Raw genomic sequence first — 478,638 nt, forward strand, 5'->3', positions numbered from 1 at the left:
GCTGCCCGGAGGCCCCTCGGCTGGGGTGGCAGCAGGGGTGACCTCTGAATCAGCTTGGGCCTGTGGGGGGACCTCCGGGGGGGCTATCAGGGGCACAGTGGGGAGCAGCCGCAGGGTCTTCAGCCTCCACCCCATCTCCGCCCTCCCCTGGAGGGGATGCGGTTCTGGGGGGCCGGGCACAGGCACTGAGCTGGAGTCCAGGTCCTCAGGGGCCTGCTCGTCCGCCACTGCTTCTGCTTCCACAGTGGCTTCCAGAACCACATCCGGCTTCGGCTCCTCGGAGGGCTCGAGCTCAGCAGGGAGTCGGGGGACGGCCTGCTCCGGAGGTGGAGCTGGCTGATCCTCGGCCACAGCCACAAGGCCGTCCCCATCACTGCTGACCCCAGCGGGCACAGGGAGGGCCTCTCCCCGGGGAGCAGGGCTTCCTTCTGCAGGCTCCATTTCAACATCTGGGGGGTCCTTGGGCTGCAGAGGGAGCTCCGGCAGCGAGAAGGGCCCCAGGTCCAGGTCGCCCTCGGTGCTGGTGAAGGCGTCATGCCAGGGCACGGGCTCCACCTGGCTAAGGGCAGCCAGGCCATGGCCGCTGTCCAGGAAGCTGCTCTCCAGGGCTCCGAGGGCCTCCACCTGGGCCACCGTGGAGACGCACGTGGGCTCAGGCACCTGGTCGAGGGGTGCATCCGGGAGTGGCTTGCAGCTGCCAAAGAAGGACTCGAGCCTGGCAGGGGTGGTGTAAGGTGTGGCTCCCTCGGTGGTGGCGGAGATGGCTCCCACCCCATCATCTTTGACTTCCTCCAGGTCTGTTTTAGCCTCTTCTTCCATACCCATGACCACTTATGTGAGTCTGTCCAGGCTGCTATAATGAACACATAACTGAGTTGCTAACAACAGAAATTTAGTTCTTACACTTCTGGACTTGGAAGTCTAAAGTCAAAGTGCCAGCCGATTCACTGTCTAGTGAGGACAATTTTCCTTATTTATATATAGCATCTTCTAGCAATGCCTTCACATGGTGAAGAAGCAAGGCGCTCTCTGGGCTCTTCTTGATTAGGGCTCTGTCCTCGTCGCCCAAAGGCTCCACCTCCTAATACCATCATAATGGTGATTAGGTTTCAATGTATGCATTTGAAGTGGAGGACACACAAGCATTAAGACCATGGTACCATGCCATGCTAAGTAATACAGGGAGCACATGCTCACCTTCCCCCCATTTAAGAGTTTATTAATGTCCTACGGTGTCCTAGAGACTATAAAATTTTAATTTTCTAGTTCAGTAAAGCCATGGAGAGTTGAAACCTGGGTTGTTATAGGTCCAAGAAAGCACAGTATAAGTAGAAGGATTTAGCAGCCACAGAATACAAGCTTATTCTGAATACAAGCTTATTCTGAATACAAGTTTATTCTGAATACAAGAATACAAGTTTATTCTTTAAACACTAAAGGTATTTGCTGGAGATAAACAAAGAATTTAACAAGTCTCTTTTTCTATGTCATTTCCTTTGGGAAAGCCAAAGGGACTGATTTTTAGAGTTAAAAAATGATTTAAGTTTCTTCTACCCGTGTCTTTAATGAGGAGAAAAAAGGTTTTCTCGAAACAATCTAGGTCAGATAGGTACAGGTGACCTGCCACAGTTGGAACCACGCTATAATCAAACATAGACTCCCAGGGGCTAGGAAAAGTGACTCAAAAGTATTATTAATAAAACATGGCATTATGAGAGAAACCCCACAGGAAGAAAGAAAACACTTACGATAGGAACCACAAGTGCACACAGAGTATATTTCATCTCCTTTTGGGTCAGAATCAGCAGCCCACAAATTGAAGGACTGTTTTCAATACCAGAAGAGACCAATGTACTCTTAAATTTTGCCAGAATCCCTCCTTGGATACTCATGAAAAATCCTGGTGATCCTCTCATTATAGAGGGAGAATCAGTTAATAGTCTCTAACAGTGTACTCATTGCTGGAGGGAGAGTAAATCAATACACTCATTCTGACAGCTTCTGTCAAGATTTTAAAGCACTCATCCTTTGATTCAGCAATTCCTCTGCAAGAAATATGTCTTACAGGCATCTCTGACTTATTCATAAAGTCAAATATACATTTAGGCAAAAATGTCACTGCAGAATCCTTATTGTACCAAACAAATGTCTCTAGATAAATAAACAGTTAAATGTATTATAGTGTGCTCATACTCTGAGATATTTATAACAGTTCAAAAGAATGAGGAAAAAGCTTTCCAAAATACCTTAAAGGGACCAGGAGAACTGCACAGATAGCACTATAATCCTACTACCTTAAAAAACCAGTTGGGGAGATTAGCTCAGTGGTAGAGCACTTGCCTAGCATGCACTATGCCCTGGATTCAATTCCCAGCATCACATAAAAAAAAAAAAAAGAAGAAGAAGAAGAAGAAGGAAGGAGGAAGAGGAGGAGAAGGGGAAATATTCCAAGTGTTTATATAGTTGTGTGCATATATATATAAGCTTAGTATAATGTCTTGAGTGATACATACTTAAAGGCTAATACTACTTGTAACCAGAGAAGGAAGTTTACTGGAAGAAATAGAAGCTACAATACCAGCTGATATACCACTGTACCATTTGAATTTTGCATAAGTGTGTATTTGCTTGTATCATTTTAATTGATTACCTTAGAAAGAAATGTAAAAAGAACTAAATAATTTTATTTACTTACTTAAAAAGCCTTCCTTTCTGAAATAGGGGTCTCAGAGAAAACATTAAATTGTGTGCTTGATTCAAACTCAGACATGTCTAGGATTTCCTTAGTTTTTTTGCTCAGGATTCTGGGATCTAATTGCTTCAGAAATTCATGCCTTAGGATAAATAAAAATATTCAAGCTTAGTTTGAAGACTCTGCAGAGCAGGGAGAAAGGGGTTATTGATGAGTATAGTACAATTACAGAAGTTTTCAGATTTCCCGCTACCAGAGGGATTTGTGACAAAGCCTCTCAGAGAGAAGACTGTTCAAAATACAAACCAACAAACATAAACCAACATTAGAATCAGTGGTCACCAAGCAGAGCAAGTGTAATGTGTTATAAGATGCAAAGAGGAATAAACCCAGTTGCTTGTCAGGTAGTTTCTTCATACCTGAGAAAGGTGACAGGGTAGAAGTTATGATTTGACCCTGAGAAGCTGAGAGTGGCCTGAGTGTTAAGCCACATGGGTGGATGGTGGCAGAGGTGAAAAACTTGTCAGTGAAGGGGTTGGAAGAAGGATACAGAGGACACGAAGACAACAGTGGGAGACTAAAGCTGCACATGGAGCCAAGAGGCCCACCTAGAGCTTTCTGGGCTTCTAGAGGAGTGTTTGTAGACACTAAGCCTTCCTCAACTCCGTGGTGAAGAACCAAAGCATTGTATCAATACTCAAAAGATGCAGCAAAAGCAGTTCTAGGAGAGAAGTTCTACATTCAGAAAAAAGAATGAGGGCCAGGGATTTAGCTCAGTGGTTCTGCTGCCTGTCTTGTAAGCTCAAAGTCCGGAGTTCAATCCCTGGTACAAAAAAAAAAAAAAGAATGATCTCAAGCAATTGAACTTTATACCTCAAGGGACTACAGAAATAACACAACCAAAATTAGGAGATGGAAGCAAATAATAAAGATCAGAGAAGAAATAGGTGAAATAAAGACTAAAAACAACGGAAAAGATCAGTGGAACAAAAATCTGGTTCTTTTTAAAGAAAAATAAAATTGATGAACTAAAAATAACAAAAATAAACTCAAATAAGTAAAATTATAAATGAAAGACTTTGCAACAGATATCACAGAAATTTAAAGAATCTTAAGAAGCTACTCTGAACAAGTACATACCAACAAATCAGATTACCTAAAAGAAATGGATAAATTTCTAGTCATACAGCCTACCAAGACAGCATCCTGCAGAAATAAAAAATTAAACAGACCAATAATGAGTAAGAAGAGTGAATCAGTAATCTAAAATCACTCAACAGAGAAAAGCCCTGGACCTGATGGCTTCACTCTTGAATTCTAACAAATATTTAGAGAAGAGTTAATGTCAGTTCTTCTCAAATTCTCTGCCAAAAATTGAAGAGAACATTTCCAAGCACATTCTGTAGGGCAAGCATTACTCTGATACCAAAGCAATTCACAGGCCAATATCCCTAAACAACACAGTGCAAAAAATTCTCAACAAAATACTAGAAACTGAATTTAACAGTAGGATCACACACCATGATCAAGTAAAATTTATCCCTGGATGCAAGCTAATTTGACTTGTGAAAATCAATCAATGTGATAATATCAACATGAGAAAGGATAAGAGTGTAATTCCTAACAAATTTACAATGGGCTTTTCACATAAATAGAAAAATAATCCTAAAATGTATATGGAACCACTGAAGACCTCCCACAACCAAAACAGTCTTGAGTAAAAAGAAGAAAGCTGGAACTCACATTGCCTGATTTCAAAATAGGCTACAAAGTCATAATGATAAGAAGAAGAGGAGGAGGAGGAGGAAGAGGAAGAAGAATGGTAGTAGCCTAAAAACAGTCATGTAGATGAATGGAACAGAATACAGAACTCAGAAATAAATCCACTTATTTAGAGCAAGTTGAGCTTTGATATAGGTGCCAAGAACACACAGTGAGGAAGAACAATCTCTTCAAGAAATGGTATTGGAAAAAACTGGATCTCCTCACGCAGAAGAATGAAATTGACTCTTATCTCACAGCATATTTAAAAAGCAAGTGATGTTCGATTAAATATCTAACTGTTAGGCTGCAAATGTAAAATTACTGGAACAATCATATGATGGAAGAAGACATGAGGTAAAGGTTTTTTGTCATCAGTCTGGTGATGTTTTAGATATGACTTCAAAAGCACCAGCAACAAATGCAAAAATAGACAAATAGGATTCCATCAAGCTAAAATGTTTCTGCACAACAAGAAAACAGTCAACAGAGTGAAGAGACAACCCACAGAGTGACAGAAAATATTTGCAAATCATGTGTCTAATATTTTCATACCTGAAATGTATAAAGAACTGATCAGTAAGAGAACAAATAATCCAACTGAAAAATTGACAAAGGATTCAACAGGCTTTTCTCAAAAGAAAACATGAATGGCTAACAGGTATGGGAAAAAATACTCAATATTGCTAGCTATCAAGGAATTATTAGAATAGCTATTATCAAAAAGACAAAAGATAACAAGTGTTGGAGAAAAAAAGAGTAAAAGAATCCTTGTACACCATTGATGAAAACGTAAATTGACAGAGCCATTATGGAAAACAGTATGGAAGCTCCTCAGTAATAAAAATATAATTACCATGTGATTTAGCATGCCCACTAATGGGCATATAACCAAAGAAAATGTAATCATTATGCCAAGGAGACATCTGTATTCCCATGTTCACTGTAGCACTATTCACAAAGGCCAAGACACAAAAACAACCTAAGTGTCTGTCAATCATAAATGGATACAGAAAGTGTGAATAAATATATATATATTTCTATTTATATATAATGTGTGTGAATATAAACATACATCCATATTTTAGCCTTTAAAAAGAACTAAATCGTGTCATTTATAACAACATGGATGAACATGGAAGACATTACACTCAGTGAAATAAGCCAGTAATAGAAAGACAAGTACTTCATGATCATGCTTATATGTAGGATCTTTTAGAAGACTGGTTACCAGGGGATGGGGTAGAAGGATTACATATCATACCCCGGGCTGCTTTACAAGGTACACACACATAGTACCTTATATAACCAGGGATATGATAAGTTACTTAGCTTGGTTGTAATCATCATTTTGCAATTATATATATATATATATATATATATATATATATATATATATAAACATCGTGTGGTACATCTTAAATATATTCAATATTTATTTCCAATCAAACAAACAAACAAAAACTAAAGTATAATTAGGAAGCTGAAAAACAACAGCTGAATTGGGGGTTGCATAGAGAAAAAAATGCATATTTTAACAATTTTGAAAGTACATAAATTTTAAGCTCATGTTTGCAAAAGCATATAGGGAAAATACATTGAAAATAAGTAACAGGTCAACAGTTCTGACACCCACATAAACAATGAACTTTCTGTATCACACCTATGTACTTTCTACCCTAGCATGGATCCCAAGATCTAGAAAGTGTTTTTCATAGAGCAAATCAACAATCACGATGAAAGTTATCCTACTTCATGATGGAAGTTATGCATTGACTCAAATAACAATTTCATGGTACAAACAAAAAAAACCAGAGTATTAATATTGGCTGCTATTTTAGTTGAATCACTATTATAAACTCTGCCCTGAGCTTGATGCAGCTATGGAAATCCAGGATCTATTTAAAAAAAACAAAAAAAAACCCCCAAAAAAACGGTTACCTTAGAAATCCTAGTACATTTTTGAAATTTTCCATCTGGTCCATCTATAGCTAACAATTAAACTAGATCCTGAACAGGAAGAGGAGAGAAAAGTGACCGATATATGAGGAAGAAAATTTAAGTTATTTTTCTTCTTGACTCCATAATTCTTGGGTTAATTTCATTAAACATTCCTTGGAGGTGGAGAAGGAAGTGAACCCTCTGCTTTCAGGACTCAATGTAAAACTATTAATTAGATTGGTGACTCTCAACTGAAGGTAAAGGATAAGGGGAAAGTGACAGAAGAGAGGGAAAGGTGAAATGTATTGCTTGATAAAAGTGTGCTCTATATCATGTAATTTTATTTAGGGAGTTTTTAAAAATACTCTTGTTTTCAGAATATAAATATTTAAGTAAAATAGGGTGGTTGAATTTACTAGAATGTGCAGTGGTCTAAAAAATTATGAGAGCACAAAGGTCAGTATTATTAATTTTATTGCTCAGACCATTGATAGCCTTCATTAATTTTTATCAAGTACCAAGAACACTCTGTTAAAGTTGATTCTAGATATTTTCTTTCATCTAGGTCAAGCTGTACTGTATGCAAGAAACATTGCTCAACATTTATAAAGTAGCCTTGGCACCATTTCTTCATTTCAAGGCTAATGAAACTGCTTTCTTTTATTACTTTTTAAAGTTTATTTTGGGCAATACTTGGAAGAAGCTTTTAAGCTTGTATTTATTCCATATTCTCTCCCCCAAATTCTAAGACATCTGTCTAAAGAGGGGACAACAGGAATGGTAGATTATTTGCAAACTTTTATACAATGAAATGCTGGCAGCCATTAATTGCAATGGTATAGGAGTGTATTCAGAAGGGACATGGAAAGATTTCCATAATGTTTATTTGACTGAAATAAAGGTAAGAGAAGTTACAGAATAGTACAATGTTATTTTGATTAAAATATGAATCACAGCCAACATTTAATGAGTACTTTTGATATACCAGGTACCATTTTAAGTTGCACACATGAATGAACCCATTTAATTCTTGTAATAGTTTAATGAAGTAGATAGATATCATTAAGAGCATCCTTTCATCAATGGGAAAGTGAGGCACAGAAAGGTGAAGCAACTTTGAACCATAAGTGGCCACAACGGGCCTTCATAAGCTTATTCTATGCTCTTTGTATAGAGTTGGAATTTTAGAGGGTTAAGAAATGAAATCTACTTTTTCTCTTTGCCCAAATTTGGAATGGTTGAGAGACAGACATAGAAACCAGACAAAGGAAATGTCAATTTGATTACCTATAAAGCTGATACTGAAGAAATGGCTTAGATTTCTAGCCAAACAGATATGTTAATACTTCACTCTTGAGGACAACTTACCTCTGGAGTCACAATATTTCTGTGCTTCCCCAGTGGGGCCTAATCCTATCACAAATGAGCTAACAAAAGGCATGTCCAAATATGCCAGTCAGATAATCCTGTGAGCAACATGTTCTCCCAACATCCACACATAGATGTAGAAAGAGTAAATGGATGGATGGATGGATGAATATACTAAATAGGAGTATAAAATATAAGGAATTGTAATTATTCATTTTAGAATCCAAAAATAATAATGCCTAAAATAAAGATGACTTTGAATTATAATCAAATTTGGGTGGGAGGAGTTGCTAAGGATTGAACCCAGGGCCCTGTGCATGCTAGGCAAGCACTCTACTGATGAACTATATCCCCAGTCTAATAATCAACTTTTGAAAGGAAAAAATGAGCATGAATCAGGCCAGATGCTTAAATAATTTTCTGACAATTGTCATTAAGAACATATCATGTAAACACATTCTGCCCAGGGTGGAGTGGACATAGGAGAAGTCACTGGACATAGTCTACAAGGTATTTATTACCCACTGTTCCTCAATCTCTTCTTCCATGTCCCGCTTTTTTCAGATCATCACGTAATAGCTGACGAAATGAGTGTTCTTATCTGACAAATCATTTTGGAGGTAGCAAGAGCAATGAAATTTCTTCTTTCCAACAGCAATATGGAAAGGATTTTTTCTGAGGTGTCACCAAGTAAATATAAAGAAAGTTTTTAAAGAGCCATTTTATTCTTGCTGTTAAAAAAAGTTTACTTCATGTTTCTAGATGTGACTGTAGAGATGGGTCTACAGAAGAACAGATTATAAATGGTTTCTAAATGTTGCTGACTTGGGAACATTAAGATGGATCTATTTCTACTACTAATACCTACCTACTTTTGAAAAACTTTTTATTGAAATAAAATATACACATAAGAAAACATGCCATAAGTCTGTAGTTTGGTGATTTTTTTTTTTCTGGTACCCAGGATCGAACTCAGGACCTTGCGCGGCTGGCGCCGGAACCACTGAGCTAAATCCCCAACCCAGGTGACTTTTCTTTTTGAGACAAGTTCTCACAAAGTTGCTAAATTGACCAGGCTGGGATACAATCTGTAATCCTGCCTCAGTTTCTTAACATTCTGAAATAATAGGCATACACCACCACACCGGGATAGTTTGGTGAAGTTTTACAAGCTGCATGAAATTCCAAACCAGCTCGAGATCAAGCCCCCATTTGCACTCCATCCATTTATTACCCAGCCACAAAGATTTGGTAATCACAACCTCAACTTCTAACAGCCTGTGTCAGTTTTGTCTTTCTTTCTTCTTTATCTGCATGAATCAGGCCCATGGGTTCTTTTGTGACTGGTTCTTTCTCTCAACACTTGTTGACCGGGTTTATCCTTACTTTAGTGTGACTTACATTGTAGCTTTTTGAGGCAGGTTGGCTTCTGAGAATTTGCTAGAACAGAACTAAATGTTCCCCACAATTAACACAAGTATTTCATTTCTATTTCCTTTGGGACACCAATGTATCACTTCTTTTTTCTTTTTTCAGTTTTTGTTTCATATTAATATATGTTTGTTTTATATAATGATTACACTCGTTGTGAAAAGTTGGTACATAAAAGTACCCTTAAGTTGGTACATAACACATCTCAGTTTTTTTTCTCAACTCTTTTTCCTTCTTCTTCCCTCCCTCCATCGCTAGATTCCCTTCCTATTTGAAAAAGATCCCCTGCTTCCTATTATCTATCTTTTATTTTCCTCTGTATTTATATCTTGAGCTGATGATGCCATATCTTGGGACAAATCACAAAGCTGGCCATAATTCATCTCAACCAGAAGGGAGAAGTGTGAATGAGCACTGTTGAATCATCTAGGTGTCTGCTTTGTGTTGAGCTTTCAAGTGTGTTTGTGACAACAAAGGTCACATGTTAGGTGACCTGGTTTCTGGCCTCAGCTTATCTGTGGCTTTAGGGACATTTCTCATCTCTCTGAGCCAAAGAAAGTTTACAAAATAAGTCCAAATCTTTTTTAAGTCTTGCAGCCTGTGAGTCCATGATTCTGTCTCAGATGCCATGACCACCTGTCTGCTTCACAGCTCACATTCTCCTCTATCACTGGATTCTGCTCTGCAGCCAAACCAGCGGGAAGAGAGAAAAGCCACATCCTATTGCAGGCAGTAAAATCTATCTGGTTGTATTAATGTCAAAAATAGTCATGGTATGGGCCGGGGATGTAGCTCAGTGGCACTGTGCCTGCCTTGCAAGTGGAAGTTCCTGAGTTCAATCCCCACATATAATTTCTATCACATACCATTTTTATCTTGTGTTTTAAATGCTTGTGTGTCTAATAAGCTAGCCTTATCCTGAAAGGGAGATGAGGGTAAAGGAACTGGAGGAGGGGTCTATTGAGCCCCTACCTCACAATCACCCCACTCCAGGCATCATTGCTAATTGTATCCATATTAGAGTGGAAGCAAAAATAACTTCATTGATCTATTTTAAACAGATATCTTATTTCTAGATCATCATGTCTTTATCTTCCTTTCATTGTTTCGTAAACAGCAAAATAAATTCAAATGTTTTCATTATTTACTTTCAATATTTAAAATATGCTACAGTTTCTATAAACCAATTTTTATTTAAAATTTTTTTGTTATTATTCTGCAAGTCTATAACGTTTGAACTTCTTCTTGGCCTCAATGTGAGAGGGGTCAGGAGCAGAAAATCGAGAGAGCCCATTTTATTCTCTGTCCTCATAAAGAATACACAAACCAAGAGCATAGGTTGAAGGTGTTTGACCCCACAGGCAAAACAAACAAAAAACACAATAGGACAAGGACCGTGCCTTCAAGAAACGCACAGTGGAGAAAAGACAACTAATTATGACACCTTAATTTTATTTCCAGGCCAAGTTCTGGAAACATGGTAATGGCTGAACTGACCTAGGCCTCTTATTTCTCAACAAATTTAAGAGACCAAATCATCCTAAAATGCTATTCTTGTGACATATTCCTTAAACCATGACAGCAACAAAACAACTCAGAAAATAGTTCACTAATCCTATTGGAAGGAATGAAAGATCACCCTTCAAAAGTTACCATGACTTTCCTTTTTAAGAACAAGTTTTCCTTTAAAAATAAAAATAAAAAAATCCCAATTTAAAGAACCTAGAGTACGAATTGGGAGAAAAATTACCCCTGACTAAGATATTTTAATGGTATCTTGTTTCCCAACACTCACTAGACCCCTCCAGGACAGTGAGATAGCCTTCTAAGTACAACTAGGAAATCACAGAATTTACCTTGATACTCCAGATGCATGCTTTGTTCTGAGAGCTCTTTCAGTGGAAGAAACACTTTCCACACATTAGTGTTTATTGTATTGGCTGGATTAAAGTTAATGGAATGAAGATTTTGGGGTGAGCACGGTGTTGTATTCTTTATTCATTGTTGAAGTTGATCAACCTCTTATACACACAGTGTGCAGATGATTACTTTAGAAACATGTAGCAAGGTGCTTAATGCCAAATAGCTAGTAAATGGCAAGTCTTGGTGCAAAGCGAGGATTTTTTTTTTAGTGCTGGGGATTGAGCCCATAACCTTGAACATGTAAGGTAAGCACTCTATCACTGAGCTACATTCCTGACCCAAAACAAGGTCTTTTCTGATTCAGGAAACTTTCCAAAGGAGTTCCTAATTACAAGACTGTAACAATGTAACCCTAAATAAATAACTATAGTACTGGATTGTATCCCATAGAATAAACCAATATCCATGAATCTGTACTGTTACAAATACTTCACAAGTAAGGGAAACAGGATAGCTCTTCCTTATAGTAGAATTCAATTTGACAAACATAGATAAAAAGAGGGAAACAGAATTACCATTAGTTGAACTATAGTAATAATAGTTGCAGTATATTTATTAATGGATGCTAAAATAGGCAAAGTTTTGAGAAAAAACAGGATTTACATATTCTGAAAGTATCATTCCCAGTATATTTATTAACCACAACCTTAATGATCTGGTCAACTGGTGACCATACAGTGGAGAGAGAATTCCACCAATGACAAGACATAGCAACACATATGGTGCACTGACAGTAATATATTATTTCTGTGGCTTTTTGCCAAAAATCGCAAATTTGATAAGACAAAGTCAAACTCAGGCCCACTCTACAAAATATCTGATTTTCTAAAGAGCCAATTAAAAAAAAAAGGAAAAACAGATACTGTTACAGATTGAAGGGATCTTAATGAGAAGTGACTAAATGTAATATGGAGTTTTGAATAGGATTCTGGAAAAGAAAAACTCATTGGTGGAAAAACTGGTAAAATTCAAACAAGATTCTTAGTTGTGTTGCTTATATTGTCTCAAAATTAATTTCCTGATTTTAAGAAGTTAAGTTGGGTGAGGGATAAATGGAAACTTTGGAGTATATTTACAATTTTTTTTCTCTAAGTCTGAAATTGCTTCAGAATAAATTTTTAGGAAAAATATGAATGTATGGGATGCCAAAGACATGCTGCCTCTCAACTGTTCCTGGTGGATTTCCAAACCACCTGAAGAGCCGGATGTTAAAGGAATGTGGGCTTACCGTGAGCACTCTGGACACAGTCCTGTCTGTTGCTATGTACTGCTGTTTCACAGGATCTCAGGAGAGGCGGAGGTGAAAGGAATGGTTTCTAAACAATGGGGTAAGGAGGGTAGGTGGAACCCGACAGATGCTTCTTGCTGAAATATGTGTTTCCTAGGCACATTAGTCAGAGGGTAAAAGGTGGCACTATCAGTCTAAGGTCATGTTTCTCAGGTTCTAACTGTGTGAGCCTCATAGGAACTTTCAAAACCTTTGAATTCCTTCTGTGTGGCTTTGGAAGTTGATAACAGATGTCCCATGTCTGATCTGTAAATTCGAGCTCCAGATTATGGAGCACTAGTCACCATTAGCTTTCTTTTGTGTTTCAGCTCCTCATGGGTTGGGGGTACTTACTGATTTCCCGGCCAGGTGCCCTGTCCAGAAATGACCTTGCATTTTTATCTATGCAGCTTCAGTAGGCCTCAGCATACCCACTGTGACACTGTTTTCCAGATGCACTTGATGGATGCACCAGCAGACCAAAGTCAGTGCACTCAGTACATTCTGCGGAACTTTCAGAATACGAACAGCCAAGGAGGGGGAGGGAGAAAGAAGGAGAAGCACATCTGCGTGTGTGTGCACGTGCGCACATGCGTGTGTGTAGAGCATGCAACTTGGGGGCTATGAAGCAGCCATTTTCTATACTGAGGACTGGGAAAGAGAAAAGCCAAGGAGAGAGAAATAGAGGGAGGGAGAGAGAGGGAGGGAGAGAGAGAGAGGGAGAGGGAGAGAGAGAGAGAGAGAGAGAGAGAGAGAGAGAGAGAGAGAGAGAGAGAGAGAGAGAGATCCCAGAGAAGAGCAGCAAAGGACTTGCTGATTCTCCATGATACTGCACATTCAGCTATGTTTCTCAAGCCAGATCCTATGTCCCTGGGCTTGGAGTCTGTGGGATTTTTTTTAGCCCCCTTTCAATAAATTCTCTTAGTTATATAAGTTGGGTTTTGTCTCTTGTTGCTGTCTCAGCTTAAAAGAGTGGCTCTGCAGCAAGAGAAGAGGGCAGCTGGTGCCCACCCAGGAGAGGATCACTCAGCTCTCCCTGGTCTCACGCCTACTGCTGACACCTAATGCCAAGCTGCTGATGTTGGAAATTCAGTTTGCTGGCATCTTGCACTCCCATAGCTGGTAACATTGCCTTACCAGGGCAAAGCCTATGGTATCACTACTGCCACCATCCTGCCCCCCACAATCAGAAGAAAAAAGCTAGTGATGTCCTAAATTTAATTAATGGGGGGTGCAGAGAAAGGAAGGAAAGCTACTCAGTTAAAGTGCAGGCCAAACAAAGAAACAAAAATTCCACATTCCTGATTGTATGTTAAAACATTAACATTACGTTGAGAACCCAAAGAGCAGACCCCCAGGTACTGTCCAGTTTATAATCCTGTACTCCCTACTCCTCTTTTTTTCTTTTCTTTTCTTTCAATATTGGAGATTGAACCCAGGGGTCACAGTGAGATACACCCCAGGCCTTTAAATTTTTATTTAGAGACAGAGTCTCACTAAGTCACTCAGTTGCCCAGGCTGGGCTTGAACATGGGCTCCCCCTGCCACACCCTCCGAGAGTGATGGGGTCTCAGGCGTGCACCACCACACCCAGCTAATACTTTGCCTTCATGACTGTCCTTCTAGCCCAAAACATTCCCTGCTTCATGTTGTCTTGCCTCTCTTATCTATAGCCAATGTAGGTTCAATGTAAACAGCTTCTTTTCTTCTCCAAATTTTCACTATAGAAGTTTCTTGATTTATAGATCTTTCAGACATTTTCCACCTGTTAACTAGCCTTGCTGTTGGAAGTTGTAGGAACTGTCCTAGCAACTATTTCTTTTCTGGCTGGGTTCAATAAAGTCTTTATTTCAGAGACCATTCCATCTCAAAAGCCTTGACTGAACTCTCACAGGGAAAGTATACTATTTATACTCACTATTATTGTAGTCCCTTCCTGCCAAGGATCCTAGCATGAATTTTAAGACTGGATGTAAAGCCATGTATCATTTAAGTTATCTTTGGCTAAAGTCCCTATCAATCTCCAACTAGAACTGGCTTTAAAAATAAGACTTAAAAAAAAAACTTTAAACATACAAACATGTACCTGGAATTGCTTTGAGTCTGCCCTCATCCATATAGTAGCTTTGTACTCAGACTGGCTGAGTACAGTGGGTTGGGTAGCACATTGCTGGGCATCATATTTAGTACGGCAATGACCAGAGAAAAGAAGTGGTCCATCTCTTGCCCATGTGATTTTTAAAAGTAAAGAAAATGTTCTGTCTAATTAAAGGTTAGTGTAATTGCAATAATAGAGGACCACCTCAGATATCACTCAGTCTTTCATTTACCTCAGAGGTTATCAACCTTCTTTGCATGTTAGAGTCCCAGGAGAAATTAAAAGAATGCAGACAATGGCTCATAGCTACCCCCAGCATGCCATCACTGAGGAGTTTTTTAATTGCTCAGGTTGTTCTAAAGCACAGCCAACATTGGGAAACACTGGTGCAAATATAATTTCAATAATCCCACAATCTTTGATCTTCTAGACTAGTTTAGATGTGCCTAGCTGTGCCCAGACATGCCTAAATCCTAGGGTTAGCACTGTCTTAGCCTTGTGACACCAGAATAGCTGGTCTCTTGGGTGGACAAAGAAATCTGCTAAGAACGTAGTTTGCAAAGAAGTATGCTGATTTCCTATATACCATCTATATGTGCATGCATCCCCTCTCCCCCTGAAAATGCTAAAAATACTACCACCTAGTTGCAAAGGAGGAGACTGTCTTCTCTGTACCAATCCTAGGTTCGTGGTTGAGGCTCCTCTAACAAAAGGTAAATAAGAGGCTCATACAAATTTATTTAACTTGATTTTACCTGGCGTGGAGTCTTCCTAAGGAAATGAACTTGCTACTCTGGCATCTGAGAAAGTCGTAGAAGCAGGAAGATGATTCTCACCTTCCTTCTCCCTTTTCCCCTGAAGCAAGCCATAAACCCTAGAGGGATTTCCTAACCTCATGAAGGAGATCCTAAGACCCTCATCTGAGAGTTACCTTCCCTAACCTGGAGGAAAGGAATCAAAGGGACAGAAACACAGAGAAGCATACAGACAACAGGCCTGATCAAGCCTCTTCCAGTTTATTTCCATGAAGTCACGCTCCCTTTGACTCATATTTCATGACTGTCCACTCTTTATCAAAACTAAACATAAAAATACACAAAGTTACCTGTTTCTTTCTCTCATGTCACGTACAATTTATATTAAATAAATTTGAGTGCTTTTCTCTCACTAGTTAATCTACTGTTAGAGGATCCTCAGCCACAAGCTTAGAAATGGGTTAGGAAAAGAGATTTTTCCTCCTCTATATAAACAAGAGACTTGGTTGGTGGAGAGGAATAGAAGTGCAGATTAAGAGTTGTTGATACCAAACAGAACAACTAGAGTAACAAATTTGGCCTCTGTCCAGTGGCTTAAAGGAGTTTAGATCTTATTGAGGGGGCGGAGGTGGTCAGCAAGCTTTCAGCAAGGGAGCAAGGGTGTAAGATGAGGAGGCAAGTGTGTGAGGGGTATCACTGCACCAGAGGGAGGTGCTGACTGCTTGGAAGCAGAAATGGTTCCTCAGGACATTCACTGCTCTGTGTCTATGGTCACAGAGTAGAATCACCCTGAGCAGGGCTCCCTAAGTCTAGAGGTGCAGTTTAATTAGCTACCCTAGCAATCCTAGCTCAGTCAGTTGATTCCTATGTCTACAGGCAAATGGTATTTTTAAAAATCCTAGGATACAGACACCTAGCGCCATCTCGGTTTCTGATTAATCATTTAGATGGGACACCTAAACCACTTGGGTAAAAAGATATGTAAACTTTGGGTCAGGATCACAATCCTGTCTCACATATATGACTCCCTGACCCTGCTTTCAGAATGTGTGTTGGGGGGCGGGAGGCAGCATTATTTTCCTTCAGCCATAGTTTCCTAGCAACCAGGAAGTCATCTGCTCTCCTGATGTCTGTAAGCGCCAGCCCCAGCCGCACTGATGCTCAAGCACCTGCAGAAGCAGAGAAAGAACAAAAGCCCTTTGGTTGGTAAGAGATTCTTGAAGGGGGTGCTTAGTACAGAGCCGGCACCTAACAGAGCACAGCAGGAAGCTGCCGCGGTTGGTGGGACGTGGAGGGGGCTGAATATCCTGTCGTGTGCATGGTATTCCTGGGGGATGTGGGGGCTGCGACTTCGGGAGGGCTGGTTTCTATGAAAGAACTAAAGCCTAGTTAGTGGCTGACATCTTTCCAATACCTATTCTGTGTGTGTTTCCAGGCAGTGATCTTGTTTTCTTTAAAGCTCTCTAGATAGAAAAGAGGGGTGACTGGCAGGATTCAAATCAGCGGAATAGTCTGGGCAAATGGCCCTTTTTCAACCAAGCAGAGCTGCTAAATGCATATAAGTCTCTGAATTCTGCAATTAGAAGGAACCTGTCCAATCATTCAGTCCTTGTTTTACAGAGGAAGAAACGCAAAAACCAGAGAGGTAAATTCACTTGTCCAATATGACACAGCTACTTAGCAGCCTCACAGTGGCTGTGACCTCCAGCCTCGTGTTCTGGAAGTAAGAGATGCTCATCTTTTCAAGATTTAAGCCTATATATAGTATGCCACTTGAATGGGGCAAAGGAATCAAAGAGAAGGACAACAAAAAAGAGATGCAAATTTTATAATTTATAAGTCTGAAATTCAAAGTTTTTGTTCAGAATTACAAGAATGGAATAAAGAAAAGGCTAAGTCTTCTGCCTTTCAGGCGTCAAAACAAAGTGAGTTCACTTCCTGTCAAGTAATTGAGGTAGGACAAATATCCCATGAACAAATATTTTTCTGAACTACTGAATGAAAAGAATTTGAACACATGCCAGCCTTTATGGAGTCTCAGAATGTTAAGATGGAATGTGCTTTTGGTGATGTTAACCAGACCCACCAGTTTTTAGGTAAAACTGAGACTGGGGTGCCGATCAACCAAGAAGCCTAGCCATGGCCGTGTAAAGCGGTGGTGGAGTGGACCCACATCCTGGCACCTGACTTTCCTGGCCCAGGCTCTCCCTTCTCTAAGCTGTGAGGCCACCTCTCTGGCTTGCAGCACCCTCTCTCACTTGACTGTCCTGTAGGAAGAAACAGAATTGTCTTCTAAGCTCATCTTCTGTCCAGGCATGTGCATACTCTCTTCTGCCACTTTGCCTTCTCCACATCCCACCATTCCTGAAAGGCTGAAGCAGATACAGCAGCAGCTAAACTGATTCAAAATAACTAAGTTACCCAGTGAAGAATTTATGTAACTCAGTGCATCCTCCTTCCTCTTTGCTTACTGTTGAAGAGCTGACCCCAATAATCCTTATGGTTTATGTGCTACACGCGTCCAAAAAAGTTTTTAATGATATTTTGAGTATTGATTTCAAAAGTACAAAGGATAATCTGATAAACATCCAGGGACTTATCATCCCAGAATCAAAACTGTTAACATTTTTGTTATATTTGTGTATTAGTATTTTCCAGAATAATGTGTGTGCTGTGTGTGTGCATGCGTGCGTGTGTGCGTGTGTGTGTGTGTGTGTGTGTGTGTGTGTGTACAGGTGCAGTGTAAACTGCAGATAGAAGTTTAGAGAGACAGAGAGAGATACACAGAGAAAGGAAGGAAAGAGGGAGTGAGATTCCTTTTAAGGGCCTGATTCTCTTGATTGTGGAGGCTTGGCCAGTCCAAATGCTGGTGGGGGAGGACAGCAGGCTTGATACCCAGGAAAGAGTTGTAGCATTGCAGTTTGAATCCAAATGTCAGCTGGAAGAATTTTCTCTTGATTTTCATGCTCAGGGGGGGTCATCTTTGTTCCTCCCCACTCCACCCCAAGTGAACTCCTGAGCAATGGAGTGGTAGATTTTCAAGAGGTCTTTTTAATCTTTGTTCAAGGCCTTCAAATGATTAGGCAAGACCCATTCAAATTATGGAGGAAAATCTGCTTTACTCAGAATCTCTCAATTTAACTGTTAACCTCATCCAAACAGCACTTTCATAGACATCCAGAATAACGTTTGACCAAGTGTCTGAGCACAATGTCCCAGCTAAATTGAGCCATAAAATGGGGCATCACAGTGTGTTTCAAATCTTTTTTTAAGTAAAATATGGCAGATAGAGTTGATTCCCACTCAGAGTCCCCCTGGGTACTCTATTCAACAGTTATGACAGCTTACAAATCCCTTTTTTGTGACTTCAGAGCCCTTTAGGCCCTGTCACCTGATCTCCACTTTTGGGTTCAAAGTTGGTTTGGGAATTGAAGACATGGCAGTCATGATCATGTGGTCTTTTGAGGCTCTCCTGGCCACAGGAGACATCACACCAGGGCGGACACACTAGAAGTCACTGTGTTGAATGTACAAGTCATCCACGTTCGGATGATTCTGTCCAAAGCCCTACCAACTATTACACAAGCCATTTCTGTTTTACTTAGAAGATGACTGCAAAATACATAATAAATCTTAGGAAAACTTGGAAGGCATAAAAGATGTCAGATCTACAAAAGACGCAGGCCAAAGCCTCCAAACAGCTTTCTGACCTAGAACCTGCTGGAGAAGAGGCCTGAACTCTGTGCACTGTTGAATCCCTTCTGGAATCTAAGGCTCCGTGACTGGCATTTGGAGCAACAGCATCCCTAATTCAAATTCTCTCTGATTTGCTGCTGTAGTTTCTAGGCTTGGAGAGGCTGGGTCTTCCCAAAGGCTATCAGGTGCAGTGTAAACTGCGGATACTTGTTCAGCTGGATAAACCTTTAACCATGGAAAGAAGGCTTGTAAAGAAGGAAATGAAAAAGCTGCTGTAAGTATGATGGGAAATAACTCTCATTTATGACACTTGGCATTTGGTGGGTTGTCATAGATGGCCTGGATATTAACAGGTGGGTGAAAAGCTAAGGAAGACTGTGCTCCTGCCCTAAAGGAGAAAGCCAGAAGACACCCTGGCCTCTTTCTCCTGCCAGGGAGACCTCACACATGGTGCACAGCAACGTGCTGAGTCTTGGGAGGATGTTTCTACCAGCAGCATGCATGTCTGAGGCATCCCCATCCTAGACTCTGAGAGTGGAGCCCAGCCAGTCAGCTAGTGTAGGTAGGATGAGCTGTTGCAAGGGGCTGGCTAAATGATATAAGACAGAGTCCTTGAAAATGTGCTCAAAAGATCAGCGTTTAAATTACAGCCACTGCCTCTTATTCTTAGCATATCAACCAAGTAATTCATCTTTCTTTTGACATCTGAATTTTTAAAAAAACGTTGCTTCCTGTGAAAATTTTTTCTCTTTTGTAGCTTTTCTTTGACTTTGTACTTCATAAATGCTGGTGAAAAACTACTACATAAAAAGAGAGGAAAATATTATATTCTCTTTTTTTGCTTAAATTCTTTTATTGGTACATTTTAGGTATACAATACATTTACATTTATCATTGGGTGCTTGTACCTGTACGTGATGTATCTTGGTTCTTATTTTTTCCCCATTCCCTGTGCTCCCCTCCCTATTTACAAAGACTTTGTTTCCATTTTTTTCTTTTCTCATAATTTTTCCTTTCCCTTCTTTCCTTTCCCCTTCCCCTCCCATTTCTCTTATGCCTTTGAATCTTTTCTTCCTATTTCAAATTACCAATTATTCATTTTAATCATTTTAATCCTTATTTACACTTTCAGTTTCTCACACCAGAGAAACTATTCGGTATTTACACATGTGTCTCCTATTTATTTCTCTTAAGCGTATGGCCTCAATATCCATCCATTTAGCTATAAATGTCTCTAGTTTCTCATTCTTTATGGCTGAGTAGAACTCCATTTTATTTTTAAAAACCACGTCTTCTTTATCCAGTTTCCAGTTGATGGGCACTTGGGCTGTTTCCAAGCTTTAGCTATTACAAACTGTGCCACTAAAAACATTTCTAGGCAACAGAGACATGGCAGGGGGTATCACAATCCCCAACTTGAAACTATACTACAAAGCTACTGTGATAAAAGCAGCATGGTACTGGCAAAGAAACAGACCCGAGGTTCAGTGGAATAGATTGGAAGATGCAGAAACAACTCCAGACATACTCAGCCGCCTCATCTTTGACAAAGGAGCCAACTACCCTCATTGGAGGAAAGATAGCCAATTTAATAAATGGTGCTGGAAAAACTGGATTTCAACCTGCCAAAGGTTAAAACTAGACTGACATTTATCACCATGAACTAAACTAAGATTGAAGTGGATTAGAGATCTAAATATTAAAACAGAAACACTAAACTTGCTGGAAGATAAGTTAGGTAGAACTCTTGAAGATATTGGCATAGGAAAAGACCTTATGAAAATATTATATTCTATTTCATATATAATTATAGGCATAACAATAATAATAATAATACACCTTTCATCAAAGATTTTATCATAGACCCCATCAAATGTTTCTTGTCTGCCTACTAAGATACTTATCTTTTACTAAGTCTTTAAGAAATGCTGGAATAAACCAAGTATGAATTCATATGTCAACATGTACATGTTTGCAGGCTACTACAATAATAAAGAACAAACCATAATCAAGAATGTCAACTCCTCTGCATGTCTCATGCAAAGAGCTGGAATTTCAAAAGTGATATGCACACAATTTTATATCCAAAGAATAATTTTAGGCTCCTTGAAATTATGTTGACATATACAGCAAGAATTCAATAATTTTTATGAATCTAGAAAAGATTAATGACTCAAAAGAAAGCTTTGGAAGGCAGGAACAAACTTATCCCCCACACAGAAATGAGCCCAAAATGCCCTTGTGGGCTTTCATAAAATCTGAGATTTATAGGGATCAGCCCCAGAGATTCCAGAGTCCTTTCCCTCATTCAGTCCATTCAGTTCCTCCCTCCAATTTTCCCAGGATAGCATTTCTCTATTCTTTTCCCATGGTGCATAGTCTACCTCCTCTTATTAAAATTCACTGTTAAAAAAAGATCTGATAAGAATACACTAACGTGGGATTACTATTAAGTTATTATGTATAACTTCTCCTAAGAGTATGCATTCTAAAGAGAAAAAGCTTTAAGTTTAAATAATCCATCTCTATAGCATTTTACACATCTGGAATACACCAGCTTTCGACATTCTGCCTGAATTTTGCATGGGCAGCAAGGGAATCTTTATTTTAAACAGTGAGTCACAATCCTAGTCTCTTTTAAAAAAAAAAAAAAAAAAAAAAAGCAGAACCTTTTCTTTCTGTGGATATTTGGTAGCCTTTCTGCTTTCCTGTAAATTCTATCCCAACAATGTTTGATTTTTAGACAAATGTGAATTAAGTTAGAAATGCTTACATATTTTAAGCCCAAAGCATTACAGATTACTACGTAAACCAAAACTGAATAGTAACTTAGCTACCAGGTAGGTCTTCATCCACTTCTGTTGTATTTTGGTCTTGGAGCAGGGAGGGGTTGGGAAAAAAGCCTCTTTCTGCAGACCTAGCCCCACGTTACCCATAATGGCTCAATGCTGCTCTCTTGTTTTTAAGGGGAGATTATATTGGCATCAGACTTCGGGAAAATGAATTTGACCCAAAAGGAAGAAGGCAACTCACCTTTCTAGATGACATGGTAAAGACATGCTGATGCAACTCACATTTGTGTTCTGTGTATATTAAGGGGACAGAATGAGGACAGAATTCAAATAGTAAACCGGGGTAATATTGACATACACACCCCAAAAACATCCTTTTCCTCATTTTTCTCATCCTAAGATTGTCCATATGGTCATTTCAACCCATAAACAGAAAGCAAGTTGAAAATGAGAAAGTAAGAGTCTCACTGGGGAGAAAAGATTAAAAAGCAAAAGTGTACAAGGTAAAATGTTAAGTTTGTGATGTTAAAACCTTGTTAGCAAAATTAGCTGTCATGCTGTTTTCAAATGTAACAATTTCCTTACCATTTGAATTAGTGAGGGGAAACCAAAGCAATGGATTATTCTAAAATCCTCTGGACTCATGTTAAAGCCTAGATTTATATTAGGTTCTGATAGTTCTTCACAGAAACCACAGAAACATCTAATCCAAAATAAATTAACAAATCTTCAGTTTCCCTACTGCCCATTTACTATCCTTGTGCTCCTAAGGGGAGAAACGTGCTCTCCTCCCCTGCCCCCTGACTATAGAAAAGTTTGCTGAGTTTCCAAACCCCCTGGGAGTTACATTTGCAGCAAGCCTTATTGTCTCTGTATGCACTTTAAATAGAGAAATAAACTAGCTCAGAGCCAGGCTTCTCAAACTTTAATGAGGTCTCCTTACAATACTGTTTTGATTCAGGAGTGAGGGGTGAGGCAAGGAACCTGCATTTCTAATGAGCATACAAGATACGGCCGGCCAACTCTGCCAGTCAAGGTCTCAAACTCTGGATTAGGTTTCAACAATTGAGCATGGTCCAATTTTCCCTAAATATTTATATATTTATGTAAATTCACATTTCAGTTGGGTTCAATCCCAGAAAGAAAGACATATATCCTTGAGAGAATGTTAGAACCTTAGATTCCATCCAAAATAAAACCCAAATCAACTTTCTATGGGGGTATGGGTTTGATGAGGGAAAAGGAATGTATTTTGATAGATAAATGGCAGATATGCTTATGAAACAAAAACACTTAGAAATTACCAGGCAAAGGTCAACACGAGGATAGGATGAACATTCAATCGGCCCTCAGCTTTGAACTGTATGTCAGATCACTTTATCACGCTCATTTCTCCACCTGCAGAAACTTTCCTCAATCCCCACAACCTACTTCTGGGAAGCCTCCTCTCTGAAGCCTCCCAAGATTGTCCTCTTCTTCCCAGGTGGACACAGTGGTTCCTCCACATTCCCTAAACACTTCCCTTGTGCCCTTGAGGTACTTTCCTGACATCATGCAGAATGGGACATTGTTCTGTGGCCCTCTTTCCCACTGTCACCTTTTTCTATTTCCAAATGTAAAAAAACTGAGGCCCAGAAAACACCAATCATTCATTCGAGGATATACCACAAGTTGTTCACAGTACCTAGAGCGGAGCCTCAATTTCCTGATTCCCAGTTTACTCTTCTTTCCACTGATCTGTCTTTTCCTTTCTGGCTGATATAAATCACATAACTGCTCTAGTGGAAGATGAGTTGAATGCCTGAAGATGCCAAAGTATGAGCATCAGTTTACTAGACATAGACATAGCTAACATTCCTTCCCACTGGGACGTGACAGGATAGGACAGTCTTAGCCATGCATTGTCCCTGGGTCCAGGGAGCCCTTGGATCACTGTGTAAACCCACTCCTTCCCCTTCTGTGGCGTCTGCTTCCAGGCACACTATGACCTGGCCATCAGCGTTGCTCTACAGTGGCTGGATCGTTCAGAAGACTTAGCCTGGCTGGAGTGGGGGAAAGTGTAAGTTGAAACATGTTTATTATTTTCCTTTTCAGTGTGTCACTCTGGTTAATCATGGAGAAAGTTCCATCCCCTAATCTGACATGTTTTACCATGAGGCATTCTGATTTGCAGACGCTGCAGAGCTAACATCCCCTTTCCAACCAGAAACTGAAAGAAACCCCGCAGTTGCCAAGTTAAGAAGTCATAGATGTGTTTATGCATTTTGCAGCTTTTCTAATCGGTTTCTGTCAAGTGAAAAACTGGCCTGCACAAATGTTTCACCTGTGAAACGTGACTGTGCCTTACTGTATTATGTACACACTCTGACTTTTAAAATGATCAGCTCTATGGGCAATCAATCTTTCCCTAAGGACTATCAGACATTTGAACAGATAGGCCCCTGAGTTCGAGTCATGGGATAATTTCCTTTCCAGGATTATTAGCATTTTGTTCCATGTATACCATCCAGACAGATTCACTCAGTTGGTAAGAACATAGAACAATGAGGCCAGGATCCAATAGCATACTCCAGAAGCCAATTTTTTTTTTTTCTGTTCTGTGATCTTGGACTATACATCTGGTAGTAAATGACTGTAGCAGCTAGGTTTCATGTAATAAAGTAGAAAATCCAGTTTGAACAACTGTAGTTAAGCAAAGCTGGAGAAGAAGAGGAGGAGGAAGAGAGAGAGAGGAGAGAGAGAGAGAAAGGAAGGAAGGAAAACATGCCTCTGTAGTCAGGTCTGTGTTAGGCAAAATTTCATTCAAACTTTATTGATGTCACCAGGATCTCCCTCTAGCCTCCATGTCCTCTGGGTGGATGGGGATGGAGATACTGACTTGTTCAGTCTGCAATGTGTTTTCCATCCTTGGAACTTAGGGTGATATCAGCTTTGCTAGACATACACAGGCTTACAGTGGAGAAAGACAGTCCCCCCAAGCAAACACACAAGACGGGAAGAGCACTGGCTAACAAAACCATAAACATGCACCACGGTGGGGGCTCTGTTTGATAGCTAAGAAGCCATGGATTAAGAGCAAAGTCATCACAACTATTGGAGGACTAAAAATTCAAAGTGTGTATTTCACTGATGGAGGATCAGTCACATCAACTTTGTGAATAAGCGGCCAGCACACAGTCATTGCAGATTACTTAGGGTTATTATTGCAACCTTAACAGGTGTCAAAAAGAACAAAAATTGGAAGTAGAAAGGGGGGCTATTAAGGCTTGGGAAGAGTGTGAGGGAGAGGCAGATGGGAGAATGAGAGATGTAGAAAGGAGGGTGGATGGGACCGATGCACACTGTATCCATCTATGTAAACGTATAGCAAAGCCCATTCATCTGTACAATGAGTAATTTTTTAAAGAACAGAAATACATTCTCTGCTTTTATTTTTCATATTTTTCTTAGGAAACTGCCACTTCATAGCAGACCCATATACCCAAACTATCGAGAACGGGAAGCAATGATTTTATCGTCTTACGCTGGAATCTTAATGGTAAGGAAAACAACACTACACAAGTATATAAGTAAATATATGTGGTTATTTTATGCCTATTGTGTGCATTTTAATATTCATGCATATTTATGTTATTTTTCAATCAAAGTTTCCAAATGTATAGGATTAACTAATAATAAATGCTTCATTTTTTTAAATACTTCATTTTAAAGGCATAATAAAAAGATTCTGCTTCTATCCTGTCTCAAAAATACATTAAGAAACAAAATGAGAGACATGACTACTTGGTACCTGGAAAACTGGTTTATCTAGTTATTCAGCCAGGCATGGTGGCACATGCCTGTGATCCCAGTACTGGGGAGGCTGAAGCAGGAGAATCGCTGTGAGTTTGAGGCCAGCCTGGGCTACATAGTGAGTTCAAGGGCAGCCTGTAATACATAGTGAGACCTTATGTGGTTATTCAGAAGTTATGTTTTAATGCCTATAGTACTACATATACTGGAGGTATAATAGCTTTACTTCATAAAAAACGAAAAGCCATGATATAACAATGCATTATTGTTGTCGTTTAACAGAACAGTATCCCAATTGAAGAAGTCTTTAAAATTTATGGGGCCAATTCTTCTGCCAATTCTGGTACTACCAAGGTAAGGATGACATGAGACTATCAATATAAGGGGTTTTGAGAGATAAATTATTTAGTTTATAGATTCATAATATGTTTTCAGGTATTAGTTATGAAACAAAACCAGACCTAGCCATATCCTCCTTGAGCAATATATGTTTGTAAAATGCCTTTTAAAAATTTTTGCTTTTGTGTTTTGTGGTAGTAGGTATTGTACCCAGGGCTTTACCCATGCTAGGAAAGTTGCTCTACCACTGAACTACATCTGCATCCCTTTTTATTTTATTAATTTGGAGACAGGGTCTCACTAAGTTGCCCAGGCTAGCCTCAAACTTTCAGTCCTCCCACTTGGTCTCCTGAGTAGCTGGGATTACAGATGTGCTCCACCACACCCGGCTGTAAAATTGCTCTTATGTGGAGGACTGCATAGTAATAGCAAATGCGTATTTAAAATATTTATTAGTACATTTTAGTTTGCAGTACATAATGATTACATTTATCCTGAGGAGTTGGTACATGCACATAATACATCTTAATTCTTAGTCTATTTTTTTTTCATCCCCTACCCTTCCCGTCCCTTCCTGCTAATTTCAACTCTTGGCCCCCTTCCCATCTGCAAAAGCTAACAAGTTTTATGTAAGGCTGAGTAAAGCAGCGAATAGAGCACCAGGCTTGGGGTCCAGATTCCACTCTGTTTGTACCTAATACAATTTCTCACTCATGTTGTTTTGTAATGTCAATCTGGTGAAGTTACATTCTTCTTTCGTGTGATATGCTATAGTAGACAGAACTAAGACTAGACCTATATGGTTCTCTGGATAAAAGATTTAGTTTTAGCTAGGGTAGGGCCAGGGCTGTGTGGCCACAGGGACGCCTGTTTCCTTGTTCTTTTACCCAGGGACTATTCTGTGAGCAGGGGGTTGTGTCTTCTCCCCCTCATCTCCTACCTGGGGGAGGGTTAAGGCAGCCATCAAGGACTCCTGTGGACAGTCTCAACTCCCATGGCCAGAGTACAAATATAAAAAGGCTTGTCCTCAGGGTATGGCACCTGAACCCCTTGTCTTGGCTAGGACATCAATCAAGGCTTGCAAATATGAATGTCGGAGTAGCTCAGATACATCTGGCTCACATAATGGGGATGGAACAGAAGGACATGCTACTTACAGGTGGGCCCGCCAATCCATCCCTGTCCATTCCATCACTCACTATTTATTCAGGAGCCTCTCCTCAGTGGCGCACAGTCCCCATCCTCACCATCAGTGACCAACAATAAAAGGCCACAAAGTGACAAGTTCTGAACGAGAATGGGTCACATCCTCCTAGAAGGAAGCTTTCTTTTAAAGATCTGCCTTTGTTTATTGCTATAGGATGGGATTATTTATTGATTTACATGTGCAAAGCAATTTTTATATATGAAAGGATTATAAGCTGCTCTGGTTTGAATTCTCAGCTAAGTCCACATGTTACAAGTGGAACAATCTTGGGCATATTTTCTAATCTTATAAAGCCTCAGTCATACTTGCAAAAGCAGAGAAAAGAAGGTATAGTTGTTGTGAGGATTAACTGAGTTAGTATCAATGAAACCCCAATGTTTAGCATTACAATAACCTCAAAATAAAAGCTATAATTCAGGTTCCAGCTCTCAGGATTTAGGTAACTGAGACCCTCTATAGCAGGATTTCTTAACATTTTGAGCCAGATGATTCTTTGCTGTGTACAAGAGGTTTTGGGGTTGGGACCCGTCATGCACATTGTGAGATGTTTAGCATCATCCATGGCCCCTACCTATTGGATGTAAGTAGCTTTTCTCCGGATGTGACAATAAAAAATGTGTCCAGATTGCTACATGTCCCCTAGGAGACAAAAACCACATCTGCTTAAGAACTAATGCTCTAATTATCCCCAAATTAAGCACCTACCAGTATATCTATCATTGACACAACATAAACTTTGCCTATTTTTAGGCAATTAATTATTACGAAGGGCAAGACTTGAGGAACCAATGCAGGAATCTGAGTTTCTTTTCCTGTGAGCTCCACACCCTCTTTCTCTCCTGCAGAATGCTAGCTCAGGTCTTTCTCTTGTGGCTACACATTAATTACACTCAGGGATGTCCTCCTCATCTTGAATAAGAAATTAGCAGACCTCTCAATGGAAATGTAGCATTTCAAAAATTAAACTCTAAGACAATTTGAAAATAGTTCTCTGGGACTTAACTTTTTTTTAAAAAATGATTTTGACTAAAAGGAGAGAGAGTTGTTTTTTTTTTAAAGAAAAAAGACATATTGCCAAAGGTTTTTTTCTTTACTGTATAAATCTGAATGACCTCTGATTCCTTTGGATAAAAAATCTCCTAAGAAACAGCTAAGATCTTTCCCAAGCAAAAGCTTAAAATCCTGTTGAATACTAATCAGATTATGTAGAATTTCCCGAAATGGGAACTGGCCACCCTTATTCAACATGGGTTCTGTGCTCACTCTGGGCGCCTTTCCCAGGGCTATTTGCTGCCACCTGGTGTCAGCAGACATCACTGACACTGTTATGAACTCTGTTACCCTCAGGTTCTACCTCATGACAGGGAGCTGGTTTTTGCTGAGCAGTTTTTTTCTACTGAGGACTCTGGACTCAGAAAAAGTTTAACCAAGGAGCTTATATAAATATGGCTCAAGCTGGGCATGGTGACTTACGCCTGTAATCCCAGCACTCAGGAGGCTGAGGCAGGAGGATTGCCATGAGTTCAAGGACAGCCTAGATACATAGTGAGTTCAAGTCCAGCCCAAACTTCATAGCGAGACCCTGTCTCAGAAAAACAAAACAAAAGTACAGGCCATTTACAACTCACTTCAGGTAGCTATAAAATACACTACTCACTGCAAATCAAAGAAAAATTATAAATTTTTCTTCAACCAATGAAGCAAGTGATACAAATATTCTTTAGTTCTATTTGATGGAGAAAGAAGGGTAAAAAGAAAGAGAAGCAGAGAGAGTAAAAATGAGCTCATCAGAGAGAGGAGAGAGGGGCAGGGAACAGGGTACACAGGACCTCTGTTTTCCTTCTGTCTTGCCGCAGCCACAGCCTAAGGTCTGACGGCCACCCTTTGTGTCCATCCCAGCTGACATAACTTCAGAACCCAGCAGGCTGGGGTCCAATCCCAGCTCTGTCACTTGCTGGCTGTGTGATCTCTGAGACATTTTTGAGTTTCTTGGAGTCCCACCCCTCTCCATGTAAGTCGGCACGGTCACTATCCAGCACAGCAGAGTGTCTTGGTGCTGGCGTGGGGGACACGCCCTTCCACAGTAGTGCCCTTATCGCCAAGTCCTCCTCCCCAGTCACGGTAGCAGCCTCTTCTGACTGCAGTAGGCCTGTCTTTCACCTTCTCATACTTCAATAATCTGTCAAGTGTCTTTTTTTAAATTTCCTTTGCAGCACTGAGGCCTGAACCCAGGAACCCAGGGCCTTCACATTGAGCTGTATCCCTAGCCCTTTCATTTTTTAATTGTTTAATTTTGAGAAAGGGTCTCACTAAATTGCTAAGTTGCCCAGGTAGGGCATGAGTTTGTGATCTTCCTGCCTCAGCCTCCCGGAGTGCTGAGATTACAGGAATTTGCCACCACATCCAACTTGCATTTTCTTTTCTTGGAAGATGCTGTCTCAGACTGACATTGTGCAGAAATGAAAAAGTGGTTTCATGATAAGGAGAAAGACCTATGTTCTAAATAAAAGTTCTTTATTGACAGATCTTAATAATGAGGGATTTAAGCACTTTCAATATTAATTATGTCCACCTGGATTGAAGCTCAGCCAGGAGATCATCAATATCAACTGTCCAAATTAATACGCTATATGTTCTGAGCACACAGACCAAGTAAGCACATTCACCAAGCATATCAAGAAAATTATCACTCTTACTCCTTTATAGTTTCATTACATATGCATCTTTAAACAATGTATTATTTAATTTTGCAGTTTTTAAATTTTATGCAAATAGAATAGTAGGAAATGTGTCATTCTGTGGCTTTCTTTTTTCACTCAACATGTTGCAAAAATTTATTGATGTGGCTATGTATAGCCATAGTTTTTTCTACTTTAGGAATATACCATGATGTATTTATATATTCCTGTTTTAGAAATTTTAGTTATTTCTTTTCTGTGTCTCCACTGCACAACAATACTCTATGTAAAGCCAAATTATTTTCCAAAATGATAGTTCTCATTCCATTAGCAGTGTAAATTATCAATGTTGATATTTAAGACTTTTAAAGTTTTGTCACTCTGTTAAATGTATTATGTATTATGTTCTTTAGGGGTGGATGCTTAATATGTGTGCTCAATGAATATCTCATAGGTGTTTGAAAAAAATATATTCTCTGTTTATCAGGTACAAAAATATTCATGGTATGTGTATATGACTTGTCAGAGTTACTACCAGCATTTTCTGTAGCTTAGGTAATGCATGAAAAGTGCATAGCACAGTGCCAGCCACATGCAAAATGCTTAGTGTTAGCTGTTATTTGTGTGTCAAGACCTTGTAATTGTGAATTTGTCAATTTCTCTTTGCATTTCCCAGAGTACTTGGTTTATATATTTTGAAGCTATTGCAACATGCATAAAGATTCATGATTTTAGTGAACTATTCTTTTTTTCAAATTTTAAAAATAGCCTTTGCCTCATATAATGTTTTCATTATATGAATTCTATTTTGTCTGCTATTAAAAATTTCCAAGCTTAAAAAAAAAGTAGTAGTTTTGACTTCTATTCTCCTGATTATCAATGGATAACTATTTCTATGGGTTGTTGTTGGGTTTTTTTCTGTAAAGTAGCTGATAAAGTCTTTTGTCCATCTTTCTGTTGAGTTATTTGTTTCTCCTCTTTCTCTTGTAATACACAGTCTTGATTTTTGGAACAACTACTGTAAGATAGTAGTTTTCAAGTTCTGGATTTTCCAATATGTTTCCCATTTGAAATTTTCTCTTTTTTTTTTTAACACATATTAAAATGTTTAGAAAATATAGTTGCAACATCCCAGCCACATTTGCAAAACTTAATCATATACAGTAAATCTATTTTTCCACACCACATGTCCTGCTTTTACTTTGGCAAATCTGACTTCTGTAAACATATACTCAATTGTTTTGACACTTAGGATATGAAACTTCACCTTCCATCTCGGTAATATCATGATAATGTTTTAGTAAGTTTCAGCTCCAGGTTGACAAGGTGATGATTACTGTCCATGCTCTTTGTCTCTTGATGGTGATTTTAAAAGTCTGAAATATCAAGGTAGATAATTTACATGGCTAATGAAATGGGAGCTATCATTTTGGAAAATAATTTGCCTTTATAAAGAGTATTGCTGTGCAGTGGAGACATAGAAAATAAATAACTCAAATTTCTATCTACCCAGGCTCCATGGGCAGTTTCCTAAATGCTTGTACATATCAGGTTCTCCTCCTTCTTCCAGCTAGAAGAAATTTTTGTTGAATATGCTCCAGCATTAGTAAGTACATGAAGTGAAAAATAATCACAATAATTCTTTCACCCTGAGACAATGAAGATATTAATCAATAGCTTTAGAATTAGAATAGGAATATGATTAACTTTAGATTAGGATTTAAATTTCATCCTAATTTTATAAGGACTGAGATACGTCATGTAAAGATCCCAATGATGAATGTAACTATTGTATACCTAAAATGTACCAATAAACTTAATAAAAGAAATAAACTTCATCCTAATTTTAAAATATTCTTTTCTATAAAACATATAGGATGCTAAGTTTGCATGAGACATCAGATTATCAGGACTCAGGAAGGATCACAGAATAGTCAATTTGGAAGAGACCTTTGAAATCCTCAGGCTCCACCTTCCCCAGTAAACAGGGAAAGTGGGGCATAAAAAACAGACCTTTATCAAGAATGACATTTGGACCAATTTCCTTGTACTCATACCTGGCACACATTATCCTGAAGGGCTATTATCACAGCCGTAATTGACCTATACTGAATCAAAGTCTCTTTTTTAATTACTCTCTGTGTTGGAGGACCATCTTTCTGAATAGATTATGTGGTTCATACGTTAGAGGTCATAGTTTAAGCTTATAGTTCATTCTGTACAACTCTAAACATGAAGGCAACCCCCAATAAATATTTTTGCCATTTGAATAAAAAGTGGAAGTGAAATTTAGTAGCACTACTGGTAAAAACCCTGTAAACTGTTTTGTCAGCAAAAAGAACACACCTCGGCTTATTGTTTAATTCATGTTCCCTATGTGATATAACAGAAAACCCGTAGTCATAGTGAAATATTGTACAGAAGTTTACTTCTCCTATGAAGGGACTCTGAAGGTGGGCAGACGAGGGCGAGTACCACCTACAGTTCCACAAGACCGTCAGGAGCACAGTTTGGCTCTTCTAGATCTGCCCAGTCATTCCCCTGGTGTGGCACCAGCTTCCACAACCATCTCTGTAGGATTAGAAGATGAAGAATAGCTCATTTAAGGAAATTCTTTAGGAATCTCACAGAACACTTTGTCCTACATATCACTGGTTACAAAATATTAAATATGGTCACACCAAGCTAGAAGGGTGGATTAAAGATAGAGACTTTAGCTTGCCAATCGCATATCTAACTACAAATCAAAAGGAGAAGAATGGCTCTTGCTAGGCAGCTAGTGACCCTCTCATATTTTCTAGGCCACGAAACTAAATTAATCTGCCTGAACAAAATTGTATTTTTCTGATTATGCACCTGCAGATTGAAGGAGATATTCAAAATTTAATGCAGTTCCCTAGCCATTGTCACATATTTCACATGCAAACAGGAATTTTACTATCTAGAAACCACCATGTCTCAACATGGAGATAGATAACAGGAGAGAAAAAGATACTTGCTATCACAATTCTTATTTAAGACTGCATCAAAGATCTTAATCAGTGTAGAAAAAAACAAGAAAACAAATACAATAATATAAAAATAAAGAAAACCATCATTCCTTGTATATAACACAATGAGTACTTCCAAAAGAATTTATAAATTATGGTATTAATAAGTGAATTTAGAAAAGTTGCTGGATACAAGGAAATGTGAAAATTAATTTCTATATACCAAAAACAAAGAGAAAATGAAGCATAGAAATATGTCAAAAACATAACTTATGAATACTTTTAACAAAGTTTCTTCACTGTGAGTATTACAGAAGGCCTAAGTGAGTGAAGAGATACAACATATTTATGGAATAGGACACTCTCTATGGCTATAATCTCAGTTTTCTCCAAAGTAATCTGGAGATTCACGTCAACCCCAATCAACATTTCAGATGATTTTCTCTGTTTCCTTCCTTCCTCCTTCCCCCATCCTTTTTTGTTTTGGACACTGACAAGCTGATGATAAAACTCATTAGGAAATGCAGAGCCATGAAAAGCCAAAGCAGTATAGAATAGGAAACCAAGGTAGGAGGTAGGAGATGAGGTGAACTGGACAAACAACTAGGTTGAGGGACATGCACAGAGCACAGGACCCAAAGTGACTCCATGGCTCCTGAGTGCTGTAAGGGGAACCAGTCAGAAAGCAGTATTTTCATTCCCTCATTCGAATCTGATGCTGCTTACAGGACCAATCAGAAAAGTGCTATTTTCAATTTCTCATTTACATCTGGTGGGAAGCTAAGTGAGTCTGTGCATAGGGGAGTTTAAATCTGGCACCAGGGCAAGTGAGTTTTTGATAGGATGACTGTCTCAATCCCTTATTTGTATGCGGGAGAAGCCAGTCTGGGAATTTTGGATTCAGAAGGCCCCTTTCCACTATCCTCCAGGCTGCTGTGAGTCTGTTCATCCTCCACACTCACTCTGGAGAGAGTGCTTCTTTTCCACCTTCAACAAACATACACCTTCACTACCTTTTCCATATGTCTTGTCCAATTCTTTGTTCAGGACACTGAGAAGCTGTAAAGAATCCCCCAGAACCCACCATCCAATAACAAGGAGGCATGTGCTATCTGATATGGAAGCCTACTACAAAGCTAAAGCTATGGCACAGCACAGGATGGACCCACCAAATGACCATGCAACAAATAGTCTGAGAACAAATATGCACCATGCAGTTCACCTGATTTATATAAAAGTGACACTGTTGTGGAGTAGGAAAAGGATGAGCTTTTTGCTAAACAGTGCTGGTTCATGTGGATACCTTCAAGGGAAAAAAATTTCTTGACCTCTACTTCATACTATATATGAAAATTAATCCCAGATGAATTATAAATATATATGTGAATGATAAATCAGTACAGCAGCCAGAGGAAAAGATAAAAGAGTATGTTTATGACTCTGGTGTTGACAAACATTTCTTAAACAGGATTCAGAAAGCCTCAACCAGAAAAATACAAGTTTATAAACTGAGCTATATTGAAATTCCTATCTTCTGTAAGCAAAAGACCATTACAATAGTGAATAGGCAACCTACAAAGAAGTTGGAAATATTCAAAATATGAATATCTACCAAAGGACTTCCATCCGCACTATATAAAGAATTCCTAATAATCAATAAGAAAAAGAAAAAAAAATCTCAATTTAAAATGAGAGAAAGATGTGAACAAAATTTCTGCACTAAATTGTACAAAAAATGAAATATAAATAACCAATAAATATGAACAAATTCTCACCTTCAGTAGTCAGCAGAGAAATTAAAATCAAATAGCATGCTTGGATTGACAGATGAGCGAGTTGGTCATTCAGCATCGGGGGTGGCAGTGGGTGGTGGAGACTTTGGGGTGGAAGTCAGGGCAAGTTTCTCACAGAAAAGGATTGTTATGGCTTGTATCTAGATGTCCCTCAAAGCCTCATGAGGTCATAGTGTTGTGGCAAGGGAGTCAAAATGACCTTCCAGAGACAGGAGAGTAGGGTAAAATTTTTTTAAAAGTTTATTGTCAGGGAAGGACAGCCTCAGGAAACGAGTCCTTCTAGGCTGACCACGAGTTATGATAGTTTCCCCTTTTTATACCTCCTACAGGGTAGCTTAAATTGTGGTTACATAGCAGAATGTGGCAGAGATGTGATAAAGCAGCATTAGGTGGCAAGGGTACTTAGACAAACACACTTCAAGGCTAGTTTCTAATCTCTCCAGGAACAGGCTGCCCCACAAGAGGGAGAAGGCCCATCCAGAGTTTTCAAACAGGGACACGTTTCAAATAAGTTTCAAACAGGGTTTTAGCACAGAGTTCATTAATAAATACTTTACAATAATTATCCATTCCAAGTTATGTTTGGCAGCTCTTTCTACCTCAATAGGTGGGAGTTTTCAGAGGTGGCTGGATCTGGAGTATGTGATATTGGGATCACGGGTGGGTGATTACTAAATTAGTCCACTGATTGGTTTGCCATAGTTCTGTGAATGGATAATGGGAAGGCTCTTCCTGGGTGTGAGTGGATAAAATATAAGGGACAGAAAGAGGGTTGTTGTTTGTCGCTTGCTGCTTGGCTGTCTTCTGCCTGCCATGAACTGTTTCTCCTTTGCAATGCTCCTTTGCCTTGGAGCCAGTCTCCTATGGACTGACATCTCTGCAAACTATGAGCCAAATAAGCCTTTCCTCCTTTAACTTTGGGTGTTTTTGTCTCCACTACAAGAGAAATATAACTAACACAGGGGTGCTAGTGCTCCATTTTGAAGGAAAACTAGGAGCCTCTAGACAGAAAAGGAGGCAGTGGCTCTTTCAGGAAGTGAGAACCATGAAAAGCTTTAGGGCATGAAAGAGCTTTGTAAGCAAGGGAAACAAGTAAAGGAGGCAAGGGCAGTGCCTGCCATTCCTGTGAACCCTCATTTCATGTGCTTTGATGGTGAACTGTCATTAATGTCCAAGGACTCTGGATTGATTAAATAAGCCAAATGCCCTAACTAGCAGGTGTTAATACTACAAAGTGGGGTGGCTTTTAAAAGTCAGACTGTCTTCTTTCAGATTCCTCGAGCTCCACTGTTGAGGCTCTCCATGCACCCTCTGGCCATGTTAACAGCACCCAAAGCAGCAGAATATGCCCACAAGCAGAGTAAGCTTGTTTCCTTCCATCTACCTAGAGAAATTTAAGCCAAATTATGGGGTGGGCTCACAAGGCAAGGTTCATATTGTAATGGTAATTAGATTTCTGTCCAGATGAATCAAAATGAACAAGGAGCTTTTATGACCCGATTCCTCCCCACCCCCTAATGTATCAAAATCATAAAATCTTATTTCACAGAGCCTTTGGTGATGGGAGCAAAGCAGTCCAGAAGGGAAAGATCTAAAACTTTGGGTGGACACATTTTTTTAACTTTTATATTCAGATATGGTTACTGCATATGTCTGTAGGTGTCAAGCTAAGAAGGGGAGCAACAAATAAAAAAGCCAGGAGCAGTTCTACAAGGGAAACAAATGCCACAGGATGGAAATCATCAAAAAGTTTTTCATACACACTGCCAAAGAACGAAGTATGTCTGAAAACATAAAGTGGACCAAGCAGATACCGGATGTTTTGAGAGAACGGTATTTATCTTGTGGTTAGAAGTCAAGCCTCCAGGAAGGGCATGGTGGTGCACGTCTGTGATCCCAGCACTTGGGAGGCTGAGACAGGAGGACTGCCATGAGTTTGAGACCAGCCTGAGCTACCTAGTGAGTTCAAGACCAGCCTGAACTGGTTACATAGTGAAACCCTGTCTCAAAAAAAAAAAAGTCAAGCCTCTGGAATCAGATGCTCTGAGTTTGAATCTAGAGGCTATTATTTATCAGCTATTTGAGCTCAGGAAGACTATTTAACCTCTCTGTACCTTAGTTTCCTTCTCTGCACATTAGGAAGAGTAATAGCACCTATAGTTATTGGGATGATTGACTGAGATGATGGAAGCTAATTGTTTAGAGCAGTGGTTGGGACTATGTAAACCTTAAACAAATGTTAGCTATGATAATCTTTTCAGCATTTGAAAAGTACCATTCATAAATTAATTGGCTGTTACTGTTGATTTAAGTATAATGAGGGGATTTATATTAATATCCATATCCCAGATGTTCCTATTCTTGGTCTCTCTCTTACTAATGAGAATTTTTATCTTTCCCTGCTAGGCATCTCCCCTGCTCCTGACCTGTCCTCCTGATTCCCAGGTTTTATGCTACAGGATTCAAATGATTAGAGATGTACAGGGCTAGAGCGAAAGGAGAAAGGAAGGTGTTTCTTTGTTCTTCCAGTTCTGGGTTCTCAGTCTTAATGTAAAAAGTGAAAAGAAAAATGTGAAAAGAAGTTGGGGAGACCAAGTTTGTCAACATAAGAAGAGCAGAGAGAAGAGAGAATCAGAGAAATGGTCCCAGCTGGGTGTCTGGGACATTTTAGAGCTATGTTGAAGGCGAGACTTGAGATAGGCTGCAATGTTGTAAAATAGGAGAGGGAGAGGGAATTTTGAAAAGCAATACACTGGGTCACAAATTGGGTTTGCTTTATGCAACATAAGTTAAAGCTTGAGAATCATTTTTATTTAGTTTGGTTGTTGTGCTATGTGCATCTTTTAAATATGAATCTGAACTAAGACCACTTGAGGCTCAGGATTTATTCACGTTCCAGAGGCAAGCTATTCATGGACTAGAAATATAACCTTGGCCTATAGTAGGACCTGCCTTAATTCTTAGGTCTATCAGGGATTTTATAACCAATCTTCTAAAAACAGAATGATCACACTATGGAGAAACCATCACCATACTGAGTTTTCTTTTAAAGGTATTTGCTAGGAGATTTAAGAGTTTAGAGTTTCCAGAACCATGTTTTTGTTTTTCAAGAACTTTTAAACATGAGGTCATTTTTATGTGTTTGGAGACACCAAGCTTTAGAAAGCAAAACAAAACAACAAACAAGAGCTCCAGAAATGTGCATGAACATACACAAACACACAACACTGATAATCTAGACCAAAGTTAATCATTCAAAAATAGGTATTTGAAACAGGAGGTCAAAGACCTCTGTAACAAAAACCTCACTTCAAAGATTGCTCATTTGTATGTCATTTTGAAGATATAATTTTATCCCATATATGTTTACTTCCATAACCATTGATGATTGCTGGCTTCTTGGTGAAAGCAGATTTTTATTTCCTTCTTATTTCTCACATGTATATAAAGTACTCTGCAGGCAACAGAGATTCAGTAACTGTCACTGGTTAGTGAAATGGCAGTAAGTGAATGGTCTATGCTCTGTCTGTACTGACTGAGGCTCATTCCCAGGCATCAGCCATCTCTATGGCCAATCGGTGTTCATAAGCTATGGGGCGTCAGAAGAGCAATGCCCATTTTGCAGTAGGCCTCATTCTGAGATGAATTCTTCCATAAAATCCTCTTCTTTGTAATCAAACAACAGAAAACCCATCTGTGTTTTTTCTTTCATGCTTCATTATTTGTGCAAATTAGCAATTTTTTTTCTGACTCCTGGATAATGTTTCTTTTAAACCAGTTAAAAAGTATAGCAGTAACACATACTTATAAGTAAATATTTCAAACCATACAGAAAAAGTAAAGTAAAAAGTGAAGTAACTGTCTTCTCACTACATTACTTTCCCACTGTTGATAAATATTGTTAATATTTTTTGTGATAGTCAAATACCTGCAATACATATAAATATGCATATATGTATATCTCACTGGTTTGTTAGATTCCTTTTATACTACAGAAATAAATATTTTGTTAAGTGGATACAGAATATCCCTTTATAGTTCATTGTTTGAGAATGCTTTGCATTTTATATATTTGGGATTCTTAGATTTTCCTTTATGGCTTATGGATATTATATCATGTTTTTTAACTGAAAAACATTTTTTTAGCCTCGAGATAAAACAATGCCTTACTCCAAATTTTCTATTCATCTCTAGCCATTAAACTTCACCTACCCAGAAAAGGGGGAAGCTATTCTTTAAAAATCCAGATATTCTGAGAAAGAGTTTTAAAGATTTCTTTTTTTGTTGTTGTGCTGGTGTTAGTGCTCCATTGCTAGTCAAAATGGATATGAGTAATACCACTTCCTAGAAAAGTGTTCATACTGTGAACATCACCAAGAAATGAATTTGAAATGGACAGGACCATACCAAAGAGTTCAATGACAACGTTCTTGAATTCTGGCTCCTTGCTTAATAGCTTACATAAATTGCTTAATCTATGCTTTAGTTTCTTCTCTATAAAAGTACCTACCTCATAAGGTCATTACAAGGACTAAATGAGTAGCACATAGGGGCTAAGAGAAGTGTTACAGCAATATTGCTCCCTTTGTTACCACTCCTGAAGAAGTCACAAAGTTATGGAAGGAAGCAAGACAGACAGGGAAGTACAAATTTAAATTCAAAGCAATATGTACAAAATTCAAAATAACACACTACAAGCACAGTACATAACTAAGAAATTTTAAAAAGATTTACTTGGGATAAGGTTAGCCAAAAGAAGTATAACTTTTATTATTTATTTTTGTGTTTGAAAATAGTTTCAAGCTTACAGAAAAATTGCAAAAAAAGAAAATTTGCAAGAATAGCAAAAAAAATTCCCATATTTCTGAATTAATCAATTGTTAATGCTTTGTCCCATGAGCTTTACTATTTTCTCTATCTCTTCTTTTTGAGCATGTATAGATGTAGACATATAATCTTTTTTGAACCACTAGAAGTTTTACCTACCCTTTCATTTTACCCTGTATACATCAATTTATATTTTCTAAGAACAAAGAAAGTCATTCATTAAATAACCACAGTAGAGTTATCAATTTCAGAATACGTAAGGTCGGTATTTTACCTGACCTACCATCTGCATACATTTTTTCCTTCTATACAGGATCCAGCATGATGTCACACATTGCATTTAGTTGAGAAATATAACTCAATTTCCAAATCTTTCAGAATAGTCCCATGAAAATTCTTTTATACCTACATTTGTGTAATCCATCTTTGTCAGTTAGCATTTGATATTTGAGATTAACTTCCTATGGACTGAAAGCTAGTTTTTGTGCCCTGTTATCTTGATGTACTTAATACTAAAATCATCCTTTCATTCTGCAGGTCGCAGAAACTTGGAGTTGTACCATAGAACTTCATAACACAATATGTGGAAGCAGACGAAAACCATCATCTTAAAACTACAGTCTTACCAGCACATTTTTCTTTACAGTTAGCTATTGCTGCAAACAGCATTGCATGTTATTTTTAATGTTGAGTTTTCTCCTCTTAGAAGCATATTGCAGAGTATGTTTTGGTAAAAGAAAAAATGTGTGTATCTTATGTTACTTCATTGTGACTGGAAGACTGATAGAAAATTCAGAGAGTATATAACATTTCTGTGTCAGAGCAGGCAGACTGGCTTTGTAGCATATTCTACAAATGTGTAGCATTCAATATTGCACAGGGGTATAGAGGACAGGTTTCCCAAGTTGTAACCCAAAGTAAAATTAATTGGTCATTAATTGCCTTTACAATGTTCTCAAATGGAAAGTATTTAAATCATTTCAATAAAGCATTAAAAGAAAAATGGCTGCACGCTTTCTCTCTGCAGAATGTGGCTTCTAGGAGAAGAAAATTTTCTACTCTTTCAGTAGCCTTTCAAAATGCTGATTAGGCACATGGCTTAGCCTGTTAGTGCTTGTAATAACAATTTGATCAAATGACTGTCAGAATTTCACACCTTTCTTCAGTCCTGCCATCTCTCTGCAGAGCATTTTCAGTGGTGTATGCAAAAACATGTGGGTTTATCAACCTCTGCTGAAAATGGTGATGGGAGCTTGGCTGGGGAGACCAGTGTAGTCTTTTCCACACAGGGTTTGATTATAATTGTAACCAAGATTTACCAGGAGACTTGAAGCCTTAGGAGGGAGGCAGAGGAGGAGATTGGTGACCTGTGGTCCCTCCAGGGGTATAGCTGCCTAGGATTTGTCCAGTTTTCTTTTTGTCTAGCTCTGTTAGTTATAAGAGAACAGTTTTTCTTTGTGGCTTTGTCTCTTCTTTTACCATCTATACATTTGCTGTTAAGTGCTGCCTGAGGATTGTCACAAATATCACAGTGAATACATTGCTTGCTATATAGCTGGGTATCCTTTTCGAGTCCCTCCATGGGTCTGAAGCATAAAGGTTTTCTATTTCTTCTTCCTACATACATGTGGGATGGGATGACCAAATAAATCTGAGCTTTGCATGGCACTCTGTCCCTGCATACCTAAGGAGTTCTTCCAAATCAATAGGCTAGCCACGACAGAGAAAGCTCTTCAGGCAGGCACCTTGGCTCAATGACACAGCAACATTTGTGTAAAAGAAACACAGTCAAACCATAACACTAATTTTAAAAACAAAAAACAACTCTCAAAGAAGGTTGGTTCCTGGGGGGAAATGGAGGGGTCATGCGTATTTTCCTGCCTTTTGAGTATCTCAGATTCTTGAGATCTCTTTATTTTCAGCCCAAGGAATAGTGTTTAATCTCTTTTTTTTTTTGGCAGCGGGGATCAAACTTGGGTCCTTCTGCTTGAGAGGCAGGTGGTGGCACCACTGAGCTAAATCCCTGGGGCCTAGTGTTTAATCTCAAGACAAAGTACAGTATATCTAATTCCAAAACTGCTTTTCACCATTAGCGCTAAATCATTTGTTTAAAATTTTATTTTACTATTTTTCTTTCTTTTGGGAGGGGAAACATTGTTAAATTTTACTTCAAAGACTATACGGTAAATAAATAGATACCTCTTTCAGTGAACTCGCAAGGAATTTCCAATAAGACATGTAATACTTAGCAACAACACTATTTAAGACAACAATGTATTTTTAGTCTTTACCTGTTGTAATTCACTAACAGGCTTCCAAAACTTCCACATATTGTGCTTTTCATATCAAATACTTACTGAAGATCTTCACTACTTTCTAAATGACTATTCTTTTTATTTCATTTTTCCCAATTACAGATGAAATGTCATTTTACATCTATAATTAGAAACATTTACAGTGGGACTGTACAAATTAACAGCAAAGTAAAGAACATGCATTTGTAGTTTCATAAAATATTTCCTGAATCTTTAAAGAAAGGGGTAACAGCAATATAAGAAAAAGTGATGATTTAGTGACTATAAGCAGGACAAAAAAATAGAATCATACTTCTTTTGCAGACTGGGGACAGTGAAATGCTCAGATACAAGTCCCCATTCAAACATGAAGCAATATTCATATAGAATAAACACCTGTACAAATAACTGATTTTATTATTTTTCATCACAGAAGTGTAGCATATAGTAGAAAGGTAAGGAAATAGAAAGCAGCAAAACTAATTCGTGAGAAGTTAGTACCTTGATCTTGCCATTCGTTGATAACCTTGATTGACATTTTAGTGTTTACACTGATCCGATCTTTTTATCTTAAACATGTGCAAGTTTTTAAAAAATCAAAGTCGTAATATTCTGATATCAAAATGTACTATCTTTCGAGTAGAGAATTTTTCAATTGAGATTTTTGTTGCCCCTTTGCACCTCAAGTCCTTCTAGAACTCATACGATTCCCACGAGCTCCCTCAGACGAAACCACCAACTTCCATCTCAGCAGTTTCTATAGGCAAACATTGCAAAATGCTGGGTGTGTAATGTAGTTCTAGAGAGTTGCATAGGATGAGAAGTTCGTCCTTTGTCTCCAAGGTCATAATGGCTCTGCTGACTTAAATTCCTTTCACTGCAGCTAGTGAGGACAACTCGAAAATGCCAGTGCGAAAGAGAACCCACTGCCCCATGATCCTAAATGAAAAAGAGAACACAGAAATCCCCTTACACATTACCCCCAGCTCCCTTTTGTCTTGTTCCTGCCAGCACAGCAGCCATCCTGCTATATATATCAGCTGCCACTCTTGCCCTATCACACTGGACGGTGATCATTTGCTGTCAACGATGATGGGGAAGGTGAGCCAATGGAGGGGTTACACCGTGTCTACCAAGCATCCACGCTGTGGGGGAATGTACCTTCCAGCTGACCATCTCTGTCACCTTCCTTTCCCCTGCAGATCACCTTCTACGAGGACCGGGGCTTCCAGGGCCGCTGCTACGAGTGCAGCACCGACTGCCCCAAGCTGCAGCCCTACTTCAGCCGCTGCAACTCGGTGCGCGTGGACAGCGGCTGCTGGATGCTGTATGAGCGCCCCAACTACCAAGGCTACCAGTACTTCCTGCGGCGCGGGGACTACCCGGAGTACAAGCAGTGGCTGGGATTCAGCGACTCCATCCGCTCCTGCCGCCTCCTCCCCCAGGTGAGTGTGGCTCTGTCTTGTTGTTGGTCTCTAGAAAGAAAATCTACTTAAATGGGGCTCTGATGGGGCCAAGATGTAGCTAAGTGATAGAACACATGCTTACTTGCTTAAGGCCCTGGATTCCGTTCCCAGCACCAAAAATAAATAAACAAACCCATTATCTTAAACCAAATAGTTCCAACTAGAGAGCTAGGCGTGGAAGCCACACCATTTAGAAGGGTGTCTCAGATGTGAACCCTTTTTTTCTGAATTCTGTAGTGCTTTTTTAAAAATCCTGTTCCCAGATTTTACATTTTAAAATGTAATTTTAAAAATTCAGGGAACAAAGACTAATTAAGAAAAAGTAGTATATTAGGAGAGAGACTGGGTTTACTGTTTACTCTTCAATATATAATTTCTTAAAAGTGTTCGTTCCAAGCCATGTCAAGTCAGAAATTCAGTCTCTCAAAATTTGTAAATACAATCTGGGACTGTTTAGTGAATTAAAAGTACCTTGGGTTGCTTGGCCTTACTTTTCTATTTGGTTATTCTTCCTAGGGAAAATAGGTCCATATCTTCTGCTTTTGCTTAGCAATACAAATTGTAGTAAAGGCCAAATCCAAATCTAAAATTTGAGGTTCAGTATTTCTGGAGAGTGGTGGCAGAGCTCTTAGGAGAGTGGAATGTGAGAGGCACGAGATACAACATCATCAAAACACCTTCACAAAGACATTCTTGCTGCTGAGGGAAATGGGTTTTAGTTGAGGGTAGGAGGCCAGGCAGGAAGCTGAAGAGTTGGATGGGGGTTGAGGTCTGACCTGAAATTTAGGCTTGAAAATAAAGAAAAGGGAAATATCTCATTTTATTTGTCACAAAAATGTACTAATCCTATGCTCCATATCATACATGAAAAACAATAGTTAATCTTACAGAAAATAGTAAGCCATTGATGCTTCTTTTTAACAGTTGTAGTGTATCCAGTGATACTTACCTTTCCAGAGACTCCCACTTTTCTCCTTTGAGAAGGGCTGTCTCAAATAACAAGCTCTAAAATGTTGTGATAAATTTTATTTTAAGCACATTTTAATTCCCAGGGACAGAGATTGGTAAACAGAAGTTAAAGAGCTGCTAAGCTCTGTTCCTCATTTTGCCTGTGAATCACTAAATTCATTAGCAGTGAGAGATTAGAATAGAATGGCTTCTGAACTCTGCAACATGGCTGATCTAGAAGCAAACTTGGACTCAGGGCAATTCTGGGCAAGTGTGACCAGGGAGGTGCATAGGCTAGAACTGGTTTTTTTGGGGGGGGGGGGTACCGGGGATCGAACTTGGGACCTGGCACTTGCGAGGCAGGCGCCGGAACCACTGAGCTAAATCCCCGGCCCTTAGAACTGGTTTTGACATGTTTTTGTTTTCTGTCTCTACTCTAGCACTCTGGCACTTTCAGAATGAGGATCTACGAGAGAGATGACTTCAGAGGACAGATGTTAGAGATCACAGACGATTGTCCTTCCCTTCAGGACTGCTTCCACCTCAATGAAATCCACTCCCTTAATGTGCTGGAGGGCTGCTGGGTCCTCTATGAGATGCCCAGCTACAGGGGGAGACAGTACCTGCTGAGGCCAGGAGAGTATAGGAAATATCTTGACTGGGGGGCTGCAAATGCCAAAGTTGGTTCTTTCAGACGAGTTATGGACTTTTACTGAAGTAGTTCGATTCTCTACTTTTCTCCTTTAAAATCTAATAAAATAATGTAACTTGTGATTCTGGCACCAATAGAGTCCTGTGTTTCTTTCAATCTATTAAGTATTCATAAGCAATAATAGCCCTAGGACAAACATAACATGTTTTCAAGATGGGCAGCAACCACTTACAAGGGGAATAATGTACAAATGTTATTTCCATCACTCTTCTAATGACCAAACCGTGCAGGCTTAACAAAAACTTAAGTTAGCCTACAGCAATTTTGTGGTTGTCTAACAAGGGTGTGTTAGGGGATACAATGTTTAATTCATACTGGTGGAAGCACTTCAAGTTATCCCTTAATGTTGTCCCCACTGACTTTTCTGATCAGTGTTAGTTGATGAAGGAAGTCATTCTCCGTATTCAGGCTCTTACTTTAGCTTCATAAAGAAACAAACATATTGGTCTCACTTATTGCATTCCTTACCCTTCTAACAGCTGCTATCTCTTTCCTCCCAGTTTCATTTACAACACTTTATTTCCAATTTTAACATAATTGTTTACTGTATGAGCTTTGTAGAAGATTTCAGGGAATTTACAAAACCACATACCAATGAGGTGCATTATTTTAATAAAAAGTAAGTGTATTATGCTTATACATAGAAAATATTGCTAAATGAAAAATAAGGAATCTAAACTTTCTGGAAAAGTCTATATAACTGTGCATTTGTTTACCTTAGTTTTTCAAAATGAATCAAAGCTGCTAGTAAAAATTATGATATAGTAAGTTAAAAAATAAGTGGATGAAGAAATTGAGTCAGAAGAAAAACACGAACAGGAGAGCTGAAATGGATCCATAGTGAAGGTCAAACCTAAGTTGTGTGCTGGAAGGTGCTATGTTAGTTGTAGGTAGACCCAGATTTTGGGAGACAGGAAAACAAGATCAGTTTCATGAGTCATAGAGTTTATAAGACAAATAAATTAATTATCAAGGCACTCCTAACCATTCCCAGTATTAAAACCTAAAAGAAAGCTTTCTTGTGGATCCTGGTGAAGAGGGTTCTGAATAAACAATATCCTCAAAAACATCCTGCAGTAATTAAATAAGGTTCTTAGGGCTGTTTCTGGTAAAGTTCATCACTGGAACCGATGACTTCAGGTCAAAATTCATTGAATTTCCCATATTTTGAGATTCTAATGAACTGGCTCAAATCTCATCCCACATGGGTGGGAGCTTTGTGAATCCACCTGCTTCTTCCAGCAGATACATATTCCCATGTCTCCTGTAATTCTGAGAAGGAATGAGTGGTCTGTGCTTTTCCCAGCAGCCCTCCACTCTGCATTCCTCCCTTATTATTGGATTGGTCATCTCAGCCTCCCACTAGTGCTGCCCCGCCAATACACCACACTGACTCACCCGGAGCAAACCAAAACACCGGTGTGCACAGCTGGCTTTATAACAGAGGTTCTGGAGACACAGGTACAAATTTATCAGAAGAGTACAATACCAAATTTAGTATTAAATGGCACTGCTTTGGACGGTCTATATGTCCAACGTGCTGCTGAGTAGCCTAACAACCTTCCCTGCTTTGCTCCTCTCTTCTTGGTGCATAGCCATACATACACACAGGGATGTTCTTTTTCTACAAAGTAAGTTTTCATCCCATGTCTTCAGGGCTTTCGTATCCAGCACTCACATGGCTTGTACTCAGAGTGAGCATATAATCTGCTGCTTAAACTGAGTCATTTTTGAGAATGAAAAGATGTCTTATTAATAATTGTACTGGAAAAGAAGCATGAACCAACATTGTTCTGAGAAAACTGTGGCCCATGGTCAGCAATTGTATACAAATACATAGAGGTTCCTCTCCTGGAAAATAGATTCTCAGGTTATTTTATGTTAACTGCTCCTAAATTCCCATTCTTTAACCTTTATACTCCCAACAAAGGTGTTGGCTTCTTGGAGAGATTAACCAAAGTCTTCTATTTGCCAATTAAACATCATATATGAATTAGAACACTAAAAGCTTCTTGGGGTGCTGAATTTTACACTATTCACTGAGAAGGTATAAAATTAGACTTCAGGAATAGAAGTTATCTTGAAACATCTGAACAGGAAGTACAAAAATTTAGAGTCCCTGGATCTCTTTGATGGAGACCTTATTCTTAAAAATTGGTCCCTATCATGCCTGAAATGGAAGCAAATAGAAAGATAACCTTGCCTAATCTCAACATAAAGAGAAAGTAACCAGTATGGAGTGGCTTAGGGCCACTAGTAATGGCCACCTAATACTGCTTCTCTCTTCCCTCTTAAGCAAAAGCTGAGACATCAGAGAACCATCTATTTGAGATAACTACAGTGTCAATCTATATACTCTACATTCTAAACATCTTAGACACACTGGTATTTCTTGCATATCATAGTTCGTAACACTTAGTCCAGATTTAAATCTTTTTCCTCTTTTCATGCTTTGAATCTACAATATCTTCTCACCTATTTCATCTTATAAAAGGCCCATCAAGCAATGAAACTAGAGTAGAAGTTACTGCAGAAAGGAGTACACTACCAAGAACTGCTGTACTGAGTTATGCCCCCAAGGATTCTCACTAGGATCTTTCTGCCATTTTCCTCCCTGCTACCACAGAATTAGTCTTTGATGTTAGTATATGTCTTTTTCTGTCCCTTCCAGACTTTGGAAGCTCACGTTTTCTTTTTCATGGGTTAGTAAAAATAAATAAATAAATAAATAAAAGTGACAGTCGCAACTCTTGCTGCTTAAACAAAAAGAAATGTATGTGTAATTTGAGAGACTGATTCCTTATCCAGTCTTTGTTTGGGACACTTTGGTCTACACGATCACCACCCAAATGACCTCTGCTTATTTCACCAAGCACACATATGATACAAATTCTACATTCATTGTTAAGAACCAGAAAGGTAGTAAAATTGACTGTTGGCTGGACCTTAGATACTATTAAAACTCTGAGATTTTCCCATTGCTATTGGAACATTAATTTGTCATTTCAAACTACATAATTATCATACCATTAAAATTACTAAGGAGTTGATGTTTTAGAAGACAACACAACATCATGTTTTCTCCCTTTTGCTCACACATCTCCACTGTTATAAAGGATGAAATCAATCAAGCATAGGGTGCTTGTGTCATCCTGCACATTGAAGGTTGCAAATGCAGACCTTTGTTATGAGTGTGGGCGCCAGTGTGGGCTGGGCATTTGAAAATGGGACAAGGGACTCTTGTAACAATGAATTTCAGACTAGATGACAACATTTATTAATCTCCCCAACATTTATGCAGTAACCTCTATTTGCCAAACCATTTTGCTAATTATTGAGAAAGCAAAAATAAAGATGGGACTCCCCATATCTATTTTGAAGGACTGAAGCTTAACCAAAATAATTAGAGAAGTGACAGTTACCATTACAGAGGTATTAATAGAATGCTTGAGAAAGCAAAGGTCAATACTGAATTCAACCCAGAAGATTAGGAAAGGTTCTAAAAAAAATCTTTACAGTGGAAATGAGAGTTGAAGAAAGGTTGAAAACCAGAGAAACCCAGAGTCATGTGAAATTAACATCATGTAATTGGGAAAGAACAGTATGGTTCTGTGAGACAAACAGTGAGGCAACAGACAGATGAGACTGAGTCTGGTGTGCCAGGCTAAGGGGTCGGTGCTTGACGTTGAACCAGTGTCAGGCAGTGAAGTAGACCAAGCTGATGAGCCCATTCTCATCACCTCTGCATCCTGGCAGCAGGCAGTGTGTACAAAGGCAAGTCTGGGCAGAACAGGGGATTGAAGAAAGTCCAGATGAGGCATGAAGAGATTCCCTAAATAAGGCAGTAAGTTGTATGGAGGTGAAGAAAGGCAAGGAGAAAGATCTGAAAAAATAATGCCTTTCTGAGATGAGATTAAAATTCTGTAAGGCGCATTTTCTCTTTTCACACTTTGACTCTGCAATATCTTCTTGCTTACTCGGGGTGCGTGAGTTCAGACAAGCTGAGTCCAAAGCTTACACTCTTGCTCAGGAAACTTTAGGGCCTCCTAGACCCCTTTAGAAAAGAGAAAACAATCCACAAAGCAATGCACTTCACGATATTGGGCCCCAGGACCACAGAAATCATTCCCTTGATTCTCATCAGAAGTGGGCTTGAGGGGGTGACTTCAAGTTACTGCATACAGTGAGCCCACCAAAGAGGAAGTTAAGAGCTAGATCTAAAGCATTGGCTTAGCACAGTCAAAAGTAGCCAAGATCTGAATCTTGATTTGTATGTTGCCCCAGACTGGCAAATCTTATGGAAGAAAAAAAAAAAAAATTAAGATAGACTGGGTTCTCTCATCCAGGGAAATTATTATAGTCAGTGCTGGTAGCATTTTATCTCAGAATTCTAGCCTCCTGTAATTCTGGAAGCATTTCTACGAAGACATAGCCTTTTCCCAGAAGATTCAGGAGATACAATGGAATCACGGTGTAGAGATGAATTTCAGGTCAAAAGTTCAGACTGCTGTGCTGATAAATTTAGAAAACACTAAGAATCCAAATAAAAGCAACAGAGAGCAGCACATACAGGACAGCATTAGAATATACCAGAGAATGAAGGCAAATCTACAATCACTGCCACTGAACGCAGCACGTAAAAGGGATCCATAAAATCCCCTTACTCACCCCCGCAGGCCTCTTTTGTGTGTTCTTGCCAACGCAGCAGCGCCCGGGCTGTACAGACGCTGCCGCTCGCCGGCTGCACCACTCTGAGCTTGCACCATCCGTGTCACCGCCATGGGAAAGGTGAGCAGGCCACAAGCTAGGGAAAAGGAAAAGGGGGAAAACCTTTATACGTACCGACTGGGAACAAATAATTTTATTCAAAATGATTCTTCCTTTGCAGATCACTTTCTACGAGGACCGGGCTTTCCAGGGCGACTGCCCCAACCTGCAGCCCTACTTCAGCAGCTGCAACTCGGTGCGCGTGGACAGCAGGCTGCTGGATGTTGTATGACCGCCCCAACTACCAAGGCTACCAGTACTTCCTGCGGCGCGGGGACTACCCCGACCACCACGGCTGCATGGGCCTCAGCGACGCGGTCCGCTCCTGCCGCCTCATCCCCCAAGTAAGTTAGCTTCATTCGCCTTTGTTATCTAGGGAGGCTCCAGTGAGCGAATTTTCTTCTTGAAAAGTACCTAAACATTAAAATCCTTTAGATATGTGCGTAAGCCTAGATGGATTCGGGCATGAAAAACAGCAGGCAATATAAGGAAGAATCCACTTGGGAGACTGTATTTTTATTTTTTAATTTTTGCTGCTATTAGGTCAATCAGGAGTTGTCTGTAGCACATGTAATAGTGTAATGAAATATAAAATAGAACTTGCAAATGGGAAGCTGGTTGACAGTATTTCTAACAAAATAATTTTTACCTACAGTAAAGGAATTTCTAATAAATGAATTGAGTAGGTTCCACTTTGGACTAGGAAATATTAAAGACTCTTGTTAACACAGGCTAGTCAAAAGTAGTGTTCAACTTTGGAAAAGATCATTTACTCTAATTTAGAAAATCAAAATAGGGAGGGATGGAGGGGTTGAAGGGAGGGCAGGGGAAGGGGGAAAAATAAGAACCAAGACAGATTATGTAAAGGTGCAAATTTCCAATGATGAATGTCATTATATTGTATACCTAGAATGTACCAATAAAATAAAATTTAAAAAAAAAGAAAATCAGCTAAATTCTGGTTCCAGGCTACCAACTTTCCACTTAAGTACATGATTTTTAAAATCTGACTTTAGTGGTAAACTTTTATGCGTATAAAATAAATAATACTCTTATTAAGAGAATACTAATCAAATTATTTCTATTTTCCCCCAAAATACAGGTTTGAGTTAATACAAGAACTTAGGAATCAAGATATTTGAGCTCTTGATGGATGCTAACTCTGAGTTTGAACCTCTTAAAAATTCTATCTCCCAGATAAGAAATGTACAGCAACCATGTCAATACCGTATGTGGTAAACTTAGCAGCAGACTGACCCATGCAGGGCACTCAGCAACCTCACAGCCTCACATTTTACATGAAAAATCTCAGGCTCCAGCCTAGCAAGGTCACTGCTATTTGGTTAGATGAATTCTGGAGAAGGTTCGTTTGCTTTCTCCAATGCTTCTTTTTGGAGCCAAGCAGACAGGCTCCCACAGGATGTGGCTGTATGAGACAGAAGACCACAAGGGCCTCATGATGGAGCTGAGTGAGGACTGCTCCTGCACCCAAGACCGCTTCCTCCTCAGCAAGGTCTGCTCCCTGCACGTGCTAGAGGGCTGCTGGGTCCTCTACGAGCTGCCCAACTACCGTGGGCAGCAGTATCTGCTGCGACCCCAGGAGTACAGGCGGTACCACGACTGGGGAGCTGTGGATCCTAAGGCAGCCTCATTGAGGAGGGTGGTGGATTTAACTAAAATAGGTTAACACAACCATTTTCTCATTTTGGAATCTAATAAAGTATTTAGTCTGTATTGTTGGCAATTGCAGACTTCTGCTTTTATTTCATTGTGTGCAAATCAATCTACTAGTAAATGCTCCCCTTCAAAAGTTAAGAGGTGAATGGGAAAAGGGAGGGGTCTGTTCAAGAAGAACTACAAGGTAGAATTGAGTTTAAACAAGGCGGGATGGGTGGGGGAGTGTATCTACCTGAGGGAAAAAAGGAAGGTCAAAGCTATTGACACAAGAAACGGTGGTTTCTGGGAAGGGAGTCATTCAGCTACGGGCTTTGAGGAACAATATTTCTAGAAGTTTATCTCTGACCCAAGAAATTGTTGAAGGTCGCAAAAGGCACAATTAAATGATGGTAAGGTCAAGCCCAACTTGCCAAACTGAGGTTAGGTGAAGCCTAACCACACCCTTAGCCAGTACTGCCCCTGCCCAAATATACAGAAATTGCCTAGCTAATCCAAGCACATGAATAAGAGATATCATCAATATTTTAATAGACTTGCATGATATAACATACCACAAACTAAAAAGCCCATTAACTCCAAAAAAAAGCTTAAATGTAAAGGCACATTGAAGAAAGCTATAATTTCTAGAGCTTTTTTTTTTTGGTACCGGGATTGAACTCGAGACCTTGCGCTTTCGAGGCAGGCGGCAGAACCACTGAGCTAAATCCCCGGCTCTAGAGCTTTTTAATTAAACTAAAATCTACTTGTTTACAAGCAAATCCCTGCAAATTAAAATAAAATTAATAAGTAATTGTGACTCTCTTAAATCAATAGAGATTAATTTATTTTTAACATCCCTCCAAAGTAAAAGCTGCACATAATCTTATTACCTTACAAATTCTATAAATGAAGTAGAAGGATCCTTCCGGTTCTCTTCATTGTTACCCCTGTTTGCCTAGCAGGCACCCTGGAATTCTCCCCTTGTTTATGTAGCTATTTCATGAAACACATACTTCTTTGCTTTGCAAAAATGGAGCCATGCTGTACATACTATTCTGTGTCTTGCTTTTAAAATGTAATATAATGCAGACATAGATCTAGATCAGAATCCCATTCTGTTTCACAGCTGAATGGCATTCCATGGTTTGTTCCCCTACATTATGACACCCTTTCTCCATGAATATTTGGTTTTACCAGAGTTGCTTTTGATCACAGCCCTGCAAACGATCTCATCAGACATGTACCCTTATCGCCATGTGCTAGAATTTCAAGAGAGTAGAAAGCTAGAAGTGAGACTGCCTTCTCACAGTGCAAGTTTATTTTTTTATTTTGATAAACTGCCCAATTATTATGTACTAGGAATTCTAACTTCTCTGAGATAGGATTCTTACCATTTATTGGGCACCCACCATGGGCTTGCTATATGTAGCATTAGGGGTGAAAAAATAACCAAAACAAACAAGAGTTCTGCATAGAAATTACACAAAGTACTCATAAAATAGTAAGATCTAATCACTTTTTAAGTCAAGTACTCACCAAATGCAAAATAATACAAATTAATCACTTTATTTATTATTGAGTACTTTTGCTAAGTGCTTTTAAATCATACTGTGACAAACATTTAGGGGAAATAAGTGGAATAATATTCAATTGCATATTTCTCCTCTTATGGTATTCCTTAACATTTTGGGAATAAAAATAGTTTTCTTGGCATGACACACTCATTTAATACGTCCTGATACATTTTCCATGACACTTCCTCCCCTGCTTTAGAGCAACAACTCCAATGAAAACTGTTTCTGATGAGTAGAAAAAAATCTGTCCTACCATAATAGATACCGATGACAGGTACAGGGCTGCACTGCAGAAGCAACCCCTTTCTGCCTTTGGTCCTCTGGCTGGGGAGCAGGGGGCAGGCCAGAGCTGGTCTCAGGATCTCTCCCACTGCCACCGCCAGCCCTCTTTCCTTCCTGCTTCCTCTCCTCCCACCCACATCTATTGCCTACTTTTCTGCTCCTTTCGTCCCTTCTCCAAGCCACTGTTCACAAGGTCCATGCAAAATGAATCCTCCTATGCCCCCCCCATTCTTTGGGGGAAAATCTTAACAACAATTCCAAACAGTCTGGTTTTTTGTGTTAAAGGCATTGAGACTCATATAAATATTCTAAGGAATTAAAAATTCTGAAAAAGCATCCAAATGTTTTATAAATGCCTCATTTTCTCTTTCTCACACACAAAATTACAATTAGCTTGGCACTCAACATGAAATGGCCATTTTCATGCAGACTTTTGAAAGAAAAATGTTGAGGACCTGGTTCCCATCATTTTTATAGTCATTTTTGCACCTTTCCTGGTGAATCATACATCTTTAGTGAAGAGTTTTGAGAACAGTAAAGCTCACTGATAGCTAACCATAATGGTGGCAGACAGACATTAAGATACCTGAATAAAACTACTTCATTTAAAGAGAAACATCATGTAGAAGTTTTACAACAGAAGCTTTGCTCATAAAGATCATTAACTTGAAGGCAAAAAATAGCTCAATCATATAAGCAACTTCTATACTGGACATACTAAGCCTATTATTTCCAATAATTATTTTTAAAAACTGGTGTTTTGTTAAATTAAATTACATATCCCAGTTCTCACAGCTTGTCAGAGGCAAGGATAGGACCCAATTAAAAATTGTCTAATGTCATTAACTCCTAACATGAGGAGTTCTAGTGAAAAATAACCCTAGAATAGTATCCTCCATCCCAAATTTCTCACATTCTTTAAATCAAGTGGTTCTCAGCATTTGAGATTTTTCAGGATCAATTTTCTTCAGATGGGAACCAACATAATAGTGCCAGTTTTTATTTTAACAAGCAACATAAAAACCAATCAAATTAAGTGTCATCTATTCTTACATCACTTTATAAAAGAAAAGACATTTTTAACCCTCCCTCCCTGATACAAAAGTTCCTAATAAAATATGCTTAAACCCAAGAAAGTATACTTGGAAACTTTAACTTGATGGATAGTTTTCTCAATTGGTTAAAAACTAGTTGAAACTAGCATAATTTGAAAACTCCTATTTGGAGCTGTGAGTCATTTCTTCAGGTGCTGCTTTCTAAGACAATAGAGAATGATGGAGATTATGTCAAATTCTTGAAAAATGTGAGCCAACCAAAATGTGAATTACAAAAATCATATAAACACACTACCAGCTAAGCAAAACACATCTCCAGATTCACAGTCCTCAGAGTTGCCAATTTTCATTTCCATGACAACCTGGACGCTGTGGAGAGCAGTCACCTGTGGACACACAGTGATTTCTGATGAATCACTTCCCTCTCCTGGGGGTCCCTAGAGCGTTACTTCCTGGACTAGACTGAGGTCAGGACTCTGGTGTCTGTTCTTAAGTCTTGTCACACTTTCAGTGACAATCTCCATCAGTTTTTCCTGACAGCTTAAAAAGAATGCATGCCATTGTTATAAGGATGTTCGGGCCTGATATTCACCTGGCTCACATGTACAACTTGAGACTTAAATTTTGCACACATTTGTTACTCCTGGAACATTCTGTAGAGCATTTAAACGAGGCCACATTTTTCTCTAAGCCATTAGCTTTTTAGCTCTGTGAGAAGTCAGGTATTTTCCTTGTTTCTTCCACCGTAGGCCGAAATAAAGCCTTCTCTCTTCTTGGCTGATGAAAAAAAATGTCCAATTCCTCTTGTTTGGGTCTTCCAGATGAGCCCTAAGATTTTATTGCAGCTTCATGTCAACAAAGACAGTGGTCCCCACAGACATCTGCTTTACAGTCGAGGTTTCTCCTAGTTTTCTTCCTTAGCCACGTGGAACATGCTCGATGGGACTCTGAATTCCAGTTCCTTCTCATATTTTACTGTTTTTATCTATCAGTACTCTTCCTACAGCATCCTGGTCTTAGATTCATCTCTGAGAAAAATAGGGTTGTTTTAAATGTATTTTTAGTATTTCAAAATTTTAATTATAATGATGATTTGTATGTACTATATTCTGCTGCATATTTCCCTCTAAACATAAGTAATATATGTTTATACCTACCATATTGGATAATCAGAAGCTAGAAAACAAAGAATTGAAATCATCATATTGGGCATAGTTGCTGTTTAACTCTTAAATACTAACTTACAAAGATGTATGAGTCAAAGACAAGACAAAGTCTTTCCATGGGTTGGAATAGGACTGTGAATAATTCTATGAACATGAAAGAGGCCAGACACACAGGTTATCTTCCACACCATTGCTCTTTCCAGTCCATCAAACTGTTTTCCAGGCCAGTAAATACCTTCTAAAGTCTTCCTAGAGTCTCAGCTTTTAGACATCCACTCCTTCCTCTGCCAGTGCCATTCCCTCCATGGCTCCTCTTTGTATTCGTACAAATAATTTCCTCCAAGTCAAAGGTGTTGTTTACTCTTGTTCACCAGAGAACAAAGGGGTATATTAGACCCTACCAGAATGTGTTTCTTAGGAATTGATTTTATTTTATAATAACTAAGAGGTAATCTGTTTTTGTGTTTGAAATGTATGGCCTTTTTTATGCCCTTAAATGTAGACCTTTCTTTTTACTTCTAAGATTAAGTATCTTAAAACTGTTCTCCCCTTTGAATCACAGGACCAAAGTTGGCTAAGAGAAAAGGTCTCTCACTCTACTTCCACACATGACTGCAACAAAACCAGAAGCAAATGAAGATTCTCATTGACTGTTTTTATTTTGTTTTTGGTTTTGTTTTGTCTTTAACCTTACTGAAGGTTTGACATTGTGGAAACTCCTTTGGGAAAACATTCCAGTTCTTTACATCCTTTTATCCTGAAGTTCTTCCAAAGAACTTGAATTTTCAGGATTTAATGAAGCCCACTTCCTTCTTGTTAGTGGTCGTTGTTCAAGATTGAGGGCACACAGGTAGTTCTTACAGATTCACTCATTTTTATCATATTAAAACTTTGCCTTTCTTGCTCTTCCATTTACACTTTCTTATTTTCCCAGCCCATACAAATAAAAGTATTTATATAATAAGCTGAAGTTTTATTTCTATTGAGAAATATCATTATGAAATAGATAATGTTCCAAAACAATTATTTTATTCAAACAATCTCAGTAGCATTGATTTTGTGATAGCAACCCGAATACTCTAGAGAGAATGGGACCAAAACCCACAGTGAGCCCCATCAACGATGACAGCAAAGAGAAACAAAAAGAAAACACGAAAGCGCCCTTGCCTTGGCGGGCCCCTTTGTGCGGTTCCTGCCAGCGCGGCAGCCTCCTGCTATATAGACTCGGGCGCCAGCGCTGCGACCGCACCCACAGCCGTGGACAAGGTAACCCTGGAGGGGCGCGGGCAGCGGAGGCCCGGGCCGGCCCAGGCCGCTGAACCCTCGCCTCGCCCGGCCTTGCAGATCACCTTCTATGAGGACCGGGCCTTCCAGGGCCGCCGCTGCCAGTGCAGCGGCGACCACGCCAACCTGCAGCCCTACTTCAGCCGCTGCAACTCGGTGCGCGTGGACAGCGGCTGCTGGATGCTGTATGAGCAGCCCGACTCCCCGGGCCTCCAGTACTTCCTGCGGCGGGGACTACCCCGACCACCAGGGCTGGATGGGCCTCAGCGACGCGGTCCGCTCCTGCCGCCTCCTCCCGGGCGTGAGTCCGGGACCCGGGGCCCCTCTGTGCCCGAGGCCCTGCGGTGACCCCGACGCGCGGCCCACACCGCAGGCCGGGGTGCAAGGCGGCCCCTTCTTTCTGGCTCAGCCGTATTCTCTCCTTTTATTAACGTCTTCGAGCTTTCCTTCACCTAAAAAGTAGATGGCCAGAAGCTTTTAATTGGACATTTGATTTGCTAGATCGAATTCCCCGCTGCTGGGGAAAGCAGTGCAGGCTCCGTTCACAGCGCCTGCGCCGCAGGCTGAAGCAGCAGCAGGCGCCTCCTCGCCGTCGGAGCTGAGCCGCCGTCTCTCACTTTCTCCATCTGTGAAACGGGGCTGACGAGAGCAGCTCATTTATAGAGCCGCGATGTGGGCACCGGGACTGCCTGGCACAGCCGAGCCACCCTCCCTACAGCAGTAACTGTTACAACATCCGAGGTCACGTGAGTCCCGCCTCTAATGCGGCTAAACACGGAGCGACCCTGAGGTCCCCAGAGCCCCTGCAGAGCCCCTGTCACACACACCGCCCCCCCCGGGCCCCCGCAGCCCAGAATCCCCCGGCAGAGGTGGGATGGGAAAGCCCCGCTGCTCTGAGGCCTGCACCCCCGGAGGGCCCGGCCTGGCACCAGGAGCCTGAAAACCTGGGTCCCCGCTCCCAGTCCTGACAGCCCCGCAGACAGGGACTCGGGACCGCAGTTGCTCTCGGGGAAGAGAAGGCTCAGCGTGCGGTTGCTCTGCCTGTGCCGGGCTGTGGGGAGACGGAGTCTCCCGCCGCCTCGGGGAAGGCCTGGCAGCAGCAGCTTGTTCCTCAGGCCGAGCTGCGCGGAGAATCCTTCCTGCACGGGCGGGGTGGGGGTGGGGGTCCTGCCGGGAAGAAGCCCGCAGGCTGAGGAGGAGCAAGAGGATTTGCCCGGGCCCAGCGGCCCAGCGGCCCACTCTCTGAAGGTTTTATACTCTTGGTCTCCTGCACCATCTCGAACTTCCATTTTTGTTAACTACCTGAGATGATGGGCAGGAGCCGTGTTAGAGCTGAGACCTGAAACCCGGTCTTTGGGAGGCTCTTGCTGTCCAGCTAGGGGGCAGCAGGGCCTGAAGCAGCGAGGAAAGGATGGGGCTGGCTGGGCTGAGCTTTCTTCCTGAATTTCCAGTCGAAACAGTGTGACAGCCTCTCCCTCCAGCTTCTTCTAACGCGCCTGAGACTCTAATGCCTTTTGCCCCGAATATATTGGTGTTTTTACTGCAGTATGTACTTTTATGATGTATGTACTTGTTTGATAATACAAGAGCCTCAGGCCACCACGAATCCATGGGAGAATAAAATAAATACATTGAAATTGTGACTTAAAAATGGCCCTGCGCAGGTCCAGCGTGCGTGGGTCGTGTGGACTGTGGTACCAGGAAACTCCAGGAGCACCATTCACGTCCGAGGCACGTAAGAGGTGCCTGCTGGAGTGTCGCAGTGTCCAACCTACCCCGCTGCACACAGTTTTAGCGCGGTCCCTTTGTACAGCAGAGATAAAGAAATCCCCGGCCGCCAGGGGAGCACGTGATTGATTGGTCGCTAGAACAAGCTCAGGTTTACTGACCTCGCCTCATCTGTTGTTTGCTGGGTCCCCAGTCCGGTTCCCACAGAATCAGGATCTACGAGCGCGACGACTACCGAGGCCAGATGGTGGAGATCACCGAGGACTGCCCCTCTTCCACTTCGGTGACATCCAGCCCTTCCACGTGCTGGAGGGCTGCTGGGTCCTCTACGAGCTGCCCAACTACCGTGGCGGCATTACCTGCTCCTGCCAGGGGAGTACAGGCGGCACCACGACTGGGGGCCCTGAGTGCCAGGGTGGGCTCGCTGAGGAGCCATTGAAACATTGCTCCACCCTTTTCTCCATCTGGAAGCTAATAAAATATTTCCTGTGGGTTTCATGCAGAAATGGACTCCTCTGTTTCTTTCAGCCTCCTTGGAAGGGCTCAGCAAAAATAAAACCAGAAATATGTTGGATTTTCTGACACAAGTTCATGGGAAGGGTGGTTTGAAGTAGCATTAGGAGCACAGCATGGAGCCAGCATGCCTGGGTCTCAATCCACTCACTCACTGCAGGTGCCACGGTAAAAGTTACTTAGCATTTCTATGCCTGTTTCCTAATTAGCAGAAAAATGAGGGGAAATAATTCTTTTCACCTCATGAACATTAAATGTGGATTAAGTGACTTAATAACAGTAATTATTGACCCAAAGTAATTGCTGTATAAGGATTTGCTACTTAAGTGTTCTTTGGTTATTACTGAGTATTTGGACCTTATAAATTAGTGTTTTTAAAAGTATCAATAATGACTGAAGATCACTTGCATCAGCATCCCCTGCGATACTTGTTAAAATACAGAATTCTAACCCCAGAACCATAGTTCTAACCCCACATTTTTGTAATACAGAATTACATTCAAAGAGATGCATCCTTCCCCCTATTTTGGATACTGTGCTCTGCATGGAAAACAATGATGAACAGAACAGGATCCTAACCAAACCTTAATACCCGCCCCCAACACAGCCCCCTGAGAACTCATAGTCCATCCAGTTCCTGAGCAGAAGACCCAAAAGAATTTGTAAAATAATTATCCTAGTGGCAGAAGAAAGCACATATACCTGAAGAACTGTGGGAGCTTGGAGGAAGACATTTGTCCAGGACGTTTGTCAGAGTCTTGTGGGATGCCTCAACCTCAACTCTGCCCACCACTAGAAGGACTTTTGATGTTTCCAGGACCATACCGACAATTGTGCACAAGTATCAAAAATACTCCTCCAAAACTGATCAAACATTTTCTAGGGAAAAGGATTTCAGAAGAAAGCTCAGGAGGCCAGGCAGTGCACCCCTGAGAGGGCAGTGTGTGAAGCTGTTAGTGTGAAGCCAAAGGTGCACTGGAGACCCCAGAAGGTTAGAGAAGCCAGGAACATGGATCTTCTTGAGGAAATCTGCAAGGAGTGAGTAGAGCCAGCCCAAGAGAGAAGCCATGGGAACTACAACCACCAACAGTGCCATAGTTGTGGAGCCACCCAAGCCCTGTGGAGTTCACATCTTGCCACAGATTGTTCAGGATGCTGGATGTGGAAATAAAGGACTTAATGTTTGCTCTCTTGGATTTTTGACTTCCTTGGGTCTCATTCCTTTCTGTCCCCCTATTTGGAATGAGAGTACTTATCTTGTGCCATTGTATGTTGTGCTTAACTTTCTTTTCATTTCTATAGGGCCTCCCCACTAAGAGTTTGCCTTAAATCTCAGAGGAGACTTTGACTTAGATTTTTCAGTAATGATGAAACTGTCAGGATTTGGGCAATTCTTAGAGATGGACTAAATACCTTTTGCATAAAGGGATATGCATGAGATTTTGGGGGATTAGGAGCAGAATGTTATGGCTTATGTCTAGATGTCCTCTCAAAGCCTCATGTGGTCATAGATGGGGCTGTTTGGAGGTGGCTGGATCCAGAATGTGTGATACTAGAATTCAGAGTGTGATGTTGGGATTAAGGGTGTGATATGAGGAAAGGGGTGCATGATTACTCAATTAGCCCACTGATTAGTTTAGCATAGCTCTGTGTGTGGATAAAGGGAAGGCCCACCATGAATGTGGGTGGCATCACCGTAAAGGTAGATGGCCTAAAAGGGATAAAAAGGAGAGGCATGCTACTGCTGCTGCTGCTTGCTGTGGACTATTTCTCCTCTGCCATGCCACCCTGCCTTGGAGCCAACCGATTATGGACCGAAACCTGTACAAACTGCTGAAATAAACCTTTCCTCCTTTAACTTTGGGTGTTGGCTATTTTGTCTCAGTAATGAGAAAAGGAACTAAGACACCAGCCAAGAATCTCAGGTTGGGTTTCTCCAGACACACATCACAAACTACAGACTCAGAAGGAGTTAATTTACTGGGAAAGTATTCCAGGATGAAGGGTAAAGATCAGGAAATTGGGGAGCAAGACAGAAAGGAGGAAAAAGGGAGCTCAGCCTGACATTCCAAGAGCACAGGGCCATGAATCATAATTGAGTCTCTCCTGACTTGGGGTAAAGGATCCCAGTGCTTGAATCCCACACCAGTCCCCACTGTCACTGGCCAGGAGCCAAGAAGACAAAACACTCTCAGAGTCTTTCAGTGCTTTACTGACAGACACTTTGCAAAAGGTTGTAGGGCAAATATTAGCAGCAAAGCCTGTAGAAGCTGGGGTGTGAGCACTCAGGGTTGCTTAGAGGATGTGCAGAGGTCTGGGCAGGGTATACCTGTTGGATAATAGGGATAATAAAAGTATCTACCTTATATGATGTCAGGCTAAAGTGAATAATGACCATAAACGTGTAGCACAGTGCTGGGCACATAGAAAAATCTCACCAAATGTCTGTATGATTACAATTAGGTTCTGTGGATATGAGAGATATGGGTATAGAGGTGATGGAGATGTCATGAGCAAATCTGTAAGGAAGAAAGCAGGCGGAACACTGAGTAGTTCAAGTTGGTTGACATAGTAGGGGCTCAGGCAGGAGAAGTAAGAAGATAGTCTGATAGTGACAGCCAGATACGGGAGAGAAGTGGTATTATCGATCAGATCTTAACTAAGGCAAAGTGATCTCATTAGAAGGCTCATAATGGGCTCTAGAATTTGAGCTCCAAGGCAAAAAGGAGTATAAACCAAAAAAAAAACAAGAGAGTGATAGAATAAGCAAAACCATTTCAAACACACATAATCAAAAATCACAAAAGGAGAAGCATTAGGAGAAACATTAGTACAAAATATTAACACTACTGCCCCTACATCAAGCTATAGGGAACAGGAAAAGGTGACATTACTAGAACCTCTGCAGTAAGTCCTTGTCTCCTGCGAGCCACAACAGCACAAGGCAAATTGACTTATTATATAGGAAAGGTAGAAAAAATGAGGCTTAGAGAAGAACCTAAGCTTTGGGCCTGATCAGTACTGCTCTGGGCAGCAAAGAGGAAAGTCGGAGCTTGCCACACCTTTATTCAGTACATCGGGAGAAACAAATATAAACAGATAACTTAGGGCAGAGAGTTCAGTAATAGGTAGAATAACAAATGTAAAAGGTGACTCAGAGGGCAGCTGTGCAACTGAGGCGAAAATCCTAGAATAATGAGGAACTATGCAGATGAAGATTTTGCTCCTCCCAGGATGCCTTCAGCTGGTGTAATCTTGTCCTGGAGCATCACAGCATCATCGTACCATTGAGGTTTTAGCTGTGACTGGAGGCCAAAATGGAGTTCTGTCTCAAGAACCAGGCCTAATCATAATTTTAATTGTGAAATGATTTTTCCTCAAAATTATGGTAGAATTGCTCCCAACACCAAGCAAAGCCTTAGACAATATGGTCCCAGGAATCTAAACAGTTATTTTCTTTCTCTTTCTTTCTTTCTTTCTTTCTTTCTTTCTTTCTTTCTTTCTTTCTTTCTTTCTTTCGTTCTCTTTCTTCTTTCTTTCTTTCTTTCTTTTTCTCCTTTCTTCTTTCTTTCTTTCTTTCTTTTTCTCCTTTCTTCTTTCTTTCTTTTCAGTGCCAGGGGCCAAACCTAAGGCCCTGCATATGTGCTAGACAACTGACTACCACTGAATTACATCTCCAGTCCTGAAGCCCTTGTGTTGTAAGAATAACATAAATTATTTGAAATTCTTCCATCTTCACTGCCACTTCTCTCATTCCTTTTCATCTGAAATGTTCTAGCAATTCCCTTTTTTTTTTTTTCCTGGTAGTAGGTATTGAATTCAGGGCCTTGCACATGTGAGGCAAGCACTGTACCACTGAGCTACATTCACAGCCCTCCTCCCCTTTAATTTTATTTTGAGACAGGTTCTCACTAAGTTGCCCAGGCTGGCCTCAAACTTGAGATCCTCCTGCCTCAGCCTCCTCAGTAGCTGGGATTACAGGAGTGTGCCACTATGCCCCATTTATTCCAATCATATCTTAACTTAGTTATCTGACTCCAGGCTCTTTTAGCTTTCTTTGAAAAACATTTTTTTCCTCTAAAAGCAAAATTGGAATATTGGATACAGGATTCTATAAAATGTGTTACTTTGGTTACCATGGACTGCTAAGATTGTTTGAACCTTAAATGACAAGAAAGAGGAAGAAAACAGAGAGAAACCAGCCAGCAAGTTACTGCAGGCATTCAGGCAAGAGGGGCCGGTGGCTTCAGGCAGTGTGGTGGTACTGTTGGTGGTGAGAAGTGGTCAGAGTTTGAAAACTCCTGATAGGTAAAATACAGGTGTCAGAGAGAGGTTTGGTCTGAGCAACTAACTGGAGGGATGGAATTGTCTTTCATTCCCAAACAGGAAAGCTCCAGGGGCAGCAGGCTTGGGACGGACAACTGAGCAACTCGATGGAGAGCAGATGTCCATGAACATCCCAGTTAACTTGTTATACTGGCCTGGAGTTCAAGAACGAGGCATGGGCTGGGCACGGTGGCCCACACCTATAATTCTACCTATTCAAGAGGCTGAGGCAGCAGGATGCCAAGTTGGAGCCCAATATGGGCAACTTAGGAGACCCTGTCTCAAAATGTTTAAAAAATGTAAAAAGTAGGGAGGGGTTGAGAATGTAGCTCAGTTTGAAGACTCCCCAGGACTGCAAACAAGGGTCAAATCTATCAATGACTATGCACTCATATTTACAATTGCTAAGAGAGAAGTTGAGGAGTGGAAGTTTCGATAGGCACAGCTGCTGAGACCAGGTGCACAGCCAATCCCTAGACGACATGAGGGCAGCCTATGAGCTGCACAGGGCAAACCCTGGGAGCTGGCTAAACCCCCAGAATCTTGGCACAACAGACCTGCTCAGTCAGAGCCTGCATTTTAACAAGAGCCCCAAATGATCCTTTGTCATGCAAGCCTGGGAAGCCCTAGGCTACAGAGTGCCAGTGCCCCCTATATCCAGTAAAAGTGTGAATCGCTGAGTCTCAGGTCTGGCTGTAATATTGGAATCACCTACGGAAGTCTTTAAATCAGACATTAATTCTGATTAATTATGCAACTTTCAAATAATTTTTCTCCTGTTATTTAAACTACTTACTTTACCTACTATTTTACTTATTTATTTTAGGTATCCAGATATCTTTAATGTTTAATAATGACAAAGCTTGACTGAAAACAAGATTTGGTTCCCAGAGCAAGATGGTCTTCCTGATTCCTCTTCCAAGCACAGATGGAAGAGCTGTTCGCTTATAGGTGCTTTTCCCAGGGGCAGGGCCTGGCCAAGTGGCAGAGCCAAGCACAGCACATGGCTGGAGAGAGGCCCTAGCAGCGAGCCAGGAAGAGACCTGGAGACAAGGGACCACGGCCCATCCCAAGCCGGGCTTTTTATTGATCAGGCCAACTGAACTACCTGAAGACCAAGAATACATCTACCTAGCTTAGAAACAGGATTTTTAGAATATGAAGAAGTTTTTAGACTCAGCTATGCTTAAATTCACTACCAGTGGAATTTATTATAAACAAGCCAATTTTTAATTCACCTATGACAAACCTCTCTGCTTGTACTCTATTTCTCATATCTTTCTTCATTACTGGGGATTGTTCTTTATAGCTTCCCCTTCTCCTTCTCCTTTTTTTATTCTTCTCCTCCTCCTTTTTCTTTTTCTTCATCATTGTCACATCTTCATCTTTACTACTGACTTAGGAATCGTCCACTTTTTGTCCCCATCCTCCACCTGCTCCCTCCTTCTTTAAGAGAAGTTGGAAGGCTCTTGTGCCCTAGACACTAAAGGATAAAAAATTACCTAAATGCCAGCTGTTTAAATTAGCTAGTTTCAGGGCAAGGGATGTAGCTCAGTGGTGCCACCACCTGCCTCCCAAGCAGAAGGTCCCGAGTTCGATTCCCAGTACCAAAAAAAAAAAAAGAAAACAAAAATTAACTAGTTTCCTCCACTTACAGGGAAGTGTTTGTTTGTTTTGTCTAGAGACAATCACCTGGTGCTCACCAGTAGTGAGGCAAATATAGTTTACAAGCCTTTTCAAACTCACAAATGGTAAGAGGAGGTAATTTTGTATCTTTTGAATATACTCTGCTATGCAGCGTATGCAGGGTAAGCTTATAATTTAGTCAGAGTAAATCTTATTTAAAAAGAAGTGTTTGGCACTCTGTGATATATTAGAAAAATCTCCTGAAAGACATGATACTTGATCTAGGTTCACCAGAGCAGGTGAAGCCCTTTCACATGTAGAATCCCGCATTTGCACTATGCATTTTCTCTCTTTGGTACCAGGGATTGAACTTGGGACCTTCCACTTGCGAGGTAGGCTGCAGAACCACTGGGCTAAATCCCTGGCCCTGCATTGTGCATTTTAACAAGATTTAGAATAAGTGGTCCTTCTCCCAGCATCTCTCAGTATCCAGCAGATCACATCAGACTTATGACACTTTGAGTTCATGAATAAAATAGATCTGATATCCTTGTCTAAATATTTCCTTCATTTCACCTTCAAGCTCAACTCCTGTTTACTTATGATTTCTCTCAACCAACCTTTTTATATCCTTAATATATTTTAATTGTTGTATATGAATTTTTATCAAAGACTGAATTGATCTCCTTTAGGAAAAAAGATACTTATTCTAAATCTTGTTGACTGGCTTCCTGTATTCTTCTACCCCTCTCACAGGCATTGATTGAAGGATATTCTCATCCCACTCACTTTTAAAAACATCTCAATTTAGGCTGGCTGTGGGGCACACATTTGTAACAGCAACCCCCCTGGAGGCTGAGGTAAAAGGATTGCAAATTTGAGGTCAGCCTGGGCAACTTAGGGAGAACATGTATCAAAATAAAAAATAACAAGGGCTAGGGACATAGCTCAGTGGTAGAGCATTTGACTAGCATGCATGAGGCCTTGGGTTCAGTCTGTAATACCATAGAAACAAAAGCAAACAAACAAAAAACACCCTAGCCAGGCATCTTCAGGCTACTTTGAGTAGTTCTCTTCAGTGATATTTATCCTCCTACCTGAATCCTCCCCACTTACACTGGTCTGGAGAACTATTGATATAGCTCTCATATCTAGTTAGTGTTCTCCAGGCCCTTGGGCTTTGAAAAGCATTCCAGAAAGTCTGTACTACACATACATATGGAAAAGGATGCCTGCAAATAAACACAGATCCCAAAGACTCCAGCTCTGAAACTCACCCTCTCCCACATAGTCTGACTTTATGGCCACCTGCTTCACCCTCTCAAGGGTCCTGGCTTAAAAAACAAAATAAGCATTATGTTACCTCATCATCTTTCCTTTCCGTGAAATTGAACTAGCGCCTTCTCAGCTAAGCTCATCATCAGACTCCCTGTGGACACCACTCCATAACCCATTTTAAACTTTCTGCCATGGTTTTCATGTCTTTCTGTTTACGGTTTCCAGTTTTGCTTTTCACAACTCTCCCTCTTTAATATTTGTATAATTGGGCTCCATTTAAATTTTTTCTATTCCTCCTTCACTTTCTATTATAAACCTCCCTTCAAGGATTCATAGTATATAATTTTGCATTTAAAAGCAGCAGTAAAAACAAATTCAACAAACTCCAATAAATGATCATCACAACCTTTGATACTTCAGTTGTCACGGTTAGAGTTCACCATAACCATCAAGCTGGTTTTCTCTTGGAGGCACTGTTTCTATCATCTCAATAATTTAAGATCCAGTTTGGGGATTCAAAGTTGGATCCTAACTTTACCATGAGTCCATTAAAAATATCAGGAAACTTACTTAACCTCTCTAAACTGCAGTGTTCTCATCTTTCCAGTTGGGGTTTTGTGAGATGTAAACAATAATATATAATGTTTTAAAATGCTCACCATTAAATGTTCACCATGAATGCTGTATTTTATTATCTTTTTATTATTCTAAGTATTGTGTTTTGAGCTTGTGCATATTTAAAAATTATCATGAGGTCTAAAGCTTAGGTATGAAACAGTTTAGCTAAAAATAACGTAATTGAAAATGTATTTGTAGACCTACAGTGTCCAGAATAGACAAAATAAGTTTACTATTCTTCACGCTCATCAAACAAATCGTTGAGTTCTAGACTGTACATTATAAAAGGATTATTACTAAAATGTCCTGTTTTCTAAAGATGACATCAGGGTTTATGAAGTGTCTAAAAACTGTCCCCTTTGAATAGTTTTAGAGAATGGTGGTACTAGAGAAGGAAAATTTAGTGTTTCCATATATTTTTTAGGAGAAAAAAGATTAGTTTTCTGTGTGAGTCCCATACAGAATTAATATCTATAGGTATAATTTATGAAGAGGCTGATATGGATTTGACATTTTAAAAATGGACTTTCAGGGAGCTAGAAGAATCCAGCAATGTAATGGGCTGTCTTACACAAAGGCAAACATTCTAGTCAATGAGGAGCCCAAATATTCACAAATAACAGAGAAGATTTCTGTATGGGTGGGAATTGAGCTTAACTCTGGGATCTCTTCTTACTCATAGAAGTTTGTTATATGATTCTAAGTTTTATTAGCCTTCTTTGGTTGCAAGAGTAGAGCAATTGTCTAGCATTCACAAGGCCCTGTATTCCCTCCCCAGCATGGCAGAACTAAAAATTAAAATTAAAAGAGTTTAAATTGAAACAAGATTAATTGACTCACAGACCTAGAAAGTCACAGCTGTTATTGCACAAAGATGAATTCAAGGGTTCTAACCATGGTATGATTTCCTTGTGCAGGCTTCATCCTGAAATGAGTTTCCCTTTAGATAGTCCCTAGAAATGCTAGGATTATCTGGTGGCTGCAGTTCAAAATCCCCTTCTCTTCCCTTAATGTCTGGATCAGCTGTCTCAGAAAGACTCCTGTGGTCTTGCACATGCTGAGATGCTATCCCTGAACCATGAGAACTTCCTCAAGGACAATGTACTCAACTGGCCCGCCTTGGTCATATGTCAGCGACTGTTTTAGAGATGGACTTTGTGATTGTTGGCACCACCTACGAAGGAGCTGCTGTCTGAGAGAAGGGAGCTTGGGCTGACAAACAGTGACAGCCAACTGCTCTAGGAAGACTCCTGAACAAGCTGATGAAAACAACTATGCCTCCAGGTTCTAGGTGCCCACTGAGGAAGGCATTTCCTCCATACCTTATTATCCCTTTCTAAATATAGATAATGCTTTATTTCCCCTCCCATAAACATTTTCCTTTATAGAACAATTATTTTCTCCTAGAAGAGGTTAGCAAGGACAGACAGTTATAACTACCAAAGTAATCTAGAAATAATTTCTTTCTGGGAATACTAACCATTGGAAAGTAGAATCCACATGGGTTCAATTAGGTGCAAATCGACGACAAATGGAAAGGTTAATTTACGTGGATTTAATTGGCAGAATACCTAGAGATCTGCTACACTCTTTCTGTAAGATGCTTTGTTTCTTAAATGGAATAGGTAGTTTTCTTAGATGTTTAAAAGTGCCTTTTAAATAGGAAGCCTTTGTGTACAAAGAATTTCCCTTCCCAATAATGTGTTTATAATGTCACTAAGTACCTAAATTTCAATTCATTTAAATGAATATGAACCCCAAATCCAAATGAAAATTTCTGTTCTGCTTAATATCTTGTAGCATTAATATTTATTCATTACCTAAAATATCAATGATTAATGTTATTTATAATTCCCATTTTGCAGCTTGATGACTTCAGGAAAACTTTCACAATTTTTAATGCCCACCACAGATATTGTTGAATATATGTGTATCAATTGGCTACTGACAATGTGGGTCTATACCCATTGATTCAGAAATATTTTCATGGTATTTTAAGTAAAATAACATCTGTCAAAAGAATATGTAGCGTCAGACCAGGGATTTAGCTCGGTGGTTCTGCTGCCTGCCTTGCAAGTGCAAGGTCCCCAGTTCGATCCCTGGTAGCAAAAAAAAAAAAAAAAGAATATGTAATGTACAGTCCCATTCTCACTTCGTGTGTGTGTGTGTGTGTGTGTTTGAAAGAGTATGGAAAAATCAACATTAATGATGTTTATCTCTAAGTTGCAGGATTTATTAACTCTCACAACCACATTTTTGTTGACTTAATGCTATGGTTTGAATGTGTGAAAGCGTGGTCCCAGCTGTGGTAGTGTTGAGAGGTAGTGGAAACTTAAGAAGTGAGGCGTAGTGAGAAGTGATTAAATCAATGAAAGTGCCATTCTTGGAAGGGATTAATACAGCTTTTGTGGATAGTTCCCTCAAGAGTCATTATTCGCCTCCACTCCGAGGCGAAGAGGTTCAATCGGAGGCCTTGGCGCTTCTCTTCCCTTTCGCGCCGGCTGCCGCTGCGAAGTGCGGCAGGTCCATGTGCGCAGTGTGTGGCGCTATTCCTGGCCCAGTAGCACCCGTGCCCCGGGTTTGACCGAGTCCGCTCCGCAGTGGACCCCAACACCATTATCGAGGCCCTGCGGGCCACCATGGACCCAGCCCTGCGCGAGGCCAGCTCAATGAAGCACACAAGTCCCTGAATTTTGTTTCAACACTGCTCCAGATTACCATGTCAGAACAACTGGATTTACCTGTGAGACAGGCAGGTGTTGTCTATTTGAAAAATATGATAACACAGTATTGGCCTGATCGGGAAACATTACCAGGGGATATATCTCCTTATACTATACCAGAGGAAGATCGACATGGCATTCGAGAAAATATTGTAGAAGCCATTATCCATTCTCCTGAGCTCATCAGGGTACAGCTTACTACATGTATTCATCACATCATCAAGCATGATTATCCAAGCCGCTGGACTGTCATTGTGGACAAGACTGGCTTTTATCTCCAGTCTGATAATAGTGCTTGTTGGTTAGGAATTCTCCTATGTCTTTACCAGCTTGTGAAAAATTATGAGTATAAGAAACCAGAAGAGCGGAGTCCTTTGGTGGTGGCAATGCAGCATATTCTGCCAGTTCTAAAGGATCGTTTTATCCAGCTTCTTTCAGATCAGTCTGATCAGTCTGTTCTCATCCAGAAACAAATATTCAAGATCTTCTATGCTCTTATTCAGTATGCATTACCCCTGGAGCTGATAAATCAACAGAACCTGACAGAATGGGTAGAAATTTTGAAGACTGTTGTGAATAGGGATGCTGTTAATGAAACACTTCAAGTTGAAGATGGTAGACCTGAATTACCATGGTGGAAGTGTAAGAAGTGAGCTTTACATATTTTAGCCAGGCTTTTTGAAAGATATGGAAGCCCTGGCAATGTTTCCAAGGAGTGTAATGAATTTGCTGAAGTATTTCTGAAAGCATTTGCTGTTGGTGTCCAGCAAGTTTTATTGAAGGTGTTGTATCAGTATAAGGAGAAGCAATATATGGCTCCTCGAGTTCTTCAGCAAACATTAAATTACATTAATCAAGCAGTTTCCCATGCCCTTATTTGGAAGAATCTGAAGCCTCACTTACAAGGCATTATCCAAGATGTTATTTTTCCATTGATGTGTTATACAGATGCTGATGAGGAACTTTGGTGAGAAGACCCTTATGAATATATACGCATGAAGTTTGATGTCTTTGAAGATTTCATTTCTCCAACCACTGCTGCCCAGACACTTTTGTTTATAGCCTGTAGTAAGAGGAAAGAGGTATTGCAGAAGACTATGGGATTTTGTCAACAGATTCTTACAGAACCAAATGCTGATCCTCAAAAAAAAGATGGAGGCTTGCATATGATTGGCTCTTTAGCTGAAATACTTCTGAAGAAAAAGATCCACAAAGATCAGATGGAATACATGTTGCAGAATCATGTGTTTCCTCTCTTCAGTAGTGAACTAGGCTACATGAGAGCAAGGGCTTGCTGGGTACTTCACTATTTTTGTGAAGTGAAGTTCAAAAGTGATCAAACCTACAAACAGCATTAGAGCTGACAAGAAGATGTCTGATTGATGATAGAGAAATTCCTGGAAGCTGCCATTGCACTCCAGGTGTTGATCGGCAATCAAGAAAAAGCTAAAGAATATATCACACCATTTATCAGACCTGTAATGCAGGCTCTTCTTCATTTTATGAGAGAAACAGAAAATGATGATCTTACCAATGTAATTCAGAAAATGATCTGTGAATATAGTGAAGAGGTTACTCCTATTGCAGTAGAAATGACACATTTGGCAATGACATTTAACCAAGTAATTCAGACTGGGCCAGATGAAGAGGGAAGTGATGACAAAGCAGTTATGGCCATGGGAATTCTTAATACAACTGACACACTTCTTAGTGTAGTTGAAGATAATAAAGAGATAACCCAGCAGCTTGAGGGAATCTGCGTACAAGTCGTCAGCACTGTCTTACAACAGCATGTCTTAGAATTCTATGAGGAGATCTTTTCATTGGCACATAGTTTGGCCTGTCAACAAGTGTCTGCACAGATGTGACAGCTACTGCCCCTTGTATTTGAGGTCTTTCAGCAAGATGGCTTTGATTACTTTACAGACATGATGCCTCTTCTGCATAATTATGCAACAGTCGATACAGACACACTTCTTCTATCTGATACCAAGTATGTTGAAATGATATACAGTATGTGCAAAAAGGTTCTTACAGGAGTTTCTGGGGAAGATGCAGAGTGTTATGCTGCAAAATTGTTAGAGGTCATCATTCTACAGTGCAAAGGGCGTGGCATCGACCAGTGCATTCCCTTATTCATGGAAGCAGTTTTAGAGAGACGGACAAGAGAGGTTAAGACAAGTGAACTTCAAACGATGTGTCTGCAAGTTGCTGCCGTTGTAGCTTTGTATTATAATCCACACCTGCTACTCAATACCTTAGAAAATCTTTGCTTCCCTAATAATGTTGAACCAGTTACAGATCATTTTATTATAGTGGCTTAATGATGTTGACTGTTTCTTGGGGTTTCATGATAGAAAAATGTGTGTTCTGGGTCTCTGTGCTCTTATTGATATGGAACAAATACCACAAGTTTTATATCAGGTTTCTGGAAAATTTTGCCAGCTTTTATTCTTTTGTTTAATGGATTAAAAAGAGCGTATGCCTGTCATGCAGAACATGAGAATGACAGTGACAGTGACGATAAAGCTGAGGATGACAATGAAACTGAGGAGCTGGGGAGTGATGAAGATGATATTGATGAAGATGGGCAAGAATATTTGGAGATTTTGGCTAGGCAAGCAGGTGAAGATGTAGATGATGAAGCTTGGGAAGAAGATGATGCTGAGGAAACTGCTCTGGAAGGCTATTCCACAATCATTGATGATGAAGACAACCTTGTTGATGAGTATCAGATATTTAAATCTATCTTTCAAACTATTCAAAATCATAATCCTGTGTGGTATCAGGCTCTGACTCATGGTCTTAATGAAGAACAAAGAAAACAGTTACAGGACATAGCAACTCTCGCTGATCAAAGAAGAGCAGCTCATGAATCCAAAATGATTGAAAAGCATGGAAGATACAAATTCAGCACTCCAGTTGTGCCAAGTTCTTTCAATTTTGGAGGCCTGGCACCAGGGATGAATTGAGTTATCATCATTTTCTTTCCTGCTGTGTGGTTGTTGTGAAGAGCTTGTGTTCCTCCTTGTAGTGGTTCCAGAACTGGTTCGTGTTATCTACTCTAAACTAATTGATCAATAGATGGACAGAAAAAAAAAAAGAAGAAAACCTAGGAGATGGGACCTGATCATGCAACCTGGCACTGGATGAGAAACCAGAGGGATTGAGGGGGAGGGTAACTAGTGAGTATTTTCTTTATTTTTTGAAGAAAGTAAGATCCTGACTGAAGCTTCAAGTGACACTGTGGAAATCTGAAACAAGAGGGGATGTCATGAAGGCAGCTTTTCTTTTCCTGAGGAAAAAAATAGGCAGGGGCTACAGGACTATTTCAAATGTCTCATATACAGTATAAAAAAGCTCAAAGGTAGATGTAATTTTTACACCTATGAGTATTTGTCCAATTTCTGTCTCCTCACCATTGGATATCCTTTATTTGTAAATAAGATAAGCTAATCTGATAGCCGTATTCAGTCTTCATCATTTTCATTCATCAAAGATTGTTCCTATGTAGATTATTGGACATTTATTGTAGCACTACATAACTGATTTAAAAATCTGTAAATGAACTAGTACTTTCGTACTGAAACAAGCCTGCTAGCCTATGTATAAAAGGAAAAATGTTTGCTGTTTATAAAAGGGATATAATAGGGTGGGGGGCAGGGGTAATTTCAAATTATTAATTTAAAAATGAACTAGCAATTTTGTACCTAGTGACTTTGTGGTGCACTCACCTCTGATAGTGACTTGAATTCGGTATGTAAAAAGGGGTTAGTGATATTTCATTGCTGTTAAAAATGGCAACTCCCTCTGTGTCCTGTTTTTTTCCCTAAAGCTCTCAGTGTACAAGTGGATATTTGGATACAAGACCTTACTGTAACAAATAAGAAAGGCGGTATCTAAAGCATGTAAATTGGATATAAAGTTCTGCTCTTCAAAGAGTTGATCTTAGAGTATGGCTAAACATCTATATATGCAATCTATTAAAAAGAACTTAATTTGGCTACTGTGTCTTGATTTGGTTACAGTTTTGTTCCTAATTATAATTTCCCCCTTCATTGGCCTGTTTTTATCCTGCACCTAGAAAGAGTGCACAATGCACACTTAAAATTTGATATTTTAACACCAGCGCCCTCTACCCTCTTGATGATTGTGGTATCTGATCATAACTAGATGGGCTGAAGGCACATGGTTCCATCCAGAAACCACTACTGATATCACTGCAAAAACAAGCCAGCAGCAAGACAGTGTAGAGAAGTTGGATTGCTTCCCTCTCTTCCTAACTGCATGTTCAAAAATAAGCTTTTATTGATCTTTAAACATTTGTCAGATGAGTCATACATTGGGTTATTTTTTATACACATGTATTCACAATATTTCAAATTGAAAGCAACATTTCAACTGATTGAAAACTATTACATGCTGTTGTCTAAAACAGATTAGAAAATTTGTAACTGTAAAAATGAAATGCACATATTGATATTTAAAATGTGTAATTAAGAAAACCTGTTGGTGTGTTTTTCTTCTATACCAATGATTAAGCCACTATTGTCGGCACTGTTCTGTTTTATATTTTAACACTGAAGGAATGGAAGTATTTCTTAATTTATGAATTTATTACTAAAATCTTAGCAAAAAGAAAAAAATTATCTAAAATGTATGGGTAAAAAACTGTTAATCAAGTGTTTCTACTCCTGCCCCCCATGCTGGACACCAACTGTACATCCTAGGTTGCTTAAAGGAATTTCATTATTATATAAAATCAATAAAATAAAAACGGAGGGCTGGGGATTTAGCTCAGTGGTTTCACCGAGTGCTGCGCAAGCTCAGGGACCCGAGTTCGATCCCTGGTATCAAAAAAAATAAAAAATAAAAAATAAATAAAATAAAAATAAAAATAGAGTAGTTGTATATATGCAACATTGTGTACAGAGGGGAACTATTGAGTAGTATTAAGATTCTTGTCTTCCCTTTTATGGGGTCCCATAATACTTAGTCTACTTTTTTAAATTTCAGACTTCGCTGCTCTTTGAATTGGTACTTCCAATTTTCACATTATTGTTATTTGAAAACCATATCTAATAAAGGTTTTAGTTATCCCCCCCCCAAAAAACCAGTAAGTCATTATAAGAAGAGTGAACCTGGTGCCTGATCTCTTCAGCTTCCTGTTTTGCCATCTAATTTCTTCTGCACAGACTCTCCATTGGGAGGCCAATACATCCGATCTCAGCCTGATCTTGAATTTTCCAGCCTCCAAAACTGTGAGCAAGATAAGCACCTTTTATTTATAAAGTACACACTTCCAATATTTTGTTGTAGCAACAGAAAACAGACTAATATATCTACCCTCTGGTTTTTTGTTTTTTGAGGTTTTTTGCAACACATTTTTTTAGAATAATCCTGGAATAAAATAAATAAATAAAGTAAAAGTTACAATTTTGTCTTCAAATTGAACTGCCTTGATCATGAGTGGCTGGTGATCAAGAGGCCAGTCTAACTCAATATGTAACTGACAGTTATTAAGTCTTCCTGTCCAACCAATGGACAGGAATAAAGCCTCAGAGAACAGATATCATATACAGTTGGTCATTGGTAGCTAAGAAAAATGGGGACTCACAAAACTGGTTTATATAGAAAAAGAAAAAGTGCCATTAGTGTTTAACACGCTTCTGTGGAAGTGAGCTAAGCAAGATGCCCAGGGATGGTATTTAAGCACTAATAAGGTAAAGGCACAGCCTGACCAGATCGTATGCCAGGGTCCTGAGGCTGACTCAGGATTCCAAGGGAATGACTTGAGTGGGCCTCAAAGGCTAGGACAAAAACCATTGCAAACCAGCATGAAAGCCCTTCAATATTTTTACAACCAGTTCAGCGAGGAAAGGAAGGAAGGTCATAGTTCTCATTAACTGCTTGTCAGCTGGGTGGAGTTAGTGCCCTAAGATACACTTAAGTATGCCCGTCCCCCTGCTCCACCAGGTGATACCTGTGAGGCAGTTGCTTTAGCTACCAGAAGGAAAAGAGCAACTCCTGACAGATCCCAGCTGGGATCTGAGCTGGCGCTCTAACTAGGCTGCTGTGTTTTCTTATTGAATATGAACGTTTTACAGAACATCCACATCAGATGAGGTTACTCTGTGATTCTGATGGAAGAAGACGAAAACAAGTGAACTGTAGAATCAGGCCTGAGCCCTGAAAGCAAGAACACTGCACAAATGATGCAAATAACCAAACATCTCCCCCTCCCAGCTAATGAATGAATGCCTGCTATTTTCCCCAGCATCAGCTTTATCTCTATGGCATTTTCCCCATCTCTTAGATTAAAACATTTAGAAATCCAATCAAACAACTGGGCCTGCTTTCTGAGCCTCCCCTAAACCACGTATCATGAGACAAAATCCTGTAACAGCCCCTCCTAGCATCTCCTTACTGAGCTGCCCATGCTTTCCCGTGATGCCCAGCTTCATTTGTTCCAAGTAAGTCTAATAAATTCGTCTTTGTACAAGTATGTCCCTGGTCTTTGGTTGGGGACATCAACATTGCCACATTGTCAAACTGGTACTGACCCTCACAGTGACTGTGAGGACTTCAGAAACCTCTTTCTTATTTAAAGACCACATGTATTGAAAAGTGGACAGGCAGGAAAGAGGTAGGAGCAGGGAATGAGAGTGAAGCAGCTGAGACGAGGAGGCACAGACGCTTCTCTGAGTATATCTTTCTGTATAACTCCGACTCTTAGAACCATTGCTATGTTTTGCATATTCAAAATTAACCCAAACTGAAACCAACAAGCTGTGGTGAACCAAAATTGACACAAACATTGACAAATGAACCTAACTGAATTGCAAACAAATACCATAACCACACTGAAGGCGATGGGGAAGAAAAGAACTAAGGAACTGTGGCAAATAATCTTTTTGTTTAATTTTTAATTTTATTAGCACATGTTTGCATTTCATGCAGTTTATAATCATCTTGGGGCATGGTTACATGTACATACCACAGCTTTTTTCTCTGTTTTTTTAAAAATCCCCTTCCGCTTCCCTCCACCTTTCTCCCACCTCCTCCAATTCCCCTATCCTATTTTTCATTCTTGTTGATATCATTAATCTTAGCCCATGTTATGGCATGTAATGTTTACATAAATTGAGGTTGTTAGGTTCCTGTTCATGGCATATCTTTATTCTACTTATTTCCTCTTCCCATCCTCCTCACCCCTCTCACTTTTTCCCTTGGTCCACTTCCCTGTGGCAACAGATTCATCCCCCTGTCCCTTTATGTCCATCCTTCATTGTTCTCTTTGTTTGTACTTTTCCTCACTCAAATGAGAAATACTATATGGTATTTAAGCTTGTGTGTCTCGTTTATTTCACTCAACGTTATATTTTCCAGGTGCATCCATTTTCCTACAAATGTCTTGAATCTGTCATTACAGCCAAGTAGTATCTATTATATATAGATGCCACATATTCTTTTTTTTTTTTTTTTGGTACTAGGGATTGAACTCAGGACTTTGCGCTTGCAAGGCAGGCGTGGTGCCACTGAGCTAAATCCCTAGCCCAGCTACGTATTCTTTTTTTTTTTTTTTAATATATTAATTGGTACATTTTAGGTATACAATACACTTACATTTATCATTGGGTGTTTGTACCTGAACATGATGTATCTTAGTTCTTATTTTTTCCCCCATTACCTATGCGCCCTTCACCCCCTCCACCCTTCCCTATTTACATAGACTTTGTTTCCATTTTTTTTCTTTCTCATAACTTTTCCTTTCCTTTCTTCCCTTTCCCCTTCCCCTCCCGCCACTCCTACCCCTTTGGACCTTTTCCTATTTCAAATTATCAATTATTCATTTTAATCATTTTCATCCTTATTTACACTTTCAGTTTCTCACACTAGAGATACTACTCAGTATTTACACATGCGTGTCCTATTTATTTCACTTAAGAGTATGGCCTCGATATACATCCATTTAGCTATAAATGTCTCTAGTTTCTCATTCTTTATGGCTGAGTAGTACTCCATTTTATTAAAAAACCACATCTTCTTTATCCAGTTTCCAGTTGATGGGCACTTGGCCAGCCACGTATTCTTTATCCAATCATCTGTTGATGGGTATACAGGCTTTTTCCAGGATTTAGCTATTACAAATTGTGCTGTTATAAACATTGATATACATGTATCACTGTAGTATCACATATCTAGCATAAATATCACCAGGCCATATGAATTTCTAATTTCAGTTCTCTGAAAAATCTCCATACAGATTTCCATAATGATTATACTAGTTTATATTCCCACCAATAGTGAGGGAAGGTTCCTTTTTTATCACAGCCTAGCCAGCCTTCATTTTTTGATTTCTTAATCATTGCCATTCTTTCTGAAATAAGATGGAATCTTAGCATTGCTTTAATTTACACTTCTGTAATGGACAGAGATGTTAAGCATTTTTTCATATATTTGTGGACCATTTGTATTTCTTCCTCTGTGAAGTGACTGTTCATTTCTCTTGCCCATTTATTGACTGGTTCTTTAATTTTAGGTGGTCTAAGTTTTTTTTTTTTAGTTCTCTGTATACTCTTGACATTAGTCCTAAGGAGTAGCTGGTGAAAATTTTTTCCCATTTTGTGGATTTTAGGTTGATTCTTTTGCTGTACAGAAGCTTTTTAGTCTGATAAAATTCCATTTGTTGTTTCTTGCTGTTATTTGTTGTGCAACTGAGGTTCTGTTTAGAAAATACTTTCCTACACCTAAATCTTCGAGTGTTTTACGTATTTTATGTTCCAGTAGGTTTAATGTTTCTGTTTTAATGTTTAGATCTTTGATTTATTTTTACTTTAAGTTAGTATATGGTGAGAGATAAGGGTCCTGTTTCAACCTTCTGCACATAGACAACCAGTTTTCCGAGCACCGCTTGTTGAATAGGCTGTCTTTCCTCCAACACATGCTTTTGGCCCCTTTGTTGAAGATCAAATAGCTGAATGTGTCCAGGGAAGTTTCTATATCCTCAATTCGGTTCCATTGATCCAAGTCTGTTTTTGTTCCAGTACCATGCCATATTTATCAGTATTGCTTTGTAATATAGCTTGCAGTCAGGTATTATTATGCTTCCTGCTTTGCTCTTGTTGCTCAAAATTGCTTTTGCTATTCTGGGTCTCTTCTGGTTCCATATGAAGTTTTAGGATTGTTTTTTTCTAGATCTGTAAAGTATGCTGCTGGTAAGCAAACAATATCTTGACTGTGCATTATATTGCTAAAGACAAAAAGAACCACACATAAATGCTGTTATTTGGTTAATAAAAATATTTCTCACAATAGTGTAGATTACCAATTGCACATGCCTACTAGCTTTCAATAAATAAGTAAATGGATTACAGATAATGAGAAAGAAGATACAAGTGAGGAAAGGGGGAAGGTCGAAATGAACATGGTATGGTTGAACTGGATCTGAGGTTTCAATACAAACTCATGGTTCCATGAACAGATAGATATTGATATGTGTTATGTATGAGTTAGACACATATTTTATAGCTCATCTTCTGAGAGAATCTAGGCACAATGATATTTAAGAAAATAAGAACATACATAACAGCGAGACCTTGGTATTTAAATAGTATTTTCCAATAAAAGGAACCAGGGGTCCTATAAGAGTAGTTAATTACACTCTTGGAAAATACAAGATAAGTCTAGAACATCTTATGGAGTCAGAAAGTAAGAAACCACTTTAAAAAAAGACAAAAGGGATGGCAGGGATGGGGGGAGTGGACACCAAAGCATACCTGATGGTGTTCCTAATGATGAAAGCTGAAAGAAACTAAGCTGTCAACTTTTAATGTCTCTATTTGCTCAAGCAATAAATTCCCCATGGGTTATAATACACATCATGGTCATTTTGGAGATAATACCTGATACTGCTCAGATGATTCTCCACCGAGGTTTCATTACACAGGAAATTATGGAAATTCTTTAAGCATCTGGAATCTATTTCCAGATATCCAAGGCTTGCTTTTTGGTACTGTGTAATATAACCCACCTATCAGTGAGCCAAGATTGAGCAGCTGCAGGACAGCAGCTTTGGAAGGCTGTCCTGCTGCATTTACCACATTTCTTTCTGCCTTGCAGCCTGTAACAGTAATAATTCACAATATTTGTAGGCTATCTCCAATGTGCTAGGCACAGTGGCAATCACTTTCCATCCACGTAATTGTCCAATTCTGTCCTAATCATATGCATTAGGTTTGCATAGTCTCTGCATTTAACATGAACAAAAGTTCAGAAATTGAAAGATTAACCCAGTAATACATATAGAGGGGGCAGAACCAGGATTTGAAGCTGGATTTCTGGTTCCAGATTGCCCACATCTCACCATTAAGCTACACTGCCTCTGTGTAATAAGGAGACATTTGGACAAAAGACAATGAAGCAGAAGGATGGTCACAGAGAGCCATGTATATTATCTCCTGCGCATGGCATTTCTTGTAGTAATTTCCTCAAAGGCTATAATATTTTCATCCAAAATAAGAAGGAAAGGGCCAGAGGGAGAGGCAGGGAATATTTGCCATCAAGCAACCTAGGAGTAGAGAACAGAGACTAGGGGGGTTTTTCAAGTTCAAAAGTGAAAGCTATTTAGAGGCTCAGGCCTGTCACACCCACAAAACCACCTTGGATACTGTAGCTCCTGTCATTTTAGAGCAGGTGATCAGCAAGATAATAAAAGGTGTGATCGATGAAGTCCCTGGTTTCAAGGGAAATTCTTACAACCCATTGGCAGGCCTGGACTCTTAACAGTTTGCTCTCACAAGACGACCCTGCCTTCATCTGAGGAGGAATCAGACACCATCTCTGGTATCTGTAAGGCATGGTGCCATGGGCCTGGTCAACATGCTTTCACAAAGCTGAGTTATACAAAGCAGACAAGGGAAGCAAATGAAAGCAGAGAATGTGCTTATATCCCAAAAAGTCAGGGAACACTGAGGACGCTTTCCATGATTCCTCTTAGAGAACAGAGGGAACCTGATTATCTATGAGCTGATAAGGAAAGCTAACACAGGCTGCCACCACCATCAACTATCTTGTTGACAAAGAGGGCCTTGGGTCATTTTGCCCCTTTAGAGGTAGGGACTAGCTTGTGAGGATTGGCCATGGACCCTGCTAAGATACTGAGATTTAGAGATGGACATAGCCTCCCTTGCTGAACATTTGGAGAGGAAGGAGGAGAAAGGGGAAGGGAAGGAGAAAGAGGAGGAGGAGGAGGAGGAGGAGGAGGAGGAGAAATTTCATCAACCTGGAACTGAAAACTCATGTGGGTAGCATGATTATTACTAGTATTTTGAGTTAAAAAGAAGAGAGGCCTTATTTTTTAATTAAAGTGCATTCTTGGGCCAGAGATTTAGCTCAGTGGTGCTGCACCTGCTTTGAAAGCACAAGGTCCTGAGTTCAATCCCCAGTACCAAAAATAAAAATTAATAAAAGGGCATTCTTACCTAGATAATTACTTGAAAGAAAAGGAAGCCTAGTATCTGCCTTTAGAAGACAGAGACAAAGGGAAATGCTCCAATTTGGAAGCACAGAGTGAAAAAAGCCCAGGGAAAGAGCTGCTCCAACTCTGAGAGGCAGGCTGGGAGCAGCTGGCAGGCAGGAACCTGTGCAATGGAGCCAGCACTAGTTAATCAGGAGCAAAGGAGACCCCTTTCTGCAGGGGAGGATTTACAGTATAAACTGCCAAGGCCCAGAGAGAAGCACAAATGCAGGTGAGTTCTAAGCTCTCATCACTGTCAAAGAAGACCAGATAAGACATGTGCTATGGTTTGGAGAAGTGTCCTCCAAAGAACTGGCTCATGGTGCTATTGGTAGGACCCATTAAGAGGTCAGGCTCAGGAGCAGAATTTCATCCAGTGGTTGGGGTGAGCTTCGAAGGAGATACTGGGACCCCATACCATTCCCTCTCACTTTTCTGTTTCCAAGCCATTTGACAGTGGTAAACAGCTTCCTCCACCACATGCTTTCCGCTATGATATGTGGCCTCAGCCACAAAAACCATGAATGTATCCAACCATCGACTGAAATCTCCAAAACTGTGAAGCAAAATAAACCTTTCCTTTTTCTAAGTAGATTCTCTCAAGTATTTTGTTACAGTGATGGAAACATGACTAACAGCAACAGGACTTCAGTAGCTGTGCCTAACACTGAGTCATTAAAAGAAACAGTAGGAGCAGTAAAGATGGACATCAGGAACTTGGCTAGGTTCCAAGGACCCACACCAACTAGATTACTGCCAAGGTCTAGGCTTCTGTCCAAGAAAAGAACTCAGGCAACAAGTTGAAGGCAGTGGAGCAAAATACCATTCCCATTAGAGGGACACGAAGCTGATGAAAAGAAATAGCTTGATGTCAAGATAGGAATCTGGGATTTTGTTTGCCTCGATTGCTTCAAAAACCCTGAGTAGCACATATGTTGGCAATAAGAACCCTCACACTCAAGTTGTCAAGGTTTCAAATATCTGGACTAGCAAAGTTTCTCACTGGCCAGATGAGAAGTGCAAAACCTGCAGAAACACTGCAGGAACTGAGAAAGGCACTAGGCCAGCCAGGATATATATGTGGTGAGACACCAGCTAGGAGGTGCTTTGACGCCACAATATTCCTTCAATTCATTATTCACCAAAGGTTTCTTGAACACATGTATGTCCTAGGTCTGAATACTGTTGAGTTAAGCAGAGAAATTAGTAAATAAACTTTTAACTTAGAAACATTTCCAGGTTACATTTTCAATAATGGAGTTTGGCAGACGTTTTCAATAGCTTCATCTAAACTTGTGATTAAAGATAAAGTTGATTGCTTGAAGAAGAGCCTGAATGAACAAATAGCTCACCAGCTAAAGATAAATGCTTGATGTTTTCCACATAATCCTCTGAAAGCTTGAGATCCAACTTTCCTTAGAGGGCATTTAATAGAAGATTAGCAGCAGCTGTTAGCTTGACCTATATTTGGCTTCCATTTCTGTCTTCTAGCAAAATAGGGGAGGTGAGATTCACCCATATGGGTCAGAATACAGATAACTCTGAACTGAGATCACTGCTTTAATGTGTCAAGTAGGAGTCTCTATTTCAACTGACCAAAAGCTACCTTGAGCCTGGCATGGTGGTGTGCACCTGTAGTCCTAACTATTCAGGATGTTGAGGCAGGAGGCTCACTTGAGTTTAGGTGTTCAGGGCCAGCCTGAGCAACATAAAAAGACTCTGAAATCTTAAAAAAAAGTTAAGCATGGCGGTGCAATGCCTGTAATTCTAGGAACCAGAGGCAGGAAAACCTCAAGTTCAAAGCTAGCTTGGGCAACTTAGCAAGATCCTGTCTCAAAATAAAATTTTAAACAAGGACTAGGTATGTAGCTCAGTGTTCCCTGGGTTCAATTCCCAGTACCATTAAAAAAAAAAACTAACTCATTCAAATTTAAACAGAAAGAGAATTTACTATAGCTCCACATAATCTGAAAACTTCAAGCATGCCTAGATACAAGGGTTCAAGTGAGAAAATCAGTTGTTCCCTGTAGCCTTCTACCTTCTTCAGCTCTGTGTTGGTTTCACTCTCAAGCAGGCACTTTCAAAATAGTGGTTGTGATGATTAATTTTGGGTAGTTAAAGGATATCCAGATAACTGCTGAAGCATTATTTCTGGGCATGGCTGTGTGCATGCTTCCAGAAGAAATCGGCATTTGAATCATAAGGAAGACTGACACTTTCCTAATGTGGACAGGCATCAACCAGTCCACAGACGGTCAGGACAGGGCAAAATGACAGGGGAAAGGAAAACCCTCCTTCCCTTTTGGAGCTGGGACATGGATCTTCTCCTGCCCTTGGATGTCAGGAATCCAGGTTCTCCAACCTTCAGATTCCAGAACTTACACTAACAGTCCCCCAGACCTTGAGAGTTGGACTGAGCCAGGCTACTAGATTTTCTGATTCTCCAGCCTTTAGATGGTCTATCTGGGTCTCTTTGGCCTCCACTATTGCGTGAACCAGTTCCTATAAGAAATCTTATCGACCTATCTTCCTATATCTCCCAATGCTTCTTTTTCTCTGGAGAACTCTGGCCAAACAGTTCCATGGTTACATCTTCCAACATCCCGAATTCCACTGAAGAGCTCTAACAAAGTCTGACATTAAGCCTCATTGGCGTATGTTGAGTGAATTACCATTTCCAGAGCCAGTCAGTGTGACCAGTGCATTAAAATACTCTAAATAGGCGTGCAGATGGTGTCACCTGGAGCTTGAGAAGCACCACGCAGATATCAAAGACAATGGCTAAGAACAAATTAAGAGGGCAGAAGTCCAGGAAAGTATTTCACATAGCCAGCCAAAAAAACCTTTAAGTCCAAAAACAAAGCAAAACCAGTCACCACTAATCTTAAAAAGATAAACATTGTAAATGACGAAAAAGTTTGTAGAGTGAATAATGCTTTTGTAAATATTCAGAAGGAACTTGGAAATTTCTCATAAAGGCTTACTCTTGAAAAAGAGCTGGCTCTGCACCCACCAGAAGCTATTTCTGTAGCTGGTATCTGCTGAAGATTCTGGCTTCTTTCAGACACGTTACTCAAGCGAGTTCTGAGCCAGCATGCTGGATTTCTGTGGAGTCACTGGAGTAGAGGACTGAGAAGAAGGCTGTGTGAGGTTGTCAGGTAGGAGGACGAGAAAAACCACAAGCCTAGATGAACTGTACTCTTTATTTATAAGCAGCACGTGGATAGGTCCTGAATGACCTTTAAATTGATCTGGTATTTCTTTTGTCCATTCTGACCCTTTGAAATTTATTGGGCACAAACAGTGTTAATGTTAACATTTCTAGCTACCTTGAAACATTAAAAATGAGACAGGCAAAGTACTAGAGACTAAATTCATACAAAAAATAAAGTTATTAAGTTAAAAGATGAATAAAGACTAAGAGTAGAATGGGACACTGAAGGCTCTAAGCTACTTGCCACTACAAAGCTTTTCTTAAATACAGATCATCAAAATTTGTCAGTTGTAGAATTCTGGCAAGCATGCATTTTTTTTCCCCATTAAGTTTATTGGTACATTTTAGGTATAAAATACATTTACATACATCACTGGGATCTTGTATCATTACATGAGTATCTTGGTTCTTTTTTTTTTCCCTTCCCCTGCCCTCCCCTCACCCCCTCCACCCCTCCTCATTTGCAAAGATTTTGTTTCCATTTTTCTCCTTTTCTCATATTTTTTCTTTTCCCTTCTTTCCTTTCCCCTACCTCTCCCACCTCCCCCGCCTCCTTAGACCTTTACTTCCTATTACACAATATCAATTATACATTTTTTAAATTAAAATATCAAGACCTAGGAGACATTACCACAGATGTTACAGAATTTAAAAGGATATAGAAAGCATATTTCAAAAATCTGTTTTGAAATAAATTTGACAACTTCTAAGAAGTACCTTGGAAGACAAATTAATGAAACTAACTCTGGAGGAAATATAAAATTTGAATAGCACCTATTAAAGAAAGTATATTCCTAGCTTGAAAACCTACCTATATGACAACAGCAGGTTCATAAACATTTTAACTGATAAATTATATCAAACATTTAAAGCAGAGAAAAAAAGGAACACTTCTCTCCTCATTTTAGGAACTCAACATTGTGCTAATCCTAAAACTGGATAAAGATAATAGAAGAAAAAAGTATGAACATAGATAGAAATTTGATTAACAAAACAAATTATTAGAAGTCAGATCTGGCAGGATGTAGAAAGTGGTTTTGTTATAGGGATGGCAGTGTTGGTTCAGCATTGGAAGATCCACCCCCAAAAGTCATCATTTTAACAGAGGAAAGGAAAAAGCCATATGATCCTGTCACTAGTTGGAGAAAAAGTATTGAACTAAATTCTGCAGCTGTTCATGGTAAAAGCTATCAGGAGACTAGAAGTAGAACAGAGCCTTCTCAACAGATTAAAGACATGTACTCCATACTTCTAGTGAGAATGCCTTATATGAATGGAGAAGATACAATGCTTTCTCCTTAAGGTGGGGAACAAGGGCAGATATGCTTACTCTTTATCTGTCCATTAAACTTTGAAACCTAGGCCCAAACCAAACTGGTCTGGCAATAAAATGACACAATTAGGATAGGATTGGCAAGGTAGAAGTAAAATCTTTATATATAGATGAAATAATCATCTACAGAGAAAATACTTAGAAATCTCTAGGAGCCCCTAGAACTTGTATTTGAATTTAGCAGGATTAGAAAACACAAGGTATATATAAAAGTTCAGGTCTATGCATAGTTGATATAAATGAAGAATTGGATATTGAAATTTAAAAGTTATGTAGGAGTACAAAGGACCTAGAAAAGTTAAAAAAAAAACAAAAAAACAAAACAAAAACAGTGTTGGAAGATGTTTAGTACCTAATTTTAAGACTTCTTCTAAAGCTACAGTAATCAAGGCAGTGTTGGTGTAAGGAAAGACATAGAGATCATTGAAATAAAACAGAGAATCTAGAAATAGAACTAAATATATATGGTCCACTGAGTTTTGAAAGATTATTTAACATTAGCATTTTATAGAATATAAACTCAATTCAAGAGCCGAGGAAAAGATAGTGTTTTCAGCAAATGGCACTAGAACACCTGGTATCTGTATATAAAAATTTAACCTCAACCCTTTACTTCCATACATAAAGATAACTTGAAAGGATCTATGAAACTAAATATGAAAGCCTAAAAGTTAAAACTTTAAGAAATTATAAGGGAAAATGTTTATGAATTTAGGGTAGGCAAGAACTTCCTAGGATACAAAAAACATGATGTATAAAAGAAAAAAATTGATAAATGGGATTCCATCAAAATTTAGAACTTTAAATGACATCGTTAAAATGAAAAGTAGTCCTTAAACAGATCATATTTACAATGCATATAACCTATGACCAGACTATATAAAGAACTCTTACAGCTCATTAATAGACAAACCAATTAAAAAGTAGACACAAGAAGATGATAAATAGCCAGTACAGTACAAGGAAAGGTGTGCAATGCTAGAATCAGAAAAATACTAATCAGTACAATAACAAGATTGAATTATACAATCATTAGGGAGATAAAGTTAAAAGTTTTAAAAGCCTTGTTATGACTTTTTCTTTTTGTTGGATTCTCCCCCTTTGCGTTTAATTTGTCATGCCCAATGGATTCATTCTGCTGGGCTTCCTGGGCTTGTGATCCTCATTGTCTTTTCCTATGATATTGTCTAAAACTTTTTGGAGTGCTGGTTTGGTATTCATGAAGTTCCTGAGGTGCTCTTTGTCATGAAAGTATCTTATTTCTCCATCCATTTTGAAAGATAGTTTTGCAGGGTACATCAATCTGGGTTGGAGGCTGTTTTTCTTTAGGGCTTGAAATACATCACCCCAAGCTCTTCTTGCCTTGAGGGTTTGCATTGAGAAGTCTGCTGTGATGCTGATGGGCTTTCCTTTGTATGTGATTTGTTTCTTTTCTCTCACTGCTTGGAGAATTTTGTTCTTCTGTTGGATTTCTGGAATCCTAACTATTATATGCCTATGTGTAGATTTTTTTTGATCAAGGCTAGCTGGAGTCCTATATGCCTCACTTATCTGTATGTCAAGTTCTTTTCCCCTCCTTGGGAAGTTTTCTGCCAACACTTCTGTGAACAGTTTTTTTATGTCATCTGCACTCTCTCCTGTTTCTTCATTGACTCCAATCAGTCTTATGTTATTCTTCTTTGCATCGTCTAGCAGCTGCTGGATTGATTTCTCATGTTCCCTTACAATTTTAAAGCAATTTTTCTTTTCCTGGTCACTAATTGCAATCTTATCTTCTATATGTGAAATTCTATCCTCACACTGATTCATTCTGCTGTGCAGACTTTTGATGGAATTTTTAATCTCCTGGAAATCTGTTTGCATCCGTTTTATGGATTCCATTTGTTTCCTATGTTGGGATTCCATCATGTTCCTCAGATCCTCTATTTTTTATCTGTGTCCTCTCTAGATTTATTAATCATGTCTTGCACCATGTGCACAATCTTTGCTGTTATCTGAGTAATTATTTCTGATTTCATTTTTCCCAGATCCTCTTTTGTTGCCAGTTTAGAGAGTCCAGGTGGTTGAGTATCAGATTGTTCCATCTTGTTTCCCTTTGGGGTTGCTATAGGTGACCTGGAAGTCTGTTTTTGAGGCTTGTTTACATGTCTTCTCATTTCCACGGGGGGGGGGGGTGCTTCTGGCACGTGCATGGCTCACCTTCTCTGCCCTAGGAGCGTGCAATGGAGGCGGGGGAGCTTCCTTCTGGGTGCTGGGACCGGCTCAGCTTCTCTACCCCGGGAGCATGGACCAACCATGCATTTTTACTACATGTGGTCCTATCTTTCAGTACTCCATAATACCTATTCCAGTGCTAGGCTCATTATCCATATGCATGAACTCCATCTCTTGGAGTTAGCCATCATGACTATGGTCATCTCAACATGGTGTGTTACTTTATAACTATTTCACAAGCCAGCCCCCCTTTTTATTCAATTAGCAAACACAGACACCTGACTTCCTACAGAGATATAAATACAAAATCCCTCTATTTCAAGAAGTAATATGTATCTTGAAGTTTCAGAATCAGTAATATAAATACCTAAACACAAATAGAATAGGTGCAGGGAGGGTAGATAACATATTTTCTTTTTAATTCCCTTTTTGGTTGGTATTGCTTATATCAGTTTGTTTTAGAAAATCTTAATCTGAAAACCAAAATAATGAATTTTCCATATAGCATAAAATAATAAATATCTTTGACTCAGTAAGCCAGAAAATATTTGCTTGAATTAAAGCAATTGTTTACATTGATTTTTTTTTTTGCTTGATCATGATTTCTACATTAGTTGCAGATGTGGTCATTTTAACTCTCATTATTCATTTATTGATAACTTCTATGTCAAAGTCAATTTTTTAAAAAACTTTTTATTAAAATGTTAATGAATCAGTCACATAATTTTACTAAAGTACTGAAGACATCCAAATTCAGGTATCAATGCTTTCAGATACAAAACTTGAAAACAGTAACTCAAAATTGTACCCATACAATTAGCTTTTATATTTAGTTCAAGAAAATACATCTGTCACTCTTGAGACAGTACATCCATTTTTCCTACATAAACAACTGTATACTATGTACCATTTCTGGAATAAGTACCTCCAGCTGTGTACCAGAAGGTGCCTGAATGACCAAAAATGTATCACCTAGTCAAAAAAAGAAAAACTGTAAAAAACACCATTGATTACACAATGCAGTGGCAAGGCTGTAGGCTGTGGAGTGAGAAGCTTGGGCTTAAATCCCAGACTAGATGACCCTGTCTTTTTATAAAACCACGGGGACATGAAACTTACTGCACAGGTTTGCTCTAAGGACTAAGTAAGACAATAAATGTATCAGTAGCTTTTAGAACAGAATACTCAGTGTAAGCTCTGTTCTTATTAACAAATGAAGCTCAATTTTATTTTTACACTCTACTTGAAATATTTAAACTACTTAAATGATTGAGAATGTAGATATGAAGTATGTTAACTAAAATCTTGACTTTACAATAATTTATTTTTTATGTCAAATTCTACAGCAGATCTTTGCTGAGTTTTAGATTTATAAACTTTTACCCAAACTTTCTTAGAAAGCATGAGAACTATTTCCAGACCTATTTCCAGTATAGTCTTACATGGGAAGTCAGATTCCACTTGATAAAGTGTTTTGGCAGATTTAAGCGGTGGTAATACATATGGCCATCTTTTTAATAGGCATGCATGATTAAATATAAATATTCAGAATTTCATTTTACTTGTGTTATAATATGCAAGCACATGTCTACCATTTGAGTTTATTAATACATGGTATTGTCATTTCAAGGGGAAGATATGAGGACAGCAGGGAATAGGATTAGGAGTAATTTTCCTGGTTAAAAAAAGATTCACCTAACTTTCCTGCTTGTCTGGTTTCCATTTGTGAGCAGCGCACCTGTTGTATAGTTTCATAAACAGTGCTGATGAGAATTTAAAAAATACTCTAAATAGTTGAAGATGAAGCCTGGGCTGAACCCTAAAGCTGGAGGGTAGAGTCAATGTCAACTAAGTCATGTGGAAGGAGAATGACAAAGAGATGTTCATCAAGGAGAAGAGAAGTACTAGAAGGTAGAAAGGATTCTGAGTTCCCATCTGTGCCCTCCTTCTCCCTTGGAATTTAAAATGCTTTCTAAACATGTAATGGAGGGCCATCGGCAAGAACTTATTCTTAGTAAAAGTGAGGAGATCCTGGAATGGCATTTCCATAATACATTACAGAAATGGAGGCAAAGGAACTTACTGATCTCTTTGCTAGTCTTGAAGTCATCTACAAGTAATTGCATTTCTTTGCATTGCATTTGCATTCTCCTCAAGTATTAGAGTTCTCCAAAGAAACAGAACCAACAACATATGTATAACGGAGAAAATACTTATTAGGAGAATTGGCTCATATGATTATAGAGACTGCAAGGTCTCATACTCTTCAGTTTGCAAACAGGATAACCAGGAATGCTGGTGGTGTAATTGTATGGGAAATCTGAGTCCAAAGGCCTGTATCAGTTATTTTTCTCATTTCTGAGACAAAATACCCAACATCCAAAGTTCAAGGAGGAAAGGTTGGAATAAAAATTTTAAAAATAAATGGTTCACGGTTTGTAGAGGTTTCAGTTCATAGTTGTCTGGCTCCAAGGCAGGGTAGCATGGATAAGGAGCATCACAGAGGAAAAACAGCTCACGGCAAACAGAAGGTAGAAGTCAGCAAGGCAGCAAGCTACAAGCATCAAACACAGCAGCTCTTTCCTCCTTTTTATCTTATCAAGACTACCAACTGTATTCACATCCTTAATCCCAACACCTGTGAATAAATCCCAGCACCACATCCTTGATCCCGGCATCATACACCCTAGATCCAACTGCCTTTGAAAAAGCCCCACCTATGACCACAGAAGCTTTGGGAGACATCTAGACATAAGCCATAACAGCCTGGGAACCAGGAGAGTCAATGCCGTCTCAATTCAAATCCAAATACACATCATCTGAGTATGCTCAGGGATAATCAAGAAACATAATGTCCATGGAGCACAGAGTATAAGGCAGGGATTAGGAGAAAATAAGACTATATACATAGGTTAGAGTCAGTCCTTGAAAAGCTTCAGATGCCTTGCTCATACTTCTTTTCTGCAGAAGGTTTCAGGAAAGGAGTACTACTATCACAGAGGTAAGTTGGAGAAATCTAATGATGGTGGTTTTGTATTGGTAAAGGGGACATACTGCAGACAGGAACTTCAGTTAGATGTGGATTGCACTTTAGGATAGTTTCCTATTTCCAGCTGCACAAGACTCTCTATCCTCTTGCTTCTCCAGTTTTATCATTGACAATCCTCCTAGACACAATTATGTACTCTAAGGATGCCAATTTATTTCTTGTCCCATGAAGTATATGCCATACACAATTTGGAGGCAATAGTTTTCTACCAAATTTGCCAGATTTATCAATATTCCTTCACAAGAGTGATTTAGACGGACCAGATGTTGAGCTTGGTGAGACAGTTTATAGAGTGATTCACTTCTCATACTTATTCCCTTTTTCTTGCTTGTTAGTTATGTCTGCATAATGGCAACTGGATCCACAGTGGAGGATGAGATAACCCAAAAAGAACCTGCAGAATGAGAAGAGAAAAGGGGTTGAGGGAGAAATCTCAGGAATACCAACATTTTGGAGCAGAAAGGGCCAAGCTTATTTAAAAAAAAAGGGACACAAGGCCTTACATCTTAGTTCTATCAGCAGAAGTTAATCAATGTCCAATGTCTCAGATGTGACAATACACACTGAGGATCTAAAAGAAGCTAAATGAAATGTATTCCTAGAAGATCTTTATTAACACCAACAAAAATGTTGCTGTGCATAAATGGAGTCAGAAAATGATCTCAGGTGGGTTGGTAAGACATGAAGGCAGCAAGTGGAGAATACTCTCGAAATATTCACAAGAGAGGGGAGTGGCTGACATTCATGAGAACTTTGGAAGGGGATTTTTTTTTTTTTTGTATCGGGGATCGAAGTGACCTTGCACTTGCAAGGCAGGCAGAGGAACCACTAAGCTAAATCCCCAGCTCCAAAATCTGTACTCTTGACCATAACACTATCTTCATGGTCTTTAAAAATCCCCTTCCAGGGCTGGGGATTTAGCTCAGTGGTTCTGCCACCTGCCTTGCAAGCACAAGGTCATGAGTTTGATCTCCGGTACAAAAGAAAAAAAAAAAAAGCACAGATTTTGGTACCAGCCTGCCTGAGTTTAAATATTCCACTTACTGTGAGACTTAGTTATTTAAATTGTGCCTGTTTCCTCACCTGTTGAACAGAGATAATAATACTAATATTTGTATCAAAGAGTTGTTGTGAATATATATATTGCTTGGAATAGTGAATGCCTGAGCCACGGCCAGCAGTCAGTGACTGTGGCATCTCTTTTTATTATTATGCAGGCTCTTCCCATTTGTCTAGTGATTGCCTTCTAGTACACTATATTTTTCACCATAGCCTTCCATAATCAAATACTAAATTATCTTTTTGGGTGTGATGAACAAGACAAACACATTTCTAGAACACTTTTTCCCATATCACTTTGAACTAGCCAGCACTCAAAAAGAAATAAATGGCGGAATTGGGGATTTTTCAGGGCCTGTTTATAGTCAAGTGAGCCAGGTCAGGAAATCAAACAGAGGCAGGGCAGTACCCTAGGCCTGGGGTTGGGGGACCTGTTACTCCTTCCTGACTTTTAAGCTCAAAGGGTCAAAGAAAAGATGTGGTTGTTGCCACCCAGACAGGGTCATCATCTACACAGGCTTTCTCATGAGACTGTGGTCTTCACAGGAAGGATTCAGCCAGGCTGTGGACACACAGCAGTGAGGCAGATAGGCAAATCACTCTTCACCTGATTAATTGGATCCTACCATGGTCCTTCCCTTTGGCCAACTCAACCCACAGGCCAGCTGACAGGTACAGAAAGCCTCCAGGAAATGTTTCTCCAAATTCTTGATCTAATCAAACTGCTTGCCCTGTTACCTTCTTCAACATCTAGGTCTTAGCTCTTGACCTATTAAAAAAGGTAGGGCATTTACAGAGTTATTTCATAATAATAAAACTCCATATTAGATTAAGGGTTGACAATTTGCAGAGAGCCTCCTTGAGCAGTGTCAATCCCCACCCCAAGGGATAAAGTTTAGGACACACTGCCTCAAAATATGGCATCTTGGTATACTGAACATTTATGCTGAAGAAACATTTTGAGGAAATGATAGTAGCAGGAGGGTGACCATGACATCCTGTCTACTCTCTTTCCTGAAGCAAGTCAGAAAACCTAGCAAGGACTTCCTGACCTTCTAAAACAGGTACTAAGATCCCCACTTGTGAGATATTCTCTCTACCTGTGTCCAGAGGAAAGGAACATCCTCCTTTCAAAGATGCAAGGTCATAGAGGGGAATCTGAACAAATAGGACTGCCAATTGTTCCCAGCTTATGGTCATTGGATCATACCTTTATTGCCCGATCATGTTTCTCCATGACTTCCCATTCTTCTTCAAACCTACTATTAAAAGCACTCTGCTTTGTTTCGATGGGTTTTTACTTCCTTAGGAAGTGTCCTATATTGTGTAAAACTTTTATTAAATAAATTTGTATGCTTTTTTCTTATTTTTCTTTTGTTACAGGAGTTCCAAGTTAAGAATTCATTTACGGAGCTAAGAACTCAATAAAGGGAAGACTACTTTATCTCCTCTGCACAACTCTGTAGGATAAATATTGACATTCCCATTTTAATAGATGAAATCCAGGGGGCGGGTGACTTACTCAATGGTGCAAAAATGGTGAATGGCTAAGGAAAAACTCAACCCTGCTTCTTCTGTCAGTTTGGTGCTGTCTTTACCTCAACAAAACCCCCTGCCATGGGAAAGGAGACTTCTACCCCACTTCATCTTAGGATGCAGGGACAAAAGTACGTGGATTTTGTCTTATATTATTTTAGTCATCTTCTCTATTATTGTGATTCTGGTATAACTTTAAAGCTTTAGCAAAGAACATCATTATTAACTGTTCTGTGCATCTTTACTAACACCAATACATTGACAAGTGATTCACACATTTCACATTTGTTAAGAGAACAGTGAATTTCCCAGCTTCCACTCCTTGCAACATTTGTATCTGTTTTCGCCTGTTTCCCTCACATCTCAGTACCTTAGCCTCACCTCCAACCCCACCGCAACCCACCTATCCACCTCCAAGCAGCAAACGGGAGCTGCAGCCTATGCATGAGCACATGTGGGCGCGCACACACACACACACACACACACACACACACACGCACCATGAAGAAGACGAGGCATGGAAGTGAAAAAATAGAAAAAAAATGTTCAGGAGACCCAGAGATGGGAGTGCATACTAGGGTAGAATGCCCAGCATGTGGACTGGAGGGAAATTGCCCGGCAGGTTGCAACAAAATGAATTAAAGAGAGGGTCTGGGCAGCTCTGAGTCATTGTTTAAAAAGTCTTGAGCTCATCTTTAGAGTTTTCTTCTCTGGCCCACATGCATCCAGGAGATAGATTGTGTTCAGTTTAGGAGGCACTGCTAATTAACACTAGAATAATTTAGGCAACCCTTTGCAGTTTTTATACAAATTTAAGTTGGGACTCTTGAAATCAATTTTCAAAATGGAACACATGGAGGAACAAAATACACAGCGTGGATGAAATCCACAAATGTTAATACTAGGTGACAAAAACAGATGGGAAAGGCACATATCATAGGATTCCATTTATGAAATACAATAGCAGGCAGGAGGAATCGAAACTGTCCAAGTCTTAACAGTGGCCCTGGATTGGACAGTGACCAGAAAGTGCACAGGCGTGATTCTGGGTTTCTCAGATTTTCTAATCTAGATCTGTGTACTGGCTGCACGGATGTGGGCAGTTTCTGAAAATTCATTGAGCTGTATTAAAATTTGTGCACTTTTCTGTATATATTTTATACTTAATAAAAGAGCAGTTTTTAAAAGTTAAGTAGCAGACTCTCCCTTGCAATTTTTTGAGCACAGATGCCTTGAGTGAACAAGTATGAAAGCCCTTTGACACCAAATCCTTCACTCATTTTGTCATTTATCAACACATATTTATTGAGGAGAGCATGTAGCGAGGGTAGACAGATGTTAACCAAACAGCCGCAAAAATCAACATGTAAGAGATGACGAGGAGGGATGAAGGAAGAAGAAATCCCAGAAGCCTATCGGAGACCTAAAGGGCAAATAGGCTGCACGCGGTGTTGTGGAAGGGGATATTAGAAACGTTTGTCCGGAACTTTAATCGTTAGGCGTAACCAGGCCACTAGGGGGCGATCACAGATAGCCATTTGTGCCGATTACTAACCTGGTCCAGAACCGGTGCTGCTGAAAGTGTCCTTAGCTTCTCCAGACTGTTGGAGGGGCACACATTACTCAACAGAACATGAGAATACAAGCTCATTTTTGTGAACGTAAATGTTGCTGTGTACCCTTGCCCCAAACTACAAATTCCTACCAACTGCCTAATGGCTTGACAAAGAAAAAAAGATTAAAAGTTAATAAAGCATGATTAAAGTAATCCATTTTCTTGACTATCACTCACCCTCAGAGAGCTAATCGAAAGCACAGACCTGCTACGGCTCTTTCTTACGTATAGAGACCCGCAGTTCCACACAAGCACCCCTCATCGGCTGCAACCCAGCTTCCCACAGAAAGCGTTCCACTGCGACCTGGGGACATGTATCTGCTTTTCATCCAGGCAGCTCATGAACAAATGTAAGTTTTTATGTTGTTAGTAGACAAAAAGCACAACAGTCAAAAATTTGCCACATAAATTACCAAGGATGAGATTAGGATCAAAACCAACATGCAGTACTTCCGGTGTATTTAAGAGCAGATTACTTTACATCTAGTACACCCCAAGTACTTTGGAAGCATTTAAGACATGCTATTCTCCTCTTTCCAAATTAATTCCTGGTACAATTAAATTTGTTTAACTTTTTAGAAAATAAAAAGCAATGCACTGTAACGGGGAAAGGACTGTATCGTTGTGTCATTGCCCAAATCTCAGACTCCTCTTCCTTCCTTTCGTCCTTCCCTCCTTCTTACTTCCTTTCTTTCTCACTGTGTTTGTCATTGCTGCCATGCACACTCCCCTCCCCAGGATTGACCTCCGCCTCAAACATGCTAGGCGAGTGCTATTCCAATGAGCACAATGAGCTACATCTTCAGCCCTACATTCTTGCTTTTGGGAAATCAACAAAAATTTTACATTTCTATTTCCCTCGCCTGAAACATTGTACTTGTCATTCAAATTCCAGGTTGATTGTCACTTCCTACAATAAGACTTCCTAGACCACTGGCTCTCCTCTACCCCTTCCCAACCTGTAAAACAGAGCCCTGATCTTTAGCTGAATACTAAGTGGCCCAGTGTCTAGTCTACAATTCCCAGCCTCACCAGTAGCTACCTGCACCCATGATTCTGGCTAATGGAAAATTTGGTGGGATATCTTAGAAGTTTCCTTACAGGGACATGGATAGATCTATTTTACTCTCTCCTACTGTCAGGAGTGCAGATGCAGTAAGTGGAACTCCTGGTGGCACCTTGGACCCAGAGTGGCACTGAGAATGGGAAAGACAAACAGGAGCCTGGAAAGCCAATGGCCCTGCAGGATGGGGTTGGAGCATGCAGTACCAGCCTCTAGACATCCACCAAATCTTAACACTAATTAGATAGACCTCACCCATCCAAACACATCACCCTGTTTTCTCCAGTGTCATTTCACTCCCTGAAATGCCTCCATAATTTGTGTTTACCTGAGAGTGCATACCTGGTGTGTCTGGTTAAAGACATACCTGTGACAGTGCAGTATTCTCATGCAGGTATTATTCTGAATCCTGAGAAAAATCAGTTAACACCCAAATGAAAGTATTACAGTTCTTCTTGCAAGAAATAAAGATGTTACTGTCTTAGAATTCCACTGATAAAAAAAAAAAAAGAAACTAATGATGCACTACCAGTAATGGGAAAATGTGGCGAGATTTCAGCAGGTGTGCTGCATCACCACGCTGTAGCAAAAGTATTTTACTCAAAAACTTGAAGATGGAGCATCAAAAGAACTAGGAGAGGAAGCAGAATTAGTGCAGATTTTAGATATGAGATGAATGGGGAAGCATCCATTTTTCTGATTCAAGTGGCACAGATAGAGCCAATCAGTATGATCCATAATGTCTTTCTGGTAATTTTTAGAATAAAAAAAGTGGTAGAACCTTTTAAGCTTCATTTTCAACTGAAAAACACTGTGAAGCACAAATAAGTTATTGAAATTTTTAATGATATAAATCATAATAAAATTATTTTATGACCAGTGAAGCTAGGAGACTGAGGGAAAGAGAAATGTCGTGAAATCATGAGAGACATTAAAACACTTAAAACCTGTTTGATCAGCAGTTGATGCATTAAGTAATCATGATGCAAATGTTGCAATCAAAAACAAAATTCTGCTGCGAGCAATAAGCTTTTAAAAGAAATTGCAATTAAATTGCTTAATGCAGAAAAAGTGATACCTCTCGTTAAATATTTACCCAATGTATACTCGATTGGAGGGCTTTTTTGCTTTGACGAACAAAAATGAAATAGCTCAATTAGCAAAAGCATTAATGCAAAACTTTTGTGAAGGAAAATATGCTTCATCAGAATAAATACAGGGGCTGGGGCTATAGCTCAGTGGTAAAGTGCAAGCTTAGCATGCACTAGGTCCTGAGTTCAATCCCCAGCACCACTAAATAAACAAATGAAAATAAGAAAGAAGGAAAAGAAATACAAAGAGCAATGGATGCTTTTAGGGATTGATTACTCCATCATGAAATCAGAAACTAATAACTGAATTAGCAAAGATAATATTGACTTTAAGGGGGAAATCAAAATTAGAGAGAAAATATAATATTTTAATCATTATCAAAAGGGAATGAGTTTATAATAAGCACTATACTCCTTAAAACCCAACTTGAAGATGCTTCTATACACATTCTTTTTTTTCATACCAGGAATTGAACTTGGGTCCTTGCGCTTGTGAAGCATGCGGCAGAACCACTGAGCTAGATCCCCGGCCCCTTCTATACACATTCTTAATAATTCAACATAAGCTTATGCTAACATAAGCATAAAATGAAAAAAAATCCACATCTGAAATATTTGTGATGAAACAAAGATGAAGACAATTATGAAAGCTGCCTTTCATGCTTTATGTGTTACTAAATTTCTTCTTTTTCTTTCCTTTTTTTTTTGCACATTTTTTAATTAAATGAGAGGGATTCAAAATACTATCTGTCACAAGATTGACTTGTTGGAAATCTCAGAAATCTCATTTTTTAAAAATTAAATTTATTTTTAACTAGTACATAAAACCAGAAATTGTACATATCAATTGGGTAACATGGATGTTTCCATTCATGTATACATTGTACAATGTTTAAAATCAATTTAAACATATATATCTCCTCATTTTCCTTTCTTTATGGTAAAAACCATTGAAATTCTTCCTTCTAGCTTTTTGAAACGCATAGTAAATTACTGTCATCTAAATTCAGTCTAGTGTGCAGTAGCATTCTAGAAATCATGTGTTCCTATTGAATTGTCACTTAGTACCATCGATCAGCCATTACATGTCTATTTCTGTCCTCTACTTTCCCCAGCTCTTGGTAGCCATTCTACTCTCAATTTTTACAAGATGAACTTTTTTCACATAGGAGTAAAATATATGGCATTTGTCTTCCTCCTCCTAACTCATTTCCCTTCCTATGGTGACTCTGTTTCCATCCATATTGTCCCGCTGACAGGATTTCACTCTTTTCTATGGCTGAGTAGTATTCGTGTGTATATGTACCACATCTCCACTCACCAGTTAGTGGACACTTGACTTGTTTCCATTTCTGGATTATTGTGAATAGTGTTACAATGAATGTCAGAGGACAGGTATTGCTTTAAATTTCGAGAAAGGTAACTTTAACATTTTTAAAAAACTTTTTGCTTTAGTGGTTTTAATTTTTTTTCTTAAATTCTTTTATTGGTACATTTTAGGTATACAATACATTTACATTTATCATTGGGAACTGGTACCTTTACATAATGTATCTTGGTTCTTATTTTTCCCCATTCCCCTGCCTTCCCTTCAACCCCTCCACCCTTCCTTATTTACAAAGACTTTGTTTCCATTTTTTCCTTTTTTCATTTCTAACTTTACATTTTAAATGTGCTATTATCTTTCAATTGTTTAAAGCATTCTGTTTGCCACTTATTTGGGGTTAATGTTACCTTCTTTTAATATTTCTATTGTCAACTGTATCAAGTAGCGATAATTTTTACATATCAATAAAATGTAGTACAGGGCCGGGGATTTAGCTCAGTGGTTCTTGCACCTGCCTTGCAAGCACAAAGTCCCAAGTTCAATCCCCAGTACGAAAAAAATAAATAAATAAAATGCAGTGCAATCTTGACCAAATACATATGCCCATAATAGTAAAACATATAACTTATGCATTAATTATCACTTGTTTTGCTTTTTGGTTTTTGCTTGTTTAGGTTTTTTTATTTTTCAGAAAACCTCAGAAACTTTTAGTACAACCCCATCATAGAAAAATGGATCACTGTTTATTCTAATGGCCAGGCAATGCTTTTTTTTTAACTATATAAGGAAGACATTATGGGGAAAACACAGAGTAACTTAAGATTTTTAGAATTTACTGAAAATTCTAATTTCTTGTTTCAGAATCCTAAAGATTATTATCTATCAGGAGTTTGCAAACACTGATGTAGTTCACAGTAAGGAATAGGCACTCTACAAACAGAAGGAATGGGTGTTCTTGGACTTATAGTCACAGCAAGCTTGTGAAGTAGATGTAAATGTGCCATTTCACACTTCAGAAATGCCTGGGCTCCCTATGAGGTTAATGTGGGACAGCACCTCTAATTTTCTTAAAAGTTCTCTTGTTTCCTCAGGTGGCCTAAGATGAACATCCTTGATTCTCAGAAGTGCTGCTAGGCTTGCCCTTAAATTTCTCTGACAAAGCATCTTACAGCTACACTGGATTTGCTCTTGGCCCGCAAGCCATTTTTTCATATGTGTATCTTTTTTTTTTTTTTTTTGGTACTGGCCCTGCAAATCCTGGCTTCTTTGTACTTCCTTCCTATTCTGCTAAAAACTTGAACAATTTCTTCTTTAGAACAAGTTCTCTGATCTAATATTTCATCATAGGCAACTAAAAAAAAGGCCAGTTGGGCTGGGGATTTAGCTCAGTGGCACTGTGCCTGCCTCGCAAGCCCAAGGTTCTGAGTTCAATCCTCAGTACCGCAAAAAAAAAAAAAAAAAAAAAAAAAAGGCCAGTTGGCACATTCTACATTTTGCTTGGACATCTCCCCAGCGAACTCTGAAAGTTATTAAGTGATGTTTCTATTTTCCACACTACTTCAGGCAATACTTTCTGCCATTTCAAAAAACAAAAGGTTTTCTGGTTATCAGCCCCCAAAGTTATTCTCAGCATTCTCTCACACCCTCCCCAACAGTGTCCTCATAGACTGTTCTGCTTCTCCCTGACAGCCTCTCAGAGTCAAGGTTGTAGGGTTTGGGTGTTTGTGGGGACAGCACCCCACTTCCAAGCACCAAGATCTGCTCAAGTTATCTACTGCTGCGTAATAATATACTAACTTGAAACAACAATGTAGTCTTACTACATTCCCGTGGGACACCCAAGGGACAGCTCATTTCTGCCCCCAGAAATGTCTCAGGCACCAGTTGCAATGTCTTGAGTTGTTTGAGGGCCAGAACACCAAAAGGCTGCCTGGGTGTCTCTCTGTCTTTTCTCTACTTCCACATCGCTTCTTTTTTGTAGTACTTTAAGCTTCCTGATTTGATGGCAGTCTCTGGATAGTAGCTTCTTACATGGGCCCTCAGTGCTCCAGCCAAGGTTCCAAGTGACAGCAAATGAAGCTGCCAGTCTGTTAAGGCCAAACCTAGTAATAGGCCAAGAGCCCCTTCTACAATATTCTACTGGTCCAGTTAGATGCAAAGAAAGGAGACCTGGGTTCCATTTCTCAGTGGCAGTAGTGTCAAAGAATCTTTTCGTCTGCTACAGTTTATTACTAGAGTCATAATAATACAATAAAGCTTCGTGATAACAGCTATTCAGATATGATTTAATTTCTGCCAGACTCTTTTTTTTTTTTTTTTTTTTTTGGTATCGGGGATTGAACTCAGGACCTCAGGTTTTCAAGGCAGGTGGCGGCACCACTGAGCTAAATCCCCGACCCTGCCCAGACCCATTCTTAAAAAGAGGGTGGCTTCAAGTTCTCAGAATCTTCTAAATTGGTATCTCAAAATTGTTTGGACTCTCAGTTCAGCACAACATGCACCCTGTGTCAGAATTGATGTGCTGAATATTTCCCGTCATCTCTGCAGGTAGTGTCTTTCCCCTGCTTCACCTGCCCTAAGCTCAGGAGGACTTTTTATTCTATCCCATTAGTCTACTTGTCTAGTCATGGGCCAGTACTATCTTGCTTTAATTATAAATAATAGCAATTTTATTATCATAATAATAAATACTATTGAACTAACAGCAGAGGAAGGAATACCTAGCTGGAAGATGTATGTTCTAGCCTCAGGTTATGATTAGACACATGACAATGAGCTATTTTGAGCCTCAGTTTCCTACAGTATACACTAAACAACTTGGACTAGATGAAGCCTATGACCTCTTCTAATTTTAAAATCTTGTCTATGGCTGGGATGCATTTTCTAAGATGTAAATTTTTACTTTCAAATATTTTACCTACAATGCACTTCTTTTCAAGCAAACAAAAATGGATCACATTTTGAAGAAAATTTGAAGGCTTTGAAGATGGGGCCTATTTACAGAAACCAATTTGTTTCTCTGCATTATTTTAGCATGCAACTCTTCTCTACTCCTGAAGCGTCCTGAGTATCCATAGCTTGGAAAAGTGGGGGTGGAGGAAGCTTATTACCATGGAGATAGATGGGAGCAAATGGTCACATCATCAAAAGCAAACTAGAAATGTACAAAGCTTTTGTGATGCTGATCCTTTTTCATTTTTTTTTTAAGTAAGAAGAAGGAAAAAAGGCACAAATAAAAGGACAGATCTCTCTCATTAAATCCAACACTAATTTAGTAATCAGTGAAATAAAGGTACTCTTGAAAGCCTGCTACCAGAAAATACAGTACAACAAAGGAGCACAAAAGGTTGCTGGCTGCCAGGTGTAATTCCCAGGTACTCCAAGTGCATTTGGACTCCCTGTTCTCTTAGCTTTTCTTTACAGATTGACCGTCTTCGTGGTGGATCTGAACCATCCATTTAGTCACCCTACTGTGTTATCTAAATATTTAGAAGGAGAAAAATTGCAGGAAAATAACCTTTAATTTTATGAATCTACAAGGAAAACTTCAAAATTAAGAGATATGAGAAACTGAGAATAAAGACAAATCTATTTCTCTGTTTATTACCTATCTCTTTGAGTAATCTGAAAATAATTTGACAGTTCAATAAAAGCCAAAGGGTAAGAGTCTAAATTTGTACACAGTAGCTTATGTCAAAGTTACCATCAATTGGATTGCAGCTACCTGTCATCTATCTATCTATCTATCTATCTATCTATCTATCTATCTAATCATCTATCTGTATCCAGACATTCTGTTACACCCATTCATTACTTAATTTTAGGCTGGCAGAAACTGCCAAAAACCTGAAGTAAGGACACACATTCTGTTCTCTTTTGTTGTTGTTATTATTGTTGTTTTTGTTCCGACATGGGATTGAACCCATGGCCTATGCACTGAACTACATTCCCAAACTTTTTTATTTTTATTTTGACACAGGATCTTAGTCGCTAAATTGCTCAGGCTGGACTTGAACTTTTGATCCTTCTGCCTCAGCCTCCTGAAGCGCTGGAATTACTGGTGTGTGCCACCACACCCAGTTATATTCATTTCTTCATAATTATCCAAAGGAAAAGAAATTATTTAAGAATGATTACATAAAGCATAAGGAATCCGGCCAAGCTTCTGCTTTGAACTTTCAATCTATTGATTAAAAATAATTTTATGCTGCTGGGATATTTTAAAACTTGAAGTGACATTTTAAAAATATTTTGAGCTATTTAGAGGGAAACTATGACTTATATTTTAAAATGTAAATTATGAAGAAAATAGTCTCTTTTAAGAAACCTCTCTCTTCCTCCTTCTTTCCTTCTTTCTTTTTTACTTCAGATTTTCCCTCTTTGCCTACAGCAATAAAAGAGAAGACTTTCACAACTATAAAGACATTAATTTCCTTAATTGATCTATAAATTTAGTGTCGAGCCAAATAAAATACCCAGGTGATTTTTTGAAGTTCACAGAAATAACATTAAAGTTAATTGGGAAACGAAAATGATGAATTTGAAAATTCTGAAAAATAGGAGTATTGAGAGAGTAATTAATACAACCATATATTATAAATGTATAATAATCAAAATATTTTATTCCAGAGAAAAGCTAGTGGAGATAAATAGAATGAAATAGAATAATAAGAAATAAACTCAAATACATGTACAAATTTAATGTGTGAAGAGGCAGATGAATCAAATTTATATAGAAGTCAAGGAGGAAAGAAGACATATTAGTCAACAAATAGTGAGGGGTAAACTGATAAGAAACGAAAAAAATTTTAAGATGGATCCTTTATCATACTCTTTATATCCCAAAATTTTCCAGAAAGTTCAAAGATTGAAATGTTACAGAGAGAATATAAATAATTCAAAACTTATTAATTTATTTATATATAATCTTGGCATTTAAAAGGATTTTCTAAGCAAGGAACACAATCTGAAAAGTCTTAAAGGAAGAGAAATTGGAACATATAAAACTGTAAAAAAATTTTATTATACCTGGAAAATTAAAAACATCATTCATATATACCATTTCGTATAGCTTAACACAAAAAAACCAAATCAAAAGTGGTCAAATGTATTAAAATCTTCATTTCATTCACAATTGAGTGACTAGATCTAAAAACATACAGTGAAAGATTATCTGGCAATAAAAATCAATATTGTATACAATAGTCAATAAGTATAAACAACACAATGCCCACCAGGTGATGACTGGATACGTGAAGAGTGAAATTGTGTATTCATAATGGACTAATTTCAGTCATGAAAAGGAACAAAATTCTGATGCCTGCTGCAGCACAAATGAACCTCAAAAACATTATGGTAGTAAAAGAAGCCAGCACAAGAACATATGTTGCATAATTCCAGTTCCATGAAGTGTCCAGGATGGGGAATTCTAGGAGAGAAAGTAGATAAGTGGTTGCCTAGAGCTGGGGATTGGGAATTGTGGGAAATGACCAGTGACTGCAAAGAGGAACAGTTTCTTGTTGGGGTCATGAAAATTCATTATGGTAATGGTTACATAAATCTGATATATTAAAATCATTACTTTGTGCACTTTAAATGGGTAAATTGTCTGGTGTGTGAATTCTGTCTCAAAGAGGCTGGTTTATTTTAAAAGCTTATTTAAAAACCACTGAGGTATGTTAGATTTCCTCATTAAATTCTGTCTTAGACACTTTCTCACCATGGGGACAAAATAGTCAATACTCACAGTTTAAAGGAAGAGAGAAGTTTATTGTGATTCATGGTTTCAAGTCCATGGTTCGGTCCATGGCTCCAAGGCAGAATCACCATGGCAGAGGTGCCTGGCACAGGAAAGGGGGCTCAACTCAAGGTAGCCAGGAAGCAGAGACTGAAACTACCTTCATTAGTTGATGAAATTTGATCATTATTTGATGGCATGGGAGATGGGGCCCAATTGATGGGAGTGCATTATGGGGGTCTGGCCTTGGAAACTACCTAGCCCCCCCCATGCGCTTCCTATCTGGCGCTCTCTCGCTCTCTCGCTCTCTCTCTCTCTCTCTCTCTCTCTCTCTCTCTCCTTCCTGGTTGCTATGGGGTGAACAGCTTCCCTCCACCATACCCTTGCACTCTCATGCTTTGGCCTCACCAGCTGTCTATGGACAGAAACCATGAACCCAATTAAATCTTTTCTCTTTAAAGTTGATATTGCCCGATATTTTAGTCACATAATAGAACGCTAACACATTCTCTACCCTACTCAATCACAGTCTCACTTCAAAGTCTAACTTCAATACAATGCAGTAACTGATCATCATTTATGCAGTATGCATATTAAATATGCTATTACGCATATTAAACATCTCCCTAAGGCCATGTGTTGAAGATTAGGCTACCAGCCAGCCAGTAGCACTATTGGAAGATGATGGAACCTTTGGGAAGAGCAGCCCAGTGGGAAGAAATTAGCTCATTGGGTATATGCGCTTGAGATACTGGGGTTCCCAACGCCTTCCTGATCAACATGAGGGGAATGGCTTTGCTTCACACTCCCCACCATGACATTCTGCCTCACCACAGTCCAAAGCAATGGGACCAAGAACTAGCCTTTGAAACTGTGAGCCAAAATCAATTTTTCCTCCTATGAGTTGTTTATCTTGGGTGTTTTGTCACAGTGACATCAGGAAAGCTGACCAAGGTACCACCCCAACCTGCACATGTAATTACTATTGCAACCACTTCTCCCTCAGCTCATCTAGGAATTCATGGCTTTATGGTTTATTTCAAAATGGAAGAAATGGCAACCTCTCTACAAAGGCTAAAGGTTTCGTCTTCTCTCATCTGACCAGGAACCTCACTCTCTATATTTCTCTTTCTGTGTCCCCTGTATCTTTAATTTCTCACTCTTTATGGCTCCTTCCTATTTCCATTTTAAACTTTTCAAAAAATCTGTAGCTATAGTGATGCAAAGGGCTGGGGATGTAGTTCAATGGTACCACGCCTACCTGGCACGTGCAAGGTCCTGTGTTCGATTCCTGGCACACACACACAAACACACACACACACACCAAAATGATGCGGAAAGTGTATGGCACAGTGACAGTTCTGGTCTCCCTAAGTGCTGAGAAGGTAGCAAAGATAAAGAATACCATGACAATCATGAAGAATAGCATGGATGAGCCTCAGAAAACTAAAAGGTAGATCTACCATATGATCCAGTCATTCCACTTCCAAGTATATATCCAAAGGAAATAAAATCAGCATACCAAAGAGATCTTTGCAAGTCCATGTTGACTTTGCTACTATTTATAATAGTTAAGAAATGGAATCAAGCTACACCCCCAACAAAGGGTTAATGAATAAAGAAAATGTGATACATATAACAATGGAATATTATTCAGCCATAAGGAAAAGTGAAATTCTGTCATTTGCTGCACAACAGATGGAACTGAAGGACATTATACTATATATATAATATATAGTATATATAATAGAGAGTATATATAAAATATACAAATATAAATATACATATATATTTACTATAAAAGTAAAATAAACCAGACACAGCAAAACATAGGCCACAGGTTCTTTCTCATATCTGGAAGCTAAAAATAGTTGACTTGGATGTAGAATAATGATTGGTTGGAAAGGCTGCAGGGGTGGTGAAAGGAAGTTTCAATAATGGGTACTCATTAGGAATAAGTTCTGGTGTTCCACAGCGCAGTGGGATGACTGTAGTTCTTAATAACCTACTAAAAATACTATATACATACATATATATATATAGATAGATAGATATTTATTTATTTATTATTTATTTATTTATTTATTTTTTAGTGCCAGGGATCAAACTCAGGACCTTGTGCTTGCAAGGCTCTCCTGTCCAGCTGGTTCTTGGCAGAACTGTGCAAACCCACAGGCTCCTTGGAAATCCTCACAGTGATAGCTGCAAGCCTGTCTCTTCTCTGCGCTACACAAGAGTTCTCTTCAGAGGGGCCAAAGGCAAGGGTTAGGCACTGTAAATGCTAGAAATGGTTGGCTTTGGAGTAACCCTGAGGCGTGAAGGAAGAAGCCAGCTCTCTGTGGGTGTGGCTTGTCCCCTGAGTCTCTGTCCATTTGAAAAAGAGTGTCTCTGGTTGGGCTTTACAGAAACAGATGCTGAAACAGAGTTGAGGGTGCAAAATAGTTATTAAGGATCCTTTTGAAAGGAAGAAGAACAGGTGTTGAGAAAACTGAATGGGATAGAAGAAGAATTTGAACTGCAAAGGAGGCCCAAGAAAGCCTCAGTCACTTGGGTAGAGAAGGTTGCAGCAAGCAAGCGTTCACTGCCAACTTAATAATAAGTTGTCCCAGCAAAGTCTTTCTAGCTCATAAAAGAGAAAATGAATCTTAGGAACCACATGGGCCAAGATAAATATACTGGGGTGCGGGAGGCTTACACCAACAGACCTGTAATTAAAGATAAGAACTGTCTCATTCACTTCTCTATACTTAAAATATCTTCGAATCAATGATAATGTCAAATAAGAAGCAGGATATAAAGCAAATAAGAAATTTAAGCAGTTCTTCTGGGCAAAGGCAATCATTATATATGATTCACCCATCCTGATTAACTAATCAGAAACAGGTTTGAAATTGGGCATGGGATTTGGAAATACTACTGGTTTTAGAAAGAGCCTAAATGAGGACAACTAGCTCAGTTAAATAATTGGGGATTCCATGACAGTTGCTGGGAGTTGGTTGATCAGCACAGGTCGATACACAGAATATAAGAAATAGTAAATGGCCCTGAGATTTGCTATGAGAGAAAACAGTGTAGACAGCTATGCAGAGGGATTAAGAAATGAATGGGTCGGGGGACTAGGAAATGAATCAGGTGTGGAAGAGACTGATGAAGGGAAAGCAGGAGTTAACAAATGAGAGGGCACCACTAAGTATTATGAAATGGGTATATTCCTCCTTGACACTGTCCTATACTGTCTTTGGAGCTGTTCTCTCACCAGGCAACTGAGTACACTTTCAGAGAGCACATATCATGAGAGCAGCAGAGAATATATAAGTTGCTCAAATCAGTCACTCATCCCTCCTCTTGCTACTTTTCTTTTGTCTTCTTAGATTCCAAGATGCCTGTGGGAACTAAATTTGGGGGTATGGTGCCTACCATACTGCAGCTGACCAGAGATAGCACAAACTTCTACATGGAGTGACCACTGTAGTTCCTGGTGATGTTCCTGATATGTCTGTTGTGTATGTAGCACAAGTCTCCTGGCTTGATATAGTGACTTCTGGTGCCAAGGGAACTTTTCCAAAGCCTATCTAGCAGAGTGCTGTGAGAGCCACTTCACCAGGCTTGGTGAAGGTGTTTGGTGTATGTTTGGCTGTGTCTTTTTCTCCATCTTTCTTTTGTGATGGAGTTTCTTATCTCTCAGACTATATGTGAGTAAACTAAGATGTTCCCAAAGCAATCCTTAGAAGAAGGAGAGCCCAGCCTCCTTACTAAAAATGAAGATGCAAAGAAGGAGAAAGAAATGATTCTTGACTTGCCCCAGGGAAAGCCCCTGATGTCAGTGTATCTGATCTACTTCCTAGCACAGATATCAGTTCAGGTGATCTTCTCGGTCATCTTTTTCATTAACAATGTCCACAGACTATGAAATATATTTGGTGTAGAACCACCTTGTGTTGAGGGCATTATTTATGCATGCCAATGGGGACACAGGAGAAAATCATGTCCATCATAGTTCTGGCTACCCTCTTGGTGGTTATCTTGATTTTCCACATTATACTCTTCCAGTTCACCATTTTTGAATACATTCTCAAGAGCGTAACTCAGACTAAGAAACACAGGGGCTCTAAAAAAGTCTCAATAGAGGTCCTGATGATCATCACTGACATGTGGAATGAATATAAAACTGGCCTAGAGCAGCCTCCTATTGAAGCACTATGCACATCTTTGTTCCTATGTGCTGTTCCCTGTTGTTCTTATCTTGGAAAAATAAAACCGGGAAAAGTGACAAGCCTACTTTCTTCTCATATAAATAATCCCTTTATTTAAGTTTTGGAAGTTTCGGCCCATGTTTGGTTGGCTCTGTAGATTTGGTAGCAAGGTGGTACCTCGTGGGAGAACATGGAAGAGGAAGCTGCCCACCTCATGGCATCTGGGAAATGAAAAGGGCAATATTTTATATGGCAATATGTTTCCATTTGTGTTACTGTTCTTTTTTGTGACTAAGAAATGTTAAAGTGGTATATTGCCATATTCAATCACCATGAATAAATAGCGTAAAGTCTACATACGTCTTTTTTTTTTTTGATACCGGGGATTAAACTCAGGACCTTGTGCTTTCGAGGCAGGTGGCGGCACCACTGAGCTAAATCCCCAGCCCAGGTCTACATACTTCTAAAACCAGAAGCAAGCCACACCAAAGGTAAATATTGACACTCTGTTTCATGCACTCATCTTTCAAGTTCTTGAACTTATCTGAAGTTAAAAGCACCAGTGGCCCCAGTAGCCATATTAACTGCTTATCATTTACCTAGGTTATGAGCCTCACCAGTAAAGTAATTCTGAAAGAAAGGAAGACAGAAGCCAACATCCTTCTTTGTGCAATTTTTAATGTTAAAGCTACCTAACATGGGGTTCTCAGTTTCATCTAATTTAACTCCTTCTCTTATAGTATTAGGCATAGTTTTCTTCATTTTCCCTCAAAGAAGAACATAATGGGGAGGGGTGCAGATTTGCAAGATCAGATATTATCCCAGCATCTCCCAGAAAATACCATGATCTGAAAGATGCACTCAGGAGAAAGAATGTTGAAGAAAAATGTCATGGATCCCAGCAATAGAGACTGAAAAAGTTCCCAAACTTCTAAGGAGGAGACAATCTGAGACTGAAAGTCTCTACCATTGCTATGGCTAGTATCTAGATGTCATACCCCCCTAAAGCCTCATGCACTAATAAGTGGGCCTTTTAGGAGGTGGTTGGATCACAGGTACGTGAATATAGACTACGGGTATGTTCTAACTGCATTAGCCCACCAACCAATAGGCTTGCAGATGGATGAAATTAAAAGATGGAAGGCAAGGTGCTGCTGCCTCCTGCCTGCTCTGCTATAGGCTGTTCCTCCTCTGCCATGCCATCCTGCCTTAGAGCCAGCTGACTATGAACTAAAACCTCTACAAACTGCGAGCTAAAATAAAACTTTCCTCTTTTAACTTGTAGGTGTCAGGAATTTTGTCCCAGCAATGAGAAAGTAACTAAGACAAGCATCGGGCTGAAGAAATTGTCAATTGTTGGAGACAATTTATGGAGTTAAAAATAGTCTTTTAAAAAGACACTTGTTGCCAGGTGTGATGCCACAAGTTTGTAATTCCAGACCTTGGTAGACAGATGCAAGAAGATTGCTGCAAGTTTAAGGCCATACTGGGATAAATAGTAAGTTTAAGGCCAGCCTGAGCTACATAGTGAGTTCAAGGCCAGGCTGGGCTACATAGTGAGTTCAAGTCTAGCTTGAGTTACATGGTGAGTTTAAGGCCAACCTGAACTATGAAGCAAGACTCTGCCTCAAAAACAAAACAAACAAACAAAAAACACTTGTCAACATAAGCGTAGGCAAGAACTTTCAGAATAGAACCCCAATTGCACAAGAAATGACATTAAGAATCAACAAATGGGCTTATATCAGATTAAAATCTGCACAGCAAAGGAAACAGCCAATAGAATGAAGAGACAACCCACAGTATGGGTAAAAAAATTTGTCAAACTACTCCTCAGACAGAGGACTAACATCTAGAATACATAAAAAATTAGACCCCCTCCAAATAAAAGTCCCAATTAAAAAAAAATAGGCAACTGAAATGAACAGACACTTCTCAGAAAACGATTACAAGTGGCCAAAAATACATGAAAAATGTTCAACATCTTTGGCCATTCAAGAAATGCAGGGCCAGGGATTTAGTTCTGTGGCACTGTGCCTGCCTCACAAGCGTGAGGTCCTGAGTTTGATCCCCAGTACCAAAACACAAACACAAAAAGACATGCAAATTTTTAAAAAGTGAGATTCCATTTTACCCCAGAAAGAATGGCCATCATCAAGAATCAAATAATAACAAATGTTGACAAGGCTGCAGGAAAAAAGCAACCCTTCTACACTGCTGATGGGAATATAAACTAGTATAATCACTATGGAAATCAGGATGGAGATTTCTCAAAAACATAAAAATAGAAACTCCATTTGACATAGCTGTTCCCCTTGTTGGTATCTTCCCAAAAGAGTTACAGACTCTTTATGCATGAGTATGCATGTTACAGTGATACATGCATACCCATGTTTACAGCAGCTCAATCCTAATAGCTAAATCTTGGAAGCAGCCTATATGTCCATCTACAGATGAATGGCTAAAGGAAATGTGATATTTATATACAATAGAGTACCACTCTGCTACAAAGAAGAATAAATTTGAGACATTTATAGGAAAATAGTTGCACCTTGAGACCATAATGTTAAGTGAGATAAATCAAACGCAAAGCTTAATTATCACACAGCTTCTTCTATATGAAAAAAAAATCAAAGTATACATAAAGAGTACAATAAAAGATAATAGGAAACAGAGAGACAGATCTTTTGCAAATGGGAAAAGGGTTTAAGATATGGAGACGGAGATGGGGAGGATGACAAAGGGAAGGAAGCATAACAAGTGTTAAGATATGTTATGTATATGCACCGACTCTTTACAATGGATATAATCATTATTTACTGCAAACAATTTAGTCTTTTACTAAAAATAAAAAAGACACTTCTCAAAAAGTCTGGGCCAATGTCTTCCATTTTGCTTTTACATGGAATTTCATACTAGATAGATATTGATGCAGATAAGGATATAGGTATGGATATAGAGACACAGAGCTATAGATATGTGCACACAAGTAGATATAAAGACATGGATCTGACACTAAGATTACTAGCATGTAAGGAGTTGCAGTCCATTTTGGACACATGGTCTTCATTCCAGCCGGTCCTCCCAAGGTTTGAGTGTAACACACAGCACAGCTTCTCTTATAACTGTATTCTAAATCACTCCTATTACCAGATTCTTCCCAGTCTAGGAATCAGTAGCAATACATGATGATACTGCATTCGACAATATTTTCATTTTACAGTGAAATACTCTTAGGCCCTTAAAAAGCACAGGCAAGTCTTTAGGACTGACAAAGATGCACTGGACATATTGTGAAGTGAACAAAGAAGTTACAAAGCTGGGAAGAGAGGAAAATCCAAATTGGTGTGTACGTGGGTAAGGGATAGGTGGTTAGACTAAACATAGAAAAGAAATTTTAAGGGAATGCATACCAAAATGCTACAGTTTTAAAATTTTTCCCTGGGGAGGAAATCATGAAAGAAACATTCTACATTATTCTATATTCTATGATTCTTTAATGTGTCATACTTTCATACAAAAATAGATTACCTTTGAAATCAGAATACTTATATTTTAATATGCAACATAGTTTTGGAAACTCACTTCTTTACAAGTTCTGGCCTCGCTGCCTGGGCTCATTCTTCCTTCACGTCACTCTCAGACTTCCGGCTTCAGCCAGTCCCCCTCACGCTGTGTTCAACTCCTGTTGTCCCTGCTGCCTGAGTCGCCGCCTTGAGAGCCCTTCATTTTTCCATATTCTACCTGCCTGCTCTCCCAGGGTAGTCCAGCTTAAGTTCAAGGTCTCCTTGACATCTTTGCCCATTCCCAGTCTACTGCTGCTTCTTCTTTTCCCAGCTTTTTAAATGCCTTTCAAGCATCAGTATGTCTAAGAATTCACTGAAGAGATTGCAAATATTCCCATTGGCCCATCTCCAGAGAGTGTGAATCAGCAGACCTGGGGTGAGATCCCAGAGTCTGTATTTTAAACAACACTCCCAAGTGAAGTTGAGGCTGTGGATTGAGGATCATCCTTCTAGAGGTCTAGAACTCAGTGATTTAGGACTCATTCTGTTGCTTCATGGGTTTTCTGAAAAACATATATCTTTCATTTGATCATCAGCTCCTTGAGAGTAGGAATGATGTTTAATATTTTTCTGTGTCCTCTGCAGGCAAGAGCCAAGAGAAGTTCAAAGGAAATGTGTTAACTGAGGCTGGCAAGTTTGCACATTTCCTCAGGAGTAAGGACAGGAGTAAAAATTGTAAAAGGGTTTGTAACAGTCTCTCCTGCTGATTCAGCTCCAGAAAACTTTCTGGCTCTGGCTCTGAACATGAATGTTTCTGGAATCCATGATGTGACCAGGTGACTTTATGTAGACTGAGGAACAATGAACACTCCTGTTTCAGGAGGAAAATTCCTTTATGGGATCATTGATTTTCTGAAAACATGATTTTATAATGACTTTTCTTTTCTTGGCTTCCACACCATCCCTACCTTGGTGGGATGAAGCTGGATGATACAACTGCAATACAACAGTCTAGATCTAGGTGAGTGTGCTAAGTGGGAAACGCAAGCCTGCGGTTGACTGCTAGCTTTACTTTTTTAAAAGGAGCATTGGGGTACATGGACTCAGTCAGCCCCATATAAATGTTGGCCCCGCTCAATGTGAGTAGGGCTGCACTCAGCTGGCTGCACATAGGCTGGCCTGGTGGCCACTGCTCTGGCACCAGCAAAAGCAACAGAACACATATCCAATCCATGCTGTTTCTCTGCACCTACTAAGGCCAATTCTTTTTTCCACCAGTAGAGAAAGCCCCACTTTTCATGGGGACAATAGGTAACAGGAAGGATCCTATCTACCCGTCTCTGTGGAAGCACACCTACAGTGCTAAGAAACTTGAATCTTTGACTCTCTTTGGCTGGATCTTCTGTACTTCTCATTGAGGCTGTCTGAAAATTCATGGCAATCTTCCTGTCTCTGCCTCTTCAGTGCTGGGATTACAGACATGCACCACCATGCCTGGCTCCCTTTGGGTCTTTGGGATAGAGGAGACATCGCTAAAGCTTGTGTGTTTATGCCTTGTGACTCTGCATTACAGTGTAAAGGTCCACTGGGAGGAATAAGAATGAAGCCGAAACTTGAAATAGTCCTTAATCCCAGATAGAACGTGATCCAGACCTATACATTGACCTGGGAAATACAGATGTGAGTAGTCCCCAAATACAGGCATCACAGAAACCTCTCAGGGAACAAACTTTGGTCGATGAATGGGAAATAGCCATGGAGGAGTGAGGAACAGAACTCTGAATCTCTATCTACAGCAGCACAAATATGTATTTAGCACTCAGGTCACACCATGGTCTTGGGTACTGAGAACAGAACAGTACACAAAAGCAAACATGATTATTGCTTATGCAGAAAGGTTATTAACATGATATTCACAGTCTCATGGGAAGGTAATTATTAATACATATAAAAAATTATGATAAGTATAAAAGTTTACTGTAAGTGTTATGAGGAGTATATAGTGCTAGAAATAAATGCACACAATAGAGATCAGCAACACAGAGAGGGTGGAAAGGAAAGACTTTCCTGAAGATTTCATTATTGAGCTGAGGGCTGAGGATGAGTCAGAGCTGCCAGGGTAAATAGTGTTCTAGGCAGAAAGATGTGCAAAGGCCCTGTAACAGGGATGAATGTGACATGATCACAGCACTGAAAAGGGTCCTAGTGGCTGGAGCAGATGGAGAAGCAGGGTACAAGACGCTACTAGACAGGAAGAATCAGACTGTGTGTGAGTCTCACAGATGATGTTAAGGATTCATATGGGCTCTGGCAAGTTCAGTGGAGTTTCTGTTTTGAAAGAATTGCTCCAGCTGTTGTAGGAGAGCAGATTGGGGTGGGGGCAGTCAGCCATGCCCCTGGGAGACCATGGTAGGACTGTCGCAGAGGACAGGAGGTGGTCCAAGGTTGGGCAGGGAAAACAAAGAAAAATGTCCATTTCTAAACCCAAACTAATAATGTCCAAGGTTTCTCCAATGTGATACATGCTTTCAGGGGAGCTGAGGGATTGCAGCCTTTGTCCTTAAGCTGACTGATTATAAAACAGCAGTGCGAACGGAGGTGCCCATTCTACATTTAAAAGTAAAGGTGTGATTAGTTCTCAGCTTCATCTTGCTAAAGGGATAATGAGGTAGGCAATTTTTCTAGCAAAGTAAAGTTCTGGACAACCAGTAGAAGCAGTGAGCTGAAGAAATTCCTAAGGAGTGTCATTCTCTTTATTACCGCTGAGTGCTGCTGTTTGCAATGACAAGTCCCCAAGAAACCAAAGGCCAGGGACCAGTAAAAGGAGCTAGAGGGAAATCACCTTAGAATAAAAGAAAGAGGATGAAAAAGATGTTTCCTAATTTTGAAAATCTGAGTCCTGACCAGCAGGGGTGCACCCTGAGTTTCCATGAAGGTCATTGTGCAGCACGGTAACTTCTGGCTTTATGAGATCTCTAAAGACAGTGCTCTTAACAAAGGGCCAAGAGTGGGCTTTTTTAGAGCCATTAGCATCCCCTCCCCTGCAGTCCCATTAGCAGGCCTTATTAAACCAGCTCAGACAAAGAGCAAAGATGCCCTACTTAATGGAGAGTCTCCGATAATTACTCTGCTCAGCCGCTTCTTTTAGGGTCTGAATGGTCTTTAAATAATGTTTCTCTTGCTGTGGTCACAGACAATGACCTGGCAGTCTACTTTAAGCGGTGCCAATCCCATTAGCTAAAGAATAGCAAAGCTCTGTGTATGTCTGCATGCCAAGGAGTGAGTGTGTGTGTGCCTGCGAGCGCGCGCGCGAGCGCGTGGTGGGGGGGTGAGGGGCCCAGCTGTGGCAGAGATCAGGTTTAAATATTGTTTTCTTGCTCTTTTCCTCCTTCTTCTGTCCCAGGACTCAAACTCACCACCATGTCTATTGGGTCATCCGCCTGCCAGGTATCCTTCCTGAAGATGAAAAGAGTCATCTCAGGTGCTTGAGAAAGATGCCTCTCGTTCCTCTATGCTACAGTTCTCTGTAGGATGTGGTGTTAAGCATGGCCCTGCCCTCCAAGAACTTAGTTCTTAGGAAAACAAGCAATATAAAGTCACCCCCAATAAATGCCTGCCACTCAGAGAAAATGCTAAAAGGACACATATACATGAAAGAAAAAGAAGGAGCAAGGGGCTAAAATATTCTAGAAATGGACCCTGAGATCTTGGAATGCCTTCCTTTCACTTCTGTGCTTACAACTCTTTTCTCATGTTAGTTGTACTTCAAGACAAGTTATGTACCCTGGACAGAGACTATGGGAACAGGGCAAACTTAATTCATCCTGGAAGGACAAATTCTCTAATATGAAAGTAAGTGCAGTCATGAGCTACTTTGTAATAAAAATACATAAAATGACAGAGGGCGCCAGGGATTTAGCTCAGTGGCACTGCACCTGCCTCTCAAGTGCAAGGTCCTGAGCTCAATCCCTGGTACCAAACAAACAAGCAAACAAACAAAACAAAAAATGACAGGGGTTTCAGAATGGTCTGATGTGACACTGTTTTGTTTTGTTTTCTTGGTTTTTTTGAGCCAGGGATTCTCTATACATGTCAGGCTGGCCTTGACTCATACTCATGGCAACCATCCTGCCTCAGCCTCCCAAGTGTTGGGATTACAGAGGTATGCCCGGCATGACAGTTTTTGAATTGAGTGTGAAAAAAAGGCTAACAGAAAGAAGCGGCTGACGCTAGTTACACAAATTCAGGGGACTGGGTTATTTGCAGCTCAAAGACTATCACAAAGGTCCTCTCCCCCCAGCACACACACAGCTCGTGTCAACTCCTGGGAAGGATGCTATACCACAGCCAACGAGATGGAAGAGACATATTCTCGTTCTGAGTTCTAGAAAAACACTATGAGCAAAGACACTTGGGAAAACTAAGAGGATTCTCCATCTAGTTCTCACTCCTTTTAACTTTGATGTGCTGTTCATTTTAAGAACTCCGTTCAGGGCCAGGGATTTAGCTCAGTGGTGCTGCTGCCTGCCTCGCAAGTGCAAGGTCCTGAGTTCGATCTCTAGTGCCAAAAAAACAAACACAAACACAAAAAAAGAACTCTGATCAGCTTATGCATGGGATGAAATTTAATTGAAATTTTTGATGTTATTTATTTTTTATTTATTTAATTAATTTGTTTTGAGACAGGGTCACACTATGTAGTTCGGGCTGGCCTGGAACTCACTATGTAGCTCAAGCTGCCCTCAAACTCACAGCAGTCCTCCTGACTCAGCCTCTCAAGTCCTGGGATTATAGGCATGCAACAGCATGCCGGCATGAGATGTCAGTTTCTTGTACATGTACCATGTGACTGTAGGTAACAATTTCCATTTGTATAATAATTAAATAAAATGTGTGATAAGGGATCATCCGAAGGGAAACGAACTCATTGTTTTGATTTTTGGGTTCTTATGTCTACACACCTCTAAGTCTAATGAAAAAGATTGAATAATGGAAAAACTTACTTGAGGCTTCAGCAAGAGAGGTGGACTTTTAGATCACATAAGGAAGGAAAAAAGAGACTAGGCTCTTAAGGTTTGGATTTTGGGTTTTAAAAATAAAACCCAAAATTCAAAGACTTTATGGAATTCTGGAACTGTGATAGTCTTTGACATTACAAATATAAATTGCTCATTAGAACTTACTGTGGAGCTGGATGTAGTGGTACATACCTATAATCCCAGTACTTGGGAGGCTGAGGAAGGAGGATTACCACACATTTGAGCCAAGCCTGAGCTACACAGCAAGATATGATCTCAAAAACAAATAAAAAACACTACGGCTCATCATTTTTTTATGTCTTGAAAAATATTAAGTACAATAAGTAAATATAATTTATGATATCAGACTTTTCAGTTAGGATCATAATTCAAAAGTCTTGATTCCCAACCCAGTGTTTTTTCTGAAATAGCGAAATATCTCATTTGATATAATTACCATGGTGCAGTCCCAGATGTACTGAAGATGAAGTATTGCATGAGAAGATTGATCCTCAGTAGAAATTCTGAGTACTGCCCTTAGACCTGGGCAACTTGGCCACTGGCCTGGATCCCATACTTTATGGGGCACCATTGAGGACCTTTTCTAGCTGCACCTCCCCTGGCTAAGCAGAGAGGCAGCTGGGCTCCTTCCCAGATTGTGTATCTAGGGCCTCAGAGTTCCCTGGCCCAAACTGGGGACCTGCTCCAAGCATCACACGGTATTTTCCCCAGGGCTTGTCTTCCAGGGGCTGTCAGTGTGTCCTTGCTAGGGTTTGAACTTATCCCTTCCAAATTTATGTGTTGGAAACTTAATACCCAAATTCATATGTCAATGGTATTTGGAGGTGAGGTCTTTGGGTAGTCACTGGGATTAGATGAGGTCATGCATGTGAGGTCCCCAGGGTGGCTTAGTGGCTTTATAAGAAAAAGGAAAAGAGACTCTTGCTCTGTTGTGCCATGCAGTGCCTCCCACTGCTATGACGAAGCTAGAAGGCCCTCATCGAATGGCACTGTCATACCCTTGAACGTCCCAGTCTCCAGAACTATGAGCTAAATAAACCTCTATTCTCTATAAATTACCTCATCTTGGGTATTTTGATATAGCAAAATAAAATGAACTAACAATCCTCCTAGGGCCGAGGAGAGACTACAGCTGTAGATGAGCCTGGGACATGGCAGCTAAGTTGCTTACACACATGTGTGGGTCCTTGACATGCAGGACAGGGCCTGAGCTGGGAAACTGAGACCCCCAGGTGTCTTCTTGCCTTGGTTCTTGTAAATATCAGGGGTGTGCCTGCCAGCAAGGGCCAGTTCTGATAAAGTGAAACTTTTCTGACAATTTAGTTCTGAGCATATGGCAAAGTTTTATTACACTACTCTACCAAGATTCGTTTTATAGGAAAAGAGAAGAATTCATCCTTTCTGGTTAAAAGCCATAATAAGTTGTTGTTGTTACTTTTATTTTTTCCACTATTCACATTTTGTGTATGTACTAACAGGTCATTTATGGGGGGCAAATATTATCAAGCACTATTATAAGCTCAATATAAATTAATTCATTCCTACAACACTTGGAATTAGACAATATTATTACTATTCTATTACTATTACCACATGAGGAAACTGAGGCAAGGAGAAGTAATTTGCAAGCCCCAAGAACTAAGTGCTAGAGGCAAGATTCTAATCACAATATTCATTTTCCTCTGCTTTTCTACCTTGATCAACTTTTTTTTTAAGGCAAGCTCAAGTTCTTGTTCTTTTAGAGATCTTTCTGAGCAGCTCTTTCTGATTTCCTGAAATTCTGGAGGTTATTTTGTCTAATTTTGTTTTTTTGAGACAGGATCTCACTATACAGTTCGGGCTGGCTTTGAACTCACTATGTAGCCCAGGTTCGCCTCAAACTCCCAGCACTCCTTCTACCTCAGCCTCCCAAATGCTGGGATCACAGGTGTTCACTACCATGCCCAGCTCTGGAGTTTTTTTTTTTCCTTCATCACTTCCTAGTTATTTACTATTTGAGATTGCTGGAATCTTTCTATATGTTTATACACTAGCTCTGCCACCTAAAAATGGAAGATGTCTAGACTCTTGACTGGAAGTTAAGTAGGCAGGTAACTACTAGTTTCTCAGGACAAGTATGGAGGACACTTGAGATGTGTTGCCTAGATTTACCAGCAAAAAGATTCATTGTCCCACTGCTTTGCCCAAGGCCAGGTCACCTCCCACAAAGACCCACATCCAAGGACTGAAAGATAAGGAAGTATAAAGTCCTGGCCATCTCAGGCAGTGGGGTGTGCAGCCAGCTTCTTTTGACCTTCTCAGCCTGACTGCACATCTCCAACTCTGTTTTGTGATGCTACCTCCAGAGCTTGAAATTGGACACAGAAGTGGGGATATTTACACCATGGCAATTGGTAAACACTAGCAAATCAGAGCTTTTACTTTTTCAGAGAGTCAGTTTATCAGCACACCACTGGTCTAGGGCCAATTCAGAATTACTGTGAAGCCTCTGAAGAGCCACTTTCTCAGAGGTCTGTGCGGGGTTAGCTGACACTGTTACTGGACTTCACAGCCCTGCTGCACTTCTCCCTCTGTCCAACTCGACTCCCCTTCCCTTCTTCCACTCCCCGTGTACTAAACTCTTTTTAAAGTGTGCTTTCTGAGGAACTCAACTTGCAAGAACAATGTGAGGCTACTAAAGCTTATCTAAACTTTGCTGATTATTCAGGCATTTTATCAAAAATGCTGGACTTTACCCAAAAGGAAGTTGAGAACATATCATACAAAATGGTTCTGTTCCACCTCAAGACTGAGACAGTTTTTTTTTTTAATGTTTTTAAATTTCTGGATGATTCTCTCAACAAGTAAGCTCTTAATGAAGTTCCTGGTCCATGGTAACCAGCCTCTGTGAACTCATGATCTCCTACCTAAGGACCAATCAGTTTTTGTAGAACACGGTTGTTAAAATGGTCCCTAGGTAGGCGATCATGGGTTGAAAGAAGGGAAGGGGAGTTGAAGTGGGCATTTTTTTTTAGCTAAAGAATTTTTCTGTAGAGCCTAACATTTATTATGTCTTTCTAGAATGTCCTTCAGCACATTTTGGAGTGCTGGTTTGGTGGTCATAAATTTCTTCAGGTGCTCTTTTTCATGAAAGTATCTTATTTCTCCATCAATTGTGAAAGATAGCTTTTTTATACATCAATCTGGGTTGGGGCCGGGGATTTAGCTCAGTGGTTCCACTACCTGCTTTGCAAGCTTAAGGTCCCGAGTTCGATTCCTGGTACCAAAAAACAAAACAAAAACAATCTGGGTTGGAAGTTGTTTTCTTTCAGGGCTTGAAGTACTTCACTCCAGGCTTTCATTGACTTGAGAGTTTGTGTTGAGAAGTCTGCTGTAATTCTGATGGGTTTCCTTTGTAGATGATTTGTGATTTCTTTTCTCTAACAGCTTTTTTTTTAGTACCGGGGATCAAACTCCGGACCTTGCACTTGCGAGGCAGGCAGCGGCACCACTGAGCCAAATCTCCAGTCCCTCTAATAGCTTTTCATATTCTGTCCTTGTGTTGAATTTCTGGAAACTTGACTATTATATGCTTTGGTGTGGGTTTTTTTTTTTTATCATGGCCAATTAGAGTTCTATATGCCTCACTTATCTGTATGTCAAATTCTTTTTCCATGCCTGGGAAATTTTCTGCCTTTACTTCTGTGAAGAGGTTCTTTATGTCATTTGTACTATCTCCTGCTTTTTTCATAGACTTTGATCAATCTTATGTTATTCTTCTTTGCATCATCTAGCAGCTGTTGAATTGATTTCTTATGGTTCTTTGCTATTTTTAAGAAATTTTTCTTTTCATGATCACTAACCACAATCCTGTCTTCAATATCTGATATTTTGTCCTCACATTGGCTTATTCTGCTGTGTAGACTTTCAGTGGAATTTTTAATCTCATGGATAACTGTTTGAATCTGTTTCATGGATTCCATTTCTTTCCCATGCTGGGCATTAATGGTTTCCATCATTTTTCTAAGCGCCTCTATTTTTTTATCTGTATCTGCTCTAGAGTCACTAAGCATGTCTCTCATTATTGTCACCATCTCAGCAGTTATCTGAGAAATTATTTCTGATTTGATTTTTTCTAGAGCCTCATTCATCTGCTTTGTTTCTTACACTGTTACTACTTCAGAGAGTCCAAGTGGGTAGCTTTTGGCTTGTTCCATGTCATTACCCCCGGGTTTGCCTTTGGTGAGCTGGAAGTCTGGGCTGCATCTTGTTTAAGTGTCTTTTCATTTTTCTATTTTTTTTGTTTTAGTTTTATTCCTGGGTTGATGCTTGTAAATTGCTTACAGTGAGCAGCTTTATTGCTAGTATTTAGAACCTTTAGAAAATGACCACTTCTCAGAGATGTCTTCCTGGTGTAGCTGGCTTTTGGGTTTTGAGTCTGTTGCAAGATCCCACCTCTTCAATTTATTAGGGATGAGAAGTTGCTTTCTACTTGGTCTAGCCCCTGGTTCTTTGGCACTGATCAGTCACTGCAGTCCACTGCATCCACTGCTCCATTCCACCAGTACATTTCTCTCTGGAGGCCTCTGGGGCCACCAGTAGTCACTTTGCATCTGCAAGTTCGAGCTACCCCTCCAACAATGTGAGTCTGGGCTCAAGGAGAAAGTGTCACCTGCCATTTCCTTCTTCTTTGTTGAAGTTTTTCTCTCTGCTCTCCTTGTGGTCTTCAATTCTCACTTCAGATCCTTCTTGGGTGCCAGGACCCTCTTCCCTCTTTCATCTCTTCCTCACATTGCTATATTCCAGTGTCTGGACACCAAATCTCAGAGAGGCTCTTTCTCTGCTACTCACCACTTTGCCTTCTCCCCTGAAGTTGAGTCTATCCTTCATTTTTTTTTTTTTTTTTTTTTTTTTGGTACCGGGGATCAAACTCAGGTCCTTGCGGTTTCAAAGCAGGCAGTGAAACTACTGAGCTAAATCCCCAGCCCTTATCCTTCATTTTTTATATTCTGGTAGGTGGTAGTGTGTTGGGAGCAATGTTACATAATTTTAGGGAAAACCCATTTAATTAGGCCAAGTTCTTCCGCCTACAGGCCAACTATGGCATTCGGAGACATAATTCCATTTTGGCCTCAGGTCACAACTGATGCTGTGATGCTCAAGGGCAAGACCACACCTGCAGGAGACACCCTGGGAGGAACCAAATCTTCATCTGCATAGTTCCTGGGAGGAACCAAGTCTTCATCTGCATAGTTCCTCACTGTTCTTAGATTTCCACTGCCCCCCAGTCTTTTGTTACACCTTGTTTATCCCAGTGTGAAGTACTGAACTCTGAATTTCATTTGTTACATTTGTTTCTCCCCGTGTACTGAATAAAAGGTGCTGCAAGCTAGGGGTCTTTGGCTTTGCTGCCCAGAGCAGCACTGATCAGACTCAAAGCTCAGCTTCTTCTCAAAGTCTCATTTTTCTACCTTTCCTGTAATGCTGCCATAATGGAACATGGTGCTCTGGGGCTCCCTTCTCAGAGCAAAGTCTTTCACCTTTGCAACTCTGAGGCTGCAGAAGCTGGAGTCCTGTTGGTTCTTATGATGTCCTCAGGCCACCTTTTCTATTCTCCTGTTTCTGCTCACCAATCAAGATCTCCTCTGCTCTACCTTTGCTGTCCACCACTTTTCTGAAGTTTACTTTCTGGCCAAACTCAAAATGTTTTATATCATTCTGCTGGCCTCTTTGGTCTTCATTCTCAACACAAATCTGGCTAAAAGACCCAACCGTAGCCATGCCACCACCTCAGCATTAGACTGCCTTGAAATTTCTTCTGCCAGATTAATTAATTTGCTGCCCTTAATCTCAGTCTCAGGCAAAATCTCTGGACATGAGCAAAATGCAGACAAACTTTCTGCCAAGACATAACACACGTCAACACACATCATCTGGAATCCAACAGCCAATCCAGTCCTTCTTCCCAGCAGAAACCTCCTGAGCCTGATCTTTACCAGCAGCCTTTCTATCAGCATTCTGGTCTTCTGAGCCCTGACCAGAATTTCCCATCAGGCATTCCAACTCTACTTTTTCAGGAAGCATCTCCAAACCTTTCCTAACTCTTCCCCTTCCCACAAGCCAGTTCCAAAGGCTCTTGAGTCACATGGTCAAGTACAGTCACAGCAATGATCCCACTCTCGTGACCAAATTCTGTCTTAGTTATTTTTCTCTCATTACTGAGACAAAAATACCCAATACCCACAAGTTAAGGGAGGAAAGGTTTATTTAGCTCACAGTTTATAGAGATTTCAGTCCATAATTGGCTGGCTCCAAGGCAGGGGGACCTCGAAGAGGAAAAACAGTTCATAGTGGGCAGAAGATAGCAAAGCAACAGGGGACAATCACAGTTCTTTCTATCCCTTATATCTTATCCAGCTACTTAGGATGGGTAGCATTCATACCCTTGATCCTAGTGCCCTTGAGCCTAACATTGTACCTTGAATTAATCCCAGTGTCACACCCTCTAGATCTAACCACCCCTGAAAAAGTCCCATCTGCATGAGGCTTTGAGAGGACATCTAGACACAAGCCATAACAATTTATTTGTAGGAGTAATAGTCAGGTATGGCCTGGCTATCAACTAATCACAAAGAATCCTGGCAGTGGTGAGAGAGTAAGGTCTTAGAGATATCCATCATCCCAGCAAAAGAGATAAAGGTATTAATCTTTTGGATGTTGGATCTCAGGATATATGAAGTTCTTCAGAAAGAAACTTAGGACACCTAGAAAGTTTAGGAAAAGAAGATAGTTATCAACCTGTAGGAAATGTTTAATATTTTAACAATGTGCATGGCCTTGTGGTTGTCTACTAGTTGAACAGCAGGATCATTTATACTTTCAGTGAGTGACTCCATTTGTGATTGTAATATCTTACATCTCAAGTGGTTTTAATTTACCTATGGAGACAAACTAATTATGTTATATTGCTCTTAATGAATATCCTAATCATCTTTATGTGGGCATACTTTGGAAGATGGGTGGGATGTATTTAGTTTGCAAATTTTAAGCTATAAATGACAACAAAATGTTTCTGATTATGTTTCAAATATTTTTAATGAGACTTTTGTTTAATTTCCTGGAAGATGGCATTGCTTTGTTGAATTCTAGCATAAGCATTATTTTAGTAAATAAAGGCTAAAAGAAAAAAAATCTAATGAAGGGATTTAATAATGGCATTTCTTCACCTGTCATTTGGTATTTCAACAAACATTTATTGAGATCATTTAATAGGTAATATAAGTGTTGTGGAAAATAGAAACATGAATATGACAATATGCCTATCTTTCAGGAGACAGAAGATAGTATAATACGAGAAACACTTTATCAATTATACTGAAACTAATACAATAGGGGGATCCTAAATAGGATCATAGAAATGAGGAGTATCCAGGAGTTAAAAGAAAAAAATGTTTATCTGCACTATAAAGTGGGAAAAAAGGAGTATGTGAGGAAAAATTCAGGAATGGTGATCAAGACACTTTAGTTATAAATAACAGAACCAAACACCAATACAACTACTTTGAAATCATCACAGAGTCTAGGACCACTTCATAGGTAGACCTTTGGAATAAAAGGGTGTGGGTACATGACTCAGGAACTTTGACACTCACAATGTGGCATCTCCTGAGAGTTCGTTAAAGGTGAGAGATTGATGGATTCAGAATCTGCAGATTCTGCAGAACTCCTACAGATTCAGAATCTGGATTTTAATAGGGTCCCCACACATTACACCACCCTAGAAGATTCTATTACATGCTGAATTTTGAGAATCACTCATCTAACCAGAAGACTGATGAGTGTAGAGAGGAAAGCAGGCTGTGTGGTGAATGTGTTTGCAGAGGAACATGTGAGTTCCTTTAGGAGCAGGCTCACCAGTTAGAGGTTTCTAGGAAAGGTGTGATGTCATCTGCCTGCTTCTTAAAGGGCACAGAGAAGTTAGCCAAACTACAGGGATGGGGTAAGGATGAGAGATCTCATCAGAAGGAGCCACATGTACAAAGTCTTGAGACAAAAGAGAACACTACAAGTTCAGGTAATGACAAAAAATGTATTGGAAATTACAGTTTTTTAAAAAAGTTTATTTTGAACATCAACCAAAAGAGATTAAAAAAAAAAACCTCTGTAAGATTTTGCTTATTTTTTGAGAGAGGGGCTTGGAGTCAGATTTTGCAATTTCCATGATGTTGCTTTCTCTGACCCCTCTGACATTTTCTTTTTGCATCATTTCATTCATTCAAACATATACATATTGGGCGCTGAGACAGGTTCCCACCACCTGATGGTGAGTGAAATAAAAATGTTCTTGCCTGAGGAAATGTATAGATGAGATACATCTAAATGTATAGATGTATAGTTCTCCATTGCAAGTGGAGAACCCAATAAGTGAATAGTTACTTACGAATTAAGAAGATGGCTAAGTATGCTAGGATGGAGGACAAAGCTAGGAGTTGCAAAGTGGCCAAAGTCAGTGGATGTGTAAAGTGGGGGTATCGGTTCAGAGCACCCCGCACCCTATTTCTGGATATCACGTATTACTTTGTTTTGCTGGGAATCTGCAACCTCCCCGTAAAGCCACCCTCTTCCACCCTGTTGGATGCAACAGGAAAGCTCAGTTAACATTGTAGCTGTAAACTTACAATGAGGAGCAATCTCCAGGTCCCACCAGTGCTACTTTAGGAACGACCATGTCACTGAGTAATTCTCTTAGACAAGAGGGCAAAAACCACTTGGTACTGGTTTATTCCAAGGGACGATCTGCAATTACAAACACCCATTTCGCGTCGTGGGGAGCAGCAGCGAGGAGACCCTGCACCGCACGCCACTGCTTTCACAAGGTGTGTGCTACAAACTGTGTCTAAGAACACAAAGCGAGTAGCTCAGGCCTGGCCTGGCCACCAGGTCTCTGGCGGGAGAGCAGCTTTCTCACGGCCGGGAACCTTGTGTGCCTGGGTCTGGCTCCCGGGCGACGCACGGGGAAGCATTTAAGCGTGGGACCGTGAGACGGCGCTTGTAAACAGAGCCGGGCCGGTGGTCGGAGGCGCCCGGACGCGCTGTGGCAGTGAGGCGGGCTGGCGGCCGGCCTCGCTGTCTCCAGAGAGCCTGCAGGCCTCGCAGGTGACGGGGACGGGCCACCGGGTGCGCACCTGCCGGCTTCCGGGCTATCTGGCCGGCTGGGAGGGGGGAGGGGACAGGGATGGGTGACAGCATTGTGAATGTCCGAGAGATGCCCTGAGGTAGTGGTGATTGTGCTGTTTCTTACACGCACTGTTTTTTATGGAGACTGCTCTGCCTTGCAATGGGTAATGAGGGGGAGATTACGAGATGCGTCGTTGGCTTGTTTCAGTGAATCAGGTAAATTTAGAGTAGAAAGTACGGTGGCTGCAAAGGGTGGTCCTGCTCTATGCACTGTTGTTGTCCCCTCCCCAGGGTCACAGGAGCGAAGCTCAGTGGAGCGCTTGGAAATCGCGGTGGTCCCGCCTGCTCTGCCCATTTTAAATGTATGGCAGATGACATCACATGACTGGTGACAGACTAGGTTGGTTTTGTGTGAAAGGATTACTAAAGTAAAATATCAAGGACACCTCGGATCCACCCCTTCAATAAGATAAATCACTACTGAGATATGCAGTCGAATGACAAATTAAGACTGGCCAATATGCGTAGCTTGCAAAGTAAAACAAATTTGAATTTACCAGGTAAAACTGAGGTTGAGTCATGCTGTTATAAACTTTATTTGGAAGGTTTTTCACCTGCAAATCTTATTAGAAGGAGTTAGAGTCACCTGGGTTTTAATTTTGTTGCTGTTGTTCTAAATTTCAGTAATCAGTGAATTGTGGATTGTATTTATTTATTATGAAATATCACAAATTATAATTGGTGCACTCATAAAGTACTAGTTTTTTTCATTTATTTGAAAGAAATTCCTTAACAAAAACATGGCTACAGTCTCTGAAAGGTGAATAAACGTATGTCATCTTGATTCCATACCTTTTAGATAGAAGACAAATACTGGTTAATTTCATGAGAGAAGTGTTTTAAAATCATGCATTGAGAAATAATCTTAATGCCCGATGAGTTTGTCTTTTCAATGAATTTTTTCATGATGTCATATTTCATAGCAAGAACTACAAAGCCAGAGTTCCATAGTCTAAATTCCTGCTTGGGGGCTGGGGATTTTAGCTCAGTGCTCACCAGACCTGCCTTGCAGGTGCAAGATCCTGAGTTCTATCCTGGTACATAAATAAATAAATAAATACATACATACATACATACATACATACATACCTACTTGGGCAGTTCACTTATCTTTGTTATGTTTCTCCATCTGTACAATGAGAACAATAACTATACTGACCTTAGGGTTTTCATGAGGATTAAATATTTGTAAAGTTAATATTTCAAAGTGCTTAGAACAGTGCCTAGTGTATTGTAATGACTATATAGATATTTGTTAATAAATACATCAAACAAAAATATACCAGTGTAGGGGCCGGGGATTTAGCTTAGTGATTTCGCTGGCTGCTGCGCAAGCGCAAGGACCTGAGTTTGATCCCCGGTACCAAAACAAAAAAAAAAAACAGTGTTGAAAAGTAGAATAGTGATTACCGAGGAAAGAGGGAGGAAGAGTTGTTTAATGGGTACAGAGTTTCAGTTTTGCAGGTGAAGAGAATTCTGGGGACTTGCTGCACACCAATTGAAAGTACTTAGCTGGATGGCCCCCTTTAAAATGATTAAGACAATAAACTTTATTATGTGTATTTTACACCAGTTAAAAAATTAAAACAGCAATGTTAGCAAAGTTATGTACTCAGAATCTTTGTACACAGCATTTTGTCTACAACTGACTTTGCCATTGGGAAAATACAGCTTCCAGCAGTCATCAGGAAGATAACATTTATTCATTCATGCAATTGAAATTTATCTAAATTATGAGAAATGATACTTAAGACTGTGCCAGGCACAAATCTAAAACTGCCCCTCCACTAGGATTGTTTGCCCTAATCCCTAGAACCTGTACATAAATTAAGACAGCACTCGCTGGATTATGTTATACTGTGGTACAGTTGAATTTGAAATGGGACATTATCTAGGGGGGCTAATTATCACAGGTGCCCATGAAAGGAAATCAGAGATTTGAAGGCTGAGAAGATTTAGCATGTTGCTGTTTTAAAAATGGAAGGGTATGGCTGAGAAGGAACTCACACAGCCTTGTGGAATTTGAGGAATTACTGAGCATGGCTCCCAGCTGACAACCAGCATAGAAAGGGAATCTCAGCCAGAAGCCATGGGAACTGGATTCTGTCAACAACCCAAATGAGTTTGGAACAGGATTCTTCACCAAAGTTTCTAGATAAGAGCCCACCCAGACCTTGATTTCAGCCTCATGAGAGAGAACTGAGCAGAGAATCTAGCCAAGCCCACCCAGATTTCTGGCCTTGAGGACCAGTGAGGTGATAAATTGATGTTGTTTGAAGCTACTCAGATCATGGAGATTGATTATGCAGCCATAGGAAACTAATACAAACCACTGCAGCAGAATAGTGGGCCAGTGATTATGAACAAACTATCTGGAATAGTTTGCATCCTGACAGCCTTGTAGGCCCAGATGTTAAAGGTTTAGTCCCCAGGGTAGCAGTGTTGGGAGATGGTGAAACCTTTTAAGAGGCAGGAGATCGTGTGTCACTGGAGTGTGCCCTGTAAGGGGCTGGGAGACTCAAGATCTTTCCTTTTTCTCTTTTTGCTTCCTGACTGGTGATGTATGTGGTTTTGCTCCACTGTGCACTCAGCTTTGTTGTGCAGCCTTGCCAAAGTCCCAAGTAGGATCTAATTGAGCAGAAACCACCAAAACTGTGACCCAAGATAAAATTTCTCCTTATAAGTCGATTATCTCCAGCATTTCACGATAGTGACAGAAAGCTAACACACTATCCATAGAAAAGAAAATTAAATGGTGAGTAGAATATAAAAGTGCACTCTTTCCATTAATCAAAGAAATGGCAATAGCAGGGTACCATTTTTTCAGCTTTGTAACATAGATTTCTAAAAGTTCTAATTCTTGCCAGGCATGGTGAAGCACATCTATAACCTCAGCACGTGGAAGGCTGAGGCAGGAGGACTGCTATAATTTTGAGACCAGCCTAGGCAACATAGGCCAACATGAACTCACCCCCCCACCAATAAATAAATGTTCTAATTCTCTGTATCAGTTAGTGTGCAGTAAAGCAGACAATTTTAAATGTTATGAGAAGCATACAGTTGTTATACCCTTTCTGAAAAGTATAGTACATCTGTTAGATGTATAAAAAGCTTCAATAATGTTTCTATCCTGTGATCTAGTATTTCATCTTCCACGGATCTATCAAAAAGAACTTATGGAAGTATTTTAAAAGTTAGTGTTTAAAGGTGTTTAGTATAACCTTGTTTAGAAAAGTATTATCAATAACTAAAATGTCCAGTAACAGGGAAACAGTTAAATTATGGTGCTATTGAAAGATAGGGTGTTATACAAACATTAAAAGGCTGCTTATGAAGAATCATAACAGTACAATGTGATAACAGTTATCACTAAGTGGAGGAAAATGCAAAGGAGAACTATATATACAGTATGCCCTCAAATAAGTTTAGAAAGGGCTAAAGAGCCAAAATGGGGCAGTGCTTTTTCCCATTGAAGGGTAAGTATTGCTTATTTTACCTTTTATTTTTCTAGTAGTTTCAAAATGCTGAATAATATACTTCTAGTATTTTGTTTTCACAAATATTAAAATGTCTACATTGTGGGGAATACAGTGAATTAAAACATTTTACTGGTTTTCATTGTTATCTGCATTATAATGAAGATAGTAAAAATTCATAAATATATGGCAGAAATTTTTTTTAATGTGGTAGAAAACAATGAATACTGGAAAGATTAAAAATAAAGTTGGGTTGTGACTCTTGGTGAGTGACTCATTCATTGAGAGGTTTATTGTAGAAAGACTTCCTGAGTATCATACAGAAGTAACAAAGAAAGCATGTGGTGGTCGTTTTCTCATAGATTAGGAGATTTGGGCTGGTTCATAGGCCCAGATTACTTATGGAAGTGAGAATCAAAGGACTGTAAAGAATATATAATCATTGCCAAAGAGAGAGAGAGACAGACAGATGGACAGACACTGACTCACTTGTTAGGACTAGGAAAACCAAAGGCCAAGGCCACTAATGTCTTGGTTAAAGGCATCCAAAGGCTGATATTTATTGAGTATTTATCGGAGACCTATCATACCCCAATTCCAGTCTCATCTTGTGTATACCCTTTTGAAGTTAAGTCATGTACATATTTAAGAAGCAAGCAGCTAGACGGCTACTACTATAATTAGTACATTCAGAAGACCTGATTTTAATAGGAACCTGGAAAGGGTTAGATCATTTGGGCAGAATTTTTGGGAATCCCCACCTCCAGACAGTTTTTAGCAGGACTAGCTGCTACTGCTTCTACTTTTATCTTCTCATTGGCTCTCTTTTCCTGTCTTCACTTCACCCTGTGTTACCATAGCCCTAGCACAGAAAGTGTCTGTTGCCCCAGCCGCTGCTAGCTAAATGCTGACTTGCTTCATGGGAAATGTTATCATATGAAAGAAAAGGTATTACATTTTTTTTTCTTAGAGTAAAATTGGTATTTATATCATAAAGAGCTGCACTATATTTTCTAGCATCTGATGCAAGGCAGATAATTTAGAGAACTAAGAAATGGAGTGTGATAAAAATTACCACCAGCAGTAAAGTCCACACACTATTTGCTCTTATTTAATTGAGTGCTGTGGATCAGATCAAACAGAAAACTCCACATAGTTTACCTTCCTGCTGACAGTAAGCAGGTAAAACTTTATTTGGTCCCTGAGTGTAATTAAGCTTGATGGTAGCATGAGATAGTAAAAACCAGTCAAAATATAGAGGCTGTTGAGATATCAGGCGTGCTGTTTTCATTTACATTTTGTTTGTTTTTCAGAAGCTTATTGTTAATTTGAGTTATGTGTTTCAAATTGGGTTCCCAATTATAGGTATATACCACATTTATGAGTATGGTAAAGATTTATTTATTCAGTTATCTTGATTATTGTTACCAATTTGCAATGTACTACAAACTAAGATGCCCAGTTGTGCCCTACCCAGTTTACTTGAGGACATCTTTCTATTTGAGTAACTGTTAAATATTCAGCCCACTCTGTTGTCTGTAGATGTGATTATAAGTGTTTATTTACAGTCACAAAACAGGGACCACATTAAAGGTTACAGATCATCAGAAATATAGCCAGTAGTGTTTATTCTCCAGGAAATTAGCTAATTGATCTCCTCCCACAGGTTTTGGATCTAGTTTTACTAGCACTTTAACTTTTTCAGAACAATTCGTCTTCCACCTTCAGGGATCCATTCATTCATTCGATTCAACAAGTAAGGATTGAGCACTCTTTTTACTTCATGGAAGTGTATTTGGTGCCAGGAATACTGTATAGCCTTGAACAATACAGGAACCACCCCTGCCTTGGTGAAGTTCACAGCCTATTGTAGGAGACAGATAAGTTAACAAGTCCTTTTAAAACAGCAGGAGACACATACTTATAGAGGAAATGAGGGTCTGTAGGAGAGTTTTAGCCGACTATTCAGATAGACTTGAGAGGTCCAAAGAAGTAAATTCTCAGGAGGACCTGAAGCTGAGTAAGAATTAGTCAATTTGAGGGATTGGTACTTGAGAGGCAGTGGATGAGGATGATGGTGGTTTAAAAAAAAAGTTTTTCAGGCAAAGGAAACAGAATGGTGAAGAAAGCTTGTGGAAAGTTCTAGTTTCTGTAAATTTTTATGGCTGGTAACAGAGTGGGTTGCAGTAGGGGAGAGGTAGAGAGACAGAGGTTCAGGAGGTTAGCCCAGGAAGGAACAGGGTCAGGAGGTAATGTTAAGGGTTGCATGGTTTATGCAGAAGGCAACAGTTTTAAGTTTAGAGAGCCTGCTTTGGTTGCAGTGTGGCAAATGAGTCAGAGGAGGATTGGATGGAAAGGAAGACAACTGTATGGTGATGAGTGAAGATGAGTGAATTAAGGCAGTAGAGATGGAGAGAAATGGACAGATTTGGCAGATATGAAGTGGAATTCATGTGACTTGCTGATTTGGAGTGATTGTGACAGAGTGAGCTGGAAAGGTCAAGGTTAGTGTTCCTCCTTGCAGGGTGCATGATGCTGTCCTTCACTCTATAGAGAATGCTTCGAGGTGGGACACATTTGAGGGCAAGATGAGTGCACATTAGGAATTAGGGGATATACCAAGAGCAGTTACTTATTCAGGTATAGAGTCAGGAGAGTTATCTGTTCCTCATCTGCAACATAAGATTGAAAGCTACTGGAATGGAGATTACTTGGGGAAGGCAGAAGAAGAACTAGATAAGAGGATTATGGGACAAACAGGAATACTCACATTGATGATTGAGCACTGGGAGGGCATGAGAGGGAATTTCAGAGGGGACCATGTCAGGGGATTCATGACAGCAGCACAGAGTGGGTGTTCAGTGGGTCACACCGCTAAGTGCTTGGTCATATGCAGTGAATCCCTGGATTTAACAGCACAGAAACTGTTGGTGACTTTTGCCTGTGCAGTTTTAGCTGGGGCAGAACCAGGCTGCTGCTGAGGGGAGAATGAGTGGGTGATGAGCAATGGGGTCTGGGTGTGAAGAACAAGCTTCTTGCAGAAACTTGGAAGAGAAAGAGAGAATGGGGACTGTATCCTACATATCAAGGAAGTTGGAGAGTAAAAGAATGTTTCATTTGTGTATTTGTCTTTGAGAAAAACTTTTCCTTTTAAAGTATCCAACACTTGTGCCACTTTGAATGGATCCCTCCATTCTAAGACCACCAGAAAAACTGATTCAGAGTTACTTTTGCTGCCTCGAGCAATGTAGGAGGGACCTTTTGAGCAGTTTAAAACCTTATCCCAGATCTTCCTAAACTGGTCACAGTCTACTTTCTCCACCTGTTTGTTGGTTTAAAATGGGAAGACAAACTGGGTGTGGTGGCATATACCTGTAATCCTAGCACTCAGGAGGCTGAGGCAGGAGGATTGCTGCAAGTTTGAGGCCAGCTACATAGTTCAAAGGCAGCTTGAACTATATAGTGAGACCCTGCCTGAAAAAAAAGGACACGATGAAAGAGAAGGTGATAACCTTTTCCTTGGTGCCAGACACCTTACCATCCTGTATCCTTCCTTGGAGTTTATGAAGCACTGCATTGTGTGACTTGCACTCCAAAACCACCTTGGAAAGTAAGGCAGGTATCTTTATTTCCCCTACACTACAGAGAAAGTAACTGAAATTCAGGTTCAATTGGCTTGCCCAGAATCACACTTTTGATAGTGGTGCACAGAAGATTGAGACTGAGGACTAATTCCCTATCTTGTGGTCTAGAAAGTCACTGAAGAATTATAGATGGTGTCTGTATTTTCACTGCCGTGTGGTGACATAAAACCTGAACACATATCATTTTATCCTAAAAATAGGACTAAAGGTCATGGATTGATTTTGTTTTGTGTGAACCTCATCAATATTGATAGTCCTCCCCTGCCATTAAGATGGCTTTATATGACAGAGGCAATTTATTTGAACATGCCTTCATTGTTAAAATGTTTTAATCATCTATAGTAACATCCAATTTAAAAATATTTCTTTAGTTTTTTGACAGAAACATTTGTTTGCAAGTTTTTTTAAGCAAACATTTTTACAAGTGTTTCTATTTATTGGCCAAATGAAAAATGATATCTTAGGGAAACATTAGTAAAAGGTTTGGGCAATTAAGACTGTGTAAACATTTGCAAAAGCACTTGTTTGGCCTAAATGAAGTCACGGTTATTATAGCCTTGCAAACATTCCAAGTAATGTGTCTGAGGTCACAAGGAGAATTGAGGTTAGCTATTTAGTTAGAGAACAACTTTTTCTGTTTGTTCAGGGACTTCTCATCTATCATTCCATTAGAGAACTTCAATAATACAGAAGTAGTATAGAAGTGATTTTTTTTTTTTTTTTGGTAAATTAAGTAGCAACTATTTCCCTAGGCACAAAGATATTTATTAATTAACTCTCTGGGTTATGGGATTAACAAATAGAAATATTTAAAAATAAATCTAAAAATTAATTAAGTTAGCTGGTATTTGGCACCAAAATTTGAAGCACTATGTATAGATATTATTTCAGGATAATTAATTTGCTTTGAATTGATACATGAGACTACGTGTATATTTTATAGTCTTTTCATTCACTGGTCATATTACCTTAGAAAAGTCCCTTCATCTTCTAAAATCTCAACTTCCTAGTCTAGAAAGTGGTAATAATAATAGCACCTCTCTAAAAGGATTGCTGTGAGGATTTAACTACATAATGCATATAAAGGTTTTAACGTAATGTCTACCCTTTAGTAATCACTATGTAAATATTAGCTATCTATTATTTAATCTTGGTCTTGGCTTAAGAGTTATAAAGACTGCCGGGTATGGTGGTGCATGCCTGTGATCCCAGCACTTGGGAGGCTGAAACACGAGCATTGCTGTGAGTTCAAGGCCAGCCTGCCCTACAAACCAGCACCATGTCTCAAAAAACAAACAAACAAACAAAAAGAAATCTCAGCCCAGATTTGGGGAGATGAAAATGTGCATCCTACTATTCTTTTTTTTTTTTTTTTTTTACCGGGATCAAACTCAGGACCTTGTGCTTGCGAGGCAGGTGGCAGAACCACTGAGCTAAATCCCCAGCCCGCATCCTGCTATTCTTACCCTTCATGCTTCTTAAACTTTTTCTCTGTCCTTTGTGATAGAAATTTTTTTTCTGGCTTTCATGTTGTGTATAGTTAAACAACAAAGACTCATCCTGTTATTTTGCTGTATCTTATGGTTATCTTTAAGGGTCAGAGACAGTGTTTTGTCTGCCTTTGCCAGCCTTGCCTGCTTCCTGCCTAAATTGGTCAGAGGCTGGTTGGTAGCCAACATTACTGTCCCATATTAAGTCCGACAGGTGTAGGGGGGTCATGGGCCCAGCCTGTCACAATTCAGTCTGTCATTTCAAATCAGAGGCGAGGCGCCTTTTGCTTTGACCTAACTGATATTGGTCTCACAATTTTGGGATGCTGTTTAACAAAGACCCAGCTTCTCTTTTTAGCAGGTTCAAGTGCAGCAGAGAAAGGAGAAAAAAAAATAGTTAATTGCAGCTCATGGGCATTTACCCTGAATGCCCGTAGGAATCAGTTTTGTGAATGTGTGGTTGTTTTGAAGGTTGAGATGGTAAATAGTCTCCCTTCTGCTAGTCAGCCCCAGTGACCTAAGGAGTTAAGGTCCACAAGAAGGAAATTATTCCCATGACACACTGCCACTCAGCAAAGGCCTTCTGTTAGTTAGACAGGAGTGTTTCTGTGGTCAGAAGGACTTGAGCAGGTTGTGAGAATGTCGGTGCATTCCTTCCTTTCATATGTGACTTCGCAGGGATCTCACTCCTGGGTAGTTGACAGTGTAGATTGATGACTTCATGCCAGAAGCAGCATCCTTTGTAGACCAGGTACGATTGGTTCTGTTTTTCTGTTTGTTTCCTTTGTCTTTGATTTCTTTGTGAAATCATTTCTGTATACATATCGTTGTCATTTAATTAAGACTCTTACTGTACCTTAATTAGTAATGGATTCCTTATTTATATTCCCATAACACTTTTGTATACTTCGGGTAAGGCACTTTTTACCCTTTTTTTTTTCAATCTTTTTCCTGCTACCTATTAAGCACTTCAAGGGCATGAGCTCTCTTCTGTGTCCCCAGCATCTAAAGTAGTATTTGGGTACATGATTCATCCTTGATAATTATTTGTTAAGTACAATGGTTGTGTAGTTAGGAATCAGCTAGTTTCTAATAGGAATAGTAATTGTTTTAGATTTTGCAAGGAATGTTCACATACGGTATCTGCATCTGTGTAAGTGGGGCAGGCATTGACACAATTTTCATTTCACAAACAAGGAAGGCCCAGAGGGCCTGAGTTAGCCTCACTTGCCGGATGTCATCCTGCTTGGAACACAGTGCTGGAACATGAGCCTTTTCCTGGTGTTGGAAATTTGTGCTTTGCCCATTGGCAGACCTCTGTCTCACTGAACTCAGTGCTTAGTTGAGGTGGAGCATGGGTTGGGTTCAGTAGACTTACTCCTTGTTTATGGTCCTACCTGGAGGGCGCCTGTGAGATTTAAGGTGATTTAAATGTAATTGAACTTGGGTGGCCCACAGCACTCAATAATTGGACAGGGATTTCAGGAACGTTTTTTTCTTTCCTATGGGACTGACAATAAATGAGTCATCTTGGTCCCTCTTTCATCGTCTTTGAAAGAAGTGATCCTTTACTTGCCCCTCTCTTCTGGGATTACGAAGCTCATCAAGCACTATATAAACCCAATTCTAAATGTGCTTGTGAAAAAAAATGAGTATTCTCAGTAAAACCAGTTGATTTTCCCACAGGTTAACTCAGTTTGAGGAGTTACGTGAGAAAAGTGAATGAAACAGTCCTGTGTTGGGTTTGGAAACAGAGCCCCATTTTTCTGGTTCAGTAGAAGATCCTAAATATGAGCTGGTGATGCCTTTAAATCTGAAGCTCACTCTCTCTCTCTGGAATATCTTGCAAGTCTGGGCTCGCTGGACCCCCTTGTCATGTCCCTTGTTGCAGTCTGTCCCACTCTCAGCCCTGCCCGGCTAGCTCGGCTCTGTGCTACCTACATGTGTGAGCTGACTCTTCCAGGTTGCAGTCAGAGGCGAACTCTCAACACCAAGTGGCTTCACAGTGGAAGTTTTCACCTTCACCTTAGGGCCAGGGTGAAGTTAATTGGAGCAGTCAGTTCCTTTGTTTTTTAGTCACCGTTCCCTGACATGGAAGCAAATGGAGATGGAAAATATCAAGTCTGCTTTTTTTCCCTTTTCGCATGGTGGGGATTGAACCCACAACCTTAGCACTAAGCTACATCCCAGCTCTTTTTTATTTTGAGACTATATTAGTAAATTGCTAAGTTGCCCAGGCTGGGTTCCAACTTATGATCCTCCTGTCTCAGCCTCCCCGGGTGTTGGGATTATAGGCACACACCACCATGCCCAGCTAAGTCTGCATTTTTAAATACTTACAGAGCTGGAATTTATGTGTTGTCGCTTTTGTTTCTAAGAGCAGGCCATATGGGAATGCTGGTGGTTTTGTGATAATGAACTTCCCAAACAGAAGCTTTGGTTTTCCAATCCTGTGGTTGACACAGAGGCATGATAACATTGCTGCTCTTGGTAGCAGACCAATCTGAAACTTGAAGTGCCATGCTTATATTTAGCTTGGTTTCTGGGAAAACATCATGGGGAATCAAATGCCTTAATGATTTTGCAGGTGGAAAACCATAAACAAGTGCAGAGATGTACTGAAAAATGTGTTAGATTCATTGTCTGAGATATTTCAAAGGGAACATTTCATTACCAGGATTAGAAAGAGCTTGAGCTCTAAGTCACTGGAAAATGAGAACAATTAAGTTGCTAATATAGTAGTGGGTCACACAATAATTTCTAAGTTCTGCATGGTACTTTTGTTTTCTATAAAAAGTTTGAATGAAGCTAGGCGTGGTGGCACATGCATATCATCAAGGCAGGAGTATTGTCATGAGTTTGAGGCCAGCCTGACCTACATAGCGAGACCCTGTCTCAAAAAAAACAAAAAAGGGCTGGGGATTTAGCTCAGTGGTTTTGCCGCCTGTTGCACAAGCGCAACGACCCGAGTTCGATCCCCGGTACCAAAAAAAAAAAAAAAAAAAGAAAAAAGTTTGAATGAGTCTTCACAGCCTCCCCTTTGCCATATTTCCATAGCTAGGATGTTTTCTCTACCAAGAAGAACATTAAAAGGTTGACTCAACATAATATTTTAGTATGTCAGGTTTTAATAAGCTTAGAAAGAATTAAAATATACATTCCTGGCACAAAATAGGCTTTTCGAATTATAATTATCATCGTCCTTCAGAAAGAACAAGCAGCATAGTGTATGCTGTATGGAACATACCAGAAGCATTCAGTAGCAGTTTAAAGAAAGAGACCATGTTAGGATTAGGGGGTCAAAGAAAGATTGCTGCATAGGTGGCTTTTGAGCTGGGCCTAGAAGAGTGGGCTGAATTTCCTTTCAGTAGGTGGAAGTGAGGGGAGGGGAGCTCAGTGATAGCTGTCAGGAAAGGCTTGACATTGGAAAAGCATAAAATCTGAGCAATAGCATTCAGGTTTGGAGGAAAAAGGGCGTGAATAGAAGTACAAAGTCAGCAGTGAACTGAGGCAGATGTGGAAGGCCTCTATTCATTGAGTTAAAGAGTTGAACCTGGATGTCAGTGGTAGCTCCATGGAAAGGTTTTGTTCATTTTGTTTCCTTGGTGCCTAGAGCAGTGCCCAACCCATAGCAGGAATGGAGTATGATTTGAAACACAGTGAACTTAATTTTGCCATGAAGTAGGCAAAGTAGAAATATCCTTCATATATTTAGGAACACAGGGTTAAAGGTCAGGTCTGAGATTGAGACTGAAGGTAAAAACGTAGGCAGCGTGAATACAGAAGTAATTATTGAAATTGCAGGTATAGTTTGTATAGCTGCAGCCAGAAAAGATGAGAGTTCAGGCAATGTCCACATTTAAGGAGGAGACCAGGAAGGGAAAGAGGAAGATGGAGACTAAGTGGGAAGAAATAAGAGGAAAGCTTAAGAGTACAGTGCTGCCACAATTTGTAATAGCTAAATCTTGGAAACAGCCCATATGTCCATCAGCAAATGAATGGATAAAGAAAAAGTGGTATTTATATTCAATGGAGTACTACTCTGCCATAAAGAAGGATAAACTTGAGTCATTTGCAGGAAAATGGATGCACCTCAAGACTTGTAATATTAAGTGAAATAAATTGGACACACAAGTTTAAATATGACATTGTTTCTCTTGTGTGAGAAACCCAAAGGGTAAATAAGTAGCATAGTTGAGGAGAGATATTGGGAAGTAGGAAGAACATGTTCAAAGGGAAGGGGAATAAGGGGAGGGGGAATCGGATGAGAAGGAAGGAGAAAGGGAAAAAAGAAGGGAAACAAAGGGAAACAAAGCTTGTGTAAATGCGAAGGGGAAGAAGAGTCCAGGGAGGGGAAGGGAATGGAGAAAAAAATAATTAAGGTATATTATGTACAGGTACAAATTCCCCATGATGAACGTGATCAATATGTATGAGAAATATGTACTAATAACAACATAAAGATAAAAGAAGGAATGTAGTACTGCCAGGCATTGTGGTATACGCCTGTAATCTCACCACGTAGGCCAAGGCAGGAGTTTGAGGCTAGCCTGGGCTACATAATGAGACCCTGTCTCAACTTCCTTCCACCAAAAAAAGAAAATGTGCCCATGAAACCCTGAAACCTGGAGGGAAAGTTTTAAGCGGGTGCTGGTTAACAGCATCAAGAAGCATTTGAAAACCAGTCACAGCTCTACAATGAGGAGGTCACTTGGTAACTGTAAAAGAACAATCGGAGTGGGGTTTGTTTTTGTTTTTTTTTTTTGGTGCCGGGGATTGAACTTGGGACCTTGCGCTTGTGAGGCAGGCACCGGAACCACTAAGCTAAATCCCCAGCCCTTGGAGTAGGGTTTGTGCTGGGTTGCAAGGTGTAAATGGGCAGAGCATTTCTCTCTTCATCATCACTGTCCTTGTCTTCTTTTTTGCCTTCTTCCTCCTCCTTCTCCTGTCTTCATCTTGCCCCCTTCCTTCCTCTTCTTCCTCCCCTCCTTCCTTCTTCTCTTTCCCCTTCCTCCTCCTGTTATTCCTCTTCTCCTGCTTTCCTTCCTTCATCCTCCTCATCTCCCTCTTCTTTTATTTTTTCTTCTCTTCATTAGTATTTATTGCTCTTTGCTTTGGAGCATATATTTAAAGGGAAAGTATGTCCAAACAGGCGTGTGTGTGTTGTTTGTGTGTGCATTCTTACTAAATACTGGATAAAACACACCTAAATATTCATTTCATTTCTCTAAGTTATGAGATCATGACTGACTTTTATTTTCTTCTCCATACTGTCAGTACTTTCCAGCATTTCTCTGAGCATTTATTACTTTTAGAACAGGAAAAATCCTACAAAATTATTTACATGAGTGGGTTGCCCATCTCATGGCATAGCAATAGTCTTCACTTTTACTGGACTGTGAATACAGTGTAGCCATTTATCCCTCCAAGCTTATGAAAATGGGATTCCATCTGTGTTTCTAGCTGTCCCTCTCATTTGAAAGTCCCCTGAGCTGTTTTTTGTGAGCCCTGTTCTGGCACCATTTTCTGACCAGCTGCTTGTGGCATGCCTGTCAAAATATTTACATTGTCTTTATGATAAAGTACCATAAAAATAGAACCTAATGATCCAGAAAGATCATTTCACTGGAGTCAGATCCTCTTCTGGTAGATTCATTGCATTATGTAACTTGTAGGAAATGCTCAATCAGCCACAGCCAGAACCAAAGTGAAGAACATGTGAGGACCAACTTAAGTGCTGAGCATTCTTGTGATTACCCTTGACTCTTAAGTTGTAAAAATAGATAATGTGAAATAGGAAGAAAAGGGGCAAAGGGAAAGGGGAATTGGGAGGAGTAGGGGGAAAGAAAGAAGGGAATGGAATTCATATGAGAAAATGGAAAAATGGAAACAAAGTCTTTGTAAATAAGGAGCAGTGGAGGGGTTGAAGGGAGGGCAGGGGAATGGGGAAAAATAAGAACCAAGAGAGATTATGTAAAGGTCCAAATTTCCAATGATGAATGTCATTATACTGTATGCCTAAAATGTACCAATAAAATTAATTTAAAAAAAAGAAAATGGATTGACAGAAACAAGTTATTCTAGGTGTCTTTGGTATTGCGTTTTGCTTCCCAATTGAGCTGTTTCTAAAACTATATAGCCCCAGACACCTTCAGCACTCATGAGATTCTGATTCCAAGTCATTCGGTTAGGTGGGAGGAGCCAGCAACTTTGCCATCTAGCTCAGGAAAACACAGCATCTCTGTGTGGGCTGGCCTAGTGTTATTACTCATATCTGCTTCCATCTCCATGTGAGAGGACTGCTGTATTCATCCTGTTAATTAGCCTTGCTTGATGAGCATGTAAACAGGAGACTTCCTTGTTAGAAATCTTGTTAGAATCCTTGCAATGCAGTACACTGATTCTTCATCTTATTACATTTTGATGCATGCATAGGATTCTTTGGCTGGAGATCTTTTATTACCACATTGACAAATGGACCTGTTTCCCAACCTGCAGTAAATAGAAGTGCCTCCTTTTACAGAAAGGGTATTCTTTATAAATATAAGATGAAATATCTGTAGGTCACTGAGTTTGGCTGAATCAGTAATGTGTTGTAAGTAGTTGGTTGCTGACTTTGCCTTCACTGGGCTGATGAATCTTTCCAAAGAGACATCAGGAGCACATGGTTATTGAATGGGTGAGGTCCAGTGGAGTGCTCCATAGTTATACAGAAGTTTGTTTGTTTGTTTGTTTGGTACCGGGATCGAACTCGGGTAAGCTAAATCCCCGTCCCCAGAAGTTTGTATTTTTAAAGGCATGTCGGAACAGCCCCTTAGTGAACGATCTACATGCAAAGCAATTTGATGTTAGCATCTTTATTGGCTATAGGTAGCTGAGTATGGCACCCAGAGGTTAAATGGTTTGCGGGAGGCCACCCAGTTTGTGGTTAAGCCAAATTTAGAACATGGTTCTAAGTAGCTTCTGATTTCCAGCTTTATGCTGAGGCACAACACACTGTACCCACACGCTGAAGTTCACTTTGTCAGTAGAAGGAACGCTTCATAGTTTGACCTGTCTGAATATGTTATTACTTTTTTTTGGTACTGGGGATCGAACTTCTTGTGCTTGTGAGGCAGGCGGCAGCACCACTGAGCTAAATCCCCGGCCCTGTTATTACTTTTTATTAGTGAATTCAAAACAAAATGAGGAGAGCAGGAAGAGGCACTTAATTACAGAAATGAAACTCTAAGGGCAGTAGAACCCAGGGAAAAGTTGAAATTCCAAAAAGAGTAAGGTTGGACAATGGAGCCCAAAAAATGAAAAGCAGAGGTTGTGCAGGAGGAGAAGTAAGACACTGTGCCTGTGGTCAGGTAGCTCAGAACTTGGAATGGGATCTGGAGAGACTGGCTGATTGTGAAAAACCTAGAGTGCTAGAAAAGCCTGAGCAAATAGGAAAGGTTCCCCAAACTGGACAAAAGCATGGAGGAGTTAAACAGCAACATTGCATTTACCAGGTGGCCAGGTCATGAAAATCTCTGAATGTCATGCTAAGGAATAACACATTCATTCAGCATGTATCTATTTAGTGCCTCTGTGTGTGTGCCAGGTACTATTCAGTGGTATGTACTTGGGATATCTCAGTGAATAAAATGAGTATACATATCTGGACTCATAGAGCTTCTATTTCAGTGTAGAGAGAACACTAAACATTAAAGAAATAAATTAGGTGGTATGTTAGAAGATGGTAAGTGCTTAAGGGAAAAGGGTACCTCAAGCCAGGTGACCAAGGTTAACACCAACAGTAGCTAAACCATGTTGATTGTACCCATGACATGATGAGAACGTCACTTTGTACCTGGGGACTTTCTCCCCAAAACATGCATCCCTAGTCTAATCCAGAAAAAAACAAATAAATCCCACGTGAGGGGCATTTTCTAAAATAGACCTGTACTCAACCTGTTAAGGTCATCAAAAACAAGCAAAATCAGAGAAGCTGTCACAACCAAGAGAGGATAAAGAGACAGAATTACTAAATGTCATATGGCATCCTGTAGGATCTCAGAAAAGAGATGGTAGAGAAAAATTAAGGAAATCTGAATAAAGCGTGGACTTTATTTTATAATAATGTATCAATATTGGTTCTTTTATTGTTATAAATGTGCCATACTAATGTAAGATCCCATAAAGAGGAGATTGGGTATAAGATATACTATATGTGTAATGATTCTGAAGATCTAAAACTTATCTAAAATGAAAAGTTTATTTGAAAAAAAGAGATTAAGAGTCCATGGTGGAGATACATGTTAAAATTTTAAATAGTTTGGTCAGGGTAAGTCACATTGAGAAAGGAACATAAACTATCGCTTAGAGAGAAAGTTGGCTGTGTGGGAAAGCCTGAAGCAAAGCCTGAAGGTGAGAGCATGTCTCCTTGTTTGGAACCAGCATGATGGTGCACATGGGCCCTCTTACTCTCTCTGGGCCTTGGTGTCCTCACCTGTGTAAGGTTGGGGTTGGGTTGAAAGATGATTTCAAAGGTTGCTTCCTTGTCTGACATTCTGTGATTTTATTTTATTTTTTAAATTTTTTAATTTTTTTGGTACAGGGATCAAACTCGGGACCTTGCACTTGCAAGGCAGGCAGCAGAACCACTGAGCTAAATCCCCGGCCGTGTGATTTTATTTTTTAATATTTAGTTTTTTTGCTTTTTTGAGACAGGTCTTGCTATGTAGTTCAGACTGACCTAAAACTCTGTGTAGCCCAGGCTCACCTCCAATTTGTGGTGATCCTCCTGCCTCAGCCTTTTGAGTGCTGGGATTATAGGCATGCACCACCACTCCTGACTATTCTGTGGTCTTAGACCATGTGGGATAGAAGGGCTGTACAAGATAGAAGGGCTGGCCATCATGGTTATGTGCTTTTAACCAGCCTGCGAGTGCTCAAGCAGAGAACACAAAAAGTATATTCCTAGATACTTTGATTTAAAAAAAGGGAAGAACCACTTTGTAGGTATTTACCCTCTGAGAATGAATTCGAAACAGTAGGTAAGAAGAGGAATAGCTATAATTTAATGCTCTGTGTCTTGGTGCCTCTTCTATAAATGGGATGGGGGGGGGGTACTGGGGAGCCCAGAGCCTCACACAGGCTAGGTAAGTGCCCTACCACCGAGATACATCTCCACTTCTTTCTATTTTGAGTCAGGGTCTTCTGAGCTGCCCAGGTTAGCCTTGAGCTTGCAATCCTCCTGTCTCAGCCTCCTGAGTGGCTAGGATTGTGGTGTGTGCCACCATGCCAGCCTATAGTGGGAATCTTGTACTTTGCTAATGTTCATTTGAATTTTCAGAAAAGAACTACAAGTTATAAGATTTACTGTATATTTCTTTTTCTCAGTCTTTGGTGCAGATGCAATTGAAAAAAAGTCCCAGATTTCAGAATTATAGAAGTAAAACCTTGCTACACAGTTCAAGAGACAGAAGGCCTAACTCTACTCAGGGGAAAAAATAGCAACACTATTTGCAGCTAATTTTATGAAGTACTAACATAATAAATATCAAAATATATAAAAATAGACAAATTTATAATTATTAGCACTTTACGAGGGAAGAGGCTGCATACCCTTATTACATCTAAAAATGAAGGTCTGTATATACTGCTTTAATTCACACACATTAAGCAATGTTAATTGATGCTGCTGATTTAAATGTAATTGTTTAATGACCTTAGTGCTAAAAAATTAGTTACCTATCAAACTTTTGAAATTTTTGAAAAGAAATCACATCTGTCTGGCTTTGCAACAGTGTAAAATGATGCTATTAACTGTCTAGTTTTACTTAAAAGCTGTGAAGGAAAAAAATACCTTTGCCTAGCTTTTTTTTCCTGTGGCTAAAGATACACAGATATATGTGACTGTTAGGCCCTTGAAATGTGGCTAGTATAACCAAGGAACATTGATATCACTAAATTGAGATTTAAATAGCCATATATATGGCCAGCGTCTAATATATGCAACTGCTTACTGTCAAGATTGGCTGTAATTTGGCCTAATCATGGAGATCTAGTATTTATTTCTCAGAAGGAGTGGTAGCGCTCATATAGGATTCTTTCTACCCAGCCGGAACTGTAAGGTTTAGGGCTTGAGGTCTGGAAAAAGGAAAAGATGAACTAAAGTTTGCCACTGAGGCTCTTCAACATTCTCTAGGATAGACCTGTACTCTGAGGCCAAACCTGATGTCTTGGGGAGTTTGGAGCCTGAAGCTTCCCAAGAAGACTGGGGGAATTTTGAAGTCTGGAGTCATCTTTAGGCATTATGTAATCTAACCCAAGGAAGTACAAGCACAATAACATTCAGTTTTTATAGAGCCTCCTCTACTTCCCCCTTGAACTTTTAAGCCCAACAGATCGTCAGTGCTTTCAAGATTTGTAAAAGGACTCAGGCATTTATGACTTCCAGACTGATTATGATATAGGGCTCGCCACAGAATCCCTCATCCCTTTTGCTTACTATTTTAGGTCAACATATCAGTTTGCCAGGGCGGTCTTTTTACAGCTGCTCTCAAAGGCTTCTCTGTGTGAGTAAAAGCTGTTGACCTTATTTCCCCTTATCAGGTGTTCTGCCCAGCTCTGTGTAAGTTCTCATACACAGTGGGGAGTGGGATGTGCTCCTGACAACAACACTTCTGTATATGTGTTGTCTCCCCTTGTGCATGACTGCCGTGGAAGAAGTGTAAAGATGAGAAAGTAACTGGGAAGATTGGTGTACTATAGAACACAACCATATGCTAATGTTGTTTTGTTTACTTTCTTCCAGGATATTAAGGATTGGTATGGCATCACTTTGACAAGAACTACCTTGTTGTCGTCACAAAAATCTCATTGATGAATAAGCTCAAAGGAATATTTATCTCTCCATGGTTCTGTTATGAGCAAATGTTTTCAGTGCCCAGCAAAATACCAACCACTCTCATCCTTGACCTGCTCTAGGCAGCCCAATGAAGCTTCCTTCCAGCTGTTTCCATAGCTCTATTACAGAAGCACCTGTCTTTGTTTGGTGAATGTTTGTGAAGGCTTGCCCTCGACCAGCTTGAGAGGCGGAAGCCTCTTGGAATATAGGACATGGAAGCTTTGGAAGTGGATGATATCAGCCCAGCCTTAGAAGTTACTGAGGATTTCTTTAGTACTTTTGATAGTAAGCTAGAAAAGGCTGTGCAGCAAGCAGAGGTTTATGGGATTCAGGAAGTCCCTGAACTGGTGGGGCATGAGGTACTCAGTGACATAACAGACAATGGTGCTATGAGAGACATTGCCTCCCTGGGCAAGGGGAGCGTGATTTGGGAGCACTGTAAGAGCAGACTGTTAGAAACCAAAGCTCAAAATGTCTTCCCTGCCAAAGAACAGTTTATGGTTCAGAGAGGGACAACTCCAGATAATCTGTCCTGGATGGAACAAAAGGAAGCATCAACATTTAATTTTTTCAACATCTGTCAGCGTCGGAGGGATAGACCTCGTTCTGTGAATGACTTACTGGATGAGACCTCTACTTTCAAGCGAGGGCATGCTCGATCAAGGTCAGATGTTACCCAAGCAGACTGGCGAGTAGTCCTCAAAACCATACCTTTGCAGCAGCAGCCACAGCCACCATTTCTCCAAGGCCCTCACTTCACCAGGCCCTCTTTCCTGTTGCCCTCAGCAAGTAAGGTAGAAGATGCTCAAGGAAATACTGGTATGTTTTAATTGTTATCTGAACTCTATTGAATACTTGTTGATTTTTCCTGGCTCTCTTCTATCAACCGCAGGAGAATGTTACTCTCCAAAATCCACATCTGGCTTTGCTTACTTAAACTCCTTCTTCTGCTTACTTTGACTTTACCTTGTCTCAAGTCAGCATTCTTGTCTTCTCGGGAGATATTTAGTGAAAAGACAACCGTGGTTAATTCTCTCTTGTGGAATACTCTCATATTGAATGTATTTTCCTTTGAGCATTATGTGATACTGCTTATTCACATCAGTAGATTTTATTGGATCATAGATTGGGTTTAGCTTTGTGCTATGATGGATTTAATGATATGTGAAGACAGGATCCTTGCCCTGTAAAACTTTCTCATCTAGTGGAAGGGATCAGACCCTAATGGAGACCCAGGAAGGTTTGTGAGGGAACTTTTGTTTTACTCTATATACAAGTGAGTGGGCTATAAGAGCACAGAGGAAAGAAAAGACACCATAGATTGGACTGGTCAGGAAGGACGTGTAAAGGGGCATGGAATTTGAGCTGGACTATGAAGGACACAACAATTCAGAAGGCAAAGATGATAGGATTATAGAGTGAACAAACCTGAGGAGAAGGTGCTAGGGTGTAGCTCAGTGGTAGACCACTTGGCTAGCTTGGATGTGGCCCTGGGCTCCATCCTCAGCGCCAAGGGTAAGGAGTTGGGAGTGCAGAGGCCAGCAAGCAGACCCTTGTGAGTAGAGCCAAAGATCGCATGGCAAACAGTGGTGGAAATAGCTAGAGAAGATGGTTAGGGCCCCATGTTACAATGGTGTCAAACCTTGTAGACTTTTCAGTGCCAACAGCCCAATGCGGCACATGTACCATAGGCTCACCACCACTGGAGGGCTTTGATTTTCTTTTTTCTCATATTTTATACATGTACACATACACATGTATATGCAAAACTCCTATAATCACATGTGAGCTTGCTCTTCTGTAGATAGAACAAACCATCTCTCCATTTTCCCCACCATTTTTCTTCAAAATAACTTCATTTATCAGTAATAACTGCAATTTTTATTACTGATTCTTCACTTACCTGCTCAGCCCTTAATTTAGATGGCTTCAACTCAAATTAACTGGTATTTTATGGTTTGCCTTACTGCTATATTAGAGTTACTGCATACTTTCATTTCTACTTTTGCTTGGTAGTCCATTGATACATTTAACATTTTAATAAATATAATTAGTTTATAAGTGTAACCCAAGGCAATGATATAGTTTAGTAGGAATATTTAGGAAATCCAGTGTATTTTCATATACAATTAAAATTTCTCCTTTCAAAAATTCTTTTTGTCCCCTATTCAGATTTGTAACCTTTAATTCCTTGTTTTCTCTCATAGGTGCTCACCGTTTTCCATAACATGTAGCAAATGGTGGTGGCCATGGAAGTGAAAGGACAAGGACATTATTAGGAAGCAAGGACATGGTGACTGATTAGATAGTAGGAGACAAACGAGTTGCTGTGACCCGTTTCTGGCAGAACGATAGCTTTACCTTTGAACTGCTTGAGTCCATGTACAAATCAGTACACTCTTTGATTAGCAAGTAATCTCAGTAGTGTATTTTATTGTTTTGTTTCTTAAAATTCATATAGAATTTTATCACTAAGCCCCCTTAACGATTCTAAATCCCTGGTATAACCCAAATGACAAGAATGTCATATTTCCAACTTTTTTTCCTATCTTATTCAGATTGAAAATTGAAGAACCACACCTTAGTTTCTGAAAAGTTATGGACTTTTCCCCTGAGTATTAGACAAACCATGATCATTCTTCAGTAATTCTCAATTTGAAAAGAAATTTAATACTAATTTATATTGAAATAGAAGGTGAGTGGTATTTTGTTTTTGTTTTTGTTTGGTTTTTTGCTTGTTTTTTGAGACAGTCTTGCTATGTAGTCCAGGCTGGCCTTGAACTCACTTTGGAGCCCAAGCTAGCCTTGAACTTGTGTCAGTCCTCCTGCCTCCGCCTCCTGAGTGCTGGGATTACAGGCATGCGCCACAACACCTGGCTAAAGTCGAATAGTATTTTGAAAAGTAAACTGTAACAAATGGCCTTTGCAGGAACTGATGTAATGTATCCCGGCAACCTTTTGCTCATTCATGAGATACACACCCTAACAGGAATTATCAAACTTGTGTAAAGGGTGTGCCAAGTTTCTGACACCTTTTCTTTTTGGTATGCTCTGATGAGGCAGAAATAAGTCATGTTTTTGTGCTCAACTGGTAAAGGGCAGGACAAGCAACAGCCACTATTCTTGGGCTGGGAATAGAGAAGAGTTGTAGATTTATGGCTGATTGCTGACTCACAAACATTTGAAGGGATGTATGTGCATACTAGTCAAAATCAGCCAAGATCTTTGAGTAGAGTTTACTTCAAAACCTTCAAAATTAGCCATCTAAACTGAAGAAAGTCTGATTGTTTCTCTTAAGAAATATACCAGAAGCAGAGATATCTTAGCTAGAGCCGGAGATGAGGCCTCAGCAGATTTGGGGTTGGGCCAGAGCTGTAGACTCATTTATCCACCCACCTGGTGAACATCTGTTGGAATGTTTCATAGGCATCTCAGTTCAGAGTGTCCCAACACGATCCGTAATCCTCCCATCTCCTAGTCTTACTGTTCTTACAACCTCCTCAAAAGAAATACAATTTAGGTAGATGGGTTTACTTTGAAGAGGTCAACTTGATTTTGTGCCTAGCTGTCACTCCATTCCTCGAAGGCTTTATTACTGGTCTTATGTTCTTCACTTGATAATTCATTTTTTATCCTAGCTTCTCCGATCTCACCTTGAGTAGTTTAAAGATTTCTCAAGAGCGGTTCTTCTGCTTCTTGTCTACCCTTTCCTTCTTTGCTACCCTCATCCCCTCTCCTTGCTTCTAGAACAGGAAGTGCAAAGGTCTTCCTTATGAGGGACCTTTGCATCTTCTCCTGCAATTGGTGATAAATAAGTGGCTCTTGAGACTTACTGAGGTAAACTTGGCTCTGAGTACAAATCAAGATAGGTTTTGGAATAACGAAGGCAGCGAGTAGTGGGGTGTAGTAGTAGCTGTTTTGCTGATAGGCCAGGCTCTTTGAAGAAGGGCTTCTGGTCAAACAAGGTCTCATAGAGTTTCAGACATGTTCCATTACTTACTGTCTGGGTAACATAGAGCAGATTTCTTAACCTCTCTGTGGCTCCATTTTTCTTAAGCCATAACATGTGGGATATTTATTGAAGTACAATTTTCTTTAATTTCTTTTGAGCTCTCAGTGAACTTGTATAGGAAAAATTGAGGCACATCAAAGTAATCTCACTAGACAAGGATTGTTTCCTATATTTAACATACTCACTGAAATATAGGAACAGCACAGAGCTGTAACTTTGCCTTTCACCCTCTTGCATGTTAGCCACACAGAAAGCTTAAGTGAGCCAACTCCAAGGATTTGGAGGACCAGGATGAGAGTTTTGGTGTTTGCCTCATTTTTTGGTTGTTTTACTTAGAAACTTGTAGCTGAGTGTGGTGGTGCACACGTGTAATTTCAGCACTCTGAGAGACTGAGGCAGGAGGATCAAAAGTTCCAGCCCAGCCTGGGCAACTTAACAACTTAGATCCTGTCTCAAAATAAAAAATAAAGAAAGGGCTGGAGATGTAGCTCAATGTGAAGACCCTATGTTCAATCCTCAGTGATGGGGGAAAAAAAGAAAAAAAAAAAAAAGAAAGAAAGAAACCTGTGAAAGCATTGTAGAGGCTGCGTTGCCTCAGACACAGGCAGCCCCAGGTCAACTCCTTAGAAGGTATGTTGTGCTAGTGGATGAAGGGTGCTGCCAGCTGGTCTTAGTAAACCACTGGCATGTGGCTTGAATCCAGCCTAATTAGTACCACCTGCATTTTCTGACGATAATTGGATAGTAATGTCAAAAGGTTAGGTCATACAATGATGGGAAGGAATAGGTCTCAGGCAAGGTGGCATCAGAGGACATTATTTCTAAAGAACCTCAAGCTAGGTGATGTAGACTAAAACATCCTCAGGGGCTGCTCTCTTCTTTACTGCTATCTCAGTGTCTGCCATGCCCTGGGGAAGCTCTGTGACTGGGAGCTAGCCCTGAGGGAGGGCCCAGATCTCACCACTGAATGGCTGATTTCTGGTCCTAGCACTAATAATCTTAGTTCTATAAAGACATGCTCTTCACTGTTATCTGTACTTAACCTTCCTCCTCTCTGTATCACTATCATGCTGCTGCTGTTCATTGAGTAATGGTACATAGACTCCTGGGAATTCCCTGGAAGATCACAGAATTCATCACAGAATTATAATCCAAATATTAATATATCTTAAAGAAGAAACAAAGTCCTATGAATACGTGGGTGTTAGATACTATTCATATAGGTATACGTGCGAAAATAGGATATAGACACATATGAACACCTGCACACTTATTAATAAAGACACATAGCAGAGGAAGGTAAGGCTATGTGTAAAGAATATTCAACTAGGATTCAGAAGTGTCTTGGACCACTGGCACACTGACACACATTTGTAATCCCAGCTACTTGGGAGGCTGAAGTAGGAACATTGAAAGTTTGATGTCACCCTAGGCAAGTTAGTTGGGACTGTCTCAAAATAAAATGTAAAGAGGGCCAGGGATTTAGCTCAGTGGTTTCTCCGCCTGCCTCCCAAGCACAAGGTCCCGAGTTCGATCCCCAGTACCAATAAATAAATAAATGAATGAATGAATGAATGAAAAAAATGTGAAGAAGAGCTGGGGATGTAGCTTAGTGGCAGACTGCTTGCCTAGTGTGTATGAGCCTTGTATTCCATTCCTCTTACTACCAAAAAAAAAAAAAAGGAAAGTCTTATCTTGATTTTACTCCTAATTTACTCATAGGTTTGGAAAAATCACTTATAGTTTATTGCCTTCCATTTGTAAATGTCAATTATCTCTCCCATCCCTCCCATCTCTAAAGTCATATTATTCGAGTATTTGAACTGACCCTGACTCATGGTTGTGTGGGTGCTAATTACTATAGTCAGATCCATAATGAAAGGTCATGATGGAAGTGTAGGTATTGTTAAAATTATTTTAACACTGAAAGATTGTGTACCTTGTAACTCTACTTTTATATGAACTGCAGTGGCAATGTTTAAAATCAAAATCTGTAAAAAAAAATCTTTTGGATTAATTATAGAATTCTGAAACTCAGTAAACTTCCAGAATCTTACTTTTCTCTCCCTGACTGTATTCACATTTTTATGTGCTTGGCAAGGGCAGTGGTCAGCTGGGCTTTTGTGTCTATCGGTTTTACTCTGTGGTGACCTGGCACTGTTCCTGTGCTTGTGTCTTCTTGTTCTAAGTACTTTAGGAGATGGTCTCAAGCAGAGATTTTCTTTAGGGATAGGAAAACCATGACAGTATAGGTTCTTTATTCTGGGTTTTATGTTGCTCTTTCGCTTCCTTTTTTTCCCATCTTTGACTTAAAAAGCCAAGTTTGGGACTTACACTAAAATGACTGTGTTTTCAATTATGATATTCTTCAAAAGCCTTGCAGCCAGGAGAGGTGGGAATAGTCCTGAGAGCTTAGAATAAGTGAGGTCACCAGGACATGATCTCTTGTTGAATTCATGATTCACCTTTCAACACGATTAGTCAGTTCAAAGAAGTTGCTAAAATAGGTACCAAAAAGTTGATTTTATGTGGTCATATAGTTTCCATTGGTTACATTATTGAAAGTTGCTCAGTGGCAGCTATTTGGAAAACCCGTATGGCACACTAACAGCCTGCACTCCAGTTCTTAACATTTCTGTACTGTATGGGGGCTGGGAAAATGGTCTGATGTTCTTTGTGGTTCATTTGTTTGTTTATTTAGGTTAAGGAAAACTATGGTTATTAATTTTACCAACTTCTAGAGTTATCCTCCTAAAACACAAATCTCTTCATTCCACTCTGTTCCAAACATGAACAATGGTTCCCCATTACTTACACAATCAAGTGTAAACTTTAAAAAACCACTCAAGTGTCTTCCCAACCTCACCACTCACACTGTCCTCCACCTGATATTTTGCTGTATTGAATTTGCCATGTGCTTTCAAGTTCTTGGGTTTTTGCTCATGCTCTCTTCATCCCAGTATACTTTGCCTGCCCGTTTCACGTTCAGAGATCCTCTATTATCTCTCAAGGACTTATTCAAATGCCACATCCTCTTTGAGACCTTTCTAATTTTTCTCAATATCTTTTTCTTTCACTTTACATTTCCCAAGCACATTTTATTTTATTGTACATTATAGATAATTCCTTATCCATCCATCTCCCCCAGTAGATTGAAAGTCCTTTGAAGATGTGAACCATATTGTAGAATACTTTGCACTGTACCAAGTGTGGAAGGTTGAAGTCTATGTATTGTTGCTTAGAAAATTAAGACAGAATAGCATTTTTGGTTTGGTTTAGGTTTTTTTTGTTGTTTTTGCTTTTGAGACAGGGTCTCACTATGTAGTTCAGGCTGGCTTTGAATTCACTATGGTCTGAAACTCATGGCGATCTTCCTGCCTCAAACTCCTTAGTGCTAGGATTGCAGGCATGTACCATCATGGCCGGCAAGACAGAATAGCTTTGTTTTTTACAAAATGGAAATGGCTTCTGTTTATTTTGTCCTTACCTGTAGTTGTATTGAGTTGAATCCAGTTTGTTCTTAATGCTCTCAGTAAGAAGCTGGGCAAGGCAGCACATGCCTATAATCCTAGCACATGGGAAGCTGAGGAAGAGGATGAGTTCAAGGCCAATTTGAGCTATTTAATGAGAACCAGTCTAGACACACCCCCTCAGTACTCTCAGTAACTGTTGTCATTTAATGAGAGTTATCTTTGCATTCAGCCCTGTAAGTATTGATTCATTATCTTATTTCATTTTCATAGCAGTTTAATGTAACAGGTGATGTGGTCCTGATTCTACAAATGAGGAAGCGCAGGCTTTGAGAGTTGAACTCACTCAAGGCCATACAGCAAGTATGTTGTTGGAGTAGGATTCCAAGCCAGGCCCAACTCCAGAGACGCATATGACCGCCCTGCTAGACTGCCTCTCAAGCAACAGTGTTTAGGACTCATTTCTTCCACCATCAGTAAAACACAGTTTGAACTAGATTGAAAAGTCTGGACATTGGACTTCCACTATCAAGTTGCCCACTTTGTGGTTTAACTTTGGCTAAGTCATTCTGCTTCCTGGAATCTCTTTCCAAGTCTATGAAATGAGTTTAGAATGCTTTTAGAAGAAAATAATATAATAATCCAGAATGACATAAATAGTAAGACTCTTATCATTGTATTTTTTTCATCTGCCTAGTAGATAGCTATTGAACACTTAGTGAATAAGTATTATATGCAGTAAACATTTAACAAGAATCCTAGAGATGGATGGTCCCAGGGTCAACAAGGACTGGGGGATTCCTAACTTTTTTCTCTGCTATCCTCAGAATGTTGGTGATGTCTCTTCTCTCTCTTCATTGATACAAAGTGGCTACAGCAGCCAAGACTCTTATTTTTATGTCAACAGCCAAAGTTAGGAAAGGGAAGCAGGACATCTCCTCTGGGTTTCTTTCTGATGGCTCCCAACAGTGTCCTCTCAGTGCCAGAACTAAATTGAATGCCCATCCTTATGACATTCTCTGGCAAAGGAAAATAAGATTATTGTGATTGGTTTAAACAAATTATCATTTTTTCTGTGGGGCAGGGGAGAGTCATCCTGTCCCTTGAGCCTATGAAAACCAAACCTGAACTAAATTGGGTTTTTCTTGAAGGCAACTGGACAGTCTCTGTCTCAGATGGGGCTGGGCTGGTGGAATTTTTAGCATCCCTTTACCTCTTAAGTTTCTATCATTTTGCAGGTTTTACAAAGGTTTAGTAATAGAATTCCATTTATCTTAAAATCTGGCACTCTGAGAGATTCTTTTGTATTTAATTCCTCTAGATTAGGAAAATGGAGCAAAATGCTTGCCATGGGAGAGTAAGCATGGTTTGAAAGCTGGTGGTTGGAATTGCTTACTGGCTCAAAAAATTCTACAATGGCCAGGGTTTCCCTTGTCACAGAAGGTGAAAGCTTCTGCTTTTAAGCTGGGTCTATGATCTCCTGATCAGGTTCATGCTGGAGAAGAGAAATTGACCAAGACTGTACCTACTGTGATCACTGTTGTCCACAGCATCTTTATGCAGACAGAAAACATCCCTTGGTTGGTACATCTATCTAAGGTGTAGCTAGATGTATTACAGGTCTCTTTCTACTAGAGGCTATGCAGATAATTTGCCTTTTCCCCTAGAAGGGTAAACTGAGATACCCTGTTTTTACCTTTAAATAAAAGTCTCCAAAGTAGATAGAACGAATATTGATCCTAGTTCCTTTCTGATAGAATAAATTTATTAAGAAATACCTGTGGGATAACATCTCTGCACTATGCTGGCCAGCACTGTGCTAGGGTCTGTGCAGCATGTCTAAAATGTATAATACATTGGTCCCCATGTTATTTTTCTCTTCATGTTCTTTGCTATGAGCATTTGTGGCAGTGTCATAATTAATGCAAATCTTGTTAAGTTCACTTGTCTCCCATGTCTGTAACAAGAACAAAAATCTAAGATTAATTAAATATGTTCTCCTGGGCTGGGGATTTAGCTCAGTGGTGCCGCCTTGCAAGCACAAGGTCCTGAGTTCGATCCCTGGCACAAAAAAAAAAAAAAAAGAATAGCACTGTTAGTGGGCCTCTCTTCTTCCTTTTTTCTGCTCCACCCCTGGGAAAGAGGAGTGACTTACTGGCAACTATTTAGGAGAGGAACCATGTAACTGAGCTTCTCACAAGAAGCATGATTCTGGTCAACAACTCTAGATCTGATCCTGTGTGCCATCAGCCCTTCACGTACAGCCCCCAGGAGGGGAGGCCTGGAGCTATCTGGGGCTGCTTGTGACTCAGAGGTAAGTCAGTATAATCCTGGGGTTCAGCTTGTTGTGACACACCTAAGTGGCCTCCTCCAACTGGCTGATGTTTTCCTTTCTCTGTCAATCTCAGTTGGTTCAAAACTTGAGTGAGGAGAAGGAATGCTGTTTGCTGAATCTCCTCAGGCTCCAAGAATATGTGGGATGAGGTGGTAGTGGAAAGAATTAAGGGGATGGAAACCAATCAAGAGGCTCTCTTGTCAGTCATCATGACATGAGGTGAGGAGAACTCAGATTAGGGTGACTTTGGCCATGAAGAAGTTGGACTTGTGAAAAGGAAAGGAAGGGCTTTAACTGGGGAAAGAGTATAAACTGATGAAGGAAAGGTAAAGGCCTGCCACTTGCAATGCCCTTTTCCCAGAATCACCAATCCCATCCTCTCTTCAAAGTCTATCTTGAACACTACCCCTCTTCAAGACTCTCAAGAACTTCCCTGGCAGAAAGTCCTCTCTTCTCTGAGCATCTAAGCCCTTCAGCTGTGCTTGTTAGAAGGCTCTGAGGACTTCATGTCTCATACTGCACATACTTTGAGACCTGTCTTTTTCTACTCTGCTGAGCTATGTATAAACTCTGTTCACAGGATCAGTGTCTAATTCATTTGGCATCTCCACAGATTCTAGCGTAGACCTTTGCTAATACACTCAACAAATATTTATAGATCCAACCACTGGTATACAAGGGGTGGGAGAGAGATCAAGTCCCTGCCCACAAGAGAAGGAAAGAAGTCTTTGGGGAAAATAAGAGCAAAGTGAGTGGCAGAGAGGGGCTCTTTTACTTGAGTGGTAAGGCATGGCCTCACTGAGGATAACCATTTTGAGTTGAACTGAGAGGGAGGCAAGAAAGATGATGGAATGTGGTAGAAAGTTCCAGATGGAGGTATAGCAACATGAGAGGCCTTGAAGCCAGCCTGGACAAGGCTTGTTGAAGGAACAGAAGAGAGGATTGTGGCTGGAAAAGGAATGCGAGAGGAGGTCAGAGCAATATTTAGAGGTCAGATTGTGTGAAGCAGGAAGTGCAGTCATAGTAATCTTGGATCTGAAGGGAGACAGATTACCATAGGAGAGGTAGGATTGAGTGAATGATTTTCCACTAGACACAGTAAACCCTAGGATATTGGAAGATGGAGGAAAAGAGGTTAGCAGAAGGAGAGTTTTAAGATGTTTCAGGGGAAGGGGTTCTGGAGAAGTAGAGTAGAATTTGGGACAGAGTAGATGTGGAAAGTTCAACTTTAGTAAGGAGATAAGGCATTTCTTATTGACAAAGTAATCATTATGCCTAAATAAATCTGCTTGTAACAAGGGCTGTACCACTACATTGTACATGAACTTCGGGGAGGGGCTGAATCTTTTTCTTTTTCCTATTTTAATCAGCAAAACCCATACAGTGCAACACCCTCTATAAGAGACCACCTTTTGTTATCACATGCTGTTAAAGCAGCCATTTACCTGGATGTAGTTGTATGTCCCTTGTCATACACTCTTTGCATTTTTTTTCTTTGGCTGTGCATGGCTTTTCTTCAGGTACTCTCATGGTATCATTTTGCTAATCATTTTTATGGAATGGTGACTTTATTTTGTGTTAATACAGCAGGCTTAGTCTAAGTGTTAATTTCTTTTACTGGTGCCTTTTGGGTTGATGAGTGTCTCACTTTGTGCCCATGTTTTGCCTACAGTGACTCATGTATGGTTTTCTTAACTAGCTAATATTAAAAGTTTGTCTCATACAAAAAGAAAGTTTCTTCTTTTGAGATTAAAAGTCTAAAATTCTAAGAATTACTCATTTCTTCTGCACATTAATACAAGGAGGTAGGCACTGCTAATATAGCCTCACTTTCAAGGGGAAAGTGAGACTCAGGTTAAGTAATTTGCCCATGGTCACACAGCCAATGAGGGAAAAATAGGGATTTGAACCTAGGATATTGCTTCAGCAACTTTATGGCCTTAACCACTAATCTCTGTGGCTCTTCCATAGGACATTGGTTAGTATGATGATCAAGTGAAGCCAAATGTAGCATATGTAAAGGGGCATCCTGCAGTGCACAAAGAGGTGGTGGGATTTAGATTTTGGAAAGTTAAGACAGTACAGAAAAATTGTTTCATGGATTGTGTTTGGCATCTGTTGAAATGAGTCAAAGAATGAATTATCAGGAGTAAAAATATGAAAGAAGTTGAGCACTATGAATCCATATTTGCCTGGGTTAGCATTTCTGTATCTTAAGAATGTTAGGCTTAAGTAGAAAATACAAAGGAGAGTGCCAATCCACAATGGTGATTAAACTCGGGAAATAGGAGAAAGCAAATTATAACAACTGAACATAGTCTAGAGAAAGAAAGAGACTAGTGATGTAGGGATGGCACTTCGAGGGGTGAAGTGGAAGGATTTTGTACTTGAAGGCCTCATGAGGTTCAAATGGAAGGTGGGTGAGCGGGAGTGAGAAGAATGCCCAGGTAATGACAAGTACCTTATTAGAAGAGTTCTAAAAAGTCTAGGGTGTTACTACTGTGGAAGAGAGGATTGGATTCTGGAATCAGAGAGCCAGGAGCTGTGTTAATAGAGATCCTAAACACAGAGGGCAAATACATAACATTTTTACCCAACTCAGTAATATCTTGCGTTCTTTTCCACTCAGCCTTAGCATCTTTCTCAGTATAGAGTTCCAGGTTGATAATAGCAGTCAATGAAAGTTGCCCTCTGTGTCTGCTTCAGACAGTGCCAGAAGGGCTGTTACTCTAGGCCAGTGTTGGCGAACCTATGGCACATGTGCCATAGCCGGCTCTCTGTTATCATTGAAAGCTCTAAAAGGTTCACCACCACTGCATTTAGGCCAAGGGCATAGGGAGCTGAAAGTAGGACAGTCTTAAAGAGATGAAGCCCAGGAGTCCCCTGGACTTAGAGTCATGCCTAGAGTGGAGTCTTGAGGCCGAAAGGCTGTAACTAGCCCCCAGAGAAGCATGTAGTTCTGGAGCAAGGAGTGGGCTGGTGGTGGCTGGATGGCTCTCAGGAAGCCCTGTGTTCCTGAGGAAGTCTGACCACATCTCCCAGGCTCTGGGCTGTCAGCGTGTTGCAGCTGGAACCTGGGCTAGACCCACGAGGTAAGGGTTGGGCCAAATGGCATTGTAGTCCAGGAAGTTGGAGCTGAGGCCTAAAAATCAGAAGATAGTAACAGCTGAGTACAGGTAATTGGCATTAGCCATAAGTGAAGAAATGCCAATTTGAAGGAATGTCTTTGTTCTGAAGTGACATTGTGGTTTCTCTCTTGAGCTAATCAATTTATATTGTTGTAGAAGTGTCATATTGGCATCATTGATGACAACCAAACTTCTAAGCACCTTAAGAACTTCTATCATTTTTATGTCTCCAAAAAGCTTAGAGCCCTGCTTTCCACATAGTTGGTACTCAGTAGATGTGTGTCAGATTTCTTTGTTGCCTTGTCTTTGAGCCCATGTAACTGTTATAAATCGTGTTTCCTTGATTTTCTGTTCCCACAATCATCTGTCCTTGTAACCAGCTATGTGTTAGATAACCTGTGACGAAACTGAGAAGATTGCCAGGTGTGGTGGGTAATCCCAGTACGCTGGGAGACTGACGCAGGAGGATCACTGTGGGTTCGAGGTCAGCCTGGGCTACATAATGAGTTCAAGGCCAGCCTGAACTACATAGAGGGACCCTGTCTCAAAAAATCAAAAAACAAACAAACAAAAAACGAGAAGATGACCAAGAGTGAAAGAAGTGTAATATATCTGCTGAGCTTTGACTGAGAGGCAATTCTGCCGAGCCTATATTGAATGGAGTGCTGTACTATCGTATTATGAGTACTCCATCCTCTCCATTTTGGCTTCCTTTCATATTTATTACTCTTGTTAACAGAATTTAAGTGTTTCCTTTAAATTGTCGTGTATAATTTTAGTTTAGGATTGTTGGTACCATGAGAGCTATTGAGCTCTTTGAAAATACTGAAATGTCCTCTTTGTCTTCCATCCCAGCTATTACCAGATCTTCAGAATTCTATTCTTACAGGGTCATTCATTGTGCTGAGTCAGGTCATCACATTTTCTCGGTAAACTAGATTTCATTTATTGTGATCTAGGTCATTTTTTTTTTTTTTTGAGAAAGGCATAAAATACCAAGATGAAAGCACATAGTGACTCAATAATATATATGCTAATATATTTGAACACATCTGATTATTTCTTAATACATATTTATAGAAAATGCCTAAAAGGCTTGTACCACAGTATTCAGTCTGAGCAGGAGGATTGTGGGTGCTGGCATGTGAAGGCAAAAGACTTTTTTTTTTTTTTTTTTTTTGCTTTTTATATTCCTTACTGATTTTTGGAATAATTTTATTATAAAATGTAATAAATACATGATGAATGTGAAAGAGCTTTTGAAATGTTAGATAAAAATGGTGAATGCTCAGAAAGGTATAGACAGTAGAGTTATGGGGCTCTGAGGAGCAAGGCTGTGCTCAGAAGAGAGGAAGAGAGGTTTCAGAGTAGGTGAGATGCTACACAAGTCCTCAGGCATGAAGAGAACATAGACCAGCAAGGACAAGGGGCAATCCAGGCAGGGAGATTGGGAGACAAAAGGTGCTAAGGTTGGGAAGGAGTGAGCAATAGAAAAGGACAATCAGGTAAAAACAATAAATCTTGAGATCAAGCAGTAGTTGATTGAAACCATGAGAAATGGAGGGACATTTAATAATACTATAAAGATACACTTGACCGTCCAGATTGTTGGAAATTCTACAGGACAAATGAACCAGTTTCTTCAATAAATACATGCATGGATCTGAGGGTATAGCTCAGTGGTAGAGCATTACCTTAGCAAGCATTAGGCCCTGGATTAGGTCCTTGGCACCCAAAATAAAGAAATGAATGATTGAATAATACATGGCATGAAAAAAAGAGGAAAAGGGAAATGTTATAGATTTAAAGAGACTTAAAAGCCATACCAACCAATCAATGTGTAAACTTAAGTTATTTTTTAAATAATTTAAATAACTTGTCAGGCATGGTGGCAAACACCTGTAATCCCAGCACTCAAGAAGCTGAGGCAGAAGGATTGCCCTGAGTTGGAGGCCAGCCTGGGCTCCATAGTGAGTTCAAGGCCAGCCTGAACTACATAGCAAGACCCTATCTCAAAAAAATTTTTTTCTTTTTTTTCTTTGTTCAATCTGAAGATTGGCCTTAGGGCCTTCATACTGATCTATATCCCCAGCCAATTTTTATTTTGAGACAGGGTCTTGCTAAGTCACTAAGTTACTCAGAGTGGGCTCAAACTTGTGATCCTCTTTTCACAGCCTCCTGGAGTGCTGGGATTACATGCATGCATCACCATGCCTGCCATGTAAACCTAACTTGAACAAATCATCTGTATTAAAGAAATGTTTTAGGGCTGGGGATGTAACTCAGTGGCACTGTGCCTGCCTGGCAAGCGCAAGGTCCCAAGTTCGATCCCCAGTACCACACATACACACAAAAAAATGTTTTGATGAGCTAATCTGGGAAAATTAGAAATAGACTGAGTATTATATAAGGAATTGCTAATTTGGGGTATAGGTGAAAGTAGTACCATGTGTAGATTTTGAAGTTCTAATCTGTTAATAGAGATATTCTCTGAAGTATTTACAGGTGAAATGATAAAACATCTATGATTTTTCTTCACACATTCCAGCAAAAGACAAAAAACAAAAGAGCCGAAAGAAGTGGGAGAGATGAAACAAGAATGACAGAACCTTGCTGGTTTTTGAAGCTGAGCAATGAATACACAGTGTTTGTTTTACTCTTCTACATCCTTTAGAGTATTTGGAGTTTTCCATAATGAGATATTTAAGGCCAAGCTAATGAGTATGGACTTTACTATGTCTCCTTGGAATTTGTGAAGTGTCTGGCATAAGGACATGGGAAGGACTACGAGAGACCAGAAAGCTCAGACTAGTAACAGTGGACTAGACCTTGATGAAGATGGTGGTCAGGAGCATGGAACTGTTTCTGAGAACTGAGAAAGTAATGTCAAAAGAGGAACTTTGGTGGGCTGGCAGTACAGAAGTGAATCAGGTGCTTGACAGGGAAACCTCCCCTTCTTACTCTTTAGTCAGTAGCAGTTCTTGTCCTGAAACTCCTTCACTGGGGACTGTGAGGACAAGGAGAGAGAAAAGCAATCTCCACCAAGAAGGACCTGAACCAGGTTTTTGCACTAGCTAATGTGGGAAATGTACTAGCCCAGTGAGGAAATGGAGAGTTTCAAGGTGGTTTTTGTGTGTGTGTGGGGGGGGGGGGTTGTTTTCATGAGGAATTTGTCTTGTGGTTTCATTGTGAGATTCATAGGTACAATGATTCATTTTGATCATTTTTTTCTATTTTCACTTGCACAGTGGTGAAAATCTTAGTGATCCTGAATCACTAATATAATTTAAGATTAAGATTATATTATTCATTTGTGAAATTGAACACTTTACAAGGATATATGTAGAGTTATTAAATGAATTAAAATGATATGGTCTAGGGAAACAAAACTGTAATCTATGGCAAATTAATGAAAATTTAGATTTAAATATATAGCTTTGATTTGTTAGTAGCAAAAATATTAAAAACTTCAGATCCAGTAGTAGCAATTGGTGAAGCTTAGAGAGAAATGGTCATTCTTCAGCCCTCTTCTCATTACTTCACACAGGAAATATTAAAAGAATTTGATGTAACTCTATTTATAGCCACCCTAGAGTATAATTTCCTGATCAACTTTGCTTTCTTCCATTACAAATTATATACTCTAAGAATAGGCCACTTCATATGTTTAACATGCTTTCTTTCCTGTCTCGGTTCAACACCGCATCTACAGAGCACTGAAGCTGAGGTGGGGGACAGAAATAAGAAATGTTGCTTATTGAGTGGGAAAAGAATATTGGAACCCAGTGTATCCTTTAGCCTTATTACTCTGGAGATTCCCTAGCAGGACTTTTTGCTCCCTCTACCCAAACTGACATCCATACCCTAACTTACACAATCAGAAAGAAGTGTTGTGTTTTTGTTACTGTTGGGAGTTTTTTTGTTTGTTTTTTGTTTTTGCCTTTCTGAAGATCAAATTCAGGGCCTCTGGCATACTAGGCAAATGCTCTCCCACTGAGCTACATCTCTACCTCAAATAAGTGAGGTTTTGGTCAGGTTTGCTGCTGTGTTTGAGGCTTAATTAAAAGATAGACATCTGGCTGGACAGGGTAGTACATAGCTGTGATCCCAGCACTTCGGGGTGCTGAAGCAGGAGGATTGCAAGTTTAAACCTTGCCTGGGCGATTTAGTGACTGTGTTAGTTACTTTTTCTCATTGCTGAGAGAAAATACTCAGTACCCAAAGTTAAAGGAGGAAAGGTTTATTTGGCTCAAAGTTTGTAGAGGTTTCAGTCCATAATTGGCTGGCTCCAAGGCAGGCTGGCATGGCAGACAGGCATTGCAGAGGAGAGACAGTTCATGGTGGGCAAAAAGTAACAAAGCAAACAAGCAAGCCACAAACTACAAGTAACTAGCAGCAAGCCTCTTTCTGTCCCTAATATTGTACCCAGGCTACCTGCCCTTAGGACAGATAGCACTCACACCCTTAATCCTAGCCCCCTTAATCCTAGCATTGCATCATGAATCAATTTCATACTCTAGATCCAGCCACCTCTGAAAAAGCCCCACTTATGACAACATGAGGCTTTGGGAGGAAATTTAGACACAAGCCATAACAGTGACTTGGCAGATCCTATCCCAAAATTAAAAAAAAAAAAAAAAGACTGGATGTAGGTTAGTGTTCAGTGCTAAGGTCCTGGGTTCAATCCCCAGTGCTAGAAAAATAAATAAATGAGACTTCTAACTCATGGTAGTTGCTGTAAAAAGCTCTCGGGGAAGTAAGAGAAGACAAAATTTCTAAAAGCAAGAGAGATGTTTTTTCTTTTACTCAGGGAATTATAGCTGAGCTGCTGTGTCACAGGAGGGACCAGGAAAGGGCACATGGTCATAAACCTTTATAAGCCCTATTATGGAGAAGGCTGAGCTGTCATCCGTCCTGACGGAAATGAGAAGTGGAGAGGCGGCAGCAAGGGTGTCTAACAGCACTGCCTCTCTACTGCATTGTCAGAGAGAAAGATAACTGAGAATAGGCATCCATTATCTCTTTTTACAAAAGGATTAGTGTGGGTTGCAAGAAATTAATGGCTTTTGAGTTACCACGGAAATACTAATGAATATCAGGACTAGAGATGGAAAGCCGGTAAAATAGGCTTTTTCTCTGCCTCATTTCTCTCCTTTTCTCTTCGCTTGCTATTTTAAGATTGAAATCTTATTCTTTTTTTTTTTTTTCTGTAGCCGAAAGCAAAAATCCTGCCCTCTAGGAGTGTGATTTGTCTTGTTTAGGGAATGACTTTATTAGTTTTTGACTATCTCCAATGTATGTCAGCAAAGACATTGACAAACATCTCAGAAAGAAAAATCTCTACCAGGGAAGAGTGTTCACTTCTGCATGGATATCATTTTCATATCTGATAATCTCAGGAGGTCTCTCAAGCGATAGTCCCATTTTATTAAAATACTAAACTAGAGTTGGGTCTGGAGATACAGGCCTGTAATCCCAGCATTCTGAGAGGCTAAGGCAGGAGGTTCACAAGTTTGCACCCAGCTTGAGCAAAGTAGCAATTTAGTGAGACCATGTCTCAAAATTTTAAAAAAGATAGGTAGAAGGATGGATGGGCTTGGGATGTAGCTTAGTACAGAGGGCCTGGGTTTAATTCCAAAAAACAAAAAACCTAAACTGACATATGTCATAGCTCATTGTGGATTAAAGATGGCATGACTAGATAAACTTGTGAAACGGGAAGGGAATTATACCTACTATGTGTTGAACATTGTGTTAGGAGCTTTATTTCTAATTTAACAAGTACTTTTAAAGCACCTATTATACATCAGGCACTATACTATGTGCTATGACATTATAGATGTAAAGAAAGCTTACTGTTCTATGGAAAAGATTGACTTTTTAAAACTAACTTCAAAACTTGTTTGGACATTTAAATAAACTACTATAATGCAGTCTGATAAGAGCCTATGATAGAGGAATAATATAGTTGGGATACCTGATATTGACTCAGGGATATATGTATACAGGTGAGGTGTGGGTGCGGCTGGGGGATTTGGGACAGACATACTTTCTGGAGGAAGGTAAATATGCAGTCAGTGGTTGAAGAAGGAAGGAGCATTATAAGCTAAGGGAATAGTATACTAAGCCCATTCAGGCTCAGAGAGAAAACTGCCATTTAAACAGTGAGCTGGTGGGAGCAATCCTAGTTACTAGACAAAGGCTCATGAACTGGCTCCAGGTTCTTATGTGCCTGTCTGAGAAACCAGTTTGTGAGCAACCTATTTCATGCTCTTTTTCACTGACTCTTTCTAGCTTCACCAACCTAAGGAAAGAACTTGGCAGGGAATTATGTCATGGGGCAGAAGGAGCCTTCTCTTTTGTATATTCAGTGCTCTGCAGAATGTTACTTAGAAGAAAGAAATCCTGGCAAAGTGTGATTGGGTCCTAGATCCACAGGGCATACCTACTCATAGGTATTCAGTATTTCTTTTTTTGCACAGACATCCACTAGTCATGTTGACCTTGCACACCCCATACTTACTCTTGCACATATTCACCATCACTCCAGTTCAGTTTTTTAGCTGGGAGATTTTTCCTTAGCTACATCTTGCCGATTAGGTACCATCTTGGAATTTTACTACTTCTATTTTGTTTGGTTTGAACCAGAAAGATGTCAACCTCTGCTCTGATTGGTTTCTTGCATCTGCCCTCTCATAAGTAATTAATACTTTGCTTCTTCTTTTTTTTTTTTTTTTAGAACATAAACAAACATTCCCAAACATTCTGAAGAAGGGTTACCTGGAGATTAGGAAGGACCACGACAGTTATTGGCAAAGCTGTTACGCAGAACTCTCACCCTATAACTTATACTTCTACAGTCTTGACAGCAGTGGGAATCAAAACCTCTGTGCCACGTACCAGCTTTCACACTTCCAGAGCATATCTGTCTTGGGTCACCTTGAGGCCAGGATGGTGGATACTGTCCTCTGTGACAACACTCAGCTGCAGCTAAAGGCAGAGTCGCCGTGGGAGGCTTTGGACTGGGGGCAGAAGCTCTGGGAGGTCGTGCACACTGCTGTGCCTGGTTACGTAGGACGGCAGGATGAGCTGGCAAACTCACCAGGGCTCAGCCATCATGTTGACTGTACGCAGAATCATTGTTTACAGAAGAAAGCCAATGGGCTGCTACCACCATCCCCTGTCTTGGATAGCTCCAAGCAGTACCAAAACATCCTCAAATCAGGCACACTCTACCGACTGACTGTCCAGAATAACTGGAAGGCATTTATGTTTGTGCTAAGCAAAGCCTACCTTATGGCCTTTCAGCCTGGCAAGCTAGATGAGGATCCCTTGTTGAGCTATAACGTAGATGTGTGTCTGGCTGTCCAGATAGACCACCTGGATGGCTGTGACTCTTGCTTTCAAGTCATTTTTCCCCAGGATGTCCTCCGCCTCCGAGCTGAGACCCGCCAGAGAGCTCAGGAGTGGATGGAGGCTCTGAAGACAGCTGCCAATGCAGCGAGGAGTTCAGAGCAAAACCTGCAAGTCACACTGAGGAGTAAACCCAAGGATCAGATGGGTGGGCACGAACTCAGAAAGAACAAACGTCAGTCCGTGACCACCAGCTTCCTGAGCATCCTGACAACTTTGTCTTTGGAGCGAGGACTCACTGCTCAAAGTTTCAAATGTGCAGGTATGGAGCAAGTTTTCAGCATAAAGCTCATTAAAGAGAAATCCTGAATACCATAATTGGAATTCACTTTTTAAATTACCTCACTAAGAGTCTTAGAAACTCTGTTTACAAAAAGCATCTCTCCTCCAATGTGTTTGTTATATTAAAAAAATCTGTCCCTACTTAACACCGCTCATACCATATTGGTAAAGTAAATAGAAGTAGATATGATACTTCTTACTGAATCAAAATGATTTGGCTAAGGCCTAAGCCAACTGGAATTTGGACTTCCTAAATTATCTGTGAGTCCATTTCCTGTCCTGGGACTGTGTTGAGATACAACTGGGTCCAAAGCTGACTGCTAACACTCCTCAGGAAAGGCAAATGCTGGTAGTCGATAGCTGCTGTTGATCATGACCTTGTCAAGTCCTGTTAAGGTGGAATCTAGAAAGTCAGCATTGACAGAAAGTGTGCAGGTGGCTAAAAGAACAGTGGAGAATTATTTTTCAAGCGACTCCTGGGTCTCCATGGGCCTGTGTCTCATCACCAGGAAGTGCAGAGTTTCTGGGACTGCTGTGTAAGGGTGAGACACAAAGTTCAGGAGCAGTAATCTTATTATGTCTGAAAACCTTATTGCTGCTTCTTTCCTCTCTACTCTCCATTCTTCCTACCTTCCTCCAAGCAGTAAAATAGAAAAAAATTACTACACCAGATCTATATCTACAATAAACTAAATCAAAATTATTTTCCTTTCACTGAACCCCACAATTTGGGACAATAAATTTTTTGCCATAAAGATAGTTTTAAAACCTGATTGGGAAGGTTTTAATTCAAATGTATCAGACTTAAGTATATTGTTTAGAAATGAACAAAAAGGGCAGGGCGTATAGCTCAGTGGTTCCACCGCCTGCCTCACAAGTGCAGGGTCCTAAGTTTGATCCCCAGTACCAAAAAACAAACAAACAAAAAGAACAAGAAGCACAGCCTCAGCCAACACAAAGTTTTGTTTTATTCTTTCTCCTGCATTGAAAAAAGCCAGATGGTGGTGAAAAACCACATTCTAAATTTAGGTTAGTTATGATGATGACTTTTTCTATTGAAAAATAATTTACTTAAAGGGAAGGATTATGTGAATCACTCTTGCTTTGCCCTCAGGGCCTCAGTGACTATTGAGCAGAAATCTGCAAAGCTTGTTTAGAGAAAAGAGCCAGTTAAACCATAGCGGGTTGCCAGAATATAGTTATGAGTGTGACAGTCCTTGTGTCAAGTTAGACAGCTACTTTTAGAAAATGGTTTTGAAATAAGGACACACTCATTTTGGCACAGTTTAAACATTTTTGGCATTCCAGTGTCTTCTTATACTGGTACATGTATTATGTTTCAAAGTTCAGGCATTCAATATAATTTGTTAACTGCTAACTCTGAAATTACAATATACTTCTATGGCATTAGATTTCTGATAGGATTAACAAATCTGTTACGTTTTGGAATAAGGGAAAACATTTATCATTTGCCCAGAAACTGAGTTTTCAAGGTGGACACTGGAGTACCTGAATCAGGCAACATTATACCAAAAGTGTGAAGAAAAGCCTCAGGTGCCATACAGGGATTGTCACCTAATTCACCTCCTTCTCAACCTGGACAGTGCACACTCCACCAAGAAACAAAATTACAGTGTTCTTAGCACTCAGAGGGTAGGTAGGGCAAGGCTGCTGTTTCCAGCAGTCAGAGAATTGAAAACAGGAAAAAGACAAAGAGAGCTAAAAAGAGGCCGGGAGAAGGAAGCTAAGTAGAAAAGAAGAGAAAAAGTATTATACAAGGGGCAAGAAGAGAGCTTTCTGGCAGCTGCTGATGGTTCCTTGTGGTAGGATTCCTCCCTTTGCTAAATTTGGTGCTCACTGTATTTGTCTGCTTGGAGGACAGGCTGGGGAAGGGTAACAGAAGGGAACCCAGGGGACAGAAGTAACGTGTCCGAAACTCCTTTGCTTTGCTTTTTGTAGCTTTTACCTTCATGCTTTGATCTGGAGCTCTCTCTAATGGGGCACACATAGATTTCTGATTTGGAGTGGGGAAAATGTTAATTTGTATAGTACGACACATTCCAAAGAAAATACAAATCTATTTTGTTTAAATACCTCCTCTTCCATGAGAGAGTACTATATTGGGTTGCTCTGTAATTCATGTAGCCTGTCTACCTGCTTTTCATTCTTAATACTGGTTGGTGTGCGGAGAATTGGTTTCCTGCTTCAAGTAGGAATACTTTATCTCCTGTAGGGGGCAGAGTCTCAAAAGAAAAAGGAAAAATAAAAACTTAAGGAAACCTCTGTTTTTTAAATTACTTGGGAGGCTGTTCATTATATCACAGATTATTATAGCAGATGGAATTTTAAAAGTTGATCTGTATTTCTCACAAACAGTTAATTTTATAGCTGCTTCTGCCTTTTGTACCTGTGTCGTCTAACTTTGCATCCTTATAAAAACACACATGCAGTGAAAAAGCTGGTTGGATACCACATTTACCTGCCAAAAATGCCCAAAGTTCCAGTACATTGTTTTTTAGTGAATTTGAGCTTTATGTCTTATTTTAAGGAGAAGCTAATTCACAGTGTTTCATGGCTTTAGCAGTATGGCTCTTTATAAGTTTTTATGTCTACTTAGTTCACCTTTTTAAAAAATATTTTGGATGAGTAGACTTTAAAAGTAGAAGATTGGGGCCGGGGATTTAGCTCAGTGGTGAGTAGATTACACTGAGTAGCTTCTTGTTATGATATCATTTAGTTGCTATTCAGAGGAACCATGAATGTTGGCTTTTAAATCTGTAAAATACTACAATTGGCTTTAATTCACTAAATTCTTTCTGTAAGTGAAGGATTTTCTATATCCTACTTTAAAATTTAGAGTCCTTGCAGAGAAAATAGAACATAACCATCCAAAAATGCCTGAGGTATGGTTTGGAAAATATATGCCAATACTTAACTGCGTATTTCTTATTATGTGCTTGGACTTTTGATAGTTATATTTGATTATGTGTGTTTGCTCCATCACTTGCTCTCCAGTTTCATAGCTGCTCATCCTTAGGAAGTTCCAACCATTGTCTTGCTGTTCCTAAAACTTAACTGTGGTCATGCCTGCCTCCAAGGGTCTTACACTTGCTAGCCCTACTTCCTGAAATGTGAAACTTAACCTTTTCCAGTTTTTGTCATTTATTGTTTGCCCAGAAACTTGCACACACTTAGACACATAAGTTAGTGCTGTAGAAAAGCAGACGTGGTCTCTGCCCTCGTGAAACTTGCAGTCTACTAGGGAAGACAAGTTGTTTAATGAAATAATCCCATCAATGACTGTCAAATGGCAACTGAGTCAGAAGTGAGGCCAACACACCACACTAGAGAAGTGTCGGAGGTGGTGTCAGGTAGAACTGTATGAAATTGCAAATCTACAATCATTTTTGATTGACAAAAAAGCAGTTGATAAGGTTGAACTTTCTATTTGACCCCTAAGTCACAGAAGGTTCTTGAGTGGAGGAGCACATGCTGGGGATGGTATTGAAGAATTGGAACTCTTAGGGTGCTAGAGCTGTTGAGGAACATGTGTAGCAGAAAGTGAAGCGTGCTTCTTTAGTGAAATTACTGGTTGGAATTAAAAATTATGTTTGGCAAACCCAGGCATGGTGGTGCATGCCTATAATTCCAGCCCTTGGGAGCCTGAGGCAGGGTGATGCTGTGAGTTCCAGGCCAGCCTGGGCTACATAATAAGTTCAAGGCCAGCACTCAATAGACTACATAGCAAGACCCTGTCTCAAAAAAAACAAAAAAAACCCTGAAAAAATAGGTTTGGCAGTGGGGATTGATGTTAAAATATTAATGCTAAAACAAATAATTATCAGCTTATTAAAATATTTCTGAAATATGTGCCTGTAGGTTTCTAAACTGGATTATTCATAAATGCTGTATAAATTAGATTAAAAGACAGCAACTTATGTTCAAAGTTAGTGCCTACCTATTCACACTCAATAGATACGTGGTTTTCTTGGCACTAACACACACAGATGTTTTTCCTGTAATTTCCCAGCAATCAAGAAACCTAGCAATTGAGTGCCGTAATCACAGGGCCCCAGGAATTGTTTATAGGTGTGACAAGATGCTGCGCTCACCTTTTAAAGTGTTTCTTGTGTGACTGTTTTGTAATCTGGGTGTAAAATTGGATGGCCTGCTGTGGGGCAGTGTACCTGATTCTGAACTGAAGTCAAACATGCTAAGGGAGAAAACAGGGAGCCGGAGGGGATTCCTCCACCATTTTCACACTGTCAGTTTTTCCGGTTTTACTCCTTTGGCTGCTGTTTAACCTCTTGGGACTGCTGTTGGTAATTACATCTCTCTGGCCTTAAGAGCTTTTTGCTTTCCTTTTTCTTCCCCTCCAGTGATGGGGAGGGGTAAGCCCGAAGGGGGGAAAAGTTTTGCTGTGAATTCTTCAGCCATTTAGTGCAAATTCCTGTAATTACTGGCATTGTGTCTTCTCTGAATGGCACATAATACAGCAGAAGCCATTCCTAATTGAGACCTTACAGGAGGTACAAATCCCCTCTTTGTTCAGCCTGACAAATTAGTGCCAGAAAGTGGCAGGGTCCGAGGGGGAATCAAAGGCAAGAAATACAAAGATGGAACTTAAGGCTACAGTAATAACCCTCTCTTGTCCTGAAGGGAAAAAAGTAATGACCAATGAAAAATGAAGGTTTTTTTTGTTATAAATTCCCTTGACATGACAGCACCTCAGGGCTGCTCTATTTATTTAGTAAAAGTGATTAAATAGTAATACAACAGGGCGGCCCATTGTTTCCTTGGGCACCCCCACCTCACAGGCCCCTTCTGTTGGGGCTAATTGATTGACAACGAACCTCTGATAAAGAAGTATGTTGTTAGGACCTGGGATGGGGGGAGCATCCCACCCCCTTGGGTTGGCTGAGTGTGTGTGTGTTTCATTTTTGTTTGATTTGCACTCTGGTTTTTCTTTGCCCCACCCTACTCCCCCCACCCCATTTCTCTCCCTTGCCTTATTTTCCTTCGTGCCCTTTTTCTTCCCACCGGGCATTCACAGCAGGTAGAGGGGAATTAAAATGGTAGTGCAGTCTTTTGACAAATTTATCCGTGGCAATTCCCTGCTCTCCCCCTGCTTCTTCTAAGGCAGAACAGCAGTGTGAGAAGAGAGAAAGAGGGAAAGGGAGTGATTACTGGTGCTTTAAGAACAGAAAAGTGCTTATCAGTTTTTCATGTGTGAGAGTAGATGTCTGAAGTTAGTCTTTGCTCTAAAATTTTCTCTTAAATTTCTTAGTCAACTTTAAAAAAAAAAGTGTGCACTAACGACATCAACATGTGGCAGGGAAGAGGTAGTTATGGAGCACGGAATAAGAAGTTTCTTCTCAGTTCCCAAGAAGCTAGGATTGATTATTTGGAGATCAAATCTGGGTGCTCTCAGTACCCCAAGGATGTTGCTGTAAACTGGGAAGATGACCAAAGGCTTCTTAGGCAGATAATTAATAGCTCCTGGTTATATATGCTCAACTAGCAAAGCTGAAGATAAGTCCTTAATTTAACTCGGTTACAGCTGCAAAAACAAAGCATTTCAAGCCCTTATGAAAGCAAAATATATTAAACAAACAGTATCAACCTTGTTAACACCACATGGCATTTCATGTGATAAATGAGGGCGTTTTTCTGGTGAAAGCCTGTTTTATGACTTTATGTTTTAGACATAAGAAATACCTTTACTCTAGCAATACAAGTATCTCTGATAGAAAGTATGGGTGGTTAATTATTCATGAAATAGCTGCCAATGTGGAAGTAAGCAATATGTTATTTACTTATTGGCCTTGGGAAAAATTATGCAGACTAGCAGTTGTTAAGAAAAAGAGGAATTGAATTGGAAGGTGCTTGGAATCAGCATGTGAATCACACATACACACAAAAAATTGATTTCTAAGTGCCAAGAAGGGCAAAAAAAAAAAAGCGCAAAAAAATTTTAAAAAGTTTTTGGGAAGCTAAAACTTGTTTTCATTCTCATGTGAACAATTAGGAGGCCTTTAGTAACTAAAGTGCTGTAGATTATCTAAAGAAAAAGGGAGAAACAGAAAGAAATTGATTTTACCTGATATTTCCAATTCTTATCTTTAATACTATTTTTAAATATCACCTGCTTGGTAGGAATAATAATGTGAAGATTTATTTGATGTAGGGAATAGGCAGGTAGCCAACTGGAGGAAGAACGACTATGAAGAACTCCCCCTGAAACATACAGTTTGAATAAATATTTGTTTAATTTGTTGTTGTCTTCTCACATTGTGTGGTCTATGTCATTTTGTTATTGTTTTTGGATTATTGTCTCACATAGGAGAAATCTCTAGGGGTTGTTGTTTTGTTTTGCCAGAAGGCTAAATTTTATCTTCCAACCTTAAATGGAGGGTTGCTGATAGTAAAACCCTTAAGTGGAGTTTTATGAAAGGGTTTATTTCAACAAGCATTTATTAAGCCCCTTATGTGTGCTACACATGTTCTGCAGGACACTAATTCCTGTGCAGATAGGAATGAGGAGCAGGCTGTGTTCTTCAAAGACTTGCAGAATCCTCCCCAAAAGTATGTAAAGGACTTGAAGGGGGTTAGCAAGGGAACAGGACTGGGTAGCCAAGGGTCAAACCATCATGGTAACAGGTCTGTTGACCATTATGTCCTTGTCTCTGTGTATGCCAGAAAATCCCTGTTATAGAGAATTTCAAAGCCAAAGAGCTAAAGTGACTCCACCCCCTTCCCCTGTGTGTGTGTGTGTGTGTGTGTGTGCATGCGCGCATGCGCGTGCCTGCGCACACACGCTTGTGCATGTATGTGCGTGTGTGTGTATGGCATGGTACTGGTGATTGACCCCAGGGCCTTTGCACTGAGCTGTGTCCCAAACCTATTTTTTTTTTTTTGAGACAGCTCTTGATAAGTTGCCCATGAAAGGCTCAAACTTGTAACCCTCTTGCCTCCATCTCCCAGAGTGCTAGGATATGTGTATGCTACCGCCTCCAACCTTCCTACTCTATTTAAATTGTCTTAATTCTTGTACTTGGGAAGGTGAGGGAGGAGGATTGCAAATTCAAGGCCAGCCTGGATTACATAGTAAATTCAGGCCCAGCCTGACAACATATCGAGGCCCTGTCTCAAAACACTACATAAATAAGCAAATAGGCAAACTTTATATTTCCCACAGAAATAAAGTCAGAGGAAATTTCTCTGGCTTTTATTACCACCTATCAAAGATAAATCATGGGGCCACGGATTTAGCTCAGTGGGTCTGCTGCCTGCTTTGCAAACACTAGGTCCCAAGTTTGATCCCCAGTACCAAAAAAAAAAAGATAAATCATGAATTTCTGTTGTGTGCCCATTATGTGGTAGGTGCTATGGGAGACACAGGAGAAATATAATTATGATCTGAAATCCCAGGATGCTATAGCCTGGTTGAGGGTACACCAAGGAAAATGAGATACTAAACAATTACATTAGGTCTATGTTATATATTGCTTAGTGTTTAGAAAAGCATTTGGCAGAATCCCCAAGACAGAGAAACTTGGGTTTTCAGAGATTATAGTCTTGATGTTTTGTGAATGACTTGACAGTTTTACCCAAGGATTGTTGATAAACAGATCTCTTCCAGCCTAAAAGGCTGTCCGTATAAAAAGTAATGAGAAGCAGCATAAAGACTGGGTCCTTCTGCCTGGGTTTCCAGATATGCTACTCACTAGCTGTATGACCCTGCCATGTTTCTGTCTCAGATGTGAGAAAATAATCATATCTACCTTATGAGTTTGTAGTGCAAATAAATTGAGTTTAAAGGCTTAGAACAGTGCCTAGCACATAGTAAATACTATATGTATTAGCTATCATTAGTATTTGCCCACCTATGACAGTAATTTCCTGGATAAAGATATAACAGGCATACTTATCAAAATCACAGCTATTATAAAACTAGGTTGCACAACTAATGTGTAGAATGACAGAATTGATATTCTGAAATGCAAGTCAGAGGAATAGATTGAAACAAGCCAAATGAGATTTAGAGTAATAGACCTACACGCATGGTCAGAAATTTACCTGCAAAGAGGAAAGTAAGGAAACTTAACCTGACAGCGGCCCATGTGGACGGACAAATGAGACAGTAGGGAAGCCAGCATTTGTGCTCCCATGGCCCTACCCAAAGTATTCACAAAACAGGGCCAGAAAGAAGAAATAATATCCTCACTGTTCTCTGCCCTGGCCAGGACACATCTGGAAATTTCCATCATAAATACTGTACTTTAAGAACAAATGCCCGCATCTGTTGGTGTGTGATAAGATAGTGAACAGACTAAAAACACAGACTGCAAATATAACCTAGAATGAGGAGATCATAGGTATTATCTCCATATATTTGAAGGCACTTAGAAAATACACATAGTCTGTGTAGTAATTCCACTGGACCAAGGTAACAAACGGGGAGTGGATGGATTTCCCAAGGTCAGGGGTGGAAACGTGTAGAGCAGCAAGAGGCCTGGCCAGTGAGACTAGAAAACCTGGAATTTCTGCCCTCAAGACAAGATGATTAAATTGTCTAATCTAGAGTTTTCTCATTTGCAAGATAAAGAGATTTATTCATTCAGCCTTTCTGCAAATGTTTATTGATGCCTTACTATGTACTGAGCTCTGTGCTTGATGCATAGAAAACAAGAAAATCCCATTATGTGTCCTCACGGAACATGAAGAATTTGAAGCCAAATAAATAGGTAATTATACCACACAGTTGAATTTGAAGGTCTTTGACTTTCATGTTCTTTCATCTCTGCCGTATTTTGCAGGGAATGACTGTGCTCCATACAGTTTTGTCTCTCATTCCATGATTTTTTTTTCTTTGTGATTCTCTGATTGTCTATAGAAGATTAGAGAAAATGGGATTAAGGTCCTCTGTTTAAATCTCATTTAATAAGTAATACCTTTTTCCTTTAGGAAGAGAATTTAAACCAGTAAAAATATCAATTGACAGAGAAAACAGCAGATGAGATCCTTTTCCTCACTCTGATGTCTATCATTGGATAAATTACTTTTTACTGTTTTTGCAGTCTAAGTTTGTAAGTCCAGGAAATCATTTTAAATAAGAAATGAACGAGAAGAATATGAATACAAACTGAAATAGTAAAGTGAGTCTATGGAAGAAGAAGAAGAATGTTATATAATTCGTATTTTAAACTATTTCACATCCTAAAGTTTAAAGAGATTTGATCACTTTATATAAGTAGGTCGTTTGATTTTATAGGATATAAATTTGCTTTTTTGATTTATTCCTGGTATTCTCATCACAGAAGTCACATGTTCCCCTTTGATATGTTTCAGAAGAATAAAATCATTTTGAATTTCAGAAGACGTGGATCTTTTGATAGACCTTCCTGAACTTCATAGGCCATCGCTGTGCTCTTTTTTTTTTTTAAGCCGTTCATTTCTCCAGTCTTTGTTGCTATACTTTGGTCTGGAAAGTTCTTGTCCCTTTTTGTAGCTTCCTTTTTGGTTAACATTATTCTCATCCCATGTTCATTTCTGGCTAAACTTCTAAAGAAAGTGTTAATATACTACTAGACTCCACATTGAGTTAAAAGTTTCTATTTACTGACCTTTCACTAAGGGAAAAACTGGTCTAGGTGTGGTTTTTAGGATAGACTGGGGTAGGTCAAGATCCTCCTTAATCTCTAGCTAAGTTCCTTGAAAAAGTAAGCTTTTCATGAACTCTCAAGAGGCACAACTACTTGAGAGGTTTTCTAAAATCCATTATACTGTCTGAAGGCAGAAACATACTTAAGTGACAACATACCATTTTAAAATAAATCTCTAGATAAGAAAAATCTAGTAATTTAGCAATGCCAATTTATTTCTCCCATTAATATTTTCACCCAGTTATTCAACAAACTAGGCTACTACAGTCCCAGAAATTGAGGCGTGTGGGTACCTAAAGGTACATTTTGTAGAAGGAAATGTGACTGTATGTTTATATGTCCTTATAACTTGAAATATAAGACAGAAAATGTTTTAATTAAATTACATTAAAAACAAAGAGCATGAAACTCCTTTCTTTATTTTGGATGAAGAATGGAACCAGCTTACAAAGCAATGAGCTCTGACACCCAATATTTGCATGTTAGTTATAGTCCTGGGTATAATTCTGTGGGGTTTTTTGTTTGTTTTTTTAGGACTTCTGGGTGCTAAAAAGCCTTTCTACGCTCACAGATTTTTTTCAAACCTTTCTTGGCCACCCTTTTCCTCCTCTCTTGCACTCTAATATCCCAGTAGAATTCAGCATGCCTCCCAATGACCTCAGCCCTATCCACACTCATGGACCTCTGGCATGTCCTCACTCTTTTGAGGGCAGTACCCTAACACCAGTGTGTCTGCCCCAGGATCTCTCTAGAGGGGTATAGTTTGAGTACTATCTACATCAGAAGCAGGAGTGTGATATGAGGAGGAATGGCTAGACTCTTCCCATGACCTGTGGAAGTCAGAATCTCTGGGATTTTCATCAAGCTTTCCAGTTCACTTGGTTACATACATAGTTTGAGAGAGTACTTGCCTAACCTATAAAATGCACTTTCTTTTTCAGTGTTGGAGATTGAACCCAGATTACATGTTGGACAAGTAATCTACCAATGTTCTTAATGGATGAATCCAACCATACTTCAGTTTTTTCTGGGTTATATAAGCATATTCCCTAAACATTTCTTCTACATACGTTAAACATTTTAACCTTTGAGGTGTTACTCTGCTGAAATATCTCCAGGTTTCTGTGTCTTACATTCTAGATACTTCATTGGTATTCTAACAGGGTTCTATGTAGTAGTGAGTACAGAGAAAGTAAAGGGGTAATTCAGATCCTTTCTGACTCCCTTTTTAAATATATCCTATTGTTAAATTTTATTTTATACTGGGTAAGTATATTTAGTGTTTGAATTTTAAGACACCCTTTCCCTCCCTCACATTTGCTATCAGCTGGGTCATCTTTCAGCTAGATGACCACAATGGCCTCCTAACCAGTCTTCATGCTTTCATTCTAACATTCTCAATTCAAGCTTTCATTACAACCCTTCTTGTAACCAATGTGAGCTTGTTAAAATTCAGATTGACCCTGTTAATTCTCTACGTACAACTGTTCAGTGGCTTCCCATTTCTTTTGGCCTAGACACCAACATCCTTTATGACCCTGCCCACCTCCTCTGTTTCAACACTTACTTTGCCACTCTTTCCCTACACACTAAGTTCCAACCAAATTGGCTTCACTTTGTTTCTTGAATGCACCATCTCCTTCCCACTTATCTTAGACCCTTCACATGTGCAGTTGCCTGTTCTGGAATATCGCTACCCCACCACCACCCCAATTCATTCTTAAGGATGCTTCTTTGTCAAGAGCACTTTTCCATATCCTCATACTGACTTAGCATCTATTAAATTCCACAGTAGTACTAATTTAGTACTACAGTGCCCCTTATGCTAGTACTGGTCATCATTGAGATGATACGCTCACTTGTGTAATTGTTTATATAATGTCTCTTTCACTGTAAATGCTGTAATGGCAAGGGCTGTATTGGTCTTCTTCATTGCCATTTCTCTGCTCTGCATCTGGCACACTCTGCATCTGGTGCATACTAAATATTTCTTTTTTTTTTTTTTGGCTACCAGGGATTGAACTCGGGACCTTGCGCTTGTGAGGCAGGCGGCAGAACCACTGAGCTAAATCCCCTGCTAAATATTTCTGATCATTTTCTGTTTTGAACCTTCTCTCTCCATATCCACTATTCATTTTCCTGCTTTCACCATCTTTTCCAGAAATCCTAGGTTGGAATCATCTGTAGATGTTCTCTACTCAATCATCTAAGTTGTTTAAAATTATTAATAGGCAATGGGCCCAAAACTTACTCTTTTGATAAACTAGTTGTGCTCTTTCAGATTTCCTGAGACTTGGGGGTGTGTGGCTCCAAGACCCCCCCCCCCAACCAAACCTTTATTATGCTAATCTGAGGAATTAGTATGCAACATTCCAAATTTACTTAACCATAATTTCTGTTACTGGACCAGGATTCCTCAAACACAAGTTGCAGCCCCCTCCTCTTTCAGAATTTGCACATAATTCTGTTTCAAGCCCAACTGGTATACTGCAGTTCAATTCTGGCACTAAGCATAGATCCCCTAAGTAAAGGGCTCAGTCCTCCATAAGACTATTACTACTAGATGCCAGCTTCAGGTTGAAGGGATTAGCAGGCTACCTACACTCTGGCCGGCTACAAATTCAAGGGTTTTCACAACCCACTCAGGTTTGCTAATTCGCAAGAACATCTCTTGAATTCTGGAAACCACTATACTTACAAGTTTGTTGTAAGGGATTCAAATCAAGAACAACCAAATTGAAGAGAATCAAAGAACAAGGTCTAGGAGGGCCCCAAATGCAGTTTCCATTTCCTTTGCATATGGAATCTGGCACATCACATCAGTGTGTTCACCAGCAAGGAAGTTCTCCTGAGCTTTAGTATCCAGGGTTTTTATTGGAATTGTATTAAGTAGGAACAATTGATTGCATCATTGGCCATGTGATTGAACTCAATCTTCAGCCCCTTCCCCTCCCAGGAAACCGGGTTGGCTCTAAGTCCCAGCCCTCTGATGAGATGGTAATTCTTTCTGGTGACCAGACTGCATCCTGAAGATGTTTAATGTCCCACTGTAAATCACTCATTAGCATAAACTCAGGTGTGATCTAAGGGGTTCATCAATAACAAAACACTTGTATCATTTTGGGGAAATACCTAGGATTTTAGAAGCTCCTTGCTAGAAACCAAGGACAAAGACTAGACAAATTCATTGTTATACAGTAGCACCAGACATCAAACAAACCGATTCTACTGCAAAAATGGCTCTGAATAAGAAGAGACTGAAGTACGTGATTGTGTACCCCCCCCCCCAGAACGAGGAACCATCAGCCCATTTGCCCTGTTTCCTCATTTCCAGTCAGCTAGTGGGTGCAACTTCCAATTGACTACCTGGGAAAGGGGATTTCTGGTGTTGTCTTTTTAGGTGCTTTTGGGACCAAGAAGCCTCAGAAGTAGACAAATTACCTGGCCTGTTTGCAGGGCTGACCCCCCCCCCCCGCCCAACTGAGGGTGGTAGGGTGATGTCCAGTGACAAAGTCATCTTTCCTTTCTAACTCAGATACCCATCTCAAATCTTGGTGTTAAATAGAGGTAGTTTCCTTTTTAATGGATAGAAAACTAAACAACAAAATTAATTTTATATATTACCTTTATCTGAAAAAGCAATTTTTTTTTTTTTTAGACAGGGTCTTGCTCTGTAGTTCAGGCTGGCCTCGCTCAAACTAATGACGATCCTCCTGCCTCAACCTTCCCAGTGCTGGGATTACAGGCGTGCACCACCAGCCGAAAAAGCAATTTAGTTTGTGCTGTATACCATTTCCAGAAGAGAACTATTACTAGGATTCCCAAACCTAAGACGTGTAGGCTTGTATCAATTTCCAATAAGACTACAGATCACATTTTAACCAGGTATGTACCAAGGGTTATGCCTTACTCATATTTTTTCAGTAAAGTCAATCATGTGGGGTTGAACCAAAAGATTAGCTGAAAATTTCTACTCTTTCAACTCACCAGGCTTGTATCTGTGACACAAATGTGTAGACTAGTTTGAAAGTCTTGGTCTCCTTCATTTTCATCAATAAAGATGTTCTCAAGCTCCAGACTATTAGAGAACACATCAAATAGTGTACACACATGATATAGTATCTGGAGGCATCTAGACTCAGTGGGATAAGTAATAAATTAGTACAAGAGCTTAGACTTCAGCTTGTAGCCCTGCCACTGATTTATTATACAGCCCCGAGCCAGCCTTTCCACAGACTTGTGAGTCAGCATCTTCAACACTGTCCTGAGGGAAAATCACACTGCTTTGGCCATGTACAATTCAAATGTTATACTGACTGAGCCAAAGGTGACATATCTTAATCCAGCAATATTGTACATTGCTGCATTTTTGCCCAGGAAATATGGGGACGTTTCCCAAGTGCTTTTTTAGATAAGAGAAGTCTTTTTGTGGCCTAACAATGGATGAAACACCTTTGGGAAAACAGAGTTTAATGTCCATTGTTAGGACGAAGAATTTTACTTTGAGTAAAGGAGCCTGATAATACCCGGGGTTTCCTGGCAACCCCTTGAGCCTATACTGCATGATACTCATCTCAATAATCTTTATTCACTGGCATGATTGCCTCCTCCTCTTCTCTCCACTCCCATTGTTTGGATGCTGTCTGTCTGTGCTATGGTCCTTACAGAGTTTTATAGAGTTAATAAGTAATACCTGTTCTTTTGTTGTCCCAGGGATCAGATCTAGATCAAAATATCACATATATTGCCTAGATACCACATTTATTGTTATAAAATGGACCTCTATATTAGATAGATATAGGTATTCACCTGGTCTTAGGCGTCACTGCTAAAGTAATGGCCTCTTATTACAGCAGACAGAAAATCTTTTCCCTGAAAGTCAGGCTGAGTATGCCATGGTCCTATACTTACCAGTCAAATACTTCATTTCTCCATCCATCTGTGAGGACTGTATAAGGGATGAGCAGAGAAATAGGGAATATTAGGGTAGGAAGTTCTTTCAGATAGCAGCATGAGGACCAGAGAATAGGATTTCCTACTTGGAGGTATTTTTTGTATCTTGTCTACCAAGTCTAAATAAACTGATACCTAAATAACCTAGATAGCCTATCTTCAAATATTAAACATTTAGTTAAAAGATTAGTGTTATACATGGTCACAAATGTGTTTTTAGAGACACAGAAAAACTTAGAAGCCATAACAGAAAAGAACGAAGGAAGAAAGTAAACCAAGGCAGTCTCTAAATTTCATAGAACACAAAGAATTTGGGATAAAAATGAAAAAAAATTCTAGTATGAATTTACAGGAACCTGATGAAAGTAATCTTTTTCACTTTGAGACTTTTCTTAGCACTACTCGGATTCACTCTCATGACTTTAATTTTATCAAATTGTTGTCATTACTAAAATAGCTCAAGTAGACATTACTCTGAGAGATGCTGTCCCAGAATTTTTCAAAGGTTTTAGCAAAAAAGAGGAAAGATTGTGTTTTAAAGTTACTGTAAAGTTCAAAGAGATGAGACACTCATGAAACATAAGGAAAGAAAAGCAGGTACTGAGAATGGGGAATGACGTGACAGAAGTCAGAAGGGGTGCTGCTGGGACCCTGTGTTTTATATTAGCTCAGATGAGCCCTGTATAGAAAGAGACTCCTGAATAAGCTGGATGGAAACATAGGTTCCAGAAACACTGAGGAAAGACAAGTTGCTCTCCAGGTAAACCAAAAGATAATCCGAGCTTCTAAGCTAATAAAGGTTTCAAATCAATTATAGCAAAGATGTGGCTGAGGAATCATAAAAAGAGAGTTGTGGTAATATAATGTTAAATGGTGGGGGAGAGATCTGTTGAAAGAACATAATTGAGGTACACTGAATTCTCTGAGACAAAAGTGTTCACAGCAGGGCTGGGATTAGGGCAAGGTGAGTGAGGCACTTGCTTTAGGCACACAATTTAAGAGGGTATCAAAAAACCTCAATAATCAAGGTAAATATATTTAAATATAATATTTAATAAAACCAATGCCCCCAAATCCGTAATGAACAAAGTACAAAGTTTAGAGACAGTAGCAGTATTACTGACTTTACCTTTTGTCTCAGGCTCTAATATTGCTCACTGGTTTCGAGGAGCATTTCAGTAAGATAGTTTATTTAATAAGACATCTTCCCCCAAAGGTCTCAGTGCATAAATTCCAGGTAGCCCATCCTAGCACTTGAGGTTTTCCAAGGATGGTGAGGATGACCTCCTTTCCCTATCAGTACCCCCATTTGTAGGACAGAACTGACAGAAAGAGGTGAAGTGATGACGTAGCACTATGCCTACTACCGGCAGCATTCATGTCTGAAATAACCTACTTAGCTGAGCCCCTTCTGTTTGTGCACTTGTTTTTCAAAGAGCTCTTGCTGGGCAATTGTTTCATTGGAAAGACTAATTTGGGAAGAAAAGAGCCTCAAGCATGGAGTGGGCGCTACTAGCAGGCAATATAGCTGTGCGCTGTGGACAAGGCCTCTTTCATGGCACCTCTTTAACCTAGCATCAAGAGTTGTTTTCTTCAGATAAGAAAGCAGATCTGGTGAGAAAGCTTTTCCTTTTCCCCCTCCAGAATAGGTGGGATAGCCATCACTGGCAAGGAGAAGTAAGTAGGGTCAGTACATAGAGGTCTTATTTTTCACACTGGTGGTTGTACTGTCACAGGGTTTTCAATAGTGGCACTATTGATGTTTTGAGGCCCTGGTCCTTTGTTTTGGAGGCTTGTCCTGGCACTATAGGATGTTTAGCATTACTCCTGTCTCCAACTGCTAGACACCGCAATAGCTGTCATGACTCACCCTTTGTGACAACCAAAAATGTTTGCAAGCATTGTAGCATCCCCTCTTGGTACAGATATGTCTTCTGGTTGAGAATCACTGGGCTGTCAGTCAACTAGGCCCACCAACTACACCTTCTTTTCCTCACTCCATTTTTTTCTCTCTTCTTTTTAAAATAATAAATGTCTTCTGCTTAAATACATGTTGATTATTTCATACTACCCAATGTTTTATAACCTAATACCGCAATATCTTGGTAGAATTTCAGTAAAAATAGCTTATAGAACTAGGACTCTCACAAACCATCATTCCATATCAAATATATCAAATGTTTTCAGTCAGAAGTAACAGAATATCCAATTTAAGTTGCTTTTTACAATGAAGGGTAGTTACTCTCAATCAGCTGAGCTTTAACATTGGGAGATCTGGTAGCTCAAATTTTTCCAACTTTCTTTTTTTGGACTTAATGCCTTAGACAAATAGCACTCCCTCACATGCCTCAGCCCCAGTCTACCTTCTGCTCAGAATAATGGAGCTCATGTAACTGTCACAGGTTCAAATGTCATGGGATAGGTTCCTTTCTTCCTTGCCTTCCTCCTTTGCTTGTCTTACTGTGTAGTCCAGGTTGGCCTCAAAACCTGTAATCCTCCTACCTCATTTCCTGAGTTCTGGGATTACAAGTGTGCAGCTGTCTGGTTTATATCATGGGCATCTTTGACAGTCCTTTTCTCATACCCTTCACATTAGGCAGTTGCCAAATTGTATTTGTCTCTGTAATAACTTCCATTTTATTCCTTGCTGTTCCCAAGACTATACCTAATCAAGCTTGGGCTGGTGCAATAACTTAGCAACTGGTTCTTTCCTGTTTTTTTCTTACCAATCAATCCTTGCAAAGCTCAGATTACCACCCTGCTTGAGACAACTCAAGCTGTTTCTATATCTTATTGATTAATAAGGAGCACTTACCCTGAGCATTTAGCATTCATATGTTTTAGCTTTACTTTATCATTCCAAACTTTTTCCTACTTAAAATGAGCCTCAGAATATTGAGCATTTTCAAACATGGTCCCATTTTCTGATTGAGAGGGTTTACTGATGTTCCTTTTTCCAAAATTTCTTTTCTTCTTCACAGTCCAGCTCCATTGCCTCTATGTCTACACAGCCTTCCTCAATGGCCACAATTAGTTGTGATTGCCCCCTCCTTTGCATTCTCTTATTCTGCTTTCTTCCATGTACTCTTGTCCTCTTACCAAATGTTCAAAGGGCATGGCATGTTAATGCTCGAGGTCCTAGGCTAAATTCACTGATCGACTAAATTATATATTTTTGTATAAACTGATTCATATTTTTCTGCCCTTGTTATTTTCTCATCCACAAAGATAGATTTTTTTGTGATATCTTCCACAAAGATAGCTACATGAACATTCACCTTTATAATTGCATGGTGTTGCTTATAAAGCATCACATTAGCCACTTTTATTAGGTTCTGCCTTTTTACTAGCCGTACAGTTTTGAACAGAATTACTTTATCACTCTCCGCCTCAATTTCTTCATCTGCAAGATGAAGATAGTTCCTACTTCATAGAATTGATATGAAGATTAAATGAATACACAAATATATGTATGTGTGCAAAGCACTTGTAATAGTGCTTGGCATAACATGGGCACTATGTATTTATTTGTTTATCCATTTACCTACTTATTATTTTATCATATTATTTCAATCTTTTAGTTGTTTACCATTTTCTTGAATGTTTTTGAGGAAAGAACGGACAAACTCAAAAGTAAATGAGAGGGCTGGGGATTTAGCTCAGTGGTTTCACTGCCTGCTGCGCAAGTGCAAGGACCCAAGTTCAATCCCCAGTACCACAAAAAAAAAAAAAAAAAGTAAATGAGAAATTCTAGTCATGGACTGTTAAGAGGAGAGGATAGAAAAATTATACTAAATTTAGATTATGTAAATATACTAGAAACTGAATTTATAACATTTCATTATTAAACTTATATTAACAGTACTATTGAAGTGTCTTGCAAGAAAAATTAAAAGTAACTCAACTCAAATTATGTCTTTTCACAGTGAAAATCTGTTATAGATCATTGTATTTACAACTCAGATATTTAGTAGATAGACAAGCAGCCAGAATCTCTAGTATGGTACACATATTTACTTACTTGCCTTAGCAAAAATCAAGATTTATTGCCTTTCGAGATAAATTTTGACTAAATATTGACTTTAGGTTCTCAATCATTGTTTACCTGAAAGACCAATAAATCTTGACACTTCTCACTGTGAGTTGGAATCTACGTGGTATTTATTAATTTATTTCACATGATGTGTAATCTTAATGACATCTCATAAGATTAAACACTGTAGAATTTATCAAGTTTATGTTTTCAGTTATCAGTAATTACCTGATATGTGATATTCACTTTATTTCTAACTTAAATAAAGTACCTTTAACACTGTTAATACAACATAGGCCCTACAAGTCAAAACTGACTTAGCTATTTAAATATTCAGGGCAAGCAGGACATGTTGGCTCATGCTGGTAATCCCAGCACTTGGAAGGCTGAGGCAGGAGGATTGCAGTGAGTTCAAGGCCAGCCTGGACTACAGAGTGAGACCCTGTCTCAAAAAACCAACCTTTTAGCCCCCCCAAATAAATTTTTAAGGCAAAACAAAAAATTCTGTTAACAGTTCGTAGGATACCTTTAAGCCAGTTAGTACTTGGATTGGATTTCCAATCTGAATCTGAATTGATTGCCTTCGGTTGCCTTAGCTCTGCTAGTATAATCAAGTGATACATGGTTCTGCTAGGTAGATGGGTACTGTTTTAACAGTTGATATCTGTTATCTCAGTCTTGGTCTCTCCCATCTGTCTGTACTGATGTACTGGATACTGAGCTGTCAGGTATGGTACTAATATTTTCTTTACAAATATAACATTTGCCGTATTGCTGTGTTGAAAGAAAATTCTTTAGCTAGGTACACCCATTTTGTCCTGGAGGACTTATTGCTTATGCTATATTCCTTTACTTTTGAAGCATTGGTTATTGAACCCAGGGCCTTTATATATCAAGCCTTTTTTTCTTTTCAGACAGGTCTCACTGAATCTCTTAAGTTGCCCAGGGTGGACTCAAACTTGTGATCCTCCTGCCTCAGTCTCCTAGAGTGCTGGGATGATAGGCCTGTGACACCACACTCATTATTTCTGCTGTACTCTTAAGGTCATAATAGTGCTCGGAACAGCTGCAGTCTCTTCTACAAGTGCCAGCTTAAGATAACCTCAATGTGTGTCAGCCACAGGAGGAACAGTTTCCTTTCGAGTATGATTTAAGCTTCTGAACATGTGTCAGCCCTCTGATTGTACAGCAGGACTGTATGAGTCAAAGTTTCAGCCAACAGTGAATGACAATTTCCCACTTATCTCTCGCGGCTGTAAAATTTGCAGATGAACATAAAATGAACCTCATAAGAAAAAAATTATTTTTTGCTGAACAGAAGTGAATTTTAGTACAGCTTTGGAAATAACCAGTGAGTGAGTATACCTCAGGATTGTATTTGAACCTCTATGTATTTCCTCCCAATCATGACATTTTCATCCTTGGGAACAGAATTCACTGTCGAGGAACTTAAAACCTTATGGAGAAAATAACGTTGAAGAGTTGCAGTCTAATATGGTCCATATTTTCAATCAACAAGTAGGGTATCAGCACCCACCATACTATTCATATTAGCAATTATAGGTAGCACAAATTTTTTTTTTTCTGAATTTTTCTTTCTGTTCCTCAGTTTCATTTGATAGGCTTGTGAATACTATTTGTCTTATGACATACAAAATGCATACTCAGAGATGTGTGGTATATTCTCTTCAAATGTTTAATGTCTTCATTGATTTCATGATTACATAGATGTCTTCTATATTATGGGTCACCTTCCTGAACCATAGACCCAGATGCTTACGATGTTTATTTTATTTTATTTTACTTTATTATTATTATTTTTGGTACTGGGGATCAAACTCGGGTCCTTGCCGCTTGCGCAGCAGGCGGCGAAACCACTGAGTTAAGTCCCCGGCCCCTGCTTATGATGTTTAAACCACTGATCTCTTGGGTGTTTTTCATTGTCCCTCACCTTTTGTCCCCTTTCCATTCTGCAATGGAGTAGAATCCACAGCCTCAGTTCCACCATGTCGAGATCTCATGAATTCAGTCAGTCTATTACATCTGAGTGCTGCCCTTTGCAACTGTGTTAGATGCAAGTCTGGGCTCCAGAATTGTTTTACTTCTACTTCTTTTAGTGGATATCAAATCTACATTGAAAAAATTACTCCAGCCCAGTGTCAGAAGATCTTTTATTTGAAAGCTGCCCTGCTTTTGCTAATCCCAGACTGAATAAACTAGAACTTTGAATTTGTCCTAACTGTAACATTTTATTTTAAAAAGTCTTTGTTCAGCACTTACCTACTTAGTGAACCAGTGGTTATAGACTGCATTTTTATGCTGAGAAAGCTCCCTCCTTTCCTCTCTCCTTCCTACTCTTCCCTCCCTCTTACTCTCCCTCCCTCCCTCTCTCCCTCTCTCCTTGTCTTTCTCTTCCTCCGCCACCTCTCTTTCTTTTTTCTCTTCTCTCTTCTCCCCTCCTCCCCTCCCCTCCCCTTCCCCTCCCCTTCCCCTCCCCCTTCTCCTCCCTTTCTCCTCTCCCGTTCCCCTCCCCTTTTTTCTTTCTTTTTTTTCCTCTCATGTGCTAGTGCATGCTAAGCAGGTGCTCTACACTTAACTACACCCCCATGCCCACAGCTACCACCATCTCCAGTTCTTATGAAATAGCAGGTCTCACTGAACCTCTGCTTCAGTTTTCCTTAATTTTGGAATAATATGGTCTCAAGAGCATATGATCAAAGTTGAGGCCTTCAAGCAACATTTTACATAGTACTTACCACAGTACACTGTTCCTGCTGGGACACAGGAGGAAGGGAAGCCCCCTCCCTTGCTCCTGTGAATATTTCGCATGCCCTGTGCATATGATAAAAGAGGATATGAAATACCAGTTTTTCTTTTTCTTTGTTTTGCAGAGCAAATGAAAATGTGTCTTCTCACTCTCTTTATCTCTTTTTCCTCCTTTTTCAATGGCAACTTATTTTTTCCTTAGAGCATTTCTACCTTCCAATCACAAACCACTGGCTTTACCTTACTAAATTGGATAAAAGCTTACTTTTAGGAAATGGAAATGGGGTGGCATAACTGACCACACTTAGCATTGAATGCATGCTTTCTTCAATGAGAGAGACTCACACAGATCCGGACTCAACTCTTGTTATTTATCTCTTTTGCTCATGGGTTCCCCGCTGCTGGTCAGGGCAAGATGGGCTGAAGTTGGTAGCCATGAAGCAGAGAGAAGGTGGTTGGCCCCTGCTCAAGATCTCGCTTCAGTAATACCACACTGCAGCCAGCTGAGCTAACTAGGTACATTTGTTGGAAGAAAGGTTGTGCTTTTGTGGAGAGTTAGGCCAAAATTTCTGCTTCAACCCCCAGCAACAGATTCTTTTGGGTGTTTTAGTGAAAAGCCATTTGGGAAATGGACTGTAAGAGCAGCAAATAGGATTTTGGTTAAATGGTAACATTTGTTTCCAAAAGTGTATCGGAGGGTAAGCTAAGCTCTTCAGAGCATGTGTTCATTAAAGATTTGAAGTAGGGTGGGAAGCAATAAAAAAAAAAAAGGCCAGTGGGTTCTCTTGTGAGATAGTTTTTTGTTCCTATGAATTGAATACACTTTGAAAAGTTTCAAAAAGAAACTGGGAAGAATGTATTTGCTTTGATCTAACATGTAGAGTGTTCCCTTCTACAAATGCCCTTTAATTTAGAAACACTGTTGAAAAATCTGTTTGAAAGTACATAAAATATATGTAAATAAGCTCTAATTAGTTATTTCAATTAATTATTTTTTTGTCGTAACTTACAGATCTTTTTTTATTTCCCATAATGTTGCTTTCAGAGACCAGCTTTGGCACCTTCTGAAAACAGTTTTTAACAGTCATTATTAAGAAAACACATTTTTCCCCTGTTGAAAACCTCACAAAGATAAAGTAAAATCCCAGATTGTGTATCTTTATGGAGAATTGTTTCAGACATTTTTAGCCCATGATTTGTTAGTGTGATATTTAAGGAAATCTTGCAGTTAATTGAAACAGCGGGTGTTTCCTTCTTGAAATAGATGGTATGGGTTGTTTTTTAGAAAATGAGTCTACCTCAGGTCACTAACCAGCCTCTAATCTTCTTTCCCAGCAATCCTATGCCCTTTGAATGACAAATACATTTGATCTGGAGGTGAAAAGTTTTAATTCTAAGTTAAGTAGGATACTTCCCAGAAGAGATAAGAATGCTCTGGGAAAATGCTAGTAAAATGAATTCAAGTTGCTTCTACTAGCCAGTTCTTAGAAATTGACCAAGATCCTGAAATGTTGATTTTGGAAGCCTAGAAAGTAAACTGTGTGACAAAATTATGAGCAGTCTGCCTGCACTCTGTACTTTTATTGAATAAAATCAGTCTTTCAGAGCTTGGAGGGACCTTCGAGGTCACTTAGAAATCAGGGAGCGAGGCTCAGCTTTTATCCATCATGGTCTCTGGTGGAGGTTGGGGGGTGATGCTTATTAGAAATTTGGATTCCTTGTCCCTACTCGAAGTCTGCAAAATCAAAATCATGTTAGGGAAAGTGTCAATACTTTTCACAAACATCTCTAGAAAATTCTAATGCTCATTGAATTTGACAATCCACCACTTTGGGCTACCTCCTTTATTTTATGGTGAAGAAGCAGGGTTTGAGAGTTTGATGGGTCAGACTCACAGTATACCCTGGGCAAGAACAGACCCGATCTTCCTGACTCTAAGCACTCCGGGCCCAGAATAGCCACAAGCACGCAGACAGATTCAGACTTAACTTCAGGGCCACAAGGGTGACTTCAACACCAATAGTAGGATAGCAAGATTCTAGATTAGGGTAGAAAGGTGTGTCCTGCTGCTTTCATCTAAACTAAAATCTGAATGAGTGAATGCTAACTGTGTTCTCTAACCCTTCCTATCTTTTATGAGCCCAGAGACCTATGCAAAATTGTGTTTAGTTCATTTGTTAGCTTATATAGCTGACCCCCCAGCTTTGGACCTGTATGCCCAGTGTATTTCTCTCTTAAAATGCATATTTGTGTATTTTGATATTATCTATTTTGTGTCCAGAAAATTATAATGACATCTTTAAAATTATAGAATGATAAACCCAGTAGTACTTATGAAAGAATATATAAATATCCAGAAAATGCTTATTGATATTTATCATATCCAAAATTCAAGCAACCAAAAAGCTAAGATAACCTAATTCATTTTTTCAGGGTTCTACGGTGAGATTGAGCTATAATGATGATCTTAAATTTCTAATGATCATGGTCACCTCCTAAGATTAGGAAAAGTTGAATTGTATTCATATCATTTTAGTGATATGAATAACTTAATTTTTAACTTAATTTGACTATCTACTAATTTCTGGAAACAGCAGTATCCCTGTGTCTAGGATATATCAGGTTCCACTGAACTCTATCCTACAGGTCATAGATGGACAAGTGTCTAATATGCAATATATATATTTTAACAGCAGTACTAATGAGAGTAGGCTGTTTCATGAGCCAAGTAACAGGGCTAAAAGGATCAATTTTGGAATAGCTATTGGAAATTAAAGTCTCTTTATATGTATGTGAATGTACATGTGCCTAATGATGCACAGCTTATCCTATCAACATAAACATTTATTGATTGTCTGTTATATATAAAAGCTCTGTGTTAAGTGCTAAGAATAAAAAATATTTCTGAGTAGTTTATAATATGGCTGCCATGACAAGCCCATAAAAAGGTATGACAGTTTAAGAAAGCACATGCTAAGTGCCAAGTGAGTAATGCAGTCTGCAAGGACAGGAAACTGCATTCCAGCTCTCACAGCCCTGGGTTGTGACAATGTCTGTCTGCTCTGTCAAAGAGAAGCTTGTTTCATTCTTCCTTATCTTTCACACATTCTTTCTTCATCCTCAGCCAGCCTGAAAAACAGGAGGTTATAATGATTTTGTTGCTACTCAATAGTAAAGAAATCCATTGGAGGATTCATTTGAAGCAGAATACTAACAGATTTACTTCCTACCTTTCAATACCGCTTATATTAAAAAACAATAGGATCTAATTCTCTTTCTGAAGGATGCACCGTGAAACTGATTATTAACCTCAGTTTATTTGTGATAGAAGTTCTTTGGAGTTTTGTGATACTTTTATCCTTGGAGTTCATGTGAATCAGTATTTTTTTAGGTTGGCAGTTTGTTAAATAAATGTGGTGGGGTTTTTTTGGTACCAGGGATCGAACTCAGTAACCTTGTGCTTGCGAGGCAGGTGGCAGAATCACTGAGCTAAATCCGTGGCCCAGTTAAATAAATGTGTTTAAGGACCTTATAAAGGAAATGGGATGCAACCCTGATCATTACATTGTTATTATTATTGAAAGAGTAATTCAGTTTTGTGCTCACATCATGAAATAGTGCCAGATCTCTTTGATTAATATTGTTTTGGGGGCCGGGGATTTAGCTCAGAGGTTCCGCTGCCTGCCTTGCAAGCTCAAGGTCCCGAGTTCGATCCCTGGTACCAAAAAAAACCCCCATTAAACATATTATTTTTGGTACTCAACTATGAAAAGTTCCACAGAGAAGGATTTCTAAACTGAAGGTTTTAGGTCAGAAATATCAGAATAGTGAGGGGCTTGTATATTCTTGATCACCTGCCAGGATTTTGTCCTTTTGGATGATTGTAACGGAATTTCCATACTCATCAGTATAAGGTAGTAGCTCCTAGTGAAAGCAAAATAATGGCTTCCTTGTGGCAAGGTCATGCTGACTGCCAGGTTTCCTGATGGAACATAGACAGTGCTTAGAGAATAATGGACTTGTGGAATATGAAATGGGCATTAGCAGCCACTTGCCAGCCACCACTGGTCTTGCATAATGAGCTGGATTTGTCAAAGTAGAGAGCAGAAAAGAAGGTGTTGTGTAAGGAGAAATAATGTGTGCTACTCTATGGAGGGTAGAATGCACACACTGTTTATCTAGCGGGCAGTGTGGAGAGTTCTCTGACTGGAATAAAGAGGTTATATTCCCACTGGAGATGGTGGGAGGAAAAGTTGGAAAGGTGAGATGGGGCCAGTCAAAGACCAGATTCCTCACACTGATTCTGTAAGCAAAAGAAGGCTACGTATCAGATTTTAGGATCATTTTAATGTCAGACAGGCTTTGAGCCAAGTCCAGACTCTACATTTTATGGGTTAGATGACCTCAAACAACATACTTAATCTTGCAAAAACCTTCACTTCTTCATCGGTTGCACAGAGCTAACAATCTATTCTTAACAGAATATGTGTTGGTTAAACAAGAGTCTATATGAGAAGCTGCCAGCAAAGTGCCTAATGCAAATAGAATTCTGAGGGAGAAAATGCGGAAATAAAGAGAGGCTGTATGCAGAACAGATAGAATCAGAAGAGACCCAAGATGGAACCAATTAAGATGACATAGTGAACCTCCAGGAAATGAAGGGGTAGAGACTGTCAGACTAGGAACATGAGGAAACATCTGCATGCATTCTCTGTAGCTTCTTTCACTTAGCTAGAGGGTTGTGTAGGCTTGTTTTGTGGTATTCAGAGGGCAACAATCAGACTCCTTCTTTTGCCTTGAACAGGATGCCAGCGATCTATCGGCCTTTCCAATGGGAAAGCCAAGGTGTGCAATTACAGTGGATGGTACTACTGCAGCAGCTGCCATGTGGACGACAGCTTCCTCATCCCAGCACGCATAGTCCACAACTGGGATACATCAAAATATAAGGTAGGTATAGTACTGGGCTGAGTTAACGATAATAATTCAGGTATTCATATGTTGTCAAGTGGATTGTAAAGATGATAAAGCAATTTAAAACAAATTTGATTAGGTAGTTTCATGAAAACTGTCAGATTTTTATCTAACTCTTATATATCTCACATTTTAAAGGGTTCTTAATTGTGACTCACTAATTTTCTAATTAAAAAATATATAGCAGTTTTTACCTCTAGGCCTAAGAAATAATTTTACTATAATTTATTATGGGCAGACACCAAGAGCAAATTCTAATGGAGAGAGATCTTCATTATTTTTTATTCGCTCCACCTCCAACATCACACTATGGGAGGATAAAAATAGGAAAATAATAAATGCACGAGCATGCTAGTAATCTCTAGAGAAGGTTTTTATAATCCAAGGTTTTTGTTGCTGTTGTCAATTTTTTTTTTTTTTTTTTTTTTTTTTTGGTACCAGGGATCAAACTCGGGACCTTGTGCTTTCAACACAGGTGGCGGCACCACTGAGCTAAATCCTTGGCCCTGTTGTTGTCATTTTTGAGACAGGGTCTCATGTAGTTGAGGCTGGCCTTGAATTGCCATGTAACCCAGGCTGGCCTTGAACTCACAGCAATCCTCCTGCCTTAGCCTAAGTGCTAAAATTGCAGGCATGCACACCACACCTGGCAATCCAAGGTATATCTTTCAATAAAGTAGCACCCTACTCATGTGAAGGTCAGTCTTTAAGCATTCAAGTCCCTGGGACTAGAATCATGAGAGAGGCAATGAAGGTGCCTAGGTGGTAGTCCACAGAAGGAGCAGTGTACTGAGCCACCCTCAGGCCTCCTGTAAAAGAAATGGGGTGCATCCCTGATCATTACACTGGACTATGATTTCTTAAAGAAGGGGAGCAAGTAAGAAGCATAAGTGTATGCTAACAACTTTGCAAAGTAACTGCTAACAGACAAGAAGTGCAATTAGCAGGTTTGTTAGCTATAAAAATGCACATCAACAGAGAAGAGGAAGATTGAAGACTTGGTGGAATATTCCAATTTAAGAAGATAGAAGAGGAGGAACCAGCAGAGGAGGCCAAGAGGCCAAGAAAGGGTGGGCAGTGAGGTAGAAGGATCCAGGCTGTCTGACAAGTCCTGTGAAGAAAGTTATCCCAGATGAATTGTGACAGATGCTGCTAGGTTACATAAGATGAGCACTGAGAATTGACCATTGGCTTTAGTAATTTGGAGGTAATTAGTGACCTTAATGAGAGCAGTTTGAATGGAGTGGTGTGGGAGCAAAGGTCTGATTGGAGTGGATTCAACATAGAATAGGAAAAGAGAAATAAAAGACAAGAACAGGCAACTGTTTTGAGAAGTTTTGTCCTAAAGGAAAGGACAGAGATGGAGAGTAACAAAGAGAAGTGGGGTCAAGTTCTGTTTGATTTTTTGTTTTAGTGGAAAAAATAATAGCATATTTTCTGTGTGAATGTGAATACCTAGGACAGAGGAGAAATGCTAGAATGATGTGTTTGAGTCTATGAGGATGGGATTACATAGACAGGAAGAGGGTTCGGCCATGGCTTGGAGCATGGAATGAAGGAAAAAGCAGAGCAGCATCTCTAAATGTGGATGCCAAGGGTAGGTAGATGTATTGTTGGAGCTAGTGGAAGTCCTTTTCCCTTTTTACCAGTAGCTTTTATCAAATCCTATTATTTCAGCATCTGTGATCTTCAAGAGATTAATAACTTAGTCCCAGTTGCTCTGGGAATTGCATTTACCTTTTACTTTATAAGTACAACTAGGATGATTAGGCTTTTTAATTCCATCAACTCACTTACAAACTTGTCTGCATTCACATCCATCCTCACTGTCCTCCTGCCAGTGACAGAAGAAACTTCACTCCTCTTACAGAAGGTTTATTTCTCTTGCCTTTGTTCATAGTCTTCTCTCTTCTCCACTGTACTTTTGCCAAATCTGGTTGACACATGTCAGTTATTATTCTACTGGAATTCTGTGGTTTACAGTATTTGACCAGATGGACCTCCCACACTCTCCTTGAATTCTCCCATTTTAGCCTTGATAACACACCCCTTGTTTTTCTTCCACTTTTTAATCAACTTCTTTGGCTCCCTGTTCTCTGCCTACACCTTCATTACTGGGTCTCTTAAAGTTTATTCTTTGGATTCTTTTTCCAATTTATACTCTGTTGGGTTATCTACCTCCTTCTGTGTTTTTTAAAAATTAACCTTTACTGTATATGTTTACAGACATAATGATTACATTCATTGTGGGGGAGTTGGTACATGTATATAACATACTTTAATTCTTTTTTCATCCCCTTCCCTTCCCCTCCCTCTCTGCTTGCTCTATTGACCTTCTTAGTTTTAACAACCGGGATTCATTTGCTGATGATTCCTCCTTTTTTATCTCAGTTGTGCTACTGAAATCAAGATCTATGGTTTTAATTGGCCAATAGACACCTCAGCTTTAGTTTTCAACCTAGTAGTCCTCAAGATATTTGAATTGGTTAGCTATCTTGTATAGCATTTCTACCATTGCGTAAATGCAAATCTAAGGCTCTAACTTCCTGCTAGAGTGATACTTTAGGCATAGGATTCTGTCACAGTCCAGTGTCTTATCCATATTACCAGAGAGCATAATTCTGTTACTTAATAGGCAGAAGTTTTGTGCTCCTTACCAGATCATTGTGACATCTGCCTGACATGACTATTCCATGCAAAGCACTTCATTCAAAAGTAAGCCCTATGGCTGTTTTCACACCTCCTTGCAAATAGATGCCTGAGGCCTTCACTGTAATAGTATCACTCGGGCAAGGGTCCTACAGCTGACTAGGTAGAATCTTTGAAGTCTTAAAAATGAACATTATTATTGTGATATGTTTTCTTCCATATCTCTAGGAAGATGTCTCCTCTTCACTCATTCACATCTTCACTGGCCCCAAGGTACTGCATCCCAATTCTTCTTGGCATCTGACTTTGTCTCCTACTGCAAGAAGAAAATTTCTCCATTAGTCTTTTCATTGAGACCATATCTATCTTTATATTCCCCATCATGCCAGGCTGTTTCACACCTCTTGACTTCTTCTCCTCTCACCCAGCCCAGAAAATCCTAAAACCTACCTTAAACATCATTTCCTTTCCCTCTAATACTTTCCTTCTCTCTACTAGACGGAGTTATCCTGCTCTCCTCTGCATCTTGTACTTGACACTCTAAATATAGTCTATCAAAACTTTGGTCATGTGCACATTAGATAAAAACATACTTAGTAGGAAAGAAGACTGGTTGAGTTTGGTTTAGGGTTTAGATTAATAGGCTTAGCAGAGGGATTTGATGGCTAAGTGTAGAAAGGAAGTGAGTCATGCAGTCCCAGCCCTCTGACTCCATTCAGAGTTTAGGCTGATGGCACTTGCCAACAAAATATACATCAGTTACTGGAGCAGAAGCAGAAAAGGTGACACTGACTGAGAAAGTGAAAAACTGAGGCAAGGGTTCTGAAGGCATGACACAGGAGAGACCCAAATCCATTTTCACTTAGTTCTGAAGGCCACAGAAACCATCGATGTGCCTGTCACTGAACTTGTAGTACTTCTACAAAGCAGGGTGTTGTGTTGTGGTGGTTGCTCAAGTAACTGTATCTGATTTCGACAGAACAGATAACTAACTGGGGATATTTCTTAGTATATGTGCTGCCCAAGCAAGCACGAGGATATTTCTTAGGTACACTCACTTCATTCGTGCTGCACATAAGGAAAATCTCCTTTGTCAGAGCCCTCCTTTCCACATTCTCAGTGGCCCAGGGAAGATTCTAAAGCAGGAACATATCTGGCCACTTTTATCTGGATCATCTCACTGGCATTAAGTAACTCCATTCCATTTAGTCCAGTGTCTCTCTGTCTTTGCTCAGACACCAGTATTTGACTTAATGCTCCTAATTGTTAGGATCAATTTGGACCTATCAGTTTCTAAAACCAGACATCATTTTGTTGGATCTGCCTACTATCCTTAATGGCAAGTACGTGACTGGCTTGCATATCCATTTAAAAGAATGAAGAATGGTTTTGTAGAGCAGAATGATATCTGTCATCTTAAGCATTTCCTTGTCTGCCCTCTGGAGTATTAGTAATTCTAATTATTTTTAAAGCAGGATTTCATCTATTTTCTGGTATATATCCTGCAGATTGAATTGAGCACCAAGATTAAGAAGCAGCTAAATCCTTCCCTCAAATTCTATAGCCATTTTCTAATGAGATTCTCTTTGAAGGCACTGTCTCCCTACTTCGATTCAAAAAAATCAAGCATGACAAAGAGGTGACAAGGAACTCAAACAGCTCAACTCTTCCCAAATATTTTCCTGTAGTTGTGCTTTTTCAAAAAAAAATTTTTGTGTCCCAGCCTGAATATTCACATTCCATTTAGCTAGGGGTTTTCCATGTTACATAAACCATTTCCTATCTCTACATCTTGAGAGGCTTTCATGGCAAGCTCTGTTGCTTTTACAGAGCTTGAGAAAAGCATGCTGATGGGGAAAAGCACTTGATCAGAGTCGTTTGGAGATTTTGAGAACAAATTATAATTAAACTTAAGGTTCCTCCTCCATTAGCGCCCAGTGCCTGTTTTAATAAGTCTGAGGAGTGATGTGGATTTTATCAAGACTTTGGTTATTATTTTTCATAATATAATTGGAAATAAATACTGGAAGGAAATGTTATACTAAAGCAATATATGATTATTTTCCTGTGATAATATTATGGGTAATATTTTTTCCTCTTCTGATTTTTAATCTCCAAATTTTCAATTATGTTATTTTTATAATTTTATAAATTTTAATGTCACTTACGAATATGTAAGAAAATATATATGATAAATAACCCTTTCTCAGAATTATAAGTATGAATGGTTGTTAAATATCCACTCTATTCCATTTTGAATCTCAACTCCCATCTTACATTTGTCTATCCAGTTGTTTTTTATGGATATTTGGATTTTTCTAGTCTTTTATTATAGACAGGGATTCAGTAAATGACTTTATAAATCATTTTGAATATAAGATATTTGATCATGAGTCAGAGTACCTATGTAATTTCCTCGATGTAGGTATGTCATTTGTGAGACTGGCGGATAGTGCTAACTTTTCCTCAGACAGAGTTGTAGTTGTACATGACGTTGTTACTTTATATCTCCTTGTAGGTCCCTTTCCTTAGTACCAGGATATATCAGCTGTCACTTTCATTGTAACTATGCTGCCCCTAGCTGTTCTTCCCCTTTTTATCATTACTGAGTCTAAATAATGTTATAAACTTAGAAACAAATAACCAACTTGTTAGAATTATGTCCAAAGTAGGAATGTATGGTTCAAAGTCATGGCTAGAACATTGTAGATTACTCTTTCATTTCTTACCATTTTAAGGAATGGGGCCGTAGTTCCTGCCTTGGTGAACATTCTTAATTCCAGTAAAAGCAGAGAGGATAGTAAAACAAAACAAAACAAATAAGTGATTTGGGGGTTAAAAAAAATGTTATTGAACTTCAGTTTTTAAGAGTTAAAATGGAAGGGGCCGGGAATTTAGCTCAGTGGTTTCATGGCCTCCTGCGCAAGCGCAAGGACCAGACTTCAATCCCTGGTACCAAAAAAAAAAAAAAAAAAAAAGAGTTAAAATGGAAGCCTGTGTACTACCTAATTACATTATAAATTAGCTATCATTTGCAGCCTACTTTCTATTTGACAGAAAGGAAGGATGGAGAAGAGGCTAAAATAACCTCTTTTATTGAAGAATTAACTGGTAGATTATGGTAGAGTGAAAATTTTTTTTTTTAAACTGTGTCTGTAAACAAAGAGTACAGAGCTGGGTACCCAGAGACTGAGTTCTGGCTCCAGTTTTCCCATGAAATAGCCATAAATAAGTCACTGAAGCTCTCTGGACTCAGTATTCTCTTTAAATACAGATCATGGATTAACCCAGTGTTTCTCAAAGTGGTTTCTATGGCGCACTTGCAAGTTCTGTATGTGTCAATAGGTGTTACCCAAAAGGAGGGCTCCATAGGAAAGCCACAGTCAGGCCAGCGTTGTGAGTCTTAGGAAAGGGCCTGACCAGGAGAATGCAGTCCAGCAAGCTCTCCACTTAGCAAGAGGTTGGAGCAAAGTTAGAGAAAGGTGATGCCCCTTCCTCCAGTTGGTGAGCAGAGACCAGACTGGATTGTATCTCCCATCCCCCTCCCCCTATAGATCTGTCACAACACCCAACAGCTGCTCAGTCTGTAGCCAAATGGATTTGGGAAGAGGCTGGGTTAAGCAGGTTTTCTTTAGTACAAGATATCTCAGAATTTCAATATGCTAACTCACTGTAATTTGAATCACCAAGAAGAGAAGTGCTGTGGGGCATGTTTCTTGATGGACCTCAGAACACCTTTTTGTGGGACTAGTGTTCCTTGGTACACAGACAAAGAAACCAAACATGATTATCTTGACCTGTCCTTGTTAGTCTAAGGTTATGTTCTTGTATATTTTGTTCTGATACCTTTTCTTCCTTTAATGAAAATAAAGGCCTCACTACCACTAGCACAATACCATCTCCAAATTGCTGCCTGTGGTTAACCATTCCCTTTGCCCCATTACTTTTTTTACCTAGGATTAATTTGTGGGGGAACACACCATTTCAGAGCATCTCTTTCAATATTACACAAACCTGAACAGCATCTCAGAACTTTATTTTTAAGAGGTAGCTGTCACCAGCATAACAAAGCACATGTATATGTGAGTCAATGGCAACCATACTTACTGTTCAAGTCAAACAATGTATTTATTTATAAATATATGTATATATATAAAAATAGCAGATTTGGTCATTATTAGTTTGTAGCTAATTATAGTATGGTTGTACTGTTCTCTCCAACTCCCCTGAATGTGAGGTAGCGGAGACCTGTTTCCATCTGGACTTCTTCCTTCTTGCTTCTTGAATCGTACAGACTAAAGGACACAACCATAGTCAAGGCACTGAGTTCTTATGACTTAAAACTATTCTACTTATAAGTAATAAGAGCAATGTGAAGAGATTTGGTTATATGAATAATGTAAATATCACTAATAAATATTAAGTATTATTTGGTAACATACTAATAGGCCCATAGGTTGGAAAAATGAGCCACTCCTAAAATATATAATAGATATGGGGAAATGGGAAGAAAATGTTCAAATGGGAAGGGGAACAAGGGAGGAGGGAGGGAGAAAGGAAGAAAAGGACAAGAAAAAAAAAGTGAAAAAGAAGGAAAAAATGGAAACATAGCTTTTGTACATAGGGGAGGTTGGGGCAAGGGAGGAATGGGAAAAAAAGGGGTAGGATGTACCATGTACAGGTGCAAATTCCCTATGATGTTACCATTATGTATGCCTAAAATGTACCAATAAATGTTTTGCTATAAAAAAGAGAATGAAATAAAAGGAATAAGGGTAGGAAAGGAAAACAAAGGATATGTTGCCATTAATCCCCCTCAAAATATTCCTTGTCAATTTGAACACATTTATCCCACCGTTCTTGCCACTTTCTGCAGCCGTTCCGGAAGTCCTCTTTCAAGAGTGTCTTTAGTTTTATTGTCATGGCTGCTTTGATGTCCTGAATCAATTCAAAATGTTTACCTTTCATGGTCATTTTGACTTTGGAAGAAGAGCCAGGAATCACAGTGCCGGATTCAGTGGATGAGGACACACCATAATGTTTTTACAAGCTTGCCTTTCCTTTGGATGGCACTCAGGGACAGCAGCACTTGCTGTGCATTTGGCTACACTTCCTAAAGACCCTCTCAGAGCTGCATCGGAGGGTGGTGAGATCATTGTGATAAGTATGTTTGAAGTGAGGGGGAGAATTTTGAAGAAGTAGTCCCAGCATGTCTTTCTTTTACCGTAATAAATCATTTTAATTTTCATATTCACTATAAAAAAAGAAAAATGAGCCACTGACCATGCAAAATTTGATTCTAATATGAATGCAGTGTGAGCATAGAAAAGATTGTCAGCCAAAACCATTTATTTTTTTATTTTTTTCATTTTTATTTTTTTGGTGCCGGGGATTGAACTCAGGTCCTTGCGCTTGCGGAGCAGGCAGCAAAACCACTGAGCTAAATCCTGGCCCCTATTTATTTTTTAAAAGCAGCACTCACCCAGCTGCAGCTGACTCATGAATTGAGTTGTTATTTACATCTGACACAACACTCAGGCATTTTATGTTTTTCATAATTTGGCTGGGAAGAAGTAGGATAGTGCCTCTTAGTTCTTAGTTGGAACGTAGTCAGTGTTCACATATAACTCATGTAATATTTATATTAATAAGAAAGAGACTTCTCTCATATAAACATTGAATATCATTGGCCACTTTTCTTAAGTAACTTCTTTCTAAATTTTTTTTCTTTTTAAAAAATATTTTTAACTATAGTTGAGTTTGAAAGTGGACTCCTTGTGCCATTATGAAGGGTCATTTAGGACTTAAGAAATCAGCAGGGCTGCAGTGCTCTATTTTCCAAAACCAGCACTTCATGCCAAATTTTAAGTTCTCTCAAAAATTCCCTCACCAGTCTTAATGGTTGATTCTTAAAAACCTGAGCATGTGCTCAGTTTTGTTGCCAAAAATGGCTCTATGTGGCAAGGATTTCTTCATCTGCCCAAGCTTCGAAGTCAAGGATGTGCTCAGTATGCTTAATGCTAGTTAATAACTTGAGAAGGCAGTGCTTTGACATTGTTGAAACAAGCTGTTTTGTTTTTTGTCATTTCAGTTTATGAATACTACTGTCAGTAGCTGCTGTCTCATTTGTCTCACTGCTTTTACTGTCTCTGTAAAAGACTTTTTCTTTTTTGCTTTCGGGTTTGAGTACCACCTGAAGAGAGAATCCTTTTAAGGCCTGGGAGACTAGCCAGTGCCCTTTGTCCTTCTGTTCACCTACTAAAAGGTAGCATTGTTAACCTAATTCAGCAGGGCCCTGACTCAGTATAAACACTGCTCCATAGAGCCAGAAGGACTAATTGAATTGTACAATACATCATTTTTTTAGCAACAGTTTCAAGTGGATTGTACTTCATTTCCCAGAACACCATCCATTTTTTCCTCATTGAAGACTTTTAAATACAGCAAATATTTAAACATGATAAATAAAATATTTAACCCATTCTGCCTTTCTGCATTGACCTGTGGGCTACCCGAGGACAAGGCTCTGCCTGTTTTATCTTCCATCAAAGGCCTAATGCCTGCCGTGGTATCTGGGTATGTACCTGTGTCTGTAACCCTCAGACACAAGGCAGGATTTTCTCACTCTGTCACCTTGTTTTTTCCAATATAGCTGATTTCTCGAAAGCTTTGGCTAATTCTAGGTGCTTCCTTGTGAGCTGGATTTGCAGAAACTTGTAAGCTCCTTTAACTCTTAACTCTGCAGGATCAGACAACAGAACAGGTATCTCAAAAATAATTGCTGATAAGAAAAAAAAGACATTTTTAAATTATGCCATTTTTTTACATCCTTATGAGAAACATAAACTTTAGTGTGACCTTTACAATATAAGAAAATGATAATATGAATTTTATATATGCATATAAAAATGCATGCTTTTAATCAGTGCACAATAGCTGTATATTTAATGATGTACATATTGAGGGGTTTTCATGGTTGTATGTGCCTGTTGTCTTCTCCTCTGTCCTACCCTGTCCACCAAGTGATTTTTCTTTTCTCTTTTACTAGGGAACAAACTCAAGGCCTTTACCCTGGCCTTTACCCTGGCCTTTACCCTGAGCTATATCCCCAGACCTTTTTTATTTTGAGACAGGGTCTCACTAAGTCGTTATATTGCCCAGGTTGGGCTCAACCTTGCCATCCTCTTGCCTCAGCCTCTCAGAGTGCTGGAATTAGAACAGGCATGCACCACTACACCTGGCTCACCCACTAAATTTCTATTTATCTTTCTACCTCGGATCCTCTATCACCTGCTTTCTCAGTCCATTCATTAGGAAAGTTGATTTCTCCCTCCTTTATGCTACCAGTAGGCCTCACCCATGCCTCTGTATCAGTTGACAACTTTTTTTTTTTGTTTTAATTACTTGTCCTTTATAACTAGTGAGCCCCTTGAAGGCAGGGGCTGTCTCCTATCCATCTTCATTTAATAAGCCTCTGGTCTGGAATATGAAGCATAATGAATTTCAATTTTGTTTTTTTGATTTATTTGGGTTTTTTGATGAGAGTTGTTTGTTTCAGTGCTGAATTCCAGTCATGCTCCTAGGGAGGTGTTAGTGGAGACTTTTTGGAGATGTTTTGCCTTCCATAGATAGAAACTAAATATTGTTAGCCAATTTACATCTCAGTATCAGTGAATCGGCATGTAGAGATTCTAAAAGAATCTAAAAGAATGCATAACCCATGTTATGCATTATTGAAGCTACCCCCTCTATCTCTGGTGCATTGTGTTTCTGTTGCATGGTTTATTTCTGCTGATGACAATGACATTTTAAAATCAACAGTCATAGTTTTGTCTTAGTCACTTTCATCTTCACTGGGACCCCATACCCAACACCCAGGACTTAAAGGTGAAGAGGTTTATTTTGGCTTGTGTTTTCAGTCCATAATCAGCTGGCTCCAAGGCAGGCAGGCAGGCATGGCAGAGAGGCACAGTGGAGGAAAAGCTGCTCGTGCCGTGGCAGTCCAGGAGCAGAAGGGGAGGTGCCAGGAAAGGAGATGTACCCTGCCAGGTCACCCCTTGCTGACCCACCTCTTCTGACCAGGCCCCACTTCCTAACACTAAGCCAGTTGTAATGCCCCCATGATCCAGTCACCTTCCACAGGCCCTACCTCTGAGTGCCCAAGGCTTTGGGGAGACATCCAGATATAAGCCTGTCAGTCTTGTCTACTAACAGAAGGGGATTGGATTGGATGGATATACTGGCCAGAGTCAGCCCAGGTTCAAAGGTGTTCTAACAAAAGCAGCTCTCTGGTTCCTGAATAATGTGATTGAGGCTGTTTTCTATTCAGTCAAATTATTTTGCATACAATGTCCTTTCTTTTCCTTTCCTTTCTTGGACTGTTTCTGTTCTTTTTAATTTTGTAATATATATGTAATATACCTTTTTTTTTTCTAAGTGACCACTTGTTAATGGAATATATATCTGTGTAAGCTTTTCTGTTGCTGGACTAGGTAACCAACACCCATACCTTAAAGGAGGATAGGTTTAATTTAGCTCACATTTTAAGGGGGGTCAGTCCATGATCAGCTGGCTCCAAGGCAGAAACATCTGGGCAGAGGGGTGTGGCAGGAGCCCAGGAACTTGTACCACCCATCCCCAGGGAGGATACCAAAGGCAATCAAGTTGGCCTTCCACCATCACCACCACAACATCCATATATACATATATTTTTATGTGGTTTTTAAAATCAGTATTGACGTTAAAAGGGTCTTAATTCCTTTTTATTTTGAAATAGTTATGAAAACACAGGAAATTGCAGAGACAGTACAGAGAGGTACCCTGTGCCTTTCACCCAGTTTCCTCCTTTGGTAACATCTTAGGTACTGTGATAAGATAAAAATCAAACTAACCAACAAGGAAGTTGACGTTGGTATAATTCGTGAATATAGTTCTGTTATTTTTATCTCATATATATTTATATTCATATAATTATTACCACAATCAAGGTAGAGTTCATTAATTCTTCCAAGAAAGAGAAGCCAAAATTTATATTTAGTTCAACTGTGGACTTTTCATTCAGCAGTGTTCAGGATAAAAAAAAGATACTTCGCTATCCAAGCTATGGTTCCTAGTTTGATTGACCAACTGTAATAAGCTGGATGATTCGCCAGAACTGACTGCCGAAGCTTGTTTTGTAGGTGTCCAAGCAGGCCAAAGAATTCCTGGAGTACGTGTACGAAGAGCCCCTGATCGACATCCAGCAGGAGAACCCCATGCTGTACCTCCACGCCGAGCCGCTGGCCACTGTGGTGCGCCTGAGGCAGCGGCTAAAATCACTGCGAGCCTATCTGTTCAGCTGCCGGGCGGCAGTTGCAGAGGATCTGCGCCGCAGGTAAGAGTTGTAAATGTCAGACAGCTCCAGGTTGTTTTTCTTTCCTGCCTAGGGAGGATGGTTCGATGCTGTCCAAGGGCCTTGAGACACCAACTTGCTCTAATTCTGTAGGTCTCCTTCCACCTCTCGGCTAGGCCTTCCTCTGGGCATGTCTTTGATTTTGTGCTTATGTTGCTTGAGCCAGGAAAAATGAAAATAACTTCTCAGTGTGACTGCAGGCTTTCCACCTGTAGATCGAGTGCCCAGGACAGCGAAGCCTTTCCTTACGTGTTAATCTGAATAGTAGTCATAGGAATGTTTCCACTGATCACTCACCTAGTGTTTTATACTTTCTCAGTTTCAGTTCCTATTTATTAGCAGTAAACATAAGCATGTTTGAAATGTTTCATGACTAAACAACATTTTCAGTGTGAAATAAGTATGTGGTTATTTAAATCTTATTTTCCATACAGAAACAAACACCCAAGCTTGGTAAATGATGCAAACAGTGTAGAGGTAGAATTAAAATGCACAAGCCCAGGATTCTGCATTTTTATTCTTAACATTGGTGCAGGCTGCTTTCCTGTAACTAAGTTAGCTCATAATTCATAGAACACACAAGTCCAAACCAGGATCAAATCCTTAAAATAAAATTGAAGTTAAAATGTGTTTACTCTCCTAGAGTTCCTTCTTTTACTGTTAGATTTTTATGGGCATATAAATTCTCACCTTTGGCATATATGAACTAGCTTGTACTTGAAATGATTGTTGATGATATTCTTGAGTTCCCCAAAAATACCTTTTGATTTTTTTAGTTTAAAAAAAAAGACCAGCAGCATACATTAGTCATGATAAATGCTTTTGGAAATAAGCCTACCTGCATAAGAACCTTTGGAAAGAATTAAAATAATAGAGTTTGCAATTTGAGATCCAATTAGATCCAAAGAAACTGACATAACCCCAGGCATCTGAAGAAGACATTTAAAAAAGAACTTAATGTAGATCATGAAGGATATATAATATCTAGACAAGCTCTCATAAAATAATAATGAAAAGACAGTTGCTATAGAGCAAAAAATTTCTCAGTGGTAGTCATTCTATTACCTAGCTGTTTTTCAGAAAGTTCCAGAAAGAGGTTGGGATTTATTCTAATAAAATGTAAGCAGATCTTAATTTTAAAAGATCAGAGCTTTCTCTGGAAGGCAATAGAATTATATCTCTTAAACTAATTTACCAACTAAACTAGATACAGATTTTTTTTTTTTTGTACTGGGGATTGAATAGATACTGATTTTTAATGTTCAAAGTATGCTTGTTCTGTTATTTTTGGTACCTTTTGACTTGGCTGAGGGCTTGTTTCTCTTGTGCCTATACTTGTAGATTACATGAAAATCTACACATGGGAATCATGTCAGATACCTTTCTGGTATAGTGTTTTGCTTTGGTTAAAATATGCCAAATCAGGGCACACATTTAGAAATTAAGTAGGAGGTCTTTTTCTCATATGGATGACTAAGAATCACTGGTCTAGCAGTCTAGTGGTTTACCACCATGTACTGCGCCTTATGGCCAGACCACCAGGAAAGAAATGAAGTTCTGGGAAGAAGGCACTCCCAGAATGATGACAACGAAGACAGCAGAGCTTTTTTCCTTTCCCTTCACCCCCACCATTTGTTTATGGCCATTGTATAAAACGAGGTATTACGATCTGGAGAGAGCAGGGATGGAGGGAGAGATAGAGGGATGCTAACTTCACTTAACAATGGCTAGTAAGAGACATTTGCACATTTCTCTTTTTCTTTCTTCCCTGTTTGTCTCTTAGCATAGTGTCTGATATGTACAAAACCCTCAGAAATAGTTGTTGAATGAATGACAAAAAAAAAAAAAGGAAAGAACAGAACAAATCAGTCTAAACAATTAGTTGGTATGTTTCTGAATTAATTCTCAAATTTTTCCCCACGCAAGTTTATTGAAATTTCCTTCTAACTCGGTTTCCCTCTCTCCAGTCCAACCTTTGCATTAGACAAATTATTAAAGCACAAATATAGATTTTACAGTCTGCCCATATCTAGCCCAGTATATTATTCTCCTCTCTCAAACATCCTGCACTTCAAAAAAAAATTATTGTTTAATTCTTACCAAAATGCATTCTGTTATGGGAATTAAATGGGCTTCTACAACTGAAGTTTTTAAAATAGTTCTTGCACATAGTAAGTAGTCAGTATTATTGTCATTGATACTTTCTTTTATCCTATACTGTTCTTCTAGCTGGCTTTAGAAATGTTTGATAAAGTGTTTGATAAAATGTTCTACTTAAAAGCTACCCCCTGATGTCCTCTCTGCAGAATTAATCCTGTCCTCCTGCTACTGTGTCAGGAGAATATGAGCAAGGAAAGCTAGGTGAGCTCAGGCTGCAGTTCCTAGGTATATGATGCATACTCTTATCTTTATGTTTGTTTCATAAAATGGATGGAGCAGGGCCAGGGATGTAGCTCAGTGGCACTGCGCCAGCCCCGCAAGCGTAAGATCCTGAGTTCAATCCCCAGTACCAAATAAATAAATAAATAAATAAATGTATGGATCAGAATCTGCCTAAGAACAAACAATGAGATATTGATTCCTACACAACTTTAAAGGAGGCACGTTGATTTTTAAAATCTTTGTTACTTTAGATTCCCTGTACTTAGATGCTGTTAAAATATTTGGAGTTATCATTTTTCTCTCTAACCTGGGAGAGAGAAAAATATGTATTAATAAACATCATTCCTTTAGCTTTAAACAGAGTAGATAGTGAGTGGAGAGTGACTAGTCTTCTTGTATTATTTCAAATCTTTTTGACTTAGGTTGAAATATGATTATTAAGTGGAATAATTTCTAAGAGATTTTTCTAAGGTGCCCATACTTCCTGCAGCATGCTGTCCTTTATAACAACTCTGCCTTCTCCTGTGTCCATAAAAAAAGCAATCCATTCCTACCTAATATGCTACAATTCCTGTTGTCAGAGGCCACTGCACTCTATTTCTTTCACTTTTATTAGGAATGAGGTTTTTTTAAAAAAACTAAATGAGGCAACAATACCTAGAGATGATAAACTTACCCAAAATCAGTTTAAAGTTCCTTTTATTTCACCTGATGATGTAACATGTCAAGTGAGAGGAGCTTAACAAGTGAGAGGAACCTTGTAGTCATGACTAGTCTTATATATCCCTGATAGAGATTAGAAGACTCGAATTGATAGGCAATAGAGAAGCAAAAAAACCCCAAGAGAATTCAGTTCTTATCTAGTCATAAAAGGCATTCTCTCCCTGCCTACTTTTACCTCAGTATAAGAGTGGCCATTAATCTCCAGCAAGTAGGCCTAACATGCTGAAGACCTGTCAGCACCATATAAACAGAAGAGAGCAAACTGTTAATATTGCTGTCGTGAGAAAACTGAAAACAGACTGATTAATTGTATTGGCGCTCCACCACCAGGGAGCCAGCTTTGGTCGTCACCTTATTAGGGAAGTCACAGTTTGCTTTTAGGCTTTTCATTATTATGACTGTCCAGTTTTCATCCTCACTGTTTTTGTTATTGTTGTTAAATGGATGCCTTGTTCTTAAACCTATTCTACAAAGCTTGACTGGCAGGAGTGATTAGTTTAGAAGAAGTCAGTGTCCTCCATGAAGCCTAAAATGTTTACGGTGCTGACAGTTCACTGTTTCTGAAGACTCCCAGATGGCGACCTTTCTGAATTAGTTCAAGGCCTAGTTAACATCTCATGAGAATTATTTACCGTGCTCACACATGAAGGTGCATGAAGAACTCTGGAAAATCTTGATGTACTTAGCATTGTCAGGACACATCCAGATGGGCAGCCACTGGGGACATCTTTGGAAGGGACACTAAAAAGAGCTTGAACTGTGCTCTCCTGAGCATGTTAACAGTAGGATATAAATCTGAGGTCACAAACAGGTACCTCAGGGCCACCTTTGGCCAGTACATGTGCTTTGTTTGGCCTCACAAGAATGGCCCCTACAACTCTGAGATGATAAAATAGTTGCCACCATTTGAACAATTAGGAGTTTTTATTCATGCACAAAATGAAGCTTTCTCGTTTCTCTTAGGAAATCAAAAGCTCTAATTGTACATTCTTGTGGAGCAGCCATCAGCTTGAGATAAGAGGCTTTTCGATTTCCTCTGCCACTTCTGGTGTCTTCCCAAACCCAGTGCTACTTGGTGTATGAGACTGCTCTGGTTTTCTTAACAGCAGCCCATTTAATTCATTTATTGTGTTGCCAAGGTTTTAACCTTGAATACTTAAATAATAAGTATAAAGTTTTCTCATATCTTAGATATTAGGTCTGTCACTCATATTCCAGGTGGGAGGTCCATTTCACAGGGTGGAAAACATCTAGATTTAGTTCTTTAAGAACAAACAAACAAAAAATGAAGAACTTGTGGAACTAGAAGTAATACCGTCAGGTCAACTTCAAAAGTTCTTCAGATGATGAGTTGGGGCGTCTTGGGCTTGGGCTAGGCCATCAAAACATGCTTCACAGCCTCTTGCAGTAAGGTGACTTGAGAAACCGATACCTAGAACAGCATGCTACAGTCACTCCTGGTCACCACAAAGTCAAAGGTTATAGCTGGGTAACCAAGGAAAAGGATAAAATGGGAGCACAAATGGAGGTAGTATATGGTAGGCCCTGAAGTTAGACTTTCCCTAGCTCAGAACTCACCTCTAGCTTGCAGACCCAGTTGTTTAACCAGTAAATGAGAATAATGATGATGATAATAATAATAGCACTGCATAGGGAAAATCTGAGAATAAGAGAGTTCATGCCTGAAACAGGAAAGTGTTCAGTAAATGTTAGCTCCCGTGATTTTTCTTACAAGCAAATCAAAATTTAGGAGGTGCAGTGAGCAGGGGAGAAGAGGCATCAGAGAACCCAGGACTCAGGACTGCGCCATGGCTCTCATTCAGAGTGCACAACATTAGTAGGAGTCTCCAGACGTAGACTCTGGTCCTCCAGGAGCAATACAGCAGGACCCTTCAGAGACTGTGCCCCTCTCCTGCTAGCACATTTACTCTCTTATTTCAGTTATCTTCACCTGTGCTGCCACTTAAAAAAGAACCAGCCACCCTCTCCTGCTCATACTACCACTTAAGCTTATATCTGCAGGCATTCCCTTGACTGCAGAGGTTCTGAGAAATGTGTCCGTTTCCTTTTTGTCCAGTCCCTTCGAGGTTGACTCCTTGCAGCCTGACTGGAGTGCACTCTTTCTTGGACTCCTGGCCACGTCAGCAGCCCTTTCTTCTAGGCCTTTCTTCTTCTTGCCCTTCTTTGCATGCCAGCCCATCTGGGTCTCCCCCTTCTCTACACTGTCACTGCCTCCATGTCTTCCTCCTGCTCCCTAACACTAGGAATGGCCAACACTTTGCTGCCTTTCTACCTACTCCTTCAGCCCTGATAGCCAGGAACCAGTGTGGCAACATCCTGCACTTTAGGAAAGGACACTTCTCCTCGGATACTTTCTTAGCAGCTTTAGGGAGACAGAGTTATGATCTTTATAAATCCACAGTGACTGGAAAGAGATCACCATATGCTTGTTCTGTCTAGCTGTCTAGCTGCCTGACATCTCCACTCAAGGGGCAAATTGAAGTCATTGGATTTGTTTTGTTTTGTTTTGTTTTTGTGGTATTGGGGATTAAACCCAGGCCCTTTGCACTGAGCTACATCTCTCCCCAGTCATATATACACTTGAGTCAAGTTCTTGTTAAATTGGGCTAGAAATTAGATCTTTCTGCCTCAACCTCTCAGTGTGCTGGGACATGGCACTGCTATACCCAGCTTAAAGTTACTGTTTTCCTATGAAAAATATATCCACTGTAGTCAGGTCAGTTTCAGTTAATCATGATGTAGTTCTCAGTTTTCCAAGCTGTGAACCTTTATGTGGTCCAAACAGTTTACTTTAAGCTCCCTAAAGAGCTAGTCACAGCCTTCTTTTACTTTCCATTTCCATGGTCACCCCCTAGTCTGTACTCTTACCACCTTATTTCTATAATTTCCTAACTGGAATTCACCCTCCCACAGCTCCTCTTTCCAGGCTAACACACATAGTAACATAAAATGGTCTTATTGGACAGTGGATAGTTCAGTAACCTGTAGGAGGTAATGAAATCTTTGGTTCAGTATCTGATATCTGTGATCTGACCCTGACCTGTACCCACAACTTTGTCTTCCCCTGGTCCCTACATGGATCACATCACCAATCAAAAAAATCTTCTACTGTGTTCCTAATGGACCACTTCCACCCTACCCTAGCCAGTGACATACTCACTTTTCTGACACACTACTGTTTCCTTCCTCTGCTTGACTAGGCCACTCTTACCAGCTCAAGTGCCACCTCTTCCCACCTGTCCTTAGTGGCTGATTCCTTCTCTGAGCTCTTCCAGTAACAATCATTCTGGGCCATTTATTTGACATTTAACTGCCTAGATAGTTTCCATCTCCTTGTGTTTGTATCTTTCCTGGTGGCTGCATTAGAAGACTCTTTTTTTGTTTGTTTTGTTTTTTTGGTACCAGGGATCAAACTCGGGTTCTTGCGCTTGCTAGGCAAGAGACGGAACCACTGAGCTAAATCCCTGGGCCCAATGGTATTTTTGTCTTCTTTTTTTTTTTTTGTTACCGGGGATTGAACTTGGGTCCTTGAGCTTCCGAAGCAGGCAGTGGAACCACTGAGCTAAATCCCAGGCCCTGCATTGGAAGACTCTTAAAGGCCAAGATTATCCTTCTTTTCCTGGTAGCCTAAAATAGAAGACTACTCATTCAGCTGTACACTGAAGGCTTATCAATAATTATAATTATGTCATCTCGTTTGTAGAATTCTTATTATATATAAGATAATTATGGGGCCGGGGATTTAGCTCAGTGGCACCGAGCCTGCCTTGTAAGCACGAGGTCCTGAGTTTGATCCCTAGTACCAAAAAAAAAAGATCATTATGTTTTTATCAACTAATAAGGACTTCCCTAGAAATATAGTGTTTATTCTTTATAGCAGCCCTCTAAGATAAGGAGGGTCCTTAGGAAGAAGTGAAAAACTGTGACTCTGAGATGCTGTCACTTGCCTAAGGTGACAAGGTTGGTAAGTAGTAGAGTCCAACTGGAACCAGGCTTTCTGATGCTTAGATCACTGTTGACTCCCCAGTGAACCTTGCTATTGGTGTTGGTGATATCCAGAAGTCTCCATGCTCTTAAGGGGAACCACTTTTAATTCTCCTGAACCCTTAATTGAGGTCATTCAGGAGAGTGTGAAGAAAATAAGGGAGGTGGCAACCTGTGAAGGGGCCTGGGATTTAGCTCAGTGGTGCCACCGCCTGTCTTGCAAGAGCAAGGTCCCGAGTTCGATCCCCAGTACCAAAAAAAACAAAACAAAAACAAAAACAAAACCATGAGGAGGTGGGATTGCTGTGCTCACTGGCAGGCTGTGTCAGCCATGGAGAACCAGGCATGACCACTGGATCAGTGCCAGCGAGTGCATTTTCTTTAGGTCACTGTTTGCCAGACCTTTCCATTTCCCAGGCCTGTAAACTTAAAAATATGACAGTATCTGTAGGTTACATACATCCAAAGCAGACATAAAAAAATAAAATAAAACATTACTACCTACTTTTCACCACCATTTCATATAAGAACATAATAGCATTTAAAAAAGGACAGCTTCAGAAATCTAACTGCTTTTTAAAAGTAATAGATTTAAAAATCATCCTGCTATTTTTTTTTATCATTTTACCCTGGACTGCTAAAAAATCATCCCAACTACCAACAGCTGTTTGGACTTATTTTTCAGAGACCCCAATTCAAGTCATATTTTTCTCTTCTGAGGTTTGAAATTATCCAGTCCAAGGAGTGTGATTGCTTGAGTATTCCCATTCCCTATAATCAAAACTGTGATTTGAGAACTTGGGATGGTTGGTAAATCCAAAGTCCCCATTTTATATAAATTTAAAACTAGTTTCTCCCCAACCCTAGTGGACCCACTATGAAGCCTATTTTCTTGGTTGCTTACAGCAAAATTGTGTCCATTCTCAGGGAACATTTGGTCCTAGATGTTTGTCAAGTTTAATCTTTGGCTGTGGCCATTTGGAAGCAACTGAATGGCTTGACTTGGAAATCTCAAGAGAATTCTAGAAAATGATTCTTCTACTTTCTAAACTATTTCCTGTATCACATTTTATTTAAAAGTATGATTATATTCACATGAGTTCTTACCAAAATATTAGTCTTACTGTATAAGAAATTTCTGTCATAAGGATTGCCATTTTTATTGACATTATCCTGATGAGTACCAGAAAAAAAATGTATCTTTGTGTGTCCTGTCAGACTCTTGTTTGTTCCTTTCTTCAAGCAATATTTAGTACTTGCTCACCTACTGCAGTAGTCTCCATAAATGTCACTTGATTTTCCAAGACTTCTTTCCTACTCTTACCATATTAACCCAGAAAAATTTTTACTGAGTTCACTGGAGGTGAGACTAAGTCCAAAGGTTGAAATGTTCTTTGCAGGTCTAATAACATCTCAAATTACTATGTCCAAGACTAAGATCCTGATACCCACCCCCCTATTCCCACTGCAAACTACCCTAGCCTCCATCCCTCAGTCTTTCCCATCTCACTTAATGGCACCTCCATCTATCCATTTATTCAGGCCAAACACCTTCCTCTCAGCAAACACTGTCAGCTTCAGCTTCCAAACACATCCACTCATCACCACTCCTGCGGCTACCCTTGGGTCTAAGCCACCACCATCTTTCTCCTGGATTACTGCAGTAACTGGTCACCTGCTCTACCCAGGTGAAGGGTGCCCTTTAGTCTTCCCTTACAACTATTGCTAGGTTAATGTGTAAATTTGATGGTGTCACTCCTGGCCCAAACTATAATAGCTTCACCTCTCACTCCAAGCAAAAGCCAAAGCCACACACACATCTCACCCCCATTACTTCTCTGCCTCACCTCCCATAACTTGCCCCTCTCATTCCCTCTGTTCCATTGATACTGGTCTTTTTTTGGTCCTTTGATACCAAGAAGTCTCCTGCCTCAGTTTTTATACTTGGTTTTCATTTCCTCCAAACTGCAGAGCTTGCTCCCTCAGCCCCTTTAGGTCCTTTTTATTTATTTATTTTTTTGTGTACAAGAGATTGAACTCAGGATTTTGTGCTTGCGAGGCAGGTGGCGGCACCAACTGAGCTAAATCCCTGGCCTTCCTTTAGGTCTTTATGCAATTGTCTCCTTAAAGAAGCCCCCTTGACCACTCTGTTTTAAACTGCAGCCAGTCCCCCTCACCCCACACACCCCCTCCTCTGTAGCACCTTCTCTCTTCTTTCCTTGCTTATTATCATATAACATGGTACTTCATTTTGTTTGTCTCTCTCTCTTAGGCCACTATGTATAGATTTAGAAATTGTGCTTTGCTCAAACTATGCAAGCATGTGCAGTGGCCCTGCTGTCCCCCTAGATGTAAGCTGCATAGGTCATGGCTTTTTATCCATTTTGTTCACTGCTTTACCCCAGGGCCTAGAACTCTACTTGACATGTATTGGGAGCTACTGATATTTGCTGAATAAGTCAATTAAATAGATGAAATACTGTTACCAAGATTCTGCCCACTCAGATTGGTCAAATTGATTTTTTTCTTATTATAAAAGATACTGTATTTCATAGAAAATGAAAATTAAAAAGTCACCCACTATCCTACCATTTTAGTATATATCCTTCCAGATCTCTGCAAATGATTTTTTACATTAAAACATTTTCATACTTTACCTATTATTCTTAACTTAAATTGCTTCATTTAGTATATTGTGAATGTCTTTTCATGTCAGTAAAAATTTGTCTAAAGCATCATGAATCACTGAATGAAAATGGTGTTTTAACGTGTAGATATACCTACATATCATTCATCTTAGAAGTAAAAAGATTATTTTCAGTGTACTCACCAAAAGATCACATTAGCAGTCTAATAATAAGCTGCTAGAATCTCAACACCAACACTTCTTCTTCATCCCTAAAAGTCAGACATAGGTGAAAGGATTGTCTGATAGAGTATGCTGTTGTGAATCAAATACACTTAATTTAGGAGGCTAGCTTATTAAGAATATGTTCCTGAGGGCAGCCTAATTCTTAAGTCTCCAAACGACATATTAGGAATCTTAAAATCTGAGGTCTAAATGTGCACAGTCTGATTAATATTGAATCTTAGAAGAATAATCCCATTTTAGCAACAATATTATTGCTAAATTAATCCATTAAAAGTAATTTTTAACACTTCAAGTGTTTAGATAATACTTTTTTAAAATTTTTTTTCTTTCGAACTCAGGACCATGCGTTTGCCAGGCAGGCACTGCACCACTGAGCTATATTCTCAGCCCCTAGATAATAATATGTCTTTAAACTCAGTAAGTGAATATAATTTTTTATGTTCTTTGGAAGATTTAAAGTTAGCCAGACTTTTGTGGCTAGGGTTCAAGTTAGTTTAAAATTAAATTTAAAAATATCATGAACTGCAGTTGGGGCTGTAGCCTTAACAGATCAGCTGCATGAATCTATCAGGACTCAGAAACTACTAAAATATAAGATGTCATTTTGATAGTTTTTGAAAACAACTGTTTCTATTCTACTCCAAAAATTCTTTTTCTCTTGATGAACTTTAGAAGTGTGGTTTTCCAGTCATCTATCTTCCTAATGTACTGATTGCACCTTCGCTCCCATTACTTCCTCCAGAAGTCTCCAGCCAAACCAGATGCATGCCAGCATCAGCACTCGTGCAAAAATCAATGTCATTCAATACTGAACATTAATACACTTTAAGGAACTCTGTAAAGATAAATATTAATTGTATTAAATTGTATACGTACGTAGCTCTTTTTCATGTGTGTGTGTGTGTGTGTGTGTGTGTGTGTGTGTGTATGTGTATGTTTTGTGGCACTGAGGATTAAACCCAGTGCTTTGCACATGCCAGGTAAGTACCCTGCTGCTGAGTTACATCCCCAGACCTTTCTATTTTTTGATACAGGTTCTCCCTAAATTGCTAAGGCTGGCCTCAAACTTGGAATCCTCCTGCTTCAGCCTGCTGAGTAGCTGGGACTTCCATGTCCAGCTTATACATAGCTCTTTACTGAGAAAGTCTTTATAAAAAGTTAAGAAATGATTTTGTTGTATTCTGATTAAATATACATAAACTTTAAAAAATCATTTTCTAGGACAAAAGACACCATCATTGTAGGAAAAGTATTATATTCTCGCTACTATTAAAAAAATATACCTTAAGAATCTGAGCTAGAAACATGACAGCTGTGATATAAACTCACTTTTATAATCAGATGCATAATCACAACCAAAATTACTTCCCAAGTATTTCTACTCCAGGCTTTAGATTGCTGCTAAGAAACTTAAAGACAATTCTGAATGAGCAGGTAAAAGAGACCCTTATTTCCTATAACTATCTACCAAGATATAATATCTGGTGCAATCTTGCCATTTTTTCTGCCAATGAAATTAGCAAAATGAGGTACCTAGAGAAATGATTGAAGCTTATTTCTTCCACATGGGTTGCTATCGAAATATCTGCCTTTGATTTAAAATTGTTTTTCCATTAACTCTGAGCATAGCTAGACATGTAAGTCCTATCCACATCCAGGTTAATGTAACTATTTCAGGAAGACTTTGCAGCTCATAGCAAGAACACTAAATTGCCTTTCCCTGGGGATGCATCATGGAGCTTTGTGCTGATTTCGGTGTGGGTGCCTGTACCCTCCCAAGTAGACTCTGTGGCACTCTCAAGTCAACACAGTTACCTCCCCTGCAGTGTATCTTCTTGAAAAACAGTAACACTATGTGAATAAGTGATTTTTCTTTTAAAATTATTCCGTATGCAGCTCTGTCCATATTCTCCTTTTAGACTCATCATTTCTAATCAAATTCTGGAGGTTTGCATTTGATGTTGTGTTGTTGTTTTTGTGGGTATGTTGTGAGTCTTTCTATAAAACCTGTCTAAGCTGAGATATTTCCATTAGAAACTTTTAAGAAAAAAATGTTCTCATTTTAACTATTGGTTTTTAAAGTGCCCATTGTGCATATCTAAGAACTGAGCTTTAGGAACATCATAATAAGTATTATTAAATCTGTCAAAATCCTGCAAAGAAGCTACTTCCTTAGAGCTTGACCAGTCCCTTTTCTTTTCAGTATCAAGGCTTGGTGAGAGCTAAGTCGAAGTCCTCAGAAATTATTCAAGTTAAATGATAATTGATTTATTTCACTTAATGTCATAGAACAAAATGGAATGAAGCCCCCTATCTTTTTTGTTAAGACTACTGCCTTTGATTTCATAGGCAAGTATCTATGAATGTTTAACCCTAAGTACCAGCTAATATAAGGGCTCTGAATCATATATGACCCTTTTCCTTTTTAATTTTCATCTTTTCTCACCCCTTTCATTACAGCAATCTATAAATGAAGCCCAAGTCACTCTACTAGTGTGTCAAGAAATTCTAAAAATGATAAAATAGAAAATGTTGGCACTAGAAATGATTGTGCTAGTTAAGTTTCATGATCTCTTAGGATGTTTCTTCAGTGTTCTTTGGTACCAGGGAACTTAATAATGCTACCTGCCATTGATGTGATTGCCTTTGATGAATGAGAGAAGTGTGGAGTTGACCCTCCTTATCTCATTTGTCCTTTGGCTTGGGTGTCAGGGCCGACCAGATGCGCTTGCACTGGCTTGAGCAGTGCTGTGCATGTGATTTGCCCGCTGTAGAAATGCTGCCAGACCTGATGATTAATAGGGTTGTGGTGCAGCGAGGTCATTTAATGCACAGAGAGCCCTAAACATAGCAACCTCATCAGAAAACAAAAGACAGCGACCTTTTGCATCAAGGTTCCTGTTTACCGAAGGACTGCTAAGTCAGATAACCTTAAGTTAGTTTGCTGCATTTGGTTCCTAATTGTTGAAGTTTGTGGGTTACATTGGAGAAATTAGTAATTACTTTTATAACATTTTAGTAAAACACTTGGGAGTGTGTGCATATGCAAAGATGTCTTTGAAAGAACTTCTAGCTGGGTTCACATCCCATTTCCTGTTCGTCTTTCAGGGCTAGGCTGTCTTAATTACCCCTGTTTCTGTGTCTTCAGCTCCTGCTTCTGTACTGGCTTCTTAATTTTGGCATATAAAGACACTCAAGTCTCTCCCTTCTTTAAAAAAAGGAGCCTTTTCTTACTTAGCCCTACATCCTTCTTTAGCAATGGCCCAATTTCTCTTCTGTCCTTTAAAGTGAACTTCTTAAGAGAATTCACAGTCCTTGTCTTTCTGCAGTCTGGCTTCCTCCTCTCCCGAAACCTCTCTGTCTGAGGTCACTGATGGATTCCTTTGCCAAATCCTTCCAGCACTTTTCAGGCCTCATGAGAGTCTTCCTTGTGTCATTTGATGGCCTCACTGCTTTTACTATCACTGGTCCCCTTCTTCCTTCTTGAAATTCTCTCTTTCATTGGTTTCCTGATGCAGCTCTTCTGCATTTCCAGTCTTCTCCCTGCACCCTCCTTAAATAGAACCGTTTTCCCTGGTCCAGTCTTTTCTCATTTTCCAGTATATGATGTCCAAGGTTGCCCCTTATTCTCATGGCATCATCTAAAACCCGTAGGCCAGGGGCACATAGGCTTCCTCCCAGAACTCAGAGGAGATTCCACTGCACCTTCCTCAGAGAGTTCCAGTCTTCTTCCCCAGCAAGGTGCTTCCTCTTCCTTATTCCTGTGTCAGCAAGTGGAATTACCATTCACCTACTTGACCTAGCACAAAAACTGCGAACACCAGGCTTCTCGGTGACGTGCACTTCCTGTCAGTCACCATGATCCACATATTCAGCTACAGAAATCTCTCCGGGGCTAGGCTGTCTCTGCAACACCAAGGCCACCATTTCAATTCAATTCAAGCCTTATGTCTTACCTAGTTTTTCAAAACAATGATGCCTTCCTTCAGTTTCTCTTTCTATCCCTATCTGCTATCAGTGATTTTTTTTTTAGCAGCTTTTTTTTCATACTAAGGATTGAACTCAGGGCCATGCACATACTAAGCAAGTGCTCTACCACTGAGCTACATCCCTGGTCCTTTTTATATTTTGAAACAAGGTCTTGCTCAGTTTTCCAGGCTGGCCTTGAACTTGTGCTTCTTGTACCTTAGCCTCCCAAGTAGCTGAGGTTACAGGTGTGTGCCACTATGCCCTGTATCAGTGATGTTTTAAAGTCACAAAGCTAACTACGTCATTCTCTTGCTTGGGACCTTTCTGTGGCACCTCATCTCTCCTGGGTAGACTCTTAGCATAGCATTCAAGAGCCCTCTTGGCTGCACTTCCAGACATGTACGCGCATAGAGTTCTTTCATCTCCTCAGGAATGATTCCCTTGGAGCATTATACTTCTGCTGGCCCCTGTGATCCTGCCCCTGCTGTTCCCTCCACCAGAAATGCATCCTTCTGCTGCTTCTCCTCCCCTCTGACTTATCAGTTTGCAGAGACCTTTCCTGACAAGGTGTCTTGCTGGCTGCCCTCACTCTGCACATCTCTGTATGGATTTAAAAATTATGTCTTTCCAAATGGTCAGGGCCCAGCACACTGCCAGGCATATGTTATGAACCCTGGATTCATCTATTGCAATGAAATGTGTCTTAGTTACTTTTTTCTTGTTGCTCAGACAAAATACCTGACACCCAAAGTTAAAGGAGGAAAGGTTTATTTTGTTCACAGTTTGTAGAGGTTTCAGTCCATAGTTGGCTGCTCCAAGGCAGAGTGGCACATGGCAGAGGGGGAGAGGAGAAACAGTTCATTGTACGCAGAAGACAACAAAAGCAAAAGGGACCTTAACAGTGTCTTTCTGCCCCTTTTATACAGACAACTTAGGGTGAGTAGCACTCACACCCTTAATCCTAGTGCCCTTGAGCCTTGCATTGCACCATGAATCCATTCCAGGTCACACACTCTAGAACTAGTCACCTCTGAAAAAGCCCCACTTCCAAAAGCATGAGGCTTCAGTGGCTTTGGTGGATATCTAAACACAAGCCATAACGAAATGTGTGCTGAGGTTTAAATTTAATTCACAGGAAATAAAGTGAACACAAATGTTTCCTGACAAAGAATGCAAATAGTCATCCATTCTTTACTGAATAATTAATAATAAAACTAATGCTGACATGATTATTTTAAGAGAACACCAAGCTTTGCTTTCCAGACATGAAAGGCTCCCCTGCAGTCCCTGAAGTGCATGCCTGCTCTAAGGAGCCCTGTCTCCCAGGTCAGATCTGCCTCAGGCAGCTTAATTCTACCTGAGCAGGCAGGCCTTGGGCATCCAGCTTTTCCACAGTCCCTTCTACACATCAGAGTTAAGGAGAAGTGGCCCAGAGAATCCCTGCTTGTTCAGTCTGTTTCCTCAAGGGCCCCTGACTGGCAGGACTGGAGCCATAGCAGGGAAGAGCCCTTGATATCCCCCAATGCATAGTTTCTGTGGTCCACCTTTCCTGGGCTTGTCTCTTCAGTCCTTACACACCTGCCTTTCCCTGTGTTGGTCTGCCAGAGCTATTTAGAGAATGTCTGCCTTAGGGGAAAGAGGAACAAGGGACTGTAAGCCCTTATCTGGCTGTGCCTAAGAAACTCTTACCACTTCTAACCAGAAGAGCTTGGCTCTACCTGGAAACCTGCAGAAAGTCTTTTTCTTCTTGTATTTACTTTCGAAACATAGGTTCATTTTTAATACCTCCCTTAGTCCCTCTCTGAAAATTTATTCTCCTAATTGATTGAAGTGCTTTTATGCCACAACTTCTATCCTCCAGAGAGACAAGTTGCTGGTTGGCATTGTCTTCTTCAAATTCTGTACTTTTTTTTTTTTTGTATTAAATTCTTTTATTGGTACATTGTAGGCATACAACACAATTACATTTCTCATTGGGAATTGTACCTTTACATAATGCATCTTGGTTCTTATTTTTTCCCCATTCCTAGCCCTCCCTTCACGCCCTCCACCCTTCCCTATTTACAAAGACTTTATTTCCATTTTTTCCATTTCTCATCATTTTTCCTTTCCCTTCTTTCCTTTCTCCTGCCCCTCCCACTATCCCTGCCCCTTTGGACCTTTTCTTCCTATTTTACAGTGTCGATTATTCATTCTAATCATTGGTACATTTTAGGTATACAATATAATGACATTCATCATTGGAAATTTGCACCTTTACATAATCTCTCTTGGTTCTTATTTTTCACCCTTTATTTCTACTTCTTTGTCTGAGAAATGTCTGTTCATTTCAGATGCCCATTTTTGGATTGGGTCTTTAAATTTGGAAGGTCTGATCTTTTTAAGTTCTTTATAGATTTGAGATAGTAGACCTTTGTCTGAGGAAGAGCAGGTGAAGATTTTTTCCCACATTATGGGTTGTCTCTTCACACTGCTGGTGGTTTCTCTTGCTGTGCAGAAGCTTTTTAATAAGAAGAGATCCCATTTGTTGATTGTTTGTGCTAGTTCACAGGCAACTGAGGTTTTGTTCATAACATCTTTTCCTACACCGATGTCTTCAAGGGTTCTACCTAACCTCTGTTCCAACTGGTTCAGAGTTTCTATTTTAATATTTAGATCTTTAATCCATTTAGATTTTAGTTTAGTGCATGGTGAGAGATATAGGTCTAGTTTTAATCATTGGCAAGTTGAAGCCCAATTTTTCCAGCACCATTTATTAAAGAGGCTATCTTTCCTCCAGTGAGGGTGTTTGGCTCCTTTGTCCAAGATGAGATGGCTGAGTGTGTCTGGCATTGTTTCTGCATCTTCTAATCTGTTCCACTGGTCCTCAAGACTGTTTCTTTGCCAGTACCATGCTGTTTTTATCACAGTAGCTTTGTAGTAGAGTTGCAGGTTGGGGATTGTGATACCCCCTAGCATGTCTCTGTTACCTAGAATTGCTTTTGCTATTCTGGGTCTCTTCTTGCTCCAAATGAATTTTTGGATTGTTTTCTCGAGGTCTATGAAGTATGCTGCTGGGATCTCAATTGGAATTGCATTAAATCTATGTAGCAGTTTTGGAAGTATGGCCATTTTCACTCTATGAATCCTTCCTACCCAGGAGCACAGAATGTCTGTCCATTTTCTGATATCATCTTCAGTCTCTCTTTTCAGAATGCCATAGTTTTCAGAGAAGAGGTCTTTGAATTTTTTTGTTAGGATGATTCCTAGGATTTCAGCTTTTTGGATGCTATTGTGAAAAGAATTATTTGCCCTATTTCTCTCTCAGTGAGTCTGTCATTGGTGTAGAGGAAAGCTATTGATTTTTATGTGTTGACCTTGTAACCAGCTACTTGACTGAATTTGGTTATTAAGTCTAGAAGACTTTTGGTGGAGTTCTTGGGGTCTTCTATATAGAGTATCATGTCATCTGGAAATAATGACAATTTGACTTCTTCATTACCTATCTTTATTCCTTTTATTTCTTTCTCTTGTCTAATTGCCATGGCTAATGTTTCCAGAACTATATTGAACAAGAGTGGTGATAGTGGACATCCTTGTCTTGTTCCTGATTTTAGTGTGAAGGATTTCAGTTTTTGACCATTTAGTATGATATTGGCTGTTGGTTTTTCATAGATGGCTTCTATCAGTTTGAGGTAGAGACCATCTATTCCAATTTTTTGTAGGGTTTTTATCATAAGTGCATGTTGGATTTTGTCAAATGCTTTTTCTGCATCTATGGAGATAATCATATGGTTTTTGTCCTTGGCTCTATTGATATAGTGTATTACATTGATTGATTTGCGTATGTTGAACCATCACTGCATCCCTGGGATGAATCCCACTTGATCAGGGTGTATGATCTTCTTGATGATCTGCATTCTGTTTGCCAGTATCTTATTAAGTATTTTTGCATCTATGTTCATTAGTGAGATTGGCCTATAGTTCTCTTTTTCATTTGGGTCTTTCTCTGCTTTGGGGATCAAGGTGATGCTTGCTTCCAGGAATGAATTTGGGAGTATTGCATCCCTTTCAATTTCATTGAAGAGTTTAAACAGTAGTGGCAGCAGTTCCTCTCTAAATGTCTTGTAGAATTCAACAGTGAAGCCATCAGGGCCCGGGCTTTTCTCAGTTGATAAGTTTTTAATTACATTTTCAATTTCATTGTTTGATATTGGGTTGTTCAGAATTTTTAGGTCTTCTTCATTCAACTTTGGTAATTCATATGTATCTAGGAATCTGTCCATTTCTTCTGTGTTGTCCATCTTATTGGCGTATAGGTTCTGGAAGTAGGTATTGATGATCTCTGGATTTCTGCTGGGTCTGTTGTCATTTCACCCTTTTCATTCCTAATTGCATGGATTTGGGCCTTTTCTTTCCTTTTTCTGACAAGGTTGGCTAAAGGTTTGTCAATGTTGTTGATTCTTTTGAAGAACCAACTCTTGGCTTCATTGATTTTTTTTGTATTGTTCTCTTGGTCTCCATTGCATTGATTTCTCCTCTGATCTATATAATTTCCTCCCTTATATGAGCTTTGGGGTTGTCCTGCTCTTCTTTTTCTAGAAGCTTCAGGTTCAGCATCAGGTTGTTTAATTGGGCTCTTTCTGTTTTCCTAATATGCATATTCACTGCTATGAATTTCCCTCGTAAGACTGCTTTCACTGTGTCCCATAGATTCCAATATGTTGTACTGTCATTGTCATTTAATTGAAGGAACTGTCTGATTTCTTCTTTAATTTCCTCTGTGACCCATTGGTTATTCAGAAGTGTGTTGTTCAATTTCCACATGTTTATGAAATTTTTTAAGTTTCTTTTGCTATGGATCTCCAATTTCACCACAGTATGGTCTGATAATGTACAGGGGATAACTTCAATTCCTTTGCACTTACTTAAACATGTTCTATGTGTAAGTATGTGGTCTATTTTGGAGAATGACCCATGTGCATCTGAGAAGAATGTGTTCTGATTTTGTGGGGTGGAAGACTCTGTAAACATCTGTTAAGTTCATTTGTTCAGGAGTTCGATTGAGTTCTAGTATTTCATTACTTATTTTTAGTCTAGTTGATCTATTTGTGACAGTGGGGTGTTGAGGTCCCCCACTACAATTGTATTAGTGCATATATGACTTTTCATGTCCATTAGTATTTGTTTTATATAGTTGGGTGCAGTAGTGTTTGGTGCATAGATATTTATGATTGTCATCTCTTCCTCTTGGATTCTTCCCTTTACAAGGATGTAATGTCCTTCTTCGTCTCTCTTAATCAGTGTTGGTTTGAAATCTACTTGATCTGCCAAGAGGATAGCTACTCCTGCTTTTTTTCGGGTTTCTGTCGCATGGAGTATTGTTTTCCACCCTTTAACTTTCAGTCTATGAGTTTCCTTTTGAATGAAGTGTGTTTCTTGTATGCAGCATATTGTTGGATTTTGCTTCTTGAACCATTCTGCCAGTCTGTTTCTTTTGATTGGTGAATTGAGACCATTAACGTTGATGGTTATAACTGAAACGTATTGACTTGTCATTGCCATGACTTTTTCTTTTTGTTCGGTCCTCCCCCTTTACATTTAATTTCTTGTCATGCCAGATGGGTTCATTCTGCTTTGCTTCCTGGGGTTGTGATCCTCAATGTCTGTTCCTAGGATATTGTGTACAATTCTTTGGAGTGCTGGTTTGGTATTCACAAAGTTCCTAAGGTGCTCTTTGTCATGAAAATATCTTATTTCTCCATCCATTTTGAAAGATAGTTTTACAGGGTAGATCAATCTGTGTTGGAGGCTGTTTTCTTTTAGGGCTTGGAATACGTCACTCCAAGCTCTTCTTGCCTTGGTGGTTTGTGTAGAGAAGTCTGCTGTGATTCTGATGGGCATTCCTTTGTATGTGATTTGTTTCTTTTCTCTGACTGCTTGGAGAACTTTGTTCTTCTGTTGTGTTTCTGGAATCTTAACAATTATATGCCTATGTGTAGATTTTTTTTGATCAAGGCTATTTGGAGTCCGTTATGCCTCACTTATCTGTGTGTCAAGCTCTTTTCCCCTGCTTGGGAAGTTTTCTGCCATTATTTCTGTGAAGAGGTTTTTTATGTTATCTGCACTCTCTCCTGTTTCTTCATTGAGCCCAATCAGTCTAATGTTATTCTTCTTTGCATCATCTAGCAGCTGCTGGATTGATTTCTCATGTTCCCTTATAATTTTGAAGCAATTTTTCTTTTCCTGGTCACTAATTGCAATCTTATCTTCTATATCTGAAATTCTGTCCTCACATTGGCTCATTCTGCTGTGTAGACTTTCAGTGGCGTTTTTCTTGTCCTGGAAATCTATTTGCATCTGTTTTATAGATTCCATTTGTTTCTTATGTTGGGATTCCATCATGTTCCTCAGCTCCTCTCTAGATTTATTAATCATGTCTTGCACTAGGGGCACAATTTCTCCTGTTATCTGAGAAATTATTTCTGATTTCATTTTTTTCCAGATCCCCTTTTGTTGCCATTTCAGTGGGTCCAGGTGGTTGAGTATCAGAGTGTTCCATCTTATTTCCCTCTGGGGTTGCTGTAGGTGATCTGGAAGACTGGTTTTGAGACTTATTTACGTGTTTTCTCATTTCGACTGGGGTGGGAGGCTGTTAGCGCCTACACAGATTACCTCCTCTGAGCTGGGAGAGGTGGGACAGGGGCCAGGAGCAGTGGTAGGGATGGTGACCCAAAAGCCCTTTCCTGTGGGCTGGGAGCAGCCGGAGGGATAGTGGCCAGGAAACCCCTTCCTCTGGACCAGGAGCAGTGGGATGGTGGCTCAGAAGCCCCTTCCTCTGGGCCAGGAGCAGTGGAACAGAAGGTGGCCCAAAAGCCCTTTCCTCTGGGCCTGGAGCACTGGGAAGGATGGTAACCGGGAAGCCCCTTCCTCTGGACCAGGAGCAGTGGGACGACGGCTCAGAAGCCCCTACCTCTGGGCCGGGAACAATGGGACTCAGTACCTTGGTCTGATGGTCTGGTGTCCTCTGCGTCTTTGTATTGTGGAATCAGGTTGCTGCCTGTCTGCAGCGGGGTGATTCAGTGTCTTCTGTGTGACTCAGGACCTCGGTAGGGCGTGCACAGACCTGCCTGTCTGCAACGGGCCGACTCGGCGTGTGTTCTGTGCGACTGGGGACCTCAGTAAGGTGTGCGCAGACCTGTCTGTCTGCAGCAGCGCAATCCGGTGTCTTCCACGCGACTCAGGACCTCGGTAGGGCGTGCACAGACCTGCCTGTCTGCAGTGGGCTGACTCGGCGTGTTCTGCCCAAATTCTGTACTTTTAATGACCACCACTAAGTCTTTTGGAACCAACATCTTCTCTGACACAATAAGCTTGGTTCCTTTATCTTTTCTGCATATCTTGCATTTTCCAGTTCTTTGTATTTCATGACTGACCTCGTATAAATTATAGCATTAGACACAGAAGAATGATAAAGGGAAATAGTAGACAACGTGTTTCAGGAAGGACTTAAAATTTCTCCCAAAGAGAGAGGGAAAATAAGCATATGTGAAATGTATTTACACATTTATAAACATTAGATAAACTAGTTGTACAAACAGTATTGAAGGAGTATTAGAGATGACATGACCAAAGTTGGGTAGCTATTGTGAGAAGAAAAATGAACAGTGTTTGGCTAGGGATTTAGCTCAGTGGTGCCGGTGCCTGCCTTGCAAGTGTAAAGTCCTGAGTTCAACCCCCAGTACCAAAAAAGAAAAATGTACAGTGTTTGGAAGTAAGAAGAAACTGGAAATTCTCTTTGTGTTCATTAATTGTGTTCATTGAAATATCCATCTCCAACATCTGACTCAATGCCTGGCTTATTTTAGACACTCAGAAGTGCTTGTTTACTATATAGCTGACTGGCTCTCTATAAAACTCTTGGAAAGGTAGGCCGGTATGATTTGGTTTGTAAATAATTCGTGTATCTTGTCTACTCTCAGTCAGAAATTTTAGGATTTTAGAGCAGAGAATTTTAAGTAGCAAGATATTATAGATATGCTACCCTGTAGTATTTGTGCCTGCTGGACATCATTTCAGTCATCTTCCTTCTGACTCTCTCTAGCTCACTTATGTTCCTGCAAACCAGCAGAAGAGGTAAAAGCTCATCTCAAAATGACTTTCCAGCCCACTCACATGATTCATTGCCTTAGTCATATCCCCATATCTTAGCACTGCTGTCACATTCCTTTCATTCTACTTTATTTAAGAGATATCATTATTTAGCAGTTACCTTTCAAAAGGATTATTCAGGTATAGCTTGGTAGTAGAGCACTTATTTCATAGGTGTGAAGTCCTGGGTTCAATCCCCAGCACTGCAAAAAAAAAAAAAAAAAAAAAAAAGGAAAGAAAATGATCATTCTTCCTATTCAACTATCCCCAAACACCATCCTCTGTCTCCATATTATAGTATCATACTCTGCCACCCTCAGAGCCCTACTGAAAGACTGTGTCTTAGATTTCTTTTTCTGATACGTGTTTGTCTCGAGTTGCCTTGCAAATGCTTAAATATAGCATGTTCAGTAATAACAAAAATCTATAAACTGTGTTGTATTCTAGATTGAACCCTGAACAGAAACAACTGGTAACACCTGAATGAAGTCTCTAATTTATATAATAGCTAATTTCTGAGTTTAAATCAGTGTCCCGAGGTTATATAAGATGTAAACATTAGGGAAATCTGGGTGAAGGATATGAGAGTATGAACGCTTTACAAATAAAAAGAAAATTTGGAATAAATCAACTCAACCCCACATCCATCCTTGCTCTTCTGGTACCCCTAAGAAACTGGAAGAAGCACAAATCTTTGAACTCAGAAAATCTTAGCCTTGAATTCCAGCTTTATGATGCTGGCAAATTAGTCTTGGTTCTGAGCCCTGGTTCCTCTTACGTAAAATGGAGGTTATACTTACTATGCCAGGCCATTGTGAGGGCTGAGTGAAATATGTATGGCAAGTGCAAGTCCCAAATTGGGCTCATCTTATCAGTGTTTAATAATAAAAACATCATGAAAAGTAGTTCTCTTAATCATCTCTGTCATATTGCGTGTTACTGGAAGTAGAGATTGGTTCTGTCTCTTGGCCTCTCAAAGGATAGTGATCTACCTTCCACAACAGAGGGCCTTCTCTAGGGAAGCTAAGGTAACATGGAGAGATTGAGCATTTTCCTTCCACTTTACCCAGCTGCACTGGGACTGTGCTGTGCTTCCTGCCATGGGTCCAACCTTGAACCATCAGTTGAACCTTGAACCATGAGTTGAAGAGAGCCCAGCCTCAGGAACTGTATTCCATTTCCCAGAATATTATGGCTTTGTCACTCTCTTAGCCTAGTTTTGTTTCTGTGAGGGAAGCATGCTTTTCCAAAGATCTCTTCAGTATCTGTCCTACTTTCTAGAAGAGCTCCAAACTGGAATACACCTATCTCAGTTCTCCATGGGATAAAGACTTTGTCTAACAGCTCTAGTGCCCCCTACTCCGTGGGCCAGTATACAGTAACTGGTGTATAGTGTGTGTTTAATCAAGTGGGAGGGGAAGGGGAAAGGAAAAAAATATGAGAAAAGGAAGAAATGGAAACAAAGTCTTTGTAAATAGGGAGGGGTGGAGGAGTTGAAGGGAGGGCAGGGGAAGGGGGAAAAAATAAGAATCAAGATACCTTATGTAAAGGTACAAGTTCCCTATGATAAATGTAAATGTATTGTATGCCTAAAATGTACCAATAAAAGAATTTAAGAAGGAAAAAAATATAGGGTAGATACAAGGATGGACCATTTAATCTCTAGGATTTGGTAATGAATTCATACTTAACTGAAAGACTGAATAATGAATTTCCCAGGGACCTAGATATTAGGCCGGTGGTTCTAAACCTTGGCTGTATAATCACTGGGAGAGTACTCATCTAATTTTTTGTTTAACACTGATTTCTGGGCTCCACTCACGCGTGTTTCCTGTCATTTTTTAAAAGCTCTGCAAGTGATTCCAATGGACAGCCAGGATTGTAATCTACCATGTTAGACCATTGTAAAAAAAGTGTACCACATACATAACTGTTACCATTTTCCATTTCCATGTTACACTATAATTATCAATTTATGTGTCCTTACCTCATTTGATTTTATGCTCCCCCCCCCCAGTACTAAGGACTGACCTACCAGGAGAGTGCTAAGATACATCCTCATCCCTTTTTAATTTGAGACAAAATCTGGCTAAGTTTCTTAGCCTAGACTTGAACATATGATCCTCATACCTCAGTCTCCCAAATAGCTGGCATTACAGACATGCCCAACCCTGGCTGACTTTATGCTTCTTGAACTCAGACACTTGGATTGTCTTATTCATAATTATCTTCCTCATGTGTGACATGGTGCTTGACATCTAGTGGATAGTCATAAATATTAATTGAATAAGTTAATGGTTTCTTTCATTTAAGACATAAGATAATTGCATAGAACCACAAAAGACAATCTGAGAAAATGCTAGCACCGTGAGTTTTGTTTGGGTTTACTTTGTATGTGTGGTGCTCTGTAACCACCTACCCTTTGATACCTATCAGCTAGTTCATAATCAATTGTTTTTTCCTACTCATTCACTGTCATCTAGATCCTGTAAACTAACAGCAACCAAAGATACTGGACTTTATTAGGGAGCCCCAATTCAGAATATTTCTCCCATTATTCACATCTGTTCCTGTTATATTAATCACCTCTGCATTGCTGGAACAAAATAACTGACACTCACAATTTAAAGGAGGAGAGGTATATTTGGCTCATGGTTTCAGAGGTTTCGGTCCATGGTCAGCTGGCTCCAAGCCAGAAACATCATGGCAGAAGAGCGAGAAAGAGGAAAGCTGCTCAGCTCAGGGAATCTGGGAAGCAGGCAGCAGAAAAGCCAGAGAGAAAGCAGCCAGGGACCAGATAGAGTCCCCAAGGTTAAACTCCCTAAGATCCACCCAGACATATCCAGAATTGAGCTTTACTAATCTCCTAAATATCTCTCAAGCCAATCAAATTGACACTCAAGACTAACCATCATACCTGGATTCTAAAATTTACCATCATTATGTATTTCGGGTGGCTCATTAATGTGATGCTCAGTACCACTGTTCTGCATTAATGAAAGCCATGGGAGCCTCTAGACAAACACATAGGTTGCTCTGCTAGGATTACTCAACTCTAATATCAGTTAATTTAGGCATGCAGTATTACAGCCAGAAAGACACTTAGTAACACCAAGTTCACTTACCATCTTTACACAGTGTAGAAGGAGGTCTGGGATTTGCCTGAGATTACATAGTTTGTTAGGGACACAGCTGGCACAAGAAGCCTGATGGTCTGGTCCACAGGCCTGGACCTACTCCACAGTACTATAGCATTTCAGATTCCATTGAAAATGAAAGAACAGGGTTAGGAATGTATTTCAGTGATAGAGCACTTGCCTCACTGGCCCCAGGTTTGGTCCTCAGCACCTTAAAAATAGAAAGACCAGCCAGGTGCAGTGGTGCACAGTTGTTATCCCATCTACTCAGGAAGCTGAGACAGGAGGATTGGCAAGTTCAAGGCCAGCCTGGGCAGCTTATCAAAAACCCTGTCTCAAAAGGGCTGGGGAAGTAGCTCAGTGGTAGAGCGCTTGCTTAGCATGTTTGAGGCCCTGGGTTTAATCCATAATATTGCAAAAGAAGCACCAAACTTCCATTCTGACATTGATGTTAGAAAGCAAACTATAAGGAAAAGGTATTATTGCAGGTTTCTCAGAGGGTTTGGGGAGTAGGAGTACACGAGAAGGGGAAAAGGCAGAGGAAAGAAATTTTTGAATGAGATTTTGAACCTTAAAAAAGCAAATCGCATGACACAACAGTTCACTTGCCTGTCTGCCCTTGTTTTCAGAATCTTCCCCCGAGAATACCTCCTTCAGCAGATCCACCTGTACTCCCTCGCCGACCTGCAGCAGGTGAGTGCTCAGCCCATTTCTCTTTTATTTTCTTCCTAGGGAAATTTCTTTGTGGGTATTCTGCCATCACTGGTACATTTTTCATCACAACTCCTGATAGTTTCTATTTAGAATGGGGGAGGAGCTTGGTATAAAAAGATTATAGGACAATAACAAATATTGGCAAGTGTGTACAGAGGGGCTGGGGATTTAGCTCAGTGGTTCCACCTGCCTTGAAAGCAGAAGGTCCCGAGTTCGATCCCCAGTACCAAAAAAGTGTGTACAGAGACTAGAACTCTCATATATTGCTGGTGGGAATGTGATGTGGTATAGCCACTTTGGAAAACAGTTTGGCAGTACCTCAAAATAGTATAGAATTACCATGTGACCCAGCAGTTATACTTCTTGGTATATACCCAAGAGCATTAAAAATATGTATATATCCACATTAAAAACATGTACACAAGTGTTCAGTGCAGCATTCTTCATAATTGCAAAAAGTGGAAGCCACCTCAAATGTTTGTCAACTGATGAAATGATGAACAAAATGTTTAGCTGTACAATGGAGTATTTTTCAGCCTAAATAGGAGGGAAGTATTAATACATGCTACAGTGTGGATGAGTCCTAAAATTCCATCATGTTAAGTGAAAGAAGCCACATACAAAATAGTATATATTTTATGATTCTATTTAAATGAAATGTCCTGAGTAGGCAAATTAGTGGTTGCCACAATCTGGAGAAAGCAAAGAAATAAGTAGTGACTCCTAATATGGGGTTTCTTTGGGGGCTGATGAAAGTGTTCCAGAATTAAATAGCGAAGATGATTGTACAATTTTATGAATAGATTAAAAAATGAGTTGCTTACTTTAAAAGTGGATTTTAATGTATGTTAATTATATTTCATTTAAAAATTATGTAAAGAAAAAAGATGTGAAAGACATTAAATGCATTAAACCCTTTGACTTGCGCTCAACCCAAATAGTTGAATAACTTTTTGGGGGGGGGGTATCGGGGATCGAACTTGTGACCTTGCGCTTGCGAGGCAGGCACCAGAACCACTGCGCTAAATCCCCAGACCAGTTGAATAACTTTTACAGTTTAATAAAATATAACAGAGCATGTAAGAGTCCAATCATCTTTTTATACTTTTATTACTACATGTACTTTTAATGATTGACGGCGAGGTTAGCAGTTGGAAGAAACCGAGGTTACCTGTGTTCAGCCCTAAATTCTGAATATGTTAAGCTTTGGTTAATCATTTAAATCAACAACTCCTTAAGCTGTTAGACACAAAATGAAAACATTGCTTTCCTTTCTATACATGTACTGATTTTTCCAAGAGTCAGTTTAAAAAAAAAATTGTGACAACTTTCAGAACATCTCAAAACACTGTGATTCCATTCTTTTGTTGTTGTTTTCCTTCCCCATTGTTTTTATCAGAGTAATGAGGTCAACTTAAAAACTGAGTTCAAGTCCTTCAGTTATTTTTCAAACTACTTTTTAATGTTTCTTGTATGTCTTTTTTTTAAATTTTAAAATTAAGACTTTTGTATTCTTTGTCCCTTTGGAGGTAGGAAAGTTATTTTAAATGGCAGAAATAATTTTAGAGCAGTTAGTTGGAGAGGCCTGAGAAAAGACCAAGGCTTTAATTTCTACCTGTGCGTCCAGTTTAGACCTATTTGCGCATGCTGGCCTCCTCTGGCTCATCAGTCCTGCTTGCTCTTTACTTCATAGGCAGCAGTTATCTGCTGGCTGGGGTGGAAAAGAATATATTTTGAATTACAATTATCCAAAGCTGTACAAGAGGAAAAATCAGAATACCCATTATGCATATATCTGTTTTCTTGAGTCTGTCTGATCATAGTGTCTGAACCCCCAGATGCTGTTGCTTGGTGTTTAAAGGCATGAAACATTCTTGTAAAGGTGGTTTAAAGTAGAACGTGTGGGCTCCAAAGTGAATACTCTTTGAGGAGGCCGTTCAAAAACGAGTTTTGATATGAGATGAAGAGGAAAAGTCAGAGTAATTCCTTAATTCATTTTAGGATGTCAAAGTAATATATCCATTTGGAATAATAAAGCCTGCTTTTTAAAGCTTTCCTCTATCCTGCTGTCTTTTTCTTTTCTTTTCTTCTCCCTTGTAATAATCAAGCTATACGGGCCAAGCAGCTTACTTAAATCACTGGCAGTGGTGTTCTTGGTAGGCCAGGCCATTAGCCCCAGAGCCCCACAAGCAGCTTAATCAGTTTTCAGCCTGGGTAGTAAAGTGATAGAGGCAATCAACAGCTTATCAAACTCCCTGTGGGCGGGGTGGCTAGAGCTCAATGCGTCCATTTACTTAGCAGCTCACTTTAACCTAGCTCTTTGTGCCTGGCTTTAAGAGCCCCAAACTTATCATATTTAGAGAAAATTTAATTCAATTACTTTTTCTGCCTGAGGTAGGTTAAATTGGATTTAGCTTTTGATCTGTCTGCGTCTTGGCTATCAACACTGAAGACCTACCTTTCCTTGGATTCTGAGTAAATAACAACCATGTTTTCTAGGTCTGAACTGTTCTAGGAAATATGTTAGGGAAAAGACACAAGGAGAAAGACCAAAAAAAGCTTTACTTTGTGAAAGAGTGCATCAGCAGTGGCAGGAAACCCTACCTCACCCACTCAACCACTAGCCCCATGTGACTGTACCACCTTGCCCTCTCCCTGGCTGCTTTGTCACCCTGTTTCACCTCAGACTGGAGTTTTAGAGTAGATTTGTTAAATTCCATTCCTCCTAAAGGTTTCTACAAGAGCAGATCTTTTTATCTTATAAAATAATTATAGAAAAAGGAATTTTAATATACAGATTTTGCATGGGAAAGATACATTAAATCAAGTGATTGAAGAGTCATAGATCCTGAAAAATAATAGCAATACCCTTCTTAAATACACAAATTTCTTTCTATAAATTTGATTTTTCCATTAACTTTTACTTAAAAATCAAAGTATACAAGCCGGGGATTTAGCTCGGTTGTTCCGCCGCCTGCCTCTCAAGCACAAGGTCCTGAGTTCGATCCCCGGTACCAAAAAATAAAAGCAAAGTATACATTTTCCTCCCCAACAAGGAAAAAGGCAAGAACTTAATGAACATGGTAAAGAGGAATATATAATTTATAAGTAATGTAAGAATAATGTAGTACACAAAGCACTAACCATACTTAAAGATGTTGAAAGAAATTCTGTTACTAAAAATTATTGCAGCCTTCTTTTTTTTTTTTAAGCAGGGTCCTACCATGTAGTTCAGGCTGGCCTTGAGCTCACTATGTAGCTCAGGCTATCCTCGAACTGGCAGAGTTCTGAGGTCTCTTGCCTTAGCCTCCCGAGAGCTGAGATTATAGGTGCATGCCACCACACCCAGATAGTTTTAACCAATAAACTCAATCAACAGTTTGGTTGAAGATCTCAAAGTGCCTTAATGCATCTGTTGTTACAGTCAAGACAATCCCCCCCCTCGCTCATTATTTGAATTTATTGTCCGCTTTGCATGTATTCTGTCCTAATATTTTACACTTAGAATGGAAGGGATAAATAGCAAGGATTGGCAATTGCCTGGCAAAGGATATTCTTTCCTGTTGTCTTGAGAGCTACAGTCACCTGACATTGGACAGTAAGGGCCACTTATTGGCAAAATTAATGCTGGTAGTAAGTCCTTAATTGTCTGTTTCACTGGTGATTAAGTTGTTCTCCAAGTATTACTAGCATGTGTATAAAACATACGGTGGTTGAACAGCACATAGTCATCATTATCTGACAGTAATCAATTGGCAGCATTTATCCCTAACATGGAAGGAGAGCCAAGAACCCTTCTGACCTTGTGGCAGAGCCAAGGATAGGTATGAAAGGGATGCAGAGGCTCTCCAGATCATAGGATCTTGATTCATTCATTTCTTAAGTTTGGAACTGCAGATGAATTTCTGTTCAGCAAAGTAGGTATTATTAGAAAAGCACAGTGAATCCATGCACTTAGAATCTAAACTTATTACTAATACCATTTTTTTTTTACAAATACAGTCTTAAAAATTTCAAGATGTGACTATACAGTGGTTTTTTTAAACAACCTAGTTATTGTTTTGTTTTGTTTTGTACAGGGGATCAAACTCGGGACCTTGTACTTGCGAGGCAGGCAGGCAGGCGGCGGCACCACTGAGCTAAATCTCCAGCCCCAACCTAGTTCTTTATAAAAGATTTAGTGAGCAATTACTAAGCTTATGTAAACAAATAGATATGTATTGATATATGTTTTTAATGGAGAAACATCTTTTTAAGAGCTTTTCTTTGATTTGATACTTTAAGAAATAGAATTGAATTTGTTTTATTATTTTCATTCTATCCAGTTTTATCACAAATCCTTGGCAATGGTATAAAACAGGATAACAATAAAAATATATACTCAGATAAGAAAGTAGAAATAGTACAAAGTATGATCAAAATACATGATGATTGTTTAAATTTTTAAAAAATTACCACATTACAAGATGCATTCCCATTAATTCTCCTCAAAATACTACCCTTGCTTCAAACAAGTGGTATTTTCTTGCCCCTTTCTGAAGCTTTGAAAGTCCTCTTCAGGCGGCAGAACCACTGAGCTAAATCCCCAGCAATTCACTATATTTTAAAAATCTCACTTCATACTGTACTCTCAGTGTCTTAGCTTTCCCCTTTCCTTGTTCAGTATGTGACAAACCATCCTCTTATTCATGTCCTCTTGGCTCTTTTAACACTGATAAGAAATTTCCAAATTTTACCAATAGAATACATGAGTATATGCAAGTTACTGTTCAAGAATTCTTAGTTCTTACAGAGCAAATCAGAATCTTGGTGTAATGTGTTATTCCTTAGACTGTAAATGATACGAAAATTCTTCTAAAGTTCCTTCTACTTGCTGAAAGAAAAGGTCAGATTGGATTTCTAAATTTTACCTAAATATTATTGTGACAAAACCTAAAATGGATATTAATATAAAATTTTTTTGGTACTGGGGATCGAACTTGGGACGTGGAGCTTTTGAGGCAGGCAGCAGAACCACTGAGCTAAATCCCCAGCCTAAAATGCATATTAATGATGAACTTCTGGTGTTACTTACCTTTGGGGCATTGAAAGTTAAACGTTGAATGGTTCTATGTATTTGTAAGTGATTCAAGAGAAAAGGTGCTGGATGGTCCCAAGGGTGAGGCATTTGGTTAGAGAAGCCCCTTCCCTTCTTCCATCTATTCACCTACCACCTCACCCTCCACACACTCCTCTAGGGAGACAATGTAAGGAGCTTTTTCATTCATTATTCACCTTTCCTGGACCCAGAATTTCCAAACTAGACCCTACATTTAGATTAAGGCAGTCTAGGTTCTAGTCACAACATAAAATAGATTGTCAAAGAACAAAGTATTACTTTGGCTCAAATTCATTTGTCCTATTAATAATGTTGAAAACACAACATGATATTTCAGAGGAAAGACATCAACCGATTTTAACAATGAAAACAGATGGAAAAGTCTGGAATTTAGAGTAAAGAGTTGTAAAGTGCGAGGAGTGCTAAAGGGGAGAAACCACAGCACTGGAGATACATGAAAAGAGAGAAGAAATCAAATATACACCACCTTTCTGAAGTTGCCTACAATGGTCCCAACTGCTTGTCTTATACTAAAGGAGCAGCCACTAACACTAAGCAACTCACAGACATAATTCACAGAGCTTGGCCACTGAATAGATGGACAGATGGATATGTATATATGTACGTATACCCTCTTAACTCAGTTGCTCTCTCCTGAAAAGAAAAGCCAACTAATTGTTATCCACTAAACAAAACAAAATTATAAATGTCCATCTATAAAATAACAACAACAAAAAAACCCTCTGCTTTTTATATATCAGAATAATGGCAAGTTGTGTAATGCTGCAAATTTTTGAATACCCCGGAGACTTTCCTGAACAACTAACTTTTCAGTTCTGTTTTTTGCTAGTCACCATACCCATAGAGCTCAGGAACTGTCTTGTCCTCTGTGTGAGTGACCTAAACAGTTGTCAGAACTGGCTCCTGCAGAAATACTGCAAACTACAGTCACACCTCAGAGGCTTCCTAGTGTGTTCTAGTTGGTGAATAGGACACTAAAAGGCAATGTTGAAGGCATATTGAGGCCACTTTTTAAAAACATTTTGCTGAATTCTTCAAGATATTATGTAAATTATTTTGCATCGCCCTGCCCCTCAAAGCAAACACACAATGAGAGAATGTTATTTTCTGTGGGCACTCTTCATAGAGTCAGCAGACAAAGGCCAGGCCTAAGGGGGTACCCAAGCACAGCCACCCTTTCACCAAAAAAGCATCAGGTGATGACCTTTAGTGACATAGAGGTTGACATCTTTGAATCCACAACCCACAGAAACACAACACCTCAGTACTCACAACCAAGTCACCAGTCCCAAAGCCTCAGGAGCCCAAGGAACTTGTATTCATAGCCTCTCAGCAGCCCCGATCTCTACACCATTGTCCACCCAGGAATTAGCAGGCAGGATAACTCATTAGGAGCATTCAGATTTAACAAGCAGAAAAACAAAGCATGACAGCTTGCCTGTGCTGTTCTGTGGGCAGGACCTGTGTTTGCTGTAGCCTCATTGCCTTCAGAAACCCATGAACAGTCTGGGGCAAGACAACTATGAGCCCCCAGTAAAACATCACTAAATCTGTTAGCTGCTTAGCCAGGGTTGTTCCACCCAATTAATGAGTTAGGAAAGAGGATCGTACATTATTTGGGGAACAAATTATGCCTTTTAAATGAGTGAATTTTTACAAAATGAATGTGCATTTCCCTTGAAGAACTTTCCTGGGTGGAGGGAAGGGATCCAGTGTTATTCTTTGAAGGCTCAACTGGTTGGCAGCAGAGCAAATGGAAAGTCAGTGCTTCTCAGGAAAGCAGGTGTCCCTTGAGAATGGTTTGAACAGCAAGCTCCTTGTGCTCAGATTCCCAGGCCATTGCAAATCTTGTGGGGAGTGGACAGGGCAGAGTGACAAGTGCTAGGGACCAGAGCCAGACTAGAGGTCTTCAGCCTTTGGCTTCTTTACCACCCACTAATCATAAGTACAGTACTGGTTATTTGTGTTTTGGTGTTGATGGTAGTTAGCTGAGGGGATTAAAGCAGGTGGTTAACAAGGTGATAGTACAGATTATTATTTATACACACTAGTTAGTCTTTGCCCTATTCTATAGACCCAGGCACGTACCACAGCCTGGTCCACAGATACATTAAAGGGTTAGGGAGAGGTGGGCAGGGGCAGGGACAGTGGCAGAAAATGTAGATAGCTAAGCACAAAGTTACTGCCCTTTTTGGAAAACCAGATCAGGAAGATGACCATGTGTGAGAGTACTGGATAGACAGCCCCATTATCCAGGTGGTGAAGAGGTCAACTAAGGCTCCAGAATGGATTAGGATGCAGCTACAGAACTGAATGGTGTCTATTAGTGCTGCAGTCACTTTCTAGGTATCCCAGTTTCCTGGCTCCCACTTCTACTTTGGCTTCCGGCCATCTGGATGTTGTTGTTGTTTTGACTTTATGTGGTTACTTATCTTTAAAAAAACAGTTATAATACCTAGTTATAAGACCCATAATACCATAAGCCTAGGTAAAGACCTGTTTTTAAAGAACATTTACCTAAAGATACAGAGTAAGGTTAGTGTTGATTTTGCCAGTGATGGAATTGGACTGGTCCTTGCCTGACTGCTCAGCCTGCCATGTCATGCAGAAATGTTATTAGACACTAGGAGCAGATGAGAAAGGGTTTGGGTCAAAACGAATTCATTACATTATCAAAAAAAATGGAAGTGCCTACCATATTATCATTTGGTTAGTTAGGCATTTTTTTGTATATTAGTTATCTATTGCTGTGTAGCAGATTACCCCACATCTTAGTAACTCATAATATGAGTAAACAGTAATTGTCTCTCCTGATTTTATGGATTGGGAACTACAGAGTGGTTTAGTCAGACAGTTTGGATGTGGGGTCTATTCTGAGATTGTGGTCAAAATGTTGTTGAAGCTGCAGTTACCAGCTGCAGCTGAGAGATCTACTCCCAAGGTGGGTCAGTACCACAGCTGCAGTGCTGGCTGTTCATGGGAAACCTTTGATTTGATCTACATAGGCCTCTCCACAAGCACTTAATTGTCATTATAAGATGATAGCTGGCTTGTGAATGATCTGACAGAAGGAAAGCTAGGCAAGGCCATGCTTTCTATGACCTTGCCTTGGAAGTCATGGTCACCTCATTTCTGCCACATTCTCTTCATTAAAAATGAATCACTAAAGCATGCTCCAGAAACAAAATTGTTTAGCACACAGTACTTACACAGCAGAAATTAATCACTAAGTCTGGGCTATATTTAAAGTGAGGAGAATTAGTTTCCACCTTTCAAAAGGAGAAATTGTAAAGAATATATGTATATATTTTTAAGTCAGCACAATCTATAATAATAGCATCTCACATCTTCATATTGTTTGACACATTAAAAAGCATTATTCCTGAAGTAGTTTTGCGAGATGAGCCTGCCTTTTTAAAATACCCACTTTATAGGCAAAAGTACTGAGACACAGAAAAATGAACTAGCTTGCCAAAGCTATACAGCTTTTACTAAATGACTGGCCCCAGGCCAAAAGGCAAGCTCTCTGACTGTTTGTCCAGGGCCCTATCTGCTGTACCAGATACATATATGTGCATTTAAAAAAAAAAAAAGGCAGCTTCTTGGGTGATCTCATACTTCCCATGTTTATGGCACAAAGATACTCAAGGACCAAATAAAATAATATTTTCAAGAAGCACTAGAAAAGGGAAATATGAAGTCAGTCATAATTCTTGTAGTTACTTCCTGTCCACAGTATCGGAGGCATCAGAAAGCAGAAGCGCCCTTGTCACCTGTGATACACTCAAGGACTAGCCTTGGGCTGCAGCAAAGTGTTTTGGCACTCCTTCCTCATTTCTCATTGTCTTGGTCAAATTTCCCTTCTGCCACCACAGGCAGCATGAGAGGCGGCCCCAAGAGTCCTGCTCCTTCCTTCCTGTTTAGTTCAGGTCAACAAATATATGTGGAAGGCCTTCTGTGTCAGGCACTGTGCAAGGAACAGAGGGAACAAAGGTGAAAATCAGTCCCTTCTCTCACTGAGCTCAATAAAATGAGAGAGGCAGACCTGCAGCTGCTGCTGCTGCTTCCTCTTCCTCTTCCCCCTCCCCCTCCCCCACTCCTTTCCCCTCCCCCTCCTCCTCGTCAGTGGAGTTGAATACAGAGTAATTGGGAAACACATCTAATCTGGTATGGCAGATTGTATTTTGCAAAGACAGCCACAACAGAATCTCCCATCTCACATACCTTTCTTTCACTATGACTTTGACACTTCTCCCATTGAGAGGTGGAGTCTTTGTTCCCTTTCCCAGAATTTGAATGGGCCTGTGACCATGAAAGTATTGATATATGATATCCAAGGTCAAGTCATAAAAGGAGATAAAGCTTCAACCTGGTACTCTAGTGACACTCACTCTTGGAATCCAGCCACCATGTTGTAAGGAAGTCCAAAGTAACCCAGTCAGAGAACTCGACAGACAGGCCACATGTAGTTACTGTAGCTGGCAGCTCAGCTGAGCCCCAGCTGCCAGTCATTACCCACCTCCAGATATGTGAATGAAGGCAGCTCTAAATGACTAACTGCTAGCCTGCAAGTCTTCCTGGTCAAGGCTACAGATGGAGCAGAGGCAAGTCATCTCTACCATGTCCTGCCTGAACTCCTGACCTACAGCATATGTGAGCATAATACAGTAAAATTATTGTTTTACACCAAGGATTTGGGATAATTTGTTTTGCAGCAATAATAACCAGGCCATCCAGTAATTTGGCTGTCAGGGAAGGATTCCTACAGGCTGTGATTGTAAGTTAAGATGTGGGGCCTATAGATGTAAGCCAGGCAGACAGGAATGGGAAGAGGAGTTTTAGGGTTTGGTAGCCTCAAACCCCTTAATGACCTCATCCATGGTGTTTCTCGCATGGAGACGAGCAGGAGATATTTTTTATTATTGACTTTGCCATTTCTAAAGGACATTCTATCTGCATGTTTCAAGAGTATAGATAAATTATCTCAACAAAACTTTCATGCAAGGAGTACGTACATGAAACATAAGCCCAACTGTGTATCATCAAACTCCTGACTGGGTGTTTTCTCCAAATTAATTCCTTCAGCAAATATATATTAAGCACATACTATATGCCAGGAGCTATGCTAGTCCTGAAATTGAGAGTTCATTTCTCAGAAAAGGACTAGTGATGCTTACTGATTATGGCCAAAGTATTGCACTGTGTGGCAGCAACTTATAGTACATGCTGCTATGACTCTGCTTAACCTAGCAATGTCCATTGGGATTGTACCCCTTGATGCCTCCTTCCAACCACCCCATATTTATAGTTGATCTTCAGGGGACCAGAAGAATAACCAGAAGGCCCTTAGTCAGGGAGTTTCTAGCACTACGCAAAGTTCATTCACTCAATGCTGCCCCCCCCCACACACAGAAGAAACCAGGAAGTATGGCAGCCCAAGGCAACTTTAGCACATCTACCTGTGACAGTGGCCTGCAATTCAATCTATACAGCCCTCTTTCTGAGGAAGAATTAGAATGCTGACCAAGGCAGCCTTTCCTATTGCTGTTTGGTTTTTAATTCTCAGTTAAGTTCTAGTGAGCCATCAGCACATTTGTTTCTGGAATTTTGAACAGGATAAGGAATCAGTTGTGACATCAGGGAAAATCATTGTAGCACAACAAATAAAATGCCTAGGGAGCAGCAACTGGTCACTCAGAAAGCTGCTGGGGCATTCATAAGGCTGAATTTCTGTAGCTGGCCTGTAGGTTTCTTGTCACTCAGAAATTTACTGTCTTTCTTTGAGCTAGTCATTCATATATTAACCCATATATGAAGAAAGTGACAAATATATCAGGCACTTACTGTGACAGGAACAGGATAGAAAACTGCCCTCTCAGCACAATCTCCTCCAGGTCTGCTATAAAGAAGCAGCCTAGCCAATCTATTGCACCTTTTAAAGGAGAGAAGTAGGGCTCTTAACAGAGTTGTGTCAACTGGGATTCCTGCAGAGGCTACAGGAGTGGCATTGGTGCTTGGAGCAGACTTAGATGAGACTTCAGATTGTGATGATGAATCAGACAGCATCTCCCTCAGAAGGGGGCAGCTGTTATTTAGTAGCCCCGGAGTCCTCAGCTCTGCCCATTTTCTAAGAGATGCCGGAAATCCGTATTTTTATGTGAAATTTCTCAATATTTAAACACTCTGCAGGCCAAACAAAACACAGCCACCAGTTTTGACCTCTGCTTTATAATAGAGAATGCCTGCTTTTGTTCCGTCAAGCTAATGAATGCTCAATTACGAGAAGGAATTTGGAGGTTAGTGTTAGCTTGTGCTCCTCAATAGGCTCCAGGCCCCATCCCAGACCCTTGAGGTACTAATTGACAGACTTGCACTGCCTGACAGCTGGGCTCTGAAAGTGAACACACACAAGGAAACAGGCAAGCTATTCCAGGTCACTTTGCAAGGTCAGGGCAGCAATGCAAACATTAGGAAGGCTGAAGCCAGCGGTCAGGTGGCAGCAAGGAAGCTCCACAGTTCCTCAAGCTGTTGGTTAATAAATCATATTCGAAAGGCATCAGCAGCCTCCCACTGCCTGGCATAGCTTTGTGAGGTGGAAAATTAAACAGAAATCAAAATTAAGATGGCTGTCAGGAGGTTTTAGGAGGCCAGCTCACCAGTGTGCGGCCAACACAAGACGAAGTTTCTGCCTGGAGCAAAGGTCTCCAGAGAGGTGATGATACCTGACACTGGGCTTCACCACCAGTCTGGCCACTGTGGTGCTTTCCCAGGAGAGTTTTGAAGCCCACCTGCGCATGTTCGAATGCAAGCTCACTCCAGATGCACTGAGTGACCTTGAGCAAGTCACTTCTCCTTGGGCCTCAAGCACTTCATCTCTGAAGTGGAAATAATAGTACCGACCCCAACATACGCACAGGTAGCATTTAGAACTCAGCCTGACTCGCAAGGGCCTAGGAGGTCAGGCTTTACTAGTGGCACAAGTATTAGTATTAGTGTTGCTGGGAGATGTGGAGCTTCCTTCAGCGTCACCAAGATACCACATCTGTGCATACTAGATTGCAGCTGTCACCATAGAAGTAATGCATGCTCTATCCCAGTCCTGCCCATAGGATTCTGCAGGGCAATCTCACCTGCAGGAACCTTCCATAGCCCCTGCTTCACAGTCACAACATGGGGCAGCATGTTGTTAGGGAACGTGTGCAACCATAGGTGGGCTCCCTCCTGCTTCTTGCCTGGTCCTGGACTTGCACCTGGACAGCCCCTGGCCCCTAGGCGGTGTACTCCCGCAAGGTCACCAGAGTGAGACAGATACTGCACTCAGTTCTCCACCTCTCTGTGCTTTTGCCAAGAGGTCTTCAGAGCTTGCATCCAAAGGTGAGTTTTGCCTTGCTGAAAAAGATGACTGCCTTCCACACCTGCTTCTCTGAAGAATGCATGCCCTTTTGGTAGACTGTGCACAGGTATCTTTTGAATTTTAACAAAATTATAAGTTTTATGGAATTGTAGAGCACACACTTTGTGCCTAAGGAAAACCACAGAGTCCGTATTGCTTCTGCACCTCTAGAAGGAGAAGCTTACCAGACTGAAACATTGGCAGAAATAAAAAGAAGTCCTGTTTCTTCCCACCTGCAATTACAGTTTTACTAGCTTGTAAAGCACACACAGAATGTGCAGTACATTCTTCCCTTGCAGTAGGGGAGAGGCCCTGCTGTGAATGTAATTGGCTTTCTAGCTTCCTTTAACACTGAGGTGGAAGAGAGCTGGACTGAAGGGCCTTTACTCTTAGAATTAACTCACATTGAATTGTGTTTAAATTCCATGCATCTCCCTGAATCCATGTGTTCCATTAAGTCTTAATTAGAAGTGGAAACAGCTTACCTCTGAAAATATCTCATCCCTGTCATTTCTCAGCACTTTGTAAAAGCTGGGTTTCTTTCTTTCTTTTTTTTTTTTCAACGTATTTTTCTAACTTAACCTCTGTAGGGATTACTTTGAACCCTGTTAAAGATATATGGCATTTTTATGTGACAAATTCATACAGTACATCCCCTTTGGACCACTCTTGTCTCTCTCGCTCTGGCTTTGGCTTTGTAGGATTATCTGTTTCCAAGAAATGGTCCACAGGCATATATTAGAATAGAAACCATCTTTGGTACTGTATGTCTCAGGTTCCAAGTTTCCTCACTTATGAAATGAGAAGATTGAATTAAACAATTTTTATAGCCCTTTCTAGCTCTAGACCCCGATTCTATGATTTTATGATTGTTGAGAACTGACTGAAAGGTAGAAGCCGCTCAGTGGTTATCTGCTTCCTGGGGCTTCTCAGCCAGTGTGCATGAAGCAGCCAGGTGTGGCAAGGCATCTTGGAATGAGCCAGGTCTCTCTGGATGTGGGCAGAGCACTCTCAGTTCTGCAGACAATGGCAGGATCTCCATTTGCCAAAGGTCAGCAGTTTCAACTGTTTTTCATTGAGCAGCACTTTTAAGCATTTTTCACAAATATAGTGTGAAGGATAGTTTGCAAAAACAAGTTAAATATATAATCCTTGTATCACTTAACTATGGGAATATTTTCCAAGAAATGCAAGTTGTGGCAGTTGCACTGTTTTGCGAGCCTCATGGGTTGTACATATACAAACCTATAAAGTATAGGTCAGTCAGATGACAGCTTCTTGATGCACTCAAAGGACTCGGTAAACATAGATATATGAGGTGGCTATCAACATAACATGCCATATTGTTTTATAGTAAAACTTATTTATTTATTGTTAAGGTTGTGGTGTTTGTTTGTTTGTGGCAGGATCTCGTTATATAGTTCAGGCTAGCCTTGAACTCACTATGTAGTCCATGCTGGCCTCAAATCTGCAGCAATCCTCCTGCCTCAGCCTCCCAAGTGCTGGGATTACAGGCATGCACTTTTTTTTAATAAGTAAAAGAAGTATACTCTAATGATAAAAAGAATAGTAGTACATAAACAGATAATGCAGTCATTTACAATCATCATCAAATATTGTATACTGAACATAATTGTGTACACTTTATTTTACTGCATTGCTTACCAGTGGGTATTTTCAGAAGTGTACCATTAGACTGTTTTGTCACTGTGCATACATACAGAGTATGCTTATACAAACTAAGATGGCTAATACATCACCAGGTAATATGATCTTATGGGACCACCATTGTATTTGTGGTTTGCTGCTGACTAAACTATCTTCATGTGGCAGCCTGATTGTACTAATTTTACTTATTCTTTGAAGACATTGTCTTCTTAATACCTTACAATCCAGTGGCAGTAATAATGCATAGTGCAATATTTAAGGACATAGTACATAAAAGTTGGCCAGTACAAATGTGTGAAAGATAACATGGCATCTAGTAGGTTTTGTAATGAAAGAAGCAACACCAGTCAGGTTACTGTGGACTAGCAGTGTGCTGGAGCTAACAGCAGAGAGCATTTTACGGGCTGGCCATGCAAGAAGTGAGCTTCGCCAGGGCTCAGGAGAGAGGGGCGGGACACTGAGTGGAGGTTTAGAACTGAAGGATAAAGAAATCAGAGGAAGGAGACTGAAAAGATTCCTGGCTGGAGCAGAGGTCAAGGGTGCATAGAGAAAGTAGGCGAGGCAATTGCAGGTAATAAAACTACTGATTTGAGTTTCACCTCTTTCTCTCTTCTCTGCCTACTGCCTGCTGGGGACAAGGAGTGATCATGCCCTTGTCATGACAGAAAGGAGCTAGAAAAGGCAGATAGGAAAAAGGAGCTAGAAAAGCCAGGATTCTCAGTCTGCTCACTCCATCCCTGAGCTGTCAAGGTGGTTTCACTGAAGGGAAGGTCCTGTGCCTTTCATTCTTCTTTCATAGCACTTAGCTAAGAGAGGAAAGGGAGGGGCAGGTGAAAAACCCATGATCCAGGATGATGACAACAGTTTGTCCTTCACCAAATCACATAATATCTCTGCTGCTTAAAATCTTTGTAAAATGAGAAGGTTGTACTAAAAAATTAGAGTAATAATAGCTCCTCTTTATTATATACCCAAGAAATGTTACTTGCTTTTGTTATTGAGTGCTGACTTTAGGCCAGACCCTATTCTAGATCTACATGGATTATCTCATTTAATCCTTATAGTGCCTTCCAACACAGTACTATTATTAACCCATATTTTACCAGTGAGATGAACTTCCCGAGCATTTGGCTAAAGTGGAGGATCTGGCATTCAAACCCAAGCTGTCCTACTCTATCACATATCCTTGTTTAGGTTTTCTTTTTTTCAATTTTGTATGAAATGTTGCAGACTTACCAAAATATAAAGAAGAACAAATACTGCCAACTATATGATTCCCAGTAGCTGAAGGATTACCTTAAGTGGAGAAACAGACACTCATTCTAAAGCACTGCATTGGATTCTTTCTTTCAGCATAAGCATTCTCTCTTTCTACGGGTAAACTGCTATAGAGTCTCCTGGCAGCAGAGCAAAGTACCCCACGAAGCTGTAGCTCCACTAAGCTCTTCCCTGGGTAGAAGAAGGGAGTAATGGGACAGAAAGGGAAAGAGAAGTGGGCAAATGTGCCCATCACTAGCCCAAAGTGCCAGCACCACACACAGCAAACAACCCAGCACCCAGAGACTCCGTGCAGTCACTGTGATCTTATTGGTTATGCCCAGGTTCCCCCAAATAGGCTGGAACTTCTAAAATTACTTCCAGGCCAGTTTTAACTAGCGCCTTAATGGTAAAAATACTTTCATTCTGTCCATGTCAATGACCTGTAGTCATCAAAAACAGCAGCATTCTACAACAAAGAGCTGAATAATACACAGAATATATTTCCCATAGGGGAAAGAGAGCTAATTACATGTGGATTTATGATGCTACAAATTTGCTTTTTTTTTTTTTTTAATTTGGGGTTAGCACATTCTGTATTTTTAACTATGGCTGACCTGTGTCGATGCCTCCTCCATATATTCCTGTCTGTGACTAATTTTAATCCCTACCCCTTCCATTAGTTGAAGCCACTGGTATACATGCGTATCAAAGATGATTCTTCGCTACTCAGGATCCTGTGTGTTTTAAGTTCTGCTAGCATCTCTCCCACCAAATGTGGTTAGAAAACCCGACTCTTTTAGGATTGCCATTAGTGTAAAGGTTTCCTTCTGAAAGGATAGCAGTATTTCTGATGCAGCTGACATTTTAGGTGTGTATATAATTTACCAAATTGTTGACCACTCAGCTCTTATTCAGTGGTCACAAAAGGAATTAGCAGTCCTCCCTTGCTACCCCAAAACCCAAAGAAGGAAGGGTGTTACTTGGCTTTGGCCCAGAGGCCTGCTGGCACACAGAGTTAAACAGCAGCAAAGTGGTACATTTTGGCCATAAAAGGCTTCAGGGTGGCAGAAAGGCCAAAATAGTTGTGGCATAAGTTGGCCAGGATATTAAGCAAATCTGAGTTTAATTTAACATAGAGACAACACCCCACACACCCCCACACCCCCACTGGCTGGAGTCAGTTCATGAGGCCATTCAAGCGCTGGCAAAGTGAGACATGCAATGGGCTTTACACAGCCTGGGCAAGATGGAGGATAAAGAGGCGCAGGGATAGTGGGGAGAAGCTGAAAGTGGATTTTGAGGTTTGAATTCCTTCTGTGAGTTTGCTTAAGCCACATTGCCTAAGCTTAGAATAGAGAGGCAGGCAGTCTGTCTCCTTGGGATAAGGAAGGATTTGGAACTCAGTGACTGTGAGGTCTTGGCCCCTACTGTGCTTTCTGGTTTGTTTTGTTAGTAGGAGCAAGTTATTCTAGTTTCTTGCTTCTGGGTTTTCTTCAGCACACTTGAAATGATGAGTCTCCACCCCACTGATGGCAGTAGGGTAGATGGAATGGGATAATGAAGGGGTGGAGAGAGAAGTTGATTCAGCTGCTTATGAAGTAGGCAAAGAAATTTCAGACCTCAGAGGCAGCTTCCGAATCCATGGTGGGTGGAGAGCAGAGGGGGCCACAAGGTTGAAGTCATCTCTGTCTAGGAGAGAAGCTGAAGTCCTACTGAGAAAATAGTGTGGCCAGCCTTGCTAGGGAAGAAAACCAGCATATTGTCAGAATTGCAGTTGTGTTACCCAGGAAATGGTTTGCAATGGAGAAGCTGTGGTGTTTAGAAAATTAAAGTAGTGCAGCATAACCAACCAGAAATGATTGATATACACCTAAAAATGGTTAACATTGTAAATTTTGTGTTACAAATATTTACCACTATAGTAATTAAAAAAAAGAATACCATCCCTTTAAAAAACAAACAGTTATGAGTTCCTCAGGAAAGTACAGGCACTCCTTGACTTATGGACCCTATTTTACAACCTTCAAATATTTGTTACATGCTAGGTGTTATGCACTATGATGTAGTATTCCAATAGGTATAGGACAAAACACACATTCTAGGTAGGTGTGTATGAAAGAGTCCCCTGACTTGAGAGGAGAGAGATGAATGGAGGAGGAAAGGCCAACCCCCTCATACTCCAGGTCTAAAGGAGCCACACCCAGCAAGGTCCTCAGTTCCCAGACTGGGAGCACAGGGTGGATGTGGGGCTTTATGGTTCTTACCAAGACTCTGCTACATCTTCCCAGAAGAAAATGTCACCAGAATGAGTCCTTAGGTCTGCTCACAAGTGCCTTTAAAAATAATTTATGAGGGAAAAAGAGTCAACCTTGAACACAAGTCTTTATCTTATCTGCCCTGGATCTCCCAGCTGAGAACAGTGCCTGGGCAAGAGACAGTGCCCAGAAAATAGAGAGAATGAATGAGTCAGTCACAGGAAGGGGAAGGCAGGGCTAAAATGGACCCAAAGCCACGTTATTGTGTAAGCATGCATTTGTGAACTGCAGACCTCACCACCATTTATCTGTTTTTCTTTAAGACTGCATGGTCTTGAGTTCAAGTAAACAGTTGGCTTTCAGGTAAATCTGTAAATAACTCTAGTGTGAGAGTTACTTCAGCATGACCTCGAAAGGTAGCTTAGCATAGTAGCTGGAACCAGACTGCCCGGGTTGAATCGTCTCTGTACCCCTTACCTACTGTGTTTCTCTGAGCAAGTTCCTTTAATTTGTTCGGCCTCAGTTTTCTTCTCTGTAAGATATGGATAATTAACAAACCTGTCTCACAAGGTTGTTAGTTTAAGTGAAGTACAAATATGTAAAGTGCCCATTGCTTAGCATATAATGAATGCTGTATGAGTGCTGCTAGGGAAAATCCCTCCCTGTAATATTAACAAGGTTCACTTGGCTAATAACAACTGTAATGAGGCTTTACCATGCTCCCTCTGACCACAGATCTTTTCCCGTGTTTTTTATTCTGACCAGTAGCTACAGCTATCTCTGAAGAACAAGAACACCTTAACTATACGAAATATTACAAAGGGGATTCCATATGTGAACAACTTAACATTTATTTCACTTCCTAGTTCTAGCATCACTGCCAATCTTTTCTAGCTTAGATCACCTCAGTTTCTTTGTCTCTGACTTGGATAATAATGTGTCTCAAATGACTGATAAACTAACAAAATAAATACTGACATATGTGAGAAAATAAATACAATCTTTTTCACATGACCCAGCAGATATCACCAATGCTGGCATTTAAAGAAATACAATGCAAGTTAACACTGTAGTTGTTTTTCTTTGCTATTCATATCCTTAAAAGCAATAATATAAAGCTAAGTGACAGTGGTCCAATAGAAGAAGCAAAAGAAGACTGTGTAATCACCATATAACACAGCTCAAAATCAAAATCTAACTTTGGTGAGGTGATACCACTAGCAATATTATGCCTTTAAATTATGGCTTTTTCTGTTGTCGGGACTCTTATTAAGTTTATTTATAAGTATGTAAAAATATACATGCAAAAATATACTATACACAGTCATGTATGTAAGGAAATGATTTCCTTTCCAAAATTTGAAAATTCTTTTTTTTTTGGTACCGGGGATCAAACTTAGGTCCTTGCGCTTGTGAGGCAGGTGCTGGAACCACTGAGCTAAATCCCTGGCCCTGAAAATTCTTAATAACTCCATTTTATTTTATTAATATACTTTTTATTAATGTACATTCTCACTTGATCATAATTACCTGTTTTCTAGGATGCCCTATAATTCATGCTCCTGGTATCACCTTGTGATAAGAATTACAAGTACTACAGCCAGTTTGCAGTCCTTAAAAAAAAAAAAATGAGTGAAAATAAAGAAGAAAAAACAGCCTGTGAATGGGGAAGGGCTGTGGGGTGTTAGGAGGGGAGGATGAAGGCAGCTTGGCCCAAGAATGGCTTTGGAAACAGGGTGAAAAGAGAGAACCGACTGCCTTGAGACATGTTATTTTTCCTGTGGCTTCTTGCTCCCTGCCACCCCCACCTCTTCCAGTCTGAGCTTTGAGCACAGTTGAATTTTCACCACAGAACTTGGCCAGGCCTCCTAAGGGACTTTCTTTTTCCCATCTTTCCATAAATTACAGGTTTGCACATGAGAGCAGAACAGACGATTCCCATTATCTTTTGGGTTGGGTTAGGGTGGTGTGTGTGTAAACCTCCTATCCACTCTTAAATGTATATGCTAGTTCAAGGAAGTGGAGCTTTTATTAACGTAGGAATGCATCCACCAGTGAACTGATCCCCTCCTCAGTAGGGTGGTTCTAACCTGATTTCCTTGGCCAGTGTTGACTGCGATAAAGTTCCTTGGCCTTTAAGTAGAAAGTCATGGTTCCATGATAGCAGGGCCTTGTGAATTATTTACCCATATCCCCAGCATCTGGAACAGTACCTGACATACTACAAACTTCTATTGACTGTATGTGGAGATTTATCTCCTTATTTGAGTAGCAAAGTGAGATTTCTAGGACATTTTTTACTTTCATAAATTACCCATTCAGATCACAGTAAAGTAATTGGACAGATCTGAAGTTAATTTATCCCAGAATATAGAGCCCATTTACAGGTAGAATGTACAACTTACTTAAAGCTAGAGCGGCTGCTAATAGTTAAGTTTGGGGGCCTCTAATTGAGGGTACTCTTTTTCCTTATGTACCCAGACCAGGTTCAAACATAGGAGTGAACAGGGAAAGGAGTATACTGCATTTCATTTGCACTTATTCTGCTCTTTTTGGTGTCCTAAAGGGTTTAAGCTAAACCATCTCAAAGAAATAGATCCCAGGAAAAATGAAAAGATGTGGCGTATAAAGAATGTAATTTACTTCAGGATCTGGAACACTTTGTTGCATTTAGACAAAATAGTAAAGGAATATTGTTTTAAAATATCCTGAAAATAGGAAAGGAAGAAGAGAGATAGGAGAGACAAGATTTATAAAGGAAGAATAGTTAACGGTTGATGAACAATTTAATAGGAATGTCGAGGAACTTGCCTGAAAGAGCAGAGTAAACAAGGATGATAACCACCTCCTCAGAGAAGCAGCCTAGCAAGGGAGAAGTTTGTGGAGAAAGAGAAGCTACAAGTGTGAGATAGTGACAGCAAAAAAGGAAGAGCTGGAGTGAAGGGCTCAGTTCAAGGTGCTGGAAGAAGAAACTGACAAAGTTGAATAGAGAGATAGGGGAGATGATAAAGATATTTCCAAGAAGTATGTTGAAGAGATGAAAGAAACTGAGGAAGACAAATATTTTTATAATCCAGATTCTTCTCAATGAGACCACCATCAAGATAGGCCAAATATAAATAAGGTCTAGAGATTGCTATAAATTCCCAATATGACCTTATCTTGTACTTTAATAAGCCAAATATGTACTTGCCCACTATCTCCTGCCCTAACCTTGACCAAGTCCACTACATTAATACCTTCTCTTTCTACTTGACCGCCCTGGCAGCACTGTTGTTCTCTCTGTACTAAATATAGTTCCAGGGACAAAGGGAATGAGACACATGAAAGGCAACAGCTTAGGATATGTTAATATACGTCTTTCTTGTTCAGGACCGACTAATCCATCTTTGGAGCCCCCTCGAACTACTGCTTTTTGATGTTAGCCTTTTATTTGATGATCTATTGATAAGTCCTCCCTTACTATATTTCAAAATATGAATTAAAGTATAACGTGTAGCTACTCTGAGGATTAAATTCTACATTAATTCTGTTGTTTAAACAGATGAGACATTGATTTATAATTAAGCTAATATATTAGGCAGCCTTGTTTACCTACATAGCTGACTTACAGTTAAGATCCTGAAAGCTTTTTTTCTTTGGTGTGTGGTGTGACATTTTTGTATCAAATGTGTTGTTTACTCCACCTAAAAGGCAAAAACATACCATTCAGATTTGTGGTTGGCTAGGAAAACCAGACATGAAGGAAACTTACACACAAAATGAACAATAAATTGCCATAGATGCATGTGGAACAATTTTTCATTTAAATTTAACTTAGTAAAATAATCATCATTCTTATTCTCTAGCTATATGTTCTTTCCAGAAGTGTGTTGCTATTTTACTATATGCCTGACATTGTCTAATATAGGCCTCCACCAATATCCTAATATGGTGTTTCCAAAGTGTGGGATAATAATAACTAACATATTTTACTCCTAAGATGTGCTGATTACTGCTCTAAGACCATTGTGTATCCATTCACTGATCCTCACGACCAGTCTGTGAAGTACAGTACACATTACTGTTCTTGCCAATGCTGGATGAAAGCCTTTGGCAGAGAACGTAGAGCCTCAAGGTCACCAGCTAGAACATGGAGAGGTTGGAATTTGAACTCAGGAAGGTTATTTTGGACAGTGCCCCTAATTACTATGCCAGGATGCCTCTGATTTTGTGGAATGTCTACTAAGACAATGTTGGTTGATACAAATAATAATTTTAGGCAGTACAGTGGCATGGCTCAAAATGACATGGAATTACATAATGAGAAAATTATTCCCTTCATTTCTCTCTATTCAGGTTAAACCAAACAGAAAATTTCATTCTCGTGCTGGTATGACTTGAACCCTTACCACCTGCTACCAGTAATCTCCCTTTTCAACAGAGTTGAAGTCAGAAAAAAAGGCTCAGGCCTTTCTGATTTTGTGGCAAAGGATACTGGTTTGTTATTTATGGTGTTCATATATGGCTTTCACTTTTTAAAAACTAAGGACACAAATGATTCAGTTTAAATAAAGCATTATAATGTAGGTGGAATGCAGTTCTGACAGCATTGTGAAGATATTTTCACATGATTGAAGTTTGAGACATGCTGTTGTAATTTTTTCCGTTTGACACTCACTCTAAAGCAATAGCTTTGGCTTTTAATGACTAAGTGGTTTTTAATTCATAAATTCTCTCTCTCCTTGCTGGAATCTCCTGTGCTTTTATCACAAAGATTGCCAACTTCCTTCTGTGGGTTCAGGGCTCATCTGGGTTGCAGCTTTCAGTAGGCCACATGCATATATCCAGTCTATTTCTTTTTTTCATAAATCATACCAATTCTGCTTTTCTTTGGTTTTAAAATCCTCTTCTATTTTTTGAAGTGATGGTGATAATAGATGATAGCTTTTGTTTTGTTTTTTAGGATCCTGGATTGGCAAAACTTAAAAAAAAATTTGTACTGGGCCAGGGATTTAGCTTAGTGGTTCCATCGCCTGCCTCGCAAGTGCAAGGACCCGAGTTCGATCCCCAGTACCAAAAAAAAAAAAAAAATTTGTACTGATACAGAAAACAAGCATTTGAGTGCCACAGTTCAGACACTCTCCACTTACGTAATTCCTCCTAGTTGCTTAACATTCATGAGTGTTTTAGGAAGAGCGACAGGGACTCGACTCACACACCACGCTTTCCTCCTGAAGTGCATTCAAGCACCTTTTAAACAGTGCATTTGTAATACCCAGGCAGTTCCTTCAGGGAAATTTTTATTTGGGGGGGGGGTGGTACCAGGGATCGAACTCAGGACCTTGCACTTTCAAGGCAGGTGCGGTACCACTGAGCTAAATCCCCAGCCCATCAGGAAAATTTTTTTTTGTTTTGGTACTGGGGATTGAACTCACGTCCTTGTGCTTGCGAGGCAGGTAGCAGAACCACTGAGCTAAATCCCCGGCCCCAGGAAAATTATTAAAGAGCTCCTGCTTGTGGAATTTTCTTATGTCTACAACCCTAATTATTAATAAAATAACTTTTAAAAGATAAGGTATCTGATAAGCTAATTACTGTGAACAGTCAGTCTATTGGTGTAATTACAGAGTTATCCCTCAGTATATTTGGGGGTTTGGTTCCAGGACCACCCCTCACACACACTGAAACCTGAATACTCAAGTCCTTTATATAAAAGGGCATTGTATTTTCACATAGTTTACATATATCCTACTTGAAATCATCTCTAGATTACTTATAATTCCTAATACAGTGTAAGTGCTATGTAACTGTGTTGTTATACTGTATTGTTTAGGGAATGATGATAAAGTCAGTATATGTTCAGTATAAACACACTTTGTTGTTTTCCAAATATTTCTGATCCATAGTTGGCTGAATCCATAAATATGAACCCCACAGATATGGGGTACCCATGGTACTTGCTAAGATACATTTATTTCATAGTCACTTTCAAAATAAAAAGTTCAGAGCACAGTTAAATACTTAAGTAGTCATTCTTTAGTTTTATTTTTAACATTACTGCTGTTGTTTCTGGAACTCAAGAGCCAACAGAAAAGAAAATTTTTAGAAGTTATTATTTCTTCCTCTCTGCTTCTTAAATTTCTTCTTTGATGAACACGATTTTACATGGGATTTCAGAGTTGGTCTAGAAAGAGGCCATTTGGAGATGCTGATAGATTTGTAAAAGGAAGAGCATGAGGCCCAAAATGTCCTTATGAGGGAGGCTGAAGTTGGAAGGGTTAACAACAGAGTTGAAGTCGAAACAAGCAGCAGAGTTCAAAAACTGCAGCAAGTTTTAAAACAGCTCATCAGGATATGTAGTTGTCTGAGTGAGCCAGGGAAGATTTGGCAGGTTCCAAGCCAACATTAGCCAGCAAACCCAAAGCAACAGAATCGCTGCTTTAAGGAAGAAAGCGGGAACTAGCTGGAGAGCTGTCATATCAAGACATTCTCAAACCCCTGCACCACATTGTAGACTTATAAGGTTTTACTGGCAGATGGAGAGCTTTCATTTTACTAAATAAAAGGTGTCTGAGTGGCCTTGGCCCTTATATGGCTTTCCTTGTGCCTTAAACGATCTTCATAGAGAGATATGCAGATTCTCACCCTCATCTACCCAAGAACCTCAGGTTCAGCAGCATCTGATGATACCTTAGTTGTGGTCTGACTCTAGGCTCCATGTCCGTATGGGGTCTTTCATGATCCAGGCCAAGGGGACCTTGAGTAGGCCAGTCAGACTAATGTCATCTGTCCTCTCAAGAGTAGACAAGACCCAGAGTACCTGTAGGGAACAGGGCCAGACTGAACTGTGTGAGCCCCTGGCAGGCTAGTAATTTGGCATTCTACACAATGATGTCCTCTAACATATTTTCACTATATATTTAAATAGTACTCAATATATTTAGTAATAAAGGGGAAAGAAACTAATTATATATATATATATACTTATACATATATACATATACATATATACATTAATATACATACACACACACATATATATATGCACACACATAATGAAGAGTATATTTCATGTTTTGATAGTAAAACTATCCTTTTAACTTATTTGGTGTGAGATTCTTAATAAATTTTTCCATAACTCTGCCCTGGAGAGTAGTCATTTAGTCTCTCCAAGAATAGATGCAACATACATGGTTATATACAGAGTCCTGTTCAAAATGTATTTGGTAGTTATTTTTTCTGACTTACATGTTAGCAAAATCTTACCAACATTTCTGTATGTGAAATCTTGTCATCTGAAACAAGAGATAGTTTTACTTCTTCCTTTCCAATCTGGAGTTTGTCATTTCTTTTTCTTGCCTGATTGACCGGGCTAGAACTTTCAGTATGATGTTGAATAGATGTGGCAAGAGCAAACATCCTTGTTAGTTTCTAATCTTAGAAGGAAAACATTTGGTTGTTCAACCATTAAGAATGATATTAAATGTTGGTGTTTCATAGATGCCTTATATCAGGCTGAAGATATTTCCTTCTGTTTCTAGTTTATTGAGTGTTTTTATCACAGAAATGTGTTGGATTTCGTCACATGTTTTTTCTGCATCTATTGAAATTATTATATGATTTTTGTCCTTTATTATTAATGTAGTCTATTACATTGGTTTTCAGATGTTAAACTAACCTTGCATTCTTGGGATAAATTCCAGTTGGTCTTAGTATTTAATTATTTTTATATGTTGCTAGATTCAATTTGCTAGTATTTTGTTGAAGATCTCTTTCCACTTTTTCTATATTTGTTATTCTCTTTAGACTTTTGGTAGCATGTTTATTAAATCACTTCATTTTAACCTTTATGGAATTAAATCAGTTGCATGTACTAATGTTAGTTGGCCGCTGACTCAGCTGGATGCCAGCTACCACCTTCCAGGGCCGCTTCCCTAGCTTATAGTTGCTCTGTACATTGTCTATATGCTCACCACAAAATGCTCAGTAGGTAGTATGTAAAAGAATTTAAAAATTCTTTCACTGCAATCTACTTATCCCCAAGAGGGACTGGTTCACATTTGTCAGTAGTTTATGAATTGATGTGAAAACCTGAGCTCACTGGGACCTCATTTCTTACTTCTTTGGTGATAAATTAGTGCAGTTCACCAGTTCATATGCTGGGGCTGGCTGAACCACAGTTAGACCAGTTTTGATGGCAGAGGCCTAAGAAGAAGAACCTCATCATTCAATTCTGATGCTTTGGTTCTTAGTCCCTTATCATCAATATAGATCTAAGGGCAGAAAAGAGCTCTGGAATTCTTTGCATTTTGTGTTGTGCCTCTCATGGTTTTGGAAGGCATAGTGACTGGCATCTTACCTTCCCCTTCAGTCACTTTGTTCAGGAGAAAGGAGGCAGAATGCACAGGGGACCACATGGTACCAAAGCCTTGCCCACTGATGTAAAGTCACAGGTGGAGAGCCTCCCAAGTTTATAATGTGTGGCTGAATAGAACTGAACTTCAGTATAACAATACCAAGACATGCACTTATATCTGCCTTTTAGTCTGAATGAAGCATCTGTCAGTGGAAAATGATTTTTATTATTTGATTGGAGCTGTAGGATTACCCAACTCCCATTGTGATAACCCAGGCCTTTTAAAACTATTTCAGAGAGAGAGAGAGAAAGAAAGAAAACAAGAGAGCAACTCTGACCATGGTCTAAGAGCCAGGCTTCTGTCACTAAGCAATAAAGGAAAAGCTCAAGTAGCCCTTGCATAAGTGGGAATTTGTGGTTTCTAAAGCTGCCCATTCGCCAAACGACTGAAATATGTTATTGGCATTTGGCAGTGTTTCCTGTGTTTTGCTCTCCTTAAATTTCTTTTTAAAGGGGTTTGAGTTTAAAGGCATAACCACTGAAAAATGGAATTCAACCATAGAACTGTGAAAGGCTGGTCCCACAGTTAACCCAAAGATGCCCTGCGTTGTTTTGCTGAACCAAGACTTGGAACCAGTCTTCTTCCTGGGACATGCTAGCAAGCCTAAAGGTGGGCAAAAGGAAGCAGAGGAGGAACTGAGGAAAGAAAATGGGGAGGCCAGACTGGCCCTGGGATGGTGCTGCCTCCCCATCAAAGCGTTCTGTTCCTCACTAGGCCAAGTGGCCCCAGATTTATACTGGAAACACTAGGAGAAAGGGAAAGGACCCAGAGTCAAAGAGAGCAGTAAGAGGGCTGGGTGGTGGTGCTGTCCCCATACCACAGTCTGTTGTGGGAACGAACACAGAGCTTCAGAGGGCCTTCTTGGCCCCACTTCACTTTATAAAAAGTTGTTTTTGCTTTTGTTTTGTTTTTCAGTTTTCCTGATTATAAAATCATGCTGATTTCAGAGAATTTAGGGAAGTGTGGACAGTTGCTAAAGAGAAAATAATCCTCCAGACTGCATGGCACAGAAGTTTAGACCCAAAGCCCTTGGCAGACTGGGCTGTGTGCTCAACTATAAAGTGAGATAAGAAGATGCCCATAAGATGATGCTAGGATTCCGTGGATTGTATACCCTTGCCATCATCACTCAGCCGCCTCAGCACTAGGGTTATAGTCATGCTCACCACTAGCACTAGCTTTTTTGAATGTTTGTACATGATCCCATTGCTATAGTTGGTTTTCCTTCTTATGGGACATTTAGGGCTTTCCAATTCTTTATTATTATAAATAACATGCTATAATATACATTCTCGTGCAAAATCATTTATTCTGACAAAGGTGAATTTAAAAGAGGAACTACTAGAGTCAGAAGGTTTGAACTTTTTTTAAAAGCCCTGGATATAATATTTGTACCCACCAACATAAGTGTAATTTCCCTCCAGATCACTACAACATGATCTGTTGTCATTAAAAAAAATACACAAATATTTAGTAATTTTAGAGGCAAAAAGGGGTTGAGGCTTCTTATTGTTTGACTTTGCATGTCTTTTTTATTATTTGTGAGACTAAATTTTATACTATATATATTTATGACTACATCTATTTTTAATGAATTTTTTAAATCACATCTTATACCCATTTTGGACAGACTGTTTTTCAGTTAGCTTGTATATTAAAGCAGTCAACACCTGATATGTGATACTTTCCCTAGTTTTGTTGTTTGCCCTTGAATTTCATACATGGTATGAAATACATGGTTTTAGTAAACAAGTTTTTAACTCTATGAGTTCAGATCTGTTCATTTTTCCGTTGTGTAATTTCCTCTGTGGCTTGAAAATGTATAAAGCCGGGCTGGGGATTTAGCTCAGTGGTTTCGCCACCTGCTGCACAAGCGCAAGGACACGAGTTTGATCCCTGGTACCAAAAAAAAAAGAAAATGCATAAAGCCATTCTCTATCCTCAGAGCTGTGATTGTCTATATTTTCTTGGTTGCTTTAACAGTTTATTTTGGGTGTTGGGGGTATAGTTCAGTGGTAGAGTCTAGCATGCCTGAGACCCTGGGATTGATCCCAAGCACTAAAAACTTTATTTTGTAATTCAATAATTTAATAAATTTCTGAAATTTATTTTACTTTTTGGTATAAAGTGATGTATCTTGATCCCTTCCCCATGAGTAAGTCATGTATTGAAGCTCCAGTTTTTGAGTCGGTTTTTCCAGTGGTGCACACCTGTAATCCCAGCACTGAGTGAGGTTGAGGCAGCAGGATCACAAATTCAAGTTCCACCTGAGCACCTTAGCAAGACCCATACAAAGTACTGGGTATGTAGCTCAGTGATAGAACACCCCTGGGTCCAATTCCCAGTACCACACAAACATAAAATTCATCTTTCCACGATGACTTTGGATGAATCATGTCATATTCACTATGATCTAATTAGATGTGTTTCTGAGCAATCATCTGTATTCCTCAATAGCAACTTCAGTGCCACTATCTCTTAAATTTTATGTTTTGACATCTGGTAGCATAAATACACCTTCACATTCTTGTTTTAAACAGTTGTCTTACTTATGCTTGACATTTTACTCTTCCAGATCTACTTTGCAATCACCTTATCAACCCAATTCACTTTTTAAAATTATTTTAACTATTGTGTTTGCCCTGAGTGGACTTTTTTTAACTTTTTCTTAAACAGAATTTTTAATTTTGGACTTGAAAGAAACACAGATGTAGTTTAAATTTTTGTAAGATTCATAAGGTAAAGAATTAACTTATTTTATAATCATAAGTAAGCTTGAATGATCACAATCAAATGCTACCAGAATTTTTCAGGAAGCAGCTGCAGAGCCAGCCATTTTCTCTGGAGTTGTGAGACTTACAAATTGCACATTAAAACTCACTTTAAATGAATAGAAGGAACTGAACATGTACCAGATATTCTAGTGGTTTTGTATTTTTTATCATACATAATCAAGAATACTAGTCATTCCAGTGATAAAACACTTTTCAAGATCAGTTCAAAACTTGCCCATTATGGTCTCTCTAGCTGCCCACAGAATTCACCCTTGTCCTCTGTTTAGTGAGTTGAGTAGCTCATCTTCCAGGAATTACACATGTCCCAGGAGCTTAGGAATCACATGTCCCCTCGAAGTCCTTCTAAAGTGCTTGTGGTACTTAACTGGCAGCCACTTCTTTGCCCTCTGTGTTCACTCCCTTAGACCATAACTCCATCTGGTCAAAGACTTGCCATTTTGTTGGGACAAAGTTGCAGTTTAAATGTTTGGACTCACAGCCTGCAGTAGGAATGTTTCAGAAATACTCAGTTTTAGCTTTTTGAATGCAAAGGTTGAATGCACTTAGAAAGGCCTAAAACAGAAATGGGACAAGAGCCATTCCTCCTTAACAAGTGATCTGTTTAGAACTACAGATGGCAGTGGAGCAAGAAAGGGCAAATTAGGAACCAATATGCCTTAGAAATGAGACGACAATTGAGCAGGTGTGTGAGAATGTGATACAGGAAGAAATGTTGTAGAAGGGAAAGAACCAAGCATGGAGATCAGACAGGCCCAAATCCAAATTCCAGTTTGAGTGCATATTGACACTGACCAAAAAGCGCCAATCTGTATATATCTCATTTACTTAGTTGTAAAACTAGCGTAATAATACTTTAAGTTACAATGAGAATTGGAAATAAATACAGAAAGCACCCAGAACTCATGTATGATAACAGCAGTAAATGGTAGTTGTTATGATCATAACTTTTTCAAGGCACAAGCAGGCAACATGCAAACAGAAGGTGGATGCACGGTAGATAAAGACTGGAATCAATTGCGGAAAATAAGCTGTATTTAGCATCTCCTTCTGTGAGGGCAGAAAAACTTTAGGGAATTTCCATGAAAGAAATTCCAGCTTTATTTAGGCACTAAAGCATGATAATTAGAGTTTAGGCTCTGGGAGTCTAGCTCCCTACTCTATACTTCCAAGCTGGATGACTCTGGACATAGAATATAACCCTGCTAAACCTCAGCTATACCAATTCTATAAAACTGGTAATGATAAAAACACTGAATTTTTAGGGCTCTTGTGAAAAACAATAATAATATTTAATGCTCATTATGTGTCTGGCAATGTTGGAAGTACTTTAGATATCTTAAACAGGATCCTGAGTTAAAAGCTTAGTACAGTGACTGACACATAGCAAGCAGTTAATCACTGCTGAGGGGACAGTGGTGATTGTTGCTAATATCATTATTATTATTATTTGGCTGAATCTGAATTTTAATAAGATCCCTATGGTGATGGCATAGAGTGAGTTGGAGTGGTTGAAACTGGAGGCCAAAAGAGCAGGAAGGGAAGTTTCACATGCATGTTTTAAAATTCATTGAGCTGGACACTTAAGATTTGTGCACGTGGGCAGAGTGTATCAGAGACAGAGCATTTGCCTAAGTATATGTGAGACCATAGGTTCAGTCCCCAGCACTGAAAATAAACAGCAGCAGAAACAACAAACAAAACCTGTGCCCTTTACCTTAAATATATTAAACTTCAGTTTTTAACATGTAATTTTAAAAAGGTAACAAATGAACCTCTTTTACTTTACATAAGCTAGTCTACAACTGCTTGGAGTTTCAATTAGCTAAACTTTTCACTAAAGAAAATAAGATTATTTGGCTGGGGATTTAGCTCAGTGGTTCCACCGCCTGCCTAGCAAAAAGAAGGACCCAAGTTCGATCCCTGGTTCCTAAATAAATAAATAAGCTTATGAAGGACTAAGTAAAATCATTCTTCAGTTACCCAAACTCATGGAAGACAGGGAACCCAAGGAAAACTGAAACCTCTACAACTCATACAAAATTCTGTTCTGGTCAGTATTTCCCCTTTGTCAAAACTGCTAGCAGTAGCAAAAGGAGTATAAATGCGTGCCTTCTCCCATTTTGCCTGGCCTGGTGATACAGAGATGCTCAAGTGGCAGAAGGCAGGTCCTTGGGAAGGCATTAGGTGCTAATCAGATCACAGACCATCTACCCTCCAAAAACTAGCAGTGCACTGGCTTCCTTTCTTGGCACCCTTCCATTTAGATTTTTCCAAACCTCTCACCATGATATTAAAATGCTTTTTCTTTGAACCTGATCTGATCTGTGAATGTCCACCTGTTGTAAAACCAAGGTTTTCATTTCTTTCTTTGGGCCACATCTAGGGCAGGTCAGTGAGTGCACTGACATGGTAAAACATTTGGATATGGTATCATACTTCTACATGGTACCCTGGGTGGTGTAGCATTAGTGTGACCTCTGAATAGGTGGAGAATGAATTTTAATATCTGATACCAATACTCTTTCTCCTGCTTTAACTGTTCATTACAAAAAACACAATCTGAAACTGATACATGTTACCAGACCAACCAGGAGCTGAAGCTGGAGTAATGTGCCTGAGGGAAGGGAGTCATTAAAAGCCAGTTAGGAAGGAAAAAGCCTTGGCCTAGTAGCACATTTTAACTGGAAGAGGGCATTTAAAACATTTCAGTGAATTTTCAGAAAACACATTGCATCCTAACTCATTGCTTACTTACTAACTCCTAGTCTAGTATTTGTTTTTGGTTTTTTTTGTACCGGGGATCGAACTCGGGACCTTGTGCTTTCAAGGCAGGTGCCAGAACCACTGAGCTAAATCCCCGGCCTAGTCTAGTATTTAAAGAGATAAAATTATATGTCTAAATTTTAGTGGTAATTATGTAAACAAAAACCAAACTTAAATTGTCTGGTATTAGATATTGATATTGACACTCTGCATGTCTTATAAATTATTGTAACTGACTAGGCAGTGTTACCTTCCAGATGTTACCTTCTTACTCCTAAGTAAGAGAGCATTCTGCTTAGGCAGGTCTCCATGGATACAAGCATCAAATCTGATGTAGTCACAACAGGTTCACTGATAGGACATTTTGTGAAAATAAATATGTTATTAAGAACAAGTGAAAACATAAGTTATATAAAACCAAAAATGGTTTTCTGTATTTTAATAACATATATACACGTGCAAATTATGTTTATATATTTCTAAAGCCGTGCTTATATATTTTTTTAAATAATTTGAACACTTATTATAAAAGAGATGTTTTATAATTATTTAAAAATTAAAGAAAGTAGAATCTTTTGTACTTATTATTTATTGTGCAGTGCTGGGGATCTAACCCAAGATCTCACACATGCTAGGCAATTGCTGTACCACTTACCTACACCCCACCAGGCCCAGAATTATATTTTTAAAATCTCTTCTCTCCTGCTTTCTACTCTGCCAAGGAAGCTTTTGTTAACTGTAGCCAGTCTGTGTCTTTTCAGATAATCCTACATATTTACAAATGTGAAATTTTTTTGAAAAAGATCAAATTATGGAACCTTTCCGTGGCATAACAGTTTGCTCGGACATCTGGCCATCTGTGGACATTTGGGCCATAGATGCACATTCAGTACACATGAAAATTTATTTCATTCTTTTTATCAGCTGGATAGTATAGTTACTTTATACCTAAGGTAACTTAAGTTTAAGTTACATAAACTGAGGTAACTTAAACCTAAGTTATTTTTAACTCTTGACAGCTTTTCTTTGTTAGGTCCTATACCGCTGTGAACACCTTTTACACTCCCTTACGTGCTTGGGCAACTGCATCTTTGGTGTAAATTCATTAAAGTGAGATGCTACTGTAGGTCAAAAAGAGTGCTTTGAAATTTAATATATATTGGCAGTTACCTTTTGAAAAGGTGGAACCAATTTATTCTTACACTTAGTGTCTTGAGAGTATCTCTTTTTCGATGTTAACTTTCTATATTAATATTTTAAAGTGTAGCATTCTGATAAAAAATAACTTCACATAGTTGTTTAATTGCAATTTTTTTCCAGTAAAAGGTTCAGCATTTTTTTTTATTCTTAAGTTCTTTTATTGCTACATTTTAGGTATACAATACATTTACATTTATCGTTGGGTGCTTGTACCTGTATCAGCATCTTTTCTTTTTTTTTCAGTTCTTTTATTGGTACATTTTAGGTATAAAATTCGTTTACATTTATCATTGGTTGTTTGTACCTGTACATGATATATCTTGGTTCTTATTTTTTTCCCTATTACCTGTGTGCCCTTCACCCCCTCTGCCCTTCTCTATTTACATAGATTTCATCTCCTTTTTTTTTTTTTTTTCCTCATAGTTTTTCCTTTCCCTCTTTTCTTTTCCCCTTCCCCTCCCTTCACTCCTTCATCTTTGGACCTTTTTTCCTATTTCAAATTATCAGTTATTCATTTTAATCATTTTAGCCCTTGTTTACACTATCAGTTTCCCACATTAGAGAAACTATTCGGTATTTACACGTGTGTCCTATTTATTTCACTTAAGAGAATGGCCTTGATATGCATCCATTTAACTATAAAAGACTCTAGTTTTTCGTTCTTTATGGCTGAGTAGTACTCCATTTTATAAAAAAAAAACAACACATTTTCTTTATCCAGTTTTCAGTTGATGGGCACTTGGGCTGCTTCCAAGCTTTAGCTATTACAAACTGTGCCGCTATGAACATGGGTGCATATATATCACTATGGTATGATTCTTTTAGTTCTTTTGGGAAGATACCCAGCAGGGGAATACCTGGGTCAAATGGGACCTCTAGTCCTAGTTCTTTGAGGTATCTCCATACTGATTTCCACAGTGGATGCACCAGTCTGCACTCCCACCAACCATGGAGAAGGGTTCCTTTCTCCCCACAACCCCGCTAGCATTTGTTATTGGTTGATTTCTTGATAGCAGCCATTCTTTTTGGGGTGAGGTGGAATCTCAGTGTTGTTTTCATCTGCATCTCTCGAATGACCAGTGATGTTGAACATTTTTTCATATATTTGTTTGCTGCTTTTACTTCTTTGAGAAATGTCTGTTCATTTCAGATGCCCATTTTTGAATTGGGTCTTTGAATTTGGGGGGTCTGATTTTTTTCAATTCTTTATATAGTCTAGATGGTAGTCCTTTGTCTGAGGTACAGCTGCTAAATTTTTTTTCCCATATTGTAGGTTGTCTGTTAGCTCTGTTGGTGGTTTCTTTTGCAGTGCAGAAGCTTTTTAATAAGATGAGATCCCAGCTGTTGATTCTCTCTGCCAGTTCCCGTGCTGCTCAGGTTTTGTTCATGAAGTCTTTTCCTATACCACTGTCTTCAAGAGTTTTACCTAACTTATCTTCCAGCAAGTTTAGTGTTTCTGTCTTAATATTTATATCTTTAATCTACTTCGATCTTAGTTTAGGGCATGGTGATAGGTATGGGTCTAGTTTTAATCTTTGGCAGGTTGAAATCCAGTTTGTCTAGCACCATTTATTAAATAGGCTTTTTCCTCCAATGATGGTGGTTGGCTCCTTTGTCAAAGATGAGGTGGCTGAGCATGTCTGGAGTTGTTTCTGCATCTTCTAATCTATTCCACTGATCCTCAGGTCTGTTCCTTTGCCAGTACCATGCTGATTTTATCAGAGTAGCTTTGCAGTATAGTTTCAAGTTGGGGATTGTGATACCCCCAGCTATGTCTCTGTTGCTTTAGCTATTCTAGGTCTCTTCTGGTTCCAAATGAATTTTTGGATTGTTTTCTCTAGTTCTGTGAAGTATATTGTTGGAATTTCAATAGGCATTGCATTGAATCTATATAGTAGGTTTGGAATTATGGCCATTTTCACTATATTGGTTCTTCCTATCCAGGAGCAAGGGATGTCTTTCCATTTTCTTGTATCCTCTTGGATCTCTTTTTTCAGAGTGCTGTAGTTTTCAGTGTAGAGGTCTTTTGCTTCCTTTGTTAGATTGATTCCTAGATATTTCATTTTTGTGGTTGCTATTGTAAAAGAAATTGTTTCCTTAATTTCTCTCTCAGTGAGTCTGCTATTTGTGTATAAGAAGGCTATGGTTTTTTGAGTGTTGACCTTGTATCCAGCTACTCTACTGAATCTGTCAATTAAGTCTAGAAGTCTTCTGGCAGAGTTTTTTGGGTCTTCTATGTAAAGTATCATATCATCACCAAATAATGACAGTTTAACTTCTTCTTTTCCTATCTTTATTCCTTTTATTTCTTTCTCTTTTCTAATTGCTGTGGCTAATGTTTCCAGAACTATATTGAAAAGGAGTGGTGATAGTGGGAATCCTTGTCTTGTTCCTGATTTTAGCGTGAAAGTTTTCAGTTTTTGACCATTTAGTATGATGTTGGCTATTGGTTTTTCATAGATAGACTTAATCAGGTTAAGATAAAGACCTTCTGTTCCAATTTTCTATAGGGTTTTTATCATGAACGGGTGCTGGATTTTGTTGAATGCTTTTTCTGCATCTATTGAGATGATCATATGGTTTTTGTCCTTGACTCTGTTAATATGGTGTATTACATTTATTGATTTATGAATGTTGAACCATCCTTGCATCCCTGGGATAAATCTGACTTGCTCAGGGTGTATGATCTTCTTGATGACCCTCTGTATTCTGTTTGCCAGTATCTTATTGAGGATTTTTGCATCTATGTTCATTAGGGAGATTGGCCTGTAGTTCTCTTTTTGGGTTGAGTCTTTCCGTGGTTTTGGAATCAGAGTAACACTTGCTTCCAGGAATGAATTTGGAAGTATTGCTTCCCTTTCAATTTCCTTGATGAGTTTAAAGAGTAATGGAGTTAGTTCTTCTTTAAATGTCTTGTAAAATTCAGCAGTGAAGCCATCTGGACCTGGGGTTTTCTTTGTTGGTAAGAATTTTATTACATTTTCAATTTCACTCGTTGTAATTGGGGTGTTTAGAATTTCTATATCTTCTTCATTTAATTTTGGCAATTTGTATGTATCTAGGAATCTCCCCATTTCTTCTGTGTTTTCCATTTTATTGGAGTAGAGGTTCTCAAAGTACGTATTGATGATCCTGTGGATTTCTGTTGGATCTATTGTGACTTCACCTTTTTCATTCTTTTTTTTTGGTGCCAGGGATCGAACTCAGGTCCTTGCACTTGCGAAGCAGGTGCTGGAATCACTGGGCTAAATCCCCGGCCCACCTTTTTCATTCTTAATTGTATGTATTTGTGCCTTTTCTTTCCTTTTTTTGATAAGGTTGGCTAAAGGTTTATCGATTTTATTTATTCTTTCAAAAAACCAACACTTTGATTCATTGAGTTTTTGTATTGTTCTCTTAGTCTCCATTGCATTGATTTCTGCCCTGATCTTTATAATTTCCTCTCTTGTACAAACTTTGGATTTGTTATGCTCTTCCTTTTCTAGGAGCTTGAGGTTCTGCATTTATCTGAGTTTTCTCTGTTTTCCTAATATGAGCATTTACTGCTATGAATTTCCCACGCAGAACTGCTTTCATTGTGTCCCATAGATTCCTGTATGTTGTACTGGGATTTTCATTTACTTATAGAAACTGTTTAATTTCTTCTTTAATTACTTCTGTGACCCATTGGTTTTTCAAGAGGGGGTTATTCAGTTTCCATGTATTTGTGGAGGTTTTGCGGTTTCTTATGTTATTGACTCCAATTTTATTGCACTATGGTCTGATAATATACAGGGGGTAACTTCAGTTCTTTTACATTTACTTAGACATGTCCTATGAGCTAGCATGTGGTCTATTCTGGAGAATGACCTGTGTGCAGTCGAAAAGAATGTGTATTCCGATTTTGTGGGGTGGAACACTCTGTAAACATCTATTAAGTCCATTTGTTCAATAGCTTGGTTCAGTTCTAGAATTTCCTTTTAACTCTTTGTCTAAATGATCTATTTGTGATAGTGGGGTATTGAGGTACCCCACTACAATTTTGTTAGTGTTTATTTGGTTTTTCATGTCTATTAATATTTGTTTTGTATAGTTGGGGGCATTCATATTTGGTGCATATGTATTTAGGATTGTCATCTCTTCCTCTTGGATTGTTCCCTTCACAAGGATGTAGTGACCATCTTTGTCTCTCTTAATTAGTTTTGGTTTGAAATCTACTTTGTCTGCAAATAAGATTGCTACCCCTCCTTTCTTCTGGGTTCCTGTGGCGTGGAGAACTGTTTTCCATCCTTTTACTTTCAGTCTATGAGTTTCTTTTTGAGTTAGGTGTGTTTCTTGTATACAGCATATTGTTGCATTTTCCTTTTTAATCCATTCTGTCAGTCTATTTCTTTTGATTGGTGAATTGAGGCCATTAACATTGAGAGTTATAATTGATAGATATTGATTTATCCTCGTCATGATGTTTTACTTTTGTTGGCTCTTTTATTTCTGATTTTTTTTCCCCTTTCCCTTTAGTGTCTTACCTTGCCTGGTGGCTTCCCTCTGTTGGGCCTCATGGAGTTGTGACCTTCATTGCTTTTTTCTAGGATATTGTTTAGAATTGCTTGTAGTGCTGGTTTGGTGTTCATGAAATTTCTCAGGTGTTCTTTGTCATGGAAGTATCTAATTTCACCATCGATTTTGAAAGATAATTTTGCAGGATACAACAGTCTAGGTTGGAAGTTATTTTCTTTTAGGGCTTGAAATACTTCACTCCAGGCTCTCCTTGATTTGAGGGTTTGTGTTGAGAAGTCTGCTGTGATTCTGATGGGCTTTCCTTTGTAGGTGATTTGTTTCTTTTCTCTGCTTGTAGGATTTTGTTTTTCTGTTGGGTTTCTGGGATCTTGACTATTATATGTCTAGATGTAGATTTTTTTTGATCATGGCTAGTTGGAGTTCTATATGCCTCACTTATCTGTATGTCCAATTCTCTACCTCTGTCTGGGAAGTTTTCCACTATTAACTTCTGTGAACAGTATTTTTATGTCAATTGTGCTTTCTCCTGTTTTTTCATGGACTATCAGTCTTATGTTATTCTTCTTTGCATCATCTAGCAGTTGTTGGATTGATTTCTTGTGGTCCCCTACTATTTTTAAGAAATCTCTATTTTCATGGTCTCTAATCGTGATCCTGTCTTCTGTATCTGATATTCTATATTCAGATTCCCTTAATCTGCTGTGGATACTTTCAATGGAGTTTTTGATCTCCTGAATATCTGTTTGACTCTGTTTCATGGATTCCATTTCTTTCTTAGGTTGGGTGCTCATGGTTTCCATTTCTTTCTTATGCTGGGTATTCATGACTTCCAGCATGTTTCTGAGCTCATCTATTTTTTCATCTGTTTCTGTTCTAGATCCTCTAATCATGTCTTTCACTCTGCTCACCATCTCTGTAGATATCTGGGAGATTATTTTTGCTTTGAATTTTTCTAGACCCTCATTCATCTGTTTTGTTACTTCCTGTGCTATCAGTTCAGAGTATCCAGGTGGTTGGTTACGGGACTTTTCCATCTCATTTCCCCCAGGATTTACCCTTAGTGGGGTGGAAGTCTGAGTTTGTGCCTTGCTTAAATGTCTTCTCATCTTTGTTTTTGATACTCTCTTTGGTTTAACTCCTGGATTGATAGTTTGAAATTGCTTATTGTAGGTATCTTTGTTGCTTGTAATTAGAACCCCTATGGAATGATTGCTTCTCAGAGGTGTCTTCCAAATATAGCTGGTCTTTAAGTTTTGAGTCTCTAATGACTCTAAGGCTATCTCATTTTCCTTATACTAGGAAGGTTCATTGACTAGATCAGTAACAACACCTTAGACCAAGTGATACAGCAGCACCATTGCGTCAAGTACATCTTTGAAAATGACATTTTGTGGTAGTTATTAATCTATCACCTTTAGCTGTGTGAATTAAATCAAGATCGAGGACCTACCCAACATATAGTGAATAAACTCTTCAATATAACAACTTTACCTTTTGGGGTGGGGAGTTAGAAGGGGTTGGGGAGGGAGGGACAGATGGGAAGAAGGATAGGGGAAGGTTAGCAGTGTGGCCAGAGGACACAGGCGAGAAGGAAAAAGAGAATAATAGGAAAATAAAGAAGAACTCCAAATGAGGACCAAAACGGACAAAAAGGGAAGATGAACAATGTGGGAGAGCCAAGAGAGTGAGTGTAAGAGAGAGAGAAAGGAAGGAGAAAGGAAAGAAAAAAAAAAGAGAAAAACAAATATTTGCAAAGAGTAGGAAAAAAAATTAAAGATAAGAGGAGCAAAAGAAAAGAAAAGAGAAAAAACACAAACTAATAATACTAATTTTGGGAATAAAAAATAACAGTGAAGATGAAGGGCCTCTTTCAGGGTATGTCTCTGCTGTCACAATAGACAACGTGGGTAGCAGTGTGCAAATATAAGTCAATGAGTCTCAGCAAGCTAGTCGCAGACCCGTGAGATTCATGCAGATTTCTGGCTGCAAGTCCCAAGTTGAGCTCCCTGTCCTCCTGTAGGGTTGAACTCTGCAGAGTTGTATTGCAGGTTCCAGCTGCCCTTCCCCTGAAGATAGTCCTGGTCCTGATGAGAGCTGAAGATGACTCCAACTTACCCAGTACAGTGGTCTGGTGGTCCGGTGTCCTCTGTGTCTTTGTAGTGTGGAACCAGGTGGCTGTACAGAGAAGAGGACAGAGGGGCGGGGCGGGGGGGTGGGGGGGTGGTGTCCAGTGGATTGCTGCCAGGGATTCAGCGTGTTCCCTGCGACTCGAGACCTTGGTACGGCATCCGCAGATCTGCCTATCTGCAGCAGGCGGATTTGGCGAGTTCTGCGTGACTCGCCTCTTTTTTATATTATTGGCCATTTGTAATTATCTGTTTAATCTGCATTTAAATTTTATTGTTGACCTTTTTCTTATTAAATTGAAAGAGCTCTTTGTATATTAAATAGGAAATATTTTCCCGGTTTTTTGTTACCTTATTTTGTAAATGATATCTTGTTATGTATTTTTTATTTTATTATATTTATATTTATCACTTTTGTGGCTTGACTATATTCAATCCACAATAAATGTTTTTCTAATATTTTTCTCTAATTCTTATATTTAAAAAATACTTTTATAGCTTTCTTTTTTGTTGAAATCTTGAGTTTTTATGTAAGTTTTATTTAAATTTTACATTTTTATGAGATGAGTTAGGAATTCAACTTTATTTTCTCTCCTGATGGCTAACCAGTTACCCCAACAGTATTTATTAAATAACTTGTCTATCCCTCCTTTATTGTTGTGTTTCAATCCATATTATGGATATACATATTCTCAGGCATACTGACACCACCAACACACAAGACAATACTCTAGTGAAACAGGATATGTAGAATCATAATAAGTACTGTGTTGTAACTGCTATTTCCTGTTCATTGATGCCTGAGGCAAAGAATAAAAATTATCAACAATCTTAGACCTGGTATGCGGGCTAATAAAGAGCACCTATTTCAGGTTTTTTGCAAGGTTTGTATTTCTTCATCTGTGACCCAGCAGTTTATTAGATCACAGCCTCTACCCAGAACTCACTTTCGTTTCTCATTTAATCTCAGGCATTCCTGGTCCCAGAAAAGCTGTTAAGTAATAATAATGCTGAGTGATTATATTGTACTTTTCATCCCCAAAGTGCTAGCTAAACATTGACTAATTAAATGCATTGATGAGAGGAAAGATTTGCAGAGGAAAACTGATATCTGGTTGCACACCTGTGAGGAGACAATCTCTGAAAGACTTTACTTCTCTCTTTGAATGGCACTCAGCAAGCAAGGGAATAAAATGCTGGTGACATTATTTCACTTCTGTTGAAAATTCCTGGGGTATCTTCTAATTAGTCTGGTTAAACTCACCTTTTATGCATCCCCCCAGATATTCACTTTCTACATTCCTGAGCTATTGAAAAAGTTCCTTTTGATGTTTTCCTTGTTGGTTAATCACAAAATCACAGAATTTTCAAACTGAAAGGAATCCTTATTGATCATTTCGTTTTGAATGACTTAGCATAATCGCTTTATTTTGCAGATGAAGAAACGGAGGCATGGAGCAGTTATTTGACATAAAAAAAAGATCATCAGAGAGCTTACTGGGGGACATCACTAGGAATAGAAACCAAAATTTCAAAACTCCTACTATATTTCAGATCACAATCAGCTGCATCCTATTTTCTCTGTTTGTGAGCATCTGAATTGCCTTTCTCTATTTAATCTTATTTTGCTTGCATCCTTTCCCTACTTCTTCCTTCCCTTGCTTCAATGTATATCCTGACCTTTTTTTATTTCCCAGTACAGTACTAGGGATTGAACCCAGGGCCTTCACACTGAGCTACATTCCCCTCCCCCCTTTTTGAGACAGACTCTAAGTTGTCCGCCTGGGTTTGAACTTGGAGCCCTCCTGCCTCAGCCTCCTAGAGTGCTGGAGTTACAGGCATGCTGGGGTTACAGGCACAGTACCACCACATCCAACAATGTCCTGACTCTTGTGGTTCATTTCCTTACATGATCAGGTTACATTGCTCTGGGGTTTGTTATTTCTCTTTCTCATTAAAAGCAGGTACTCACATTGGTTTCCACTCAAATCCTTTCCAAAGAGCCCTATTTCTTCAGTTGTTCCCATGTACATACTGACAGGGAGTCGCTTTTGCTTTGCCTTGTTTTTCCAGCTGCAGTTGCTTTTGTCCATAAAGTTACATCTCCAAGTTCTGATAGACTAGGGTTTAAATTGATGGTAAGATCATTTTTGTCATGAGATTCTGTGTTACTTTATGAATGTCTCAGTAGCTTAACCAGTAAGACACTAAGATCATCTCCATATTCAGAAAATTGCACAGGATTAAGAGAAATTTTGTGTTCTCTTTCCATAAACCAAAGGCAGATCCAACTCAGATCAAAACTGTGGGTGTGGGCCTGGCCCACATAGTTTGCACATCTTGCTTGGGTGCAGGGGCAGAGGGATTTAAAAATCTCCATTTTTACATGGTGGCTCGGCAGACTTATGGTGGCCTTGGAATTCTGCAGCTGATTCAAACCCTCTGGTTGCACTCTGACCCAGATGCCCTCACAAAGGTCCCTTCCTTGTGAAGGGTGCTCATCAGGGAAAGCCAGTCTGTCACTTGGAGGCTGGCTGACCTTCGTCAGCTCTGTCAGCTCTCTGGGCCTCAGTTTCTTCATATATTAAATAAAGAAACTGGGGTAAAAAGACTGCTTAGGAATTTTTCTCATTTGCTATCCAGTGAGTCAGTAATCCCATAACTTAAGGCCAAAAATGAATACTAAAAATTTAAGTCAGATTTATTTCAGACATAAAACTAATTAACAGAGAAGCAGAATTCTTCTGATCATACTGGGAATTTTCAGGAACTGTTTCAGTTTGAAATATTGTAATCTATTTTCCCCATATAATCATACCGTGGGACTTGGCTGCTTTGAAACTCATCAAATTTGGTATTCAACATGCAAGCTAGAACTTGTTGGTGTCAGTTGCCTGAACCGCTGCCTTTCCAGCCAGAACAATTAACGACCAGTACTAAGGTACCACTGTATATAATACCCCATGTCCCTCTATTAGACCTCATAGCCAGTTTGGTGCTTAGAATACTTGAACCACGTTATTGCCCTTAGTCTTTGCAAATGCTTTATTAAAAAGTTCCATCGGGGGCCAGGGATTTAGCTCAGTGGCACTGTGCCTACCTCCCAAGCACAAGGTCCTGAGTTGGATCCCTGGTACCAGAAAAAAAAAAAAAGTATCATGGAATTGTGGCTTGACTAAGCTACAGCCCTTGAAGCACTTAGTGCAGAAAAATTGTCTCAATAGGCTCCATCCCATATATTTTTTCTGAATAAGAAATTTGTACTTTGGGTTTGTCTTTGCTATTGAAATTCCTTTATCTTTTATTCCCTAAGACTTAGTTTCAAGCAGGAAGCAAAATGTAACATGATAGAAATGATTATGGTCACTCAAAATCTACCCAATTACTTAAACCACATTAAATTATCACAGTTTCCAAAGTTTTAGTAGAAACTGTCACCTGTGGGAAAGGACCAGATAAGAGCTAATTGGTGACATCATAATAATCCCTCAGCAAACTGCCTGATTAGCCAAAATCTAAATCCTATTGACCAGTTCCATAATGGATTTGGGGGGGAGGGGGCTCATTAGAGAACAGACTGCTTTTTTTAGTACCGGGGATTGAACTCAGGACCTTGTGCTTATGAGGCAGGCACCGGAACCACTGAGCTAAATCCCTAGCCCAACAACAGACTGTTTTATGTTTATGTATAAACATCCCAGCACTGAGCCTCCATAAGGAGCACAAAGGCTATTTATGGAAAAATAGTTTTACTCAACTTTTTGAGATAGGAATATCCCATATGCTTTTGGTGGTATACTTTTTATTTTCTATTTTTAAGGGTTTGTAAGAGCAGTAAATTTTAGAATGGAATGAGGATACAGAATAGTTCCACTGTGTGTCAAGACTTTCAGGCTTGAACAGAATCTACAGGCTGCTCTTTTCAGCTTCCTATAAATTCACCTGGCCTAGGTAACAAGACTTTACCTACCTATTAATGCTGACAAATGGCACAGAGACAAAAAATAACTGTTCATGGTCATCTAGCCAAGCAAAGGCAAGCTAAATTATATTGGAAATTATTTCACAGTGTGTGACAATTTTGATTCTTCCATTTCCACTCACTTGTTCCTAGTAAATGGCAGTTGGGTTTGTTCAACATGAATTGGGTCTTTGGATTAGATTTTTTTTTTTTTTTAAAACGGTACCAGGGATCGAACTCAGGGCCTTGCACTTGTGAGGCAGGCGCAGTGCCACTGAGCTAAATTCCTGGCCCTGGGTTAGACTTTTAGAGAAGGAGCCATTTGTCAAGTGCAGCAAAGTCTTCAAAGTATTCCTAACAGTGGTCTAAATTCCAGATGTTACACCATGGTTCAGCCATACTTGTTTTGAAATGAAAGGTAACTTGACAAATCAGAGGGAAAGAATTAGCCAGTGAATAAAGAAATTTGATAAGAGCCTTTTCTTTCTTTTTTTGGTCAAGGTACTAGTAATCTGTCTTATTCCCCCTGTAGATTTAGTTTTGTGAGGTGCCAAGAGGATGAAGGTAAACTGACACAGAGGAGTCATTTGTGCCCCTTTCCCAATCCCACAGATCTCCACTGGCGGTAGACCTTGAACATGACACTGCAATTTCCTGGTGCCACACATGAGTAATAAGTAGCTGTTTCTGAACTGTGGTTTGGAAAAGGCAGCAGTAGGTCATTTTTTAACTTAATTGTAATTTTTGATTGGTCTGCAAGAAAGTAAATCAAATAAAGTCTGTTGTCTTAGTCTGCAAGAAAGCCATGGGCCTCAAATTTCAGTGCTGACCATCTTGACCAGTATAGAAGAGGCAGAGAAATGTGTGTATCCCCAAGCTGTAAGTTCAACCAGGCAGCTTTCGTGGGCTGCCTTTGCATAAGAAGGATGAGCATATTTGGTGTATTTGTCAGCTGACTGGATTGTAGAAGCTGACATGCAACACTTTCTTGAGTTTTAGAAATACCTGAAGTGGGAGCAAAAAAAACTTATAGAGAGACTGCAAAAGTGAAAAATAGAAAAATCTGGAAGAAGATAGCAGCTTAATGCTACATCTTGTCCTTGTCTCACAGGGTGATAAGATGGCATAATTTTAAATTACAAATGGAACTTTGTATTTTTGAACACCCAGTCAGTGTGACACCTCTGAAGTTGTCCTATATGCACACTCCCAAGTGAATAAATTAGATTGGTACCCTCCTTAGGATAAGAAATTAAGTTTAATGGAACCAGAAACAAACTCTCTCCCTCTACTTGGACATCCGCCTCTTCTTGAAGCATTAGGTTAGTTTGGTATATGGAGAATATGGGAGGGATCTAATGCAGGGGCCAAGGAGATGAGGGGAGAGCCACTTGTTTTCTGCTAATCACTTCATCGTGACTTTGCTCATGTAGACAGCTTTAGGAGAAATAAATGGAGAAATAACCAAACCTCAGCTCAGAAGTCTACTTCACTAGCATTCATGACATGTCCCGTTGATCACCTGGTTAAGTAAAGCCACCACACTCATAATGCTAAAGATGAAGTATCCTTCAACTTTTGATGGATAGTTACAAAGTTATATTGACCTGTGGCTAATTTAAATACAAATAGGAAATGAGTAAGAAAGGCAATTTCCAGGTGTTGCTAAGATGCTATCTTACATGAGTGATTCACATAAAGTTTGACATGTGCTAAATGTCTCCCCCCAGCATCTTGTTCTCAAAGTAAGCATGCTTATTCAAGATCTGTCTTTTATTCATAGCAGCATCCGGGGAAATGGATCTGGTGGCTTTACCTTAATTTCTGTTGAACTTAGCCAAAAAGAACAATTTGATGCCTTTTTAAAAATGACGCATGAACTTCATATCTTTTTCTCTTACCCCTGCTATAAATCCTGTGTTTGAAAGGAGAGATGAGTTTTAATCATAGAGAATTTCTATTTAGATAAAGATAAGTAATAGTAGCTGTTGGTTATTGATCACTTCCTCTAACTTAGACACTGAGCTAGGTTAGTTTCAGTATATTAAATCTGATCTGTCCTTCAATCCTACAAGGCAGATATTTTCCTAATATTTCAGTTAAGGAAGCTGAGGCTCAATGAGGTTAGATAATTTGCCAAAGTCACAGCTGGAAAGCAGATGAGCTAGAATCTGTACTTAGATCACCCTTCTTTTTCCCACTCAATTCCACTGCTTTTCAATACCCAGATACAATTAAGTTCTAAAGGAGTACTTTGGAATGTCAGCCTCTTTGGAAGACATTTTCATGTATCAAACAACTATGCAGTGGAAAAATATACCTAAGTCTTCAAGAAGCAAAACTGATACCATAGTTGTATATTTTCTTTTTAAAATAAGCTTTGGCCAATTTTATTAAGGAGGTACTTTTGTGATTTACTTTGTCCTGGTCAGGCCTGGCTTGCCCTCTGTGATATCAGAATCCCCTAGATCCATTCTAGCCGAGGGTACACAGTTAAGAGGATTTCCCTATGCTGGGCCCTGTAGAGGACTGCTGTGACTAGCAAGGAATAGCAGATTAGGGTTAACACAGCTGTGTCTAGGGTCTGACCTTCCTCAGAGCTGTTCACTTCTTGGCCAGGAGACTTTGACTTAGCGCCACCCCAGTCATTCTCCAGGTTCAGTAGGATCCTAGCAGCTCTTCTCTACTCAGTGTTCTCAGCTAGAACCTGAAGGTAGTAGGTCACCTTTGGTCTTATTTGAGGCTACGATTTTTTCTTGTGTTTGTGGAATAGGCACTTAACCTAAATCACACCAAGATGTCTAGGGAGCGAAAGTGAAAGGTATAAGGCTCTTGGGATGGTGGAGGAGAGACTATGATAGGCAAGATGCTTTATTCATTTTTGAGCAGTTGTCCCAAACAGGCATATATAAGAACCCTAGGAGATAGATAGCACACCTAGAGCCCATTTTTCATAGTGACTAAACCTATAAACCAGCCGCCAAAAGAGCTCCAATCTGTTCCCAGTGTGGCTAGTAGTTTTATTCAAAGAAGGTTTAAACCATATATATATATTTATATATGGTGTGTATATATATATATATATATATATATATATATATGGTGTGTATATATATATATATATGGTTTTTATATATATATATGGTTTATATATATATATTTACCATTGGAAAATTATAAGTTTTCCTTTCTATAATATCAAAGGAATGTTTATAAATTCTAAAATAAATTTCAGAATATTACCTCACTTTTCTGGAAGGAAAAATTCCAGTAGTTTCAGCCATTTGGAACATGGCCACAAGTGAGCTGCCATCAAATCTGAACACTCTTTCTGCTCCTTCCTAAATAACACAGCCTCATGATTAAAAATGTTTATGACATGGGCTGGGGATTTAGCTCAGTAGTTTCGCCACCTGCTGCGCAAGCGCAAGTTCCCAAGTTTGATCCCCAGTACCAAAAAAAATATGACATAAAGACAATCCCAAGATATGACTGCTGACAGCCAAGGGAAAAGACAAAAAAGGTTCCTTGATCAGTCAACAAAGACTCAGATGCCCTGCAGGGAGGGAATATTTAAAGTGAGTAGAAGATTCACTCTTTGCCCTCAAGCAATTTATTTTTTTTAGGTTGCCTCATATAAAATTGCCAGTTTTGTAGGACTGTATGTTCAGTACACTATTGGAAAACAAAGTAATCACATGTTAAACAATAGCAACAAGAACAAAATAACATCTAGTTCTATATTAAGTTATGTGATATAAAAGTAAATATCTAGGGAGAAGAACAATTGGTCTGTGCCAGCTGAAGTAACCAAACATGGCTTTCCGGATAAAGCCAGAATAATCTGAGCCATGGACCCAATGTGAAGTTTAAACAATGTTAAGAAAAGAAGTAAAACTCTCAACAGAGAAAATGACATGGCTAATGGGACAGGAGCAAAAGAGCATGTTCTGGACAGTAGAAAGTTCACTCACAACATGGAAATGACTTGGACTAGATAGTGTGGCATCAACTTGTGGCGATCCTTGTATACCAAGAGAAATGTATGCTCCAGTTTTGTCTACTTTACTTTTGTATTGAAGGTCTGGGACAGTATAATTTTGTGAAATGAATGAGGGAGAAGCTTTGATTCATGATAAGGTAAGAATTCACCAAGGATTGACAGAAAAGATGAAGCTCTTATGCATCATGGTATACATAGGCAAGTGGTCTCTAAAGCTGGCTAATGTGTTTGCTAGATGGGCCAAAGGAAAAAGACTGGCATCTGCCGGGGATGTAGCTCAGCATCACAGCACCTGCCTGGTGAGCTCAAGCTCCTGAGTTCAATCCCCGGTACCAAAAAAAAAAGAATCTGGCATCTGGGAATACAATCAGGACATTTCTTTCATTAATCTGGAGAGGGGTGATAAGAGCCTGGAGTAGGATGAGAGGGAGGGAGGGAGGGAGGGAGGGAGGGAGGGAGGGAAGGAGAGAGAGAGACTTAGATTGTAGATATTTTAAAGAAACAGTGTAAACCTCAAAAACTTGAAAGAAGCCAGTCACTAAAAAACACCTGTTATATGACCCCATTTATATGAAATAGGCAAATTTATAGAGACAGAAAGTAGATTATTGGTTCCTAGAACTTGGGGGAGCAGGGAAAAGGAGAAATAAGAGTACTATTAATGGGTATGGAGATTTAGGGGAAGGTGGATTACATGTTCTAAAATTGATTATAGTAATGGCATACAGTTCTATGAATAAGAATCATTGAATTGCACATTTTAAATGGCTGAATTATATGGAACGTGAATTATGTTTCAGTAAAGGTATTATTAAAAAACTAGGGAGAGGGAATCAATAAAATGTAGTGAGGGCTGGGGATTTAGCTCAGTGGTTCCGCCGCCTGCCTCACAAGCACAAGGACCCGAGTTTGATCCTCGATACCAAAAAAATAATAATAATAAATAAAATATAGTGAATGACAGGAAATATATGTTTAATGGATAAAATGAGTCCCTCACAGTAGATTTCATAATTTCCAAATTGATTCTCAATGAAATAACAATTATGGCCACTAGGACTATTATTATTTAATATTATTTTAGAAGGTCTGAGTGATACAATAAAACATGAAACATAAACAGGAAATATAATATTGGAAAGGAATTGATTTAAGAAGACCCACAAGAATCACCTAAAAATGACTAGTGCTGATGAAATATAGGAAAATGATCATATGTAAGATGTACACAAATGTCAATAGATTATAATATCTCAGTAACAGCTAATAAGAAAAAACATTATTTAAAAATTATTTAACCTTGAAATAACCTAAGTAATAAATCTGAATGGCTTACGCAAGGGAAAAAGATAAATCTTTATTAAGCAATAATAAATGAAGATAAATAAAGTAGAGATGTGTATCAGGTTCTTTGGTAGGAAGACTAAATATTATAAATGTATAAGTCCCCAAATTAATTTTCAAAACCTTATTAAAGCCTATAGGTAGGAATGAACATAATAACATTGCTGGCAGTGTAAATTTGATGAAATATGTCAAGAACCTTCAAAATGTTCAAAAAAATCTAGAGAGAGAAAAGGCTTTCTGTACAAGATGCTCAATCGTTTCCTTTAGATCCTAGATGAAAACTCTCATTCTTCCTCAAAGTTTTCTTCTCATTCCCAGTTTCTTCAAACAAACGATACTCACTTAGTTTCCAGACTGTTCAATATCCTGATACCTCTCTTTAAATGTGTCATAACTTTGATTATTTAAGAAAAGAGTAAAGTAAGGAAAGCTAAACTCAACTGACGTATTGTTACCACAATTTGGAAATAATCCTATGACACAGTGGAAAGTGTTTACTGGTGGCTGGGTATATGATTTGGTAGTGGTTATTTCTTAGAAAGTGTGTATCATGTGTAACGTTCCTGACTGGGGTTAGCGGAGTTAATGGTCCCTCAAAGAACAAAAATGAAAGAAAGTACCTGTAGCTTCCTAATGGTTATAGAGAGAAGTAAGTTGAAGAATGGTTGAAAAACATAGTAGCCTGACTGAGATAATAGCCAGGATAATTTCTAATCCCTTCATCAAGAAAAAAGCTCCACTCTTACAAAGCAGTAAACTCAACTTTTCTGTTTACTTTATGCATTTTAATGCAAAGATAATATACATTCATTATTTTTTAAAATGCAAAGACATAACTATGTATAAAATGACAGGCTTGCTTCTCTGATTTGTCCTGTTCCTTAGAGTTATAATTACTTATAAAGCATTATGGTATTCCTGAGAATTAAAAGTCACCTCAGTTTCTGTCTCTAGTATGATTTCATTTTTTTGTAAAAGACATGATTATGTTCTTTGTATTCTTTTATTTTTGTACTCCCAGTCACTACTACTTACTCACCTGGACATTGTAATTTTTCGGTAGGCATGATTTATTTCCCTCTTAGTTGTATGTAAAATTTTGATTTTAATTATGTATTCATTTTAAAGTATCCAGCTAGCTCTTCCTTGTTTATTTTCAGCTATTTCTAAACCAAATTTAATCTCCATTTTTTCTTATACCCAAATTAGCATGTATATTCATGTACATTGATGACAGAAAAATAAAGGCAGATTTTATCTTGCTAGTGTGGAAAGTGCTGAAGTCATTGAAGCACATAAATAATAACTAAGTGGGAAGTTTAAACTCATGGGTGTTTAGCCAGGCGTGGTGGTGCACACTTGTAATCCCAGCACCCGGGATGCTGAGACAGGAGGCTCACCTCCAGTTTGAGGCCAGCCTGGGCTACATAGTGAGTTCAAGGCCAGCCTGTAGTACATAGCTAGACCCTATCTCAAAAAAACAAACAAACAAAGCATACATCACTAAGCTCATGGGTGTTTGCAAACCTGCAGGTGAGATAATATGGGAAACAGATACCAGGGCCTGGTGGGGACAAGTGTCAAGTGGGCAGCATGTCCCTCATCAGGAGCAGGAAGCCCCTATTCATGTTGGAATTTAGGCTAATTTTATTAGATCTTTAAGTCAAAAATCTAGATTTTTTTAAAAAATGTAAAATCTCCCAATTTTTTTAAACACTCCTAAAATTATAGGCTGAAAATGGCCCTCAGACTACCACACTGCAACCTCTTTATATTATTATAACCATTTTTCTCTTGGGGGAGATGATGAAAAACTATCCCATGAATGCATTAGAGAAAAGATGTTAACTGAATTTACCACATAAATTTCTACATTTGTATTTTCCCAGTCTGTTTTCGAAAACCTACCACACTCCTCCTACACCACACTAAAACTGTAAAGTTGGCCTATTCATGTAGGTTCCCTATTTGCTGGTCCTCAGTCCCCTTCACCAACTACAAAGAAAGAGAAGTACAAAAGAAGCTTCACCAACTTCATTTTCTAACCTCCAGTGGTTTAAACCAGAGTTCTGTGTCTTTTCTTCCTCAGAGTTGCTGAGAAATTATAATTAGAGGTTTTCCTGTTGTGTAAAGGAAAGGAATTCCTTTCACTTCTTGCAAGACTTCATTCTATTCTCAACAAATTTTCTTCCCTGTCCCATTTCTCTTTCTGCAGGTGATAGAGGGAAAACTGGCACCATTCTTGGGCAAGGTCATTAAATTTGCCACCTCACATGTGTACAGCTGCAGTCTCTGTAGCCAGAAGGGCTTCATCTGCGAAATCTGTAACAATGGAGAGATCCTCTACCCTTTTGAGGATATTTCAACCAGCAGGTACAGAATATCTTATCTTATAAAAGAATGCCTGAAAATGTCACATGCAGTCTTTTTTGGCCAGATCAGGCCAATTTTTAGTTAAGTACTCTGTCTCTGTCTCTTACCCAGGAATACATTTCCTTTGTTCTTGGAGAACACGTTTCATCCTTTAGTTTCCTATATTTATTTCCAACCCTTACTCTACTACCTTTATCCAGAATGAGATAACAGAGTTGCAGAGAAACATCACCTAACTCTGCCTTGTAAAGGTATGAAGAGTGTTCAGATTCAGTTTTAGAATGAAGATTTAGGAGGAAGAATCTTCACCATAAACAATGGTGATAGGCAATGGGAAATTGCCCTCTCCTAGAAAGACTGAAACTGGATTAACTAGAGGAGAAAGACATTTAGGCTGTTTCTATTTTTTGGCTATTATGAATACTACCTATATGAACATTTGTATATAAGTTTGTGTGTGATGTACACTTTTTAAAGGTATCTAATTCCTAGGCAGTGAGCTAACTACTGTACTCAGGGAAGTGGAGCCTGGGTGACTGTGTGTGTTTCTTTGCATTTATGTGCCTATGTGTGGGACTAACCCAAGTTCTTGAATGTTTACAAATGGTCTTTGGGTTTAAAAAGAGGCCAACAGGGCTGAGTTAACTCTTACCATCTTAACTCTAAAACTACCCCACATGCTTCAACTTTCCCTGGCTACATGCCTTACCTTCTGTTCTGAACCACAATGTTAGCCCTGCAGGGTGGGAAATGAGCCACGATATTCATGACCAAAGAAGCCAGTGCACACACACAAATGGTATGTGTTTCTATTATGTTTTGGGATGAAAGGAAAAGTGGTATGTATCATTTTTTGATTCAAAAAAAGCAATAATAAGAACCTTGATCTCAACTTAGTGGGGGAAAATCATCCATAAATCAGTGGATGTGGATGTGCTGAAGTCCAAATATTACTTTGGTTAAAAAAGTAATCCCACATAAACTCCTACTTTTCTCTCCTTCGTGTCCTAAAACTTTCATCACCACATTGCAGTGTGTCTGTGGAGACAAGCATGTGGTGAGTGGGCAGCTGCTCACAGGGTTCTCTAGTCATACTTCTAGTTTCTGTTTTGTATTTTATTGATATCTGCTCTAATCTTTCTTCCTTTCTTCCTTGCTCCTTCTTGCTTTAGATTAAATTTGTTTTTCTTAGACTAGTTTCTTGAGGTGGAATTTTATGCTATTAATTTGAGAACTTTTTTTTCAGATACAGGTGTTTTAGCTATAAATTTTACTCAAAGTACTGCTAGCTGCATTCACTATATTTTGATATTTTGTATTTCATTTTCATTCCTTTCAAAATATTTCAAATTCTCATTCATGATTTATTCTTTAACCCATGAGTTATTTAGAAGTATACTGTTTAGTTTCCACATATTTTGGAGTTTCCCACATGCTTTTTTCTGTTCTAGATCTTTAGTTCTACATGCTAGAAAACATACTTGGTAGTTTCAGACATTTTAAAATTACTGAGACTTGTTTTGTGGCCCAGGATACAGCTTATTCAGTTGGGAGCATTTTTAATTTGATTTTTATTTTTATTACAGTCACATTCCATAAAATTCACTCTTTTGAAGTATCTAATCTGCTGATTTTTAGTATAGTCACAAGACTACAACCATCACCAAAGTCTAATTCTAAAACACTTTCATCATCAAAAACAGTCCTATCTCCATTAATAGTTTTTCCTCTTTGCCCTTTCTTCAAGTCATAGGCAATCAATAATCTACCTATTTTGGACATTTCATATAAAGCAAATCACACAATATGTGGTTCTTTGCATCTAACTTCTTTGACTTAGTATGTTTTCAAGATTATTCCATGTTGTAGCATGTATCAATACTGTATTCCCTTTTTATGGATGAGTAATAGCTCACTATATGGCTGTACTAAATTCTGTTTATTTAGAGCAACTGATGACTTTTTAAAAGATGGACAAAATGGACAACTTTGTAGAGCTAGCCTGACCAAGAAAGTAAGAGAAAAAATGCACATTGCCAAATGAGGAATGGAATGGTACAGAAATTAAAAGAATTATGAAAGTATGTTGTAAACAACTTTATGCGAACAAATTATACAACTTAGATGAAATGGAAAATTATCTAGAAAGACAAATTACAAAAACTGACTGAAGAAGATATAAAATCAATTCTCCAAAAAAGGCATAACATTTTTAATACATATGAACAGAGTCAAAATACAGAGACAAAAATGGATGAACTTCAAGGAAAAATCGATGATTCCACTATGATAGAGACTTCAGCACCACATTATCTGTAACTGACTGATCTAGCAGGCAAACAATAAGTAGACACATACATAATTAAACTGAATAGCACTATCAATTATCTGGGTCTATCTGACATTTATAGAATATTTCATCAAACAACCGAATGCACATTCTGATCAAGCTCATGTGGAACATTTACAAAGAGATCACATCTAGATCATCTGAGCAAATTTGAAAAAATACAAATCATGCAAAGTATGTTCTCAGACCATAATAAAATTAACTAGAAACCAATAACAGAACATTGCCCAGAAAACCCCCGAATATTTGGAGATTAAACAAAATACTTATAAATAACATGAGTTGGTAACTTTTGTCCATACAAAAGCAGGCACATAGATGTTTATGGAAGCTTTATTCATAATTGTAAAAACTGGAAGGAACCAAAATGTCCTTCAGTAAGTGAATGAATAAACAAAGTAGGGTATCTTCCCATGATTGAATATGATTTAGCAATAAAAGAAATGAGCCACAAAATGACATGGTCAAATCTTAAATGCGTACTGCTAAGTAAAAAGCTATTCAGAAAAGGCAACATACTATATGATTCCAACTCCATGACATTCTGGAAAAAGCAAAACTATAAAAAGATAGTAAAAAAATAGTCATTATCCAGTTCTGAGGCTGGGGTGGGTTAATGAGTTAAAATAGAATTTTAGGGCAGTGAAACTGTTCTGTGTATTATAATAGTGCATACATGGCATTATATGTTTGTCAGAACCCATGGAACTGTACAACACAGAGTGAACCTTATTTTAAAATATGCACTTTGGGCTGGGGATTAGCTCAGTGGTTCGGCCGCCTGCCTCACAAGCACAAGGACCCGAGTTCGATCCCTGGTACCAAAAAAATAATAATTAAAATAAAATAAAATAAAATATGCACTTTATTTTTTTGTTTGCTTTTTTGTTTTGGGGTTTTTGGGGGGGTTTTTTTGGTAATGGGGATTGAACTCAGGACTTTGAGCTTGCAAGGCAGGCATGATGACACTAAGCTAAATCCCCAGCCCTAAAATATGCACTTTAGATAATGTTTCAATACTGATTCATTAATTGTCATAATAGAGGAAAAGAGGCAGGTGTCAAGGGTACATAACATGGAAACTTTCTATATGTTTTGATTTGTGAATCTCCAACTGTTCCCAAAAATAAACTCTATTAAAATTTTTTAAATTTATCCATATGAATGGTTGACTTAAAGCTGAACAGTTTTTAATAAAATTTATTTGAATAACTTCAGACTTCCAGAAAATTTACAGATATAGTACAGAGAGTTCTCCTATACTATACACCCAGTTTCCCCTTGTATATTGTATATTTTAAATTAGTATGGTACACTTTTTATAATTAGTGAACCAATATAGATATATTATTAGCTAAAGCCATAGTTGGTTTTTTCTAGATTTCCTTAGTTTTTGCCTAATAACCTTATTATATTTAGTTATGATATATTATAATATTATTATATATATTTATCTCCATAGATTCCTCTTAGCTGTGATAATTTCTCAGATTTTACTTTTTTTTATGATCTTGACAGTTTTGAGAAGTACAGGTCAAGTATTTCACACAGCCCTTCTGTTGGCGTATGCCTGATACTATTCTTTCTTAAGTTTAGACTGGGTTTTATGGGCTTGGGGAGAAAGACCACCGAGTTGGGGACTATTTTCCTCACTTGTCACATGTCCATACTATCAACATGGCTGGCCACTGCGGTGTTTGTGTCAGGCCCCCCACTGTAGAAGTGCTCTTCTTCCTCCTCTCTCAATACTGCACCCTTGGGAAGAAAGTGACCTTGTACAGCCCACACTTAAGGAATGAAGAGTTATGTTCCACCTTCTTGGAAGCAGAACTTGAACAAAATTATTTGGAATTCTTCTGTAGGGGGAGATTAATCTCTTCATTCCCACTTAATTACTTATTTTTCAGTGGTTTATTTACTCATATCAGTATGGACTTGTGCAGTTATTTTATACTTTGGCTTATACAAAATACTGTTTTACTTTACTGCTCAAACTGATCCAGCTTTGGCTATTCAAGCCCTAACATACCCCAGTCATTGTGGGGGTTTTGTTTAGAATGTATTTTTGTTTGTTTTGAAGGGTTTATGTAAAATTTTCTTACTTTCTGGCAGTAAAAGATGGTCCAGACTCATGCTCATCTTTTAAATTTCTTACCCTAGTCCAAGTCACAGCCATCTGTCCAAGGAATGCTGATTTGTTTTATAAGAAAATGACATTAGAAACGGGAACTGAGCGTGAAGTTTAAAGCCCTCAGTCTTCAGACTTGACCCTTGACTATAGCAGAGGTGCCACTCTGCACATCAGGATCTCCCATAAGACTTAGCTTATCTAAGTCCAAGAATCTGTGTCATTAAAGACTTTATGACTGTGAGTCATCACCAGAAAAAAAGGTAGCTCTTGACATTAGAGGTACTGGATTCTCTCCAAAATGACCTCATTAACATATCTATGGACTCCTAGGGATCTGTCCTCAGTAGGAAAGAATACTGTATAAGGCCAAGAGGCCTTTCAGAATCCTGTTTCAATGTCTGTGTCTGAGGGAACCTCGCTTGACCAGCTTTCCTGGCATTCCAGGTTGACGATGCGTAAGGAACCTATTGAGCTTCCTCTTGTTCCCAGTTAAATGATGGGAACAATTTGTACAAGTCTACAGGAAAAGGCAAAAAGAAACATTAATAAAAAATATATTAAAGAAAAACATTAGTCAGAAATACCAAGTTGCTGATTTAAAACATGCCTGTAAAGATATGTTGAATAAATAAATGTGATAAATAAAAATAAAATTGAATGGTGGGATAAATTTTGAAATCTGAGTACTATAATAGAAATTTTTATGAATATGATGTCTCAGATTTGTCTCAAAATAATTGATATTGTGGGGGTGGGGTGGATAAAAGATTGCTAATTGTTGAAGCTAGGTGATAAGTACACAAGGATTTATTACGCTATTCTATTTTTAATATATTTGAAGTTTTCCATAGTATGACATGTTTTAAAATCTGTAAAAATAAAAATGAGGTATTTAGTGAATTTGTTATCACATATCCTTAACCATATTGTTAAATTTAGCACCTTCAAGTCCTGAGAAATATACTTAGTATATTTTTAGATTCAAGTATCATTTGAATACCATAATTACAGTTTGGTTAAAAAAAATCACAAGTTTTAGAACTATTCATTCTTCCAGTAGTGAGCTATTGAGCATAGTATGTATTGTGTGTGTGTGAGTGTGTGCGCGCGCGCGCACGCATGCACTAGAGACACATGGTGGATATCTATTTGCTCAAAAATATTTTATAGTATAGTAGGTGAGATATTAGATGAGATTAGGTGATATTAGGTGAGATATTAGATATTAGATTATAGTAGATGAGATATTAGATAGTTATATTAAAGTGTGGAAGAGGGAGGTGGAGGGGGAATGGAAGGGAACATAAAAAAGATTAAGATGTGTTATATACATGAACTAACTCTCCACAATGAATATAATCATTATATATTGCAAACATGTACTAATAAAAATGAAATTTTTTTAAAATAATAAAAGTAAAGTGTAACCAGAGCACAGAAGGAAGTGGACCTGAAACTCCAAGAAGGGATCTACTGTCCATGCAAGTGATATACGTTATGGGTGACAATAAGTTTTACAATGTCTAAAACTATTAGAGAGCTCCATGTCAAGCTCTTAAGCACTGATCCAGCCCCATCAGTATTGGAATATCCTGTTTTAACATGCTTATTTGATTATGAGCATATTTTTAGTACATGATTGCAGTACATGATGTTTACATTCCTTGTGTGGAGTTGGTAAATATACATAACACGTCTTAATTTCTTTTATTCTTTTTTACTCCTCTTCCTCCCCCCCTTGATCCCCTTCCCTTTTGAGAACAATCAATCTCCCTACTTTCTATTATCTATTTTTTATTTTGCTCTTTATAACCTGGGTTTCTCATCTTAGAGAAACCATGTGTGTCTGATTTATTTCAGTTAACATTATGGTCTCAAGGTACATCTGTTTTTCTACAAATTACTCAAGTTTATCTTTCTTTATGGCAGAGTAGTACTCCATTGTGTGTAAATAGCACATTTTCTTTATCTGTTCTTTTGTTGATGGACATATAGGCTTCTTTCAAGATTTGGCTGTTATGAATTGTGCTGCTATAAACATGGGTATACATGTATCCCTGTATTATGATGTCTTTAACTCTTTGGGGAAGATGCCTAGAAGGGTAATAGCTGGGTCAAATGGAATGTCTAGCTTTAGGGTTTTTTTGCAGAACTTCCATACTGATTTCCAGTGGTTGTACTAAATTAGAGTCCTACCAACAATGTAGAAGGGTTCCTTTCTTTTCTTTAGTAAATTAATCAGGATTCATGAATATGTAGTTTGAAAATATTCCCCTGCTATTAATTTTTAGGGCCTCATCTCTAGCCCAGGTAGAGAATGTGCTGGGACTATGAGGGAGTGGCATTAATACTTACTAATACTAGTACCAGCAGTCTATATATCTCATTTAATTCCTCTGCCAGTCCTCTGAAGAACTGCAGTACTGGCACTTTCAGTTTGTTTCTTATTGTGGTACTGGAGACTAAACCAGGGCCTTCACACTAAGCTACCTCCCAGCCTGTTTTTTAATTTTTTGTCTTTGAAACGGGTTCTCATTAAGTCACTAAGTTGCCCAGGCTGGGCAGGAACTTGTGATCCTTCTACTTCAGCTGCCCAAAGCGCAGGGATTACAATTATGTGCCGCTCACTTTCATTTTAATAATTCAAAAACCTAGGTTCACAGGAGACAGTTGTCTCGTCCCAAGAGATAATGCCAAAATTTGAACTCAAATACATCTGACTCCAAAACCTGTTTGTTTCTTTACATATTACTGCTTCTTCTATATTTGTAGCCCCAAAATCATTTCAAGTACACCCCCTAAAATTCACTTGAAAAAATTTTTTAAAAGCCTCCTCTAAGGCTGCTTTTTTGAATCATCTCTTTATTTACTTGTAAGTTTTTGCACTTGGACCAGTGAGCCATGGGATGGGGAAGATAGGCCTTTCTGCTGTGACACCAAGGAAGGACTGTTGTGATGGGGACCACAGCACAGCACCTATCTCTGGAGCAGCCCTGGCAGTGAGGTCAGCTATGGAAGCCGAGTACCAGTCACCCTTCTATCCCGGAGACAATGCTGACAGATTCACCTTGAGTTTATTGAATCTTTTTTCTCAAACACAAATTAAGTACCTACTTGTCTTTAACCTAAATAAGAAAACCTTCCAATCCAAATTGAAAGACTTTAAATACAGTAGGAAGATCCGGAATCATAAGACTGCTTTCCTTAAGCCTAATCCAGCATTTACCTCCTAGAGGACTACAAGGAAAGCCCAGCTTTAGGAGAGATAAGCATTCAGTTAAAACAATGACAAAATCCCACATCCTAAAGAAATAGAAATAACAACACATCCACTCCTTGAGAATAAGACGTAAGGGCTCTAATTTTTTGAGAATTACAAATCAGAAGATTAGGCTGATGCGGCACTAAGATGTAAGGCAAAACAATGAGTATACAAGCAAAGGAAGCAGTCATCTAAAGCCTCAGAGTGACCAAGGGCGTAATTTTGTTTTGTTTTGTTTTGTTTGTTTGTTTTTAATCCTTAAATTGCCTCCTATGCAGCTTTCTTTCTGACATCTCTACATATCACTAAGGACACCTACCTAATGCTGCTAAGAAGTCCATCTTGCTTTGAACTTTCTGTGAAGTTGCCATTCCTGAATCTTGAAATGCATCACTAACACACAAACACTTCATCTTAAAAACACTCCGCATGCATCTTAACACGAGACTTATGAAATCAACCAGCCATCATAAATCAGTCCCATGCTTTCGTCCTGACCCACTTGGCTTTGTTAATTGTTTCATGTGACATGCAAGTCATCCCCATGGGTTTTCCAATATGGAGTATACTGCACTTGAAGACCTTATGACCCCCCCATACCCTTTGGGGCTGTATTCAGATGTGGATATTCTATTAGAAGAATACACAACACTGAGTTTGGTGTTCTTCACGTAGTGGGCGTTCCATAAATATTTAATATTTGGTTCAGCTTTGTGCAGTGGCAGTATAACCAATGAGGTTTATCCATGGCACAATTATTGCTAATTAATATTTGGTTCAGCTTCCCCAGGTGTGTGTACATTCATGAGAACACTGAAAAAGCTTTTAACTAAACTAATTAGTTAAGGGAATTTAAAATGCTTCCAAAAAAAGAGGAGCATAGTGAAAGTCTGAGGTAATACCACAGCTTTTTATGTAAGGCTGAAGCAAGTGACCTACCATTTCAAATACTTCTCTGGGCAGAAGCATCAGCCTCCCCTAGTCAGCAGCATTCATTGGCATGAGAAGTAGGGTTTCTGCTGTGTATTGGAGGGGATCTGCAGCTTATTGGTAACTCTTCTAAAAGAGTTCATTTTTTTATATTCCAAGGTTCAAAACTACAGTTTTTCTATGTGTACAAATAATTGGTCCTTTCCTGTCCCCCTCCAAGAAATAAGTAAGGGCATGCAGGACCTTAAGCTTATTTTATTTTTTTTATTTTTTGGTACTGGGAATCAAACTCAGGTCTTTGTGCTTGTGTAGCAGGCAGCAAAACCACTGAGCTAAATCCCCGGCCCTGGACCTTGAATTTATTAATGCCACACTCTTACTAGTTGAGTTCACCTACTCTGTCGCCATATCCAATGTGCACATACCTGAAAAATATTTCCCACATCACTCTTGAAAATTAACAGTAACCTCATGGAAAAGTCCATTGCAGGTACGTTTCTAACAGAGTTCATCCTCTTTTTCATGTTGAAAATCTACTTTGTTGGTATACAGAAAAGGTCTCCCAAGGAATTTAGTCCAAGCCTCCTTGCTTCCATCCATCCATCCATACTCCAGAAATGCCCAGTTTGAGCAAAAGAACATGGAGACCCCTCCCCACACACTTCACCTTTTGATTTGGTCTTTTTAATTCCACATTTCCCTACAACTCATACTGCCCTTTCCCCAGCACCTGAACTTACTGGGGCCTGGACGTTGTCCTTTGTCTTGGCACTTTCTGTCCTTCTTTAGGTTCCTTGTATACAAAGGAACCTAAATACCCAAACACCTGATTGTAGCCAGATTTTACAAAGTTTGTCTAAAAAGAAAGAACTTGTTTATTAAATTGTTGAATTGCTTCTTCCCAAAGAAGAAGCTAATACATAATTTTTTTCAGCAAAGCTTGAATAGTACATTAAGAGCTATGTTTTATGTTGCCATTTCCCTTTGATTTGTGCATGTTAGTACAGTGCATAGCTCCATGGAGGCTGAGTGTGGAGATGGTTTGGCCTAAAGTTGTCACTTAATTTATGTACCTGAAAAACTATAAAACCCTAGATTTGCCAACATCCTTACAAATGCTCTTCCATTTTTCTGAGGAGCCAGCTGTACTTTGTCACTTTTTGAAAGAGTTTCTTGTTAGGTGTTTGGGCAAAACTCACCAGGGTTGAGGGGATGCTAGTGGAACAAAACTTTAAGAGGCAAGGGAAAGAGCAGCACTACCCAGAAGCTAGTCTTTCACTGTGGCTTCCTATTTGTTCAGCCTCCATTTTTGTGAGTCCTTGCACAAACAGACTGAATACCTGGATTATGCCCTCATCTGGACTCAAATACACATTCATTACATACCCTTTTCTCACTAATCAGCCTGTCACATTCCTTTGTTGGTAAATGGTTCCAAAACAAACTGTCAGAGCACCTAATTAGCAGGTTTGTGGGCTGTGCTTGGCAATCTTGTTACATCCTGTTCAACAATAGAGGACAACAGTCTTGGCTAGGTCGGGTTTATGGGAGAGAAGAGCTTCCCCCAATGTATATACTCTTTTTTAATGATACTTCCTTTCTGTGGTTTTTCTTGGGAAGCAGCCACTCATTGAGTACTGTAATGATGTGTGGTGTCTTATAAACAGCTAGAGGAAATGTGTAGACCTCTTCATAGCTACCTTTTCTGGAGAACCACTTTGTTTCCATCTATAAATTGTTCCTTCCTGTCTCTGGGATAAAAGAGGAGCATCTTGAGAAACTTCCTCAATGGTCCTCTAGGACAATAGTGATTCCTGCCTGTGATTTATTTGAGAGAGAGAGAGAGACAGACAGAGACAGAGAGAGAGACAGACACAGTCTCTGAGACTTGACCGAAGGCCTCACCCATGCTAGGTAAGCACTACCAGTGACTGCATTCCCAGCCCCCGCCCATGATGTAGAATCATCCCTTACCGAGATGGAAGGGACTGTGGAAACCATCTAGACATTTGGAGAAGGGCAAAACTCAGAAACTCAAATATTTTGTGAGTGGTAAAAATAGGATGGTGACATACCAAGATGAGATTCTATTCTTCTAAAGTCATATGACTGCCCACTCCTAAATATATTTCTTGTGTCAGTCAAGGTTTTGCTCAACAGAAACTCTTCAGCACAATGGTAGTTTGCTCTTTTGGGATGGAGGGGATTAAATTTTTGTCAAAGAGTAACTTTGACAAAGTAACTTGGTAAATGACATTTCACCTTGGCTTCATGGCTCCTATATTCACACATCAAAATGTTTCAGAATGTCTGCTCACACAGAAGAGACTTTTGTGAAACCCTTGGTACTGACCCGAACCTTTATGCCATTAAGCCACTTGATAAATATAGTGCATTTCTAAACACAGTCCTAGCTGGTGAGGCTGCATTGTGTTTGAGGCTATTTGGTCACTTGAATAGTTGGCTGTCTTCTCTACCTAGATACATTTCTTACCGAGATTCTAAGTTAGGCATGTGGTTACTATTGTGTTAATTGTGTCTCTTTTTTTATTTTTTGGTACCAGGGATTGAACCCGGGTCCTTGCTCTTGCGAGGCAAGCAATGGAACCACTGAGCTAAATCCCCGGCCCAATTGTCTCATTTTTAAGCATTCCAGACAACTTAATTTTTTTGTTTGAAGAAGGGAATGTTCATCATTGTTTTTGTTTTTGTTTTTTGGTACTGGGGATCGAACTCGGGACCTTGTACTTGTGAGGCAGGTGCTGGAACCACTGAGCTAAACCCGCTGCCCATTCATCATTGTTTAACTCATATTTTAACTTTCTAACTCTAAAATTGATGTTTACTATAGAAAATGTGAAAAGCTGTTACTATAGCCCATTTACTAAGTGACTCAAAAAGCTGGTATTTTGAGTAGGGCCTGAACAAGAGAAGGCTCTACAACAGGTCCAGGCTGCTGTGCAGGCTGCTCTGCCACAGAGCCATATGATCCAGCAGATCCAATGGTACTTGACGTTGTCAGTGGAGGTAGGGATGCTCTTTGGAGCCTCTGGCAGGCCGCCATAGGTGAATCACAGCGAAGGCTGTTCGGAGTTTGGAGCAGGGCTCTGCCATCATCTGCAGACATGAAAAGCATCTCCTGGCCTGCTATTGGGCCTTCATGGAAACTGAATGCTTGACTATGGGATACGAAGTTACCACAGGACCTGAGCTGCCCATCATGAATTGGGTGCTGACTGACCCACCAAATCATACAGTTGGATGTGCACAGTAATAATCTATCATTAAATGGAAGTGTGTATACATGATCCAGCCTGAGCAGGTCTAGACAGCACATGTAAGTTACATGAAGCAGCCATCTTACCTTCTGTCTTCCAGGATGCACCTGTGACTTCATGGGGTATACCTATATGGCATCACCACTCAAAAGTGGACAGCTGCAGCACTGCAGCCTCTTTCCGGGATATCCCTGAAAAATAGTGGTGAAGGGAAATCGTGACAGTGGGCAGATATTCAGGCAGCACACCTGGCCATACATTTTAGTTGGAAAAAAAAAATGGTCAGATTTATGACCATATACTGATTCATGGACTTTAGCCAGTGGTCTGGCCAGATGGTCAGCAACTTGGAAGGAACATAACTACAAAATTGGTAATATATTTGGGGAAGAAGTATGTGGATAGACCTCTCCATATGGGTGAATGATGTAAAGATGTTTGTGTTCCATGTAAATGCTCACCAAAAATGTGGCCTCAGCAATAGAGGACATTGATAATAAAGTGGATAGGATGACCCATTCTCTAGGTAGTCGTCAACGTTTTTTCTCAGCCACTCCTGTCATTACCCAATGAGTTCATGAACCAAGTGGCCATGATAACAGAGCTAGAAAGAAGCCAGGGCTGGGGATTTAGCTCAGTGGCACCACACCTGGCTTGCAAGCACAAGGTTCAGAGTTCGATCCCCAGTACTAAAAAAAAAGAAAAAGAAGCTATGCATGGGCTCAGCAACATGGACTTCTACTCACCAAGGCTGACCTGGTTACCTGCTGAATGCCCAGTCTGCCAGCAGCAGAGACCAACACTTGAGTACCCAATATGAAACCATTCCCCAGAGTGACCAGCCTGTAATCTGGTGGCAGGTTGATTATATTGGACCACTTCCATCATGGAAAGGGCAGTGCTTTGTCCTTTTTGGCATAGACACTTATTTTGGATATGGATTTGCCTTTCCTGTACATAATGTTTCTGCCAAAACTACCATCTGTGAACTTATAGAATGCCTTCTCCACCGTCATGGTAGTCCATACAGCATTGCTTCTGACCAAGGAACACATTTCGTAGCCAAAGAAAGAAGTGAAGCAGTGGGCTCATGCTCATAAAATTCACTGGTCTTATGGCTGGGGGCATCACAATCCCCAACTTGAAACTGTACTACAAAGCCACTGTGATAAAAACAGCATGGTACTGGCAAAGAAACAGACCCAAAGATCAGTGGAATAGATTAGAAGATGCAGAAACAACTCCAGACATACTCAGTCACCTCATCTTTGACAAAGGAGCCAACCACCCTCATTGGAGGAAAGATAGCCTATTTAATAAATGGTGTTGGAAAAACTGGATTTCAACCTATCAGAAATTAAAACCAGACCCATACCTATCACTGTGCACTAAACTAAGATCGAAGTGGATTAAAGATCTAAATATTAAGTCAGAAACACTAAACTTGCTGGAAGATAAGTTAGGTAGAACTCTTGATGACATTGGCATGGGAAAAGACTTTATGAACAAATCTTCAGTAGCACGAGAGCTAGCACAGAGAATCAACAACTGGGATCTCATCATATTAAAAAGCTTCTGCACTGCAAGAGAAACTACCAACAGAGCTAAGAGACAACCTACAATGTGGGAAGAAATATTTAGCAGCTGTAGCTCAGACAAAGGTCTACTATCAAGAATATATAAAGAACTGAAAAAAATCAGACCTCCCAAATTCAAAGACCCAATTCAAAAATGGGCATCCGAAATGAACAGACATTTCTCAGACAAAGAAGTAAAAACAGCAAATAAATATAAGAAAAAATGTTCAACATCACTGGTCATTCGAAAGATGCAGATGAAAACAACACTGAGATTCCACCTCACCCCAAAAAGAATGGCTGCTATCAAGAAATCAACCAATAACAAATGCTGGCAGGGGTGTGGAGAGAAAGGAACCTTTCTCCATTGTTGGTGGGAGTACAGACTGGGGCAACCACTATGGAAATCCGTATGGAGATACCTCAAAGAACTAGGACTACACGTCCCATTTGACCCAGGTATTCCCCTACTGGGAATATTCCCCAAAGAATTAAAAGAATCATACCACAGAGATATATGTGCACCTATGTTTATAGCGGCACAATTTGTAATAGCTAAAGCTTGGAAACAGCCCAAGTGCCCATCGACTGGAAACTGGATAAAGATGTGGGTTTTTTAATAAAATGGAGCCATAAAGAATGAGCTCAGCCATAAAGAATGAGGAACTAGAGACATTTATAGCTAAATGGATGCATATTGAGGCCATACTCTTAAATGAAATAAATAGGACACACATGTGTAAATACCGAATAGTTTCTCTAGTGTGAGAAATTTAAAATGTAAATAAGGATGAAAATGATTAAAATCAATAATTGATAATTTGAAATAAAAGGCCCAAGGGTTTGGGGATGGTAGAAGGGAAAGGGGAAAGAAAAAAATTGTGAGAAAAAAAAAATGGAATCAAACTCTCTGTAGATAGGGAAGGGTGGAGGGGGTGAAGGGTGCAGAGGTAATGGGAGAAAAAATAAAAACTAAGATGCATCATGTTCTGGTACAAACACCCAATGATAAATGTAAATGTATTTTATACCTAAAATGTACCAATAAATATATATATTTAAAAAATAAAAAATAAAATTAAAAAAATAAAAATTCACTGGTCTTACCATGTTCCCCACCACCTAGAAGCAGCTGGATTAATAGAAAAGTAAAATGGCCTTTTGAAGAGGCAGTTACAGTGCCAGCTAGGTGGCAATAACTTGCAGGGTTGGGGCAAGGTTCTTCAAAAGGCTGCATATGCTTTGAATCATTGTCTACTATATGGTACTGTGTCTCCTGTAGCCAGGATTCATGGGTCCAGGAATCGAGGGATGGATATGGGATTGGTACTACTCATCTTGACCCCTAGTGGCCCACAAAATTTTTGCTTCCTGTTCCTGCGACCTTATGCTCTGCTGACCTAAAAGTCTTAGTTCCAGAGGGGAGAAGGCATGTACCAGGAAGCACAGCAATGATTTCATTGAACTGGAACTAAGATTTCCCCTTGGTCATTTTGGGCTCCTCATGCCTCTGAGTGAACAAGCTAAAAAGGGAGTTTACAGTGTTGGCAGTTACAGTTACAGTGATTGATTGAGACTATCTAGGGGAAATTGGACTATTACTCCACAATGGAGGGAAGGAAGAATATATTTAGAGTGCAGGAGATCCTTTAGGATACCTCATAGTATTACCATGTCCTGTTATTAAGGTCAATGGGAAACTACAAAAACCCAATCGAGGCAGGATAACAAATGGCTAAGAACCTTCAGGAATGAAAGTATGGGTCACCTCACCAGATAAAGAACCAAGACCTCCTGAGATACTTGCTAAAGGCCACAGGATTATAGAATGGGTGGTAGAAGAAGGTAGTTATAAATACCAGCTACAATCACATGACCAGTTACAGAAATGAGGATTGTAATTACTGTATTTCTTTCCTATTTTTAAAATATGATTGGGCATATTTTAATATCAGCTCTTAAGTATTGTTAAATCTATATTATACTGTTAAGTTATGGAATGTTAGGAGTAGAGTAAGCATCAGACAAGAAAAACTTTGCCTTCTATTCTGAGGAGGGACTTCATGCATTTCCATTTATACACAGGACATTTATATAATATTAGGCCTGATTATGAACTCGCTATTGTATTTGAAAATTAAATATGGTTTTAGGAGATGCTTCTGGTTGTCCAGTTGACAAGGGGTGGGTTGTGATCGTTAAGTGTTCTATGCCAATTTGAATGGATTAAGAAATGCCTAGAAAATTACTGGAGCACAGTTCTGCATGTGTCTGTGGATAATTGCCACAACCTGAAGAGGGAAGACTCAACCCAGATGTGGGTGTCACCAACCAAGAGGCCTGTGCCCTGGATAGAATAAAATGGGAAAGAATGAGGAGGAGGAGCTCCAGTCCCTTCAGGCTTCTAGTGCATGCTCTCTAGCCTTCTAATGCAGACCCATCAGCTTTCCCACACAGACTCACACCAAACTCTACAGTTAGCTCCAGGTCTTTGACCTTCAGCTGGATCCTCCATCTGTCCAGTGCACAGCCAGCCATTTTACATTCTTCCACTCCTTATTCCACAGGTGGCCATTGTAAGTATACCTTATTATCAAATCTGTCCCTCTAGTGACTGATATGTACACAAAAATGTAAAGAAAGAAATTCTCCATAATTATTCTTTTCCCACACACATGCATTCATATATGAAACTGGGATCATGTTGAATATATAATTTTATACCTTGCATTTTTATCACATTATATCTGACCAATGAAAATAATCATATTTAGCCTCTAAACTTTAAATGATGGATACTATTAGAGGAAATTTTTTTAATTGGCTCAAAAAACATTTAGATCCATTTAATAAGTACAGACAGGCTAGTTCATGGAAAGATCACTGTAGGGGATAGAGAAGTCTAGGTGTCATTCATAACTGTGCCAAGAACTTGCTACATGACCTTTAACAAGTCACCACCCCCTGGACCTACCTATCAGGCATATGGCACTATTCTAAGCTCTTGTTGACAAAAATGTTGAGCTTTGCTCTGGCTCCATTGCTTAGCATTTTTTATTTGTCTAATAGTTTGTCATGAAATTTTCAGTGAAGTTGACTAATTTTGACACTGTTTACCCAAAGGAACTGGGGTACAAATTCACATATCTGTTCATTCCACTATTTTGAAAGAATGTTCTTTTTAAAAAATGGACTTTTCTGTTTTACTCCCTGATCCATCTGGAACACCACATTGTAACTGCTCAATAAATAATTCATGAATAAATGAGTTTGCTTTAATTTTACAAAATTGTAGTTACTAACACTATTTTAAATGGCTTTAAACTTATTTCAGGAAAATTGGTACTTAAGTGACATCAACAAATGTGACTTTATTGAGTGACTGCTAACATTCTATCATATGTTAGGAACAGATGTATTTTAGTGGGCTAATGGAGAATGTAATGTCAGGAGAGATACGATATAAAAAATCTGAGCTTTGCTAAGCTACTCAGATAATTTAATTTTCCAAACATCTTTTAGTTCGTTTTTTAGTGTATACAGTACTTTCTTCTTCCCTGTGAGACTGTAAATAAGTAACCTGAATACACAATAGGGAAGAGAAGGAGTATTTACCTTTCCATACAAAAAAATGTTGACTTTTCAGACTGAGCAGCATGTTCTGAAATTAGCTGTTTTGTGCTTTAGACTTACAAAAGGTACAGTAATAGCTTAGTTTTGTCAGTATATATTTATATTTTGAGGGATTTTTTTCCCCACACAAGTAATCATGGAAGTACAGATATGCCATTAAGATTGTCTTTAAAAAATTATTTTTCTGTGCTAATGTCAACATCTAATGTGTATTATCATATCTTTATTAATCACCTCTAGTGTTCTGAATATTAACCCACAACAATACTGCATCAGGAATCATACGCACATAAAATGTACAACTACCATTAATAAGTTTATCATGCCTTCAGAGTACTTAAAGTAGAGATAAAGGCACAGTTCATAGATGTTCACACTCTTTACAGAATTTGGTGTTTGAACTGAATCATACCAGCACATAGAACCTTTGTAGAGCCAGAAGGAGCTTAGAAATCATTTGCCCATCATTTCCATGCTAGATCGGCCAGAAGCCTTATCTGACACCACCCCTGCAGCTACTGGGAAATTCTGGATACTACATCTTACTTCAGTGTCCTGCCTTACCCTGCTGCCAGAGCACTACCCCTAAGATCTGGGCACCCACAAACCATCTCAAGGGATGACTTGTCTCCTCACCACCACAACTAATGGAAAGAATTTCACAGCCTTTTGATGACAAAATAGGAAAAGATAACAGCAAAAAGGAGGAATTCATGTGAAAAGCAGAAATGTGAGTCATTTTATAAAACTTACATCAGTGATTCAAAAAAATCTTGCAAATCTAAAATGAAAAAAGACAAGCAAATTTTCCTTGGCAGCCAGAAGACCCTAGAGTGGGGAAGGGAAGCTCTAGCTGAAAGCAGACCGGCCCAGGGGCTCAGGGACAGAGGTGGTATGAATGTCAAAGCTTCCAGCAGCAAAGGTGGCTTTTCCTTTCCTCTGCTTCCCTGAGAGTATTTAAGATAAACTGTTTATGTTGTTTTTTTTTTTTTTTTTGGTACCAGGGATCGAACTCGGGTCCTTGCGCTTTCAAGGCAGGCGCTGGAACCACTGAGCTAAATCCCCGGCCCCTGAGATAAACTGTTTAAAAGAGAGAGACCTAACACTTGCAAAGTACCAAAGAGCAGTCAATATTAACACTTCTTCCCTGGCTAGTCCACCCAGAAGTTTCTTCATTTGTGTATTTGCGCGCCTGTGTGTGTGTGTGCGCATGTTTTGTTGAAACAGGGTCTCACTGCAGTCCAGGTTGGCCTTGAACTGTGTAGCCCAGGCTGTGTGTAGCCCAGGCTGTCCTTGGACTTGCTCTCCTCCTGCTTCAGTCTCCTGAGGGCTGGATTACAGTGGACCCTTGACTTACAAACTCATTTAACCCAAGTTGGTGAATTGAAGGCTCGGGCTCCTCCTCACAGCTTTCAAAGTCTCTCTCCTCTATAATTTTAGCCCACACTTTCTTCTAGGCAGATCTCAGTGTCCTTAGAGAGACATTGGCCCAGGATTTCTTGATTAACCCCACACAGGAAAGGATGTTGTAATGTTCCTTCCAGAACTCTTTAAGGGTTAAATCTGTATCTGAGACCATCTGAAAGCACAAGTGTCTATCATTTGAGTTGTAACCCAAGTTGTTCGTATGTCAGACCAGTCGTAACTCGAGGGTCCACTGTATAGGCATGTGCCACCATGCCCAGCTCACATTAGTTTTTCCTCACCGAGGGGGTCTGTCGATCTTGCTAAGGGCACCACACAGAGACAGTGAAAGAAAAAAAGCTTAAATATTGCCTGTACTTCATTGCTACTGCCTAAGCTAAATGCTTCTCCCAGTGAGCCACTGTGTTGTGCCCCTTGACAGATTCTTTTGCCAAGCAGCACTAGCATAGAATGAACTGAGTATTAGAAAATTTATGTAATGCCATCTTGTTAAGAGAATTGTCTTGGTGATAGGGAAATAATCTAAAGTAATAACAAAATACTTTGTGTCTTTCATTTGACTGTTTCTCTTCACAATTTATATCACTAACCAATAATGTATCCCTAATCAGCTGGTCATGCTGTTTATAACATTAGATAGGCTTATTTTCTGGGCCATTTTTTACATTTTCTAATTTATCAGTACTTGAAAATTTCTTTAATTTGACTCTACTAAGTGTTTTAATACTTTGAGAAACTCAAATGTAATATGTTAAATAACAGTGAGTCCTATTGAGAGACTTCGGTAAATTATTACAAGTTTTATAAATTATTCTTTATCAACCCCAAACACACTGAGCCACCTTATCTTTGACAAAGGGACCAAACACATTCCCTGGAAGAAAGATAGTCTCTTTAATAAATGGCGCTGGAAAAACTGGCTTTCTACATGCCAAAGACTAAAACTAGATCTGTGTCTCTCACAATGCACTAAACTAAAATCAAAATGGACCAAAGATGTAAGTATTAAAACAGGAACACTAAACCTGCTGGAAGAGAAAATAGAACTCTTGAGGACATAGGAGTAGGCAAAGACTTCTTAAAACCCAGGTCACACAGGAAATAATACAAAGAATCAACAACTGGGATCTCATCCTATTAAAAAGCTTTTGCACAACAAAAGAAATCACCAACAGAGTGAAGAGATAACCCACAGAGTGGGAAAAAATTATAGCTAGTAGTTCTTCAAAAGATTAATATGTACAACATAACAAAGAATTTTTTAAAAATCAGACCCCCCAAATTAAAAAACCCAGTCTAAAAATGAGCATCTAAAATGAATAGACACTTCGCAGATGAACTACAAATGGCAAATAAATGTATGAAAAAATGTTCAACATCACTGGTCATTCAAGAGATGCAAATTAAAACAATGCTGAGGGCTGGGATTTAGCTCAGTGGTTATGCCTCCTGCCTCACAAGTGCAAGGTCCCGAGTTTGATCCCCAGTAGCAACAACAACAAAAACAATGCTGAGATTCCATCTCACTCCATAAAGAACAGCTAATATCAAGAAATCAACAAACAACAAATGCTGGTGGGGCAGTGAGGAAAAAGGAACCCTTCTCCACTGTTGGTGGGAGTGCAGACTGGTACAATCAATGTGGAGATTCCTCAAAAAACTAAAATTAGAGGTCCCATTTGACCCAGCTACTCCCCTTCTGAGTATCTTCCCAAAAGAATTAAAAGCATCAAACCACAAAATATATATGCACCAATGTTTATAGTGACACAGTTTGTAATAGCTAAATCTTGGAAACAACCCAAATGCCCATCAGCTGATAAATGGATAAAAAAGATGTGGTTTTTTATACAATGTAGTACTACTCAGCCATAAAGAAGAATAAACTTGAGACATTTATAGCTAAATGGATGCACCTTAAAGCTGTACTCTTAAGTGAATAAATTGGATACACATGTGTAAATATTGCATTGTCTCTCTGGTATGAGAAACTGAAAGTGTAAATAAGGACCAAAATGTATAATAGATAATGTGAAATAGGAAGAAATTGTTCAAAAGGAAAGGGGAACTGGGTGGGGGTACTGTATAGAAGGAAGGGAAAAGGAAAAAATGGAAACAAAGATTTTGTAAATAAGGAGGGGAAGAGGGATTAAAGGGAAGGGAGCAGATTTGGGAAAAAAGAATCAAGATATACCATGTACAGATACAAATTCCCTATGATGAAGGTCATCATTATGTATATCTAAATTGTACCAAGAACATTAATTTTAAAAATAAATTATTTTTAAAAGGCTTATGATAAAAACTTCACATTATATTTTTGAACGGTTACATAAAAAGACTGGTAAACAAATGTAGATATATAAATTAACATTATTTGTTTTAATCTTTATTAGCCTAATAATGTTCTTATATTCAGTTGCCTGTGTCTTACTTATAGCAAGATGTTTCTAAACATGTCTTGGACTCTTAGGCATTTTGAACTACTTTGGGAATTTTTACAGAAAACCATTGCTTTTATAAACAGTTCTTGATAGCTACAATTATAATGTATTTTAGCTTTTCCAGCAATGGTAGAAAATAGCAGAAATAGAAAATTTCTTTACTTTTTCTAATAGTGAATAAATTTTCCTGAAGTAATCCTAAAAAATGTGGGCATTTGTTTGTTTGGGGTTTTTTTGGTACCGGTGATCGAACTCGGGTCCTTGCTCTTGCAAGATAGGCGGTGAAACCACTGAGCTAAATCCCTGGCCCCATTTGTTTCTTGACAGTTATAGTAACTGTCAAATGAACCTTAAAGTAAAAAGTTAGCCATATCAGAAAACTATTTCATTCAGATCAAATCCATTATGATTTTATACACATACTAGAGTATGACTGAGTTCTGTTAGCATCCACAGATTAGCAGAAAACATTTACTGTTTTAAGCATTTGCACAAAAGATGATGAGGTAGTATCCCCTGGAGGGTGGCAAAATTAACAAATGAATTAATTAAACCTTGTTTGCATTCTATTTTGAAGCCCAATTTTAAGTAAAGTTTTTGTCAAAGGCATTAGCTGAGCTTAGTTTACAAACTCAAAGTCCAAGACCTGTGAAAGCCAAATCCTTTGTGAGCTGCAATCAGGGAAAAAACTCTTCCATAATTAACTTGGGCTTAAAGAGCAGATAAAGAGATCTTTGCAGGACATGCCAATTGTCCTTCCCAGATTGAGGGTTTAGCAGGTATTTAGGTATGTGTTGAGTCACTTAAAGGACCATGTGGCTAGTAACAGGAGAAAGAGGGCCATATTTCAAATCAGAAGACTAGAATTAAGTCAAAAGTTGTTCGCCCACTCACTAGCTCTAGGATCAGATAAGCCACCAGTGCATTTTTGTATTATATCTTACTTAGAACGAAATTTAATAAAAATGGGAAAACAGACTGTACAGTACCTAGCTTAGAAAGCTGTTTTAAGGATTATAAAAGATAATTTAAAAACAGGAACAAAGGGCCAGATAGATGTTGCCTAATTTAAACTGTTAATTTTGATCTTACTGTATACACACTTGCTATTCAAAAATTATTAGAATAGTTTTACAGACTAGAATTTAGGCATCTGTATTTCCCAGACATGTAGCCAGAGGAGCTGGATCTTTTCCAGTCTCATAGAATTCCACTGAAACCATATAAATGAACTTTTAGTTCTCCCACCTCCCTACTCTCAGCAAAAAAGAAAGAGGAGTTGGGGATCACACTGAAAAATCCCACATGTGATATGCCCATGTGTATGTCCATTTTCCCTCTGCAAGACTCAAGTTCTGTAATCCAAGATTTTCATCTTCCTTCCCACCTATTTTTCCTTTTCTCTTTTGCACTGCTGAACCAAAGACGGGCATTTGGAGAATTTAGATTTCTGGTCAACCTGAAACAAACCTTAGCTGGAGATAGTACTCAAGGCAACTGCTATAACACCACTTGGACGCTTTCTTCAGTCATCAACATGCAATTATAATCAATTCCTTACTGAAATTGTGGGTTAACCTTTCATTATTATAATCTTCCTACTCCCTCCAAAAGAATGGATCTATCAGATCTTATCATTTGTTTGAATTATATTTAATTCATTTCACCTTAGAGCATTTAATAACATGTTGTGTATTTTTGGAATAGCTTACCTATGTATAGATGTATAGCATGAGTATATACATAGTACATAGACAATCATGCGGGCTTAACACCATATGTGACACTGGCTGATTTCCTATTTAAAGAAATTACAAATTGTTTGCTTCTGTTCATTTACTTACACAATAACAGAAAACACCAACCTAAAATATTAAAACAACCAGCCCCCTGTAACTACCTCCCTTAGCTAAGAGATTTAAGTAATCATCTTGGTTTCTTGGAAAAGCCGGTAATAGCTAGTGGCTCTATGGGGCGCCTTACATGGTATCCATGCACAAAACCGCACTCACATGCCTGATAACGTGCACTTATTTCTGCTCCCCACCCAATTGGTTGTGGGCTCTGCAGAGTGGAAATCAGCAAAGCTCTGCCCTACTCAGCAGGCTTGTCCTTTAGCTTGTCAGGGATCCAACCAAACTAAAACCTGAATTTCAATCCAAGTGAAATATCTGAGGCCATTGCCTGAGCCAAAAATAAAAACACAGCAGGAGAAGAACCCAACATATGCAGAGCAGAAGCATTTCAGTGACCTCAACTCAGGGCAGGGGCCTTTAGCAGTTTCCTGTGACCTCCCTATGTGCAGCTAGAATCTGGAAGGGTGCAGACAAAGCCATTGAGCCTGTCTCTAATTGGTCTCACATCATCAGCATTCCAGAACAGGAAACTGTCTGCAGCCAGGAATTCTTGCCACTTTGCCATAATATTTGAGAAGCAAACCTTTTCCCCCCGAACATATTTGGTTCTCCTAGTTTGTGGCAGGTTAGTTCTCTTGGATTCCAAGCAGTAATAACATCATGTCTGTTCAGTCTCTTTGCAGTAGACTATTATATTTCTAGATTGTGAAGTTCTCTCTCACTTCCTGTGGGGCAGTAAGCTAATTTTTAGGTCAAAGACTGTTCATGAAATGTATGTATAGTTTCATTCCATTCTGTGGTGCACTTGCTGAGATGCAAAGTGGGATTTGTGTTGCCCTGAAACAGTGGAGACACTCCCCTCCCTTGATCCCAAGAAAGGAGAGCAGTTTGCCAAGGCTCATACCGTTTATTACTAGTGTTGTCCCCTAGAGCTTCCAGGGAAGCAGAATTCTAGCCTGTCCTTCCTAGTCCCACCTACTATGGTGTGTCCAGTGCTTACTGACACACACTCAGTTCACTCCAGTGGGGCTCTACCAGTGATTCAAACACAAAACACTTCAGTATAGGGTTGAAAATGCCTACTTCTTCTAGCTGCCCCCTCCCCCAAAACCCACATTTAACAGTTCTTGAGGACAATAGGTACTGATGATAGCTGGGATGAGAGAAGGCTTAAAACAAATCCTTTATGTCTAATTGAAATTTTATGAGGTAGAGGCAGTGAGCTCTTTTTGGCCAAACTCCTGATAATGCTGTGTATCCTAATTCATAGTTATTTTATAGCTTGATTAATACAAATAAAATTCAAAGGAATGTATCACACTTTAAAACTCGTCTCATTCAGTCCCACCTTGACAATTTGAGACTTTCTAAGGAAGAGACAGCAAGCAACAGATACACTCATTCATCCACAGACCTTGGACCAAGGAAATTTGGAGAGGAGGTTACAACCCAGAGTAGCTTTTTCCCCTACCCCAAATCTGCAAGTTAAAAGGACCTTAGATATCATCTAACTCAACCTCATTTGCTTCTGTAGAGAATGAGGCTTAAAGATGAAGTAAATTACCCAGAGTCCCCCTGACACTAGGGCCAACCTCACAGTAGAGATCTTCCTGTATGGGGAGAGACCTTGTGAATGTTTTACTGCAATGTTTCACTGTAGAAGTTGACAAAACTTAAGTACCTCACAGTTGCACAAAAGCAATCTATTCTGAAGCATATGCAAAAGTGTGTGCCTTTGATTTGCCATGAAGCCTGGGTAGGACATGAAGAATGGCCCAGAGAGTGTTGGCCAAAGGGCAAATAAAGTCGACTGAGGGCCAAACCCTGAGAGCTTTCGGGAAGAAATGCAAACTCAGCGAGTTGATAGTTAAGGAGTGACTGAGCAACGCATAGAATTGTGCCTGGGTGGCAATTTCTTAAATCATGTTCTAAATTACTTTTAGAAACCACTGGATAGTTAATGCTAGTGAGTTTCATTTAATCAAACAATGTGTTAAAGGTACATATTTGTGCAAGTTAAGTGAGTATGTACTATGTTGTACCTCACTGTTGACAAGAGTGTAAGTCGGCAGGTGATACAAATCCAGGGGGAGGGGTGTGCTGTTTAAGTACCCTTGGATATCCCCTCTGTGATTCCTTTTCCACACAGATTAGGTCAGTGGTTCCCAACAGGGATGATTTTTGTCCCCCAGGGACATTAGGCAGTATCAGGAGATATGGCTTGTTGTCAAAACTCTCAAGGGACTGGGGAGGATGCTGCTGGCACCTAGAGAGTAGACATTCAGGGATGCTGCTAAACATCCTGCAGTGCACTGGACAGCCTCCACTTCAAACACCTCCCTGACCCAAAAGTCAGTAATGCTGAGCACAGAATCCTGATCACATAAAGCCATGGATATGCTCAAGAAAAAAGTGGAAAACTCACTGGGCAACTTTGGTCAATAGGAGTGACACTGCAGTAGGAGGACACAATGTCCTCGTCGGTGGTGAAACTGCTTATTGCTGGGACTAGGTAACTCTGATATGAAGACCCTGGCTTTCATTTGATGTATCACAAAAGAACAGCAAAGGGACATTTCTCTTTCATTACCTATTGCAGCTCCAGCAGAGTGATGATGTTGGTAGATTTGCCTTTATATGAAAAGTGTGTTCCTAAAAAGTTATGTGGTAAGTTATACTTTGAATACAATCATAAAACTTAGGAAACATTCAGGAGCCAGTCTTTCTCAAGTGAAAATCCCTTTTAATAAAGTTCTATTTTCAAACTGGAATATACCTACATATTGCGTTTTTAGATGTAAATGTTTTGTTTTTCCTGTGCATTCTATTTTTATTACAGAGTTCCATAAATTTTATGTAAAGAGAATAGTTTCTCTTTCCTTTTCTTGCTCTGATTCTTTTCCTTTAAAAAGAAAATTAAGGGTGGGGGAGTAATTAACTATAGATTCTCTGAATTTGGGAAGGTCATTGATCAGTCTGTCCATAGGACAGTTGAAAAGATGTCTTCTGGGTTATAAATTGTGAGAAAATAGGGCTTGGCTCTATTTTGAAATCATTAATTTTGGTTTTATCTCATACTTCTTTTCAGTTACTGACCTTTGGCTAGAAAGAGCAGGTGCACTGGTCCCTCCATAACCCTATGAGTATTTGTAACACTAAAAATACCCGATAAGACTCCAACTTCTTCACTCACTGAGGGCCTGGTATCAGCAGAGATAAGGGAGTGGCATTGGAAGGACAGACACAGTGTGTTTTTCCTTATCAAATCAGTGCCCTAGGGCAACATCCCTGGGTGTATAAATCTCTGACTAACACAGCAGGGCAAAGGGGGCAGAGAGAAGGAAATTTATTTGATAAAGCTAGCATTAGTGTCACTTTCCTGATAGAAGGTTACAGAGGTGTGACCTGGGGGACAAAGCCACTGCCACTGGGGGGGTTGGGGTGGAGGGCTGGCCTAGCCTAGAGGCACTGGGAAACCTGGGTGTGACCTTCCTTTCCACTCACTGGAGGAGGAGAAGGCAGCAGAGAGGTCCAGTACAGCACCAATGTCAAAAAGGCAGCCGGCTGGAGTCGCCTGGGAGGGGTGGTGTCATGCCATTTCCATGGCCCTCTCACCTGTATTTGCTCATCTTAATCTCACAGCAACCCAGTGAGTAAGAAGGAGGTCATCATGAGCAGCATGTTACAAACGAGGAAAACCAAAGCACCAAGAAAATAATAACTTACCCAGGATCACTCAGCTACAGAGAGATTTGTGATTTGACACAGGTGTTCCGACACAAAATGCTGTTTCCCGCACAGCGGCCCATGAGCTCACTCAGACAGCTGGTGGCATGGCGCTCAGGAAGAGCCTCAGCCGGCATGCCAGCCACCCAGGTTCCAGTCACAACACTCTTCCCCTTTTTGTCGCTGGGAGACAATCACTAGCCTTTTTAGAATCTGTTTTCTCATCTGTGAAAGGAGCCAGTGCTATGTCCCCAGGTCACCGCTGTGGTGTAGGCAAAGTCAGGCTACAGCAAAGCATCCCAGAAAGGTAGCAGGCAGCCTCAGGGCGCACTGGAGGGATCAGTGCCCGCTTGCCTGTGTCAGAAATTATGCCAGACGCCTTACCCATGATCTCATCTGCGGCAGCAAGCACCCCTGAGGTGGGTGCTGATGTTGTCTGCACTGAGCAGATGAAGAAACTGGTGTTCAGAAGGTGAAGTAACTTGCTTGAGGGCATTGTTTTGTCTGCCCAGAGCACCTACCAAATACCACAGACTTTGTGGCTTAACAACAGAGAAGGACTTCTTACAGCTCTGGAGGCTGGAAATTTCAGACCAAGGAGCCAGCAGGGTTGGTTTCCAGTGAGCCTTGCCTTGCTGGTGGCCTTTCCTCTAAAGCATGGGACAGAAAAACAGAGGAAGCTCTGGGTTATGTCTTCTTAGGACACTATGCCTACCAGATCAGGGCCCCACCCTGATGATGTCATTTACCCTAGTACCAAATAAATGCCCTGCCTCCAAATATAGTCAAGCTAAGCTTTAGCTTCCACACAGTTCAGGCCATAGCAGCCAGCCTGGAAGCAATCTGAAGCTCCTTGCTTGCTCTCCCTGAGCCCTGGGCATGGGGACTGCTAGGGTCAGTGGAGGCCCTGTCTGTTGTTCCCTGGGTGGGACCCACTCCCTACCGTCTCTCCTGCCAAATCACTGCCTTCTCTCCAGGGCATGAGATGTGTGGGACGATACCCCTTTCGCCAGATTCGGGGGCCCTTGCATGGTGCCAGGCATGAGTCAGTGGTGGGCTAGGAAATAGGACCCGCAGGACATCCTGTGCCCTGGGCTCATTAAAACTAGAGGTACTGTGGGAAAAGCCACAGAAGCCCAAGGCTAACCGGTGAGGATTGCTTTCATGGCATCCCTCTTTCAACCCAGTCCATTGCTGGACACTCCCTGGATGCTGCTAGCTGGACAGAGTCATGCAGGCTCCTAGGACAGGACCAAAGTCACTTGTCACTCATGTGTGGAAGGATAAGAACTCAGTCCTCATCAGCAAGCGACTCACTGCAGCAGCTACATTGAGCTTGTCAGTCATCGTTAAAAACTGTTCCGTAAAAACAAGCTATTCAGACTCCTGAGCAGGCTTCCACTAGGCCGAACAACAAACTAGTCATCCACCTGGAACGTCTCCTCTCCATAAATTATAATATCTGATGTGTTATTGGGGAAAAATACTTTTCTTTGCCACTCTCTGATGCTTTCTTGTTCATACTTAGGTTACAAAGGTAGGCTCATAAAGGTAGGAAGTTTTTCCTAAATTTTAAAAAGCTCACAGAGTAATAGACCCCAGGATATCTTCAGAGAATGAAAAGGTGTCATTTTACCTTCTCAAACTCAAAGGCCATGAGTTAACAGGGCCACTAGCTCACATTAACTGAAGTAGAAAGCCGTGTTCTCAGAGGTGTGGCACTGGGCTCGCCATGGGTGTGCCGAGGGTTGATTTCTGTCTGGCCGGGCAGTCCATCCTCGTTTCCTGTCACCTCACCCCAGTTATATGGCCCCTTCCTTCTCAGTAGAGAGGAGACTGGCACAGAGCTTCCAGTGCTGCCCACCGTCACTGTGATCACAGAGGTCTAGGCAGCTCCTCTCAGAAGCCATGTACCTCTCCCCAGCCTTCTTCCAATAAAAAAAATTTTTTAAAAAGGTTTTCAAGTGAAATTCAACCTTGAGCATTTTGAAAAAGAAAATATCCCATGGGCCAGGGATTTAGCTTAGTGGTTCTGCCCCTGCCTCGCAAGTGCAAGATCCCGAGTTCGAGCCCCGGTACCAAAAAAACAGAAAAGAAAAAAGAAAAAGAAAATATCCCATTATCCAGTATAGTGTCCCCACAGGCAGGGATGTCTGGGATAACCTAGTGCCTTAGCTGCACCGGGCCCTGACCTCATGCAGGTATGTTGTTCTTCACTTGTGCTCATCATCTCCGTGGCTGGCTTTTGCAGGTGTGAGAGCTGTGGAGCCGTCTTCCACGCTGAATGCAAAGAAAAGTCTGTCCCCTGCCCGAGGTGCGTCCGACGAGAGCTGCAGAAGAAGCAGAAGTCCTTCTGGCGGCAGCTAAATGTGGACGAGAGCCTGGAGGAGGCGTGCACCATGTTTGAGCTATCCTACCAGAACACCTGACTGCAGGCCACGCTGGCCCTCACCCTGCAGCAACCTGTGGCCAAGTGGCTCCCAAGTAGCCACTCGCACCCGAGAAGAAGGGTCTGTCTCCTCTTCCACTAGATGTAGAGATTTACATTTATTTATCTGTATGTATACACTCCTATGCGTCCCGTACGTATGTTCTGTATAAATCGATGTCTACCAAGTCCTCTGTGGCTGAAAATCTACCCACATACTTGGCCATGAACTTCAGCTGCTTGCTCCTACTGAACTGTGCTTTGTTGCTACATACAATCCTTTATAGTTCAGTTTTTTGTTCTGTTTTGGCTCTTAGGGGCCATTTTTATTACACAAAGCAGAAGAGGAAGCATTTCCCTTAGGCTAACATAGCTTCGGTTATTTCTGTATTATGTATTTTTAGCCTTCACAGAGGCTGGGGGAACTGAGGCAGGCACCATCATTGTCTGTTTCATAAGGAAATCTCCAAAACACAGAAACACACCTGGATCCTTCCAGGCCCTAGTGTCCCTGGCAGACGGGGATCTCTGGAGCAGAGGTACATGGTGGGGAGGCAAGTGTGCGGCTCTAGCTGACAGAAAGCACTTGCCTTGAACTGAGGAGGTTTTGAAGTTAATCTCAGAGTTTTCTCCTGAGGAAAGAAGAGGCCTCTGTGACTAATAACTGCATGTCCTCTGTCTGTTTGCTGGTACAAATCCCAGCACCTGCCTAACCACACAGCTCTCCACCACATCTGCCACATTGTAAACGTGGCTTTCTTCAGAACAGTTTTCCAAGGGTGTGGTGGGTGATATTCGTGATTTTTTTCATGGTGTTGGCTTGAGGAAGTGTCTTAGAATTGTCATTAAAGACATCAGTGCATAGACTGGTAGAGTAGATAGTTTAGAAGAGACAATCTTCAGTTTCCTTTCACAGAGTCCTGTGTAGGTAGCCCTACCTGGTCATTTTGAATGCTTTCTTTCTCCTTGTTCTTCACTGCACTTTCATTTTGGCCTTTGTCAATTTAACCACTCGTCTGTTACATTTTTTTATTGTTTAAAAAATCAGGGTAATTTGAAAAATCTCAATTTTAAACTATCAAGAAAATATGAATAGAATTAATAAATTACATCTAATAGTGTTTGAATAAGTAGATATACACATATATAATTGCCACCATAAAGCAAAATAATGCTATAAGTAATATAGGAATAAGAAACATAACGAACTGCTTTGCTATTTGGCAGGGTCATGTCCTCCTACTGCATTATCGCTGTAAGAGCCCAGCATAACAGGGACCGTGACTGAGGTGGCAAGTAGGACAGCACTGGAAACCCAATCACTCCTTTTCCTCCTAGCTTGGCTCTGCAGAAAAGAAGAACATGCTTATAACAAAACAATTCCCAGTAGACTTTAGGAGACGATCACACTGAGCAGATGTTGTCCATGTGTTCATGGTTTAGTCCTCCCGTGGCTGTTGGGAGCTGGGAATAAGTGGCTCATCAAGGACATGGTGCCTGCAGCTCCACACTTTGCTGCCTCCAGAGGCCAGCTCCTGACACTTCTGTCCATTCAGAGACATTTCACAATAATTTTCCTGCAGTTAAATGTAAGCATTTCACCTCCCAACCCTTTGGCCCCAAACCACATATTTCAACTTAATAGTTCGGCACCACGCATGCATTTATTTTCTGGTTTTACAGTAGCTGTGACCAAGGCATGAAACTTGGGGAGAGTCCAGGGCCCTGTTCACGAGACGCCTCATTGGTGCCTTTTACTCTCTAAAGCAGGTTCACTCATGCACCCTCCCCCAAATTATCAAGAATGCGCACACAAAACAAGAAGGGTAGAAAGTGTCTCAAACACTTGGCAAACAGATTTGATCATCTCTCCTCCTCCCCTTCATGAAATACAGTATTTATATTTTCCAGCCCCAGAGAAGATAGTAGAACATGCTCTTTCACAGGAGAATTATAGACCTGCTTATTATAAAACAGATGTGCTCCCATGGCAAAGTGCCTTCCCCTCAGTTCCCAACTCGGTCATGCAGCTTGCTTTTGCCTTCCTGGAATTAATGTATCTGTGATTCTGACTGTCAGCGGAGCTGTTCCTTGCACGCTGTTCGGAGACCTGAAGTGTAAGGCCATCCCCTCCTTCCCAGCATGTTTGCTGTGTACAGAATGTTTTTTCCCAGTTCACAGGCATCCAGGATCAGAGCTGCCGAGAGTCAAGGGTGACATTCTGGATCCCTGATCTAAACACCTGTGTTTTCGCCAGAATCCATTTTGAAGGCCCTGCAGAATATTAGCAGTCCCTGGGAACTCCTAACAATTTTCCACCCACATCACTTTCTGCTTATTTTCAAAAGGGAAAAAAATAAATGTCCCATCACCATCAGCTACGCAGAACTGGAACCAGGTCCCTGCTGCTGCTGTTTTCTCCCCTTTTTGTAAAACTCTGACAGCCTGGTTCATGCCGGCCATGGGCCTACAACAACATTCTCTGACACCACCGCCAAAATCAGATGGGACAGAGTGGAGCCAGCTTCCAAGTTGGGTCTGCCATGAAAATTCAGAATTGCTATTTTCAGCCCAGAATGCCTTAGAGCAAATGAACGCCCTTACTGTTTTCCAGCCTAACAAATTACTTGGTGCGATGTTAGGTAATTGTTCCACTGCTTAGAAACTGTAGGAACAAAAGCAAGTCTGTTGATTACTCCCTCCTTCTGGCTGAGCTAATACCTGCTTTGCCTCGTGTTCCATTTTGCATCCCATGGTAAATATCTTTGCATGTAACACATATGAGAAAGTGGCCAATTAATCTCCTGCGACTGACAGCTAGGTCCAGGGAGCTGCTTCTCACTCAAAGGCCCATTCCCTGCTGTACACTTGGGGAAATCCCTCCCCGGTGCCAGAAACACAAGTGTGAGACCATCCAGCCCTGGGAAATGCTGGCATCTAATGTGAGGTGAAGAAGCCAGTTCCTAAACTAGCCCTCAGTGTACAGCACCACAGGAGGACTGCAGAGCACTCGCAAGGCAGGCGACTGAGTGGGAGCAGTGTTCTTTCCAGGGCCGCCTGTACCAAACACTGGCAGCATCTTTACAGGAAACCATCTCAGTGCTCACTGTGGTACCCCACCTCATTTCCCTGCCTGTTCGGGGGCCCACGTCATGGTCAGCCTCAGGTCTGTAGTGCTGAGCCTCATCCTGTGGGGAGCTTAAACATTTGATGAGCTGAGTGGGTAATCACTTCTTGATTCTTCTAGATGAAGCGACCACCAGAGCATGGCGTAGGACTTGGGACTTGGGTTTTCCAGCACAGTGGTAGCCTTCAGACACCTGAAACGGAGCTGTGCTAGGAATTCCCTTAGACACTGTAAGGACCAAGGTGTCTATACCACCCTACTTGCCGGGTGCAGCCCTCGCTGAGGACATCTGGCCATCATGTGTCATGTGCACACCCTGAATATTAACGACAGTTTCTTTTTGTGCCTCCTGAAAGAGTTTGGCTTCCAGACTTGCAGTTTTCTATCCATCTGCAAAAAAGGCCATCCATCAAGTAATCATCAGGGTGGGGCTGGCTTGACGCCATGCACACCAAACACCTACTCAGACGGGTGTTATCCAGAGAAGTGGAGACACATTCTGCTCCCACATCAGGGTAGAGCTGCCACTGCTGCTCATCTGTGTGCAGAATTAAGTCTTCTCTATTGACTTGCCAAGCCCTATTGAAATAACTAGATTATGAAATAAACCATCAGCTCTTTATTCTTTATCCAATCTAGCCATTATTTCATTTTATTTCTTAACCTCTAACAGTAAATAGAGATGTGTGCAGTTTCTCCCCTTTTTTGTTTGAGTTTTCTTCTCTACTTTTTTGCTACACTGAAATAATGCGGAAAAGAACAGCATGTGGACAGGACTGAAAGAACCAAACACTTCTCTCCTTGGCATGCATGGAGTTGTTAGGGATTCTCTCCACCTTCCTTCTCTTCCTGCTGTCCTAGTCAGTAATGGGCACTAGGCGCTTCGGATACCCTCCCTTGTGCACTCTTCTGACACTGAATGAGTACAACCAGGTGCTCCAGGTCGAATCCGGCAGTGAGTGAATAAGCCCTGCTCAGTTAATTTGAACAGACAAATGTTGATCTCTTTCATGTAGGACAGTGTTTTGACAGTTAAATCTCAGCACCCAGAAGCCTTATCAGTAGACAAGTCTCACGTTACTGGATTCAAAAATCTCTGACTCAAGAGTTTTTCTCTGGTATGTTTTAGTGGGTTTATGGCTGAGGTAAGATCTAAGTTATTGTTAATGTATAGGTAAAAGTCAAAAGAAAACTGGAATACCCTCCTAAGCATAGCTGGAGTTTTCAGAAGTTTTATTTAAATGGGTTCCAAATGATCATGATGTATGGCATTTTCCTCGTAAAGTGGCCTCTGATGTGACTGAAGGCATTGTTAAATGAGAAAACTGCTGTTTTGCATTGGTCCTTCCGTGAGGAACAGAAGCCCCTCGCTGCTCATCTTCTTGGGAAGCTCTTGAGTGAAGCCAGTTGCTAGTCCAGGTAGAAGATTCAGGCACTAGTGCAACGCTTCCATGTGAGGAAACCAGCCCTCTCCCTGGATCCTCTTTGCTCCTAGGCCTGGCCCAGATTCAGGCCTTGCCCAGATTCAGGCCTTATGGCTAACAAAACACCTAGTGGACAACTGGGCTTAAGGCTCCTCCTCCATTTGTTTCTTTTTCCTGTAGGAGTGCCTTATAGTACTGTCTAGTGCTTCTGTCTAGTCTCTCAGACCCACTGGAAGCCTGCAGGACCCTTCAACTAAATACAAATCCCTTCCTTCTTCTTTCCTGTCTACTCCTCATCCAGATGCACCTGGAGCCTACATACTCCATGACACAGCCAAACTTCCACCTTTGCTTAACCTGGTGCCTTAACCTCATGAGTAAAGGGATTCATGCCGGAAACACATTATTAAAGTCAGAGTGGTTCAAACATTGGCTTCTTATTGCCATTGGCATCTTTACCAGGAAATCCGACTGTGTTATCAAAAAATAGTGAATGTTTAATTTTTAAAAATTTATTATAGTAAGAGACACAATGTCAGTAACCCCCCTCAAAATACTCCCCCCTCACTTTGAACACATTTATCCCACCATTCTTGCAGTTTTCTGAAGCTGTCCTGAAAGTTCTTTTCCTGAGTGTCTTTAGTTGTACCATGTGGCTGCCTCTGTTTCCTGAATTGACTTGAAACATTTACCTTTCATGGTCATCTTGACTTTGGGGAAGAGCTAGAAGTCACATGGTACCAGATCCTATGAATAATGAGGATGAAGATACACCATGATGTTTTCACAAGCCTGCCTTTCTATTGGATAGTACTTGGTAGCAGCACGCACCGTGGTTTTGATCATACCTCATAAAAAATGCAAAGGGGAAACATCCAGAATTGCTTCAGAAAGTAGCAAGAAGGATGGAATAAGTGTGTTCAAAGTGAGGGGGAGTATTATGAGGATAACTGGCAATGGTTTCTTCGGGGGTTTTGTTTTGAGGCAGGGTCTCGCTATGTAGTTCAGGCTGGCCTTGAACTCATTATGTACCCAGGCTGGCCTTGAACTCGTGGCAATCCTCCTGCCTCATCCTCCCAAGTGCTAGGATTATAAGCATGTGCCACCATGCCCAGCTTGGCAATGTATCTTTTACGGTAATCAATTTTTAAAATTTAAACATTCACTATATATTTCAATCATACATGGTACAGAAGATATGACCAGACAATGTTTTAACTTTGTGTTATGCTGTTTCTTAATCACTGTTTTTACTTGCTTACTTTCATTAACCAAACTCAGGGGAATGTCATGATGTCACCAAGCCCAACTAGGAGAGAAATAAAACCAGCTATCCAGAATTAAATCAGAAAATTCAATGAACTCAGCATTTTTCAGGTTCAAAAAACAACAAAAAATAAGAATTTTCTTTTCCCTTACTGTATAAAGATGTTTTTTCAGTTTTGCCACCTTTTTTTTCTAATTGAAAGTGGGAAGGTTCTAGGATAAAGTTTCATGAAAATGTCCCTTTGTGTGGCAGGGCAGTCTGCTGGGCTATGAGGCTGGGCTTTTGCTGTCAGAGCCCCATGGTCTGGCTCCAGGTATCATATGAGGGTCTGACTGGGAATCGCCATTAGCCTACCAGAGAAGGTTTAAGGGGGAAAGCTACTTCTAAGGAATGGTAAAGGAGGGGAAATGCCCAGGTTGCAAATGAAGAGGGTGAACATGCTGAAGATTTCTGTATAACTTGTTCTCAGGCTTCTGGGTCAGATCCCAGTCATATTTCTTACTTCTGCTCATGCGGTAAAGAATTGACTAAAATTTTGGATTTGGGTTCTTACATCACTCTGTGTTACACTATTCATAATAGCTTTTATGCTAACTTATGTACTTTTGTTTTCCGTTTTCTGGATTTTATTGCCTTTTTGGCATAATTTATCCATATTTTTGTTTACATAAATTTAAAAATATCAGTATCTATAATAATATAAAATGAAATTGTGTTGTTGACCAGACCTCTAGTCTTTATGATCATCTGTCACATAATTTAAGTGTACCCATTCCTACTGTGTGAAGTTATCTGTCTCAATAAACAATGCAGAAAGTACCTTCTCATCTCATAATAACTTCTTTAAAATACCAGTTTTGAGGGGGTGGTGAAGGGCCAGTTGAGCACTGGATATTAATTCAAAGATCATATTTGAGGTCTACTGCAATTAAGCTACTAGTATTTTAAAACATCTCTTCATATTAACTTTGTAGATGGACTTTTTTTCTAAATTCATAAACCTACAGTATTCTCATAGCTCCTCCCATGTTTATGAAAAATACAATGTAACCAATATGCACCTGTATTGTCATGAGCCTCATTTGCTGAATCAAAGCATGATCACTTTCAGTTGTGAGCCAGCCAGAGAGGCCTTGAATCTCCTAGCAAAGCTCAGCTTTCATCTCCCCTCTCCCACAGTCTCCAAAGTAGGCGGACAAGTCCCAAGCAGTCAGCACAAGGCAAAGGCCCGGGGCATCCCTAAGGACTATATTGTGGGAGTGAAGAAGGAGTAGAGTGAAAAGTAATGAGTAAGTCTTTATGCTCCACATAGCAGCCCTCTGGGGGTTGAGAAGTGATTGGAAATTTGTACAACTATTTCCTGCATGGGCTAGCCCTGCCCTTCCACCAAAAAGGACATAAGGCGAACAACTGTCTACTTCAAACCTTTCTAAAGCACCATTTAAACTCACTTTCCCAAGAAAGACATTGAAGAGAGACTAGAACAGGCACTTCTGGTAAACATTTACCAAAGGTGAACCCTGAGCCTTGCTCCCTACGACACACCCAAGCTGGGTCATGCCCAGCCTCTCCTACCCCACCCTCAGGAAACCAGCTAGGCCTCACACCCACTGGAGCCATGGAATAACTGGACTTCATCCTCACATGAAACCTGCCCTGGTCCATGATAAAAAGGAATGAGTTAATGTTTCACTGCGCCAGCTAGACATACGATGTAATCAGAGCCCAGTCTGAACTGATTCACAGGACAGGTCAGCTTTGCCTCCAGTGTAGGAAACTAGAATGGCTGGATAACTCCAGCAAGTTTGGGTACCATCAAAACCAAGCTATGCTAAGATAATGTCAGAGGACGGAAGGAGACAACACCTTGTTCATTGTTCCCCACCCTCAGAACATGGTGATTTGGATCTCCCTTAATTGTCTTCCTGTTCTGTCCTTTGATGGTGGCTCAAAAGATGGCTTAAATCAGTGGTTCCTATATTAGAAACACAAAAATAAGAGTCAAATGTCAGGTCTTCTCACAAACACTCAAATCAGAATCTCTCTGGATGGGGCCTGAGTACTGTATTTTTAAGAGCTGTCTGGATGTGGACTGGGATGTAGCTCAGCAGTGGAGTGCTTGCCCGGCATGTGTAGGCCATGGATTCTATCCCCGGCACCACCACCACCAAAAACAAACAAAACAAAAACAAGAAAAAGCTTCCTAGGTGATTCCTTTGTAGTCCTAAAATTAAGGATCACCAAATGAAGAAGTTGCCTCAAAGCAAACACTGGCTTGGCACATTAGTGGACAGCTACAAGACAGTTTCAAAGGGATGTGGGGAAGTGAAATGCCTCCATTTCTCCCAGTAGCAGACAGTACTTTGGAACCTGCTGCTCACAGACTACAATCATTTTCATAAAACCCTACCGTCACACTCCCTTTATTTTCTTCCAGGGTGGGGTTAGCTTCTACCTATAAACCATCTCCAGAGAACCTGGTGAATAGAAGTGCTATAGCTGCAGGTGACTAAGCTGGTCTAACAAAGGGGGCCTCAGACTCTGCATTTTTTCACTCCTTCTGGTTATGCTGTGATCTGTCCTTGGATGCACGCATGCTAGTTTGCTCCTTGTTCAGGCCTTTGTGTGAACATGAACCTCACCACTGTGGATGGTGGTATTTAAAACAGAAAATCACCAGATGCCTTTTGCCCACAAAGCCTCAGAACATTCAAGAAATCTTGACCTGGATCCAGATTCTCCTTAGTTCCAGAAAAGAACCAGGCTTTAAGATGAACCAGAGTCACTCCAAACCCAGGCACCTGTTGAACTGATGGTTTTTAATTTCAACTGCCACTTACAGGTAAATGGAAACTTACAAAGACAGGAGTTCTTACCTCCTCTTCCCTTTATGAAGCCAGTAACTTAACAAGTATTTCTCATTGATGGAGTACTCCAACACAGAGTTCAGAGTCTCTGACCAAAGATGTGATCCCTCCAGACCCACAACACTTACTGTGAGGGAAATACCCACAGCAGCACCAACCTGATTCTGAATCACCTTAGGAAGCAGATGCCTTGGGCCAGGAATACAGCTAGGAATGAACTTGGGTCTACCAGGTTTGCGGAGATCAGATGGGAAGAATGAGGCCTAATTGGCCTCCCTGGTGAGCACTGAGGAGAAAGAGGGCAGGCAAGTGTGCTAACATGCTTCAGGGAGAAGTAAAAACTCCTGAGGTTGTTATTTACCTGGAGAAGTACCGTGGAGGATGGGAGACAGATGAGTCCTGTGGAACTCTGCTTGTGCCGGTGTCTGAGTGAATAAAGCCAAGATGTGCCAGTCATTTGGGGCTCTATGTCAAACAGACACGAGCAACCTGGCCTCCCAGATTTTAACTTATTTCTGTATCTCTTTATTTTTCATCTTCGTCATCCCTTGGTCAGGTTTGAGCTCAGCTTATAGGCTGGTTCCTACACAGGTTCTTCCCTAGGACTTTTTCTATCACTAGAAATCACATTCCCAATTTGGGAAGATAAAAGTTTTAAATTTCTTTTATTGTATTAAATTCTGATTAAGGTAGAGGATTCCTCCCCCAGTATAACAAAACTTCTCTGATACATAATACCCAGGAAGCATGAAGCAAAACACACCCAACAGAAAAATACAGTTCATTCTCCCTCATCTGTATCTATTCCCTCAAGCCTGGACAGAAAAGTCTGGCCAGAAGAACAAATGGTTCCCATAGCTGAGCATACAGAAGTCCTAATTTATGTGCACTGACATTCAATTTACCTGGACAATAGGGAAATTCATTACTCCTCCACCTTTATTTCATATTCCTCCATTAAGAGCTATTGGTTTTAAGCAAATCAGCTAGAGTTCATGAGTTCATACAATATTTCAGGTCCTGCCATGCAGCCTAAGGCAGCTGTTGGTCTGGGGAAAATTCCTCCAGCCTTTGTCCAGACTCTCCCAATATGGTCTGTTGTTCTGAGGCTTGAAGAGCTGCTATTAGCACAGTAATTTTTCCAAATGAACATTGAGCTAAATTATCTCAAATGTATAAAGGAACATCTCACTGTGTTATGGAAAATTGCCTCCCAAATTACAAGACTATACAAAGCACATATTAATTCTGGGCCCAAGGACATCCAAATTGCCTTAGATTTCAAGCTGCATTGTGGTAACACACTCTTAATAATGTCAGGCTCTGAAGACATCACAAGGTACATGCTGTTACGAAAATAAACCAGAGTTTTCCTCCATTAGGATCACCCTACACACACCCAAACTCAGCTAGAGGTTTTTTGCTCTAAGATGGCAAGCCTTTTGCAGGGGAAATAAATTCTAATTGCATAGGCAGGGAGTGAATTTGAATTTAAACTGGGGCAACCTCCCCAGATGGCTTCCTCACTGCTGCATGGGAGGCAGCCTGGGAAACAGCTGATGGCAGCCACGGTGCCCAGAGGAGAGGCCAGTTACAGAGGTCCCCAAGCAGCTGCTGCTCAGGCATGTTCAATCCCACGAACAAGAGTAAGGGGAAACAGAGGCCTGGCACCAGCTGAAAGATTGCACAGACTCGGAATAAACATGGCTGGAGAGGGTGAGCCCTAGACACTAGCCCTAGCAGAATCACCCCAAACTACCCCTCAGGGCACCCAGACAGGGCATATGCTGTCCATGAATGAAGAAAAATAAGCAATGGTTTTTGGGCTTATTTGTTTCACTCACTCTGGTTTTGGTCATTGCTAAGGTACTAGGGTGTGAACTCAGAGCCTCAAACACACTAGGCAAGTGCTCTCTTCTCCCCTGAGCTACATCCCTGCCTCCTTCCTTTTTTTTTTTTTTTTTTTAACTCTTTTGAGAAAATATTACAACACAAATCCCAACTACAATGACATTTTATTCCCATAGGATCCAGGACACACCTAAAAAAGTTTACATTTTTCTTCATAGTCGCAGTGTCATTCTACACCTTGCAGAATTAACAAATTCCTTCGTATCATTTCAGTTCCAAATCAGATTTGTCTAACTGTATCGAAAAAATGAAAAATGTACTTTCTTGTTTTGCTTGAATAGCAAGCCTTTTAAATAATAAAAATAAGAACATGAAGCACCCTAACTGAAGATGTAATCAGAGCTGAAGGACCCTGGTGCCTCCCCAGCATCCCTGCACCCTTCTGGAAGGAAAAGATGCCCTACTTTCTCTCAGAGGGCATTAGTCCCCCTCCTTCATTCTGTGAAAGTCCTGGTGTCCTGTCAGTCCAAGTCTCTTCCTTCGGAGTGGGACCACAGCCCGAGTCTGGTCAGCAGGAGCTTGACTCTTGAGGGACACTAGGCATGCACTTTAGATAGCAGACTCCCATTATTTTCGGCTCCTTGCAAACTGCCCTGAATTCTGTCTTCTAAAGACCTGATTTTAAAAAAATTCTTTACATTCTGTCAGCCACGCAGCAAATGGCTTCTCTCTCTAAGTTAGCCAGAGCTGGCTTCTTCCGCACACCTTCTCAATACATAGAAGTAGACAGGGAAACCTCCTGTCTGTGATTTGCAATCTCATGCTGGCCCTCATGGCCCCTCTAGCACGAGCCAGGGAGCCACTTCTGCTCTGTTTTCAGAAAGCTGCACCAGAGCTGGGAGGAGAACTTTGAGAAGAGGGGCTTCTCCAGGAGCCCACCATGCTACCAACACAATTGCAGAGACAGTGACTCACCAAGGGTGCTAAGGAACCTGGCTCTTGGAAACAACCTGCTCAGGAAACAGGATGGGACCTGAGGGCTGGGTGGGGAGAGATCCCATCTGTCCCTGGGACCACATCGCAACTCACGGGATCAGGGGAGACCTCTCCCTTCCAGACCTTCTCCAGCATCGTCCCCACCAAAAGACATGGGGTTTGAGGGTGCTCTTTATTCTCTTCTCCCACTGGGTAAGGATTTCGGTTTAATGAATTAGATGTTTATGAAATAAAATTAAAGGGCATAAAAATCTGTAAGAGAAGAGGATTCTCTCAAATAAAAGAATCGGTCCAGGTATCTTTTATTTCTTAAATCCTATCAACCATAACAAATGGCTTCTCTCCTTAAATTATCCTGAGCTGGGGTTTGGCCCAGTGAACATATTGTTTGCGATATCTAACTAATCATCTTTTGTCATCAGATATAAATAACTGTTTAATTAAAACTGTTACTTAAACAGGAGCCTAAAATTATCTATCATTATAGTCAAAACTTTTCAATTTTAATTTCCCCTTAATAAAAATCTGGATCTGAGGCCACATAACGACAGAGATACAGTACAGAGCCCTTCTCCAGCTGTGGACCCCACACCCGCAGCAAGAGTGTCAGACTCTGATGCAGGGCCTGTGTTTTAATAACACAGGGATTGTGTGCAGGCTGAATCCAAAACTATGCTTTAGAAGAGCCCTCCCCATCTCCCCTTATTCAGGCAGAGACTTCTGAAAGACCCTAGGGATGCATAGATAGCAAAGATTCAGCCTGCTCTCTGGAAGTGCAGAGTGGACCGGAGGGGACCAGCACCAACAATCAGGGCAATGCTCCCTGCCCTGCTATTTCAAGGACAGCATTCCCGGGGTGGGAAGGGTGAGCTCTGGAGTCTAGCCGCTAGATTCCTGGCTCCTCCACATCCATGCTGAGTGACTTGAGGCAGGTTAATTCACCACTGAGAATGGTTACTAAGCCCCAGTTTCCCTATTTGCCTTTTCTGTGTGGATCCTATAGCAGTAGTTGTGTTATGGGGCTAATATGAGATTTCAGTGAAATAATGCATACGAGGCATTGGGCACTGGTCTGGCACACAGGAAAGTAAGAGGCATCAGGGTCTGTTATCAGGATGCAGACAGAGCCTGAGAGGAGGCTTGTGTCAGTTCTCTGGGGCCAGCAAAAGCTTCCGGAGAGCGGTTTGGGGTTGGTCTGGCAAGGAGTCCCTGTACGTAAAGAAGAGGTGGAGGCTGGATCCAGGTGACCTTTCTGGGTTTCTCTGGCCCCCTCCAACAGGACCTGTGATCCCCAAAGTAACACTGGGTTACTGTTTTGTCCTTGTCCCCATTGTGCCCAGCTCCTCTTTAGGATCACCTTACAGCTAGCCATACTATTAAGATTCCTGAGCGTCTAAGAATCTGCTATAGGTGAACAGCAAAACTCCTCTTGTTGCCTTCCCTGCCTCATTCAGAAATGTGGCCGCCATGGGAACCTCACCACAAGCCGGCTCAGCACCCCAGCTCTTAACTACCCTGTTGAGTGCTTTGGAGAATGTTCCTGCCAGCCCCGCCCCAGTTCCGGCTGCTGGCAGAAACCAGGGCCTCGGACAGGGACGAGGGCTCCCTCCAGTCTCCTCCCCGACCTTGTCCCAGAGGCAGCATCACCCCCTCCTCGCCCCACCACTCAGGATCTGAAGCCAATGCAGCAAAGTCTGCATTTTTTCCAAAATAATTCTTTTCACCTAGGTTTTATTATTAATTTAGAAAGCCCAGCACAACCAGAGCGCTGTTCCCCCTCTGCGCATCTATTTCCCCCTCTCTACCAGGAACCTGGGCCTCCTGTCCTCCTCCTCCTTCTCCTCCTCTCCTTTTATTTCCATGGCTCCCTGATTGGAAAAGAGCGGCCCCTTCTTCCTCCCCAACTCCACCATTGTCACCGCCAATTAGTGCATTGTTAGGACACACAATGGCGTTACTGTAGCCAGTGGAATGGGAGGCCTTTGTGCTTCTCCAACCGGCCGTGGGGGCAGTCAAGTTTCATTTAGGGACTTAAAACACAACGCCAGAAGAAAAACGCTATCAGAAAAGCAGAAAGAAAAAAAAGATGGAGGGCACCCACAAAAATAAAACAAAAAAGAAGGGAAAGAAAGAAAAAGAAAAAAGGAGAAGGTGAAGATGAAGGAAAAGAAAAGCTAGCAAATGTTGAAAGGGTGAAGAAAAAAAATCTGCTATTCAGGAGTTCGCCCGAACTCATGAAAAGACCCAAGTGTTGCTACACACTGAAGTTCCCCCTTAGAACACAAAAAGGGCTCGAGCTTAACCGTAATTAGTGGGCTGATTGTGCTTGGAACGCTGTGTGTCTTTAGAAGATTTTTCCAACTTTTATATTTTCTTTCAGTCTTCACCAATAAAGGGGACAGAAAGAGGAAGGTAGGGATTGGGGAGTGAAGGGGCCTGGCCAGCCACCTTCCCCCGAAGTCTCGGGTGGGGGCGATTCAGCCTTTCTCTTTGACAGGTAAATTGGATTTTATTCTCTAAAGCTTGTAACTAATTACAGGGGGTGTTTTTCTGTAAGAATGTGACATATGGGTGTGTTTTAGAGTCACTGTTTTATTTGTTTCAAGTGCCTTTCGAGCAGCCTAGCCCTTTTTGCAGCCCAGAAGATGAACCCAGGGGCCCAGGCCTTTGCAGCCATGGGTTGTGGGTTTTTTCTCTCAGGAAACTTCTCCATCTGGGTGCGCTTTCCCTGCGAGTGGAATTAACTAACCTCCCGGCACAACGAGTGACCAACGCGAGCAGGCAGCCTGTGCTGTTAGGGCAGTGCTGGTGATATGCCCTCCCTCCCAGGGTTCTTCCTCCCTCTTCCTCATGACCCCTAAAACAATCAGACAGTGCCCTGTTTGCTAGCACTCATGGGACAAGGACAGCCTTGTGCGGCAAAGGAGCTTCCCCGAAGTTGGACGGAACTGTGGATGTGGATGCCCAAGGTTCTTCTCCCCATTCTCCCACCTGCTGCCATCACATCCGTCTAGAACGCTCGGCGTCACCAACTCTGACCTAACAAACAGGGATATTCATGTGTTGTTTTAAAGATTTTTTGGAACAGCCTAGTCTAATGAAGCCAATCCTTATCTACTTCTCTCTGAATTGTGCTTTTATTTCCCTTCAAAGGCATTGACTGTGCCCCTCCCATCAGACCAGATCACCCCACACTTTGGCTTTGTTGGGTTTTGTTTTGTTTTGAGCCAAGGTCTCTGAAGTATACAGCTCAGGCCAGTTTCAAACTTGCTATGTAGCCCAGGCTGACTTAGAACTTCTGATCCTCCTGCCTCAGCCTCTCAAGTGCTGGGGTTACATACTCAGCTGGAGTCCTCATTTTTATTTTTAGCCTTATAAATAACCTAATAGAGACAGCTGCTCCATGCAAGGTTTAAAAACAATCTCCTCCATCTTAGAAACAAAACCGACAGAAATTGCCCAAGACTGCCACACTACTGTTCCTCCTCTTTTTGGTTTTTCCATCCACAGATGGTGAAAAGATGCAAAGTTAAGGTTCCCCCAGGCATTTACTTGAGGTGGGGATATGAAGACTGGAGTTGTAATCCACATTCAGTGGCAGCTGGCATTGTTCCTGGGTGGGATGTGGATGAAAACCGAGAATGGAAAGCCTCAGTGTGATCCGTGTGCATGCCCATCACTGCGCACCTTCGGCATGGCAGTGAGCACTGGAAGAGCTCGCTATGAGAGGGAGGAGCTGGCACTGAGCTCACCTAGTTGCCTTCCCTGTTTGCCACTGCCGGTGCCCTTGGAGGGACTAGTTTCTTTTCTGTATCTTCCCTGTTGTGTGTGGGACTGTCCTGGGGCCTGGGTGGACTACCTTACCTCTCGCTGGCTCCGTGACCATCACCCCCCAGAATATCCTGATTCAGTCAGGAAATGAAAAGAGAAACTCTGATAACGCCCCATGGAATGTCACAAGTACCCAAGCGAGGAAATGCAAATCTGGAGAAGGTTGTTACTGAGCCAGGGATGATTTAGCTTCCTCCAAATACTGTATTTCTAGGCCTAGAGTGAAGAGAAAGGGTTTCATTTAGCTCCCCCTGGATTTGGTTTAGAGAACATCACTGGCTCTGTGGAAAACAGAGGACGAGGTCCTTGGCAGGTGGCAGGTGCATCAGCCGACCCACTTGCCCTGCATCCTCAGCCTTCTGCTCTGGATGAGGTACTGGGAATCCAAGAGCTCCAGAACGTGCCAAGAGGGAGGCACGGAGAGCTAACGGAGGGCAGCCCATCCACCACACTCACCCCGTCAATGCTCCACTACCAAGTTCCGGGCCAACCGAGCTTTCAAGCTTTCAGAAACCCAGCTCCCTCCACTGCCTGCCACTCTCTTCTCCTCACCACCCTCTCTAGACCTTGCCAGTCACTTCTTCACCAGCCTCCCTTCACTGCCACCCCCAACAGGGTCTGGCCTCACCCCAGCCTAAAAGCTTCCTAGGCCTTCACTGCCTTCAGGACACAGTTCAAGCTCTGAAGCAGACCAGAAAGCCCTTGATGATGTGGTCCTACTCTCTCTTTAGCATCATTTCCTCTGCTGGGATGGCTGGCTTGGTGGGTCTGCAACCCATGCCTCTGCTGCATCGACTGCTAACTCGCTACCGTCCTGAAATTCTGAATAATTTTGGGTTTTTTGTTACCAGGGATCAAACTCAGGTCCTTGTGTTTGCAAGGCAGGTGGTGGAACCACTGAGCTAAATCCCCGGCCCCTTTGAATAATTTTTGATGGAAGGTTCCACAGATTATGCCATGGTTTGAACATGTCCCCACAAAAAGCAAATGTTAGAAACTATTCCCAAAGAGCTGTGTTACAAGACAGGGCCTTTGCAAGATGACTAGGACACGAGGACCTAATGAATGCTGAGTGTAAAAGAGCTCGAGGCTGCAAGTCCAGGCCCTCGCACACATGCAGGCATGGGGCGTGCTCTCTTGCCATCCAGTGCCACTACAGTATGATACAGCAAGACCCTCGCCAGCTTCCGACACCGTGACACTGGGCTTCCCAGACACCAGAACTATGGGAAGTTTCTTTTCCCCATAAACTATTCAGTGTGTGATGGTCTATTAGGCAAACACAAAACAGACTAAGATACCTTGCAAATGTGATAGTCCTGCCTCTCTCTTCTCCCATTTCATATTATCCTGACACCAAATGCCCTCCCATCCTTCAACTGATTTTAAACATTTTCTTACCTTCTTGTCTATTTACAAACTTCTCCTCACCCTCCAAAACTTTCCCCGTGTGTGTGCGCGCGCGCACACACACACACACACACACACTCATATATATGAGAATCTTCCCTGATTCCCCTCTCCAAATAATTTATTGCCCTTTGGCAAATATCCACTTTTTAGCTTATCACAGCTTATTCTTATTTATTTCCTGCCTCAACTTAGAGGTTATGAACTCCACTGGAGCAGAAATTGTGTCTTGCACAACACCAGAGTTTCTAATGCTTGGTGGAGTAACATTGAACCAAGTGGCGTATTTAAAAAATATTATAAAGTGTCACAAAGTTGTTACTCCACTGACCAAATCTGTGTTATACGTATAGAATCATTGTGACTCTGTCCTCACTAGCCTTACTCGGGGCCCTTGAAGTCATGGTGCAACTCACTACTAGGCTCAATTGGGCAGCCTCTGCTAAAACTTTTCCCTTAGTATAACACTGAACATTCTAGAATAACTTAGAACATTCTGGAATGATGGAAATATCCTATAGCTCCTGTGTCCAACACGGTAGCCACTAGTCACAGGTACTGTTAGGCACTTGAATCTAGTGCAACTTGGGAACTTAGTGCTTCATGTGTTTTCATTTTAATTATAAATCATGCATTACTTAATGATGGAGATATGGTCTAAGAAATGCATAGTTGGGCAACTTGGTCATTGTGTGAAATCACAGAGTACACATATACAAGCTAAGACAGCTATGATGTCACTGAGTGATATAATCTCATGAGATCACCATCATATACGCAGTCTGTCATCATGGACTAAAACATCATTCTGTGGTCTGAGACTTTAAATGTAAATATCCTTGTATGGCTGGTGGTTCGGATTGGCTAGCACAGTCTCCCATGATATTATGGACTCTTTCCATGGGCCAAGGAGCAAGTCAGCTCACAAACCTTGTCACTGCAGAAAGACTTCTGTGCAAATCAGAAGAAGCCTTTGAGAGCCTTTTAAGGAGAAAGATTGTCAACAAAAAAGGAAAACAGTCCTTTCTGTTTTGCCTGATCACTCCCAGCAAGCTCTCTCCATACACATTCTGCCGACAGTCACAATTTGGGACGCTGCCTGCTGTACATATACTCAGGTTTACTTGAGAAATGAGAAAACAAAAACCCTTCCCTACCTGGGAGGGAAATACCTGTTGGGGTCAACTATTTTCATTATGGTTACCAAGGGCAGTAAGACTAGTCTGCATTCCTTTCCTCTGGAGTTTTCAAAGGATTCCTATTAAGCTGAATTATACTCTTGTCATTTGCAGCTCGGACCACAGTACTGGGCACGATACCAGCAGAGGGGTCATCAGAGGCTGGGTTGACCAAACCCGAATGATTCAAGAAGAATGTGCCTTTGAGCACACAGTGAAGGTCCCACAGATGTACCTGGCTAAGCGGATAGCAAGCAGGATGTTACTCATCCCCCTGGCTGGGCCAGAAGAGCGGCACTGTGAGGCTTGGCCCAAACCACTACCTTCATGGAGCTGTTCGCAGAATTCCAGGGGGAGAAGCAACCAGAAGGATGTGGCCCATGCCTGGCTTGGTCACCATGTGAATTCCAACTGCCTCAAAATAAATGTGAGCTAGGCAGTGAGACCGGCTGCTCCACCCCCAGACTGTACACAGAGACCACTTAAATTGTTTGCTCAAATCAAGACCCTGCTTTTGAGGTAGATCAGGTTACTAGGCAAGGTGATTACTGCTTCTAATGGTCTGCAAACAGCTTCTCAATTGTTAACCCTCGAGCCTCTGGTGACACTTGAGGAGCCACCAGGCAGGGGCAAAGGCAGGCGCCAGGAGCTCAGGGGTTTGAGAGGTGCTCACACACCAGGCAGGAGGGAATGGGGTCCTACACCAGCCAAGAGGCTGACACTCAATTCCAGGCTGACTGCTCAGCCTTCTCACATAGCCTGTCACCCACCGCTGTGAGCTCAGAGCCTCAGGAGGCTGAGTTAAGCCGGGGGTGGGGAATTCCTAGGCATGGCAAACACTGTCCCACAGAGTAAGGAAAGGGAAGAAGCAGGATTAAGTGGCACTAAATCCCTCCTGCCTGTCAGGCTTTGAGGTCTTGGGCCTCCATTGCCCACCAATATGAGCTTGAGCAAGGGACTTCCGTTCCCTGTGCCTTACTTTCCTCATCTATGAGTGGTATCTACTGTAACAACAGTACATCCACCCTGAAGGGTTGTGGAGCAAATTATAGATAACGCATGGTCAGCGCACAGCAAAGTACCTGAGACACGGAAAGTAGTAGCTGCTATTATTGCTTTAATAGTATTTTAATGCCTATATTGTTAATAAAATAGAAGTCCATTTATAGGTATTATACAATATTAATAGTAGCTTTTCTTTTCCATGTATTTTTGTGTTTGATAGATATCAAAAGAGGCATAAGCATCCAGATGTGGTGGCACAAATCTGTAATCCAAGCACTCTGGGAGGCTGAGGCAGGAGGATTGCAAATTTGAGCCCAGCCTGGGAAATTTGGTGACTTAGCAAGACCCTGTCTCAAAATAAGAAATTAAAAAAAAAAAAAAAAAAAAAAGAGGCCAAGAATAGCTCAGTGCAAAGGCCCTAGGGTCAACCTCGGTACTGCTAAAAAAAGTGTCATCAGGAATGTCGCTGGTTGTGTAGACTTTAAAAGTAGTCCTCCTCCTTTGGACACCACTGCCCTAACTTGAGGGACCCACACTACCGTGTCTCAGGGCCTCAGCCCAGGATGGGTGTGCTTGGCACACTGGAAGGGGAGGCAGCTGCAAATTAAACAGTGTCCCCTGAGGGGACCTGACAAGGAGCTGGGACCCTGGCTCCTCAGAACTACGCCACTTAGGAACGTATGATCTCTCCAGAACATTCACTTACCCAACAGTGGCCTCTGCAAACCCTTTCTGAGTGTTAAGCAGTTAATGTTTAGCAAAAGGGCAGGAAATTGTTGAGACATAGAAATGGTTGTTTTAAATCTCATTGCTTATGGTACAACAAGCCTTCCTTTAGGGCCATGTGTTGTCACAGAGCAGGTGACAACCCAGCATGCGGGGAGTTCTGATGTGGACATGTACTCACATCTTCCTCCAAAGGGTGTCGAGCATGGGGGCGCACACCAGCAATCCTAGCATTCTGGGAGGCTGAGGCAGGAGGATCACATATTCTCTTAGCAACTTAGGTAGACCTTGTCTCAAAATAAAAATGCAATGAAAGGGCTGCAGCCAGCCATGGTCATGCACACCTATAATCCCCACACTCTGGGAGGCTGAGGCAGGAAGATAGCAAGTTCAAGCCCAGCTTGGGCAACTTAGTGAGACCCTGCCTCAAAAATAAAAAAATGTTAGGGCCAAGGATTTAGCTCAGTGGTCCCACCACCTGCCTCGCAAGCACAAGGTCCCGAGTTCAATCCCCAGTACCAAAATAAATAAATAAATAAATAAATAAATAAATATGTTAAAAGTGTTGGAAATGTAGCTCAGTGTGAAGGCCCTAAGTTCAATGTTTAATCCCTAGTAATGCAAAAAAGGGGGGAGGGTGTATCTAAAAAGCTACTGTGAGAAATTGGGAAGAACAGTTAACTCAGAGGTGAGGATGTAATAATTAATGTTGGTTCTTTACTTCTGCAAAACTACAGTTTGCAACAGCCACATACCTCCCTTTATTCTCATCTATTGAATGTGGCTAGAATTTATATTTTTGTTTTTGGGGGGTTTTTTTGGTACGGGGGATCGAACTCGGGTCCTTGAGCTTGCACAGCAGGTGGCAAAGCCACTGAGCTAAATCCCCAGCCCTAGAATTTATAAATAGATCTTAAGTGCATAGTTTGCTCAGTTAAAATGGGCAAAGCCATATAATATGCACCCCATCAAGACATAAAATGTTTTCAAAACATAGAACCCTGGAAAGTTCCCTTGTGCCCCTTTTCAACTGATCCCCTCTTCTTGTATTTTTCCCCTATCCTTCCTATCTCTGCAAACAAACACGTCTGATTTCTAGTTTTGCCTGCTCTAGAACTGACATTGCAGAGTCCACAGTACGCTCTCAGCATAATGTCTACAGGTGCAGGCACATTTCCAGATGCACCAGTATTTGTTCCTCTTTATTGATGAGTAATATTCCGCTGCATGGGCCTCCCATTTGTGTACCATCTCTTCATGTGCATAAGGCTGTCTTCAGGCTTTGCGTGTTACAAATGGGATGCAAGGAAATAATGCCTGAGTGTTTTTGAGGTCATATGTTTTCTTCTACTCTGAAGTAAATATCTAGGAGTAGAAGTACTGGACTAAAGTGGGTTGTTTTAGGGTTAGGGTTACTCAGGGCCTCATGGTCCACGGCCAGAATTAGGTGAAGCCAAAGAGAGTTTGGGGACAATGACAAGCCAGCGTGAGGAGGAGGAGGCAGCGTTTTAGACTAGAAGATGCCAGGGAGGTGACACTTTGTGCTCACAAGACCTCCCCGCAGCCTGAGCTCTCCGCAATACCAGTTCTGTGTCTCTGTGTGCGTCAGTCTGGGAAAGAAGAGCAATAATGCTCAAGAGACAGAAAGGCAGAGGAGACATTTTCAGGTAGATGCAGAAGAATGAGGTGAGTCATTCTCAGACTTCTGCTCTGACCCTGAGCAGAGCAAACAGAAGACGCTGCTCACACTGGCTGTGTGGACACGGCTGGGAAAGAATGAGCGAGGGGCTCAACCAGGTCCAGAATGTTCTGTGTTGTTTCCAGCTCACGACGTACAGGAGCCAGTTTCCTGTCTTTGGTGCCCATTCTTCCTTCCTCTACAGTCCAGAGGCCATGGACTCCAAGCCCAGATTTCCAGTGTTGATAGCATCCTGAGCTTGGGGTGGGAGGAAGTAGGGTGAAGGTGGAAGCAGGGCTCACATGGGAAATGTCAAAGGAGCCCCAATGAGGGAGTCACTGGCCTCACTGCTCCACAGCTCTGCCCTGCAGTCAACCAGCAATCAGGGGAGCTGGGCTTTCTCTGTCTCTCTCCAAGTGCCTACACAGAGTAAGGGTCCATTGGATATGGAAAGAATGAAGGTGCCGTCCTCCCTGTGACTCCACATTGGGGAGTAGAGAGGCAGAGGCAGTGTTTTCAAGGCAGTGCAGGAGGCTGAATTGCCTGAGTGACCTAATGCTGGGATCATTGTTTCCAGAGTGTTGGGTTTTCCTGCTGCCAATTCCAATATGAGCCTCAAAATTCTCGGTCCCCCTCATGGAACATTTCCCTCTGTTTATAGGCAGGAATACTTTCCCTCTGTGTCCCTGCCTCTGGCAAGATTTTCAACACTGGCAAGGCAGAAAACGCATGGCTCAAAGTAGAATTCAGAGAGGGGGAGAAAGAGGAGAATGCAAGCAATACCACCTCACAGATTTGCCCCTCCTGGGCATGGCGTCTCTGTGGCTCCGATTACAATAATTTTGCCTGGATCTATTAGCTCCTGTTTTATCAAGATGACTCATTATTGTTTTTGTACCTTGCTCACAAAAGCATGATCTTGGGAGGGAGAAGGGTTGGCAGCTGTGGAAAGAGCAAGAACAGGAACAGGAGCAGGAGCAGGAGCAGGAGCAGGAGGGAGGGGGAGACCCTGGCGTGAATATACTCCAAGGCCTGAGCAGCAGGGCTGTCTGATAGCCTTTGGATCATTGCGCCATGGGAGCAACACAGCCTCTTACTCTTGTTTTGCTTCAAAATAACAAGAATGAACATCACTTGAGAAGCAGACCTTCTAGTGCTGCACCACCCCTAGCCCGGGTAGGCTGAACAAGACACCTCACATCGGAACACTTCAGGGAGCTGCCATCCAGCCACACATCTAAAGCACTGTGACTGAAAAGACAGGGAAAGTGTCACTGTAAGTTACAGTGAGAGGTCCTGAGGAGTAAGGACTAGGATGGAGAGAATTATGCAAGCACCTCTGCAATGGCTACTTCTTGTCTGTTCCAGTCTACTCTCTTGATATATTCTCATTTCCAGTTCCCCATCCAAATGGAACAGAGTAGCCTCACCTCCCCCCCCCCTCTCCCCCCCCTTCCTCTCTCCCTCTCCCATTTCCTCCTGGGCCCCCATCCCTGGAGGGCCAGATGGCCCCTGGTCAGGCAGGGGGACCAGGTGGAGAGGGTGTGAACACTAAGTGACGCAGGCCTGGGTATGGGCATATGTGAGACTGGGAGAGTCACTCGATCTCATGTTCCCCGTGTGTAAAGTACAGCCCTACCTTCCTTGGAGGATTCTTGTGAAGGAAAAGTGAGAGTGTATGTTCAGTATAATGCTGGCACACAATAGGTCCTCAAAGGTTTGACATGAAAAATAGTACAGAATCATCAGTGGGTGTCTTGAGGGGGCTGTGAAAATAATTTGTTCAGGGAAGTGTTAGGTATGGCAGAAAAGGATTCATGAACTTAGGGACCTTGGCTGTCTTGCTTACCTGACTGACACAGTGGCTGGCGTACAGTTGGGACTTGATAAATAACTTGTCCACTGAATTATTCCATATGGAAGGCACTGGAGGGCAGACTGAAAAGTCCAGTGATTTCAGTCCTTGAGTTTAACTAACACTTGGTAGGTGCTGGGGACTATGGCAGCCACTGGGGAGGGCAAAGGAGCCAGAGCTGCCATCCTGGGAGGCGACAGACAAGTGAAGTATCAGGGCTGTACTGGGGCTGGTGAGTGGGGAGGTGGGCAGATGATTGGAAAAAGATGAAGGGAGCTGTGGCTTGGCAGGACCAGGCAGAGGTGCCAAGGCACACTCTCAACAAGTAGAGGGAGGGAGAAGGGCTCAAGATCAGCTCAGGGCTTAGTAATGCATTCTGCATCCATGCAGTTGGCCTCTGGAGACCAGAGCCTCCCTTGTCGTGGTAATACCAAGGTGAGAGGAAATCTCCCTCATTCGGAAAGGGCAGGACCCAGTGTCAGAGACCTCTTCAGACTGGGCTCCCAGAGTCTGAAGAGCAGGGGTTTCCCCAGTGCCCCTGAAGAAGGCAAAAACTTTAACCACCCCATTCCCTGCTCAACTAAAGACTCTGTCCTGCTCACAACCAGGGAGAGTGACCTCACCTTGGCCTTCAAGTGTACAGGACAGTTTTCCTATGAAGCACAGGATGCCACAGCCTGAGTCCTAAGGCCCGGAGGCTTTCTGAAGGAAGTAGGAATTGAGATGAGCTCAGAATAGCTGAAAGGAATAGAATATTAAACAAGAATCTTCCACCACATAACCCAAGTTTTAATTTGTGTCTCCTTAATGTGCCATTCACTGTTCCCATTTTGTTCCATTTGATTGACTTATTTTTCTCTCCCCACACCCCTCATATTGGGAGATTTTGATCTGTCCATTAATTTAACACTCACTCTGAGTGCCAACATGCTGGAGATACAAAGACAAACAATCCTGGGTTTCAACTCTCCAGCTTGGCAATAGTTTCTAAAAAGCTCAATGTTATTATAGCCTTTGACCCAGAAATTCCACATACAAGAATTTATATTAAAGATATAGGACCATAGGTACCAAAACTTATATGTTAAAGGATAATGCCTGAACTATTTTAAATTTTTAAAAATCCAAAATTAGGAACAACACAGATGTCCACCAATAGGGAACAGATGAAATACATTACAATAAATCTAAACAATAAAATGCTATAAATGTCCAAAAGAAAAGAAATAGGGATTGATCTTTATGGAACAACAGAGAAAGATCTCCAAGAAAGTATTCAGTGAAAAAATTTAGATTATGTTGCTTTCTTTTTAAAAAATATAATTATATGTATACTGAGACAATTGAGGTTCTACAGCTAAACTGTCCAACTAGTGGCTCTTGAACACTTGAACTGTGGCTGAATTGAAACGTGCTGTAGGTCTAACATACACAGCAGATTTTGAAGACTTATTACAAATACAGGAATATAAAATATTTTAATAATTTGAGTATATTTTGAAATGATAATATTCTGGAAATGGAGGTAAATAGAATATATTGAAATTGATCTCACCTTTAAAAATGTTTTTTCTTGCGGTCCTGGGGACCAAACCCTGGGCCTCTGCACACTAGGCGAGTGCCATGCTATCAGGCCACACCTCCAGCTCTTTAATTATTCACTAAGTTGCTCAGCGTATTCTCTAGTGCAGTGCTCCTCCTTGACCTCTTGAGTAGCTGGGATCATAGTTGTGCACCATCGTGCCCAGCCAAATTTCTTTTTAATGTGACAATAACAAGCTGTAAAATTACACATGTGGCTCACACATCCTTCTTTCTGCTGGACAGCGCTGTGCCAGAGAAGGGGTGGCAGTACCAACCTGGGCTGAATCCTGTGGCTCCTGGTGCCACTGGAACCCAGCCCTGCACATTGATTTAGGTATCCTGTGTGGCTGCTGACAAAGACTCTCCTTGGACCAAACCTAAGTCACCTCCAAGTCCCTTGCTCCTCTGGGCCAACCTTGGACTTCTCTCTCTCTGTCCTTGGAGGTTCAGCAAGAATCCTGCTAAATCGGTTTAGTACAAATCCCCACCCCGGCTATTACATCACCATGGCCCACCTTCAGCAGGAATTCAGTGGGGGTCTTCTAGCCAGACTACCCTTTCCTGATGCTTCTTTGTGATTTTTCCACCCATGAACCCCTACTCTATTCCCTGATTATAAAACAATACTTGTCCTCGTTGGATTCAGAGCTGAGCCCCATCTCTCCCCCACTACAAGTCGCCATGGCAGTAGTCCCTATACCTGCGGTGACAGTCCTCACTTTTAAAAGGCACAGTTTTCATTAACAACCGTAATGAATACTTTTCTCTTCAGCCTTGTTTTCCTGCTATAAGGAAAAAGTCAAATGGTTGTGACACATATTGTACAATCAAAAGCCAAAGGGCTGGGGATTTAGCTCAGGGGTTTTGCCACCTGCTGCACAAGCACAAGGACCCAAGTTCGATCCCCAGTACCAAAAAAAAAAAAAAAGCCAAAAATATTTACTGTTTAGCCCTTGACAGGACTAGAAAAATCTACAGAAACCACTGTCTACCATGCTTGCCTACAAGAGTTGAGATTGAAGCAGATTCTTAGATTCTTTTTTTTCCTCCACTAAGAATATATTATTTTTGTCAGCAGGAGAGAAAAACAATTAAAAGAAATTTTAAAATATCCTCTCAAGGAGTACTAGCAGGGAGAATAAGTAAATAAAGAGTCCAGAAAAAGTACAAGTCCCTGTTAGACATTTGGAATGTCAAGTAGACATAAATATTAGTATACCATTCAGTAATTACTGAAAGGTCACTAGACATTGGCCACTATGTACAAAGTGTATTTGTCCCTCCCCGCCCCCAGGGACTGGGATGGATGCAGAATTCGAGGAAGTTCATGCCCCTTATATAAAATAATGTACTTGGAACACACATTCCCTCATATACTTCACATTATCTCTAGGCAACTTATGTACCTAACGTAATGCAAATTATGTGTAAATAGTTGATATACTGTATCATATAGGGAATAACGACAAGAAAAAACTGTACAAGTTTAACACAGAAGAAACTTCAAATATTTTTGATCTGCAATTGGTTGGATCTGAGGATAGGAAACACGCAGATATGGAAGACTGGCTGTAATACTTTTTAATTAATTTAACTAATTGTCACCTCATTTAATCACAGCATCCTTACTTTACAGTTGACAAATCTGAAGCCCAGAGACTTTAAGCAACTTGCTCAAATAAACAAATCCAAGCTCCTAGCCACACTAGCCTTTAGTTTGGGGAAGTAGCGCCCCTCAACCAAGGGAGACCTGTGCTATCCCTCTCCCGGCTGGTTTCTCCAGCTCGGATTTCCTCCTCTGCCCCTCAGTCTCGAGCCCAAGGCAGGCAATGTGGAGCCTGTCCTCTTCTGGATGGTACTAAATGTTTCTTTAAAACAAACATTTTTTTACTGTGAGCATAACCTGCTTGTAAACTACAGTCCAGAAGCAAAACCACATCTTGCCTCCTCCCTCCCCACATCCTGGTCGCAGACCTCGGGCGCAGCCTCCGGGGTTCATTCTTAAACCAGATGTAACACGCGCTTGCCCAAGGGCCCCTCTGGATAGAGCGATCCTGTCCAGAACCACTTCTACTGCTACCACTCCAGCGGGGCCCTTTTCATAGGAGAACATTCAGAATCTCCTTAATTCTTTTACAAGCCAACTGCTATTTTTAGTAATGCTTTTTAATGAAAGCATGAATTAAAGTTCTGATTAAATACTAGGAAAATAACTTTTAAGACTAACTTCTACTCATTAATCTTGGATTTCACGAAGCAGATTAATGTTCATGATTTTTCACTGGGCACAGCAGCAGACTAAGTTCAGCTATGAATTGGTGTTGGCAGACATGGTACCCACTAGCTTTACTTTTCTCTCAGGTGTGAGGGTTGCTGGGGATTGAGGCCGCAGACTCACCCGTGCGGAGCACACATTACCACTGAGCTGTACCTCAGTCCAGCCCTTTGGTTCTCAATCTTCAACAGTGTGGGGACCAGGAGCCAGGGCCTAAGTAAATGTGACTGTCTTTGAGCCTCAGGTTCTTGCACAATCAATATCATTATACACCTGTAAAACCCCAGATAATAACTGTCACAGTAATTACAACTTGCCAGGGGGAGGTTAGCATTTGTTGTGGAATCTCAAAGTCGTGTCCAGGCAGGGTAGGCTGAGGGATAATAGTTTAGTGCCTGCTTCTCTTTTTCAACTTTGGCAGCACCAAGTTATCTTGGGCTTCTTTACCTCATCCTGGGCTCCTCTTAGGGTTTCCAGGGCCTCCTGACTGCTGACAGTCCACTCGGAACAGGGGAGCTAGGTTGTACTGCAGAATGGACAGTTTGCGGCCCACTGCCTCTGACTCAACCACATGATTCAAATTCCCAACTCTATCTCGGCCTCCCAGGTCCTCCTGTGTTGCCTCACCTACCACTCTCCTCTTATCAACGAGCCCATCTCTAACCCGTCTCGGGGTCTCCAGCCAAAGTGGTCCTCCTGGCCCCCATCCTGTCTAACTTCTCCCAGACTCAGCCTCTGCTAAGAGAGTCTTCGGCCAGGCAGGCCTAGCCGGGCTCTCATACTCACCTTGTTCTAATTCCTTTCCGAACTCAAGGGAAACTCTCATGAAGAATTTTGACCCTCTCAAGCCCAACTTCCCCCTCATCCAGACCCAAGGTTGATTTCATTCTCCTTATCTGATCATGCTAGTTATTTGCTAGTTATTTGCTATTTGTTAGTTACCTGATTATTGCTAGTTATTTCCTATATGTAAAGGTCATGTACACCCCAACTAGAATGTACTAGATATAAAGGGGACTTCTTTTTCCTTTATATCTTCTATAAAACATATCTAAATACTTTCTATATGATACATCTCTGATCTAGCACATCAAGCCATGGTGATCTTCTCTTTCTAGAACCCTAGAGACTTCATCTACCTTCTCCCATGCATGTTTACCATCCATACCCTCCCTCAACAGGGGGCCTTGGAAATGTTCCATGGACCAAAGAACTTCTCCCCCCCCCTTCCTCCACACAATGTACCATCATTTATTTAACTCTTTCATATTGATGGCCATTTAAATTATGGCCAATATTTTACTAGGAAAAAAAACTACTCTGATTAATCTTGTACACGTGTGAATATTTCTGTAGGATAAGTTCTTAACATGAAATTGTTAAAACAAAAAATGTTAATTTGTAATTTCAAAAACTATTTTTAAATTGCCCTCTTTTCAGAGGAATAACAATTCACACTCTCACTTGTAAAATGGGGTAGGCAATTATATTTAATATTTTCAGTGTATTCCATTGTGCAAAAGAAACATTCTTGACTAAATAGCTATATGTTACACAGTGCCTTGTGTCTATTCAATAGAGAAGCCTACTCACATAGTCCCAGAAACTGAGAACTTGATTCTATGATTCACACATCACATAGCTTCATCATGGAACAAAAACCCCGACTCAAGCACTTAACTCTGTTTTGTATGCAGGGATGTACTCCTATAGCAATGTGTAAACACCATTTGCAAATAAAATCAAACAGCTAACCAGAGGAATTAGCATGGTTCAATAGAAACAAAATAGATCTTAGGGTCAAGAAGTATAACTTATTACCTCTCTTTTATAAGCTATGTGATTTTTGACATGCCACTTAATCTCTCTGAGCTATAATTTTCCCTTGGAAAATGGTCTAATTTATATATATATATATATATATATATATATATATATATATATATATTTGTTTTTGTGGGTTTTTTGGTTTTTTCACACTGGGGATCAAACTCAGGACCTTGCACTTGCATGGCAGGTGCAGTGCCACCGAGCTACATCCCCAGCCCTCTAATATATATATTTTGACCTAAATGACAATGTATGGGAAATCCATCTAGTCTAATGATAGCCAGCTTAGGAACTGTTTTTTTCATTGTTACACCCTCAGTGACCAGAGAAGTTCCTGGAAGGAGCACGTAATCAAACAATGAATGAATCATAATTCACCACTTGTCTGTTAGATAGGTGACTTGTCCAAGAAAAGTTAAAGGAACGAAGAAGGACGCTCAGCCAGCCACCTAACTACTAGTCTGGCATATTTTCTCTCCTCTTAGCTGAGTGCTTCACAATTGGTCCCAGCTTTGCTGTACTTCAAGTGAAGAGCTACCAGGAAGGTGCCTTCTATAAGTAATTTTCAGGGCCTCTCTCCTCTGTGTACATTCACATATCCCACACTTCCAGGACAACATCTTCGGTCGCTGAAGAGAGAAGACTTTATTTTATATCTGGGCTCCAAATCTACTTGTCAGCCTTGATCAAACACTTTTCAAAATCAGCCAGTTCACAACTCAATAGATTGGCCCCACGTGTTTGGGTGTAACATTTTATACCCAAATAAAATACCCTCTAAGCTTGCTCCCACCTTTCTAAGCCCTTTCTTAAATCTCTGCAAGTGCACTTCTGGGACCCATATTAGTTTTCCTACATCTCATGCTGTCACATTTTAAGTCTACAAGTAAGCTCTTGTACTTTTATGGGAAGTGAAATGATCTGCCCAAGTTTACAGTGAGATGAGGGTGGGAGTGAATTTGAACTCAAGTCTTAATGGTGCAAGTCCAGAGCCATTCCACCCTGACCACATCCTCACAGCTGTACATTTGCACAGTCCCTTTGTTTCTAGCTGCTCATATAATCATCCTCATGGTCTCAGAGGGCATGACATCATCTTATTGCTAGGCAGCAACCAGCCAGAGAATTCAGAGGCTTAAAACTACAATCCCTTGCTCCTTGAGCTCTTGCATCAGCAGCTGGTCTGGGGGCCACCTAGGCAGACCTGCTGATCATAGCTGGGTTTGCTCATGCATCTCTAGGTCAACTGGGCAGCTCTGTCCTAGGCTGGGCTGAGCTGGGCTGGGGGCAGCTTCCTTGGGTGCAGCTCTGCCCCAGTATCTCTCCTCCCACATCCCGGACCAGCAGAGTAGCCCAGCATCCTCTTCTCACCGAAATAACAGAGATGCAAGAGAGCTAGACTGATTGCAGAAGCATGTTTTCAAGCCTCTGCTTGTATCTCACCTACTAAAATCCTATTTGCAAAGCAGGTGTCATGAGCAGATTCAACGTGTGGAGAATACACCCCTCTCTCCATGGGAGGAACTGCAAAGCCACATGGGAGGGGGCACTAGTGTGGAGGGAAGAACATGGGCACCAACCCTAACCACCACAGCCTTCAGACATCCAGCCTTCCTGGATCAAGCTCATTTCTTTTTTGTCTCCAAGCACAGGCTCATTTTCTAAAGCCTGGGGGACCCCAAGCACATGAGTGGCAGCAATGGGTGCATCCATTACTGGTGACTTCAACACAAATGTTGCACACTGGCCTGGCTCACAGGGTAAATAGAGAAAGGGGTTGACAAGCCTGCACTGGCTCACACCTCCTGGCTCCCCCTCTGCATTCAGCTGCCCCCACCCAACAGCTCCTTAGAATATGATTCACTGCTCTAGTGAGAGAAAAGTAATTGAAGGTGTAATTTATACTGGGAAAATTGCTCTTAAAAAAAAAAAACCTGAGAGAGCAACAGACCAGATACTCTGGCTCAAAAGGAATTTAATGCCAAAGACTAGGGAAGATGAACAAAGCAGGAAGAAATGTAGGTAACTGAAGAGTAGCTAGGAGCCTGTGGAGGCGAGAGAGAGAGCTAAAGCAGAAAGAGGAGAAAAGCTTTAACAATAGCAAGAAAGTCTAAAACATCCTATGGGAGAAATATGGGAAAACCATAAGCCTTACATTTCCCGAGACTGGTTTTGCTTTCTGGAAGTGTTTGAGGAGGAAGACTTACACATTTAACACTGAGTTTTCACTGAAAACTTCTCAGAGAGATTTCTTTCACACACCCAGCTACTTCCGTTGCCAGAATAAATACTCTGGTAGGCCAATTGCATACAACATGAAATCCAAACAAACTGAATAATCAGGGAAACCCCAGAGAATCCAGTTTCCAGCCCCAATACCTTTGTGATCATCTTCTCTATCTGGTTTAGATTATGAGCTCTCTACACAGCAACTGTTATAATTGCACAAATAATAATGTTCACACATGAACATGCTGTGTTACACTGAATAACACTCGCTACAAAATTGTGTCATCAACTTGTGTATCTTGAGCATGAGAAAAAACCAGATCCGATCCCAGCTGCCTAATGTGGGCTGTACCTGGCTTTTCCCTAGATTTGTTTGGACTTTCTTGAATTTTCCCTCATTCAGCTTAAATTATTCCCCAACTCTTATCTTCTTTTTGACCCATTTCTTCATCTGTGAAACAAGGAGGTGAAACAAGGAGGTGATCACCAATGTCCACCCCAGCACTCATCGGTGATTCTGTGATTTTTCTGGATGGAACCATCCCAGCTCCTTCCCTGTATACTGCAAGAATAAAATCAGTGCAGCCTTTACCTTTGTCAGGGTGGAACAGCACAGGGTATCTGGCACAGACCCTTCAAATCAGTCCACAGTGGAGTTACAGCAAAAACAACCCCTGCAAGGGAAGGTGGCCAGCTGCTCACTGTACACCTGTGGGCAGGTGACTTAATCTCTTTGCACCTCGGTTTCCTCACCTGTAAAACAGGGAAAACAAGAGAACCTATTATTATTGGGTGTTGCGAGGATCTAATGAGATAATGCACCCAGGACTTATTGCGGGGGCTTGGTACATAAAGAAGTACTCTCAGTGTTTTCTTGCTACCTGCAAACATCATTTTGGCAACTCGGCAGAAGCCAGGTCTTCTTGCACTGAGAAGTAAATGCTGAGAAAAGAACTGTTGTTTATAAATGAAGGATCTTGTTTAAAATAACAGCCAACATGTTTTCCATCCCCGTTGCCTTGCTGCTGTGAAGATTCACACATGCAGCAGCCAAAGTGGAGGCATGAGCATAGTGTGACTTTCTTCTGATTCACTTTATTTTGCTTTACTTGTGTCTGTACATGTGGGTTAGTTTATCCTTTGTGCCTGCTTGAACCAGCGAGACAATGGTTCTCAGTCTTGGCTACACACTGGAAGTGGAGAGTTTAAAAAAAAGTCCCTAAGCCTGCACTTCCTACGTTGTCAGAAGTCAGGGTAATGCATGCTCGTGTGTGTGTGTGTGTGTGTGTGTGTGTGTGTAGAAGTGCAGTGCAGGAGGACTGAAATATGACCTGCCCTCTGCACCAGCAAAGTTCCAATTCTCAAGCCAAGGGGTGGTTCCTCAGTACCTTCAGTTGGGACAAATCCATTGAGATGCATACTTGGGTATTGCACGTTTCCACATGTGTAATACACTTCAATAAAAAGTTAAACATAAATCCCTATGCTGAAGTTGCACCGAAGGCCAATTAAGTCAAAATCTTTTAGGCGTGGATTCTGGCATCAAGCTTTTTACAAAACTTCCCAGGTAATTGCGATGCACAGACAAGGTGCTGAGCCACCACAAGGGTCCCCCTGCTACAGTGGCCCTGGCCTCAGCACGGGCATCCATAGATGGAGGAGAGACCCTCAGAGCAGCTAGGAATTGGTGGGGTGCACTTGGAGTTTGTTCAGGCAGCTCTGAGATCCAAAGTCACTGTCAGGATAGTGGGGCAAGAGCCCCACGTGTAGGCAGAATCTGGCCTCAGTGTCCAGTGCTGTCCTTGGCTAAGGGACTCTGGGTCAGTCATGTAGGTGACCTCACAGAATGGCTTCCACTCACTCCAGGACTCATCCTTATTTGGGGACAGATGTTCCTCCCATAGACCAAGGGCTTCATAAAGGAGCTATTATTATACAATGTTGCCAGTTTGAAAGGAGCCCAAGAAGTCATCCTGTATTTGCCTACAATTTCAGGCAGGGCTGCTAGGCAGTACTTTGACATGTTCACTTCTATTGCTCCTGTTACTTATACTCTTGCACGAGAAGGAAAAGGAACCAGTTTGAGTTTCCGTGGCAACAGTGACTTATTCCCTGGATGTTATCTTGCCAGTGCACAGACCCAGGGGCATGTGAACAGGAAGCTGCCCTTGTCCTCAGCCTCTGAGATGTCACTTTGCTGGGCCCTACACAACCCCAACATCTTCTCTTTATCAAGTACCTGGTCTTGAATTTTTTATAGCAACAAAAAAGTGGACATATACATATACTTCCTAAATCTTCATTTTATTTGTACAATTATACGCAAGTTTCCTTCTTGATTAGTCAGCTTTCCATCACTATAACAAAACACCCAAGAAAATTAATTTATAAGGAGAAAAGGTTCATTTTGGATCACAATTTTAAAGTTTCCAGTCCCTGACCAATTGGTCCCATGGCTTTGAGCCTACAGCAAGATGGTACATTGTGGCAGAAACACACGGCAAAGCAAAAGCATTCACCTCATGGCCAAGAAGCAAAAGAGAAAGAAGAGGGTGGCAGGAGTTTGCAACCCCTTTCAAAGGTGTGTCCTAAGTGACCTAAGGCAGCCCTGTCAGGCCCTACCCTTTCCCAACAGTGCTAGCTTTTAACACATGGACTTTTGGGGACATCCAGGAACCCAACTATGGCACTTCTTTTAATTTTTGGAAAATGACTAAGAGTCCTGCTCAACATAGCACCCTCATACACCTTCTTGGCTCTAAATTTCAGCATTTCAGGAATTCTAGGTGATCTCCCTGAACTCTCCTCATTTCTCTACATTCTTCCCAGAAATGTGGCTCCTTAAGATTATGGTTCCCTCAGGCTCCAAGTAAGGATCATCAGATAAAGATGGTAAAAATTAACAGGATTAGCACTCATTGGTGCTTGTGACAAGGAAGATTCCGGACTGGGCAGGACATACCATTGATTCCTGACTTACGGATCCCCAAATCTAAGTGGATTAAAAATAACATTCATGAGAAGCTCCTAGGGCAGAGAAGCTGAGCCAGTCCCAGCACCCGGAAGGAAGCTCCCCCACCTCCATCCCAAGCTCCTAGGGCAGAGAAGGTGAGCCATGCAGGCGCCAGAAGCACCCCCACCCCAACCCGTGGAAATGAGAAGACACATAAACAAGCCTCAGAAACAGACTTCTGGATCACCTACAACAACCCCAAAGGGAAACGAGATGGAACAATCTGATACTCAACCACCTGGACTCTCTGAACTGACAACAAAAGAGGATCTGGGAAAAATGAAATCAGAAATAATTACTTAGATAACAACAAAGATTTTGCTCATGGTGTAAGACATGATTAATAAATCTAGAGAGGACATAGATAAAAAATAGAGGATCTGAGGAACATGATGGAGTCCCAACATAGGAAACAAATGGAATCCATAAAACAGATACAAACAGATTTTCAAGAGATTAAAAACTCCATCGAAAGTCTGCACAGCAGAATGAACCAATGTGAGGATAGAATTTCACATATAGAAGATAAGATGGCAATTAGTGAGGAGGAAAAGAAAAACTGCTTTGAAATTGTAAGGGAACACGAGAGATCAATCCAGCAGCTGCTAGACAATGCAAAGAAGAATAACATAAGACTGACTGGAGTCAATGAAGAAACAGGAGAGAGTGCAGATGACATAAAAAAACTGTTCACAGAAGTGATGGCAGAAAACTTCCCAAGGAAGGGAAAAGAACTCGACATACACATAAGTGAGACATATAGGACTCCAAAGAGCCTTGATCAAAAAAAATCTACACATAGGCATATAATAGTTAGGATTCCAGAAATCCAACAGAAGAACAAAATTCTACAAGCAGTGAGAGAAAAGAAACAAATCACATACAAAAGAAAGCCCATCGGAATCACAGCAGACTTCTCAATGCAAACTCTCAAGGCAAGAAGAGCTTGGAGTGATGTATTTCAAGCCCTAAAGAAAAACAGCCTCCAACCCAGATTGCTGTACCCTGCAAAACTATCTTTCAAAATGGAAGGAGAAATAAGATACTTTCATGACAAAGAGCACCTCAGGAACTTCATGAATATCAAACCAGCACTCCAAAAAATTTTAGACAATACCCTTGGAAAAGACAATGAGGATCACAACCCCAGGAAACCCAGCAGAATGAATTTGGGCCTGACAAATTAAACGCAAAGGGGCAGAATCCAACAAAAAGAAAAAGTCATGACAAGGCTTTTAAAACTTTTAACTTCATCTCCCTAATGAGTATATAATTCAGTCTTGTTATTGTACTGATTAGTATTTTTCTGATTCTAGAGTTGCACACATTTCCTTGTGCTGTACTGGCTATTTATCATCTTCTTATGTCTCCTTTTTAATTGGGTTGTCTATTAATGAGCTCTAAGAATTCTTTATATATTCTGGTCATAGGTTCTATGCATTGTAAATATGGTCTGTTTAAGGACTACTTTTCATTTTAATGATGTCATTTAAAGTTCTAAATTTTGATGGAATCTCATTTATCAATTTTTTTCTTTTATACATCGTCTTTTATATCCTAGGTAGTTCTTGCCTACCCTAAATTCATAAACATTTTCCCTTATAATTTCTTCTTAAAGTTTTATACTTTTAGGCTTTCTTATTTAGGTTCATAGATCCCTTCAAGTTATTTTCATGTATGGAAATAAAGGGTTGAGGTTAATTTTTTATATACGGATACCAGGTGTTCTAGTGCCATTTGCTGAAAACACTATCTCTTCCTCGGCTCTTGAATTGAGTGTATATTCTATAAAATGCTAATGTTAAATAATCTTTCAAAACTCAGTGGACCATATATGTATGGTTCTATTTCTAGATTCTCTGTTTTATTCAAATGATCTATATGTCTTTCCTTACACCAACACTGCCTTGACTACTGTAGCTTTAGAAAAGTCTTAAAATTAGGTACTAAACGTCTTCCAACACCGTTTTTGGTTGTGTTTTTTTAACTTTTCTAGGTCCTTTGTACTCCTATATAACTTTTAAATTTCAATATCCAATTCTTCATTTATAGCAAGTATACACAGACCTGAATTTTTATATATATCTTGTGTTTTCTAATCCTGCTAAATTCAAATACAAGTTCTAGGGGCTCCTAAAGATTACTTAGTATTTTCTTTGTAGAAGATCACTTCATCTATGTATAAAGATTTTGCTTCTACCTTGCCAATCCTATCCTAGTTGTGTCATTTTATTGCCAGACTATTTTGGTGGGGCCTAGGTTTCAAAGTTTAATGGACAGATAAAGAGTAAGCAAACCTGCCCTTGTTCCCCACCTTAAGGAGAAAGCATTGTATCTTCTCCATTCATATAAGGTATTCTCACTGGAAGTATGGAGTACATGTCTTTAACCTGTTGAGAAGGCTCTGTTCTACTTCTAGTCTCCTGATAGCTTTTACCATGAACAGCTGCAGAATTTAGTCCAATACTTTTTCTCCAACTAGTGACAGGATCATATGGCTTTTTCCTTTCCTCTGTAAAAATGATGACTTTTGGGAGTGGATCTTCCAGTGCTGAACCAACACTACCATCCCTATAACAAAACCACTTTCTACATCCTGCCAGATCTAACTTCTAATAGTTTGTTCTGTTAAACAAATTTCTATCTATGTTCATACTTTTTTCTTCTATTATCTTTATCTAGTTTTAGGATTAGCACAATGTTGAGTTCCTAAAATGAGGGGAGAAATGTCCCTTCTTTTTTCTGCTTTAATTGTTTGACATAATTTATCAGTTAAAATGTATATGAGCCTGCTGTTGTCATATAGGTAGGTTTTCAAGCTAGGAATATACTTTCTTTAATAGGTGCTATTCAAATTTTATATTTCCTCCAGAGTTAGTTTCATTAATTTGTCTTCCAAGGTACTTCTTAGAAGTTGTCAAATTTATTTCAAAACAGATTTTTGAAATATGCTTTCTATATCCTTTTAAATTCTGTAAAATCTATGGTAATGTCTCCTAGATCTTGATATTGTAATTTTAAAAATGTATAATTGATATTATGTAACAGGAAGTAAAGGTCTAAAGGAGCAGGGGAAGTGGGAGGGTTGGGGGAAAGGAAAAAAGGGAAAAGAAAAAATATGAGAAAAGGAAAAAAATGGAAACAAAATCTTTGCAAATAGGAAGGGGTGGAGGGGGTGAAGGGAGGGCAGGGGAAGGGGGAAAAATAATAACCAAGATACTCATGTAATGGTACAAGATCCCAGTGATGAATGTAACTGTATTTTATACCTAAAATGTACCAATAAACTTAATGGGGGAACAAAAAAGCAAAAAAAAAAAAAAATACAACCATGTAAAAGAATTATGCAAAATAGTGCATTATTAAACTCAACTTCAGTGTTTGTCAATATTAACAAAAAATAAAATAAAATAAAATAAAAAAAGGCTAGAGATGCAGCTCAGTGTAAAGTCCCGGGCTTCAATATCCATTAGAGGGGGTGGGTGGGGACTGGCCATCTTTTAAACACAATGCAGGGTAAACAGCATAATTCAAAATAGCTAAATCTTAAAGCAGCCTATATGTACATCAATAGATGAGTGGACAAAGAAAGTGTGATATTTATGAACAATGGAATACTATTCAGCCATAAAGAAGAATAAATTTGAGTCATTTATAGGAAAAATGGATGCACCTTGATTGAAACCATAATGTTAAGTAAAATAAATCAGATACACAAGCTTAAATATCATGTGGTTTCTCTCATATGAGAAACCCAAAATACAAAGAACAAAATAAAAGACAGACAATAGGAAAAAGGAGATAGATCTTTTGTAAAAGGAGAGAAAGGGAGGGATGGGGAAGAGGGAAAGATGATTAAAAAAAGAATGAAGATGCATTATGTACATGTAACAACTCCCCGTGAGGAATGTAATCATTTTGTACGGCAAACATGTACTACTAATAAAAGAAAAACACCAAGGCAGAGTGGATTGTCTGTTTCTGTGTTAAAAAGACTAAATTCTTTACTACAATTGGTTGACTAGTTTTGTTGGAAAAGCTTAAATATATTGCTAGCCTAAAAAATCTCTCAATAAATCACCAAGAATTGAGGAGCAATGATATATCCATAAACTAGCTCTAAATCTTTCCTCTCCACAAAGTTCAAACTGGAGGAAGCTGCTTGCTCTGCAGGAAGAGGAAGGTGACGGGGGTCTGTCTCCCAGGCCCTGGTGTAGGTGAGCGAAAGGTCGGGAGTGTTTGGTGCTCAGGGTAGAGGCTGACCCGGAGTGAGCAGTCACCGTGAAACGCCAGGAGGACTCTCAGGACATTGCTCCAAGACTCCTCAAGCAGCATCCCAGAGCCTAACAATCCCTTCGAAGCTTGGTTTAGGGCTTTTCTCCAGCAATTTAAATATCATTTTAGATACACCACCAAAAGCAGAATCTATGAAAGAAAGAAATGATATCAAAACATCGACAAGGACTTCATTAAAATTAAAAACCTCTCCTCTGCAAAAGACTAGTTTATAAAATAAAGAGACCAGTCACAACTGTGAGAAGGTATTTGCAAAACACATGACAAAGGACTTAAGTCCAAACATATAAAGAACTCTTAAAGTGCAACAATAAGACAACAACCCAGCTTCAAAATAGGCAAAGACCTGAAGACATCTCACCAAAGAAGACCTGCAGATGGCAAATGAGTATGTGAAGATATTCCATGTCCTGTATCAGTAGGAAGTCACAACTTAAAGCATCAATAAATTTTCATGATATACCTATTCAAGTGGCTAAAATCCCAAGTGCCAACAATACCAAATGCTGGTAAAGATTCGTGAAGCAACAGGAACTTGCTCACTGCTGGGAGGGATACATGATGGAATAGCCTTCTTGAAGACACCATGACAGTTTCTTTAAAAACTGATCCTACTCTTAACACATGACCCAGCAGAAACACTCCTTTGTGTTTACCCATCTGAGCTGAAGACCTAAGTCCCCACGAGGGTGTTTATAGAAGCTTTATTCATAATTGCCAAAACTTAGAAACAACCAAGATGTCCCTCAACAGGTGAGTGGATAAACAAACTTATGGTATATCCAGAGAGTGGAAGATTATTCAGCAAAGAAAAATGAGTCAAGACAAGTAATAGTCATGTTGGAAAGGAAGGACTCATAACTGTAGTTTACAAATGAAAATATTCATCACATATATTTAGTTTCTATAAAGAAAAATCTTAGAGTCACGCTGAACACACACCGAATCAGCCCGCTGCAGACAGGCAGGTCTGCCCATGCCCTACCGGGGTCCTGAGTCACACAGAACACACCAAATCAGCCCGCTGCAGACAGGCAGGTCCTGAGTCGCGCAGAAGACACCGAATCACCCCGCTACAGACAGGCAGCCACCTGATTCCACACTACACAGACGCACAGGACACCAGACCACCAGACCAAGGTACTGAGTCCCACTGTTCCCAGCCCAGAGATAGGGGCTTCTGAGCCATTGTCCCACTGCTCCTGGTCCAGAGGAAGGGGCTTCTCTGTCACCATCCCTCCCGCTGCTCTCAGCCCAGAGGAAAGGGCTTCTGGGCCACCATCCCTCCCAGCACTCCCGACCTGAGGGAGGGGCTTCTGAGTCGCCATCCCACTGCTCCTGGTCCAGAGGAAGGGGCTTCCCGGCCACCATCCCTCCAGCTGCTCCCAGCCCAAAGGAAAGGGCTTTTGGGTCACCATCCCTACCGCTGCTCCCAGCCCCTGTCCCACCTCACCCAGCTCAGAGGAGGTAATCCGTGCAGGCGCCAACAACCCCCCACCCCAGTCGAAATGAGAAAACACATAAATAAGTCTCAAAACCAGACTTCCAGATCACCTACAGCAACCCCAAAGGAAAATGAGATGGAACACTCTGATACTCAACCACCTGGACCCACTGAAATGGCAACAAAAGGGGATCTGGAAAAAATGAAATCAGAAATAATTTCTCAGATAACAGCAGAGATTGTGCCCCTAGTGCAAGACACGATTAATAAATCTAGAGAGGAGCTCAGGAACATGATGGCATCCCAACATAAGAAACAAATGGAATCCATAAAACAGATACAAATAGATTTCCAGGACATGAAAAACTCCACTGAAAGTCTACACAGCAGAACGAGCCAATGTGAGGACAGAATTTCAGATATAGAAGATAAGATTGCAATTAGTGACCGGAAAAGAAAAATTGCTTCAAAATTATAAGGGAACATGAGAAATCAATCCAGCAGCTGCTAGATGATGCAAAGAAGAATAACATTAGACTGATTGGGCTCAATGAAGAAACAGGAGAGAGTGCAGATGACATAAAAAATCTCTTCACAGAAATAATGGCAGAAAACTTCCCAAGCAGGGGAAAAGAGCTTGACATACAGATAAGTGAGGCATATAGGACTCCAAATAGCCTTCATCAAAACAAATCTACACACAGGCATATAAATGTTAAGATTCCAGAAACACAACAGAAGAACAAAGTTCTCCAAGCAGTCAGAGAAAAGAAAGAAATCACATACAAAGGAAAGTCCATCAGAATCACAGCAGACTTCTCAACACAAACCACCAAGGCAAGAAGAGCTTGGAGTGACATATTCCAAGCCCTAAAAGAAAACAGCCTCCAACCCACATTGATGTACCCTGTAAAACTATCTTTTAAAATGGATGGAGAAATAAGATACTTTCATGACAAAGAGCACCTTAGGAACTTCGTGAATACCAAACCAGCACTCCAAAGAATTGTACACAATATCCTAGGAACAGACATTGAGGATCACAACCCCAGGAAGCAAAGCAGAATGAACCCATCTGGCATGACAAGAAATTAAATGGAAAGGGGGAGGACCCAACAAAAAGAAAAAGTCATGGCAATGACAAGTCAATACATTTCAGTTATAACCATCAACGTTAATGGTCTCAATTCACCAATCAAAAGAAATAGACTGGCAGAATGGGTCAAGAAGCAAAATCCAACAATATGCTACATACAAGAAACACACTTCATTCAAAAGGAAACTCATAGACTGAAAGTTAAAGGGTGGAAAACAATACTGCATGCAACAGGAACCCGAAAAAAAGCAGGAGTAGCTATCCTCTTGGCAGATCAAGTAGATTTCAAACCAACACTGATTAAGAGAGATGAAGAAGGACACTACATCCTTGTAAAGGGAACAATCCAAGAGGAAGAGATGACAATCATAAATATCTATGCACCAAATACTAGTGCACCCAACTATATAAAACAAATACTAATGGACATGAAAAGTCATATATGCACTAATACAATTGTAGTGGGGGACCTCAACACCCCACTGTCACAAATAGATAGATCAACTAGACTAAAAATAAGTAATGAAAGACAAGAACTCAAGCGAACTCTTGAACAAATGAACTTAACAGATGTTTACAGAGTCTTCCACCCCACAAAATCAGAATACACATTCTTCTCAGCTGCATATGGTCATTCTCCAAAATAGACCACATACTCACACACAGAACATGTTTAAGTAAGTGCAAAGGAATTGAAGTTATCCCCTGTATATTATCAGATCATAGTGCGATGAAATTGGAGATCCATAGCAAAAGAAACTTAAAAAATTTCATAAACACATGGAAATTGAACAACACACTTCTGAATAACCAATGGGTCACAGAGGAAATTAAAGGAGAAATCAGACAGTTCCCTCAATTAAATGACAATGACAATACAACATATCAGAATCTATGGGACACAATGAAAGCAGTCATACGAGGGAAATTCATAGCAGTGAATATGCATATTAGGAAAACAGAATGAGCCCAATTAAACAACCTGATGCTGAACCTCAAGCTTCTAGAAAAAGAAGAGCAGGACAACCCCAAAGCTCATACAAGGGAGGAAATTATAAAGATCAGAAGAGAAATCAATGCAATGGAGACTAAGAGAAAGATACAAAAAAATCAATGAAGCCAAGAGTTGGTTCTTTGAAAGAATCAACAACATTGACAAACCTTTAGCCAACCTTGTCAGAAAAAGGAAAGAAAAGGCCCAAATCCATGCAATTAGGAATGAAAAGGGTGAAATGACAACAGACCCAGCAGAAATCCAGAAGATCATCAATACCTACTTCCAGAACCTATACGCCAATAAGATGGACAACACAGAAGAAATGGACAGATTCCTAGATACGTATGGATTACCAAAGTTGAATGAAGAAGACCTAAAAATTCTGAACAACCCAATATCAACCAATGAAATTGAAAATGTAATTAAAAACTTATCAACTAAGAAAAACCCGGGCCCTGATGGCTTCACTGCTGAATTCTACAAGACATTTAGAGAGGAACTGCTGCCACTACTGTTTAAACTCTTCAATGAAATTGAAAGGGAAGCAATACTCCCAAATTCATTCCTGGAAGCAAGCATCACCTTGATCCCCAAAGCAGAGAAAGACCCAACTGAAAAAGAGAAATATAGGCCAATCTCACTAATGAACATAGATGCAAAAATCCTTAACAAGATAATGGCAAACAGAATGCAGAAGATCATCAAGAAGATCATACACCCTGATCAAGTGGGATTCATCCCAGGGATGCAGGGATGGTTCAATATACGAAAATCAATTAATGTAATACACTATATCAACAGAGCCAAGGACAAAAACCATATGATTATCTCCATAGATGCAGAAAAAGCATTTGACAAAATCCAACATATTTATGATAAAAACCCTACAAAAAATTGGAATAGATGGTCTCTACCTCAAACTGATAGAAACCATCTATGAAAAACCAACAGCCAATATCATACTAAATGGTCAAAAACTGAAACCCTTCACACTAAAATCAGGAACAAGACAAGGATGTCCACTATCACCACTCTTGTTCAGTATAGGTCTGGAAACATTAGCCACTGCAATTAGACAAGAGAAAGAAAAGGAGTAAAGATAGGTAATGAAGAAGTCAAATTGTCATTATTTCCAGATGACATGATACTCTATATAGAAGACCCCAGAAACTCCACCAAAAGTCTTCTAGACTTAATAACCAAATTCAGTCAAGTAGCTGGTTACAAGGTCAACACACAAAAATCAATAGCTTTCCTCTACTCCAATGACAGACTCACTGAGAGAGAAATAGGGCAAATAATTCCTTTCACAATAGCATCCAAAAAACTGAAATACCTAGGAATCAACCTAACAAAAGAAATCAAAGACCTCTTCTCTGAAAACTATGGCACTCTGAAAAGAGACATTGAAGATGATAGCAGAAAATGGACAGACATCCCCTGCTCCTGGGTAGGAAGGATGAATATAGTGAAAATGGCCATACTTCCAAAACTGCTATATAGATTTAATGCAATTCCAATTGAGATCCCAGCAGCATACTTCATAGACCTTGAGAAAACAATCCAAAAATTCATTTGGAGCAAGAAGAGACCCAGAATAGCAAAAGCAATTCTAGGTAACAGAGACATGCCAGGGGGTATCACAATCCCCAACCTGCAACTCTACTACAAAGCTACTGTGATAAAAACAGCATGGTACTGGCAAAGAAACAGTCTTGAGGACCAGTGGAACAGATTAGAAGATGCAGAAACAATGCCAGACACACTCAGCCATCTCATCTTGGACAAAGGAGCCAAACACCCTCACTGGAGGAAAGATAGCCTCTTTAATAAATGGTGCTGGGAAAATTGGGCTTCAACTTGCCAAAGATTAAAACTAGATCTATATCTCTCATCATGCACTAAACTAAAATCTAAATGGATTAAAGATCTAAATATTAAAATAGAAACTCTGAACCAGTTGGAACAGAGGTTAGGTAGAACCCTTGAAGACATCAGTGTAGGAAAAGATTTTATGAACAAAACCTCAGTTGCCTGTGAACTAGCACAAACAATCAAAAAATGGGATCTCTTCTTATTAAAAAGCTTCTGCACAGCAAGAGAAACCACCAGCAGTGTGAAGAGACAACCCACAATGTGGGAAAAAAATCTTCACCTGCTCTTCCTCAGACAAAGGTTTACTATCTCGAATCTATAAAGAACTTAAAAAGATCAGACCTTCCAAATTTAAAGAACCAATCCAAAAATGGGCATCTGAAATGAACAGACATTTCTCAGACAAAGAAGTAGAAATAGCAAATAAATACATGAAAGAATGTTCAACATCACTGGTCATTCGAGAGATGCAAATGAAAACAACACTGAGATTCCACTTCACTCCAGAAAGAATGGCTGCTATCATGAAATCAACCAATAACAAATGCTGGCGGGGCTGTGGGGAAAGAGGAACCCTGCTCCACTGCTGGTGGGAGTGTAGGCTGGTGCAAGCACTGTGGAAATCAGTATGGAGATACCTCAAAGAACTAGGACTGGAAGTCCCATTTGACCCTGCCATTTCACTGCTGGGGATCTTCCCCAAAGAATTAAAAGAATCATACCACAGTGATATATGTGCACCCATGTTCATAGCAGCACAGTTTGTAATAGGTAAAACTTGGAAACAGCCCAAATGCCCATCAACTGGAGACTGGATAAAGAAAATGTGGGTTTTTTATAAAATGGAGTACTACTCAGCCATAAAAAATGAGAAATTAGAGACATTTATAGCTAAGTGGATGCACATTGAGGCCATACTCTTAAGTGAAATAAATAGGACACACATGTGTAAATACCGAATAGTTTCTCTGGTGTGAGAAACTGAAAGTGTAAATAAGGACTAAATGTATAATAGGTAATGTGAAATAGGAAGAAAAAGGGCAAAGGCGAAGGAAGTGGGAGGGCTAGGGGAAAGGATAGAAGGGAATGGGATTAATATGAGCAAATGGAAAAATAGGAACAAAATCTTTGTAAATAGGGAAGACTGGAGGGGTTGAAGGGAGGGCTGGGCAAGGGTGAAAAATAAGAACCAAGAGAGACTATGTAAAGGTGCAAATTTCCAATGATGAATGTCATTATATTGTATACCTAAAATGTACCAATCATTAGAATGAATAATCAATAATGTAAAATAGGAAGAAAAGGTCCAAAGGGGTAGGGGTAGTGGGAGGGGCAGGGGAAAGGAAAGAAGGGAAAGGAAAAAATGATGAGAAATGGAAAAAATGGAAATAAAATCTTTGTAAATGGGGAAGGGTGGAGGGCGTGAAGGGAGGGCTAGGAATGGGGAAAAAATAAGAACCAAGATGCATTATATAAAGGTACAATTCCCAATGAGAAATGTAATTGTGTTGTATACCTACAATCTACCAATAAAAGAATACAAAAAAAAAAAAAAGAAAAATGAGTCATTGTGGTATAACAGCCCTGGGTTCAATTCCCAGCCCCACCTCCCCACCCCCCAAAAAAGAGAGAGAGCAGCACAAAAAGACATGGGGGGGATCTTCAATGCATACTTAAAAGAAAGAAATCATTCTCAAAAGACAATATACTACATGATTCTGACTATAGGCGATTTTGAAAAGGCAAACCCATAAAACCAGTATAAAAGATTAGTGAATACCAGGGGTTTGAGGAAGGGAAGGATGACAAAGTAGAGCACAAGAGTTTCTTGAAGTCAGCCCAGTGGGGGCGGTGCCACCCATGATTTGTTTTAACCAAGTAACTCAAGCAAACCATTCGTCCTACAAGCTCTTCAGTTTTCCCCAAAATATCATTAGTTATAAATTTTGCCATGATGTTTTCAAGTCTGCATTGTCATATGGGTCACTGAGACACGTTTTGTAATTAAGGAAAGTGGGGAAGGGTTCTTGTTCAGAGTGCCATTTTCAAAAAATTCTTCTAGGCACTAAATATTTTATTCACTGCTGTTTTTCTCCTACTTGTTATCTAAAATTTTTTTTTTTTTTTTTTTTTGGTACTGGGGATCGAACTCAGGTCCTTGTGCTTGCACAGCAGGCAGCGAAACCACTGAGCTAAATCCCCGGCCCTTGTTAGCTAAAATTTTGTCTATACCTTCCATGAATTTTAAGGACCTCTGGGGTTCATTCATTAATTTTGCAAATAAGTTTCCCCTGAGGCTTGGCACGCTCCTTGTTGCTAATGATAGAGTGTGTTGATCACAAGCAATCTATTCCCCAATACCTAGAAACCCTGCACTGGTAGTGAGCATGTGAGGAGCCCAAGACCAGATATGAGAAATGTGGCCACCACTTGAGGCTGCAAAGTCAAAATTCACTTAGAGAAAGCAGGATGTAGAGCTTCAGGTCTGAGTTATGTCTCAAGAAGTTCTAAGAATCACACCGCAGAAGAAATATTTAGCAGGACAGAAATGAAGTGGGAAGAATCAGGCTGAGTGAGACAGAGCAGAGTGCTTTCCATCAGCCCACATGGCCACTGTGTTTTTCCTTCTCTGTGGAGAAAAAGGCTCAAGAGGAAGTTCAGATGGTTTGAGACTGAAGTGACCAGTCCCTTTGCATTGCTCACCAGGATAATATTCTCTTTTCCTCCACGAGGTGAGCCATGCAGCAGAAGCTGTCACCCATCTGTTCATTCCCGTCACTTGGTGTGAAGTCGTCCCAGCACAAATGTCCAGCGATGCAGCTGTGACATCATGGAAGCAAACCCAAGCGACGGAGGGAGCGGCCCAGAAAGGCAGAGGATGCAGGCTGCTGGATGTCACTTAACATGCACAGCAGGAATCTATGTTTGGTAACAAGCCTACTTGGAATTCTGTTTTGGAAAAAGACAACTTGTTGTTGTTGTTGTTGTCCTGTGTGGCCCTGCTGTAGAGCTAAGAAAGCACACTCTTTGGAGTCCAAACTCCTTCTTCCCATGCATGCTTGTGGCAGATGTTTCTAAATGATGCGAATAGAATTCATACATTGTTAGGGGTCAAAGTGCTCTGCAGGACCTTCTAGTTGAACCTCTTCATTTCCTAGCCAATGAAGTGGGCTCCAGAGGTAGCCGTGCCCAAAGGCCCCAGCTGGTCTGCAAGCTGAGACCAAACCCAGGCTTCTTCCCAGTCTTTTCCCCACCACCCTCAGCTCAGTTTACCAGCCCTAGAAGAAGTTACCCTTGCCTCTTGCCAAACATAGTGGCCATTTTTAAACACTTGGAACTGAACCTGTGACTAATTAGAATGGTGTCTCTCCCACCTTTATGTCACCAGTTAAACCCACACTCGGTGTCCCAGTGCACCTGAGACCTTCTGGGAGACCAGCTCAAAGGAAGATTATTGTCTCAACTCAGTCCTCTGTGTCTAGGTCCCCACAAAATGGAAATCGCTTTACTTGGGGAAGAACAAGAGGACAAGATGAGATGAAAAGGAAGCATGTTTAAAATGGATAAAAGGAGGTCCTTTTTTTCCCCCCACTGCACACAATTGACCTGGGGAACTCACTGCAGCAGGATATTAAGATCAATGGCGAAGATTTGTGTTTTAAAAGATTAGACATTTCACATGCATATCATCAACAGTGAAATTCAACAGGATGAAAGTGAGATGGATGAAAGTTCTCAAGCTTCAGTGCCTAAGTTGATCACCAACTGGGTCAGGTGAAAAGGAAAAAAGTTGTCTCCGCGATCATCTAAGAGTTCACAGGCAGGAAGGTTTGGGATATTCCAGTCATTGCTCTTGTAAAAAAGCTCTCCAAGCGAGGGGTGTAAAACAACAGCTATTTAATTGTACTCCCTGGGGCTGGGGCTCAGGATCCTAGGGAGGGCCTAGCTGTGATACTTGCTTCTGTATCATGCTGTCGGGCACGTCCCCTGGGAAGGTTTGCCACTGAGGTGACTCAAGGCTGGGGACTGGAAGCACCTTCACCACGTGTCAGAAAGCAGCTGGGGCAACGAGGACTGTCAGCTGGGACTGTCAATGGGCCACTCCCTGTGGGCTCCAGCAGGAAGCATTTCAAAGAAACAGTGCTCCAGACAATCAGGTGGAAATGGCGTGGCCACTGCTGACCTATTCGAAGTACTGTTCCAACATACTCTCATGGTTGGAACCATCCCAGGCCCACCAGGATTTGAGAGACGCAAACTGGGACCTTCTAACCACCTCCTCTGTGGGAGAATGACTCTGCAGTCACACTGCAAAGGAGCGCATGGGGTGGTAGCAGTTTTTACAGTTATCAGTTATCTTTGGAAAATATCAGTTATCTTTACAAAATAGTCTTCCAGGGAAGGAGCTGGGAACGGGAGATTGCAAGAACATATAATCTAGTGGAGAAAAGTGATCTGGGAATAGATAACCACAAAACTATAAAATAAATCACAAGGTAGTTATACTGGCATGCCCTCTTTAAAAATCTTGACCTAGAATCCTTTTTAAAAATTGATTGGTTGATTGATTGTATTTTATAAGAATCAGTATACCGCTGGGGATTTAGCTCAGTGGTTCCGGCACCTGCCTCGAAAGCGCAAGGTCCCAAGTTCGATCCCCGGTGCCAAAAAACAAAACAAAAACAAAAAAGAATCGTTATACCCAGGCACAGTGGCATGCACCTGTAATACCAGCTACCCAGCAGGCTGAAGGAGGAGGATGGTGTCTTAGCCACTGTCTTGTTTCTGAGACACATTATCTGACACCCACATGTTAAAGGAGGAAAGGGTCCCTTTTGGCTCACAGTTTCAGAAGTTTTAGTCCATAGCCAGCAGTTCAAATGCAGAAACAGCACAGCAGAAAGGTTAGGTAGGGGAAAGCTGCTCATTTCATGGCAGCCAAGAAGCAGAGAGAAACCCCAAGGAAAGCACATGCCACCAGCTTGCTCCTCCTCCTACCTTGTCCCACCCAGGCCCAGGGCCTGCACAATGTGCTGTCCACATTTGGGGTGGGGCTCCCCTCAGCCTGAGGCCCATCACCTCACAGGCACACCCAGAAGTGTCCATTACTCATTTCCTAGGTGTTACCCAATTCAACAAAACTGACTGAGCATCAAGATTCCCCATCATAAGAAGTAATGTTGCGAGATAGCTAATATTGCCGGGCTTGGTGTCGCTCGGAGTGGCCTGTCACCAGCTCTGTGGCACTGTATTTCCCAGAAAATAAGACCTAACCAGAAAATAAACCCTAGCAGGATTTTTCAGGATGCTCTTAATATGAGCCCTACCCCAAAATAAGCCCCAGTTAAGATGGTCAGCCAGGGCCGGGGGATGTAGCTCAGTGGCACCACACCTGCCTCTAGAGCGCAAGGTCCTGAGTTTGATCCCTAGTACCAAAAAAAAGAGTAGATTTTTATACATGAATAAATGTAGATTGTTGTACATGAAAAAATAAGACATCCCCCCAAAATAAGGCCTATTGCATCTTTTGGAGCAAAAATTAATATAAGATCTGGTCTTATTTTAGGGGACGTAAAGTATGAAGAACCATCCTGACTTCTAGATCACAGCTACTGAGGTGGGTGGGCCCTTACCCTTAGGACTCCAGGGGCAGCCTCTTGACTTCTACACTTCCAGCCCTTTTAGCAGCAGTGTAAGTCCCTGCCCTAATCTTTCTCTGCTTGAACACCTGGAGTAGTTTGTTTCCTGCAGCAAACTCTGAGGGATCACCAACTCACACTCAGCCTTCCAGCAAGCCTGGGTCCTCACTGAGCCACTAAGTTCCTCCGATGGGCCGCCCCAGGCCCTGCTTTGCCCCTCCATGCTGTCCTTCCTTGGGGTCCTGGGACCAGTGCCTGGCTCACAGCAGGTACAGAATCAACGCTCAGCTATGGGAGGCTTCCTTTGTCAAGAACCAGGAGGTTTTGAAGTCTGTGTGAGGGGCACACCTCAGGGCTGCTCTTCGAAGCCCAAAGAACAGGCTGCATCTGGATTTACACTACTGGGTTCTAGATGAATCCAGAGCTGTCAGCTTCCTACACTTTATTTCCACATGCAAGGGACCAGACCAGAATTGAAGATTCTACTCAATCCCCAGGAAGGGATGCTGAGGAACAGGGACCTTGCTTATCTTAGGATTTACCGTGGTGAGTACTGGGCCCCCATGCATCATGCATGCTTGCTGCCAGGCCTTCAGTGAGGCCTGTGATTGATACAGACTTTGAAGTCAAGGAAACTCAAGCTGGAAGGCGTGGCAAGTTACTCAGCTTATCTGAACTTGGTTTCTTCACCTACAGAATGGCGTTAAGAATATAAATCTTACAGGATTTGTGGGGGTAAAAGAGATTATGTATGTTAAATGCTTAAGATTATGTAAAATGCATGTTGGAAATTCTCAATATTCGTCTGTTGCTGTTATTATGGTTATCATTCCTGCTAATACATTTTACCTCAAACCTATTGCTTTACATAGTTTTACCTTCAACCTAAACAGACTCAGATGCAATTAGTCTAGAACACACTTCCCTATTGCTTCTCTCGGGACACTCCATTTTCCACACCAATGCAACTAATTTTTAATATTACTATGATTTTTAATATCATATTATTTATGGCATTAGAGATTGAACCCAGGGCCTTCACACTGAGCTACATCCCCAGCCCCCTCCCTTCATAGCAGCCTTGCGAAATTGCTAAATTGTCTAGGCTGAGCTCAAATGTGGGATCCTCCTGCATCAGCCTCCCAGAGGACTGAGATTACAGGTATGCGGTGCCACACCCAGCTGTTATTCCCTTTCTTGCACCTAGGTAGGCCCAAATGTGGGGCTATTCTTTTTTTTCCAGTACCAGGGATCCAACTCAGGACCTTGCACTTGCCAGGCAGGTGCAGCGCCACTGAGCTACATCCCTGGCCCAGTTTAGGGGTATTCTGAGGACACATCATAAACATCTTTTCAGTGGTTCTCAAGCCTACATGAAAATTAGAATCATCTCCACAGTTAAAACAGCAACAAATTGAATAAACAAAAAAACTCTTAAAGCAACTTCTAGATTCCTCAACCAGAAATTCTGATTTAACAGGGCACAAGGTTCAGTGGTTCTTACTGCTTCCAAGGTGGTTATAATGTGCAGCTGAGAGGCACTGATCAATGTGGGGAAGACTGGTGCCTCCATTACCTGGGAGAGAAAAAGAGCGCTGCTTTTACTTTTCTATCAGTTCTACCATGGGAGGGGAGAAGACCAGAGATCACAGTTGAATTCTTCTACTTACAATGTGAACAAGGCTTTCTCATTATCGACCTGGACAAATGTCTCTTGGGGCTAATCCCCTGGTGGTTTCTCACCTGAATGTGGCTGATGGGATAGGAAGATGCTGAGGACATGGCAGGAACCAGTCTGGGGATACTGTTTCTGTGAGGGAGGCAGGCGCGTGTGGGTTCCTGCTCCGTGCTGGCTTGTGTGTGCACAATGGCTGCTGACGTCAGGTGCATGCACTTTGATCCTGGGCAAGTGAGACCACCTGTGCTTTGGACTAAACTTAGTAATGTCTGCTTGCTAAAGATAGCTGTTACCCTGGAGTGTGGTCAGAAATAAAACACACCTGAAAATAATATGTTTCTTTGCATTGTTAAAGTAATATACAAAAGAGAATATTGAAAACTGGGAAATCCCACAGTGCACAGCTAGTAAGGGCAAAGCTGAGTTTGGACCTAATGCTGCCACAGTTAGTAGAGTCTGGCCAACCTGAGAGATGTAGTTCATGTGGCAAGGCTGCACCCAAGCACTCAATGCCAGTTGTGAAGTTGAAAAAATTAATCTCAGCTGCCATTCATTCATTCATTCATTCATGCCCAGATATATATATCAAAGGTGTCTATGTTTACAACACCATTTCAGGGTCAATTTTCAAGATAGTAAATAGTGTACATGGTGATGTGTGTCTGTAATCCCAGCACTCTGGAAGGCTAATGCAGGAGGATGGCAAGTTCAAGTTCAAGCCCAGGCTGAGCAACTTAGCAAGACCCTGTCTCAAACACACACACATACAGAGGCTGGTGATGTAGTTCAGTGTGAAGGCCCTGGGTTGGATGTCCAGAACTGCAAAACAAATAAGAGTATAAAAAAGCTACCTCTTGATTCTTACAGCATTGAAAAATAATTCATGTGCAAACATAAACCTAGTAAGATTTAAAATCCTGTAAGTATCCCTTGATGACAAAATCCAAAATCAATACTTCAAAATATATGTAATGTCACACACTTATTAAATGGAATAGTTCACATTATTCAAGATTTTCAACAATTAATAAACATACCTTGAACGTGAAGTTGAATTTCATGAGTTAGGTTCTGTAGAAGTATGTTCAATATAGCAAAAGTATCTTCAATTCAGGGCTAGGCATGGTGGCACATGCCTGTGATCCCAGCACTTGGGAGGCAGAGGCAGGAAGATCACCATAAGTTTGAGGCCAGCCCAGGCTACAAAGTGAGTTCAGGGCCAGCCTAAACACAAAGCAAGAACTTGTCTCAAAAAAAAAAAAAATTAAATTAAAAAGTATCTTCAATTCAGAAATTTGATGTTTGTTGAATGGCTGTACAGATGGAAAATGGAAGGAGAAATAAGTAACTTGCTTGGTAATACGGATGGTTGGTAATGTTCTAAAACATTAAAACTGCAACTTTATGGGCTGAGGGTATAAAGTACTAGAGCTGTTGCCTAGCATGTGCAAAGCCCCCAACACCACAAAGTAAATAAGTGGCATCTTTTTTAAAAATTACTGTTTTCTAATTTGTTGACTCAGAAATTTTTGTTTTTAAGTAATTTTTTACTTGACAAGTAAAAATTATATACATTGTAGAGTGGCTAAAACAAGTTATTACTTATTGTTTTGTAGAGTGGAAACTCTTAAAATCTGCTCTTAGCAATTTTTTATAACATCGTATCATTATTACCCAACCATTATTAGTCATTATGATATGTAAAACATTTTATTTCTACCATTTCCATGAACTAAATAATTTTCAGCAAGTCATTTTGGTACCAGTTTCTTCATCTGATTGTTGGATGGATTAAATGAGGTAAAATACATGAATTATTTAGCACCCTGCCTAACTGTTAAACAGCATATTTGAAATTGCCTTTAACTTGAATATATGGAAAAGCAAAGATTAAAATGATATAAAAAGCAATACAACACAAAATAAGTCTTTATGGAAGTGTTTTCTTCTATTATTCTTAAAGATCTCTAAATAAAATTAAGGTTTTTGCAGTTGATTAAGAGAGAAGGTTTACAAACCAGTTTGAGTCAGAACCAAGTGAAATAACACAAGTATTCTGGCTAAATTCCTGTGTGAGTGACATTCTCCAACTTCAAGTAATTTTGTTAGCCAACATTTGTCCATTCCCAATAACGCACACGCTGCAAGAAGGGCGAGGAAGCCCAGGGCCGCCCTGGGCATGTGCACAGGCGCACACGCTTCCTTCCACCCCGGCTCCCTTTAGTGGCAGCCTGTGCACCCCAGCTTTCCAGCTCCCACTACTTTCAACGGCGATGCTTGCAGACCAGGTGCCAAGCAGTTCCCCCAAACAAAAGAGCTAAAATAATGGAAAATGGGATGTACCTTTTAAACATCATGAATGCTTATGATGTCTGTTTAGTGATTTGTATTTATTCCTTTTTAATTTTGAGGATGGGGTTAATACATATAATCTCTATTTCCCACAAAGTCGGGTGATGAGCAGGACCCAGATGGCTCTTCTGCAACTTAGTCTCCCAGTGTGTATACAGGCAACCCAGAAAAGACAATAACTCGCAATGGGTCTCAGCCACAGAGTCCAGCCCTGTCTTTCAAATGTCCCAGACACTGCCTATTTTAAAGCCTTTTTCTCTTAGTGGAAGGAGGGGATGGGAGAGAGGGACACAATTTAAACCGTCTTGGTTAGCACGCTAAACACCTGTCTTCCAACCTAATTAGAACACACAGAAAAGAGGCATTTGTAGAACATTTAAAACCTGCAGCCCAACAACCCACTCGGAGGCCGCCCTGCGTGATCCTGCTGCCTGCCTGCTCCGGGCGCCCCTAGCCCCCTGCGGCTCTCCGGAGCCGGGCTTAGCCGGCAGCCCGGAGGCCCGGCCGGAACGGAGCCCTGAGTCAGGCTACCTGTGAGCGACTCCGGACCTGCCTGGGATTAGAAAACTCGCTGATAAGGACTAACATTCCTGGAGCCTACCAATGTCAGAAACTCATTTTGTCACAGCAGCAAGAAGTGATTACGAGATGCAACCGTATAAAGGTCGGGGCCTAGGGGCTAGGGAAGGTCCCTGGGGGAAGGGCCAAGGCGCAGGCGCTGCCAGCTGCCTGTCCCGGACTCGCCGCGCGCGCGCGTGACAGGCGCCGGGACACTCGGGGAGCGAGGCTGTCGGGACCTCCGGTTTATACGAGCTCACTCTCCTCGATCAGGCTGGTAAAGCTCCGTTTCCCTCCTGCATCGCGTACTTGCCTCGTGTACTTGCCTCGAAATTGTAGGAGCTTCAGGTCTTGCATTAATGACGATTAATTACTGTTAGGCATACACTAGGGACTAAGTATTGCCTCTTCGTCACCCAGTGCAAGCGCGCAGAAGGGAGACAGGTGGCACTGCAGTTCTATTTACACAAGCGCTGACCTTTAAGGGCTAGGATGCAAGAGGAGCCGAAGTGGGGCCCTGAAAGGAGAGCTTCGTAGCTAGTACCGTGCAGCAGGCGAGCGCGTGCGGCAAACTCAGTGGGACTTCAGGCCCGGGATTCCCGCCCCAGTTCTCAAGGCGGTGTGATTAGCATTCTCCCCGCCTCCATCATTTTCTCGCCTGTGATTGGCCAACACTGTTCAATGGCCCGCTCCGGGCGGGGCCAGAGGGTGCCAGGGGAGAGGCCGAGCCCTGGGGGCAGTGGGCGGGGCCGAGCGAGAGCGTGGCGCGGCAGCCCCGGGCGGACTCGGAGCCCGGGGGCGGGGAAGGGGCGGGGCTTCTTGGCCGGCATTAGAAGCAGGTGACCCAGGCGGGAGCGCGAGGGCAGTCGGCCCGGCCTGGAGTTTGCTGCTGCTGTGCGCTGCTCCGCGCTCACGGGAGGGAGGTGGAGGGGTGCGGAGCGCGGGGAGGAGCCGAGCCGGGCTCGTCCTGAGCACCGCCACAGCCCCAGGAGTCCACTGGAGCGCGGAGCCCCCTGCAGGGGAGGAGGCGAGCGGCGGCGGGACGCAGCGGCTGCAGCAGGCGCTCACCGTACAGCCCCGACTGCTCGGGTCCCAGCCGCTCACCGCCTTCCCCTGCCAGGTGCTGCGGAGCGCACTCGCCCCGCGCCCGGCTGGACCCGGCTCCCCACGGCCTGCCCTTGCCCCGCTCCGCCCGGATCATGCCGGGGGGCCTCGGAGAAAGAGACTGCGAGAGACCGGCCTGCGTCGGCCGCGCGCGGGGGGCGCCCCGCTCTCTGAGCCGCCCCACCTGCTAGCATGTGTCGCCGCCGCGGGGACCCAGCCTGTCGCTAAACTTTCCCCGCGCCCGCCCGCCTGGGATTGCGTTTCTGAGCGGAGTGTCTGGGGGACCCGGGGCCAGGCTGGCTGCGGACTTCGGCCCTCTCGGCGGGATCCCCAGAGGTGAGAGCTCGCACCTTCCCTTCCCCTACCTCAGTCTGACCCTTTCCGGGGTGCCGAGCACCCTGAACCTCGAGGCCCGGCCGGGAGAGGGAGGGCTAGGGACTGAGCACTTGGTCTGGGGGTGGAAAGGACGAAAGGAGAAGGGTAGCCTGGAGATCGGAACCTTGCCCCCGGGACCCAGCCGTGACGCCCTTCTGAGAGTTGTGGTCGCGGTGTTTCTTCTCTTTTGCAAGAGTTCTTCCCCTGGGATCGGAGCCTGACCGTCCCTCCCCAGCCCTATCAGGCGAGGAGCCGCAGTGCCTGCCTGAAGCAGTTTGTCTCTGGACGGATTTCTTTAAGAGAAAAAGAAACCAACAGGTTGTCAGCCCCATCGTCACGCGAGGCGCCCGGGAGGGGGCAGCCCCGCACTGCTCGGCCTGCGAGGGCCCCTCTAGGGGCACGGGAGGCCGGGGCCGGGCGGGGGCGATGGCGCGGCCCGACCCGTGCGCGCCGCCCTCGCTGCTGCTGCTGTTCCTGGCACAGCTGGTGGGCCGGGCGGCGGCCGCGTCCAAGGCCCCGGTGTGCCAGGAAATCACGGTTCCCATGTGCCGTGGCATCGGCTACAACCTGACGCACATGCCCAACCAGTTCAACCACGACACGCAGGACGAGGCGGGCCTGGAGGTGCACCAGTTCTGGCCGCTGGTTGAGATCCACTGCTCACCAGACCTGCGCTTCTTCCTGTGCTCCATGTACACGCCCATCTGTCTGCCGGACTACCACAAGCCGCTGCCGCCCTGCCGCTCGGTGTGCGAGCGCGCCAAGGCCGGATGCTCGCCGCTCATGCGCCAGTACGGCTTTGCCTGGCCCGAGCGCATGAGCTGCGACCGCCTCCCGGTGCTGGGGCGCGACGCTGAGGTCCTGTGCATGGATTACAACCGCAGCGAGGCCACCACGGCGCCCCCCAGGTCCATAGCGCCCAAGCCCACCGTCCCCGGCCCGGCGGGGGCGCCCTCCTCCGGGGGCGAGTGCAGCGCGGGGGGCCCTGCCCTGTGCACGTGCCGCGAGCCTTTCGTGCCCATCCTGAAGGAGTCGCACCCGCTCTACAACAAGGTGCGGACAGGCCAGGTGCCCAACTGCGCCGTGCCCTGCTACCAGCCATCCTTCAGCCCGGACGAGCGCACGTTCGCCACGTTCTGGATCGGCCTGTGGTCAGTGCTGTGCTTTATCTCCACCGCCACCACTGTGGCCACCTTCCTCATTGACATGGAGCGCTTCCGCTACCCCGAGCGCCCCATCATCTTCCTGTCCGCCTGCTACCTGTGCGTGTCGCTGGGATTCTTGGTGCGCCTGGTTGTGGGTCATGCCAGCGTCGCCTGCAGCCGTGAGCACAGCCACATCCACTACGAGACCACAGGCCCCGCACTGTGCACCGTCGTCTTCCTGCTCGTCTACTTCTTCGGCATGGCCAGCTCCATCTGGTGGGTCATTCTGTCGCTCACCTGGTTCCTGGCTGCGGGCATGAAGTGGGGCAACGAGGCCATCGCAGGCTACGCGCAGTACTTCCACCTAGCCGCGTGGCTCATCCCCAGCATCAAGTCCATCACGGCGCTGGCGCTGAGCTCCGTGGACGGAGACCCCGTGGCTGGCATCTGCTACGTGGGCAACCAGAACCTGAACTCACTGCGCGGCTTCGTCCTGGGCCCGCTGGTGCTCTACCTGCTGGTGGGCACGCTCTTCCTCCTGGCGGGCTTCGTGTCACTCTTCCGCATTCGCAGTGTCATCAAGCAGGGTGGTACCAAGACGGACAAACTAGAGAAGCTCATGATCCGCATTGGCATCTTCACGCTGCTCTATACAGTGCCTGCCAGCATCGTGGTCATCTGCTACCTGTACGAGCAGCACTACCGCGAGAGCTGGGAGGCGGCACTCACCTGCTCATGCCCTGGCCGCGACACCAGCCAGCCGCGCGCCAAGCCTGAGTACTGGGTGCTCATGCTCAAGTACTTCATGTGCCTCGTGGTGGGTATCACATCAGGCGTCTGGATCTGGTCCGGCAAGACAGTGGAGTCGTGGCGCCGCTTCACCAGCCGCTGCTGCTGCCGTCCGAGGCGTGCGCACAAGAGCGGCGGCGCCGTGGCCGTGGGGGACTACGAGGCGAGCGCGACTCTCACGGGCAGGACCGGGCCATCGGGCCCCACCGCTGCCTACCACAAGCAGGTGTCCTTGTCCCACGTATAGGAGGCCCTGTATAGGAGGCTCTGGCCGGGGAGCCTTCCTGGGAACCGAGGGGGAGCGGCTGGCTAGGTAGCTTTTCGAAGGTCACTTCTGTTTACCTTCGTGGTGCTGATGCACCCTCCCCGCGTAGCTTGGGGCCTTCTCCAAGGATTTCGGGTCTAGGAGTGGCTCAGCTCACGCGTGTTGTTTTGCGTTTCTTACTGCTTTCTTTACAGGAACCCTCTTAATTTATATGTATTTTTCTTAATTTTTAACTGTTGCATTTTGGCAACACAATTTACCTTTGCTTGCAGGGGGTAGGGGTTACAATCCTAAAGTTGGCATTGTAATGAGTTCCCACGTGGTTCAGATTTCTTTGAACTGTGTGGTCTAAAATGAGAAAATATACCTGTGACTTTTTTTTAAATGTGAACAGTGAAAATTTGGGTTGCTGTGACTGGGAAGGTATGGAGTATCTTTTTCTTCCACTGCTTACAGTGTCCAAGGTGCTTTGAAGCCAGCTGCTTCTTCCTGTGTTTATCCCCAGACCTCTTGGGAGGCAGAGCCTAATGTGGTCAGGACCTCCCCAAAGTGACAGGGGTAGGGAGCGCCTAAGGATTTCGCCTACATCCTTAACTTTGCCTAGGGAGCTTGTGTTAGAATTTTGAGGAAAGTAAACCCATTCCCTTCTTAAAGTACTTAGGGATCATCCGTAAAGGGGGCTCCCTTTTGAGCTGAAGGACTAAAACGGATATGCTTCCAGTAATTAAAGTACATTTCCAATGCTTCTCTTATCTGCTCCCCCCCCCACACACACCTCCTTTATCATGTTAAACAGCCTTTTTGCTTTTCTTATTCCTCCTCTCCTGGAGAGCTGTGATTAGAAACCACACCCACCCCCAGCGCTTAGACTGGGGAAGGGCGCTAGCTACCTGTGAATAGACTGTGGCTGCTCTGAGAGAAAACAAGTGTGTGACCCTGGACTCCGCTGGTTTGGAGCCAGATGTCCCCAGAGCAGCAAGACCGAACTCTGCAATCTGAAAACAACTGAAACCCATAACATCCCTGAGTAAGCTCTCAGATATGAATCAGTTAATGTTGCTGTGAGAGGAAAGCTCTTTCCTCCCCTGCTTTTTTGTTCCTTTTCCTCCTCTTCTGAGAAAGCCCATGTATTGCTGAGTGCGCGCGCACGCACACACACTGCTTTCCTCATCTGTTTAACATTCCTTCCTGCATGTATGAAAGCTTATACACTGATGAATATACACACATGCACACAGGTTTCTTTGCCATTAGAAAGTTCTGTTTGCTTTTCTAATCTGTTTAAAGGTTCACTGATGAAGAGTGAGGCCATGGCTGGGGGAGGGTGACAGTGCATCAAACACCAGAGACTGGGACCGCATGGGGACTGAATTGAAGGAGCTAAAATGGCCAAAGTCATTGCTAGGCAAATAACCGGAATCTTGGCACTTGAGCTTCATTTGCATCAAAGTTGGAAAAGTTAAATTTCAGCCTCGACTAATATTACTGCATGGGTGTTGAGTAGATAAACGGGAATTTAAATACTTAGCTGTTGAGGAGAATCTTAGTAGTTTGAAGGCCTTTCAAGGGCTGTCCACATTTCTTAAAAAACAGCTCATCCTCTGACCAAAATTAAAGCTTCAGTGGATTTCACAAAACCCAGCAGCCATAGCTGCAGAGCTTTGTGCGTATCTTATCCTTCTGTGTATCTGGAAGCCTCTTCCTAGAACCTAGCAATAGACTCCCAGGCCCCAGCTCCTCTCCTATTCCCGATCACCTTGACCTGTTGTCTCCCTTAGTCTTCCTTCCCTTTGGTCATTGTGCCTGACATGGGCTGGCCCCACTTCCTGCTTTTTCTTTACTTTAAAATGAGATGGTGAGCTAGGTAATGCTTTGGGGGGGTCCAGTTTCAGAGGCACCTTTTCATGTCATTTCTCTCCTCACCTCTACTTTCCTTCTTTTCTCATTCCCTAAAAGACAGATCCAGCCCACCTGCTTCCCTCGAGTCTTACTAATAGCCACCTTGACCCTACCAGGGAGAGAAGTTGCATTTATTTATAACCACTCCCCGCTTTCGGTCACATACTTTCCTCCACTCTGCATTTTTGTTGTGAAGACAAATCAGACTCATAAAAAACAACTAAAAAATGAAAGGCTGTGGGGGAGTTCAGCTACTTCTTCCTAGGCAGCCTCACGAAGTTGAAGAGGACTCAGGGTCCACTTTTGTCTCAGATGTCTTTTCCAGGCTGCCCTGTGGCTGTTCAGTTTGAAGCACTGCCTCCTTAGGTCGGGGGGTGAATATTCTAAAGATTTTCACAAGGAATAATGGCACCTCCAGGACTCAGGTGGCCACATTGTAAGAAGTCCTTAAAATGTATATTATTTCCCTCCTCACATTTTGAAGATGTCTGAATTGGCTGGAAATCATTTTTCTTGGTGCCTTACTGGTTATTCTGTCAGATTTTCACGTGACCACCGCCAGTGGCCATGGCCTGTGAGTATGTGTTGTGCGTAATTGTGTGCATGTGCAAGCTGAAATAATGTGCCGACAGCACTGTTTCAAAGTTGGTATTCATTAGGCTGTCCCCTCCTGGGCCAGGGCCGCACTAATCTTGACACAGGCTGCCAGGAGAAAACCTCACGGATCACACACGGCACCTTCATAGCGGCATCCGTGACCTGCACTCTCCAGTACAGAATGGGAACCCCAGAGCTAGGAAGCGCAGTTGTATATTTTAATGAACTGCTACCCCTGCTAAGAAGCTTCTTTCACTTTTGTGTGCTACAGAAAGACCAAGGGGGAAAGGAGGGAGAAAGCTTTGAATAACTGCTTTCTAACACCGAATGTGGCAAACGGACGGAGCACATCACAAATCTAGGCAGGTGTGAGGTACGGCAGCTAAGAATGGCCTGCTCCCTCTGTGTGCCCTTTCTTGTCTCCAAAGGCCAATCAAGTGATCCTGGGGAAGGGAGACGCCTGGGTTGGGGAGGATGGTTCCGCAAGAAAAAGCTGCCAAGACATTAAAGAAGGGTGAAAGTAGGCAGGATGTAAGTAACCAACCTGACTCAAAACTCAGAAGCTTCTAGCAGCTTGATGACAATGACAGGATTTCTTTCAGCCAGGATAATGTGTGTCTGTGGTACATCATTTATAACAATATTACTTCATATTGTTACAAACTATGTATAATGTGTATGTTTCACTGGTGTATATATACATAATATATATTATATATATGAGATATTTAGTGACTTTTGATACGGGTTTGGTGCAGGTGAATCTATTACTGAGCCAGATGAGGCACATACAGAGTCAGTAGCTGGAGTCCAGGGCATTCGATACTTTTTATGGTTTCATGTATGTACAGTGCCTATCCCACCCAGCACAGTCACGGGCAACTCTGCCAAAACTTGCAAGCCAGCAATATTTTATTTGTAGACAATCAACTCGAATCTATAAATTATTCCTGGCAAATGATTATAATTCTGAATCCATAATGCTAATGAAACCCAGAGCATCTTGATAAGGTTTTATTTTCTTTTGTTCCGTTCCTGGAAGTCAGTAGCACAACGATCATCTGTGGTTATGTTGGTCTCAAGATACTTGTCGACCTTACTAGTTCAGAGAAATTTTATATGTATTATATTTGTGGGAAGGTAAAATAATGGTTTGAGATTTTTATCAAATATGGAGATTAGTTATTTATGAAAAACAAAGAAATGTCTATTTTTGTTTCTTTGTTCCCAATTAATGTAGATAACTTTTAAAAATGCATTAAAGCAATGGTAAAGAAAATTAAAAGGTGCTGTAGAAATTTTTTCTCCTTGTTTTTAGTGGAGAGACACTGCTTTCTAAGATTACCTGAAGAGATGTGGATTCTAACTTTGTCAGATTTCTCAGATGTAGTTAAATATAAACAGCAAATTTTTTATTAATAAGTTAAATCGGGCTAATCCCAATCACCAGAAGCAGAACTAATTAAATCATGTTTTACTTGACTATATTCCTAGGTTTCTCCTACTGATCCTGTGATTGTTTCATTATTCACTTGAAGAAATGAAGGATGCCCCATGGAAGTACAGACACTGCCCAGTTGTGTTCTGTTCTGTCAAGCCTGTCTGCACCGAGTCTGTGTGGACAGACGGTGTGTGCTGTGTGTCTGGGTAGGGGTAGGGGTTGGATCCGCACCAGGTATTGAGGGAGCCCAGAAGGGGGACAGAAGTGGATTTAAAGTCAACACTTCCCTGTTCATCTGGAGAAATGCTCAGTAAGGCTGAATACTATCACCAGGCCACATTCCACTGATGGTGGCTTTGCCAAATGCACATTAGCCATCAGTGTACCAAACTCCCTCTCATTTTAATGCTTGGTATTGTCAGTGTTCTTTCTCCAGCAGTGCTCTGAGGCAATGCTCTGGGAAAGTGTAGGAAAACATGGATAATCAGGAATTTAAAGTGTAGAAAGGGGACAGCACAGTCCACTCAGAGGTGAATGACAGCATGTGAACATGTAACTGTCAAAGAGAGTGCTGTGGTACTGGAGGTAGGGCAGTGGCTGAGCAGAATGCTGACAGGGCAGCTGCACCTGCCACATAGAGGACTATCATTGACAGTCCTTTGCTTGCTTCAATGAAAAAGGCAAAGGGCAGTCACCAGCAGGAGCAAGGGGACTTTAGAAAGTTGGTCCTGGGATGATATACTGGCAATAGTGCTGCTTTCAGTGATTTAGTTACAGAGCTCTTTAGTTTGTCATGAGACAGAGTTGAGAGGCGGAATGGTTTTGTGTAGATTGGGAAGCAGACTGTCAGCTCCCAGCTCCGCTGTTCACTGGCTGTGATCACAAACACTATGTCTTTGGAGTTCACTGCTTTCATCTGTGAAAAGGGGTAAGAATAGTAGTGACAGTATATCTCAGCGTTCAGAATATGTAACATGTTCCCACTGGCTTGAGCCACCGGTGGGTGGTACATACATGACTATTCCATTGGGCAGCTCGTACCACACATGGGATTGTCCCATGCAACTCAAGACAGTCATACATGTACTACTGGTGGTCGTTCAAGCTGCCTGGCAGCAAGACATGAATTAACGGCTCCATCATAAACGTGTTAGAAGATTAAATCAGGTTAAAGTAAGTAAAGCAAGGAGGCAGCAGCTGTTCAGGAATGGAAAGGAAACTGAGAGCTAAGGTTTAGTTTGGGTAAAAATCACTTCTGCTTTCAGCCTCAGAAATTGAGCTTCAGTAGCTGTGGGACCCCAGAGATTTTAAACTTTTAAATTTAGATTTTTCGTAAATTAAAATTACTCCAAAATTTTAAGTTGCAAAAATTAATCGGAGTTCTTGTGTGCCCCTAATGTTAACATCTTACACACAGTACATTTGTTGTAACTATGAAGTCAGTGTTGGCACGTTACTGTTAACTCCCGATGCCATCAGATTTCCTAATGTTCTTGCCTGTTTTAGGATCCAATCCATTGCATTAGAAAAGTTTCTAATTTCAGTTGATGAGAGGCAGGTGATCTGAGAACCACATCGTAAGAAAAACTGGAATACTTAAAAAGAACTAAAACTTGAATTTGTCCCATCCTCAAGCCAGGGAGATGAAAGCAGTTTTAAAGCATAAGAGAATTGGTGGAGACGAATAGTTTTGAGTTGTAGAAATGGAGGGGGTTAATTTAGAAACAGGCATCTAATGCTAGATGAACTACTAGATGTTGGAAAGTAAGATGCTGCCTAGTTCTCGGCCTAGACTGAAGATGTAATACCAAGGATTGTGAGGTCAGCAGACTGCTAAGCACAGTAGGCTGGGAAAAGCTGCTTTCAGGAACACAGCAGAGCTAAAATAGGTGGGCAGCATGGATCACTGGGGTCTAGTGAGCCTGTGCCACATGTAAAACCTGTATTTCTGCTAGGGCAGGCCTGTAATCCCAGCACTTGAGGAAGGAGGATCACAAGCTCAAGCCCAGCCTGGACAGTTTAGCAGTTGGACCCTATCTCAAAAAATAAAAACGGGTAGGGCTGTAGCTCAGTGCAGAGGCCCTGGCTTCAATCCCCAGCACTGCCATAAATAAAACCTGTGTTTCCTCCAACCTCATATTCCTGCTTTGGAAGTGGTCACAGCGACCTACATTAAGCACTGCCATGTTGGTCAGTAGCTTCCAGCAAAGTGCTGATGGAAGGTGGAGTCACACTAGAGCTCTGCCTTGATGGGGAGTCAGTCCTCGTACTGAGGAGATTCAGAAGCCACCACCTTGGGGTTACAGGTAAAGGGCTATAGAACTGAGAGAAGAAACATGAAGCAAGTTTTTTAATGCTAGAGAACTAATTTGGGGTATCCTTTGAGGTCTTTTGAAGCAGATACTACTGATTATCTCACTGAGGATTTAGGCTCTGAGCCTATCACCAAATTTCTCTAATCCCATTCAACTGCTTAGGCCTTACAACAGGTGTAAGTCACCCAACCCGTCCCTTTAGCATATTACCCCCGCCCACCACCACCACCACCACCACCGCCGGACTCAGGATTCAGTCCTCTTTTATGATTTCACATTCCCAGTTGTCCTTATACAGATTCAAATTGATATTCCTAAAATTTATCTCACAGTATGTCCAAGTTCTTACTTGCCAAACCCACTTAAAACAGTTCAGTGGAAATTGCCTTAGAAACCAGATTGGGGAAACAGGTACTACACTAAAGACTGAAACTAGCACTTACCTGGGCTATTTCTCTGCTAGCTGTTTGGTGCTTTTCCAAGTCGTTCTATACTCAAGAATGCAACTTCTGGGTGACAGGACAGTGGCCACTCATCCTAAATGTGGCTAGTGAGAAGGGTTGGGTAGTGAAAGGTGACTGAGCTGGCCCGCATATGGTAGCTAGTTTCCAAAAACACTGCCTAACCTGAATACAAAATGAAGAATGTTTTGCGGTTAATATAAGCTTTAAGCCAGGGAGAATACTGTAGAGCTGTAGAACTAAATCAAGTTGCTATAAAGCAGGACTAAGTGCTATTGGATTTCAGTAACTCGAGGACATATGGAGGTACATGAGAAGAAATGGGAGCCTGATGTATGCCTATAACCCCAGCATTCAGGTTTAAGGCAGGAGGATCCTGAGTTTGAAGCCAATGCAGGCTACAAGGTAAGATCCTGTCCCTAAAGGGAGTGCGGAAGAGTCATACTGGCACCACATGAAATTCCTAGCAGGCAACCATATTTTGGACCTGAAAAATGGGCTTCATTGGTTTTAAACATTTCAAATCTTTGGCTCTTCTAGCCAATGAAGATGTTAAAAGTTCAGTTAAATTTTGAGGTCTTTTTTACAACATTAAAAAACAAAACCTCAGGCTGGGGATTTACCTCAGTGCCACCGTGCCTGCCTCGAAAGCTCAAGGTCCTGAGTTTGATCCCAGGTACTGCCAAAACAAAACAGAACAAAACAAAAAAACCCTCAAATCCCCAAAATGAATTTGAATCCAGGCAGGTACTGCATTTTATAATCTTCCCATTAGAGAACCTTGAAAAGACTGCCACTTGCCACCCAACTAGCAACTTGGTTTCCATGTCCCATGACATTAGAGAACTTAGTTCTAGTGCTGTTTATATGACCTGAAGTTGACCCAATATCCCATTTTCAGAAGTGCTGTTCCGCCTTCTAGAGTTAAGGCCAAATGGGGAACAGCAGTTTTTAGTGATATTCTGAATTTACAGGTCCATGTCTAGTGTGCTGCTCCCAAATAGTTTTTTAAAACTCCAATTTCAGCTCTTCTGTTTAATGGTTGACACAGGGCTCAAATCATCTTATACTGACTTTATAATTTTTTCCTTATAAATCCAGTCAGGTCATTTATCCTAATCAGGAATGTATCAAGAAAATGATTAGTCATTTAAAGATTGAACTATACTGAAAAAAATTACAAATGGATGAATACGTAACAATACTGTCAGGACTGAAAATTACTGAACCTGGGCAGCCCAATTACTCAAAAGCAGCTTAACAGTGTGGTCAAGTTGTATGCTTCCCTCTGTACAGTAAGTCCAAATCTAGTTCCTGTTCCTTCATTTTCTTTCCCATATAACTGAAACTTCAAATTCTAATTCTACACTATTCCTGTCACTTCTTTCTCTGATGTTTTACCTAATTGTACTTTGAAAGATGCCATCTAGTGTACTATGTCAGCAAAAGTATTGTGACCAGACAGTGACTTTGAGTGTAATTATCTTTTTAGGTGGAAAAGCACTTAAGTAAAAGAAATTTATTATTACACCTTAGAGGAATGGATCAAACCAGCTTTAGTAGGGTCAGTCTGAAAATGCTTTAAAACCCATCAGGACCAACATAAAATGTTTAAATTCTGAACAGATGTAATGTTATGTGAACAGAGGAAGTATTATAAACACACTAGCCGTGTTTTAATTAAAATAGAGTTTATTAGATTTTCTTTTAATATAAACATGAAAAAAACCACATTAAGTTGTAGCATTCTTTTTGAAATAAAATCAATACTTAAATCTCCAAGCTTGACACTCCATGAACAATTCTTTTGTAATATGTCATATGCCATTACTTAATCATTTATGTCTTAAAAAAATGATGGAACCTGAAGCACTCAATGTAAAATGTGAAGCTCTGCTACGCTGAGAGGAAGTATTCCTTGCCCAGAAGGGCTGTGTTTACAGGCAAGATTCCTAGGATTAACTGGCGTGGTACTGCACGCCTGTAATCCCAGCACTTTCGAGGCTGAGGCAGGAGGATCAAAGTTGAGTTTGAGGCCAGCCTGGGCTAGATAGTGAGACCCTGTCTCAAAACAAAACAAAAACCAAAAAACCTAGAATTACACTTGAGAAGGTTAAGAGAAATAGACTTTGTGTAACTGGAAACACTAATCTTTAATACTTCACATTTAGGTAACATTGTAAATCTGCTAAAATTACTCTCTGCCCTTTAAATTGTGAAGTGTTCCTAAGGTTCATTTTAAGTTCTTTCAAATAGGTCTTGAAACAGGGCTCCTTTATTCAGATTTAACGTGGAGATTTTTAAAAGAAAGATGCACTATCACCTGCTATCAAGTCCAATTTCTTTGCATTTACCACATGTGAATTAACACTGTTCTTCATAATCTACCAAACCCACAGGAAAAAAATTAGGTGATCAAAGCAGATAGAGCACAGCTGTGAAAGGACTACTTTGAAGATTGAGGACAGTTCTGTAGAGAAAGAAAGTATCCCCCAAATGAGTGTAATTTTAAGCTTTGGTACCCATACCAATAGAAGTGTAGGCACCACAAAGTTATATAACATCATTTGAAAGTTCTAATGGCTCAAAGCCAAGATGCACATCCAAGTCAGTCTGACTCACCACTGCCGCACTCGGCTGGCCAAGGGCACCGGAGGCAGACATTTGTAAGAGACTGGAACAAACAAAAGGCAAATAGTACATATTTATAAAATTAAAACTTTCAAATCATGTTTTGCATACGTTTGTAGTGTTTATACTCCTGCTGCAGTGCCATGGACGGCCGAAGCACATTACTACTGTATACACATATTACACAAACTTTTGGACACTTTGTATCTTACTATCTGCTATTTATCAGTACACCATGTGGGTTGGCATTATGGAAATACAGTAAGTCCCCAACTTAGGAACGATTTCTGTTCCAGGAGAATTGTTCGTAAATTGGATTCATTCATAAGCTGACAAAGTGAGGTGATTTTTTTTGTGTGTGTGGGGGGGGTACTGGGGATCGAACTCAGGACCTTGCACTTGTAAAGATGCGAGCACCACTGAGCTAAATCCCCATCCCCCAAAGTGAGTCTTATACAGTAACCTGTGAAAAGGTTGCAACTCAAATGTTAAGTCAGGGACTTACTGTATCTTTTAATACATTTAACAAGCGGAAAATGATCAGAAAATGAGAGGCACCATTAATAGCTGACAAGAGATGTAGACCCATTCAGTGTAGACAGTCAATAACTGGTATCTTTTTGTGACCTCAAACGTGCCAAGATGCTAGTAAGTAGTGCTTGCAAAGATTACGAATGGCAAGTGTTATCCAGCAGATTTTTTGGTTTAACATGTTCACAACAAGGCCCTAATTTGTATGTCTCGCTGCTGAGTGGCTTGAATCACCACTGGTGATATTTGCAGGATTGTCCCATGCATAACTATCATTTCTACCACCAGTGGTACAAGCCGCCCAACGGGACAGTCATGCAAGTACCGCCAGTTGTTCAACTGAGTGTGAACGTCTTAAACTGACTGCCAATAATGACTAGCAGCTTCCATGGTACAGGAGAAAGGGAGAACCTTTAATAACCTAGCAATGCTACCATCTACTTCTAAGTGGCTTCATGAGTGTTGAGTCTCATGTTTTTGGCTGGGTGTTGTAGCTTAGTGGCAGAGAGCTAGAGAGCTTGCCCAGCACATGGCTAGGCCCTGGGTTCTGTTTCCAGTACTGTGTAATTGGAAAAAAAAAAAAAAGAGCCCCATGATTTAATGGTAATACTCCATTGATTCTGAAGGCATATGCAGCAATATGGACAGGGGTAACAGGAAACACATCAAAGTTACATTGTTAGTGTCTTTAAAGTCTAAAAATTTAAAGTAGTAATTTAAAAAAACCTCACACATTTCACAGCTATTGGCCTACAAATTAAGCAGGTATTTCTGTGTGAGTCGGGAGCTTCTGCTTTGGAGTGATTTTTTTTTTTTAACTGTTTACATTAAGAAAGACAGAAGGTGTGTTGTTGCTTTGACAAAATCCCATTCTCTCTATGGAGTGCAACTATCATTGTCCAGGAGTCTCTTGAATTCAGGGTCTTTCCTTTTGGTGAAAATACTAACTTTGCTGGTTTTTGAGCAGGAGAGGTGGTATTTCTCCAGTCTATGGATGAGGGGTTCATGATTTTATTATCCTTCATTTCTCCCTCTTAAGAGAGGATAGCATTAGAGCGCTGAACACCAATGAAATTGTCAGCACTCAAAGATCTTCGTATTGCAGCTCTACCCAAGTCTTTGTCTTCACACAATCTTGAAATGGCCTAGGAAAGTCAAATAGAACACATGTAGAATTTTTAAAATTCCAATTTTAAAGGAAAAAAGAGCAGCACTGATGTCACACATGCACATTCTTTTCGATACTTCACAGTTCTAGCTGCTCTGCCTGAGGCCTACAATGCCAGGATCTGGGGATGGTACGTCTTGCCAATTCACTGAGGTAACATCCTTTAAGGGTGCTGATTAGATAACCAGGAAAAAAGAAATGTACTCAGTTATTTTAAAGCTGAGTTCTCAAAGATGTCAAAGATACTGCAATAGGGTCTTCACAGCAATTATCTGTTACATGTGCAATCATTCCTTAAATATAATGAACATACACCCATGCAAAACAATCTGTAAACACTGGCTCAGCTCTCCAGATTCTACCCAGTCTTCATCAGTTATTAAACACTCTAAGCACCTGTCAGTGAGGAAGGCATGCACAGGCCGAAGGGTAGGACAGGTCTAAATGGCTGAGGTATCCAAGGTGCTCCTACAAATGTGCACTGATTACAGTAGAAAAACATTATTCTCAGATATCATCAAGCTACCACAGAAAGTGCCATTTCCAAGTATGCGTCTACTTCAGTTGTGAATTGTTTTGGTGTATAAATACCAGTCATAAGCTATAGATATTACTTTGCCCCATTAAGTTACCAATTCCATTACAAAACCATGATTTCCCACATGCAGTATTTGAAATAAACATTGTACAGGTCTCTCATCTTAGGCACTAATGCTATGACTAATAAGCTCATGAGTTTGAATTATGATATCTAAACAACTGACATGAATTTTCAAACTGAGTAAAAGTCAAGGTAGTAGGTAAGCAGGCCAGGGAAGCAGCTCAGTGGCATCATGCCTGCCTGGAAAGCACCAAATTCTGAGTTTGATTCCCAGTACCAAAAAAAAGAATAGTAGGTAAGCAATGTATGTAGACATAATTAGGGACACAATTTCAAGAAATTATCTGATATGTAGAAGGGTGAACGTTCAAAAGGAAAACCATTAACATTAATTTTGATTAAAAATATTCTGAATTATGATCAAAGAGGAGATAACATCTGTAATTTGTTAATAATGTAGATCTTTATACACACCATAAAAGACCCTGGAAATAAGATGCTAAAGGGTTAATAAGCTCTTCCTTTATTATGAAAAAAATACAATAAAATTTCATAACCAAGTAAGAGAATAATAGTCATTATACTGTTTTCTTCAAAGCAGTTACTCAGAGTATAAGATATAAACCAAAAAGATTCATACAAAAAAGAAACAGATAACCCAAAACTTTCTTAATAAGCTCTTCCATGTGTTAACTGAAAACCTTCCCCTTTCCAGGTAACCCCTGCTTTGTATGATTTAGTCACACGTCAGCTTTGGTGGCTTGGCTCATAGAAAACCCCACACAGTAAAAGCACAACCTTACCTCTAGGTTCTGTGCTCTCTCTTTGCTGAGAGGAGCAAACAGAAAGTTGACGTTATTGTCATCTGCTAAGGAGCGTAGGTCGAAGTAGTATTTGGCATAAACACTAGCAGGAACATTAATATTAAACTGGAGTAGCTCTAAGAAGTGCCTTTCCATCTCATTCCTGGGGGAGGAGGAACACAACAAAACCAACACAGGACAATTTTAGTCAACTGGGCTAGCTTCAAATACATCATTCTGAGCTTCTAGGATGGCTCTAAATTCTGTTTTGAAACAAATAAAGGCTCCCCAGCTGGAATAATACACTAATGTTCAAACAAGGTACAGCTATTTGTGGTCCTTTCTGCATCCTAGCACTGGGACTTTGGGCGGAGGGGAAAGGTTATGGCCCTCTCATGCACTCGCGCTGCTGACTCGGGGGCTCATTCTTCAGAGTTCCATTAGTGCAGCTGTACGATTCATACTCCACACTCACTCACAAGGCCCCACTATAGTGAGCAGATGAAAGGAGTGATGTATGCTGTTTATTAGCTCTGAAGAACTTGCAGACATTTTCACCGGGCTGATAACAGGAAGGGGCTTATTGAAGTAGAGAAGCCCCAACAAAAGAAGTGGGCACATCACCACGGCAACAAATGGATCCATCGAGAGCCACTGCTATTATCTCCGAGGGGGAAAACTCTTGAGGCAACGAGGATTCATCTCAAATAAATAAATAAATAAATAAATAAATAAATAAATAAATAAATAAATAAGCAAGCAAGCAAGCAAACTGTGCTAGATGGGAAAGGAAATCCCTTCCCCTGGCCCCAGCATATGAGGCTATGTCAGAGGGCATAATGCAAGTTCCTGTTCACCCTAATATCACTAGGGTGACAGACTGTCACCCTGACAATCAAGATACTCCATTTAAACTTCGGAAAGCCGACAGACCAAAAGCAGCTGTCTTTCTTGGCTAGACCAAATCCACTTTAGGACATGAAGCCCTGGACTTATAAATTATAAACTCTGTTTCTGCATAGGGAAACCCCAAGATGCTCAGCACTGACGTGCCTCACCACAAGAGAATGCAGTGACAGAGTGGAGAGTTCAGAACAGCAGGAAGGGCAGGATGTGGGAGTCCTTGCTACCTGACCCCGGACCTCCCCCTGCCGGGGAGCCTGCAGTCAATATACACAAGATCAGAGCAAATCTTACCACTGCCACAGGAATTTCTGTAGAAAGTTAAGTTTATACAAATAAATACTTAAACATGAGAAAGGCTTATTTTATAATATACTTGGTTTCTTGGCTTTACAATTTTAATATTTTATCCACTGGCCAAGTAAAAAATTGCCTGATGCTGTCCTAATGGAGAGCACCTAGAATGAGTAGAGATGTGGTTTTCTCATTTGTTGAAATTAAAACCAAACTGAACCTACTTCCACAATTAATTTCCTGCTCATATGGCAATAAGTCTATAGAAATGTAAATCAGATGTTTTGATAATCAGCTAATCAAGACTTAATTTACTACAGGAATGAATGCACTTCAGTATCCCTTTTATTTTTTCTCCACTAATACATTTTAACTGTGTAGAAATACAGTACTTCATGGGATTAACATGTCTATTACGAGGGGTTTCATCATTGAAGAAAAGCATTATGCCTACAGAATATGGATCTTCTGAGGTTTTGCTGTTTTACTAATGGCTGAATCGTATACCATTTACAGGCACAGCAAATGTTCTGAATAGGAGCTGGTCAATTTAACTTATTCTTTTGAAGAGAAATATATTCTAACGAGACACACAGATGGTGTGAAAGTTTTAAGAAAATAAGAGATGCTAATTTTTTAAAAACTTTTTAAGTTTGGACTCAAAGGGAGACCATCACAAATAGTCAACAGCAGGGGGATGAGACAAATGTGTATTAAATATGGTGTTATATGCTTTCCCATTTCCAAAGATCATAAACAAAAGAGCCTGTTAGAGGAGCATGGCTCTGTTCACACACAAAAAGGCTTGTAAGAACTGGCACTGCAGCCAGGCCCTGCCTCCCCTGCTCCTGGAGCTCACATCTGAGGAAGCAGGCTATTTCCCAGGCTCTTCTCTCATCTTGTAATAGAACCAGAGCCCCAGCCAGCTTAGTTGTAGGTTTTGAGAAAATTTCAGCTGCCATCCTGGCAGGGGTAGTGTTCACGATTACAAATTTTGATTTTTCCAAGGGAACAGTTTGCAGACTGATGACAACAGCAATCAAAGTCACTTTAGCTTCTGCAACTTCCAAAAGTACTTCCATTTGTTTCAGAGTCCTATTGCCACACCCTGTGCCAAGATGGCTAGCCAAACAGTACCATGAGCACTAAATCTACACTACTATCATGGTCGTTTCCCCCAAAGCCATGCCAGCTGCTACAACCAACCACTTCCCCCTTCTTAGTCGTAAGAAGCTGTAAACAGAGTTGATAATTCCGAATCACAGCCTTATGTAGAATAATGGGCAAAGACAAAGACAAACTGTTGTATGATCTTAAGTTTCCTGTGATGCTCAGGATGCCAAGAGGTGTTCCTTCATGTTTCTAAATGCCACCCACAAAGACATTTTCACTGACAACTGAGAGTCTGCTGGAGGACATCTCCCCTGCTCACCCTGCCTCCCTCCCACCTCACCGACCTACTCTTTTCACAGCAGTCGGGAGTCCAAATGGAAGCCCATGTTCCACTGCTGTCTCAGTGCCATGTTGCTACTGTGCCACCTGTGAGGAACCTCATGACAGGGCAAGGGTCTCTCCCCTGTGCTCCCAGCCCCACAGTGCTGCTGTAGCTGGCTGAGCATCCAGGGTGATGAGCACCAGCTGATGCCCCAGCAGTGCTTCTCGGACTGCTGAGAGGACTCCCAGAGCTTCCTAGCAATTTCAACACACACACACACGCAGAACACACCTAACAGGTAGCAGGCAAGAATACAGGGAACTGAAACCCTTGTTTTCCTATGTCCTAACTTCTGTAACACCAGATATTGGGGGGGGGGGTGAATATACAAGGTATGAGTTAGGTTGATGCTAAAACCTTTTAATAGTTCAGAGCCCCTGAGACCTTAACAGTGGCCAAACTTTTATTTCAAAAGCCAGACATGTGCCCCTTAAAAAGGGAGTAGTACTGGTAGACAGCTTTTTAAAAGCCACAAAGATATGCAGTGTACTACGTTGTTCTGGTATTAAGCTTGTAAGATGTTTGGCAAAAAATTGCCAGAAAAATTATTTGAATTTTCAAGCAGATTATTACAGTAATGACACGTCAAGACCTACAAATCAATGGTGGAAAATATGAACTGTTAGAGTACAGCTGGATAGAAAATATTAGTTTTATGCCTATTTCCAATATCTGCATGTAACATTTAAAAATAGTTCTTAAAATGTACACTTTATGGGAGCAAATGAGGTACTGGAAAATGGTTAGAAAGTTCACCAAAACCTTACAAACTCACATGTCCTCAACTGTAATGTCCTTGAGGATCTGGCAGTAGTCCACATTCCATACAGCCTGATCGTCCCAAACCTTGGAGGCAAGAAGAATGGCTCCCAAAACAATTCTTTTCCAGTTAGTGGGACAAATGTCGATCTCAGCATAAGTTAAAAGCCTTTCTAAGTAAACCTGCAAAAGTAGAGCACTGGTCTTTGATTTTAGTTCAGTTTAAGTGCTACAGTAAGAACTGTTATGAATGACATTTCTTCCGTGTTTGACCAGAAAGTAAGTGCCTTTTAAAGTCCTACAGAGATTTTGTTCAGCCAAAGCACGAGGTCAGATTGCAGTGGGATGTCAGACACTTCCATTGCCAACTCTGCCCCTGTAAATCTGCAGTCCCATTTTGGTCCTAGGAATGACTACAGACATCTCAGTAAAGGGCATTCTGAAGAAGAGTGGCACTGTATCACTGTCATACTTACAAAGGACACAGATGCAGGCCCAGTGTAGATTAAAGTTATTCAATAAATACTGAGTGCCTCCCCAAGTGCAAGGTACCATACCCAGCTGCTAGTTTCACACTGATTTTAGACATGTCACATTTGTATGCGTAAAAGCCAAGTCACACTGAGCACATTTTAATCTTCTCCTTGTCATAGTAACTAACCCTTTCGTGACACTAGCTGAAGAAATGGTGGACAAGAGAGCCTCCCAGTGGCTGCTGGGCAGAGCAGCAGGGCAAACCCAGGTTCTTTAAAGCTATAAAGAAAGTATTTCCTCAATTCACTTTTATGATGTGAAAAAGGATAGTCCTTCTTATAGCCCTTATGTTGCACATCTCCACTATCAACTTCATAATAATTTTCTCTCTTACATAATCTCCAACTTAGTCAATTTTGTTGGTTTTAAGGTTTTTTAAGTTGCTGGTCTATATCCCTGGAATGCCTAAACCCCAAGAGTTTGTGAGAAAAATCTCATGAATTATTTTACATACATCAAACACTGATTCCACCAAGAACTGGGTGAAATTAACAGATGAGTGCAGAGAGGAAGCTGTAATTTGCTGTAACTTCAAAGGATACTCTGCAGAAGAATAGACAGTGACCCTTTGGTATCAGATGGGAGATTGATTTCAGGACCAAATCTTACCGAGCACAACTTGCCAAAGCTCAAAACGGCACAGTATTTGCATGTACTGTGCACACCCTGCCATGTACTTTAAATCTTTAGGTTACTTACATTACCAAATATAATCTAAAAGCGATGTAAATAGTGTTATACTATACTGTTTAGGGAATATGGACACAAATTTTCCCCCAACTATTTTCAACCCACTGGTAGTCAAAACCACAGAAGCAGGGCCCACAGACACAGACAGCAGACTGCATATGCTGTTTGAACTCTCTGCATCAAGACAAAAAGCAAACGGCCCACTTCCAAGGGCATATTTAGTGTCTGAAGAAGGCTGTCAGTCAAGCAGTTCAGGTAAGACAGTCTTCTCCAAACTCAATCGTTTTCAAAAGCCAATGGCTAGGGCCGGGGATTTAGCTTAGTGGTTTCGCTGCCTGCTGTGCAAGCACAAGGACCCAAGTTCGATCCCCGGTAACAAAAATAAAACAACAAAAACAAACAAACAAAAAAAGCCAATGGCTACTGAATGTTACACATTCTTGGTGAGATTCTCCTCAGTCCCCAAAACTCGGCACTCAGGTATCCTAAAGGATTCAACTCTCTTGTATAGAAATGACTGAAGAACAATGAAACAACATGGACAATTCCTCAACTTCCAGTCACCTTCCCAGTGGTCTTGTTCTGGGCTGACATATTTACACCACTTGCCCTGCTGTGTGCCTGGAAGACGGTTCTTTTATTGCCATGAAGCAACTCTTCTATTTGTGCAGTTGGGCCCCTCCACTTCTGCAGAACAGGTTCCTGCAATTACTGTACCTCTTTCTGAGGATTTTTCTGTCAGGTTTTTCCCAATATGAATATATTTCTGTTGTTTCATCCCACTTCCAACAAGTACCAGAGTGCTGCTGCTTACTAATCTCACTGTATCATACCCATGCCAGCTCATCTGTCCTTAACCCACTTCCATATGCCTACTGCCACTATCCCTTGGCTAAAAGTACTCTGCCAAACCCAATGGGACACTCAAACTTACAACCAGAGCCCTTCATCCCAACTCTGCATTCCCCCAATCCTGCTATGTAAAGGGCACTGCCATTTGCCTACTTGCATGGGCCAAAAACCTACATTTGAGTTATCCTCCAATCTGCTAGCAATTCCTGTCACTTTTGCCCTTCCCTGCTGAGCTGATGGCTTCCTATCCTGAGCTACTTACCTATCACTGTTATCTCTGAATCCTCCTCCTCCGCCTCTCATCTGACCCCAACTGGTCTACTCTCTCCAAAGCAGTCAGAAAACCCTCTTAACACACTCCCTCCAGCTTGAACCACCACTGATACATACCTGACTGTCCCATTGGGAGGTACAGTCATGCAAGTATCACCAGACGTTCACCACCTGGCAGCAAAACCTGCAAATTATGGCCCCATCATGAACGTATTAAATTAGGAGCACTTTGCTCTCCCCATTGAGATTTACCAAAAGTTACCCATCAACCTAGAATTTAACTTCTTCCTGTGGCCTACAAGCTACACAAGGCCTGGTGAGACTAAGCCTCACTCCCACTGTGCCAGCTGCCCGGCTCTTCCCCGAGCACATGAAACATTTCTCTGCACCGGAATCCTGGCACCTGTTCTGCTGCCTGTAAAGCCTGAGGCCCTTAGCTTCCTCGATTCAGTCAGGGTGCTGTTCAATGCCTCCGAAGTAGCTCTTCTTGATCATTCTACCTAAAATGGAAAACTCGCTGGGGATTTAGCTCAGTAGTTGCGCCGTCTGCCTCACAAGCACAAGATCCCAAGTTCAATCCCTGGTACCAAAAAATAAAAAATAAAACGGAAAACTCTTGGGCCGGGGATTTAGCTCAGTGGTTCCGGTGCCTGCCTCGCAAGCGCAATGTCCCAAGTTCGATCCCTGGTACCAAAAAAAAAAAAAAAAAAGGAAAACTCTCTAGTCACTATTTAGCTCTCTACCCTGGTTTATCTTCTTGGTATTTTCCACTACCGGAAATACTCATATACTTGAACAAATATTCGATGTCTTTTTCACTAGAATAAAAAGCTCATGAACGCCAAAACTTTATCCAACCTGTTTTTTCCTCTACCCCAGCAGTATAACAGTGACATGGACTAGATCTCTAGGGAGTATCTATGCAACTTCCTGGCCACATTTAGCATTCTAACCACACCCTCTCTTATCTGACTTTGTCACCCTCTCATTTTCTTCTTACAGCTCTGACCCTTAAATGCTGACTGTACATCAGACTGGATCTGTGAAGACTTTCTCCCCACTTTTCACTGTCCACATTCTCTGCATTTGAACAGTTACTCTTAATTCCTTACTTCTCAGATTCATGCTTCAGTTCTACGTATCCAAATGGTTACTGGACACCACATAAGCCTCCTCTCTAGATTCTAACTGGATACTACTGCATTAGGTACTGACCTAAGTATTCTTTCCTCCAGGCCATGCAGCTGACGTTCCACTATGCACCTGCTAGGGGGAGGAGTAAAACAATCTCAACAATTTAAGTGGGATTCATTATTCAAAATGATAATCTCCCATTAAGAATCCTGGATGACCCAATGCTAAACACACCCTGTAGCTTAGCAAGCTAACAAAGCCTTTCTAAGAACTACTGGGACTATCATCTTGGGCAACTTCGGGAACAGACACAGGTCAGCCAGATGGATTAACATCCATAATACTAGGGACAGAGAACTGAGGGCAATAATTCTCAATCACAACATATATCAGAATTGTCTGGGGAACAAGCACATCCTAGGACTTGGCTAGAACTGCACCCGGTCTGTATGGACCACATGGTTTTGTTATTGTTCCCCACACAACCCCAGTGTGCCCTGTGTGTAGCATGTGTGTACTGAAATGTGGGAGGAAATCTCTTAATAGCAACTGTTTTGTGATGAGAAAAGAAAAGGCAACATTTTGAACCATAATGATTATTATACTCAAATACGTGTACTTACTTTCCTTTGACAGGTTTCTTTAAAAAGTTCTGATAATTTCAGGGACCTACTTTTATTAGAAAATCAAGACCTTACTCCATGTACAAGACCAATTTCTAAACATGATTGATAAATGAGAAATATCTTACCAAAGTTACTATTGCACATTCAGCTGTTAGCTGTGCGGCACTAAAGAGGGTACGAACAAATCTGTAAATAAATTTGTGTTCAGGGTCATGCTTAAAGTACTCCTCTGGAACCTTCTCTCGCTGAAAGAAGAAAGGATGCAATGTTAAGTACCCACCAAAGAAAACGTTTTAAATACTCTTAAGATACAAACAGCGGTATCTTACAATCGTACCAAATACAATGACATTTTGGTCAATGATAGGCCACATATACAACCACAGTCCCCTAAGATATTACCTAGTGACACCACAGCCATCTTAGTTTGTATAAGTACACTACACTGTCTGTAAAATGACGAAGCTGCCTAATAGTGCATCTCTCAAGAGTGTATCCCATTCTTATGTCACACATGACTGTGCCACCCATCAGCATTCATTAAAGAAAAATAGACATAAGCATAGAAAACCAATGTTCCTTTCCATTTTTCCTCCACAGAATTCTCAAATTCATTTTTAGGCTGTAAAGTCTTATTTCTCTGTAAACATTCTCTGGTAATTAATGTCAATGCAAACCCAAATGAAATAAATGTAATTCGATATGAGAAAAATACAACCCTAAAACAAAGTGACACTTACTGTGAGTGGATGTGACCGCTCATCGAAAATCTCCAGGGATCTATTTGCATCTCTGTAAAACAAGAATGTACATTTAAAATTAATTCAAAAATCATTAATATCCCACTAACAAATCTTTTAGGGGTAGAGGTAGTTGGAGGGAGATGCCTAAGGAAATAGTTCACGATTTCTCCTAGATTCTGGCCTTCGGACTTTTACTCGGTGCATAAAGTACTATGAAACCCTTCCTACAATGACCAGCTAACACTGCCTGTTAGTAATGACTCAAACAGGCAATGCTCATGAACGAAATATAGCTTCACTCCTTTCACAAGGCAGGAATGCTGGGCAATCAAGGCTTCAGAATGCTTAGTACATGTTAGACTCAGGTTTCCCAGGTTTCTCTTCTTTTTATTGCTCTACATTTCTATCATGTATTTCTTGTTTGTATATAAAAACTTAGCTGCTTTTCTATTTTAAAAGAGATCACTCTTCTAAAAATTTATTAAATAAACTGTGCTCATATAAACATGTGGTTCTGAGATCCCCTACATTTGAGTTATCCCTCTCCAATCTGTTAGCACTTTGCCCTTCACTGGTGAGCTGATGGCTTCCTATCCTGAGCTACCACCTAACAATGCACACCTGAATCACTGTTGTCTCCTAATCCTCCTCCTCTGTCTCTAATCTGAGCCCTAACCAGTCTACTCTCTCCGGCAGAGTACTTTCAGGAGACACATGTGGTCAAACTGTTCTGAAGACATTACTACACTTTTCTTTTTCCCTCTTGGGCACTTATAAAATGAGTAAAACTGATTTCACAGCATGAATTAGACTAAGGTACTAAATTATACTAGTAGTCATTCCATTCTTCAGTGCTACTCGTAATTAAAAAAAAAAAAAAGTCAGACATGGTGGCGGCACACATGTAATCCCAGCTTTCCGAAGACTGAGGCAGTAGTATGGCCCAGAGTTCAAGGTCAGCCTAGCCTACATAGGGAGTTTAAAGCCAGCCTGAATGACAGCACGAGACCCTGTCTCAAAAAACAGGACTGCTTCATTTAAGCATGTCCTTGACGAAGCAGCAAAAATTAATGTTAGTAAATCTTGACTCTTTTTAATATTCTTAACAAATAAGTGCAAAGTTCATGAGAACCATTTATGTGTAGTTAAGTATGGCTACGTTAAAAAGCATTTGTGATTTAGTTGTGAGCTGAACAAGCTGATTATACAACACTATTGAACAAAATGGGCCTGTCACAAGGAAAATAACCAGTATTTGTTATCAATGACAAAATTCAAATTGTTAAGCAAAAAGAAAGAGGGAAAGAAAGAAAAGAAAAGACAGACAGACACAGATTGATTGATTTTGGAAAACTGGTACTTTCTGCTGTGCACTTGGATAGCTTCTCAATACTTGAAGACTTTTTGATAAGACTGGGGGTGTTATCATCAAAAGTGAGTTTTTGACACTATAAAGAAACAACAACCAATATTTTCCAAAATGACCAATGCATATTATAAAATCATGCAGTAGTAAAAGATCTGTTCATTGTACAAGAAACAGTACATCAATAAGTATTAATGTAACAAGTTTAGTGATGCAATGTAAAATTCCACAGTAATTTAAGAAACTAACTTCCTTTGTGGTGTTTAATGTAATAATAAAGAATATCCACAATCACTTGAAAGCTTTAAAAATATTGGGCCAGGGTTTTAACTCAGTGGTGCTGCTGCCTGTCCCGCAAGTGCAAGGTCCTGAGTTCGATCTCCGGTACCAAAAAAAAAAAAAAATCCAAAAAACAAAAACAAATTCTTTTATCCAACTATATATCTCCATGAGACTAGGTTGTCTTTTTACTGCTTCTTCAAAAAACAAAATTGTAAATAAATGAAAACTAAGAAATACTAGAATCTAGTTGTCTTCTGTCAAACTGATTTGCAAAATCACAAAGGCATTTTTTAATCAACTAAAAAAGAAGCACTTAGGGCCGGGGATTTAGCTCAGTGGTTTTGCTGCCTGCTGCTGAAGCGCAAGGACCCGAGTTCAATCCCCAGTACCAAAAAAAAAAAAGCACTTAAAAACCTACAGAAAATAATTCTTTTCCATGAAAAGTTATTTATGTTAACAAAGTAGCTCATAACGGGGAGGGGGGGTGTGCGCAGGGATGATGATGTCCCTCAGGGACATGTTTGGTTGTTATACCTATAGGATGCTACTAGCACCTAGTGGGCAGCGGACAGTGACACTGCTAACACCCTATAATGCATGGGACAGCCCCACAACAGAGGATTATCTAGTTCAAAATATCAACAGTACCAAGGCTGAGAAGCCCAGTGTTAACATGCCATGTGTATATATAAAAATTATATTAAGTATATATTCATATACATTTATACACAAATTTTATATAATTTATATATTATATATACCCTCAATACTAATTTCTAAAACAGTAAATATCAATGTAATTCACAGAATCAAAATTCTTTGGGGTCTTCATGCCCTTAACACATTTTTAAGACATCTAATTATGACAAAAAACTCCAAATGAGTTACTTTAATATTGGAATAAAATCACACACACTACTGTAATAAGATCACATTATTATAATAAAAAAGTCGCATTAAAATGACACTATATGATGTCTATAGTTACGATTCAATACTATACTTGGTATCATGCAAATTAGGTGGAACAACAAGACAGGTTTTTAAAGAGCTCACCTGTTCTTTATGTGGTAATATATTGCTAAGGTCACACTGTGGAAGGAAAAAAAATATTTATAACAACTGATTTTACCATCTGTTAGGCCTGAAGGTATTTCGGGGGAGGGGGGGAATCCCCAGTGTCCCTGAAATCCTCCAGTTCAGAACAGCACCTTGTGGGCATTTTTTTCTTGTTTTAGCTTCTTTTTTTAACTTGTAGCAAAAATAAAACCAAAATGCTAGGTAATGTGCTATTAGAAGACATGTTTCTGTTGATTATAACATACATTGCATATTTCCCCTTCATTTGCTTTTCTACCTATAAAACCCTCTTGTGCATGTTCCATGTATCTACACATGCTTAATTTTAAGCCACACAGTCTGGTTTTTTTTTTGAGGCAGGATCTCCCTTTGTAGTTCAGGCTGGCCCTGAACGCACTATGTAACCCAGACTGGCCTCAAACTTGATCCTCCTGCCTCAGCCTCCCAAGTGCTGGGATCACAGGCATGCACCACCATGCCCGGCTCTACACAGTCTTTTTAAAAAAGTTGTTGACCCTGCATTTACTTCAGTTGACTGAGTTCATTATTCACCTACCCATCATTTTTCATTACTCCGCTCAAAAGTAAATAACGAAACTGCTATATACCAAGTAACATCATTTAAAACCACGTTTGCATGATTGTTAGTAGAAAATTTATTAGTATGTATAAGTGCCTACAAATTAGTAAGTCTAGCTATCCTGAAATAATCAGTGATAACAATGCAGCATAACTACATATTATAACATTGTCAGGCATTTCAAATGAGTTTAAATAAACTATTAGTAAACAGACGCAACTCTCTGGACCTCATGTTACTGCATCCCAAGTTATGCACAGATGTTGTATATCAGGGAACAAAGGGGTTCTCTGAGGTGTGTTATATGCTTCCATTTGCCCTCACTGTCTAAAATGAAGTTTGAAATAATTGAGGGAAGGCAAATCTGAATTTTAAGTATATACCATATTTTAAATTTTAAAATTCAAAAAGTCTAACATTACTGCTGTCAAAGATGGATACTTCTATAGTGTTTCAGTTTTGTCTCCAAATTGAGTTTAAAATCACAGAATTTGACTTCATATGCTGAAGAGGACCATCAAGCCTTACATGATACTTCCTCCAACAATCCAATTTACAGATAAGGGAACCAGGGCTTGAAGCTGACTTCCCCAAGGCCCCACCAAAGAGGCAATTCTCCTCAAGTCACATTAAGCAGTGGAACCACCAGAGGAGCTTCAACATCAGCCTGACTCATCCTTGAGACATTCTGACAGATTGGCACTGGGTATGACCTGGGTACAACTGTTCCCTGCATGATCCCCATGTACAGCAAGGTTCAGGAATGACTTACAGATAAGATCAGAATCCTCCGAAATGCTTTCATCTAAATAATATCTCATCTTCATCCCTAACTTCCTAGAAGGTTTGTGAGCGCCTACAGATGAAAAGGAACATGCAGGTGGAAAAATACATTGTCTGCAGACATGTGCAGTATTTTGGAAAAGTTGCATAAGCAATTCTATTAAGGTTTACCCATTTAGAACAATGCACTATTATCCCATGTCATTAAAAAAAAACAAAACAAACAAACAAAAAAACCTTTCCTAAAAGCCAATCTGCCCTATTAATTAGAAAACATTTATTTCAGCAATAGTGAATGTACCAAATGATTATTTTAAAAACTTACTGAAAACAAACTAAAACTGTTTTAGTTTACTACAGACTTCTAAAAATTAGAACAGGGGGCATGAAACCTACTTGTTTGAGGAAGGATAAAAAGCTGGCATATTAGAAACAAAATTAAATTTATAAGCTAATTACATTTTCAACTGAAAAGTAAATTAGGGATAAGGATATTAACATTCTGGGCCAGGGATTTAGCTCAGTGGTGCTGTCACCTGCCTCGAAACTGCAAGGTCCTGAGTTCGATCCCTGGTACCAAAAACAAACATTTTATAAAAGCACTTGTAATCTATCTTCTGAAAATCAACACTCATAACCAAGGACACATTAATAATGGTCCCTGGACAACTCCCAATGTGGCAGGGAAGCTGCACACTGGTTTTTGTTGTCATTTTAATAAGCTTAAAAGGTTTCTGTCAGTGCATTCTGATAGCACACCTCCAGTAGTGACCCATGTTCACACATGATAGGGAAAAATTCAAATACAGATTCTCTGTGGCGCCAGCAGAGAACAACCTATTCCTTCTTCCACAAGTAATTTCCAAAGTGATGAACACTGCTTTAGGCCCGCAACTTTATAGAACTACTTTTTTTCTAGAAACATCCAATAAAAAGCACCTCTTATTAGGTTCAATAGTGTCTTGACAACATAAAATGTCTTGACAACATCAAATAAAGAGGTACACTTTTCTTGGGAGTCCTCATTTGCTAACTGGCTTTCCCTTCCACCATGCAGTCTGAGATTAAAATGGAAACTGAAGAACCACATTTAGGTTCTTAAAATCAGTATATAGTTGGCCCCAACTTCTTAAACTGAGCACTGAAAAGGATAATCAAATGGCTGAAATTACCAAGGATGGCTGGAACGCTTTTGGCAGAAGGGAGTCTGTCACTTAGGCCTTGGTAACCTAGTTGTACTCACCATTTTATTGTGGTTCTAAGATTAGGCTGGCTGACTGTGCTGTCATCTAGAAATATTGTTGAGCATGAGCTATACTTTTTAGTAAGCTGCCCTGGAGATACCTGAAGGGGAAGGGAAATAGAAGAAAATGTCACAGTAAGTTAAACCTATAAAATGTGTCTTTTCCCCTGGGTTAAAACGTCAAACGATAAAGCATTAAGATATTTCTTACACTGCATGAGCTGCTTGAGTGAGATTTCATGTGTGGCTCTACAGAAACCCACTGGCGGCTCGACTTCCAGATGATTGTTGAGGAATAGGTTATAAAATGCTGCCCTTGGTATGGTACCTGTAATCAAACCTAGCAAGCCTATGAATTCCCTTTATAAATATCATAAAATGTTTAAAATAAGCTATCAGTGTTTTTCTCTTAAGCCATAAATAGTAGTTACTATTTGGTAACTAGCATAAAATGTAGTGGCTTAAATAATATTGGTACAAGAGCCTTTTCCTGAAGCAAGTGAAAGCCTAATACTTAATTTACTAATACTAAATGTGGTGAAACAAATGCATTAGAGTCAAAGGCTCTATGCGCCAGGGCTGCTCAATCACTAATAAACGACAGGCCACAGGTTTCTCTGGGCCTGTTCCCTTGGTTAGAGGGTAAAATTACTACTTAAAAAAAAAATTCTCACAAAACAAAATAGATGACAAAAACAATTTTGAATATTTAACTTTCACTTCACGTTTAAAGTAGACTGTCATTACATTACTCAAATGAAAACCTCAGCCGTCCTCCTCATACATGCTGCTTCTCTGCCGAGAATGCCTCTTTCTTCCTCCCTGTCTCAGAAGCTATCCCCCGTTTACCTTCTGGGACACTTCTCCCAGCAGACACAACATAAAACTTTTCCCTTTTGGAAAACTTTCCTCCAATTCACCACTGTTACAGGACATCAGCTGTCTGCAGGGTATCCCCTCCACAAGAAACTAAGCTTCTCCAGAGAAGAGAGGATTCTTACAACTTCTACTCCCCGCTGCTGAGCACAGAATGTAGGAAAAATCAATGAGTTCAACAAGTGTTTGACAAATTATTATTTAACAATCCACTACAATATGAGAGAGAAGTCATACTACAGATACTTATCAGTGAGAATTTAGCTGCAGTGGTTACAATGAACTTTTTGAGCCCTCTAATGAATAAACTATCTTTATAACACTTTAGAAGTATCCATTTATTTGCAAAGAATAAAAGAAGATAACAATAGTCAAATATTGAAACAGCCTTAACTATGTCAACAATTTCTTCCTTAAAAGCTCTTCTCTGAATAGCTCAAGATTAACAGCAACAATCTTTTAAAGCACAGAATAGCAAAAATTTTAATGTTCTAAAAAAAAAACTAATTCAGATAAGCCTTCCTTCATTCTATCTTCATTCTATTAATATAATGGTTTCCATCATGCTGTAGCTCTCTCCCATCAGTATTCTCCACCAACCCAGGAGAGGTAGGGCAGACAGGAGACCTAGTTACAAGTACACAGCATGTAAATGCTAAGAGCACAGGAACGCCCATACAGTATGTACAACAGCACTCTGCTTGTTTCAGATGGTTTTTTTTTGGTACTGGGGATCGAACTCAGGACCTTGCACTTGCGAGGCAGGCACTGGGACCACTGAGGCTAAATCCCCGGGCCCTGTTTCAGATGTTTTAACTGCAAGGCCATTTACTTCTTATTGACAAAAAGACCCAGATGAATTTTTGAAAAGTGTGACTATTTGGAGGACTAAATTCTCCTTGAAGCTACAAATATCTTCTTTTTTTTCCTCCCCCAGTACCGGGGATCAAACTCAGGACCTTGCACTTGCCAGGCAGATGTGGGACCAGTGAGCTACATCCCCTGCCCAAGCTACAAATATTTTAACTGCATCTAAACTCTGATGTTTCTTAAATTAGTCAGTTAAGGTGTACACATTATATTAACTGTGTGTTAATGCATATACTTTTATAATTTCAAAAAACAAACACAGTACAAACAAATGAAATTTGATTTATTCAATTTTTTTTTTGGTATCAGGAATCGAACTCAGGACCTTGCACTTGCAAGGCAGGCACCAGAACCACTGAGCTAATTCCCTGGCCCTATTCAAATATTTTGGATTTTCACTATGTATTAATGACTACAAAATTTGTTTTCTGGTACCAGAGATCGAACTCAGGACCTTGCGCTTGGGAGGCAGGTGGCAGAACCACTGAGCTAAATCCCCCGCCCTATTCAAATATTTTTATTAAATATGGAAGAGATCTTTTTAAGGTCACTAGTACAGACTGAGTATCCTAAATCCAAACTGTTCAGGATCTGAAGTTTCTGGATTCTTTTGAGATTTTGGAATATTTGCACATATATAATAGTATTGGGGATGGGAACTGTCTAAGTCTAAACACAGAATTCATTTATCCTTTCATATATATCTTATATACACAGCTGAAAGGTAATTTTATATAATATTTTCAGCAAACTTGTCATATGAGGTCAGTTGGGGATTTTCAATTTGCAGTATCACGCTAGCACTCAAAAGGTTTTAGATTTCTGGAGCATTCTGGATCTCTAAATTAGGGGTGCTCAATCTATATTACAGGTAATGTGGCATACACTCCATCACTAACAAAACTCAATGCTGCCAGGTGTGGTGGCATACACCTGTAATCCCTAGCACTTAGAGGCTGAGCCAGGAGGATCGCCATGAGTTTGAGGCCAGCATGAACTACAAAACAAAACCCTGTCTCCAAAAAAAAAAAAAAAAATCAATTCTGATGAAAAATCTCTATATGGGAATAAAAAGAACAAAGCAGAAATGAATTAAAATAGACTAGCCAGTAGAGCTTGGTGATCATTTTCCTTTATTTACAATTTCTCTACTACAGATGTATACTGGGCTGTCTTTGAAAATGTTGGTGCTTTTAATTAGATGTAGTCTTACAGTCCTATGGGAGCTCATTTAGAGAATCAACAACCTCCTAGATTCAGCCAAAGAAACCCCGAACACATTCCCATAAGGTCAGACTTCCTCTCATCTCCTGATAAAGACAAAGAAATTATTCACTTTGGTGAAATAGCCACCTGTGCCACACACTCCCCCCGCTCATCAAAGTGATCAGAAAGGTTGACTGTAGAGACACTCTGCTAAGCAATATGCAGCAGGAGACATAATACTCACTTCAGCTACTCAAGCTTTTCAATCTTGAGACCAGAGGATAGCAAAATTAAGTCTCTTAGCAAAGCATGGGAAATAGCTGACAAAAGGCAACTGTCCCCTCATCTCGCTTAAAAGTTAAAAGACAATTTCCCTTTATGGTTAAAAGCTTACCATTGGTGGCTCACAACCTTAGTAAAACTGACAAAAATAAGGCTAGAAAATGCAAATATTAAAAAGAACAGCAAAAACACCACTGGCAGGTGGTTACTAAAACAGAGACAGAGTAACATTTATCTTCAGTCAGCACAAATGACAGAGTATAGAATTTTGCAGTCTTTGCAGGAAAGGAAAGGGGGTACTTAGCTGACTTACGGTCAAATGACAGTAACTAGAAAATAATCGTATCTCACAGTCTACTAAGTCATAACCGCAACCTTACCAGCAAAGAGCAACTACTTGTTGAAATCCTGTCCCTACTCACTGACTTTTCCCAAAGCACCTACCTGCCTCTATTTTAACCTATTAGAAAAATAAGATACTCACTTTTTTCACTCCTTTTTTACAAGACAAGTGTTGGATATTTCTAAAGGATTAATCACTTAATTAACTTGAAATTTTCTAGCACTCTATGCATTCATGGAAACTGTTCACCTGTGTTGATCAATCCTGGGACAATATGGCAGGATGCATGGTTTGAACAGAATTCTTAAAACCTTAGTATATGCTAATTAGAGGTATAACTTATAGAGTCTGGGTTAATATCATTGAGTATATTGAATTTAAACTAAAGTCTATACTTTTTTTTTTGGTACTGGTGATCAAACTTGGGACCTTGAGCTTGCAAGGCAAGCAGCGGAACCACTGAGCTAAAATCCCCAGCCCCTAAAGTCTATACTTTAAATAAGCTTCTAAATTCATTCAAGTTCATTTAAACACTGTGGACTGACCACAAATCTATTTCACCCTCCTCTTGAAATCATAAAATAAACGCTATACAGAAAGTCAGAATTAGGCTTGACAGTATTTAATGTCTGAAAGACGAAAAGTAGATAAAGGATTGGTATTACATGGAAAAACAGTGGAAGCAAACTCTGGTGCCTATGGAAGGTGACCAGGACAGGAGTAGGCCAGCCAGTTTATCTGGCAGAACCCACAGCAGGCTCCCAACTCAGAGGTACCAGCTTAGAGTAAAACATAAGCAAAGGCCAGTAAGGTGTGTGGAAATCTGTGGGGAGAGCCCCCAGCCCACCCATCATCCACTTATAAGGCATGAAAGTGTTTATTCTATAGAGATATTAAACCTCCTGACTGCTGATATTTTCTGGGCTTAGATATTCCAGTCTCAGGTATACCAGGACTGGAAGCTAGGAAATAAGAAGGAAAAAGATTGTACACTGCAAGCTGGAGCTCTACCTCTTTTCCAACTTCTGGAAAGCAAGCAATTCCACTTGTACTCCCCAGACAGAAGACCGGGAGCTCATTCTCAGGAAACTGAACTGTCCCAGAGAAGATACAGAGGTCCCACAAATGAAAAGCTGGCTTTACCTCCAAACCCTTGCAGTGAGACCCATCAGTTAACCAAATCCTGCTCACATATGGTACTTGCAAACAGAGAACACCAGGAACAGCCACATATTCGAGGGAAGCTTCCAATGAAAGAGGGCAAAACAACAGGAAAAAGGAATTTATGGGAGTGCTAAAACTTCAGGAGCAAATGAAAAGTTTAAAAAAATTCAATAGAAGGGCTAAAGCCTAGAATCAAGGAATTCCTAAGAATTAGGAAAACAAACAAGAAAATAAGAGGGGAGAAATTTGACACAGGTGCAGAAAAACTGGTCTAAGAGGCTCAATATCTGAATAAAAAGACTACAAGGAAAAACAGAATATGTCAAAAAAAATTTTTAAATATTCTCTAGAGGGCTGGGGATTTAGCTCAGTGGTTCCACTGCCTGCCTTGAAAGCACAAGGTCCTGGTCCCGAGTTCAATCCCCAGTACCAAAACAAATCCCAAATATTCTCTAGAAAAGAGAATCTGCACACTTAATAGACTCAACAGGATTTAAAGGTCCATAACAAACTCTATCTTGAACTTTCAGCATCCCAGAGATAAAGATATTAAAAGCTTCCAGGGAAGGGATGGGGGAAAATGATCATAATTGGTTATGTACACCATACAGTGACAAAAGATTTAAGAGCAACACCAGAAATGAGAAAAACTAAGAAATGAGACACTAAGAAAATTAGTTTCCACCTAGAATTCTACTCTTTACCAAACAGGAAGGGTTTTCTGACAGGTTAGATGGATAAAATCATCCACATACCTTTCCCAGGAAAATGTTCTCCAGAGCTGGGCATGGTAGCGCTTGCCTGTAATCCCAAGCACTCAGGTGGCTGAGACAGGAGCACTCAGGAGGGCTGCCATTAGTTCAAGACCAACCTGGACTACATAGGGAGTTCATGACCAGCCTGACGGTGCCTGCCTCGAAAGCGCAAGGTCCCGAGTTCGATCCCCAGTAACAAAAAAAAACCCAGCCTGAACTACATAGTAAGAGCCTGTCTCAAAACACAAACAAAAAACATATGCTCCTGTAAAACAACAGCATACAGCAAGATGGAGGAAACAGAATCTTAGGACATAAGAGGATCCAACACAAGAGAGGAGTTATGGTAAATTCCAGAAGATCTCAAAGAGATATCCCAGAGAAAGAATAGACCTAAGGACAAAACATCTTTATTGGGGCAGAGTGACAAAAGGCCAAGGAGGGCTGCCTCCAGGAGAAAAATGGAACACATGCATTTTAGGAAATGGAAAATATTTTTGATAGGCTTGTGACAAATGTTACAACACGGGGGGGGGGGGGGGGCGGTGACTGTTAGAAAACAGACAAGAGAAAATAGAAAATTAATCCACAAAAGAGAAAGAATGTGAAACAGGGAGACTTGCCAAGAGCTACTTATTGTATTTAACTATGTGACCTAATGTTGGCTAGGAAAAGGATTATCTAGAAGGACAGAAGTACTCAGATTTCAGAAATATTTAGGACGCAGAATTAAGCGTGCACAGGAGGCAGCACAGTCAGTACTATATGACTTGGCACCAAACAATCTTAATGACAATGTCAGTTAGTGGCCCTACCGAGGTCCCAAGTCGCGCAGAACACGCCGAATCAGCCCACTGCAGACAGGCAGGTCTGTGCACGCCCTACCGAGGTCCTGAGTCATGTGGAAGACACCGAATCACCCCGCTGCAGACAGGCAGCCACTTGATTCCACACTACAAAGACGCAGAGGACACCAGACCACCAGACCAAGGTACTGAGTCACACTGTTCCTGGCCCAGAGGTAGGGGCTTCTGAGCCGTCGTCCCACTGCTCCTGGTCCAGAGGAAAGGGCTTCCCGGTCACCATCCTTCCTGCTGCTCCCAGCCCAGAGGAAAGGGCTTTTGGGCCACCTTCTGTCCCGCTACTCCTGGCCCAGAGGAAGGGGCTTCCGGGCCACCATCCCTCCCACCGCTCCCGGCCCAGAGGTAGGGGCTTCTGAGCCACCATCCCACTGCTCCTGGTCCAGAGGAAGGGGTTTCCCGGCCACCATCCCTCCGGCTGCTCCCAGCCCACAGGAAAGGGCTTTTGGGTCACCATCCCTACCACTGCTCCCGGCTCCTGTCCCACCTCACCCAGCTCAGAGGAGGTAATCCGTGCAGGCGCCAACAACCCCCCACCCCAGTCGAAATGAGAAAACACGTAAATAAGTCTCAAAACCAGACTTCCAGATCACCTACAGCAACCCCAAAGGGAAATGACTCAGAACACTCTGATTCTCAACCACCTGGACCCACTGAACTGGCAACAAAAGGGGATCTGGAAAACATGAAATCAGAAATAATTTCTCAGATAACAGGAGAAATTGGGCCCCTAGTGCAAGACATGATTAATAAATCTAGAGAGGAGCTGAGAAACATGATGGAATCCCAACATAAGAAACAAATGGAATCCATAAAACAGATGCAAATAGATTTCCAGGACATGAAAAACTCCATTGAAAGTCTACACAGCAGAATGAGCCAATGTGAGGACAGAATTTCAGATATAGAAGATAAGATTGCAATTAGTGACCAGGAAAAGAAAAATTGCTTCAAAATAATGAGAAATCAATCCAGCAGCTGCTAGATGATGCAAAGAAGAATAACATTAGACTGATTGGGCTCAATGAAGAAACAGGAGAGAGTGCAGATGACATAAAAAATCTCTTCACAGAAATAATGGCAGAAAACTTCCCAAGCAGGGGAAAAGAGCTTGACATACAGATAAGTGAGGCATATGGGACTCCAAATAGCCTTCATCAAAACAAATCTACACATAGGCATATAATTGTTAAGATTCCAGAAACACAACAGAAGAACAAAGTTCTACAAGCAGTTAGAGAAAAGAAACAAATCACATACAAAAGAAAGCCCATCAGAATCACAGCAGACTTCTCAACACAAACCATCAAGGCAAGAAGAGCTTGGAGTGACATATTCCAAGCCCTAAAAGAAAACAGCCTCCAACCCAGATTGATCTACCCTGCAAAACTATCTTTCAAAATGGATGGAGAAATAAGATACTTTCATGACAAAGAGCACCTTAGGAACTTCGTGAATACCAAACCAGCACTCCAAAGAATTGTACACAATATCCTAGGAACAGACATTGAGGATCACAACCCCAGGAAGCAAAGCAGAATGAACCCATCTGGCATGACAAGAAATTAAATGGAAAGGGGGAGAACCCAACAAAAACAAAAAGTCACGGCAATGACAAGTCAATACGTTTCAGTTACAACCATCAACGTTAATGGTCTCAATTCACCAATCAAAAGAAATAGACTGGCAGAATGGGTCAAGAAGCAAAATCCAACAATATGCTACATACAAGAAACACACTTCATTCAAAAGGAAACTCATAGACTGAAAGTTAAAGGGTGGAAAATAATACTCCATGCAACAGGAACCCGAAAAAAAGCAGGAGTAGCTATCCTCTTGGCAGGTCAAGTAGATTTCAAACCAACACTGATTAAGAGAGATGAAGAAGGACACTACATCCTTGTAAAGGCAACAATACAAGAGGAAGAGATGACAATCATAAATATCTATGCACCAAACACTAGTGCACCCAACTATATAAAACAAATACTAACAGACATGAAAAGTCATATATGCACTAATACAATTGTAGTGGGGGACCTCAACACCCCACTGTCACAAATAGATAGATCAACTAGACTAAAAATAAGTAATGAAATACTAGAACTCAATCGAACTCTTGAACAAATGAACTTAACAGATGTTTACAGAGTCTTCCACCCCACAAAATCAGAATACACATTCTTCTCAGCTGCACATGGGTCATTCTCCAAAATAGGCCACATACTCACATATAGAACATGTTTAAGTAAGTGCAAAGGAATTGAAGTTATCCCCTGTATATTATCAGACCATAGTGCGATGAAATTGGAGATCCATAGCAAAAGAAACTCAAAAACTTTCATAAACACGTGGAAATTGAACAACACACTGCTGAATAACCAATGGGGTCACAGAGAAAATTAAATAAGAAATCAGACAGTTCCTTCAATTAAATGACAATGACAAAACAACATATTGGAATCTGTGGGACACAATGAAAGCAGTCTTACGAGGGAAATTCATAGCAGTGAATACGCATATTAGGAAAACAGAAAGAGCCCAATTAAACAACCTGATGCTGAACCTCAAGCTTCTAGAAAAAGAAGAGCAGGACAACCCCAAACTCATACAAGGGAGGAAATTATAAAGATCAGAGGAGAAATCAATGCAATGGAGACCAAGAGAATACAAAAAAATCAATGAAGCCGAGTTGGTTCTTCAAAAGAATCAACAAAACTGACAAACCTTTAGCCAACCTTGTCAGAAAAAGGAAAGAAAAGGCCCAAATCCATGCAATTAGGAATGAAAAGGGTGAAATGACAACAGACCCATCAGAAATCCAGAGGATCATCAATACCTACTTCCAGAACCTATATGCCAATAAGATGGACAACACAGAAGAAATGGACAGATTCCTAGATACATATGAATTACCAAAGTTGAACGAAGAAGACCTACAAACTCTGAACAACCCAATATCAACCAATGAAATTGAAAATGTAGTTAAAAACTTATCAACTAAGAAAAGCCCGGGCCCTGATGGCTTCACTGCTGAATTCTCCAAGACATTTAGAGAGGAACTGCTGCCACTACTATTTAAACTCTTCAGTGAAATTGAAAGGGAAGCAATAATCCCCAATTCATTCCTGGAAGCAAGCATCACCTTGATCCCCAAAGCAGAGAAAGACCCAACTGAAAAAGAGAACTATAGGCCAATCTCACTAAAGAACATAGATGCAAAAATCCTTACTAAGATAATGGCAAACAGAATGCAGAAGATCATCAAGAAGATCATACACCCTGATCAAGTGGGATTCATCCCAGGGATGCAGGGATGGTTCAATATACGAAAATCAATCAATGTAATACACTGTATCAATAGAGCCAAGGACAAAAACCATATGATTATCTCCGTAGATGCAGAAAAAGCATTTGACAAAATCCAACATGCATTTATGATAAAAACCCTACAAAAAATTGGAATAGATTGTCTCTACCTCAAACTGATAGAAACCATCTATGAAAAACCAACAGCCAATATCATACTAAATGGTCAAAAACTGAAACCCTTCACACTAAAATCAGGAACAAGACAAGGATGTCCACTATCACCACTCTTGTTCAATATAGTTCTGGAAACATTAGCCACGGCAATTAGACAAGAGAAAGAAATAAAAGGAATAAAAACAGGTAATGAAGAAGTCAAACTGTCATTATTTCCAGATGACATGATACTCTATATAGAAGACCCCAAGAACTCCACCAAGAGTCTTCTAGACTTAATAACCAAATTCAGTTAAGTAGCTGGTTAAAGGTCAACACACAAAAATCAATAGCTTTCCTCTACACCAATGACAGACTCACTGAGAGAGAAATAGGGCAAATAATTCCTTTCACAATAGCATCCAAAAAACTGAAATACCTAGGAATCATCCTAACGAAAGAAATCAAAGACCTCTTCTCTGTATGGCACTCTGAAAAGAGACACTGAAGATGATATCCAAAAATGGATAGACATCCCCTCCTCCTGGGTAGGAAGGATTAATATAGTGAAAATGGCCATACTTCCAAAACTGCTATACAGATTTAATGCAATTCCAATTGAGATCCCAGCAGCATACTTCATAGACCTCGAGAAAACAATCCAAAAATTCATTTGGAACAAGAAGAGACCCAGAATAGCAAAAGCAATTCTAGGTAACAGAGACATGCCAGGGGTTATCACAATCCCCAACCTGCAACTCTACTACAAAGCTACTGTGTTAAAAACATCATGGTACTGGCAAAGAAACAGACCTGAGGACCAGTGGAACAGATTAGAAGATGCAGAAGCAACGCCAGACACACTCAGCCATCTCATCTTCGATAAAGGAGCCAAACACCCTCACTGGAGGAAAGATAGCCTCTTTAATAAATGGTGCTGGAAAAATTGGGCTTCAACTTGCCAAAGATTAAAACTAGACCTGTATCTCTCACCATGCACTAAACTAAAATCTAAATGGATTAAAGATCTAAATATTAAAATAGAAACTCTGAACCAGTTGGAACAGAGGTTAGGTAAAACCCTTGAAAACATCGGTGTAGGAAAAGATTTTATGAACAAAACCTCAGTTGCCCGTGAACTAGCCCAAACAATCAACAAGTGGGATCTCTTCTTATTAAAAGGCTTCTGCACAGCAAGAGAAACCACCAGCAGTGTGAAGAGACAACCCACAATGTGGGAAAAAATCTTCACCTGCTCTTCCTCAGACAAAGGTCTACTATCTCGAATCTATAAAGAACTTAAAAAGATCAGACCTCCCAAATTTAAAGAACCAATCCAAAAATGGGCATCTGAAATGAACAGACATTTCTCAGACAAAGAAGTAGAAATAGCAAATAAATACATGAAAAAATGTTCAACATCACTGGTCATTGGAGAGATGCAAATGAAAACAACGCTGAGATTCCACTTCACTCCAGAAAGAATGGCTGCTATCATGAAATCAACCAATAACAAATGCTGGCGGGGCTGTGGGGAAAGAGGAACCCTGCTCCACTGCTGGTGGGAGTGTAGGCTGGTGCAAGCACTCTGGAAATCAGTATGGAGATACCTCAAAGAACTAGGACTGGAAGTCCCATTTGATCCCGCTATTCCACTGCTGGGGATCTTCCCCAAAGAATTAAAAGAATCATACCACAGTGATATATGTGCACCCATGTTCGTAGCAGCACAGTTTGTAATAGGTAAAACTTGGAAACAGCCCAAATGCCCATCAACTGGAGACTGGATAAAGAAAATGTGGTTTTTTTATAAAACGGAGTACTACTCAGCCATAAAAAATGAGAAATTAGAGACATTTATAGCTAAGTGGATGCACATTGAGGCAATACTCTTAAGTGAAATAAATAGGACACACATGTGTAAATACCGAATAGTTTCTCTGGTGTGAGAAACTGAAAGTGTAAATAAGGACTAAATGTATAATAGGTAATGTGAAATAGGAAGAGAAGTGGCAAAGGGGAAGGAAGTGGGAGGGCTAGGGGAAAGGATAGAAGGGAATGGGATTAATATGAGAAAATGGAAAAATAGGAACAAAGTCTTTGTAAATAGGGAGGAATGGAGGGGTTGAAGGGAGGGCTGGGCAAGGGTGAAAAATAAGAACCAAGAGAGATTATGTAAAGGTGCAAATTTTCAATGATGAATGTCATTATATTGTATACCTAAAATGTACCAATGATTAGAATGAATAATCGATAATGTAAAATAGGAAGAAAAGGTCCAAAGGGGTAGGGGTAGTGGGAGGGGCAGGAGAAAGGAAAGAAGGGAAAGGTAAAATGATGAGAAATGGAAAAAATGGAAATAAAGTCTTTGTAAATAGGGAAGGTTGGAGTGCGTGAAGGGAGGGCTAGGAATGGGGAAAAAATAAGAACCAAGATGCATTATGTAAAGGTACAATTCCCAATGAGAAATGTAATTGTGCTGTACACCTACAATGTACCAATAAAAGAATTTAATAAAAAAAAAAAGAAAATGTCAATTAGTGACTTAATTAAAAAAATACATGACAGGGAAACAAAGAAATAAGGTCATGATGGAATGAGGATGCTAAATGTTCACCTACTAGACAGGAAACCAACAAAAATAAAAACTAATGTATTAAGCAGTTTACTTTGAAAAAAAAGACTAAAAAAATTAGAGCAAAAAATTTCAGGTAGATCTGTACAATCATGTTATTTAAATTTAACTTAAATGCCAGAAACCCTTAAAAATGGACATTGCTAAGTCAAAGACTTTCCTGAGTACATTTAACATTTAGGGAAATAGAAGAGATTTTAATAATCCACAAAAAGAGGTCCGTAGTAACAGTACTAGGTCCCCATTATATTTTTTAGAAATCATGGCAAATAGATATACTTTTAATTCAAACTATTAATTTCTTAACTTTTGAACTGTTTACTTACATGGTTTAAATGGTTGCTCTTCCTCTTTTCACGCACTAAGAATAAAAAAAATTAACTGATCAATTCTGATTCAAATGCTATAGAAAAATAATAGTAGCTACTATTTTATCTGATGAATTACCAATATGCAAAATCAGATAAAACTCCATTTAAAAAAAATAATTTCTAACAAAATTAATAATTTAAATCACTGGGAAAATGAGCTCCATAAAATAAAACCCAGTATTTAATTTTATCTTTTTTACCTAGCAGATAATACTAGGTACAAACGAGGAACTCTCTATATACAAAAGTGTAAAACAAATTGGACCAAGTGAGAAATTTAGCTAATAAGAAAGTTTGCTCACCTACTGCACATCTGAACAACTAAACAGACTTTCGTAATAGTATTTTCTAACCCTACATTTCCATACACCTTAATTACCAGCATCCAACAGCTGACAGCTCTGAGAATCAGTATTTGGCCAGGCAGTGATTTCTGCCCACAGAATCCCTGCAAGTATCCTGAACCACCTTCTGATAACGGACTAAGATGTGTTACTGAAAAAAATTGATGGGTCTTTAGACAATTTAAAAGCAACCTATCTTAAATTTAAATTTTTAAACCAGTGTGCTAACTTCATTGAACATTGTATCTAAAGCACACTAATTCATTTTGCTCTAACAAAGGCCAGAACAGCAAATGCTCAAGAGACTTGGGCCACACTGCCTTCTAACGCTAGAAGGCACTGTAGGCACACATTCCTTTCCACTGAAGAGAGGCACCAAGCATAGCTTTTATTGCTTCCTCACACTCTACATCTGAGAAGCCTATGCTCTTGAAGAAAATGAGAAATATAACAGTGCTAACCAGAAATGACAGCTCAAGACAGGCCAAAGTATATACAAAGTATGAAAATGCAAGTAAGAAACCCCCAATTTTAACTGTGCTGCATGACTTCGAATATCATTGTAGAACCCTCATTTCTTAAACTCTTGCTGCTTATAATCAACTAAAACTTGGTCATGTATGGATTTTTAGGGAAAAAAAAAAGACTTTAACCAAATATTAAGAAAAAGCAGGGGTACAGAAAAGTTGTACAGTTTTGATTCTCATCCCAAAACAAACAGAACACCAGAAATGTACACTAATTTCACACTGGCTAACCTAGGAAACGCTGTCCAGCATGTGTGCTCTGATTTTCATTACATTAGATGAAATAGTTTTGAATAGCTTAAAAGTTTTGAGCAACATAAATGGGGATGCGAGATAGGCTCACTTGATTAGAGCACTGTATAAATCGAGGCCAAAAATCCCAGATTCAATCCCTATATATATAAAGAACAAATTTTTAAAATTTGTTCACATGAAACTTTAATGTAATCTAATTTGTCATGTGTCTTTAAAATAAGTTCTATGGAATGAGAGGAAAAAGGCAAAAGAATATGGAATAAGTCCATGGCCACTTATAAATCATGTAGTCTACTGTATTGATAAAGAGATGTTAAAAAAGTATAAACAGGAAGTCCACAAGTTCTCACTAAAGAGTGACAATTAAAAGACAGTAATTATCTCATATTGAAATAAGCAAACATAAAAAAGCTGAAAAATTTAAACCAATGTACAAGTTCTTCTAAATATTTTCTATAGTATATCAAATAAAATACAGTTCTCAACCTTATGCTTGATGGGAAAAATATGCCTTACCATCCGTTTGAGATTTGCTCAGGAAAATTGTGCTGGCCCTTGGATGGTCAGAAGGGTTTGACTCCAAAGCTAAATCTATAGAGGAAGAAAAAAAGATGTGATAATTTGGTTTAGTAATAATGTAGATGGTTTTAAAATAGCTACACAGCAGCTTTAATCACTTCTAATAGTCTTTGGAAAAGTTTTTAGTTATGAACATTAAAAAAAGGTAACAATATAAAAATTCTATTGTGGAATTGTAAAATTGTAGAGTCACTATATACATGTAGAATAAAAGCAGGTTACATCTTAGACTTGTTAAACTTATGCCAAAATAATCTAATGCTACTTTTAGATAAATCTAATGAACTTTTAGATGAGTATATGTCCTCTCTCTCCTACTTATCCAATGGAACACAAGTGCCCTCCTCTGTGTGGGTATTACTACCACATTTTGGGGATAGTCTCAAGCAACCAGTGATGCCCTGGCTAATTTATGTAGGGATTAATCATCATGGCAAATTTAAGAAGACTACATAAAATTTCCTAATCTACACAAACACTTACATGACAGAAAAGGATTTTTTGCCAGGCTTGGTGGTGCATGCCTGAAATCCCAACACTCAAAGAGGCTGAGACAGAAGGATCATAGTGAGTTCAAGGACAGCTTGGGCTACATAGCAAGACCCTGTCTCAACAAAACAATACAAAACAAAACAAAGAAAGAAACTAATTTTTAAACTTCTGTTTTAATTTCCAAGTCTACTCTCTCATTTCTTTTGCTCTACAGTCCCCTCCTTGGGACCAAAGTGAGATAATCTTTTATTTGGTTAAGACTACAAAACAGATTCTTAAATTTTCATAATACATATTTTGCCATATATATGGGATAATAAAAGTTATCATAAGGGTGGTTGGGGAACCAATGACATTCCTCAGTAAGTATCTGAAGCCACTTAAGCAATTTTGTAAGAAACTGGACCAAGATTTAGATCGAATAATGGTTAACAAATACCTCCCTAACCACATCAACAAGTGTTCTGTTTTTAAAAAGGGGGTTCAGTCATTGAATCACAACATACTATATATCTTACAAAATCAAAATGTACACTGATATATTAAAAACCAATCAGTCTGGGCCGGGGATTTAGCTCAGTGGTTTCACCGCTTGCTGCGCAAGCGCAAAGACCAGAGTTTGATCCTGGGCACCAAAACAAAACAAAACAAAACAAACAAACAAACAAAAAACTAATCAGTCTGCTACTTTTACAACTAACTTGGCATCACTAATTTATCTCCTTAAGAGTCCACCTCTTGCGTCCCGTCCTCTCCAGGTAATAAGGTTAGAATCTTATGTGAACCTAATTTGGGACTTCCTGGTTTAACAGGACTCTGAATCATCCATTTTAAAAGTCCTGCCAGGTCACTAGACACTTACATAGTTAAACCAACTCTCTGTTCCCTCTGTTCTTCAGGAAAATTCCTTCACTCAAGTTTATTAAATTGCTTTTGAAGAAAACCATTATTAAGAAAAATACCCCCACAAAAAATATTTTAAGAGTTTTTTCACATCTCTGAGAAGATGAGACAATGTTAGCTATGTGGAAAAACAGAATCCTGTTGTGCACAATGTGATGGGCAGAGGCTTTCTCAACTGTTTAACCTGAAGCTTCTGAAAGGACTCAGGACTACTTCTGACCAAGAAGGCAAATAAATTGTCACTTGAGTTTCAAATGTTATTAAACTATCAGAAAAGAGTTTACAAAAGAGCCACAGTATGTAATTCAATTTTTTAATGGAAGTCTAGGAAAATTATCAGAATCAGAGCAGCAAGCTCACTCTCTCTCTCACACACACACACCCCCCTCCCAAATCAAGATGTGCTACTATGTATCTAAAAACAAAATTTTTTTTCATGTCATCAGTTTATTTACAAACATCTCTAGTATGCCATGTGAATTCAAGTTTGATCTGTCTCCAAAGAGATTACACCTCTTGACAAATTCTTCACATCTGTGAAAGGGGATGTTAAAACATCTTATTTCTTAAGTAGTTGGTGTCTCACTATAAAGAAAGGTGCTGCAAATCCAGATCCAAAGTACAAGGTCATCATAACCAGTAACGGCCACTTGTTTTCCACGGAAAATGGCAAATTCTTCCCAGCGCCCTCCTCGTAGTGGCTCCGACGCACACAGAGGTTGTGAACCTCCGGATGCTCTGTCCCAATACGGTGCTGCAGAAAAAATATGGAACGCTTCACAAATTTGCGTGTCATCCTTGCGCAGGGGCCATGCTAATATTCTCTGCACAGTTCCAATTTTAATATATATGCTGCCGAAGCGAGCACTAAAAACAAAATTTTAAAGGCTGGGATAAAAGAAATCACAGCATGTAGAAAAAAGGAAAAACTATCTCAAATGACAGTCTGGCACTCCCTTACTCAGGGTTTGAGGGTGGGCACTTGACAGAGGGCTGCCAGTGGCTAACTTTGCCATCATGAGAGGAAAGCCTTTTCAGAAGAGATGAACAGAAGGGAAGAGAATTGAAACAGATTTGGAGATAATTTCATTTCTGGATCAAGCTGTACCCGAATGACTTGTGAACTCCTTCCTTATACAAGTTTATTTTGAGGTAGATCATCTTTAACTTGTAAGAGATCCAGTTATTCAGCAGTAATGATCATACTCAAAGTAGAGGTAGTTAAAAGTCAACTGCTCTTTAGCTCAGTGGTTCCGCCGCCTGCCTCAAAGGTGCAAGAACCCGAGTTCGATCCCCGGTAGCAAAAAAAATCAATTGCTCATTTAACAAATACCATGAACAGAAAATTGCAAATGCATAATTCACGCTTTAAAAATTACCAATACACTCACAGCCATTACTTTTAGGGGTTTTTTCTTAAACACACACACATATATATATATATTTTGTACCAGGGATCGAACTCGGGTCCTTGCGCTTGCAGGGCAGGCAGTGGAACCACCGAGCTAAATCCCCGGCCCTTCTTATACATATTTTAAAAACAGCTCTTGCGCAGAGGATGTAGCTCAGAGGAAAAGCATTAGCCTAGTATGCATGAGGTTCTGAGTTTGATCCCCAAACACTCCAGAAAAAACTCCACACACACCAAAAAATTTAAAAACACCAAAATCCCTAATCAGTATACAATTTATGTCCTATTATAGAAAAATGATCTCCGTCCCTTTCCAATATATTTACTCTTTAATTAACACATAGTGGTGTAGCAAGTGTTACTCCTATACTTTATTTAGCAATCCCCTATTTGCTGGGATACAGGCACTTAGAAAATTTTAAGGAAAACCATCAAATATATAGTGTTTTAAAATAATTTTTATCTCTTCAGGAAATATTTTCAAACGTAAGGTTATAAAATCAAAAGGCTGGACTGATTTCACTCTTCAATATATGGAGCTAAACTTCTTTCTATGGAACACAGAAAGGTATCTAAATGACATTAGGGTATAATGCTACCAATTATACCAGTTTTAACTTCTATCCCAGCTTTGAATACCTTAAAATCCTGCTGATGTGAATGACCAACATTACTGTGGATGTAATTTGCATATATTTAACTACACAGTTTGATGACTTTTCTGTAGTTAATAATGGTATTTTTACTTTGGTGATTGTTATGTCATTTGTATGTACTATAGGCACTGTGTCCACTAGGGCTTTAACACTGTCACATTTGTATAAGGTTTTCAAAAAATGCTAATTTTGTCTGTAGTCCACCAGTTTTCTTTATAGCTTCTACTTTCTGCTAATGATAAATACAACACATTGCAATTCTATAGAACGGACATTTAAGCCATTAGGCAGTAAATTTATACACACTGTTATCATTTCTGCACTTTCCATTAACTATTTCCAGTAGCTTAAGGAGACTGATGAATCACTCTATTCTATTTTCACTACTACACAGGTAAGACTACCAACTGGTAAGTAAGGCATTAGGCCCTATAAACATGCATGCATACACACAGACATTTAGACAGATGTCAAGAAAATAAAAACATCAATTACCATGCATCATGTATGTGATTCCTTTTAAAAAGTTTTAAAAACCCATAATGATGTTTTATTTAAACTAGGAAAAATATTCTTTTTCTCATGATTTGGGATAATTATTTTTTGTTTGTTTGTTGGTACCAGGGATTGAACTCGGGACCTTGAGCTTTTGAGGCAGGCGCTGGAACCACTGAGCTAAATCCCTGGCCCATGATTTGGGATTATGATTAAAAGTACATTGTAAGATCCATCACTTTTCTATTAGTTTAAATTTACAATTTAACTTGACAGCTTAATGGTTTGATATAGGAAAAGTACAATTAAAAAATTTAAATCCATTCTCTTTTTTTTGGGTACCAGGGATCGAATTTGGGTCCTTGTGCTTGCGAGGCAGGTGGTGGAACCACTGAGCTAAATCCCTGGCCCCATTCTTAACGTAAATGTATTGCAGAGGAAGAAATCTGTAAAATGTTACTGCTATCTGATACTCTTTTTCCCCTAGCCTATGATTCTATGAGTTATAAAACTTAAATTGCAGATAAGAATGTAAAAAACACATGCAACTTAGAATAAATGAAATGCATTACTAAAAGCTAAAATTATTAAACATGAAGCTATAAGCTGTCATGAAAACATTACATTAGAGCAAGAGGGCAGTGACCAATATACAGTACTATCTGACAAAGACAGCGTATTTCTGAAAGAGACTGATTTCAATATACTTCAATTAAATGGAAGATGCCGGCAGTTTCTGGGCCCACTGCTGTGCACCTGTTTGAAGGCTTACTGCATTTACTGACCTGCTCTGTCATCCCTGTACTGTTTCAGGGTTTCTCTGATTTCAAGTCCACATTTCCCACCAACCTCCAGCAGCACACACAGGACACATAGCTCCACCCACCCCAGTCTAGCTCTCACTCCTGCCTGGCTCCCCTTCCGTAGCCTCTGAGATCCTAACTCTGGCTGCCAAGCCACTTCTGGACCTGCCTCTGCCTCAGTCTTCAGCCTTCCCTATTTTAACTGTGATCGACGGTTTAGTGATTGTGACCAAAACATTACATTTCACATACCACATTTTACTTTTCTTCCTTTACATATTTTTAGGAACATTTTACTCAATTTCTTAAAACTTCTAAGAACATTTCTAGGCTTAAATTATCACCTCCATTTCACTGTACATTACCCAATGTTACTGTTTTAACTGTTTAATTACCTTAATATCCTGGGGTGAAAAGGGTGACAGAAAAGATAGAACTAAAGAAGTCCACGTGAATCAATCTATAAATTCTATGCCTATAGACATGCTGATCTACGAAGTCTTTTTTTTGGGGGGGGGGGATACCGGGGATTGAACCTGGGACCTTGTGGCTTGTGAGAGAGGCGGTGGAACCACTGAGCTAAATCCCCGGCCCTACCAAGTCTTATTTTACAAAACCTTGGAAAACTCCATTTATACTTCTATGTAAAATAAGAATAATTCCTATGCCACCTAATTCAAAATCAAACTCAGAATCAAATGAAATGCAAGATTAATCTATATAGTACATAATACACAATTATAAAACAAAGTTTTCACAAATTAACTTCAAGAGTAAAAAAGGGAACATTTAGTATTTCAATGGAAAACTCATACCAAAATAACATCTTGGGCAAAAATGTGGTTTGGCTACCCACTGAAGGAAAAGTTACACACAATTACACACGATTGCCAAGAATTCCTTCCAGCGTTTGTTTTAATAAGCAAATACAAATTATTTCCCTTCCTTCCTTTCATATATATTACTGCATGTGCTCTTGGCTCTTTTTCACCTAACACACCCTGGAAATCACTCCACTGCAGTAGAGAGAGATCTCTTCTGTCATTTTTACAGCTCCATACACATTTACATAGATACATCCTTCCATCCACCCAACCCACTATGGCTCAATCAGTTTATCAGCCCCTCACCAGATATTTGATTTATTACTATTTTGCTATTGAAAATACAACAAAAACTTTGTATATATGCTCTTCCATGTTTGTTGTGGTACACCTTTAAGATCTATTCCTTCAGGTAAGATTTCTGGATTAAATGCATTTGCAATGTAAGTGTGCCAAATTCTCCCTGAAGGGATCAAACCATTTTGCATTTCTATCAAACTCCTTCATGTTCCCACCCAAGATAGTACTATCAAGTTTTGGATTTTCTCCTAATAGGAGAGAAACTACAACGTCGCCTTCATTTTTGTATTTCTCTTATGTGTGGAGATACGCTTAAACATCATTTGTATTCCCTTTTCTGTGACTTGTCTATTCATATCTGCCTCACCTGCTTTTAGATTCACTTTTCTTTTAATGTTTTAAGGTAACAGGCTCATTTTTTTCTCCAAGCCACTGTTGCTGTCCCTTGAACCACAGCACCAGAATCCCAGTAATCTCGTTTCCCATGGTGCCTGCATCAGTTTTCTTACACAGCATGGTTGGACTTTAAGGGCATATTCTCTAACTTGTAATCCTCCAAAGGTTTCCTATTACAGTTAAATAATATGGACTAAAGTCCATATTCTTTTCCAAGGCACACAAAAGCCTTAACCTACCAACTTCCTCCTCACATCCTTTTCACTCTGCTGCACATTCACATTCAGGGAAAACTAAAGAACTACCCGTTACAGGGAAATGTGTTCCCACCCACGGGTGCTCACTTTTAGGACTGTTTAGACAGCACTCCAAGGACAGTCATCTTTCACAACCTCATGTAAAACTGTTGTCCTCCCCAATCATTACCCAATTTTAGCTTTTAGTTTTGTAGACCACTGCTTCCCCTGTATCTGGAACACTGCCTGCCTCAAGGAGGCTCAAAAGACATATTCCAGTTACTCAAAATAAGTTCTGTTTTCCCATATCTTCTAAGATTTCTTCTAATGCTGGGTCCTGATTTATCACCTAAGACAAGTATTATCTGCACTCCTCTTAAGAGTGGTAACTATTCAGAATTAAGACATGAGATAGGTTATTAAAAAGCACAAAAGCCTGAGAGAGGAATTCTAATGTCTGTTGAAAAGCCAATAGTAACTTCAATTTGGCCTAAGAGCATCTGATACTAAAATGCCTTAACTAAAAAATGATTGGACCGGGGCCGGGGATTTAGCTCAGTGGTTTTGCTGCCTGCTGCGCAAGCGCAAGGACCAGAGTTCGATCCCCAGTACCAAAAAAAAAAAAAAAATTGGTCTTATGGGCTCAATGACAAAATATACCATCTGAATCCTGCAGGAAGGAGATACAATTCATTAGTCATCAAATGTTATATGTACCCCAAACCAAACATTTAATGGGGTTGTATACAGTTTTATTATAAAATATGCCATTATAAGGGACAGGTAAATAAATGATGGCCGAACCATTCAATGGTACACTAAGCAGTTACATTACAAAAAGGCATGAGATAAGAGCAGTGTGCACTGGCACGGATAGATATCCTGGAACACCCTATAGGTATCAAGCACTGTTCTAGGAGCTCTGTGCCAATATTTCATTAAGGCACAAAGCAGCACATATAACAAGATCTCATGTTCATGAAATACACAGAATGTTGTATTTATATGCATATAAAAGTTCTGAAACATGCCTGTAATCCCAGCACTCTAGGAGTCAAAGCAGGAAGATCCCAAGTTCCAGCCCAGCCTGGGCAACTTAGGAAGAGCCCCACCACCACCACCACTACCAAAAAAAAGGTAAGGGGATGGGAATGTAGTTCAGGGTCAAGGCCCTAGGTCAATCTCCAGAAATGTAAAAGGGGGGAGGACACCAAATGTTAACAAAAAATTAGCCCGAATGACTTTTCTGTATTTTCTAAAATCTTTTACATCGAGCACATTATTGTTATAAAAAGGAGGGTCTAAAATAGCTCCTAGAAAGAGGACAGATCTGTTGCTCAGAGGTTTTTCCACATCATCTTGGCCATTCCCTCTCTCCCTTCATCCCTCAAGGACAGGAGGAAGGGGTCACCTGAGAGAGCACCTTTAGCCAATAATTTAGCAGAGCTCCAATGGTCAGAACATAAAAGGCTGAATGAGAAGTTGGTGAGTGACAATAAAACTGGACTAATGAGACCTCAGTATCTTATTTGTTATTGATATTACCATCAGTTATATTAGACATAATGTTAACAGCAAAGAAGTAGAAAATACTTTCGAGTGTATCTGAAATCTGCAGCAGGTTCTCAGGAATATCTCTGAAATGACTTGAAGAAGTGTTATTCAAAGAGAAGAACAAAGCAGAGTATCTTTTATATATAATTTTATCTAAGAAATAAAAATTCAATTCTTTATAGTAGAAGAGCCAAACTGTTTTATATCTAAGTAGGAACTTCTCAGTTTCCAGGGAAAATTGAAATAAAGATAAAAAGCAAATTGTCAACGTGTCTATACTTTACATTTGGTGTTCTGACACTGTTTCTATGGAATCGTGGAGTAGCCAAATACTGAAATTGAGGTTTCTCGGCACTTTTTTTTTTGATGCCAGGGATGGAACTCAGGACCTTGCACTTGTGAGGTAGACGCGGTGCCACTGAGCCAAATCCCCGGCCCTCTCAGCATTTTATTGAATGCCAAAAACTTTCTTTTTCTTGCAGTCCTAGAGATCCAACCCAAGGTTTTATGCATGCTAAGGAAGTGCTCTACCCCTGAGCTACATCCCTAGCCCTAAAAGTATAATTTTAAAAGATAAACTGAAATGAAAATTGTCATGTTAGTAAACATAAAACAACAAACTCTCACACACTATTTTCCTGATTTTCTGACTTAGCACATACTGTCCTATATTCACTTCCCCTCTTGCTGGCTTCTCCTAACATTGCACTGTGCCCAACATTTTCAGCTTCAATTCATGGCTATCAGAATGAAACCACTGGCAGCTGTAACTAGTAAATTCAGGCCATTCCATTGCATCTACTTTTTTACTTTTATCCATTAAAATAAATGCACAGACAAGGGACACAGAAGTAACTGTTGCCTCTGAACTGTGTGAAAACCTTAAATGAAATTAAGACAGGAGACAGTAAAAGAGAGAGATCAACTTTATAGGTAAAATACTGATGCATTCTGAAAAGTCTTTCGTAAAAACTCAATTTGGCGTATCACTTCCATGGTCTGAGTTTGGAGTTGGCCAGAAGCTGCCTTACAAATCACTCCCTATCTTCATTTCTTCATCAGCAACGCAGGGAGGACATACACAGGCTTCCTCTGTATTTGGAAGAGCCAAATGGATTTAGTCTTCATTCAAGAACCACGGCGTTACCCAGAACTATTTTTACCTAGATTGGTCCCTTTCCAAAATTCCAGGGGTAAAAACCAAGCCCTCGCCCTCCCCCACCCCTGTGGTTTAGTCGAAGAACTTTCCTTTTACTTCAACATTCTTAGCAGCTGAGCATTGATCCACTGGCAAGAGCCGGGAGGAAGAGAGGGGAAGCCATGGCAACAAACCCTCCAGGAGCCAAGGCCCGGCGCTTTAAGTCGCAAACCTTTCCAGTACTCAGGAAAACCTAAACTTTGTTGTGCGTCTTTTGAAACGTCTGATCGACAATCCCACGAACTACTCAGAAAAATGAAGTCTGTGACGTGACCTGAGTAGGTCTGGAGATATAATTGTAAAGTGGGAATTGTAAAGTAACCAGAACTCTATGAGTAAACATGGGGGGGGGGGTATCATTTGCACCTTTCGGGGTTATTTTAGGGTCCACTCCCCTTTCCTTTCCTTCTGTGCTCAAATTGTTGGAATAATACAGCTTCTTAAAAGACAACTTAAAAGAAGCTACTTCGCACCACCATATAAACTGCTGTAGCAAACTCTATTTGAATTCAAATTTTAAAATCTTCAAACGTTTGGGTCTACCTGCTGCGGCACCTTACTGGGTGGGCGGAAGGGCACAAGCAGGCTCTTACCTGCTCGTTCACTTAGTACCATCTGGGTAGTTGTAAACAGAGGGAGACGAGAAGGATGCTCTAAAGTTGGAGGATCTCAATTTTCCTTCAGTAAAGGAAATACACATCCAAAAAACTCTTGCTAAAGTCCCAAAGGACGAAGTATAGAGTTACAAACAGGAAAGGTCCCAGACTGGGATGGGGACATAAGAGGGGTCAAGAACTGGGCGTCAGGGAACGGGGTGAGTGGTATAAACCTTGGCAGTCGCGGGACGAGGGAGAGGCAGGCTGCCCTCCGGTGCCCAGCTCCGGGCAGGAAGGAGCCCGAGGCGGCGGCCGCCTCCCTAGGGATTCAGGGGCGGAAGCAGAGATGCGACCGCTGCCTCTTACCTTCGGGCATCTCCCGGTCGCTGATGTGCTGTAGGTGGTGGCCCTCGCCAACGCCGAGATCCAACTCCGAGGGCCCCACGGCCGCTGGCGCCTGCGCTACCCCCACCGCCACCGCGTCGCCGGCCGCCGCCGCGCAAGTCTCAGACTCATAGTTGGTCTCCGGCGGCTCCTTGCGCCCGCCCAGCTTGGGGCTGGCACTGGGGGACACGCAACAGGTCAGCGTGTTCCCCATGGGCGCCGGCGCGCCTCTCCGCCGTCGCCGGTGCCTCACGCGGCCCCGACCCCGTGGCGCTCGGCGGGCGCCCCCTCCCCCAACAATGGCGCGAGCAGCCCCAGGTTATGCCAGGGCTTCTCCGCGCGCGCCGACACCGCCTCGCCTGCCGAGCGCTCGCCGCCAGCCCGCCCGCCGACCGCCCGCCCCGCTGTCCGGCCCGGGGCAGGGCTCCGGCCTCTGCCGCGCCGCCACCTCCACAGCCACCGCCGCCCCCTCAGAGCAGACTAGACTGCGAGGGCGGCAACCAACCCGGCTTATTTAAAAGGGGTGGGGACCCGACTAGCGCTGAGAAACACAGCCACTGCCGGCAGAGAGCGCGATCAGAGCTCCTCCTTTTTCCTCAACCACCTCCCAAAAGAAGACCTTTACACCAGCACCTGCCAACCGGAACGAGGCCTTCGATCACGTGGTTATCAGAAGCCAATCACAAACCAGGCTCCCTCCCGCCCCGCCCAAACCCTTACGTCACAGACCCCCGCCCCTCCCGCGGCTGCCTCGCCCCTCGCGCGGGTCAGGACTCGGCTTTCATTCATCGGTGGCTTCCCGGTGCTCTCCAGTCCTACGGGACGCACCCGTGCCGTCTGTGACTGGACGCGGTCCGGGTGAACAGACTTTACAGAAAGCCACGGTTAGTAAAGCTCTGGTTTCTCCGCGGCTGACAGCTTTCATTTGCCCGCTGAAGTTAGTTACCTCCGGATTGGTCGCAGTTTTTGCAACTCCTCTCTGCCTGCAACTTGACATGGCAATCCCAGGGCCTACGCTCAGTAGAGTTGAGACTGTGTGCCTTGAATGAGACCCGAAGACCCATCAGACACTTCACCCCTCTACTTCCTTGCCAGTGGAATGGGAACAAACGAGCCCCTCTCCTTTCTCTTGCCTGTTTCTCAATACAGCAGGAGTTTGCAGATTTTCCTCCCATTACCAACACCGCATAAAGCATAATTTTTCTCCTACAAAACTGTGAAGCATAAAGTGGGGTACCAAGGTCCTAATTCCATAAAGATGATAAAGGATTTATCATTTAGCAAGTATTATGTACCTGATGCTGTTCCTACTGAGATAGTCGTTTAACCCTCAAAAGCAATCCCATCTTAAATTTTACAGAAGAAAATTGAAATGCAGGAAGTAGGTAACTTTCCCAAGGTCACAATGCTGCTCAGGGTGAGGCTGGAATAAATGTGGGTCTCAGTCTGGTTCCCCATAAGCACCTTGTCCTGATTATATGAAAGTAAAGGTAGACGTCAAACTTCGGGGGAAGTGACAGTGAATGTTAGGGTTTGTTTTAAAGAGAAGGTGCCTTCCCTTCAATCAACATTGATTAAGTTCCTTCTAGGTGTTGAACTCTGTGTGTGAAACAGTCCCAACCCTCAGGGAGTCAGGCAGATGAGAAACAAAGGCTTGGGGAGTCCAGTCGTCTGAGGTCAATGCTGGGACTGGGCTTGAACCTGGGATGCAAGCCCAGGTCTGACTCCAAAGCAGATGGCTGAGCAAAGAGTTTGAATTTTAACTTAGAAAGCTAAGAGTCATTCAACGATGTGAAATTAAGATGTCACTATCAAAAAAAAAAAGATGTCACTCTCAGAAGTGTTTGTGATGTGCTCTCTCTGGACAATAAAGAAGTATTAAAGGATACAACAGGACCAATGAAGAGACCATGTTCATCCAGGAGAGGAGAAAGAGTTCAAACCAAAGGGAGTAGCAGTGAGAGAAGAGGAAAAGATTTGTGGTCATTTGGGAGATAAAATAGGAAGTATTTGGTGACTAAGTGTGGAGGAGAAGGAAAAATAGAAGGCAAAAAAGATTGCTGAGGTTCTGATTTGAGGGACCAGGTACACGACAGTGCCATCTCTTAGACAAAAAATATGTGGGAAGAGATGTAGGGGAAGAAGATTTTTTTTTCCTGTTAAGTAGCATATCAAAATGGAGCTCTCCAATTGAAAGGTGAATATCCTCTGTACGTAAGCTAAGTCCAATTTGTGACATTCCAACTTGTGCTTTCAAAAATAACATCCAAACTAACTCAAACCAAAAATTGGGGAAATTTCCTAAAACTTACATGCTAACAATCTTACTTTTCTTACTGACTACTTTCATAGAGCGACTTGGCATCTATAGTTTTAGGAAATGAGGTATCTTGTGTAAAATAAAACTTTTAAATGAAATCAACAGTTAAAGGTATATTTTTATCAAAGATTATAGAAAGTAATTTAAGTAATGGGTGTAGAAGTGATTACCTTAAGATGAAAGAGAATAGGGGAGAGCCGGGGTACCAAACAAAACAAAACAAAAAAAAAAAGAGAATGGGGGAGGGAAGGAAGGAGACTTGGAGAATAGGGAGATTGAAGTGGCATTAAGTGAAGCCTGCAGAGGTGAGTGGGGGACATCAAGTGACAAGAGTTGATCAGGAGGGCTGATCAGGTGAGTCCCATGAGAATGGGAACCATGTCTTCACATTTCTACAGCAGCAGCGCCTGGCACAGTGCCTGATCGGTAGGCACTGGGTATTTATTACCCTAATGAACAGAGACACATGCTGCCAGGAGGGCTGGAAAGCTACACACGCCATTTGCTCTGACAGCTCCATGCTTGGGAATGTGTGTGAGCTAGCTGGCCAGCAGGGAATGGAAAAGAATGGGAACAGCACAGAAGTAGGCCAAGCAGGAACTGAGGGCTTCTCTGCCCAACCTTTGACTGGTAAAGGAGATGTGGCCATATTTTTTTTTTTTCCTGGATACCAGAAATTGAACTCAGGCCCTTTATGCGGGCAAGACAGGTGTGGAGCCACTGAGCTAAAGCCTCTGCCCAATGTGGTCGTATTTAAAGGGAGATGTGGTCTAAGGGAATTTTCTCTTTTAAGATGGGACAAAGGTAGGATATAATATGTTAAAGAGTAATAGCCAATGGAGAAAAGAAAATTTTGAACTTAGAGGAAAAGGGTAAATGTATGGAGCAAAGTCCCCAAGAAGGCAGAAGTGGAACAGATTAGCCTTAAATATAAAGGCCAGTAAGGAAGTCGGGCCTGGTGGCGCAGACATGTAATTCCATCATGCTGGGAAGCTGAGGCAGAAGAATCTCAAGTTCAAACCCAGCTTGGACAATTTAGTGATTTACTGAGACCCTGGGTGTTTATCTTCTCAAATAAATAAATAAATAAATAAATAAATAAATAAATAAATACATACAGGAAAGGGCTGGGAAAGTACCTCAGTGCTAAGGCTTTGGGTTAAACACTCAGCACAAAACAAAAACAAAAAAGAAGCAAAGAAGAAGCAAGAATTTATGTGATCAGAGACATTTCTGGTGGAGGAGAAGTTTAGGAAGAACTTATTTGAAGACCTCTGTTTTTCTCTATTTGAAAAGCCACTCTGGGAAAGAGGCAATTATAGCCAGGAGTGGTGGCACATGCCTGTAATCCCAGCTACTCAGGAGGTTGAAGCAGGAGGATCGTGAGTTTAAGGCCAGCCTTGGCAAAGTGAGATCCTGTGTCTCAAAATAAAAAAGGGCAAGGGCATACCTCGGTGGTAGAGGCCTTGCCTAGCTTGTACAAGGCCTGGGTTCGATTGACAGGACTGCAAAAATAAAAAAGCAATTATGTGTACAGAAATCTATGCTTCAAAGAAGCCTGATATACTCAAAAGAAACCAAATATAGTTGTTCCTTCATATCTGAGGCCTTGGTTCTAGGATCCTCCATGGATGCCAAAATCCAAGGATACTCAAATCCGTTATATAAAAATAGCATATTTGTATACAATCTATGTACATGCTCCCATATACTTTAAATTATCTCTACATTACTCATAATATATAATACAATGTACTGAAAAAAAGTTCAACATCACTGGCTGTTCAAGAAGTACAAGTTAAAACAACACTGAGATTGCATCTCACTCCAGAAGGAATGGCTATCTTCAAGAAATCAAATAATAACAAATTCTGGAGAGGCTGCAGAGGAAAAGGAACGCTTCTCCATTGTTGCTGGGAATGTAAACTAGTATAACCATTATGGAAAAAGTGTGGAGATTCCTCAAAAAACTAAAACTAGACCTTCCATTTGACCCAGCTATTCCCCTTCTAGGTATGTTCCTCAAAGAGTTAAAGACATTATAATACAGGGATACATGGATACTCATGTCTATAGCAGCATAATTCATAATAGCTAAATCTTGGAAGCAGCCTACATGTCCATCAACAGATGACTAGAAAAAGAAAGTGGAGTACTACTCTGCCACAAAGAAGGATAATTTTGGATCATTTGTAGGCAAATGGGTACATCTTGAGACTATAATGTTAAGTGAAGTAAATCAAACAGACTGTTTAAATATTGCATGGTTTCTCTCATATATAAGAGAATATATAAAGTACAAAATAAAAGTCAGACAACTGGAAAGAAAAAAGTTATTGTAATCCAGCACAGCCAATGTATCTAAAAGTGTACCTTAATTAATGTAATTGTTTTATGTGTTTTATATGCTTTTTGATGTTAGTCTGGCTGTTAATCTGTTTATGATAAATATCTTGATAAAGACTTAAAAATAAAATAAATCTGATGTTGACAGAAAAAGAAAAGAGAGGAGAGACAAAAAAGAAAAAATATATATAATACAATATAAATGCTATGTTAATAAATATTATCCTGTATTGTTTATGGAAAAATGACGAGCCAAAAAGTCTGCACATGTGTTCAGTACACAGACAATAGTTCTCAAATATTTCAAACCCACAGCAGGTTTAACCCACAGATTTGTGTCTCCCTCAAATATGAATAAATTGAAGAGAAATTTGAGCAAATACAAGGAGCTCAAGTATAGACAGGTATATCGCAAAAGTGGAAGATGGTACTAATTATTTCCTCCAAATATTTAAAAGAAATAGCAAATAAATTTGAGGGAAGAGTAAAAGGAAATTAGGAAGAAAATGATATGTAGCTGAAAAAAGTGTGAATATTTACAAAAGCACAAGAGATCACAGAAAGGGCCAGAGGGAGTGTTATCTTCTGAACCAGAAGATAAAGTCACTTCAAAAAGCAGGGAAGCCGAGGGGATTAATCTTTAATTCTGTTGAAAAGATTCAAGCAATGTTTAGGAACAAAAAAAGAAAACAAACAATTTTTAAAGTCTGGCAAATTGTAGTGGAATGAGACAGTGTTCTGTGAAGTTCAGTTTCAGGAACCAACATCTCTTTAATCCTCAGGACCTAGGACTGCGTTCCATGGTAATAGTAATAATGTCATCCGAAGGGCTGGGAATGTCATTAAATAGCATTTGGGATGATTCTTTCAGAAGACATCTAAGGTCACTTTCCAAAATAGTGCTGCATCTAACAGACATATACAAATACAGATACACTGGACCTTAAAGGCTAAACCATTTAAAACTTGCTAAGCAGAAAGATATTGAAAGCATTGCTTTGAAAACATTTTATTTTCAGGGAAACTTTTTCTTTTTTTGGTACTGGGGATCGAATACACGACCTTGCACTTGCGAAGCAGGCACGGTGACACTGAGCTAAATCCCCAGCCCATGTTGTTGTTTAAACAAAGTTCCTGCCCTCATGAAACTCATCTTCTACCACAGGATTCAATAGCTGGTATTGCCCATCATCTCCACTCCCCCAGGTACTGTGTCTTTGTTCCAAACATCAGAGTGGAGGAGGGGAAGAAGGGAGATTTTCAGCACATTCATATAGCACAATGCTTACATATCATTGGTTTAAAGCTTTAAAGAGATGGCCACATCTAGCTACAAGCGAGGCTTAGAAAAAAAATTTTAGATGATAAACTGAAAAGAAACAACTAGATAGTGGAAGGCAACTAGCTCTCTATCCCACCATCTGTAAGGAAAAACTAAGGAAATTTCAGTTTAAAGAGAAAGTGATCATGATAAAACCTCGAAGCCATTAGAAAGTATATATGAAGGGCCAGGGATTTAGCTCAGTGTTGCTGCCACCTGCCCAACAAGTGCAAGGACCCAGGTTCGATCCCCGGTACCAAAAAAAAAGAAAGTATATATGAAAAATCTATATAAGAAATTTTGTAATGACCTCTTAAGCTAAGAGGATAGAAAAATTGGGGAGAGGCTTAAACTATAGACTGAATCTACGTCAGTGGCAATAAGATTTTATGGCAGTCAGGTTACCAGGATTATATATAATGTTTGTTCTGATTTTGGTTTCCATCTTTAAGGCCATAACTAGCTTTTATGGAATGGGATTTTGTGGGCAAGTCATATATATATTTGGGTTTTTTCTAGAGTCTATGTTCTCGATGTAGACTGAACATAAATTTAAGAATTATTACCACACCTGATATGATGTGGAATAGTTTCTCTCTCAACTTCAGAGGATTGTAGTCTGAGTTTTTCAGTGAACTGGGCACTCAGTGGTGCTGGTTTTCATGCCTTAGACAACAGTCCAGTGCCTCCTTTACCTGTCTTTTTCCACTCCTCAACTATTCTCTCATCTTCTTACAGTATATGGGTTTGTTTTTGCCAAGTGAGTCAGTTGAGATGAGAAAGCTAATTAAAAAATTTAAATGCTTTGAAAAAATAATTAAAAGCATGTCAGTTCGCCACGCCATCAGGGCAGATAATGCCCCACAATGCCAGATAATGTCTACTATGATTAGTAGATATTTGGGGGTAGAACAAAGTTTCAAGTGAGACTAAGAACTTCCTGTTGCTTTCCTGGGCACTTTACTCTTCATCTTATAAGGTTTATTTGCTTCTGCTTCCATTTGTCCTGGTGCTGTAGAAAATCTAAACTCTATCTCAGTCTACTGCTACTTCCACAGATCACCTGCAAGCAAGGAAAGAAATGTGCTCAGGTTCCTGGTTCGCTAATGCAGGTGCCGGCTCTTCTCCCGGCTCTAAGGGACCCTGACAGCACACTGTAACAAAGAGCTTCATATCTTTCACTTTTCCAGGAAGTCGGCTCACTGCACAGTCCACGCTGGAACAAGACTGACTATAAAGAAAGAAAGAAATGGTGTCCATTGTTTTTCCCCTAATCCTGACAATGTTCCACCCCCAAAGCATTTATGTGCTTCATATAAAACTCTTGCTCAATTCAGATCATATTATTCCTATTTGCTCCCCTTTATTCTCCCAAACCTGTCATTGTCATGGAAGGATAGGGATTTTTTGCCCCCACTTGTTTCATTTCTGTGATATCTTAGTACTTGTAAGATGTGTCAACGTCTCTCTTAAAAGGACTCCTTGGCTAAGTTGACCAAGGTTCTCTTACATTAGAACCATTTTCTGGCAAGGATAACATGTTGCTCTGGTTTCTTCTAGAAGTCTTTTTGACAGCAGCCTCCTCAAATCAAGCTGACATCAGAAAGTGCTAGAAGAGGAGGAGGAGGAAGAGGAAGAGGAAGAAAGGGTGAGGAGGAGTTTTATTCAACTTGACAGCAGGAAAAAGTTTGAAGAAATCTTTTCAGCCAGGTTTGTATCCTAGAAATAAAGTTCATAGAGGGCCAGGGATTTAGCTCAGTGGTTTCGCCGCCTGCCGCGCAAGCGCAAGGACTCGAGTTCAATACCCGGTACCAAAAAATAAAAAAAATAAAAAATAAATAAAGTTCATAGATTTCAGGATATGATATGTTTCTCATAGTGGCTCTATTGCCTTACTGGCAAAACAGTGTTTATCTTCACAGCATGGAGTCCCCTCTGAAGTGCCTCTAGAATTTCTCTGTCCATAGGGATAATGACAGCAATCTGGATGAAGGTAGAGGCCACAAACCTCATCTTAACAGACATAGGCATAAGAAGCACAGTAGACAAATTAAAACCACAATACCCAACAACTTAGGTTGCATCTGACTGGGGCAATGGCCTGGACTCCTACTGAGTGGGCCTGGCTTCTGTAGGGTGCCCTTCATGGACCCGAATGAATAATGCTGCACCTCCATTGAGCACTTCCTTCTTAGGTGCACTGGTCACACGGATGAAATACAATATGCACATAAAGAGGTGTAGTGATGGTGCAATTAGTGCTCTGCCCAACAGGGGCCAAGAAAGATTCCGAGACCATAGTAACAATAAAAGCCTGAGTGTCCAAACCAGCTCTGTCCTATTATTTGCAGGCAGAGATTTACCTGTAAAATCCAGAATTGGAAACTGTGTAGCTGCTCCAGTTTGGATATCTGGGAAGCTTCTACTAATTTTCTGAGGTTTGTGTGGCCTCCTTTGCAGTGAGATTCTCAACATCTTGGGTATAATCAGTTTCTTCTGTAAACCCATACAACACTGCATCACATTGTATGGTAATTGCTTTCTTATTTGACACCCCTGCTAGATACTCCTTCATGATAGAACAATGGTTTTTTTTTCTAATCTCCAACATTAAGTATAATGCCTGGCCTGCGCGCCCCTCCCCACTCTTTTCATGATTTGGGATTAGAAGATTAGGCAGGGCACGCTGGAGATTGTTTGTGCCTGTGCCAGGATGATGGGGCCTCAGCTGCAGAGGACTGATCTAGCAACTTGACATGGCCGAGATGGCTACCTGAGGAGTAGTGCCAGCTCTGGTGATGCCCAGGTTCCCCAGTTCCAGTCCACGTTGTATCTCTGAGGCTGGAACGTCCCTGATGGTTTCTTCACTGCAAATCAGATGCCTGGTTTGTGAGGTCTGGAACACCTGGGACTAGCTGGACATCTCTCACATCAAAGTGGCCTTCAACAAGCCAGACTTCCTATAGAACACAGCTATGTAATCCTGGTGTGGTCCATGTTTCCAATAATCACATTAATCAAAAAATACTAGGGAGGGCCGGGGATCTAGCTCAGTGGTTCCACCACCTGCCTTGAAAGTGCAAGGTCCTGAGTTCGATCCCCAGTACCAAAAACACTAGGGGAGGAAGGGGAATTGTGACGAGCTACATTCTCTCATTTAAAGAAAAAAAAGGCCTCTTTGTTCACTATTATGAAGTTCATCTGGATCACTACTTTACACTGGATCATGCTAAAATTACCATATCTAAATCTTTTTTTTTTTTGGTACCAGGGATCGAACTCAGGTCCTTGCACCTGCAAGGCAGGTGGCGCCAAATCTAAATCTTATGTACCATTTGGTAGCCAAATAATCCCTTCCACCATTATCCATTGGGTTTTTCAGTAGCTACACAGAACATAGAATTCTACAGGTGCTTTCAGAAACATCTCCATAAGTTAAATCTATTCTGTGATATTCCACACATTAAATCAAACTGAAAACATAGGGGAAATTTTCTAAAATATACACACTAAGAATATCACTTTTTTAGTGATTGCCTTTACAAAGCAACGTAGAATTTATGGTTTCAGCAAAAGATGAATCATGTGTTAAATGAAACTATTACATAAAACAAGATTTTAAATGTGACTTTTGTTATTGCTTTTAACTAACAATGGCATGTGTATACTGTGAAATACTTTACATGTGAGTAAATCAATACACACAAAAATCCCATGATACGATGATATGAAAGTCGCTCAGGGAAGCCCTCAACTGGGATCAAAGACCTACTCGACCTCACCACAGAAAGGTCACTCCTTCTGGGGAGTAGATGGGATGCTGGCTATTGCCCCGTTGCCAAGCAAGGCAGGCCAAGGTCGCCTGTTCTTCTCCAGAAGTACTGGGGGAGGAGTCTGCAACATCTGCAGTCTGCTTAGTGCTCTTTTGGGTAGAAATCATGCTTTGCTGGCATTTTATGTTTCTATAAAAGAACAGGATAAATCCTGCCCCTCCGAGTCCTCAGTGAGGTAAGAGAGCTATGATGAGGTATCTTATATGGGATAAAGGAATAAGCAAGGTCAGAAAAATATACATTCTCTTGCTGAAGTCTCATCACTGAAGGCTAAACAATCATGGCATGAGATGTTGGTTGAGGGGCACGATCATTTACATAATTAATTATAGTTAAGTAATTAATCATGATTAGGATAATTGATAGTCTCCTACCTTTAGGTCATGGGCTAGAAGCAGTGCTGTTGTGAGTCATAATGAAGCCTGAGACAAAGTAAAAAGCATTAATACTTTACTGTCTTTATTGAAATTGTTGTTGATACTTTGTTCATTATAGATTTTTACAAAATTTATATTTTTAAAATATTGCACAATTATTTCTCTGGCTAAGTTTTTGCAGTGTGCCTTAAATTTGGTGCCTATACTATGTAAACTCAAGTCCAGGCTCTTTGCCCAAAAGCAATGTGAAGGGTATTGCTTGGCCTGCTCATGAAAATGGATACAACCAAACCATTGGCGTTGTCTCTGACTCTTGGTGTCCTGTAATTTCCAAATTGAGATCAAAAGAATCAACTTTAGTCTGGACCAGAGACCAGAAGCAGCCCCCATGTGCTGACAGTGCAATTATTACTCTATCTCATATTGAAAAATCAGGACTTGTTATGAGTGACAGGCACACAGGGCACTGCCAACCTACAAAGTGACAAATGAGGACTCCAGAACAGGCATATTCCACAGGTCATTCTTTTAGCCACTCTATATTTCCCACACTCCCCACTGGAAAAGAAAAATAATGTAATTTTTTCTTAATAGCCAGTTAAAAGTGATGACAAAATGTCTAATTTTTAATAAGTTTCATTTTTTTATCTTACAGAAATAACATATTCACTGTAGAAAAATTATGATAAACAAGAGAAATACACGATAAACAAAAGAATAAATCAAAGTCTCACCCTAAGCACACCTGCTATTAGTATTTTGTGGCATATTTCTCTAAATTTCATTTCTATAAAAAGAAATTATATGTGTGTAATTTAAGAATAAAGCTATGCTACTTACATGGCTTTTGTAATTTGTTTTCTTCAGTTAACAGCCTACCTTGAACAGCTTTCTCTGTGATTGCTTTTTTGCAAGCAATTGGTAATGATTTCACAATATGCATTTACCCACTCATGAATATTCATCAAGGGCCTGCTACTCTGCAGGCAGTGAGCTAGACATTGGAACAATGTCACTTAACATAATAAAGAATTTGGCCCTGGGGTTGATATTTAAACAAAGAGAGACCTTCAAGAATAATGAATAAATAATAAATGAATAAGAGCTGGTCAGTTAATAGGAGCACCCCTCTCTAGTAAGAGGCTGCTTGGGGCTGTGTTGTGTGTACTCACCACCAAAATTTCTATGTTGAAGTCCTAACCCTAGGAGTCTCAGAGCGTGGCTGTATTTGAAATAGGGTCTTTATGATGGTTTAAAAAAGCGATTACTGAGTAGTGTCCTTATAAGAGGAAGTTTGCGAGCAGATGCATGGAGAAGACACCATGTGAAGACACAGAAGAGACTGATGTCTGCAATCCAAGGGGAGAGGCCTGGAACAGATCCCTACTTCAGGAGCCTTGCAATAGCCAGTCCTGCAGGCGCCTTCATCTTGGACTTCCACATACAGAACTGCAAGAACAGAAATGTCTATTGTTTAAGACACCCAGTCTCGGGTACCCTGTATGGCAGTCAGAACAGATTAATCAGAGTCACACAAAGAGGCCTGAATTAGTGAGGGTACAGTCCTGCCTGTGGGCATCTGGGGGGCAAATGTACAGCAGAACACTGCCTTAAGGAAAGGCAAAGATATCTACAGGGTGGAAGGAGATGGGCACAGAAGAGGCATCAGATTCCACTAGGTCCTCAGTCCCCACAGTCCTTGAGAGGGACTTCTGAGTGTGTTTTAGAAGGAAGAAGAGGTGTCCTGGGGGAACCGAGGAAAAGCCATTGGCCCTGACTATTTTATAGAGGTTCTTGTTTGGAGCCCAGACCAGAGGAATCAAAAAGTTTATAACTTTCTTGTCAAATATTGAGCAGTGAACCTTGAAGTTTTGGGAGAGAGGCAGGGAGAAGATCTTCTAGGATATGTAGCCCAAGTCCTAAGCTCTTGAGCCCACACGATCCCACTTGGCCACCCTAATGAACTGGATAAGCCATCATTAAACCGTAAGTCTTTCTTATGGAGTCACTCAGTGGAACCTCTTTCCCCATTTTAAAGCCAGCTGGCTGCTCACCCTTCCCCTCCCATATGTCTGCTCCATCTCCCTGTGTCTGACACCAAGCTCCCAGTCCTCAGGCCTTTCTAGCTCACTGGCACCAACTGCCACCTGCTAACACTCTGCTCTTGGGTGCTAGCCCCTCTTGGTGTCCCCCTAGGGTTACAGAAATATTAGCCTCCTCTGATATGTGCAAACTGAGTTTTAGGGTCATGGACAATTTCCATCAATCAGGTTGGGAAACAAAATTATCTCTGCTCTACCCAGCTTGAAACTGCTATCAAGTCAGAAGCAATGGCTGCAGAAGAAATAAAGCCCGCAAGGGGTGGACTCAACTTTGACCAGAGCACTCCTCTCAGGAGTCCTTTAGTCTTCAGACCCCTGTCTGTTATGAACAGAGTCCTCTCTTATGGAGAGTCCTCATCAGAAACTTCTTTTGGGGGCATAGGTACCTATTTTTGCTTCCTTCTGCTCAAAATCTCCATCAGACCCCACCTGCACAAGGCCTATGGACTCTACACAAATTTGTTTTTCTGCTCTGGACTACTTTTGACTTTCTTGAAAACTCAGAGCATGTGAATTGGAAAAATGAAACGGATGCCATTAGTAGCTATGCCAGCTCAGTCATGGCTTTTGGGCTGATCTGCTCCCTTGACATGAAAAAAGACAGGCCATGAGAGCTCTCTGTTCAAGCTGGACATTCCCAAGTACCAACACCCTGCCATAAGAAGCATGCCCCCACCCCATGCCAGGAGGGCCATAGGCCTGGGGGTTCACTGACACAAAGTGCTTCGGTGCCTCTGGTCACCCCTATAGTTCTAGAGGCGCCCTGGCAGACTTGAAGAACCAAGATAGCAGCAGTCAACTTTAACCCTGGCCTTCATTTATTAGGAACTATGAGCCAATATTTTTAATACCCCCAACAACTCTTAATTACTCCAGAAATGGCATGAAGAGCTGAATGTATGTTGAAATTGTTTACTTGTTACATATTGACATCTAAGATAGACCACAATTTTTGTCACCCTATTTTGGTATAATTTTCTCCTCTTCTTTTTGTTTTTTGTTTAATATGAAAGTGGCCAATGCCTCTTTTGATCTCTGAAAGACTCTATGAAAACTTGAAACCCAGGCTGGGTGACAAAATCTGGTTATTCAGCACTAAGGGCCACCTTGTGTTACTTCTTTTTTTTTTTTTTTTTTTGGTACCGGGGATCAAACTTGGGTTCTTGCACTTGCACAGCAGGCGGCGAAACCACTGAGCTAAATCCCCGGCCCTGTGTTACTTCTTTAAAAAAAGAAAAAGTTATTGCAGAAGCCCCAGGGCTACCCATGTTCTTCCCAGACCAGTTTTCTGAATTCTTCGATTTTTTAGTTGAATTTGACCACGAGGGAATTTTCTAGTCTAGAAATAATCTGGGGCAAAAGCAAAACAAAATCTCAAGCATGCCATCTCTTTCTTCCTGGTAAATCAGATATGCCTCTTGGACAAGGTGAGTGAAGAAATGGATTTTATCCCCACAGAATCATCCCCAAATCAGATAGAAGGTAAGTAAAATACTGCACAGGTCCTCCTGCATATCTTACCAGATTCTCAAGCTTCTTTTCTTTTTTTTTCCGGTACTGGGGATCAAACTCAGGACCTTGCACTTGTGAGGCAGCTTGTGAGGCACCACTGAGCTAAATCCCTGCCCCTTCTCATGCTTATTTTCTTGATCAATCCCAGTGTACATTAAGAGTGTTTGGAAAACTATTGTTTAATCTTTATACCTGCCAATGCCTACCAGAAACTAACATGCCCTCATGTTTAGAGTAGAAATGACAGCATAAAACTTTTTAACAGCAGTTCTCCTCAGTAGTAATACTGTCATTGGGAGCTTGAGGGATCATGACACCATCTGTAGTTTTAAATTCCCCAGTGATGCCAAATACATTTGTGTCAACAGATTCTGTTCCAAAATACCAGCATTTAATTTAGCTGAACACCAGGAGACTGACTCAAACTACTTTGAAGGAAATAAATGTCTTTAACTCATATGATAAAACAGCAAAAATACAGAAAATTGTGTTACAGAGTTGGAAAAGAGTAAAGAAAGACATTTCCAAAAAGGCTAATACATTTTGTGTTTTCTTTAATTGTGTTATTATAATCCTTTTCAGCCCATATATTTTTATTAGCCATAGGTGAAAATGATTTTTTTAATCAACTCATGCGAGCATCTAATTGTTAATATTAAATAACAGAAGAAATGTAGAAATCAGTTGTATACTCAGTAAAGAACTAGTCAACATAGTTTAACCCTCCCTCCTCCTCTTGGTAGTGCTGTGGACTAAACTGGGTGCTAAATGTGTTGCTAAGCATGAGCTCTACCACTGAGCTGTACTCCAAGTCCCTATTCAGCATAGTGAAATACCAATATCATGATAGGAATAATCTCTGGAGTAATATCTAACTGCAAGTACTTGATATGAACTAGAAGCTCTGCCAAGTATTTTTACAGTTGTTTTATATAAACTTCCCAAAATTTTATGCGACAGGTAAAACCATTTGCCAATTCATACCCTAAAGATTATAATTGCTAAGATTTTATTGAGAACTTACCATGTGTAGGGTTTTTGGATTTCATTCCTCACAATTTATAACAAGCTGGTACTCCCATTATTCTCATTTTAGGGATGAGGAAACTGAGGCACAGAGTTGATGTGCCTGCTGCAGTCACTCGGCCGTAAGTAACCGAGACAACAAACTCAAATATGCATAGGCGGGAACCCAGTTCAACCTCTTCCTTGGTAAATGGCTGCTCAACACTAGCTACATTTTCTGAGACTTTTGTGTGCTAGATGCTGGATCAAACGATTAAATTAAATTATTAAATTATTTCTCCATGAGGAGCTCATTGTTTTCTTCCTTCTTCAGATGACCTTACTGTATATCCTATACATCAGTTAACACTTCACTCAAATCCAACACTCTGTCTACATGTAACCAGGAAACTTGCTTTGCAATTTTTGTAAGTCATACTTGCTCAGAGTTTAAACCTAGAATTCAAAACAAGGGGCGGAGTTGACTCCAAGGGAAAAGAATATGCACCGTGAGAATCTGATTCATCAGGTCGTGAAATAGGAGAAACCCCAGCCAACACAGTGTGCCACGCAGTAGACCAGGACTAGATGCATGCTCTCCTATTGTGTCTCCCTCACCTGCAGGCTGTGGTCCCAGAACAGAGACCGTGGAAGAGAGGGGGACCTGCTGTCTTCAGGAAACCTGTCCTGGAGAATCCATCAGTCTTGGTCTTAGCAAATTTGACCTTTCATGGGCTTGCACAGGCTGAGAGACACAGGATCAGAATCTATCCTCATGGTTTCTTGTATTTTTTTTTTTTTTTTTTTTAGTTTTTTCTTTAAGTTAATGATTTGAAAAGATTCAAGTGACCGGCCAAACAGTGGAAGCCCAAGAAAAGCTATTCTTGCAAAATGAAAACCAGCTTGTAGTTTTTCCTGTTATTCATTTTGAGTTTCCTCTTCCTTACCATTGAACACTATTTACAGAATTACTTGGGTATTAAGTTGGAGTCGTTTCTATTTTCTTCAACTTCTATTTTTCTAAATTACTTTTCGACATTCATTCATAAACTCAGCCTTTGACAGAGATCTTTCAAAAATGTGGGGATGGTGCCAGACCAGCCCTGGCGCACTGTGCAAAAGACATTTCTGCAAAATGGTTTCATTTTTTCTGAGCTGTATGCACGATTGGCACTATTCTTTGTTTCTTCAGAAATGAGTCCCTTCCTACAATGAACTATTGTCATTTCTTTTTTCTGAAGTCATCTCTGTCTGTTGTGTTCTTGAACTGCAGAGTTTGAGGCCATAGGCAGGATTCACTGTGAGTGGTGCACCCAAAGATTAGTCAGAGCACAAACCCACAACCACACAGCGCAGGGCTAGAGCTGAAGACAGGAGCAAAGAATTTAATAACCGGGATCATTGCTCTTTGATTTTTCTCTCTCCCTCTCTGCCTACAACAAACTATTTCTAGGTTTTAGCACTATGATTTTAAAATTATTTTCTCTGCTCTTGCATAATCTAAACAAGCAAAATAGCATATCAAATGCACACAAGACAAATGAGAGACCAGAGTTGACCTTGAGATAGGTCCAATTTAAGTTTTCAAAATTTTAAGTTTTCAGGGACTTTTTTTTGCTGTAGAGTACATTTGGTTTATTTGATCACAGGTTTGGTGTTGCTTTCCTTAGTCAAAAACTGGAATGAAGAGCTAGATTTTGTAAAGGTGCTCTGTAGGTGTGTGTTTTGGCTGATTAGACGTTTTGGTAAGGTCATAGTTTCCAAATGTAGTCACAAAAGGTCCCATCAATACAAGATTATAATAGAAAGTATGTGTGGAATGATTGCAATTTGATTCTCCTTCCTGGTTTAGTGCAGAAATATTCTACAGATCAAATAAAATAAACAACACTCCATCTCTTTCACCTAACCAGTAAACTTACTTTGTGAAAATTGAAGTTTTGCTGCCTTTAATACTATAAGCTGAACATAAAAAGCAGCAGTATTCTCTGATCCTTTCTTTTTTTATACTTTTTCCTTTTTTTTTATGTACACACACCTATGCACGAAATTTTCTAGTGTATGTGATGACAAAGAAAACCACAATAATCTGTATAGGAAACAGTTTCTTTTGTACATAGTGGATACTAAGTGAATTTAGCTGAATTGAAACAACATACATCTGAATACCTGAATTGTAAAGATCAAGCCTTGTCCTTTGATTTAAAAAAATAATAATAGAAAAAGCCTAAGAACATAAGCCTCTAAACAAAGAGTAATGCCCATATATATTTCAGAGTTATTTCATAACAATGAAAAAATGAAAGCAATCTAAATATACAATAATTAGAACTATAAAATAGATGTTGTATTCATGAAGAAATATTGTAACACCATTTAAACTTTATTAGTAAAAAATTTTAAGGACATGGTAAAATATAAACAATGTAATGTTATATTTATAAAATAAAGATTATAATACAGTAGACTCTTGACTTACAAACTCAATCTGTTCCCAAGAGCTGGTTGTAACTCAAGTTGGTTGTAAGTCAGTACAGCTGAGATCTAGAGGTTTACCTGGGTACACACTATAGATAACAAGAGGCAGATGAATCTTTCATTAACCTAATTAACCCAAGTTGTTTGTATATCAGGCCAGATGTAACTTGAGGGTCCATTGTAAATGGCATTTCAGTGTAAGGTTAGCTTATAAGGCAACAGTGCACAGGAAAAGGAATTGGAAAAATGGTAATATTAATAGTGTCTTTGGATATTGAGAATATTCATTTTTCTGTCCTCTTTCCATATTTCAGTATATATTATAGTGATATATGCATACCCATGATTATAGCAGCACAATTCATAATAGCTAAATCTTAGAAGCAGCCTATATGTCTATCAACAGATAAATGACCAGGTGTAGTGGCACATGCCTGTAATCTGAGTTGAAGCAGGAGGATGGCCACAGGTTCTAGGCCACTCAAGGTTACATAGGTGAGTTCAAGGCCAGCCTGAACTATGTAGCAAAACCTTGTCTCAAAAAACCAAACAAATGGATAAAGAAAATGTGGTATTTGTGCACAGTGGAATACTACTCTGCCATAAAGAAGGATAAACGAGTTATTTGTAGGAAAATGGATGCACCTTGAGACCATAATATTAAGTGAAATAAATCAGACACACAAGCTTAAATATCATATGGTTTCTCTTATATGAGAAATCCAAAATATAAATAAAAGAAATTTTAAAATTAAAAAAAAAATAGATAATAGGAAATAGGGAGTAGATCTTTTGCAAAATGGAAGGAGACTGAGATGGAAAGGGAAGGGGAAAAAGATGGAAAAATAATTAAGATGTGTGATGTACATGTGCCAACTCCCCACAAGGAATGTGATCATTAGGTACTGCAAACATGTATCAATAAACAATAAAATTTGAAAAAAAATAAAGGTGTATTATTTTGGTAAACAGAAAAGCTAAGAACTAGAAAAACATTCCTGTGGGAAAAATTTATTCATGTAGCCACTCAAAACCAATGAAAATTTTATATATTTATTTTATATATTTATATATTTATACTAAGCCCGTCAGATGGCTTTCAATATAATCCAGTGAGAGTCACACACTGAGTTTCCATCATCCTTGCAAATAATTCTCTACAAAGTAGCCTTTCAAACCTTCAATCCTTTAGTTTAATCTCAATCCATTACAAGTCCATGACTTTGTAGGAATATGTATACTTAGGCTATATTTGAACCTCTTTCTTTTACTAAAAGACATATTTCCTTAAGTTTTTCCTTCCTGTTTACTCATTTTAGTCTTATTTTATTGTTTCTTATTTTGTTTTCTACTCTGTCAAGTTCTCGGGTGCTGATTCACGCATTTACTGTCTCCTAACTCTCCCCGAGTGGATCACTTCCGGCAATTTCTCATAGTGAGCACATCTTTAGCGTCTTTCTTTCCTCTTTCTTTCTTTTTTTCTTTCTTTCTTTTTTTCTTTCTTTCTTTCTTTCTTTCTTTCTTTCTTTCTTTCTTTCTTCCTTCCTTCCTTTTCTCTTCTCTCTTCCTCTCTTTCTCTTTCTTTCTTTCCTTCATACTGGAGATTGAACTCAAGATCTTGTACTTGGCAGGCAGTGCATTGTTTCTTTCCATGTTTCATAGACTTTGAGACACAGAAGTGTCTCCAAAAGCTTTTGTGTTTACTTTGGTCAGAGTTCTCATGGATTCCATCTCATCCAGACCTCATTTTTATACTAATTTCTGGGCTGGGGTTCTCAGACGGTGTGGGCAGTATAAATTCAGATCTTATACCTTTGCGTGAGTTTTAATATCTCAAAGGGGACTCCTTCCTATTTACAAAGTGCCCAGGGCACAAGCTTCAGTTAGGCCGAGGGTGTGGTGTGACCAGTACCATTTTCACATGGGGGTTGGCCCTCCTGGGCTTCTGCTGCTCAGCGAGGTCTTGGTCAGAGCTTCCTGCCTCAGTGGTGAGCACTCAGCTGCAGCCTTCATCCTTGCACAGGCAATGAAATGCCTGCCCATGGCCACTAGGACCTGTCTGGATACAGTACCCCCAGGATTTCTTTGGCAACATCTCATAGATTGCTTTAACTGTAAGTTTTAACTTCTGTTCTGGTGCTTAGGTTTTTCTTTTTTGGGGGAAGGGGTACCCTCAGGACCTCGTGCTTGCCAGGCAGGCACTGTGCCGCTGAGCTAAATCCCTGGCACGGACATTTCTTTTCGAAGAAAAAAAATGTGTGTGTATACACGCACACACACACGCACACACTATCCAGAAATCTTTTTTGGGGAGGCAGTGATAGGATCTCACTATGTAGTTCAGGTTGTCCTTGAACTCACTATGTAGCCCAGGCTGGCCTCGAATTGGCTTTCAGCAATTCTCCTGCTTCAGCCTTCCAAGTGCTAGGATTACAGGTGTGTGCCACCACGCCCTGCCAGAAATCTTATTTTGAGTGGGAAGAGTTCTGTGGAATGCTTGAGGTCTGGAGTGGGAAGTTACTCCGGTTGGATTTCAAGTTCTTAGGAGTCTTATAGAGAAGAGTATCTCATACTCTAGCAGCACAGCTGGCATGGTGCTATCCATTTTGAGATGTATCACTAAAGACTGGCTATTAATAGAGTACATTTTCCAAATTTTCTCACTTTTTAAAATAAATTCAAGGCTCTTCCTGTATGAAAACATGATCCTCACTTCCTTGAATCCCTTACTGGGTAGAAATGATCTCAGAATGTCATCTTTTGTGTGCACTGAGGTGGGCAAAAAGAGCTAAGAAGTTCTCTGGGGTAATTTCATGATCCTTTTAGCCATCCTCTGAAGACACCTTCACCCTCAAAGCATTATTAAATTAATACTTAAAAAGTAAAGCAACAGGAAAAGTTCATGGTTCATAACAGCAAGCAGGAAAGGATTTACTTTCTGGATCCTTCCCAACATTCTCCTCGTGACTGATTTCCAGTGCAGCTTCACTCAGAAGTGAGGTGTGTGCTGCTGTTGCCCAGTTTCCCTAACAGGAAAATGAACGGGGCTTCTGCCCTCCCGAAGGTGCAGTCCTTAGCCTATGAAACATCCGATCAAGGAAAAGGGGAACCCGCCTGACTGGGCCTCTCTATCCTCCAGCCCTTCTCCCTGCCAGTGGCCACTCTTGCTCCTCGGAGCTCCAGTGTTTGTGTCCACTGTGTCCTTAATGAAGGTGCAAAGTTTAAAGGGAGAGACTAGATACAAATAAGCAGAGCTCAGGGGCAACTTATTGGTAGGTTTTGACTTTATGTACATCACTTAAAAGAGTTTTCTTCAATTATATAATACTTCAAACAGAGAAATGGTAAACTAGTTTTTTTATTTGGTGCTGAAGGTCAAACCCAGGGCCTTGGGCATGCTAGGCAAGTGCTCTATGTCTGAATCACATCCCCAGCCCTTTTTATTTATTTTGAGACAGGCTCTTGCTAAATTGCCCAGGTTAGCTTCAAACCTCTGATTCTCCTATCTCAGCCTCCCAAGTAACTGGGATTACAGGCATGAGTCACTGTGCTCAGCCAAAGTGATCTTTTTAAAAATATTATTTTATTTTGCTGTGTAGACAATTGTCAAGACTTTTGTAAGCTCTTATTGTCATCTGTCACCTCACTGAATTCCAGAGAGTTCTCTAGCAAAGGAGGTGTCACTACTCTATCCACACCACTGCAGAAGCTGCCCCAGGGCTGAAACCAGGGCTAGAGGCCCCCAAGTGCTATGAACCCCACAACCTGGGTGAACCTGTGGCATCTAAGCTAGCACAGATGTGAAACCTCTTAACTCAAGTTCACATCTTGATTTAGCAGTTCTCTCTAATCTTTTTCTTAGCTCAGTAAGGGACCTAACCCCCTCATTTCAATTCCTCCATGACTGAAATTCTCACACATACCACTCCCTTACCACTATAAATCTTTCCCCTGTTCTAAAATGAACCTATATAGGCTTTCACACGAGCTAAGTGCACATTTATCACTTTGCCTTGTGTTGACCATTGGCCACAATCTGCTAAATTGTAACAGATGAACCAGCATGATTCATGCAGGAATGGTAGGAATGACTGTGACAGATCTTCAGATTACATTACTTTGTACCTTGCTTGTGATGGGAAAATAGTCAACCACGCAGAAGACATGTAGATTTATTAGGTTAATGAGGCAATAATGTAACTACTAATAAGTGGGATTTTTCTCACAGACTAATAACAGCTTTATTGCATGTTAGTCTTTGTCATTTATTGCTCCCTAGGACCATAAAAACTAAAGAGCATGTTATTCCTTAACTGGCTGACTCGAATTTGTGATTTATTTGACCAGAAATGTGCCCTCTAACTATCACGCTTCAGTTTATGGCCATGGTTAGCTTGATAGTAAATTAAGAAACATCATTAGACAGCACTCAGGAAGTTAAGCTATTTCCCTAAATTAGAGTTTCTAATTTGGTTATTTATTTTAGGCCAAAAACTGTTTGAGTTTTGATTTTTGTCCTATAACTGTACATTAATTTTGCAGATTAATTCAAAAGGGCAGAGTAGGTAACTATAAGGCCAAGAAGTTCCTTCGTACTGCTTTAGCCCAGGATGGCCCTGGATTGTCCAGGATTAGACTGAGATGTGTGAAGACAGGGAGGCAAAACAAGGAGGCTATGAGCAGAAAAATCTGTGGTATAATTTGAAAGTGCCTTTGTTGGTAACAGAAAACGGACAGAGAGAATAGAGGCCTGGTCCTCAGCTCTGCCTCCATCCTGTGCACAGAAATGGTGGCACAACATCTGTCCAAAAGAGAGCATCAGAGAACCGGATCCCCATGGGAACAACACCAAAGGGTGGCTGGCAGAGACTGTGGGTCAGGACAATCTGCTATGGACTACAGAAGAGAACAACTCAACCGGGCAGGAAAAAAAAAAGAAAAAACAAAACAAAACTGTGAGTTGGGATTACCAATTTATTTGCTGTAGTTAGACCTGATTTGCAATTCCTCTCTCCAACTTTTCTTTTTTTAAATCGAAAGATTAATTGAGGGGCTGGGGATTTAGCTCAGTGGTTTCACCGCGTGCTGCGCAAGCTCAAGGACCCGAGTTCGATCCCTGGTACCAAAAAAAAGAAAAAAAGATTAATTGAGCCCAGGACAAAGATTATAGTGAGAAAAGGTGGGAAATTTGGAGTTTAACAGTTATAGGTACCCTGACTAGACACAATGTGAAAGGTGAGAGGGATTTAACAAAAACAGAAGTTAAGAAATGACAAAAAGATTAAAAAAGAAAAACACCAAACATTTCTCAAATGTTATTTATTTACTTTTTTTTTGGAGATGGTCTTGCTATAGAGTTCAGGCAGGCCTTGAACCACTATGTAGCTCAGGCTGGCCTCAAATTCAAGGCTATCAATCCTGCCTCAGCTTCCCAAGTGCTAGAATTATAAGCATGAGCCAACACACCTGGCTGTATTTAAGTCTTTTAAAATCTCACTACCTTAACCCTAACCCTAAAATATTCCTCAAAACACTGTTTGTTTTCCATTTATTGACTGACAAACAGCTATCAATTTTACATATGGGCCATTTCTTCCACATGAAAACCATTCCACTGTAGGGAGAATAAAAAAAGGTAACCAAATGTATCCTCGTCCCCTTCCTTCTCTTTGTGTTTCCTTTCCTTCCTTTCCCTTCTCTCCCTGAACAAGTTGGCCCTGCAGCATCAGGTGGGATGAAACAAGGCCCGTGTCTGTGGTGGGAGGGGAGAGTATGGGAGCACGAAGGCCACAGGGTTCTGCAGAACATGCCTGGCATGTGTCAGAGCCCAGAGAAGGGAATATGCCCTCAAGGAAAGGTGGTTGGGCAGGATTGAGTCAGAGATTCCAAGTTAAGAAAGGTGAGGAGATTGGATTAACAGATGTTGTGGTCTGAATATGTCCCCAAGGTTCAAGTGCCTCCATGAGGAGACAGTGGCTTTATAAGGTGAGGGATGGAGATTTGACCACACACTTGCTGTAATGCTACGAAGACTCATACCAGGTACCAGCACCGTAACACTAGACTTCCCAGCCTCCAAAACAGTGAGAAATGTGTTTCTTTGCTTTCTAAATTACCCAGTCTGAGGTATTAAAACAGCAGAAAACTGACTAAGACATCAGACTGAGGAGGGTGGGAAGCTGATAAAGCATGACTTTCAATTAAATTTCAATTTCAGATAAATACTGACTAATTTTTTAGTATACATATGTCCCAAATCTTGCATGCTTTCTGTGTAGTTTATCTGAAATTCAAGTTTAATGGGCCATTCTGTGTTCTGCCTGGCAGCCCTGTGAGAAAGGCATACCTGGTTTGGGGTGCTGAGTTCATGTTGGTAGAGGAGGCATCAAGGAGGTAGGAGAGGGCAACCAACAACATTGGAGCACAGCAGGAGCAGAAAAAAGACAGCATGGACACAGGAGATAGACAGCAGAGTTCTGAGATTCCTAGGGCTCCTCTAATACATTACAATGAACTAAGAGGCTTTGTTTCCGTTTTGAAATATATTCTCATTGCTCTGGAGGGCATTAGTCTGAAATCAAGATGTCTGTGCATTGGTAGCCCTGAAGGCTGCAAGGGAAAATCCTTCCTTGTGGCTCCTAGCTTCTGTTGGCTCTAAGATGTTCCTTAGCCCGTGGTCACACAACTCTAATCTCTGCCTCTTTCTTTACATGGCCTTTCTCTTTCTCTGCAAATCACCTACAAGGACCTAGTCATTGGATTTACAACCCACCCAGATAACCAAGGATGATCTCTTCCATCTCCAGATCCTTAATTTAATCACATCTGTAAAAGCCCCTTTGTGATGCAAAGTAGTGTTCATAAATTTGGGGATTAGACTCTAGGTCTCTTTGGGACAGGTACTATTATTCTGCCTACCTACCCTTCCCTTCTCCCTAATTTCTTAACCCTCAGGAGTTCCCCATCATGGCTGGAACCTTCCTTTCCAGCATGAGTCCTCTGGACTCTCTTACCCTCTGCCCTTCCAGCACCACCACCTCCTCCTCTTCCAGTGCAAATTCTGCTGATCCCACAAGTCTTAGTCCTTTTGGTAAAATCTTCCCAGGCTGTCTGGCTCCTGGACATAGCCTCCCATTGCATCCAGTGACCTCATTGTTCATTTGGCAAATACTCTGCCTTACTTTCATGTGTTCATAACATACTGTAGGTGCTACATATATGGTGAATGAGAGCACTATCAGATCATGAACCAATTGAGGGCCATGCCTAATTCTACTTTCTAATCTAGGGCTGTAGAGTGGTTGAGGAGAGATCTACAGCAAGAATGAAAAAATGGAAAAAGCCCAGGAACCCTAAGGAGGAGCATTTCCCATAGTTCCCGCTGTTTCCTTAGCTTAATGCAATACAATTCATGTTATTTATTGGCTGACCTATTTTTTGTTGGTGATTATTTTTTAGGGTTTTGAAGAAGGGACTTAGGGACCGAACTTCTATTACTCTCTCTTACCCAGATAAGATATATGCCACCATTTTATGTGAAATTTGGTCTTCCTAGTGATAATCCCTTTCTGAAAATAGATGTTTTAACTCATATTAATATTTTGAAAAAATATCATTACTAGAACATTGAATAGCATAATTGAATAGTTCTTGTTGGTCAAAGGAAAAGGATCAGAAACCTGCTAGGTTACAGTTGGCCTTTTGAGTCTACCTACCTGCCTAGAGTTCACATCAAAGAACACATCAAACATACTGCCTATCTTATCATACTTTTGACAAATGAGCCGAACATTTTTAAATGTAACTCTACAAAATTTAACATGATGTATTAGGGTTCTCTAGAGGAACAGAATCTATATTAAATGGTTCCATTATACAGAAGGATTTATTAGATAAGCTTACAGGATCAGAAGCAGAAGAGTCACAGTGGGCATCTGTGAGATCAGAGGTGTAAGAATCCAAAAGGTCATCTGTGCGATGGAGAGCCAGAGGATCCATTAGCCATCAAAGGTCAAGGCTGAGAGGCTCACTATAGATCTAGCTAAAAGCAGCCAGCAGCATCCATGCCACAGCCTGAATTTTGGGCTGCTTTGAAAATTTCTCCACTAGATTAATTAGTCCACTACTTTTAATCTCAGTCTCCTGAAAAGTCTCAGAATATGCAGTCGTAGACAAATTTTCTGCCGGGTGTAACACATCTGGCCTCTAGTCCAACTGCCAGTGGAGTCCTTGGTACTAGCTGAAACTTCCTGAGCTGGGCCTTTACTGCCTGCATTCCTATCAGGATTCTGGTCTTCTGAGATCTGACCAGGATCTCCCGTTAAGCCCACCTTACAGCATTCCAGGTCTTCTCTAGTTGGCATCTCCAAAACTTTCCGAACTCCCCCTGCTAACCAGTTCCAAAGACTTCAAACCCACATGGTCAGGTATAGTCATAGTAACAACCCTGTGTTTCTGGTACCAAAATCTGTCTCAGTCACTTTCCTATCATTGGGACACAATACTTAACACTCACAACTTAAAGGGGGAGAGGTTTATTTTGGCTCACAATTTTAGTCCAAGGGTGGCTGACTCCTGGGCAGAAAAAGGATGGCTGAGGGGCTTGGTGGAGGAAAAAAGTGCTCAATCCATGGCAGCCAGGAAGCAGAAAGAGAAGGGAGGAGCCAGGAAAGGAGGTATTCCCTTCCAGGTCACTCCCTCAGGGACCTTCCTCTTTCAGCCAGACCCTACTTCCTAACAGCACATTCAGGTATAAACACATCAGTGGATTAGTCCCTGGGTGAGTATAGAGCCCTCGTAATCCAATCACCTTCCAAAAGCCTTGCTTCTGAACACATGAGAGTTCTAGGGAAACATTTTAGGTCTAAATCATAACACACGGGAGCACTTTTTGGGTTGTGGTTAAATAAATAGATGGATAAGAAATAGTCTTGCATCATGGACAAAAACGCATGGAGACAGATAACAACTATTCCAGGCTGCCTTCTGACTCACCACTGGTGATAAATTGGGCCTCAGACCAAGAAAAATTAAACCCAGGGTTTTTTTTTTAAAAAAAGGCCTTTCAACTTACCAGGAAAAGAAGCAAAACTGGATTTCTTGGGTTTTAGGTACCATTAAAAAGAAACTTTACAGAAGGCAAAGTTGCTCTTATAGTAATAAAAAACTTTTTCTGTATTGATAGTTAAAGTGTTGCTTCTATGAATGTGTTTTACATTTGGGTGTTGATGTAGATTCTTGCTTGTGTTCATTGGTGAAGGATAAATATGTAACTTTACCCCTCCCTTTGGCAAAAAAAAAAAAAATCAGGAAGGAACTTAAACACAAGGCTTTTCCTCCCATTTTACATTCAAACTTGTCTTACAGGAAATGAACAAATAGTGATTCTTGAATATAACATTGTACTTCCCTGAGCTGTAGTACAAAAAAGAGCTTTACAGGAATTTGGTGTGATCTGGAAGTTGAGATTTTAAGGACAAATGTGAAACTTAGATTTTCATTTCCTGCAGAATAATTGGCAAACTCATTAGCCTAATGTTCACAATCTGAAAAATCTTATCCCAGCTCATTCTCAGCTTTATCTGCATTCATCTTACTCCACAGACCCAGCAATGTACTTTGAACCATGTTAAATATTTTTATTTCAATACTTTGGGGGGGGGTGTGTGTGATTCTGAAATGCCTGTCTTTTACTCAGTCCTACTATTAAAGTTCCCATGTTTTTAGGCACATCTTCAAAGAAAGAGCATCTATAAAACTACTCACTCATAATTCTCCATTTCAGAATTTCCTGTTTTTTCCTAAATTTTTATAATTTTTATAAGATCTACTGCTTCTGCAATCAGAACTAAAAACTAAAAATTATTTAATAGCTCACCAGGTAAAATATAAACGTAACCTTTTTTTTTATTGGTATCAGGGATCCAACTCGGGACCTTGTGCTTGCAAGGCAGGTGGCAGATAAACATAACTTTGTGAAAACAGCAAGAAATTCTTTCAGAACCAAGAGGTACATTCATACATCTAAACACTTACAGTGAGAAAAAAGAAAAGAAAGGCAAAGTAAAGAAAAAGGTAAATTCCAACCAATATAGGAAGAACTAACAAGACATGAAGCTGTCTTACAGACCACAAATACTCTTTCTTTTTGGTACCGGGAATTGAACACAGGTCCTTGCATTTGCAAGGCAGGTAGTGGAACCACTGAGCTAAATCCCCAGCCCAATCATTTTTAAAGATAATTTTAAAAAGAGAAAATAAAACCCATTAAAAATCTAGTATTACCTTAGTAAAAAATGAATGTGACCTATAAGAAGAAAATCATATTTTAATGGGAGATTTGACAATGTGTGCCATATTCCTATAAATCTTCCTGAGTTTAATCCAAATACTAAAAAAAATTCCAATGTGATTTTTAAAAATTATAAAAATGAAGTAAAGTTTGCTGAGAAAATTAGAAAACAATCAAGAACATTTTGGGGGAAAAAAGTGCAGTGGGTCTAGTTCTACTGACATTAAGACATAAAAACTGCAATAATTAGAGCAGAGTGCCTTTGGAAGAGATGTAAATTAATAAAATAGTGATCACTAGGAAATAAATCCTATTATGTCAAACACTTTAGTAAATGCTAAGGAGAAAAGATTTTCAATAGTGGTGTCAAGGAAATTTCAACTCTTCAAAATAAAAGTTCCTCATTAGATAATAAAATGTGTTCTGCATAGAATTTTGCAACCAGTAAAACAGTAAAAAATTTCAAAGTAGAAAAAATGAATAGCAAATGTGGGAGGGGGGAGTTTTTGAAGTTATAAACGTGATGAGAAATCAAAAAAGGAATGAAGTAATATTTTGCTATATGGACTCCAAATTTTTGCATATTAGATATAAACAGAAATAAACAACTAATGTGTAGAAGCTTCATACTCTGATAAAATTCCTCCCTTCCCTGCTTTCAGCCCCCACTTATTACAAACAGGTGATAATACTAAGCAGGGTACAAAAAAGGAAAAATCAAAATGATCTAATTGAAGTCAAAGAGAATAAATGTAAGTACCTCCATGCCACATAAACAAACAAAAATGGCACAGTGAGGAGAGTTGAATTGCAGCTGTACAGCTACTGCCTTGCATTTGCATGTCCAGGGCTCCAGCTCCCACAGAGTGGTGAACACTAACAGTGGGAACGTCCTAGAGAACCTTGAGGATGGGGATGAGAGGTGTGGCTCCCTCTTGCAAGAGGAGACTGAAAAGGTAAGTTGGCTAACTCATTGTTTAGAGATGTGATTCATGGGAAGCAGTGGACGTTGGGAAGCAGGAAGTGAAAGACAGCCTGATGTAGCAGTAGAATCTGTGATGTCTATAACATCAAAGTAAGACAGGAATACCAAAATATCACTGCATTTGTCCTTCTGAACTGGGTACCCCAGGCTGCTATGTGGAGACAGAAGCAACATTTTATTAGGTAGGAGGTGATGGGTATGGAGGGGAAAAGAGAGGAAGTAAATACAAAATTAAAGTCTTTCCACTCAAAGTGAGCCTCCTGCAAAATAAAATTCCAAAGGCATATTAAAATATCTAACATAGGGCCGGGGATTTAGCTCAGTGGTTCCGGTGCCTGTCTCGCAAGCACAAGGTCCTGAGTTCAATCCCCGGTACCAAAAAACCCCAACAAAACTGTGATTAAACTGTACATTTTAAACAAAAAACAAGACAAAATATTTAACATAAGAAAAAATATCTTACCTCCCAGTTGGAACATAAATTCATTTCAGATAAAATTAATTTTGCTAAACTGTTTGATGTGGAATTGAAAATAAATATGCTTATGATGCTTAAAGGGGTAGATAAGATATTCTTTTCCTTAGAAAAAAACCCATAAAAGTATGTTCTTTAAAAATATAACTTTGAGAGTCCCAAGATGGCGGCCACCATGAAGAAGGCGGCTGCAGAAGATGTCAATGTTACTTTCGAAGATCAACAAAAGATAAATAAATTTGCGCAGAATACGAGCAGAATCACAGAGCTAAAGGAAGAAATAGAAGTGAAAAAGAAACAACTCCAGAATTTAGAAGATGCTTATGATGACATCATGCTCGCAGATGATGACAGCTTAATGATACCTTACCAGATTGGTGACGTTTTCATAAGCCATTCTCAAGAAGAAACACAAGACATGTTAGAAGAAGCAAAGAAAAATTTGCAAGAAGAAACTGATGCCTTAGAATCCAGAGTAGAATCAATTCAGAGCATGTTAGCAGATTTGAAAGTTCAGTTATATGCAAAATTCGGCAGCAACACAAACCTTGAAGCTGATGAAAGTTATTTTATAATACCTTTTAAAATTTGTTTAATAAACTTGAATATTGTTTAAAATGATAATTTCCCTTCAAATGACATGGAAAGGAAAACTTTCTTTTTTTAAAGTTTTCATTTATTGTGAGACCTAAGTGACTCCATTCTAAAATTTGGTGGCATAAATTTCAGTTCTAAGAAAAACCACAAGATGTATTTTGACCACCTTCATGTGATAGTGTTCAGCCGTCCCCTAGCAACAGCTAATCAGTAGTTGGCAACCATTTGCAGCTTGGGTGCGCAAGGCACAATCAATCAGGTTTAATTGCCAGTCTAGAACCTTGCTGTAACCACTATAAAAACCCCTGCTGAATTGGAGTCGGGGCTCTCAATCTTGACCCGCTGCGGCGGTGACGGTTGGGAGTCCCTGCTCGAGCTTGAATAAACGACCCTCGTGTGTTTACATCGGAATCGGCTCCTTGGTGGTCTTTGGGGACCTCGAAATCTGGGCACAACATTATTTAGTGGAAACTTGCCTATTTTCATGTCTTGCTTATTTATTTTATATTTTTAGAAGACAGTATTCATCTATGTATTTTGCATAATGATTATATCAAGTCTAGGGGCTTTATGTCATATTACTAAAATCAGTTAACAACAACAACAACAACAAAAATATAACTTTGAGGGCTGAGGATGTAGCTCAGTGGTACCATGTCTGCCTGGCAAGCACAAGGTCCTGAGTTCCATCCCTGGTACCAAAAAACTAAAAAATTAACGAAATAAGCAACTGATAGATTTAAAAGTTTCAGTTTTCCAAGATGAAAACTTACTACTAAAACTTATACTAAAAAGTGCCAGACTATACTATTAAGAATGGTGAAGAAGGTAAATTTTATATTATGTTTTTTACTATGATAAAAAAAGTGCTCATACTCTGGCCCCAAGCAATTCTAATTAAATTTTTCTGTAGGAGCAGGCTGAGAGTGAAGAGGGAAAGTAATGGGTATTTTCTAAAACTTCCTAGTTAATTTTTTGTTTGTTTGTTTTCTTTTTTTTTTCTTTTTTTTTTTTTTTTGGTACCGGGGATTGAACTCAGGTCCTTGTGCTTGCACAGCAGGTGGCGAAACCACTGAGCTAAATCCCCGGCCTCCTAGTTTATTTTTAATGTACAGTTAATGTGAAAAACGCTGAATTGTACACTACCTTTAGAGATTCACCTAATAGAAGAGGACATGAATTGAAAGAAAAAAGAATAAAACAATAACGGATGAGAGACAGTGTGTCTGGAGAGATGTGAGAGATCTAAGGTAATTATAGAAATAGAAGAAATAGTCAAATGAAAGCCAGTATAGCAGTTACTGATCTGAGATAAAATAGAACGTGAAGCAAAAACAGAAAACAAGGATGGTACATAATAATCAAGTCCAGTATGTGGAGGTTACATTCTATACTAAAATTTTTATTGCAAACATGTAAGGCAAAAACTGACGAAATGAAAAGTAGATACAAATTGAAAATCCTTGTGGGAAACGCTTTTATCAGAAACTATTAAATGCAAGAACAAAAAAACCTTTGGAAAGCCCGTGTGGTGGCACATGCCTGTAATCCCAATACTCGGGAGGTGGATAAGAGGATTGTCTTGAGTCCAAGGCCAGCCTGGGCTACACAGCAAGATCCTGTCTCGAAACAAAAACAAAAACAAAAACCACCACCACCACAACAAAAAAACTTTGATAATTATAAAATATTTAAAAAATAAAATTAACAAAGCTTGATCTAATAGGGTATAGAGAATCCTGGAACTGGTAAAAAGAGAGTGTTCATTCTTTTTACAAACACATGAAACAATTATAAACATTGACAACATACACATCACAAAGTAAGTCTCAGATGCAAGCAGGCATGTCTGTGCTGGATGCACAGTACCCCCAATTCCCACTCAAGGGCATGACCATCCACCAACTTCATGCTAGCTCTACAGTTTGCTTCCTGTTGCCGTGGGGCAACAGTGGTGAGGACTAATCCTGGACAAGGACAATGCCCAGGGAGAGAAGGGAGCAACAAGACCCTGCAACTGTCAGTATTAAGTTCATAAGTCCACTTAAACCCCGTCTATGGCCTACATCCCACAGAGACCAGAGGGCTGAGCATGTTACCCATCTACCAACAGAAGCAAGGAAATGCCTTAGCTTGCACAATAATCATAGTCTGGAGTGAATGAACAGAGGGAACTCTGGTGCAGGGAAGGCACCTCAAAAACCCATAGGCACTAGAGGTAGGTGGAGAAAATTGTAACTGGATGGATCCCAAGACTGCAGATCTTAGAATGAAACCACTTATTCAAAAACACAGGAATTTTTTCCTTGACTCAAACAATTTTTTGATTTTCATTATTTTTACCTTTCCTTCATATTTTTGGGGGGTCTCTACCTTTTCCCCCCACTAGTTTCTGTTCTGTCCTTTTCTCTTTTGCTCTTTCAATTGTTTGCCTTTTCTTTCATTTCCTGTATTTTGCCCTCTGCTCACTGGTTTTCTTCATTTTCTTGTTCATTCTTTCTTGCAACTGTTCTCTAATGCTACTAATTTACTAATTTATTTTTACTCCTCAATATGACCCCCTATCTCATTGTTCTCTTCTCCTTCTCATATCCCATTAATTAATTTTTCAAATTTTGCTTAATTCATTCTCTAGACCCCCACCCCACTCTACCTTTACTAGTATAACTACTAAGCTTTATGGATCTCTGGATAGGTAGTTAACTTTTACACTATTGCTGTTTAATACTGTTCTATTGTTAGTAGAGGTAAAGTTGTTATACTTGGTAGATATTTACTGTAGGTCAATAGAAATACTTTTTTTTTTTTTTTGGAGACAAGGTCTTGCTGTGTACTTCAGGCTACCTTTGAGCTCATTATGGACTAGGCTGGCCTTGAACTCAAAGTGATCCTCCTGCCTTAGCCTTCCCAGAGTTCTGGGATTAGGTCAATAGTAGGTCAATATTTGGTTTGTCTTAGTGTTCATTCTATAATTATAATTTCTTGTTTATGGACAAGGGTGGTACTTTATTGGTCCTTAGAGTTTGTCAATATTCAGTTTGTACTTAGCACTATAATTGATGCTAATTTTATTACTATATACAAGGTGACATACCTATTGCTACTAATTGGCTTTCAAGGAATGTCAACAACTGGATTGCCTTGGGGTCATTCAATACTGTGGTCTATTCCTGGAGAACTGCAAGACCCTGTCTCAAAAAAACAAAACAACAGGGGCCGGGGATTTAGCTCAGTGGTTTCACCACCTGCTACGCAAGCGCAAGGACCAGAGTTCAATCTCCGGTACGAAAAAAAAAAAAAATCCAAAGCAAACCAAAACAAAACAAAAAACTACCAACAGAGGTCCAGACAGGTTTACTGCAGAACCCAACAAAAACTTCATGGAAGATCTAACACCAATATCCCCAAGATCTTTAATGAAATTGAAAAGGAAGGAGTACTCTCAAAGCCATTCCTGGCAGCTAGTATTACCCTGATTCCAAAACCATCAAGCATCCAACCAAGAAAGAGAACTATAGACCAATGTCTTTAATGACTATAGATGTAAAAATTCTCAACAAGGTGATGGCAAGCAGAATTCAGCAAATCAGTAAAAAGATCATTCATCATGACCAAGTTGGCATCATACCAGGGATAGAAGGATGGTTCAACATATATAAATCAATAAATATAATACATTACATAAATGGAAGCAAGGACAAAAATTACATAATCATCTCAATTGACACAGAAAAAACTTTTGACAAAATCCAACATCCTTTCATGATAAAAACCGCTAAAGAAAATGGGTATACAATGACTTTATCGCACTCTGATAAAAGCCAAATATGACAAACCTAGTACCAGCATCATATTAAATGGGGAAAAACTGAAAACTTATCCTCTAAAATCAGGAACAAGACAAAGATATCCACTACTGTTCAATATAGTACTAAAACTATTAGCAAGAGAATTAAGCAATAAATTGAAATAAGAGATATGTATAGGAAAGAAAGAAGTCAAATTATCACTATTTGCAGATGACACGATCCTCTACATCAGAGACCCCCAAAGTCCACCAAAAGACTCCTAGAATTAATAATCAAATTTAACAATGTAGCAGGATACAAAATAAATACAGAGAAATCAATAGCATTCCTGCACACCAATAATGAACCCACTGACAAAGAAGTTAGAAAAAAATACCTTTCACAGAGGACCAAGAAAAATTACCTACTTAGGAATTAGCCTATCTAAGGGAGTTAAAGACTCCTGCAATAAAGACTACAGTACTCTGAAAAAAGAAATCAGAGGACAACACAAAATGGAAAGATATCTCCTGTTCCTGAGTAGGCAGAATCAATATAATCAAAATTTCTATACTTCTAAAACTTATACACAGATTTAATGCAATCCCAATCAAAATACCAACAGAACTGGAAAAAACAATCCTAAAATTCATATGGAACCAGAAGTGGCCCAGAGAAAGCAAAAGCAATCATGGTTAACAAGAGCAAAGTAGGAGGCATCACAATACTGGGCTTGAAGTTATGTTACAAAGCTCCTGTAATAAAAACAGTATGATACTGGCACAAAAATAGATATGAGGATAAGTTAAACAGAATAGAGGATGCAGAAACAACTCCAAGCACATTCAACTATTTGATCTTTGACAAAGGATGCAAAAAAACATAAACTGGAGGAAAGATAGCCTTTTTAATAAATGCTGTTGGGAAAACTGGCTATCCACATGCAAAAGATTGAATCTAGACCATATCTCTCACCATGTACTAAACTAAAATCAAAATGGATCAAAGACCTAAATATTAAGAAAGAAATACCTAATCTGCTGGAATACAAAATAGGTAAAACTCTTGAAGTCATAAGTGTAGGCAAGAACTTTCTGAACAGAAACTTGTTGCACATGAAATAGTACCAAGAATCAACAAGTGAGATCACATCAAATTAAAAAGCTTCTGCCAGGCAAAGGAAACAACCAACAGAGTGTAGAGACAACCTACAGAATGAGAAAAAAATTCTGCCAGCTATTCCTCAGACAGAGAACTAACTTCAAGAATACATAAAGAACTAAAAAAAAATTTTTTTTGATTCCCACTAAATAAAAGACCCAATCAAAAAGTGGGCCAGTGAAATGAATAGACACTTCATAGAGGACATACAAATGGCTAATAAATATGTGAAGAAATGCTAAACAACACTGGTCATTAGGAAAATGCAAATTAAAATAACCCTGAGATTCCATCTTATGACATAAAGAATGGACACCATCAAGAAATCAAATAATAACAAATTCTGGCAAGGCTGCAGGGAAAAAGGAACCCTTCTACATTTTTGGTGGGAATGTAAACTAGTACAACTGCTATGGAAATCAGTGTGGAGATTCCTCAAAAAACTAAAACTTGACATCACATTTGACCCATCACATTTGACTCTTAGGTATCTTCCTGTATGAGTTAAAAATGTCAAATTACAGTGAAACATGCATACTCATTTTTATACCAGGGCAATTCATAATGCCTAAAACATGGAGGCAGCCCATATGTCCAACAGGTGAATGGATAAAGAAACTGTAGTGTATACACACCATGGACTACTACTCTGCCACAAAGATGAACTTGAGTTATTTGTAGGAAAACGGATGCACCTTGAGACCTTACGTTAAGTAAAATAAATCAGGCATACAAGCTTAAATATTTCAAATAAATAAAGAACAAAATAAAAGATAAATAATAGGAAGTAGGGAGGTAGATCATTACCAAATGGGAAGGGGATCAAAGGATAGAAGGAGGGGGGAGAGGAAGAGGATGAAAAGCGGAATTGAGATGTGTTATGTACATGTACCATCTCCACACAAGGAATGTAAACATTATGTTCTGCAAAGCTGCACTAATAAAAATCAATCTTCTCCCATCCTACCACAAAAAAGAAATAAATATAAAAATTAAAAGGATAGCTCTTTTGTTTCAGCTGTAAGTCATTTTTCTTGTTGCTGAGACAAAACACCCAACACCCACAAATTAAAAAAGGAAAGGTTTATTTCATCTCACAGTTTGTAGAGATTTCAGTCCATAGTCTGCTGCCTCTAAGGAAAGGTGGCATGGCAGACAGGCATCATAGAGGAGAAATAGTCCATGCCATGGCAGGCAGAAGGCAGTGCATAGCAAGCAGCCAGCCTTTCATTTTTATCTCATCCAGACTACCAGCCTTTTGGGTGGTGCCACTCAGAACTATGCTAATTCCAATTGTTGGACTAATTTAGAACCACACCCTTAATCCCAGAATCACATGTCCTAGATCCAGCCAGTTCTGAAAAGCCCTACCTATGAGTGCATGAGGCTTTGGGAGGACATCTAGATATAAGCCATAGCACCTGCCAATATGCCATCCAGACTAAAAAGACCCCAAAACTACCAGGCCACATGAGCCACGGCTATAGCTGCATAGACAAGCACCAGACACACCCAGGAGGCTGGGGTAATGCTGGTGGCATGGATCACCACAGGACCAACTTTTTTTGTGTGTGTGCCAGGAATCAAACTTGGGACCTTGCGCTTGCGAGGCAGGCGCCGGAACCACTGAGCTAAATCCCCGGGCCCAACCACAGGACCAACTTTGACAACTATCACTTAGGTTACTTTGGAAAAGTTGGTATGAGGCTTTACCACTTAAAGAGGAGTAGGGAAGCCTGGCATTATGGCAAGTGCCTACTATCCCAGCACTCTGGGAGGCTGAAGCAGGAAGCTCACAAATTCTGGGCAACTTAGTGACTTAGCAATATCCTGTCTCAAAATAAAAGATAAAAAACAGGCTGTGGATATAGGTTTATGCAAACATCTAAGCAGACATGAGTAAACGCTGCCCAAAAGGAGACTGCAGTGGCTGCCATCACTGATGCATTGTGATCGGGTTGCTGCAAAGGGCAAACTCAGAAAGTAGCCTGTCAGTGTGAATGGAGGCCGCATTCTTCAGCAGAAGAGCTGAGGAGAAAAGTAGTGTGTTGGGGGCCTGTGTCCTGGTGACTGGAAGCCACGCAGAGGGAGGATCATTAAATGCTATCAAATAAATAAATAAATAAATAAATAAATAAATAAATAAAACAATTTTTAAAAGTTTCATCAAATTTTAAAAAAACATTGTCAGGCCAGGGATTTAGCTTAGTGGTTCTGCCACCTGCCTTGCAAGTGCAAGGTCCCAAGTTCCATCTCCGGTACCAAAAAAACAAAACAAAACAAGACAAAAACATTGTCCAGTTTATATATTTTTATTATTTATGATTTCTAAATTTAGATACATTTCTTAAATTATGCCAAAATGTTATTTGATAAAGCTGAATAAACCACCTCAACACTTGGTGGATTAGGACAAAGACTTTTTCTCACGTCTCCTGGTTTTGGGGGTGGTCTCATGGGCTCATCTGAGAAGGTCTTATTTGGGTGACTCATGCAGTTTAGTCAAATGACAGCTGCTGACAAGGACAGGTGGACATCAGCTTCTCCATGAGACTTCTCCATATGGACAGCTTCTCCATGTCTTCACAGCATGGTGGCCTCAGAGAAGTTGTATTTAAACTGTGGCTCAAGGCTCTAAGAAAGAACTTTCTAAGAAACAAAGAATAGAAGCTGCCAGTCTGTTGAGTCCTAATACACCAAAACTAGCATGGTCAGTCACTTCTACTCTATTGTGCTAATCAGGGCAGTTGAAGAACTTCCTGAGATTGAGGGAGAGACACATAGATGGCCCCTCTAGATAGGAGGAGTGACAAACAGTGAGTAGCTATCTTCAGTCTGCCATGGGATGTCAGCCCAAATAGATACTCTCCACTGTCCCCTGGATAGGCTACCACTGGAATGAGTGCATGGCCATTTCCATCCTGGCTGTGCCTGAGTTCCATTTCCATGAGTGTGTGACTGTTTATCCCAGGGGAGGGCACAGCACCTTGATGACATCCCACTGAGGACATGGAGTAGGGGAGCAGTAGTTCCCCAAAAAGAAATCAAGACCTTCCCAACACAAAAAGGACAATGCTACTGAGGTACAAAATAATGTCCGCCTCAGATATTTCTTGTTTGTTGTTTTAAATACATTTTTGTACAAAGAAAGAATCTTCATACTAACCCACAACTCCTCCCTCATACTCTTTACACTCAAAACTTAATTCTCTGGGTCTTTCCTTTTATCCCAACAAGAAATGTTTCCTCATAGCAGTGCTCAGCAGGCATAGGGTAGGCTGACTGGGGAGTCAAAGAAGAATCAGACATGGAGTTGCACTCCAGTGTTTATTCTAGTTAAGAGAAAAAGACAGAAGAAATAGATCAGAAAGAAACACGCAAGTGCTGTAAGGAGCCCAGATAAAGTGCTCTGAACTGTAGAGGCAGAAATTCCTCCAGCTGCGCTCTTAATCACAGGCTGTCTCCCAGCATCTCTGTGTTGTTGTCTTGTACCAGCAAAGCAGTCATACTGAACAATTCAGGAGACTGAACTTCCTGCATACAGGTCACCAGCTCCTCTGAGGCAGCGCTGAGGACTCTAACTGGTATAGTGCAGGTACAAATGTCATAAGCTTAAGGACACCAACATAATGCTATCTGAATAAAGCTTATGACCACATAGTCCTTTAGCTTACTAGTATTGTTAAATACAATAAATGAAATAGGAAATTTGAAGTAATAAATTAAAGATTGCTTTTCTCTATTGCCACATTTTTTTTTTCCAGTAGGAGGAAATGTCTTCCTATCTGCATTTCCCACTTCCAATTACTGACATCCCAGTCGGGCAGGGAATGTCAAATAAAGGTAATTATCTGTGATAGTAAATCATACCTCAGGAGTGGAGACCCTTTACATAGTAATCTCAGAGTTCTTACTGTGGGCCCAGCAGTGTAACCCTTTTGATATCACTTCTAAATCCTTGTGAAAAACATATTATGTTTCCTGGGGTTTTTTGTTTCTTATTTTTAAATGACAGATGGTTAAGAAATATCTTCTTCATTCTTATAGTTATTTTCCCCAGCTTTTCTCCACTAAACAGCAATTACTCCCATGTATAATCTTCCTAAGTAGTTATTTTCTAGCTCCTGAAGAGAATAATCACAGTGAATGTATTCATCTTATGTTCTTCATGGTTTTTCTCAGCGTGAAAGTTCTACTGAATATAATTTGTACCGCAGTAACTAACACAGACACTTAAACATGCTTGGTAGGTCATTTTTTCAAGCAGACCAAATTTTCTGGTGAAACATTCATCTGTTTTATCATGCATTATTTTCCTGGATTCTATCCAAAAGTACTTTCAAAGAGAAATTAGAAATATGACTACAGGTACCATATTTCAAACATTTTCCCAGGGAAAACTGGGAGAGAGAAAAAAAATCTTTTTCTTTGGACTTAAATTACCTTACATTTATGCCATGCTAAGCAGTGTACAAAACATGCAAATTATTTGCTTTGTAGGGAAGTAAAACCCCTTCTCAATTCATTTCTTAGTGCTAGCAATATTGAAAACAATTTAATTTACATTATATCAAAAGAACTGTAAACAATTAAGCATATAAATCATATCCCAGCAAAGTAGTAGAAAACAAGCCCTTATGAAATCTACAGAGAAATTATCACTTATCTAAGCTTGGAAGCAACAAATGAAATATTAAAGGGCAAATATAAGAGATTCAATCATTTATAAATTATAATGTTAAAGGTGATATAGACAAGCAATGTTATTTTAGTGGAGCTCATTCATGATTAATTTAGAGGAAATTATTCTTGGCCTTGAAGCATTCCGTGGTGATCATATTTTACAAGTAACCCCAAGGCCAACAACATTTTTTCAGAAAAACATTTAACAGAAAATTATGTCATTTTGTTGAGTCAAAATGTAATTGTGCTGAGATAGTATGCCTGACCCAGTCTGTCACTAGAAAGCGCCCTCTTTGGCTTACCTCAGCCTGTTTGGGCTGCTATAACAAAATAGCACAATAGAAAGAATAAAAATGTATTATCTCAATTCTGGAGCCTGGTACCTAGAGCACTGCATCTGGACAAGACACAGGGTAGAAAGTAGGAGGGCAAAAGGGAAGAGCTCAATCTGTCAAACTGATTTGCTTATTTAGTGCTAAGAAATTGTTTATTGAAGGCCCAGCACAATAAAGAGATGAGAAAATAAGTGTGTCAATTGTTCCTTACTTACCTTGAGTAAAGACCAATATGCTAATTTTATTTCCACAGAAATTTTAGCTGAACAAGTTTTTGACCTTTACTTTCATTGTAATTTTATTGTTTCTACTACTAAAATAGGAAAGGAAGGTCCCAGTTCCAAAACAGCCTGGAGGCTACGTACCAACCTTTATCTAAAAAAAAAAAAAAAAGGCAGTCCTTTGCCTGCCTCGAAAAGCGCTAGGTCCCGAGTTCGATCCCCAATACCAAAAAAAAAAGAAAAAAGAACCCAGCTCACAGGGCCGAGAGTGTAACTAACTCCACAGAAGAATGCTTGCCTAGCATGTTTGAGGCCCTGGTCTCAATTCCTCACACTGCAAACACACACACACACACACACACACACATGCACGCACGCACGCACAGCTCACCACAGTGCTGATCTTTTTGCCATCAGTATTTCTCAACAAACACTTGTCTGAGAGCTCAAAGCCCTCCACAGAGCCTTTCCTTGGAATGGGTTTAGTTCGACCATTGTCTGCATGAAAAATATATCCTGGTAAACACAGCCACATATATTGCTGGTAGGCAGGCAAAAAATTCAAACAATAGAGAAAGAGGTGACCTAATCCACCGTCATTGCTCTAGTTTTGTTAACCACATCACCCACCATAACTTAGGGTTTGGCTGAGCCTGGGAGTAACTACTACTTTTGCGGCAGAAACACAGTAACATCAAAACATATTAAGTCTCACTAATGGTGGTGAGGATTCATTTTCCTGACAAAAAGATGATCTTTGACATGCTTGTGGCTCTGTGTAACGGGAGCAACCTCAGTGACTAATTCCTGGGAGCTGCACCAGCAACACTTCCTAGTATTCTTGGGGCCTTAATTCCTAAACGTGTGCAGTGCAGGATGGAGTAGGGTGGAGGGAAGCAGAGGTTGGCGGCAGACAGACTCCGTAGCTCCCCAACACTGGGCACCTAGGCCGACTCGCTTGGCTTCTAGGGTGTGCTCTCCCGTCTTTCCTCTGGCCCTGTCACTAAGGCTGCTTATGCATCTTCGAGCCGGTCTACACACTGCCCTGACAATTGGCGCTTCTGTAAGGGACTGCTTGGCTCTATACTAAACTGCTTGCTCTTCAGCAACACCATCCTCTCGTCAGCCCTTTTTATAAGGCTATCTAATCCCCTGGCAAGGGCTCCACCCATGTGACTCAATCACTTCCTAAGGCCTCACACATCTTAATGATGTTACTCTGGCAATTGTGTTTCAAAACATGAACTTTTGGACCGGGGATTTAGCTCAGTGGTTTCACTGCCTGCTGCGCAAGCTCAAGGACCCCAGTTCGATCCCCGGGACCAAAAAAAAAAAAAAAGAAAAAAGAAAAATCACGAACTTTTGAGGGCACACAAACATTCAAACCGTAGCAGACTCTCAGCACCAGAATTTCTGTGTTCCCTTGTTCTTCTCACCCTCTACGATAGCAGTTCTCAACCTTTTTGGCCCCAGGGACCAATTTCAGAGGACAATTTGTCCACAGCCCCTGGGGTGGGGTGATTTTAGGATTACTTGAGTGCATCACACTTATTGTAATTATCATTACATTGTAATATATGATGAAATAATTATATAACTTGCCACAGTGCAGAATCACTGGGCGCTCTGAGCTTCTTTTCCTGCAATTACTTAATCCCATCTGGGGGGAGATGGGAGAAAGTGACACTTGAAATGTGTTCATTATGTCTGGGCTACTCTGTAATCTTGTTTCAGTTGTTGTCACTGCAGAAAACCCTGCTTCACAAAGATAGGATGCTGGAAATGGAAGCAGCCTTTTCAGTGCTTTTGTGGCAATCCCAGGATACTGTGCTTTGACTTTAATCCAGAATGTAGAGATTTGTAGTTGTCTGAAACATAGTTCTAAGGCCACTGTCATTTGCAGTCTCACGCAGCTGATCTCTTCCAGTGTGGACAAAGTCTATTTGCGTGGCTTATTCACAAATGCATTGCAGATCCATCCCTTCCCAGTTTAGGAGTCTTTTGTGGTTGGGAAGTAATGCTTAAACTCTTTTGAAAATTGAGATATATGATCATACACTAGCTGGGAGAAAGAAGACACTGGCTGGCTCAGTCTCTCAACATCTCTGCTAATGTTTGAAACATGGCAAAAATCCCAGTGTTCGCTCATCGCTCCCATACTTCCAATTAGGTTTTGAATGCATCCACTTTATCTGCTGACTTGAACATTGTTGTCATTCTCCTCTGATGTGACAGATTGAGTTCACTGAGCAAGGTGAGTATGTTGCGAGAAGAAGCAAGTTTGGGGATCCATTTTGGGTCACTAAAATGTGCTATCAGTGATGACTGTTTTTTTTTTACAAGAAACCTCTGGAGTGGCTCTTGTAACTCAAAAACTCTAGCCAGTGATCTACCTTTAAAAAGCTATCTCACTTCTCTATATAAGAGAAGTTGTGTGCTCTGTGTTCATCTTCCCACAGGACTGTGGGATGTGATGTAAGTTAAGGGCATGAACTTTAATGTAGTTGATAATTTTAATCACATCCTGCAAAATATTGTTAAGCTCAGGTGACATTTTTCAGCTAGCTAGTATTTCTCTATGGACAACACAGCGCATAGACTCACATTCAGAATCAACCTCTCTTAATTGCTTCTGTTCTTTGTATTCACATTTAAAAAAAACCCTCCTTAGCCTTGTTCTTCAATACAGGGTGCACGGTCCCCATGTGGCAAAGTGGTTTTGAAGGTTCCATGGCTTTGTTGGATAGCTGGTTGCCACATATTATATGAAGTGGGCTTGCAGATGTCAATAGCTTGTTGCAATGAACCTGTAGTTTAAGTAGGAGTCTTGGTATTTTCCTTTAAATGCCACTTTCTTTTTGTTGGCAGCTTTAGAATCTTCTGTTGTCTCATCATTGGGTTTCCTCCTTTTTAAAGACGTTCTCCTATGATATTTCCTTTTTACTTTTTATTCATTGTGGGCTTACTAAAACTTGATGGAAAGAAGTACCCAATACAGGAAAGAAGCAACAAGGTGGTAAATAAAATAATGGGCAGACCACACACAGACTAAAATAATTGTCACATTCTGACATAAAACTTGCCACCAGATGCAGCTGTACAATTGTCACTTGCCACTCATTAGGTTTTGATGAGTCTCCAAGTAATTGATTTATTGTGGTCTCTGTGCAGTCAAAGCTCTCTACTAATGTATGTGCAGTGCTACCATCACTGTCTTAGCTCCACCTCAGATCATTAAGCACTAGATTCTAATAAGGAGCCCACAACCTAGATACCTTACATGTGCAGTTCACAGTAGGCTTTGAGCTCCTATGAGAACCTTATTCTGCCACTGATCTGATAGGAGGCAGCACTTAAGTGGTAATGCAAGTGATGGGGAGTGGCCATAAATATAGGTGATACTTTATTCCCTTGCCCTTCCCCATCTCCTGCTGTGCAACCTGGTTCCTAAGAGACTATGTACCAGTGCTAGTCCATGGCTTAGATATTGGGGATCCTTGCTCTAAAAATCATGTTTATGCATTTGTATGAAGGAAAACATTTACTGCCATAATGTTCTCAAAGGTGGAGATTTAAAAAGCTCTCACTCAGGATGCGTTTCTGGAGAATGGTATAATTCCTGGAAAATATCATAAAATGGAGATAAAAAGAAAGATAAATAGAAAGCTTATACATTTCTGAAGACTAAGACCTGTCTTAGTTAACTTTTCTTATTGCTGAGACAAAATACCCAAGACCCAAAGTTAAAGGAGGAAAGATTTACTTCAACTCACAGTTTGTGGAGGATTCAGTTCATAGTTGGCTGGCTCCAAGGCATCACAGAGGAGAAATAGTTCATGGCAGGCAGAAGGCAGCAAAGTAATGAAGAAGCAAAGCAGTAAGCAGCAAGCAATAAGCAACAAGCAGCGACCCTCTTTTTGTCCCTTATATCTTATCCAGGCTACCCACCTTTGGGGCGAGTAGCACTCACACACAGAGAGGGGTAACCTTAATCCTAGCCAGAACTATGCCAAACCAATCAGTGGACTAATTTAGTAATCACACACACTTAATCCCAGAATCACACACTCTAGACCAAGCCACCCCTGAAAAGCCCCACCTATGATGACTGCATGAGGCTTTGGGGGGAAATCTAGACACAAGCCACAATAGTACCCAAACTGAGTGTCTCTGATTTACAGTTGTAACTTTGAATATAAATGACAATATTCAAGGGAATCAATGGTTCTTTAAGAAAAAAAAAAAGGAAACGAGTGCATCATATCTCCTTCCTATTTCTCTCTGAGCCTGTCCCATCCTCATCAGCCCATATCTGGACAGTCCCAGGTCCTCCAGTTGGTTTCCAGGCTCCATATGCTCCACTACCACCCTGTGAAAACTTTTCCTCAGGGGTGTTGCTTAAAATACAGAGGTGGCTCTGTTCCTCTGGGCTCTAGAGTCCTTCAAGAAATGGCCACTGTTTCCATGAGGCTGCTCCCAATTCTTAAGCATGGCCTCTGTCCCACATGCTCTGGTCTTGAGCCTTGGTGCCACTTCTTAGTTCTCATCCTTCTCTCTGGAGAAATGAGGTCACTGAGGTTTCTTGAAGGAGAGTCATGCTATTTATACCTCCATATGGAGTTCCTGCTAGGGCATTCCACTTCTACCCCAAACCTACCTGGTCTGCTAGGGAAAAACCTACTTCTGTCAGAAAGACATTTGGAGGGGGTTACCTTTGGCCAGGCTTCTCTCACCATGTTCGGAGCCCACCCCATCTCCCTCCAGAGCTGGCTTCTCCTTCCTCTGGACCATCAGTTTACCTTGTGCACAGGACTGATAAACTGGGTTTGTGATTTTTATTTATTATTTGCACCTCACTTCCCTCAACTAGCTCCTTAATGTCAAAATGGATATAATATTTAACTTTCAGGATCCAAAGCCAAGGGGGGGGGCTGCCATGTAATCTGCATTGTTTGATATTTCCTGAAGGAGGGAGGAAAGTGTGATGAAGGGGTGGATGGGTTATATGCAAAGGGAGACAAAGAACCAGGTTTCTCTGTCCCCACTGACTACCCATGCTGCTGGCCCTCTGTTTAGGACTAGAGGACTTGACCTGGCCACCCAGGTGGCTGCACTCTGGCCTCACCTAAACCCCTGTCTCTACTTCAAAGCTAAATGTCCTTTAGACCTCACAAAGGTGACCTTTCCACTTCCAGGTATGGGACAAAAGGGGAGCTTAGATCCAGGCATTGTACACTGCTGGTCTAATGCAATTTGGCACATACATGAATCAAGCCCGGGGTGATTAAAGAGAAAGCCACCATGTATAAAGCATGTGGTCCATGCCAGCCAGTACACAAAGTCTGTAGATGTCTTAGTGCATTTGAGCCTCTTTTCAGACCTTTGCAAGAGGAGTTAATAACCCTACTTTTCTAATGAAGAAAATGAGACCCAACCAGGGTTCTCACCCAGTTTCTTTATCAACAAGGCCACACCTGATGATTATACCATTACACCTCACAGTTGCAGCCTTTTCAGGGTCACAGTAGATGTGGTCCCCTGGGACTATCACAGTCATGTAGCACTTAATAAGAAGGATGTGTTTCGAGAAATGTGTTGTTAGGCAATTCTGTTGTTGAGCGAACATCACAGAGTGTACTTACACTGTGGCTGACAGTACCAGTGAGTTGCTCAAAAATTCAGTAAACAGGCTGTCTGCATCACACGGCATCTGCATGCCAGTAAACGCTGTACACCTAAAGAGAGTGCCCCCTAAAACAATGATAAACAACATAGTAAACAAATTGGTGGTATAGTTATCAAGAATTTTGTATTACACCTAGTGTGTTCTAGTTTTTAACCACTGGGCACACAGTAATTTGTTTACACTAGCATCTATTTGATTTTTTTAAGGCTCTTTTTTCTGAATGTAAAAGCAGTATAAGCTCAGTGTTGGAAAAAACTAAAAAATCAGTAATTAAAAGTGACTCGTGTTTTATATATATACACATATATATAATTTTTTTGGGGGGGTGTACTGGGGATCAAACTTGGGACCTTGCACTTGCAAAGCAGGCGGTGGAACCACTGAGCTAAATCCCCAGCCCATCGTGGTTTTTTTTTTTTTTTTTGGTACCAGGGATCGAACTCGGGTCCTTGTGCTTGTGCAGCAGGCGGTGAAACCATTGAGCTAAATCCCCGGCCGTCCCCATTGTGTTTTATATTTTAATAATGCTATTACCTTAATAGATTAGGCTTGAGTCTTAATTCACTTGTGCTCATTTTATGCCTTAGTAAAAGATGTGTTTATTAGGAGAATGATTATATATTTATACATGCATTCATATGTAGTTATATTATATCCTTTATAAAATGTGTGCTTTTCAGTGAGTATTATGATGTTATATTTTTATTAAAATTCTCCATAATTATCCTTATGGGATGAAAATGATTTTTACCATAATAGTGAGTAATACTTTCTCACTGAGGAAAAGACATTAAAAAACATATTTCCAAATAAGAAGTGCCTCTTATGCCATCACCGAGAGATAAGAACCACTGTTAGAATGTGAGTTTTAGTGTTTGTATGAGTGCATCTTTTTGTTCTGTTTGTGCATATGTATATTATGGAATAAACCCTTCAAATTTTTGATACATTTTGCTGAATTGATTTATAGAAGGATTTTCTATTTAAATTTACATCATCAATGATTGAGAATTATCATCTCATAATATCTTCACCGGGCTGCAGACAGGCAGGTCTGTGCACACCCTACCGAGGTCCTGAGTCACGTGGAAGACACCGAATCACCCCGCTGCAGACAGGCAGCCACCTGATTCCACACTACAAAGACGCAGAGGACACCAGACCACCAGACCAAGGGTTTTAAAAGAACTATTTTTTTTCAACTTACTTTGAAAGCTTTCAAATCAATAGAAGAGTTGAAAGAATAGTACAAGAAGTCGCCCACATCCTACCGAGGTCCCGAGTGGCACAGAACATGCCGAATCAGCCCGCTGCAGACAGGCAGGTCTGTGCACGCCCTACCGAGGTCCTGAGTCACGCGGACGACACCGAATCACTCCGCTGCAGACAGGCAGCCACTTGATTCCACACTACAAAGACGCAGAGGACACCAGACCACCAGACCAAGGTACTGAGTCACACTGCTCCTGGTCCAGAGGAAGGGGCTTCCCGATCACCATCCTTCCTGCTGCTCCCAGCCCAGAGGAAAGGGCTTTTGGGCCACCTTCTGTCCCGCTACTCCTGGCCCAGAGGAAGGGGCTTCCGGGCCACCATCCCTCCCACCGCTCCCGGCCCAGAGGTAGGGGCTTCTGAGCCACCATCCCACTGCTCCTGGTCCAGAGGAAGGGGTTTCCCGGCCACCATCCCTCCGGCTGCTCCCAGCCCACAGGAAAGGGCTTTTGGGTCACCATCCCTACCACTGCTCCCGGCTCCTGTCCCACCTCACCCAGCTCAGAGGAGGTAATCCCTGCAGGCGCCAACAACCCCCCACCCCGGTTGAAATGAGAAAACACGTAAATAAGTCTCAAAACCAGACTTCCAGATCACCTACAGCAACCCCAAAGGGAAATGACTCAGAACACTCTGATTCTCAACCACCTGGACCCATTGAACTGGCAACAAAAGGGGATCTGGAAAACATGAAATCAGAAATAATTTCTCAGATAACAGGAGAAATTGTGCCCCTAGTGCAAGACATGATTAATAAATCTAGAGAGGAGCTGAGAAACATGATGGAATCCCAACATAAGAAACAAATGGAATCCATAAAACAGATGCAAATAGATTTCCAGGACATGAAAAACTCCATTGAAAGTCTACACAGCAGAATGAGCCAATGTGAGGACAGAATTTCAGATATAGAAGATAAGATTGCAATTAGTGACCAGGAAAAGAAAAATTGCTTCAAAATTATAAGGGAACATGAGAAATCAATCCAGCAGCTGCTAGATGATGCAAAGAAGAATAACATAAGACTGATTGGGCTCAATGAAGAAACAGGAGAGAGTGCAGATGACATAAAAAATCTCTTCACAGAAATAATGGCAGAAAACTTCCCAAGCAGGGGAAAAGAGCTTGACATACAGATAAGTGAGGCATATAGGACTCCAAATAGCCTTCATCAAAACAAATCTACACATAGGCATATAATTGTTAAGATTCCAGAAACACAACAGAAGAACAAAGTTCTCCAAGCAGTCAGAGAAAAGAAACAAATCACATACAAAGGAAAGTCCATCAGAATCACAGCAGACTTCTCAACACAAACCACCAAGGCAAGAAGAGCTTGGAGTGACATATTCCAAGCCCTAAAAGAAAACAGCCTCCAACCCAGATTGATCTACCCTGCAAAACTATCTTTCAAAATGGATGGAGAAATAAGATACTTTCATGACAAAGAGCACCTTAGGAACTTTGTGAATAGCAAACCAGCACTCCAAAGAATTGTACACAATATCCTAGGAACAGACATTGAGGATCACAACCCCAGGAAGCAAAGCAGAATGAACCCATCTGGCATGACAAGAAATTAAATGGAAAGGGGGAGAACCCAACAAAAAGAAAAAGTCATGGCAATGACAAGTCAATACATTTCAGTTATAACCATCAACGTTAATGGTCCCAATTCACCAATCAAAAGAAATAGACTGGCAGAATGGGTCAAGAAGCAAACTCCAACAATATGCTGCATACAAGAAACACACTTCATTCAAAAGGAAACTCATAGACTGAAAGTTAAAGGGTGGAAAACAATACTCCATGCAACAGGAACCCAAAAAAAAGCAGGAGTAGCTATCCTCTTGGCAGATCAAGTAGATTTCAAACCAACACTGATTAAGAGAGATGAAGAAGGACACTACATCCTTGTAAAGGCAACAATACAAGAGGAAGAGATGACAATCATAAATATCTATGCACCAAACACTAGTGCACCCAATTATATAAAACAAATACTAACAGACATGAAAAGTCATATATGCACTAATACAATTGTAGTGGGGGACCTCAACACCCCACTGTCACAAATAGATAGATCAACTGGACCAAAAATAAGTAATGAAATACTAGAACTCAATCAAACTCTTGAACAAATGAACTTAACAGATGTTTACAGAGTCTTCCACCCCACAAAATCAGAATACACATTCTTCTCAGCTGCACATGGGTCATTCTCCAAAATAGGCCACATACTCACATATAGAACATGTTTAAGTAAGTGCAAAGGAATTGAAGTTATCCCCTGTATATTATCAGACCATAGTGCGATGAAATTGGAGATCCATAGCAAAAGAAACTCAAAAACTTTCATAAACACGTGGAAATTGAACAACACACTTCTGAATAACCAATGGGTCACAGAAGAAATTAAAGAAGAAATCAGACAGTTCCTTCAATTAAATGACAATGACAATACAACATATCGGAATCTATGGGACACAATGAAAGCAGTCTTACGAGGGAAATTCATAGCAGTGAATACGCATATTAGGAAAACAGAATGAGCCCAATTAAACAACCTGATGCTGAACCTCAAGCTTCTAGAAAAAGAAGAGCAGGACAACCCCAAAGCTCATACAAGGGAGGAAATTATGAAAGATCAGAAGAGAAATCAATGCAATGGAGACTAAGAGAATGATACAAAAAATCAATGAAGCCAAGAGTTGGTTCTTTGAAAGAATCAACAAAATTGACAAACCCTTAACCAACCTTGTCAGAAAAAGGAAAGAAAAGGCCCAAATCCATGCAATTAGGAATGAAAAGGGTGAAATGACAACAGACCCATCAGAAATCCAGAGGATCATCAATACCTACTTCCAGAACCTATATGCCAATAAGATGGACAACACAGAAGAAATGGACAGATTCCTAGATACATACGAAAACTACCAAAGCTGAACGAAGAAGACCTACAAATTCTGAACAACCCAATATCAACCAATGAAATTGAAAATGTAATTAAAAACTTATCAACTAAGAAAAGCCCGGGCCCTGATGGCTTCACTGCTGAATTCTACAAGACATTTAGAGAGGAACTGCTGCCACTACTGTTTAAACTCTTCAGTGAAATTGAAAGGGAAGCAATACTCCCAAATTCATTCCTGGAAGCAAGCATCACCTTGATCCCCAAAGCAGAGAAAGACCCAACTGAAAAAGAGAACTATAGGCCAATCTCACTCATGAACATAGATGCAAAAATCCTTACTGAGATAATGGCAAACAGAATGCAGAAGATCATCAAGAAGATCATACACCCTGATCAAGTGGGATTCATCCCAGGGATGCAGGGATGGTTCAATATACGAAAATCAATCAATGTAATACACTGTATCAATAGAGCCAAGGACAAAAACCATATGATTATCTCCATAGATGCAGAAAAAGCATTTGACAAAATCCAACATGCATTTATGATAAAAACCCTACAAAAAATTGGAATAGATGGTCTCTACCTCAAACTGATAGAAGCCATCTATGAAAAACCAACAGCCAATATCATACTAAATGGTCAAAAACTGAAATCCTTCACACTAAAATCAGGAACAAGACAAGGATGTCCACTATCACCACTCTTGTTCAATATAGTTCTGGAAACATTAGCCATGGCAATTAGACAAGAGAAAGAAATAAAAGGAATAAAGATAGGTAATGAAGAAGTCAAATTGTCATTATTTCCAGATGACATGATACTCTATATAGAAGACCCCAAGAACTCCACCAAAAGTCTTCTAGACTTAATAACCAAATTCAGTCAAGTAGCTGGTTAAAGGTCAACACACAAAAATCAATAGCTTTCCTCTACACCAATGACAGACTCACTGAGAGAGAAATAGGGCAAATAATTCCTTTCACAATAGCATCCAAAAAACTGAAATACCTAGGAATCATCCTAACAAAAAAAATCAAAGACCTCTTCTCTGAAAACTATGGCATTCTGAAAAGAGAGATTGAAGATGATAGCAGAAAATGGACAGACATCCCCTGCTCCTGGGTAGGAAGGATGAATATAGTGAAAATGGCCATACTTCCAAAACTGCTATATAGATTTAATGCAATTCCAATTGAGATCCCAGCAGCATACTTCATAGACCTCGAGAAAACAATCCAAAAATTCATTTGGAGCAAGAAGAGACCCAGAATATCAAAAGCAATTCTAGGTAACAGAGACATGGCAGGGGGTATCACAATCCCCAACATGCAACTCTACTACAAAGCTACTGTGATAAAAACAGCATGGTACTGAAAAAGAAACAGACTTGAGGACCAGTGGAACAGATTAGAAAATGGAGAAATAACGCCAGACACACTCAGCCATCTCATCTTGGATAAAGGAGCCAAACACCCTCACTGGAGGAAAGATAGCCTCTTTAATAAATGGTGCTGGGAAAATTGGGCTTCAACTTGCCAAAGATTAAAACTAGACCTGTATCTCTCACCATGCACTAAACTAAAATCTAAATGGATTAAAGATCTAAATATTAAAATAGAAACTCTGAACCAGTTGGAACAGAGGTTAGGTAGAACCCTTGAAAACATCGGTGTAGGAAAAGATGTTATGAACAAAACCTCAGTTGCCCATGAACTAGCACAAACAATCAACAAATGGGATCTCTTCTTATTAAAAAGCTTCTGCACAGCAAGAGAAACCACCAGCAGTGTGAAGAGACAACCCACAACGCGGGAAAAAATCTTCACCTGCTCTTCCTCAGACAAAGGTCTACTATCTCGAATCTATAAAGAACTTAAAAAGATCAGACCTCCCAAATTTAAAGACCCAATCCAAAAATGGGCATCTGAAATGAACAGACATTTCTCAGACAAAGAAGTAGAAATAGCAAATAAATACATGAAAAAATGTTCAACATCACTGGTCATTGGAGAGATGCAAATGAAAACAACGCTGAGATTCCACTTCACTCCAGAAAGAATGGCTGCTATCATGAAATCAACCAATAACAAATGCTGGTGGGGCTGTGGGGAAAGAGGAACCCTGCTCCACTGCTGGTGGGAGTGTAGGCTGGTGCAAGCACTCTGGAAATCAGTATGGAGATACCTCAAAGAACTAGGACTGGAAGTCCCATTTGATCCCGCTATTCCACTGCTGGGGATCTTCCCCAAAGAATTAAAAGAATCATACCACAGGGATATATGTGCACCCATGTTCATAGCAGCGCAGTTTGTAATAGCTAAAACTTGGAAACAGCCCAAATGCCCATTAACTGGAGACTGGATAAAGAAAATGTGGTTTTTTTATAAAACGGAGTACTACTCAGCCATAAAAAATGAGAAATTAGAGACATTTATAGCTAAGTGGATGCACATTGAGGCAATACTCTTAAGTGAAATAAATAGGACACACATGTGTAAATACCGAATAGTTTCTCTGGTGTGAGAAACTGAAAGTGTAAATAAGGACTAAATGTATAATAGGTAATGTGAAATAGGAAGAGAAGTGGCAAAGGGGAAGGAAGTGGGAGGGCTAGGGGAAAGGATAGAAGGGAATGGGATTAATAAGAGAAAATGGAAAAATAGGAACAAAATCTTTGTAAATAGGGAGGAATGGAGGGGTTGAAGGGAGGGCTGGGCAAGGGTGAAAAATAAGAACCAAGAGAGACTACGCAAAGGTGCAAATTTCCAATGCTGAATGTCATTATATTGTATACCTAAAATGTACCAATGATTAGAATGAATAATCGATAATGTAAAATAGGAAGAAAAGGTCCAAAGGGGTAGGGGTAGTGGGAGGGGCAGGGGAAGGGAAAGAAGGGAAAGGAAAAAATGATGAGAAAAGGAAAAAATGGAAATAAAGTCTTTGTAAATAGGGAAGGGTGGAGGGTGTGAAGGGAGGGCTAGGAATGGGGAAAAAATAAAAACCAAGATGCATTATATAAAGGTACAATTCCCAATGAGAAATGTATTTGTGTTGTATGCCTGCAATGTACCAATAAAAGAATTTAATACCAAAAAAAATAATAATAATATCTTCACCAACCTCTTTCTTTGGCAGTAGGGCTGGACATGGAACACAGGGCTTTGCATATGCTAGGCAAGTACTCTGCTCCTGAGCTACATCCCCAGCCCTCTTCACCAGTGTTATATATTAAAACTTCTGCAGCAGAGATGAAGGTGGCATCTCCCTGTAATGTATTTGTTCATTTGTTCATTTGTTTATTTTCTACCATGTTCCCCAAAGGGAAAACAACAAATACATTGACAACATAGCACAGGGCAAAGGAAAGCAGTAAAATTCATTCCCATTCTCTCTCTCTCTCTCTCTCTCTCTCTCTCTCTCTCTCTCTCTCTCTCTCTCTCTCTTCTCTCAGCTGGAGTTTTGCTGTGTTCCCCATGCTGACCTCAGATTTGTGGACTCAAGTGATCTTATACCTCATCACTAGAGTAGCTGGGACTCTAGGTTTGTGCTGCCATGCCCAACTCCACAATCAGGATTTCTTCAATATTTTACTTGGGTATACTTTGAAGCCCAACTAGTTTGGATGAATATACACCAGAAACATGATTCCTACAACACTAGAGTTACAAAGCTAAAGAACTCCAGGACAAGTTAATTACTCCACTTACTGCTTTCCTAAGACTTTGAAATGCTACTGGTTGCATTCCTGCTATCACATTGAACCTGTATATTTTTAAGCACATACATATGCCAGGTAAATTTCTTCTATAAAATACACACCACTGTTGACCCTGATATTTTGACTGCATCGTTTGTTGAAGGGGAAAGGAAATCACATTTTGCAGAATATCTGTCAGTATTTAGAGTCCACAGCCTCTCCCCTAAAATTTCCTCTTCCCTACTTGAGGGGTGGCAGGCTGGCTTGTAATGTCAGAGTGTAAGACCACCTCTGGCATCTCTAGATGACTGTGAGATAATCCTGGGAGAAGTCGGACAAGAGCAAAGTGGAAATGTCTGAGTTGTATTTTGTAAACATCAAGACACGTGAGAACAAGTGCAAAATTCTGGAATCTATTACAGACTGTGAATGCAATGTGATGCTGTCATTAGTGTTGCAGTCTGAAAAATGAAACCCCTTCATACTGAATGTGTTTTCTGGGCTGTGACTGTCACTTGTCAGCAATCAATGCTATCATTGTTCTACAGCCTTTGTGTTAAAAATGCATGAGAATCATGATAATGGAGGCATGAAACTCAAACTCTTTTTGCCAACATTCAAGGCTTTAGATTGCAGTGCCTCACCAGCCTTTTAAGCCTGATCCCTTCCCTGTGCAAAGCTTTGGTCTCCAGGACAACTAGTTAATGAGTATTCTCTCCCTCCTGCCATATGCCATCTTGTGGTAGGGCCGGTCACTCCATCCAGAACGCCCCTTCTACTGAGGCTGTTGGGTTTGCTAGTCAAGGGCCATCTCAAATGCTGCTTCTTCCATGAACTTTATTCTGATGCAAGCTGTTTTCACTTTTTGTGTTTTTTTTTTTATTAAAGACTTTTTAAAGTAAAAGTTTTAGGTTCATGGCAAAATTGAGAGGAAGATGTAAAGATATCCCATAGACCTCTTTCTCTCACACATGCATAGCCTCTCCCGCTCCAGATTGGTCCATTTGTTACAATCAATGAACTTACATTAATACATCATAATTATCTAAAGTCCATATTTACATTAGGGTTTGGTCTTGGTGTTATATATTCTATGTATGATATGTACCCACCATTTCAGTACCATTTGGAATATTTTAACTGTGCTAAAATCTTTTATAAACTCCCTAATCCTTCCTTCCTCCTACCTACCCCTGACAACCACTGATATTTTTAATGTCTCCATAGAGATAGACTGCCTTTGCCACTATGTCATATAGTTGGAATTACACAGTATATCCTTTTCAGATTGTCTTATTTCACTTAGTTAAATGTGCTTAAGTTTGCTTCATGTCTTTCCATGACTTGATATCTCTTTCCTTTTTAGTGCTGAATAATGTTCCATCGTCTGGATACACAAGTCTATTTATTAATTCATCTATAAGAATGTCTTTCTTCCAAGTTTTGCTATTTATGAATAAAGCTGCTAGACCCTGGTGTGATTCCATCCTGCGCATCTGTTCTCTGGGTGCAGTAGCTGTTTATTTCTGTCCGAGTTCTCTCCCACCTAAGTGCATGGTGCCACCACTCCATGAAAGATTCGATGGATATGGACATGAGCCCCCTGAGGCCCCAGAACTATCTTTTCAGTTGTGAACTAACAGCAACAAAGATTATCACTTTAAGGTGGATAATGATGAAAATGAGCACCAGTTGTCATGAAGAACAGTCAGTTTAGGGGCTGGTACAAAGGATGAATTGCACATTGTGGAGGCAATGAATTACAAAGGCAATCCAATTAAAGTAACACCAGCAACTTTGAAAATGTCTGCACAGCCAACAGTTTCCCTTGGGGGCTTTGAAATTACACCACCTGTGGTCTTAAGGTTGAAGTGTGGTTCAGGGCCCATGCATATTAGTGGACAGCACTTAGTAGCTGTGGAGAAAGATGCAGAATCAGATGAGGAGGAGGAGGAAGAGGATGTAAAACTCTTAAGTGTATCTGGAAAGCGATCTGCCCCTGGAAGTGGTAGCAAGGTTCTGCAGAAAAAGTAAAACTACAGGGAGGGATGGAGGGGTTGAAGGGAGGGCAGGGAAAGGGGGAAAAAATAAGAACCAAGAGAGTATGTAAAGGTGCCTATTTCCAATGATGAATGTCATTATATTGTACACCTAAAATGTACGAATGAAAGGATATACAAAAAAAAATGGCAAAAAAAGTAAAACTAGCTGCTCATGAAGATGAAGATGATGACGACAATGATGATGATGATTTTGATGATGAGGAAACTGAAGAGAAAACTACAGTGAAGAAATGGATATGAGATACTCCAGCCAAAAATGCACAAAAATCAAACCTGAATGGAAAAGACACAAAACTATCAATGCCAAGATCAAAAGGCCAAGAATCCTTCAAAAAACAAGAAAAGACTCCAAAAACACCCAAAGGACCTAGTTCTGTGGAAGATATTAAAGCAAAAATGCAAGCAAGGATACAAAAGGGTGGTTCTCTTCCCAAAGTGGAAGCCAAGTTCATCAGTTATGTGAAGAATTTCTTCCAGATGACTGACCAGCAGGCTCTTCAAGATCTCTGGCGGTGGAAGAAGTCTCTTTAAGAAAACAATGTAAACAATTTGTTAAAATTTTCCATCTTATTTCATTTCTCTAATGTTGATATCTGGCTGTCCTTTTTATAATGCAATGTGAGAACTTTCCCTACCATGTTTGATAAATGTTGTCCAGGTTCCATTGCCAAGAATGGGTTGTCCAAAATGCCTGTTTAGTTTTTAAAGATGGAACTCCACCCTTTACTTGGTTTTAAGTATGTATGGAATGTTGTGATAGGACATAGTAGTAGTGGTGGTCAGACATGGAGATGGTGGGGAGACAAAAATATACATGTGAAGTAAATTCAGTATTTTAATAAAGTAAAAAAAAATAAAGCTGCTAGAAAGATCTGTGTGCAGATTTTTGTGTGGGCATAACTTTCAACTCCTTGGGTAAATACTAATGAGCAAGATCACTAGATCACAGCGTACGAGTTGGTTTAGTTTTGTAACCAGTTGTCAACTGTCTTGCAAAGTGGCTATGTCCACCAGCAATGAATGAGAGTCCCTGCTGCTCCACATCCTTGCTAACATTTGGAGTTGCCATTGTTCTGCATTTTTGTCATTTGGATAGGTTTTTAGTGCTATCTTGTTGTTGCCTTTTTTTGTGATGCTGGGTAAGGCCTTTTGCGTGCTAAGCAAGAATTCTGCCACTGAGTAATATCCCTAGGCTTCTTATTGTTGTTTCAATTTGTCATTCCCTGATGTCACATGCTTTTTGCCATCTACATATCCTCTTTTGAGAGCTGTCCACTAAAGGCTGCTGTTGTTGTCTTGTGGTGCTGGGGATTGTATCCAGGGCCTCATGCATGCTGAACAAGTGCTCTATCACTAAGCTTCATCCCCATCCCTGGCCTATTTTTAAAATTGAGTTGTTCATTTACTTATGTTGAGTTTTAAGAATTTTTTGTAATCCTTAGCACCTATCTGCCTAAGAAGAGTTCTTTGTATACTTTGCATAACAGCTCTAGTCAGATGTGTCTTTTGAAAATATTTTCCCAGACTCTGTGGACTATTTTCTCATTCTCTTGACATTTTCTTTTTCTCTTGACATTTTTTGGAAAGCAGAAGTGTTTAATTTTAATGAAGTCCAGTGTATCATTATTTTCATGGATCAAACGTTGATATTATATTAAAAAGTCATCACTGTACCTCAAGGTACTTAGGTTTTCTCCTATCTTTTGGAAGATTTATACATAGTTTTATGATTTACATTTTGATATATGATCCATTTTGAGTGAATTTTGATCAAGGGTGTCAGGTCTGTCTAGATTCATTTTTTGTGTGTGTAGGTGTCTGATTGCTCCAGAACCATTTGTTGAGAATTCTTTGGTCTGCTTTATTGTTCTTATTGTCTTTTCTCCTTTGTCAAAGATCAGATGAATATATCTGTATGGGTCTATTTCTAGGTTTTATTTATTTGCTTATTATATTGTTTTAGTCAACTGTCACAGTTACAGAATGCCTGAGAAAACCAACTTATTAGGAAGAAAGATTTACTTTGCTTTTCCAGTTCCCAGAACCAAACTCAAGACCTTGTGCTTGCCAGGCAGGCGTGGCACCACTGAGCTACATTCCGGGCCGAAGAAAGGTTTACTTGGGCTCATGGTTTCAGAGATTTCCGTCCATGGTTGCTTGGCCTTCTTGGTTTTGGCCTGTGACAGTAGAGTACATCATGGCAGAAACACATAGCAGAGCAGGCTTGTTCACCTCTGCCATGAATCAAAGTCCTAAGAAAGGGCTGAAATCATAATATTCTCTTCAGGGGCATGGCTTCAATGACCTAACTTTCTTTCACTAGGCCCCATCTCCTAAAATTTCTACCACTTTCCAATAGCATTACAGGATGTTGACCAATTCTTTAACATGTGGACCACAGGGACATTTCTGAACCATAGCAATCACCAGTACTGTCTCGATTACTGTAACTTTATAGAATGTCTTGAAGTTGGCTAGAGTCAGTCCTCTTGGTTCTTCTTCAATATTGTGGATTTTTTGCCTCTCCGCATATATAGTACATACACTAGGATCACTTTGTTGGTATTAACAAAATAACTTGCTGGGATTTTGATGGAAATTGTATTGAATCTGGAGATGAAATTTAGAATTGAAATCTTGACAAAATGCATCTTACTATCCACAAAATTGAGTCTTCTTATTCACAAATATGACATATCTCTTCATTTTTAAAATTCTTCTTCTGATAAAGGTTCTTTGAGGTAGAAGCTACATCTTACACATTAAGAATGTCAGAAGCCTCCAGCATATCCCCTCTCTTCCCTACTGTGAACTTGTTATCCCATCAGGGTTAGGATTAAGGTTGGGTTAGGGTTACTAGGTGTGGGCATGTGCCTTGTTCTTACCAGTACAATATAAGGGTTAAGGTTACCAGTATGCTATAAGTACAAGTAATGAGTGTCATTTCTGTGCTAGGTGTTACAAGAAATATGCATACTTTTTTACTCTTTCACCATTTCACCAGCTTGAAACAGATTATTATGCCCTGTAGGATGGCAGGAGTTCAAGATAGGAGCTAGGGTAACTGGATAATCATGTAGAAGAAATTTGTTCTCTCACTAGAGCAGCATTATTGTGCTGTTGAGTGGAATAAACATTCAGTGGGTTGAGCCATTGTAATGTAATGTTTTATTTCTTACTGAGATAGAGTCATTTTCTTGACTAATACAACTTGGTATTCCCCTTTGGAAAAATCAGTTTTTATTTTCTATGTGTGTTTGAATTTCCCAAAGCCATTTTCCAGAGTTAACTATGTAAAACTTACTTATGTATTTTATTATGCACCTTGCAACATATATATATAACATATTTTTTATTCACTTATATTCCCAATTTGTAATCATAATCAAGAATATGAATTTTTCTGCATTTGAAGAAATAGTGTACTGAGAAAATTAACAATGCAAATATTTCAAGAATAACTACTCATGAGAATATTCATTTATATATCTTGAATCACCATGACCCTCCCCATTCCATGAGACCTTTCATTATCTCCTACCCATCCTTCAAGTTGCAATTCTAGTATCATGTTCTCAATAGATCAAATCCCCACTAGATGCTTGTAACACACCATGTTTGGTACTTTCTTGTAGTACCAAATGCTACTGGTACTTCTTTGCAGCATTTACCACTGTGTCCATTATTTCATCCTTGGTTTTGTGATTATTTGACAAATGTCTTCCTCCTCCACTAGACTATAAGTTCCACAGAACACATACTATGACTCATGTGTATTGTAAT

General features: G+C 40.3%; 7 protein-coding genes, 2 long non-coding RNA genes, 1 other non-coding gene and 6 pseudogenes across 29 annotated transcripts; 12 read left to right on the plus strand and 4 right to left on the minus strand.

Annotated features, from left to right (window-relative positions):
- Positions 1-13,168: 13,168 nt before the first annotated feature.
- On the plus strand, positions 13,169-40,341 carry CUNH2orf80 (chromosome unknown C2orf80 homolog). 7 transcript variants are annotated; one of them, XM_021263543.2, is made up of 9 exons: positions 14,655-16,438; positions 19,076-19,206; positions 21,900-21,981; positions 23,701-23,783; positions 25,175-25,262; positions 25,799-25,870; positions 35,796-35,883; positions 36,183-36,301; positions 39,888-40,336. In XM_021263543.2, the coding sequence occupies exons 1-9, from the start codon at positions 16,394-16,396 to the stop codon at positions 39,960-39,962; spliced, it is 783 nt and encodes a 260-aa protein (XP_021119202.1). In that variant the 5' UTR covers positions 14,655-16,393; the 3' UTR covers positions 39,963-40,336. The 7 variants fall into 7 exon arrangements, 6 of the variants coding, with proteins under 6 accessions (XP_087062343.1, XP_021119202.1, XP_087062344.1 ...); XM_021263544.2 differs by having other exon boundaries at positions 14,657-16,442; positions 39,888-40,338; XR_002397091.2 differs by having other exon boundaries at positions 14,665-16,438; positions 36,183-36,482; positions 39,888-40,334.
- Positions 40,342-40,550: 209 nt separating this feature from the next.
- LOC101707479 (gamma-crystallin B) lies at positions 40,551-45,058 on the plus strand. The gene is made up of 3 exons (XM_004851141.3): positions 40,551-42,745; positions 42,847-43,089; positions 44,499-45,058. The coding sequence occupies exons 1-3, from the start codon at positions 42,548-42,550 to the stop codon at positions 44,772-44,774; spliced, it is 717 nt and encodes a 238-aa protein (XP_004851198.1). The 5' UTR covers positions 40,551-42,547; the 3' UTR covers positions 44,775-45,058.
- Positions 45,059-49,549: 4,491 nt separating this feature from the next.
- LOC101725045 (gamma-crystallin C) lies at positions 49,550-51,273 on the plus strand. Its single transcript, XM_087206223.1, is given in 4 exon segments — positions 49,550-49,558; positions 49,659-49,748; positions 49,750-49,881; positions 50,943-51,273. Coding segments are annotated over 4 exon segments (513 nt in total). The 3' UTR covers positions 51,225-51,273.
- A 4,925-nt stretch (positions 51,274-56,198) lies between these two features.
- On the plus strand, positions 56,199-58,654 carry LOC101725419 (uncharacterized). Of its 3 annotated transcripts, none has more exons than XM_087206221.1 (2): positions 56,199-57,300; positions 58,476-58,654. In XM_087206221.1, the coding sequence occupies exon 1, from the start codon at positions 56,393-56,395 to the stop codon at positions 56,900-56,902; it is 510 nt and encodes a 169-aa protein (XP_087062347.1). In that variant the 5' UTR covers positions 56,199-56,392; the 3' UTR covers positions 56,903-57,300; positions 58,476-58,654. The 3 variants fall into 3 exon arrangements, with proteins under 3 accessions (XP_087062347.1, XP_087062348.1, XP_087062346.1); XM_087206222.1 differs by having other exon boundaries at positions 56,199-57,295; positions 58,476-58,631; XM_087206220.1 differs by having other exon boundaries at positions 56,199-57,423; positions 58,476-58,612.
- A 9,137-nt stretch (positions 58,655-67,791) lies between these two features.
- LOC101725807 (importin-7 pseudogene) lies at positions 67,792-73,696 on the plus strand (annotated as a pseudogene).
- A 9,468-nt stretch (positions 73,697-83,164) lies between these two features.
- LOC147829370 (ribosomal biogenesis factor-like) lies at positions 83,165-83,887 on the plus strand (annotated as a pseudogene).
- A 41,972-nt stretch (positions 83,888-125,859) lies between these two features.
- On the plus strand, positions 125,860-317,404 carry Plekhm3 (pleckstrin homology domain containing M3). Of its 4 annotated transcripts, none has more exons than XM_004851142.3 (8): positions 125,860-125,995; positions 145,473-146,384; positions 165,250-166,185; positions 192,427-192,572; positions 204,425-204,618; positions 230,484-230,547; positions 281,570-281,727; positions 310,591-317,404. In XM_004851142.3, exons 2-8 carry the CDS (start codon positions 145,778-145,780, stop codon positions 310,766-310,768), a joined length of 2,283 nt encoding a protein of 760 aa, XP_004851199.1. In that variant the 5' UTR covers positions 125,860-125,995; positions 145,473-145,777; the 3' UTR covers positions 310,769-317,404. The 4 variants fall into 4 exon arrangements, with proteins under 4 accessions (XP_004851199.1, XP_087062351.1, XP_021119206.1 ...); XM_087206225.1 differs by lacking the exon at positions 310,591-317,404 and adding an exon at positions 299,368-310,584; XM_021263547.2 differs by having other exon boundaries at positions 125,874-126,016.
- LOC110350500 (uncharacterized) lies at positions 192,568-365,463 on the minus strand. 5 transcript variants are annotated; one of them, XR_015449187.1, is made up of 6 exons: positions 362,976-365,462; positions 342,493-342,653; positions 293,765-293,869; positions 226,839-226,920; positions 214,577-214,644; positions 192,568-195,561 (listed from the first exon to the last, which is right to left on the minus strand). It is a non-coding gene; the product is annotated as an uncharacterized LOC110350500 (long non-coding RNA). The 5 variants fall into 5 exon arrangements; XR_015449186.1 differs by lacking the exon at positions 192,568-195,561 and adding an exon at positions 204,618-209,173; XR_002397094.2 differs by lacking the exons at positions 192,568-195,561; positions 214,577-214,644; positions 226,839-226,920 and adding exons at positions 226,934-230,582; positions 232,184-232,279; positions 251,875-251,949 and having other exon boundaries at positions 362,976-365,463.
- Positions 365,464-365,691: 228 nt separating this feature from the next.
- Fzd5 (frizzled class receptor 5) lies at positions 365,692-372,587 on the plus strand. The gene is made up of 2 exons (XM_004851144.3): positions 365,692-366,288; positions 366,522-372,587. The coding sequence occupies exon 2, from the start codon at positions 366,754-366,756 to the stop codon at positions 368,506-368,508; it is 1,755 nt and encodes a 584-aa protein (XP_004851201.1). The 5' UTR covers positions 365,692-366,288; positions 366,522-366,753; the 3' UTR covers positions 368,509-372,587.
- Positions 367,492-420,066, minus strand: Ccnyl1 (cyclin Y like 1). 5 transcript variants are annotated; one of them, XM_004851148.3, is made up of 11 exons: positions 420,024-420,066; positions 419,373-419,569; positions 409,080-409,154; positions 407,393-407,427; positions 394,611-394,711; positions 391,981-392,016; positions 389,274-389,325; positions 388,659-388,778; positions 384,441-384,607; positions 380,974-381,136; positions 367,492-379,546 (listed from the first exon to the last, which is right to left on the minus strand). In XM_004851148.3, exons 2-11 carry the CDS (start codon positions 419,380-419,382, stop codon positions 379,436-379,438), a joined length of 870 nt encoding a protein of 289 aa, XP_004851205.1. In that variant the 5' UTR covers positions 419,383-419,569; positions 420,024-420,066; the 3' UTR covers positions 367,492-379,435. The 5 variants fall into 5 exon arrangements, with proteins under 5 accessions (XP_004851205.1, XP_012929988.1, XP_004851203.1 ...); XM_013074534.3 differs by lacking the exon at positions 420,024-420,066 and adding an exon at positions 419,896-420,017; XM_004851146.3 differs by lacking the exon at positions 420,024-420,066 and having other exon boundaries at positions 384,441-384,511; positions 419,373-419,886.
- On the minus strand, positions 410,402-411,698 carry LOC106009894 (cytochrome c oxidase subunit 7C, mitochondrial pseudogene; annotated as a pseudogene).
- On the minus strand, positions 411,299-411,405 carry LOC147829371 (U6 spliceosomal RNA). Its single transcript, XR_015449271.1, has one exon. It is a non-coding gene; the product is annotated as a U6 spliceosomal RNA (small nuclear RNA).
- On the plus strand, positions 420,034-434,507 carry LOC101710094 (uncharacterized). Its single transcript, XR_205519.3, has 4 exons — positions 420,034-420,274; positions 426,938-427,087; positions 433,099-433,171; positions 434,298-434,507. It is a non-coding gene; the product is annotated as an uncharacterized LOC101710094 (long non-coding RNA).
- Positions 434,508-448,598: 14,091 nt separating this feature from the next.
- Positions 448,599-449,051, plus strand: LOC101726162 (prefoldin subunit 4 pseudogene; annotated as a pseudogene).
- A 25,481-nt stretch (positions 449,052-474,532) lies between these two features.
- LOC147829372 (nucleophosmin pseudogene) lies at positions 474,533-474,826 on the plus strand (annotated as a pseudogene).
- Positions 474,827-474,924: 98 nt separating this feature from the next.
- LOC101710335 (nucleophosmin pseudogene) lies at positions 474,925-475,386 on the plus strand (annotated as a pseudogene).
- The last annotated feature ends 3,252 nt before the right edge of the window (positions 475,387-478,638 follow it).

The sequence above is a fragment of the Heterocephalus glaber genome, unplaced genomic scaffold, assembly GCF_053883595.1.
Source record: "Heterocephalus glaber isolate CG9 unplaced genomic scaffold, H.glaber_assembly_v1.0 deba00000621, whole genome shotgun sequence".
In the NCBI taxonomy this organism is placed as follows: Eukaryota; Metazoa; Chordata; class Mammalia; order Rodentia; family Bathyergidae; genus Heterocephalus; species Heterocephalus glaber.

Excerpts from the sequence above, each read along its gene's own strand:
- Fzd5 (XM_004851144.3), top strand. The coding sequence starts at position 366,754 with ATGGCGCGGCCCGACCCGTGCGCGCCGCCCTCGCTGCTGCTGCTGTTC.
- LOC101707479 (XM_004851141.3), top strand. The coding sequence starts at position 42,548 with ATGCCAGTGCGAAAGAGAACCCACTGCCCCATGATCCTAAATGAAAAA. Across the intron at positions 42,746-42,846 it reads TGTCAACGATGATGGGGAAG|ATCACCTTCTACGAGGACCG; the intron begins GTGAGCCAATGG and ends TTTCCCCTGCAG. Across the intron at positions 43,090-44,498 it reads CCTGCCGCCTCCTCCCCCAG|CACTCTGGCACTTTCAGAAT; the intron begins GTGAGTGTGGCT and ends TCTCTACTCTAG.
- Plekhm3 (XM_004851142.3), top strand. The coding sequence starts at position 145,778 with ATGGAAGCTTTGGAAGTGGATGATATCAGCCCAGCCTTAGAAGTTACT. Across the intron at positions 146,385-165,249 it reads AGATGCTCAAGGAAATACTG|AACATAAACAAACATTCCCA; the intron begins GTATGTTTTAAT and ends TTTTTTTTTTAG. Across the intron at positions 166,186-192,426 it reads TCAAAGTTTCAAATGTGCAG|GATGCCAGCGATCTATCGGC; the intron begins GTATGGAGCAAG and ends TGCCTTGAACAG.
- LOC101725419 (XM_087206221.1), top strand. The coding sequence starts at position 56,393 with ATGACAGCAAAGAGAAACAAAAAGAAAACACGAAAGCGCCCTTGCCTT.
- Ccnyl1 (XM_004851145.3), bottom strand. The coding sequence starts at position 419,604 with ATGGGGAACACGCTGACCTGTTGCGTGTCCCCCAGTGCCAGCCCCAAG. Across the intron at positions 389,326-391,980 it reads TATTACCACATAAAGAACAG|AGATGCAAATAGATCCCTGG; the intron begins GTGAGCTCTTTA and ends CTTGTTTTACAG. Across the intron at positions 379,547-380,973 it reads AGAGAGCACAGAACCTAGAG|GCCATTTCAAGATTGTGTGA; the intron begins GTAAGGTTGTGC and ends TGACTTTCCTAG.
- CUNH2orf80 (XM_021263543.2), top strand. The coding sequence starts at position 16,394 with ATGCTCAAGCACCTGCAGAAGCAGAGAAAGAACAAAAGCCCTTTG. Across the intron at positions 19,207-21,899 it reads AAGGAAATGAAAAAGCTGCT|GGGAGATTATATTGGCATCA; the intron begins GTAAGTATGATG and ends CTTGTTTTTAAG. Across the intron at positions 21,982-23,700 it reads TCACCTTTCTAGATGACATG|GCACACTATGACCTGGCCAT; the intron begins GTAAAGACATGC and ends GTCTGCTTCCAG.